Below are 477,479 nucleotides of genomic sequence, written 5' to 3' on the forward strand. Positions count from 1 at the left end.
TCCAGCGTTGCTGTGGCTGTGGTGTAGGCCAGCGGCTACAGCTCCGATTCAACCCCTAGCCTGGGAACCTCCATACGCCACGGGAGCGGCCCAAGAAATGGCAAAAAGACCAAAAAAAAAACAGGAAAAAAAAAAAGGAAAAGAGTAATCCTTCTAAAGACCTAAATAGCACATTATAGCACTTACATAGGCCTGCGTGCCTATAGCTCTGTTTGGGATTTGTGTTGGAGGAGATGGAGGGAGGAAAACTGGGACAAGAGCACAGAATCAAGGGCCCAAGAATTTGTGTGACAGTATTATCTCCAAAAGGCAGACACAGGAGATTCTGGATTCTAAATTAAGACCGTAGTATCATAAGTCAAGGGCCAAAAACAAATATCCTAGGCATTATCTTTTGGGATTCTCACATTCATAAGAGAGCAGGCTGCAACAGCTATGAGAGATCCCAATGAAATTAGCCTCTTTGTCTAGCTGGTTCTCATCTTTTAAAGGAATTTTGGTGAGGAGAGTAAAACATCAGTTCACAAGAGGGCCTCTAAATATTCTTAATGTTAATTATTTATCATCACCTCCAGTAAATCACAGATGGGTTGAAAACAGAGTGGAATAGCCCGAAGAGCTTTTTTTGTCCTTAGACCTGGGAAGCTTGAACCTCAGTATATAGCACAACACTCCATACACCTCCCATTTTAACATGGAAATTTCAAGGATGTTTTGAATCCTGAGACAATGCTTTCAAATCTTTCTCAATTCAGACATCAAAATTTACTTGAAGCCAGAAAGACTATGTCAACTCCAGGAAACTTTGCACTTGAAAAAGTGTGTGCTAATAGTCAGAAGAATAAAAGGTTAAAAGTTATTAACATTAATATACAATATGCGAATATATGGGGGAAAAAAAAGAGGAAGCTTGTCCTCTGCTTTCTCTAGAATTCTTTCTAATCAAGGCTGCCTAGTGGTTTCTGGACCAGTTTTCCAAGTGACCTGAATAAAACTATAAATTTAAGACGCAGTATAACAATGTCTGACAAATACTAGGGGCCTAGTGACTGGTGAATGGTTCTTGCCATTATTATTAAATAAAAATTAGAAATAAATACCTTAAAATGTAGTGTGTAGCAAATTATTACGTTTCTAAGAGAAACACACAGAATTCAATCTAGAGCAAAACTTCAAATGGTAGAAGAATTTGATATATTAACACTTAAACTCTACTTAATAGTTGCTACTTAGAATCATAGAATTCTGAAGGTCAGATTAGCTTCTTTTTTTTTTTTTTTGTCTTTTTGCTATTTCTTGGGCTGCTCCCGCGGCATATGGAGGTTCCCAGGCTAGGGGTCCAATCGGAGCTGTAGCCACCGGCCTACGCCAGAGCCACAGCAACGCGGGATCCGAGCCGCGTCTGCAACCTGCACCACAGCTCACGGCAATGCCAGATCCTTAACCCACTGAGCAAGGGCAGGGACCGAACCCGCAACCTCATGGTTCCTAGTCGGATTCGTTAACCACTGCGCCACGACGGGAACTCCCAGATTAGCTTCTAATATTGAATTCCTCTTTTTCATGCCTGAAAAGTAGTTGTCTATCCTATATCTTAACATACACAGTGACAGGAAAGTTATCCTGTTTCAAGATGTCTATCAGGAAGGTTTGATTGTTTGCAAAGCTTTCTTTCCACTGTTGCAATATCTGACCTGCTACAAATTTTACCCACAAGTGCAAATTCTGAGGATTCATGGGAAACCCTATCCCCTTTTCCCCTAGAATGGACATTTAGACAGGTGAGGGTCTTTGCCCAAATCCAAGTAGTTCATCTCTGTAATAACAATCATTGAGTTTACTACATAGCAGGCCTTTTGCCTGTAATAAACCATTATTAAAGCCCCATAACAAATATATGTACAGAAATGATTTTTAGTGTCATTTCTTGCAGAAGTTTAGGCCTAAGGATTAGAACTCAGGCCTTTCCTTTATTGGACCCATACTTTTTCCACTTCACACTTTTATAGAAAAGATAGCATATATTATATATTCTGTATTTGCTCCCTCCTGGAATGAGCCTTCTATCTGTGGGACCTAGCCTGCCCTAAGCTTTCCCCACTATCAACTGTTTAGCTTATGGAGGAATTAACTGGCTTCAAGGGGTGTCACCTGAAAATTCGCGGGTAAGTGGTGGGAACGTCACATTCATCTTCACTTCCCCTGGATTATTTATGGCCTGTGTAACTTTATTTTGTGCAATTGTCTTTCCCAAATATATTAATATTCAAATTGCTGCATGAGACATTTCATGTCTCTGTTTTTCCATTTCTCAGATTTTCAAGAAGGCAATGGGCAAAGAAATGAATGTGTCCTCTATTCATCCATCACCCCCAGTACATAACTGGTTCTGTTGGGTACGGCAACATATATCTGCCTAGCGTCTTTGACCAACAATTTGTTCCTCAATGATAGTAACAAGGAAAGTTTCAACTGGTTTAAAACGACTAAATATCAAGTGAAATTATTTCAGCAATTAGACATGTTTGGCTAGTTCTAAGACGGCTTGCCTTGAATATAACATGTTAGAAATGTGGACAGGAGTTCCCAATGTGGCTTAGAGTGTTAAGAACCTAATATAATTTCCATGAGGATGTGGGTTTGACCCCTGACCTCACTCAGCAGGTTAAGGATCTGGCGTTGCTGCAGTGTAGCTCACAAATGTGGCTCCGATCTGGCGTTGCTGTGGCTGTGGCTGTGGGTGGCAGCGGCAGCTCCAATTCAACCCTTAGCCTGATAACTTCCACTTGCCACATGTGCAGTTGTAAAAGAGAAGAAGAAGAAGAAAAAAAAAAAGAGATGTGGACAAATTTGGAATCACTTCCACTATAATGTGTTACTATCATAGCTTGAGAATAAATGTTATTTGCTACCATTTCACTCTGCATCACAAAAACAGGTAACTGGCCTTCAAGGAGTAAAAGAAGTGAAACCAAAGAAGTAAAGAAAAGTCAAGAAGGTTCTCAAAGCTTAAGTGTTATCCTGGTCTAGAGCATGCTGATTAAGTATCTGAATAGAGTTACACCCTTGATATATCACCCACTTCAGGTGGGTTCCTGAAGTGATTGCAGAGGTATTAGCCATGGCAGTGTTTAGTCCAGGAGAGAAAAGGATGGTGCATTTATTTCAGGGCATATGAAACTTTCCCCAAAATTATACCTCACAGCAAATACTATATATTCTGTATTAGCAGACCACTGGGATGAGCCTTCTACCTGTGTGCCCTAAGCTGTCCCACAATCCCTGAGGTGTTAACAATAACCTCATTATTAGTAGTGCCTTGCTTAATAAGCACCATGCCCTTGAGAAAGCAGTTAACCATGTCCACCCACTGAGTTCATCCCCTTGGCAGGTTGGGATAAGCATTGTAACTAGAAGCGAATCATGTGTCCATGACATCTGGAGAGCTGACGCTCACCCCCATTTTCATCTGCCTCCCGGGAAATAACCACCGTTTCTAAGGTTATTGCTTTCTCATTAGCAATGAGCAGGCTGCTTTAGCTCCTATGCTCAGTGAGAGATTTACTTACAGTTCTCAGGAAGACACATGGATCTCAGTATCCTCCTTAAGAGATGCCAAATACGAAGCCCAAGGAGGAAAAGCAAAAGAGAGCTTCGGAAATATTTACCTTCTCCTCCAATTTGGTAGATACAAGTAAATTCTTAATGGAAAAAGGCAAAAGACTTGTCAAGGAATGAGAAGAGTTCGTAACAATAAAACTTACACCTTGCCTCTTAGGTAAGGAATCAGACAAGATGTGCTAGGCGCCCCCCAAACTCTAATCAGATTTACAATCTAGAAGGCTGATCCCTCCCCCAACAACTGCCTTAGAGACCAGTTAACCTTAAACAGTCATTTGTCATGGGATGTTCATTTACAACTTCCCTCTACCCCCTACCCCAAAATATTACTCGCACTCCTAAGGAGATGGCCTCTCCCTAACCCTTGAATAACGAACAAACCTGTGCTGAAAATAGGAACTACCCCTTTTTCTCTAAAACTAACTTCTCCCTAAGCGGCAGGGAGTTCTCTCTCAATGCTTCTGGCCAGCTTGTTGGTCAGTAAAACTTGCTTGACGTCTCAGTGCTCCGGCCTCCTGCTGCTTCTTTGATTTTCTGCTCTAACATTGCCCACATTAACAATCAAAATACTATGTGTTATCAGGAAAGGAAAAAATACATAATTCACTGCCACGTTAATGCTTCCATTCAGTTCTGGACTTGGCGTGCTGTTGCTGACACATTTCATGCAGTGGAGAAGACTACATCCCATTGGCGCAATACCCCAGCCCCTCCCGAGCTCTTTTTAGAGCAGGACCACTAACATAGGGTTCTCTCCAAACATCTCCCCAGCCTCCACTTGCAATTGCAAAGGTGGTGTTTGAAAGGTCACACTGAAACCTCTGAAAACTTGACAATTTTCCTTTTTCCACCCCTTTTAGTGGCACTGACTACATAGTGTCTTGGCTTTATTTTACTTGGATTTCCCTGAAAAGCTCTGCAGACCACTGAAACCACCTAGGAAGTACCAGCAGCTTTTAAGAGCACAGTTTTTGGTGTCTGTTCAGACCTTGGTTGGAATCTCACTTCTGAACTTCTAGCTGAGTTAGTGAATCAGGAACTTTTCAGGATAAAAGCACTGGAGTTCCCGACATGGCTCAGTGGTAATGAACCCAACTAGTATCCACGAGGATACAGGCTCAACCCCTGGCCCCAGTCCGTGGGTCAGGGATCCTGCATTGCGTGACTGTGGTGTAGGCTGGCAGCTGCTGCTCCGATTCGACCCCTAGCCTGGGAATGTCCATATGCTGCAGGTGCAGCCCTAAAAAGACCAAACAAACAAACAAACAAACACACACACACACACACAAACATCCTCAGGGGCTCAAACAGAATGGAATTTAATGCAGAAAAATGGTCCCACGAAATCAAGGAAAAGTTGAGAAGCTAAAAGGTGATATATCAGTCAGTTTTTAATTAGATGTAACAATAGCATAGACTGAGTGGCCTCAAAAATGGAAATTTATACAGTGTTCTTGGTGTGGCTCAGCAGGCTAAGGACCCAGTGTTGTCTCTGTGAGGATGTGGGCTGAATCTCTGGTCTCACTCAGTGGATTAGGGATCTGATGTTGCCACAAGCTGTGGTGTAGTTCACCAATGTGCCTCAGATCTGCTGTTGCCATGGCTGTGGCACAGGCCCCTGGCCCGAGAACTTCCATATGCCACAAGTGAGGCCATAAAAAGAAAAATAAATACAATTAATTTCAGAAAAAAAACAGAAATTTATTTCCTATAGTTCTAGAAGCTAGAAGTCCAAGATCAAGATGCCAGCCAGTATAGCCAGATTCTGGTGAGAGCTCTCTTGCTGGCTTCTTACAGACAGCCACTTTCTCACTGTGTCCTTACAGAGTGTGAGGGTGGGGGTTCATTTCCTGTCTCTTCTCATAGGGACTTGTAATTTTATCCGGGCCCCACTCTTAAGGCCTTATCTAACCTTAATTGCTTCCATAAGGGCCTTATCTTTAAATACAATCATATAGAGGGATTAAGGTGTCAGCAGACAACCCAGGAATCGGCAACAGAAAAAAGCCATTATCACCTTTGAGTTTGGAGTGACACCAAAAGCAAATGCTACTGGAGCCTAGAAGCCAGGGCCATCCAGCAAGAGCTAGAACCCTAGTAGCAGAGGAGGCCTAGTAAGAACAGAGACCCTAGAGGGTCTCTGTCCAAGGAAGACAGATTTGAGGAAATGCAGCTGCTGAAGCAGGGTCAGGAGAGCAGGGAGACGTTCTCTGATCCCCCCCGCTCCCATGCGCCTCTCTTTCACTAGTACCTCTGATTGGCCAATGCTACCTGGGCATTTCTTGCCATACAGAGTGGAGGAGGACAAGTGAGATAGGGAGCTGAGAACCAGATAAAGGACGAATGGTACATTCACTGTGTGACCTTGGGCAACCCACTTTTCTGAACATCATTTTCCTCACTTATAAAATGGGGACATGGAGTTCCCATCATGGCACAGTGGTTAGCGACCTCGACTAGCATTCATGAGGATGCGGGTTCAATCCCTGGCCCCGCTCAGTGGGTTAAGGATTTGTTATTGCTGTGAGCTGTGGTGTAGGTCAAAGACATGGCTAGGATCTGATATTGCTATGGCAGTGGTGTAGGCTGGCAGCTGCAGCTCCAATTCGACCCCTAGCCTGGGAAGCTCCATGTGCCGTGGGTGCTGCCCTAAGAAGCAAAAAAAATAAAATAAAATAAAATAAAATAGGGACAACAAAAGACTTATTTTGAGGGTTAAGGAATATAATTCTTATGAAGCATTTAGGACAGTATAAATTCTCTCTCTATGGAGATATAAACATATACGATATATTAAAATACTGGTTATATGCAAATATACAGATACTGATTATTACTAGTCAGGGACTTTAGCTTTAGCTCTTGTGTTAACAATGACTGACCAATCAGGAAGCTACGGTCAGTAGAACAGGATCAATAAACCAGGAAAATCCAAAAGTTAGTTTGAACCAAGTGAAGTTTCTAAGAAGGTGAAAACAAAGCAGAGTGTCATCTCAGCTTCTTTTCTACATTCTCCTTTTCTCCTTCTTTCTCCATTTGAGGCCCCCGTCTTTCTCTTCCAAGGCTCCAAGATTGTGAATATGTGTGCTTGTGGGTGAGCATCATGATCTTTAATGGTTGGATCAATGGATCTCTCATCTATTCATTTCCCCCAACTTCCAGCCTAAAAAGAGGGAATGCAGAGGCTCACGGTGTAGATAATCTTCTTTATGAAATAACTCACCTCACTCAGGAATGAAGTTCTTAGCAGATGTCCTTTAGTGATGAAAGACTAATAGAGGCCACTCAGCCTCTGCCCCACGGGCATGCACTGCTTGGCAAGGGGAAGGTCGAATCATTCTGCCAAGGTCACATCCCTCCCTCCAAGGAGGAAACAGTGCAGCCAAGATGGCCAATGGAATGGATCTCAACTGCTCTATGTCTCACTCTCTGGAACAACTGCAGAGCTCAGACTAAAAGAGACCCAAGGCAGAATGCTACAGCAAAGCAGAGGCCCAGGGGCAGGCCTGCGCTACTTACCACGTGAATCCAGGTGAGGGCATCTGATCAGCTGGTAGCAACTGGATGCAAATGCAGTCAGTACATTCATTACACAGTGGGGTAAGCAAGTACAGAAGGGCCAGAGTTAACACATTCAAAATTCACAGTTTTTATCTGCTTGAAAGTGATTCTCAAACAGGAATCCTTCCAGGACTAACATGCCAGGGAAACCAGAATCTTGTTGAAACCGCTAGTGTTTCCTTGTTCCAGGCCTTCCTCCTTTAGAGTTGGACATGAGCCCATGTGGTGTGGTCACAGGAGAGACAAGGGAGGGCTGGTTGTTTCTGCCCCAAAAAGACAGACGGTCAGAGGCTATTCTGGGGAAGAGCCACACCCAAGACGGCTGTTCACGTGAGTCTCTACAGCAAGGCCAATGATGAAATCACCTTAAACACACATATTTCTCTACAACTGAGAAAGCAATTTCAGATACATCATCCTGCTTAAGCCTTACAATACATAGAACAGATGTTGTGACTTCTCTTTTCAACTTGCAAGAAAATAGCTAAGAGAAGTAATTATCTCCATGAGAGGAAAGGAATGTACTACCAGGACTTCTTTTTGAATGAAAAGACACTGTAATTTTTAAATCCTAAGTACAAACAATACTCCTTGTGGAATATTCACCCATATTCCTGTCTCATCTTCGATAACTTTTATTTCAGTGTATTTCCAACTTTCTTCTATGCACAAATACGATATGGCTGCAATCATTCTGAAAATGTCATTTAGCAACCCACTTTTTCAGTAACAATAAATTATAAGTGTTTTCCCATTTTATCTCAAATTCATCAGCATGACTAGGTATTATACAAACCCCTGGCCTTTATCGTGTCTCACCATCCTTCTGTAAACAGCTCCCCCATGTTGTTCGAATAGTCTCAAAAACATAACGCTACAGCCTCAAAGTATTCAGATTATGAAAATAAACATATTCAGTTGACAATAATCATATTTATTGTGAGAACTATTGTTATACTTGAGCTTTCCTTGAAAACAAAGCAGCCAGTCATAATCAACAGATGTTCCTTGAGCATCATCTCTAGGAGTAAATGAGCAGATATTCAATTCATCCCACTTAAATATGAGTCAGTGTAAGCAATCAGGGGTGAGGTCATTTGAGGTTTAAAAATTGGCAAAATAAATAGCAGCTGCAAAAGTTACTGTGTGGGCAAGATGAGTTTGAGAAAAAATATTCAAAATAGGAGTTCCTGTTGTGGCTCAGCTGGTTAAGAATCCTACTGACAGTGTCCATGAGGATCTGAGTTCTATCCCTGATCTCTGGCCGCACTCAGTGGGTTAAGGATCCAGTGTTGCCTCAAGCTGCAGCCTAGGTTGAAGGTGAGGCTCAGATCTCGTGTTGCTGGGGCTGTGGCGTAGGCCGGCAGTTGCAGCTCCCATTTGACCCCTAGCCCGGGAATTCCCATATGCTGCAGATGTGGCCCTAAAAAGAAAAAAAAAAAAATTTCAAAACAGTAAACAATCCAAGAAACCAAGGGAGCATCAGGAGAGGCATGAATTATCCCAGAATAGTAGGATGCTTAAAGGGAAGGAATTAGCAATGTAGTTTGGTGGGAAAAGCATGAGCTAACAGACAAGATCGGGCTGTAAAGTAACTAATAGTCAAAGGCTTAGGTGGCCTTGGGCATGTCCCTTCAGAGTTCCTCAGAATCCCTGGAAGGGACTTTATTATCAGCATAATTACATTTGCTATGCATTTACTAAGTGCCAGGAATGAAGCTAACTGCTTTACATAGATTATTTTGTTCAGTTTCATCGTCATAACCACCCTATAAGAAAGAAAATATAAAATCCCTCTTAACAGATAAGGAATTGAGGTTAGAAGAAGTTAAATAAATTATCCAATGTCACAGAACCAGCAAGTATCAGAGAAAAGACAAACAGGTCTTGGCTTACACATGCTTTACATGTGTAATGCTTTAATGCTTTCCTTGAAGGACATCTAGCTTGGTCAAAGCGCTGTGATCCTTAAGTCCTTTTTATATCAACCTCCCAATATGAGAAGACCCCAAGGATGGGGTCTACTGGCTCTCAAGACAGACCATTCCATCTTTGAAAAGCTCTGAATCCATGAACTCATCCATTCATTCAACAAATTTTTGTGGCATTCGCGTCGTGGCTCAGTGGAAATGACTCTGACTAGCATCCATAAGGATGCAGAGTCGATCCCTGGCCTTGTTCAGTGCGTTAAGGATCTGGCGTTGCTCTGAGCTGTGGTGTAGGTCGCAGACATGGCTTGGACCCTGCGTTGCTGTAGCCATGGCTTAGGCCAGCAGCCACAGCTCTGATTCGACCTCTACCCTGGGAATGGCCTTATGCCACAGGTGCGACCCTAAAAATACAAAAAACAAAACAAAACAAATGTTTGTAAGCACACATATTTTATGGGACAGGCATAACTCCTGGCCCCTGGCCCCGGGGAATATAGGCAGGAACAAAGTATCTGCCTTCATGCAGTTTATATTCCTATAGGAGGGAAAAGGGAAGAGACAGAAAGAAAACATAAAGGATTCAGAGGGTGATAACTGCTTTGGAGGAAAATGAAGTAAGGCGAAGGAGGGTTGGGAGTGCTGAGTGGGCAGAAAGAGGTTGTCTTTTCATATAAGGAAGTCAGAGAAGGCTTCTCTAATAAATATGTGAGCTATTTATGAAATAATATTCAGATATCTATGAGACATATGTGGAGAAATAGGAGAGAATCCATTTCAGGCAGAAAAAGGCAAGTGCAAAGCTCTAAGGCTAAATCCTGTTTGGTGTGTTTGCAGAATATCAAGGAGCCAGGGTGGTGGGAACAGAATGAGCAAGAGGGAAGCAGGGGTCAGAGAGAGGAGGGTCCTGATCCATGAGGCTCTTGTAGCCACAGTCAGGGCAAAGCTTTGGAGAGCTTTGTGCAAAGGATGACACAGGTATATGTAGAATCACTCTGGCTACTATGCTGAGTATTAATTGCGCACCCAGCTTGTGCACACTGGCACCAATTAAGCCTCAGAGACAGAATTTTGGGCCAAGCCAAAAGAACAGCTTTATTACTTTGCCAGGCAAGGTAACATCCTCAAAAGTGTGTCCTCCCTTGAGAGTGGACAGCAAGGGGTTTTATAGATTTAGTTTTTGGGGGAAAAAAAAAACACCAAAAAAAAATCAGGGCTATTGATAAGGATAGGGTGCCTGCATTCTTTTCCCTCCATAGATGATTTCAAAATCATCAAAGCTGGAGTCAGGTGGTCTGGTGACAGTTTCTGGTGGTCTTTGGGGTTATTGCACCTTGACCTTCTCTCTGCAGTGGAGACTGCTCACAAAAGGAAGGAGGTGTTAGGGAGTGTTTCGAGGAAAAAAGAAATCACTAGGCACACCATATAACTCTAACTAGAAAGTAATCATTAGTGAAATACAGCAATTAAGCAAGGAAGAAATTCTTTGTGAAAAGCCAGTTAGAGTAAGTTAGTGGGCCAAGGCAGGGTGTCACATAATGGAGACTGTTTTAACTAGTTTTTAGCTGTAACAATGTTTCCTAATCATTAACTCTTGGTCCCCCTTTTGAGACTTAGGGGAGGCCTGGCAGGCTAAAGGAAAAGCCTTTTACACAAGGACACAGAGGCTTGTAAAATGGTTTCAACTAGAACATGGGAGGAGTAGAGGGCCAAAGGGCCAGTTAGGGAGCAATTACAATCATCTAGGAAAGAGATTTTGGTGCCCAGAATCCAAAGGTAGAGTTGGTGATGCTGAGAAGTGCTAGGCCACTGGCCACGTATTGAAGGTAAATTCCAGGAGATTTGTGGATGGCGAATTAGAGAGAATAGGAGAAAAGAGAAATTGAAGGTGATGTCAGGGTGTTTGACCTGGGAAAGGGGAAGGATGGAGTTTATAGGTATTGGTGCAGGCATGACTGGGGAAGACATTTAAAAAAAGAGCAGAGGTTTAGGGAAGAGGAGGAGAAATGGGACCTTGGCTTTGCCATGGGAAGTTGACAGCTCATGAGATATTAAGGTACAGGTAGCAGCTCAAGGGAAACCAACCACCATAAACCCTGTGCTTTTATTTTACCTGTAAAATGTGTAGGATACATGTCCTCCTAGCTCTCAGTGTTATAAGAAAAGGTAAAAAATAAAAATTTTTTAAAAAAAGGCTCTCAAGAGTAAAACATTATCAAATCAAACCTTGATAAAGATGATAATTTTTTATAATCATTGGAAATTAAAACCTCAACAGTGAAGAATGAAAAGAATGCACAGATGGGGAATGTGTCCCCATATGGACAACAGGATGAGAACAGAGGAGCCAACCAGCCTGATGGCATAGATGTAAAATGAATGTGTTGGCTTTAACAGTGGGATGTGGCCTTGGAGATAATGACGTGCTTGGCCTGTCTGCAATCACCACATGGTTACTGAAGTTTTTCAAAGCAATTTTCTTTTTCTTTCTTTTTAAAGATGCATTGCCACAAAATTTATATCATAAAATAGGTTGATCACCCAACAATGCCCAAATGCCACCTTAGCAAAGAAACCTTCCTTGGCCAACCAAGAAAAAACACCACACCCTCCTGTCAAACTCTGTCTCCCCTACCCTACCTCGTTTATCATTATAACCTCCATCACCTGATATAGCATATACTTTTTTAAAAATGATCTGCTTTTGTGGAAACAGGACATTTTTATTGTACATGCTGCCTCCTCAGGACCTAAGGCCAGTGTCTGGCCTATAATGGGTACTTTTAGAAAGTATTTGTTGAGTGAGTGAATGAAAGAATGGTCTAAACTTCCTGGAACCCTTACTAGCAGAGGTGGCCCCTACACCTGGCATCCAGCTCCAGGACAAAGACTGGCCCAGCATGCGGGTTCTGAGGCCTTCCTGGTCCTCTCTCTCCAGCTTCCCCCACCACTGCAGCATGACCGCAGCCTCAGAGTCTGGCTTCTTCTCTTTAAAATCAGATTCCAGGGCAACTTGAGCTCCCTTCCCTGTTCCCGCCTGGGCTACCGAAGCCCCCTCCCTCCCATCCCTGGAAATGAACCCATGACAGAAGTTTCCAGAAAGAACTTCCTCCCCACCCCCACCCCCCCCCCCCCCAGCCCTGCACCCCTCCTTTCCGCTGTAGGGGACCGGAGTCTGGAGCCCGAGGCAGCGTTTCTGGCGATGCTCTAGGTCGCGCTCGCCCAGGACCAGTGGGCACGATGCCGCTGAGAACCTTTCTACTGTGTCCTCTCGGCGGCAAGGCGACCTGGAGAAACATCTAGCAAAAAGACGATTCCAGGCGCCTCCTCCCGCTTCCCTTCTCCGCTCCATTCCCTATTGACTAGGCTTCCTGGTGAAAAAAGAGTGTCACTCAGTCTGCATACAGTGCCGCTTCCTCCAGAAAGAATCCTTGGGCTCTGCCTGTCTCCCAGGCGATAGAAGCAGCTTTTTAGCTCTTCCCCGCCCATCTCCCTGTCCCCCACCCCTTGGGGAAGAAAATGTGACCAGCGGCGACAGGAGGCTGCAGTGGCTCTGAGACAGAACTGAATGTACAGAAACCCAGAAAGGAGTAGCTGCCATTAAAAAAAAAACAGTCTCAGAGCTTGATTTTTCAAAGCCTTTCAACTCCGCTCATTAAATTCTCACAGGCTAGGGAGGTTTGTTGTCTAAATTATTTTTTAAAAGATGTTTAAATTATACATATTTCCAATGTAAATCCGAAAACATCAGCAAATGTGCTCAGTCCTGTCTAGAAACAGCACAGAGTTCTCCACAGACGGGGTCACAGCTGGGCTGTCAGGAATCCCTGGGAAGGAAGAAATGGGGGACCGATCTTGGTGGCCGTTCTTTTTCCCACGACACCGCCGGTGGGGGCAGGGTGTCAGGGCACCTTGTTGCTGCCAAGGGATTCATGCTGGGAAGATGAGAAAGATGCCTTATCTACAAATAGACTCCCATCTTCTCAGGAAATAACGTTGCCAACGGGGTGAAGAAAGCCCTTTTCTACTCATTTGGTTTCAATTATCTCTTGAGTCTGAGCCGTGTTGTTGGGCAAGGGAAAGGTGCAGTGTGTGAGGCTCCTGATTTGAGAACAGCAAGATGCCTCTCTGGCCAGTCTCAGAATAGCAAGCTGAGAATAGGTGTCTAAATTATACACCACCTCCCCACCCCACCCCCCTAAAAAAACCGGCCTGGTGATGGCTTTGCCTGGGGAGGGGCCATTCGTTTAAGCCTTGTAACCCCTCCCCACAGAGGAGTGCCCCATGAACGCTGTAGAGGCTGAAATCAATTCACTCCCTGTGGCCTGGAGAGTTGGGTAAGGTCTCAGGGCTTAAAACACTTTCAGAAGTCACACTTCTCTGTTTCTGCTATTCAAGTGGGACTGGGAGGAATTGAGGGCAGTACACAAGAGAAACAGAACAAGCTGAGTTTCTGGCTCCTTTATCCTTCCCAGCTGCTCTAAGTCCCTAAGCGGCCCCAGTTCACCTTTCAGTTCCCTCCAGGAGCCTAAGGCAGCATGGCCACAGCTCTTGATCCTCAGAACCTGGCCAACCCTGGAGACCAACTAACACCCAGGATGTGTGTTCAGGAAGGTGGTGCATCTTAGTCTCACCTCAGAATCATCCTCAATTTTCACACTTCTGACACCAATTTTTCTGTTTTAAACTGAGAACGGTTTGTGATTTACAGTTGCGATTCTCTCTCACACAAACCTTCCTGTGTGTGTTTAACCTCTGTGGTAAAAAGTTGAGATTCTCCAGTGAATAAATGACTAAAAACAAACCAAGTCAGAATGAGCATGTTATTCCTTCCTTTCAAGCCATGATTATGAAAGATGCAGGCAGAGTTTTTAATGTAGGTTTTCTGTCTTTACCAGTAGACTAGATATAGAGTAAAAGGGAGTATTTGTTTTGCTGCATTGAAGCATCCTGAAAGGTTTTTTGTTTGTTTTGTTTTTTTGTCTTTTTGCCTTTTCTAGGGCCGCTCCCACGGCATATGGAGTTCCCAGGCTAGGGGTTGAATCGGAGCTGTAGCAACGGGGCCATCGCCAGAGCCACAGCAACCCCGCTGGATCCTAGCCGAATCTGCGACCTACACCTCGGCTCATGGTAACACCGGATCCTTAGCCCACTGAGCAAAGTCAGGGATTGAACCTGCATCCTCATGGTTCCTAGTTGGATTTGTTAACCACTGAGCCACCACAGGAACTCCTGAAAGGTTTTTGTTTTGTTTTTTTTTGTTTGTTTGTTTGTTTGTTTGAATGGTTGTATCAGGAAATGGTCTTTACTCCATATGAAATTAATAAGGGTGTGGGGTGTCAGATTGAAAGTATGACATTTAGCTAAGGGTAAAGGAATTAATGGCCATCAATACACAAATAAAAGTATCTTTAATACTACCAGAATCGGAGTTCCCTTTGTGGCTCAGAGGTTAACGAACCTGCCTAGGATTCATGAGGACTGGGGTTCAATTCCTGGGCTCGCTCAGCGGGTTAAGGATCTGGAGTTGCTGTGCGTTGTGGTGTAGGTCACAGACGCAGCTTCAATCTCATGTGGCAGTGGTGTAGGCCGGCAGCTGTAGCTCAGATTAGACCCCTAGCCTGGGAACGTCCATATGCTGCAGGTGGGGCCCTAAAAAGCAAAAAATTAAAATTAAAATAAAAACAAAATAAAAACAAATACTACCAGAATCCTGAACCTCATGTACAGGATCTCAGTTTTTTTATAAAGCCGTTTCACATTTAAGACTACTTGTAATCCACATACCTTTTTTTTATTAGATGTGTCCAATTGAAACTCGTATGTTTCCTATATCAGAACCTAAGGTATTACAAAAAATCTAAGGTGTCAACTTAGAAGGGTTTGACCATCTGACAAAACACTAAACACTTTTATTTTCCTGTCACGACTTACCTTAAATTATATATTAGCTGCCACTGTATTTATCCCAATGAACGAGAATGATACACATTTCATTTCAAATGAATTAACGGAGGAAAACAAAGGTCTTGAAGTATAGCTATGAAGCTTTAAAAAAAAATGTGAGGATACATGTTGGGAGCTATTAAACTGTACATGATACCCTTTGAACATAAAATCCCACTAGGGGAATTACGGAAGATCCTACATTCGAAGGACAAACTGAAAAGGCAAATAGCATATGATATCACTTATATGTGGAATCTAACTAAAGTAATGAAGAAGGACTTATTTATAAAACAGAAACAAACTCACAGATTGTGAACTCAAACTTAGCAATTACCATAGGAGAAACCATGTGAGGAGGGGATAAATTAGGAGGATAGGAATAACATATCCACACTGCTGTGTACAAAGTAGATAATTAACAAGTACCTACTGTATAGCTTAGGGAAATCAACTCAATACTCTGTCATAACCTAAATGGGGAAAAAAATGGATATATGTCTATTACTGATATGCTTTGTTGTATACCTAAAACTAATGCAACACTGCAAGTCAACTCTACGCCAATAAAATAAAATAAAGAAGGACAAACTGAAGCATCCATTTATGAAGATATTCATTGCCAGGCTGTCTAAAACTTTCACAAACATATATATATATATTTTTTTTTTTGTCTTTTTGCTATTTCTTGGGCCGCTCCCGCGGCATATGGAGGTTCCCAGGCTAGGGGTCCAATTGGAGCTGTAGCCACTGGCCTACGCCAGAGCCACAGCAATGCAGGATCCGAGCCGTGTCTGCAACCTACACCACAGCTCACGGCAACGCCGGATCCCTAACCCACTGAGCAAGGGCAGGGACCGAACCCGCAACCTCATGGTTCCTAGTCGGATTCGTTAACCACTGCGCCATGACGGGAACTCCCACAAACATATTTTTTAACTTAAATTGGGAGACGTAATTAAGTAAGAATGAGTATGCCAATGAGAACGATGTCTCAGATCCAATGTCAACTACTTATTTACTTATTTATTTGTGTATTTGTTCATTGTCTGTGCATGCGCGCGCGCGCGCACACACACACACACACACACACACACACACTCTCTCTAGTCCCTGAAACCAGGAATATTGTCTGCCTTATTTCTTGGGCCTAGAGCAGCACCTGGAACATAGTACATGATTAACATATGTGGAAAGAATGGACCAGCTATGTTAAATATAAACAAAGAGAAATAAGGACAAAAGAAGAACATATAAATAAAAATTATGATGGTTAAATAGAGAAAATGTGATTTTTATTCTTAAAAATATTTTTAATATTCATGCATTATTATTTTTAAGCCCTTCATATATAAAATAATTATTACGTTGAGTTAGACTTAAAAGGCTACCGATAGTTACTTTCTGGGGTTCCTAAAATTTTTTTTCTTCTCATGATGCTTTACCATGTAGCTTTTAAGCTCTCATGTCAGACTCTTCACTGGGAATTTTCTAGAGGATCTTAAATTAAAAATGCTTCTGGCTTCATAGTGTGTATAATTCACTGCATTCTGTTCTGTTGAACATTTGCCCCAAAGTAAAACATCCTGAATTCTCCCCTGGAAGTCTCTTTAAAATATGAATCATGGCTAGAGCAATTCTGATTACTCACACTTCGGGAAGAAAGAAGAAATTGTCCATTCTGGCTGTGTGCAGGGAAAGTTCTCACAAATATTAAACCTTTGCCATTCTATGCCATAGGTGCAGCCCTAAAAAGACAAAAAACAAAAAACTTTGCCATTCTAGAAACATTTATTAAAATGCTCACTAAGGAGTTCCCATCGTGGCACAGTGGTTACCGAATCCGACTAGGAACCATAAGGTTGCGGGTTCGGTCCCTGGCCTTGCTCAGTGGGTTAAGGACCTGGCGATGCCGTGACCTGTGGTGTAGGTCACAGATTCGGCTTGGATCCCACGTTGCTGTGGCTGTGGTGTAGGCCAGCGGCTACAGCTCCAATTAGACCCCTAGCCTGGGAACCTCCATATGCCACGAGAAGCAGCCCTAAAAAAGGCAAAAGACCAAAAAAAAAAAATGCTCACTAAACACAAGGCACTTTGTTGCGTGTGGTGGAAAGAAACAATTTATTTACTTATTTATTTATTTAGTCAACCTTTTCTTCCTTGGCCCCATGAAATATCTTGCCACAAGAAGGAGCAAAAGGAGAAGGATGGAAGAGGAAGAAAAGGAAGAGGAAATGGAGGGAAAAGAGAAGAAACCACTGAGCATCAGTTAAATGTGAACAGAATTAGAAAATTGTGACCAGATAGACAAATAACACTCTCAACCAAACTTGAGTCCATTCACCCAAGTTTTGCAGCAAAGTCAATTTTCTGGCACTAGGTTGTAGTAAATGAAAGTACAATGTTTACTAGCAAAGCAAAGGGGCAGCTAATATTCTAAAGACCTGAATTGTCTGATGGCTTTTAGGAATTTTTTTTTCCCCTTTTGTTTCTTTGTTTTTTCTCAATAATTCAATGACTTTTATTATACTTATAGTTGACAACCACCAGGACAACCTAATTTTAGAACATTTCCATCCCAGCTTAGGCTGGTTTTTAAAGGCAGTGTGAGGGAGAGGGTTGTAGGATGCATGATCAACTCATGGACCTTCTTCTGATTGGTTGGTGTTGAGGCAACAGGGTGATGTTTCAAGAATCTCAATCTTCAACTTTCTGGTTCCAACTGATCTGGGGGTTCTCCACCCTGGTGGTCAGCAATTGCTATTTTTAGTATCTGCAAACTCAAGGATGTGGCTCAAGATATTATCTGTAGTTCTTGAAAAGGAATTAAAGCCTTTGATTTATGGCTAAACTATTACCATTTTGTCTTGCTTGACTACTTTCCTTTGTTTCTGCATTTTTCCCCCTTCTGTGATTAAATTTGTTCTCTGGAACCCAGGGAAAGCCTAGGAGGCTAAAGCTTTTCTACAAACAAGAGCTGGTGTACATGGAGCTCTGTCCCTAGGAAAACCTGGCAGGCTCCTGCTCAGCTTCAGAACCACATCCTGAAAGCTGGTGATCCTTGAAGATAAACTTCGAGTTCATCTCTGTTTATAAAATCTAGTTCCTGTCTCCCTGCAGCTTAAAATTTAGCAGAGTAATTTATATGGATAAAATAATCAAAGGAATTTAAGAAAAACTTGGTCATCGTGAGTAACTACAACAGGAGTTCCTGCTGTGGCTCAGCAGGTTGAGAACCAGACTAATACCCATGAGGAAATGGGTTTGATCCCTGGCCTTGCTCAGTGGGTTAAGGATCCGGCGTTGCCATGAGCTGCCATGTAGGTCACAGATGTGCTTCAGATCCTGCATTGCTGTGGCTGTGACTTAGGCTGGCAACTGCAGCTCCAATTCAACCCCTAGCCTGGGAATTTCCATATGCTGCAGGGGTGGTCCTAAAAAAAAAAAAGCTAGGTACTACAATGGAACACTGTGAATGTAGAGATGCCCTTGAACTGTATAAAAACTGTACAAGAGTAGACACTGGGAGGTTCCTTGGGGTGGTCGTAACGTAAATGGGGAAATGTGGGTGCATTCAAGACATGCAGGCAGGAGTTCCCGCCATGGCACAGTGGAAACAAATCCAACTGGGAATCATGAGGTTGCAGGTTTGATCCCTGGCCTCATTCAGTGGGTTAAGGATCCGGGGTTGCCGTGAATTGTGGTGTAGGTCTCAGACTTGGATCTGGCGTTGCTGTGGCTCTGGCGTAGGCCGGCAGCAACAGCTCCGATTCGACCCCTGCCTGGGAACCTCCATATGTCCCAGGTGTGGGTCTAAAAAGACAAAAAAAGACAAAAAAAAAAGATATGCAGGCAGTAAAATTAACTGACTTGGTAATAGATCAGACCAAAGGAATCAGGGAGAGGAAACGAGAGGTATGATGTCACACCCAGTCTCTGGTTTTCAGAATTAGATGGCTGGGGAGTGGTGCCATTAACTTGGGAAGGGAATACAGAGAAAGAACTAGAGTTTGGGAGGAGCAGAAGGGAGAGGGACACTGACCGAGGCACCACATTTGAGGAAGTTTTTTTTTAAAGACTTCAAATCCATTTCGTTTGGTTTTTCAGTATTTTATTATGGCACACAGGATAGAGTATGATACAGTGCTTTTACTTCAAGTAATTCTCAAATCAACCAGTCATTTCCATTCGGCTAAAGTTACATTTTTACGTGTCATTTGCATCTTTCTGACATTTACCATGTGCAGCATCCCATGTTTAATGAATATAATTATGAAAAGCTTGGTTTCTGAGGCAACTCCTAGTCTTTGCAGAAGCCGATGTGCCAAGAATCCTCAGAGTTCAAATCCATAACATCATGGTAGATGAAGAAATATTTCACCTCTTTGCTTTAGTGACATATATTTAACTAGAAATGCATACTGTGATGGGATCAGATAACTTTAAATGGAGACCATCTGGCTTTCAGATTAAATTCATGACCTTTAAAAACTGCCTAAACAACAAACATTGAGTGAAAATAAGCTGACAAAGCAATGGTGTAAGAACAAAAGCAAAACAGCAAATAATCAGAAATTTCATCAATATTCCACATCAAAGGCAAGTGCAAGAGCTTTCATAACTTAACAGTGAACAGGAAGGATGGATGGGGTATGTATTTGATGCAGTATCCAACCAGTTAGAGTTATCATTGAAATCCAAATATTTTCCAATATAAGACATGCGGAGCAATGGCAATGTAACACACAAGTATATAATCCCCCCTTTAGTGATGGGTAATAATTTCGTTATCTGTATTTATAGTTCTTAAAACATTTAAAATAGGTGGCATTAAAGGCTATTTACTTGAGGCGAAAGAATTAAGCTAACAACACACTCAAAAATGAGCTCAGGATTGCAGGCAACATTTGCAATGACAAATTAACTTTGCTCTTCTTACTCCATCCAAAATTATACATTGACAAAAAATCATTCCTTCTGATTCTATCACTTGCTTGGGTTTCAACGTCTGCTCCTGATATTTTGAGTATATTTTTAAAATGTAGTTATAGTGATGGATGGTTTGGATTCATATTCTATCCATCTTGCATTTATTATTACATACTAGTGTTAAAGTTACCTGTTTACCATAAAGGGTATATTTATCACATAACTTCAGAATTGCCTCCAAGAAAGCCATTCCCAATATTATATAGAACAATTACAGGGCAAAGCATATTGCTACTTATAAAAGAAAAGTGGGATTCCCTTTTACTTGAATTTATTTTTAGTAAAATTTTTGAGGGAAGATTTCATGAATAGTCATGACCTAATTGTATCCTCAGAAGAACCAATTAATGGGGGGAAATGCATTATAATTACTAAAATTTTGATTTAAAAAATTTGGAGGGAAGAGTCCATTTCTGTGTGTCTTACATTGGTGCCCTCTTTAAGACATTGGAATTAAGTCAACAGCCACAGCAAGGAATGTCATTCAGTGTAACTTTATTTACTATTTATTGCACATAATTTGAGGTCTTTAATTTCTAACCACCAAAGTTTCAAAGGACTATTTTTTTCCATGAAGTTTAACATTAACATTAGTGAATTCATTTATTCATTTTTTTTTAATTGTAAACATCTGAATTATTCACATTGCCATAGATCCTGAACTCATAAGCGTGGACCATGCACAGGCTGGCAGCAAGCCAGGAAGCCACTCTGCAAGCAAACAGATACTCTGCATAAGGAGAAAAGTCATAGCACAACATTTAATGTCCAACCTAAGTCATCTCAGAATTATACATATATTGACTTCTTAATTCATATAGTATCTGCAACTCAACTGGTTGGTTGGTGATGGGGTTGACCTGATTTCGGGAGAATTATTCCTGGAATAAATAAGGGAAGTGGGGCTCAATCTTTCTTCTTAGCTGCTTGCTCCTCCCCAGCACCTTCATCTTTTTTCTCCTCCTCCTCGGCTTCTTTGGTTTCTTCTCCTTCTTCGCCTTCAGCTCCTTCTTCTTCCTCCTTTGCTTCCTCAGATTCTTCCTTGGCAGCTTTAACATAAAAAGAAAATGTACAAACTCCGAATGCAGGGTGAGTCCAATCAAAATATTTCAGCTAAGGTTTGGTGGAGAAACATAAATGTCAGAATCCTTCCCCCAAACCTCTCTGCTCCTCGGTCCCAAAATGCATGCAACCTACAATGCTTGCTGAGAATAATTTGACACCCAAACACCTATTTAAACCGCATGAGATTAAGTCTATGTACTGGGAGCTCTGCTCTTCTCCAGGACTTTGGTTTTTCTTTTATTCTGTGTTTGGTATTCATTTTTGTTCTTTAGGACACCAAACTGCTGAGTTAAATGAATAGATTTCAAAATGTTTAATTAGGAATAAAAGGACAGCAGGAAGAGAATTTTTTTATGTTATTTTCAAAAAAAGTACCAAGCTAATCAGAGATGTGTGTCTCTGGGAGAACAGCCAAGTTGAGAAATGAGGTACCTACTAAAGGTTTGTGGACTAAGTAGATAAATGTATTATTTAAGATTCTGAACTCACAAATGAATACAACTTCCTTGGCATGAGTAAGGCTCCATTCATCTTACCCATCTCCTGACACATTTTCAGGCTGCACCTGAAGGTGTAGGGTGGTTTTTGTTTTGTTTTAATCCTACCTTCTTCTTCTTCTTCTTGGGCACCTTCCTCTTCCTCAGCCTCAGCCTCTGCCTCAGCTTCTTCCTTCTCCTTGCCCTCCTCCTCGGCTTCTCCTTCAGAGGGAGGTTCGTCCTTGGCTTCCTCAGCTTTCGCAGCCTCAATGGTCTCCTCCACCTCGATCTGCTCCTCCTGGACGTGGCTGGTGTAGTATGATGGGAAGGAGCGGGTGGACATCAGGTAGGAGCTGGTCTGTAAACCGCCATAGGCAGATCGGCCAAAGACCTGGGAGCTCTGAGAGTAGCCAGTGGTTAAGCTTCCCACGCTGGTGAAACTCAGCCGGGTCTCCTCACCTTCCAAGAGTTTCCTGAAGATGCAGAGGGAAGATGGGACAAACAAACATGAAACCAGAAGTGTGCTGAGCCCATCACTCATCCCTCTCACCAATGCCTCCCTCAAAGGCAAAGGCAGGCAGGAGCAGGGTTGAAGACTATCAAAACGTAACAACTGGGGATGTTATGATTGAGACCAGAAAAAAAAAAAAAAAAGCCTAAAAATAGCCCTGTCTATTAGACTTGAAAGGTAATGGGAAGCTAAGAACAGGTCTTATTATTACAGGATTAAATTCTTCTTGGAAAAGGCCAAAAAGGGCCTTTTATTTCAAAGCCAATTATTTCAAGACTATTCTTGAAGGTTTCTGATTCACCGTAAAAGAAGTCTGATTTCCTTCCTAAGGCTGAAGGGCTGCTACCTTCATCCCTCCATTTTTACCTGTAAGCTGCAATCTCAATGTCCAAAGCCATCTTCACATTGAGGAGGTCTTGGTATTCCTTCAGGTATCTTGCCATTTCACTCTTTGTGGTTCTCAGTTCGTTTTCTAATTTGTTGATTGTGTCCTGTTGGAAGACCAAAGAAAAAAAGAAATCCAAGTATAAATTCCTACTGCTGTCATTTTACTATAACATAGCTGCAAAGGCCTAGGTTTAATTAAAATAAGGTGCACACTTAGATAAAAATCTCCCTTAAAATAACTACTTTTTCTCTTTTTAAACCTTTCTTTTCTTGCCTAAAAATCCAGCTTCGTAAATCTTGAAAACCAAAAAAAAAAAAGAGCTTAAAAAAACTGATAGAAGAAAAATTTCTGGTTTGTTAATAATACAGTCTGACCATCATCATAAAATGCCTGCAAAGAACTAAACTGATTTTTAAAAATCTTTGTTTCTCATCGACTGGTTAACTTTAACCAGATTACATGTAAGCAATCCACCTGTTCATAGAATAAAGTATCTAAATTGGAGATTTAAAAAATTTATCTAAAATATTTTTTATGTCTCTATATTATTTTTTCTCCTCCCCAGAAGCTGGAGGTCCTTAAAAAATAAATGTTTTACTGTGACCATGATTACCTGCTACAATTTTGACTGTATTCCTGTCTACCTGTTAAGGGAAGGAAGTGGTTGGTAAAACTAAGAAAGCTGCTGGTCACAGTTACCCTTCAGAACTAATGAGAGCTCGTTGCTGTATTTATTAATCAGATGGTTCAATCTGTGCAGTAAAGCCACTTGTGAACGCAGAACAGCAGAAGCAGGCCAGAGGCAACGCCCAGCTTCCAACCTTTCCCCACCCCACCCAACCCCCTGCAGGCCTGGGCAGGTTTATGCAGAACAGAAATTCGGCTGCACCAAGCACAGCTTTGCGGACTGCAGTTGCGCCCCCACCCCCTCCCACAGCCTCCCAGGAGCCAAGTTCTACCCTCTAAGAGCTGAATGCAGATGCCTCATCTCTGATCTCCACTTTCTAGGCACGCCTTAAACTCTCCCCTCAACCCCAATTCTAACTCGACTCTGCAGCCCCCTCCCGCCCCCACTGTGCTTTGCCCTGTGCCTGACCTGCATAGCACTAATGTCGGCGTTCTGCTTGTCCTCCAGCTCCTGCAGCTGCTTCTCCAGCGCTTCGTTCATGCCCCGGCAGGCTTCGATCTCCAGGGTCTTGGCCTTGAGCAGTCGGCGGCTCTCGGACACCTCGTCCTTGGCTGCGCGCACCGCATCGGTGTTCTTGGCGGCGCTCTCGGTCAGCACCGTGAAGCGGCTCTTGAACCACTCTTCGGCGTTCTGCATGTTCTTGGCGGCCAGCTTCTCATACTGGGCGCGGATGTCCTTGAGCGCGGCGGAGAGGTCGGGCTTGGAGGACACATCCATCTCCACGGAGATCTGCGCGTACTGGATCTGCGCCTGCAGCTCGGCGATCTCCTCTTCGTGCACTTTCTTCAGAAAGGCGATTTCGTCCATCAGACTGTCAATGCGCTTTTCGAGCTCGGCGCGGGCGAGAGCCGCCTCGTCGGCCCCTTTGCGCGCTTCCATCAGCCGGCCCTCGGCGTCCTCGCGGCTCAGCACCTCCTCTTCGTAGCGCGCTTGCAGGTTGCGCAGAGTCTCCTCCAGCCCCTCGCGCTCGCCCTGGAGCGCCTGCTTCTCGTTGGTGGCGTCTTCCGCCGCCAGGCGCAGGTCACGGATCTCCTGCTCGTACAGCGCCCGGAAGCGGGACGGCTCGGAGTGCTTCTGGCGCAGCACCAGCAGCTCGGCTTCCAGGACCTTGTTCTGCTGCTCCAGCTCGTGCACGCGCTCGATGAAGCTGGCAAAGCGGTCGTTGAGGTCCTGCAGCTGCGCCTTCTCCTGTGTGCGGATCGACTTGAGGTCGTTGCTGATGGCGGCTACCTGGCTCAGGTCGAGGTTCTCGAGACTGGGCATCAAGGAGCCGGAGCTGGAGGAGTAGCTGCGGCGCACGGACAGCGAGGAGGAGACGGGCGCCGAGTAGCTGGAGTAAGCAGAGCGCGCGGTGCTGTAGCCGCTGCGCACGCTGGAGATGTGCACCCGGGGCGTCTCCACATAGCGCCGTTTGTAGGAGGTCGAGTAGTACGGCTCGTAGCTGAAGGAACTCATGGTGGCGGTCGGTGCCCCTCTGCCCGGCAGGGGAGATGGGGGCCTAGAGAGGAGAACAGGGGAGAGAGGGAGAGGGGAGGATGGATGGCTGTGTGCGGCTCGGCGCGGTCCTGCCACCCCTATTTATACTCGGGGAGGATTCTGACGCAGCCTGCGATCGATCACGGCGCGCCTGGCCGGTGGGGGCAGCGCTATGCTGCAGCCAAGGGGAGGATTCTGCGCAAAAGGAAGGCGGGGGCGAGCCACAGGCCAAGGGGATGCTGCGGCTCTCGTTCTTTGCACTTTTCTCTGAGGCCCTCGGTTTTCTGTGAGACGGTGTAACCCCTAACTCATTTCCTTTTCCTATTCCCACCCCATCCTATTTATGCTTTGATCGGATTCGAATGTGTCCCCAATAACAGGTTCCCACTCCCTACTGACACCGTAGTTTTCCATATCCCTACACCTCAGAGGCACCCTCCTCTCCTCCCCCAACTCACCCCTTCCCCACCAAGGGTCATCATCCCCCTTCCCCCCCCCCCCTCCCCAGTGTTAACGGTGGCAGTGCCATGCCTTGGGGTATTGGAAAGACAAATGATTTTCCAAGGCTGTATGAATGCGGAATACATGGAGGAAAGTTTTATAATTATTTGTCGCTGTTTCTGGCACTTTCTTCATGTCCCTTTATCCCTTTATCCTGGTTATTTTTTTTTTCTTTTGTGTGCTTCTACACACACACACACACACACACACACACGGGAAACTGCGGCACTGCAGCTGTTGGTTTTAGCATGTCTAAACTATTAGAACATTTCATATCAACCTAGTGTTCATATCTATCTAGTGTTCCTAGATTTTTCTCATTTATTTCTGGGAAATGAAGCCTCGAATACTTCGAGCATGTTGAAGCGTGTTGGTGGAGGAGAGAATGGGTTTGAAACTAAGCCGAAGAGAAACCCACTTGCAGAGGCAGCGGCAAGCTCTGCAGAGGGGAACTTAAGATTGTCACACGCTGCCTGTTTATTTTTCACTCCTAAATTCCTACTCCACACCGCCAACTCCATCGCATTAAAACCCCCTTTCCCACTTTTTACACCCGTGGAGCACCCAACCTGATGATTTCAACAAGCCATGCAGGTGGCTGCTTTTCAGAGGGAAGCTGCTGCTACCGCCCCGAGCGCGGAGCGCACCTCCCGGGAGCAGAACTCAGCCCCGGAGACCTCTCGTTCTGGGACAGACAGCAAACAGCCGTGTGGTTCTTACACCCGTCTCACTCTGATAATACAGAACAGATACAGTCCGAAATCCATGGATTTCCTTTAGGAAACATCCAGGTACTTGAAACAGTGTGCGCGGCGTGCACATTGATACGGCCCTTCGGTTTACAAGAGCGTTTTCACACCCATTGTGTTAGGGAGTCCTCCGGCTTCAGGGCAGGATTGCGGAGGTATACATAGGACGGCTGGGATTGTTCTACGCAAGCATTTAATTTTTGTTTCATTTGTATAAGAGTAGCATTTGATGTGCAACCTACCGATTTTTTTAAGAGGCAAACGAAGGGGAAACCTGAGAGTTTTCAAACAGAGCAGCTGGCGTCGCTTTCCCTGTGATGCTGAGAGGGCGCGGTACTTGGAGCCTGTACTGCAGTTGCTCCCGGAGGAACTAGAGGAACCGCAGCCCTTTCTCCCCGACAGGAGGGTGAGAAGAGGCTTAACCCCTGAGGTCCTTTGCAGCTCTAAAAAACAAACAAACAGAAAACAAAAAAAACTACTGCTGCAGAGAACTTTCGCGGGGTTTCTAAACAACCTCTTTGGTCTCAAATCATGCGACTTTAGAAGTGTTAACTTTGATAGTTAAAATCTATCAAGAGGTCCATCTACACTCAATCATTCTAGGATTTCAGGCCGAGGCTGTCCTGCATTTTGCTTGGCAGGCAGGCAGACATGGGAGGGCATTTATTCTGATGACTTTTCACAGTCCCTATTCTTTGGTCTCATTGATCAGTGACTCAACAGTGGGAACGGCTTCTCTGGGGAGAGAGGAGGGTGACGGTGAGAACCTCATTTTTGTCAGCTCCCATTTCCCCATATGTGGATGACAAGTGGCAAATGATTTTTTTTTTTAACCTGCCCTATATAACCCACATTGTTTCACAGTCACTGTGTGTGAGTCTGCCTACACCACACTCAGGTATTCATGAATTCATTGCCTTTGTGCCAGCTCCCTTCCCTCAGTTTCAGGTCACCCTCAAATATCTTAAGTCCATCAGCGGTTTTTTTGGCCAGGGCTCCTGGCTGAAGCTTTTGACTGCGGAGGAGGCTGTTTGTTCAGAAGGTGGGAGGCGGCTGATGGATGCGGCAGGGGCCCTGAGATGCTGTGGAGAGAAGAAACCTGTGGGTATCTGCTGCTGGCTTTTGGGCAGCACTCTGGAGTGGAGAAGGGTAGGAATGGGAGGTCAGGGACCCTTGCCTTTGCTGAACCTGGTGGGCAGGGTCTGGGGAGAGGCACAGAACAGCTATAGTTATGAATGTAGACTTCTGGTCCTTTTCAGTAGTTCCTGGCACTTCATTCTCCACTACAGCCTTGCTTAAGAGGGGCTCCCAGACAGAGCCTGTGTCTGTTTGGGTCACCCTACCTACATCCTTCCTCTGCTAAGTATCCTGCTTCTTTGTAAAATATTCTTTTTAAAATATTCTGTCCAGTCATCCTCCTTTTTAATTCTTCCCAGCACTTTGCAATGCATGCCCGTGTGGCATTTGGCTCCATGTGTCAAAGCAAAGGTAAAATGAACAACTTTAGAAAATCTGTTTTAAAAAAGAGTCTTGACTTCTCCCTTCTTATCATCAGTGTTTCTGCATTAGTTTTGTTGCAGTGGTGTCGTTATTCCTTTAGAGGAAGGCTTTGGATTCTTATTTTACACTTGCGCATTTATTCCCCTTTAAGCATTTTCTCCACCAACATGAAATTGATTGAGGGCTGTCAACAAAACATAGTTCTAGGAGATAAAAATTATTTTAAAAATAACTGCACAAATATGTTGATGAAACTTCATTATTAGAATTTCTACTACTTTGGTTATCCCTAATAGCTCTGGACTAAAGGACTGTTGGAAGTAATCTAGTTAAAAAGTAAAATATATTAACATTACCACTCATAAAATATAACTCATAGAACTGCTGAAAAAATTTACCTCCTCCAGTGTCAAGAGAGGCAGAAAGCTGCAGATAGATAGGACCCGGTGACTTTCATTTCATTATTCTGAAATCTTTGGCACCCAGGGAGTTCTGTATTGGCATTTATTTTGAAAAGCTCAGCTTTAGGCTGCACTTCTTATGAGGCGGGCCTCCTGAGAACCTCAGTCCGGGGGTCAAGAGAGCAAAGTTTTGTCACCAGTGAGCTGCAGGAATAATCCTCATCCAGAACAACAGATGGGTCTCCACTCCCTTCCCCATCAGAGAGATGCATCACTGTCAGCAAAGCTGGCATCAGTTAGTCGATGCAAGAAGGGATGAAGAAAATAAACTTGTGCAAGCTGCCTACCCTATGACAGGCATTTGATATCTATTATTGAATAATTCCAAGGAGTTCTGTGGCCCAGTGGGTTAAGGATCTAGCTTTGTCACGGAAGCAGCTTGGGTCACTGCCATGATGCAGATTTGATCCCCGACCCCAGGGAACTTCCACATGCCATGGGAGTGCCCCCCCCCAATCCCCGTGAAATAGTTATTGTTTATTCTGAGCAAACTGCCAAGGCCCAGAGAGGTTAAGTAATGTGCCAGCTCGCACAGCTACTTCAAACCTAAACTTTGTCAGCTTCCAGTCTGTGTATGTTCTCATTATACATACCACTGCCACTGGCATTGGCTGCTTCCATGTGTCCCTCTGGAATTTGATAATGCGTACCACAGTCTGCAGAGTCTGCTGGGCATGTAGCAAACCTCTCATGTCTGGGGGAGGCCAATGTGAACTAATTTATACCATGGGGAAATTGTTAATGATTGTGTCTTCTTTGGTCAGCTAGGGGTGACAATAAGCTATAGGATCATTGTAGGCATCTGAAGTGTCCCAATATTTAAAAACTGGAGGTTGCCAGTAGAACATGATCATAATTGGTGATTTTTTTTTTTTTTATGGCTGCATCCAAGGCATTCCTGGGCCAGTGGTCGAACCCACACCTTGGCAGCAACCTGAGCTGCTGAAGTCAGATTCTTAACCCAGTGAGCCCAGACTGGGAACTCCCCTGATGTCACTTTTTAGATGTTACTCTAAACATCCCTTTACAAAACACCTTTTCTGGAAAGAATGACCTAAAAGCAATTTAGCAGATTTAAACTTTTTAGAATAACTATATTATGACATCCATATTTTTACCAATTAAAATGCCTTCATTTCTCCCTCTTGTAAATAGGTATTATTTGGAAAAGTGACCTTAAAAAATTGCCATAAAGAATAAAAGAACAAATCCTGGCACCCGACATCTCATTGCTGGAGTTTATCATGCTTGCTTCAAATTTTGTTTTTTTTTTTTTTGTCTTTTTGCCATTTCTTGGGCCACTCCTGCAGCATATGGAGGTTCCCAGGCTAGGGCCAGAGCCACAGCAACTCAGGATCCAAGCTGCATCTGCAACCTACACCACAGCTCACGGCAACGTCAGATCATTAAGCTACTGAGCAAGGGCAGGGATCGAACCCGCAACCTCATGGTTCCTAGTCAGATTCGTTAACCATTGCGCCACGACAGGAACTCCCTGGGTTTTTTTTTTTTTTTAAGAAAGGAATTTGAGTAAAATCAACAGAAGATATATAGCTCATGGAAGCCGCAAATGTATTTTCTCTCTGCTTCTTATAACCAGTTTATTTCTTTATACATTATGCTCACCATAGGAATCATCATACGTGACTCTCCCCATCTCTTGGGAAATATATCTGAAAGAAAACTTTACCCCCTGTAATATAAAATAAGCCTGATTTTGCAGCATCACATTGTGAAGTAATGCATCATAAAGTGTGCTATGTGGCTAATATAAAATGTAAAAGGCAGTGAGAAGGAGAATGCCATTTGAATAGATTAAAAATGAAAAGCACATTTATATTCAGAACACGTGTAATATTAGAAGGGACAGGAACTTGCTGCTATCCAGGCAGAAATGATGGTGATAGGCTTAAACTCCTAAATGTTTGCTGCATGGAACTGGGCAAGGTAATGTACATTCTCCCCAGAGGCCTGTTCCACGGTGCCTTGCCTTTAATCACAGTCACCACACACAGAGGTAAGAGGGTATGGTGGGGACATTAAAGGGCTTCATTTGTGGTCATTTCAGGCAGGTCACAGCCCTATCAGTCTGAACCAGCAGTACCAACCCTCTTTGGCAAGTTGTGCTTTCCTGACTGCAGGGAAATACATGCTGCTTCTGCTCTTTGGGTATCAAGTAGCCACAAAAACGCCACCTGGATTTCTTTGCTGACCTTTACGGTGGTTTCATAAATCAATGGGAGGAATGTGAGCTTTACTGTTTGCGAAGACAGTGGATAAGCATTTCCATCTGTAAGAGACAAAGCCCCAGGTCGGCTCTTTCACAGCCTTGCTGGAGCCCATCCAGGGCTGCAGGAATGCAGCAAATGTGGCTGCAGAACTACTCATGGGCGGATCCCTGGCTTCCTCCAGCACAGCAGACAGGCTGCTGGCACCGGGATATGTAGCCTGGGTGTTTGGTAAGTTGAACATATGAGAGACTGTCTGGATTAGAAAAGCAAAACTTGATTGTATCTAAATGGCTTATGATTAATTAAATAACTCCTATGTTCATTCATCTGTGGAGTCACCAAATGCAGGCAGAACATTTATAATATGGACTCCTCTGTCTAAGTGCCAGGTGAGGTCGGGGACTGCAGGGAGTGACGGCATGGTCCTGTCTCCAAGGGCTTGAAAAATACCTGAGCACAATAAAAAGACCCAATACTGATAGACAAGACATGGATGAATCTAAAAACAGTATACTAAATGGATAAACAATGAGGTCTTACTGTACAGCACAGGGAACTATATCCCGACTCTTGGCACAGACCGTGATGGAAGATAATATAAGAAAACAAATGTATATAGATGTATGACTGGGTCACTTTGTTGTACAGCAGAAATTGGCACAACATTGTAAATCAACTATAATAAAAAATAAATACATAAAAACAAAAATAAAAAGAGTATACTGATAAGGGGTAAAAGAAATCTTAGGTAAAGGATACATATTGCATAATTCCCTTAGCACGAAATTCTCGAACAGATGAATTAATCTATGACAAAAAAAATCAGAACTGTGGTTGTCAGGGAGTGTAAGGTGAGGGAACTTGCTGGGGTGATGGCATTGATTTAGGTCTTGAGAAGTTTGGGTTGTATAGATCTATGTATTCGTCAAAACTCAGAATGGAACAGGATTTGTGCATTTTATTGCATGTGAATTTTACATCAAGCAAGGAAAATAGATATAATGTAGCAGATGTAACATTATACATGTGTAATGTAGCAAACCACTTCAAATGTAGCCTAGCAGACTAAAGTGCATGCACGTGAAATTTCAAAGAACTGTGCAAAAGTTATTAATAAAAGGCAAAATTCTAGGCAATGGTTCAAGGAGGAGAAGAAAGGTACAAGCATGATTGCTATGATCTTAGAAAAAGACAGAATCACATGAATGAAGTGAATCAACATTCTGTGGCTGGTTTCCATGCCAGATGATTTGATTTCATTCTCACAGCAGCACTGCGAAGTGGATCTTCTATCATTGCTCTAAAGATGTGTAGATATTGTAGTTCTATTGTCCCTCCCAATACTGTGTTCAGAATTTTAACTATCTTCCATTGCTGGCTCCTATTGAATTTATAGCAACTTAAATAAAACTTTGAAAGCTAAGGCTATTAATTTACACTGAGGCTCTTATAAAAACCTAAAAATATGGCTTTTATTTATTTTCTTCAAATCTAATCTTTACTATAAATGCTTTGGGTCCATGGTTCACATCTGTTGTAGTAAAGACCTTCCAACTTTATGTCAAATTCAAGAATGAATTTCCCAATGAAGAAAAAAATTAATACCATTATAAATGTATCTTATGTGCTGTGCTTCACAGACTCTTGAGATTAAGAAGTAATTTAAGAGTTCCCATCATGGCTCAGCAGAAACAAATCTGACTAGCATCCAGGAGGACGCAAGTTTGATCTCTGGCCTCGCTCAGCGGGTTAAGGATCTGGCGTTGCCTTGAGCTGTGGTGTAAGTTGCAGACGGGGCTCGGATCCTGAGTTGCTGTGATTCGACCCCTAGCCTGGGAACTTCCATAAGCCTCCAGTGCAGCCCTAAAAAGCAAAAAAAAAAAAAAAGTAAATTAAATGTTTTCCACTCAAGTTTTCCACCCACTTCATCTTCAACAGCGCCTAACCTTTCCTTTGCTTATCCTTTTTTGCAGAATGAATTATTCCTTCTCACTCTCCCTCCACAGCATTGAGCTTTACTTCTAAACAGAGCAGAAATTCCTGGGGAGGCAGCAGCATTAATGCCCCAAAAGGCGCTTTGGTATTTCACTTTCTATTTCTCACTATGCTCAAATATCTTTTCCATGTGATTTGTAAGTCATCCTCACTTAGCAGAGATGATAGCAGTGATATTGACATGGAGAATTGAGACTTCCCAAACAGGATCCGTGCATTGTATCATTGGATCTCTGCAGCAACCCTGTGAGGCAGAAACAGACCTACAGATAGGGAGTGGGATGGATAGGGAATTTGGGGTTAGCAGATGAAACTAGGACATTTAGAATGGATAAGCAATGAGTTCCTACTGGATAGCACAGGCAACTATATCCAATCTCTTAGGAGAGACTATGAGGGAAGATAATATAAGAAGGGAATGTGATAATATAAGAAAGGGATAATATAAGAAAGAGAATCTGGGTCACTTTGCTGTACAGCAGAAATTGACACAACATTGTAAGTCAGCTGTACTTTAACAAATTTTTAAAAAATTTTTTAAAAAGAAAAAAGAAACAGATCTACACAAGTTACCATACTCACTTTCTCAATAGGGATGCTAAGAGGTCTGCAGAGGCAAAAGATTTACTCCCACCCAAATCATATCTCTGGTAGCAATGGAACTAGGGCTATCACCCAGGTTACCTGTCATCAAATTTCCTGGGAATTTTTTCTTTAACTCTTACAGCTTATATATCAGACCTATTCTTTTTCATATCCCCTCACAACGCCCTTCCAGAAAGATAGGGAAGCCCCAGTTGCTTCTCACTTTCAGATTGAATTCTTGATATGACTCAAATCAAATCTCTTTGCCCAGAAAGTCTGTTAAAATGCAAATATCAATAGAAGAGGTAAGAGTCAAAGCTGCTATTAATACTTTGTACTTTTTAAAAAATTTATGGCCACACCTGTGGCATATAGCATTTCACAGGTCAGGGATTGAACCTACACAGCTGAGACCTACACCACTGGATCCTTTAACCCATTGTGCCAGGCCAGGGATTGAACCTGCACCCCTGCAGCAATGCCCTGGCCCCTGCAGTTGGATTATTAACCCAATGCACTACTGTGGGAACCCCAGTCATTCATACTTAAGATTGACTATAAGGTTAATAATTCCTTTTGAAAGAACAGTAAAAGCTTGAGGACCTTGAACAGTGGGGAAGCAGAAAGGGAGAGTAAGGATGAGGAGGCTGATCAGAGAACAAGCCAGAACATTGGCATGGTTATAAGCAGACCCCCTCCTCCTGCCCACAGACTCTGAGTTCATGCCCAAAGAAAGGCTTCTACCTCCCTGGTATGACTCGACTGGCATATAATCCATACTAGTTACAACCAGTTAAAGCTGGAATGACCAGGGTGTATTTAAATCAGGGGAGAACCCCAAAGCTTTATTTTGAGATGTCCCCTCCACCTAAACTTTGTCCAAAGAAATTTTGTGCATCAAAAGGCATTTATCTGAGCTTCTGTACTCTTACGAACTCCAGAAGGTGTCAACCACCTGGGAAAAGGAGAAACAAAATGGTACATACCAGTTACCCAAACCTGAGCAGGGAAATGCAATCATAATCCTCTAATTTAAGAGGATATGGGACAGGGAAATTTGCATTTTTAAGCATAATTATGTGCAACAATATTAATAAAAGCTTTGGGTCAGGCACTGCACTCAGTTGTTTTCTTGGATGACTTCCTTTAATCATCACAACATCCAATGAGTTGGGTATTTAAATCACCCTATTTTAAAGCGGTGGAAACAAAGGTTTAGACTAAAAGAACTCAGCTGTGTGTCGACCTCTGTGCCTTATATTTTCATTCTATAAGGAGGAAAACAAAGTTCAAATAGTTTAAGAATGTTGGACAAGGTTACATAGCTGGGTCAAAATTTGTCTGAATTCTCACACTTCCTGATATAACCAAAGTGCAAGAATGTTCTTGAGAGGTGCTAGGCAAATAGGATCTCTCACTCTTGGTTTTTTTTGTTTGTTTGTTTGTTTTCCAGTTTAAATTTGTAGTCAGATACAAGAAATGCTGCAATACATTTAAAGATGTTCAAATCATGTGCAAGTAAGGTAATCCATATAACGGTGATTTAGACAGAGCACCACAGACACATCCCAGATAAGTCTACATTTGGCTTCGTTAGCAGCCTCCACAAATAGACATCCATCACTGCAATTGCTTTCAAGAACCAAATTGCATTGGAGCTTCTTTCTCCAGATACAGGCTCCATACCTTATGGCTAACTAGCAATTTCTTTTATTATATTATCTGGAAGAGAAAAAAGACACACTGAAAAAGATTCCCTGCATGTTTCAGGATCACATTATCCTACAAATTTAATAAACTGCCCTGGTAAATTGCATTACAACAGCAGATGTGTTTTTGAATAGGCCTGAGATATTCTAATTTGCAAAATGTTTTCTTTTTTTTATGCCAAGAAAGTTTTTGCCCATTGCATTGATTAATACTTTAGAAGTTATCTGAATTAAAATTTTCTTCTAAATTAATCCCTCAATTTAGAAAGATCACTTAAGTAAGGCACACAGCTCTGTCTTTTTTTTTTTTTTTTGTCTTTTTGCTATTTCTTTGGGCTGCTCCCGAGGCATATGGAGGTTCCCAGGCTAGGGATCCAATCGGAGCTGTAGCCCCCGGCCTACCCCAGAGCCACAGCAACGCGGGATCCAAGCCACGTCTGCAATCTACACCACAGCTCATGGCAATGCCAGATCCTTAACCCACTGAGCAAAGGGCAGGGACCCGCAACCTCATGGTTCCTAGTCGGATTCGTTAACCACTTCACCACAACGGGAACTCCAGCTCTGTCTTAACAATTAAATGTACATATGGGTGGAAGGCTCGATGGAAGAGACTACTCCAGGCACAAAGTAATAGCCGTTCAGGAGGGAAGCACTCCACCTCTGAGTTGACCTTGACCTTAGATGGCATCCTGGGTCCTCTGCCAACCTGAGACTCTCTGATCCAAAAGTATTGAAAAGATGGAAAATGTTGAGTAAGCACCTTACAGTGATCACAAATGAGAGCTCAAAAACTTAGCATTACTCCAAAATCCAAGAGTGGTTAATATCTTAGTTCAGAAATGAGCCAGAGATGGAACCTGAGCAAATGCCAGCAGAATGATTTTTTTTTTTTTTTTTTTTTTTTTGCTTTTTAGGGCCACACCTGAGGCATATGGAAGTTCCCAGGCCTATGGAACTTCCTGGCATATGGAAGTTCCCATGGTGAACTGGAGCTATAGCAGCTGGCCTATACCGGGCTATGCCACAGCCACAGCAACTCGAGCCTCATCTGCAACCTACACCATAGCTCACACAACGCTGGATCCTTAATCCACAGAGCAAGGTCAGGGATCAAACCCACATGCTCAGAGATACTCGTCGGGCTTATTACCACTGAGCCACAACAGGAACTTCCAAGAATGAAATTTTTGAGGGAGGAAAGCATTACTAACTAAAGTTTTCAGGGAAGATGTGTTTGCTTATTTGCATGAAACATCTTTCCTATAGAATAGAGCTCATAATACACAACTGAACAGGTGTCACCATTTTATCAGTTGAATTCGTTCCTACTCACATGCAACAGTAGAATTCATTTTCTCTCCTGATTTTTTTTTTTCTTTTCATGGGTTGATTATGAAAGACGAGAGAAAAGCATATGTTTCTCTTACTCTTACTCCAGGATTAAGTGTTCGAACAGAGCATAGATTAGGTCCAGTGACATTTTTCTCCCAGGATCCAAATCCCAGAATGAAGGATAGAAACAATTCTCTGGAGTTCCCGTCGTGGCGCAGTGGTTAACGACTCTGACCAGGAACCATGAGGTTGCGGGTTCGGTCCCTGCCCTTGCTCAGTGGGTTAAGGATCTGGCGTTGCCTTGAGCTGTGGTGTAGGTCACAGATGCAGCTTGGATCTCACACTGCCGTGACTGTGGCATAGGCTGGCACCTTTAGCTCTGATTCAATCCGTAGCCTGGAACCTCCATATGCTGTGCATGTGGACCTAAAAAGCAAAAAAAAAAAAAAAAAAAGGGATTTGAACCCAATGGAATAGTAGATTGTGGAGGCTGAGGTTAAAGAGAGGACAGGCCAATGATCTCTAAGTATCACTATGGTAACCATCCTGGATGTTGAATGGAGCCTGCTGTTGTTTCATGTAAAAAAAAGAAGCTAAGTGTATCGAATATCATCTTTTCCAGATAAAAAAATATTCTGGATGTGCCGTTGCTCTGTAGATCATACAGAAAGTCCATGTAGTTTTGGAAAGCAGCTCTAAAGACTGGAAAAGCCCTAGATCTGAGGCTGAGGTGTCTGACCCCAGTTCTAGGTCTGCCACTAACCAAGCATAAATACCTTTGAACTGGGCAACATGTTCCCCTGGAGGGAGTGGAGGACATTCTAAGGGGTTCACAGGCTTAGATAATGCTGAGGGAATCTATTTCCAGACCCCCAATAGCCACATGAAGTCTTTTGTAAAATCTATCTGCTTGCAAACTTGTGCAAACTCTGCATTCCCACCTTCTCTGTAAACTGAATGAGCTAAACCTGCAGCAACAAGGTTTTGACAAAAATGCATTTGAGTCACATAGAAATAAGATATTTTATTTCAAGACATATTAATAAAGATGTGTTGAAATTAAAAGTATTCCTAGATGTACATGTATAATTGATTCATTTTGCTGCACTCCTAAAACTAATACAGTGTTGTAAATCAACTATACTCCAATAAATTTTTTTTAAAGTATTTATATTCCAACCTTTTCTAAGTTTAATGAGTTAAATAAGGTACCTCTAAGTGAAAAATAAATAGGTACAATTAATAGTCATTTGATAGGACTTGGTGAAGCCTCTTTTGGTATTCTTCCCAGAAATGGAATGAATATATTCTCTCATCCAGAGAATTTTATCCAGAGATATATCCTTATGCAAGGTATGTGCTTTCTAATTCTTTGCTTTCAACAAAATTAGAGTACCTAATTGGTTAATTAATTGATAAATCATTAAAATATTTTTATAATAGGTCTAAAAGCTAAAACATGAGCTTTTTAGTTTCAAATTTGGAGGGATTTCAAATACTGACTGACATTGTTAAATCAATATAAAACTTAACACAATCTATTCCTGTATATTTATATATTTATTCCTTGTATACTTAAATGTATACTTGAGTAAGTTTATACTTGCTTTGGAAAACAAGATTTCTCAGCACTTTTGTATTTTACACTTATACACATGTAGTTTTTGACAAAAGGGATAAAACAATTTTATTATTCATTTTAACAATCAGTGCTATTCATTCACGAATGCATGATTAATGAAAAGATGCATTCCAAATAAAAGTTCATTCTTTATTTTAATGATTACTTATTAAAATTTATAAGATAGCCATGTTTAAGTTATTGTGTACTCTTAAGTACTTGTAATTTCAATTCAATGCAGAAAATTTTGTCCATTAGAGTGAACATAATAGAAAAGATAGACAATAGCGAGCACTGGCAAGGATGTGAAGAAATTGGAACCTTCAAACATTGCTGGTGAGAATGTTGAATAGTGCAGCTACCTAGGAAAATTTGGCAGTTCCTCAAAATATTAAGCAGAGTTGCCATATGATCCAGCAATTCTACTCCTAGGAATCTGCCCAAGAGAAATGAAACCACACGTCTACACAAAGATTTGCACAGGAATATTCATAGCAGCATAATTCACAATAACCAAAACAGCCTGAATGTCCATCAGCTGAATAGATAAAATATGATTTAGCAATGGAATATTCAAAAGAAACGAAGTACTGATACGTGCTACAGTGCAGATGAACCTTGAAAACAGTATGAAACATTATGAGAAAGAAACCAGTCACTAGGAACACATATTGTATAATACATTTACATGAAATGTTTAGAATAAACAACTCAAGAGAGACAGAAAGTACGTTAGTGGCTTCTGAGAGCTGGGAGAGATGCAAGGGGAATGAGGAGAGACTGCTAATTGGTATAAAGTTTCTTTTTGGGGGTGAGGAAAATGTTCTAAAATTACATTATGGTGATGGTTGCACAACTCTATAAATATACTTAAAACTATTGACTTGCACACTTTATTTATTTAGTCTTTTTGCCATTTTTTGGGCCGCTCCCAAGGCACATGGAGGTTCCCAGGCTAGGGGTCTAATCAGAGCTTTAGCCACTGGCCTATGCCAGAGCCACAGCAACACAAGATCTGAGCCCCATCTGCAACCTACACCACAGCTCATGGCAATGCCAGATCCTTAACCCACTGAGTAAGGGCAGGTATCGAACCCGCAACCTCATGGTTCCTAGTCTGATTCGTCAACCACTGCGCCACAACGGAAACTCCTGACTTGCACACTTTAAACAGGTGAATTTATTGTATATTAAATTATATTTCAATAAAGCCGTTCAAAATACCACAGATGCAGGAGTTCCCACTGTGGCACAGCAGAAACAAATCCAACCAGTATCCATGAGGATGCAGGTTTGGTCCCTGGCCTCAATCAGTGGGTCAGGGGTCCAGCGTTGCCATGAGCTCTGGTGTGGGTCGCAGACATGGCTCAGATCCTGCATTGCTGTGGCTATGATGTAGGCTGGCAGCTATATCTCCAATTCGACCTCTAGCCTAGGAACTTCCATATACCACAGGTGTAGCCCTAAAAAGAAAAAAGAAAAAAAGAAAAACACCGCAAATGAAATACATACATACTGGTTGAAAAGAATAAATGAGTGTTTTTAATGATTCTTATTCCCCTTGCATGAAGGCAGAACTGCTCCAACTCTCTGAGATAAGGAGAAGGACGAGGCTGCCAACTTACCCAGCATGGGCAGTGCATGGCTGGACAGAGGCTTCTAGAACCCAGTTAGCCTTCATGGTTCAAGGTTGAAGGCCAGGGTCATGGATTTTTATCCCCCCAAGCCAGTTCTGTGTTCTGTGGTCAGAGCTGAAAGTAGCTAGTGAGATTCAAGAGTTGCCTCTTACATGAAGGAATTCATACAATTTCTATCCATCATTAGATTGAGCTGAATTTCCTACCAGCTTATCAATGCTAGAAAGCATTGACCCTGTCTTGTCCCATAGGCTGTTGTGAGATTATATCTTTTTTAAATGTCTTAATTATCAGAGTTCCCACTGTGGCTCAGCAATAACAAACCTGACTAGTACCCATGAGAACACGGTTCAATCCCTGGTCCTGCTCAGTGGTTTAAGGATCTCGCATTGTTGTAAGATATGTTACTGTGAGATGCATTGTTGTGAAATGCGGAATAGGTCACAGAAGCCGCTGGGATCCTACATTGCTATGGCTCTGGTGCTGGGGCTGTGGCGTAGGCTGGCAGCTGAAGCTTCAATTTGACTCCTAGACTGGGAACTTTCCACATGCCATGGGTGCGGCCCTAAAAAAAATTATTTTTTTTTTACAAAGCATTTAAATAAGCTCTATTCACATTTTCACCAGCCCAATCTGGTGACTAGGGTCAGGTGAGCTGATAACTAAAATCGGTAAGAAAAAAAAAAAAAGTCGGCATCAAAAGCCTATACATATGTATACAAATATATTTTTCCCCCATGAGCTCTATTTCAATCTGTTTCTTTCAGGATCAAACAATGGTAATATACCTTTTGAAATCTGAATGACAGATTTTTATTGGAAAACCTTCTAGGCAAGCATGACCAGTCCTTAGAAAGATCTGTTCCTTTTTTTTTTTTTTTTTCACCTCAGCTTGCAGAAAAATATAATGAACATGATAATAAATACCATCTATCTCTTGCTCATCTGTCAAATCTGAACATTTTATCAGATTTATTTAGAGTATTAAAACAAAAATTATGGGTACAGTCAAAGTCTCCGCCATAGCTTTCCTCAATCTCTTTCCCCATCTTTCTTTCCCAGAGAGAAGCAGCGGCCTGAGTTTAGTATTAATCATATTTTTGAAATTCATATCTATAAATAATGTGGGTATGTCTGTAATAATATGGACATCAGTCACTAATAAACACAATCATATTTTCTTTTCCTTTATTTTGTAAATGTGATCAATTGCATTAGTTGGTTTCTAATGTTAATTTATCTCTACATTCCTGCAATTAGATAGACATAGATATACATATTCCTGTACTTATTACACATAGGCACATTCATTCTTAGGTTCAGTTTGTCTGTATGTATTTAAGATTTTTGCATATATATGTATATATATATGTTCATAAAAGTGAGGTTAACCTCTACTTTCTCCTGTAATCCTTACTTGATCTTGGTTAACTTCATTAACTGATTTTGGTAGTTTCCTCATGTTTTATTTTTTGGAGAGATTTGCATAACTTTGGGTTATCTCTTTCTTGGATGTTTAATAGAATTTGCTTATAAAATCATCCATGTATGGCTCTTTATTTTGTATAAATTGTAACGACTGAAAAAAATCAGTATCTTAATGGTTGCAGGATCATTAAGATTCTCTATTTCTTTTTAAGTAAATATTAGGACGTTATATTCCTGCAGACAATTGTACATTATAAGCTTTCAGTTATATTAACATAAAACTATTGGTGTTGCTGATATTCCTTTATTATTTTCATGTCTTGGGTTTTTTTGAAGTTATAAAACACTATAAACCCACTTAAAAAAAAGACAGAAAGAAACCTATACACCTCTGTTTTCCTCACTTGCTATCTATATGTTTATACCCTTACTGTGTTCAGTTTCCTCTGCCTGAAAGACTTCTCTCCCAACTCTTTTTTTTTTTCGGCCACTCTCATAACATGTGGATATTCTTGGGCCAGGGATTGAAACTGCACCACAGCAGTGACCCAAGCAATTGCAATGACAATACCGGATCCTTAATCCACTGAACCATAGGGGAAATCCCTCCCCAACTCCTTACATAGATGCACACTCCTGTTCTTTGGGTCTTATTTTATTTATTTTTTGTTATTTTTAATGAAGTAGAGTTGACATGTAAAATCATGTTATTTTCAGGTGCATGACATAACAATTCAATATTCATGTATATTATAAAATGATCACCTCACTATTATGTCTTTGTTTCATCCACAGTTAAGTCTTCTTCATTATTCATATTATTTCTTTGTATCTTTTCTTTTTTTGTTGAAGTATAGCTGTGTTGATTTCAGGTACACAGCAAAGAGATTTGGTTATACATATGTAGGTATATATCCATATTCTTTTTTCTATTATTTTCCATTATAGTTTATTACAATATACTTCCCTGTGCTTTTATCATTTATCTATTTTATATACAGTAGTGTGTATCTGTTATTTCCATACACCTAACTTATCCCTCCTTTCCTTCCTCTCTGATAACCATAAATTTGTTTTCTAGGTCTGAGTCACTTTTCTTTTGTAAGTTTATTTGTATTATATTTTTAGATTCCACATATAAGTGATATACAATATTTGTCTTTCTATCAAACCTACTTCACTTAGTATGATAATCGCTAGGTCTATCCATGTTGCTGCAAATGGCATTATTTCATTTTTTTTAGCAGTTGAGTAATATTCCATTGCGTACATGTACCACATCTTCTTTACCCATTCATCTGTTGATGGACACTTAGGTTGCTTTCATAACTTGGCTATTGCAAATAGTGCTGCTATGAGCACTAGGGTGCATGCATCTTTTGTGAATTAGAGTTTTCTCCACATATATGCCCAGAAGTGAGATTGCTGCATCATATGATAACTCTACTTTCAGTATTTTAAGGAACCTCCATACTGTTTTCCACAATGGCTATACCAATTTACATTCCCACCAAAAGTATAGGAGGGTTGCCTTTTCTCCACACTCTCTCTGGCATTTATTATTTGTAGACTTATTTGCATCTTCTCTTTTTAAAAAATTTAATTGTAGTAAAATGTGTACCATACAATTTATCATCTTAACATTTTTCAGTGTATAGTTAAGGAGTTAAGTACATTCATATTTTTGTACAACAGATTTCTAGAACTGTTTCATCTTGCAAATCTGAAATTCTATACTGATGAAATAATAACTCACCATTTCCCTTCCCCCATATCCCTTGAAGCCACCATTCTACTTTCTGTTTTTATGACTTTGACAACTTTAGAGACCTCAATAAGTGGAATCATACAGTATTTATTTTCCTCACTGGTTTATTTCATTAACATGGTGTCCTCCATGTTCATCAGTGTTGTAGTATATGACAAGATTTTCTTCTTTTTTAAGGGTAAATAATATTCCATTGTATGGATGTACCATATTTTGTTTATCTGTTCATCAATGGACATATGTGCTGCTTTGACCACTTAGTTATTGAAGGAAATGCTGCGATAAACATAAACATGCTAATATGTCTCTGAAGTTCTGCTTTCAATTCTTTTGGATGTCTTCCCAGTGTTGCACATCAATGTCCTCATGTCACTGGGCCACTCAGGCAGTTGCAAGTGCATTTGTGTGCCCAGGAACATCATTTTCTCAATGAAAATTTCCATGTGGAAGGGACCCTGGATTTCAAGTCAAAAGCCTTGCATTCACAGCTCAGTTTCACCACTTAATAACTGGAGGATCTTGAAGAAATAACTTTTCTGAGTTCTCATTTTCTTTTCTGTACATGAAGATAAGTATGCTTCTAGATAGGTTGGGAGTGTTAAATAAGATAATGTATGTAAACTATTTATTATGTTACTTGGGTAATAATAGACCAACAAAATTTGATAACTTCTCTAATGGGTTTTTTTTAATTAATTTTTTTTTTGTCTTTTTGTCTTTTTGCTATTTCTTGGGCCACATATGGAGGTTCTCAGGCTAGGGGTCGAATCGGAGCTGTAGCCACCGGCCTACGCCAGAGCCACAGCAACACGGGATCCGAGCCGCATCTGCAACCTACACCACAGCTCACGGCAACGCTGGATTGTTAAACCACTGAGCAAGGGCAGGGACCGAACCCGCAACCTCATGGTTCCTGGTCAGATTCGTTAACCACTGCGCCACGCCGGGAACTCCTGTTGGTTTATTTATGATGTCTTGATCTTGAGTCCTGAAAGTTATATTAAATACAAATGACTTTGTGTTTTGATTCCTTTGTAGATAAAGGTATATTGTTGTTTTATTTATTTATTTATTTATTTTTATTTTTTTTGTCTTTTTGCTATTTCTTTGGGCCGCTTCCGCGGCATATGGAGGTTCCCAGGCTAGGGGTCGAATCGGAGCTGGAGCCACCGGCCTACGCCAGAGCCACAGCAATGCAGGATCTGAGCCGCGTCTGCAACCTACACCACAGCTCACGGCAACGCCGGATCGTTAACCCACTGAGCAAAGGCAGGGACCGAACCCGCAACCTCATGGTTCCTAGTCGGATTCGTTTAACCACTGCGCCACGACGGGAACTCCCCTGTTGTTTATTTTTTCTGCTATCATTTTTTTTTTGTCTTAGTGATAAGAAATCAGCTACTTTCCAAGCTATAAACTTGCCTATCATCTAAACAAACTGAGGTTTATGATTAACTGATGCTCTCTCCTAATCTAGACAGCTGAATTTCCCTAGCTTTCCTTCAGCCTGCTAAGTTTTCCTGGAGCTATATAGATGTAACTGCACAAGCATTATCCTGATGGACTAAACATTCAAGCCAATAAAGAAGCAGGAGACAAATCCGTTTTACAGTTCAGTTATTTTTGTTGTTGTTGTTCAACTTGGTTGCTGAAAGGAAGCAGGGAAAAATTCAAAAGGCAGCTTATTAAATGAACTAAGTGAGAATAATTTAATTCAAATGATTTAAGTGCCAATTAGCTCATTGCAAACCCCATGCTGATAACTCAGAAGAGCTTAGCTTCTGGGCAAACCTGCAAGGCTCAGTATGATTTTGGAATTGGAGACTCAGAGTCTGGAAAGCCCATAGTAAGTCACTCAAGTAACTTATGCACAGAACTTTGAACAAAGAACCTAGTATAGCTTTAGGAAACACTAGACAGAAAAGTCTTGGCTTGAATCTGCTATGTTAATTTTTACTCAGTTGTCTACGCTATTGATTAAGAACTAGTCAGATTAGTTGGATCTTTTAAAGAAAAAGATTTCTATATCATAAAAAAATGTCCTTAATATTAATTGCGAAGGGCAAAACAACCTTTCCAAGTTATCAAAACGACAAGACCAACATCTAGTGGTGAAATAAGTATATTGCAAGATGGATGTAGACGTATAAATGTTAGCTGTATTTCCAACTCTTCCAGGAAGGGGTGTTTGCTTTAAAAAACCAGATACTTAAGATAGTCACCCCCAAAAGACTGTCTTAAAATGGTAAAGAATACAATATAAGTGATTCAAACTTTAACACTTCAAAAGTAGTCAGTCTCCATTCAGAGAATTGCAAAACGGAAAAGAAGCTTTTATAGGATAAAGAATAGAAGCAGAGAAGAGAAAAATAGAAATAGAAGGTAAAGAAAATAGGGCGGGTGAGATCACGTGGTGAGCCTTGATTGGGGTAATGAGGAACAGGAAGTAAGTATAGATCCCAGAGCTGGCTTGGCATTTGGGGATCGGCTTGCTGTTTGGGGAAATACATTTCTGGTCAAGCGGAGGAGCACTTATAGGGACACCAAAGGTTCCTAAGTTTCAGTTTTTCTGATGTACCACCCTGGACAGGAGTGGCTTCATCTGGAGCCTAGAAATCTATTTCAATAAGACTAAATCGTTAGTGACTATGTAACAGGGGAAATCTTTGGGGAAAAGATAAAGGCAGTCTTTTAGTGCTACTTAATATTTGTATGACAAAAGTAAATGATTATCCAACTTACTTTTAAGAGCTCTCCAGACTGAAATTTGCTGTACCAAATTTTAGAGGAATTTCATATCCAGCATAGAAGATGCAGTTTGAATATTATTTGTAGTTTTTACAGATGCTTCTAGCATGCAGTAGAATCATTACTGCTTTAAGTAAATTTCCAAAATAAAAGTTAGCTTCTAACCAGTTAGTTAATTACTTATACATCATTTCTACAACCGGTAAGTAAATCTGTTTCTCCTGAATCCACAAGACTCACTAGGAGCACATATGCAGTGTCCCCTTAAATTTACATCTCAGGGTCATGAATATGCTGATGCATGAAATTTTCCATGGGGGCCATGGAAGGTTAGGCACAAGACAATCACTCTGAGAACATCTGAAGAGCCCCAGTTATGCCAACGCCTTTTCAGTGATCTCTGCCTACTTACTCACTTCTCCCATCTTAGATTTTTTTTTTTCTTTTCCTTTTTAGGGCCGCACCTGCAGCATATGGAAGTTCCCAGGCTAAGGGTTGAGTCAGAGGGGCACTGCCAGCCTACGCCATAGCCACAGCAATGCCAAATCCTTAACCCACAGAGCAAGGCCAGGGATGGAATCTGAATCCTTATGGATACTAGCCAGGTTTGTAACCCGCTGAGCCACATGGGAACTCCTGGATTTTATTTTATTTTTTTATTAAAGTATAGTTGATTTACAATGTTTTGCCAATTTCTGCTGTACAGCAAAGTGACCCAGTTTCATACACACACACACACACTCCCTTTCTTATATTATCTTCCATCATGGTCTATCCCAAGAGACTGGATATAGTTCCCTGTGCTGTAAAGCAGGACCTCATTGCTTATTCATTCTAAGTGTAGTAATTTGCATGTACTAACTCCAAATTCCCAGTCCATCCCTCACCTTGGATTTTTGGAATGCTTTTCCTTGTTGGGCTACTTGAAACCCCATTCTCTGTTGGCCATAAATATAGCCAAAAAGTGTCAGGGCTGAATTCACCATGACCCCAAGCTAGTTTAAGTAGCTGTGGGACGTTACAACAACTCTTCTTGGCTTCAAAATACAAATGCAGACGTCATCTTCCAGCAGTCCAGATCTAGCTGGTTTCCTGTGAAGAAAGCATCCTTTCATCCACATGTCTATCTATCTCTGTCCACACTTTCTAAGAACATACTGAGAGGTCCCCTAAGTAGGGTTCTAGGTGCTGGTCCTGATGTCGCCTCTGACCTGAGGCGAGTGTGCAGGTTGACTCCCCTCCGTTGCCCTGTCTCAAATTGCCCTTCTCAAATTCCCAAGAATGGCGCTGAGTAATGTTTGAGGGTTGTGGTTTAGAAAGTCCTCTTCAGCTTCATCCCATGTGCTTTGTTCAGAAAGAAAGAGGTGGGGAGCCTTTTATAAACAAATGGCTCTTTTCCTCGGATTATGTTATTTACTGGCCTGATATCTCTTGCTTCGAATTCTCACCCAGACTGGGCTTTGCAATATGGCTTCAGCCATTACATGGCTTTTCATCCCTTCACTAATCATTTTCTGGGTTTGGATTTTGATGTTGAAAGGAGCACCGGAATTCAGGACAATCCAACAGAAGAGCCGATGGCTTCCGTAACTGAGTACAAACCACGTAAGAGAGAAGAGGCACCCGGGGTCCTTGAATCTGGAAGTAAAACTCTCACCCAAAGTCCCCTCTATCTCAGTCTCCCCCCAGTTTTCGTCCACGAACTCACTGTTGCTGAAGTGAGTTCAACTTTGCCATCAGCCCCTGATCAGCATCGATCTAGTCATTTCATCGCCTGTTCTGATCCCTTCCTTGAGCGGCTCCAAGCCTCCCCTTGCCTCACCAAGACTGCACTTTGTGTTAGACAATCTCTGTTCAGTGCTGTCATTCACACTGTGCTGTTCCCTGCACTGCCTTTTCCCATCCTTCAAGGCTGAACTCAAATATCAGCTCCTTTCTCTCCCCTGTACTGCAGTAACTCAGCTCTGGCAGCTTGGGCTATGTCTCCAAATAACTGCCTTATTCATCTCATTTTCCTTTTATATAGCTCTTTGCTTGGGAGTTTCCATAGTTTATCTTTTTCACTCCTGAACTCCCCAAGTCAGGTGCTTACTAGGAATTAAACAAATGTAGACTCAATGAGAAAAAAAACATCTTTTAAAAACTACAGAAGGAGTTCCTGTTGTGGCTTAGTGGGTTAAGGACCCAACACTGTGTGCGTGAGAATGCAAATTCAACTCCTGGCTTCACTCAGTGGGTTAAAACCTGCTTTGTGGGGAGTTCCCATCATGGCTCAGCAGAAATGAATATGACTAGTATCCATGAGGAAGCAGGACCCATCTCTGGCCTCGTTCAGCAGGTTAAAATTGAGAATGGCTGTAAGCTGTGGTGTAGGTCACAAAGGCAGCTCAGATCTGGCATTGCTGTGGCTGTGACTGAGGCCAGCAGCTACAGCTCCAACTGGACCCCTAGCCTGGCAACCTCCAAACACCACAGGTGTAGCCCTGAAAAAAAAAAAAAAAAAAAAGGGCAAATCCTGCTTTGCGTCAGGCTGCCACGTAAGTTGCATATGCAGGTTGGATCCAGTATTGCTGTGTTTGTGGTGTAGGCCACAGTGCAGCTCTGATTGGACCCCCAGCCTGGGAACTTCCATATGCTGCAGGTGGGGCTATAAAAATAAAAAAATTAAAAAAATTAAAATGTAGAGGTCCATTGACTTCAATTTTGGAATCCTTTACGGATGAATGTCCACTTTGCTTTTTTTTTAAATTCAATGGATTTTGTTATATTTATAGTTGTACAACCATGACCACAACCTAATTTTAGAACATTTCTATCACAAACCCCCAGACTGCCCCTCCCTCCCCTCAATCTGTCTCTTTTGGTAACTGTAAGTTTTTCAAAGTCTACGAGTCTGTTTCTAGTTTGAATTCCTGGCTACAGTATGAAAACAACAAAGAGTACTTCGTCATCTTTATTGGAGAAAGCAGGATATCTCATTCTCCCGTATCCTTGACAAATGTTTCCTACCCTCCAGTCCTTCTCCAAGGAAAATGTAGCAATGAGAGCTGAGCTGGAAATATAGTGGAGAAACTGTCCGTGACCAGCATAAACTAACTTGTTGGGAGGTGAAAGATGCTGCAGCACACGCGGACAGAGCCTCTGGTGCCAGTGACCTCAGCAGTAGACAGAGAGATGGGGAGACAGGGGAAGGTGATGTAGCCTGTCCTTTTCTTCCTCCATGAGCAGGTTTGGGGGAACAGGACCAGCACCCACTCGCAGGCTCACCCAGCTCTCTTAAGTTGGCTGTTTGGGGATGACGATGCATTTTGTGGAACTTGGCACCTGTATGGTAATGAGGGGCTTCAATTTCATCCTCACAATTCTGGTCACCACGTACTGTGCTCTCAACCGTGCACCTGGGACAGGGCTATGCTCTGGAATAGATATGGTGGTTACCGGCATTTCAGGACTAGGAAATGGATGTTTAGGAGATAAAAATAACTTGTCCTGGGTCGCAGCTGGCAAGTAGAAGGCTAGATTTTGCAGTCAGGTCTGCCTACTTCCAAAGCCCAAGCTCTCAGTCTGTGTGCTCTCAGTCTGCCCTGAAGGAGCAGCAGACAAAGAGCCCAGGCACCTGCAATTCAGCCCAAACTCTGCCACTAACTTGCTGTTGACCCTAGGAAGCTCATTTCCTTCCCTCCTCAGCTATCAAATGGAGTTTTCTGCCATACTTACCATGTGTGAAGCCCACATGAAATCATGGTAAAAAGTTCAATCATCCCTTTACTTCTTTTTTCTCAGGGCTCTACAGGCAGCATATGAAGTTTCCCAGGCTAGGGGTCGAATTGGAGTTGTAGCTGCTGGCCTATGCAACAGCCACAGCAATGCCAGATCCGAGCCACATCTGCGACCTACACCACAGCTCACGGCAATGCCGGATCGTTAACCCACTGAGCGAGGCCAGGGATCGAACCTGTGACCTCATGGATGCTAGTCAGATTCCTTAACTGCTGAGCCACGACGGGAACTCCAATGGTAGCTTCATTTGCCTTATTTCACCCCAGCAGCTGGCCTATGTTGACGGTTCTCTTCTTATGCCCATTGGACATATGGGAAAATAAATATTTTCTGAGGTTATGGTGCTTGTTCAAGGTCCCAGAGGCAGGACTCTGAGTGAAGTCTGTCTGATAGGGCAGTCAGCATACTAGGCTGCCCTGCTGCTGCAGCTCTGCCTTCCCCTGGAAGCCAGGAACAACCTGAGTCTTGACAGACGCACATGGTCAGGGCAATACTCTTGGATGGAAGAAAGGGCAATGTACTGAAGCTTGGGGATGACAAGAGGGAGAATTTGAGGCTCAGTTTGCCTGGAGCATAGGATGCATTGGGAGAAAACTGAGAGAAGCATCCAGGGTGGGGAGTAGAGATTAAGCAGATGCCTGGTTGTGAAAGTCTTCATATGTTACTCTTTAAAGCTATGAACCTTGACTTTTCTGGTGGCCTGGTTAGAGGGTCCCAGTTTCTCAAAAAGAAATGAGATTAATTAGATAACTTCTGTATGGTTGGTAGCTAAGTCAATAGACTTTGCTCAAGAAAAGGACTGGGTTCCCAGAACGGAAGAGAGTTAGTCTCTCTCTCTCCTTGAGTGCCTTAAAACATCAAAGCAGTCACTAGAACTAATTAAGATGTGAAGAAAGAGCCACTGGAGCCAAACATACAATTTGCAAAGTTGCATGTAGAATCATAAAATAAAATCCTGGATCCTCAAAGCATTCGTTCTGGAAACAGAACTTTTGACACATATCTCTGTTAATGCACTTTTCCACTCCTGCGCCAACCTGGGAGACGCAGTGACTGGACCCTCCGTCTAGGGCTTTCCGTGAGCAGGGGTGTAAGTATGTTAATGGGTAAGGAGTGTGGGCTTGGAGACAGCCAGGCTGGCTCACAGGCACCCTCTCCCACTTCCTCTCGCTGTGACCCTAACCAAGTCACTTAACTGCCATTAGCCTTCATTTTTCAGATCCACAATTGGAGCTAAACCTTATACCTCCCTTGGAGTGGCTGGGGGAGCCAACAGTGCCCAGATGCCCAGCACAGCACCTAGCACATTGTTAGTCCTCAGTTAATGGCAAACATTATAACAATGGACCATGAGGCCTCGGTTACAATCCAGATTCCCAAACCCCACAGAACACATCATGGCCATGAAATATCAGCTCCATAGAGGAATCTAAAAACTGGTCCCATCCCCAAACCTGTATCCCAGGCACTTATCCGTGGAGAAGGGCAGGGGAAGTACTGTTGCCATTCACCCAGCCCAGATGTGAACGGTCTCTTATGTGCTGAGTTCAGTAGCTGAAAGGTGTGCTGTGATCTATACTGCAGCTCCATTCCACTGCACCAAGCATTCTATTTTTGCTAGTCATGGACACAACTGCTCCACTGTATCTAAAGTTCAGCTCTTACTGCTCTTGTTTTAAACCAGTAGTGATGGTGGTTGGATGGGGGTGGGGGCAAGAAATCAATCTTCAAGGTCATGGGAGAATGCCAACCAAGTAGAATTATAAAGCATCCCATTTGTTTTTGTTTTTTTAATATATATGCAGCTGAAGGTTTCAACTGAACATATATTCTACAAGTGACTCCAGAAATGATTCACTGGATATTCCATTCAACATTCACTCAGCATCTATCAGCATCCACCATATGCCTGGATCTCTGGAAAACAGGCATTAATGAGATACTGACATAGTCAGTTTGGGCTGCTGTGATAGAATATCAGCGACTGAATGGCTTATAAACAAATATTTATTTCACAATTCATTTTGCATTTTTTGGCCATGCTTTCGGCATGTGGAATTTCCCAGGAACGAACCCTCACAACAGCAGTGATCTGAGGCACTGCAGTAAAAACACCAGATCCTTAACCTGCTGGGCACAAGGGAACACCCCATTTTGCACTTCAGGAGGGTGAGAAGTCCAAGATCAAGGTTTTAGAAGATTTGGTGTCTGGCAAGAGCCCACTTCCTGGTGTGCAGATAACTGTCTTGCTGTGCCCTTATTTGACAGAGAGAGAGAGAGAGCATTCATCTCTCTCATGTCTCTTTTTAAATGGCACTAATCCCATTCAAGGGGGCTCCATCCTCATGACCTAATTACCTCCCAAAGGCCCATCTTCAAATATCATTGCAATGGGGATTAGGGCTTCAACATAAGAATTAGGAGAGGACACAAGCAGTCAATCCATAGCAAATATCCACATCACCCACCAGCAAACTTATCAGTAGAGGACTTAACGATATATAAATAAAATAGCTTAAGTCATAATAGAAAACAGTGAATTCTGTAGGAGAGATAGAACCAACAAGTTAAAGGGGTTCACAGGGTTGAGAAAGAGATTGTTTCTGGTGAGGCAATCCAAAAAGGCATTCTGCAAAACCCACATTTGGGTTAGGCTTTGAAAGAAGGATTGTCCAGGAAAGGGGAACCCGGCATGGAGGCACAGAACTGGAACGCCCAGGAGCAATAGTTTGGTTGAGGCACAGGGAAGATTTGGAACAGCTCATGGAAGCTTCATCAAGAGCCCAGGATTACTTTTGAGTGGAGGTTCACGCTGGGCTCCAGGAAGAGATTCGAGGCACCAAAGAATGGGTTGGACCGGGATTGGTGGAAGAGGAAACTGAGGCAGAGAGACCACTGGGAAAGTGCACTTTCTGGAGAATTGAAGGACCACGGGTACCTGTGCTTTCAAAAGTGTTTGTATTCTTTTATGGAATCAGCTTTCTGCCTTCTATCACTGGTTCTTGGGATGCATCATCTAGAACTCTCGTGTTAATAAGAATACCAACATCCAAAGAACGAAATACAGTGGGAAGAGGCATGGAGAGCTACTCTGAAAACTCTCTACCGTCAAATCCTTAGCCCTGGGGCAATTTAAAAAACTGACATGAACCAGTTAGATAGCATATAACAAAATGCAAGGAGCCATTTGGTTAAAATGTCCCCTATTTCATTCTTAGAAGATAGGTCTTGGTATAATAGTAAGTCTCAAAGACCGAAATGACTTGACTGAACAACAACCCTAAATATCCCTCAGCACTGCTCTGAAGGAAACTCAAAACACACTACACAATGGCTCCAGAGATGATGGCAGCCTGCGAAGGAACACAGTAACAACTACTGTGTGAAGAGTGACATGGAAATTTCTTGGAAACTAATTTAACCTGATTTGTGTATGTCTCAAGTCTCTCATTTTAAAATTTGGTAAAATGTGCATTAAAAAATTACCATTTTAATCATTGTAATATTGACATGGTGGTGCCACCATCACTGATATGATGGTTCCATCTCCAGAAAATTTTCATCTTCCCAAACTGAAACACTATAGCCATTAAACAATAATGCCCCATTTACCACCCACCCCACACCCAGCTCCTAGTAACCTAGTGGTAACCTATTCTACTTTCTTCCCTTTTTTTTTAGCCTCATCTGAGGTATATGGAAGTTCCCAGGCTAGGGATCAAATCAGAGCTACAGCTGCCAGTCCACACCAAAGCCACAGCAATGCTGGCTCCTTAACCCACTGAGTAAGCCTGCATCCTCACAGACACTATGGTGGGTTCTTAACCCACTGAGCCACAGTGGGAACTCCCATTATTCACTTTCTGTCTCTACGCATTTGCTTATTCTGGGTACTCACATAGGTGGAATTATACAGAATTGTCCTTTTATGACTGGCTTATTTCCCGCAGCACAATGTCCTCAAGTTTCATCCATGTTGTAGCACACATGAGACTTTCCTTATTTTTTAAGGCTGAATAACCCATGTTATGTACATACCGCTTTTGTTTATTCATTCATCATCTGTGGGCTTTTGGGTTGCTTCTACCTTTTGGCTATTGTGAATAACACTGCAATGAAAATTGGTGTACAAACACGTGTGTGAGTCCCTGCTTTCAGTTCTTTCAAGAATACACCCAGAAGTAGAAGTTCTCGACCATCTGGTACCTCTGTATTTAATTTTTTGAGAAACTACCATGTTATTTTTCACAGCAGCCACACCATTTCACATCTCCACCAACAGCTTACAAGTGTTCTAAATTTTTTACTTCCTTGCCAACACTTGTTATTTCATGGTTTTGTGTTGTTGTTTAGGTTTTTTATGTATATATATATATATATATATATATATATAATAACCCTCCTAAGTGGTATAAAGTGAAAACTTGATTTATATAAATGCTTTGTAAAATCCATTTCCCCTGCCATTTGGCTCCTCAAAACATGTTTGCTTATAGACTTACAAATGCCTTGGAGCAGTTTCCTACAAGGTATGTTGTGTGGGGTGAGAAAGATATTGCTTTCTTTTATTTCAAGGTGTGATATTTAGGTGGTATGGGGGATGGGCCAGCTGGGAGAGCACTGCACAGGGGTCAGGGGTGCCACTCCTTCCCTGCGTAACCATGGAAAAGCCATTGCTGCTCCCTGCTCCTACAGAGATCACCTCTGAATATGAGGGAGACGGCCTTCACATTTAAGAACTTCCCTTGGGACTAAGGCTCTTCAATCTAATTTGAGTTGATTTTTGTGTATGGTGTAAGATAGACATGCAATTTTATTCTTTTCCCTGTGGCTGTCCAGTTTTCCCAACACTATTTATTGAAGAGACTATCTTTTTTCCATTGTATATTCTTGGGTTTTTTTTTTTGTTGTTATAAATTAGCCGACCATATATACATGGATTTATTTTGGGGCTCTCTATTCTGGTTCACTGTCTGTTTTTATGCAAATACCAGTCTGTTTTGATTACCATAGCTTTGCAATGTAGTTTGAAACCAGGAAATGGGATGCCTTCAGCTTTGTTTTCTTCAATTTGTTGTTTGCCTTTCAATTTTACTTAAGATTTTTTTTTACTATAACAATTTAAAATATTTCTGTATTCAAACCCCTAATTCTCCTCCTCCTTCTAATCTTTGTTTTAAAGCTTGGAAAGTCCTTCTGTATCCCAATGGCCCATAATTAGTTACCTATATTTTCTTTCAGAATTTTCTGTTTCATCTCGTTGTTAAAATATAGTACATCTGAGTTTTTGGTGCAGAATTTTTGTTTCACCTAATTGTTAAAATATAATGTATCAGAATTATTTGGTGCATGAAGGAACATATTATAGGCTACTTATCTCAACATCATTTATTAAAAAGTTTTTTTTCTTGAACTGATATAAACTACCTTTTTTTATCTTATACCAAAACATTGTATTCATTAGCGTCTATATTTGTACTTTCATTTTCTTTCATCTATCTGCTATAGTATCTGGTATGGTAAGTCCCCATCTTTATTTTTCCTTTTCCAAAATATTTTTAGTCATTCTCAAGTGTTTATTCTTCCAGATGAACTTTAGAAGCATTTTGCCAAGTTAAAAATACTTCGGATAGTATTGCATTACATTTGTAATTTATTCCTGAGAGAATAAACACATATTAATATTAAAATCACCATCAAGGAGCACTCCACACAGTGTGTCACAATGAAAGGGTCAGACAGACAGGAGTACTTGACCCCTCTGAGCTTCTGCGCCCTCAACCTTACAGATCCTGGCATTAGGCCAAGCATTTGTGCTAGTTTTGATGGTGATACATTTTCTTCTATTAAATGAATGAATATTTTTAGTGAAAGGGTGGGAAGGATTGTACTAGGGGCAGCTGGCTAGAAGACATTTTTAGGAAGAAGTGCCAGAAAGAAAGCTTTTAAGGCTAAAAGGAAAGAGATCTTCTTAGGGGATTGATGCTAACAGGGTTATGAGCCAAACCAAGAGCTAAGGCTGAGGCTCAGAGCATCAAAGATCCAGGCCCTCAGGAGTCCCCTTCTAGAAAGGCTTTCTAAAACTAGGAAGATTCTGTAGGAGCTTAGGGATGTGGTGTTTGAAGGTCAGAGTAAAATGTGTGGGGAATGGAGGGGTTTATTGGAATTCCAGTAGTTAACCAAGTGACGAGAACATACAGGGGAGTTTCAGTTTTGGCTCAGTGGTAACAAACCCAACTAGTATCCATGAGGTTGCAGGTTCGGTCCCTGACCCCACTCAGTGGGTTAAGGATGCAGCATTACTGTGGCTTTGGTGTAGGCTGGTAGCTAAAGCTCCAATTTGACTCCTAGCCTGGGAACTTCCATATGCTGCAGGTGTGGTCCTTAAAAAAATTTTTTTTTTAATAAAAAACAAAAAGAAGACTGAACAGGGACTAAGAAGGGGACGAAGAAGTGCCTCCTGGGCATCAGCACCCAGGGATGGGGTAGAGTGAGGAGAGGTATGGAGTCAGCCCAGGCCTCTAGCCCCATTAAATTTTAAAATTTGCCCTACAGAACAATGGGTGCAGTCTTTCCTTTTCTGACTGGTTTGTTATTGTTGTTGTTTTTAACCAGAGTTTAAACTTTCATTTGGCAATTTCTTATTTCTTGAAACATTCACATTTGCTAACTTTTGGATATCCTTTCGGACACACCAGAGAAAAGTTAGGGCAATTTTTCCTTGAACTGCCTGCAATATCATGTCCTCATTTAGAAAGGTTTATCAACATCTATTATATAGCAACTTACTTTGAAGAAAGTGCTAAATAGCTCTTATTGGTCAAATACACTGATAACAAATTGGTAAGGCTTGATTTTAATGAGCCCTTGGAAATGAGTTTTTAGATTAAAAAGATGTTTTGCAAAAAACGACAGCAAAAAAGGGACGAATTCCTCATCCTAAGGGCTTCTGACATCCAAACGCTCAATACCATGAATGCCCGAGAACCACCTGGACTAAGGGATGGGTGACATTTTAATCTAAACCAAGCAACTATTCTGTGCAAACCACAGTAGAGGATGGCGGAGAGCTACTTCTAGGGCTTCTGCCTTTGAATGGATGGGCAATATGGATGCAGAACTTAGTATGTTTTGGCATAGGGCTTTACAATCTCCAGAGTAAATACCCAAGATACTTCTGAGAAAAACTGGAAGCCCCTGCTCTTTGTTTAGATTTTGCATCTTCTGTCATGAGGGTTCTTGCTTACAGTATAACAAGTCTCATAGAGTGTCTGGGATCAGAATATTAGATGCCCTCTAATTACCTATCAATTTCCCTGCTGTGCACCACAGATGCCAGAACAGAGGTAATAAAGCTCCAAGGACTTCAATTTCGGTCAATTATTTTTGATGATATGCTGGGAGCCAGGTCATCAAATTCAAATCCCTCTCTGAGTGGGGGAAATGTCTTATAATGCATTCTGTGAGATCAGGGCAAAGGCTTCAAAAAGGCATATGTTTGTTTTAATCAACTCCTTTTTTTTCTGGTTGTGAAAATGATAGATGCCTGTTTTAGAAGCTACCAAAAATGTATATAGAAAATATATTATGGTTTTCATAAATCATCACTCAGAAATAATCACAGTAAACGGAATCACTTTGTTGTACACCTGAAACTAACACATCCTTGCCAATCAACTGTACTTTAATAAAAAATAACTTAAAAAACAATCACAGCTAATTTAGGTTAGATTTTCTTTAAGTGTATGTATATTATAGTCAGCTAGAGTTATTTATATGACCTATTTACATAGCCAAGCCTATAATAACTATCTATCTCTGTGTGGTATTTTTCACCTAACATCATATCGAGAGTATTAAAAGGGAGTTTAGGAGTTCCAGTTGTGGCTCAGTAGTTAATGAATCCAACTAGGAACCATGAGGTTGAGGGTTCAATCCCTGGCCTCGCTCAGTGGGTTAAGGATGCAGCGTTACCGTGAGCTGTGGTATAGGTCACAGATGCAACTCCGATCTGGCGTTGCTGTGGCTCTGGTGTAGGCTGGCAGCTGTAGTTCTGATTAGACCCCTAGCCTGGGAACCTCAATATGCCACGGATGCGGCCCTAAAAAGACCAAAGAGAAAAAAAGGAGGGGGTGTTATTTAGAACTTGAACTCTAAGATCCGAGAGCATTGGTCTGAATTGCATGGGCTCTGCTATGGATACCCGGATAATACAGCACTAAACTCATTTCACCCCTACTACCATCAGAAAGTAATAAGCCCATTTATGTCACTGGCAGGTCAAGAAAGTGGCCCCCAGGAAGAGTGATAGATCACCACTGTCTCAGTACATCTGGAAATATCTTCTGAGCCTAAAAATAATGGGCCATCTTAGCTAAGGCAGAAGAGTTATTTGGCTAAATTGAACTTCAGTTACTATAAAAGACTCATTCCAAAATGGGATTTTTTTAAAGTAATAATAATAGAGCCTTATTAATTATTGATAAAGTCATATTTGAGCCCCTGTAGTTTCCATCCACCCAAATGGTACCAAACCTGAAGGTGAGAAAAGGAGATAGATATTATATCCCCATTTTTCCATTAAAAATAGTCTTTTTCGAGGCTGAGAGTGGTTCTCAATAAAGGGTATATGCTGAGATTTTTATAATATTTATATAGATGTTTTGTATAGATGGTGTTTCATCACATGTTGGATGTTCTCTGAGGTCACAAGCCTTTCTTTAAATTCACAAAGAATACTTCTAGCAAATGAGGCTGAAAGCAGGAAAACCCCAACACATCTAATCAAGGGATGCTATTAGTTAACAACTTCAGTGACGGCAGACAGCTAGCATATGTGCTGCAGCTGAAATTACCATTTACTTGCTCTCAGCAGAGACTCGGGACAAAGGAAATATAAAGCCTCCACCACACATGCCCACTGCATGAGGACTTCATCAGGTCCCTTTCCTAGAAAGCCCAATATTAAAAACCTGGAACAATGAATGCCCCACTGAGGCACAAAACCAGTAACAACAACAACAAAAAAAACAGGCAGCCAGAATAAGGCCTAGGTCAGAAACAGGTGTAGGTGTCACATACATAGACACACCTAAAAACTAAGTGAATGGTCATAATGATCCTTCCAGACTCTTTTCAACATACAAAGGATGGGAGGTGAGGGGTGAATGAGGAGGTGAGTGGGGAATGGCTTAAGAGTCAAACGCATCTAGTGTAGAAAATTCAAAATGTATACAAGTAAAATTCTTAGAAAATCACTGAAGAAAATCATTGTTAACATCTTTTTTTTTTTTTTTTGTCTTTTTAGGGCCATACCTGTGGCATATGGAGGTTCCTAGGCTAGGGGTCGAATGGGAGCTGTAGCTGCCAGCCTACACCACAGCCACAGCAACGTGGGAACCGAGTTGCGTCTGGGACCTACTCCACAGCTCATGGCAACACCGGATCGTTAACCCACCGAGCAAGACTAGGGATTGAACCTGTGTCCTCATGGATACTAGTCAGACTCTCCTGCGCTGAGCCGCAATGGGAACTCCCGTTGTTAATATCTTAGCATATTCTGTTCTAGAATTTTCAATATGTATATGTTTATTGAAATTTTACATACATTGGAATCATGTTCTATGTAATATTATATCCTGCTTTTTATTGGATACTATATATTTTTAAAACGTATTTTCAAGTCATTAAATATTCCATGACTCATTTGAAAACTTCCTAATATTCTTTCATATGTGAGAATCATAATGTATTTATCTCATCTTGTTGCACATGTAAATAGATTTCTGGTTTCTTATTAATATTAATAATGTGGCAATAAATATTCCTATTCATAGATTTTTGTCCCTTACTGTGCTATTTCCTTAAAATATGTCCCACACTCCCTCCAGGAGAGCATGACAACACCCAATTCACCAAATCCTTATTAATATTGAACATAATCATTATTTAAATCTTTATTTGATAGGCAAAGCACATATTGGCACTGCTTTGACTTGTTGTCTGATTAATAGGAGGCGAAACAGTAGTTTTATGTTCTGTTGTATTATGTTGATTGTTTATCTTTTTTTCTGGAAATAGAGCATTTATGTCTGTTCCCTTCCTTTTTGGATTGTTAGTTTATACTTATCATTTCTAATTAAATGCTTCTCTTATATTTGTGGCAAACAACTAACTTACAAATGGACAGGTATTTTCCCTTTGCAATTAATTTTATTGCTTTTACACACAGGGAGTCTTGCCCCATGTTGAGATAAAATACATCTCTGTGACTACCTATTAAAAGAAATATACACACACAATACACACCCACGTACCCGCACTGCCTGAAAGTAATAAATCCGATCCTTTTGTAATAAGACCAGCTTTGCTTTAGAAGCTGTTTTCGTAGAAGCAAAGTCTCAGCTCCCCCACCCGGAAGAAAGTGGAGATAAAAGCAACCCTTTTGCCTTCTCTCTGAGGCTTAGTGGAGCCATCAGCATGCTCATGCGCACTGGAGCATCCGCCTGGATCCCTACCAGCTGGTAATTGCGTGCAGCCAGCCAGCCTGTTCATCCTATTAAACCATCTGGAGCCAACCTAATGCGATACCCACTTTGCCATGTATTCCCTCCTATGCTTGGTTACCATACAGTGAGAGATCATTTTTATTACTCTGAGAACTAAAAGATTAAGGAAAACTCAACTGTTTTAAATTAGGTTCTGGTCTTCCAAGAGAACCTTAAAAAAAAAAAAAAAATCAATGCCCAGATTTAAATCTCAAGAAAACCACGCCTAAATTCCCGGTCTTAACCAGATAGTACCAGGTGATTTTAGACAAGGACTTCACCTCTTATTAAGCTTTGGTTTCCTCATGTGTAAATTTAGACAATAAATCCTACTTTACTGCATAATGATTCAGTAAAGTAATGTTGCTAGCCCAGGGCCTCAGTAAATAGGCACTTGCTAATGTGTGCCGAATTTGAATTTAAGGGAGGGTGAATAAAGGTAATGGCAACTACAAGGTTTTAAATTCCAGCCTGGCAAGATTAAGACTGTTTGTTCTTTCTCTAATCTTACGGCCCCTCCCTAGAGTGTAATTTACATCACAGGCACATAAACTGGGGACACAGGAATGATATGTTTACCAACTGACTAGAAAACTTTTGAAGAAGAAAATTCTACAAGAAATAAAAACCAAGCAAACTCAGTATTTAAACAGGAAGCCTGGACTCCTAATGTCATGTTTGTGTTTACTTGTCACAGAAAAATAATAATGTTTAAGATTACAAGTTATTGGGGGCTGACGGTGCCCCAGATACTGTGTTAAACACGCAGGGTATTTTCGCATTCTCCCACCAGCCTATACCAGGTGATATAGTTACATGTGAGAAGATGGAGTTTTGCCCAAATTCAAACAACTAATAAGGGGCAGAGTAGGGACACTGTGTAGGTCTGTTATGAGCACCCAGTGTGAGAGAGTAAAGGGCAGGAGGAGGACAGATTGGAGGAACCACGGAACTCCAAAAATAAAAAACCTTGAAGATTCCATAAGCTTGTTTTGAACCACCCTGAATAGGATATACCATTTTTTAGAATGTGTTAGAACCAAACTGGCAATTTGCCGTATGAAGAATTAATGGGAAAAAGAAAACCTATTTCTACTTTATTTGGCTTTTATTTTTCCTCTTGCTTAATAGGACATCCAAACACTTAAATGTTTTGTTAATTTTTTTATTAAAGTATAGTTAATTTACAATATTATATTAGTTTCAGGTGTACAGCATACTGAGTCTGTATTTTTACAGAGTAGACTCCCAAATTCTTTTTCTCTTTTATTTCCTTTGCCTTTTTAGGGCTGCACCCACGGCATATGGTGGTTCCCAGGCTAGGGGTCAAATCGGAGCTATAGCTGAAGGCCTACGCCACAGCCACAGCAATGCGGGATCTGAGCCATGTCTGTGACTACACCACAGCTCACGGCAACACCAGATCCTTAACCCACTGCGAGAGGCTAGGGATTGAACCTGCAACCTCATGGTTCCTAGTCAGATTCATTTCCAATGAGCCACAACAGGAACTCCCCAAATTCTTTAATTAAATCCCTTAATTAAAGTACTTCTTTTTCTAAAAGTGGCATTTTTACTAAAATGGAAATACATAGGAAAAGGATTTTATTCGAATACTTTCTCTTCTTTGTGCTGCACCCAATGCCACATAATCTTCATTTCTTAGTGTTCTTTCTGGAGACTGTCATGATTGAGTGTATTGAGACCCTGGTCTAGGTTTGAAAGCACAAAATCAAAGGAGTTTTATATTTAACTACATTTCTAGCCCAAACCAAAGCTGCACAAATTTACTTGGTTTATTTGTCCACCCCCACCCCTTCCCATAATACAACTAATGCATTACAAACACAGAATTATGGTAAAATTTAAGACATCATTTGAGGCAAATGTATTCTTTTGGCCTGAGGGGTGATATTACCAGAACTAAGAGACCTGCAGGAGCCATGACTATGGGATAAATAGCTTTGATTTATTGGTGTACTGTCTTTATGCTTATTACTTTAAAAGAAAGAAAATGTAAGCGCTGGTCAGGATGCTCATATTTCTTAAATTATGTACATGTCTTTCCTAGCCCCTCTTTGATTCCGTAAAGTCATCTGGCTGACAGTGCATTATTGCTCATAAAACTCCAATTTGTCAAAACACTGTAAGGGTACACAAAAGACTAGGAAAGAGTCAGCATGAAGATTTAGAACTTGAAGCCCCAATGCCATTTTCCTCATCAGCCCACCGCCGCTGCTCTGCATAGCTCCCACTTGCCAAATCCAGACACAACCTCATTTATTTCAGCAGTGCCTCTTAGCTTAGCTCAACCCCTTAAAGCTTGACGAGTGACCGCCTGCAGCCGGCTCATTTATGAAGAAAGCTTTTAGATGGATTAAAATGTCAGACCCTCAGACAGTTTAAATTGAGAGCTGGGGCTGTTTACCTAAGTGAGCAGCTCCCTGCTGCATAATGACAACCCACTCCCCCACTCTACTCCTCAGCGGGGAGAAGGGAGGCAAAGCGGGTGAAGCATCCTAAGCAATGCATCTCGGCGTGAGAAAGCAATTGTCTGAACGGGGACCGCTACGCATCTGCCTTCCAGCCAGACCACAGGTGAGGCAGGATGGTCTTCCTGGCTCTTGACCTCCCAGCTGCCCCCACGTGCCAGCTGGATACCCCATAGATGCTGCTGCAGCAGTTTTCTCACCACTCACCTCTCTGAGCCACTCCTTCCTTCAAGACATTTCCATATGATTAACTTACTGACTTGTAATATTAAAAGAATTCACATTATTTTACTATTTAAAGTATTAAAAGGTAGTACTAAAAGATATTAATGCATCAATCTTCCTAAAGATGTGTGTTGCATGCGTGCGTGGAAAAGCGCCATAAAAGAGCATCTTGAGCCATAATTGGAAAGAAAAACTTGAGTGATAGAAAAGACACAGCATAGAGAATAGAGACTCTTAGTTTCTAAAGTTAGAACTAAATAAGGTTAGCAAACCCCTTCACTTCCCTGTGACTAGTTTCTATTCAGGAAAGGAGATAACTGGACTAGTTCTCCAAGTCTTCGGGCATATTGCAGGGTAAAGGGAGGTGTCTTAGAAGCACAGAGACCTTTCTGCAGCACCTTTGTTTTGACTGTGTAGCGCTGGCAAAGGACTTAACATGCCTGCCTGTGACCCAAGTGTCTGGTCTGGTCTCTCTTAAACTGGATACAGCCCAGTGGGTCAAATTTGAAACTTAACTGTACCCTCCTCAAATGGCACTTTTTTTTGCTCAGATTCACAGCAGGAGAAAACGGACACCGGCGTGTCTCAGAATTGTGCCAGGGAGATCTGAGGTTGGTCTGGCCATTAAGAGATTACAGCCCAAGTTCATCTTTTCCACCAGAGACATTATCTCATTGGCAAGTCTCGCCAGAGGCCAAAGTTATGTCTCATTAAGATTCTCCCAAGCACTGAGAATCTGCTTTGTCACTGACACCCATTTAGTTTATAGTTCTGCTATGTCATTAGGCAACCTTTTAGTGGGGGACACAGGAAAGAAGAGTCTGCAATTAACCAATTCAAGGCAGAAAAGGATGAAAACAACCATAGAACCACAGAATGTCCAAGGTTGTGACAGAAAAAGATCCAAATTTCTATATTAAAAAGGGACTTGAGGGTATGGATTGGAAAGGCAGTGCATATAAAATGAGTGAGTGAATCGCCCTTTCTCTGCTAGGCAGTGGGTGAAACAAGCAATACAAAGCATTAGAAGACAAACTGGTGGGAGAAGGGAGTGTCATGAGGTCTGGGAACCCACTCCAAGAGAAACGGAAAACCAGTCAGAAAACTGTGGGCAGGGGACACACATGGATCTGGATGGGAAAGGAGTTAAACAGACTTTTTCTATAGATTATTGACTGCACCAAGCGTTTAGGGGAAATGTTTAAACAGGTTGGGCTAGAAAGTGGTATAATTTAGAAGGAAACACATGGCCCTTATTTACATATAATATTTTCTATTAACTGAGCTAATGAAACTTTCAACCTAAAAACTAATGAGCATCAAAAAGAGAGGCTTAACTACGTGTCCCCAGGACCTTTCTTTTGGAAAAGCTGTGGGCTTCCTTCTTCCCTGAACTCGTGCGGCTGTGCAATGAACGCTCTGTAGGGTGCCCGACCGCCCTCCTAAAACACCCAGAGCCCCCTTTTTGGGACGAACTCGCCGCCGGCCGTAATCTCAGCGGCCCTCTGCTAGGGACAGCGCTTTGCCCGCTACGACAGCGCCTCTGCTGGTGAGACGAAGCAGGGCGCCGAAGCCGGGACAGCAGGTGCCCCGGGCGGACCGGCCTACTAGAGCGTCGCTTTCCCTTTGTGCCGAGTTGGGGTCCCCGTGATTGAGATATTTGGTGCAAAATATATGTGCGGGAAATCCTTGTTTCACACTGTCTCCTCCCTCCCCTACTGCGGGTGAGAGGCCTGCGCTGGTACCCAAGCCTCTCCCCGGTCTGGGCTCTGGGGAAGCTGTGGTTACAGCATCCTTTCGGGTAGAAGTCAATATTGCTGCAAGTTTTCTAGAAAAAAAAGGGCCGAGAGCAGGCGGGGAGGGGAGAGAGAGAGGCAGAGGGCGCCGCAGAGGGGGTGAAGGGCAATCCCGCGAACAGGAAGGTCAGCTGTAAAGTACTATCTCTAGTGGCGCGGGTGTGCGGGCTACAGCAGGGTGGGGCCCGCCAACTTGTAGGGACCCCGGAGAGCGGCGTGGATAACCCGGGAGGCTGCACCCGGAGTCCGAGGCATGTCGGGCCAGAAAGAGAAGGGACGTTCCGCGGTCAAAAGAGACATGGAGGTTGGGAGTGGCGTCCTCAAAACGCCAAGGGCCGAGAAGCTCGGCCTCCGGGGCGGTGTTTGTCCCCCTCCCGCGTTCCCTGCAGCGGGAGGATGCTGAGTCACTTCCCTCCCCTCCGCAGCGCGAGCGCGCCCCCTCTTCTTCCCGCTACGAGAGGAAAGGCGCCCCAGCTATCCTCCAGGGTCCCGCCTCCGCACCCAGGCGAGGAGGGCAGGGGGTGCTGTGCGGAAACCTCCTGAGATTGCTCCCCACCTGATGTGTATCCTTGCACCCCAGCGTTTCTCTGGGGGAAAGAGGACTGAACTTTCCTTGTCTTTTAAAGGCGTTCTTCACTCCAGAGCCTAAGACGTGCTGCTGGGAAGCAATCCCTTTGTTTTACACTTAAGCAAACGGGGCGCCAAGGGGGAAAAGGCTTCCCGGTGGCCCGGGTCTTCCGTGAGCCCTACGCTAACGTTATTGCTCTAGTCTTTCCTTTAGTCTTTGAAAGGGTGATAGGGAGAAACACCCTTAGCCCGGGCCCTCGCCCCATCTACTTATACTCCTCCGTGGTTTGCCAGAAGCATGTATCCTGTCCGTTTTAAAAGTTATCTCTGCAGTTTCCCGTTAGAGAATTCTTCTGCTCAATCCCAGACATCTGTATTCTCTTCAGGGGGCCCCATCCTTTCTCCAAGCTGGCTCTGGCCGGGTGTTACTGCCGCAGGCACCGGAAACCCCCTTGGAAAATGCTTGTTGTTCTGTGTAAAACGCTGCAGTAACCAGCCTGCCTCTCTCTCTCTCTCTCCCGGAACCTCTTAACTTGTTTGCTTTTAAGGAACGTTGGGGAGTTTCTACACTTCCTGAAGGAGACTTCCCAAGGCAGAACTGCGAGATGCCGACTGTGGATGGAAGGGAAAAAAACCAGTCCTAAAAGATCTCGTATTGCAAATATTATAGTCCCTGCTTAATAAGAACGCCACAGCCCGAGCGCCAGGCCTGAGGACCAGGCTGAGTCTACCCTCTCTGCGGAGGGTGTGAGTAATGATCCTCCCCCGTCCACGGGCGGGGTCCTCACTGTATCCTAAACTGCCCATCCCTTGCAAATCAGCCCGATTCTTTTCCACCAAGGAGCAGTGCCCGGAGTAGAGGGCGTGAGCTGCTGGAGCGCAGGTGGGCGCTAGGGGGCACGAGGGGTGAAGTCCGCAGGCCCTGTATTTCCAGTCTCGCCAGCCCTTTTCTCCAAATCTGTGGAATTGGTCTGGTCTTCCAGGATCCCCAGACTTTGAACCAGTTTTTGCTGGTCATTTCAACAGGGTTCGAAATTAATCACTCATCGTCGCAGCTCTTTGGAACAAGATCCATGCTCTAGCTGTTTAAAGCTGTTTAAACTGTTCCAACAGTTTCTTTTTCTGCTTTTCTTATCAGGCTTACACAATTGGCTTTAGATTTTCCCCCATGGGTTTTTTTTTTTTTTTCTTCTTTGCACATCCCCCGGGGCACAGGCTGTATTATTTACTTTGGCGTTGTGGAGGGGAGGGCTACTCTTTAGTTGTGTGCGGTTGGTTGCCTTATCTTTGTTCTTGAGCCATTAGGCTGCCTTATTCCATAATACATGAAGGTTTTATTTGAGAGCCGCAGTCATCCGCCTCTGCTAGCCAGGGAAGATAAAATTAGAGGGTGATGGTTGTGTCTCCCAGGCACCTGCTTATTGTTGTAATCATACACGTAATGAACATGTAACCACCTTCTCTGTGCTCACGGTTTTCAACCCTCACAGCCTTAGGAAAAGACGAATGCTTTGCTTTAATTGCACAGAGAGTATCAAAAGTCTGGATTTGAACTCCAAACTATTTCAAAGCCCTTGCCACTTTGGGGCCTGAACGTTAAGAAGTCAAGAGGTTATTTCGAATTCCAGGATTATGGAATCAATTTTTTTTTTGGTTGGAGACAGTGGGAAATGAGTAGAATATGGTAGTTGAAAGTACAGACTGAAATCTTAGAATCTGGATTAGACTCTGACTATGCTGAATACTGTCTCCTGGAAATTACTTCCCAAACTTTATTGTTATAATTCAAAGATGGGGCAAAATCATAATACACATCTCACAGCTTCATGGAGGGAATTAAATTAGATGTGTTTAAATGCTCAGGACAGGGGCAAACAGAAGGTGCTTAATCTATGTTTGTGCTAATAAATATCAAGATCAAAGAAGTGTGAGTGAAAATTTATCTTCTTAAACTAGCACTTCTATTATTTTCATTCTCAGCTTTTTCTCTTGGCTGCAGATAAGCTAATTTCAGTCTAGGGAGAATCATACCGGGTACTGTTTCCCCTTCCTCAGCATTCATATGCAAGTAACATGAGTTTAAACCAAGGATGGCGTTAAAAGAGTCAGTCACAAAAGGATAGCCCTGTGAATTGTACACATGTAAGAAGGCAGGAGCCAGTTTTCTCTGGCAATTAGGTCCTCTGATCTCCGGAAAGGAATTCCAAAGTCTTGCAGGCCTCCGTGGCTTCTGGCTTCACCACGGATTGCTGCAAGCCGGCACAAACTATTAAATTTCTCAAAGCCTCCCATTATTTTTTTTTTTTTCGTTTCTGCAGAATGGGGTTAATAATACCATCTCTTCAAGGTTGCAGGAAGAATTCAATGACTTTATCTATGTGAAAGTGCTTCACAGAGTACCTGACCCACCATTGTCTCCCAATAAATATTTACTTTCCCTCTTCCTTTCGTCGCGATGAGAATTGACTGAGTATGGATTCTTCGGTATGTGAGCCTGCAGCTAATTGTTCTTGCATACTTGGAAAAATGCATTCATATCTATGTTACTATAATTTTCTGTTGTAAAGGATAATTCTAAAGCCCCATAACTGAGAAGGGTGAGTGAGCATCCTCCAGAATCATCCTAGGGAAAAAAAGGTAGTGGGTGGAGCTAGTTAGTTACCAGAGTCTAAAAGGGCCATATCCATCACTGCATTCAGGGGGTGTTAGTTGGCTCATTTTGCAAATGGGCTGTGAACTGCAGATGTCCCAGAGAGAGAAAATTAAAATTTTAGCAGATCCGCAAGAGAATCTGGCCTCTTTTCGAAGAGAAGATGAATTAAGCTGGGAGGCAGAAGAGAAATGAGAAATTGAGCCACACTCTCGGAAAGTTATCGTCTGCCAAGAGGGTGATGAGATTTTCGAAGGAACTAGAAGGATTTATACTTTAGCCCAGTTCCTCCAAATGTAAACAGCTATAAAACTGGATGAAAATATCTGAGGCAGCTGGTTGCAGGCAGAAGGCAATGGGGAGCCCAAGATTGTTATCTCCAAGAGACAAAAACTTAAAGGTAAATCCCAGCTCTCTGCTGTGAGACAGTTTTCTAACCACAGCATTGAAGTCCAAGCAGTGCTTGGAGGTAGAGATGAAGAGACAGAGAACAGAGTGTAGCACAGTGGAAACAGCGGGAATCTGCAGGATAGAACATTAGCAAAGAAGTAGCTATGCAGAGAGGGCTTCTTGACAGTCTGTTGGGGCGAGAGGCGGAGCTCACAAGACCACGTCTGAGAACTGGGTTGTAGATGAGCAGGAAGAGACCAACAGGGGCTCACCAGATAGCAGCTACTATGCGGTTGGAAAGGAACAGATACTAGCAATGCTGGGGGAAGGGCAGTGCCCAAAGACTTTTGGTATTCTGAGCCAAGTTTAAGGTCTCAGTGGCAACCCCTGGCAACCAGCTAAGGCACCAGAAGAAACCTGTCATAGGAGAACAGACTATACTCTAGAGCAGGGTTCAGTAAAAGAAAACTTTTTCTATAAAAGGTAATACAGTAAATATTTTGGCCTGTGCAAGCCATACTGCAGGTTCTATTGTAACTATTCAATGTTGCCACTGGAGTGCAAAACCAGTCCTAGACAGTGTGTAGATGAATAGCATGATGATATTCCAATAAAACTTTATTTTCAAAAGTGAAGTAGCAGGATTGGCCTCAGGATCAACACCTGTGCTAGAGAAAGATCTATTTCCTATCTGCATTAACAAAGTCTAAAACTAAACCCTAACGAATCTCAGGGGAGGCAAATTTGAAGTCTATGGCCAACCATTGTAGAGGAGCTTGGGAAATACTCAGTGCCAGACTGAGATTATATAAGTTCAGGATGATTAGCCAGGAAATGAACTGCCTTCTAAAACAAGAATTAACACTCTTCAGAGGAAGATAACAGGACTCAGAATCTTTACAACACACCATTCGTAATATCCAGTGTTATACTGTGTAATAACCTATATGGGAAAAGAATCTGGAAAATGAAGGGATATATGTATATGTATAACTGATGTACTTTGCTGTACACCTGAAACTAATACAACTTTCTAAGTCAACTATACTCAAATAAAATTTATTTTTTAAAAAAACATCCAGTGGTATAAAAATGGAAGAAAAGAAATGTAATTGTTTTCCTGAAAAAAAAAAAATCCAGTGGTCAATAAAAAATTACTAGACAAATAAGAGTTCTTATTGTGGCTCAGTGGGTTACAAATCCAACTAGTATCCCTGAGGATGCTAGCTCGATCCCTGGTCTGGCTCAGTGGGTTAAAGATCCAGCATGAGCTGTAGTGTAGGTCGCAGACTCAGCTCAGATTTGGCATTGCTGTGGCTGTGGTGTAGGCTGGTGAATATGGCTCTAATTAGACTCCTAGCCTAGGAATCTCCATATGCCTGGGTGTGGCCCTAAAAAAGACCAAAAAAAAAAAAAAGAACAAAGAAAAAAACAAGAGCAAATGATTTTAGACAGAAGAGCTCTAGGAAGGAGTGAAGACTCTTGCAAATAGTAAATACATAGATGGCGATTAAAGGAAGCTAACGTCAAGACTTTTTTTTTAAGGGCCACACCCAGGTCATATGGAAGTTCCCAGGCTAGGAGTCAAATCCAAGCTGCAGTCACAGCAATACCAGATCAATGAGGACTCCAAGTCAAGACATTGTCACAGAAGCCTCCTTAAAGGCAGTTGCTATGCCTAGGGCCTGGCTGGTCACAGTACAGCAAGTGGGATGCTAATTTTTATGAGCGCCTCCTATGTACTAAGCAGCAAGCAAGACAATTTCTACCTAAAATCTGATTTAATTAACACATCAACACTCCAGCCAAAGTTATTATTCTTTATCGATGAGGTCCACAGTTGAGATGTGGAAACAGGTCTTGACGGGATATTGCTCGAACCTTTGATTCTAATACAAGTCTGCTTCAGATCTACAAAAGGCTAAGAGACGGACCCTACAGCTTCTAAAACCATCTAGATATAATCTAGCAGAGAATTTAGGATTTCTCATTCACTACACACTAGATATTGTGGAACATTTGATTTCATTTTAACATAGACTTTGCATACATATGAATCCCTACTGCCAGCCTATAAAGTTGGTATAATTATTCTCAATTACAGATAAGGAAACTGAAGTTTCTGAGAGGTCAAGGAACTTCCTTGTGGTCGGTCATACAGCTGGTGGTATTAAAATCCATGTTGGTCTGATACCGAAGTGCAAGACCACTACATTTACAATTATCCCAGGAAAAAGCAAATAAAAAATGTTATATTTCTGAAGGCGATTTATATTATTTTTTCCATTTTTTCCAACACACGCTGTCTTTTAATATCAGCAGTAAAAGTGTACGGCTTTTGGTCAATGAGGAGGCCTGTCATAGAGGCCTTACCATAGATCCATGCTTTGGAAAGCTTGAGGAAGAGGACATTGTAAATGGTTGGTTACAGCTTTCACTTTGAAAGAAAGTGAAATGAAATCCACTGGGGCCCATGTGAAGAGGGGGAGCAGAAGGATCACACTGAACTTGCTTCCATTAGAAGAGCCCATAGGGGCTTAACCTGGGAAGATGTCCTTGGCTGAACTTCTGGTTATTTTTAACACGAGCGGTTTGAATCATGAGTTGAGCCCTCAGGATGGTACTGCAGTTGGCAAGGCAAACTTTCCACAGACACGTCCCTTCTGGATTGTTTAGCTGGAAAGGGTCAGCTTCCATCTGTTGAGGGTCCCCCAGCATGCCTCACACTCGCTTCGGTTTGGAAGGCTCTGTCCAGAAGAGGGGAAAACAAGTGTCAGTTACTGCTTTCTCATGTTAAGGGGAAATGTTGCATGTATCAGAAATTTACCACAGTTGGGGGGAAATTATGAGTTGGGTAAGAAGCATAATAGAGTCCCTCTTTCCTACTCAGTGCTCTGGTGATATAGAATTGAAGAACACCACCTACCTGCTCTCAAGGAACATAGGATCATTCAGGTAGACCAGACATTTGTGAGTGAAAAGAAAACATCTTCTAATAGAGCACAAAAGAACAGCACGCGTAGTAAGCACTAGAGGTGAATGGGGGAAACCGTGGAAGACTTCATGGAGGAGGTGAGATTGGGCATTGCATGGAGAATGAATGTGAGGGAGGATATTTAAAGCTGAGAAAGAGAGATATAGGAGGAAGAGCTGAGAAAGAAAGAGAGATTTCCCAGGTGAACTTTGAGAGATTTGTGAACCATCTGAACTCATATATATACTTCCTTGTATTTGTGCATTTTTTTAGAAAAAAGGAGAATATATTCCATCAGGTTTCTGAAAGAGTCTTTAACAGCCTCAAAAGTCAGAACCACTATTGAAGGGGCTAGAGAATTATCACCAGCTATGTCATTGGGGTCTTACACCAGCTGCCTTGAGTTTTTTTTTTTTTTTAATTACCTTCAAGTAATTCAGATGCATTAATTTAAACATGGGGTGGGGGGAGGGTGCCAAGGCCAGCAGCGGGGCGGTGGGAGGTGGGGGACGGACACCAAGGACAGGAAGGTCTTTGGGCACGGGGGAGATGGCTGCCCCTTTGTGAACCAGCTGTGGTCATTAGTTCCGGAATCAGGACACCTGGGGTCTCCAATAGGCAACCATGTCTCTTAATATGGGAACTGTCAGCTATGGTAGTTTCCTGGTGTGTTTGCATGCATAATACGTGATCTACATGTGGACATTTAAAGGTTTTCATTCACCTCTTTCTCCCATTTGGGGCACCCCCGATGACTGCAGCGATCCGTAACTTGTGGACCTTTGAAGCTTATTTCATATTTTTGCCCTCCCTCCCCCTGCCCACAGCAACCCCATCCATCTTCCATTCCAATTCCAAACTACTCCTCTTCCCAGGAGTATTATGGGATACTGCCTCTTCTTTCCAGTTTTTAAGAATATTATTTATCATCAAAAACCCAAAAGATTTTTTTTCTTTAAATTTAGATCCAAGCAGAGAGAAGCCAGTTTGCAAATATCTTTACCAAACTTGACATGTTATTTTAAGCTGGGGATTGATTGATTAGAATTGGCTTTTGTAGTATAAAATGAGGCTGGAGGATTTTAATATTGTTCCAATTTTCCGGTTACACTCAGGAATGAGTCATGACGCCCAAATTACAGTGACTCATCACTACAGAGAGAAAGAGTAATTTCAATTCTATGAGTTTTGCTTCACTGGGAATTTCATAGCAAAGTTCTTTTTTGTTCAGGTTTAGACGCCAACACAGGCACCTGGACTTTGCACAGGTAACAAGTTTTCTTTTCTTTTTAAATTGATTCAAATTTTATTTTATTTTTGTTTTATTGAAGTATAGTTGATCCAGAAGGCTGTGACAATTTCTGCTGTACAACAAAGTGATTCAGTTACACATATGCACACATCCATTCTTTCAAGTTTTCTTAAATAAAATCATTCCAAGCAAGTTTATTTTGATTTTCAGGGCAGGATTTTTTTCCCCTCTCCTTAGGCTCTTTTTGAGAGAATGGATCTTCAGACAGGAAGCCTTGTGCTACTCATAAATTCTCCCTAACACTGCAGAAACACATTTCACTCTGAAAAGTGGGGAGAGCAATATGAGCCTATTGGTTGAGGGGCAAAGCAGAGACATCTAGAATGGTTTAGGAGTTTAATCTTCTCCATGATACAATCCCAAGAATATTGCCCTCCTGGGATTGTCTTTATTGCCAGCTACTGTTTAATGCCAGGACAAAAGGAATAATTTGATGACAGGCAAGGGCAGCACAGTCTGTTCCTACCCCTCTTAAGTTTCTTTCTGCTTTTCTTTTGTTTTTAAATGAAAAAAAAATTGAGACCTCAACATGTATCTGGTGCAAAATAGAAGCTCTTTACTGCCTCAGGCTGTATAGCAGACCCTGTAATATTTAAGGCAGCTTGGCTGAAAGGAGCTCTCTGCTTCTAATGTAGTTAACAAAATGATAAAAGGATCCTGCCTGGGATATTTGATTTATTCCCCCCTGGGAAAGGTATATACATTATTCTTAATTGCTGTGTTATGGGTCTGTTATAATTCATTTGTTTTTTAGGGAAAAAACAATGCCAAGGGAATAAGGAATGGCCAATCTGCCTAAAAGGAAACATGTTTTGATTTAACTTGAGCTCTGTTGTGAAGGGGCATGACTCTTCATTTCCTCATCCAAGGGTCTCGCCATCATGAAATCTCATTGGCTGAACTCTTGCAAAAACATGGTCCTACCTGTGTCTGGGTTGCATTCTATCCATGGGGGGAGAGACTGAGTCTCTTCCCTTTTAGATGGAATCTAAACTCTAAGAAAGGTAGGAAATTCCCAAAATATACCATGAGAAGTTTGGCTTAATTTTCAAGCCATTATACCCTAAAAAGAAATAAAAATGATGGAGGATTTATGCTGCCATCTTAGATTTGTGGCTTGGCCAGTGGAGGAATTTGTTGGAAAAGCTGAGGGGGAAAAAAAACTTTTAGAGCCTCTGGAATCAACTGACCCAGATGGTTGACCAAGTCTTGGGATAAAGGCCACCCTCCAGGTTCTGATGATAACACAGCAGGTTCTTCCATTTGGAAAGGACCTTGAGACTCCATGGAGACCATTCCTGGGCTTTCCAGATGTCTGCATATCCTCAGGCAGCTAAGAACTACTCCAGCTTTATGAAGGCTTCTGGAAAGAGAGGTTCTGCAGAAATCTTATCGCTTCAAGTAAAAGGAAGATGGCTTCTGGGAAAAAAACACATACTGGACATTTTTTTTAAATACCAATAATATGCAGCAAATTTGTGCACAGAGTAGATGTTTAATGCACATTTAATGACTAATTGAACATATTTTTTGACTTTCCTTCTGGCACCCACCCTCCCTTCACCCCCAAGCTTGCAAGGCAATTGAGAGATGGAAGATGGTCCACACTGCCCACCTCCCTCTCATTTTGCTTCAGGCCATAGTAAAAGCTGTGGCTTCTCTTCCTACCCCCTCCACTCACACCCCATTCTCATACTTGTCCAGAAGAGACTGGGTCATTATGAACAGGGGAAAACAAGTCACACAGGGGTGACTGCTGGTGGGTGGATGGCTATGTCCATCTCCTTTGCCTGGGATGGAGGAGGCTCCCAGAAGATGCTGCCTATATGTGTGTCTTTGGTGTGTCTAGGTTGTCCTCTCCATGGTCTTTCAGAGTCATTATCCAGCTACTGGAAGACTAACCAAAATACGGACCCTAAAGCAATGCTCCAGTGTGTTAAACCCCAGAAACAACTACTGGGATGGTACCACCAAGAACTTGACCGAGAGGAAATGCTGGACCCCAGATGGAAACCAAGGTCACCAGCTCAGAAGCTAACTTTGCTGTTCTCCCACCCAGATCCACAAACTGGGGACTTGATGGGGAAGAGTAGAGACAGACTTCTTTGGTAAGGAAAAGAGAGGAGTTCCCGTCGTGGCACAGTGGTTAACGAATCCGACTAGGAACCATGAGGTTGCAGGTTCGATCCCTGCCCTTGCTCAGTGAGTTGACGATCCGGCGTTGCCGTGAGCTGTGGTGTAGGTTGCAGACGCAGCTCGGATCCCGCGTTGCTGTGGCTCTGGCATAGGCCGGCAGCTACAGCTCCGATTTGACCCCCTAGCCTGGGAACCTCCATATGCTGCAAGAGCGGCCCACGAAATAGCAAAAAGACCAAAAAAAAAAGGAAAAGAGAGACACAGAACAGGCAAAGGTCAACACTTCTTGCTTATCTTTCAAGCTGTTACAGAAGGTCTTTTCTAATTAAAAGGCTCCTTGTGAGCAACATGAACATAAAAAGGCACTTCACACCGAACATGTGGGGAGCCCACTTACCTGATAAAACGTGATCATTTCTTGCATTTGATTTCCATTTCGTATTCCTCATAAGCACTCAGCTATTGTGTAACTGACTCCAATGGGTTATTCCACACCCCTTGTCTTTTTGTTCAAAACCACCTAGCGAGGGAGGAAAACAGAACATAAAATTCTTCTATTGCTCCTTCGGGCAATGACTGTGCATTTACATCAGTACTTTATGATGGGGACAAGGGTCCTTGAATAAATCCTGATCTCTCTTTGAAAGAATCTTAAAAGTGGGTATGTATTTCCCAGAATCGGGGTGAAAATTCCAGATGAAGAGCCTAATCGTGTTTCTGAGAAGAGCAGAATTGTGCATTAGTAATCAGCCCATGCTCTGAGACAGCAATTATGTGAAAGGCAGACCTTTTTGATACAACTACTAAATAGTTTCTTATTTCTAAACTAGGGAGGAATGTAATGGTGCTTAGGGCTGAGGATGCCTCTGAGCTTCATCGTCCATTTTGGTTTGCAAATTGATTAAAAGTGAATTTAGAGAAGAGGCTAAAGATTTTCTTCTCTTAGACTATGCAAGAAGTACAGCATAGCTGTTCATGTTCTATTTTTCTTTTCATTGATCATAAAGGTTTAATATGGCTTCACAGAGAACTCTTAAAACTTTAGTTTCTGGGAATTCACTGGTGGCCAAAATTCTACAAGCTGTGGGTGGGGCCACACATACACACAAAAAACACCTTAGTTTCTAAGCAAAAAAAGGTCCCCAAAGTCTTGGTTATTATCTCTGATTTTTCTCTTCCTGTTCCCATTCCCTCACTACAATTTACTTTGCTTTAGTGGTTGGGGGTAGGTGGCAATGGTGGGTTACGGTGGAGGTGGACAAAGACTAGCCAGTGAAAAATGCAGTCTACTGGTGTCTTGCAAAGAAGGCATCAGGCTGGCTTCTAGTCTGGCTACAGAATTCTGCACTCTTGCCCTCAGCCTTCCCGTCTTTACTTGAGAGAGTTGGTAGAAAATCACTTTCAGTCCAGAATTCTGTGATTCTATAAGGGTTGAACTTTCTCTCCTGTTTACGCTGCTAGCAAGGTTCCCCCTCCCCCCCCCCCCCCCCGCCCCCCGCCCCCCGCCCCCCGCCTCGCCACACACACACTGTTCCCTGACTATCTATGAATAGGAGATACAGGATCTGGTTTATTTTGGGATCCGCAACACAGGAGTTGGCGTCTCTTTGCTGTCAGAGTCTGCAGGCTGCTTTGTCTCTTCCGGGCCTCTTTGATGTCCTGACAAGGGTGACTCAGGGGTTTCTGCGCCTGCCATTCTCGCGTTCTCCCTGCAACGTCTCTGCCGCAGTCCCAGAAGCAATAAGCTCCAGGCTCATAGCCAGTTGTAAGGTACACGGGCCATCAAGCAAACCGTTATCTCCCCAGGAACAGGCCACCTCCTTGATTATGTAAATGATCTCATTGTTAGGGTAATTTACTAGGAACCGCAATAAACCTGACATTTTCTAATCTGTAAGTGTTAGAGCTGGTGGAAATCTTGGAAACCCAGCCAATCTACTCCTTTTGCTATTGAGAAAACCCAGAGAGAAGGTGTGACTTACTCGCCCAAATCCTACTCTTGGCTGGGTGCAGAGTGTGGGCGGGAGCTGAGGTACCAGACTTTGCCCTCTCTAATTGGTCCTTGCATTGTACTGGGATGTTTGCACAATAAAAGCAATCTCCTCCACTTGGGAGCACTGCAGGAGCCTAGAAGGACAGAAGGATGGCGGGTCAGGAAATTGCTAAAACTGTAACAAGGCAACAGTCTGTAGAAGAGCATGCTTTTTCAGTGCATTGGTGTCAGAAGGCAGTAGATACCAGGGCTGTGCCAGGTGACCTGGTGTCACAGCCAAGTTGAGCTTTGTCCTGCTTTGTCGCTTCAGTGGATTTCCTGTGTAAATCTCCATTTCCACACATCTAGAATTTCTTTTTTCTTTTCTTTTCTTTTTTCTCTTGTCTTTTTAGGGCCGCACGCATGCGGCATGTGGAGGTTCCCGGGCTAGGGGTTGAATTGAAGCTGGAGCTGCTGGCCAACACCACAGCCACAGCCACAGCAACATGGGATCCAAGCCATGTCTGAGATCTATGCCACAGCTCACCGCAGCGCCGGATCCTTAACCCACTGAGTGAGGCCAGGGATTGAACCCACAACCTCATGGTTCCTAGTCGGATTCCTTTCCACTGTGCCACAATAGGAACTCCTAGAATTTCTTCACAACAGAATTATTGGAACCATTAAATAAAGTAATTTGTGTAAATAATATCTGACATAGATGACAAATAGTTGGTTCTTTCTCTCCTTTCTTTGTAAATTCCTTTCTCTATTTTTTTTTTTCTGTTTTGAAAGGCAAAGGAGATACTATGCTATTTATGTGTGCTGTCCTACTGTGAAAAAGTAGCCAAAAGTGCGTGGACACACAAAATTGTAAATCAACCATACTTCAAATTTTAAAAAAATTGCACGAGCAGATATCCTACAGATGATTTGGAGTTCCCCCAAACCTTAATATTTAGGATAGAGCTTCTATGTGAAAATATAGCATGGCTCTCTATTAAATTAACAGAATGGATGTATAAAATGATTGTTTACCATTATTATAAAGTATTGATGGAGACCCCATGTAAAGTACTGTGGAGTGTCTCTTACATGGAATTACCATCAACATTATCTGTGTAGCTATTGGAGGAGGATAGAAACAGAAATCCACACAGATAAAGAATAGACACTTTAGCCCCAAATATCCCAAACAGATTATGCCCCCCTGGCCTCTGTGATCTCCCCACGTTGTTACTGAGAAACCACAGGCTAGGGCTTAGGAACTCTTTCAGGCATTTACATAGTGTGGGGAGCAGCCTTTTTCAAGAGCATTGTATGAATATGAATGTCCTTCCCGTTACTGCTATTTCATCGACTGAAACTGTAGTGACACCTGTGATATAGTGACACACCTACCTTTTCCCCATAGAATAAAATGGTTCATTAGCCAAAAAGAAGGATGTTCAGTATTTACTGATGTCTAGAGGCTTGGTAAGAGACAGTAGATGAGAATGCTCTATTAAGATGATCAAGCATTAAGTATGGAGGAGACAGCCAGACAGGACCGCACAGTTCTCAGTACAGTAAGGAATACAGGACATGGGAGAGAAAAGGCCACTTGGCCTTGAGGCCTTGAAGAGTCTGATGAACTTCTATCTCGAAAAGGTAAAAAAGTAATGGTGTTAATGGCACCTTTTTCTTTTTCTTTTTTTTTTTTTTTTGTTATGCTTACAGCATTTGGAAATTTCCAGGCTAGGGATCAAACCTATGCCACAGCTATTACCAGAGCCACAGCAGTGACAACATCTGATCCTTAACCCGCTGCACCACCAGTGAACTCAAATAACAGCTCCTTTTTAAAAAATGCCTCTTACGGCTTCAAGCAGAGGACTGGATATAAAATTTTGTTTCACTTATAGCCTTCCTTTGTGCTCAGTGACCTTTGAACAAATCTCTACCATGGGCCTGATGATATTTTATTATCGTAATTGTTGACTTGTTAGTTTTCCTGATTTGATGGGTAGGAAACGCATTGAACTTAGGTAGTGAAGGCATTAATTTGAGCTTGTCATTTCAACAAAGCAGCATGGGTACGAGGGATTTTAAAGTGTGGGCAAATTGACTAAATGTTAAATATTAAATAAAAGTATGAGGAAAATATACAATTTGGGTACAACTGGAACACAAGTCAGGAAGAGGGCAATAATGAGAGATGAGGATGACGAAGGAAACAGCCATCGGGAACAGGAAGGACCCTGTATATGTTGCTAAGACATCTGTATTTTATCCTGAAAACAATTGTGATCAAATGATGCAGTTCAAGCGGGGGGGGGGGGGGGGGGGTGACACCACCATGTTCATATTTTTAGGAGAATGGTTCTTACACTAAATGGGGGTGGGGAGGGGCGGCAGGAACGAAGTGAAAACAAAGAAACCTCATGGAGAACGTTCAGGAAAGGTGTAACAAAATCCCAGGCCTATTGGTGAAACTGAGACTGCGGAGGTGGAAAAGTATTCTATGGTGACTAGATAGAGCTTTATGACCTTTTTTTATGGTGTCTTCCTCTGCTGGAGCTGCCAAAACAATATGACATCACCGAGTGGCTAAAATAACAGAAATTTATTTTCTTATAGATCTGGAGCTTGGGGATCTGAAATCAGGGTGCCAGCAGGGTCAGGCTCCAGTGAAGCCCTTTTTTTGGTGTTCTGATGGCAACCTGCTTGCTCTGTCCTCCCGAGGCCTTTCTCACGTTCTTCCTCTCCTTATAAGGGCATCCGTACTATGGGATTAGGATCTCACCCTTGTGACCTCATTTAACCTTAATTATGTCCTAAAAGCCCTATCTCCAGATACAGTCACACTGAGGGTTGGGACTTCAACATATGAATTGGGCGTGGCAGGGGTGGTGGTGGACAGGGACGCCATTCAATCCTGACGAGGAGTTAAGGCTGGCTCCTAGGTTTGTGCCCTCGGTACCCAGATGGACAGCATCCTTGTCACTGCTAGAACACAAGAGGAGCCATGGCTGCTTTCAGTGGAAAGAGCCATAAGTCCAGTCTGGCATACCCTGCATGTGATCCATCTGTGGGACATTGAGCAGAGGTGTCCACAGGCAGGTGGATGGATGTGTCTGGCTCTTAGCAGACAGCTCTGGGCTGGAGACACAAACCTGAGCCCCATTGTTGAACATAAAATGTTGAATCCATGCAAGCAAATCGGAGAACACGAAGAAAATGATTAGAAGAAGCAAAGCAGTGAATCTAGGACAGAACCCTGGAACACATGGACATTTAAGGATTTCAAGGTGTCAGTGCCCTGGGAGAATGAGGTGGGTAAACCTGCAGGAAGAAAACCATGTCAGCGTAGTGACTTCATTGTCAAGTGCAGATGGTATGGAGAAGAGTTGTGTATGCAGAAACACCAAATGCCCCAGAGAAAGCAAGTGAAATAAAATGCCCATTAGGTTTAGAAAGTATTGAGTCATTGGGAGCCTTAGCAAGTCTTGTTTTCTTTGAGTAAGATGGGCAGAATTGGGTCACAGGGGGTTAAGGAGGCCTTGTGAGGGAAGGACATCTGTACATACTGATTAACATCCGTCCACTAGGCAGCCTATTATGAAAATGGTTCTATAACTAGTTATTACTATAAATGAATAGTTCTTACATTTATCCTATATTTCTCTAATTTTCCCACAAAGACCCTATGAAAGACTTTATCAAACACTTGGCTGAATTCCAGATGCACTGGGTCAAGAGCCTTGACCAAATTGCTCAGTCATATTACCCTATTCAAAGAGAAAGGTTAGGAGTTCCCATCATGGCTCAACAGGTAACAAATCTGACTAGCATCCATGAGGATGCAGGTTCGATCCGTGGCCTCGCTCAGTGGGTTAAGGATCCAGCATTGCTGTGAGCTGTGGTGTAGGTTGTGGTGTAGGTTGTGGCTCAGATCTTGTGTTGCTGTGGCTGTGGCATAGGCCAGAGGCTACAGCTCCAAATTGACCTCTAGCCTGGGAACCTCCATTTGCCATGGATGCAGCCCTAAAAAGCAAAAACAAAACAAAACAAAAAAGCAAAAACAAAGAGAAAGTTTAAGCTGGCATTATATATTTATTTCACTTGGGGTTTGCTGAGATTCTTGAAACTGTGGGGTGATATTTTTCATCCAGTTTGGGAAGATGTTGGTCCTTATTTTTTCAAATGACACTTCTGGTTCTATTCTTTCTGTCTCTCCTTCCAGGATTCCAGTTGCATGTAGACTACATAAAACTATCCTGCGGGTCCCTGACTTGATGTTGGGTTTTTTGTTTTTTTGTTTTTTTTCAATCTTTTTTTCCTTTTTCTGCCTCAGTCTGGTTAATTTCTATTGATCTTTCTCCAAGTTCATTAATTTGTTCTGCTGCAGCATACAATCTGCTCTTAAGCCCATCCAATGATTTTATTTCTAATGTCAGAGGTAGTATTTTTCAATTCTGTAGTATGCATTTGGTTCTTTATTTTTGTTTCAATTTCTTTCCTGAAATGCACCCGTCTCTATTCATTATACCTTTTCCCCTATAAATTCTTTAATATTGTTTAATAGTTGTTTCAATGCTGAAAGTCATTGTCTACCAATCACTATAACTGAATTTGCTTCTAGTGACTGCTCTTCTCTTCATGAAAGGTCACATTTTCCTGCTTCTTCATGTGTCTTGACATTTTTTTTAATACCCTTGTTGTATGTAAGAATAAAAGGAGACTATTTGTAAGAATGAATGGAAACTAGTGTTTCTCTATCATATTTTTGTTTTATCCATTTCCCAGAGCGTGAGAGCCCTTTTCTCTGTCTGCCGATACAGTTGAAGGAAAGGGAGTACTGATCATTCCCATTCCTCCTAGAGCTAAATTGAACAGAAGCTGGATAATCATTTTTTTTTTTTTTTGTCTTTTTGCTATTTCTTGGGCTGCTCCCGCGGCATATGGAGGTTCCTAGGCTAGGGGTTGAATCGGAGCTGTAGCCACTGGCCTACGCCAGAGCCACAGCAACGCGGGATCCGAGGCGCGTCTGCAACCTACACCACAGCTCACGGCAACGCCGGATCGTTAACCCACTGAGCAAGGGCAGGGACCGAACCTGCAACCTCATGGTTCCTAGTTGGATTCGTTAACCACTGCACCATGACGGGAACTCCTGGATAATCATTTTAACTAGACTGAGATCATCTTTGATTACCCAACCTCTAGCACCTCTTCCACTGCCCAGGGGCTGTTCTTTGGGGTTTTACGAGTATTTGAACTAAAAGTGCATTGGGCTTCGGTTTCAAATAGTTTGGGTAGATCTTTGAACTCAGCTCCAGCACGTCCCCCGAACAGAAACAAAATTCTGAAAATGTGATATCTTTGCTCTCCATCGTTTTACCACTGTTCTTTTTCTTCCAAATTCAGGGTGGAAATAGGGGAGGGCGATATTTTTGGACCAAGTGATTTGATTTTTCATTTTGAACTTTTCTAAAGTCCAACTCATCCACTGAGCCCTCACGACTCTTCTCATCCACACAAAGCCTCTCCATCCATGCCCAGTTCACCTTCACCATCACTAGACCAGGCATCCACCCACAACGATGGAAGCATTGGCCACTCACTACTCACTGATAAGGGAGTGGGTTTTCTCTGCATACCCCTTCATCAGGGCTTCCTTGCATCCACAACTAGCTCCATAGAAAACTATGATGTTTCTCTTGTCTGGTTTTTTTCTTCCTTTTCTTGTCGTTGCCTCCATAGTGAAAGTTTACACATCCTCCTTCGTCTTAACTGGAAGCAAACCTCCCTTTGATCTTGAATCAGAAAATTATCAGTGTGTCACATAAGAAACTGGAGACTCTTCCCACCTATTAGAATGAGACTTCCAACAGATATTCAGATATAAAAGGTCTTTTTCCCTCGCACAACCAGCCTATGGTAATAATGCCTCTTTTCTTTTTTATGATCTGTATCCTGAGGCAACCCATTACCTGACTGCAATCAATTATTGCTGAAATGCTTAATGGAAGCAAAAATCCTATGTGCAGGAACTGGGTCTGAGTAATTACAGACAGAGGGAGTGACAGGCGAACGCATGCAGCCAGCATATGAGTCTTGCTACTAGGAATGGGTGGTATGGAATGCTCTGGACAGTGCAGTTCACACAGAATAATATGGGAAGTGGATTTAAACTAGGTTCAGAAGGTATATTACCCTAAATATACTTTTTCTTTTTCATTCTTGGCCAGGCTTCAGACCCAAGCCCAGGCAGAGGATCAAACCTGGGTCCTAGTGCCGCAGAGATGCCTCCAATCCCATTGCTCCACAGTGGGAACTCCACCCTAACTATGCTTTTGAGAGAGCTTTCCCACTAATTTAGTATGGAAGGATTGGTAAAGAATCACAGAATCAGACTATAGTCGAACACTCGTGTATTTTTGGTAATTTCTTTTAAGCAGTATGTGTATGTTGAATGGATTATTTATATTCATTCCATATTATAAATGATCTTTCTGGTCTATGTATTATTAGGTTTAAAAAAAGCTGTATATTATTTTAAAGAAAGACACCAAAACAAATTCTAGACACAGATGACATTGTGGTTACTATCCTGACACAGTTAAAGTGAGTAGTTCTAAGTAGGAATTATTCTCAGTTGGAGTAGATAATAATAGCTACAGTATATTTATCCTCTTAACCACATGCCAGGGACTGTACTGATTGCTTTAACATAATATGTTGAATACCCATATAATGTTGCTGAATTGGTAGGTTTTGTCATCATTTTACATTTGAGGAAACTGGCTCAGAGAGGTTAAATAATTCACACATTTGATAAATATTTATAGAACATTCACTATTGCAGGAACTGGGCTGAGCATTGGGGTTACATTTGATGGATAAGACAAGCTTATAACCTAATGGGATTTTTAACATCTCTTTTTCTTATCCTTGTGAATTTTGTACTTTATGAGAAATTAAACACAGTAACTGGAGAAACAAACATCAATATGTCAGCAGCATTATTGATAAATCCTATTGTATCTTCCTCCCCCTGGTCACTGGCCCTGCTGGAAAAGTGCAGGCCTTCCTTCTTTCAAGGTTATACCTCTTACTCAGGGTACAAAACAGTCCAGGCTGGCATTCTGTCCAGAAACCATTTCTGGCTAGAAAAGAGAATTTCACAAAGAACTAAGCCACACACACCCAGTTCTTCCTCTCAACTCTCCAAACTGAGAAGGGAAAGAGAGAGGCATGAGCACCACTCCATAGAAGAGCCTCCAGGTGAAAACAGGATGCTGGAAGGGAGGTTATTTCCCCCAAGCAAAATCTAGTTTGAGAGACAGACATGAAACAAGCTAAATATATACATACATCTGTTTACTTAATTTTTTATTTGATTGGCTCTATGAATCAGAAGTCTAGGATGTTATAAGGGTACATAACAACAACAACAAAAAAAACCTTCTGAGACTTTCAAAGGAAGGACTATGAATGAATAGAAGTATCCAGGCAAAAAGAGAGAGAGTACTCCAAGTGCATGTGCTAAGGCCCTGAGGCAGAGAAAATGTATAGTGTTTGGGGAAGCAAAAAACCAGTGGGCTGTTGAACAGGGAAAGAGGGAAATTGTTAGAAGAGCTTTCTATGGTCTTAATTGTTTGTGTCCTCTCAAAATTCAAATGTTTGAAATCCTAGCTCCCAAAGTTGGTGGCATTAATAGATGGGGACATTGGGAAGTGCTTAGATCAGGAGGGTGTGGCTCTCCTTATAGAATTTGTGCTCTTATAAAAGAGGCTCCAAAGTACCTTCCATAATATAAAGACCCAGCAAGAAGGTACCAGCTCGAGCCAGGAAAAAAGCCGTCATCCCATTATACTGACACCTTGATCTTGGACTTCCCAGCCTCCCCAACTGTGAAAAATAAATTTCTACTGTTTATAAGCCACTCAGTGTGTGGTATTTTGTTAAGGCACCTAAGACCAAGCTGCAGAGAGAGACTGAAGCCCTACCATCATGTAGGCCTTTGGGGAGTGTGAAGGATTTTGAGTTTTATAATAAAAGCCATGAAAAGTCACTAAAATGTTGTAAGCACGGGATTGAGGTCATCAGAGTTGCCCAAGGTGACCTTACCTCCCCCTCCATAGTCATGATCAACTATTACCCGTTTAGAATTTTCGAAGTTCTTCCAATTCACTTTGCAACCAGGTACTCATTCTCTCCTCCTCTGCAGTCTAACTTATTCTCAGCAAACTCACAAGTGAGCTAAGAGCTTTGAGGATATTTTTAGTTTCATGATTAAGAGTATCCAAAGTGGGCTTCTAGAGTGTTTCGGAGCTTTCAATGGATTCATTTTCACTCGATAGGCTGGCCTTCAACGAACGATTTCATTTATTCATGTCTTCCTTTTTAAACTTTAATTTAGCAAAGCATACTAGATGCCAAAGCCTATTATGCTTCTCAATCTGTGATTTAGTCAGGCTGCCTTTGCTAATAACATGTTCCAATCCATCAACCTCACTATAAATGTGAGATCTCGGGTTCTGAGACCGTCACTGCTATTTCATATGCTCCCTGGCTCCATGTGAAAACATGTCCTTCCGGTAACTATACCTCCTTTGGGAAATGATATTTGTGCATGTTTGATTCCTCTGTTTTCAAGAGGATATGCTGTTGACTCTTGACTAACACAGGTTTGAACCGCATTGGTACACTGCAGATTTTTTTTCTTTCTCTTTTTGTCAATTAGTAAGTCACTTAGACATAAACTTACTAGTTACATTCTTGGAGAGAGGTTTCTTTGTTTTTGTCTTTTTAAGGCCACACCTGCAGCATATGGAAATTCCCAGGATAGAGGTCAAGTCAGAGCTACAGCTGCTGGCCTAAGCCACAGCCACAGCAACACGGGACCTGAGCTGCGTTTGTGACTCACACCATGGCTCATGGCAACACCGAATCCTTAACCCACTGAACAAGGCCAGGAATTGAACCTGTATCCTCACGGATGCCAGTCAGATTCGTTTCCACTGACCCATGATGGGAACTCCATGAGAGGTTCTCTTTGTTTTTTTTTTTTAAATGGTGTTGTGAAATAATTTCAAGCTCCCAGGATATTTGCACGAATATTACGGAGAACTGTTAACCCTTTATCCAACCTCATCAGTTTTTAACTTTCACCACATTTGCTTTGTCATTCTGTTTACATACACATACATGTACACATATATGCATATATATTTCTTTATTCTGAGCCATTTGTGAATAGGTTGCAGATATCATGAACACTTTAATATGTATTTCCTGAGAACGGGGATACGCAAGAGTGTGGATTTCACTGCAGATTTTTTCAGCAGAAAATACTACAGTACTCCATAATTCATGATTGGTTCAACCAGTGCAAGAACAACCAGAGATACAGTGGGCTTGCTTATATTTGAATTTTCCACCGTGCAGAGGGTCAGTGACCCTAACCCCACCACTGGTGAAGGGGCAACTGTAATTCCAAAATGTGGATAGTACCTGAGGGATCCTACCTAACAAGTATGAACCAATCAGTTAACCTTCTAGTATTTGTTGAACACCTCTTAGAAACAACACATCTAGGTGTTGAGGGAAATTGGGGGGAAATGTATACATTATAGGATTTGCCTAAATTCTACACACATTCTAGCTGCCAGGGGAAACTCACATGCATTGAAGGAGAACTGATAACACAAGGCAGTTAGTAATATTGCTAAATGACTGATAGGAATCCCAAATACTAAAGGAGTGCTGAGGAGGATAGATTCCCAGCAAAGGGAATCTTTATTTATTTTTTTATTTGTATTTATTTATTTATTGTCTTTTTGCCATTTCTTGGGCCACTCCTGTGGTATATGGAGGTTCCCAGGCTAGGGGTCTAATCGGAACTGTAGCCCCCGGCCTACACCAGAGTCACAGCAACGCAGGATCCGAGCCGTGTCTGCAACCTACACCACAGCTCACGGCAACGCTGGATCGTTAACCCACTGAGCAAGGGCAGGGACCGAACCTGCAACCTCACGGTTCCTAGTCGGATTCGTTAACCACTGTGCCACGACGGGAACTCCTGTATTTATTTCTTTTTTCCTTTCTCTTTTATTTATTTTTTTAATTGTTAGTTCCCCAATACAATTTTTTTCCTACTATACAGCATGGTGACCCAGTTACACATACATGTATACATTCTTTTTTCTCCCATTATCATGCTCCATCATAAGTGACTAGACATAGATTCCAGTGCTACACAGCAGGATCTCATTGCTAATCCATTCCAAAGGCAATAGTTTGCATCTATTAACGCTACACAGCAGGATCTCATTGCTAATCCATTCCAAAGGCAATAGTTTGCATCCATCAATCCCAAGCTCCCAATCCATCCTACTCCCTCCCCATTGGCAACCACAAATCTGTTCTCCAAGTCCATGATTTTCTTTTCTGTGGAAAGGTTCATTTGTGCCTTATATTATATTTCAGATATAAGTGATATCATATGGTATTTGTCTTTCTCTTTCTGACTTACTTCACTCAGTATGAGAGTCTCTAGTTCCATCCATGTTGGTGCAAATGCCATTATTTAGTTCCTCTTTTTTTTGTCTTTTTGTCTTTTTCTAGGGCCGCACCTGCAGCATATGGAGGTTCCCAGGCTAGAGGTTGAATCTGAGCTGTAGCCACTGGCTTACGCCATAGCCACAGCAACAGCAACACAGGATCCGAGCCACATCTGTGACCTACAACCACAGCTCACAGCAACGCCGGATCATTAACCCACTGAGCAAGGCCAGGGATCAAACCTGCAAACTCATGGTTCCTAGTCGGATTCGTTAACCACTGCGCCATGACAGGAACTCCTATTTTGTTCATTTTTATGGCTGAGTAGTATTCCATTGTGTGTATATACCACATCTTCCCAATCCAATCATCTGTGGATGAACATTTAGGTTGTTTCCATGTCTTGGCTATTGTGAATATTGCTGCAATGAAGTAAATGGACCTAGAGGGATGGATAGGGTTCATCAGGCAAAGAAGGTGGCATTCAAGATGAGAACAGATTCCCCATGAGAGGAAATGGTGTATGTGGAGCTCTAAGAGAAAGTGAGGTTTGAATGGTTGGGGAACAAGCAGGATTTACATGATAAACGGTCATGGATCAGATTATCAAGGACTTTCCATGTCAGAATATGGTTAGATTAATTAACAAATCATAGCTTCGATTATACTGTTCTTAGAGGTGGAAGAGATGATGTCAAATCTCACTTTTTAAAATGAGAAAATGAAAACCCAAGATAGATGTTTTATTTAAGTTTTTGTCTATTTGTGTCTTTTATCTACTTACAAAAAGATTTGAGGTGTTTCCAGTTTGCCTGACTGGTTACTTTGGGTATTCAACCAAGCAGAAAGATCATTTCAAAATAAGCTCCTATTGAATATGGCTCTTGCAAACACCAAAGTTGTTTGGCTGGCCTAAAGTTTTCAGCACATTTTATCAATTTTGCATCTTTAGGTACACTGAGAAAAGAGATCTACTGAAGTATACTCTAGAGATTCTGACTCATGAAGAGCTGCAGTGTTAAGGTGATTTGGAATTACTAGAAACTTTTGCATGAGTTGATCCAGATGAAACCACCCACCACAACCATTTCATCCTTTCCCCTGTGAGTATTAGCCATCCTACAGAATTCAGTTCCTTTTCTATTTACTCTTAAAGACTTACTTATCCATCCTTCCTGTTGAGTCATTCTTCTCTCTGATTTTCTGCAGCATTGATTATCTATAGCCACCTTGCTGCCCTCAGCGAATGCTCTGCTTTTGATTTTTTTTTTTTTGTACTTTGAGGAATGATTGTCATACAGTAAAATTTCCAAATCTTAAATGTATCACTTGATAAACATTGACAAATATACAATCGTTATTTTGACCCATATGAAGAACATTGCATCACCCCCAATAAGTTCCCTCCTGCTAACCTCCCAGTCTAATCCTTTCCCCACCCCAAGGCATCCACTATTCTAATTACCATGGATTTGACTATTCTTAAATCCACATGAATGAATTCATATATTAGAATGAAATCTTGCAGTGTGTGTCCTTGTTTGTATGTGGCCTCTCTCATTCAACACAATGTTGCAATCGTGATTCAGTCATGTTGTTTTCTATATCCATACTTCGTTCTATTTTTATTGCTGCACAGTATTCCATGAGAAAAATTGTTTATTTCCCTATTGATGGATCTTCGGAAGTTGCCGTTTTTCAGTTGGAATATTTTTGTGTAAGTCATTCTGTGGACATACATGCCGTATCCCTTGAATAGATATTTTGTTGCAAAATTGTTGGGCCATAGACATGCATGTACAGATATGTATGTTAACTTTATTAGAAAATATCCAAGAAGTTCCCATCGTGGCTCAGTGGTTAACAAATCCGACTAGGAGCCATGAGGTTGCAAGTTTGATTCCTGGCCTTGCTCAGTGGGTTAAGGATCCGGCGTTGCCATGAGCTATGGTGTGGGTCGCAGACGCGGCTCGGATCCCGTGTTGCTGTGACTCTGGTGTAGGCCGGTGCCTGTAGCTCCAATTGGACCCCTAGCCTGGGAACCTCCACATGCTGCAGATATGGCCCCAGGGGGGAAAAAAAAAGAAAGAAAGAAAGAAAAAAGAAACTATCCAAGAGTTTTCCAAAGTGGCAGTACCAAAGCTTACTCCCACCAGAAGAATATAGGCATTGCAATTGCTCATCATTTCACTAACACTTTTATCAGCCTCTTTTATCCATCTGAAGGTGTTAGAGGTATGTCATTGTGGTTTCCATGTACAGTTATCTGATGTTTCATGATGAACATCCATTTGTATATTTAAGAAAACTTCAGATGTCATTTGTTGAGCATTTCTTCAAGTCTTTGGTCCATTTTTACATTGGATTATTTGTCTTTTGATTTGTAGGAATTCTTTAAGTATTCTTAATACAAGTCCTTTGACGAATATATATATTTCAATATTTTCTTCCATTTTGTGGCTTTCTATTTGACTTTCTCGACATTGTCTTTTGTAGTAGAAGTTTTCTTAGTTTGATGAAGTCCAGTTCATCTTTTTTTTTCTTCATTTATGGTTAGTGCTTTTTGTGAGTCCTATGTAATCTTTACTACCCAAAGATCATGAAGATATCCTTCTAAGTTCTCTGCTAAAAACTTTATAATTTTAATTTTTACTTCCAAGTCTAGGGTGCATGTTAAACTAATTTTTGATGTGTGTGGTGAGGTATGGATCAAGGCAATTCATGCAATTATGCAGTTTCAGCGCCATTTATTGAAAATACCTGTATTTCCCCACTAAATTTCTTATACCTTTGACAAAATTTAACTCATGGTAGTAAGCTTTGAAATCTGATACATAAGCCCACCAGGTGTTCTCCTCTTCTTCAAGACTGTCCTGCATACGCTACGTCCTTTGCCTTTCAACACACACCTTGGAATCAGCTAATCAAGTTCTTCCAAAACAAAAGACTGCTGGGATTTTATTTATTTATTTGCTTTTTAGGACCGCACCCACAGCATATGGAAGTTCCCAGGCTAGGGGTCGAATCAGAGCTGTAGCTGCCCACCTCTATCACAGCCACAGCAATGAGGGATCTAAATTGCGTCTGTGACCTACACCACAGCTCATGGCAATGTTGGATCTCCCGCCCACTGGGTGAGGCCAGGGTGGGGAGATGGCCAGGACAGAAAAGGCTTCAAGAGGTTCAGGGGAGGAGTTCCCCACGTGGTCGTGGCTCAGCAGAAATGAATCTGACTAGTAACCATGAGGACTCACGTTTGAATCCCTGACCTAGCTCAGTGGCTTGAGGTTAAGCTGTGGTGTCCGTCACAGACACGGCTTAGATCCGGCATTGCTGTGGCTGTGGTGTAGGCCAGTGGCTACAGCTCCCATTCCACCCCTAGCCTGGGAATCTCCATAGGCCATCATTCAGCATTTAAAAACAAACAAACAAAAAACAAAGAGGCTCAGAGGAGGTTGCAACAGTGAGATCCACATGGAAGGTCCAGGGCCCCGCCCTGAAGCACTCCGGCCTGAGACATGGGTCCACTGGCGCAGGCAGGGGCTAGGTACTGGAACAAGTGGCTCAGAGGACAGACCTGGGGAGAGGGCTGGGGTTGGCTGCTCTGAGACACGCTGAAGGGGCTGGGACTGGAGGGTTGCAGAGCTGCAACCAGGCGTGTTCGCAGAAGCAGTCCAGGCTGCTGTAGAAGCAAAGCTCCACTGTTAAGTGGCTCAGGAAGGGAGAGGCGGGGCCGCCATTGCAGCCTCTTAGTCCACGACCCCAGCCCCACCCTCTCCGTATTGCCCCGCCTCCCGCGCCTCCCGCTCCTCCCCCGCCTCCACGGGCTTCTTCACCTGCTTCCCCCGCCAACCGCCACCTCAGCACCTGGAGCAGAGGCCAGAGGGTTGCCCATGCGCAGAGATGGGGCTGAAACCACAGCCGAGCCCCAGGGCTCCACGACTTAGAAGGCAGGTTTAAAACCTCTCCCTGCTGCCAGGTGAGCCTTGGATTCACACCTCCGCCACCCGCTTAGTAAATTCAGAACTTGTGGGACTTCTGAACAGACAGTGGGTGCTCCTGGGCTGGTTCAGGTCTGGCCTTTAGCGGCTGTGGGCGTTGCGGGCGCGTGCAACGAGGGTGTGAGGTGTGAGGGGGTGCTGGGGTGGGCCAGGGACTGAGCTACCTCTAGAGCTCCCACAGCAGGGCCAGGGACCTGACTGCAGTGGACCTATGCTGGTGGCCTTGTGAAAACCACAGCTGAGGGGCACCAGGGCTGACTGCTCACATTCCCATGGCATTCCCATGGTTGAGGCGAGCCGAGGCCAGGTCTGTGAGCCCACACAGCAGGTGACAGGTGACACCACAGGGCGTGCTCCCTGGCGGCCAGCTACCGTGGAGGATCACACAGTGGCTCCTGTCCTGAGGGGTGCTCCAATCCCATCTACCTCCTACCACAGCTCAGAAGTACAGCCCAGGAAGGGGTCTGTGGGCTTCTATTCCAACAACTAGGGAGCAGACCCTGCTCCTGACTGGGCTGTGAAACCACAGAGCAAAGAGGAAGCCCTCTTCCTGCTCAATATCCAGCAGGGGGTCTGGTCTCCACAACCCCAGTCACACCCCTTATCGGGGGGATAATGTCCAGCACACACTGGGCAAAGAGTCATCCCTTCTAAAAACTACCCCCGCACCCCATATATCAAACCCACAGGGATGCTCCCACATAGAAACTGCCCTCCAAGACCGCAGTAGACAGTTGTTCCTCCTAAACTGGTAGAGCAAAGGAAACATAAGTAAAGTGAAGAAGCAGAGGACCCACTCCCAATGCAAAGATCAAGGGACTTCCCCAAGAACAGACAGTGAAACAGACCTCTTCAGCCTAAGAGATACCCAGTTCAAAAAGATCATAAAAATACTGAAGGAATTAAGAACTGTTGATTAAAATGCAGATTACTGAAAAAAGGAACTCGAAACTATAAAAAGGAACCAGGAAAAATTAGAGAACTCATTTGCTGAGACGAAAGCTCAGCTAAAGGCAATAGATAGCAGAATGAATAATGCAGAAAAATGAATAAGTGATTTAGATAATAGAATAATGGAAATCACCCAATCAGAACAGCAGGCAGAAAGCCAAAGGAAAAAAAAAAAATCCAAAAAAGAAAATAATGTAAGCTTCCTATGGTTAACGTAAAACCTGCCTACCTATGCATAACAAGGATCTCAGAAGGAAAAGAAAGAGAAAAGGGATCAAAAAATTATATTTGAAAATTTCCCAAATCTAGAGAAGTAAGCAAATATCCAGGTAAAGGAAGCACCAAGGGTCTCAAACGAGATAAACCCAAACAGACCTATACCAAGACATAATTGAAATGGCAAAACTTTATTCCCAGATATTAGGGGAGTTTTTTGATGCTATTGTAAATGGTATCTTTAAATTTCATTTTCAGTTTTTTTCTTGCTGCTATATAGAAATAGCAATGGATGTTTAGATGTTGGTGTGGTTACTCCAGCAATGGATGTTTAGATGTTGGTGTGGTTACTCCAGCAATGGATGTTTAGATGTTGGTGTGGATACCCCAGCCTTGCTAAATTTACTTGTGAATTCACCTACTTTGTAGATTCTTTGAGATTTCCTAACAGGCAGTGGTGTCAGCTCTGAATTGAGATAGTTTCACATTTTCCTTTTCAACAACTGGCCTTTTCATTTCTCTTGGGAGACTTTTCCATTGGCCAGGTCTTCCAGTACAATGTTGAACAGAAGTAGTGACAATGGATCTTATTTCTCTTTTCCAGGTCTTAGTGGGAAAGCATTCAATTTTTCACCATTAACTATAGGTTTTTTATAGATATGCTTTATCAGTTTGAGAAATCTTCCTTCTATTCCTTGTTTGGTAAGAATTTTAACTGTAGGCAGCTGCTGAATTTTATAAAATTTATATAATATTTGCAGAAAATTCTTTTTCTGCAAATATTAAGATGACCATATGTCTTCCCCTTTATTCTGGTAGTACAGAAAGTTACATGGATTGATTTACAAACATTAAACCAATTTATATTCCTGAGATGAAGCTCATCTGATCATTATGTATTAACTTTTTCTATATTATTGCTGGGCTTGATTTGCTAATAATGGTTGATAACTTTTTATCTAGATCTATGAATGATACTGGTCTATAATTTTCTTAAAATGTCTGTCACATTTTGATACCAGGATTATGCTGGCCACATTAAATGTATTAAAAAAATATTCCCTCTTTCTCTGTCATCTGAAATGATTTGTGTAAGATTGGTAGTATTTCCTTATCAAATATTTATCAGTAAAGACATTTCCTGTAAAGACAGTAAAGGCAGTACATTTACATTTACAATATTTTGTAAATTTATTAATGTAATCAGAGAGATTCTCTGTGATGTTTTTAATTATACTATTTTCTTTAATAGAGAATTATTCAGATTTTCTGCTTCTCCTTGAGGTTCACTTAAGGTTTGTATGAAAAGGAAGGGAGATTAAAACTTAGATCTGTTTTAGGACATACAAAACCATGATCTGGTTGATTCTCACTTCATAGCGTATTCCTTCCAAAGGGCCAGCTTCCTATCCTGGACATCTGTGGAGCTCATGGAAGAGCCACCAGTTCCTTCAGCATCATCCTCTAAGCACTGGAAGTAAATCTCATTACTCTCAGGCTTCAGTGATGTTGTTTAACCCATGAAATGACATCTTAATGTCAATCATGACTCAATCAGTGTAGACCTAATCACATTATAAATACCCTCACTTTCTAAGCCATACTCCAGGGGCTTCTACTTGTTTCCAATGAGATTATTGAGGACTTGGCATATCTGTCTTTTCAAGTTAAAGAGCCCTGGAGCCACTGTTCCTGTTTGCATTAGAGAAGTGCTCTCACACACCTCATGGGACTGCTGATTGTATCCCAGTCGTGGGCACTTTCTGGAACTGGTAGATCCCAGAGCCATTATCCTACATCACTGACTCAGATGCTATCTATATGAGATACATTATTTCTTATTATCTCCATCACTGGATTTGAAATATTTGGAAAGCATCTAGCATACGTGCAATATCGCCTAAATAAATAAAAGCATCTCTCATAGCTCCTATTTCTGGCCGGGTCGGCTGCAGTGAATGTTTGCTTTCATTCATTTCGCTTGCAGAGTTCTGCTTTCTTTATGAGGTAATTTTGAAATTTCTGTTTCTGTTGGGAATCATTTACTGAAAAGAACATTAGAAGGGAAAGGGATGAGAAAATTCATAGAGGTTTTGACAATACAATTTTGAAAGAAAAAAAGAAAACAGAAGAGGCCAAGTAGAACCTTGGAGCAGTATTCCAATTTGTGGAGAATGAAAATAGGCCTTACACATGTACATAAGGGGATGATGTGGTCAGGGAAGAACGTTCTGGTATGTTTAGGTGTGTTATGATCAGAGTTAAGGCCATGAACCATGTGTATCAGGCTTTGAGTACTGCTGGTCTGTGTGCAAGCATGGAGGATCTCCTCTTAGAAGATACAGGGGAGGAAAGAAGATGTCGCTGTTGACTACATCCTGAAACTAAATTTCTCTGCAGTTTGGAACAAGAGTAGAGGTGAGGCAATAGCTAGTAATGCTCACCACATCCAAGCAGCAGTCACCTATGGACCATGAGACTGGCTGTCATGGAATTGCTCTTCTGGGAGAGCCAATAATGAGCCCACTTATTTTGGCTCTTCTTGCTCTTTGGATTCTTGGCATCTGACTGAACTTTTAGCAAAAGGTCCTGATTGCACCCCAGAACCCATTTCCTATTTTCTGCTCTTTCAGTTAAGCTCTCCTGAGACTACCAGTTTCTCTCCAGGTCTCTTACCAACCCCCACTTTAGCTTGCATTTTTCTACATGATGGCTTCAGCCTCCTGACACTGTTCCAGCCCACTTTGAATCAGCATCAGTAGAACTATCCATGTATGCCTGAGTCTTGGTCCAGCCCCAGAGAGAATCACTTAAAGTCATAAGAAGGCCCCATTCTTGGGTGGGGATGGAAATGGAAAGCCTCTAGACTGAGATGGTAGCCAGAAAAGTCATAGGATACAGTCAAGAGCTGGGCAGATATCTTAAGGTTGCAGAGATCCTAGAAGTCTATAGCCAGCATCATCAAGAGCACAGACTTTTGATGGTCTAAATCAGGGATTAGCAAACTTTCTCTGATTGGGCCAAATTGTAAATATTATAGAGTTTGTGGGCCATGCAGTCTCTGTGACAGCTCCTCCCCTCTGCCATGGTAGAGTGAAAATAGCCATGGACAACGTATAAATGAGTGTGTCTGGCTGTGTCCCAATAAAACTTTATTTGTAAATATGGATGTTGGGTCAGATGTTGTGTAAACTCATTGCCAGGTGTGCTGTTTATTAGTTATATGACCTTAACCAAGATAATCTCTTGGTTAAACAGGATAATAATACCTACTGCTCTTAGTTATTTAAGGGATGAATGTACATATAAAACACATTGTACAGTGCTTCAGCCCACAGTAAGCAATATATACGTGGCAGCGCTCACTGTTATGGTAATTGTCATGTTATCATTATTGTTTTCACTGTCAGATCCGGAAGAGGCCACTTGTTCCAATTTCTCTAATTGCTTGAGGGTTTCTGTTACATTTTACTTCAGGCACTCTGTCTTCCACCCTGTCTGGACAGCCCCAGTCTCTTACCAGATAATGTCTTTGTCAAAATTAATCAGAAATATATTACCTTTGGACAGTACTCAATAGCCTGGCTAGGCCATGAGCTATCACCAGGTGGCTATAAAGACTCTGACATTAACATCAAAATTTGGTATGTCTGCTCATTAGTGACGCACTTGCCCGTTTTCTACTTCTTTTTTTGTTTTTTGTCTTTTTGCCTTTTCTAGGGCCGCTCCCCTGGCATATGGAGGTTCCCGGGTTAGGGGTCCAATCGGAGCTGTAGCTACCAGCCTACGCCAGAGCCACAGCAACGCGGGATCTGAGCCGCGTCTGCGATCTACACCACAGCTCACGGCAACGCTGGATCCTTAACCCACTGAGCAAGGCCAGGGATGGAACCTGTATCCTCATGGTTCCTAGTCAGATTCATTAACCACTGCGCCACCAAGGGAACTCCAAGTTTTCTACTTCTGATCTGGAATCTTCAACCTATGCTAGTTGCCCACTCTTTTCTGCCAGAGTTGGCCTTTCTGCATGCAGTTCTTTGACTTTCTAGACTTATAATGCCATCATCTAAGCTTCCCTCCGCTTTGGGGGCTTGGGTCCTTAAATTAGGGTGCATACTTAGATCCTAGTTCCTGAGACGGCCTAGACCAGGACAAGCATTTACTAAGAGTCTGATCCACCAGCTTGAAAGTGGTGTCCATTCTACTTAGGTGAACTCATACACCCACCTAGTTGCAACTTCGTTCTCAACCTCACCGCTGTTCAGCCCACTTTCACCTAAGTTTGACCTGTTTCTTTACTTAGACTCCAATTTCTCCTTGGAGACTGAAGGTCTGCTGCTTTGAATTTGGGATTGTCTGAGGCCCTCACAGGCCAGAGGCCTGGATTATGCACCCCGTATGCTAGTCACTAGCTCAAGTCTTGTCAGGAAGAGACCAATCTTCCAATTCCACTCAGTGGGAGTAGAGATGAGCGTGGGGATGACTTTCATGGGACATTTCTTGTTCTTTGAGTAGTGCAAACCTCTTAACACTTCATTTTGCTGGCTGGGGATTTTGCAATGTGATGAGTTGGATGTGCTCACCTGGGTATATATAGTGATGGCAGGAGACGGAAGTTTTTCATAACTGTCCGTACAACATGCTTTCATTTGAGATAATCTTTGTTTTAGTCATCTTCATACCATCCAGATTTGTCAAGCAGAGCAGTGAGCACTCAGTAGATATTTGGGCCATATGTATTCCATGAAGGAGCTTTCTAATGAGCCTAACAAGCTCATTTCCATGACACTGCCTAAGATCATTTCCATGACATTGCATAAGATCACTTATTACCTGTATTGGGTGAAGCACCACAAATCTGAAGGAAATTTGATCCCTGCTTCAGGGAAGTCATGGCCTAGCAGGGAGGCAGATATATACATGCTTATACTAGTTTGCTTGGGCTGCCATAACAGGTACCACACACTAGGGGGCTTAAACAATAGGAATTGATTATTTTGCAGTTCTGGCAGCTAGAAATCCAAGATCAGGGTGTTGGTAGGTCTGGTTTCCTCTGAGGAAACTTCCTACCTCCTTGGTCTCTTGCTGTTTCTTCACATGGCTGTCCCTCTCGGCACACGTGCCCCCACTGTCTCTCTGTGTGTCTAACTTCCTCTTCTTATAAGAGATTGAACTAGATTGAACTAGATTGAGCATTTCTGAACTAGAACCAGGTTGAACTAGATTGAACTAGAACTCACTCTAACCAACTCATTTTAACTTAATCATCTTTTTTAAAGGCCATATCTCCAAATGCAGTCACATTCTGAGATACTGGAGTTGGAAGCTTCAGCTTATGAATTTTAGAGGGATTCAATTCAGCCCATTAACAATGCTTGTATGGTATATGACTAGTTAAATAATAAAGTGAGATGTTTTTACAGAGTGTGCATTTTACTAAATGAAGGTCGTGAGTTTTAAAATATAATAGTCTTGGTAGTGCTCAAAGCTCTTCAAGAAATAGTAAGAGCCATTGTGTTACTACTTTCTCAGTTAATCCCTAAAAACCACTTTGTACTAAATAGAACCCAGATTGGAGGTGCCACTTGTTCTGGTTTCTGAAATATCGTTAATTAAAGAGAAAAACGATCTGATGTTTAATGTGTCACTTGTAGGAAGAAAGCCAGAGTTTAATTTACCTTTCCTTTGAGATTTATGTTGTTCCTTTGATGTGTGAATGCAAAAATCATTTGGTTGGGGTTTACTCTGTTGTTAACATTCAGATATTAAAGTTCTGTTCACCACAAAGTGATCAAAGGTGTGTTGTGACCCCAACAGTTTATTTATGGGAGTCTATTCCAAGAATTGTTTGGAGGTGGAAGGAAATAAAATATTGGGTGTTCCTCACCACTTAAAGTGCAGAGAAGTGAGCACAGTATGAAACAGAACCAATGGACAAAATCAATCCATCAGTCAATCTTTGATTTATTTACCCAGCAATTTACTCAGACAAGCATTTATTAAATGAAGGAATAGTAAATCATTGTGCTTTATTGAGCATCTATTATTTGCCAAGACAATGCTGAACTCCATAGGAAAGCCCAAAGCTAGTCAAAAGGATTCCTCCAACAGGAAATTTACAATTAGGGCAAGAGATAAAGCTACTCAATGTGAGAGAGAGAACAATTAAATGATTAACTGTGTGGTAATAATGATAGATTGGGTGGGGAAAATCAGTAAAGACTTTGTAGAAGAAACCGTATGCAAACGATATCTTAGATGACTTTAATTTGACTAAATGGATGACAATAAGAAGGACTTCCTAGGTGAGGACAATGATATTATACAATGTGGAAATAGGACCAAGCATGGAGAGTTGGTGAGGCAGCCAGACCACGTAAGTCAGAGGATGTGAGCTGAGGAAGAGTGGGTAATACCATTGGAGATGTTGGCAGATGGTCTTAAACATCACACTGAGAAGCGTTGGCATGAAGCAATGAAGCAATGATATCTACAATTCTCCTGAAGTGTGCCCTTCCAGCAAAGTGACGTGATAAAGCATGTCCAGGTAAGAGAGAAAGAGGCAAGAATCTGATAGGGCAGCATAAGGATGTTACAGCAGTCTGGGCAGATGGTAAGGAGGCCTGAGGAACAGGGTGGGAATGGAGGGGAAGGTTATGAGATACTGTGAAGAAAAAGTAGGATTATGTCACAGAAAGTTTAGATCATAAAATCTGAGGAACTTGCAAAGTGGTGAGACCACGGCCAGGGTGAAGATGAAGAGATTTGATCTGTTTGGCAGAAGAAGGCAATGATTATAATCTGATGAGATTGGGGTGCAAGTGAATAATCCAAGTGGGATAACCCATAGACTCTTGGAGATAAAGAACTGGGGTTGGGTAAGAAAACTGAGTTGGCAATAGAAGCATTCACGTAGACCCTTCTGTGGGTAGGTATTCTGTGTGTTACCCTTTGATGGAATAGCATATAGATATACATTTGAAACACGATTTATGTGTTTAGGATTAATAGAGTAGCAATGTCAATTAAAGTTATGAGAATGTAATGAGCTTCCTCGGCTAAAGAAAGTTGAGCAAAGAATCAGCTCAGGATACTGAGAGACACTCAGAAGAGTAGCAGGAAAAACCAGAAGAGTGAAATGTAAAGATAGCCAAAGGAGGAGAGAGTTCCCCAGAGACAGGGAGTGGCCAGAGGTGTGGGAGGGATGTGGGCACGGAGAACCATCTATACTGGCAAGTTCAGCAGAGAGTCCAGGATAATGAAGAACAAGAACAGACCATTTGTCTTACAAAGCTCCATGGGTGTCCTCCAAAAGAGTAGCTTTAACTGAGTAACAGGAATGAATCCCAGGAGCCAAGGATTAAAAGTTAAGCATGAAACAGGTAGAGAGAAATGCACATCTTCTCACAGACAACTGGACACTCAAGTAGATGGAGAATGGGAGCTCAGAAGTCCAGACTGTCTTATTGGGGGCTTTTCAAGGAGTGGAACACACCTCTGTGAGGAGATAGGCAGATGTGTAAAAGTCTAAGTTGATGGTACCAAGAGCCACAACCAGAAGGACTCATTCTTTGGGGGGATGACAAGTGAAACCAATAGCCTGAACCATGAAAATTTAACTGCTTAGCTGTTTGGAAAGCAATTTGAGGACTCCAAAGCAATAGGTATCATTGTCTCTATGCAGCAGGCTCAATAGAAGGACAAGCAGTCCAAACAGTTAGCAAATCACATGAGTCCGTGCTCATCCAGTGCAAATGATAGTTTATGTGCTGCCGCTACGTTGATTAAAACACTCGGCGATGTCCCTGAGTGCTTTACAAGCTGACCCTTGAAATCAACCCATGCGGTTTCACCGAAATTATTAAATTAAGGTTAACAGATTGGCTTCATTTCATGTGCCAGCCCTGATAAGTTGGTTGTGCCTGTTACCTATGCAGTGTTATGAAAAGATTCAGAGGCTTGTCAGGAAAAAGTACTTTTGATTAGCAACTTTGGACCTGGGTCTTATAGAAGATGTAGTGACATTGATGCTTCCCATCTTCTACCTTCCTACAAAACGATTCTCTCTTACAATGAAAGATTCGTGAAAACCTCAACATGCTAAAATTTGCAGTTTATCCTTTCCACACATTAATTTTTTTTTTTTTTTTAGGGCCATACCTGCAGCGTATGTAAGTTCCCCGGCAAGGGGTGGAATCAGAGCTGCTGCTGCCAGCCTATGCCACAGCCACAGCAACGCCAGATCCGTGCCTGTCTAGGACCTATGTCACAGCTTGCGGCAATGCCGGATCCTTAACACATTGAATTAGGCCAGGGATTGAACTCATATCCTCATGAATATTAGTCAGGTTCTTAATGTGCTGAGTCACAACAGGAACTCCCCACACATTAATTTTTTTTTTTTTTGTCTTTTGTTGTTGTTGTTGTTGTTGCTATTTCTTGGGCCGCTCCCGCGGCATATGGAGGTTCCCAGGCTAGGGGTTGAATCGGAGCTGTAGCCACCGGCCTACGCCAGAGCCACAGCAACGCGGGATCCGAGCCGTGTCTGCAACCTACACCACAGCTCACGACAACGCCGGATTGTTAACCCACTAAGCAAGGGCAGGGACCGAACCTGCAACCTCATGGTTCCTAGTCGGATTCGTTAACCACTGCGCCACGACGGGAACTCCTACACAAAAGTCTGTGTTACAAATGCATGTTGGGAATAGCCAATGAATAAGAAGGAGTCTAGCAGTGAAACTAGAAATGCATAGGGAGTAGCGTGAGGATGAAGCAAGGGAGAAAGAGGGTTGAACAGATAAAGGAAAGGGGCAGAAAGAGAAAGGGAACTAAAGAAAGATGGGTCTGTGTCCTCTTCCCACTTTGTTCCTCCTCAAGTCTTCTCTTATTTTCTCCTTTCCTGTTTTCAATCTGCATTTGGCAGCTGGGGTCTCCACAAGGCATGAACCCGACCATCTTCCATCCACCTGGTAGAACTCCCCAAGTCTCAGAGGACCTCAAAGTCACAGGACAATTGCCTTCAGAAGAATTCCTTCAGTCAGGGACTGAAATCTGCTGGAATCTAAAATGTCTAAAGCTTGTATCTTTCACAGATAACACAGAAACCAGCAACTTAACCATACATGTGGTCTCTTGTGCTGACCTGGGCTTTTTATTCAAAGCCGGTCCAGAATCTCCATTTAAATTCCAGTGTTGGTCCTTGAAAATGTCTGTGCTCACACATCTAACTAGAGACACTATGAAATATTTATTTAACCTTCCAATGAGGACTTTGCAGCAAATGCACTAGTTTTGACCATGCTAAGATCTTAAAGCAGTCATCAGTGGTCTTTTGGGTTTAATTCGGTATCACGGAGGCAATTCAGGACAGGAATGGGAAAAAAATTCAAAACCACTGCTTGTGTCAGTATCTTAATGTAAATTATTTATATTCTCTCATCCTGGAGATGGTGAGAAGAATAGAATGAATCAGCAACTTTCTTTGTAGAGCTGCGTGGAGAATAAAAAGCATCAGCACGAACAAAGTGAGACAGAAAGGTATATATGCTTTACTGTAGAACTTAATTTAAAACCACAAATTGGCCTACCCTTCTGAGATTTCCTCTTAAAATGACCAGACCACAGTCTAGGAATAGGCTTCCTAATTAGCTGGCAGCTTAACTCTTCTGTTATAGTGCAAGAAATAAAATAATGCCCTGAATGGCCTCAGAACAAGGCACTCCCATGTAGGCTCCTTCTCAAAGGGTCTCCTTCATTCACTTGGTGTACAATTCCTCACATCCATAGGATCTGGTCCCCTCATCTGTATGTCATTCACCAAATGAGTTGTCAGGCGAAACGAACACAATAGAACTAAAAATATCCAGGGGGTTTCAGGAGAAATGAAATATCTATTAGAGGTAACTGGGGTCTGGCTTATTTGTACATGAGAACCTTACTCTGGGGCTGTAAGAAAAAAAAGTTTTCTAAGATCTTGGAGCTGGATTCACGTAGGGTCTTTTCAGGCATGACCAGGGTGCCCTGAGGACTATCGCCCGCTAAAGGCAGGGCAAGGCAAAGGGTCCACCTCAGCCTAAGAGGAGTGCAGGGACATGCGCCGCTTCTAGGAACAGGAGAGGAAGGGATGTTAGCCTCCAGAGAGAGGCTCTTTTCATGCTACTTGGAGCATCGTCTTTGAGGAGTCTGATCTTTATCCCCTATAGAAGTGACTATGAGCAGAAAGCCATCTTCTGGCTGGAGCAGAGCATCTGATAATGTAGGGAAGAGCCTTGAGAGCAGCAATGAACGTGGCACGTGAAGACGAAGACGTTCATTCTTCTATCCGATGACTTTTACTCACGAGTTCTTTCCCTGACTCATTCAGCAAACCTCCTGCACAGGCCTCCTATTAGGTAGGAGGATGTGGAGAAGCTCAGAGAGACATGGTCCTGGCCCTCCGGGAGCCTCTGGCCCAATGAGCCAGACACTTAGAGAGGGGATTCTTAGAATGAGTCTTGATTTTAATGTGACATTGCTTTCTTTTGAGTTCTCACAGTACTTTCACGATCAAAAATTTGAATATGAAACAGCACAATACAAGGCTAAAAGTCACTTCCGTCTAGAGACAACACCTTTTATTCCCATGTATGTCTGTGCGTGTATCACATGATACCTGCTGACTTGTCTTTTTTTTTTAAGTTAAAGTATAGCTGACTTACAATGTTGTATTAGTTTCTGCTGCACAACAAAGCAATTTAGTTGTGCAGCAGAAACAACTGCTGAATATAATTCCCTGTGCTATAGAATAAGACTTGTTCTACACATAATCGTTTGCATCTGCTAATCCCAAACTCCCAATGCATCCTTCCCTAGCCCCCTGGCAGCCACGAATCCATCCTCTATGTCTGTGAGTCTGTTTCTGTTTCACAGCTAAGTTCACTTGCGTTGTATTTTAGATTCCACACGTAGGTGAGATCATATGGTATTTGTCTTTTTCTGACTTACTTCACTTAATATGATGACCTCTAGGTCCATCTATGTTGAAGTCTTCAAGTTAGAGACTGGGCGATGCCTACTTTCATTCTCGGTGAAGAAGATGGAGCACCAGGATGTGGAAACTGTGATATTAGGGACAATCCGCTGTATAATTGTAGGTCAATCATTTAACCAGTCTGACCTGTCCCCTCCTCTCTATAATTTAAGGTGGCAGACTCTCCCTCTGAGGTCCCTGCCAGTTCTCTGAGTTTTAAATCCCTAGAGTAAGTTTGGTCTGTTTAAATGTCACATTGTCCCAGTAAAATGAGACTTGTAATTCAATATCATATGTGACATCCTTAAAACACATAGGCATTATACATAAAAAGATGACTGAGCCTCTGCTTTATTTATATTTCTCTTAGACTTAAGAATCCTCCATAAATAGCATCCTGGGGAAAGCACCATTTAATACAGAGATGGACTACTTTTACACACAGAGGAGTTAACCTCTAAGGCAGGGCTCCTCTGAATTGTTCCTCCTCAGAACAAAAGCCACTATCTGGAGCAGTCTCTCCCAGCTGCTCCCTGACAACCTCCACCCTGCGGCAGTTTTGCTGCATCCATTAGCATTCAACTACAGATCTCCTGCAGACCCGGTCCTACATGCAGCTGAGGCCAGGGTGAAATTTCAATTTGTTAAGACGAATTGACTTTGGCTTGAAGTGGGTGATAGATCACAGGAGCTATTAGCTAATAGCCTCTATCAACCAAAGTCTTGTCCTTAGCAGATAATAAGTAGTGAAAAGAAGGGTGAATGTTCATTGGACATATTTCTGTTTGTCTTTTGCTTCAAATCTTATGGATATGAGGATGGAAAAAATGATACAAGTTCCTAAAACCTGGGAGTGTAGTCTAGGTCTTCATCTGGCTTTTTGCTTTAGGTTCCTACCAGCTCAAGCTTTATGATCAATAAACTCCCTTTTATTTTCAGGCCCTACCAGAAATGATAAAAAGGGCCTTTGGTGTTAATAAGCCTGGGTCCAAACAGAATGAAATCAAGTGAATTTAGGTAATTTGATTAGTATAGAAGAATCAGCCTAAAAAAATGCTGTACACAGTCTCCTGAATTCTTGGGAAACCGAAGGTTCAGATATGGCTGCCTAAGGTTTATTCTTCTGCTCCAGTGATGCTGCAGAAAAGCGCTTAAAATGTTCATCACTGAGAAATGCACTCAGCTGAATCCGGAAACCTCAGCAAGGAACACTAATCTCCAGCAAATATGCCATCCTTGACAATTAATTCCACCAAAGAAATTTTTTTTCATAGAATTAATGGGATTTACCATCTTTTACAAACATCATTTTTAAGGAGGATGGCCCTCTTTTAAAATAAGCAGCTGTACATCTAATTTGCTATGCTGGCATTGATTTAATCATCTCACTAACAATTTTTTAAGATACCCAGATGCGTCTTCGAGCCTTTTGAATATGTATGATTTAAAAATGAATTATGTTAATCTAGGCCAACTGGCCACCTCCTTACATCTGAAGAACAGTTCTGTGGAGCTAACAGGAGACTAGTTATTAAATTATTTCTCAGTGAAAGAGAAAAGGAAGGAGGCAGAACCTGATGGATGTGTAGGGCTATCTAGAGATGACAGGCTGTAGCCTGAAAGCATTTAGAGGCCATGAAGTTAGAGAACCTTCTGGAAAAAACCCCGTCAAGACTTTTTGCTCTGAATGTGGTAAATTGCAGTCCCCCCCGAAGGGGATGAACCAATATCTGTCTTGCTCTGACCAGTTAAATTTTAAACACAGGTCACCATCTGTGCCCAATGCCTCTGATCCATGAGTTTCTTTGCTGCGGAGCTAATATTTTTCTTTCATATTTCTGACCATCTTAAGTGAAGGTAATTAAACATCTGAAGTGATGGGGGTGCCATTCTCAGGCCATCAGTAGCTCCAGGAAGAATTAGGCTAATGGCCATGAACAAATCAATTAACTCCATCTTTCTGAAGTACAGCATTCCCAGTTCGTTACTTATAGAGTACTCCTCCTGGAAACTTTGTCTGCAGGCAGAATTGAGTGCCCTCTCGGGCTGAGTCCCTTGGCTTTTTCAATGGCCCTGAGGACATTCTGTGAAGAAGACACTCAGGGACTTCCATGATGTCTAATGACTTGCAGCAGGGGACTCACATCCATCTTGCTGCTTGTGGGTGGTGTCTCAAATGCCTGCTTCTGGATGGCAGGTGAAAGTTAGATGAATGCTCAAACCCATGAACAGTCTGTTCTTGACAGGATACAGGGAGGCAGTGGCAGAAATTCCTAGGATTTTTCAGATAATGAGGTAACTCTGCCTTGCCTATAGCCTCGAATACAAAGGGGTTAGGGAGAGTGTCCCAGCAATATAGTCCTTTTTTAGAGTAGAGAATTTTTTTTTCTTAGTTTTATTGAATATAGTTAATTTACAAGGCTGTGATAATTTCTGCTGTACAACAAAGTGACCCAGTCATACATATACACATATGAGTTCTCTCTTAAGCTAAGAGAAGGTGGTAGGGTAGGACATGGGCTGGGACGGAAGTGAGGAGCCAGCAGTTTCGAATCCCCTGGGCTTTAGATCACTCATGAGTCAAGGACTAGTAGCAGGGCCAAGGACTAGAACCAGTATTTTTTAGTAGGCTTTATTTTTTAGAGCAGTTGTGGGTTCATAGCAAAACTGAGAAGATACAGAGATTTCTCAAAAACCGCCTACCCCCCCCCCCACATGTATAGATAGCATCACTCATGAGAGTGGTATATTTGTTCCAATTGATGAACCTATATTAACACATCATGATCACCCATAGTTTACATTAGGCTTCATTCTTGGTGTTTACATTTGATGGATTTGGACAAATATATAATGACATGTATTGACCATCGATTGTAGTGTCATATAGAATATTCCTGTTGCCCCACCCCCACCCCCTACAAAATCCTCTGTGCTCTTCCTGTTCATCTCACTTTCCCCAACCCCTGGAAACCATTGATCTTTTCACTGTTTGCATAGTTTTGTCTTTTTCAAAATGCCATATAGTTAGAATCAGTTAGAATCACACAGTATGTAGCCTTTTCAGATTGGCTTCTTTCACGTAGTAATATGCATTAATTTTCTCCCATAGCCTTTCATGACTTGATAGCACATTTCTTTTAGCACTGAATAATATTCCATTCTCTGGATGTACTACTGTTTCTTCATCTATTCACCTACTGAAGGATATCTTGGTTGCCTCCGAGTTTTGGCAATATGAATAAGGCTGCTATAAACATCCTCATGCAGGGTTTTGTGTGGCGATAGGTTTTCAACTCCTGTGAGAATTCACATTTTCTAACTCCCAATGGAGTTAGTTCTCTTTTCATAATGCTTAGGATTGATTTCCTCTTTTATCACGTCCCTACGGAATCCTATGACTTACAGTTTCTCTCCCTTCTGGATGTACAACATCTTTGAATCAATAGATGTCAAGGGTTAAGAGAAAAATTTGGTCATTCACTCTCATGCCTTTATTTTACAGAAATGAAACCAGCCCAGAGAGGTTTCCCCAGGGAACATTGCAGAAGCTGGCCCTGGACTCCAGGACTGACGCTGCTCCCCAGTAGGGCTGCCACCACCCTTCATCAAAGGAGTTGCAGAGTCTTCTTCCTAGGGGTTTACATTTTATTTTTTGTTCGTTTTGTTTTTTATTTTTTAACTGAAGTATAGTTGATTTACAGTGTGTTCGTTTCAAGTATATAGCAAAGTGATTCAGTTATATACATATTTTTTCCCAGATTCTTTTCCCTTATATGTTATTATCAAATCTTAAGTATAGTTCCCTTTTCCCTTATATGTTATTATAAAATCTTAAGTTTAGTTCCCTGTGGTTGTCTATTTTATATATATAGTAGTGTGTATATGTTAATGCCAAACTCCTAATTTATCCCTCTCTGCTTCTTTCTACTTTGTTAACCATAAGTTAATTTTCTATGTCTGTTGGTCTATTTCTTTTCTTTTTTTTTTTTTTTTTTTGGCTACACCCATGGCATGTGGAAGTTCCTAGGCCAGTAATCAAACCAGTGCCACAGCAGCGACCCAACCCATTGCAGTGACAATGCTGTATCCTTACCCCACTGCGCCACCAGGGAACTCCTGTGGGTCTATTTTTGTTTTGTACATGTGTTCATTTGAATCATTTTTTTTAAGATTCCACATATAAGTGATATCATATGGCATTTGTCTTTCTCTAACTTCACTTAATATAATCATCTCTAGGTCCATCCATGTTGCTGCAAATGGCCTTGTTGCATTCTTTTGTGGCTAATATTCCATTGTATATGATGGAATACTGATTCTTCTTTATTTTCCTAGGAGGGTTTAAATAAATTAAAGTTATCTGTAAGAGATGATGTAAATGTGATCTTGTAGGAAACTAAGAGGAAGCACCGGGTCTAGAAGATCTCACCTTCTAGAGGCAATTTTTGTTCTTACCTTCTTCTTGAATGCTGTTGTCACATATCATTTTATTCTTTTGGAGGTAGTCAGAGCAAAGACTTCTGTCCTACTTTCTGAATAAGAAAAGGACACAGCAGATCCACGGCCAGAGTCTTCTACCCCTCGTACAATGAGGGGGACAGCACTTGCTCCTTCCTAAAGGATGGAAGGGAGAACCTGCCTCCTGTGCATGTGTAAGCTAAGGTGTGCTCTCTGTACTTCCACTGAACAGGACACTTTCCACGGAGGAATCACAGCTCTGCGAGTCCCTTACCTTCCCCCACCTGCTGGCTAACTGGATAAACATGTTGAGTATGTTGGTACCCAGGAACCTTGCCCATGATATTGAAATTATTTGTTTATAGGTCTTCTCTTAATCAGACTATAAGGGTCCTTAAGGACAAAGCCACAAAACAGCCTTTCCGTAAATATATGCTGAGTGACATTTATGTATAATTTAGAAGCTACGTTTTGGTTTTTTGTGTGTTTTTTGTTTTTTTGTTTTTGTTTTGCTTTTTTTTGAAGAGTGCTAAGGACTAAAGAATTGGAATGAAAATGTGATTCTGGAGTTCCCGTCGTAGCACAGTGGTTAACGAATCCGACTAGGAACCATGAGGTTGTGGGTTTGATCCCTGGCCTTGCTCAGTGGGTTAAGGATCCCATGTTGCCGTGAGCTGTGGTGTTGGTTGCAGACAGGGCTCAGATCCCATGTTGCTGTGGCTCTGGTGTAGGCCGGTGGCTACAGCTTCGATTCGACCCCTAGCCTGGGAACCTCCAAATGCCGAGGGAGCGGCCCAAGAAATGGCAAAAAAAAAGACAAAAAAAAATGTGATTCTTTTATAACTTTGCATCTGCAGCTTTGGCTCTTTCGCATGGGTTATTACAGCTATCTCATCTGAAATGTCTAACCTTTTTTTAATAAATGGTTTGACTGTACCTCCTCCTGAGGAAGCAGTTTTATAGATCAGATGATAAACAAGGGGGACGTCACTTTTAAAAGCACCGTCGTTTCCTTGAAGAAAAGATTTAGTGTGGATACTTAAGAAAAAGTATATTATTATGCTGAGTGTTTCAGCTGCCAAGTTGTGGAAAGAGAAAAGTACTGGAGGTGGGAATGTTACTGAAATGCTACTCCTAGTCAGCTCCAATCGTAGAATCTTCATTAGGGTGAATGGGAAATGATAGAAGTGGAGAGGCTATCACGTATGAGAGGGTAATAAAGCAAGAGAAGTGATAAGAGAACAAGCAGGAAAAGATGATAGAGTTATAATGATTTCTTGAATGAGTCAGCTGTTTGCTTGAACATTCTCACTGATGCCACTGCAGTATAATCCTGTGTCTCCAGTATCCCTGGTCTTCGGTTCAGCTGCATTCAGTACAGATGCACTGGTAGGGTGTGTGTGTGTGTGTGTGTGTGTGTGTGTATACACACGTGTATTCATATGCACGTGTGTTCAGAGGTATCAGGAGAATCCTAATAGCAAATCAATGACCTTTATGGCTTAAAAGTTCAGTCCTCAGAAATGACTCATTTCTTCCAAAAGAAGCTTCTCTTCGTGATGGATAGGTAGTCAATGCCTGTCAGCTAATGCATTCAATCCCCCCACAGTCTGAGAAGATAAAAAGAGATCTCTCTCAGAGGAAGGACACAACAATAGCTCCTTCATGATTATATGCAGAGAGAAGACAGAAATAGGACTCTGGCTCTGTGAGAGATGGTTAAGCGAAGACAATTGCAGAGCACTGAATTTGTCAGAAGACTCTCAGTCTACACTCTGCTGTTAGATGCCTGTGGGACCTCAGACTATATGATCTTCAGCAGCCCTCCCAGGTACATTAGCTTGGAGCTGCAATGCATTACCTCACATACATTTCCATCTGCAATTCTAATAGGATTTCTTCTATACAGTCATCTCTATCATTTGTTCATCATGTGTCATTTGATCCAACTAATGCTATCGAACACTGTTATATGCCAGAGATTACCTCATAGTGTAACCTCCCTGAAGGCAGGTTCATTTTCATATTTTCTACCATCTAATCCATGGTCATTGGGTACTCAGTAATTATTTATTGGATCGAGTCGAATTGTGTCCTTTAGTCAAAGTCAAAGGTTAGACATGCTGTTTTAAGTGCTATAATACTTTTTTTTTTTTTTTGCCACAGCATGCAGTGGCTTGATGTGGATCTCAATTCCCAGACCAGGGATTGAATCCCGGCCACAGTGGTGAAAGTATTGAATCCTAACCACTAGACCACCAGGGAACTTCCTCCTTCACTGTGTTAGAAATAGCAGAAGTCCTGAGACCAGAGTTCAAATTCTAACTCAGCCACTTTTTGGAAACCTTGGGTGAGCTACTTAACTACAAGATGCCTCAGTTTTTCCCATTGTAAAATGGGAATGATAACTCCTATCTCAGAGAGCAGTTTTTAGGATTAAAACATTAATGTCCATGTAAAACAGTCCTTGCAGTGTCTAAAACATAGCAGGCTCTTAGTAAATGGTGGTGATTATTCTTCCCCAAATTTTATCTAGGTTTCTGGGATTCTATTTTATAATTACTGCATTTACCTTGCAGTTTTCCTCTGAAATAATGCTGCTCTGGTGCACTGAAGCTCATTCAATGGGAAAACACACCTCGGAAGTTTCATCATAAGGTAACATGAAAATGCATCATGGCACAATGGAAGCTGACCTAGCCTGGAGTTAGGTGGCTGGATTGAATGCCAGATACGCCACCACCAGCAAGTTACTGTTAGCAAGTTCCTTACACTATTAGCAAGTCCTTAAGCCTCTCTGAAATTTACTTTTATTGTCTGTAACTGCTGGGATAAAAACCAACTTCCAACATTCACTATGTACTTTCGTTTAACAAATGTTTATTAAGAGTCTTTCTGAGTGGTGGTCATTTAGATTGCAGCCAAAACTGAAATGGTTACTGTCCTTTTTGAGTTTATCCCCTAGGACTATTGAAAGGACCAAATCAAACCAGATGTCACAAGGTAAACCACCTGGCACATACTCTGTGTCTAATAAATACTTATTGGGTGTCACCTGCTGAATGGAAGGATCTTTTATTAGTCAGCCTGTCTCCCATTCTCCCCCAGCCCTTCTACTCTTTGACACTTTGATTCCAGAAGATGAACTTAACATGCTCCCCATAATGTCTCAAAAAGAACAGACAGAACAGGTTAAAGACTCCCTCGGCTTTCTTTCTATTCCAGCCTCTTCGATTTCAAGTTAAAGTTATAATTCACATGATAGGGAAATTCCATGGAAACCAGGAAAGCTGTCCAGCTTAGTTAAGTGAGGGTAGGAAATGCAGCAAACGCGGGCTGCAGGAGAAATAGGACCCGCAGAGCTGGGCCTTTGAATCTTCCCTTTCTCCTGGGCCAGGGGACTGTTGGGTGTCTTTCTGACAACAAGGAGCCTGGAGACCAGACACTGCATGGGAGGGGTCCAGACAGAGCAGAACCCTAGAACATCAGGTTGTTTTTGTTGTGGAGGGGAGGTGGATACACTACTGGGGACAATGTCGATTCTTTAAACCGTAATGGTCATATTAGTTGATCACATTAAGTGATGTTGTGTAGGCATCTGTGGTAATTTCCAATGTCCTTAGTGAATTTCAAATTCTATTCCTCCGATATTGCAGATGCAGAAGAACTCTGTGTGGAGTGCAGGCGGGATCTAGACCCCAGAGCTCCCATCCCTGTCATCACCTGAGATTCACTTGCTCTTTGAGGCTTTCCCACTAATTGCCAACTTGAAAGATTGGTGCCAACCTCATTCATTCCATATATTCCTAACAAACTTATGAGAAACTCAATAAATATTTGCCTATTCAGTCAATTAAATTTCGGCTGTAAAGCAGAAGATGTGAATACAAAAATCTCTGGTGATTCTGGGTTTTAGGGACCTATGGGAATTCTGTAAATTAGTACCTCGGTGGTCAGATTCACCTGACCAAAGTCATCATCTTCATTTGACATAAAATCCTTTATCTCTGATGAGACAGGACAACCTTTCAATTGCTCTGCCAACATCAATCTTTCCGCTTTGAGTGCTTTGCAACTGAAATAAGACTTGGTGGGAGCACATTTAAATTCAGAAGAAACAGGATTTCAGGGTTTCCTATTTTGTATCATAGAAGTAAACTCAAACCCAAAGGTCCACAACTGGGGGCTTTATGTGGTAAATAAGTATTTATGCACAAATTTTTTTCTGAGGCAAAAACTAGTCTATATACAGTCATTATATCTTTCTGTAATATTTCCTTCATCACAGCTTCTTATAGCGTCTCATTTCCTCCCATGAAATCTTTTTATTAGAAATATTTTTCTAAAATGCTTTCTCAATTTCTTTAAAACCTTTAAACTTCTATGATACCATTATTCAGACTCTAGATTTATTTCTTATTTGCCTTTTTTTTTTTCTTTGAACATCTAATTCCAAGAGATTATCTCCAAAAAGTCGAACTCTTTCTCAAATGTTTTTCTTCAGGTCATCTTTTCATGGGTGCACCAAAGTGAAACGTCTTCTTCCCATGTAGCTTCCAAGTCTTTGCTTTTGGTGAAAAACATCTTTTAAGCCCACTTTCTTTCTTTGATTCTACAGTGGAAATTCTTGTTTCTCCCAGATCAGTATGGGCATTGAGTTCCTGAGACCCTCTTCTGATCCTCATTAGAATGAATCATACACTTCTTTTTAGGAGTCCCTCCCTTGCCTGCAACAGAATCTTCTAATAGAAAAGTCAGTTCTTGTAGAACACGAAGGTACCGGGTCAGAAGTTAGAAGACTCAACACCAATCTCCTGTCTACCATCTTTAAACTGTAAGAACTTTCGCAAGTGACATAACCTCGCTGAACCTGACTTCCTTCTCTCTATATAAGAGGGATAAAGACTCATCCTTGCAGGTTGTGAGATTTAAAAAGACCACTCTGTGAGAGCACCTGATGTATTTTTGGGGAAGTAGCAGGTGATCAGAAAGTGGACTGACATTGAGCATACGCACAACCGTATTTTAGGACGTACTTTTCTCATGTCTAGACTGCTGCAATAATTTCCTAACTGACTGGGGTTCTTTTCCTCTTGAATCTGTCCTGCATTACAGTGCCAGATTAATCGTCTAATAGCATCACTTTTATTACATCACCCTCTTGGCTTAAGGACATAGGTCAGTAAAGAATAAACCTCCTCATTCTGACATTGAGAGTCCTCTGTGACCTCTGACAACATGACAACACAGAATCTTGCCTCCAGCCCAGTCAGTCCTTTCAGCACCCCTCTCTCTCCCTACCCTGCTCAGCCTTTACCCTCATCCATGGATTCCAATCCTTCCCTCACTCCCTCATCTTGTTTGTAAGCCTCTGCAACTAGTTCTATCCAAACTTGGTCTCTTTAATCTCTTATCCCCCAAGAGTCCCCACATACACACATAATGCATACATATTTTCTGTAGCATATAGTATGTACCCTTATACATATTAAATGTATAAATAAAAACATAAGATGACATATATAGGGCTTTCCTTTTCACATATGTGGACATTTCATCACCTCCAACAAGGTCATAAGTGAACTCTTCTAATTCAGGGCTGGGTTGTAAGTAGGCGCTCAACAAATATACATTTGCAAATGTAGGAGCTCCCTGGTGGCTCAGCAGGTTAAGGATCTGGCATGGTCACTGCTATGTTTAGGGTTACTGCTGTGGCGTGGATTCAGTCCCTGGCCCAGGAACTTCCTCATGCTGCCAGTGCAGGTAGAATATGCAACAAAATGTTATTTTTTAAAAATGTATTAAAATATAGTTCATTTACAATGTTGTGCCAATTTCTGCTATACAGCAAAGTGACCCAGGCATACATATATATACATTGTTTTTCTCATACTATCTTCCATCATGTTCTATCACAAGATTGGATATAGTTCCCTGTGCTATATAGCAGGACCTCATTGCTTATGTATTCTAAATGTAATATGCTTTCTTTAATTTACTGTGCTTTTTGTGAATAAGATTTCTTTTTTCAGTCAACACTCACAACACTGGTTTTGTACCCCTATAACCTACATCCCTGTCCTCTGAGTATGCCTACCCTGAGAGAGGCAGGTAATTATATTACATAGGGGTATGCCAGTAAGAAACCCAGAGTAGTACAGATAACAACTGTGTCTACAAGTGCCCCCATTATTGAGAACCTACTGTGTACTACACACTAGGGTCTGTCACAGAAGCTTGAACATGGATCCTTTCATTTCATCCTCTCATCCAGCCAACTGGGGAGCTGGATGTGGGCCTCCTTTTCTGCATGCTCAGAGCCATCAAGGGCATCCTCCGGGTGGTGGAGCCAGTAAGAGCCTGGACTGGAATGTGGTCCCAGGCCTATCTGAGCCTAACAGAATTTCACCACCATGTCCATCCATAGCTTCATCACCAGGCCCACTTCCCTTCCCCTTCAGAGGGTGTAGGAGGGTCACTCTTCCTGCTGAACACATCATCCCCTTTCTGGACAGCTTTTTCTCATTTTCTCCTAAGGCCCTTCTCATCCTGTCATCAGGGGCCTGGGACCTCCTCTTCAGGCCAGCTGCAGGCCAGATCTCCCCGTTCACCGGCCTTACCACCCACTCTTGGCCAAGCAGTGTGGGCTCTGCCCTGTGCTCATGCTCCCCAGTGATGCCACCCTCCTCACCAAGTGATTTTCTGGGCTCCCGTGGATGCCTCCTTCCTTCCCCAGTTCTCCCGACCTGGAGAGTGTCTGAAACTGCTCCTACAGTAGCCCCGCCCACTGCTGGAAGAAGATTCTGGGCCAGTGCATTGCATTCTTTGGGGTACCTGGCATAGTGCTGGAACCTCTAAGTGTAGTTTCGCGTAACCCTCACAATAATTCTGTGAGAGGAATATTAGCATCCCTGGTTTATGTGGAAGGGAACTGGGGCGCAGAGAAATTAGGTGTCGCTAAAATTTCTCAGCAGGGCAGGGGTTTGGAAGCCCAGTGCGCCTGCCACGTCTCATAGCTTCCCTATATTGAGCCTATGGTGGCTTTATGTAAAGCCCAACCTGCCAAGAGGCTGCCATAAGTGAAGAGAAAGCTGAAACCAGCATCCTTTGCCTCTCCCTTAATCCTTTTCTGGCCTTCTCCTATCAGATCACATATATTGAGAGCCCAGTGACTACCAGGCACTATTGCAGAGCACTTCGCAAGTGTTACCTCATTTGGCACCCCAAGCAGTTTGATGAGCATGCTTGTTAGTACTAATCCCATTTTCCAGATGAGGCAACCGAGGCATGCAGGGGTTAGTGCTTGCCAGTGAGTAAAGGCAGAGCCATACACTTGTTCCAGTAACTGAGTTTAAAAAACAAAATCAAGGAGTTCCCGTCGTGGCTCAGTGGTTAATGAATCCGACTAGGAACCATGACGATACAGGTTCGATCCCTGGCCTTGCTCAGTGGGTTAAGGATCCGGTGTTGCCGTGAGCTGTGGTGTAGGTCGCAGACGCATCTTAGATCCCGTGTTGCTGTGGCTCTGGCATAGGCTGGTGGCTACAGCTCCGATTCAGCCCCTAGCCTGGGAACCTCCATATGCCACGGGAGCAGCCCAAGAAATGGCAAAAAGACAAAAAAAAAATAAAAAGTAAATAAAAAAATAAAAAAGCCAGCATTCCTCTCCTAGCACCTCTGTGATCAGGGTCCCCTGAGGAGATCAGACCTGTTCTCCCTTGACACCTTGGGGCTGGATTAACTCAGCTTTCCCAGGGATTCCTGGCCTTCCTGTTTTGTCTCCTTCCTCCTAAATTCAATTTTCTTTCTTTTTCCTTCTCAGCCTTGAAGTCCTCCTTACTAAGTCTAGAAGATAAGACATAGATTAATCTTCATCACGTTGGAAGGGAGGGAGCATTTAAGTATTTATCTTTGTTTACAGAACAAAAGGAAGGTAAGGGTTATGCTTGCGTTGTGAATGTCCAGTCCAGCAAAATGTTTGGCATATAGTAAGTACTCAAAAATATTGTATGAATGAATGAGTACAGGAATGAATGGATAAATGAGATAAAATTGGAATAGAAAAAAATGGTACTGTCATAGCAAACGAAATTTGGGTAGTAACATCTGAAGGCAGCATTGAGGATTAGCTTGCATACTTTATTTTTCTCTGTCTGGAATATTCTCCCTCTAACCTGCCTGGAGAAAAGCCTCCTGCCTGGAGAAAGGTCCCTTCAAGGACCCCCTCAATTTCTAGTTGTTTTTTGCTTTTTTTTTGTCTTTTTTGTTGTTGTTGTTGTTGTTGCTATTTCTTGGGCCGCTCCCGCGGCATATGGAGGTTCCCAGGCTAGGGGTTGAATCGGAGCTGTAGCCACCGGCCTACGCCAGAGCCACAGCAACGCGGGATCCGAGCTGCGTCTGCAACCTACACCACAGCTCACGGCAACGCCGGATGGTTAACCCACTGAGCAAGGGCAGGGACCGAACCCGCAACCTCATGGTTCCTAGTCGGATTCGTTAACCACTGCGCCATGACGGGAACTCCTGCTTTTTTTTTTCAATTCTCTTTCCATTGTATATAATGTCTCCCATCCTTGACATCTCATAGTACTTAACTCTTTCCTGGCATGGACTCTCTTTCACCTCAAAGTCTAGTTATTTGTGTGGAAACGGAATTGCAGAGCAGCCAAGTAGACTCTGACTCCAGTCTGCTGCCAGGCTGCCTGAGTTGGAAGCCATCCCAGTTTGGCACTTACTTGCTGTGTGACCTTGAGGAAGTTACTTAACTTCTCTGTTTCATTTATTTCATTTGCAAAATAGGAACAATACTAGTGCCTATTTTATAAGGTTATGGTAAGGATTTAACAGTTAATATATATTGAGTTAATCTCATCCTTAAAGCAGGCCCTGCCATACCTTCAAGCCCTACCTAAGTGTTAAGCTATAATCATGGCCTTGCAGGCTGGGAAGGCAGGAACAGCATCTTCCTCAAGGTAATGTCTCCTTCGGGTCTGACCGTATAGCTAGGGACCAAGGTAAAGTTCACAAAAAATGATTGACTATCTTCATTGTAGTTAGACTTTCAGCAAACACACGGCCTTTGTCAGGGGGCCTGGAACCTGACCCTAAGTCTCTTTGGTCGGTGACCTTCGAGCCCCTCTTCTAGAAGGTGAGCTCCCTGCTTCTCCCAGGGGTACTCCAGACAGCTCCTTACCAGCCAGACCTCACCCAGTCAGGGAGAGAGTGGGGCCAGGCATGCTCCCACCTACTCCCTGCACATCTTTGCAGTGACCCCTGCGGTCACTCCACTATACTGTCTGTACCCTTGCCTCCTCCTGCACCAAACGTCCTCCTGGTCCCCAGTAGGCCAAGGCCCTCTTCTCACCCCAAATATGTCCGTCCCTCTGCCAGGAATGTTCAGTGTCCTCCTTTCCCACCTATTCCATATCTGTGAGAGCAGATGTGCTCATAGGGTGCTAACAACACAGATTCTCATGTAGCCTCTTTTACAGGTTACTGTGTCTTGTCAGTGATTCTACATCAGTAAATGTGGAGCAGTTTCATTCTTTTCAGTGGTTACATACCATTCCATTGTATACATATATTGGCATTTATCTACCTAATCCCCTACCAAGAAATGGAACATTGTTTTCAGCCGTTTTTCATTTAAGATAGAAAGGACATTTTAAGAATAGCACCTAAACCCCTGACACTTTGCTGTGAACAGGTTTCTTAGGTGTTTCTGGCTAAGACAGCAAGTATGCTGAGAGTGCAGAGTGCCCAGGTGGAACCAGTCCTGAGTGGGTGGGGGGTACTGCTCTGGCCTCTCCTCCTTCAGGAGACAGGTTATCAAACAATAGGAGATCTCATTATCCTCTGGGCCCTGGTGGTCTCTAGCTCTGTCTACCCAGCCCAAAGTTCCTGGAGAGATTAAAATGAGCTTGAAGTACACAGGGGGAAATAGGGGAAGCATTTCCCCTTGTAAATGAAGCTGGGGTTTTATTAGATCAATCAGACCAGATCTAAGAAATGTAAACCTAAAACCACGACCTTTCTGCCCCACACAGACTGTAGCCCTGCAAGCTGAGTCCCTCCTGGAGCCTCTGCTGAAAGCCTGCTCCTATTCTGATGGTGCTGTATTCTTCCAGGCGTAGCCAAAGATGGAGGCTGGCTGGAGGGAATTCAGGGCTGTGCCTTTAACAGGGTTTGCAGCCTGCGTGCTGCAGTCTCCGCCTGCAGTGAGCTCTGGACACTGGGCCAATGGTGTTCCAATGCCAAGGCTGAGCCTGTGCCCAGAGGTGACACCACTTACAGCCAGCACCTGCAGGGCCACCCATGAGTCGCTCCTGCCTTGATTATGCCCTGAGCTCCTGGTGTCTACAGATTAAGACATGAGCACAGAATGGTACAAACCCTGCTTGCCTTAAACAAGGCTCCAGACATAAAACAATTACAGGCAAAGTCTTAATGGGGAACAAGTAATTTCTAAGCTTGGATCAGAGCTTCTTTCATATACATAGCATTGTGCTTTGACAGAATTTTCAAGCTTGAGCCTTGAATACAAATGGCTTGTTTTATTGATTTTTTTTCTCACTTTTGGGTGATTTTCTTCTCCTACGTGGCTGTTTTGTGAGGGTTTGTTTAACCTTTTCATAGTAAAAATTTTGCTCATTTAAAGAAAGTCAAGCTTACATCAGGATTATAAGAACAGCAAGGATTTACCGTATAGCACAGGGGAACTATATTCCGTATCTTATAATAAACTATAACGGAATAGAATTGAAAAAAGAATATAGATATATACATATATATGTATAACGAAATCACTTTGCTGTACATCTGAAACTAACACAATATTGTAAATCAACTATACTTCAATAAAAAGGAATTTGATGTAAAAAGATTTAAAGAAAGATTATTAGACACACCTTCTAGAAACAGGTTCTTTTTCATGACGTCACTGCTGTTAGCTGTAGTTCAAGCACAACTTGCATGCATTTGGAGATTTGCCTGAATCCTCACTTGATTAGTCTTCCTTGCATTTTTTTATATAAGATTCTCCCTTTTTCAAGAGCCTGCTGTTACATAAAGATATATAGAACACAGCACCAATTAAGTGCCTTTCCTCCCCTCTTTAAACTTCCCACACTTCCCAGCTCTAACAAAGATGACAAACCCAATTAAGCAATTTAAAATAGCAGGGCTCTAGGATAGCCCCCTGTAGGCTGCTATATATGACTTTACTGCATATCACACCCTGAGAGATAAGCTCAAAAAAGGAAACAATTATTATGTCCCTGTTCCTGTTGGCGCATCTTTTAACTTGTGTAGCAATCATCACAGAAGAGCTGAATGTTCCAGGCCACTGTAGGATGTTCTCCCATTCAGTCCCCTCCCGCTTAGTCCTTTATTATGGAAGCAAAAGTTAGGAAGAAAGGGAAAAGGTGAGGCTTCCACAATTTTTCCTTCATTGGAACATTTGTCTTCAGAGGAAGAGTACAAGTTAGAGTATCCTTAGAATAAGAAGCAAAAAATGAGGGGGCTTAATATGTTTTCACATATGTTCAATACTTGAACAAATACCTCCAGTTCAACCTAGATGTACTGTGTGGAGGCTCCTGCCCCCTTATGGTCAGATGGCACCATGGCAAAGCCCAAAGCAGGAGGCTTGCTCTTCTTACAAACCTGGTGGACTTCTCTCCTGGACCACAACTATTCAAACATTTATGTCTTCCACTGAGTTCACATATCAAGGAGATATAAGAGTACAGTATGATTCAGCATGTTTTTCCAAGTCTGTGGAGGAAAAATTATTGCTTCCTTCTGTACTTCGTAATAAAAGAAAGAGAGTGCCCAGCTCATCAGGAAAACTAGATCAGAGGTTTTTTTGGTTTTGCCACTAACCAAATGTTGAGAAGCTTAATTGCTCTCAGTTTATGAACTTAGAGATATTAAACAAATCAAGAAAATGCCTGTTCTGCTTCTAACCTGGGTTGAAAAGAAAATATAGGTGGATTCATGCTGGCTACTGTGTATTAGAATATCACCTATTACACCTTGAGAGAAATGTGCAAAAAAGGAAGCAAAACATTGAGATCTAGGTGGGTACAATGATATATAGAAACACTAGTTGAATAGTTTACCAAACGCATGGTCTATTTTAACTTGGAGACAATTTAGACCACCATGCATCTGATTATCTACAACTTCACAGGGTCAACAGTGATTATTATAACACATATCATTAAAATGTATTCATACTAAATATAATTAAATTATGGTAGTAAAAGTAACAGATACCAAAAGACAAAATTCTTCTGTTGATTGTCTGTTGTCTTTAAAGTTGCTTTGTTTGTTGATAGTGACTCCTGAATCAGGAATATGGGCTGGTGCAGTAACTTTCTTTTCTATCCCATCTCTCTCAAGTCATCATCGATGTGTGGTGTGGCTGTAGACTGGGAGGTGAGAAAGAGACTAACATCTGAGTGCCTTCTAGATGGTGGATACTAAGTGGGTGTTTTCAGATATATCTTTTCCTTCTGTACCCCAAAACCCTGATAAAAGAGGGACTATTTTTGTTTTTACAAAGAGCAAATGGAAACTCAAAGCAGTTAAGTGATCTGATCAATTAACCAAGTGGGATTTGAACTGCAATCTAGGTGGTCCATGGGGAAAGATGTAATTATGGGATTTTAGCTGTTGTATAGTGGTCGGGCTCAACATGTAGTATCATTCCATATGAGAAGTTTAAAAGCAGCTGGCACACTAAAGCTCAAACAGTGCAACTCACTTCTCCAAGGTGATATACATACCTATATATATATATATGATATACATAAATATATATGAATAAGAATGCCACATGCTGATCAGATGTACTTAGTTAAGCTGGAGGAAGGAAGTGTGGACCACAGTTTGGCTAATATCTCCCTCTAAATGTGGGTGGAGTTGACCCCAGCTCTGACTTTGTGGTGTTAAACTCTACAGATGTGAGTTAGAAGGGGACTTGGACTCCACCAGCCCTGGAGACAGAGTGACACCCAGGGTTGTCACAGCAGGGAGGAACACTTCATTTGAATATCTTGAGACATCTCGGGGATTAAGTGTGGTTGCTGATCGGCAGCCAAAAGAGCCAGCTACTCCCTCTCCCCCCATCCTTCACATATCCTGGTCCCAAACACTGCTTACTTTGTCCTGATAAAAATAGACTTCCCTGCCCAGGGGAAGGAGCGCAAACCTGAGCTAAAGATGCAGAACTACCCGGGAAGGGAGACTTAAATGCAGCACCTGGCATTCGTCTCAGCCTCTTTCTGGGGAGATGGGAGTGACATCTGCCTCCACAGTCCCTTGAACTTCATTTTAAAATGCAGCTCAGGTAAATGACAATTGAAATCTATTTGTCACTGGACAAGATGACGCTGTTGTAGGGCATGAACCAGGTTATCTGGAGGATGTAATGGATGAGGAAATGCATTCACCCGCTGACGGGAGGAAGGCTGCTACCTATTCTGCAGTGATTAGGGACAGCTAGAGCTTTTTCTTTTTCCTGAGCATGGAGAAGATGGGGGCAGAAGTGGGAGGCCAGCCTTCAAACTCAGAAATCCTTGGCCATTGCAACAATCATTTTCCCATCCTTTCCAGTTTCCTCCCTGCAGAGGGGAGCGAGTGGTCCCTAGTCTCAGCTGCTACCTCTGAATAATTATTCCATCTCTCTCAGCCAGGTAGGCCACTACTCAGGCTGCCCCTAAAATGGCAATGCATCCTTCACTGCAGCTTTGCATTCAAACCCCAAAGAGGTTAGGATTGAATCAGCTGCGTTCAGGTTCAAAAGGAGGAAGAGGAAGGCAACATTCCCTATTAGATATTGCTGTTTCTGGAAGGAAGTTCTGCTGTGTTTGGGTCTCAGCCTGGTAGACCAAGGGAAACTGACTTTAATACTTTTAGGTTCTTGGGAGTTCTTGTTGTCACTCAATGGAAACAAATCTGACTAGTATCCATGAGGAGGCAGGTTCAATCCCTAGCCTCACTCAGTGGGTGAGGGATCCGGCGTTGCCCTGAGCTGTGGTGTAGGTCACAGACACGGCTCGGATCTGGTGTTGCTGTGGCTGTGGTGTAGACCAGTGGCTATAGCTCCAATTCGACCCGGGAACTTCTATATGCCGTGAGTGCAGCCCTAAAAAGCAAAAAACAAAAAACAAAAAAAAAACAAAAAAACAACATTTTAGGTTCTGGATTCAATAGGAAGGCAAGCTGTAATAGGAAGTGTTCCGCAAAAGACCAACCTACCCAAACCCATACTAAAATGGATGCTTAAGTCATGATTCAGTTCTAACCTTTGTTTTTTTCTCTCTCTTTTTTGAGTCAGGGGTAGGAGAAGTCTGGTGAATCCTATGAGCCCCATCTCATCATAATGCTCTCAATCCCATAAAATAATAGGAGGCCAGTTATATTGAAAATCAGTTCTATGATTCTTTGGTTTAGAATATATTTGTCATCTAATTAGTTCAAAAATACAATCTGGGAGTTCTTATCTTGGCTCAGTGGAAACAAATCTGACTAAGAAACGTGAGGTTGCAGGTTCGATCCCTGGCCTTGCTCAGTGAGTTAAGGATCCGGCGTTGCCATGAGCTGTGGTGTAGGCCACAGACGAGGCTCAGATCTGGCATTGCTGTGGCTGTGGTATAGGGCAGTGGCTACAGCTCCAACTGGACCCCTAGCCTGGGAAACTCCACATGCTGTGGGTGCTGCCCTAAAAAAAAAAAAAAAAAAAAAATTCTTTCTCCCCAGTCAGATTATAAGTCATTTTAGGTCAATAACCACCCTTTTAATTTTTCCTAAAACTTCTCTTTCTGAATCCTTCCACAAGTCTCCCCCAAGTGTGTAGTAGAGCGCTAAGCACAGTTTTGGGGTTTGTTAAAGGTATGTTTCTCTTTCATGAGTTATAAACTCATAGGTAAAAAATGTAACAAAATACATTATTTCATTACTCACAACTCGTCCTTTCCATTAGGGGAAAAGTAAAAAATCCACACCTTTAATTAATTCAGCAAATGTGAATAAATACATCAAATGCTTTTATCATTGAGATATCTGCACTAAGTCAAGGAGGTTACTCCTGGTTACACATTAGGATTCTTTTTTTTTTTTTTGTCTTTTGTCTTTTGTCTTTTTAGGGCCGCACCTGCAGCATATGGAGCTTCCCAGGTTAGGGGTCAAATTGGAGCTGTGGCCACCAGCCTACGCCACGGCCACAGCAATGTCAGATCCAAGCCATGTCTGCAACCTACACCACAGCTCACAGCAATGCTGGATCTTTAACCCACTGAGCAAGGGCGGGGATCAAACCCGCATCCTCATGGATACTGGTTGGATTCGTTAACCATTGAGCCACAAGAGGAACTCCATTTTAGGATTCTTTAGGCAGTCCTTTCTGAGCTCATAGACTTTGTCCTGAACCTTTCTGTTGAATGATCTAAGGTTGCTCTATGCTCAAACTTGGAAGAAGTCGCATGTTGAAAGGGTGAGGTGCTCATTTGTGGGTTCACTACTTACCCCTCACCCTAGCAGATGGCACAGTAAGGGGTTCACTGACAAGCTCATAGATACTAATTGATTTTTCGAAGGTATTCAGCAATTTTCTGATTTGGGCAGGCAAATTGTGAGAGTATCTTCTGCTGAGGAGTTCACCTGATGGAAAACTGCAATTATTGGTAAGTTAGAAAGCATTCAAATTATATATTGGGAATTGCCATCATGGCTCAGTGGAAATTAATCTGACTAGTATCCATGATGATGCAGGTTCAATCCCTAGCCTTACTCAGTGGGTTAAGGATCCGGTATTTCAGTGAGCTATGGTATAGGTCGCAGACATGGCTCAGATCTGGCATTGCTATGGCTGTGGCATAGGCTGACAGCTACACCTCTGATTCAACCCCTAGCCTGGGAACTTCCATATGCCACAGGGGCAGCCCTAAAAAAGAAAAAAAAATGACCAAATTGTATATAGAACTTGGTAAAAGCTAAGACATGTAGAGTAGTTCCTATGTGTCAAGCTTTCTTCAAGACACTTTACATTGTCCTCTGTAATCCCCATTTCAAGCCTTTGAATTATTACTATTATCTCCATTTTCCAGAAGAAAAAGTGAGACTCAGAGGCCAGATTGGTGTTTCCGTGGGGGACAAAAAAGTAACTCTCTCTCTATTCTTCAAAGTATCTTGGCTGAGACCCTTATAATTAAATACAGGTTAATAAGAAAAAAAGTTTATTAACATGTATACCTCAGGTATACAGGGGGAAATGAATAACTCATACAGGTGGCTTAGAACTCTAGCTTATATACCATCTTCAACTAAAGACAAAAGAATAAAGGGGTGTATGTGTGTGTGTGTGTGTGTGTGTGTGTGTGTGTGTGTTGGGGGCAGTTAGCAGAAAAAGATGGCAAACAAAAGGAAGATTTGCTGTGCTATTTTAAATCTAACATCTCCATTGTAAGATTCTCTTGGGATCTAGCCATCCTTCTCTTTTTGGTACAGAGACGGAAATGCCCTTACAAATGGAGATTCCCTTTATAAATGTAAATTTCCCTTACAAAAAGGTAACTTTTGTTCTGTTTTCAGAGCTTCTCCTACGTCTGCTATTTCTCGGAATACTCAGCTCCAAATAATCCTTATGCCAAAGAAGCATATTTTGGGGTGGCATAGTCTGTTACCCTTCATTCCAAACCCAAGTCTGCCTAATTCCATAGCCCACACATTTCCCTTGTGTCCTGCAGACAACAAGGAGACACGTGTGCCAGAGTAAGGGCAAAAGGCCTAAGTGAGAGACTTACTGACACCTCTGTACCCAGCACAGAGCTCCCTTGTACATAATAAGTGCGCAATTAATATGTATCCATTAATTTGGTCTGATTTATTTCCCTTCTGTATTTAAGGGTATAAAACTGAAAGGATAGCTTGAGTCCCATTGACAGGATTGAGAAAGGCTTTTGGAATACCCAACTGAGCTTCAGGTCTTTTTTTTTTTTTTTGTCTTTGGTCTTTTGTCTTTTTAGGGCTGCACCTGCAGCATATGGAGCTTCCCAGGCTAGGGGTTCAATCAGAGCTGTAGCTGCTGGCCTACACCACAGCCACAGTGACACCATATCCGAGCTGCATCTCTGTCCTACACCATAGCTCACAGCAATGCAGGATCCCTAACCCACTGAGCAAGGCCAGGGATTGAACCTTCATCCTCACGGATGCTAGTCAGATTCGTTTCCACTGAGCCACGACAGGAACTCCTGAGCTTCAGATTTTATTTTGAAGTTTATAAGAAGCCATTAGCAGTGTTAAAAAAGAGACAGTAGATCCAAAATTGAGTCACTTGACTAAGTGACTAAACCCACGTCACCAAACCAAAACTTAATCCCTAACCTAATAGCAGTTTCAGTCTCCCCAGGAACGTGGTCTTAACCAGTCAGTTTTGAATCTTCTGGTCAGCACTAAAGAGGTCATTTGTCCCAAAGGAAGGTGAGGTGATCCGCTCTCTGCCTGTAAAATCCTTCCATTTTGTTCAGTTCCTAGGAGCTCCTGTCCGCTTGATAGAGGAGATGCTGCAATCGTTTTAAAAAGCCAACTAGATCATTAAAATTTACATAATTGACTTTTTGTCATTTAACAACAGTCATTTGTAGGGAGTGACGTTATTTAAAGGTTAATATGGGAGCTGAATAGATGGAGCAAGTAAGATGATATTAGACACAGAGGCAACCGTTTAGGACAAGAATTTGGTTTCCAGAGGTTCTGTGAACCTCCTGATAATATACTCAAAATTTTCTATGTATAAGCATAAGTACATCTTTCTTGGGAAAAAAAGAGGCTTATAAATTCCAATGAAACCTCAAAGGAGTGCACACAATAAAGTTAAAGAGCCATAAAATAAAAGCTGAGACTGGGTGGACAGTAGCAGAAATACAGAGAAGGGGATCAATACAAATGTTTTGGGGGTAAATTAACAAGACTTGGTGACTGTTTACAAACTGTAAAGAAAAGGAATGAGGAGTTCCCATCATGGCTCAGTGGAAACGAATCTGACTAGCATCCAGGAGGACGGAGGTTCAATTCCTGGCCTCACTTAGTGGGTTAAGGATTCGGCATTGCCGTGAACTGTGGTGTAGATCTAAGACACGGCTCGGATCTGACATTGCTGTGGCTACAGCTCCAATTCAACCCCTAGCTTGGGACCCTCCATAAGCTTTGGGAGCAGCCCTACAAGGATTAAAAAAAAAAAGAAAGAAAGAAAAGGAATAATAAAATATTTATCAACGATAATAAAAAGATTTAAAATTTAAGGAGTTCCCGTCATGGTGCAGTGGTTAATGAATCCGACTAAGAACCATGAGGTGGTGGGTTCGATCCCTGGCCTTGCTCAGTGAGTTAAGGATCCGGCGTTGCTGTGAGTTGTGTTGTAGGTTGCAGACGTGGCTCGAATCCCGAGTTGCTATGGCTCTGGCGTAGGCCGGTGGCTACAGCTCCGATTCAACCCCTAGCCTGGGAACCTCCATGTGCCACAGGTTCAGCCCTAAAAAAGGAAAAGAAAAAAAAAAAGTACTGATCAGTAAGCAAATGCATTTGTGAGCAAGAACACTACTTAATTTCAGAGGGATGGGGCCACATTAGAATCTATATCAGATTTGGGGTTTGTCTTAAGATGGGTCTTTCAGTGCTGGGTCTTGTTAGGTTGAAGTAAAAATCTTGATGCAATAGTTTAGGACTGGAGGACACTGAAAGGTGAGAGTCTTCAGGTGAGGGTTTTGAAGAGACTTGTAGAATTGATGCTGATTTGATGTTATCTATTGAAAAATGCAACAGTCTGCTGTTTGCTTAAATGAGTTTTTCACAAGTGTCCTACAATGAATATAAAAGTCTTTGCAACTTTCTTCTTGTGCGGCAAAAGTTTCCGAATAATAAAGCACATTAATGAAGACAGGAGAAAAGTGAGGTTATGTTAGCTGATAATACAGTCATGTTCACATAGACAAATTGTGTGACATAGATGGTTTCAAGTCTCAGCAGTAAGACTTTCCAGCAAATCTAGTCTGTAGGAAGTTGTTAGTGATCTTTGAAGCTATAGGGATTTGAATTGCTCCAGAATTCACTCAAATTCCTTACCTTCCTTCACAGTTCGCCATTCTCCTAGGTGCACCCCAGTCCAATCCAGTCCTGTAGCCACTAGTGTGCTCTATACTCTAAGCTAAATCCAGGGCAGAATGGTGCCACCAGACTGTTTGCAACTATTCAGTCATTGAGGTCCTAATTTGCATACTGTTTGAACACATTCACAGTGCTAACTTCAAAACACCCCATTTGTGAATCAAAAGAACAAAATTTTTTGCAGTCTGCTGCAATTCTTCTGAAACCAAACATTCAGCATAAAAAAAGTAGAAGAGAGGATTTTAAACCACCACAGAGAGAAAGGGGGAGGAAGAGGAACCCTGTGCCTACCATATTCGGAATACTTACAAGGCTCTAGAGAATAGGGCAAAGGAGAAAGCTGGCCAGTCCCCTTTCCCACCTACCCTTGGCTTTTCATGCTCTCTCCATCTGCCTGCTTTTGGCTACTGTGGCAGGGGGTAGCCTTCACCCAGGCAATTGCCTGAAGGTAGAACCAGAGGGGCAAAGAACTCACTCCCTGAAACCATGAATCTCAGGAATCTTTATTCATCTCCATCATTATCCTATATCTGCAATTCCTCCAAGATAAAACACAGAAGGTACCTACCATGAAGTTAAGCAAATATATCACACCATCTGTGATAATTACAAGAATGTTTTTTTCTCAGAGGAATTTTTTTCTTTTGGAGACTTTTTGTCTGCAGGGCAAAAGCTCTGCCCCATTACAGCTTATTGCATTCAAAAAGCCCTTCCTCTCTTAAGTCCTGCTGATCTTCCATGGTGGGGGACAGTGCAATAGTTCAGATATACGCTTCTCCATGAAAACTCTCAATTTCCAGGCCTTCATCTTGGAGGAGGTCTTGAAAAGCTATTAATAGATATTATTCTCTGCATCAGTTCCTGACTCAAATAAATAGCTGCAGTTGAAACAGAATTGCACCATGAGTCAGCGAAAAAAGAATGCAGAGGAGCCAGGGCCTCTGCAGGCATTTGGATGCATCTAACTCACGATCTTAGAGTGACATCTAGAGTTGACATGGTAAAAGCAGCTCTTCCCTGATGAGGACACCCACATTGTTAACAATCATGACTACGGTGGGGTCACGTGTGATATGCGAATGAAAATCTACAACATCAGGGTGCAACAAAAGTCAGATTTTCCTCCTAAATCCAAGATAATCGGATGTGACCCACCATCCCATGAAGTTGTCAGAAAAAATTCTATTTCAGTCCTTATATGGGTTCCCTCTCCACCTGCTGTTCGAGAAAGCCTCAAGAGATCTCAAATAATACAGGACATTTGTGAAAGTACCCCCACATTTTTCAGCCCAAACAGACTGCCTCTGATCTGCTTGTCCTTCAGGATGCAGAGAGACAAGGGTTTGAACCTCACCTCTTCAGCTGAGCAAGTTACTTAATCTCCCTAAATCTCGATTTCCATTTCCATCGTGGAAGGAAAATCAAAATGGGATCAAAATTGCTAGGAGAGCTCTCTGAAACAGAGCCGGGAGGCCATCGAGGGAGGTGACTTAGGCACTTCTCAGCCTGGGCAGACTCTGATTTTTGGACCACTTATTGTCCTCAGGAAGGCTTCCAGAACATCTGTCAGAAACAACTCGTGAGAGCCTATCTATTTATTGGACCCCTAAACCCAAACAACTCGTGTCTCCTCAAGGACAAACATTTCCTCCCTCACTCTGTCAACTGCAGTTCTCATGGGCAACTTTTAACAACCTCGTGGCTTTTTGTCTTTATAAGCCCCTGGAGCACTCTTTCCTTGCCTCCTGAATTACAAATCTTAAGACCTCAAATTAACTCTTTTCTTACTTGCACCTTTCTGCATTGTTCCTTGGGTAACACCCTGAAATCACTGGATCTAGATCTTATGAGGATGAAATGAGCTAATGGGAAGGGAAGGACATGCCTGACATAGAGTAGGCACCACTGAACCAAACTTGGGCCCACTTGCCTACTTGTAGTAAAGCCCATCTACTGACCAGGTTGCGGCCAAGTGTGGTGTTTATTGTAAGGTGCCAGACAAGGAGTCAGAACAGCTAATGCTCAAGAAATCCAAACACCCTGCTAGGTTTCAGGGAGGTATTTTTAAAGGCCGTGTGAGAGAGGAGAGTTGCAGGGTATGTGGTCAGCTCATGCACAATTCTCTGATCGGTTGATGACAGGGTGACAGGGTGGTATCACGTGGGTAACCTTATTAATCCTTAGGCTTCAGGAGGCTCATGGTCCTCAAGTCACTTCTTTTTTTTGGGGGGGGGGGGGGCGTCTGTAAAACAGCTCAGGAAATATACATCAGATCCAGGTATCTAGGAACTTCAGAGAGGAGCTAAAGCAGAGGCCCTGGGGAAAGGGGTCTGGCCTGGGAAGGCCCCATGGGGTCCTGCTCATTTCCATAGGTCTTCAAAGACCTTTTCTTTCCATATTTCCCCCTTATAAAACCTCAGCCTCCAATCTTGCTGCCCTTATTTGTTCCTCCCTGGTCCCTAACCCTCTCTGGGTTTCTGACAAACACTCTGCTTGTTCAAACTCCAGAGAGCCCCCCTCTCAGCCTTTTTTCCACTAGGCCCCATCCTTGGGCATGTCCTCAAGAGCCCAATTTTAGCAAGAATCCTACTAACTTGGTTCAGCAAGAATCCCCCACCCTCACTGTCTAATCACCCTCAACATCTAACCAGGTTCCTCAGTCTCCACCATCTCAGAGGTGATACCTGACCACCCAGGTCTGCCTTCAGCCAGAATCCTGTTAGGTCAGTTTAGCACAGAATTACCCTACCTTCTTAACAATTTTCCATCCGTGGACTCCCCCTCCTCCAAACCCCAGCCTATAGTTCCTGTCTAAAAGTCCTCACTTTCACTTCTTAGATTTGAAGTTGAGCCTCGTCTCTCTCCCACCTACAAAAACACTTTGGAATAGTCCCTACACCTGTCACAACAGTCCTAAATAAAGTCTACCTTACTGTTTTAACAAGGGTCCAAATAATTTTTTCTTTAATGGCAGCCAAGAGAGAAAATTCACAGTGCATATCCCTGAGGCATTTGTAACATTTAGCACATACCAAAGACTCAACTTTATCCTCAGAATTTTCCAACTCTATACTTAAGGTTCTGCTGCATCATTTCTCTCCTGGAATCTTGGAACTCCACATATCCTTAGGCTCCTTTGAAAAATAAGAATCCAAGAAAAATTGCTTTAAATCCTCAGGATGCCTGGGACTTGAGTGACAATGAAGAAAAGAATCTGATTTTTTCTGCCTCCAGATGATGCGGTCAATGTCAAAATGAGCTTCCTTCATCTAGAAAATGGGGATCTTGCTCTAGGGCAGACATTTCCATAAATCACAAAGATACCACCAGCTGGCACAAGCAAGTTATTTAGAAAAAGGGCTTACTTATCTCCATCAAAGCTGGTTGCCTTCTTTTCTTTTCTGACAATCTGAACAAGTTCTCAAGAGACTGCAAATCGTTTTGCAAAGGCAGGAAAGAGTGAAAATGACAAATGCGATGTGTCCAAATGGAAGCTTCGGAGGGTAAGAAGCTGGGAAGACTTTTCCATCTCACTTACAAACTTCTCTCACAGCTAATTCTTCATGACTCTTTCCTCCATGAGGAAATGAATTCTTTGACAGAGAACTACAGAAATGTTGGCCAGGGAGATTATTAGAAATCTGTCGTACATTAGGCTTACACCGACCACCTGGATGCTGACAGCCATCAAATTAGGACCAAGTAATTGTACGCCATATTATATTGTTGGCTAATTGTTACATGTGATCTTTTCATTGGTCTTGAAGGAACGCATTTTCTGTATCTCAAAACATCCATAATATCTGCAATAACACTAGATACACAATAGGTGTCCAGTACTTGTTGATTGGTTAAGTCCCATGTGAGAAACATTGTGGGTGGACAGGGGAGCCTTATATTTTATAGCGCATCTTTGCAGGGGGAGGGAGGAAAGCCCTATGAAGGCAGGGCAGAAACACCATTCTGTAGTCTGATGAGGGGGGCCTTTGTCTTCCACGGCATCTAGCATAAAACTGGGTATGTAAAACTTTTCAATAGATGTTCAGTTAATTGAACTTCTGCCACAGGTGACATGAAAAAGGGAATGACAATTCAGGTTTGTTGCCCTTCTTAAGTGTTCTTTATTTCTTCTGAACTTTGGTCTGAGGAAAGTATTCATTTGCTGAAAAAACAACAACAACAACAACAAAAATCAGTATGTCAAATTTTCCACCTTGAACTCTGAAGAAAGGAGCTGTAAAAGAAAATGTAAGCAAATTCTTTCAATAGGCTTAACAACAACCTCAGGAGAAAGACAAATCATAGCTAATAGACATACTGTTTACTCTTTATTGTTTATAGCAATAAGGCAGCAGCACACATGATCAGAAAAGAAAAGCATCCCAGGGAGTTCCCGTCGTGGCTCAGTGGTTAATGAATCCGACTAGGAACCATGAGGTTGCAGGTTCATCCCTGGGTTAAGGATCTGGTGTTGCTGTGAGCTGTGGTGTAGGTTGCAGACGAGGCTTGGATCCCGAGTTGCTGTGGCTCTGGCGTAGGCCAGTGGCTATAGCTCCTATTCAACCCTTAGCCTGGGAACCTCTATATGCCGAAGGAGCAGCCCAAGAAATGGCAAAAAGACCAAAAAAAAGAAAAAGAAAAAGAAAAAAAAAAGGAAAGCATCCCATTTGGCACTTTAACCAGCAAATTGGAGCTGTTCCAAGCATGTTCAGCACCCATGTTATATTCTCTGCATGTTCCTTATTCCTTCTGATCTATTTACTCAGTAGTTAGGATATGAATTCAATTGTTGTAAGAAAGACTTCACAATTTAAAAAATAGCTTAAACCATTCTCTTTCTTGTAAAACACTAGGTAGGTGCTCCAGGGTAGATACATTGTCTCCACAATCAAGAGAGTTCCAGGTTCTTTCTATCATATTTCTCTGCCATCTTCAACTTGAGGCTTTCATCTCCTATCCCAATATGGCTGCTTCAATTCCTGCCATCACAACTGTATTCCAACCAGTGGAAACAGGGAAGGAGAAAGTTGAAAATATGCCCCTTTCTTTTGAGGACATGACACAGAGTTTTTTTCCCTATCACTTTCTCCAGAAGGCAGTTAACGTTTTCACCAAGTACAAAGAAGGCTTGAAAGGCAGACTGTATTCTGGGCAAGCTCTGTTTGCAGTTAAAATTCCCAAGTTCTAGTGTCAAAGGGAGAGAGTGAGAATGGATACTGGGGGATAATCAGCAGTCTTTGCTGTATTATGTCAACTATTTAGTAACCGTGCAGATTTTGCTGGTGACACAGAAGAGTGATTCTCAAACTTGTTTAGGAAGGAAAGTACCTGAGATCTATGGCCCAAATGTGATCAGGAGATGCTCAGTTTCACTGTTTCCAAAAATGTCTCCCATACAGTATTAGTTTCATAGGACAGATTGGAGAATAAACATGGTGTGAAGGCCAGATAATTTTGTGAAATGCTATTGATGGCATTCTTTCCTGGAGATAGGTGGATACTTCTCATTTTTCACTCTGAAAAAAGCAGTTAATCTTTGTTTAACCAACTATTCCCCAGATTTTTTTTTTTTTTTTTTGTCTTTTTAGGGCCGCTTCCGAAGCATATGGAAGTTCCTGGGTTAGGGGTTCAATCTAACTATAGCTGTTGACCTACACCACAACCACAGCTACTTGAGATCCAAGCTGCATTTGCAACCTACACCACAGCCCATAGCATCCTTAACCCACAGAGTGAGGCCGGGGATTGAACGTGCGTCCTCATGGTTACTAGTCAGATTTGATTTCTGCTGAGCCACAACAAGAACTCCTCCCCAGACTTATTTGACTGAAGAATTTGATTATGCGAGCCAAAAATCCCATGGAATTAGTGTGCTGCAAAATACACATCAGAGGACAGATTTAATTTCATCCTCCAAACTGGTAGCAACTTTATTAGCAGGAAATATGACAGTTAATTATAATAATTAAAAAATGCAGTTATAAGCTCTTATATTCCAAAACAAAACATGTCCTCACACTGAGAATAATTAGGTGTTTCTCAGTCTCTTGCTCTGTGTGTATGTGTTACTTTTTCAGTCATTTTATCCCACAAAGATAGCAGATACAAAAGGTTTTAGTAAAAATATGAGAAAAACTTACAAAAACTCTATTGATTGGTTAAATTCTTCCAGGAATTGGGTAACTTTCCCCAGTAATGGGGAATGAAACATCTGAGTTCATGTCACAAGATAGTCTATAGGAGAACAGCTTGAAAATCCAGAGTCGTTTTAAGACAATTTCTGCTTTCAAACATACGTAACCCACTTGGGGAGCAATGACTTACTGACAGAATACAAGTTGGAAGATTTTTTTCCTCTATGTGCAGGTACTTCATATTGTATCTATTTCCCATTGACTCTTGTCTCTCAAAATAAATTTTTTAAAATAAATATCAGCCCGTTTTGCCAAGTCACTAGATGGAGACAGTAATTTCATATGGTGATACATAGGCTGACCTACATGCTTCATGCACTGAGACAGGATTTCTCTCTCTCTTTTTTCCCAACATGCCAAAAGTAGCAATATTTTCAAAAGTCAGGGCACCTGGGCCTGGGCCCTGCCCATCTCTGGTTTTGGAGCTCTGTTGGAAACTACTCAATTTAAATGATTTCATCACTATAAAACAGTTAATGTGAGTGAATATTTTCTGTTTGTATAAGACGATCTGGCAGCTAACTGAGGTGAGGGGGATACCCTTACTTCCATTTGTTTCTTCATTTTATCTTTTTGTTTGTTTGTTTAAGTGATCCCATCCACTCCTGGTTTCAACATTTACCTATACTAATCGTGTCAAAACTGTATTTGCAGTTGACTCTCCTTCCTGAGCTCCACATTCTTTTCAGTTCAGATACCAAGCAAGAATATTACCTCTCACTTGCAAGTGAAATCTAAAAGGAAACCCAGACTCTTAGATATGGAGATCAGATGGGTGGTTCCTAGAGGTGGGGGCTGGTGGGTGGGTAAAATGGGTAAAGGGAGTCAGAAGGTGCAAATTTCTGCTTATAAGATAAATAAGTCCTGGGGATGGAATGCAAGATGACTGTAATTAACAATACCCTATTACCTATTTGAAAGATGCTAAAATAGTAAATCCTATGTGCTCATCACAAGAAAAAGAATTTCTAACTATGTGTGGTGATGCATGTTAATTAAACTTACTGTGGTGATCATTTTGCAGCATATACATAGAGCATATCATTATGTTGTACACCTGCAACTGATGTGATGTTCTCAGGAAGTTTTCTGGTGATTCATCTGGTTAAGGATCTGGTATTGCCATTGCTGCGGCTCAGGTCACTATTGTGGCATGAATTTTCTCCCTGGCCCAAGAACTTCTGCAAGCAGTGGCTGAGCCAGAAAAATAAATAAATAAATAAATAAATAAATTTTTTTTTTCTTCTTTAGGGTTGCAGTTTGGCATGTGGAAGTTCCCAGGCTAGGGGCTGAATCAGAGCTGTAGCTGCTGGCCTACACTACAGCCACAGCAACACAGGATCCAAGCCACTTCTGTGACCTACACCACGGCTCACGGCAACACTGGATCCTTAACCCACTGAGCCAGGCCAGGTCTCGAGGCCACATCCTCATGGACTAGTCAGGTTCATTACCACCGAGCCACGATAGGAACTCCAGTAAGTAAATATTTTATTTATTTATTTATTTTGTCTTTTCTAGGGCCGCACCCACAGCACATGGAGATTCCCAGGCTAGAGATATAATCAGAGCTGTAGCTGCCAGCCCACACCAGAGCCACAGCAACGTGGAATCCGAGCCGCGTCTGCGACCTACACCACAGCTCACAGCAACACGGGATCCTTAATTCACTGAGCGAGGCCAAGGGATCGAACCCACCACCTCATGGTTCCTAGTCGGATTCGTTAACCACTGAGCCACAATGGGAGTTCCTGTAAATATTTTATATTTGGCTTTTAAAAATAAATAATTAAGTAATTATCCCAGAAAAGTTAACTCCCATGTAAAACTTTATTTCCATAAGTACCATGAGTAAATTCACCTCTTGATACTGTTTAAAAAAAAAGAAAAGAAAAGAAAGAAAGAAATGGTACTGTGATCCACCCACTTCTCCAGCCATAAAGTTAAGTGTTATCCAAGACCCTCTCTTATCCCTTAATAAGCAGTGTTGATTCTTTCCACTAAACTTCTCAAATATACCCCTTATCCTGAAACTCTACTTGGTACTGCCCAAGTTCAAATACTCACCATCTTTTGTTTAAACTGTTACAATAGCTTCCATTTCAATCTCACTGTCTATAATCTTCACCTGTCCTATTTATCCTCTAATCCAGACTACCCTTTCAAACACTTAAATCTTAATTTCCTTCTCTACATTTTAAAACCCATCCATCTTCAATAAGCAGTGATTCTCAAGTCTAGTAAGGTAATGTCTTCTGGTAAATTTAAAAAAAAAATCTCATGTATTAATTTCCCATTGCTGCAAATCAGCACAATCACAAGTACAAATTACCACAAACTTAAATGGTTAAAAATAGTACGAATGTAGTATCTTACAGTTCTGGAGGCCAGAAATCTGAAGTTGGGTTTCTCTAGGCTAAAATCAAGGTGTCAGCAGGACTGCTTTCCTCCTGGCAAGTCTAAGGAAGAATCCACCTCCCTGCCTTTTCCAGTTTCCAGAGCTACCACATTCCTTGGCTTGCGGCCCCTCTGTTTTCAAAGCCAGCAGTGGTGGGCGGAGTTTCCCTCATGCTGCTTGACCTTGGCTCCTAAGCTGCCATCACATCTTCTTCTCTGACTCTGATCCCCTTGCTTCTCTCTTCCACTTGTAAGCATCTTGTGATTACATTGGCTCCACCAGTTAAGGCAGGATCATCTCCCCAGCCCAGCATCCTTAATCTGCAAATTTCCTTTTCCTACATGTATTCATTTGCCAGGGCGCCATAACAAGCATCACACACTGGATAGCTTAAAATCACACCACCTCAAGTGCTTGCTTATTTTAAAGCCCAAACAAACTAATTCATGACTTAGCAGTGCCAAACACATAGCAGGTACTCAATAAATGACAGCAGATTAAAATATTTAAATGAAAACCTAAAACTAAAATAATCTGCTCTGGGGAGTTCCCATCATGGCTCAGTGGCAATGAATCCCATTAGTATCCATGAGAATGCAGGTTCAACCCCTGACCTCACTCAGTGGGTTAAGGATCTGGCCTTGCTGTGAGCTGTGGTGTAGGTCAGCTGCTACAGCTCCAATTCGACCCCTAGCCTGGGAACTTCCATATGCTTCGTTAGTCTTGATTGAATGTGGACCAAGTCACCAAAAGCCAATAGAATTGCATTTGCTTTGGGACCCAGGAAGCACAGAGTTGAACTTTCCTTACGGTGCTAGTTGGAACACAAAACGAAAACAAGTAAACTAAAACTAAGCCATTAAAAGAAATAAGTAAATGTAGGAAATGGTTATATCAAGTTATGGGCTGAATTGTGGCCCCTCAATATTTCATACATTGAAGTCCTAATTGCTTGTACTGTGAATGTGATCCTTTCGAAATAAGACCTTTAAAGAGATAATTAAGATAAAATGAGGTTATATGAGTAAGTCCTAATCCAATACCACTGATGTCCTTATAAGAAGAGGAGAAAAAGGACGCAGACACACAGAAGGAAGACCGTAAGAAGATGGCTGTCTGCAAGCCAAGGAGAGAAATCTCAGGAAAAAACTAACCCTGCAGAGTCTAGATCTTAGACTTCTAGCCTCCAGAATCACTGGGGAATAAATTTTTGATGTTGAAGCAGCTTGGTCTGTGGTACTTTACTATGGTAGCCCAGGCAAATTACTACTTTAGTACATTGGCTGTTTGGCCAAGGTGCTGTCATGCTGACCTCATCCCCAGGTGGGGTGTCCCCTCTGGCATCAGGATGGCTGCCAAAGATCCTGGACTACATGCTTCCTGGTTCACAGCCCAGCTCCAGCTAGTCCTGACATTCACTCTGACTAGGGGGCATAGATCATGTGTGTCACGAAATAACACTCTGCATTTATATTGAAATTATTTAGGGAGTTTCCTGTTGTTCAGCAGGTGAAGAACCCAACTAGTATCCATGAGGATGTAGTTTGATCCTTGGCCTAGCTTAACCTCTTAAGGATCCAGCATTGCCATGATCTGAGGAGTAGGCCAGCAGCTGTAGCTCTGATTTGACCCCTAGCCTGGGAACTTTCATATGCCACAGTGCAGCCCTAAAAAGACCAAAAAAAAAATTATTTTTGTTTTGGTTTTTGATCTGTGCTTTATTTGATCTGTGGTGACCTCCCTGCCCCTTCTAGAAAGATCGATAGTCCACTTTTTGATTTCCTAAAGAGGCTCTTGGAACCCATGGACCATAGTTGTAAAAACTGAAGCTTTTGCTTAGCATGAGCCCCACATCGTAGAAGGAAAGAATAAGGTTCTTTCCCTCAAAAGGCAAAGCTTGAAAACGGTGGTGTGTAATGTTCATTCGCTAGACCGAACATAGAAATTCATAAAAAGCCATCCCTTTCTACCTATGGGAGAGGATGAAGGCTTCCCTGGCTTGAAGGCAAAGGGCAGAAGAAGCAAGAGGAGGAAGGAGACTGGAGCTTCCTGAACTGTGAACACCACGTGGAGAGATGTGGAGTCAACATCAAGGGCAGCCAAACTCAGACAGGTGGACACACTCAGTCTTCAGCGCCAGGAGGCCAGGGATGCTATCTCAGAGGCCTCAGCCAGTCCAGGGGAGACCAGCATGGTACCTGTTGGGGCTGTGTTAGCAGTGCTGCCCTTCTTATGCTGGGCAGTGAGGCCATGGAGCCTGCCAATCATCATACAAAGGTGGCACCTCTTAGAGCTTCAGATTTTGGCCAGCTCATGCAGACCTTACTTTAGGGACAACGTTCATTGCAGAATTATTTTAATCTCCTCCAAATAGAAAGTGATGCTTTGAACACTTGCGGAAGGAAATGATGTTAGGGAAGGGAGGGTCCCAGAGGGTGTTCTTTTGCGAGACTGAAACAGCTAGCTAGAGTTTCTATCCCCACCATCCTCACACAGCAAATCCCTTTAAAGGGATGCAGCACCGGCCCAGGAACTACTGTAATGTTCTTACTAAATTAGGACTGGCTTTGTGCTCCACCAACCCTTTCTCTAGAGCAGGGAGCAGATCCCCCAAGTACAGAGACCAAGGATGGAGGAATACCCAGTGCATGAGAGGCTGGTGATGGAATGAGGTAAATTGCTAGTTGGGCAGGAATGGAAGTTTAAGTGGCTAAAGCCACAGTTGTCCACTATATCCTGAAACATTTTGTTCCTATACTTTAGATTTTCCCAGAAAAGAGAACATTTTTTTTCCTCTCCAATTCACATAAACTGCCCCAAAGCTCTTGACCTTCTGGAAACCTTTGGTAAACAGTGGCAGTCAGTGCATAGTAATTGCAAACCGCAAAAAAAGATGCATCTGGATAATTGGATAACTAGGTCAGAAAGGGTCAGTCTTATAGGAATAATAGGAATTCTTGCAAAGAAGTGGAGTTGGCCATTTTTGTAAATATTTCCAGTGTGTCAACCCCATTAAGTGATATTTTGTAAATGTGACTAGGGAAATCAATGTGTCTCCCACAGATGTTCAGACTACCAAGGATGCCTGCCCCAAGGCTTGTCATGAAGACGCAGATAAGATACCTCACGGATAGTGATGTGTGGAGTGCTGGTCCTGTCCTGGTGTTTGATCAGGATGTTCACTCTCAGATGTATTCCATCTGTGAAAAGTCACTGAGCTGCACATTACGACTGTGTCCTTTTCAGTACCTCAACATAAATTTCAGAAAGAACAACTAGGGAGCAACAGCCTTATAAATTAAGCTACTATCCAGTGTCTAAATATTTTGTCCTTCAAAGAGTGAGCTCATTGGTCGTTGGTAGGGAATGTGAACATGTAATGATTCGGTGGTAGGAAAGTTTTAGGGTTTATCCAGGTCTTTGTATGGTAAAAACAAGACTGACAGATTGAGTGGTCTGGTTACAGAGTGGTCTCTGCTCCTACAAGCAAGGATGATTCTCTCAGATTCCTCCCAAGATGGGTACCTGTCCAGCTTTGTCTGCTCAGGAACCGTGGCTGCCCCCCTGACCTTGTACAGGGTCTGTTTCCCAGGCACTTTGATACCCGTGAGGAGCTGCCCCAAGTACTGGGCATAAAGCCTCTATGCCCTGGCAGCACAAAGCCACAGTCCTTCCCTCAAAACCCTCGGAGCCAGATATGCTTCAGAACACAGACATTTTCAAATTTTAGAGAGGAAATAGTGCATATACTGTATTGTCAGTATGTCAACCCCTCCTCCCCTTCCAGAAAAGTCTTGGGCAATACCATGCAACTAAACACACATTCTGCAGTGCAATTCATGAATATTCACATGAAGGAAGATCAAAAGAGACTTTAAATAGCCTTGTGTGAGTTCATGGACGTTTAGCTCCTTGATCAGTGCAAAAGGTGGTTTTGAAAGATTTACGATGATAGGTTGCAGATGAAGTAGTCTGGATTCACATGTACTCCCATTTTTAATTAGTAAATTAATATTCTGAGTTTATAAATTTCTTATAGCTGTGATTAACATGGACACATTTTTCAGAGTCAGATTCTCTTCTATGCCTACCATTAAGTAAATTAATAAAAATGAAATAGCTAGAATCAGCAAAGCCAAGCAAAATGCTGCCAGGGTGCCCCTCTCCGATGAGTGGCCATCAGGAAAGAAGTGAGTGACAACAGCCTGCCAGAGCTCTCTCAGCAGCTTACCACCAGGCCACATTCCCTTTTGGATGATGTTCCCTGATCTAAGACTTTCCCTTTGACCTCTTTCGGAAAAACCTCCTGAGACATCTCAATGGTCAAGTAAACATTTATCTAAAGGAACCATTTTTTCAATTCAATACATTTAATAAGCATGTATATCAAGACTGTGTTATTTTAACCTACACAATGTTGATGCCCAAGTTGTGACCAAGTATGCTAACAAAGAGTCAGTCTCAATTTTTCTGAAACTTGCAAATCTAAAACTGGGAGAAGTTTCTGCCCTTTTGTTTGGGGAAGCTATGGGGACCCTATATGGAGGACCCTTTGGTTAAGAAAGTAAAGCCCATTGCCTGCTCAGAAAGGGGAAGTTCAGAAATACAGGGATCCCTGTTGCTCTGCTTTCCTCTGTGCAGAATTGCATGTCTGCAGATTTTTATCAGGCTGGCTATGGAGAAAAGTTGTTTCCCTCTGTTGAGGCCATAGGAAAAAACACAACCCAGAAGAGGTGAGCATGGTCAATGCAGTCCTGTTGGAAGGGTGGTCTGGCCACAGCGGAGGATAGGACTGGCCAAGAGAAGCCCCCAAGGAGAGGTATGGTCCAAGAAGTCAGGCAGCAATGGTGTCCATTTAAGGTTGTGTTTTGGGGTTTGTTTTTGTTTTTAATTCGGTCTTTTCAGCTTAGTGCTGCTTTTTTTTTTTTTTTTTTTTTTTTTTAACAAAGTGCGGAGACTGATCATGAGGTGAGAGAGGGTCAGCTCACTGCGGTACAGGCTATCCTGTTTATTGACTGGAGCAGGCAGCCATTGGTTTGCAGGGATACTAAAGAGAAGGATGGGATCCTATTTTTAAAAAATCAATGGATAATGACTTGTCACTTACAATAATGCAGGTGATAGCACATTAACTGAAAGAGTAGTGAGGCTCAGAGAACAAGGGGTTTAACTTCTGCCTGGGAGACACAGACAAGGGCAGCGTGACACCCACAGGGAGGGTCAGACTTCATGACCCTCCAGGATTGATTTCAAATCTTGCCTTCACCACCTCGGGGATCTGTAAACCCAGGACAGTCCTTGAAAACTCTCTGAGCCTGTTTCCCATCTAAGATACAAATTTACTTACTTCTCCTTCCTGGGGCTTCATAGGGCTAAGATTGCTTATATAAGGTTTTTATGAAATACCCAATAAATTATTACTACTTAACATAATACAATATATTAAAAGTACATGCTAATATAATATATAATATGCTAACAATTCGTTATTGGTAAATCATTACTATTTCATTTACACACTAAGTATAGTTTATAGGCAGTTTCCTTAGTAAGGGAAGATTTGAAATTGCTATTTCCTTAGAATTTATTCCATATAAATCTATTCTTGAATGATATCATTGATGCTTTAGCAAAATATTTAATTTTTCTTAAACAATGTATTATTGCCATGAATGTTTATAAACTCTTTGTAAGTAGCATTTTACTGTATCTATTCTTCTGCCCCTTGCAGGTTTATGAGTATGGAGTTGGTATTTAAAAATAATTCTGGGTTGTCCTCATGAAGCCTTAGGAAAAAGACCATTTCAAAAACCCATCAGAGTACCAAAAATGTGCAAATCTGAAAAGCCAAGTGTTGGTAGTGTGGACCTGTGTGCAGACTCCCTAAGTACAGGCTTTGGCAGTGAAATAAGGAACAATCACATTGGAAAGCTATTCAGCCTTCCCCCCACTCAAAATACATATCTCTGGGATCACTCATTCAGGCAGCAAGGAGACATGTATGAGGATCCTTTCTCAAATAGAAAAACAGCAATGACAACAACAACAACAACCTGAAAATAACCAATTATCCGTTGACAGAAGAATGAGTAAACTGAGTTGTAGATAAACAACAGAATATTATTTAGAAACCAAAATGAATAAACCACAGGCAAAGTAAGTGGCAAAAGAATGTGTACAGTAAAATGCCACTTATAAAGAGTTTATAAACATTCAAGGCAATAATACATTGTTTAAGGAAAAGTAAATATTTTGCTAAAGCATGAAGACATATGGGATCATTGTAAACTACCCAAGTCAGGATAGTGGTCACTACTGGATTGGTGAGAGCTACACGGGGGGGTTCAAGTGTATCTAATAATAGCCTCTTTCTATGAAAGGAAAAACACCCTGTAAACCAGCTATAATGGAAAAAATTAAAATCATTATAAATAAATAAAGAAAGAAAAGAAAAACAATCTGAGACAAATGCAGCAAAGAGAAATTAAGATTTGACAAGGCAGACAAAAAAAGTTCTCATTGTGGCTCAGCAGAAACAAATCCGACTAGGAACCATGAGGTTGCAGGTTCTATCCCTGGCCTTGCTCAGTGGGTTAAGGATCCAGCATTGCCACAAGCTGTGGTGTAGGTCGCAGATGCGGCTCAGATCTGGCATTGCTGTGGCAGTGGTGAAGGCCAGCAGCTACAGTTCCAATTAGACCCCTAGCCCCCTAGCCTGGGAACCTCCATATGCCGCAGGTGTGGCCCTAAAAAGACAAAAAGAAAAAAAAAAAGATTTGACAAGGCTTTGTATCGGGCATATTGTTGTTCATGATATCATTTTCTCTAGTTTTCTGAATTTTTGAAGTAGTATGCATTTAAAAAAAAAAAGTCAGGATGTATAGGTTCCTACATAAAAATGGGAGCCAATTAAATCTAAATCTTTTCACACATTCTCTAAAAACGTTGGGAGTGTACAAAAAGAAGTGATTCAAATCACCCATTATCAATGCTTACAGCAAAGGTAGGAGACAAAGAATATTAAAAGTCTTATGTATGTGGGGAGATAAATACCCAAAATCAATAGAGACAGCTACAAAGCCCACATTAAAGTAAGTTCAAATGAAGGGTGCAGCAAAGAGGAGGATACCAATGAAGAAAATCAGTGACAAATCTAGTGTAGACAGTAGGAGGATTCAGTAAGGTGTGCTGATGTATAAAATAAGCTTTAGAAAACCAGTAAGTCTCATACCCGCAATCCATAAACAGAAGATGTAATGGAAAAGAAAATACCATTTTGGCAACAAAATGAAATTAAATTATTAGAAATAAACTAAACAAAAAATTTTCAGAAGCTGTAGGAAGAAAGCTTTCAAAACATACTTAAAAGACCACAAAGTAGATTTGAGAAAATGAAAAGATATTCCTTGTTCCTGGTAGGACAACAAATCAAAAAGATGCCAATTTAGCACCAGTTAATGCATAAAATTAAAGCCAGTAAGAAGTAATATCTCTTTCCTGGAGCTAGACAATTTGATTCAAAAGTACATATAAAAGATAAGCAAGAAAAACAGTAGCAGTTTGAAAAAGGAGAGCTTGCTGACAAGACAGTAAAATGTAATAGGAAGCCTGTAAATTAAAACCATGTGGTCCTGGCATGTAAACAGACAGACCTTCCAAGGGAACAGAGTAGAAAATCTAGCAGTAGCTCAAGCACATGTGAAAGTTTATTATAATATGCTGGGGGCATTTCAAATCACTGGATGGGAAAAAATGGAGTTTTTACTGAATAATGTTAGGACAAGAGTATGCCCATTTTTTAAAAAATCATAAAATTTGGAACATACTTCATGCATTGAACCACAATAAACTCTTAAGTCAGAGATCTGTTGTTTATAAGTCCAGGAACTATGAGAAATATGGTTGAGTTCCTTTATAACCTGGATGTAGAGAAAGCCTTTCTATAGATGACTCAAAATCTAGTAGCAGTTAAGAGAAGATTGATAAAGTCAACCCAACTGACAAAACCCAATTTTTTTTCAATGGGAAAATCCCACAAACAAAGGGAAAAATGAATATCAAACTGATCAAATATTTGAAACTTAAGCTTCTTAATAGATAAAGAGCTCCTTAAAAAAAAAGGGGGGGGGGGAGTGAAAACCATAGAAAGAGATAGATAAAAGACAATAGACATTTCACAGAAAAAGACAAATGATCCTTAAGCATGTGAATACGGACTCAACTTCTCTCATACTAAGAGAAATGATAATTAAAACTACATGCAACCACAATTTCACGCCCATCAGACTGGCAAAATTTCAGACGTTTTGACAACACATTTGGTGGGAATATGGAGAAAAAAGACTCTCATATAATGCTGGTAGGAGTACACAACTCTATGGAAGGGAAATGAGAATAGATAACAAAACTACATATTCACTTATGTATGGACTCAGAAATCCAATATCCAGCCATTTGCCCTGAAAGTACACCACCACAAATCATAAACAACATTTGCACTGGTTTATTCATTCTGCATTATTGATAATGACAAGATATTGCAAAACCATTCAAATGCCCATACTGGAGACAGCTGAATAAACCATCATCCAGTGGGATAATCTATAGCCATAAAACAGGGGAAAAATCAGCGAATCTTTATGAACCGATAAGGAGTCACTTGAAGCAGCAATTAAAATCCCTAAAATGAATGACAAGCTAAGCCCTGGTGCACCCCTGACGTATCTCCTATTGCTGCTCTCTGACTTATTCCTCTAGAGCTACTGGTTGTAGTGCCAACTCGCTCTGACTTTCAGTGAAGTTTGCATTTGCTGTCCAATCCCAGAGGCCCACATGGCTTCTCTTTTACCTCCTTCAGGACTTATTCAACTGTCATCTTCTCAGTGAGACATTCACTGGCTGTTCTACCCAAAACGGCAACCTCTCCTGACACTTCCTTTCTTCCTGACATACAAGATATTTTTCTTTAGCATTTATCACTAATACACTCTATATTTTACCTATTCATTTACTTATCTATCTCTCACACAGAATGTAAGTTCCATAAAGGCAGAGATTCTTCATCCATGTTGTTTGCACCTGTATTTAAAAGAATGTCTGGCAATGAACCAATATTCTATGGATGGATGGATGGATGGATCCTTATTCTTTCAATAATTTCTTCCCCACATAATCTTCTGTTTCTCTTTCTGAAATTCTGATTAATCAGAAATTAGATCTCCTAGATGGAGCTTCTAAATTTGTGTTTCTTTATTATTTTTCAATTTCCTTGTCTTTGGTCCTTACAATCTATTTTTTTTTTGCAGTAGTATTTTTTTTAACTTATGACAGTGTTTCATTGTCTATAGCACATTGATTGCTTTCTTCCTTTGAGAATATTAAAAAAAAGGGTTTTATCCTTTTTGATGCTTTCTCTGATTCTCTGCATTAGATCTGGTCTGGTAGAGTCCTCCTCTCTGTTTCTTTTGACCTCTGTTTTTTCCTCTTGGAAGTGATCCTCAGCTATCTCTTTGGACTAAGCACCAAAAGCTGTTTGGAAAGCACCTGGGCAGGGCTTGGCTCCTGGGTTTTATTTTCAGGTGACTTAGAGAGGAACCAGCTATTTCACTGGAAGATGTCCAGATATTAATGGCTCTTCTTTGAGGCTGTTCATTTTCTCTGGATAAGAATCCATACATTCCTATCCTCCTGAATCCTGGAAGCGGGGCAAGGAGCAGAATCTAGGGAGGGCACCACACTATTTGTTATCAGACTTTTACTTAATCCACTGTATTTTGTTCCTCTCTCTGCCATCCCTGTGTCTCCGATTCCCAAGTAACTATTGTCCAGTTTCTCTAGAGCCCAAACCTCCTCTTTGTTTCCTGAGGGTGTGACGTGATGACTGTGAGAATGGGGTGGGAGACCTGAATGTTTTACCATTGTGCTCATACTTCTAGCCAAGTCTCATGTTTTTATCCCTTGTTCTCACCCCTCTCCCCTGCCTTCTCTGATGAACCTCTTAGAGATTCTCTAGGACAAATGAGCTCTTAAAACACTTTACACACAGCTCCCTTTGCTCGGTGAAATCAAAGACCACTCATCTACCACTTTTCTTCTTCCCCAAACCTGCTGCCATCTCTGGCTTCCTACAGTCTTCTCTCTCATGCTACTTTCCCTTAGTGACTATTTATATTTTCATTCCTTATCTATCACTTTAGATGAGTTTTAGGAGGCAGAAATCGAAAATGCTAATTGTCAACTTGTCAGTTTTAATAAGGGAGTTCCCTGGTGGCTCAGAGGGTTAAGGATGCGGCATTGTCACTGCTGTGACTTGGGTAGCTGCTGTAGCTCGGGCTTGATCCCTTGACTGGGAACTTCCTCGTGCTGTGGGCATGGCCAAAAAAAGAATAAACTAAATGTTGTCTAAACAAGATTTAATATCTGACTAGTGAGAGTTCCCGCTGTGGTGCAACAGGATCAGCAGCATCTCTGCAGCAAGAGGACACGAGGTTCCATCTCCAGCGCAGCACAGTGGGTTAAAGGATCTGCCTTCGCTGTAGCTGTGGCGTAGGTCACAACTGCAGCTCAATTCTGATCCCTGGCCCCAGAACTCCATATGCCACAGGGGGGCCAAAAAAGAAAAAAAGTAAGTAAAAATTTTTAAAAAATAAAATATAATCTGACTAATGGAGACCAATGAGGAGAGGGAAACAAAGGAGAGGGTATGGGATTAAGAGACACAAAACATAAAATATATAAGCAGCGAGAATCTATTGTATAACACGGGGAATTGTGACCATTATCTTAAAATAACGTTTAATGGAGTATAAACTGTAAAAATACTCAATCGCTATGCCGTACATCTGAAACTAACATAGCCTTGCAAATCCACCATACTTCAACTAATTAATTAATCATCTGGGCACCATGCATATAAAGATCAAGAAAATTAAATCCTGGCCATTTATTAACCCCATCTTTAGGGGAAGAGACTGACAAATTGCAATAACCATTAGTCAAGGGACCCAGGAACTAGATGCTTATGTTTCACTTCCACTTCTAGAATGTTTCCATGGCTCTGTTTTTCAGTCTATAAACACTGAGGATATACACACAATGGAAAACTGTTCAACCTTTAAAAGTGATGAAATCCTGACACACATGCTGCAACAGGGATGGACCCTGAAGGCTTTATGCTGAGGGAAATACCCCAGGCCCCAAAAATACCTACTGTATTATTCCATTCATATGAGGCACCTAGAGGTCAGATTCACAGAGACAGAAAACAGCACGGTGGTTGCCGGGAGCTGGAGGAAGGAGGGAATCAGTAGTTTTTACATAGGGGCTACAGATGTCCCAGTTTGGGAAGATAAAACTTTCCTGGTGATGGATGGTGACGATGGCTACACAATCATGTGCATGTACATAAGGCCCCTGAACTGTACACTTAAAAATGGCTTAAAAGGTATGTCTGTTTTACCACAATAAAAACAGTGGTTGGGAGATTTGGGGTAGGATACATCAGACATTCTGAAGGGAATTCTAGGTATCACTATGGCTAATGTATCCTTGAAATTCCTCTTCCATTAGGGGAGGCAGAAGGAACGGGTTGGCATATTTCAGTCCACATGTAATTTTCCTAATGCAGAAGAACAGAGAAAGCAATATGCCTCCAAGCATCTGGGGTGAGGATGACAGCCAGGGCATCTCTAGGGGGTCAGGAGGAAATGGAGACAGAGAGGCAAGGGGTGGACCTAGAGGAGAGCCACAACATGGCTTGTCTTTTGCAATCTTCTTGAACAGGTTGCATGCGCCTAGGTTAAATGTTTAATGTAAAATAGGCCACTGCGGAGGGAAAAGTTGGAGAATTCATTCCAAATTCACTTGCTACCTAACTTTCCTTCTTTATCCTAAAATAGTATCTTTAAGATACATGTAGGAGTTCCCCTCATGGCTCAGTTGTTAACGAATTCCACCAGGAACCACGAGGCGGCGGGTTCGATCCCTGGCCTTGCTCAGTGGGTTAAGGATCTGGCGTTGCTGTGAGCTGTGGTGTAGGTCACAGACGAGGCTTGGATCCCACGTTGCTGTGGCTCTGGGGTAGGCTGGCGTCTACAGTTCTGATTAGACCACTAGCCTGGGAACCTCCATATGCAGAGGGAAGCAGCCCTAGAAAAGGCCAAAAAAGACAAAAAAAAAAAAAGATACAAGTATATTCCAGAATTAGAATTCACCTAGTCACAATGAATTTCCACAGTCAGAGGGCTATGCTGAGGGTCCAGGTGAGCCAGTCATTTCTGAAGAACTCCTGGACTTGCTTTACTGATGGGTGACACCACTTAGAAGGGACAAACCACAGGGCTCGGTACAAAATCACTTTCATTGTGCTCCACTCTGCTGGCATTTCTCACAAGGCCTCAGTGTGAATGACATTCCTTGACATTGTAAAGCCCTCAGCCCTGATGGTGACACGTCCCTATTAGCAAAAACACATCTCAACCCTTCAGAGAACTAGAAATAGCATATGCTTCACTAGAGCAATGTCTTTGAGCAAGAGAGGCACCATTCTAACTTCTGTTCATCCTGCTCAGTCCTGGAAATCATCCCCCAAACTCAGGTCTGCTCTTAAAAACCCTAATTTGTATCAAATACTTACTTTAAAATTGTTTTAGGTGGCAAAAAGATCACACTTTCCCTACCCTAATTCAGACATTTCTGTGTCTATGCTCAGAAGGATGACATTTTTACATTCACTAAGGTGTCATTTAATGAGAATGGCAAGATGGGCTCCAGAAAATAAATTATTAATGAGAACTTTTTCTTCTAGACGGAAATTAAATGAATAGCAAGTAGTCCTGGTTATTACATTTTAAATGACTTTAATTTCTTAACACCAATGGGAAAGAAAATAACCAGTGTTATAATGTGTAATTTCTGATAATAGTAATAATAAAGACTTTATTTGCAATCTTATCATTCAGTGAGACGGTTACTAAGCAATTTACCAGAGTGTGGGCTGAGGATTGTAAAATCCCATTTGCGTGCAAATGATCCAGTGTGTTGCTATGGTAAAGGACTGGTCAAAACAGCATAAGGTTCTGATTCATTTGAAATCTATTGAAGCAATGGTTACCTGATATAAAGGAAGAAACTTTGTTCTCATCGTCTATGAACTTTCTGGGAAAAAACAGAATATCTTAAAAAAGAATATCTTAAAAAAAGAATATCTTAAAACCGAAAATTCTAAAAGCCCTGTTCCTCAAATTTGGCTGCATGTTGACATCCTCTGGAAAAATTTTAAATATGCAAAACCAAGTCCCATCTCCAACAATTCTGATTTAGTGGGTGTGAGGTGCAGGCTGGACCTGGGATTCTTAAAGTTCTCCAGGTTATTCCAACGTGCAGCCAAGTTTGGAGAAACTTATTCTAGATGGTGCTACATCCTTTCATCCGAAGACTACAGTAAAGTGGAGCTTATTTATCATGTTTGTGACTCAGCATTAATGAGGGCTTTGTTATAGAGGCATTTATATTAGTGTGTCTAAAGACAAGTGAAGATAGGAGTTTCCGTTGCCGTGAGCTGTGCTGTAGGTTGCAGACGCGGCTCCTATCCTGTGTTGCTGTGGCTGTGGCATAGGCCGGCAGCTACAGCTCTGATTGGACCTAGCCTGGGAACCTCCATATGCCGCAGGAGCAGCCAAAGAAATGGCAAAAAGACAAAAAAAAAAAAAGACAAGTGAAGATATAAAAATAGAGCATTTAATATAATAATAGATAAAACAAAATTATCTTTTAACATAATATCAGATTTTTCTATAACTACTACAATGATATAGTTATATAACAATAGAAATAATGTATAATTATATTATAATAGAAAGACGTATAATCCCAGAGTTTATAAAGATTTACATTAAAATGAACTCAGTCTGAATTTTACTAGTCCACTATGAAAAATAATTTTTGTTTCCAGGGAATGTCCAGTACTTTCATTTTTTTGTTGTTGTTGTTGTTGCTATTTCTTGGGCCGCACCCGCGGCACATGGAGGTTCCCAGGCCAGGGGTCGAATCGGAGCTGTAGCCACCAGCCTACGCCAGAGCCACAGCAACGCGGGATCCGAGCTGCGTCTACAACCTACACCACAGCTCACGGCAACGCCGGATCGTTAACCCACTGAGCAAGGGCAGGGACCGAACCCGCAACCTCATGGTTCCTAGTCGGATTCGTTAATCACTGCGCCACAACGGGAACTCCTACTTTCCTATTTTAAAGAAAACTAATTGCCCTCTCCTATAAAAGTGGGCTGTGGACAGGTGGCACAGGTGGTCTTGATACCAGTGGAGGCAACAAATTTCATTTCCATTGGAGTCTGAGTTATTTAGCTTCCTTACACTTAATGGAGACAAACTAGGATATAGAGGTTAGTAAATGATCATGGAAATACATAGGTCTGATTACAAAAGACATCATTTGAATCAATTATTGTCAATGAGAAAACAACTCACTGCTGTCAGAACTCATATATTCACTCATAAAGCATCTTTTGAACACCTACTGTGTGCAAAGCAATGAGCTTGGTGAAAATGGAGGAGGGAGAATTTTAACTGTATCTGTGAAGTTTTATTACCTAAAGAGGATCTGATGAGTTCCAGCTGTGGCATAGTGGGTTAAGGATCTGGTGCTGCTGCAGCTGTGATCTAGATCCCTTGATTTGATCCCTGGCCTGGGAACTTTCATACGCTGTGAGGGTGGCCATAAAAAAGGGAAAAAAAAAAGAGGATCTGAGGCTACTCTGGGTAAATTGTAACATTCGTTCATTATGGCTGGTGAATATGTGTGTCTGCTATAATCTTTATACTTTTCACATATGTTTATAATATTTCACTGAAGTTGAATTCAACATGGATGCTAAAGAAATTTACAATCAGAGCAATGAAAAAAGTAAGCCACATAAACAATGATAATATAAGTTTAAAGGTATTAGAGGGGGTGCAAAAACAGTATATTTCTCACACTTTAAATCATTCAGAGTAGGAGTTCAGTGGACAGCTCTCTACATGGTGATTTAGGGACCCAGGTTCCATCTTCTCACGACCCCATCATTTCCTGCAGCCTTATTGGTCCCTCACTGGATCCTCAGCATCCAGTTCACATCCTGGGGACCAGAGTGGAAGAATGCATGGCAGGATTTTATGAGCCAGACTTGGGACTGGCACACATCATGTCTGCTTGCATGCTATTGTCCAGAAACCCGGTCACACAGCCAACCCTTAGTGAAGACTGAAAGACGTAGTCTGGCTCTTTGTCCAGGAAGGACAGTTTGGTGAGCTTCTGGGCAGTCTCTGTCAGTGACGACTTAGGAAAGAGGCAGATGAGGTGCTGAGCCAGCTCGCTGCTTTTTGCAAAAGGAACCAGGAGAAACTAGATGGGGAAAGGAACATCTGAAATGGAACTTGAAAGATTTTAGGATTTAGAAATGCAGAGACAAATTTTATTTGGTATGGGGTAGGGGTAAAAACTATGCACAAAGGTAAGGAAGTAGAGACTGTGTTCCACACCAGAGCAGAGAACAAAAAGGGGAGGTGGGGCTTGAATAGGGCTGATATTCAGCTGGAAGGATATGCAAAGGGCTAAAGCCATGAAATCCTTCCCAACTAGTTACAAAGGGCCACTAGTTCTAGCCTCTGAGTGTTCACACCATCATCCCCATAGCCACCTGGGCTCCCTGTACTGCCCCACCATCCAGTGACCAACACAGCAGGGCTCCTGAAGAACCCTGCTCCAGGGCTGTGGTCCCATCAGTTTGGGCTGATGGGTGCTGAGACTTTACTGCCCTTTACACATTTTGAACATCATCTCAAAGCACAGGATTATGAGAGGGATTCACAGTGGGATTTGTAAAGGTGGATTCCCCAAAGCCATGCTCTGGATTTTACTCATTAAGAGGCAGGAGAGTATTCATCACAGATTGTCTCAAATAGGCAGGGAACATGATCAGAGCTCTGTTTAGAAAGATGAGCCTGACAGCAGCTAATTTAGGAGGATGTGAAGGGAGAGAAACTAGAAGCAGGGATGAAATAATCTTTGTAAGGAACCACACCACCTTGTTAATACAGCAGACATGCAGCAGCTAGTTACTACAGTTATTAAGGTAAGGGAGATATTGCCACAAACTAGATCAGACCTGGCTCTGTTGCTTTGTTCTGATTATCAATGCTTATAACTGCATCATAGCTACTGCTGTATCTGTGTGAGTGGCAATGTGATTCTTATAACTGCATCATAGCTACTGCTGTATCTGTGTGAGTGGCAATGTGATTCTGATGTGTGTCCCAGGGTTCTGATGCCAGGACTTGCAGGGCGGCATTGGAAAACCACCTTCCCTCTGCTACCTTCATCATCTGTGGGGTGATGGAAGCAAGAGCCTGCTCTCTTCTGCCTGTTATTCGAGGGGGGTATCTGGGATGTCCCCATGCCTGCACCCACATACATACATACACACACCAGGACACCAGCATCTAAGAGGAACACCATACCTGCCCTAGAGTCCTATCCAGATCCCACTTTGCTCCATATTTGCCAGCCCTGCATCCTAGATAGCAGACGTGACTTCCTGTTGGAGGCACGAATATGCGACGTGACAAAGAATGGAAAGAAAAGACTGGCGCCATAGAGTGGCTGTAGAGGGTCAGTCTATTACTTTACAAAGTCTTGTGACTCTCTCATGACCCTTGAGGCAAAACGAATGAGAACAACATCAAAGAATGGCATCTCGAAAGCAAGATTGCTCAAGTATTGATGTTGCTGATGGAAAACCATCAACTCTGACATTCTCAGGACTGGAGCCTTGGGGGATTTTGGGGAGAGGCCATAGATGGCTTGAAGCAAACAACAAACTATGACCTGGGAGGGCTAAAACGTTTATGATTATTTTATGTGCTTAGGAATGACTGACCTAGCGTATCTTGCTTCCAATCTGTTTGAAGTAAAATACCGATGTATCCCCTGCACGTACAAGGAAGTAGAACATAGTAAATAAAAACCATGAGTTGGCTCAGAGGGTTGCTATTGCCTCTTGAAGGCAGCAGCCCCCTGATCCCCACTCTATTTCTGTTTCTCTTTCTTCTTATTTCTGCAGCACCGCTGACTTCGGGACCTGGGTTGAGGAGCAGGCCTCGTCAACTTCCACTCTTCCCTTTCTAGTTTCCAGACTGCTTGCCTTTGACTTAAGGATCAGGGCCAGATCATTCTTTCGATGTAACTCTGAGGCCACAGGCCATCCTGATCAGCCAGACCAGTTCCTTCCTCTCCACCGAGGAACTAGAGATGAACCCTGTGTTCCATGCCTCCACCTGGTTTTATCTCAGATGGTTGGCCCATCCTGGGAACACATGTTTGCCCCAGGTCCCTGCGAGTATCTTGCTAATGTCCCCTGCCCAAGAATGGAACTGCCCCTTCATTCCCCTCATATTTGTGTGACCATGCCACATGGTGGGGTTTTGGTTTGGTTTGTTTCCTTTTCGTCCGAAGCTGACAGAAACCTTCCGTGGATGGCATCCCCCCAATGCCTTGCTCACTGCTTAGTACCTGCAGTCTCACTAAAACTCTGGTTGGAGAGAATGATGCATCGGAAGAACATTGAACCAAAAGCACAGGCTCTGTGGCCCTGGTCCTGTGTGCTCTACTTCACAGCTCTCATGCCTCTGACTTGTTTTCTTCTCTGTCAGACCAGGGATTCCTCAAACTCTATCCTGTGGAACATGGTTCTGCAGGGAGATAATAGGTTGGGGGAGGGGAGGCAAAGCATCCTAGAAACTTGGGGATGCTTTTGTAGATAGCTTGAGGAAACTGGTTAAACCAAGACAGGCTTCTTTACTGAGAGACTTCTCAAAGCCCGTCATATGTGAAGAAGCCTTGTAATAATCTCAAGAAAGATACCATATATAACACTAACCTAAAGCATTAGACCATGAAGCACTTTTGTCTTAGAGCAGGTGACAAATGTATATTCCAAAGAACCCCAGTTTTACTTAGATTAACCTCAGGTCCCCGTCTGTTCTTCAGGAGCTTCCTCAGGTGACATGACCTCCAGAATGCCCGATGCTTGTCCTTTCCGTCTGAATGTCTATATCATGTTATCTCTAACATCTATATGGTATCCGTCTTGAACTTGTGTTAGCACCTGAATCTTCAGTTCCAGTTTAATTCCTTGTAGGTGTGCACAGGTCTGAAGCATCTGTGTCCCTGCAGCTCTAAACCTGGTGCTTTACATGGCAAACTCATTGATCTTAGAGCCCAGCACTTGGATCTCCAGACCCTCCCTCCTCTTAGCCTGCCCACTCTCATGCCTCCCCACACCTGTCTCTGCCATGGCTCCAACCTCCCTGTAACCTCCACATTGGCACAAAATGATCTGATTAGATACAGTGACTTCCCAGCTGAAATCCCCTCTACATTCCCTCTTATCTACAGGATCAAGTCCAGACCTGTCCTGGGACAGAGACTTCCATTTTCTGGCCCCAGCCTATCCCTTTAGCCTCATCCTGCAGGAATAATAAACTGAATTGTGCACACACACGTGCTGCCTGCGAGGATCACCCTTTTGCCTGGAATTTCACCTCTCCTTTTCTCCTGGATAAATCCTCCTAGTCATCCTTTAATTCAGCACATGTTCTCCTGCTCCTCTTCCAAGACGCCTCCTCCACAGCCCCCTTCAACCCAGTGCAGGTTGTTCCGTGGCACTCTACCCATTGCATCGTTGTGTGACCACTTTATATTGCAATTATTTGTTTCAATTTCTTTGTCCCCTCTTGACTATGAGCTCCTTCATGGTCCTGACTATGCTTGTATCCAAAGTCCTAGCACTGTGGCAGGGCCATGGGAAGCTCTTTTTTAAAAGCTTGTTGAATGAACTCATGCATGTTTGTTTTCACTCTGATTAACAGAATCAGTGGTTGGAGTTCCCTGGTGGCTCAGCAGGTTAAGGATCTGGCATCACTGCTGTGACCTGGGTCACTGCTATGGTGCAGGTTTGATCTCTAGCCTGAGAACTTCTGCATGCCATGGGCGTGGCAAAAAAGGAGTCTTGGAGTTCCTGTCGTGGCGTAGTGGTTGACGAATCCGACTAGGAACCATGAGGTTGCGGGTTTGGTCCCTGCCCTTGCTCAGTGGGTTAACGATCCGGCGTTGCTGTGAACTGTGGTGTAGGTCGCAGACGCGGCTCAGATCCTGCGTTGCTGTGGCTCTGGCGTAGGCAGGCGGCTACAGCTCCGACTGGACCCCTAGCCTGGAAACCTCCATATGCCGCGGGAGCGGCCCAAAAAGAAATAGCAAAAAAGACCAAAAAAAAAAAAAAAGGAGTCCCCATTATGGCTCAGTGGGTTATGAACCCAACTAGTATCCATGAGGATGCAGGTTTGATCCCTGGCTGGCTTTGCTCAGTGGGTTAAAGTATCCTGCATTGCTGTGAGCTATGATGTAGGTCATAGACACGGCTTAGATCCCATGTTGCTGTGGCTGTGGCTGTGGCCAGCAGCTGCAGCTCCAGTTTGCCCCCCTAGCCTGAGAACCTCAATATGCCACAGGTGAGGCCCTAAAAAGAAAAAAAAAAAAAAGAATCAATGGTTGATGGACTCTAACATCTAATTGACTTCTCATTCCCTACGTAATCCCTGGTCTCTTTAATGCTGACTGTCTCTCCAGTCTCATTCTGCTACCCTTTGCTCAGCTGCAACCACAATGGCCTCCTGGCTGCTCCTCTAACTCTCTAACCTTGACCCACCTAGGACCTTCGCTTATCCTGCCTGGAATATTCTTCTCCAAGTCTCAAAGTCACTGAGCAGTCATTCTAGTATTTACTTACTTGCTCATTGTTATCTGTTATCTGCCTCCCACTGCCACAGTTAGAATGTAAGCTATGGAGAGCAGAGATGTGGGTTGATTCAGGGTAGAATCCCAGCACCTAAAAGGGTATCCAGCAACTCATAAGTGCTTGTTGAGTAAAAAGACTTCCTCCTCTATGACACAATCTGTGCCAGACTGCTTACTCTTCCCCCATTACCCTTTCTCTCGCTCTTCTACTTACAGGATCCCAGATTTTTAGCCAGATACCTGACTACCTGGGTTAAAAACTACACAGTTTCTCTTTCTGTTGAGTACAGTCACTTGACTAAATTCTGGCATGTGAGATCTAAGAGGAAAGAATGTGCCCGAGTTATAGGATGGGTCCTTAACGGGAGCTGCTCTGATCCCCCCTCTCTCCTTTTTTCAAACTTCTACTTGAAATACAGACAGAATGGCTGGGTAATGAGCAGACAAGGATCTTAGTAGAACTCTAAACATATGAAGTGATGTCTATACCACTGTACTATTCTTTTTGATTAGCATTATTATTAAAGTATAGTTGATTTACAATGTTTCTTCAAGTTCTGTTGTAGAGCAAAGTGACCCAATCCACACATTTCCCTGTGCTGTACAGTAGAGCCCCATTGCCCATCCATTCCAAATGTAACAGTTTGCATCCGGAAAACCCTCAAAATGCCTGCACATCCCACTCCCTTCCCCTTCCCTCCTGGGAAACCCAAGTCTGCTCTCCTTGGCCATGATCTATTTCTGGGTTTTGTTTGTTTGTTTGTTTGTTTTAGATAGGATCATGTGTTCCATATTTTAGATTCCACAAATAAGTGATATCATATGGTATTTGTCTTTCTCTTTCTGGCTTACTTCACTTAGTATGAGAATCTCTAGTTCTATCCATGTTGCTACAAATAGCATTAGTTTGTCTTTTTTATGGCTGAGCAATATTCCATTACATATATGTACCACATCTTCTTAATCCGTTCATCTGTCTGTCAATGGACATTTAGGTTGTTTCCGTGTCTTGGCTGTTGTGCATAGTGCTGCAATAAACATAGGAGTGCATGCATCTTTTTCAGGGAAAGTTTTGTCCAGATATATGCCCAGCAGTGGGATTACTGGGTCATATGGTAGTTTTATATTTAGTTTTCTGAGGTACCTCCATACTGTTTTCCATAGTTGTCATACCAATTTACATTCCCACCAACTGTGAAGGAGGGTACCACCAATGTACTATTCTTGCTTGACAAGTTAAACCAGTGTCCCACAAAAATTGATGGGTCTTAAAACTAAGATAGTTTTAAAATCTAGGCTAAACTAGAGTTCCCTGGTGACTCAGTTGGTTAAGAATCTGCCATTGTCACTGCTGTGGCTTGGGTCAATGCTGTGGCACAGGTTTGACCCCTGACCTTGGAATTTCAGCATACTAAGTGTGCATAAAAAATAAATCTAGGCTACACTGCCACTTGGGCCAGAGTATTCTAAGAGCCTAATTTCCAGTTACTGGTAGAAACTCTGTGTACTTACTATCCTAATCTATCAATTAGTGCAGAAAATTTCTCTCTTCTTTATTGTTTGTAATGTGTACTAACTTCATAACTGTACTAATTTTAAGAAAACCCATGTTTGGATACAATAATGCAATATTAGTCAGAATCCAATTAGGAAATCAGAAACCACACTAGGCTTTCAAACAGAGGGGGGTTAATACAGGGAATTGGGTACCCAGGAGCTGAAAGATTGAGGCAACTCAGATATTAGTCACTGCAGGAAGCAGCTATGCCCCCTAGCATTGAAGGAACAAAAGTGAAGCAGAGTGATATCAAAATGATTGCTTAGATTTCTGGTTAGATTGGCTGGTGCTTAGCTTTCTGATTGGGACGGCACAGGTGCTACAAAGACCTCTGAAGTGTAAGTGTGATGCAGCAGGTTCTGTAAGTACTGAAAGAAGCTGGGGGGATATCTTGTGCTGCTGGAAGGATGCTAACGGGAGCTAGAAACAGGAAAGACATCTCTCCTCCTCCCACTTTCCATCTCCCCCTGAATCTCCACCAGACGACATGTTGTTACTCAACCCGATGCCAGAACATAACTGAGTCTAAGGCTTCTACTTTGTACAGTCTCAATCCTAACAACGAAGAGTAGAGCACCACAGGTTAGGCTTAGGGCCAAGAGACCATAAGTGAATAACCAATAAAAACAACTTCTGCCGCATGAATACCCAATGGAATCATCACATACCTTGAGGATGTCCGGATGACAGATTGGACTTGTAAATATCATAAACATGAGAATGGAAGAACTCCAAAGGAAAATGTCCAATTCACATTTTAATATTTACAGTGAGGTCTCCCAGCCTCAGGTCAGTTTTAGCATTATGATCTTTTAAACTAAAGTGAAAGCCAATTTATAAATAATCTATGTTTAGAGTCACATTTTCTTACGCCCCCTATTAGTGATGATTTGTAAAATTATTTCAGGCTATGAAAACAAAAATGCAATTTTTGCAACACTGAATATATTCTGGGAAAACATATCTTTTCTGCTACTACATTAGAATATCAGACATAATGTTATTTCTTTCTGGGTTTTTTTTTCTTTTTTTTTTTTTTGGCTTTTTAGGGCTATACCCATGGCATATGGAAGTTCCCAGGCTAAGGGTCCAATTGGAGCTACAGCTGCCAGCCTATGCCACAGCCACAGCAACATCAGATCTGAGCTGCGTCTGTGACCTACACCACAGCTCATGGCAACGCCAGATCCTTAATCCTCTGACAGAGGCCAGGGATCAAACCCGCAGCCTCATCGTTCCTAGTCGGATTCATTTCTGCTGTGCCATGATGAGAACTCCATAATGTTATTTCTGATCCTATCTTTTGATTTATAAATGTGCAAACCTTTCTATAACAACTCTTTGTTTCAAATACCATATGATGCAGAGATTTCAAGCATGTAAAAATTCACAATAAATCCACACTGATTCAAAGAGCTCATTTCTGTGACTAAAAAATGAAAAACAGATGGCAAATATTTGCCCAAATTGGAAAAAAAATAGCCTGAGTACAATAGCCCTAAGTCCAGTTCCTTTTCATTGATTCACCAAATGGTGCTTCTCAAAACCATTCTTATTTCAATGCCTCAATTCCGTGGAAAGAAAGTGACTTCATCCTTAAAGTTTCAGATCTTATGACACCAGGATTCTTTAGATTTGATGAGAAATGAGATGTCTCTGGGCCTAAATCTACCCAGATGCTCTTTGTACTTCACGTCTATAGCAGCATAACATGTCTAAACCCATTTGTTCAAGGACTTACAGTTAGTTCCTAGACACAGAGAAATCAGGGTAGAGAAAAAAGTACATAAATTTTGCTCGGCATAAAAGCCTTATATAAATCACATCTTTTTTTGGAAACCAGTATTAATAGCCAGCTTGACAGGTACACATTGTAAAAAGCCTTCTTGACTGCTGTTACTAACTCAGGAAAATAAGTATATAAAAGGAAGCAAACCCAAAAATGGTTGGAAGACAGCTCAGAGAGAATAACAGTAAAATGACAATGCAAGTGCATGTTGTCCTTCAAAACAGCTACCACAGAGAGGAACACACATATTTCAGTGACACAGCCATTTGTAAGGGTTTGGGGGACCATTCTAAATCTTTTTTGAGCCACTTTAAGAGACCCATAAAAAATCAGTTTAATAGGCCGTATGCTCTTTGATATCAGTCTTGGCAACATCTTAACGGGAAATGTCTTCTCAGGCAAAAGAAACAAAAACAAAAATAAATGAATGGAACTACATCAAACGAAAAAGCTCTGCCCAGCCAAGGGAACCATTAATGAAAAGAAGAGACAGCCTACTGAATGGGAGAAGATATTTGAAAACTATATAATCAATAAGCTGTTGATATACAAAATATGTAAAGAACTCATAGAGCTCAACAACAACAAAACCTGATTTAAAAATTGGCAGAGAATCTGAATAGACTTTTTTCAAAAAAAGACATACAGATGGTCAACAGGCACACGAAAAGAAGTTCAACATCCTAAATTACTAGGGAAATGCAAATCAAAACCCCAAGGAGATAACACCTCGCGTCTATTAGAATGGCTATCCTTAAAAAGGCAAGAAATAACATGTTGGTGAAGAGGTGGAGAAAAGAGAACCTTCATATGCTGTTGGTGGGAATGTAAATTGGTATAGCCACTATGAAAAATATCATGGAGATTCCTCAAAAAATTAAAAATAGAACAACCATACGATCCAGCTATTTCACTTCTGAGTATTCATCTGAAGAAAATTAAAACAGCAATTTGAAATATATTTATGTACATCCCTATGTTCATGACAGCATTAATTACACCAGCCAAGGTATGGAAACAATCTAGGTGCCCATTGATTGCTGCTGAATAGATATGGAAAATATGATATAGATATTTTCTATTACTCAGCCATAAAAAAGAATGGCATTTTGGAGTGAACAAACCCAACTAGTAACCCTGAGGTTGCGGGTTTGATCCCTGGCCTAGCTCGGTGGGTTAAGGATCCGGTGTTGCCATGAGCTATGCTGTAGGTCGCAGACAAGGCTCAGATCTGGTGTTGCTGTGGCTGTGATGTAGGCCAGCAGCTAAACTCCGATTCCACCCCTAGCCTGGGAACCTCCATGTGCCACGAGTGCAGCCCTGAAAAGACAACAACACAAAAAATAAATAAGTAAATAAGAAAAGAATGGCATTTTGCCATTTGCAACAACATGGATGGATCTTGAGGGTACTGGGGTAAGTGAAATAAATCAGTAAGTGTAATTTTGTTATTGTTAAATTACAGATGGAGAAAGACATATCCCATGCAATTTCATTTATATGAGGAATATAAAAAATAAAATGAGTTCCCTTGTGGCACAGCTGGATCTGGAGTTGTCGCTATAGCAGCTCAAGTCACTGCTGTGGCACAGGTCAAATCCCTGGCCCAGGAACTTCCATATGCTGCAGGCACAGACAAAAAAATAAAATAAAATAAACAATAAAAAAAGACATACATCCAGATAACAGAGTAGTGGTAATCAAAGGGTAAGGGAGCATGAGGAGGGTTTAAAGGGCCCAATTGTATGGTGACAGATGCAAACTAGATTTTCAGTGCTGTTTACAAAAATCAAGAAATAATGTTGTACACATGAAACTTATATAATATTATAAAGCAATGCTACTGCAATTAAAAAAAAACTGTTTAGGCACTTTCTTCCCAGTATTTGTTTTTTGTGACCAAAGAGCATTTACACAGCTCAGTGTGTTACCAAATTTGGTTCCTGTGAATTCTGGATGTTTTCCTTTTAAAAAAATGTTTTTAAAGTGTCGTTGATTTACAATGTTCTGTTATTTCTGCTGTACAGCAAAGTGACCCATTCGTACATATATATATATATATATATATATATATTCTTTTTCTTGTATTACCTTCCATCATTTTCTATCATAAGTGATTGGATATAGTTCCCTGTGCCGTACAGCAGGACCTTATTGCTTATCCATTCTAAATGTGATAGTTTGCATTCTACTAACCCCAAACTCTCAGTCCATCCGATACCCTCCCTCTCCCCCTTGGCAAACCACAAGTCTCTTCTCCACGTCTGTGGTCTGTTTCTGTTCTGTAGATAGGTTCATTTGTGCCATATTTTAGATTCCACATATAAATGATATCATATGGTATTTATCTTTCTCTTTCTGATTTCATTTAGTATTAGAATCTCTAGTTGCATCCATATTGCTGCAAATGGCAGTATTTCATTCTTTTTATGGCTGAATAGTATCCCATTGTGTATATACACCACATCTTCTTAATCTCTTCATCTGTGGATGGACATTTAGGTTGTTTCCATGTCTTGGCTATTGTGAATAGTGCTACTATGAACATATGGGTGCATGTATCTTTTTGAATTGTAGTTTTGTTTGGATATATGCCCAGGAGTGGGATTGCTGGATCTATATTTAGTTCTATATTTAGTTTTCTGAGGAGCTTCCATACTGTTTTCCATGGTGGTTGTACCAATTTACATTCTCATCAACAGTGCAGGGGGGTTTGCATTTCTCTAATAATTAGTGATGTTGAGCATTTTTTCATGTACCTACTGGCCACTGGATGTTTTCCATTTTTAACAGCTATCTTAAAGGTGAAACATTATGTATCTGTTGAGAATCCTCCTAAAATGGGCTGCTTTACTAAAATACTTCCAAAATAAAAGCTCCAGGGTAGAGTTCCAGCTGTGGCACAAGGCAGGTTCCATCCTGGCCTCACACAGTGCATTAAAGATGCAGCTTTGCTGCAGCTGCATCATAGGTCACAAAAGCTCCAAGATATTTTTCAGCTCGGGTATAATCCAAGTGTTGGCTATGAATGTTCCTACCCTGGAAGAAAAAGTCATTGGAATGTTCAGATTCTGGCATTTTGTTAAAGAATTTGTCACAGCATTTTATAGACCACGTACTTTTGCTGTGCCTTTAAAGCCGGAGAAACCGGGGAGTTCCCGTCGTGGCGCAGTGGTTAACGAATCCGACTAGGAACCATGAGGTTGCGGGTTCGATCCCTGCCCTTGCTCAGTGGGTTAACGATCCGGCGTTGCCGTGAGCTGTGGTGTAGGTCGCAGACGCGGCTTGGATCCCGCGTTGCTGTGGCTCTGGCGTAGGCCGGTGGCTACAGCTCCGATTGGACCCCTAGCCTGGGAACCTCCATATGCCATGGGAGCGGCCCAAGAAATAGCAAAAAGACAAAAAAAAAAAAAAGCTGGAGAAACCTTCAACAATCTTCCCCAGCATTTTGCTTTCATTACTTAATTACAATCTTCATTTAAATGAGATGTTTTTCCAGGATGAGTTTCCCAATGATAGTGTCATATTCAGTTACACTGCAGAAGATCCATGATGCATAAAAGCTCTCAACCTTAGAAAGACTTTTGTTATTGTTAAATGAACACTGGAATGCAATCCATGATTGCAGCAGGAAAATTTCTCAACAAATCAAGAATGAAACACAATGAAACCAACAGACCAGCAGAGGAAAAACGCTTCCTGAAAGTAAATATTGGATGATGGTAGCATACATTCTGTCCCTTTGTACTAGTCTGTTTGGGCTATCATAACAAGATACAATTGACTCTGTGGCTTAAACAACAGAAATTCATATTCTCATAGTTCTGGAGCCTGGAAAATCAAAGATCAAGTTTCCAGTAGGATCTGTTTTCTGATGAGAGCTCTCTTCCTGGCTAGCAGGGGACCACTTTTACGTGTCTTTTCCTCTGGATGCAGGTGGAGAGAGTGGGCCCCAGTGTCTCTATCTCTTCCTACAAGGTCACTTCTGTGGCACCGGTTTGATCCTCCATATGCTGCAGGCATGGTCCTAAATAGAAGGGGAAAAAAAAAAGTTGAGTGAAGCCAAACTGTCAAGCAAAGAAACCTACTAAAAGAAATGTCTGGAGTTCCCTGGTGGCTCAGCAGGTTAAGGATCCGGCATTGTCACTGCCAAGGCTCAGGTCTGATCCCTGGCCCAGGAACTTCCACATGCCATGGGTGTGAGTGAAAAAAAAAAAGTGACGTTATAAAACTCAGAGACTGAGAATTGAAAGAACACACAGGTGTTGAGCAAGAAGAATTATGGAGCGGCGAAGTTTAAGGTCATTTCCTGTTTGAAAACTGATGAAGTGAAAGAAAAAATACCGGGCTGAGAAGAGTGAAGCTTAAATATCCGCCAACAGGGACCACATGGTTCCCTGCAGGGCCTGGCAAATACTTGCCACAGCTGTAGGGCCCTGTGCCTTCAACTTCCTGGTTGTGCTCTCCAAACGGAGCCTCCAGGCCCCTTAACCTCTAGGAGTTACCCTCAGTCTAGTTCCAGCCTCATGGGCCCCTGGTACTCCCTCTGTTATATTCCAAAGCACAAGTCCATTTTAGACATAATTTACAAGGTCAATATTCTGAGCTACCTGGTTCCTCCAGGTGCCCTGTCAAAATTGTTTAAACCTTGCTACCATTCTACCTTTCCCATCACCTACAGAAACATTTGTCTTTTTTTTTTTTTTTTTTTGGCTGTTTACCATCTGACTGTACCTCCTATGGTTGAGGAATCTGCCATCATGTGACCCGGGGTAGTTGGTAAGACGTCATCTCACCATGGAAGCCCCAAATGTAGACAGGTGTTTTCCCACAGGCCTGGCAGCTATAGCTTGGAGCCCATTAGATGATTCCCCCCTAGAATTTTGCTCTGGAGTAAGTGATGCAAGAAGTTGGAGACCTCGAAGACGTCTCCCTGAGGGTGGTGTCATCAGCAGCCTGAAACCAGCATTTGGCTTCCCCTGGCCATAGCAGTGTCATACAAGGGCTCTGGCCAGCCTCTCCCTGAGCTTGTGCTGGGGCTCTGACCCCTGCTCTCCTTTTGCTATTGAACCATTTCTACATTCTCCAGCCTCTGTGGGCTCTCTGATGCTCTTTTACCAAATTCCATTTCTGCTCAAACCAGAGATAATCCCTTTCTGCAACTAGGAAGCCTTCCTAGCATACCACCTCTGGTCCCAGTAGTTGGAACAGAAGTGGAATTCTAAGCCAGAAGAATTATCAAAAATTGAGCATAACAGCCATCACTGTCTATTAAGAAAACTGGACATGAACCTGATTGGGGACCAATTAAAATAGAAAAACAAAAAAATCCCTAAGCAGTTTCTTCTTTTGTCCCTCAGGCTTTGTGAAGGTCAGGCAAACTTTTCCACAGTTCTTTGACAGCAGCCTGAAAACACTCCCTGCATCTGAATCTCCTCAGTTAAGAGAGGCATACCTTTTGGATTTGCTTGGCTAGTTCTCGAAGCCAACTCTCTGCAGTATCTCATAAAGGCCAAGCAACTTTAAAACGATTGCAGATTGCTTCTAGAGTGCAAAACTTAGCCAAGTTTTGAGAAGTAATTTATTCACAACCTGGTATGTTCCATCAAGTAGAGCCCAGGGGTCTCCTTCCGATCCAGTGTGTCAGGAACAAAAGGGCTTTGGTGAATTCCAGAAAACAAAGACATTTGGGGAACAATTCTAGGGGAACATTCAGAACTTTCTGACACCACAGGGCCTAATTTGCTACTATAAAATTTCGGTGATCCTAATTTTAGAGTTTTACAACACCTGCTGGTAAAGCCATCCAACTTTTTCTTACTGAATTGATGAGCAGGTAAGAGAAAATGTTGTACTGAGAGTTGGGTAATCAGGAAACAGGGAGAAAAAAAAAAAAGATGCATTGCTCTTTCTTTCAGAGATGAGCCCACACAACACAGCATGAAAAGCCTACATTTTCACACAAACTAATTAAAACTACTTGAGTCTTACCTCATTAGACCGATTTCATCTAAGCTAAACATATGCAGAGACTCCTGCAGTCAGCACAATTAAAATAATACAGGATATGAGGCATGTGTGGTTGCCAACTTATTAGATGAGCCTCTCCTTATCCAGCAAAGATGTGTATTTCCTGGCGAATTTGACCACTGATGAGATTAAGGGTTAGGCACAAATGTAAGTATAAAAAGAATTGCAGGAGTTCCTGTTGTGGCCCAGCAGAAACGAATCTGACTAGTATCCATGAGGATGTGGGTTTGATCCCTGGCTGCAATCAATGGGTCAGGGATCCAGCATTGCTGTGAGCTGTGGTGTAGGTCACAGACACTGCTTGGATCCCATATTGCTGTGGCTGTGGCGTAGGCCGACAGCTATACCTCCAATTCGAGCCCTAGCCTGGGAATTTCCATATGCAGCCCTAAAAAGCAAAAAAAAAAAAAAAAGCAAAAAACAAAAGAATTGCATTACAAGCTGTGTGTTGATCATAGTGAATAAATTGAGGATGACCATTTTGATAATACACATAAATAATTAAGTCAGAGTTCTGTCTCCATTTCCCTCTAGTCATGATTTTTCTTTTCCATTTATTTTGTATAATAACAAAAACTAGCCAGTACCTCCCAAGGATTTTTGGATGCCGGTAGCAGATGGGGTATTTGAAGCTGTTATATCAGATTTTTATTTGATATTTCTTCTCTCTCTCTCCACCTTTAAAGCTCCGCTTTCTTCACCCCTTTTTTCTAATGCCTGAAATGAAATTTATCTTTTATGTTCATCCTAGGTAATCGGAGGAAAATCACAATTGTCAGTCTTTGCTCTTGGCTTTGATCTTGTTCCGTTTTTCTCCAGCATAGGGATCAGCAGGAAGCACATAAAGAGATTCTGGCCAGGACAAGACGGTGCCTAAGATTCAGCGTTGTCTTCGTGCTTGTCAGAATCTACCCTCCCCAGCCCCCAACCCCTCCCCATGGGGGGTGGGGTCTCCTGCAGCATTGCTGGGAGCAGACTGGGGTGGGAGGGGACTTTCACCGGGACACTAATGAGGGGAGAGGGGCAGGGTCAGAAGCAGGAATACCTTGAGGGGAGACAGAGAATCCATGAGCAAAGCAAGTCCCAGATCCAGGTCAGCACCAAGAGGAGAGCTGGCCAGCCAGGGCCTGGAGAGGTAGGGGGAGGACAGAAGGAAGTCTTAGCTTTGGGAGTGAAAAGCAGAAATTATGAGAACACCAGATAGAGTTCAGGTTTTGCAGAACTCTTTTAAGTCAAGGGAGAAAAGGAGCAAGGCCAAGCCCTGGTGAGTGGCTCTAGAAGTGACCAAAAGGAATGCCAGTCCCCATTCTGGAGTCTAGTGTAAGGCAAGACTCCATTCTCAAGCCAACACAGCCCAGGGCCTTAGGGAAGACTCAGGAATTCTGGGTATCCAGCCCTTTGGGGCTTAGTGATGGTCTGTCCTCAACAGAGATTATAGTGGGAGGGAAAAGAGGGCCTGAAACAGAACTGCCTTATATAGGCTATTGCCTCATAGCTTAAAGAAGCAGGGGGAAATTAATAAGCAAGAGCTATTATTATTTTTTTATTTACTAACATTCCTGGTGCTGGGTTTTTTTATTGCTTTGTTTGCTTTTTGTCTGTTTGCTATTTCAAGCATAATAATGCCTTAGGTAGGATTGTTGGTGGCATGCAAAGGAAATCACCTGTAGCTGAATTAAGCAAAAAGAGCAATTTGTGAAAAGGATAATAAGCAGCTCATGGAGAGGTCTGGAGAGACAGGCCAGGCATCACCAAATCCCACAGCAGAACAGTTGCCCAGCTCCGAGTGAAGGGTATCTCCCAAGCAGGGGACATTGCAGATTGTGCAGCCACCACTGCAGCCATGGAATCTTAGCATGTTGCAGCCAGCAATACACCAGCACTGTAGCCCTCCCTATGCTAGGGACACAGTCAGGCTGCAGCTGCCCTCACCACCAGAAGATTCTCTGCCTCCCTGCTTCTTGGTGTCCCCAGCCCCTAGTTCAAACCCATGCCAGTGTATGAAGTTGCAAAGCCCAGGTCACGTGATCATGACTTTACTACAAGGGAAACTCAGAAAACCAGGACCTGGTAACTTTAGTTCTCATAATGGTAGGTGGGTTCTGACTCCCACAAGAACCCTGTAGCAGAGAATGCATCACACTGGAGACAGTGACGTGGGGCTCAAGCGATGAGTAACTGAAAAGAATGACAGACCTTGGTTACAGGCATCTAATACCTCTATAAAGAGTGTTATGAACCAATGTACTGCCCCTAAAATTCATGTGTTGAAGCCCCCACCCACTGTGGTGTTATTTGGGGGGGGGGGGGGCTTTGAGGAGAGGTGATTAGGTCCCAAGCGTACAGCCATCATGATAGACTTAATGTCCTTTAGGTAGAGACACAAGAGATGATCTTTCTTTCTCTTTCAACCATCTCAGGACACAGCAAGAAGGCAGCTGTCTGTAAGCCAGGAAGAGAGTCCTCAACAGACAGCAAATCTGCTGGCACCTTCATGTTGGACTTCTCAGCCTCCAGAACTGTGAGAAGCAAATGTCTCTCATTTAAACCATCTGGTCTATGGTGTATCGTTATAGAAACCAGAGCAGACTAAAGGTGCCAGCAGATTTTCTGAGGGAAATTGTCCAGCACTGTCAATACTGAATGAGGTCTAGCTCCATCCCTCTGGTTCACTTTGCCTCACTCCCCTGGTTTCCTGGTTAGCCTCCTGCCTGACTGTCTCCTGGGGCTTCTCAGTGTCCTTGTCCTCTGTTCTCATCTGCAAACTCCCCGTTTCCTGACCTATTGTTCCCCTCTGACCTCTAGAATCTGGCTCTGACTTCCTTTCTTGTCTGCTTAGGACATTCCTCATTCTCAAATTCTGGCCTCTCATACTGTCTCATGGTCCTGCCTCTGCAAATGATTCCAATACCACTTCCGAATGATGACTGTGTAGTCCTTTGTGATAAAGTATTCTACTCTATCTTAAGATCATAGTTCTGTAAAGTCACATTATAATAAGGACCTATAGGTAATTGAATCCCCATGGAGGAGGCTGCAATATATGTGATTCATGCCCGACCTTGTGTTTCTGTGGATTGCATGAAGCTAGCTGTACCATATCACTTATAAGATATTTTTGCTGACTTGCTATAAATAGGCTCCCCAACCAATCATCCCCCTAGAGCATATCTGAATTTTCAATAACTAAGTTAAAATATCACTTTAAGATAGTTGTCTCTTGAGTGCTCTTTTACAATAAATTGCCATAAATCTGACAAGAAGTTTGAAGGAAGAGAAAGTGGCCACATCAGCAGCTCTGCAATAAAGCCCCCCTCTCCCTCATATGCTCCATATTTACAATGTCTGTAGGCATAGCCTTAGTTGCCCTGTGGCTACCTCCCTCAACCGTGAGGTGCTCTAAAATCCTAATGACGTACCTTTGAATGCTATTAAAAGAAATCACTTAAGAATGTTTGAAAAGCATTTTTGCAAAGTAAAGTGGTGATTAGTAATCTGAAAGGCACAATCCCATCCAGAAGGCAAAGTGGAGATCTCTGGTGGTTTAGCAGATTAAGGATCCCGCCTTGTCACTGCTGTGGCTGTCACTGCTATGGCATGGGTTTGGTCCCTAGCCCAGGAACTTCCACATGCTGCAGTTGTGGCCAAAAAATTTAAAAAAAGAAGAAGAAGAAGGCGGCAAAGAGACCAAGGAACAATAATTATATTAGGATTAGGACAAGTCATGTTCTATCCACCAAGGATCAAATATGATATCTGATATACATGCAGCAGCATTCCAATCCAAAGCGTCTCAGGATTGAGCAAAGAGTTGGATTTCTGGGAAGCAAAGCCATGGAATGAACCCAACACAGGGCCTTGGTTTCCAAACTAGCTGATAAAACAGCTATGAGTGTTCTTATGAGTGTTTTTTTTTTTGTTGTTGTTGTTGTTGTTTTTTTCAACAAACACCCCACACACATACCACAAAACTGCCAACCTGGACTTGTGAGCCTGTCTCCTCATGTGTCAAGCTTTGTATGTTGCTGTGTGATGCTCTTAATGTGGTTTTCTCCTTTCACAGGTTATTTGCAATCTGCAAAACACTAACATATTCATTTTTTTTCCTCTGAATCTCAGAGCAGCTCAAAGAAGTCACAGGCCTTCAAAGCACAAGCACAGGGTTCCCTACTTTCCCTGGGTGTTGTAGAGAGTCAGCAGTGGTGCATCTGGGTCCCCTAATTCCCACTCCACTGCCATTCCCCCCATGCCTCCCTCATCTCACATTAAGCATGTTCTCTCTTCCAAGAGTCCAAAAGAGACTTTCTCCCCTTGGTTTTCAAGGAGACCTGGACTACTTTTACCCACTCGCCGTCTCTTCTTTTCTTTGAGGAACTACCCCTTCCCTATTTGTGATGGTCCCACGTCATTGTCATCAAGAGATGGGCACAGAGCCTCTCTTGTCACATGGTGTGTCTTGAACTGGTGACTCACATATGGACACTTAAGAGATCACAGGTTTTCTACTATTCACCCATAAAGAAGCATTGACTTTTGAGATTTCCAAAACATGCCTGGTGCTGTCCTTCTTGAGGCCAGGAATTCATATTTTGCTTAAGTTAGTCAGACTACACTGACCTAACTCAACTGCTTTAACGCCCTTAGTCAACTGCACTGAGGGAGAAAAAAGAGCCTTGGTTTAAAATCCTAAAAAAGCAAACAAACAAATTTTAGCTTCTGGGAAATATGTCAAAAGGCATTTTTCCTATAGGCAGGAAAATACATTTTAAGATTTGTCTGTGTGTGCAAACTTAGCCGGGCATCAACAATCAAAGTTACGAGGGTCCTACAGCATCAGCAGAAAGGGCCTCACAAATCTTTCAAGGACTAATAACACTTTTCAGGCAGCCACTTGCAGAAGGACAAATATTCATTAAACATCTTCATCATCTTGACTAGACAGATGTAAAGGGCCTTCTGAGCCTAGATTGACTGGCATCCCAGGGGATCTTAAATAACTACCTTGCTAAGCATCTTCAAAAACACATCATGTGCTCCTCAAATTCCATTTGAACCAAAGAGTTGGCACAGAATCAGTTTCTCAACCTTTGCTCTTAGAAATCATCCCCTTCTTCCCAATGCTAGTCCGAAGCCAAAATGAAAACTTGAGAAAACATACTTTTTTGTCCTCCAAACTCAACCCCTCACTGGGGCCATCACCTCTTCCCAGAATTTCCTTATATCACAGCTTACCTCTAGCAAAAGAGACAATATTAATTACCAATTCTACTGTATATATTTATATTAGAGTTGCCTATCCTAGTGAAACCAAAACTCCTCTGAGTAGAACCCAGCCTAAACCAGATTTGGGACTTGAACCCAGCCAAAACCGAGATTGGGGATTGAACCCATAGTTTTTTAATTAGAATCACTCACCTGGTGTCTGGACTTGCTGAGGTTAGGGTCTTTATGTCTCAGCACAGAAGGAATTCGGTGAGAAACAATGTGATAGGCAATAAATTTATTAAGCTAGGATGCTTATGAGAGATACAAACTGGCCGATGAGAAGGCTCTGCCCCGAGGATTAGGTGGGCTACATTTTTATAATCCAAGGAAAGTGGGGAGGGGAAAAGACAGCCTTCTTTCTCCTTCTTCAAGTAGATGTCAGGCTTACATCACCAGGTCCTCCTTCGTATCAGGTAAGAGAGCATTTGACCCTATGAGGTCAAACTAGGACTGTCGTGGTGCTTATTCGAATCAGCAGAAGGGGGGTAACATATGCTAAAATGTGTTGAATCATCTCAAGTTTCGGTATAGTGAGGCTCTCCTACTTTAGAATGTCATCTTTTCCTTAAACTCCTGTCCTTGGTCCTAGGGTCATCACCTCTCTGAATTTGAATACAGGCCTCATTTTATCTTTCACTTAATAATCTGAGTCACATCTTATGTTTTTATTTGTGGTTTTATAGTTAAGCAAACCTGCTTCATTCCACAACATTCTGATGGCTTTCTGGAGCGATTACTGCCTTACAGTGGTTTCCCAAAGTTCCCTAGGTTTCCCTCTCTGTCTTTGATGCCCTATTGGGACTTCTACAACTGCCTGTGTAACTCTCCTGCTCTGTCTCTATCACTAGGGCATTAGCAGGCTCACTTCCAGCTACCAGCCAGCAGGAGAAGAAAACGTTATGAGGGACGCTTCCAATCCACTTCCACCACTAGCACTAACGACCTTGGCCAGGTCACTTAACGTCTCTGGATGTTGGTTCTGCATTTCCAATTTGAGATTGGAGAGGATGAATGCTAAGATCCCTTCAACCACTAACATTCTGCGTGGCATGTCCACATTCTACAGACAGCTGCCCCTCTTCTCGGTGATGGCCGTGCCTAGCTGGCCTGGGAGAAATGGGAATCAGGCCAAAACAAAGCAAACTAAACAGGCTTAGCTTGCATTGTAAATTATATGCAATTATTTTTGTACAAAAACAACAACAACAAAACATTTTTTCCATTAATGGTATTGAGAATATGAAGAGATATGTCGATGAAAAAAAAAAGCACAAACTAAAAAATTGAGAATTATGCTTTATTTGGCGGACTTGCCAAGGACTTAATCCCCGAAGAGTTTCTCTCAGATAGCTCTGAGGGAGGGCTCCAAAGAAGTAAGAGTGGGGCCAGGATATAGAGTAGTTTTTGCAACAAAAACCAAGTAGTCAGAACATCAAAAGATTATTGTTGGAGTTCCCGTCGTGGCGCAGTGGTTAACGAATCCGACTAGGAACCATGAGGTTGCGGGTTCGGTCCCTGCCCTTGCTCAGTGGGTTAACGATCCGGCGTTGCCGTGAGCTGTGGTGTAGGTCGTAGACGCAGCTCGGATCCCGCATTGCTGTGGCTCTGGCGTAGGCCAGTGGCTGCCATTCCGATTGGACCCCTAGCCTGGGGACCTCCATGTGCCATGAGAGTGGCCCAAGAAATGGCAAAAAGACAAAAAAAAAAATTATTGTTAATTAAAGAAAAAAAGACATCTCAAGTTAATGAATTTAGCACTTTTCTTTATTTGAAGTCGTTGAAATCATTCCTTTGATATACACCTTAACTATCAAGGGCCAGTATCCTGCTTTTCTCCATCCTGAACACCCTCAGGGTGCACAGTGCGGGAGTGAGGGGCTGCAGTAGCCTTTGGCTTGATGGCTGCAACATCCGTTGTTTACTGATAAGGCAAGTGACATTTTCATCCACACATACATTGTGTATCTATAGTACTTTTTTTCATCAGAATTAGGACAGGAGTTCCCGTCGTGGCGCAGTGGTTAACGAATCCGACTAGGAACCATGAGGTTGCGGGTTCGATCCCTGCCCTTGCTCAGTGGGTTAACGATCCGGCGTTGCCGTGAGCTGTGGTGTAGGTCGCAGACGCGGCTCGGATCCCGCGTTGCTGTGGCTCTGGTGTAGGCCAGTGGCTACAGCTCCGATTGGACCCCTAGCCTGGGAACCTCCACATGCCGAGGGAGCGGCCCAAGAAATAGCAACAACAACAACAACCACAACAACAACAAAAAGACAAAAGACAAAAAAAAAGAAAGAAAAACAGTATATATAGACAGAGAGGTGATAGCTAGCTAGCTAGCTAGATCACTCATTATGAGAAAGGATTTTATAATCATGATATTAGGGACAAATTTATAATGAAAGAGATTAATCAAGATGAAAAAATATATGGAGTTCCTGTTCTGGCTCAGTAGGTTAAGAACCGAACTAGTATCCATGAGGATGCAGGTTCAATCCCTGGCTTTGCTCAGCGGGTTAAGAATCCAGCGTTGCCACAATCTGTGGTGTAGGTCGCAGATGCAGCTCAGATCCCGAGTTGCTGTGGCTGTGGCATAGGACAGCAGCTGCAGCTCCAATTCGACCCCAAGCCTGGGAATTTCCATATGCCACAAGTGTGGCCATAACAAAAGAATGAAAAATATAAAATGAAAAATTACTTGTAAGTTAAAATATTATTCAAAAATGTTTTAAATTTGTAAAAAAAAAAAAAATAGAAAAAGTTCTCTCTAGACATTACCTTGTGGCACAGCAGCTTGAGTATCCATCGTGGAGCTGCCGCCCAGGAACTTGCATGTGCTGTGGACATGGCCAAAAATGTTCTTTCTAATACATAAAAAGGTAAACATTCCAGTGGAAAACAGAAAAGGTGTATCATAATTTACAAGAGTAGAAGCTTTGAAATGGCCTTTGAATTTTTTTTTAATCTACCCTTGGCTCACTAGTAACCAAAAGCATAAATCATGCACTCTCATCTAATGCTGGCTGGAGCTTAATTTGTTATATTTCTGGATAGCACTGTGAAAATACACAGAAAACCCTTAAAATATGTACATTCCTTAGATTCAACAATTCTAGTTCTATAAAGTCATGGATTTGAGTAATAGCTTATTTCTAGGGACATTCATGCTTATACTAGAGAAAATTTAGTAACAAAGTAAATATCTAACAACAGGAAAAGCTAAACTTTGCAACCATGAAAAGTGGTGCCCTAGTGGCAAAAAGAACAGAACAGAAAATGAAGACCAGAAATAGACTCAGACAGATCCAGCCACCTTATTTACAGCAGAGGCATCAGTAAATTCTGGGGGTGGAGGGGAGATGATCTTGCCAATGAACAGTGCTAGAGCAATTGAATATTTGTATGGAAAAATGAACTTTGATCTCCAGCCCACACCATGGACAAAAATTAGTTCTGATGGATCATAGATCTAAACGTAAAGCTATCAAGCTTCCAGAAGAAAACATAGACAAATGGCTACATGAGCTTGTAGTGAGTAAAACTTCCATAAGCAGGGCCCCAAAATCTTTAACCACAGAAGAAAAGGAATTGATAAAGTGGACTTAATTAGAGTTTACAACTTCTATTCATCAAAAGCACCACTTCGTAAAAATAGCATTTCACCAAAGAGGATACCCAACAGCTGGTAGGCACATGAAAGCTGTTCAGCATCATTACTCATCAGGTACATACACATTAAAACCACAGTGATGCCAGCCAAGACCCACCAGAATGGCTAAATTTAAAAGACCGAGAATGCCAACTGTTAGCAAGGATATGGAAGAAGCGGGACGCTCATACTTCTCTGCTGGTAGGATCAGTTGCTTCAACCACACTGGAAAAATGATTTGGCTACGAAAGTTAAACATACACCTACCCCATGATGTGTGCCTAGGTACTCAAGAGAAATGAAAACACATGGCCACAAAAAGACTTGGACAAGTATGTTCACAGCCGCTTTGCTCATAACAGCTACCCAAAGGAAATAACCCAAGTGTCTGTCAACAGAAGAATGAATAAATTACGGTATATTTATATAGCAAAATACAAGAGAGCAGCAACGAAAAAGAATGAACCTTTGATAAATGAATGAATCTTTTAATAAAACAATGTTGAATGAAAAGAGCCAGATTCAAAAGTGTACTTTTTAAGAAATTATTCCACTAATGCAAATTTCAAGAAGAGGCAAAAATCAACTACAGTGAGAATAGTCAGACTAGAGGAACCTGAGGGGGAACGTGGAAAAGGAAGGGACCCAAGGAAACCTATGGGCTTATGGAACGTTCTAAATACTGATAAGGTGGGGCAAATAGGAGTTCCCGTCTTGGCTCAGTGGTTAACAAATCCGACTAGGAACCATAAGGTTGTGGTTCGATCCCTGGCCTTGCTCAGTGGGTTAAGGATCCATTGTTGCCGTGAGCTGTGGTGTAGATCAAAGATGCGGCTTGGATCCGGAGTTGCTTTGGCTCTGGTGTAGGCCAGTGGCTGCAGCTCCAATTAGACCCCTAGCCTGCGAACCTCCATATGCTGCGCGAAGCGGCCCTAGAAAAGGCAAAAAGACCAAAAAAAAAAAAGGTGGGGCAAATAAATGACAAATACGTCAACATTTATTGAGATGTACACTTAAAATACATATAGTTTTCTGTATGTGAATTATACCTTAAAAACTTTTTAAGAGATGTTGTACTAGAACAATTAATGATATGGGAAAATGTGAACATACATATATTAACTAAAGGTAAGTTTTATTCATGAATTTATCAATTCCACCAACATGTATGGGGCATCTACTGAATGCCAATCATTGACCAAGGAGACAGAGAATGATAGTGAATAAAATGGAAAATGTGTCTGTCTTAGGCAGCTTATATTCCAGTGTGGAGTTTTTTAAACAGTAAGTATATGCATAGTCTCACTTATGTGGAATCAAAAAAAAAAAAAATTGAACTTACAGATACAGAAAACAGATTGGTAGTTTCCAGAGATGGGGACGGGGGAGGAACATAAAATAGGCGAAGGTGGTCAAAATGTGCAAATTTCCAATTGTAAGATAAATAAGTTTTGGGGATTATAATATATAGTATGGTTGATTATAGTTAACAATATTGTATTGTGCATTTGAAAGATGCTAAGAAAATAGATCTTAGAAGTCCTCATCACACACACAAAAAAATGTAACTCTCCATGGTGACAGATATTAATTTATGGTAATCATTTTACAATGTATATATATATCAAATTATATTTTACATACAAGACAATAAAATGTTACGCCTCAGTGATAGCTCAATAAAAATAAAAATTTGCATAACAAACACATTGAGTTAATATGCATTACATATCAATAAAAATAGGGAAAAAAAAGATCTTTTGTACTGAGTCTTAGTAACATGATTGCTAAAGAAAATTTCAGTCTGCTCCATTTTCACCCCATCTTATATACAATCATGTGCAATAAACATTTTTTGAGTGCGTATGTGAAGGCATGATTGTCACTATATAAAATGTTTATATTTGCAAATAATAAAGATACATCTGTTTTCTGTCAAAACCCAAGTTTTTTGACAATAATTATCAAGAAATGTTAACAAGTATTTAGGTAAGTTATTACAATTATTCAATTATCTGGAATGCTTATTTCATATCTATTTAAATTTTTTTTAATGAATTAGTCCATAGCAAAAAAAAGCAGTGAATACATAGAGTACAGTGCTTTGAAGTATGTGTACACACGTGTGTATATATACACCCAATTTGCCAAGATTTGTTTACAATAAGCATAGGACACAAAACAGGAAAAGTTTTGACAGTGGTAGCTGTTTGGGGGATTACAAGTAATTTTTATTATTTTATCTTTGCTCTTATTTTCTACAATAATTGTATTTTCCTTTCATATGAGAGAAAATATTATCAACAAAATGCTGAATGTAGGCATCTTGGTTCTAACTGTTTCTCAGCAGAGAGCAAGCCACAGTGTGCTTCTTAAGAACTTGTAGCTTCTAAGTTTTGACAGCTGTGTAACACCTGGAGCAGCTACATACAACCTGAATGAATCTCTTTAAGGCAATTTATGTGGAAGTTATATAAAGAAAAGCAAGAGGACCAAAAAGGCGGCCAGGAAAAACTTTTTAATTGGCATCATGAAATGGTCTCTGCAGGGTTATTTGCTAAGCCAGGATCTTTCACTGAACATGAGGCCAAAGTTGTTAAATCAAAGCCTGGAAAGAATATGAATTGCAGGAGAGTGTTTGTCCAGCCTGCTAAATCATATCTGTGCCTCTTTCATGGACTTAAACAATATCCTTAGGAAAATTCATACAATTTGATTTCTCATTTATGAAACAAGAAGCATAATCTCTAGCTTAGTTTTGCTGCAGTTTTCCACTGGGCTGTCACAAACCTAAACTATATTTCTACCTCAAGAGATCCACAGCAGGGCATGCACCCAGATCCCCAGTTACTGCAGTTTATTTGCTTTCGTGTGCCATATCACAGAACACAGAACTCTATGCTAAGGAAAATCATGATGTGCCAAGATGTTTGAAGTTGAATGAAGATTATTTAGAAATTTACAGCCTGTGACTAATCTGATCATTTGATACAGAACAATTAAGTGAGAAGTTAACCCTGGAGGTTAGTTAGATCTTGCTTATGTGCCTTATCATTTCTCTATATCCCAATTCATAGACACATTTGGCTACGTGAATCCACTTCACATTGCAAGCACTTTCTTTCAGAGCAAGTCATGTGTTCTGTAAGAGTACTCCAGGTAACACTTTCTTGGGGGTTTAGGCAGTCTTTTTGATCCATTCAGGCCTTCAACTGATTGGATGAGCCCCACCCACTTAGGGAGGGCCATCTGCTTTAGTCAGTCCATGATTCAAATGTTAATCTCAGCCGGAAATACCACCACAGACACATCCAGAATAATGTTTGATCAAATGTCTAGGCCTCCTGTGACCTGTTCAAGTTGACACAATTAACCATCACAGAATATGTATGTCTGTGTGTCTGTGTGTGTGTGTGTGTGTGTGTGTGTGTGTGTATGTGTGTGTGTATACATCTCTTAGCATTTGTCACTATAAAAGTAATACCCTTCTTTCTTTTTTTTTTTTGTCTTTTTGCCTTTTCTTGGGCCGTGCACTCCTGTGGCATATGGAGTTCCCAGGCTAGAGGTCTAATGGGAGCTGTAGCCACTGGCCTATGCCAGAGCCACAGCAATGCCAGATCCAAGCCATGTCTGCAACCTACACCACAGCTCACGGCAATGCCGATCCTTAACCCACTGAGCAAGGGCAGGGATTGAACCCACAACCTGATGGTTCCTAGTCGGATTTGTTAACCACTAAGCCACAAGGGGAACTCCACCCTTATTTCTTTATATTGTTTGTTTCCTATCTCTCCTAGTAAAATGTAAATTTCACATCAGCAGGCGCACTGACCTGTATGGTTATTGTTGTTTATTCAACAAGTAGAATAGTGCATAGAATATATTAAGCATTCAGTAAACATCTGATGAATAAAACATTGAACATACAGAAGGAAAAAAGATTGAAAATATTAATAATTTTATTGTTGATGTGCAAATGAGTCACTACAAGAAATCCAGAGGGACATCTTCTTGGCAACATTTTGTTCACAGTTAATCCAAATTTCCATGTGTATTTGGAAGGAAGAGACTTCATGAAAAATCTGTAATTCAAATATTTCTCAAGTTTGGAAAGGTTTTTCATGATGAAAAACATGGAAGCTTTCAAAAATAAAAATGAGGAAGTCCCGTTCTGGCGCAGCAGTTAATGAATCTGACTAGGAACCATGAGGTTGCGGTTCGATCTCTGGCCTTGCTCAGTGGGTTAAGGATCCGTTGTTGCCTTGAGCTGTGGTGTAGGTCGCACACGCAGCTCGGATCCCTCGTTGCTGTGGCTCTGGTGTAGGCCTGCGGCTACAGCTCCGATTAGACCCCTAGTCTGGGAACCTCCATATGCTGCAGGAGCAGCCCTAGAAAAGGCAAAAACAAAGAACAAAAATAAAAACGGTAAGACAGGAGTTCCCGTTATGGCTCAGCAGAAACAAATTTGACTACATCTGTGAGGATGCAGGTTCGATCCCTGGCCTTGCTCAGTGGCTTAAGGATCAGACATTAAACCATGAGCTATGGTGTAAGTCGCAGACACAGCTCTGATCCTGCGTTGCTGTGGCTATGAGGTAAGCTGACATTTACAGATCCAATTCAACCCCTAGCTTGGGAACTTCCATATCCCACAGGTGCAACCCTAAAAAGAGAAAAAAAAATTATGAGACAAAAGGGTCGTTGTCAAAGGGCACCCAAACCAGCATTAACTCTGGCTAAGAATAGGATAATTTGTACATCAAAAATTTTTCTGAGGAGTTCCCTGATGGCCCAGCAGTTTGAGGATCTGGCATTGTCACTGCTGTGACTCAGGTCGCTGCTGTGGTATGTGTTCAATCCCTAGCCCAGGAGCTTCCACATGCAAAAAATTTACTAAAAGCAATTTATTTATTTATTTATTTATCTTTTTGCCATTTCTTGGGCCGCTCCCGCGGCATATGGAGGTTCCCAGGCTAGGGGTCTAATTGGAGCTGTAGCCGCCGGCCTACGCCAGAGCCACAGCAACGCGGGGTCCGAGCTGCGTCTGCAACCCACACCACAGCTCAAGGCAACGCCGGATCCTTAACCCACTGAGCAAGGCCAGGGATCGAACCCGCAACCTCATGGTTCCTAGTCGGATTCGTTAACCACTGAGCCATGACGGGAACTCCTGAAGGCAATTAATTTAAACACATTGTACTTATTTTTTAAATACTCATAGTTCATAGTGATAAGAAGGAAGAAAAGAAAAAGCTAAAGAAGGGTAATGTCAAAAACAAAAACAAAAATGTGACCCTTGAGATATAAGTAGAAAAACCAGGGCATCAACTTCTTATTCTGAAGATTTGCAAATAAAATACATGGATTCATCACTTATCCTAATTTCAGGATAACCAAATTGCTTAGTTGATAAGGTAACATTCTTTTCAAAAAACATCCAGCTAGTGAATAAGGAAAAATAATCATTTTAAAATAATCATTTTGCAATCCCGAGTGAAATATTTGATTCAGTTAAGCATCATCAATGTGTGAAATGATTAAAGGAGAAACTGATGAGGAACTTACAAAGTAGGTATCAACCTATCACCCACTGAAGCGAGTCATCAATCTTAGCATCAGTAAAGGTCAAACAAGCAGACATTTGTGTGCCTCCTGATGTGATATAATACAAATCACACAGCATCACCTATGAAATGTTCTAGTCAAGAAAGCAGAAGCTAAAACTAATTCAACTCTAGACCTAACTTCCATTTACAGGAAATATGAGAGACAGGAACAAGTGAAATGTTCTAGTCAAGAAAGCAGAAGCTAAAACTAATTCAACTCTAGACCTAACTTCCATTTACAGGAAATATGAGAGACAGGAACAAGTGACATGGCACCACCAGGAAAAACAGCCAACATGGGACATTCTATAGGACCACTGACCCAACTTCTGAAACAAGTAAGTACCCTGAAAAGAAATGTTGGAAGATTGTTTTGGATAGTTTTTAAAACTTAATAACACTAAACAACAAAAATCTGTAGACTCCTTTTTGGATCCTGATTCAGATGAACCAAATATAAAAATATTCTTGAGGAGTTCCCTCATGGCACAGCAGGTTAAGGATCTGGTACTGTCACTGCTGTGGCACAGGTTCAATCCCTGGCCCAGAAATTTCCACATGCAGGGGAGTGACCAAAAAAAGAAAATAGTCTTGAGATAATTGAAGATATCTGATTATAATTATGCTAGATATGGGCGTCGCCTTGCAGCTTGATAGCTCGGTCCCACTGCTGTGAGGAGGACGCCCTGCAGATTCGGCTCTGGCCGGCTCCCTCTCCCACGCTCTGTGACCGCTGAGGCAAATATGGCTTCAGGAGTGCAAGTTGCTGATGAAGTATGCTGCATTTTTTATGACATGAAAGTTCAGAAGTGCTCCACACCAGAAGAAATCAAGAAAAGAAAGAAGGGGGAGTTCCCGTAGTGGCTCAGTGGTTAACGAATCCGACTAGGAACAATGAGGTTGCAGGTTCGATCCCTGGCCTTGCTCAGTGGGTTAAGGATTCGGCGTTGCAGTGAGTTGTGAGGTCCTGTGTTGCTGTGGCTGTGGCGTAGACTGGTGGCTACGCTCCAATTCAGCCCCTAGCCTGGGAACCTCCATATGCAGCCCTAGAAAAGACAAAAAAAAAAAAAGAGAGAGAGAGAGAGAAAGAAGGCTGTCGTTTTTTGTCTCAGTGCAGACAAAAAGTGCATCATTGTAAAGAAGGCAAAGAGATCTTAGTTGGAGATGTTGGTGTAAACATAACTGATCCTTTGAAGCATCTTGTGGGGATGCTTCCTGACAAAGCTTGTCGCTCGCTATGCTTTGAATGATGCAAGCTTTGAAACCAAGAAGTCCAGAAAATGGGAACTGATGTTTTTTCTGTGGGCACCAGAACTAGCACCTCTGAAAAGTAAAATGATCTATGCCAGCTCCAAGGACACAATCAAAAAGAATTTCAGGAGTTCCCGTCGTGGCGCAGTGGTTAACGAATCCGACTAAGAACCATGAGGTTGCGGGTTCGGTCCCTGCCCTTGCTCAGTGGGTTAACGATCCGGCATTGCCGTGAGCTGTGGTGTAGGTTGCAGACGCGGCTCGGATCCTGCGTTGCTGTGGCTCTGGCGTAGGCCGGCGGCTACAGCTCCAATTAGACCCCTAGCCTGGGAACCTCCATATGCCATGGGAGCGGCCCAAGAAATGGCAAAAAGCCAAAAAAAAAAAAAAAAAAAAAGAAAAGAAAAAAAAGAAAGAAAAAAAAAGAAAAGAATTTCAAGGCATAAAACACGAATGTCAAGCAAACGGGCCAGAAGACCTTAATCGGGCTTGTATTGCGGAAAAGCTAGGTGGATCCTTAATTGTAGCCTTTGAAGGATGGCCTGTGTAGATGATCATTCAGTGCCACAGATGGAAAGCTTCCGTGTTCAATGCTGTCCTCTTGCTATATAAGTAAAGCAAACACACGGAGGCCAGGGACTCCCTGAGGGGAGCTGTCTTGCCAATTTGTTAGAGTAAACTAACTATTCTATGAACATGAGCCCACGGCCCTAATCAATCTAAATTCTACTTTTTTTTTTTTTTGGTATGAAATTAAAGTCTTATTGGCCAAATGCCTATTTTGATGAGTCATCTTGTAAATATTTTTGTTAAACTCATGATTTTTAATCATTTCAGTCATGTGGTTCATAAAACAATGCAAGGCCATATGAAGAGAATTATTGCATCTTTGTTAACTTCAGCAGTTACTTTGTTTCTTTTGCTTAGAGAATTGGTCATAATCAATTATATTGGTCACATAATTTTGGCCCACGTTCTTGAGTCTCCGCTGGGCAACATGAATAATGGAAAATATTTCTCCTCACAACATGTAACAGCACTAATATACTAACTACAGTAAGATGAAATCAGGCCAGATTCTACCAGACATGGACACTGCCTTGAAACTGTGTATACTTAGAACCTGTGCTGAGCTTGCAAAGCACTATTTCAAGCACATAGTTCTTGCACTCTTTGCAGTGAGCTGCTTGCTCACTAGTCAGGAGGCTGCTGGGAGAGTGACCTTGCATCTTGGAAATCAGGAGAACATGCACTGTCTTGTACCAACTAATTGGAGTACATTTTAAGGCTCCATTGTAATATGCTTTATTAATGGAAACGGTAAGATAGTATATCAACAAGCTGGGGCACCTGTGCTATCTTTAATTTGTCTCCTTTGGGACTGTGTTTCTTCTGGTACAATAAGGTGTGGGAGAACGTTCTGTTTACTCTGGGGCCGGGGAGAACCTCTTTACCTTCCTAGAGCAGTTTGCCGACTGGATGTGACCCGGGGACCAGGTATGGCGGGCGGCACCCACAGGAAGCCACTGCCTGATGACACTTGGAAATGATTGTCTTTAACACTCTGAACAGTATAGAGATGCACCAACAGGTGAATTTAGAAGTAGCAGTACTGGCTTTATGTAATAAAAGAAGCATTTTTAACTTAAAAAAAATTATGCTAGATATGAATAATGTCATTGTAGTTAGGTAGGAAAATATCCATATTTGTAGATTCATTGAACTGTGGAAGGAAGAACGACCTGATGTATTTAAGCACGTTTAGAATACTCAGGAGAAGAGAAAACTAGATTAAGCCAATAAGGCAAAAATCACAGTAATTATTGAATATATATAATGTGTGTATGTGGTTTATCATTCTCTCCATTTTGCATGTGTTTAAATTTTCATTTAAAAATTTGAAAGAATGGGTTGGCCTAATTAATTCTAATGAATGAGAGTTTACTGTAAGTTATAATTAAATCATCCATTCAACCAACTTATGCTACAACAATGTCCCAAAATATTAATTCATTCAAGTAGAGGGAAAAAAATATAGCATTAAGATTTTGGGAGTTCCTGTCATGGCCTAGCAGTTAATGAATCTGACTAGCACCCGTGAGAACAGGGGTTCAACCCTGGCCTTGCTCAGTGGGTTAGGGATCTGGCGTTGCTGTGAGCTATGGTGTAGGCCAGTAGCTGCAACTCCAATTCGACCCCTAGCCTGCAAACTTCCATATGCTGTGGGTAAAATGACAAAAAAAAAAAAAAAAAGAATAAAAGGATATTTAACCTTAAGAAGTTCCCATTGTAGCTCAGCAGGTTAAGAACCCAACATAGTGTCTGCGAGGATGCGGGTTCCCTCCCTTGCCTTGCTCAGTGGGTTAAGGATTCTAAGCTTTGGCTCAGATCCAGCATTGCTGTGGCTGTGGTGTAGGCTAGCAGCTACAGCTCTGATTTGACCCCTAACTCAGGAACTTCCATATGCAGCAGGTGTGACCATAAAAAGACAAAAAAAAAGATATTTAACCTTAAAACAAGTATTTTGGAGGTTTGATATCCATTAATTCAACCTAAATTTTATTAAATTTTTATTATGAATCAACCATAGTTCTAGAGGCTAGGAGTATAGTGATGAGCAAATCCCTTTTCTTATGGAGTCAGTAAGAGTGAGGGAGATGAATGAATGAAAAGAATAACCTAGTATTAAGTAATTTGAAGAAGATAAAGAAAAAGGATAGAGGGACAGAAGGACAGCAGAAGTGGAGGATATTTGAGATAAGGTGGACAGGAAAGAAATTTCTAAAGAGGCGATACTTGAGTTTAAATCAAAATGGTGTTAGGTGCATAGGTTATGAAGTTCTGGGGCAGTGAAGTGGGCTGGGGGAGGGGGAAAAGTAGGCATAAAAGCCCTGAATTGTAAAAGAACAAGATATGTCAGAAGGACACTGTAATTAAAGAGGAGGAAGAAAGGGGGAAGAGGTAGGAAACAAAGCATGTGGAGCCTTTAGAGCTCCAGTGTGGAATTTAGATCTTATTCTAAATATGATGACAAGCCATTGAAGCATCTGAAGCAGAAGGACATAATTAGATTTACTTTTTTTTTCTTGTCTTTTTGTCTTTTTAGGGCAGCACCTGCAGCACATGGAAGTTCCCAGGCTAGGGGTCCAATCAGAGCTGTAGCCACTGGCCTACACCACAGCCACAGAAACGCCAGATCCAAGCCGCATCTGCGACCCACACCACAGCTTATGGCAATGCCGGATCCTTAACCCACTGAGCAAGGCCAGGGATCGAACCCGCAACCTCATAATTGTTAGTGGGGTTTGTTAATCACTGAGCCACGACCGAACTCCAGATTTACTATATTAAAATACATACTTGATAGATTTAAAATGTGTGCATCTGAGTCCACAGCAAGGTTGGCCTAAACTTCTTTTCTCAGTTTGTCCTTGAATGGTTTTGGTGTCAAAGTTATATTAGTATAATAAACTAGAGACTATTCCTTCATGTTTTTATTCTCTGAAACATTTTATATAAAACTAGTATCTGCTCCTTGAGTGATTTACAAATATTGCCTATAAAGCTATCTGATCCTGATATTACTTTATGCACAAATTTGTATTTCAATTTATTTGGCAGCTATATAACTCTTTATGTTTCCCAGTTGATTAGCTGAATTTGGTAAGTTATATTTTTCTCTGATAACATACATTTTTTTCAGTTTTAAAGTATATTTACATAGCTTTACATTTCTGACTAAGATGGAGTAAAAGGGACTATATATATTTACCTCCCAACTGAAACAACTGTTAATTGTTGGGAAACTATGTAAAACAGAGTTTTGAACATATTTGGACATCAGGCAACAAAGAACAGTGACCCCTGAGAGATGAAAGATGAGATGAGCACTGTAATTGACTAGTTTATGCCCTTGGGAGAGTTTCCAGGCTGCAGCACAGAGTGGGGAACCCCACGTACATCACGGGAGCTCCCAGAGTTTCGAAGATAGAGTTGAGTTCAAAATGGCTAGTGTTCATGGGCAGAGTCCCAGAGAGGAGGGAGCAGTCGCAGAGGACCCCTGGTAGAGTGAAAACCTGCATAAATGTGTGAGAAAACTACACCAAGCTGAGGGCAGAATGGCCTGCAGGGATCTGAGGGAACAGTACACAGAGCTCACATGAGACTCAAAATAGTGCTTGTTCCTAATAGCCAGTCAGGAAGACCTCATAATTCATGGGGCTTTAAGCAGAGTACTCAGAAGAGTCTTACATCCATGGTGGAACATAACTAGCCTCAGATTAAACACTGCTCTGGTTCTACCTAATAAATCTTAAAAGCAGGAACTAAAGACTCAAACTGTGTCCATGTAACTTAACTATATATCGGAGTAAAGCTCAAGAATTTTTATAGGAATACAAAATATTCAGCATGAAATGAGAAAAAATTCACAATATTTGCTTTCCAGTCAAAATGTACTAAGAAAGCAAAGAAACAGAAAAATATGACCCATGTTGAGGAGGAAAATCCATCAGTTAAACCAATAGAAAATTGATAAAGATGTTAAAATTAGCAGATAAGGACAGAAGAACAGTTACTATAATGGTTTTTCATATGTTCAAAAAGTTAGAGAAAAGAATGCATATATTAAGCAGAGATGCAGAAGACAAAAAAAAAAAAAAGATTTAAATCAATGCTGCCATAAACTGGCATTTTGCAAAGAGCAATGCAAGTGATAAACATCAAATCCAATGATTTTGATCTAGGGGTGATTTTGCCCTCTGAGAGACCCTTGACCATGTCTGGAGATGTTACAGAACATCACAACTCAGGCTGTTGCTGGTGTCTAGCAGTAGAGGCCAGGAATGCTGCTAACTGTCTTACAGGAAAGCTTCCACAACAAAGAATTTTCCAGTTCAAAATGTCAACAATGCTGTCAAGACCGATCAGAGGATAAGAAGAGGCCAAGAGTCAAGACACAAATTATCAATATCAGATATGAGGGGAGTTCCCGTAGTGGCGCAGTGGTTAACGAATCCGACTAGGAACCATGAGGTTGCGGGTTCGGTCCCTGCCCTTGCTCAGTGGGTTAACGATCCGGCGTTGCCGTGAGCTGTGGTGCAGGTTGCAGACGCGGCTCGGATCCCGCGTTGCTGTGGCTCTGGTGTAGGCCAGTGGCTACAGCTCCGATTTGACCCCTAGCCTGGGAACCTCCACATGCCGTGGGAGCTGCCCAAGAAATGGCAAAAAGACAAAAAAAAAAAAAAAAAGGTATGAGAGAAATGACATCATTATAGATTTTATATATATCACAAGTACAATAAATCAATAGTAGAATTAACTGTATGCAAATGTTTGAAAATTTAAGCAGAGTTGAGGAATTTATTGACAAACATAAATTACCAAAGCTCACTCAAAAAGAAATAGATTACCCAAATCACCATATATCTATTAGAGAAATCGAATTTGTCCATTAAAAGGCATTTCCATGAAGAAAACGTCAAGCCCAGATGGCTTTACTGGTCAATTCTACCAAACATTTAAAGAATAAATAAAATAAAGGAAGGTGCTTGGACTTCTCATATTTCGTAAGAAATTATCTTAGAGCTAACCAGCTGCCAACCTGTGTTATCCTGCAGGAAAGAACAGTCCCTAAGGCAATGCTTTCTCTTCCTCAGTGAGAGAGCAAGATCACTTCCTCTATTTCAGCAGGCTAGGCTGCCCCAGTCTATGGCCTTGTTCATGGACTGTTGCCCAAGGCCACTAGGGCATCATCGCCACCCCAGTGGGTTGGGAAGGTAGAGTTATTACCCCAGTGGGCCCAGAAGGCAGAGCATGAAGCCTAAGAGTATGGCTCTTGAGCTATAAAGTCTTGTGAAGTTTGCTCTGCTAGGTTTGGGACTTTCTTGAGACATGTGGCCCCTTTTTCTTTGCTAGCATTTCCCTTTTGGAATGGGAATGTTTATCCTATGCCTGTCCCACCACTGCATTTTGGAAGCAGACAACCTATCTAGTTTCACAAGTTCATAGGTGGAATATTGCTTCACTGTTGAATCTTATGTTGAATCTCATAAATCAGTTGACCCCGATTTCAGTGATGTTTGGATGAGAATTGTGACTTAGAGTTGATGCCAGAATGAGTTAGGACTTTGGGCTATTGGTATGGGAGTGAATGTATTTCATGTGTGAGAAAGATATAAATTTGAGGGGCCAGAGGGCAGAATGTTACAGACTGAGCTGTATCCCTCTCAAAATTCATATGTTGAAACTCTAACTCCTAGTACCTAAGGAGTTGACTATATTAGGAGAGAGGGCCTTTAAAAAAATGACTAAATTAAAATGAGGCCAATAGAGTGGGTCTTAATCCAATCTTAATGGTGTCCTTGTAAGAAGACGAACTTTGTACACAGAGAGACCCCCGAGGGGGTGACGTATATACAGACCAAAGGCCATGTGAAGACACAGTAGGAAAGAGGCCATCTGCAAGTTAAGGAGCGAGGTCTCAGAAGAAACCAACCTGCCAACACTTTTTACTACAAACAGGTTATCCCTCCCCAAAATTGATCTATGTGCTTAATGAAATTCCAATTTGGGGGCAAGATGAAAAGCTAATTCTAAAATAGAATTTAAATTTTAAAAATTAAGAAAATCCAAGAACTCTTGAAGAATAGCAACGTTGGATAACTTTTACTGCTGGACTTACTATAAAGCCACATAAAATAAGCCTGTGGTGTCAGTAAGAGAAAGACACATAGACCAATGGAACAGAAGCAAGAACCCAGAAACAGACAAACATGTATGGATGCTTGGTTTATGAAAGAGATGGAACTTCAGAGCAGTGGGGAACAGATGGTGCTTCTAATTGATCAGTTTGTCAATGTCATAACCATAGACCTGGCTTTTACCAAGTCCATCTCTTTACTTGCTATAGATCTATTAAGACTTTCTATTTCCTCTTGGGTTCATTTCAGTAGTTTGTGTCTTTCTGGGAAGTTTCCTTTCATTTAGGCTAGTTAATTTGTTGTTATACTTTTGTTTATAGAATTCCTTTATATTTTGTATTCTGGTAAACTCTATAGTAATGAGCCTTCTTTTATTTCTGAAATTAGTCAATTGCTTCTTTTCTCTTTTTTTCTTGTTTAGTATAGCTAAAAGATTGTCAGCTTTGGCATTCCCATTGTGGTGCAGCGGAAATGAATCAGACTAGGAACCATGAGGTTTTGGGTTTGATCCCTGACCTCGCTCAGTGGGTTAATGATCTATGACCTGTGGTGTAGTTCCCAGATGCAGCTCGGATCTGGCATTACTGTGGCTGTGGCGTAGGCCGGCAGTTTTAGCTCTGATTCAACCCCTAGCCTGGGAACCTCCATATGCTTCTGGGTATGGCCTTAAAAAAGCAAAAAAAAAAAAAAATTTGTCAATTTGGTTTTCCTTTAAAAAAAAAAAACTTTTGTTTAATTGACTTTATTGTTTTTCTATTCTTTATTTATTTCCACTCTGATTATATATTTTTTCCTTTCATGTGCCTATTTTGAATTTAGTTTTCAAAATTTAGCAAATTTTAGCCAGGTGTTTCAGTTTTCTGTGCATGAGTCTTTTACATCCTGTATTAAGTTTATTCCAGTATTTTTGCCCTTTTTGATGCTATAGTGAATGGAATTGTTTCTTTAATTTCCTTTCTGGATAGGTCGTTGTTAGTTTTTAGAATTGCAACCGACTTTGTGTATTGATTTTTTTTATCCTGCAACTTTATAGAAAATATTTTAATTGTAACAGTTTTCTACATATGTGACCATGTATCTGCAGAGGTGATTTTGTTTACTTTCCAATTTGAATGCCTTTTCTTTTTCTTGTCTAATCTTGCTAGAGATTTCAGTACTATGTTTAGTAGTGATAGTAAGAATGAGAATTCTTGCTTTTTTCTTAATATTAAAGGAAAGCTTTTAGTATTTCACTCTTGAGTATCATGTTATCTGTAGGATATGTACTATGCTGAGGTAGTTTCCTTCCATTCCTAGTTTGTTGAGCATTTTTTATCATAAAAGGGTGTTAAATTTTGTCAAATTCCATTTCTGCAGCAATTGAGGAGATCATGTGGTTTTTATCTTTCATTCTGTTAATGTATTATATTACACTGATTGATTTTCATTTGTTGATCCATCCTTGAATTTCAGGTATAAATCCTACTTGATCATGATGCATGATCCTTGTAATGCACTGTTGAATTCAGTTTGCTAATGTTTTGTTGAGAATTTTTGCATCTATATTTATTACCAATATTAGCCTCTAGTTTTCTTTAGTGTCTTTGTCTGGCTTTGGTATGAGAATAGAACTGGCCTCAAAAAAAAATGAGTTTGAAAATGTTCTCCACTCTTTAATTCGCTGGAAGAGTTGAGGAAAATTGACATTAATTCTCTTAACTATTTGATAGAATTCTCCACTGAAGCCATTATGTCCTGGGCTTTTCTTTGTTGAGAAGTTTTTGACTGCCACTTTAATTTCAGTCAGTTAAGCAAGGAGGCAAGGAGCTCTTAAACCAAAATGGTTCTAATACCTTAGCAACCTGTATAAGCAAACCAAAATCTATGTTTGCAAATTCCTAAAGATTAAGAAATTGAAACCTGGGAGTTCCCATCATGGCTCAGCAGAAATGAATCTGACTAGCATCCATGAGACCTCAGGTTCAATCCCTGGCCTCGCTCAGTGGGTTAAGGATCCGGCATTGCTGCAAGCTGTGGTGTAGGTCACAGACACAGCTCAGATCTCATGTTGCTGTGGCTGCGGCATAGGATTTGCAGCTGTATCTCCAATTCGACCCCTAGCCTGGGAACCTCCACATGCCGCAGGTGCAGCCCTGAAAGAAAGAAAGAAAGAAAGAAAGAAAGAAAGAAAGAAAGAAAGAAAGAAAGAAGAAAAGAAGAACAAAGAAAGAAGAAAAGGAAGAAAGAAAGAAAAGAAGAAAGAAAAGAAAGAAAAAGAAAGAAAGGAAAGAAAAGAAAAGAAGAAAAAGAAAGAAAGAAAGAAAGAAAGAAAGAAAGAAAGAAAGAAAGAAAGAAAGAAAAAGAAAAGAAAGAAAGAAAAGAAAGAAATTGAAACCTAAGGACAACCAATCACAGACAACCAGGCTTTTCCAAATAAGGCAAACACTGAAACTATAGCCAATCAAATACTTTCCTTGCTTTGCTTATGCCTTTTCTCTATAAAAGTCTTTTCCCCAGCTCCTATTGGTGGAACACTTCTAACCACTTCTAATCTTGTGCTGCCTGGTTCAAACTGATTTTTGCTCGAAGTCTTTAAAATTTTAATATGCTTCAGTTTATTTTTTAATAGAGTGTTTAACTGATTTATATTTAGTGTAATTATTGATAAGGGAGAATTTATGTCTACCGTTTTTGTGTTTTGGGTTTTTTTTTTTGTCTTTTTTTTATGGCCACACCCATGGCATATGGAGATTCCCAGGCTAGGGATTGAATCAGAGCTGTAGCCACTGGCCTACGAAACAGCCACAGCAATGCCAGATCCAAACCATGTCTGCGATCTACACCACAGCTCACGGCAATGCCGGATCCTTAACCCACTGAGAGAGGCCAGGAATGGAACCTTCGTCTCAAGATTGCTAGTCAGATGTGTTTCCACCGAGCCATGATGGGAACTCCCTATGTCTACAATTTTGCTATTTGTTTTCTACATGCCTTATGTCTTTTTTGTTCCTCAATTTCTCCATTATTTCCTCCTTATATTTTTAAATTAGGATTATTGAAATATAGTTAATTTACAATGTGTTAATTTCTACTGTACAGCAAAGTGATTCAGTTATACATATATAATAATTCTTTTTCATAGTCTTTTCCATTATGATTTATCACAGGATATTGAACATAGACCCTCTTCTATTAAATAGATATCCTCTAGTGTACCATTTAATTCACTTGTTTCTTTTACTATACAGTTTTGAGTTATTTTCTTAGAGACTGCTTTAGATAATAATTAACATGCTTATAGCAATCTGTTTTGAATTAATGCTAACTTAATTTCAATATTATACTAATAATTTACTCCTATATATCTCCACTCTCTTCTTCCTCCCTTATGCTATTATTGCTATGTAAATTAAATCTTTATATATTATAACCCCATCAACACAGTTGTCTAATTATTGCTTTATGCTATATTTTAGGTCAGTTAGAAGATAATCACTACAAAAAACATACTTCTACTGTTTTTTATATTTACCTGTGTAGTTACTTTTGCTGGTGCTTTTTATTTCTTTGAGCAGCTTTCAGTTGCTGTCTCATTTACTTTCACTTCAATCTAAAGGACTTTTTAATTATTTCTTTTAAGGCATTGGATTCCCCGGTGGCCTAGCAGTTAAGGATCCAGCATTGTTGCTGCTGTGGCCCAGGTTACTGCTGTGGAGTGGATTCAATCCCTGGCCCGGGAACTTCTTCATGTTGTGGGTGCAGTCAAAAAAAAGTGTATATCTGCTAGTAATTAATTCTTTTAGTTTTTGTTTATCTGAGAATGTCTTAATTTCACCTTCATTTTGAAGCATAGTTTTGCTGGATATAGAATTCTTGGTTGACAGTCTTACTTTTATCACTTTTAGTATGTCATCCTATTTCATGAGGTTTTTTGTGAGGGCTTTGTGGGGGAAGGGGGAGTTTAGGGGATATTCTAAATAACTAATTTAATGTTGTATGAAAATTACTTCTGTAATTTCTCCCTCACAGGTAGAGGGAGTGGGAGAAAACATCCCCCTTCTATTTATTAAACATATTTTCTTCTTTTGCATTTCACTGTCTTCATGCTCCAGGATTTGACAACATGCTATTTGGAATGGTGGGCACTGCCACCGAACACTTGATATGGCACAGATGGATGGTCACCCACTTTGAGATTTCATGAATCACAAGTTGAATTAAGGCTCTGAGTTCCAAACTCATGTAATGCAGCTGTGGTGAACCATGCAGTTGAGCCTGTCTGTATCCAAAAGTACTGGTCTTTGAGAGTCTCCAGAGAGATAGGAAGCAACTGCAGTTCAGCTTTGGGACGTAGACCCCAATGGCAGCCATTCTTGGAAGCTGCCCGCCACATGGACGCTGGTACTGGTAAGTGCCCTTCCTAGGTTTTTATTGTTATTAGTGGTGCTATTATTCCAGCGTTCTCATTGCTTTTATAGAAGAGTGGGTTTTCAAAGGTCTTTGCCATTCTAGAAGTATTTTCTAGCTGATTGTTAATCTAATTGTCAAAGGTAAACAGTAAAGCTTTTACGAGAAAAGGTATAATTTTTTTAACTCTCTTGGGTAGTCAAACATTTCTTTAACAAGACACACATGTGCACACACACATATACACACACCATGAAAGAAAACTGTAATAAGTTCAACTGCAATTGACCCTTGAACAGCCCAGATTTGAATTGTGCAAAGTCTGCTTATACGTAGATATTTGTTCAGTAATAAATGCAGTACACATGATACACAATTGGTTGAATCTATGGATGCAGAACTATGGATATGGAGGGCTGAGTATAAAGTTATGTATAGCTGTTCAACCATGTAAAAGGTCAGAGCCCCTAAACCCCATATTGTTCAAGGCTCTGTTGTACCTTAAAATTAAAAGATTCTACTCACCAAAGACACTATTAAGAGTGTATAAAGGAGTTCCCATCATGGCTCAGTGGTTAACGAATCCAACTAGGAACCATGAGGTTGCGGGTTCAATCACTGGCCTTGCTCAGTGGGTTAAGGATCTGGTGTTGCAGTGAGCTGTGGTGTAGGTCGCAGACTCGGCTTGGATCCCACATTGCTGTGGCTCTGGCATAGGCTGGTGGCTGAAGCTCCAGTTAGACCCCTAGTCTGGGAACCTCCATATGCCAGTGCCTAGAAAAGACAAAAAAAAAAGTGTGTAAAAAAGCAAGACACAGAGTGAAAAAAAGATATTTACAATACATATCATAGCCTCTGATCCATAATATATGTAGAACTCTTACAAATAGATAGGAAAAATATAAACAATACAATAAAAGGGGAAGGAAATAAGAATAAGAGTGCCACTTCAAAAAAAATATATTTAACTGGACTCAACACATGAAAATATTTCAACACATGAAAAGGTGCTAACCTAACTTATCCAGGAAATGTGAATTAATACCACAATAAGTTACTTCTACACATCCATCAAAATAACTAAAACAAAAAGGACTTGACACTACCAATAGATGAAAATGATATGGGACAGAGCTCACACACTGTTGATGGAAGTTAAATTGAACCACCACTTTTGGAAAGTTTGGGGCAGTATCCAGTTAATCTGAGCACATTGCATATCTCAGCAATTCTCACTTCTGGTGAGCTGATGTGTAGGTCAGACACAGCTCAGATCTGGTGTTTCTGTGGCTATGGCATAGACCCCTAGCCTGGGAATTGCCATATGCCCTGGATGTGGCCCTAAAAAAAAAAAAAGACACAGGAGCACCTTGAAAAAGTTTCCACTGGCCAAATGTGGACATGGGTCATCATCAGAATAAAAAGACTAAAATATTTTAATGATCCATAAATAAGAAAGTTTATCTCTCTGGAAGAAAATGCGCTAATTTAGGAAAGACTTTGAAAAACATTTTATATATTCTTCAGTATGTCAGTCTGGGGAGTTCCCTTCGTGGCTGAGAAGTTAATGAACCCCACTAGGATCCATGAGGACATAGGTTTGATCCCTGGCCTCACTCAGTGAGTTAGGGATCCAGCGTTGCCATGAGCTATGGTGTAGGTCACAGATGAGGCTCGGGTCCTGAGTTGCTGTGGCTGTGGTGTAGGCCAGCAGCTGTAGCTCCTATTTGACCCCTAGTGTGGGAATTTCCATATGCCACAGATGTGACCCTAAAAAGGCAAAAAAAAAGTGTATATATATATATATATATATATATATATATATATATTATATATGTCAGCCTGTTTTCTGGAATTCTAAGGTAATTATTCTCACCCTAATCTAAAATGCAATATAAATACATGAATTCACAACACTTTAAGAATTTGGCTATCTTTGAAGGATGGCAGGAGGTCAACTCATTTTTTTTTTTTCTTTTTGGGTGCACTCATGACATGTGGAAGTTCCTGGGCCAGCAGTTGAACCAAGCCACAGCAGCCACCCAAGCAGCAGTAGTGACAACACCATATCCTTTAACCGCTAGACCACCAGGGAACTCCCAACTCTTTCTGTAATACTGTGTTTTTGTGAGAGTTTTTTGTCCTTTTGTCTTTTTAGGGCCACACCCACAGCATATGGAGGTTCCCAGGCTAGGGGTCTAACTGGAGCTTCAGCCACCAGCCTACGCCATAGCCACAGCAACTCGGGATCTGAGCCTCGTCTGCAACCTACACCACAGCTCACAGCAACACTGGATCCTTAACCCACTAAGCAAGGCCAGGGATCAAACCCACAACCTCGTGGTTCCTAGTAGGATTCATTAACCACCGAGCCATGACGGGAACAGCCCGTTTTTTAAAAACAAAAACAAAAGGAAAAGAATTAGGTGTTTCTCATTACTTTCTTATAGAAATTGTACTGGATATTCTTCCTGAAGGCATTTCCATGAGAATTATAACAAATCCCTCTGTCTTTTGCATTTCCTATAAATTGGCACTTGGAACTACAGGCTTGATCATATTCAGATTCGAAAGCTTGAGTCAGATTATTTAGTAATAGGAAAATGTATGTAGACAAAGGCCCAGTGTCTTCAACAAATATAATGCACGAGTAATTATGATGACGGAGGAGGAATCTTTCCACTAAAAGAGGCTTAACTGACATCTTTTTGGAAACAGGCAAAACTAAACTCTATTGTTTAGGGATACACAATGGGGCGGTAACTATAAAACAGAGCAAGGAAGTGGTTTTTACATTACCTGGGTGCAGGTAAGCTTCTGTCTTCCCTCTGGAGGGATGGGGCATGTGGTGGGTCCTGGGTGGCTGGTCAGGTTTTGTTTCTTGACTTGGGTGGTAATTACAAATGTTTGTCTTATAATAATTCTTCTTTGTCTTTTGTTTTTTTAGGGCTGCACCCACGGAATATGGAGGTTTCCAGTCTAGGGGTCAAATCGGAGCTGTAGCTGCTGGCCTATGCCACAGCCACAGCAACTAGGGATCCGAGCTGTGTCTGCAACCTACACTACAGCTGATGGCAATGCCAGATCCTTAACCCACTGAGCGAGGCCAGGGACTGAACCCAAGTCCTCATGGAGGCTAGTCCGGTTCGTTAACCGCTGAGCCACGACAGGAACTCCTATAATAATTCTTTATTATATACAACTGTTTTATGTGGTTTATATGTCTGTGCTCTATTTTTTAATTAAAAAATTTACGAAGTCAGATTGTGCTTAATTTTGGAGAGTGGAGTTTAAAGAGGGCATGAACGTTCTGAGGACATGGTGACATTCTTGTTTTGGGTCTAAGTGGTGTTTATTTTGGGTTTGTGTAAAACTGTGTAAAATAAATATCCATGATTTCTTCACTCTTCTGTATGTATATTTTACTTCCATAGTAAAAAAAAAAAAAAACTTTTTTAAATAAAAGGAAGAAATCACAAGAGGGTCTTACATAGCCACTGCTTAATTTGTCCTTCATTTTTTATTTTAGGAAATGTTGCCTTTTGGTCTCATCTGTGTCATGGGAGAAATACATAATTTCATACTCGATTTAGAAGGAGTCCAGATGCTGTTACATTATTTAGTTGGCGCTGTGTGGAAGTGTTGCTTAAAGAGAGACTTTCAGTGCCAGGAATTTCTTTGCAATATATCATGTTAAACACCAATGATTTGTGTTTTAAATTTTGGCTAATGCTTTTGGTAGCATTTGAATTCTTATTGTAAATGGTGAGAGCTATCTGCAGGGAATCTAGGCCTTTCCTGTTTCTCATTTCCTTCATTTGGGGGAGATAACATCACAGTATATAGAGAGAGGACCCAGTTATTTCTAAATCCATAGATTCATCGGGGCTGGGAAATGTCAAATCAGCACCTGAATAAATAAAACACGAGCCCATTAGTGCAAGCTTATGTGACCTGTCAGCATCATTAGGCTTTGCTGTGCACAGGGAGCCAGCTGGTAGAAGGCCTTTAATAACGATGGCATCTCTCGAGAGAGCCCCACAAATCCAGGCTTTGCTTTTTGAATAAGCATTCTAATGTTTACTTTCCAGGCAAGGGCCTCACTTCGCTTTCAGGTTGTTGTAATTCAAACCCTGCCCTCCTAGGCGTCTTCCCACCCTGCTGTGAATGGATGCACCCAACTAGAGTCTATAGTGGAACTCAGTTCCACAGACCTAACACACATAATGACCCGCAATCATGAAACAAGCACCAGACTTTCCATCCCTGAGGTTAGTATTCTCAAAGCTTTTCCCTGCCAGGACCCCTTTGTTTAAGAGAATCAACCCTTTAACTTTACCATATAAACTCAGTTAGTGAATATTAATGTTTAAGAGTATAACGTTTTGGAGTTCCCTGGTGACCTAGCAGTTAAGGATCCCATGTTGTCACTGTTATGGCTGGGATCACTGCTAGGGCACAGGTTCAAGCCCTGGCCCGGGAATTTCCACATGCCACAGGCATAGCCCAAAAAAATAAATAAAAATAAAATAAAATAAAAAAGAGAGAGAGAGGGAGAGAGAAAAAAACTATAATAACCTCTATGGGAAAAGAATCTGAAAAGGAATAGATATATATATATAGATATATAGATATATAGATATATGTAAAACTGATTCATTTTGCCATACACCTGAAACTAACACAGCTTTGTAAGTCAACTATACTCCAATAAAATTAAAAAAGAAAAAAAAGGAGCTCCCATCCTGGCTCAGCGTAAACGAATCTGACTAGCGTCCATGAGGACACAGGTTCTATCCCTGACTTTGCTCAGTAGGTTAAGGATCCGGGGTTGCCATGAGCTGTGGTGTAGGTGGCAGACACAGCTCAGATCCTGCATTGCTGTGGCTGTGGCAAAGGCTGGAAGCTGCAGCTCTGATTCGACCCCTAGCCTGGGAACCTCCATACACTTCGGGTGCAGCCCTGAAAAGACAAAGAAAGAGCATAATCCTAGACCCAGACCATCCAGATTTAAATCCCAGCCATGCCACTTCCTAGCTGTGTTACCTTGAGCAGGTTACTAAACCTTTCTGGGCCTCTGCTTGTTCATCTACAAATGGGGACCATGGCATCATCTTTCACACAGGTGAGAATTAAATGGTATTATTAAATCTAAAGCACTCAGAACTGTAACTATAGTAAGCTCCATGTTTGTTATTACTATTATCATTAGTTGTGTGAGCTCGCACAAGTAACTTAACCTCTCTGTACTTTAGTTTCCTTATCTATCAAGTGTAAATAATAAAAATAATACCTATCTTATAGGATTGTTGCAATCATCGAATTAGTTAATTCTGTACAATATGTAGTGAATTGCCTACAACATAGTAAGCACTCAAAGCACTCAATGAATGTTAGCTATTACTACCTGATCTATTTTTTTTTTTTTGCTTTTTTAGGACTGCACCTGCAGCATATGGAGGTTTCCAGGCTAGGGGTTGAATCGGAGCTACAGCTGCCAGCCTACACCACAGCCACAGCAACATGGGATCCGAGCCACATCTGCAACCTACACCACAGCTCACTGCAACACCAGATCCTTAACCCACTTGAGCGAGGCCAGGGATTGAACCTGCATCCTCATGAATACACGTCGGGTTCGTTACCACCGAGCCACAACAGGAACTCCCAATTTTTTTTTTTTTTTTTTGGCTGCACCTGCAGCATGCAGAAGTTCCCAGGCCAGAGATTTAACCCATGCCACAGCTGTAACCAGAGCCACAGCAGTGACAATACTGGATCCTTAAACTGCTGAGCCACAAGGCAACTCTGATCTTTTCTATTTTTGTACATATACAAAAGGCAGATGGGAAGCTGGGCTGAATATAATTTATGAAACTATTCACCAATTCCAAGAAAAAATTATTTGTTAATTTATCTATCATGTTCTTCAGATTATGAAGGAAGTATATTTCTAGAGTAATACATTTGCAAAATAGAGAAAAAATAGAATTTCTAGAATCTCGCTATTCAATAATATGCATTTTATACAATAGTGTCTTTTTCCAGTCCCTTTCAGCCACTTCTGTACCATGCCCAAACTCTGAACAGGATGAAGGAAAAGCATAATTTTAACAGCCCCTTAATTCACTTTTTTTCAATTTTCATGCCTTGTTTATTTTTTCTTCCAGTTTTATTGAAATATAATTAGCATACAGCACTGTATAAGTTTCAGAGGTATAGCATAATGACTTGACTTACATATAACATGAAATAATTATGACAATAAATTTAGTGAACATCCATCATCTCATATAGATACAAAATTAAACAGAAAAAATTTTTTCTTGGAGTTCCCATTGTGGCGCAGCAGAAATGAATCTGACTAGTAACCATGAGGTTTCGGGTTTGATCCCTGGTCCTTGCTCAGTGAGTTAAGGATCCTGCATTGCTGTGGCTGTGGTGTAGGCCAGCAGCTGCAGCTCCAATTCAACCCCTAGCCTAGGAGCCTCCCTATGCTGTGGGTATGGCCCTAAAAAGCAAAAAAAAGAAAAAAGAAAAAAAAATGCATTGCAATGAAAACTCTTAGGATTTACCGTCTTAACTTTCATGTATAACATACAGCAGTGTTAATTATATTTTCATGTTATACCTTACATTTCTAGTACACCCCTTGATTTCCTTTTAAAGGAGAACTGTCTTCCTTTAGCAAAATCCCTTAATAATATCACTTGGGTGAGAAGTGAGACTGTTGAAGCATTAATAATAGTCAAGGACACAGTAAGAAAGATAAACTGCTTGGTGATAGGAATGAAGAGTAATTTCAAAGTACAGACAGAGCCAAGTAAAGAGAAAAACAGAAGGGAGGTTGAAAAATGCAGTGAAATAGCTGAGGGTTTTTAAAGAAGGTCTATTATTATTTTAAAGGAGGTCTACTAGTAATATTTTAATTTTATTACATAAATACCACTCAACTTCTCAAAGTGAGTAGTCTGTCACCAACAAAACTTGTGTAAGTGAGCATGTGCGTATGTGTGCATTAGTCATAGAAATGTGCCGAGTTCCATGTTTGCAGGAGAGAGACCTCATGCCTGAATATGGCCAAGCCTGACCAGTTACTCACAAGCACCCCTCATGGACATCTTTCTAAGCAGGACTCCTGAGTTTTAGCTGAGGACATAACTACCAGCTGAAGTCTCCTTTTCCTATTCTCCTGCGGTCAGGTGTGTCGACATGAAACGTTCTAGCCAATGAGACTAGAGAGAGATGGTGAGTGGTACCTCCTAACCTAGATGATTAAGCCCCCAGCACACCCTGGAAAAGACTGTGCACCGACTGTGCATTGACCCTGATGGTTAGACTTTGTGCTATCTCCCTCGAGAAGGAGGTGTGTCTCTTGCACCAATAGGAAACAGGTGGTAAAAATGACACAGACTTTTTTTTTTTTTTGTCTTTTGTTGTTGTTGTTACTGTTGTTGTTGTTGTTATTGTTGCTATTTCTTGGGCCGTTCCCGCGGCATATGGAGGTTCCTAGGCTAGGGGTTGAATCGGAGCTGTAGCCACCGGCCTACGCCAGAGCCACAGCAACGCGGGATCCAAGCCGTGTCTGCAACCTACACCACAGCTCACGGCAACGCCGGATCGTTAACCCACTGAGCGAGGGCAGGGACCGAACCCGCAACCTCATGGTTCCTAGTCGGATTCGTTAACCACTGCGCCACGACGGGAACTCCAATGACACAGACTTTAAATGGCCAGACACCCTCAGGTCAACTTCATTACAAAACTAGGAGTCAGAGAGAACAGCAGGCAAGAGAGGTCTTCTCAGAGAGTAGAACCAGAGTCTGGCCTAAAAGTCACTCCACTACTAGGGCCAGGAGCCGTCATACCTGGTCCTGCTGGAATTGATCCAGGCCGTGGACCATTGGCTGCTGTGTTTCCAATTTTTCCCTTTTCCAAATAACAGGTTTTACTGCAAGACTAGACGTGTCCTAGTCTTTCATTTCATACTGCATCTCTAGGAAGGGATAAAGCGGGTTCTGTTTCATTGGTATTGGGAAAGACGGTTTCATGCACAGTCTTTGGGCCTCCATTCTGCTGCCTGAGAATGGGCCTTGGGCCTGAAACACTTCCTACCAAGAGATAAAGAGCCCACACAGGCTGTGCTGGGCTTATCGCTCTGTGTGGGAATATCTTTCCTTGTTTCAGGCTCAATGAATACTCTTTTGTCTCTGCTTAAAGACTGTGTGTCAAATGGCAGCTAGCCAACCCCACTGCTATGACTATCCTCCTCAGGGGAGGGATGGTGTCCTTTGAACTGTGGCACCAGAAGTGTGGGCATAGGTCAATTGCCCTGTGTCACTGCGAGGACGGAGCCACAGACTGTGGGGCCCGAGGCACACAATTGAAACTAATCTTGCTCTGCCTTCTCTCTACGTGGAAAAGCAAAAATCATCTTCATAAAGAATGAAGTTGGAGAAAATTATCTGATTTCGTGATTTACTATAAAGCTATAATAATTAAAACAATGTGGTTTTGGTAAAAGGATTCAGATAAAGATGACTGGAATAGAAAAGTGACTCCAGAAATAGACCCACTTATTTATGGCAAATTTATTTTCCACAAACATACCAAGGCAATTCAATGGGGGAAAGGAAGCCAGGGATTGTGACCTTTGTGTCTATATGAGATGATGGATATTCTACAAATAGTGCTAGAACACCTGGGTATCTGAATTTTGAGAACCTGAACATTATGGAGTTCCCGTCCTGGCCCGTGTGGTAATGAACGTGACTAGTATCCATGAGGATGTGGGTTCAATCCCTGGTCATGCTTAGTGGGTTAAGGATTTGGCATTGCCATGAGCTGTGGTGTAGGTCGGAGAGACGGCTCGGATCATGCATTGCTGTGCCTCTGGCATAGGCCAATGGCTACATCTCCGATTCGACCTCTAGCCTGGTAACTTCCATATGCTGCAGGTGCAGTCCTAAAAAGAAAAAAATAGAAAGAAAGAAACTGAACATTAATCCTTACTTCATACCATCATGAACCTTGGAAGTGTATCATAAACCTAAACGAAAAAACAAAAATTGCAAAGCTTTTTTGAGAGAGACAGTCTTTACAACATTGAGGTAGGCAATGCTGTCTTAGGAAACAAACAAAAAAAAAACATAAACCATAAAAAATAAAATAAAAAATGTTTTTCTTTACAACAGACATCATTAAGGCAGTGGAAAGACAACCGGCAGAAAGGGAGAAAACATTTATAATACATAGCTGACAAAAGAATTTATATCAAATAGGTAAAGAATTCTTAAAATTCAGGAATTCCCTTCATGGCTCAGTGGAAACAAATCTGACTAGTATCCATGAGGACGCAGGTTCAATCCCTGGCCTCCCTCGGTGGGTTAAGGATCCGGCGTTACTGTGAGCTGTGGTGTAGGTTGCAGACATGGCTCAGACGCCTCATTGCTGTGGTGTGGTGTAGGCTGGCAGCTACAGCAACTCTTCAACCCCTAGCCTGGGGACCTCCATATGCCACAGGTGCAGCCCTAAAAAGACCAAAAAAAGTCCTTATAATTCAATAACAAAAAGACAACGCCATTAAAATAAAAAGAGTTGAACAGATACTTCATGAAATCAGGTATGCAAATGGCTGATAAACACATGAAAATATGCTGGAGTTCCCATCATGGTGCAGCGGAAATGAATCCAATTAGGAACCATGAGGTTTCAGGTTCAGTCCCTGGCTTCGCTCAGTGGGTTAAGGATCCAGCGTTGCCATGAGCTGTGGTGTAGGTTGCAGATACAGCTCAGATCTGGTGTTGCTGTGGCTATGGTGTAGGCCAGCAGCTATGGCTCCGATTTGCCCCCTAGCCTGGGAACCTCCATGTGCCACGAGTGCAGCCCTGAAAAGACAAAAGACAAAGGACAAAAAAAAAAACATAAAAATATGCTGAACATCATCAGTCATCAGGGAAATACAAACTAAAACCACAATGAAACAGAGCCATGTACACATTAGGATAGCCGAAAATTAAAAAGATTACCAAGTGTCAGCAATGCGATGTCTCAATTAGAACCTCTTAACACATTGCTGGCAAGAATGTAAAATGGCACAAAAACTTTAGGAAAAAATTCGGCAGCTTCTTAAAAAGTAAATGTGCATCATACAACTCACCTGGAGGAGTGTGAACATAGCTATAGACAGTATGCAAACTTTACTTACAAAAAGAACTGATGGGCTGGATTTGACCAATTGGGCTACAGTTTGCTGCTCTGGTCTGGAACATCTTTTTGGGCCATAAAGAAAGGAAGGGTCCAAAGAATGAAGGAAACATATCTCATTGGCCCAAATCTGGGACAATCTGAACAGCAAAATAAAAAATGATTAAGTAACAGACTATAATATATTAATTAAAATAGAAATCATAAGACATATGTACAGAAGAAAGAATACATACATACACATGTAGGAAAGGAAAACACAGACCACACCTCCCAGCAGGGAGTGGCAAGGTTCTAAAAGAGTGCATGCAACAGGACATATTGCTCTGGCCACTTTTGGAAAGTATTACCTGCCCTGTATATATGTAGAGAGAGAGAGAGAGAGAGAGAGAAAGAGAAAGCGAGAATGATAAGACAAATGTGATAGAATGTTAAATACTGGGAGAGATGCATGAAGAGTGTCCAGGACTGCTTTGCACTACTCTTGTAACTTTTCTCTAGATCTGAAATTTTTTTTAGGTATTTTTTTGCCACATCCACAGCATGTAGAAATCCACAGGCCAGGGATCAAACCCAGTAACCAGAGCCACAGCAGTGACAATGCCAGATCCTTAACCCACTGAGCCATCAGGAACTCCCTGAATTTTTTTAATGGCCACACCCTCAGCATATGGAAGGTCCCCAGGCCAGAGATTGAATCCAAGCTATAGCTGCAACCTACACTGTAGCTGCAGCAATGCCAATCCTTTAACCCACTGTGCCAGGCTGGAGACAAAACCTGCACCTCCACAGCAACCCAAGCCACTGCAATTGGATTCTTAACCCACTGTGCCACAGTTGGAACTCCTGAAATTTTTTTTTTTTTGTCTTTTTATCTTTTCAGGTCGCACCCACGGCATATGGAGGTTCCCAGGCTAGGGGGCAAATCGGAGCTGTAGCCGCCGACCTACACCAGAGCCACAGCAACGCCAGATCCTAGCTGCGTCTGCAACCTACACCACAGCTCATGGCAATGATCTTTAACCCACTGAGCGAAGCCAGGGATGGAACCCACAACCTCATGGTTCCTAGTCTAATTCATTTCTGCTGCACCACGATGGGAACTCCTGAAATTATTATTTTTTTTAAAGCTAGAAAATAAGTCATAAAAATGCATTTCACTGAGCTAATAATGTTAAACTATGAATTTAAAATAGGCTTGGTTAAGAAAAAACATTATTAATTATTTAAATAATAATATAATTATTAATAATTACTAACATTATAATAAATATTTTAACTATTACATTTTTTCAAACTGAAATTAAAATATCGCATGTTATAAGTGTCCCACTGCCTAAGATCAGTGCAGTGGAAAATATCACAAGACCTTCACACACCAGGTGTGTGCTCAACACCCGTGCTGCAATACACTCTGTTCAGGGAGACCATCATGCACTTGCAGGTAACAGCATCTTCAAACTTCTATGAACATTTCTAAGTGCTTACCCTCAGCTTCAGAACCTACCTCACCATGGACCACAGTGTTCAAATCCCATGCGGAATAGCAGCTATATTTTCAGTGCTTTTGCTGAAGTGTCTCAGCCCGTGCCCCAGTACTACCATTTTTGAATGCTTTATATTTCCTCGTCTTTTTGAAAAGTCATTTTATCCTAGACCATATACGTAATTCTCATATATAATTCACCTTTGTCTGGGCCTCTTTTTTTTTTTTTTTTTTGTCATTGTGCATTTTCCAGGGCCGCTCCTGTGGCATATGGAGGTTCCCAGGCTAGGGGTCTAATCAGAGCTGTAGCCACCGGCCTCTGCCAGAGCCACAGCAATGTGGGACCCAAGCCATGTCTGCAACCTACACCACAGCTCATGGCAACACCAGATCCTTAACCCACTGAGCAAGGCCAGGGATCAAACCTGCAACCTCATGGTTCCTAGTCGGATTCATTAACCATGGAGCCACTGCGCCACGATGGGAACTCCTTTTTCTGGGTCTTATCTTTTATTCCATTAGTCTTCCTTAATATCACATCATTTTAATTACTGTAACTTTGAAAGATGTTTTACTCACTACTCTTCACTAAAAGATTTTTGTAAAGCTTGCCCCTTTTTCTCTCAGATGACTTTTTTTTCTTTTTCATTTTCTTTTTCTTTTTCAGCCACCCTGCTGCATATAGAGTTCCCAGGTCAGGGATCAGACCTGAGGCACAGTTGCAACCTACGTGGCAACTGCAGCAACACTGGATCCTTTAACTCACTGTGCCAGGCAGGGGATTAAACCTGTGTCCTGGCACTGCAGAGATATCACCTACCTGGTTGTGCCACAGCGGGAACTCCTCTCAGATGATTTTTTTAAATACCTTTTCTTTCTTTCTTTCTTTCTTTCTTTCTTTCTTTTTTTTTTTTTTTTTTTGTATTTTTAGGGCCACACCCACAGCATATGGAGGTTCCCAGGCTAGGGGTTTAATTAGAGCTGTAGCTGCTGGCCTATGCCACAGCCACAGCAATGCCAGATCCGAGCTGCATCTGAGACCTACACTATAGCTCATGGCAACACCGATCCTTAACCCACTGAGTGAGGCCAAGGATGGAACCTATGTCCTCATGGATGCTAGTCAGATTCATTTCCACTGAGCCACAATGGAAACTCCTTAAATACCTTTTCAAGTTAGAAAAGAGTCACTTGTATTTTTATTGGGATGTATCAAGTAATAAATTGATTTAGAGAGAAGCATCATTAAATTGCCCCTTCCAATAAGAGATACCTCTTAATTTATATGTCTTTGTATATTTCCTTCTGAAAAGCTTCATAATTTTCTTCTTATAAGCCTATTCGTTTCTTATTCAATTCTTATTATTCCTGGATATTTGAGAAGACGTTAACAAAGAATGAAAGCATAAATGAATATATCCTCAAGGTCCAGCTCAAGCCTGAACTGCGACAGTGGTAGAATTCAGGCTGGAAGATGTAGGGTCCCTGGCAGAAATGGGTCACATCAGAGTCCAAGGAGTCCCTTAGGATACATTCATCCAAGGAAAAAAAGAGAGGTATGTAAGTTTGGGTCTGTGATGAAACCTCAATTATCAGAGGGAAAAAGTACATTAAAAAGGCTAAGTCCCAAATAAAAAGAATGTGGTGAGTAAAAATTGAAACATCTGTTATGGTTTGGGGAGAATCAGATTCTAAAGTGTATATATGTATGGGTTTTTCTTTTGGCCACACCCAAGCTATGCGTAAGTTCCTGGGCCAAGGATTGAACCCATGCCACAGCAGTAACCAGAGCCACAGCAGTGACAACACTGGGTCCTTAACCCACTGAGCCACCAGGGAACTTTTAAAGTGAATGTATGCAAATAAGAAAGCAAGAGCCAGGACATGTTTGAAATTTAAGAATGCATGAACATTGAATTGTCCTACTAAATATTACAACTTATCTTTGAAATCATAAAAATGAAAATATTTTGGTATTGAGACATGGATAAATAAACAGAACAGAATTTAACAGAAAGTCTAGACATTAACCAACTATATTTGGAAATTTGGTGTGTGATTAAGGTCAATCTCATATCAATAAATGGTAGACAACTAAGAGGTTTAGAAAGAGAAAAGTTGTACAGAAACTCACATGATACACCAGACTAAATTCCAAATGAGTCAAACATTTACACATGAAAAAATAAAAATATAAAAGCACTAAAAGAAAACACAGGTAAATTGTTTTAAAAATTTAGATCAGGGAAGATTTTTTTTCCCTAAGGAAAACTCAATTTTGCTCTCTCTGTGGCTAGGACAGAGAACAAGCCTATGGCCATGCATAAGGACACGTGTAACAAAGGTAAACTCTGTTAGAGGGTGGTGGAGGGAAGCCCTCACTGCCTCAGTCATGGCCATTTGTTTAGAAGTCAGTGTGGCCACTGGGTAGAAGCTTCAATAAGAGATCATAGGATGGTACCTAGGAGAGTTAGAGTGTAGCACTGTTTCAGCCAGGCAGGTAGGAGGACTCCCTGCTTTTATCATGGTTCCTCTGCACTCTCACGTTCCTCTGTGTGGTCTCCCCTTCCACCCCCAATGACTGGACTTTACACTTCAGAAGAATTACCTGGCAGGATGATTTCTAAGCACATCACTAACTTATATCAATATGGTGATCTGGAAACCACTACAATTCTTGATCTTACTAGCGATCACTTAAAAGGGGACTCTTTGGCATCTATGCGGAGATAACCATAATTCAAAAAGATGCATGCACCCCAGTGTTCACTGCAGCACTATTTACAATAGCCAAGACATGGAAGCAACCTAAATGTCCAGGGACAGAGGAATGGATAAAGAAGATGTGGTACATATATACAATGGAATATTATTCAGCCATAAAAAAGAATAAAATAATGCCATTTCAGCCACATGGATAGACCTAGAGATTATCATACTAAGTGAAATTAGACAGTGAAAGAAAAACATTATATGGTATCGCTTATATGTGGAATCTTAAAAAAAAAAAAAAAAGGATTCAAATGAACTTACTTGCAGAACAGAAACAGACTCACAGACTGAAAAATTTACGGTTGCCAGAGGGAACAGGCAGTGGGAGGGATGAACCAGGGATTTGAGATTGGCATACGCACACTGAGGTATATGGAATGAATACTCAACGGGGACCTGCTGTATAACACAGAGAACTCTACCCAATATTCTCTGATAATCTATATGGGAAAAGAATCTGAAAGAAAATGGATGTGTGTATGTATAAAACTGAATCACTTTGTTGTACAGCAGAAATTATCAAATTTCTATAAATCAATTATACTTCAATAAAACTTTAAAAATGAAATAAAAGAAAAATACCAATCTTTAAAAATAAATAAATAAGTAAATTAAAAGAGGGACTCCTCACTCCTAATCCCCACTGTTATCACAATGGTATATAAGATTTAAAAATACCAGAAATGGCTTTGTCCCAGTTCAGGAAATCCTGTTGGTATAACTCGCGTGAAATATGACCTTTCTCCCACTGAAGAAGAAATAAGAGGATGGCAACTGGGCAGGTGACAAGCCCAACTGGAAACTTTGTGGCTTTTTTTGTTTTTTTGGTTTTTTTTATTTTCCCACTGTACAGCAAGGGGGTCAGGTTATCCTTACATGTATACATTACAATTACATTTTCCCCCCAGCCTTTCTTCTGTTGCAACATGAGTATCTAGACAAAGTTCTCAATGCTATTCAGCAGGATCTCCTTGCAAATCTATTCTAAGTTGTGTCTGATAAGCCCAAGCTCCCGATCCCTCCCACTCCCTCCCCCTCCCATCAGGCAGCCACAAGTCTCTTCTCCAAGTCCATGATTTTCTTTTCTAAGGAGATGTTCATTTGTGCTGGATATTAGATTCCCCAACTGGAAACTTTGAAATGCAGTTGCAGTTGAGGTAGGGACCAAAAGAGTGCATTACAGCTGAATTTTGAAAATTTCTCCATCAAAACAATTGACTTCACACCACTTGAAAGGACTTGCATTTCTCCCAGGCCCTGAAGCATTGATGTTTTTCCTGCACCTGCTAAGTTTACCTCTGAAACCCGCACTCTTCTGGAGACAGATTTTTTGCCTCATTAGGTTTATTCCTAGGTATGTTCTTTTTGATGTAGGGGTAAATGGAACTGTTTCCTTAACTTCTTTCTGATACTTCATCATTAGTATATAGATATATAACAGATTTTGTATCCCGCAACTTTACCAAATTTATCAGGATCTAGTAAAGTTTTTTTTTTTTTTTTGGTAGCATCTTGAGGATTCTCTACAGTGTTATGTCATCTGCAAACAGTACGGTTTTACTTCTTTCCTTTTCAATTTGTGTTATTTCTCTTGAATGATAGCTGTGGCTAGAATTTTGCTGAATAAAATATCATGCTGAATGAATAAATAAACCTTTTTATAAAAAAAAATAGCACTCATGTTTCCAGCTAATGCAATTGTTCTATTAAAAACTGGAATGAGTAGACTTTGCACAGCTTTGGTTCATGGAAGAATTATTCATTCTTAGGAAGAAAAATAAGTAAGTACCAGGGCAAAAATAATGTTTAGCGAAAGAGACATGTGCAAGAAAGAAAAGTCCTCCATTAAGGACAAGAAGTCTTCCTTTAAGGGATTGTTATTGTATGGTTGATCCAAGGTTTATTACGGCAGGATGAAAGGATGCTGAGAGGTCATTTTAAATCCATGATTGAGTCCATTCTCCTGGTGAAGAAACTGACATCAAGTGAAGCCTTTGACTGGCCCAAGGCCTTTTAGGTGGTACATGGCAGAGCCAGGAATTGCATGTAGAGGTCCCAATTCCAAGCCCAGTGCTTCATCCTTTACCAGGGTGCCTACTTGTTAGAAAGCCTTTGTGCAGGCCAACTGTCTTACTCATGGATTGTATGATTCATCTTATAAGTAATATGCATCACTTCTGCTAGTGTTTATTAGCCAAAGCAAGCCCTAAATCAATGAGGCAGGAGGGATGTATGACCCTCTTCCAGGGAGAGCAATGAATAAAAATGGAAACACTAATTAATACTGTCTGTACAAACACTTCCTGTATTCCTTCAGCCCAGCAGTCATAGCAGCTATTGATAATCTCTAGGTTAGCTCATGGTCCTCTATTTGGCTCTTCCATTCACTGAGTACTCAGCACCCTGCTTTGGCATCTCTCTGTTCAAATATTCAAGTGATTTCTGCTTCTCAAGCCAGCAGTCTCTACCACATCAACATGTGACTAACTTTCTGTCTTTTAGGATGGGCAAGGCACAGATAATTAAGTGTGGTGTGGATTTTTCTTTAATAGCACTGTATGTACAAATACCAGTGAGTAATTATCATGATCAGCCTGAATCAGTTGGGACTTGGTTCCACTCTGAGTAATAGAAAACCCAAAGCAACAAGGACATCAACAAGAAAGAAGTTTCTTCTCCTCACCCATAAGCCATACTTTGAAATAAGCAATACAAGGGCCTTATTTGATAAGTCCATAGTCATAAGGGGCCCAGGACCACTACCTGGATTTTTTTTTTTTTTTTTTTTTTGCTGCACTCAAGGTATAGGGAAGTTCCTGGGCCAGGGGTCGAACCCACACTACAGCAGCAACCTGAACTGCTGCAGTGACAATGCTAAATCCTTAACCTGCTGCACCACCAAGGAACTCCTTGGCTTCCACTTCATGCTACAAGATGGGTTGCTGTGAGAACAAAGTGCTTTGGAATTCAGTTGTTCAAAGGTCAGCCTCCTACCATCCCCTCCTCCAATTATTTTGAAAACGTTAATTGCCTGCATTAAATTTTTTTTTACTTAAAAAAACATGTAGATGGATATAATTTCAATTGGCCCAAACTCAGCACCTAACCAGAGCTAGCAGCAGTGGAGGCTAAGAAATACTCATCTTTATTCTAGGAAGCTATGTATCCAGCTAAAAACTGGAAGTTCTGTGATTAAAGGAGTATGGAGAATGGATATCCAGGGAAAGTAACAATCTCTGACATACCCACAAATGTTTTACTAGGTGATAAATCTTGAGTAACTGTTTTTATATTCAAAGTAACTATAAACCCCATGGAGGACACAGGCCTTTTTCCATTAGGATGCAGAGGACAGAATTTACTTTGCAAAACTCTGAAGGATATTTGATAAAGAAACTTGCTCTCCTTGGAGTTATAAAGATAAAAGAAGCCGCTGAAAGACAACAAGTTGAAAAGGAAATTTGCTAGAAATGCTATTACACTGAGATTCATTAAAACTAATGTAGTCAATGTTTATATAACACTTTTTAAATTTCTTACAGTTACGCTCATTAATTCCTCACCAAAAAAATGTAGTCTGTGTTATCATCCTCATTTGAGAAAAGAGAAAGCTGAAACTTAAAAAATTTAAATGATTTACCCAAGTTTAAGAACAATGGACTAAAACTGAGTGTTCTCAAGGTCTACAGTTCAGAATCTCTGCTCTCTCTTCCCCTCCAGCATGCCTCCTTTCATGGAATTTGACAAAGCACACATGTCTCCGAGTTGGAAGTAGACTGCAATGACTCACAAAATCTCTGGGTGGGACCCAGGGGAGTTGAGTTAGGAGACACAGTGGATCACTGAGGAAAAGACCTAGCCCTTTGTTACAAGATTGCCTTTCTATCAACCAAAGAAAACATGCTGAAAGCTAAGTTATTTTTTCTAAGTGAGATGTGCAGGCTGAGAATTATCCCATGTTCTCTGTTTACTGAGACATTTAGCTGCTGACCATTTTTCTGCCTCAGTTTCCATCAACAATCCCTAGATGGCTAGGACACAGAAGGACAAACACTGTGTGATTGCACTCTTAGGTTGGAGCTAAAGTAGCCAAGTTCATAGAAACAGAAAGTAGAGGAGTTCCCATGTGGCTCAGCAGGTTAAGGACCTGGCGTGGTCTTCGTGAGGATGCAGGTTCCATCCCTGTCCTCACTCAGTGGGTTGAGGATCCAGTGTTGCTGCAAGCTGTGGTATGGGTCACAGATGTGGCTATGGTGTAGGCCAGCAGCTGCAGCTCCGATTCAACCGCTAGCCTGGGAACTTCCATATGTCTCAGGTGCGCCTATAAAAGAAAAGAAAAAGAAAGAAAGGAGTTCCCATGGCAGCTCAGCAGAAACGAGCCTGACTAGCATCTATGAGGACCCAGGTCCAATCATTGGCCTCGATCAGTGAGTTAAGGATCCGGCATTGCCATGAGCTGTGGTGTAGATCACAGACAGGGCTCAGATCTGGCATTGCTGTGTCTGCAGCTTAGGCCCGTGGCTACAGCTCTAATTGGACCCCAAGCCTGGGAATCTCCATATGCCACAGATGGGCTCCCCCCAAAAAAAAGAAAAGAAAAGAAAGAGAGAAAGAAAGGAAGGAAAGAAAGAAAGAAAGAAGAAACGAAAGAAAGAAAGGAAAGAAAGAAAAGAAAAGAAGAAAGAAAGAAAGGAAAAGAAAGAAAGAAAGAAAAGAAAGAGAAAGAAAGAAAGAAAGAAAGAAAGAAAGAAAGAAAGAAAGAAAGAAAAAGAAAGAGAGAAAGAAAGAAAGAAGTAAGAAAAAGGAAAGTCGATGATTGCCAAGGGCTGGAGGTAGGAGGGATTTGTTTTAATGGGCATACAGTTTCAATTCTGGAAGACGAGAAAGTTCAGGAGATCTGTTTTACAGCAACATAAACATACTTCACACTTTTGAACTGGACTCTTAAAAATGATTAAGACAGTACATTTTAAGTGTTTTTTTAATTGAAGCATAGTTGATGTACAATATTATATTAGTTTCAGGTGTACAACATAGTGATTCAAAATCTTTATAGGTCATGCTCCATTTATAGTTATTATGTAATATTGGCTATATTCTCTGTGCTGTGCAATATATCCGTGTACTTTATTTATTTTTTTCTTTTTAGGGCCACTCCTGCAGCATATGGAAGTTCCCAGGCTAGGGGTCAAGTTGGAGATGAAGCTGCCAGCCTGTACCACAGCCACAGCCACTCCAGATCTGAGCGGCATCTGAGACCTACACTGCAACTTGCAGCAAGGCCCGATCCTTAACCCACTGAGTAAGGCGAGGGATCAAACCCACATCCTCACAGACATCATGTTGTGTTCTTAACCTGCTGAACCACAATAGGAACTCCTTTATCTTATATGTAGTACCTCTTAATCCTCTACCCCTATCTTGCCCCTCCCTCTCCCCACCGGTTACCACTAATTTTTTCTCTGTATTGGGGGACTGTAAATTTTATGTATTTTTACACACACACACAAACACACACCACACCCCCAAGAAGCAGAATTCTCCAGGTGAAAAGTAGGATGCTGGCCCAGAAATCAGTTAGACCGCTTCGAGATGCCAATCTAACTTGTAACTATGTAACTAAACCATAGCTCTTGGGTACCCTATGCTTAATCAGATTGAAACTGAGCTCCTGCGGCTTTCAACTCTTTATAGGTGGATTGAATTAAGTGCTGCAAATCCCAAATCTGCACAGGAGAGGAGATGATAGGAGGCAGAATATTGATTCCTCATAGAGCACAGCCCGCTTAGTCCTCACATCAAGGACAGTGGATAAATCTTTATTCAATGGACTTGACTGGACCCTAATAGCATCTGGTTTTGACTCTCCTGATTCCAGAGACATCCTCCTACAAAACCACGCACACTGTCATGGAGTTTCCAGCCCCATGCCTCTGAACAGCCTGGACTCTGCATCACTCCCTCTGTCTCTGCTGCCCGTGGGTACGTGCTGGATCTGGATCTCCACCTTTTGCTCTTTCAGTACCTGGCACCCAGGTACACTCTTCTGATTTTGCATCTCTCCTCCAATTGGACTTTCTACCCTGTCTGTGTCTCCCTCCACCTTCCTCCTCCGCCCTACTCGACTCCATCTATTGCTATACTTTTCCATCTGCTTCATCCTCTCTGTTTTATTTTTTTAAATCTTGGACACAAAATCCATTGTATTTAGCAATAGACTCTGGGATTTGTTAGAACATAGTGCTAAGAGTTCTTAGCATCTGCATGCACTAACCAAAGAAGTTTTGATAATTTACACAAAATAAGGACCAATAAGCCATTCCTGATATCCTGGTAGAAATACAATGGTAGAGGCACGAGGCAATTGGAACTATGGGGGTATAGAAAAGTCTCTCTCTCTCTCACTCACACACACACTCACACACACACACACACACACACACACACACACACACACACGCAGGAACTACAATGGTTGTGGAATCCTCAGTCTATTTCAGGGAGAATCTGCTCATCTTCCAATGGCTAAGCTAGGATGCTCTGAAAATATTCAAGTTATTAGTGTCAGACACAAAATTTTGCACAAAAGCATATAATGGTTTGACACTTGATAAGGATTTTTAATTAAAATGTAAATACCACCAATACCCTCTTCTTTTCGCAAATCATGTTTTATAATCATTCATTCCTCTGTATGAAGCCTTTTGAAGTTGATAAACCAAGGCTGAAGTGATGGAAACATATATTCTGAAAGATCTCCCAAAAGGGAGATCCCAATACGAAGCAATGTAAAAAGGCAGATAATTACCTTGATGTTGGCTTCTGACCAGACGGTCAAAATTATGACCCTGGCTCTGCCACACACCATGTACCTGACCTTGGGTAATTTACTTTGTGACTCTCAAGTTCTATCCTGTTCACCTATATAATGAGGTTAAAAATATGACTTACCTGGCAGAGTTGCTATGACAAGTAGATGAGAAGATATATATAAATTTCTTATCACAATAATTCTTAGCGCATAGTAAGATTTTGGCTGTGATAGAGCAGGTTGTAAAAGAATTCTCAATATTTGGAACAAATCAGGGGAGCAGTTGCAATTTATACTTAAAACAGCAGGTGGCACTCGTACCACATCTATCTAGTAGTACACTGCCCCCCCTCCCCCCCCCCCCCCCCCGTCTTTTAGTGGGGTTGGTCGGTTTGTTTTTTTCCCAGTCCTTTATTTTTGCTTTTTAGGGCCACACCAGAGGCATGTGGAGGTTCCCACCACAGCAATGCCAGTTCCTAGCCGCGTCTGCAACCTACACCACAACTCATGGCAATACCAGATCCTTAACCTGATGAGCAAGGCCAGGGATAGAACCCAAAGCCTCATGGTTCCTAGTCAGATTCGTTTCCTCTGCACCACGAAGGGAACTCCAGTGGGTTTTTTTGTTTTGTTTTGTTTTGTTTTAAGCATTCCTTTTCAGCTTTCTTTTCCAGAAATAGCAATATTTCCCCCTTGATCTTTTAATTTTCCTTATCCCTTTATGACTTACTAGGCTATTTTCAGTAGCATAGCATAGTCAATTATTTCTATTTTTAATATGTTTAATGCAGACACAATTTGCCATTGGCTGATTTCATGAAATTTTAAAATTTATTTTGGAGTTTCGCCCTTTTTCTAATTCATTCCCTGAATTTGACTTTATTGTTTTCCTGTGAGCATTGAAACAAGAATGTTTTACATTTGTTGGTCTCTTCTAAACCTAAGAAAGTTTTGAAGTTCCCATAGTGGCTCAGAGGTTAATGAACCCGACTGGTATCCATGAGGACACAGGTTCAATCCCTGGCCTTGCTCAGCAGGTTAAGGATCCAGTGTTGCCATGAGCTGTGATCTAGATCACAGACGTGGCTCAGATCCTGAGTTGTTGTGACTGCGGTGTAGGCCGGCAGCTGCAGCTCTGATTCAACCCCTATCCTGGAAACCTCCATATGCCACAAGTGCGGCCCTAAAAAGACAAAAAAAAAAAAAGAAGAAGAAAATTTCAAGCTCCCTTTTTTGGAATACCATAGGATATATATTTATTAGAAGGAAATGTTTGAAGGAAAGGCTTTGAGCTTGGCATAAGGAAAACCATCAATGATTCTGAAAGTACTTCTAAATTGCTTGATGGATATGCTCATGGTTTAATTTAGCAGCAATTATAATTATATTTTCCAATTCAATTTGCATTGCTCTCACAATATTGTGCATGTAATTTCCTATGTTACTGCAATTTCAACTAAAGGCAGGTCATTCTCTAGCCCAACTGGGAAGCCACAGGTTTGACTTTATTTTGTGACCTTAGGCTTGCACTGTGAGAGGGCCAGTCTCCCTTGCATCACAGAGTTAACTATTCTCTAAGAGTTAAGCCAGTCTCTCACAACAAGATGCTCCTCAGAGCCGATTGAGGACAAACACAAGCTCTGTGCAAAATGTATTTGTGCAACCACAGCCCAAAGTGTCATTTGCAACCATAATTCTGTGGTCAGAGCACATAAGGTGGTGTTAGCAAAGAGCGACCACAAGGGCAGGGCTGTCAGCTCAAAGAGGGCTGGGAGGTGAACTCTGAGGGTCCTCCTACTGCCTTATAGGGGAGCAGTGACGCCAGCTTTGGGGGAGGAATTCAGAATGACGGTCCTGCAACCCACTGAAAGGCGCATTCCGTCCAAGAGACTACGCCAGTGACAAAATAATGGCGTTGGGGTTGACCTGTTTCAACTTCTCTGTAACACGTGAAATAATTTTGAAAGTAAATTCCCTCCCTGTGTTTAATGATGGACAAGTTTAGGGGGGAAAACTAAACCTTGCAGAAACTGAAATATGCTTGTACAGTAGAGTAGTAAGTTTAATAAAATGGCCCTAATTTTTTGTTTGTTTTTGTTTCTTGGCCTATGAGGTCCCCTCGCATGCACATCAAAATAAGAGAGAAGAGGAGTTCCTTCACGACTCAGCAGATTAAGGATCTGGCATTGTCCCTGCTGTGGCTCTGGTCACAGCTACAGTGTGGGTTCAATCCCTGGCCCAGGAAATTCCACATGCAGCAGGCGTGGCCAAAAAATAAATAAATAGAGAGTAAAATATGCGATAAAACTCTGATTTATTTGAACATGTTTCCTGTTGATTCTGTGAGTCAGTTTTGTTACTAGCAAATAATGACAATTTGGTCTCCTCCAAGTCTTTGCTTGCACTAGACAGAGCAATCCTGAATATGGATCTATTAATGGTGTTAGAAGACTTATTTCTTATTTTTGGTCATTGGGAACACATGGCGATTTGCTCTTCAGTGTAATGCTGGCTGCTGTTTTCCAATATATACTCTTCATCAAATTAAGGATGTATACAATACTACTTATAAAATAGATAACCAACAAGGACCTACTGAATCGCACAGCAAGCTGTACTTAGTATTTTGTAATAACCCATAAGGGGAAAGAATCTATATATTCCGATACGTATATCTGGATCACTGCTATACACTTGAAACTAGAACTACATTGTAAATCAACTATACGTCAATTAAAAACTTGATTGAGGAGTTCCCGTCGTGGCGCAGTGGTTAACGAATCCGACTAGGAACCATGAGGTTGCGGGTTCGGTCCCTGCCCTTGCTCAGTGGGTTAACGATCCGGCGTTGCCGTGAGCTGTGGTGTAGGTGGCAGACGCGGCTTGGATCCTGCGTTGCTGTGGCTCTGGCGTAGGCCGGTGGCTACAGCTCTGATTCAACCCCTAGCCTGGGAACCTCCATATGCCGCGGTAGTGGCCCAAAGAAATAGCGAAAAGACAAAAAAATAAAAAATAAATAAGAATAAAAACTTGATTGAATTAAAAAGATTGAGGATATTTATCCTGTTCTTAGGTGACTAAGAAGGAATGGTAGTTTTAGCAGATACCTTTTGCATGTTTATCTAGATGATCATTTGATTTTTCTCTGAGACCTTTTGATGAAGTATTCTGTTGAGAAATTTCCTACTGCCGAACCGCCCTTGAGCTGTAAGAATAAAACATTTAAGTCATTCTGCATTGTTCTTTTCATCGAGCACGTAATGAGATTCACTAATATTTTATTTTGCATCTCTGTTTATAGCAATATTTGCACCATACACTACAATACATTTGCAATTGTATTTTGTCTTCTATAGTTTCGCAAGTTTTTCTGCCAGGGTTTCGTTGTTTGATAAAATAAATTAGGACGCATGCCATCTTCTTCTACGGAATATTTATATTACATTCAACTGATGTGTTCTTTGACTATACAGAAGTATATGCCTGTATAGCTATAGCTGGTACATTTTTTGTTTTTTCTAGCACATTTTTTTTAGATGTAATGTTTAGACCACACTTTCCATGCCTTCTATGCTGCTTGATCAGCTAAGATTTTCTAATTATTGGCTCAGTTTTGTTCCTCTACATTTTCTTAGTGAATTCTGCCCTTCATTGTGGTTTTTACAATTTATTAAGTAAGACTTATGCTGCATAGTCTTTTATAAATTTGCTTCTCTACATCCATGGTCCTATATGCTTTCGTATTCCTAACTGTGTCTACGGTATATTTTTCTCTTACTCTTGACCTGATGCACTCCAGGTCTGTTCATTTTATCAGTATGCTTCTCCTTAAAACAGCTTAGAGAACATAAAATAAAATATGTGGGTGTTCGAATTTTCCTATTGTTCACATTTTTGGTAAACAAGAGTTTCCTATCTTCACTAATCCTCTATGCTGAAGAATTCTAACATCTGTACCCAGGCCACGAATTACAACAACAATTTTAAAAATAGGAAGACTAAAGTCAAGTGAGGCTTTTTGGCAAATTACCGGAGAAATCAAAACACAACTTCCGGCCAAGCTCTCTCTTGGCACTTGAAGCTTGAGCCAAGCCCAAAATTAACAAGAACAGACTCTAACAGTCGGATCATTTCTAAACGGAGTTTGCCTCCAGAAAGAATGTAAGTGAGTCTATTTCCCCTCCTAAGAGACTTTTTGCGTATGTGGTATGAGTCGCTCTGAGAAACAAGCCCTGAGGCGTGATTTTATGGAGGGAAGGGCTTGTTTAAATAGGGACATTATGCCACAGTAACATGACTAAGAAAACCAGGTAAGGAACCCCAGGGCACTGTCCTGATCTAGCTAAGCCAGGTGAGTGTTGCAAAGTATTTAAAGATAACTTCTTGTTGTGAAAGAAGTGAGTTCAGGAATATCGTCCAAATATGATGCAAAACAATCCTGAGATGAAGCCGTGTCCAAAGATTGAAGACTATCCATGAAAAATTGCTTTCGGAAGGCTCCCCACAGGTTAACATGAAAGGATGGTTGTTAGCTATCCTTCACGGGCTTTGCAGTCAGATATTTGCTTGATTCAAAGAGTAACTTTCAAAATATCCAAATTTAAAATCTTCCCATCCAAAACCTTGAGTCGCTTTTATTGTGGTGATCATAAATCTGTGCTAAAATGCAGGTTCTCCCAAGAGGATAAAAAGATTCGACATTCAAAAACATGAATTCTGAGGCCAAGGACCACTTGAAGACAGCAGATGACTGCCTCAATCTCCATGAACGGACGAACATGAAAGCAGTCGAAAGCAGACGATTACTCATCTGTTTAACGGAAGGAAGTGAAGACAGGATTTCAAAGAGATACATGCACTCCCCCTGTTGACTGCAGCCTTATACACCACAGCCAAGATGTGGAAATTACCTGAGTGTCCATCAACGATGGATAGATAAAGAAAATGTGGTGTTTGTGTGTGTATACAATGGACTATTATTCAGCCATGAGAAAGAAGGAAATCCTGCCATCTCTGTCTACATGAATGGACCTGGAGGGCGTGATGCCAAGTGAAATAAGCCCACTACAGAAAGACGAACACGACATGATCTCACTTAGACGTGGAGTTTAAAAACAAACAACATTGAAAACGAACTCATAGAAACAGAGAGTCGCATGGTGGTGGCCAGGAGCTGGGGGATGTGGGAAATGGAGAGATGTCGGTCAAAGGGTACAAACGTCCAGTTATAAGATGAATAAGTTCTGGAGTTCTCTTGTGGTGCAGTGGGGAAAGAATCCTGAGTTGTCACTGTAGTGGCTTCACTCCCTGCTTTGACACAGCTTCAATCCCTGGCCTGGGCAGTTCTACATGCTATAGGGCGGCCAAAAAAAAAAAAAAAAAAAAAACGGTGAATAAGTTCTGGGGATCTACCATCCAGTATAGTGACGACAGTTCACGATACTGGCTCATATACTCGAAAGGTGCTGAGAGTAAATCTTGAAAGTCTTCAGCACACACACAAGTGGTAATCCCATGAAGTGATGGAGGTGTTAACTAACCTTATCGTGGGAATCATTTCACAATGTATGCATGTGTCCAGTCATCCCCTTGTACACCTTACAGATACGATTCCATGTCCATTACATCTCAGTAAGGCCGGAAAAAAGGACACATTACCTATCTGGTGCTGGTTCTACAGTTTCAACCATCTCCCTTTCCTGATAAGTCCCCCTTCAAGGACTTCTGAAAAATCTCAGAACAAGGAGTTCCCCTCATGACTCAGTGGTTAACAAACCGACAAGGAACCATGAGGTTTCTGGTTCGATCCCTGGCCGCGCTCAGTGGGTTAAGGATCCCACGTTGCCGTGAGCTGTGGTGTAGGCCACAGACTCGACTCCGATCCCGCATTGCTGTAACTCTGGCGTAGGCCAGCAGCTACAGCTTCAATTAGACCCCTAGCCTGGGAACCTCCATATGCCTCGGGATTGGCCCTAGAAAATACAAAAATACAAAAAAAAAAAAAAATCTCAGAACATACCTCAGCCATCACATGGATCTGGCCATTCTCTTTTGTTTTCTATTCTGACCTTTGCCCGGTTGGAATCACTGGATCTACATACCTTTGCAAACCTTCTCACAGATGTTTGGACATCTCCTTCCAGCACCATGATTTCAGCCAGGCCTCGCTGTCATTTCCACGGGGACACCCATGAGAATGCCTCCCTCACGCTTTGTTCTCCCCCAGTATTCTTTACATGTAATTAACATATAACACTGGGTAAATTTTTAAATTTCTTCTATGAGTATATATTTAATAGAAACACATGAAAACACATGTGTAATTATAATGGGTTTTTTCTGGGGGGGGGGTTGTAGTTTTCTTTTTTAGTTCTTGACCTGGAGAAATATAACATTGGGTAAGTTTAAGCTAAGCAACATGTTGATTTGATACTTATATATCGCAAAATTTTTGTCAACCCAGCCATAAGTAACAACTTCATTGCATCAGATAATTATCAGATGCTTTTCTACATAGTCCAGGTGAAGACCTTTAAGGTCTGCTCTCTGAGCAACTTGAAGTTCTCAGGTAGAATCGGAGCTGCAGCTGCCAGCCTACGCCACAGGCGCAGTCCTATCAGCGACCTAACAGCAATGCTGCGGATCCTTAACCCACGGAGTGAGGCCAAGGATCGAACCTTCACCCTCATAGATGGTAGTCAGGTTCATAACCCACTGAGCCATAATAGGAACTCCCCTGAGCAACTTTTAAGTACCTAATACAGCATCGTTAGCTATAATCATCATGCAGTACATTAGATCCTCAGAACTTATTCATCTTCTAGTTGTAAGTTTGTCCCCCTTGACCAACATCTTCTCGTTTCCCCCACCCCCCAGCTCCTGGCCACCACCATTCTGCTCTGTTCTATGAGTTTGTAGATGATACAGTACCTATCTTTCTGTCTGACTTATTTTACTTAGCATAATGCCCTCAAGGTCCTCAATGTTGTTGCAAATGGCAGGATTTCCTTCTTTCTCGTGGATGAGTAAATGCCATTGTGTGTATATACCGCATCTTCTTTATCCATCATCCTTGGATGGACACTTGGGTCATTTCCACATCTTGGCTATTGTGAATAATGCTGCAGTGAATATGCTTGAGCATTATTGTCTAACAGAGACAGTTATGATTTTTATTCATAGTTTCCATCATTCAGAATAGAGGTTAGATGGGCTAAGTCAGTAGACAGTTCCCTAAAACTGATACTCACTGTTCTCAGAAGTGCCCCATCCTCTGGAGTTCCTATTGTGGCTCAGCGGTAACAAACTCAACTAGTATCCATGAGGATGTGGGTTTGATCCCTGGCCCCACTCCGTGGGTTAAGGATCCCGAGTTGCTGTGAGCTTCAGTGTAGGTCACAGACATGGCTTGGATCTCGAGTTGCACTGGCTGTGGCCTAGGCCAGCAGCTGTAGCTCCAATTCGACCACTAGCCTGGGAACTTCCATGTGCAATGGGTGCAGCCCTGAAAAAAAAAAATGTGCTTCATCTTCTGATTTCTAAGGCAACCTTACCAATTGGAATTCTTCTATTCTGATGACTTCTCTTCTAGAAGCTTCTCCCAAATCCTTATGCAACAGACTTCAGGTGGGTAAGTTCCACACTGGTGCCTCCTATGTTGCCTGCCCTTTCTCCTGGAGGCTACCCTGCACCTTCCTATGCACTTCAAAGGGTGGCAGTCACAGTGTAAAACAGGGGTTGGCACACTGTGGCCCTCAAGCCAAATCCGACCCAACACCTGTTTTACTACAACCTGCAGGTTAATAATGCATTTCTCATTTTCTTTTTAGGTTAGAAGTAGATTGATTGACTTTTGTCACACTTGAGGCATATGGAAGTTCCCAGATCAAGGACTGAATTCAAGCCACAGCTGCAAACCTATGCTATAGCGGTGGCAATGCTAGATCCTTAACCTTCTGTGCCACAAGGGAACTCTGGACAGATTTATTAATGTAGGACACTTGTGAATGATATAAGCAGGTAGGCAAGAAGGCTCAGCCCTGAGAACTAAGTGGGCTTCATATTTATTTATTTATTTTTGCTTTTTTTTTTTTAAGGGTCACACCTGTGGCATATGGAAGCTCCCAGGCTAGAGGTCGAATCAGAGCTGCAGCTGCTAGCCTACACTGCAGCCATGGCAATGCCAGATCTAAGCTGCATCTGCAACCTACACCACAGCTCTCCACAATGCCAGATCCTTAACCCACTGAGCGAGGCCAGGGATCAACCCAAGTCCTCATGGATACTGGTCGGGTCCATAATCTCTGAACTGCAATGGGAACTCCAGATTTTTTTAATCAAAGGAAAAGAAGGGACGGAGAAGACCACTGTCTTCCTCTTACTTTGTAAAGATGTTGCAGGAATAAGCGGCACAGGAGGATGGTCATGTCCCAGGTCTCAGGTAAGTTCCTGGGATGGACTGCCAAGTGAAGGTCCTTGGCTTCTTGCAGGAAAAAAATTCGAGTGAGCTACAGAAGAGTGAGAGCAGATTTATTGAGACGCACATTCCATAGGCAGCATGCAGTCTTAGAAGGTGATAACAGCCTATGTTTTTAAATAATTGGAAAAAAACCAGAGGAGGAATAATGTTTCATAACACATGAAAGTGACGTGAAATTCAAATGCTATGTCTACAAATAAAGTTTTATTGGCACACAGTCATATTTATTTGTTATGTATTGTCTATGGCTGCTTTTCTGCTACAATTGCAGAGTGGCATGGTTGCCACAGACACTATATCACCAGCAAAGTCAAAAATACATACAGGGGCCATTTGCAATAATAGTTCACTGACTCTTGGTTTAGACCAAGGACACTGAGGCCAGTCTGCCTGGGGTTTGAATTCAGTTCTGCCCACTAACTATGTGGGTAACACCCTAATGTGTCCTGAGCCACAGTTCCCACATTTATAAGGCAGGGATTACAGCAGTTCCATTTACCTCATTAGGGTGCATGGGAATGAAGCAAATTGATTTAGAATAGTACTGGGCCCAAGCCACACGTATTAATTGCTGTTGTTACACTACAGCTAGAGACCATGGACCATCAGTCTGGTATTAAATAAGAGTTCTGGATCAAATGTTTGTTTTTTAACGGACCTCCAAGTAATAATAAGAAAAATCTGCTGACTGTGATAGTCACCTAACCAATATAGGCATGGTGTCCCTATTACTTAGGGGCTGCAGAATGTAACTTCACTCCTGTCCCAGCATTTTTAGCAACATGGATGGATCTAGAAATTATCATGCTAAGTGAAGTCAGTCAATGAGACACCAACGTCAAATGCTTTCACTGACGTGGAATCTGAAAAAAGGACAGAATGAACATCTTTGCAGAACAGGTACTGACTCACAGACTTTGAAAAACTTATGGTCTCCAAAGGAGACAGTTTGGGGGGTAGGGGGATGCGCGGGGGGTGTGGGATGGAAATCCTATAAAACTGGATTGTGGTGATCATTGTACAGCTATAAATGTAATACATTCATTGAGTAATAAACAAAAATTTTTTTAAAAAGATCAAATTAGGCATTTAACTTCATGCTTTTCTACATAATCCAGAGAATCTCAGCAACCAAGTAGTTTTCTTTTGTTTATTTGGTTTTGAAGGTTGAATGAAATTTTCTTTATTTTTCATTTTCCTTTATAGTTACCCACATTCCATAGGCAGCATGCATGTAAATATATAATTTTATGTAGTGATCATCATAGTATAGCATAAACAGTTGAATTATCTTTACTTAAGCTCACATCTTAATTTTTCTACACTGCTTAGTTTTCATGGTCTTTTTTTTTGAGGGGGGAAGTTGGTTTGCTTTTATTTTGGCCACCCCTGTGGCATATGGTAGTTCCTGGGCCAGGGAATCTGAACCAAACCTATGCCACAGCTGCAGTAACAATGGATCCTTAACCCGCTGTGTTGGGCCAGGGGATCGAACCATGCCTCCACAGAGACAAGGGGGATCATTAGCCCACTCACCGCAGCGGGAACTCCTATCATCTCTTGTTTTAAACAGATTTATGAAGGAATTTTTTAACATACATATGTTTTTCGAAATGTATATACAGTTTTTTATTTTGCCTTTTTTGGGGGGGGCACACCCATGACATGTGGAAATTCCTAGGCTAGGGGTAGAATCTGAGCTGTAGCTGCCAGCCTACAGTACAGCCACAGCAACGCCAGATCCTTAACCCACTGAGCGAGGCCAGGGATTGAATCCAAGTCTTCATGGATACTAGTCGGGTTCCTTATTGCTGAGCCATGATTGGAACTCTGGGGTTTTTTTTTTTTTAATAGGTAGTTTCCATTCCTTCTCGTCTATCAACATAATTTTCATTAAACTAATGACTTCAAATTGCTCACGTCATCAACTTCTCCCAAAGGCAATCTTGGAGCACATTAGATATTTGCAGCAAAGAGCATTCTAGAAACAAAACTAAAAGCTTTTTGTGACAAAAGTGCTCACCAAGCATAAATCTCACAGTGATGAGGGTGAGGATAGGAATAGCATTAGGGCCTTGGCCATCATCTCCCCACTCATCAGAGACCTCCAAACCACAGAGCAGAGCCAAGGATACACCCAGAGAGGCCCCCTGGCTGAGTCCTTTGGGGGCAGGGAGTAAATGAGAGTGTGTGAGGCACATGAAAAAGGTCTTTCTAGGACTGTAGAGATCCAATCCTTTGTCCAGTTTAGCTCATGAGTCTAAATTACAATGCATCACCTATAACAGACCTAAGTTCTTGGCCTTCTTTAACCCATAGAAACTGATAAGGGGCCAGGCCAGAAGTTCAGGCAAGGCCTTATTGGGGCCCCTGCTGCAACAGACTGGCGGGGGGTGGGGGTGGGGGGGCAAAAACAACCAACAGTTTCCTTTGCTCACTTGCCAGCTTACTCTGGCGGTGGGGGAGCTGGTTCCTTATATGGGGTGAGGATAGGGGCGGGTCCAGGAGTCAGGCCAGAGGGGTGGCTTAGGTGGTTAATCCACCCCTTTGGTGGTTGTGTGTGCAAAGGGCATGCATAGTACCCTGCTTTTGCTCCCAACACCTTGCATTTGCTCTGGGCTCTTCAGAAGTGGCAGGGGTTTTTTTTAATTTTTTTTTTTTTGTATCTTCCTGTCCCATAATTTGCCCCAGCTACGCATGCACACAGTTATTTTTAGTCCCTTATAGTTTCCTTGTATTTTGGTGCTGGAGGGGATGTTTGTCTAGGTGCAAGCACTGCAGTAAAGGGCCCCAGGTCCCAGATCCCACAGTATCTCAACGCTACTCCTACCCCACAGCTCACTGGCAACGCCAGATCCTTAACCCACTGAGCAAGGCCAGGGATTGAACACGTTGTCCTCATGGATGCTAGTCAGGTTCGTTACCGCTGAGCCATGATCTGAACTCCTCAACCCCAACTCCTGACTTGCAAAGAACCACCCTGTCCCAAAGCATATGCCCTTAGAAGACTGCAAAGTGGTGTTTAAAGGAAAATATATGCCCCCGCCTTTTTTGCAGTTCTAATAACTACACTTGCTCATATGTGGGATCAACAAACGACCCTCCTTTATCTAGGAAAAAAAAAAGATGGAGTTCCCTTTGTGGCCTAGTGAGTTAAGAACCCAGCTAGTATCCATGAAGATGTGGTTTCGATCCCTGGCCTCACTCAGTGGGTTAAGGATCTGATGTTGCTGCGAGCTGCGGTGTAGGTTGGAGATGCGACTGGGATAGAGAATTGGCCTGGCAACCTCCATGTGCCACAGATGTGGCCCTGAAAAGATTTTTAAAAATTGTTTTTTCTTTAACAGAATCCACAGCTTCTTTGAGAGAAGCAATTAAGTCAGTCAGATCTGGCAAAATAAACCCAGTAATCAGCAGAGGAAGTGAAGCCCTTGCCAGGTGTCTTCGTATCCACCCATTCTTTCAGGCGTTGTAAGAGATGTCACAATATTCATGGCAAACCTGCTTCCCAATTCATTTACCCTCCTTTCATTGCCCAGGGCCACTTCCAACAGATGTGCTAGGGCTCGTGCGTGCTTATTCGTGTTTGTATTTGTGTGGGTATTGGTGTCTGAATATTCCTGGCTGTGGAATATGCTTAATACTTCTGAAAAGATATCAGAGGAAAAAGAAAAAGACATTTCTGGGAATCATGCTGTTATTCCACCTACCCATCTAGTTGACTCTCTAATTTGAAGCCACATTTTAATACAAGACTTTGGATAGCTCTGCTTTTATGATTTAAATGGACTTTTAAATTGGGATTGAACCATCTGATATAACAAAGAGGGTGGACCTCAGTCTTCAGAGGAAAAAGAATAAACATACTGAAAGCTGTAATTAAAATTTTCCGTTTTCCTCCAACCCTCTTATGCAATTATTGTCAAACTTGAAATATCCAGTGTCCAAATTCAAATCTCGGGCTCTGCAAAAAGACTTCGGTGCAAGCGGCAGGTTGGGGGTGGGGTGGAGAGCTGGGGAGGGGTGAGGCAGCAGAAATCATTTTGGTGGAAATCCAGTTCTCTGAATGAGCATTAATATTCTAATGCGTGTTAAGTGTAAAACTCACCAATAGTTAGAGAACACTGGTCATCCATTGTTCAGTCCCCCAAGGAACACAGGGAACTGAAGTTTCTTTGTGACCCCCCCATTCCACAGTGCAAAATACTTAAGCTCCAAACTCCACATGGAACAGCTGAGGAAGGTGCGAAGTGAGTCTTAAGGCAACATCAAAGGAAAACTTCAGGACAGAATAACTTGGACGTAAAGGGTGAGGACGAGCTGTCACAGATGACCAAGAAAACGGCAGCTCTGGAGTTCTCTAGCAGTGCAGCAGGTCAAGGACCTGGTGTCGTCACTGTAGCTGCTTGAGTTGCTGTTATGGTGCAGGTTCAATCCCCCGCCGGAGAATTTTCACATGCTGTGGGTGAGGCCAAAAAAAAAAAAAAAGAAAAAAAGAGGGAGTTCCCGTCGTGGCGCAGTGGTTAACGAATCCGACTAGGAACCATGAGGTTGCGGGTTCGGTCCCTGCCCTTGCTCAGTGGGTTAACGACCCGGCGTTGCCGTGAGCTGTGGTGTAGGTTGCAGACGCGGCTCGGATCCCGCGTTGCTGTGGCTCTGGCGTAGGCTGGTGGCTACAGCTCCGATTCAACCCCTAGCCTGGGAACCTCCATATGCCGCGGGAGCGGCCCAAGAAATAGCAACAACAACAACAACAAAAAAGACAAAAGACAAAAAAAAAAAAAAAAGAAAAAGAAAGAAAATGGCAACGCTATTTAGTAGTCGTGAAATGGGGCTTCTCAGGACAGACCCCTCCGCCCAGGCCATTTTCTTTAGCTCCTCTCTGAAGAACCCGAGGTACATTTCCTGAGTTTTTTTTGGTTGTTTTTTTTTTCTGTTTAAATCCTTTGCACATTTTATTTTATTTTATTTTTTACTGAGTTGTTTTAAGGATGCTCAACCCCTCACAAGTGGGAGAACTTAACTACTTGATGACCATGAACACTTAGCCGCAGCCTTCCTGGAGCCTAAGGATTGAGAATATTAACCCCTGTGACACCACCCTGTTACCTCCCCATCAGCCAATCAGCTGACGCCCCTCCCTTTCCTGGCCTTTAAAAATGCTTTGCCGAAAATCTACAGGGGAGTTGGGGTGTTCTGAGCACTAGGTGTCCCCAACCCCTTGCTTGGTGCCCTGCAATAAATGCTGCCCTTCCTTTCACCACAACGCTGTGTCAGTAGATTGGCTTTACTGTGTGTGGGCCAGTGCACCCAAGTTTGGTTCGGGAACAGTTCTTCAAATCCCAAACCTTAGAGTTATCCTTGACCCATCTTATGTCTTACACTCGGGGGCAAGACCCAGACATTTTGGGGCCTGAAGCCTATACAGTGAGGCTCTTAAAAAAAAAAAAATTACAAGCATAGGAGTTCCTGCTGTGGTACAGTTCAGGCCACTGCAGAGGCAAGCAAGTTTGACGCCTGGCCTGGCACAGTGAGTTAAAGAATCCGGCCTTGCTGCTGCTGTGGCATAGGTTGCAGCTGCGGTTCAGATTCAATCCCTGGCCCCAGAACGCCATTTGGTACAGGTGCAGCTGTTAAAGAAAAAAAAAAAAGCAAAAAACCACAGCTGAGCTAGATAGATTTATCTGTCCATCAAACTTCACAAAAACACATGCTGATGAAAGTACACCAAGGGGTCCAGAAGCCTTAGTAAATTCCTTTCTGTTCACACTGGCATCCAGTTGTTTTCTACTTTCAGTATATATCAAGAACCTCTTTTCCACCTCAATACCTACCATCCTGGACCTGCGAACGTTCTTTCCTGCATGAACTACTGAAATCGACTTCCAACTCTCATCTTCCTATGCCTGCCCTTGTGTCTTTACAATCTTTTTATCGCCCAGCAGGCAAATTAGTTCATGTCCTTGACTGGGTCAAAATTCTCCCAACTTTCCTCTTCGCAATTTATAAAGTCCTCACTGTGCCTTTCATGGTCCTGTTTTATTGGCTCACACTGTGCCTCTTGGAACAGGTTTTCCCCATACTCTGCCCCTTGCTCATGCCTTTCACCATCCAGCATCCTTGCTGCTTTTGGAACTTGCCAAACACGCCTCTCAGCTTTTGTGTTTGCTGTTCCTGGTGTCCAGGATACTTTCCTCTGAAATCCTCACTTGCTTCAGATCTATCTTTCTTTCTTTTTCTTTCTTCCTTCCTTCCTTTCTTTCTTTCTTTTCCTTCTTTTTCTTTTTAGGGCTATACTCAAGGCACATGGAAGTTTCCAGGCTAGGGATCAAATTGAGCTACAGCTACTGGCCACAGCCACAGCCACAGCAACTCAAGATCCAAGCTTTGTATGCAGCCTACACCACAGCTCATGGCAATGCCAGCTCCTTAACCTACTGAGAGAGGCCAGGGATCAAACTCATGTCCTCATGGATGCTAGTTGGGTTCATTACCACTGAGCCACGACAGGAACTCCCATATCTATATTTCAGTGTCACTTTTTAAGAGATTCCTTCCCAGACCACTTGATATAAAACTGCAACACCCTCCACACATCCGATCCTTACTTTGGATTTTCCTCTACAGGCTAAGCCTCATTTGGCATAATTTGTTTATTGTCCTACTCTCCTCTCTAGACTGCAAGCTCTATGTAGGTGGGGATTTTACTTTATCCCCTGCTGTGCCTGCATTCTTAGAGCAATGCCTGATAACTAGTAGGCACTTAAATATTTGTGGAAAGAAGAAATTACCTAACCTGGAAAGTTAGGTTAATCATGAGGTCATTGGCAGAGGAAGATAAATTTTTGAGGGGATGGCAGATTGTAGAATTCCTTCTTAATATTAGGTCTAAAGGGTGTGGCATATGGAAGTTCCCAGCCCAGGGGTCTAATTGGAGCTGCAGCTGTGGCCTATGCCACAGCCACCTTACCTTAATGCCAGATCCTTAACCCACTGAGTGAGGCCAGGGATGGAACCCGCATCCTCACAGAGACAGTGTTGGGTCTTTACTGCTAAGCCAGAATGGGAACCCCTAAAGGAACAGATTTCTCAAATTATCATTACATTTGGTGAATAAATACCCTATTTGTTGACAGAGGAAAAAGGAAGCCTTTGGAGTGAACTTTTTTTTTTTTTTTAGTTTTATTGAAGTATAGTTGATTTACAATTTATGATAATTTGGGCATACAACAAAGTGATTCAGTTCTACCTATACAACCCATCCATTTGTTTTTCAGATTCTTTTCCCATATAGATATCGGAGAATATTGGGTAGAGCTCTCTGTGTATACAGCAGTTTGCTATTGGCCAATCACACCATATACCCCTGTGTGCATACCCAATCCCAAACCCTTAAGTCTACAGGGACCAATTTCTTAAATCATCATTACACTTGATGAATAAATACCTATTTGTTGATGGAGAAGAAAGGAAGCCCTAGGAGTGATGCACCATGAACAAGACCTTTAAAAAAAATTCAGAACTGACTTTGCAAGAAGTGACCAAAGGTTAAAAATGCACTAAGTCTTCAATGATATTTCACTGTTCCACTACATGTTTATTTCATTTCGTTTCCTTTCATGTTCCAGATAGGCAACAAAACCTTGCAAGAACCAAACAATTTATTTCAAGAGGCATGTTCTCAGATGGTGAACTTAAATCAGCTGGTCAGTTACTCTGAGATTTTACTTCTCTAGGCCAGGTAGCAAGCGCCCCACCTCCACCTGGATTCAGAGCCTATCTTCATTCTCGAGGTCCGCAGGAGGAAGTGAGTTCCAGAAGTTTCAGAGGATACAAAAGGAGTTAAGGGCAGGTCAGATGAACAGTCCCTGCATTTGCCTCTTTGTCCAAACAATACAGCCAGTGAATGCACGTGCCTGGTCCTCTTCTCCCCAGGGATGCTCAACAGCTGGGCTGTTGCAAAAGTGAAGTCTTTGGGGCGGACTGTTGCCTTGAGCATGAGGGTCTGAATTTCTTCAGCTGGGTCTCAATATCTTCAGCTGGGGAGGAGTCTCGGTGTTTCCGGGGCACAGGATTTCCAAGTCGGGGCTTTCTAACTAATTTTTCCCACAGAGGCACCCCTAGGAAACTACTTGATACGAAGGAGTCCGGCTCCCTTGGATCAGTTCTCTATTTACCAGAAGGCAAATGTTCCGGCTTTGAAGGCAATAAACGGTGGCCCCAGGAGATCATGTCTGCTCTGGAATCCGGCTTCCTGCTCTCGTGGTGTCAGGGAAAGCTCTAGGAGGTGAACGCAGTAGTCAACTGCTCATTCATTCAACAAATATTTACTGCGCTCCCGCTGAGTGCCGGGCACTGCTGGTGCCCCGAGGGCGAGAAGCAACTCATCCTAGATTCTAGTTCCTATTAACTCATCCTAGGTCCCCTAGATGCTCAGGCGCGTGGGGGGAGCGGACCCCACACTCCTTGGGAGTGCCTCCAGCGCAGCCCTCCCGACGCCCGCGGCGGGGACCCCGCCCCCCGGGATCCAGCCTCCCGGGCTTAGTCCGGGTGGGGAAGGCGGGAGTGAAAAAACAAAACACAGAAAAGAAAAAACTGGACCCCAGGCTGTGCTGGGAAACTGCTCCCGGGAAGTGCGCTAGGCGGAGCCGGCCCCGGCCCGGGAGAGCGCGGAGCCCGGGGCGGGCGGGAGAGGCCGGGAGCCGGCGGGTCGGGGCGCGGAGGCGGCCTCGGCGGGAGGAGGGCGCGGCCGGCGGGAGGGGCCGGGGCGGCGCCGGGAGGGACGCGCACGGCAGCGCGGCCGCCTGGCCCAGCAGGTGACCGCGGGCCGGGGCTGGAGCCGGAGCGGATAGCCGGCGGCGCGGCGGGGAGACGGCGCGCGGGGCCGGGCGAAGTTTGCCGGAACATGGCGGAAGAGCCTGGGGCGCGCAGGAGCGCGGCGCGGCGGCGTCCGGAGCCCCGGGAGTTGTAGCCGCCGCAGCCGCAGCAGCCGCCGCGGGGCGAGGTCGCCGCCATGGCCCGTTGGATCCCGACCAAGAGGCAGAAGTACGGGGTTGGTGAGTGTTTGCCCCACCCTGCCCCCGACCCGGCCGCCGCCAAGTTAGCGCGAGCGGCCCTGCCCGGCGAAAAGTTGGGCGGCGGACGCCGGGCCAGAAGGTGCGCGCCTTCCCGGGACCGGGATCCGGCTCCCGCTGCCCGCGGGGGCGCGGGGAGGGCTCCGCTCCGGCTGCAGCCACGCCGGGGGCGGTGGGAGTCGGAACCCTCCCCGGGAGCCCCGTGTGGGAATTCATGCTGGTTTTGGGGGATCCGTATGGTTAAAAGGCAATCGTGCTCCGGGACTGGCAGTCCTGTCCCCCGAACCCAAAGCTGCAGCACTTTGCAGGGCAGAAACGTGCAAAACCGGGGCACCCAGTTCTGGTGCTCGTCCCCCTCCTCCCGGCCCGTGTGGTTTCATTCAGTACTTTGTAACCAGCGGAGGCCGGCAGAACGCGAGGTCTGCTGGCTGCCCCAGTGCTTTCTGCCTTCCCTCTTAGGTTCTCTCGGAAGCCCGAAGTGAGGTGCTGGGGGTGGGCAGCCGCCCTTCTCTCCTTCCTCCCAGGCACTCCGATCCTGAGAGCAGTTGTTAACTGAACGCGAAACTCAAGGGGTGGTGTGGAGGTGATGGAAACGGCAGGAAGTGTGTGGCCTGGGAACGGGGGTGGCTGGCCCCCGGGGCTGGTTGTGCAGATACTCGTCCCCTACCAGAGTGTGTGTGGAGAGGGTTTCAGAACTGCCTTGTGATTCCCGATTCCGCTGTGGGATAAGACGAAGCCTTAGGAAAACTGTGACAGGTCCCGGGCTAGGCACTTGGCATTCATAACAGCGGTGCTGGAAGGCCCCGGGACGCGCGGAGGATTGCTTTTCTGTTAGTTTCGATCCGAAACAGTGGCTGGGCTGGGTTTTGAAGCAGGTGAAAAACCTTGGTGCTTCCACTAGTTAGCAAGGAATGAGGTTGCTAAGGTCTTGTGGGAGAGAGCTCTGTTTTAGCCGGGCGATTACAATGGCAGTTAGGCTTGGGTGAGATTCCCTAGGATAAACACAGTTGTGTGGGTTGAGACTTTTATCACTTCCTCTCCAGGTCATTCATTGGGCTTGTTTGTAATTTAGTCCTCTGCTTCTCTCCCATGCTGCCCCCATTTTTTTTTTTTTTTTCTCACCTTAGTGGTTACTGGGGAGGGGTCCCTAAACCTATTCTATGCTTTGTGACCGCTGTGTCAGTTTCAAAGATACTAGCATCTCTAGGTACTTTTTAACTCTGTATCCCTGAGTCAGTTACAAAAAACCAACTAACCCTCTCATATGTATTACTTTTGGATTGTGTTCCTTTATAAATATGCAGATATGTGTGTTTATAATAATGTGCATATAAGTACCTCTTTTTCCTCTGTTGCAGAAATTTTTTTCCTTTAAATTTCTTAGAGAATTCTTGCAGTCTTCTATGGGTATAACTCAGAAATGAGTGGATGTTGTTTCTTCTCCAGATCATCTCTTCCTGATTTGGTCATGAGATTTCGGACAGGGGCTCCTGATCAGATGCCAGTTAGTAAGTAGATAGTAGTTGTGGAAGTGAGATGGAGTCAGTTCCTTTATTTGTGAATGTTATTGGGAACTAAATCCCAAATTAAATTATATTTAGCAATGAGTAAATATATTTGCGTAATGAGTACTCACCACTTACAAAAAAGTGATCAATTCTAATTTTAACAGGAAATAAACTTTACAAAACTATTATGACTTTGGAGTTCCCGTCGTGGCGCAGTGGTTAACGAATCTGACTAGGAACCATGAGGTTGCGGGTTCCGTCCCTGCCCTTGCTCAGTGGGTTAATGATCCGGCATTGCCGTGAGCCATGGTGTAGCAGACACGGCTAGGATCTCGCGTTGCTGTGGCTCTGGTGTAGGCCAGTGGCTACAGCTCCGATTCAACCCCTAGCCTGGGAACCTCCACATGCCTCGGGAGCGGCCCAAGAAATGGCAAAAAGACAAAAAAAAAAAAACTATTATGACTTTGGTAGTTAATGCAAACATAGCCTAAAAATATGGGTTTTATTGTTGTAGTCATAGGAACAAGTATAGTATTTTCTCTTAAAAAATTTTTTTTTCCTGTTCTAGAGTCAGGTTACCCTGTTATGTATCATCAGTCAAGAGGTGTGAATTGCATTTCCAGGGCATATAGGTGGTGGCAAAATTGCCCCAGCATATAGCTTGGGAAATTTGTCACTAGACAGTAGATGCTGATTAATCTGAATTTGACAAAAGGGCCCACTGTTAGGAGGATGAGCTGATGAGCTCAATCTCCTTTGTTTATTCCTAAAACACATGGTTGTTCATATCACCTCCTCTTCCTTGGCCTACAGGGCAAAGTCTAAACTGAGCCCAGTTTTCAAGGTTCTGATAATCCAGTTCAATGTACTTTTACGAACTGTGTCTCCCAACCGCTTTCAGTAACCCTCTGGCGCAGACACCTCTCTTCTCCCTCTTGTGCAATATCCCATGGAGAGAGTCCCTCCTTTAGGACTTTGCTCCCCCGTGCTTGTCCCCTGTTCAGTGTGCCCTCCCACCTCTGCATCCCACCATCCAGCCTTTCACTCAGGGCTGGAATCCCCATCCACTGCCTCCTTCAGGTTTGGTGTTTACCAGACCTCACACCTTCACGCCGCTTCCTCACCATTCCTACATTTTATTACATATCCTTTGGTCCAGTGATTCAGAGGGTTATGGTTTTGTATCCTTGTGACTCAAGAGATATACCCAGCCTGGAGCATGCTTTCAGTAACTGCTTGTCCTTGGCTTTGGAGTGGTGTTCTAAACCGCCAATCTCATGTCTTTGATGATTTAGTGCACCCCGCCATTAAGTTTTAGCATCTCATTCACTCCAGTCCGAGTTTTCTTTTGTTCTATTGGATGAGGCGAGAGCCGTCAGTCTGTCTTTATCTCTGCAAATGAAATATGCTGCTGAGAAAGCAGGCCTGGAATAGACGGACTTGTTTCAGTATAACTGGGAAGATTGGCTTCTTGGACTTGGGGTGGGGGTTTGTCACTTCTGAGCATCCGCTGGACAGATTTCGTTTCTGGGTTGAAGGAAACCGTGAGATGGCTATTTTGAAGCGTTTGAATGACTCACAGCTACTCTCCGGGAGGGTAGCACTGCGATCTCAGACTGAATTGTGCTGGCAGTCTCCACCTGTCTTGGTGCTACTGTTGGCTGTCCCTGACAGCCTAGAGTTTTCTACAGGGACCGGAATGCAATCTTTCCGGGCTTTCTTCATTCTTCAACTGTTGGCTCCACGTCTGGCGTTAGGTGGGCTTGAATGACCTATGAGAGGACCACAGGCGTGCTTTCAACTTCTGGGCCAATAGTTGCCCTGGTGCCCAATGCTGAGGGCTTAGGAACACGTGTTCTGCCGTATAGCCGCGGAAAGCTCTTCTGTCTCCCTTTTTCTTTCTTGTTTTCTTTTCCTTTATTCTCTTCTCTCTCTAATTTTTTTTCTGCTTGAGGATATGAGGATCACTTTTATTTAGATGCTAAGCAAACATGAGCGATAAATATCCAGTCTTCTGATGATGAAAACATTTGAATCTGCTGAAAACATTTAAATTTGCTCCGAACAAGCTATTTATATCAAGAATAGACCCCTATTGTGTTGATGATGGATTCTTTGCAACTCCTTCATTATTGTTTGTTGGAATTTGTCATATATATTTTTGTGATGTGATGAAAGGGACTTTGGGGGAATATTTGCTTCCCTGTTAGCTTTTCAACTATTTAGCTATGCTTGGCCCAGTTAGCCTAAAAACGTTTAACTTTGTAGATTTTAAAATATTAGTTAAAAAACCAAAGCCAGATTCTCATAGCTATTAATGTGTTCGGATGTGCTGTGGGCCCCGTCCTTTCTTGCTTCCGGCATCGGGTTCTATAGACCCCAGCTGGAGCAGTGGAAATGGGTTTCAGAGAGTAATGAGTTCAATTCTCTCTTAAAGAGAGGATCTTGGAGTTCCTGTTGTGGCTCAGCAGAAATGAATCTGACTAGCATCCATGAGGATGCAGGTTTGATCCCTGGCCGGGCTCAGTGGGTTAAGGATCCAGCATTGCCATGACCTGTGGTGTAGGTCGAAGACATGGTTTGGATCTCGTGTGGCTGCGTCTGTGGCTGTGGTGAAGGCTGGCAGCTGCAGCTCTGATTCAGCCCCTATCCTGGGAACCTCCATATGCTGTGGGTGCAGCCCTAAAAAGACCAAAAAAAAAAAAAAAGAAAAAAAGGGAGTTCCCGTCGTGGCGCAGTGGTTAACGAATCCGACTAGGAACCATGAGGTTGTGGGTTCGGTCCCTGCCCTTGCTCAGTGGGTTAAGGATCTGGCGTTGCCGTGAGCTGTGGTGTAGGTTGCAGACGCGGCTCGGATCCTGCGTTGCTGTGGCTCTGGCGTAGGCCGGTGGCTACAGCTCCGATTCGACCCCTAGCCTGGGAACCTCCATATGCCGAGGGAGCGGCCCAAGAAATAGCAACAACAACGACAACAACAAAAAGACAAAAAAAAAGAAGAAGAAAAGGATAAATGAAAGAGAGGAACTTGATGCCTAGAGAGGTAAAGTGAGTTGCTTCACACGACTTGCTCTCTTACCTTTTGGTTGCGTGAACCTGTTTGGCCATCAGGTTAAAGGTGCTCCCCTCCCACTCCCGTCTCAGAATAATGTTTTTAGTTGCATAAAGTCCAATATGAAGGATCGAAAACAAAGCCACCTGTGTTGAAATATAGCTGTCAAGATAATTTTTCAAAATTTGTGATAGTGTAGTATACATGGTTATTTATTTTTTTTAATGGCTGCACCTGTGGCATATGGAAGTACCCAGGCCAGGGATTGACTCTGAACTGCAACTGCGACCTACACCATGGCTGTGACAATGCTGGATCCTTTAACTTACTTTGTGGGCTGGGGATCAAACCCATCCATGCCTCTACAGCAACCTGAGCCGCTACAGTCAGATTCTTAACACACTGTGCCACAGCAGGAACTCCTGTGGTTCTTTATTTAATGTGTAATCACTGCTGTATTTTTGAGTTAGTGATTAGCATATATGATTTTTCAAGATACTTATAGTAACCGTAATAAGTTGTGAAAACACCTGTGATTTCAATTGCAGACAGCATTACCAGTATACCAGTAGTTTATTGCCTGTGGTGGTAATTGAAACAATGCTGAATGCCAGAAAACAGGTGTCATTTATTTTTCCTCTGAATTTGAACACAGAATAAGAATCCTTGGCTATAAAGACGGCAGAGCTAATTAGTTATAGAACCACAGTAAGCAGCCACAGTGATATTGTTCATCATATGTCTATATGAGAAACCAAGCTAGATGTTACACAGTTGTAATGACTTGAGGAAGTCCTTGCCTAATGCATTCATGTTCTCACAACACTGAGGCTGAGATGGAATTCCCTGGTGGCGCAGTGGGTTAAGGATCCAGCCCTGTCACTGCTGTGGCTTGGGTTGCTGCTGTGGTGTGGGTTTGACCCTTGGCCTAGGAACTTCTTCATACCGCGAGTTTGGCCAAATAAAGGGCGGGGACACACGCATACACACACACACAAAAACGAAAAACACTGAGGCTAAGAAAACAAGGACTAGAGAATGAATATTTATTATGCATTTACCTTGTGACAGGCACTGTTCTGAACTCTTATTTCAGGGTGTCCCAGGGACATGTGGTCTTGGAGATAACTTTCGGGGGGCCATGAGATTAAAACTTTTTCAGTAATAATACTAGTATTTTATTGGCCTGTTGTCACTTCATTCTCTCCTAAGTATATCATAGTATAGTTTCCCAGATGCTACATAAAGTGTGATGCAGGGGCAGACTGAATGCAGAGGCAGGTATGAGAATCCAACAGCCTTTTGTGAAGCCAGACACTAAAAGATACTTACAAATATGGAAAACAGTGCCACTCTTCTAAGTGCTTTTGTTTGGAAAAGTAGTTTTGATCTAAAAATATATATCTTTTTTGCAAGAATGTATTGAGTTTATTATGGTTACTTTGATTAACAAGTATTTTTAAGAATCCGACTGCAGGTTGCTCTGGAGTTGTAGCTTCAATCCCCGGCCAGGCACAGTGGGTTAAAGGATCTGGCATTGCCATAGCTGTGTTGTCCTGGCCCAGGAACTTCCATATGCCGTGGGTGCGGCCATTAAAAAAAAAAAAAGGCAACAAAAATAAAACAGCAGTGTGTTGGATTCTGGCTTGATGTTGTTGCCTGTAAAGTCATTTTTCTCCACTGTAGAGGAAGGAAGCTGGTACCCAGCTGAAACTTTCTCTTCGACGTATGCAGATTCTTGTCATTCGTGGTAGTTAATGTCCTATAAAGTCATGGTGAACACTGACTCAGTGCGTGTTGAGCCATTGCTCTTAGGGGAAATACAAGGTCAGGTTCCTATGAGCCTCTGGTCATATTTTCATCAACTGATCAATATATAACCTTCATGTTATATACACATGTTATAACATACATGTTATATTTCATGTGTTTCTGTTTAATATTTAAAGACCTTATTTACTACAAATCATTAATTCACTAACATTTAACTCATGGCCAATAGCAGTATGTGTAACTCAAGCCTGAATGAAGCTTATCTAACACACGTATTTTCTCTGTAAGGCAAATCACAGCCTTTTGGGGCTTGGCAACATGACATAGCAGGTTAGCAGTAAAATTGGGGGGTCAATTAAATAGCAGAATCATTAACAAAAAGCACCAAGTGAGAAAAACATGACACAAAGGTTAAGACCCTGAAAAGGACTTTACAGTATGAGAACTGAGGCGAAAAGGTGGAGAGTCCCCTAACTGGCACGTCACATTTTGCTGCTCTGCACACAATTGAGAATAACCTTGAAAGCACCAGGGGTGTTGATTTGGCGGTTACACGTAAATTTTAGTGAGTGAGAGAATTTGCAAATACCATAGAATCTGCAAATAGTGGGGATCAACCAGAGTTAGAGAAAAGAGAATTAAAAATGGAATCACAGAGTTCCTGTCGTGGCGCAACGGAAGCGAAGCTGTCTAGGAACCATGAGATTGTGGGTTCAATCCCTGGCCTCGATCAGTGGGTTAAGGATCCAGCATTGCTGTGCTGTGGTGTAGGCCGGCAGCTGTAGCTCCGATTAGACCCCTAGCCTGGGCACCTCCATGTGCCGTGGGTGCAGCCCTAAAAAGACAAAAAAGACAGAAAAAAAAAAAATGGAATCATGTTCTTGTATTATTTAGGTGTCAGTTTGAATAATCCCTCCTTAGAGCTTTCTTGGAACCCCAGCTGAAGGTACTACTGTCTTTGCCTACCCTCTGCCTGGCCCCGCCTCTCAGAGTCTCTCCTTTTCCCTAATTGTCCTATTTGTTTGAGTTTACTGTCTGTCTCCTAAACTGGAATGTAGAGTTATGAGGACAGGAACTTTATCCTTTTCATCAGTGTTCCCCAGCCCTGGGGACAGCACCTAGTTTGTGGTCAGCACTCAGTAAATAAATGTTGAAGGAAAAAAATGAATGCTATCATTTACCTAAATTTGTCTTGTGTGCTCTAAGAGGGAATTTTCCCCACATTGTGGAATATTTTGCTCTCTGCACACTTATAGTCAAAAACAGTAAGAAAAGGAACATTTAAAAAATAGATAAAATAGATTTTTGTTGCACCCTCGGCATACGGAGGTTCCTGGGCCAGCGATAGAACCTCTGCCACAGCAGTGACCTGAGCTGCTGCCGTGACGATGCTGGATCCTTAACCCACTGTGCCACAAGGAAACTTCTGCTTTTTTTTTTTTTCCCCCTTTGTTATTCATGGAGGCTTCTCAGAGGAAGGTGCCTTGTAGGACTGGTTAGATTCAAAGAAAAGGCTTGACCACCTTGATGGCAAATACAGTTTTGGAGGTTCTGACTCACTGGATTACTGCTGTGTTGAGCATGAGTTGGAAAGGAAAGAAGATGCAATCTACTGGAAAAAAACAAGACATTTAAATTCATCGGGTACTTCTTATTACCAAAAAGGAGTCCAGGAGTTCCTTGGTGGCTCCGTGGGTTAAGGACCTGGCATTGTCACTGCTGTGACAGGGGTTGGATCCCAGGCCCGAGGACGTATGCATGCTGTGGGTGTGGCCAAAAAAAGGAGTTGAGATGCCTCGCAATAAGCTCATCTATCCTGTACACAGGGTAATTAAACAAAAAAGATAAGATAGCAAGTAACAAGGAGAAGAAAAGTAATTTAGAGTATCGGCCAGGACCTTTGAGCAAAAGTAGTAGTTATGCAAAATTTAGTTTGTCCAAATTTACAGAAGGCTTGTTGTAGCTAGTGGTCAAATCAGCCATCATGTTAGCTGAAACTTTAATTTGTGCTTTCTCCTCATCTAAATTTTAGGAAACAAACCAGTGGGGTTTGAGGGTAAGGAACTAAATCTTAATGCAATGAATTTTTCCATAAAGGAAAAAAGTTCCAAGTTCTAGTTTTTTTTTTCCCCCTCGGCAATACTCAGTATAATAACATAACACCTTTATACATATAAAATATTTTACTGTCAAAAGAATGTGAAAAGATATATGGGTCAGAATCTCTTACAGCTCATTTCAGTTCTTCAAAATGAGTTGTAAGAGAATAGAATTATAATAGAATTTGACTCTTTTCTCTGGCCCAGGAACTTGACTGTGGTCACATGGTTTTTTTTTTTTTTACTAAATATTTCCAAGGAGGGAAAATCATTTTCTTCCTCATCAAGTAGGTAAACTCGCCCATGAAATGTCCACTGTGCATGGACATTAAAGGATATGAGAAACCCTCTGGGAGTCCCTTGACCTTGGTTTATAAGTAGCCTGCAGCATACCTCAGGAATAATAGAGCTGTGTTTTTAAGCTTAAAAAAAGTGCTTTTGAGATCAGGCTAAGGAATGCTCTTGAGGCAGAGATTTGGGAGGGCAAGGCAGAGCAAGGATGCTTGTGTTAATTTAATTTTTCCAGGGGATGTCCAGGCCACGCCTTCTCCGAGCCTGGGCCGCCCATCAGAGCTCAAACGATTGTCTGAATTGCTGGCAGCCGCTTCTCCAGTGCGAGACAAAAGTGAGCTTTGTCTTTTCACAAACCTCTGTGCCATTGCAAAGCTGCTGTTGTTTACACGGATCCACCTTACCGGACTGTGCCATTTTCTCTGACATCTCTACACCCCATGGGATTGTTCACAACCCCTTAAAGGAATGGGACCCCCAAGATGCCTTCTAGGAATCTTTTTTCTTTTTTTATTCACCCTGCGGCATATGGAGTTCCCGGGCCAGGGATCAGATCCAATCCAAAGTGGTGACCCACACTGCAGCTGCAGCAACGCTGGGTCCTTAACCCACTGAACCAGGCTGGGGATCGAACCCTGCATCCTGGCACTGCAGAGACACTGCCGATCCTGTTGTGCCACAGCGAGAACTCCAAAAATCTTTTTTTTTTTTTTTTTTGGTTTCGCCTGTGGCATGCAGGAGTTTGTGGGCCAGGGATTAAACCTGGCCACAGCAGTGACAATGTTGGATCTTTAACCTCCAGGCGGCCATGGAACTCCTCCCTCTAAGAATCCTGATCATCCATTTTTTTGTCTTTTAAAACAACTCGAGGGAAGGAAATTGCAGCAGAGATTAATTGCATCTTGAAAATAGGTCTTTTATGACTCAAACAACGTGAGGAATTCTGTGTCCTACTGACTGGTTTGTTACCTGCTCATACCCACATGCACATTGGGAGGTAGGATGCACTGTATTTAATTTGTGCTTTCTGTGAGCCTGGGACCAGAGGGCTCTCACCCCCCAGCCTTCCTGCCAGAGAGTTATAACAAGTCATATGTCTCAGCTGTAGAAATCTAACCGTTTTGCTCTTTTGTGTATAGCATCATAGAATGTTAAGAACTAGATTCTCTATGTATCACTTCTTGGCCAACACCTTCTTTTATTGGAAAAATATTCCCCAGAGGCATAAAATGACTTCACCAAGATCCCAGGGCTAGTAGCAAATGTGTTTTAACTTGCCTTCTAGCTGCTTCCGTTTTCTTCAGAAATCTGGAGAAAGCAAGTGTTCCCTGGCCCCCCGCCCCGGGGGCCAGTCTTTTTAGGGCTGCACCTGCAGCATATGGGGGTTCCCTAGCTAGGGGTCACATTGGAGCTGTAGCCACTGGCCTACACCACAGCTACAGCAATGCCAGATTCAAGCTGCATTTGCGATCTACACCACAGCTCACGGCAACACTGGATCCTTAACCCACTGATTGAGTCCAGGGATCGAACCCGAATCCTCATGGATGCTAGTCGGATGTGTTTCCCCTGAGCCACAACGGGAACTCCCATCTTCTCCCTTTTTACATTGAGATATGAATAACATGACATTTTTTTCAGGTATATGATTTGATATTTGCAAATATTGCAGAATGATCACTACAATAAGTCTGGTTAATATCGGTCACCAGAATTACATATTACTTTTTTTTTTTAAATGAAAACTTAAAAAATCTACTCTTAGAAATGTTCACATACACAATATTATTAACTGCAGACACCATGCTGTACATTGCATCCCCAGGATTTATTTATAACTGGAAATTTGTGCTTTTTGACCCTCCTTCGCTAATTTTGCCCCCTCCACCCTCGCAACCGCCAGTTTGTTCTCTGTATTTATGTTGTTGTTGTTTGTAGGTTCTACGTGTGGGGAATATTATGTGCTACTTGTCTTTCCAACTTATTTCATTTAGCAGAATGATTTCATGGTCCACTCATGTTGTTGCAGATAGCAGGATTGCCTTCTTTTTTAATGGCTTCTCCACCTTTTTGAGTTAGTATTTTTGTTTTCTTTAGGTAAATGTCCAGAAGTGGAATTTCTGGATCATGTGGTAGTTCTGTTTTTAACTTTTTTTTTTTTTTTTTGAGGAAGCTTCATACTGTTTTCCTTAGTGGTTTCACCAATTTACATTCCCACCAACAGTGGTTGAGGTATCTCTTTTCTGCACATCCTTGCCAGTGTTTGTTATTTTGATAATTGTCATTTTGTCATTTTGATAATTGCCTTTCTGACAGGTGTGAGGCGATAGCTCACTGTGGTTTGCATTTGCATTTCCTTGATGGTCAGTGATGTCCAGCATCTTTGCATGTACCTCTTGGCCATGTGCATGTCTTCTCTGGAAAAAAAAAGTCTATTTCCTGCCCATTTTTTTAATTGGCTATTGTGGGGAGGTTTTCTTTCTTTTTTTTTTTTTTGTATATTGAATAGCATGAGTTCTTTACCAGTTTTGGATATTATCCTCTTATCTGATGTATGATTTACAAATACTCCATCTTTTGGTTGGTTGCCTTTTCATTTTGTTGATGGTTTCCGTTGCCGATACCCTTCCCCTTTCGAAGAGTTCTGGGAAGGAAGTGTGTTTGGAGGTCTGAGCCTGCAAAGTGGAAGTCACGCTGTGGGTTCCATGGTACTCACAGTGTCTCAGGCCAGCACCCGGCCCTGTGCCTTTGGTCCTTTGCACCGTGGTGGTCACATGATGTCAAGCACAAAATTAATAAGAAGCTTGACATTCTCGTGACCTTATAGGCATGTTGGAGGATGAATGTCACTGTGGTTACAAAGTGCTGATGGGTGAAGGGAGGCCCGTGTATTGGCCATAAGGATTTTAAAACTGACCTGGAAGTGAGAGCAGGGGGGCTTTTTTTGTAGATTCGTATTTTAAACAAAATGAGGAGGCCCTGGGCTTTGAGCCTCCTTCAGAACAGGTACAAATAGCAGGTGCTTTTGCTCTTTGCGCTGTTAGGCAGACAGGCCACCCCTCAGAGCGTGATGGCATGATTCACTTTAGGTAATTTCCATCTTGCAGGATTCTGACACACAGTTTCTGGGAACTTACATGATTGTGTATATTTTCTTTCCTTTTTTTTTTTGGTCTTTTGTCCTTTTAGGGCCATACCCACGGCATATAGAAGTTCCCAGGCAACGGGTCTAATTAGAGCTATAGCTGCTGGCCTCCACCACAGCCACAGCAACTCCAGATCTGAGCGGCATCTGTGACCCACACCACAGCTCACAGCAACGCCGGATCCTTAACCCACTGAGCGAGGCCAGGGATGGAACCCGAAACTTAATGGTTCCTAGTCGGATTCGTTTCCACTGCACCGCGCCGGGAACTCCGGTTGTGTATATTTTCTTAATCCGTGGATACTAGAAGCGTAAACATTGATCGTTCTTAAAAAGGGATCCTGAGGCTCAAAAATATTGGGAACTTTGGTATAATTGAAGTTCTAATGTGCTGGGTGTTTTTTTTTTTTTTTTTTCTTTAATGGCTGTACCCATGGCATATGGAAGTTCTTGGGCCAGGGAATAAATCTGAGTTGCAGCTGTGACCTACACCACAGCTGCAGCAACACTGGATCCTTTAACCCACTGTGCCAGGATGGGAATCAAACCCACCCTTTACAGCAACCAGAGCTGTTGCTATCAGATTCTTAACCCACTGCACCACAGTGGGGAACTCCTGGGTCTTTTTTTTTTTTTTTTTTTTTTCTTTTCAGAGCCACACCTGAGGCATATGGAAGCACTCAGGCTGACTTGGAGCTTACAGCTGCTGGCCTACACCACAGCCACAGCAAGGCCTCATCTGGGCTGAATCTGAGAGCTACATCACAGCTCATGGCAACACTGGATACTTACCACTGAGTGAGGCTATGGATCAAACTCATATCCTCATGGGTACTACTTGGGTTTGTAACCCACTGAGCCACAATGGGAACTCCTCCTGTGTGTTACAATAATACTGTGTGTGCAGTTCACTATGATCTGAAAATCCAACTAAAATAGGTCCAATCTTTATCAAATATCGATTAAAATAAAAAATGCACACATCCTCTGATCTAGCAATTCCATCTTGATGCGTTGGTCCAAGAGATAAACTGACACATGTGAGGAATGATATATGGACATGATTATTCATCATAGCATTATTTATAGCAAAAACATAAACCCAGCTTAAATGCAAATCACTTGGGAACAGGCTGTTATTTATGACATATGCATACAATGGAATACTATACAGCTATTTAAAAGGATCAGACTCAGTGACAAAATATTTGCTAAGGATGACACTGGCATTCAGGGATTAAAAGCTGATCTCTTCCAAAAACAGTGTTGGGCCAGTTGATGCTCTGTATTAAGATGCTGGTCTCCTACTTAATGCCATATAAAAATTGTCTGAAAGATAAAATAGTGAAGCTTTCAGAAGAAAGGATAAGAGAACATTTTGACCTTGGAGTAGGCAGAGAGTTCTTAAGAAAACACACACACACACAAACTAACTTTAAAAGAAAAAAAATATACTCAGTTGTATTAAAAGTAAGAACATCTATTCAGGAGCTCTCCCTGTGGCACAGTGGGTTAAAGATCCAATGTTGTCTCTTTGGTGACGAAGGTTAGATCCCCGATCACCTGAATGGGTTAAGGATCTGGCTTTGGTGTAGCTGTGGTGTAGGTCGCTGCTGTGGCCTGGATTCCCTCCTTGGCCAGGGAGCGTTCATATGCCATAGGTGTGGCCAGAAAACAAAAAACAAAGAAACCCAAGAACAAAAGAAAAAAGAACTTCTCTCCACTGAAAGACACCTTTAAGATAGCCCATGGAGTAGAAAGACGACAGTCTATAAATACACATACACATTTGACCCATAGATCTATTGTGATTATATAAAGAACTACAAATTAATAAGACAATAATAACCCAATAGAAAAATGGCAAAAGATCTGAATAGACACTTCACAAAAAAATGATACCCAAAATCCAGTGAATATTTGGAAAGGAACTGATATCTGTTTGTCCTCACAGAGATGCAAATACAGTGCTAGAGAATTATACTCCCACCAGCAGGACTAAATTGAGGAAAAAAAAAAAAAAAAAAGACCCACCTCAAACCTCAGAAACAGGAATTCCAACTGCTGGCAGGATATGTGGCCATAGGAAGCCTCATCGTGCACTGGTGAGAGTGTAAATTGGTTCAGCCGCTTTGAAAACCTGGTTAGTAGTTCCTAGTAAAGTTAGACATATACCTACCCTGTGACCCAGCAGTTCCACTCTTAGGAAATGAAAAATTTCCACAAAAAGTCTTTTGTAGACAGTTGTTACTACACTATTAATTGGAAATGATACACACTCCTGTCCACAGGTGAATGGCGTATACATTACAGCTTCTTCCCACCAGGAAATACTACAAGACAGTGAGAAGGAGTGACTGTACATGTACGTGAAAAAATACAGGTGAATCTCACAAACATGAGGCTAAAGTGAACGCAGGCGGACACAAAAGAGTCCATACCGTGTCATTCGATTCCTGTAAATACCAGTGCAGGCCAAGTTAGCTGCTTTTACAAGTCAGGATAGTGGTTGCCCTAGATGTCTGTAGGGTAAAGGGTGGCGGTTGTGCTGGAAAGGAGGATGAACAGGGCACTTGGGTTGTGGGTAATACTTGTTCTCTTTCTTGATCTGGGTACTGGTTAGGTGGGTGCACTCGGTTTATGAAAACTTAGTGAAATGTACATGGATGGTAAGTGCACTTTCTGTATATCATGACACTTAAATTGAGGAGTTCCTGTTTTGGCCCAGTGGAAACGAATCCGACTAGGAACCATGAGGTTTCGGGTTTGATCCTTGGCCTTGCTCGGTGGGTTAATGATCCGGCGTTGCCCTGAGCTGTGGTGTAGGCCGCAGATGCAGCTCAGATCTGGCGTGGCTGTGGCTGTGGTGTAGTCTGGCAGCTGTATCTCCAATTAGACCCCTAGCCTGGTAACCTCCATATGCTGTGGGTGCAGCCCTAAAAAAAAAAAAAAGAGGCAGCTCTCTCTCTATTTTATGGTCTATTTCCAAGATATATTTGAATAATTAAGGCAAGATGCAAAAAGTGTGTATGTTATTAATTTCATCCACTAACCAAATATGTACCCTCTATGTGTCAGGCACTATGCTAGGCACTGAATGCAATAGACCAAGAAGAGTGTATGTTGGTGTGTGCTTGTAAATACTAGATTATTTCTGAAAGTGTGCAAAAGAAATTGTCCGTTAATTATGTCTTGGAAGGGAATGGTGTGGAGAGAGTTTCCATGAAATATTTTTGCACCTTTTCAAGGTTGTGCAACGTGAATGGATTACCAAGTTACACAAATAAATTGAACGTAACAATCCCATTACCAATTTAATTTGTGAGCTAAAGGCAGTAGCTGTTGTCACCTTGCTTTAGAGACCCAGCAACTGAAACAGACTAATTTTGGTGGTTTGCCCCAAATCACACAGGATGTCTCAGCTGGGTTTGGCGAGTAGGCCTTCCACCCTATTATCTCAGACTACGCTGACTCTTGCATATTCTAGCAAAAGTCTAACTTTGTACCTTCCTGTCTTCTTGATGACCATCTTTAACTTAGTACACTTTGCTTTCTACCGTTCAGTTAATTACTTATGACACATTCTGTCTCTGCTTATAATCAAAACCCAAGATTTTGCTTCAGTGAAGGGCACACATGGAATTTTCATGTTTATACTAGTCTCATCTCTTTATTGTCCTAAAATATAAAACTTGTGGCATCCTATCTTATTTTGATTTGCTGGTGGTTTTTAGGATCTAAGTGGCCCTTTTAGGGTGGGTAAACTATTAGTCTCAGACTTTGACATCTTTATCTGTTTGGAGACAATAAAGTATGTCACTGTCTTATTTATTTATTTATTTTTTTCTTTTTTGGCCACCCTGTGACATATGGCGTTCCCTGGGGCTGGGATCAGATCGGAGGGGCTGTTGCGACCTAAGCTGCAGCTGCGGCAATGCTGGATCCTTATTACCTTACTCACTGTGCTGGATTGGGGATCAAACCTGTGTCCCTTCGTTCCCAAGCAGGAACTCCTGTTACTGTCTTATATGGTAATTGACATTCCAGGGCCTACACAAGACTTCAAAGTATTTCACGAATGAAACAGAACATTTATATATAATTACTTCTGTAGTGTTAACGATATCACTAAAGGTATGCCTTTAAAAACGTGAATCATGTTGTGAACTACTGAAGAAGATGGAGATAGGATGATAGATTTGCTCAGGGATACACAGTAAGCTAACATCAGAACCGTGGTTACTACTTAGAGTCCTGCCGACCATAGCACGTGCCTTGTGGCCAAGCCATGCCTAAAATGAGAATTGTTAAGGTAGATGCAAAAGCCATTGGCTGCAGAGTGAAGGTTTGGAGAGCAGCTTCTTGTGTGGTTTGGAAGTTCAAAGTCCACCTCTAATAACTTTTATTACTCTTTGCCTTTGTGAAGTCACGGAAGGCTCTCAGCCAAATGAGAAGGTGGGAATAAGATTAGCACACTTCCTGGTCCAGTGGGCAGTATGCAGTCATTATCTGAAAGCCTGCTGGGGGGTGGGGGGGCCTGTCTGACAGGAGGCTGGCCTGGCCCTCAGGGGCCCTTGGTACATGCAGAGGAGGCTCAATTCCTAAGCAGGTAAGATTGGCTCGCTTGGAACCCGTCCTCAAAGGTCCAGACTAGATTATAGTATATTTCCAATTTCAAAGCCGTATGGCTGGACATGGCCTGGTCTTGCAGGAATCTCCATGGAACATGTTTGCATTCCTAGGGGTCTCCGTGTCCTGGGACTTTTGCCTCTGTTCCTATACTTTTAGGGTAGTTCTCTCTTACTGGCTCAGAATAGTCTGGGAATCCTACGAGGTGTAAATCAAGGATAAATTCACACATAACTTACCAGGCTAATTAACCTGAATGTTCTGAATGAGGCCAACTGGAATTTGAATCTGTACTCCCTGTGACCCTTCTCTGAGCACTCACTATGCTCCAGGGGTCATGGGGCAGTTGTGAGGATTATATAAAATAAGGAATGTGTAGAAAATATATGTAGAGGTGACAGGGGCTTCGTGAAGGCTGGATGCCTTCACTTGGCCTGACAAGAGTGCCACAAAATCCATCATCTGCAGCCTCGAGAACTCAGAGACATTTGTGACTAGGAGCCCTGGGCAGCTGTTTCTGGTCCTACCACGCAGGTGATCAGAGCGTCTGAAAACGGGACTCCAGGGAGCACGGAGTTCTGAACGATGACCTTATGGGCCCATAACCTCCCTTAAAGAAGACTGGCCCCTATTTGAGTCGCAGAGTTGTCTGCATTTGAATACTCTGGAATCATTTTTCAAGAGGAACCTTCCATGCTCCGGGAGAGGCTGGTTCCCGCTTCATCTTCGGCCACGTTGAGGCTTGTCACTCAAGCTTGTTGTCAGACTGTTTGATAGCTTCAGGGAGGTCTCTTTGTAAGCTCACAGATCAGAAATGGTGTGGGTCTGTGGAAGAATTCTTTTCATGTTCGAGCTCTGATCTGAGCCAAGAGCCTTAGAAATTTTGAATCTCTCTCTCTTTCTTTTTTTTTTTTTCTTGAATTAGATGGGAGTCTGCTTGCTCAGTTCAGATGTGAGCACATGACTTATTTCAGGAGCAAATGGCCCACTCCTTGAAGCAAACCTTAATCCCATCACCTTTCTCTTTGGGTGGCATGTTGATTCTGATATAATGCAGATTTTAGACCAGGAAAACAGAGAGCCCCTCATTTGATGCCCAAAGGACTGAATTTTTTTTTTTGTCTTTTTGTTGTTGTTGTTGTTATTTCTTGGGCCGCTCCCACGGCATATGGAGGTTCCCAGGCTAGGGGTTGAATCGGAGCTGTAGCCACCGGCCTACGCCAGAGCCACAGCAACGCAGGACGCAGGATCCAAGCCGTGTCTGCAACCTACACCACAGCTCACGGCAACGCCGGATCATTAACCCACTGAGCAAGGGCAGGGACCAAACCCGCAACCTCATGGTTCCTAGTCGGATTCGTTAACCACTGCGCCACGATGGGAACTCCCCAAAGGACTGAATTTTTAAGGACCAGATCAGAGTGTATTGGGAAGGGAAGTCTGAACAGGTGGACTTTTGCTTTCATGGGTTTTCTTTTTTCCCCATCTTTATTTTTTAGGTTGATTTCTTTTAGATCCCAGTGGGCAAAATTTCATGGTGAGGAGGCTTTAGCTACCAGTTTATAAAGCTTTAGGAAAGTACAGCACCTCTGTGGTCCTATCTTCCTAAAACTGCTCCTATCAAGAAATGACAGATGGAGGAAATATAAATGATATCTAAAGCGAAACATGTGTTCCGCCCTAATACATCTTTATCTTCCTGCTTTTATCAGCAGCCTTGAATGACGGGGTTTTATTCTTGGGGAAGATTAGACGGCTTGTTTTCTTGCTTAAATAGTCACTCTGCCATGTTCTTTTGTCTGCCTTTGTTCTGAGAATTTCTTTTAGTTTTTCTCACCACATGTTTGGTTTAAGCTTCAGGAATTATCCATTTCACAAAAGTCACTTGTTTTTTCTCTGTTCTGGGGGGCATTTAGGGTTTGGTGGAGTGATGGGGGGAATGAAGCCAACAGAGGTACTGAAACCAGGATTAGGAAGCTGGGCTTGTGTTTCAGTGTCTGTTACAGACCCAGTCAAGGGGCTTGACTTCTTTAACATAGTTTTTCCGTCTGTAAAGCAGAGATAGTATTTTCTACCTTCCAGATTCTCAGTGTGGAGAATTTGCAATTTTTGAATTATTCTGCAAGTAAAGCATTGCCAGTAAGGCCACCTTCATGGACCCCAAAATGTCAGGCTCTAGTGTTGACATGCCATTGAACTTTCTGCCTGAAGACAGAAAAAGCTTTGGGGCCAAGAAACCTGTTTCTCCCTGGCGTTTTCCTTCACATGCCAATTGTAATCTGATAGTTTTCCTTCTAACGTCTTGGTGGCTTTTATATTTCTCTTAGGGCTGTTCAGTGACCCATGACATGGAGGAACTAATGCTCACCACTTGACAGTGAACTTGTGATCTTGTTCATCTGGTTCCTGGTTCTGAGATTTTTCCTCTAATGCTCCCAGTCATTTTCCCCAAAGGCTTAAAGGCAGATCAGGTTTAACAGGGGGTTGAGTGTGGTTTGAAGTGTGAATCTGATGTTGTAAGATCAAAGTTGAATCCCTGTGTTTAATCCCTGACTTTCTCTTCTTTTATTGGCATTTGGATCTAGCGAAGGTTGATGCACACACTTGCCGGATCGATGCCTTGAGCAGGCTTCCAGACTTAAGTCCTCTTGGCGCTGATTCTGTTGTCAGGGCCCAGATCTGCTGGGGGAACTCGTGTGTTAGCGGACTTAGAATTGTAGGTAGCAGGCTCATGGAAATAAGCGTTCACCAGGTGCTTATCAGGTAGCCAACTGAGGAGCAGGGCTGTGGCTGTCACTTGGAAGGACCCAGAGAAGTGGACACAGGTCCCATACATGGGAAGTTTACAATGCATTAAAGGACCCCAATGTATGAAGCCAAAAATGACTGTAATAAAAGGATGAACATAAAGAGGGGGGCAGAGAAGTACATTTTGGTTTCCAGGATTTCAGGGAAGCAGAGGTTGTCTTAATAGAGGGAACTGGGTTTCAGGGAAGAAGATGAACTCGATGGAGATGGACATTCACGTTTGGAAAGGAGGGGGTGTCATTTAGCATGAGTGCTGGCTGTAAGGCAGGTCCTAGTGGCTGCTGGAGGAGGAGGAAGATGTCGTTTTGGCCGGAGCGAAGGCTGAGTAAAGAGGGAAAGGGAGTTTGCATCATGGTGCAGTGGAAACGAATCTGACTAGGAACCATGAGGTTGCAGGTTCCATCCCTGGCCTCACTCAGTGGGTTAAGGATCTGGTGTTGCTGTGAGCTGTGGTGTAGGTCTCAGATGCGGCTCAGATCTGGCATGGCTGTGGCTGTGGCTAGGCTGGCTGCTTGCTGTAGCTCTTACTTGATCCCTAGCCTGGGAACCTCATATGCCACAGGTGCAGCCTTAGAAAGCGGAAAAAAAAAAAAAGAAAAAGAGAGAAGAGGGAAATGGTGTAGATTATGCCCAGTTATCTGGGGGGCGTTGTTTACCTTGATACTTTTTTTTTCTTCCTCCTGAATGCTGCAGTGGTGTGCTGGCAAACAAGCTCTCTAGGAAAACCAAAAAGGCCCTAATGTGTAGCATCTGCCAATGTCTGTGGTGTAAACACTCCCACTGTGGCCAGTTTCAAATGACCAGTGCATTGGCAAAGAGCCCTCCAGGTTCTTGAAAAGTTCACAGTTGTACATGCCAGTACAAGCACACTGTTGCACAGCCTGGGTTAGTGCCTGTGGACAGATGGGCATCCTTGTACCTGTCTGGGCACAGCCGCTGCAGAGGACCTGGGGAGAGGTCTAGGTAGGCGTCTTCCACAGCTTTTTTGACTCCGGCAGCCACGAGGATGGGTGCCCGGGTGGGTCCAGCTTCTCAGGAAGGCCATCCTGTAGTCTGGACAATGACGTTAAGTCTTGGCCCAAAGAAAGTAGTAGAGTCCATCCGATTCCCTGTCTGGGGAATTTGAGCAAAGGAATCTCAAGCTTTTGCCACAGAGGCGAGAGCTCAAAGGATGTCATTTGAGAGGGATGAATCCGTGGCCGATTGAAGTCCCATGGCAGCCAAAGTTATGAATGGGAAAACCATATGGAAACTGAGGAAGCTGAATGATAGAAGGAAACAGGTGTGGAGAGAAACCCTTCCCCCTCTTGCGGGGGTGGGGGTGGGGGTGGGTGGGTGGAGTGTCCAGGCTCTAGAACTGACCTTATTCTCAGCAGCTTTGCAGTCCCAGGTCTCAAACACACCTTTTCCCCGGGGGTAACCTGAGAGGGTCTCTGTTCCTGGCCATGCCATGACCTAACTCGAAAAGTTTATATGGCCCCTCAGAGTACCTTGCAGAACTTTCTGAGAATACCGCCAAGCTCTTAAGAGCAAAGGGCAGATCGTGTGTCTCTGATTGAGGTTTCCCATGTGCCCTTGCCCTGTATTTCTTTGCACGCCCTCCCTCTCTTCATTCCTCCCAAATGGTTTGTCGATAGTATATATATTTTTTCATTTCAGCAGGACTGGTTTGGCATCCATGATTTTGAAAGAATAGCCAGTAGGATATATGTGGGGGGCGGGGGTGTGCACGGGGGCGGTGGTGCTGGCACTCGCCGTGGTAGAAAACCAGGAGAAGATCGGAGCCATTAGCGGTAGGGAAGGAAAAGGAATTCTTTATTTGCTGAGGGCGTCTGGTGAGTGAGTGTATGCGAAGATGAAATGCCATTTGAAAGAGGCTTGGGGCAAATTTCAGCCTTCACCCTGTCTGATGTTCTCACCACACGCAAATTTGTGAATAATTAAGTTGTTAGGAAGGCCAAGGCAGGCTTCCTGTTTTTGCCCAGAGGCTTCGTCAGTCATGAGAGCAGCTACCCTGGGAGTGCTGTGGTCTAGGATGATAGTCTGTCATTGTGAGGGACAGGTCGGGCCTCTCTTTCTAAGGGGATGTTGCAGAGGGAGGAGCTGCTGGGGAAGTGGGGGGGGGGGAGGGACCCCTTGGGATCAAGAAATGTGATTCTGCTTAGAACTCTGTCAGCTAACCAGCTGTTTGACCTTAGGTAAGTTGTTTCTTTGGGGCTTCAGTTTGCTCATCCATAATGAAGGATTTTGCCAAGAGGGTTTTAACTTTTTTTTTTTTGTCTTTTTAGGGCTCCACCAGTGGCATATGGAGGTTCCCAGGCTAGGGGTTGAATTGGAGCTGTAGCCACTGGCCTACACCACAGCCACAGCAACACCAGATCCGAGCCGCTTCTGCGACCTACACCATAGCTCACAGCAACGCTGAATCCTTAACCCACTGAGCAAGACCAGGGATCGAACTTGTGTCCTCATGGATACTAGTCGGGTTCATTAACCGCTGAGCCATGATGAGAACTCTGAGAATTTTAACTTTTTGTTTGGAAATTAGGCTTCTTTGAAAGTCCAGTGAGAGCTCTGGATGCTTTCTGGAGAAAATGGTGCATAGGCATGCAGATAAGCGTTCACGTACAGTTTTAGGAAGTTTGTAAATCCCTAGAGACTCGGGGACTCCAGATTAAAAAGACGCCCTGCATTGGCTGATATCTGAGCTTTTCTTTTGCCTTTTAGGGCCGCACCTATGGCAGGCATATGGAAGTTCCCAGGCTAGGGGTCATATTGGAGCTGCAGCTGCCAGCCTACACCACAGACATAGCATTGTGGGATCCAAGCCATGTCTGCAACCTACACCACAGCTCATAGCAAGACTGGATCCTTAACCCACTGAGAGAGGCCAGGGATTGAACCCACATCCTCATGGATACTAGTCAGGTTCATAATCTGCTGAGCCATAACAGGAACTCCTGAGCTTTTTTTTTTTTTTTTTAATCTCTTTAGCCTTTTTCTAAGACTGTGGATCCTGGAAGGAACCAGGACAGTCAGCAAGGCCCCTCCTTTCTGTCACAATGAGAGACAGAAACACTTCAGACAGAGGAAGACTTAGCAGGGGAACCTTGTCTGTTTTCCTCAAAGAATCTGTAACTTCTTGGAGTGTGTGTCCTAAGCGGGCAGAAATAGTCTATTTAAAGTGTATATGCTATAATGTCAGGTAGTGTTAAGGGCCATGAGAATTTTGGTAAAAGATTTTGGTAAAGAGTGATGGGGAGGGTGCCCTGGTGTAGTGGGGGTGATCCGAAGTCACTTCTCTGAGGAGGTGACATTTGGGAAAAGATCTGCATGCAAGAAGCCATGCAAATCTAGGGTAAGAACAGCTCAGGCAGAGGGTTACACAACTGAGGCGCAGCATGGAGGGTTGGGGGCTGGAGCCGAGTGAGGGAGGGGGTGGGGGGGGAGTGGTAGGGGGGAGTTGGAGGGGTTGGCAGAGTTCAGGTGTGGGTAGTTCCATGTTCACTTGGAAAATGACTGGAACTATCTCGAATGCCATCTCCTGATGATGGGTTATGCATGAAGCCATCCCTTCATTGGGTAAGTTTTGTTCGCCACCCACAAAGGGCAAGGCTGAGAGCTGTGGAGTTAGACAGTGGTCCTCATACCTGGTGTGTGTCGGTAGCACCCGGACAGCTTTCTGAAGGTGAGAGATCCAGAGCTCCAGGACCAGACTCTCCAGGAAGGGAAGCCCAGGTCTCTGTTGTGTTTTGTCTCCACAACTTCCCAGGGGATTCTGATAAGCAGTTGCTGGACCTGCCTTGGGAGTAAGCACTGTTGCAACAAGGCAGCCAAATCTTTAGGGAGCTTATGGTGGGGCAGAGGGGGTAGGATGGTGCTCGAATTGTTGCACGTTCATGGGAGAGTGTTTCATAAGAGAAGCACAAAACGTGCTAACGAGGGTTTCAGAAGAGGAAATGAATACTTTTGGAGAGGACAGGGGACCAGGTGAAGCCAGTTTCTTCACCCATGATACGAGGGTGATATCGGAGTAGACCGCAGAGGGGTGTAAGGTCAAAGTGAGTAAATGCCTGAGAGCTTTCCAAACAGGATCTGGCACATAGCAGGTGCTCAGTAAATGTGACCACTTACTGGAGTTGGGTATTAAAGAATGGTTAGAATTTCCAAAATATAAAACACCATCTATATAGTTTATCATCTAATATAGAGTTTTAAAATAAAGCTTCCATGCACACTGAAGTATTGGAACAATTGGCCAATGGGGACCTGCCATATAGCACAGAGAACTCTACCCAGTATTCTGTGATAATCTATATGGGAAAAGAATCAGAATGGATGTGTGTATATGTATGTTGGGTCACATTGTTGTACAGCAGAAATTATCACGGCCTTATAAATGAGGTATACTTCAGTAAAACTTAAAAAAAAATTAAAGCTTTCATGTAAAGAACCATTCAAATAGCCAGTTATTACAAAAGAAGCAGGGGGGAAAATCTGGCTGTTAGCTTGATTTGGGGCTCAAGATTTCCCAAATCTAAATCCATCTGCATAAACTGTTCAGTGTTTCCTTGAACAGGAAACATTTTGTTCCTGACATTGATTGGGGTTTAATCTGATACATCTGAACCTTCTTCATTGTATTTACTTATTGTTTGATTTATTGGACCAGCTTCCAAGCTCCAACCGCCAGCCAAACATCGGGCTCAGTGCAGTGGCCAAGTGCTCCGTCTGGAGTTGCTTATTACATAGTAGTAAGAGAAGCAAGGAGTGCAGGTGGAAGTCAGGTGAAGTTGTCTTCATTACGTAGGTACCGCCTAGGAAGGGGATTGGATACACATCTGCCTAGACTATCTGGATCCCATTTCAATTAGAAGTTCTGTTTTAAAAGGAAATCTCCAGGTGTGTTACGTGACTGGGATCAGTGCCTCCAAAGCAGTTAGAATGTCTAAATCGTTTTGCCTGTGTTGATGCCTGCAAGTGAGAGAGAGAGGGTTGAAGACCCCTTCCGTGCTGGACTGGTGGGAAACCTAGGAAGCAGAAGGTTCTGTAAAGCCCACCTGATCTCCAGTGATACCATCTAGACAGAGCTGACAGGATGCTGCACCCTTTTCAAGCATCACATGCAGAATGCTCAGGAAGTAGGTTCAGGCATTAGGGCTTGGCGCTCTTTAATTGACCTCTGAATTGTGGCTGCCAAAACCCAATGAGGATTAATCTGTTTAGAGAATATTCCCTGGTGGTTCGAAGGATAATTTCTTGATTCCAAGAAAAGGGCAGGGTTGAGCCTTAGCCTGAGCTTTGTAGATTGCCCACAGTGGATGTGGGTGGGCGAGTTTGTTTGCAGAGGCCCCCTGGCTGGGCCATGGTGGAACGGTGGAGTGTGTGGGTTGGAATGAAAGATGGAAAGTTGAACCCTGGGCTCAGTGGGAGTCTCATCAAGAGAGAAGTTTCCTGTGGATTTGGCCAGACCCAAGAGGCGGGGGAGGCCTCTCTATTTCCGGCCTGAAATGAACCAGCAATATGGAAAGGCTGGGGGCTGTTCTAGCAACTTCCCTGGGGTAACTGTTCAAACAGTCTCTGCTCACCTAGACACGGTTGTTTGTTTCACACGAAAGTCTGGAGCTGCCTGGAAAAAAACGTATCAATGTAGCAAAACAAAGCTGCTGATCTCTGGTTGTTGGTTCCCCTGCTTCTGGCTGGAAAATTGAACTGTAACTTCTCTTTTGTGTCCTTCCTGCATTGTGCTCTTTTCTGCAGGCTTTCAAGACATGAGAGACAGGAGACCCCTGGGGCAAAGCTCACTCTTAACTTTAGTTTGGGTTTTCCTCCTGCTGCATCCCAGCTTAATTACAGCCTTCCACACCCCAATGAGAATGTGAATTAAATGCACATACAGGATTATGGTCTTTCTCATCCTGACATCCTAAACACATTTTTTTCTTGTTTGTCTGTCTTTTTTTCTTTCCTTCTTTCCTTCCTTCCTTCCTTCTTTCCTTCCTTCTTTTCTTTTCTTTTGTCTTTTTAGGGCCACACCTGCAGCAGGTGCCCAGGCCAGGGGTGGAATTAGAGCTGTGGCCGCCAGCCTACACCACAGCCACAGCAACATGGGATCTGAGCCGCATCTGCAACCTACACCACAGCTCATGGCAACACGGGATCCTTAACCCACACTGAGCAGGCCAAGGATCAAACCTGCGTCCTCATGGATGCTAGCTGGGTTCATTAACCCCTGAGTCCCTATGAGAACGCCCATTTCTTTTTTGCAAATGAGTGCAGTGAAACTGGGAGACATGATGCTTCCGTTTGTGGCAAAGAGGCACCTTTAGGAAGGATGTTCTGGGAGGGTGCAAGAGGCCGGGATGAGCAAAGCTATCACCAGGTCCTTTTTGTGCCCCCCCCGCCCCGTCCCCATCTGCCTGCCTCCCCCTTTTAGAGAACTAATGCTTCACCTCACTCTGTTGGTTCCTCTTTTGGTTTTAACCTTGGGTGCTTTGCTCCTCTCCTGTTGAGTTTGGTGTATAGGCGGGTGTAGAAGGATGAGCAAGAGCCCGTGTGGGGCGTGAGAGTGGGAAGTGGTTTGGGTTAAGTAATCCGAGGGTGTGAGTGGGGCAGTCGATCTGAGCACCACTGACAAAGGGGAAGTGGCATTTTCACACCTGAATGTGGTTACGTCTGATCCAGAAGCTCCCATTTCAACCTCGCCTGTGCATCTTCATCTTCCCAGGTAGGATGTCCCCTGTCATTTTTACTTTCGCACAGTAATTCTCGCTCTAGGAGTGTCTGGGGGCTGAGAAAAGCCCACCCTACCGTCAGCCACCCCCGACAGACCCCACCCTGTGGTTGGTCTCAGGACTGCTTAGCTGAGTTGGTTCCCTGGCCCCTTAGAGGCGGCCCCTCCCTCCGCTTTTCTGAGTAGAAGCAGGTCCTTTCAATTCAGTGGACATTAGTTGGTTGGTCTCAGTCCACAAGCTGTGTCCTGTGTACCTGTGAAGGGGACAGAGATGAATGGGATGTTGGGTTGTGACATAGGGGGGAGGCCACATCTGTCACAGGCCACCCAGGTGAGCAGATGAGATGGCACAGAGGACCAGAAAGGGCTGCTTGAATCAGGGTCCGAACCCCAACTTAGTTTTTATCCTCCATCGGCCAACTCTGAATTGCCTCTAACCAGCAGCAAGCTAGTGTGAAAGACTTCATATGTTTCTGGCTGGATGTATTCCTGCCAGGCATCCATCACCCGATGAACCTTTGAAGGAAGGGGTGTGATCTGTAAATGGGGGTTTGGGACGACGTGCAGGTTGTTGACCTGGGAAATCCTGGACTCTGTTCCCAAGAGGGAGTCCGCCTCTCCCGGCTGGAGCATGGTTCTTCATACCGGGCTGCGCCCTCACAATGGTTCGGCTGGACCCTTTGTGTGTGTTTGAAAAGCGTGGGGGAATTGGATGACCAGTTTGATTTCAGCTTTAAAACACGGATAAGCTAGAGTGATGTGGCCGCCAGTGTATTCCGTGGGAACAGAGTACCTTTGACCAAAATGGAGTCACTGTGTATGCTGGCGGGATGTGGGGAGGTTTCTTTTCTCCCCTGTCCTGGTTCCCTAGACCCTGGACTCTCTAGTGGTCTTGAGGGCAAGGACTGCTTCTTCTAGCCCTTCCCTAACACCAAGCCCATTCTCAGGGCCTGGGGAGGGTCTCCTCTGCCACTTACAGGATGTGTTTTGGTGGTAGTTTGTTTGGAGGGAGGAACGATGCCTCTCCAGGAGGGCAGACACAGGGGAGAAAGGAACTGGCTTCCAAGAACGGGAGTCACTTGCGATCTACTCAGTCTCTTGGACTTCATGTTATTTCTGTTTCTGGCAACTGATGTTTGTGACTACAGTGTGTAAAGTTGCAACCCAGGCTTTTTTTTTTTTTTTTAGCCATAATAGAACCATTTATTAAAGAAATGTTGTCCTATTGTTACAGAATGTACAATAATACAAAATGACACCTATTAACTTGGACACGTTTCCCAATTTGGAGAGAGTTAAAAAAGCTTATTATAATTTCTACATTGAGTTAATAAAAATAACATCTCAGATTTTTCTTAATCTTTTCAAACCCTGGAAATGCTACACACACACACACACACACACACACACACACCCTCTTCATATAAAATTGAGACGGATTTTGAAAATTCTTTTGTGTTTACGACTAATTATATTGATGACTTTTGGACACTTAAATAAGGGGTATCTTAAAAAGGAGCAATTGAAGGAGTTCCCGTTGTGGCGCAGTGGTTAACGAATCCGACTAGGAACCACGAGGTGGTGAGTTCGATCCTGGCCTTGCTCAGTGGGTTAAGGATCTGGTGTTGCCGTGAGTTGTGGTGTAGGTCAGTGGCTATAGCGGCTACAGCTCCGATTCGACTGCTAGCCGCTGGAGCAGCCCTAGAAAAGGCGAAAAGACCAAAAAAAAAAAAAAAAAGGAGCAATTGAAGTTAGATATTTGAGTCACCATTAAGTTTCTGAACCTACTGCTTGTGGAGCTGGTCTTGATGATCAGTGGGACTATTTGAGAGTTTGTTTGTTTTTTGTTTTTTGCACCTGCATCATATTCCTGGGCCAGGGATTGAATCTGAGCCACAGCTGTGACCTACACCGCAGCTACAGCAATGGCAGGTCCTTTAACCCACTTGCCTCAGTGGGAACCCCGAGAGTTTGGGGTTCTTAATTCTATGCCAGCTGATGTCAGCACTGAATATGCCAGACGCCAGGCAAAGAATATAGTTCTCGTGCCTTTAGTTCTAGCGACCAAGTTCATGGCAATCAAACTCAAACTTGGGTGCTTGGGTGGGAGGTGTTTGTAGAGGACAGTGGTTCAGGGTTGGCCATGAGGAAACATTGTTGCCTGAGCCAGCACTCCGCAAAAAAGGGACCTGTGTCTATGACTTCAGAGAGAGGATTTTATTTTTATTTTATTTCTTTTTTTTCTTTTTTCTTTTTTTTTTTTTAAGGCCACACCCATAACACATGAAGGTTCCCAGGCCAGGGGTCGAATTGGAGCTGTAGCTGCTGGCTTATGTCACAGCCACAGCAATTCCAGATATGAGCCACGTCTGCAACCTGCACCACAGCTCATGGCAACGCCAGATCCCCAACCTACCGAGCGAGGCTAGGGATTGAACCTGCCTCCTCATGGATGCTAGTCAGTTTTGTTAACCACTGAGCCACAGTGGGAACTCCAGAGAATTTTATTTTATTTATTTATCATTATTATTATTTTTTGGTCTTTTTTTTTGTCTTTTTAGGGCCGCACCCAAGCATTTGGAGGTTCCCAGGCTAGGGGTTTAGTCGGAGCTACAGCTGCTGGCCTGCACCAGAGCCACAACAATGCCAGACCCAAGCCCCATTTGTGACCAACACCACAGCTCACACCAATGCTGCATCCTTAACCCACTGAGCGAGGCCAGGGATCGAACCCACAACCTCATGGTTTCCACTGTGCCACGATGGGAACTCCAAATTTTATTTTTAAAATGGATTTATTAAGTATAGTTGATTTACAATGTTGTGTTCATTTCTGGCATATAGCAAAGTGATTCAGTTATACACTTATATATTCTTTTTCAAATTCTTTTCCTTTGTGGTTTATCACAGGATAGTGAGTATAGTTCCCTGTGTTAACAGTAGGACCTTGGTTGTTTATCCAGTCTATATATGATAGTTTGTGTTACTAACCCCATCTCCTAGTCCATCCCTCCCCCATCCGCCCGCCCCCTTGGCAACCAAGTCTGTTCAGAGAGATAATTTTAGATGGTGCAGATAGGGAGACACTGATTCCATGTGAATCGTCTTTCAATACCTCTGGCTTCACCAAATTGAAAATCTCAGCATCGAGTGTGTTTATAACACCTGTAATATCTGCAGCTTCAATCTTGCAGGCTACTGTAGTGGTTGAGATGGTGCTTCTGGTACTTGTACTGTTTCGCCTTCTGCCAGGTTATTTTTCTTTTTCTTCTCTTTTCTGTGCTAGAGGCTTCATGTTGGAGAATTTCCCCCAAATGTTTGCTGATCCCTTGACTGCTTATTCATATAGGAGAATAAGAAACTTTGAACTGGTGCTCTCTTTCTCTCTCTCTCTCTCTTTTTTTTTTTTCTTTTTTGGCCACGCAGTGGCCTATGGAGTTCCCGGGCCAGGGATCAGACGTGAGCCACAGCTGTGGCTGTGCTGGATCCTTTAACCCACTGTGCCAGGCGGGGGATCGAACCTGCATCCTGGTGCTCCAGAGACGCTGCTGATCCCGTTGTGTCACAGTGGGAACTCAGTCTCTCTTTTTAAAGAATTTTGAATGCTTTTATCTGTAGCGTATTCTCTGGGCAGCTCAGATTCTGCCTGAAAAGATAATAAATTTTGTACCTGGCTACCAGGACTCTGACACATCAGTGGGAGGAGAGTGCTGGGGTCTTCAGCACAACTTAGTAAGTAAACTTTGTCTTGTTTCTCTTTTCCATCTCTCTCACTTGCCTGGTGTCCCTGAGTTGGGAACATCTCTCCAGGAGTTTTTAACAGAGGATAAACTTCCTGTGTCCTGTGGGGGTGGAGAGGGATTGTTCCCTGGAAGTGTGGAGGGGGGTAGGGATGTGTCATTCATTCATCCAGCCTCTCAAATTTCCCCATCCTGCCAGCCTGCTTCTCCAGTCTCTCCATAACGGGGTCTGTCTATCCAGATCCCATTATTTCTACAGGGTTTTTTTTTTTCCTTCCCCCAAAGCCTCAACTGTTGTGTATGTATTTATTAGCTTGTTTACGTTTTTCCAATTACAACTAAACTTTATCTTATAAATTCTCTTGCCTGTTTCTGTTTCCCAAAGTAGACTTCCAATGAATGGAATTACCGGATCAAAGAGGAGGAGTATGGAAAGGATCGGAAAACTTTAGCCATGTTTCGCCCGATCTTAAATTCCAGCTTCATGACTGCCAATCATATATCTGTCACCACCACCACCCTCTCCACCGTCACCATCCTGCCCATCACTCTCACCGTCATCTTCATGCCTGTCACCACCACCATCCTATCTCTCACCATCGCCGCCACCACCACCACCATCTCTGAATGAGCACTTGCAGGGACTAACGTAAGCCCCTCACCTTCTTATCTCATTGAATCTCCACAGCCACCCTGTGCAAAGGGCACAGTTACTACCCAGTTGGGCACAGAAGAAAACGGAGGCTTAGAGAAGTGTAACACCTTGTCCAGGGTTCCAGAGCTGGTAGGTGGTGGGGCTGAGACTCTTACTCAGACCCACCTGCCTGCATAGTTCTGCTGATCCTTATCCGTTCACCATCCCCCGGGCTGCCCTGTGCTTCTGCTTCTCAGGGCCCGTCTTCAGGGCATTTGGGAGGCAAGAAATGTGCTCAGAGTCTCCCCCTCCCCCTTGCCTTCATTCCCTCCATCTTAGCAAGGGTGTAGGCGCTTGCTAGGGGTCTTGGCTGTTCCTAGGAACCCTGTATTTTCTCTCAAGGGAAAACTAGGAATTGGTGGTGTTCTCGCTGCCTTCGTACAGCTCCATTTCGCATTGTAGTGAGGACAGAATATGTTCAAGGTTCTGCCTTATGTGGAAAAGTGCTTTGGTTTGGGGTCTAGGGTGGATGAAAATTTTTCCTTCTTCCAGTAATTGCAATATTATTTCAGAGGGGATCTGAGAGGCAGACCATACACCTGAGGGCCTTTACCTTATCTCTTGTGAGTAGTTCGTAAACCCCATCTTTAAAATAGATGGAAATAGGAGTTCCTGTCGTGGCTCAGTGGTGAACGAATCCTACTAGGAACCATGAGGATACAGGTTCCATCCCTGGCCTTGCTTAGTGGGTTAAGGATCCGGCGTTGCCATGAGCTGTGGTGTAGGTTGTAGATGCCGCTTGGATCCCGAGTTGCTGTGGCTGTGGCGTAGGCCAGTGGCTACAGCTCCAATTAGACCCCTAGCCTAGGAACCTCCATATGCCGTGGGATTGGCCCTAGAAAAGGCAAAAAGACAAAAAAAAAGATGGAAATATAATTCAATTGATAATACCAAGTTCCCTTCTGAATGAGTGAATAGAATAGCTCTTAGGAGACAGGTGGCCTAAACCTCCCCTTGCCTCAGATGGTCCTTTATTTTCTCAAATATAAATAAAAGAATGATATGCCCCATCTCTAGCTGTTTTACAGAAGTTCCATGAGAATAAGTAAGAGGATCTCTGTATTTTTTTTTTTTTCCCTGCTCTAATCAGATAGGACGAAGACCAGGAATCGTAATTATTGCCACATTATACCACACTGAGGTAGAACTCATTAGAAAGCATATTCCTTCCCATCTAATCTCTCTGTTTCACCTGTTCCTACCTTTTAGCAGAGGCTCCTGGGAGAACCCGGGGATGCTTTTGCTTATTTGTTAGCTAAAGCGCATAGCCCCGTCAGCTACAAAAAACCTTTTATAAAGGCCTTAGGCCGTCAGTGTTTCCTTTACTCTAAGCAGACTTTCCCATCTGCAGGAAGCATAAAGCATTGGAGGAAATTCACCCAAGTGTCACACACACTGGGAGCAGCTGACAACTGCAGACCCCACTCACAGACTCCCCCTCCCACAGTGGGGCACCGCTTGCTCAGGCTCCTGCCCTGGGGCCTTTGCTCTGGTCAGCTGAGTGTTTCCATCGAAAGGGCTGAACCTGAGCACGGATTCACCCATCCTTGGAGGGCTCAGCAGTTTCCTCGGGGGCCAGGGTGTGGAATGTGCATGCTGGGTGTTAGTGCTCTCCACACAGTGCATGTGCTGGAATGTTGTATGATTGGAAAAATGAATAAGGGAAGGATTTTTAGTATACCCAGCAATGAAGCCTGTAAAATCAAATCACAGCAAGTAACAGGAATGGGTTGTTCTTATTGACAAGAAGTTGTATCTTGGTTTGCTGGGGTTACTCTTCTAACACAATACCAAGGCTGGGTGGCTTGAACGACAGTCGTTTATTTCTCACAGTTCTGGAAGCTGGAAAGTCCGAGATCAGGTTACCAGTGTGGCTGGGTTCTGGTGAGGACTCTGTTTCTGGCTTGTGGACGGCTTCCTTGTTGTGTTCTCATATGGCTGAGAGAGAGAGGGAGAGCGCTTTGGTTTCCCCCTTGTCTTACAAGGACACTAATCCCGTCATAGGGGCCCCATCCGCATGACCTCATTAAACCTGATTACCTCTCAAAGCCCCACCTCCAAATACCATCCTCGTGAAAACGAGGGCTGTAGTATATGAATTGGGGAGAGGGATATAGTCAATCCATGACCAATAATTTCTTTTTTAAAAAATGTTATGAGGGCACATTTACATATTAAGGTAGATTTAGGCACTTTTTGATAGATGCTCACTTAAATTTGTCAAAATCCTTCTGAGAATTAAATTTCTATTAATTAGGGCCACCCTATACTTGTGAATGAATCATGGACCTCTAGAGCCTGTCACAACCAAGACACATCACGTGACAAAGTTTTCCTGACCATCCTCCAAAATATTAACTCAGCCCTCCTGATCCAGCATTACTTTGTCTAGCACTTAGTATCTCTGCCTTTTTTTGTTTTTTTATTTTTTTTTACAGTCACACCTGTGGCATATGGAAGTTCCCAGGGTAGGGGTCGAATTGGAACTGCAACTGCCGGCCTACGCACCAGCAGTGTCAGATCCCAGCCACATCTGAGACCTATTACCACAGCTTGCTGCAATGCTGGATCCTTAACCCACTGAGCAAGGCCAGGGATTGAACCTGTATCCTTATTGACAGTATTCAGGTTCTTAATCCACTGAGCCGCAACAGGAACTCCCAACTCTTACTGTTTTTTTTTTTTTTTTTTTTTTGACTGCTGTTATGTCCAGCAACTAGAACAAGACCAAATTACTGTTTATTGAATGAATGAATGAGACATTTTTACTTTTAGCATTTTTATGCTTCCTACCTTTATATAATATCCTTGAGTTCTTAGTGTTCTTAATGATATCTCTGTGATAACAAATATCTCTTTTTCATCCTATGACAAATACTATGGATATTTTCATATCTGCAACAAAAAGACCAAGAAGTGGGTTACTCTGAACCTCATTCCCTTGCAGTTGGGAAATATGTACAAATGAACTAAGAATGAATCTTTCCTCAACTTGGAGAGAGAAACTTGAACTTGAAATAGATTAAGAGAAGATGGGGGAGAGAGCTTGCCAGGGTTGGCTTGAGTCTTCTCTCTGCAGTGGGGGACATAGCTTTATCTTTTTACCTTTTAATTCAGTAGATATAAAAATAGAAAGAAGACAAAAAACAAAACACTGAGAAAGGTAATCTTTTTAAAAATAATAACTCAAATAGTGAGGTGTATAAAGAAAAGGTAACTGAATTCTTTGCCCCCATTTCGACCTGAGCCCTGGCACCCCTCTCAGGTGACATGTTATGACCTATAATTTAACAGCAAAAAACTGTCAAGAATCCCAATTAAAAATGATGGGAAGGAGCTCCCTGGTGGCTCAGTGGGTTAACGAGCTGGTATTGTCACTGCTTTGGCTTGGTTGCTTCTGTGGCAGAGGTTTGATTCCTGGCCTGGGATCTTATACATGTGAATATTCCTAACACTACTGAATTGTATACTTAAAATGATTTAAATGCTCAATTTTGGAGTTCCCTGGTAGCTTAGCAGATTAAGGATCTGGTGTCACTGCTGTGGCTTGGGTTGGATCCCTGGCCTGGGAACTTCCGTATGCTACAGATATGGCCAAAAAATGATTTAAATGGCAAATTTTAAGTGTGTGTGTGTGTGAATATACATATATATATACACACACACATATATATATACACATTTTTTTTTTTGGTCTTTTGTCTTTTGTCTTTTTAGGGATGCACCCCTGGCATATGGAGGTTCCCAGGCTAGGGGTCTAATCAGAGCTGTAGCTGCCAGCCTACACCAGAGCCGCAGCTGCCAGCCTACCCAGAGCCGCACGCAGTAACTCCAGATCCGAGCCATGTCTGCGACCTACACCACAGCTCATGGCAACGCTGGATCCTTAACCCACTGAGCAAGGCCAGAGATCGAACCCGAAACCTCATGGTTCCTAGTTGGATTTGTTTCTGCTGCGCCACGATGGGAACTCCTAAGTATGTATTTTACCACACTTTTTTTTTTTTTTAATTTAAGGAAACAAGAAAGTAGTCTGTATCATCCACACCTGTCTCAGTGCTAATGTAAGTGAAATGTGTGCAGGCTACGTTTTGCTTCCTGTTTACTTTAAAAAAAAAAAAGGCGAGGGGATCATATTACATGTATTAATCAGCAACTTGCTTTCCTTTTTAACCCATTTAAGGACATATTCTGAATATCTTTCCAGGTCAGTGAACACTGATCTGACTCACGTGTCTTTCAAAGATGACTGATTATCCATAGGATGTGTGTACTGGGACTTATGTAATGTTTCCTTTTTCTGAGCCTCCAGATTATTTCCAGTTTGGTTGCCATTACAAACAAGGCTGTAATAAACACCTTTATTTGCATTTCCTTATATGCTGCAGAAGTAGGTCTGCCAACTTCCACAAATAATTGCTAAGTCAACGTATCGTCAGACTGCTTTCTGAAATGTTTATAGCAGTTAACATTCACACAGTGCTTTGTGAGATGTCAGTTTGTCGACCTTCCTGCTTGTACCAGACTTTGCAGTCTGCTGATAGATAACGATTTGTCATTATTTTTCAAACTTATAATTGTGAAGTTGAGTATCTTTTAAAATGTATTATTAGCTCTGCTTTTCTTAAATGGGGTAAGATAGGAAGTCTAATGTTGTTTTCTTTCAGATGAATAGCCAATTATATCAGCACTGTTTATTAAATCATTTTTCCTCACTAAATTAAAATGCCATTATCATGTGTTATTGATATTTTTCTAGACTGTTTGATTCCAATTTATTTTTTCTATTTCTGTCTCAGTACTAAATTAGCTTTGAGCATATAGAAACTACATGATAATTTTTCCCAGTTTTACTCTTTTTAAATTCTTCTCTTTCTTCATGTGGATGTACAATTATCCCAAGCACTATTTGTCGAAAAGACAATCTTTCCTCCATTGCATTGCCTTTGATCCTTTATAAAAGGCTAGTTGACTGTATTTGTGTGGGTCTATTTCTGGTCTCTCTATTCTGTTCCATTGCCTTATCTGTTTATTCTTTCACCAATACCCCACTTTTTTTTTTTTTTTTGTCTTTTTAGGGCCATGCTCATGGCATATGGAGGTTCCCAGGCTAGGGGTGGAATCGGAGCTGTAGCCCCTGGTCATCGCCACAGCCACAGCAGTGTGGGGTCTGTCTGTGACCTACATCACAGGTCATGACAACGCCAGATCCTTAACCCACTGAGCGAGGCTAGGGGTTAAAACTGCAACCTAGTGGATACTAGTCAGATATGTTTCTGCTGAGCCATGATGGGAACTCCTACCCTACTGTTTTGAAGTCAGGTAATGTCGGTCCCTCAGCTTTGCCGTTCTTCAGGAGTGTGTTGGCTCTTTGGGTCTTTTAACTCTTTATAAAATTTTTAGAATCAGTTTGTCAGTATCCACAAGGTAACTTGAAAAGATTTTGATTGAGATGGAATTGCGTCTAGATAGATCCAGTTGGGAAGAACTGACGTCTTGGCAGTAATTGCGTCTTCCTATCCATGAACATGGAATATCTCTCCATTATTTAGTTCATCGAGCTGTGTGGTTTTCCTCATAAAGATCTTATACATATTTTGTTAGCTTTATACTTAAAAGTATTTCTTTAATTTTTTGGTGCTAATGTAAGTGACATTATGCTTTTAATTTCATAATCCACCTGTTAATTTTTGGTATACAGGAAAGTGATGGTCTTTTGTGTATTAACCTTGTATCTTACACCCTTGCTAGAATTGCTTATTACTTCCAGGAGGTTTTTTTTTTTTTTTTTTTTTTGTCTTTTCTAGGGCCGCACCCACAGCATAAGGAGGTTCCCAGGTCAAATAGGAGCTGTAGCCGCCGGCCTGTGCCAGAGCCACAGCAACTCGGGATCTGAGCTGTGTCTGCAACCTATACCATAGCTCACGGCAATGCCAGGTCCTTAACCCACTGAGTGAGGCCAGGGATTGAACCCGCAACCTCATGGTTCCTAGTTGGATTCGTTAACCACTGAGCTATGGCGGGAATTCCCACGAGCTTTTTTTTTTTTTAAAGATTCTTTTGGTTTTTCTATGTAGATGATCTTGTCATCTGCAAAGACATTTTATTTTTCTCCCCAACTTGTGTATTGTTTATGTCCATTTCTTGCCATACTGCATTAGATTGGACTTCCTATATGATGTTGAAAAAAGTGGTGAGAGGAGTCATCTTTGACTTGTTCCTGATCTCAGTAGGAAAGCTTCTAGTTTCTTAGGGGTAAATGTGATGTTGAGTGTAGGGTTTTTATAGACATTCTTTATCAAGTAGAGGAAATTCCCCTCTGTTCTAGATTATTCAGAATTTTTATCATGAATGGTCATTTGATTTTGTCAAATGTATTTTCTACATATATTGATATGATCATATAAAAATTATATAAATTTTGTTTCTATTTGTGACTCATATTCCATGTCATTTACGGCTTTTTGCCCTAAGGGAATTGTAATTTTTATCTGCTCAGACCTGCAGTCTTTTTGCAGTCTGGCATATTCATCAACTAAGAAGGGTTTTTCTTTTTCCAAAGTTATAAATATATTATCTTATATTTTTCCTCGAATATTTTCATGATTTCATGTTCTACGTTAAATCCCTAATCTAAAATTTGTTTTCATATATGGTGTGAGGGAATATCCCATGTTTTGTCTACCAGCAACGCAATTATTTTGACAACATTTCTTTTCTTTCTTTTTTAAAAAAATTTTATGGCTGCCCCTGCGGCATACGGAAATTCCTGGCCGAGGGATTGAAGCCATAGCTGCAACCTGTGCTGCAGCTGTGGCAGTGCAGGGGCCTTTAAATCACTCTACTGAGCTGGGAATCGAACCCACACTTCTGCCATGACCTGAGCCGCTGCAGTCAGATTCTTAACCCTCTGTACCACTGCAGGAACTCCTGACAACATTTCTTTCTCTTTCTTTCTCTCTGTCTGTCTGTCTTTTTGCCATTTCCTGGGCCGCTCCCGAGGCATATGGAGGTTCCCAGGCTAGGGGTTGAATCGGAGCCATAGCCGCCAGCCTACGCCACAGCCACAGCAACTCGGGATCCGAGCCATGTCTTTGACCTACACCACAGCTCACGGCAGTGCTTGGATCCTTCACCCACTGAGCAAGGGCAGGGATCGAACCCGCAACCTCATGGTTCCTAGTCGGATTCGTTAACCACTGAGCCATGACAGGAACTCCCTGATAACATTTCTTGAATAAATGATTCCTGCCCCATCTTATTTGAATTGTCAGTTTTATCATTTATTCCTATATCAGGTATCTGTTACTGAGTTTTTAAAATTATATTGAACATATCTGTCTATTCTGTCACCTTATTTTCATTCCTGAAGCTTTAGGATAATTTTTAAATGTGTTAGGGTAAGTCTCCCTGTGTTGACTCTTCATTTTCAAATATTTAAACTTTTTTTTTTTTTTTACCATTTATTCTTCCAGTTGAACATAATTATCATTTCTGTATCAAACAATTCAAAAACCCAATGGGGTTTTAATTAGAATTTAATTAAGTATATGTTTTATTTAGAGCATTGAAATTTTTGAGCTGTATCAAATCTTGTATTTTAGGAACATCATATGTATCTATACACTTGAGTCTTGTGTCCTCCAGTCTTTTGAACAGAAACATTTTTGAGCCAATAATTCTAAACTGGGCTGAACTTGAAGGCAGCAAAGCTTTGCAGATGCAGGAGACAGGAAAGAGTGCCACAGATGCTCAACTTAAATTACTTGGGGGTTGTCTTTGTCCATTCAGGCATCTGTGACCAAAAACCACACACTTACTGGTTTATAGCCAGCAGAAATTTGTTGCTCACGGTTCTGGAGGCTGGAAGTCTGAGAGTAGGGTGCCAACATGGTTGGGTGAAGACCCTGTTCCATGTCTCAGATGTATTCCTGTACGGTCACATGAAAGGCTAGGCTGCTCTGTAGCATCTCTTGTAACAGCACTAAAACCACCATGATCACTCTACCCCCATCACCTAATCGTTCTACCCACCAACATCCTCACCTTTGGGGGTTAGGATTTCAACATACGAACTTGTTAGGGGTGGAGGGGGAGAGATACAGGCATTTATTAGAGATTTACTCTAGACGACCTTAAGATCCATCTAAATATGCAGGCATGAGGAAGTAATGGTATAGAAAGATGAGAGGTAAATCAGAAACCAATTAGACATGACTACATAAAGCTACATATTTTAAATATAGCTGCAAAGTAGCATGCACCGGTAATATTTGAAAAAGGAGATAAATAATATTAAAAAAAATCAACTGACTATAAAATTACGGAGTGGAGCTGCCAGGTTGTGTGAACAAAAGCTAGCAAATGGTTTGGGGAGGAAGCTGAGGATATAAAATTGGACTGATTTTCTCTCTCATATCTTTTACATCGGTTGATGGATTTTTATTTTTATTTTTTATTATTACATTTTATTTTTATTTTTTAATTTTAGTTGATTTATAATGTTCTGTCAGTTTCTGCTGTACAGCGAAGTGACCCAGTTGTACGTACACATACATTCTTTTTCTCTCATTATCCTCCATCATTTTCCATCACAAGTGATCAGATATACTTTCCTGTGCTATCCAGCGGGATTTCATTGCTTATCCAGTCCAAATGCAATAGTTTGCATTTGCCAACCCCAAATTTCAGTCCATCCCAATCCCCTCCCCCTTGGCAACCACCAGTCTCTCCTTTATGTTCATGAGTTTGTTTCTTTTCTATAGAAAGATTCACTTGTGCTGTATGTTAGATTCCAGATATAAGTGAAATCATATGTCCTTCTCCTTCTGACTTCATTTAGTATGAGAGTCTCAAGTTCCATCCATGTTGTTGCAAGTGACATTATTTTATTCTTTTTTAATGGCTGAGTAGTATTCCATTGTTGATATGTACAACACCTTCATTCATCTGTCGTGAGACATTTAGGTTGTTTCCATGTCTTGGCTATTGTGAATAGTGCTGCTATGAACATAGGGGTGCATGTATCTTTTTCAGTGAAAGTTTTGTCTGGATATATGCCCAAGAGTGGGATTGTTGGATCATATGGTAGTTCTATATTCAGTTTTTCTGAGGAACCTCCACACTATTTTCCATAGTGGTTGTACCAGTTTACATTTGCACCAACAGTGTATAGAAGGGTTCCCTTTTCTCCGCATCCTCTCCAACATTTGTTATTTGTAGACTTACTAATAATGATGGCCATTCTGACTGGTACCTCATTGTAGTTTTGATTTGCATTTCTCTAATAATTAGTGATGTTGAGCATTTTTTCATGTGTCTGTTGGTCATCTGGGTGTCTTCTTTGGACAAATGTCTATTCAGGTTTTCTGCCCATTTTTCAATGGGGTTGGTGGTTTTTTGTTGAGTTGTGTGAGTTGTTGTGTGTATTTTGTATATGAAGCCCTTGTCGGTTGCATCGCTTGAAAATATTTTGTCCCATTCTGTAGGTTGTCTTTTTTTGTTTTTATGGTTTCCTTTGCTGTGCAAAAGCTAAGTTTGATTAGGTCCCATTGGTTTATTTTTGATTTTATTTCTATTGCTTTGGAAGACTGACCTAAGAAACCATTTGTACAGTTGATGTCAGAGAATGTTTTGCCTGTGTTCTCTTGTAGGAGTTTGATGGTGTCTTGTCTTATGTTTACGTCTTTAAGCCATTTTGAGTTTATTTTCATGCATGGTGTGAGGGTATGTTCCAGCTTCATTGATTTACATGCAGCTGTCCAGTTTTCCCAGCACCACTTGCTGAAGAGCCTGTCTTTTTCTCATTTTATATTCTTGTCTCTGTGCTGATTAATTGACCATAGGTGTCTGGGTATTTTTCTTGGTTCTCTATTCTGTTCCATTGGTCTGTATGTCTGTTTTTGTACCAGTACACACTGTCTTGATTAACTGTAGCTTTGTAAGATTGTCATAAGCCTAGGAGTTGATTGATTTTTAATTCAAGTATTGATAAGCATAGGTGCAAGAGATTTTTTTAAAGTGGCAAAGCAAGCAGGAGTAAAATAGACTTTTTTGTTTTTTTACTGAATTAAAAAAAACTAAGGTATAATTTACCTACAGCAAAATTTACCTTTTTTAGTGCATACATCTGTGAATTTTGACAAATTCATTCAGGATTGTTCATGTAGAATGCTTCTATCACCCGTAAATTTTCCTGAGCCCCTTTGTAGTTAGCTCCCCTTTCAACTCCAGCACTTGGCAACCATGGGTCTGTCTTCCTCCCCTATAGTTTTTACCTTTCCCAGAACGTTATGTAAATGAAGTATGTCTTCTTTCACTTAATATAATGTATGTGAGAGTCATTCCTGTTCTTTCAATAGTAGTCCCTTTTCATTGCTGAGGAGAATTGCAGTGTCTAGACGTAACATAGCCTGTTGTTTTCATTCTCTTGTTGAAGGAGATTTGGGTTGTTTCCAGTTTTTGACAAATGCAATTAAAGCCTCTCTGTCTATACAGAGAATTACCTTCTTCTATTACCAGAGGGGGAAAAGGAAAGCAGAATCCACAAAGCAAGAGATTAAAAACCAAACAAAACTCAGAAAACACAGAAAATAGAAAGCAAAGCACAAAGATGATAAAAATGAGATGCAAATATGTGTGACAATGAGGATATTGTTAACTTTCCCTTAAATGACGGAATTGAGAAGAAAAAGATGGTGCTAAGTTTAGGCAACTAAGTTTTTTTTTTTTCTTTTTTGGCCACCCCAAGGCACATGAATTCCTAGGCCAGGGATCAGATCCAAGCCGCAGTTGTGACCTATGCCACAGCTGCAGCAACTGGCTCCTTTAACCCACTGTACTGGGCTGGGGACCGAACCTGTGTCCTGATGCTGCAGCGATGCCACCAATCCCATTGCGCCGCAGTGGGAACTCCTAGGCAACTAAATTTTCCCTTTCTGCAATTTCTTGAAAGGGCCAAAGAGCTATCAGGATAGAGATAACCTGGAATCAGCCCTACTTGTTAGGGAGCTATGCCCACCATAGCTCCCAAACTGGCACAGTTCCGCGTATGTATTCGTACACCCCTCACTCTGCATTTACATCCTCAACCCAGCCCCTGCCGCAGGGCGCGTTTTGTACAGTATCAGAGCATAGATACATAAGGAGACTAAATAGAGATCGGTCTACAGTGGCGTATAGACAGGACTTGACTAAAGGATGCTGTTCTTAGCTCCTGTCTGAGGAGATTTAACTAAGGGAAAGAGTCTTATCGTTTAGTTAAGTAGAGACTAATCAACACAAGCCTAATTGGCTTTATTAGGCGATTGGTGAATCCCGTAGCACCCCACCTGGCAACTAGAAAGGTGCTGTAAAAGGTTGTATGAAATGGAAGGTTTTCATAGGAAGAAGGAGCGGGCAAGGGAGCTATTAGCAAAAGGTAAGAAAGGATTGTTTTTAGGCCAGGACTTGTGTGGGACGAAGAGACCAGCAAGGGTTTCATTGTGTGGATGGCCTCTTCTTCCTCTGGGTGATGGATACGGCCCACCTGGCAGGTGACCTCATTGGTATTGACCAGAAAATCCCAGACTGGTTTTTCTGGCGCAGGTTGCAACTGCCCTTAGGCTAGGTATCATTACATCTAGGTTTGGTATCTTGCGCTTTAGCACAAGTGACGCCGTTTTGGGCCTGTGAATTTTCTCTTCACCTCCTGTCTCGTTTCACAGGTGAGGAGAGGCTGCAGGCAGAATGATGAGTTAAGATCCAGGGGTAGCAGTCTGAGTTCTTGATCATGAAGGAAAGACTAAACCTGTGGGACTGGCAATGGAGAGCAGCAACTCTAAGATGACTCTGTGGGTGTCAAGCCTAAGTGACTCCAAAGAGTAAAAGTCCCCAGACCTCTCTCTGAAATAGACTCTTCTTTGTTTTCCCTCCTTCTTTATGCTCTTACTTTAGGTCCCTGCTTACTGACTAGTAATTGGTTATATTGAAGCAGAATATAACATGTTAGTGTGGAAGACCAGGAAGTATATTTTCCACTAGCTTCAGTGTGATTTCTATTTTTTAAATGCCAGAAAACAAGCCGAGCTAGATGGCTGGTTGGAAAAATGTTATTTTGCTATTAATATTTAGACTGTGCTGTAAGTAAGGTTCATATGAAGAATATTTTCTTTTTTTGGACATACATGCCTAAAATATTTTAATGCCTTGGGGATAATTTAAGAGGCATTTTGAATTTGCATACTACTCTAGCTTTGATTATTTTCAAAATGTATGTGACGAGAAAGTGGCATTCAGGTGAATTTTTTAAAATGTAAGGTGATTAAAGTGATACACAATCTGGTGAATTTGGATTTTTCATTTGTCATAAAATTAAATCATAGATTATTTATTTACCTTTCTAGAAACTAGAGGAAGAAATGAGATTGAAAGGAATTTTCCATATATTTGCATTGAATTGATTCTAATTGTATTTTGCAAAGACAATTTTATCTGGCTGCTAAAATACATATGTGAAGAATATAAATCAGAAAGTTAGCTCCTCAGGTTCATAGATAGGATGGATGCTTGCTTCTTTTTTTGATTATTTATTGATGGATTCCTTCTTTCCTTCCAGAAATGGGTGTTGATCATTTAAAAAATTTTTTATTTTAACTTTTTAAATTTTATTTTATATTGATAGTTGATTTACAGTGTTGTAATAGTTTCAAGTGCACAGCAAAGTGATTAAGTTATACAAATATAAATATTCTTTTTCAGATTCTTTTCCCATATAGGTTATTGCAGAATATTGAATAGAGTTCCCTGTGCTATATAGTAGGTCCACATTGATTATTTTATATATAGTAGTGTGTCTATGTTAATCCCAAACTCCTAATTTATCTCTTTCTCCCCCTTTCCCCTTTGGTAACCATAAATTCGTTTTCTAAATCTGTGAGTCTGTTTCTGGTTTGTTGATAAGTTCATTTGTATCTTTTTTTTTTTTAAGATTACCACATATAAGTGATATTATATCGTATTTGTCTTTTTCTGTTTGACATTACTTCACTTAGTATGATGATCTCTAGGTCCACCCCTCTTGCTGAAATGGCATTATTTCTTTTTTATGGCTAAGTAATATTCCATTGCATATATATTTTTTTCTTTTTTTCTTTTTTCTTTTTTATTTTCCCACTGTACAGCAAGGGGATCAAGTTATCCTTACATGTATACATTACAATTACATTTTTTTCCCCACCCTTTGTTCTGTTGCAACATGAGTATCTAGACAAAGTTCTCAATGCTATTCAGCAGGATCTCCTTGTAAATCTATTCTAAGTTGTGTCTGATAAGCCCAAGCTCCCGATCCCTCCCACTCCCTCCCCCTCCCATCAGGCAGCCACAAGTCTCTTCTCCAAGTCCATGATTTTCTTTTCTAAGGAGATGTTCATTTGTGCTGGATATTAGATTCCAGTTATAAGTGATATCATATGGTATTTGTCTTTGTCTTTCTGGCTCATTTCACTCAGTATGAGGTTCTGTAGCTCCATCCACGTTGCTGCAAATGGCATGATGTCATTCTTTTTTATGGCTGAGTAGTATTCCATTGTGTATATATACCACATCTTCCGAATCCAATCATTTGTCGATGGGCATTTGGGTTGTTTCCATGTCCTGGCTATTGTGAATAGTGCTGCAATGAACATGCGGGTGCATGTGTCTCTTTTAAGTAGAGTTTTGTCCAGATAGATGCCCAAGAGTGGGATTGCGGGGTCATGTGGAAGTTCTATGTATAGATTTCTAAGGTATCTCCAAACTGTTCTCCATAGTGGCTATACCAGTTTACATTCCCACCAACAGTGCAGGAGGGTTCCCTTTTCTCCACAACCCCTCCAGCACTTGTTATTTGTGGATTTATTAATGATGGCCATTCTGACTGGTGTGAGGTGGTATCTCATGGTAGTTTTGATTTGCATTTCTCTTATAACCAGCGATGTTGAGCATTTTTTCATGTGTTTGTTGGCCATCTGTATATCTTCTTTGGAGAAATGTCTCTTCAGGTCTTTTGCCCATTTTTCCATTGATTGATTGGCTTTTTTGCTATTGAGTTGTATAGGTTGTTTATATATTCTAGAGATTAAGCCCTTGTCGGTTGCATCATTTGAAACTATTTTCTCCCATTCTGAAAGTTGTCTTTTTGTTTTCTTTTGGGTTTCCTTTGCTGTGCAAAAGTTTTTCAGTTTGATGAGGTCCCATGGGTTTATTTTTGCTCTTATTACTATTGCTTTGGGAGACTGACCTGAGAAAATATTCATGATGTTGATGTCAGAGAGTGTTTTGCCTATGTTCTCTTCTAGGAGTTTGATGGTGTCCTGTCGTATATTTAAGTCTTTCAGCCATTTTGAGTTTATTTATTTATTTTTTTTGTCTTTTTGCTATTTCTTTGGGCCACTCCCACGGCATATGGAGGTTCCCAGGCTAGGGGTTGAATCGGAGCTGTAGCTGCCAGCCTACACCAGAGCCACAGCAACGCTGGATCCAAGCCGCATCTGCAACCTACACCACAGCTCACGGCAACGCCGGATCGTTAACCCACTGAGCAAGGGCAGGGATCGAACCTGCAACCTCATGGTTCCTAGTCGGATTTGTTAACCACTGCGCCACGACGGGAACTCCTGAGTTTATTTTTGTGCATGGCGTGAGGGTGTGTTCTAGTCTCATTGCTTTGCATGCAGCTGTCCAGGTTTCCCAGCAGTGCTTGCTGAATAGACTTTCTTTTTCCCATTTTATGTTCTTGCCTCCCTTGTCAAAGATTAATTGACCATAGGTGTCAGGGTTTATTTCCAGGTTCTCTATTCTGTTCCATTGGTCTGTCTGTCTGTTTTGATACCAGTACCACACTGTTTAGATGACTGTGGCTTTGTAGTATTTCTTGAAGTCTGGGAGAGTTATGCCTCCTGCTTGGTTTTTGTTTCTCAGGATTGCTTTGGCGATTCTGGGTCTTTTGTGGTTCCATATCAATGTTTGGATTGTTTGTTCTAGTTCTGTGAAAAATGTTCTGGGTAATTTGATAGGGATTGCATTGAATCTGTAGATTGCTTTGGGTAGTATGGCCATTTTTACAATATTGATTTCCCCAATCCAGGAACATGGAGTATCTTTCCATTTCTTTACATCTTCTTTGAATTCTTTGATTAAAGTTTTATAGTTCTCAGCATATAGGTCCTTTACCTCCTTGGTCAGGTGTATTCCGAAGTATTTGATTTTGTGAGGTGCAATTTTAAAAGGTATTGTATTTTTGTATTCCTTTTCTAATATTTCATTGCTGGTATACAGAAATGCAACTGACTTCTGAATGTTAATCTTATATCCTGCTACTTTGCTGAATTTATGAATCAGTTCAAGTAGTTTTGGGGTTGAGTCCTTCGGGTTTTCTATGTATAGTATCATGTCATCTGCACACAGTGACAGTTTTATCTCTTCTCTTCCTATATGGATGCCTTTTATTTCTTTTGTTTGTCTAATTGCTGTGGCTAGGACTTCCAAAACTATGTTGAAGGGCAGTGGTGAGAGTGGGCATCCCTGTCTTGTTCCAGATTTGAGTGAGAAGGCTTTCAGTTTTTCCCCATTGAGTATTATATTGCTGTGGGTTTATCATAAATGGCTTTGATTATATTCAGGAAAGTTCCCTCTATACCCACTTTGGCGAGGGTCTTGATCATGAATGGATGTTGGACTTTGTCAAATGCTTTTTCCTGCGTCTATTGAGATGTTCATATGATTTTTGACTTTTTTTTTGTTAATGTGGTGTATGATGCTGATTGATTTGCATATGTTGAACCATCCTTGTGAACCTGGGATGAACCCAACCTGGTCATGGTGTATAATTTTTTTGATATGTTGTTGGATTCGGTTGGCTAAGATTTTGTTGAGAATTTTTGCATCTATATTCATCAATGATATTGGGCGATAGTTTCCTTTTTTGGTGGTATCTCTGTCTGGTTTTGGAATGAGGATGATGGTGGCATCATAGAATGTCTTTGGGAGTATTCCTTCTTCTTCAACCTTTTGAAAGAGTTTCAGGAGGATGGGCACCAATTCCTCTTTATATGTTTGATAGAATTCACCTGTGAAGCCATCTGGTCCTGTACTTTTATTTGTAGGGAGTGATTTTATGACCTCTTCAATTTCATTTCTAGTGATGGGTCTGTTCAGTTGGTCTGTTTCTTCTTGATTCAGTTTTGGCAGGCTGTAAGATTCTAGAAAATTGTCCATTTCTTCCAGATTGTCAAACTTGTTGCCGTATAGTTGTTCATCCATTGCATATATTTACCACCTCTTCTTTATCCATTCCTCTGACAATGGACATTTAGGCTTGCTTCCATGTCTTGACTATTTTATTTATTTATTATTATTTTTTAAATTATTATTATTTTTTTCCCACTGTACAGCAAGGGGGGGTCAGGTTATCCTTACATGTATACATTACAATTACATTTTTCCCCCAGCCTTTCTTCTGTTGCAACATTGACTATTTTAAATAGTGCTGTAGTGAACCCTGGGGTGCACATATCTTTTTGAATTACTGTTTCTCTGCATATTGCCCAGGAATGGGATTGCTAGATAACATGATAACTCTATTTTCAGTTTTTTGAGGAACCTCCATACAGTCCTCCATAGTGGCTGCACCAATTTATATTCCCATCAACAGTGTAGGAGGGCTCCCTTTTCTCCACACCCTCTCCAGCATTTGTTGTTTGTAGACTTTTTTTTTTTTTTTTGTCTTTTCGCTATTTCTTTGGGCCACTACCGCGGCATATGGAGGTTCCCAGGCTAGGGGTCCAATCGGAGCTGTAGCCACCGGCCTACGCCAGAGCCACAGCAACGCGGGATCCGAGCCGCGTCTGCAACCTACACCACAGCTCACGGCAACGCCAGATCCTTAACCCACTGAGCAAGGGCAGGGACCGAACCCGCAACCTCATGGTTCCTAGTTGGATTCGTTAACCACTGCGCCACGACGGGAACTCCTGTTTGTAGGCTTTTGATTATGGCTGTTGTGACTGGTGTGAGAGGATACTTCATTGTAATTTTGAGTTGCATTTTTCTGATAATTAGTGATGTTGAACATCTTTTCATGTGTATGTCTTCTTTGGAGAAATGTCTTATTTCTGCACATTTCTTGGTTGGGTTGTTTGGTTTTTCAATATTGAACTGCATGACCTGTTTGTATATTTTGGAGGTTAATCCCTTATCAGTCATATTGGCTGCGGAGATTTTTTTTCTCCCATTCTGTAGGATGTCTTTTTATTTTGCTAATGGTTTCTTTTGCTGTGCAAAAGCCTTTAAATTTAATTAGAGATCATTTGTTTATTTTTATTTTTATTTTCCTTATTCTAGGACGCGGATCAAAAAAGCTATCACAGGGATTTATGTCACAGGATGTTTTGCCTATGTTTTCTGCTAAGAGTGTTATAGTAACTGCTTTTACATTTAGGTCTTTAATCCATTTTGAGTTTATTTTTGTGTGTGGTGTTAGGGAGTGTTCCATTTCATTCTTGAGCATGTGTTTTTAATCTGCCACTGTTTTCATTGTTTACTTTAGAAGTACAGTTTAGTATAGGGTGAAATTTATTAGAAGACCACTTACGTGGCCTTTGGAAAAAACTACTCCAGCTTGTTCATCCCAGATTGACTCTAACTAGCTGCATGATTTTCTTTTCTTTTTTTTTTTAAATAAATGATTTGTATTTTTTTCATTATAGCTGGTTTACAGATTATTTTTAATAAGTCATTTTTATTTTATGGTCTTAGGTTCTTAGTTTTCTTATAAGTGGGAAGAGCAGTTGGATCTACAGTTTCCATTAAAGTCTTCCAGTTTTAAAGGTTTCTAAAAAAATTTTTTTTTTTTGGTCTTTTTGCCTTTTCTAGGGCTGCTCCCGCGGCATATGGAGATTCCCAGACTAGGGGTCTAATCAGAGCCGTAGCCACCAGCCTACGCCAGGGCCACAGCAATGTGGGATCCGAGCCGAGTATGTAACCTACACTACAGCTCATGACAACACCAGATCCTTAACTCACTGAGCAAGGCCAGGAATCGAACCCGCAACCTCATGGTTCCTAGTCGGATTCATTAACCACTGTGCCACAACGGGAACTCCTAAAAAAATTTTTTTTTACTTATAGGTTTTGTGGAACTCAGCAATGTTGTTTTGTGGTACCAAAAGGCATTTGTGCTGACAGTGATTGAAAATAATGAATATGAATACCTAGATTTGAATCTCAGCTCTATCATTTAACTAACCTAGTGGTAATATAGTTAATTAATATTTACCCAGGGTTTACTGTGTACTAGGCACAGATTTAAGTGCTTTACCCTTATAATCCCTTAATCCTCACAAGAACTCTATATATAAATTGCTCTAATTGTATCCATTTTACATGTAAGGAAATTAGGGCACCAAGAAGTTGCATTACCCCCAATAAGAATCAGTAAATATAGAGCCAGCATTTGGGCATATGTTGCCAGAATCTAGAGCTGGTATAATCAACAACAGTGTAATACTCCAGAACTCTCAATCTCTCAGAGGTTTTTTTTTTTCAAGGGCTAAACCTGCAGCCTATGGAAGTTCCCAGGCTAGGGGTCGAATTAGAGCTGCTGCTGCCAGCCTACGCCACAGCCACAGCAACACCAGATCCGGGCTGCATCTGTGACCTACACCACAGCTCAGGGCAACTGCTGGATCCTTAACCCATGGAGCAAGACCAGGGATTGAATGTGTGTCCTCATGGATACTAATCGGATTCCTTACAACTGAGCCACAATGGGAACTCCTCAGAGATTTCTTCTTGTAATCTGTAAAATGAGGCCCATGTTCACTCTTTCTACATGGCTGGTTTGTACGAGGCTGAAATAAGTAATGTAGAGGTTCTTGAAGTGGCCTGAATCAGTGACATTGCTACCTGGGAACCTGTTCAAATGCAAATTCTGGGGCCCCATTCCTAACCAGCTGACTCAGAAAATCTAGAGGTGAAGCCCAGCAATCTTATATTTTATCATGCCCTTCTGTTGATTCTGACACATGCTAAAATTTGTGAACCATTGGAATATTAAAAAAAAGTCTTTACAATACTTGTAAAAAAAGGAACTAATAACCCCCCCAATGTATCTCTCTCTAATGAATTGCAAAAAAAAAAGTGCTCTGTATATTAGCTCCATACCCATACTTCGCCCTAATAGTCTGATACCCCAGCCCCACCCTGGAAGGAAAAATGTCCTGAAATTAGTGTATTTTATTTTCATAATTTTTTCCTCTAGCTTTACCACATATTTAGGTATATTTAAAAAAAATTCATTTAGTTTTCAAAGATTTTAAATTTTATCTAAAGGCACCATCCTGTGTATATCTCATATATATATATATATTTTTTTTTTAATTTGGTCAACATTTTGTTGGTGGCATTTGTGCAAATTTGATGAATGCATTCATTTCCCCTGCTGTATTCAGTGTTTGAGTATAACAATTTCTTTCTTTTTTTTTTTTTGGTCTTTTGTCTTTTGTGTTTTTAGGGCCATGCCCATGGCATATGGAGGGTCCCAGGCTAGGGGTCGAATCGGAGCTACAGCTGCCAGTCTACGCCACAGCTGCCGATCTGCGCTACAGCCACAGCAACACCAGATCCGAGCTGAATCTGCGACCTACACCACAGCTCACGGCAACGCCAGGTCCTTAACCGACTGAGCAAGGCCAGGGACTGAACCTGCAACCTCACAGTTTGTAGTCGGATTCATTTCTGCTGTGCCTCAATGGGGGAACTCCATTTTTTTTTTTTTTTTGTCTTTACTGTTTCTCTATTTTTCCTTTTGGTGGGCATGGGTTGGTTCCATTTTTTGCTATCACAAACATTGCTACTGTGAGCATTCTTTTTTTTTTTTAACTGTTCTTATATATAGTACTTGGTACATTTGTGCAAGAGTTTCTTTGGGACACTGATTTTCAAATTTTTTTTTTTTTGGCTGCTCCATGGCATATGGAGTTCCCAGGCCAGCAATCAGATCTGAACCTAAGCCACAGCTGCAGCAATGCCAGATCCTTAACCCACTGTGCGGGGCCAGGGATCCACCTTGTGTCCCAGTGCTCCCAAGATGCTGCTAATCCCGTTGCACCACAGTGGGAACTCCAGGTTTTCAAACCATTTGACCTGCCTTCTATGGGAAGAAATGCACTCTACGTCATAACCCAGCAATTTCAGCTTGTTTGTGATAGTATAGAGAAATACAAAGGATTGTTTTTGGTGTATTTACCCACATTGGGTCTTAAAATCACTCATTAGTTCTAGTAACATTTGTAAATGCCTCATATTTTTCCATATAGATGATCATGTCATGTGCTAATAATAATAGCTTTCTGACATTCTTTCCAGTGAGTAAGTTCTTTTCTTTTTTTTGTGCCTTATTGCATAGCTAGAACCACTGTTAGACTATAGAATAGAGAGCAGACAGATATCCTTGCCTTGTTCCAGTATTAGGGAAGTGCATTTAATATTTGATGATTCAGTATGATATTTGCTATAGGTGCATCATGTATGCTTTTTATCCGATTGAAGATATTTGTAATTTGCTGACACTTTGTATCATCAGTGGATATCAGATTTTACCAAATGCCTTTTCCATGTCTATAGAGATGATCATATATTTTTTTCTCTTTTTTCATCTTAGTGTAGTAGATTACATTGACTTTTGAATGGTTCTGGAGCTATTTAGAGGTGTGCTTAGTTTCCACCTATCTTGGAATTTTCTAAATGTTTTTCTAGTATTGTGTTTAAACTTAATTCCAGTTTGGGTCAAGAACATGCTTTGTATGATTTGCATCCTTTTCAGTTAATGGGACTTGTGCTGTTGCCTGAACTGTAACATTTTTGAGTCTTTTTCTATTGATTGATTTTTCTCCTAACTAGAGGTGCTTGTTTTCCTCCTTCCTTTGCATGCCTGATGATGGTCTTGAACACCAGGTCAGACCCTGTAAATTTCATCATGTTGGAAGTTTGAGTCTTGTTCCGAGATGGCGTTGAGCTACGAGGAAACTTTCCTTCTTTCCAGGTTTGCATTTCATCTTTATTAGGAAGGGCCAGCATGGCCTGTAGTCCAGGGTCAGTTTGGTTGCGTTATCAAGGCAATTCAAGCCAATAGTCAGGTACTGCAAGGTTTCTTGACTCTGGTTGTAGATAATTTGACTGTTCCCAGCCCTGTGTGAGGCTTGGGAGGTGTTCCTCCTGTGCTTTCGCAGTGACTCTTTTCCTTGCCCTCGGGAATTTTCTTCACACACCAGTGCTGATCAGTAATCAGCCTGAGCTCGTAGGAAAACTTCTGCAGCCCTCCTCGCTCTCATTCTCTGCCCAGCGCGTTCTAGCCACCTTGACTTCCCTGACTCCATAACTTTCTTCCCTCATCTCAGGGTGACTACTGGGCTCTGTTTGAGATTTTCCTCCCTGCAATTTTGCCTGGAAATGTAATTGCAGATCTACTTCATCTTTCTCTCCTCTCTCAGGCATCACTTTCCTGCATCACATGCTGTTCAGTGTCTGGAAACCATAGGGTCATATGTTTGTCCATGTTTTGGATGTTTGCATGACAGGGTGATTCATATGATCCCTGATGTGTTTTCTGGTCTGCTTTGGCCACATTTTGGTTGAAATGAACATGACTTTTGTTTTTGTTTGTTTGTTTGTTTTAATGGCAGCACCTGCAGCACATGGAGGTTCCTGGGCCAGGGGTTGAACCTGAGCTATGCTGCAGCTGTGGCAACACTGGATCCTTTTAAGCCACTGTGCCGAACCCGGAATCAAACCCATGCCTCCAGAGCAGCCCAAGCCACTGCAGTCGGATTCTTAACCCACTGTGGCATGGCAGCAACTCCTCAAACATGTATTTTTTAGGGGAGAAAAATACTCCAAATTCATACTGAACTTTCAATTCAAAGAGGTTAGCCCAGAGTTATGTATCTCTTTGATCTCCTACTTGTCTTTTTCCGTTGGGCTGAAAAAAACGTGCTCCCAAATACCTTACGGTAGTTAGTAATTTTTATGATTCTTCTTATTTTATTTTTGCAATAACCCTAAGAGGTGGGCAGAATTTATACATGTCACTTTCTTAATGAGTGGAACCCAAAAGACTGAGTGACTTGCCCGAGAGTGCAGAATGGTAGGGTTTTTTTTTGGCCACACTGTGGAAAGTACCCTCAATAGCCGGCCTGTGATATGATGTCATCTTGGTCTGTCCTGCACTCGGCTGCCAACTCTTCATTTAGGAAACAAAAGTTTCTCGGGTCTCTCGGTGTCTCTCTTGCTTTTCTCATGACCCCCTCCCTCCTGGCTGCATGTACACACATTCTGTCTTCTCAGGGTGCTGTCAGTAGGCTGTGATTCCGCTGTATGTGATACAGGAGATGCTGGGCTTTGGATCTAAGGCCTTCCTGCATGTGACCCATGGGGTGAGGGACACCAGCTGAGCTTGTCCTGGGACAGGACCTGCCCAGACCTAAGCCCAGGTCCAAAGCCGCTGCTGTTGTATTTGCATCTTTAGGTTGGTGATTTCAAATCAGTGGGTTTTCCAGCCTGATTGGGGATCATTCCTTTTCTCAGTGAACTGTGTTCTGTCTCAAATTCACATACACATGGAGAAAACAGTCACTCACGTATTTGACTATCACTGCAAAGTGCTTGTTGTAGATTTCGCCATCATCCGTGGCCTTTATCTCTAGATTCTCTATTCCTCAGCTGTGATTTCTGTCCATAAGGTAGATGTCAAACCCAGTCTTAGATCTGGCCATTTTAATCTTAGATCTGTCTAGTTTTTATTTAATACAAACATATACCGGAGTTCCCGTCGTGGCGCAGTGGTTAACGAATCCGACTAGGAACCATGAGGTTGCGGGTTCGGTCCCTGCCCTTGCTCAGTGGGTTAACGATCTGGCGTTGCCGTGAGCTGTGGTGTAGGTTGCAGACGCGGCTCGGATCCCGTGTTGCCGTGGCTGTGGTGGAGGTCGGCGGCTGAAGCTCCGATTCGACCCCTAGCCTGGGAACCTCCATATGCCGCGGGAGCGGCCCAAAGAAATAGCAAAAAGACAAAAAACAAACAAAAAACACAAACATATACCAACAAGAACCTGATTCTAATACCTTGTTTGCAAAGGGAAAGGTGTTTTGGGCTTGTTAGTAAGTTACTTTCTTAACCTCAACATTGAAACCCTGCCTTGGGTACTCACTGATTTTTCTTTTTTCTCTTTGACTTTTCTTTAACAAGAAAGAGATCAGGTGAAAAGCACAGAAGCTGATAGAACTATAAGCATGATAATGTTAGAATATGTACCTTCAGTGTTATATGCAGATTGGGCGTACAATAAGTGAGTCCATGGTGGAGACGTTATCGAAATTCTAAGTAACTCCCTGGATCCTCAGTTGAATCACTGCAGTAATGCTTGGAAGGGGCGGCAAGAAATGGTTAAAATACTGAATTACTTCCTAATTATTGTGCTGCTTCAGAGGGAGCTCTGTACTTAGCTGCCTGCAAAAAATTGGGTTTGTTGTCCTTAAGGGCGCCGGCCCTTCATTGTCCCACACCTTTGCCTTGGAAAGACTGTTGAGGCCAGCTTGTTCTGTTACCTCTACAGTCCTTCTTGATTCCCAGCTTTGCTTTGCTTTTCTCTTCCCTCCTTCCCTCCTTCTCTCCTTCCTTCATCCCTCCTTCTTCCCCTCCCTCCCTTCCCTTCCTTTCTCTCCTTTCTCTCTTTCTCTTTCTTTCCATCTTTCTTTTTTGGCCTCTCCACAAAAATGTGGACGTTCCCAGGCCAGGGATCTGATCCAGCTACAGTTGAGACCTACATGGCAGCTGCGGCAACGTAGGATCCTTTAACCCACTGTGCCAGGCCAGGGATCAAACCTGCGTCCTGGTGCTGCAGAGACGCCGTCCATCCAGTTGCGGCGCCCCAGTGGGAACTGATTCCCAGTTTTCATTGAGTGACTTCTCCTGTCCTGTTGGTGCGGTGGTCGTGTCCATCTCTGAGGATGTGACTGCCAGCCTGCTCAAGGTGGGATGCCAGATAGGGCAAGAAGGGGGAGAGGGAGAAAGGGAAAGTCACTGCCATTCACGCTGTGTCTACCCGGGCTTGTCATCATCCTGGGGGCTCTGCTGCAGTCTCTTCTTGGGAAGAATATACTGTTGCCTTTGTTTTATACATAGGGAAGCTGTGGTTTCGGAAAAGCTCCTCGTGTTCGTGGGACATACACTTTCTGTTCCGCATTTCAAATTGCCTTGTTTTAGCTTTCCTCCTTTACATTTTTCATGTAAATTTAATTTCATATTAATTTCAATGAGATGGCTTGGAGGTAATCATTTGTACTAGCAAGGAAATAAATAAACCGTAGATGAGTTTATATCTGTGAAATATCTCTCTCATTAATGATATATTTATCTGCAGTTCCCATTGTGGTGCAGTGGGTTAAGAATCTGATGGCAGCAGCTTAGGTCACTGCAGATGTGCAGGTTTGATCCCCAGCCTGGTGCAGTGGGTTAAAGGATCTGGTGTTGCTGCAGCATAGATCGCAGCCGAGGCTCAGATTCAGTTCTTGGCCTGGGAACTTCCATATGCTGCAGGTGCAGCCATTAAAAAAAAAAAAAAAAAAAAAGATGGAGTTCCCGTCATAGCTCAGTGGTTAAGGAATCAGATTAGCATCTATGGGGATGTGGATTCAATCCTTGGCCTTGCTCAGTGGGTGAAAGGATCCGGCGTTGCGGTGCCCTGTGGTGTAGGTTGCAGACGAGGCTCATATCCCACCGTTGCTGTGGCTGTGGTATAAGCCGGCAGCTACAGCTCCAATTGGACCCCTAGCCTGGGAACCTCCGTATGCCACGGGAGCGGCGCAAGAAATAGCAAAAAGACACGGAGTTCCTGTCGTGGTGCAGTGGTTAACGAATCCGACTAGGAACCATGAGGTTGCGGGTTCGATCCCTGCCCTTGCTCAGTGGGTTGACGATCCAGCGTTCAGACGCGGCTCGGATCCCGCGTTGCTGTGGCTCTGGCGTAGGCCGGTGGCTACAGCTCCGATTGGACCCCTGGCCTGGGAATCTCCATATGCCACGGGACGGCCCAAGAAATAGCAAAAGAAAAAAAAAAGAAAAAAAAAGATGCATTTATCTGTTCTGGCTACAAACAGATATTATCCTCAAAATAGAGATTTCTAAAGAATAACCAATTAACTGGTCATTAAATTTCCTAACCAGTCATTAAAGTCTCCTAAAGGTTCTAGGAAATGAAGTTAAGAATCCTGTCCGAGCCCGCTCCTGTGGAGTACTGTTGGTGACAGGTAAACACTGATGTCCTTATCTGATAGTCCCTGATCTGGGTGACTAGTTTGGAGCTTAATTGGAATGATCAGCAGAAAAACATACGTATTTTTTGTTTTTGCTCCTGGGCTCATACTACCTGTTGAATGTGATTCTCTGATCCTTATAGTAGACTAGAGTTAGCGAGCCAAAAAAAAAAAAAGCCCAGTTAGCCTTCTCGAATGTTATTGCTTTAACCCCCAGGGTCAAAGATGAGATGTGCTCTTTTTTTTTTTTTGGCTGCACTCACAGCATGCAGAAGTTCCTGGGCCAAGCTCTAGCAGTGGTCACACTGGATCCTTAACCCATTGAGCTACCAGGGAACTCTTGAGAGGTGCTTTTTTTTTTTTTTTTTTCCTTCTTTTTAGGGCTCCACCAGTGGTATATGGAGGTTCCCAGGCTAGGGGTCCAATTGGAGCTGTAGCTGCCAGCCTACACCACAGCCACGCCAGATCTGAGCTGTGTCTGTGACCTACACCACAGCTTATGGCAACACCTGATCCTTAACCCACTGAGCGAGGCCAGGGATCGAACCTGCATCCTCATGGATGCTAGTCAGATTCATTTCCACTGAGCCACGACGGGCACGCCCCTGAGAGGTGCCTTTTTAGTTTTCATAGTTCTAATGGCTGAAAGTAGGCAGGTAAAGATCATAATGAAGAAGATAACTTTGATCCTCTTGTTAATATTCTGAGTAGCAGACAGCACGAAATGGGACCCTGTTCTGTGTTTGCTGGACTTTTTTCCCTTGTAGACGCTACCAGATGCTTAATAGAAAATGTCATGTTTTAGTTTTTCTTCAGGGGGTTGTAATTTGAGGATTCCCGAAAGAGCCTAATTTATTAGAAAGATTAAATACTAGTAACCCTTCGACTTTTCCTCATCAAAACGGATCCTCACATGGGGCCTGTCTGTCCTGTTGGTTTCTTGTTGCATGATCTTAAGACTTCCAATTCCTTCTCTTTACTCCTCTCTCATATAAGTCTGGTTTAAAAGAAAAGGCCGGGCCAAAACAAAGATTTGGTAAGATGCAAACTATTTTGCATTTGTAGACATACTGTCTTGTCTAGTTGGCTCGGCAAAATTACACTTTCAGGATATAAACAGTAAGCTGCTTGGGGCAGAGTTCCAGCAGCTTGTCATCCCCAGCCTTGCTCATAGCGGCCAGCAAGGCAGTTCATACACAGTGACTCCCTGCTCTTCCTCAGACAAAACAAGAGATTGCTGTGGTGCCTGCTGGTTCACAACAGCACAGCTTGTTTTCTTGCCTTTTATCATCATTTGATGACTCAGAGGCTGTTGGAGCCACAGGGCCCCTTAGAATCAGTTGGTCTGATGCCTAGTTTACAGATGGGAAACTGAGGCCCAGACTACCTCCCCAAGGTCATACACCTGGAAGTGGTAGAATTGAGTTTGTTTTGTTTAACCCAAAGGCTTTCCTTTATTTCTCCTTTCTCTGCCTTTCTCTGTTACAGCTATTCACATTCCATGGAGAAAACATCTACTGAGTGCGTCAGTTGTATGCCTTTTCTTGAAATAGCACCAGGAGTTCCCTGGTGGCCTAGTGGTTAAGGATTCAGTGTTGTCACTGCCGTGGCTGGGGTTTGACCCCTGGTCCGGGGCACTTGGATATACCATAGGTGTAGCCAAAATAAAAAGAAATAGCACCAGAGGAGCAGACAGAATGATCACCAGTCACCGTTTTGTATGATACAGCTTTTGGGGGATGTTTAGTTTTCATAGTTCTAATGGCTGAAAGGCAGATAAAGATCAAAATGAAAAAGTTGACTTTGATCCTCTTGTTAATATTCCGAATAGCAGACAGCACAAAATGGGACCCCATTCTGTGTTTGCTGGAGCTTTTTCCCTTGTAGATGTTACCAGATGCTTCATAGAAAATGTCGTGTTTTAGTTTTCCTTCAGGGGGTTGTAAGGAGAGCATTCTAGGGCAGACAACATACTGAGACTCTCTCAGGCCCATCACTTGCTTCTAGGCTATCCCAGGGTGTACCTTGGCCATCGTGGACCAGCCTGGTCAAATGGGATGAGTGTGTCCCCCCAGGACCACATTAGCAACAGCTTTGCTGCTCGTAAAGCTGGGTTCTGCCGGGCAAGGTGCTTACCCTTCTGAGTCTGACTTTCCTCATTAAATAATGTGGTTATTGGTACCCACTTGATACAGTTATTGTCTTTCATATGGAAATGAAACCATAAACCACAGTGGAGATGAAGTGTTTTCAGCAGGGGGGCGGGAAAGCATGGGTCTCAAGTGTGAGGGTGGCATGAGTAGAAGATGTTGTAAGTGATTCGAAATCTTCTTGCAACTTCTGCCCAGAGGCATGAAAGAGATAGTACACATGGCCCCAGTGGGTGACTTGTCACTCCAGTGAAAGGCGTTGCTGAGGGATATGTTTCCCTTGGAACTCTCTTTGAAGGCTTGGGCTGGAAAGGCAGATTCTCGTGCATAATAAGCAAGAAGAGGCTGAAAGAGTGACATGATATCATTTTCTTTTTTTTTTCCTTTTAAAACTTTTGAAAATTTCTAAATGAATGAATTAATTTTTACTTTTGTTTGTTTGCTTTTCAGGGCCGCACGTGTGGCATATGGAAGTTCCCAGGTTAGGGGTCGAATCCGAGCTGCAGTTGCTGGCCTACACCACAGCCACAGCCACGCCAGATCTGAGCCACATCTGTGACCTGCACCACAGCTCACAGCAATGTTGGATCTCTGACCCACTGAGCAAGGCCAGGGGTTAAACCTGTGTCCTCATGGATACTAGTCAGGCCACAGCGGGAACTCCAGTATCCTTTTCTTGAGTGGTGGGAATCCACAGCTGCTGCATTGGAGGGAAGCAGATGGACCTTGGAGTTTGGGGTAGAAGTGGTGAATCAATGAGCTGAGTGGCAGGTTTTATAAAAGTCACTTTGGTGCCAGAAGCACCTTCTTGGGGCCTCCCCCAGGGCCTCAGAATGTGAAAGACACCAAGTGATGTGTGACCAGGTCCCCACAGAAGGGAAACTGAGGGGTTTCCCTTCTGATGGGTGGCAAACATTAACACAGGGTTATCTGGGATGAAAGACCCAAACTGTAGTGCAAAGAAAAGTTTGGGGATGGCAGAGAAAAAGGAGATCCTAGGGGGAGGGGGAGTTGATAGTCATTTGAATTGCATTGTGAGTGTGAGCCTTGCAGTGGGAGGGAGAAAAAGATAAGCAAAGGTAAACCATGAATTGTGTGCAGAATCTAGGGAGGAATATGAGTCTTGCCTGGGACAGAGGGTGGCATTTGGCAGATGATGGAAGCACAGGTGGATAATGTAGGGAGTGCTTCGATTGTCAGGCTTAGGAATTTAGGATTTAAGGAAACAGTCTTTGGTGTGAGTGTGTATGCGTGCGTGTGTGTGTGTGTGTGTGTGTGTACGTACACAGCAGTTCTTGGAGGTTGTGCTTGGAGGCACCAGGACCAGGTGCTGTCTTTGAGAGCTTCTGTTTACTTTCCTGGTGACTCAGAACAAGGAAGAGGTGAAGCTTGGTTGTTACACAACACACTGTGACACGGCACACTCACTACTTCCTGCTTCCATCTGCCAAGCCGGGCTGGTGGGGCCGGGGGAAGGATCCAGTTCAGTCGAAGGGAGGGAGGGAGGGAAAGGGGCGGGGCGGAAATCAGGGGTGTGAGATGTCTATTTTTTACAGAAAACCTGCAGTGTGCTTTGTGGGGAAAACACTGGCATTAACTAGCTGTGGGACGGAGGATATGAACTTCATTGGAATTGGAGCTGAGGCCTCATGGCCCACAAAGAAGTCTGGGAACCAGGAGCTCATTCCTACTGAATTCTGTGCACTTTTCTCTGAACCCACTTCATTCGCCAGCCCGTGGTCTGAATTCAGAATGCGGTCCACAAGCTTGGGAGTAAATTAGGTGCACCTTAATCTGGCCAGGCTTCTGTGCCAAGACAGAATACATATTTGGGTGATTCTCTTCAAAAAGGGAGGCCACCTGAGACAGGTGTGGAGCGACACATGCTCCTTCCTTCCTTACATGCGGAGATTAGCTGATATAAGGCACAGCCTACAGTCACGCTGACAATTTAGGTGCCTTGCAGGCTTAGGAAAGAGCAGTAGCTTCCCACGATTGGCAAAGGCAGGGGTACTGTTCTTTCATGACCCTTGTGGGGTCTGGCAGATGGATTGATGAACTGAGTGACCAGCCTTCTGAGTTGATCAGAGCTGTGGAGATCGGGAACATTGTGGGTTCTTTGGATCATCAGGTAAAGGGCTAGAACGGAAGGACTGCAGATCAGTCATCATGAGGGAGGGCAAGAAATAAGTCTCTACTTAAAAACAACCCCCCCCCCCAAGCTTCCTTAAAGTCTAATTTACATACAGAAAATCCACCCATTTTAAGCATATAGGTCAATGGTTTTTTAGTAAACGTGCAAAGTTATGGGACCACTATCAAATCCGATTTTAGGATGTATCCATCTCTCTGTAAAGCTCCCTAGTGCCTGTTGTGCTCAGTTACCATTTCCACCCCCGACCCCGGGAACCAAGCATTTGCTGTATGTTGTACGTACATCTCTGATAGACTTGCCTCTTCTGGACATTACCAGTAACCAGAAGTTGAACATAGTGTTTTATGCATATGATTCCATTTCACATAACATCTTCGAAGTTCATCCACATTGTAGCATGTGTTTGTATTTCATTCCTTTTTATTGCTGAGTAATATTCCACTGTAGGAACAGACCGTATTTACTTCTCCATTCATTCTTCAGTTGATGGCTTGTTTCCAGTTTGTAGCTGTTGTGATGAGTGCTGCCATGTTGGTTTCTTCGGGGTGTCATAACAAATTACCACAAACTTGGTGGCTCAAAACAACAGAATTTTATTCTTTCATGGTTCTGAAGACGAGGTGTCTAAAATCAAGGTATTGACGGGCGAGGCTCCTTCTGGAGCCTCCAGGGGCGGTTCCTTTCCTTGCCTGTTCTCGCTCCTCGTGGTTGTGGCAATCCTTGACTTGAGGTCATATTGTGTCAACTTCCGCCTCTCTCCTCATGTTGCCTCCTCTTCTGTAAGTCTCTCAAAACTTCTGTCTCTTATCCAGATGTGTGGAATCATGTTTAGGGCACATCGTAAATATTTAGAATAACCTCCTCTCAATATCCTTAACTTACATTTTTTGCCACATAAAGAAACATTCACAAGTTCTAGATGTTTGCCATGGGTATCTTTGGGGGGCTCCTTTTCTGCCCACCATAGAAGCTATGAATATTCAAGTAGAATTTTTCTGCAGGCCTGTTTGCATTTCTTTTGGCTACTTAACTAGGCATGAACTTGCTGGGCTGTATGTAAATTTATCATGATCTTTTTAAAAACTGCCAAACAGAGTTCCTGTTGTTGCTCAGCAGGTTAAGAACACAACATATTGTCTGTGTGGATGTGGGTTTGATCCCTGGCCTCGCTCAGTGGGTTAAGGATCTGGTGTTGCAAGCTGCAGCATAGGTCACAGATGCGGCTCGGATCTGGCATTGTGGTAGCTGTGGTATAGGTCTCCTGCTGTAGCTCATATTTGACCCCTAGCCAGGGAACTTCCATATGCTGCAGGTATGGCCCTAAAAAAAAAAAAAAAAAAAAAAAAAAAAACGGAAGAAAGAAAGAAAAAAGAAACTGTCAAATTGTTTTCCGAAGAGGCTGTATTATTGTCTATTCCTACTAGCAATGTATGATTCTAGTTTCTCCACATTCTTGCCAGATTTGCCTTTTAAAAACATTAGCCAGGAGTTCCTGTCCTGTCCTGTACTAGTAACAAACCTTACTAGTACCCATGAGGTCTCGGATTCGATCCCCGGCTCCACTCAGTGGGTCGGGGATTCAGCGTTGCCGTGAGCTATGGTGTAGGTTGCAGATGTGGCTCAGATCCTGTGTTTGCTGTGGTTGTGGCTTAGGCTTGCAGCTGAAGCTCCGATTTGACCCCCTAGCCTGGGAACTTACATATGCCATGGGTGTGGCCCTTAAAAAAAAAAAGCTATCCATTCTACTGAGTGTGAAGTTGTATCGTCGTGTGGTTTTAATTTGCATTTCCCTGATGACTAATGGTGTTGGAATCTATTCTTTTGCTGATTAGTCATCATATGTTATTCTTGGTGAAATGTCTCCTCAGAGCTCTTCCTCATCTTAAAAATTGGATTGCCATCTTCCTTTGAAGTTATTAAGAGTTAGCTTACTGCTTTGCACAGTCTGACCCAGTTCTTACCAGTCTTAAGGACTGTGGTGACGGAGGTTGCCCTGATGAGGCAGCACTGGGCAGCCCATTTCCCCAGTGTGCCTAGACTGGGGACCCCCGTATTGCACCCTGTGTTAGTTTACCCTGGGGGGTGGATGGGACTCGCAGGTGGCCCCATGGCTGCCAATTACTGTGTCAGGGAAGCTGAGAGATGTTCACATTATGCCCTAGAGATCGTGAGCTCGGTGGTGTAGGCTGCCTGTGGTCTGATCAGCAAAGGGACTGACCAACAGAACCCCACAGTATATTCTCACTGGAGCCTGGTTTTTTTCTTTTTTTCTTTTTCTTTTTTTTGTCTTTTTTGTTGTTGTTGTTGTTGTTGTTGCTATTTCTTGGGCCGCTCCCGAGGCATATGGAGGTTCCCAGGCTAGGGGTCCAATCGGAGCTGTAGCCACCGGCCTACGCCAGAGCCACAGAAACGCGGGATCCCAGCCGCGTCTGCAACCTACACCACAGCTCACGGCAACGCCAGATCGTTAACCCACTGAGCAAGGGCAGGGACCGAACCCACAACCTCATGGTTCCTAGTCGGATTCGTTAACCACTGCGCCATGACGGGAACTCCTGGTTTTTTCCTTTCATAACTCTTATCACCATTTTAACTAAGGAGTTATTTATTTATTATCCCTCTTCCTGTCCTAAACTATGAAAAATCCTTGGTACAGGGACCACATCTGTGTGCCTCAACACTCTGTTGCTGGTCTTTAATACAATACATGATGCATAGTGGGCAGCCAGCCAGTATTTGTTGAATGGAGGAATGACTGGGTTGGGTTTTTTTTGTTTGTTTTTTTGTTTTTGTCTTTTTAGGGCCGCACCCACGGCATATGGAGGTTCCCAGGCTAGGGGTTGAATCAGAGCTGTAGCTGCCAGCCTACACCACAACTACAACAACGTGGGATCTGAGCCGTGTCTGCAACCTACACAGCTCACGGCAACGCTGGATCCTTAACCCACTGAGCGAGGCCAGGGATCTAACCTGTGTCCTCATGGATGCTAGTCAGATTCATTAACCGCTGAGCCACCACAGAAACTCCGAGGAATGACTGTAAAATACCAGGAATGGGGGTCTGGGAGGATGCTCTCTGCGTTACAGTGGGCGATTCACATGAAATGACTGAAGAGAGGGTTATCTCTTGAAGAAATGATTGCCTCACTGCTGAACGTGCTCTTTGGTGACTTGTCTTTTAACTGCCACTGATGGCTATCCTTTCCCTCTTTGATTTCTCATTCCAGCGATCTATAACTACAACGCCTCTCAAGATGTGGAGCTGTCCTTGCAGATCGGAGACACGGTTCACATCCTGGAGATGTATGAGGGTGAGTCGGGATGACCTTCTGTCAGCCAGGGGGCCAGGCAAAAGCCGTGGAGGCTCCTTATTAATAAGGCACTTAGAGCAAACATCAACATGCTTTCCTTCCTGAAGTGGTGCTGGTAAAAATCCAGGAAGAGCTTAGGTTGTATAGTTTTGTACCGAGGGTCATTTCCAAAAGCCAGCTGAGTGCATGAATGCAGACATGCCCCGACACCACAATCAAAGAGTGTGACTCTGGGGAGCCCCAATAACTGGCTGCAGAAGGGAGACTTGTGGGCCTCTGGGCTGGCAGGAGCTCGAAGGAAACACCGCAGATTAAGTGGCTCTTTCTACTCAGCCCTAAATGTTGCCAGGCTGCGGGGAAAGAGGAGAGAGACTTACTGGTGTGGCTGAGATTCCTGCAGAGAATTAGGTCAGGGCGGCTGTAGGTCCAGAAAGCCTCCTAGTGTATTTCCTGCAACTCAGTCAAGCTTGGGGGGTGGTTCCAGCTGCCCTGTAAGTGGGCTGTAGGGCAGTCCCCCGGACTCTCAGGTCATCTGAAAAATGCAGGTCAGATCTGCAGCCACCCCACCCCAACTCAAACTCTTTGAATCCTCGGGGAACTCCTCCATGTACCCACATTTCTAGTCCAAAGGCCCAGAGTGTAACACATGTGTATCGAGGCCACTGACATTGAGGATCAAAGCAAAGAACATTGAGCATCCATGTATTCTTTTGGAAGATGGGGGCAAGAGTGAGGTGGGAAGCTGGCCAGACTTTTCTCATAGGTTGAGGCTTGTTAGGACAGGAACTCTGGATTTGCAGGGTCTCCCCGCCTCCTCCCCAGTGTAAATGGTTGTGGTGATGGCATGGCAAGAATCCAGTGCCGCTTCCGAGGACAAGACACAAAGACACAGGATGGGGGAGAGGAGACACTAGGTCAGGAGGAAAGGAAGTAGGGCCTGGCCATAGGAAGAGCACAGTTCCCCTGATTATGCTTGGTAGAGGTGAGGCAGATGTCAGAATCACAGAGGCCCAGTGAGAGGAGGGTTTGACTTAGAATGGCTCCCAGAAACGACACCAGCCCCTCACTCTGAGGATGAGCATGACACACTCTAGAAAGGAGGCTTTTCACAGCAGTTCTTTTTCTGTAGATCCAGTAAGCAGCATTTGTACTTACAAGCTTTGCTGTTAGCCAGCTCAAATTGCCCCCTTAATTAATCTAACTTGCTATGTCTTTGTCTGATGATAACAACAGCATGGAGTTCCTGTTGTAGCTCAGTGGGTAAAGAACTGGACACAGTGTCTGTGAGGATGTGGGTTCAGTCCCTGGCCTCACTCAGTGGGTCAAGCGTCCTGCGTTGCTGCAAGCTGTGGTGTAGGTTGCGATGAATTTCGGATTTGGTGTTGCCATGGGCTGTGGTGTAGGCCTGCATAGGGGTCTGATTCGGCTCCTAGCCTGAGAATGTCTATATGCTGCAGGTACAGCTGTAAAAAGGAAAATAATAATAACAACAAACACTTTGGTAGCACTCTCTCTGTGCCAGGCAGTGTTCTGGGCACTTTGAAAATACTAATTTATTCTCTTTAGCGCTACCACGATCTCTGTTTAACAGAAGGGGGAACTGAGGCATAGAAAGGTTTAGTAACTCAAAAGTTTAGCAGTTCATCTGCCAATTGCCCAGGAGGCTCTGCTGTACTGCTGACTCCCTTTTGTTCTAGGCAGAGGGCTGGCAGTTTGCTTTCTCTTTCTCTCTTTCAACATACTTCAAAGTGCAGTCATGCAGCTTCTAGGGGCAGGGGGAAGAGGGGGAGGGCTGCGTGGTTTCTCCCCAGTCTGTTCTTTCTCTCGTTTTTATCCTCCTGTCAGGTCCAGCCAAACATTGATTCCATGGTGTCCCTAAGTCACCAAGACACTAGAGACAATCTCCTTACCTTTTTGAGCTTCTTTGCTTATTGAAGCCATAGTCTCTTCAAGCCTTACTAGATCATACTGTTTCATCAGTGCCAGATTAATCCACTCTATCTTCTTTATGGACACACGTTTTTCCACTGTACACATAAAAGGCACATGTTTAGTTTCCAAGGGCTTGAAAAGAATGTATAGTTTACCCTTATTAGGTGCAAAGTTTTATTGTTGACAATTAGATTCTGATTTTTGTCATTTTTTTTTTCAAATTTGCTATATGCTAACCTTTTTTCTGTTACTGAGAGAACTGTCCACCATGATTGCAGTTTGTGTCAGTTTACAGTAGTGTCAGTTTTTTTTGCTTTCTGTATTCTTAGACCTGTTTTTAGGTGCATACAGTTTAAAATTGTTACATTAGACAATTCCAGCTTTTAATTCCTGTTTGTAGAACTTTTTGTCATTGTCTTCGTCTGCAGTAATGCTTTTTTCCCTGGTCTCTTTTGGCTGAAATCACGGCCAATTCACTGGCAGTGCCAGGGCTCCAGTTTTTGTCCTCCTGGCTCCTCAAGGCATCAGAAATGCTGCTCAGCCACTTGGGAATCTTAATTCAGTAGATGCCCCAGGAGGAAAGCAGGCCCCAATGCTGGACTTAACTTTCTGAGTTTGGTCTTTTTCAGATCTAGACCTGATAGTTCTTCACTTCCCATGTTAGCTCGGAGTGAGTGAGTGAGAGAGAGAGAGAGAGAGAGAGAGAGAGAGAGAGAGAGAGAGAGAGAGAGTGTGTGTGTGTGTGTGTGTGTGTGTGTGTGTGTGTGTGTGTGTGTGTGTGTGTTTGCGTGCGCACGTGTGTTGTATCGCCATGCTTTTCCAATTTACCTGCAGAGTATGAGAGGGAGAGCAGAGAGTTGATTGGAAATCAAGTAGATGATACCTTTTACATACATTTTCAAAATTCTTTTTTCATTTTTTTGTGATCCCAATATGTTTCTTGAAATAGTTGAGGCACTTTGTCTTCATAGGATTCATATTAGTGGTCATTTTTAGTGTACCTATTATTTATCCTGTACTGAGCAAGCTCCCAGTTGACCAATGAGTATTCCTAAAAGTGCATTGTTACGGACCAAGCTAAGGGGGTCACTGAGCTTGGCTGAATATAAATATAAACACACAAACACATCCATTTCCTATACTGATTCAGGGCTGGCGGCCATGCACCTAATGTTTTGTAGCATACGCAGTGGTACGCTGACCCAGTTGATGGATGGTCCTAGCAAGAACCGTTCCTTTGTCACTGCTGCCTCTGGACTGTGATGATCCAGGTGCTGTAGGTCTGACGGCAAGAGGCTGATTGTCTTCTTAATTGTTTCCATAACACACTTGGAGTGCCAGCCATAGAATTCTTTCCCCTCGGAAAAGGATGTTAGTGCCTGTTCTGTAAAAGAGGATATGTGTCAAGGTGTGAACGGGGAGATTTAGAATATGGGCTTATTCAGCTCATTAACTACATGAGTGGCACGTCAGCTTTATAGAGATTTTTATACCAGCTTAAGTTTTAAAATAGTGTTTATTTTATGGGATTAATTAAATTTTTTTTTTTAAATAGCGAGTGCCTTGCCAGATGCATTGATAGTTTCTATCTGCTAAGTACTTGGAGGATGGGTCCTCAAATTCCAGACAGCCCAGAATGAAGGGAGGGCTGGAGTGCTTTGCAAACATTAAACGTGATAGGAATGCTGAATAAGAGCTTGTGTTCTAGGTCCCCCCACCCCAGTCTCCTCTATCCTTTAAAAATAAATACATCAATAAATAAACAAAATGGAAACACCCACAGGACTGCCCGATGGAATTTAAGGGCGGTGCTGGCAGCGGTTCATGCCTCTGGGCAGTTGTGTCTTTCAGCTTCCTATGGGCACTGACTCCAGCAACCACCCCACCCCACCCCTGCCCCTACAATACCCTGCCTCATCCTTCCTTTGAGATATTTGCAGACCAGACCTCTGTGGGCTTTTCTGGTATGGACAAGTCCACCTTTCTGGAATCCAGACTTGCCCACAAACCCAAGAGACTACAACTTAGGGCTTTCCTCTTGCTTTTTCCTGCCCGGTGGTTGCATGAAGGATTATGGAGGTGGTAGCTTCTTGAAGGCAGGGAGCTTCACCTCACCTGCTCCTCTTTGCCCTGCAGGGCCCATGCCTAGCATAGCTCCCAGGCTGGACCAGGGGCTCAGCAAGTCTGTGCAATGAGTGAAGATAAAGAGGAGACCCAAGCAAGCCTACAGCAGCAAGGCAAGCTGGTGTGGAGAGCAAGGGGGCGTGGGGGTCAACCACCTAAAACCCCAGATAGTACCAGGCACAGCTGCTTTTCTCCTTCCAGGAGACACCAGCCTTTCCCTTCCCCATGCAGACTGCAGAAGAATTTGGTTATCCCATGAGCCTCTTTTTAGAAGTAACAGCTTTGTTGAGATAGATTTCAAATACTATACAGTTGACCCATGTAAACTATAAAATTCCCTGGTTATTTACAAAGTATGCTCTTCACAGAGCTGGGCAACCACCATCACTGTCTACTTTCAGAACATTTTCATGATCCCCCAAAGAAACCCTCTACTCATCAGTGGTTATGAGCTCCCCACCCCTCATCCTGTTCCAGGCAACCACCAGCCTAATTTCTATCCCTACAGGTTTGCCTATTCTAGACATTTCACATAAGTATAATCATACAAAGTGTGGTCCTTTGTGACTGGCTTCTTAATCTTTTGGGGGCTTACCTATGTGATAGCATGTATCAGTATGTCATATCTTTTTATCGCTAAATAATATTCATTGTAGGCATATAGCACATTTTATTTCTCCACTCATCAGTTGGTGGATATTTGGGTTGTTTATACTTCTCAGCTATTAAGAATGATGCTGCCACCATGAACTTCTGTGTCCACGGTTTTGTGTCTATATGTGTTTCCACTTCTCTTGGGTGTATCTCTTGGAGTGGAATTGTTGGATCATGTGGTCTCTTTGTGTTTAGCCTTTGGGGAACTGCCAGACTGGATTGATTGCTTGGGCTTTGGCTTCCAAACAGGCTCCCACGGTCCACGAGAGAATTTCCATCCCTCATTTCTTATCAGAGTTCCTTTCTGTAAGGAACTAAACATCATTAAGTACTAAAAATAAGGGAAGGGAGTGGAATTGACTGAGAATCTATATTCTGCTCATCTTTTATAGACCCCCTTCAAGAATTTTGCCTTTGGAAACTTTTTCAGGGAACAGAAAATCCTCAAGGACCAAAATGAGCATCCTTGCCTCTTTGGCACTGGCCCACCTATGATCACTGTCATGTCTTTGCTGCTTTAACCAGACAAAAGATTTGGCAGTGAGACAGCTGTTCTCCAGCTGAGTGTTCTTTACCACCCCAGAAGCATGGGCATGACTGAAAAAGCACTGATGCTAAGGGGGAGGTTCCAGTTGTGGTTATGTAGTCATTCAGCAGGACTCTCTGAGCAAGTAGTATGCTCTTAAGTACATTTATTTTGCACAAGAGATGTTCTAGGCACTGGGATCAGCTGAGTGACAAAATGGCAAGGTTCCTGCTCTCAAAGAGTTTTCATTCAAGGGAAAGACGAAACAAGCAAACAAAAAAGCATTCTGATGCATGTAAGTGCTGTGGGGAGAAAAAGATGGTGTTACATGGACCACAGGGAGGTGAGGGTGATAAAGAGGGAAAGGAGAAGCCCCACTTGAGATGGGGTGGTTTTGTCCCTGTCTCATCTAGGTTTTCTGTCCCTGGGCAAGGCATCTGAACTCTCTCTGTGTCTTGGTTATTTCATCTAAAACCACATCATTCTTTGCACTGAAAGTGATTAAATCAAAGTGACTTCAAAGGTAAGCTTTTAGCATCTCTGGTGCCATGAAGTTCTCCTCACCTGTGATGAACCAGACAGACTCGCAAGTGGTTTCATGCTCAGGGTCTCTTGTTCCGCTGATGGGTACTGGTTTCCTGCATTTGCTTCCTATCCACTGGTTAACTTGTTTTCAACTCCAATAACCACTCACAAGCTCAAGAGAGGGTGGCCGATGTTAACAAGTGAGTTCTGGGGGTAAGCATAACACACTTAGCCCCTGTTGGAAATAACAAAATGAGAGAATGTCTCAAAGGCATTCCAAGCTCTACAGCGGCAGACACAGTGAAAAGTTTTCTATTATTTCTCTGTAATTTGTAAAGACCCAGAGGAGAGTGCAGACGAATGGATTGGAACCAGAGGAAGTGGGCAGTCCTGAAAAGTTGAAATAAAAAGAAGCAATCTGTGTATTTATAGAAGGTCCCCGGTATACCCATGTTATTCCTTCTGTGTAGGAGGAGACCAGTTTGGAAATGCACTTTAATCAAGTAATCCACTCCCTTGTGATATGCACAGGAATAAAAATAGATTACAACTTGGGCTGTACATGGTTTTGAGTCTCATATTTTTTTAAAACAATGATTTTATTCCATTACAGCTGGTTTATAGTGTTCTATCAATTTTCTACTGTACCGCAAGGCAACCAGTCACACATACATGTGTACATTCTTTTTCTCACATTATCATGCTCCATCTTAAATGACTAGGTATAGTTCCCAGTGTTGAGTCTCATCTTTATAAAGCAGGCTTTTTTGAGTAAGCATAGAGGGTAGAGGGCAGTATTATGATGGATAGGTAAAGTTATCTGACTGAGTGTTAGCTCCATAGCTGACAAAACTTTCTCACATAAAAAAAGAAGAGAGTGCGTTTGAAGATTTTTTTTTTTTCTTCCGAGAAGGTGATGCTTTTTTTTCAATAAGCATCTTTTGGAGATGTGGTATTAAGAGCCCTTCATTGAAAGACATATACCATGTGACATCCTTTATATGTGGAATCTAAATTATGGCACAAGTGAACCTATCTCTAGAACAGAAATAGTCTCAAACAGACGTGAAGAACAGACTTGTGGTTGCCGAGGGGGAGGGAGGGAGTGCGATGGGCTGGGAGTTTGGGGGTAGTAGATACAGACTATTACACATAGAATGGATAAACAAGGTCCTGCTCTGTAGCACAGGGGACTGTATCCAGTCTCCGGTGACAGAATATGATGGAAGGTAATATGAGAAAAAGAATGTATATGTATGACAGTCACTTTGCTGCACAGCAGAAATTGATGCAACATTGTACACCACTATACCTTAATAAAAAATTTAAAAAAACCAGAACCCTCCATTGGACCGTATACTACAGGAAGGTCTATCAAACCCTTTCAGGACGTCTGAGTCGGAACTTGGATTGTCCCCTCCTACTCTCCTGTGCAACAGTGAGTCAACCTGGTAGCATTATGGTCCCTATTTTGTTCCTCTTTTCTTTTCTTTTTCGTCTTTTTGCCATTTCTTGGGCCGCTCCCGCGGCATATGGAGGTTCCCAGGCTAGGGGTCTAATCAGAGCCGTAGCCACCAGCCTACGCCAGAGCCACAGCCACGCAGGATCCGAGCCACGTCTGCAACCTACACCACAGCTCACGGCAACGCCGGACCCTTAATCCACTGAGCAAGGGCAGGGGGATCAAACCCGCAACCTCATGGTTCCTAGCCGAATTCGTTAACGGCTGCGCCATGACGGGAAGTCCTGTTCCTCTTTTCTGTTCACTTCTCTGTGTGGTCAGCCATGCCAGTGACATTAAGACAAGTGAGAGACAAAAATCAAAACTGATTTTTAAAAAATCAGTTAACAGCCTGTGTAGAGGTTTACCGGGTGTAAGCTGAAATAAGGCATCTGATGTACTTGTACCTTCTGTTTACTTTTGTGACCCCATTAATCAAGATAATTGAAAGCTGATTGTCATTCAGAATCCATAGTCTGAACCATGTTTTGGTTGGAAAAACAACTGCTTTTCTCAAAGGTAAATGGCAGTGAGCCCGATAGCCTGGATTTTATGACAAGGATTGCGTGCGAACGTTTTGGCTCTAGCCTTGACAGCAGATTGGGGTCTGTGGCATTTTGGTGAGTGTGCAGGTCACTTCCCACATCTGCTTGACCTTCACCTTTGGGACAGCTGGTCAGCTGCTGCTCCTGGGGACCCATGTTCCTGAGATGTGTTTTTCATTAGTGTGTGTAGCAGCAGGAGTGTGTTTACAAGGAAAACTAATTAAAAAGTAGAGCCGGTGAAAAGTCTCACCTTGGGTTTAAGCTTATCAAAAAGAGCATACCTCCCTCTGGTTTTCCTTTTGAGAAAACATACACGTGTGCCTTTAAAATTCCATCTTTAAAATTTGTGTTATTTGGAGTTGCATTGTGGTGCAGGAAGTTAAAAACTCGACGTTGTGTCTGTGAGGATACACGTCTGATCCCTGGCCTTGCTCAGTGGGTTAAGGCTCTGGTGTTGGTGTAGATGGCAGGTATGGCTCAGATCCTGTGTTGCCGTGGCTGTGGCATAGGCCGGTAACTGCAGCTCTGATTAGACCCCTGTCCTGGGAACTTCCATGTACCATAGGTGTGGCTGTAAAAAGAAAAAAGAAAAAAAATGAAATAATATCGTAAGATGTGTGTTATTTGCCTATAGGTGAGTGTAAGACCTTCTAGGATCAAGGGTCAGAACCCTTTTCTGAATGGAGCCTTCCTTCAGTAACTTTGTCATGAACTGGCACTTGGGCGTTGGCCCATCTGGGCAGCCACCCGTGTGCTGAAGGAGGCAGGCTCAGCCTGAGAGCAAAGATGTCTTAGGGATGCTCTGGAGGAATGTTCTTGTGGACGGGTCTTGGTCTCCAAGGGATCTTGGTAGGATCGAGGGTCAAGAAGGCGGCAATGTAGGGAGCAGACTCCTTCCATCCCACGCACACACCTGCCCACTCACGGCTGTCTTCCCACCTCTGAGTGTTGGCCAGTCACATCATGTGGTGTGTAACTTTTATCAAAAATGCCTTTGGTGTCTCCCCCTCATCGCAAAACATAGCATGTGACACCATCATGGGGCTGGCTAAGACTCAGGGATTAGTGTAAAGAAAAAGGCCTAGAGGAAAGTTCAAAATTGATTGAGAGCCAATAGGAATGAGATACTTCTCTTCTGGCTTATACCTGGAAAGAGATGGTTGAATATATGCTTCTGTTTGCTCATGGTAAGATGAGTAATTTATGACCTTTAAAAGCATGTAAGGAAGCTTGGGCATGGCATTATAAATACTGTCTGCTAGAGTGGCCCATTTATTCAACCTACAGAGGTAAATCATTCAACAGAGTGTCGTAGGAGCAGAAAACACGCTACCTGTAAAACTTAGGTGCCGCAGAGGAGTCTTACAAGCACATGAGAACTTCATTTTTTTTTTCTCGCCTTGCCTCCATGTGTAATTCAGGCTACAAATAGGGATGAACAAGGCAAGCCAGGAAAGATTCTTGTTAAAGATTATTTGACCCTTATATTCCATGTGTCTCGAATGGTTGCCAATCAGACAAGAATATTAAATGTGGGTGCATTGAACTTTGACAATAGAAATAGAAGATTTTAAATTACTGTACCTAGCAATTTAGTCCTTCTTCTTCTTTTTTTTTTGGTCTTTTTAGGGCTGCACCTGCAGCATGTGGAAATTCCCAGGCTAGGGATTGAATCAAAGCTACAGCTGCCAGCCTCCACCACAACCACAGCAATGAGGGATCTTAGTCACATCTGGGACCTACACCACAGCTCATGGCAACACTGGATCCTTAACCTGCTGAGTGAGGCCTGAGATCGAACCTGAGTCCTCATGGATACTAGTCGGGCTCATTACCACTGAGCCACCACGGGAACTCCTAGTCCATCTTCTGAGTGGCAGGAACAGTTACACTAAATCCCACACCTTGAATACCTGTGTAGTTTTCACCCTGCAGAAATAAGACTCTGTATTCTAGCTGGAATTAAAGGGTGTGGGTCTGGGACTTTTTCTTCTTTAATCAGTCTTACTGTCAGATTCATTGCCCACTGAGGGTTTAAGCAGGCCTTAGAGCCACCTATTCGGGTGACCTTTGAGTTCTTTGGGGGCTGTACTCCATCTCTGCTCAGGCCCTGGGGTATTCAGCACTATGTCTCTTGGTTATTCTGTCCACTCTCATATGGTTTTTTTCTATTGCTCAGGTTGTTTCCTCTACTCTTTCTTGTTCTCTTTCCCTTAAAGTCCTGTTGTTTTATCATTTTTTGGGGGGAGGAAGCTTATCCTGTTGGAAAATAAAAATATATCTTTTTATCAGCCCCAAAGGCTCTGGGACGAAGCTTCCCCAGCATGAGTCTAGCTGCTTGTATATGTTTCTGCTTTGTTCGTTGTCGGTAATTTAATAATTTAGAGAGGTTCCGCTCCTCCTTCCAGGGAGCACAGACATAGGCCTCAGAAAACAAATGAAAGAGAACTCCAAGTAGAGCCTCCTTTTGTCCTCAGCATAGAAGCTGATGACAGCCCTAAGACTAGGAGCTGGTCCCTGGATTATGTCCTTGGGTTCCTGCATTTCCACCTTTGGCGTTTCCCATTCCTCTCCATGCCAGGCATGGAGCGAAGGGCTTTCAGATGCTGCATCTCAGTTGTTACAGTCGTGAGAGATCAGAGTTACTGATGCTTGTGTGAAGTCTGAGAGAGTTGGGCCTCCTGCTTTGTTCTCTTTCCTTAGGATGGCCTTTTCTGGGTCTTTTATAGTTCCATATAAATTTTAGGATTATTTGTTATGGTTCTGTGAAAACTGTCATGGGTCATTTTATAGGAATTGCATTAAGTCTGTAGGTTGCTTTGGGTAGTATGGCCATTTTAACAATATTCAGTCTTCTGGTCCAAGAGGATGGGATATCTTTCCATTTCTTTTCATGATCTTCACTTTCCTTTATTAATGTTTTTATAGTTCTCAGAGTTCCTATTGTGGTGCAGCAGGTTAAGAACCTGACTAGTATCCATAAGGATGTGGGTGTGATCCCTGCCCTTATTCATTGGGTTAAGGATCCTGCATTGCTGTGGCTGTGGTGAAGGCCAGCAACTGTAGCTCCGATTCAGCCCCTAGCCTGGGAACTTCCATATGTCATAGGGGTGGTCCTAGGAAGCAAAACAAAAAAATGAGTGGAGGGTTCTCTGACTCCCCCAGCCTGTGGTGATCACTCTTTCCCTGAGTGTCTGTGGATGAATGACTCACATCCCTGGCTGTGCCCTCCCACCTGAGTTGGTATAGAGGGCATACATATTGGACCCAGCGCTCTAGCACTCTGACACTCTGGAAAGGTCCCACGTGGTTCATATTCTTTCTTTCTTTCTTTTTTTTTTTTTTTCTTCTTAGGGCCACACCTGCGGCATATGGAGGTTCCCAGACTAGGGGTCTAATCAGAGCTGTAGCCTTCAGGCTACACCAGAGCCACAGCAATGCAGGATCCGAGCCACGTTTGCAACCTACACCACAGCTCACAGCAACGCCGGATCCTTAACCCACTGAGCAAGGCCAGGGACCGAACCCACAACCTCATGGTTCCTAGTCAGATTCATTAACTCCTTCTTGCTCTTGCTTTCTGATGTTTGGCCACCAGGACTCTTAGTGCCATCATCCCTGTTAGGTTCCACCTCTGCCTCTGTCACTGCCACCCTCCTGACAGTGTCTCGTCACCTCTGGCTATTTGGGTCCACAAAGTGGGGCCCAGTGATTCCTCTTTGGAGCGCAACATTGTAGCTTTGCTTTTTCTTTTTTGGGAGGTATTCCACTGACAAACCCCTAGCAGGTTTCTCGGTATCCAGGCTGAAAGGGGTGTTAGGTACAGCAGAGGGTCACGTTGGAGGGCTCGTCTCACGTCACCTGACTTGTCCCCTGAGCTCAGGCACATGTACTTCCAGCACCTCTGCACAGGATGAGTTAACTGTCTTCCCGAACCCTCCATTCCCCCTTCCGAAATTAAGGCAGCCTTCATCTCTCACCTCTCTCATCTGAGTGTCCTTCTCGGGAAGCTTTAGGTGGTTTCATGAAAAACGCAGCTGACAGGGGAATTCCAGAGATGCTGGTAAACTAGACTTGCAAGTTTGTCTCTTCCCCCCTCCCCTGTGTATGTCCATTCCCCTAGCAGTTTGAGTAAACAATTCTTCCAGACCAAGAGCTGGGGTAGTCCCAGACTGCTTGAGCAAGACCCCCCACAGCCTAGCTGAGTTTCTTATAAAAGCGGGCCTCCATAGATACATCTTGCTTCCCGATGTGCTTCCTCACTCACAAACCTGCACCCCTTTCTCAGCCACCTTGCAAATTGGTGCTGATGATAAAAACCAGCATCAGAGGAGTTCCCACTGTGGCTCAGTGGTTAGCGAATCCGACTAGGAACCATGAAGTTTCTGGTTCGATCCCTGGCCTTGCTCAGTGGGTTAAGGATCCGGCATTGCCGTGAGTTGTGGCGTAGGCCAGCAGCTGCAGCTCTGATTCGACCCTTAGCCTGGGAACCTCCATATGCTGTGGGAGCGGCCCTAGAAAAGGCAAAAAGACAAAGCAAAACAAAACAAAAACCAGCATCAGAAAGAGTTACAGCAAATTCATTGGGTCAACTCCTAAAACTACGTGCTGCATCCACGCTTTTGAGCTTGCCTGAAGGAGTTGGATAAGTTACAGAAATGGATCACAGGAGAGGGAAATTTGGATGAACAGCTGGCAGGATTACTTTAAAAAAAAGAAAGAAAAAGCCACATCTAGAAAATAAGAAAGGGAGTTGGCAAGCCAGAGAAAGGATATGGATTAGAGGGGAGGAAATTTCATTTCCTCCCTCTCACTGAACTTCAGACTGTCAGTGAGGTCACAGAGAGATTTCCTAATTTTTTGGTGGACACTGGGATGTGTCACCTCTCCATTCTGTTGGCTGTGACTTGGATCTGCTCATCCTGCTGGTCCACTGCCTGGACCAGGTTCCTGATGGGGTGTGTGCTGGTTGAAAGGAGAAACGGTGCCATCACCCTCTATTGAAGTGGGCAGAGCAAACCTCAGCATGTTAGCTATGGAGTTAGATTTTACAAGTAATGAAATGGGGGAGGCCAAAGGCATGTTTTAATGGAAGGATGTTTAAGGATCAAAGCCTTAATGACTTTAAATTAATACTTGAAGAAATGGAGTCCTGCCCAGCTGGTGAGCACAGAACCAGGATGGAGACCCACGCCTTTTGATTTCAGTGAGTCTTCCTTATAAGGAGCAGTGCCTCTTCTTTTCTGGACATTCTGGCCACCTGGGCAGGTGCTCGTGCCCCGCCCTGCTCACCGGCCCGAGACCCCGGGAGAGGAGAAAGGGGTCTCACTCAGACCTTGTGGTCAGTCTTGACTCAGAGGAGCAGATTCAAGTACACCTTCCATCCATCTCTTCTGTCCTCGGCTGCTCGCTCCAAGAGACCTTCTCTTTTGCATTGATATATTCATCAGAAGTTTATTGAGTGTCTGCTGGGTGCCAGGTACCGCATAGACAGGTGGTCTTGTTCATTCAGGCGAGAAAAGATGGGAACCACGTCTCTTTCTCTCCTGCTGACTTGCCCTGCTTGTGCTTGCGGGCTTTATAGGGATAGGACCCTGTGGCCAGGCTCCCCTGCCCTGAGAGGCGGTGCCTTGAGCAAGCATGCCATTGCCACCCCCCACCGCCCCTAGCAGGGCTGAGGGGGCACAGGTGGAAGGGAAAAAGCCATGAGCTGGGCAGTAGGAGGCCCGTCATATTTGGACCCCTAGCTTAGCTTGTAGCTTGACTTTGGACAACCTTCTCAGTTCCTTGCTGTGTTTCCCCTTTATGAGGTGAGGGCGTTGGATTTCAGTGAACTCTGAGTTCCTCTCTGTGCCCACCTCCAAGGCACGCACTCGGGCCCAGATCATTAACCTAGATGACCGATTGGTCTCACAAAAGGTACCCAAGAAAAGGCTCCTCTTTTACTGTCTTTGCACCCTTCGACGCTCTGCCTTTGAACTTCGTTTCAAAAGCCCCGCTGACGCAGTCAGTGCATTCAGAAAGCAGTGAATTCAGACATCCTGAATCCCCAAGGCTCTGTGCTGCCTTCAGAAACAGATCCAACAACCAAGCCGTCTCTGCCCTGAGAGGGGTTTGCACCCAGCTGTGTCTACTTCCCAGCTTCCCCAGAGGGAGGGACCTCAGGCATCTCTTTGAGGGACACTCCCTGGGGAGGGGAGGGCAGGCTGTGGCCGTGGAAACCTCACAGGCTTACCTGGCCCACAGGGGATGGAAGCTTTGACCTTGGCCTAATTAACTGTGGTTTACCCAGCAAGCTACCAGGCCAGTGACAGTTTTTTCCCCCTGATTGTTGTTTCATCATTTTCTTTCTTTCTTTTCATTTTTTAAAGTTTTGTTGAAGTACAGTTAATTTACAAGGCTGAAGTATCTTAATTGACAAGATCATTTGTGCTGTACAGCAGAGAGATTCAGTTATACCTGAACACTCATCCATTCTCTTTCAGTTTCTTTTCCCCACATAGATTATCACAGAATATTCAGTAGCGTTCTCTGTGCTATACAGCAGTTCCCCATAGGCCAGTTACACTTAAACATAAAAAACAACAGGATTTAGCACCTGCTCCTACTCTGTGGCCCTTGCCCCCAGTGAGGGTGCATGGAAACAATGGCTCCCTAGTCTGTTTCTTGCCTTAATTCCTGGGAGATCAAAAATTATTTATGCTGACACAGTAGTGTGAACGCACTTAATGCCACTGAAGTGTATACTTAAAAATGGTTAAAATGCTAAATTTTATGGTATGTGTATTTTACCATAATCGAAAATAATTTATTGATGGAGGAGGTGGAGAGGCAGTGAATTTATCTTGGGACTGCAAGATGAGAGATTTTGCAAAAGGCTCCCTGCTTTACACATCAAAACGATGCTTTTATGGTTCAGAAAAGTCTTCAACAGTCCCTCTCAGTAATTGCCTGCAGCATATTCATAACCGTCCCTTTGTGTGCCAGGGCTTCAAGCATCACCATTAAAAGGCCTTTTGTATTTCAGTATTTGTTTACAGTCTGTTTCCTTTCTCCTTGAAGACGGTGTCTGGCATGCTGGGGTCGAAGAAGTGTTTTTATGTATAATAAATGAAGGGCCACACGAGCAATGTGAATCCTCAGCCTCAGTGCTTGTCCGCAGGGAGAATTTGCTAACCACACGTGCTGAAGTGACCCCACCTCCATGTGTCACCTTTTTTTTTTTTAATCGAAGTGTAGTTGATTTACGATCTTGTGTTAGTTTCAAGTGTACAGCAAAGTGATTCAGTTAAACGTACATCCATATATGTTTATTCTTTTTCTGATTCCTTTCCCTTAATAGGTTATTATAAAATATTGAGTAGAGTTCCCTGTGCTACCTAGTAGGTCCTTGTTGGTTATCTGTTTCATATGTAGGAGTATGTATATGTTAATCTCAAACTCCTAATTTATCCCTTCCCCCCCCAACCTTTGGTAACCCTAAATTTGTTTTCTAGTTTGTGGGTCTGTTTTTGTTTTGTAAGTAAATTCATTTGTATCATTATTTTAAGAGTCTATATTTAAGTGATGCCATATAATATTTGTCTTTGTCTGACTTACCTCACTTAGTTTGATAATCTCTAGGTCCATCCATGTTGCTGCAAATGGTGTTATTTCATTCTTTTTATGGCTGTGTAGTATTCCATTATATACATGTACCACCTCTTCTTTATCCATTCCTCTATGGATGGACACTTGGGTTGCTCCTATGTCTTGGCTGTTGTGAATGGAGCTGCAGTGAACCTTGGGGTGCGTTGTCACTCTTTCCTCCGTGACTTTTAGGCCTTATTATTGACTTTGTTCACATGCTTGTATGTTCACACGTGATGTTTTTCTCTTCCTGTTATAAAATAAGACCTTGAAGGATGGAGGTGTTATAGGTCTTGCTCTTCTGGTATCTCTTTGTTGAATGAATAAATGAACCTCCAGTCTGTAGTTGAACTTTTGGAAATAGCAAAACTTGTTCAGAATCAGCTTTGGAGCACACAACGAGTGCGATGAATAATGTCACGAGGGAGGCACGATACAAATTAAAAGCAATGGAGAAATACCTCTGATTTTTCACACGTGACCCAAAGTGGCTTCAGAGGTAGTTTGCATTCAAAGTATTCAGTAATATTTGAGCAATGCCTTTATTGTGGAAGTCTGTGTCTCTTTGAGGTAGTTAGTTACTTTGTAACATTCATTTGATAATACACATTTTTTTGGAAATTGGCTTGTAGAAATTTTTGTAAAATGTATATATGGTGAAATTTACTCTTAGGTGTACAGTTGAAGGAGTTTTAACATATAAATGCACCACATATACCTACTACTCTAGTCAAGATCTAGAACATTTCCCCAGTTCCAGAAGGTTCCCTATCGCCTTCTTCCACACAATTCCCACTCCCAAAAAACAGCTACTGTTTTAATTTAGATCACCATGGGTTGATCAGTGTTACCTGTGCTTCAGTTCTGTATAAATGGAATTTTTCATGTCTGTCGTGTTTGGATTCTTTCATCCAGCATGTTTTTTAGGTTCATCCATGATGATGCATATAACTGTAGTTCATTCCTGTTTATCACCAACTAATGTTTTATTATGTGAATATCCAGTTTGTCAGTCCTCTGTTGGTGTACATTTTGATGGGTTCCTGTTCTTGGCTATTAAGAATAAATCTTTGGAAAAGAAGTATATACATGCGTGTGTAACTTGGTCCCCATGCTGTACAGTGGAAAAAATTAAAAAAAATTAAAACAAAAGAGAATAAATCTTTGGGAGTTCCTGTTTTGGCTCAGCATGTTAAGGACCCAATGTTGTCTCTGCGAAGGTGCGGGTTCAATCCCTGGCCTTGTTCAGTGGGTTAAGGATCAGGTGTTTCCACAAGCCGTGGTGTAGGTCGCAAATGTGGCTCGGATCTGGCATTGCTCTGGTGTAGGCTGGCGGCTGCAGCTCCACTTTGACCCCTAGCCTGGGAACTTCCATATGCTTCAAGTGCAGCCATAAAAAGAGAATTAAAAAAAGAGTAAATATTCTCATATAGTATTTTTATAGATATAGGTTAAATCCTTAAGAGTGGGGATGTTGCTTGGTCATAGGTCATGTGTCTCTTTAACCTTAGAAGAAACTTCCAGGAATGTAAGACAGTTCAGTTATCCATATCTAGTCAGTCTTTATAGTTTTAGCTGTTCCAGTGGTATAGTACTATCTCCTGTCTTCTTTTTAAAGTGTCATTTGCATTGAGTAAAGTTCACCCATTGAGTGTAGTCCTATGGGTTTTTTGACAAATGCATGCAGAGAGAAGAAACACCATCACAGTCCAGATAGAGGACAATTCTTTTGGCTCCCTAGAATTCTACTGCATCTGTTCGTAGTCGACGTCACACCATCCTCAACCTCGATTTGTTTTCTTTCCCTATTTTTTGTTTGTTTGTTTGTTTGTTTTTTGCCTTAGTCTAGTCCAGGGTTACCAAGATTTAACAGGTGTATTTTTAAAAAAATTCATCGTCGTCACAAATGTATATACTTTTAAAGGTCATTTCTACAAAGTTTATAATGAAAAACAGCCGTCCCTCCCAAATCCTCTTGGTTTCTGAGTAGCTTGGCTTCTGGTACTTGCTATTTCTATTTAATTTTTATTTATCAGCTGCTCATTGTGGAAGACAAGGAGATAGTTCTTTCATATTCCCCACCAGCCACACCAATACCTATTTTTTCCTTATGGAGCTCTCTCAGTATAGATACATCATGATTTTTTGTTTTTTAAAACATTCTCAGAGTTCCCTTTGTGGCTCAGCGGTAACAGATTCTGGTAGTTTCCATGAGGATACAGGTTCGATGCCTTGCCTTGCTCAGTGGGTTAAGCCAGTGGGCTTAGTGGGCTCAGTGGGCGTTCCTGTGAGCTTTGGTGTAGGTTTGCAGACTCAGCTTAGATCTGGTGTTGCTACAACTGTGGTGTAGGCCAGCAGCTGCAGCTCTAATTTGACCTTTAGCCTGGGAACTTCCATATGCCATGTGTGGTGTGGCCCCAAAAGACAAAAAAACAAAAACAAAACCAAAAAAAAAAAAAACCCACCTCATTTAAAGTTTTATGTCTATAGAGTTTAAGCACCAGAGCTTATTAGTGTACCTTGATTACATTTCTTTTCTTGAACAATATGCTTTTCTAGAGGTACTGATTCTTTTTCCTTGATTTCTCTGTGGACCCACTTCTGTGTCATACCTAGACTTTCTGACAAAAGTGTTTGCCTCCCTCTACTATGTTCAGAACAATGAGATAATTTTGCAGCTCCATTTTTTGTTTTCTTGGATTTGTTCATCATGGATGTGGCCAAGGCATCAGTATTTTGAATCTACCAGGCAGCCGGGGCTGAGAATCATGCCTCCCCACGACCACCCTCTTATGGCCATCTCTCCTTTCATAATTGGTGCCACTTAGCCTCTCAGAGTGCGTTCCTTTCCTTGGTCACCCTGTCGAGCATCATGTCCCATGTGACTGATCATTTTCTGCCATGTACTCCCGTTGAGTGTTTCTTCCAAGCATCTGAGATCATCTCATATATATTTATATGTATATAATATAATTATATAATGTGTAATATATTATTATGTATGTATGTGTATACATTAGAGTGTAATCTTCATGGTAACTCTTGCTCTCCACTACTCTGTGGTATCTAAACTAGTGCTTAATAAGTATTTGTTGAATGGTGGCATGTAGCAGGGTGAAGAGCCAAGTAAAGGACTTGTCCTCTGGGAACCAGAAAGCGTGTGGTAGCCAGAGATGCATTTGGACAGGTGAGGTGCAATGGAGCAGGTGATAGAGTCTTGGCTGATGGAGATTATCAGATAAGCCAGATAATGTCAGCAACTTGGACTGTGGAATTAGGAACTTGATATTTTTAAACCAGAGGGGAAAGAATTTTATTCTCAATTGGGACAGATGCAGAACAGAAATGACTGTTTTCTTGGAAGGAAGAGCCACTCTTAGCATAGAATCAATTTTGGTTGCTGGAAGCTTACTTTTTAAGACTGTCATTTCACCTAAATGTAGGTAAGTCTAGTCCTATGGACTCACCCTCTCCCCACCATTCCATTCATCTTAATAATATGCTAACTTAAGCGAGCATCTGAGGAGTTCCTGTCGTGGCTCAGGGGAAATGAATCTGCCTAGCATCCATGAGGACACAGGTTCCATCCCTGGCCTCGCTCAGTGGGTGAAGGATCTGACGTTGTGAGCTATGATGTAGGTCAAGGATGCAGCTTGGATTCCAAGTTGCTGTGTCGGTGGTGTAGGCCATGGCTACAGCTCCAATTCAACCCCTAGCTTGGGCACCTCCATATACTGCTGGTGCAGCCCTAAAAAAAAAAGTGTTTGAGATTCTGACCAGTTCGCGCTACTCATTGATTATAGCTGCTTGTTGATGTGCATTCTGTAGCATGCCAGATTTTACTGTAAATTATCTTGCTTTACATGTTGGGATTAATTAGAAAATTAGAATCTTGCTTGTTTCCCAACCCTGGTTTATAATGTGAAAATGAGCAAACATATTCTTGGACTCATACTGTATCCTTTGCATTTATTAGCAATTGAATTTATGGAATCTCAGCAGTATATGCTGAAAACTCCAGAAATAGACAGTGTTCGGCTACTCCCTGATACCAGGGAACATAAGCATTTACTTTTGTAAAAAAAAATTCATTGTGGTAATTTCAAGCTTTTAGATAAGGATTATGCACATACCACCATTCTAGAGAAGACTTAGGAGGTTAAAAAAAAAGTTCTCAAAAATGACAGGTTTAGGAAGCATAATTCTGTAATAGATGGCTGTGCAAAAACACTGTTTATAAAAGTACAGATGAATTCCCTTGTGACAGTGGAGCAAGCCTACGTTGTAACATCTTGGTTTTTTAGGAGGCAGAGAGATGAAAAGTGCTTGGAAGAGACCAAAGTCTTGTTTCTCAGCTTGCCCCTGTCCCGCATCCCAGGATAGAGTTTATTCATGCGAAAGCCACTGTCCCACCTTAGCAGAACCAAGCAAGGACACATGGCTGTAATGACTCCTGATGGAGTTCCCGCTGTGGCACAGTGGGATTGATAGCATCTCTGCAGCGTCAGGACACAGGTTCGATCCCCAGCCCAACACAGTGGTTCAAAGAATCCAGTATTGCTGCAGCTGAGGTGTAGGTCGAGACTGAGGCTTGGATTTGATCCTTGGCCTGGGAATTCCCTATGTCACAGGGCAGCCAAAAAATAAAAAATAAAGACTCTTGAAACCTGGGAGAGCTGATTGGTATGGTTATGACTGGATCTCTTGTGCATTTTGGCATCCTGGGTTGGGAGCCGTGTTTCATGTTCAGAAATCTTTTTCTCAGCTGTGGACCTTGATGCAAACCTGTAACCAATCCACAGCATAATACCATCTTTTAATCAGGAAAAAAAGATGAGCAAAATCCTTCAAATTTTTGAATACTGACAGGTTAAAATTTGTGAAAACCTTCATAAGTCTGTGCTCCAAGAAAGTAAATTCAATACTTTATTTGTAACATATCCAAAATAATTATGTGTCCAATGGTGGATGATTTTGTACAGAACAAGTTACAGGAGAGTTCTAGAACACTCTTAGCAGAGGCCTGAAATTTTTTGATTGGTTGGTTTGTTTTATTTTAATCTATTTTTTATTGAAGTGTAGTTGATTTACAGTGTTGTGTTCATTTCTGGCAGACAGCAAAGTGATTCAGTTATACCTGTACGTGTGTATTCTTTTTCGTGTTCTTTTCCATTACGGTTCATCACAGGATATTGAATATAGTTGCCAGTGCTAGATGGCAGGGCCTTGCTGTTTATCCACTCTATATGTCATAGTTTGCATCTGCTAATTCCAAACTCCCAATCCCTTCCCCCCTCATCCCACCTCCCCCTGGGTAACCACACATCTGCTCTCCATGTCTGTGAGTCTGTTTATGTTTCAAAGGTATTCATTTGTGTCATATTTTAGATTCCACATGTAAGTAATAGCACATGATATTTGTCTTTCTCTTTCTGACTTGCTTCACTGAGTATGGTCTCTAGTTCCATCCATGTTGCTGCCAATCCATGGCATTATTTCATTCTTTTTTATGGCCGAGTAGTATTCCATTGTATATATGTAGTACATCTTCTTTATCCATTCGCCTGTTATGGACATTTAGATTGTTTCCATGTCTTAAATATTGCAAATCGTGCTGCTGTGAACAAGGGGTGCATGTATATTTTCCAGTTGTATTTTCATCTGGAAATGTGATGCCTGAACTTTTAAGTATAGTTTACGTCTAGTTCACTGTGTGTCTATGGACCACTTATGACAGGGTTTACTTAGGCAGGATGATCACATTGATGCCTCCTGGGCCTGGGGAATGAGGAAAATTATTACAGTGAATGACCTGTAGCAGGTGTTCGGTAAATTCAGTATAAAATATGTGTTTGTGGACAGATCAAATTGTAAACTCTCTCTAGAAGATAGAGGGTGGGGAAATATCCATAGGAATTTGTCTATTTATTGGAATTTTTAAAAAGGAGTTAAAGATTTTGCTTAAAGCCTTATTAAGCAAACACATAAAATCTTTTTATTGCAGGGGGTGTTTATAGCATTGCCAAGAATTATTTACAATGTGATTTTATTGTTTGTTTCAGCTTCTTTTTAGGGGTGTATATATAAGTTTTGCTACTTCAATGCAAAATTGTTCCAGAATATTGGATCTCATCTTGGAAATGTGGGAAGGAAGGAAAGTGGGGATGGGAAAAAAAGCAAGAGGGAGAAAATATATATTAACTATTTTAAAATACTTTTTATGTTATTTCATTTAAATTTTATTGAAGTATAATTGATTTACAATGTTGTGTTAATAAAAATATCTATTTTAATATTATAAGGTGACTTGCAGAATGTATATAAATTGATAAAAGTTCATATTCATTCATGCAAAAACATTTATTCTGGAAAGTATTAAGGTGTTGAGAGACGGGGCTGCCTTCTGACTTGTTTTTTTGTCCTATGCTTTTTTCTCCAAAGGAGTAGAGATGAGGCATGGTTCTAAGTGAATTTTAAATCCTCTCGTTATCAAGAAAATAAAAAGTCTGGAGTTCCCGTCGTGGCTCAGTAGGAGTGAATCTGACTAGCATCCACTAGGACACAGGTTCCATCCCTGGCCTCGCTCAGTGGGTTAAGGATTCGGCGTTGCCTCGGGCTGTGGTGTAGGTCACAGACGTGGCTTGGATCTTGTGTTGCTGTGGCTGTGGCGTAGGCCAGCGGCTACGGCTCTGATTTGACCCCTAGCCTGGGAACCTGCATATGCTGCGGTTCGGCCCTAAAAATTAGACCCCCCCCCAAAAAAAGTGTGAAATAGATCTAGAATTTTATTGTATAATAAACCAAAATGCTCATATATATTGTCTGCTAATAGCCTCTTAGATTCTATCCCAGCATCATCACAGAATGTGAGGATGTATATTGCTAATTATCCCAGATAATTATATTATCTTTATTATCGCTACGTTATCCCAGATAACATAAAAGGTTTTGTGTTCTCTTCTACCCTAACAGGTTGGTACAGAGGATATACCCTCCAAAATAAATCGAAGAAGGTATGGCTTATCATTTATTTTTTTAGTTGGAAATCTGTCTGCCAGCTTTGTGTTGCACCATGATTCCATTATCTGCTATCTGTAGACTTAGTTTGCTTTCTCTTTGATGGCTGTTGCTTAGATTTGAAAGCAAATTCTCTGACCTCAATCAATATTCAAGTAAAATAGTGCAGGTCTTATTGGCCGCATTCCCCACCAGCTAATAACTCAAGGATAAAGGCCCGAGGTGACTCTGACACACCAGGGAGGGCCTCTGTGGGATACTTGCTCCTGGTCCCTCCAGCTGAGCCATGTGGTGACGCAGGGACATTGCTGTTCCAGGGAGGAACCTGGGCTTCTCCCTTTATCCTTTAGCTCCAGTGCTGAAATCCCAGAACCAGTCTTCCCATTTCTACCTGACTCTCCTTCATTGTGAAATAGGTAAACTAGAGCAGTTGGGTTTCAAACGCTGAAACTTCCATGAAATCAGTAGAGAGGGTTGTAATCAACATTTTCTTGAAAACAAAGCTGAAAGATAGAAGGAAAATGGAATGCCACGGGCGAGGTGTTTTTGTTTGTTTTTGTTTTTTTTCTTTTTAGGGCCTCACCTGAGGCATATGGAAGTTCCCAGGCCAGGGGTCAAATTGGACCTGCAGCTGAGGCTGACACCCCAGCCACAGCAATACCAGATGACCTGTGCCACAGCTTGCGGCAGTGCGGGCTCCTTAACCCACTGAGGGAGGCCAGGGATCAAACCCGCATCCTCATAGAGACAGTGTCATGTCCTTAATTCACTGAGCCACACTGGAAACACTGTAGGTATTGTTTCATGAAACTTATGTTTTAGGTATATGTCTTACAGTATTTTATGTGTTTTGTTTTTTGGGTTTTTTTTTTGTCTAATTTTTAGGGCCGCATCTGTGGCATATGGAAGTTCCCAGGCTAGGGGTTAAATTGGAGCTGTAGCTGCCAACCTATGCCACAGCCACAGCAATGCAGGATCTGAGCCGCATCTTTAACCTATACAACAGCTCACAGCAACGCCAAATCCTTAACCCAGTGAGTGAGGCCAGGGATCGAACCCACAACCTCATGGTTCCTAGTCGGGTTCGTTGACTGCTGAGCCACGATGGGAACTCCAGTATTTTATGTATTTTTAATTCTACTTTATGATAGTAGTGCTGAGTTGCTGTCTCATCATGGGCAAAGAGTTTGAAAAATACCGACTCTCACAGGTTCCTTTTCCTGGTGCCAGAGCTGCTAATCATCAAGCTAAAGAAAATCTACGAGTTATGTTAATACCCCCTCAGTTTATTTTAGGTCGGGTCAGCACTTTTCTTGTGACACTGCATGCTAGGGCAGCAAAGCCCGTCAGCACTTTCTTTTGAAAGAACACAGTTGACAGGGATGTATTATTTCACAGTTAGTTCACATGCAAACTAGTGAATTAGGTGGGGTGGGAGAAGGATTTGTAGAATGAATCAAGTGCTGAGTATTAAAAAAAAAAAATCGGTTTTTACTCTACAAATATGGCACAAGACAGAAGTGATGTTACAACACAAATCTCAAAAGAGCTATGGGGAGTACCTGTTGTGGCCCAATGGGTTAAGAACCTGAATAGTATCCATGAGGATGTGGGTTCGATCCCTGGCCTTGATCAGTGGGTTAAGCATCCAGCGTTGTAAGCTCCGGTGTTGCTGTAAGCTGCAGTGTGGATTGCAGATACGGCTCAGATCCAGTGTTGCTGTCGGGTAGGCTGGCAGCACAGCTCCGGTTTGACCCCTAGCGTGGGAAGTCCCATCTGCTGAGGGTGGGGCTCTAAAAAGAAAGGAAAAAAAAAAAAAAAAGGCCCAGAAAAACACCATTCCACAAGGTATATGCCATTAAAAACTAGGACTGTTCTGGGCAAGCTTTCTTTGTTGTTACTCTTGGGTAATACTCAGTATTTATACACGTATGTGCACACACACATTTTATTAGCTCTGACAGTTTAATAATCTACCAAAATAAAGGAGTGTTTGCCTTGGATGTGAGTATTGACTCCCCTCATTTTGGTTCTTTTTCCCCTTAAATCCTGATGCTGAATTTTTCTACCCATAGTTAGGTTTTTAGGGATAGAAGCTTGATTGTTTTCATTGGATCTCTTGCTGACTTTCGTTTCCTGGTCTTTCAAACAGAGACCTAAGACAACTGATGCTCTGGCCTGAAAGAGAACGTAGTAGGTCCAAAGCGAAGACCTTTTCCTTCTGTGCTGAGTGTTAACAAGAGAACCTCATTTTCAGCCACCCTACTCCTGTTTGGTTTGGGTTTAACCCTATCAGTGTTTATTTTACTCATAATTAGGGAAATGGTAGTTATTTTTCAAAGCACGATTAGATCGAACAGGTTTGAAGTTCTAAATTTATCAAAGAGCAGCGATTACTTACATACTTAATTATGAATCGTTAAAAAAATTAATTTTAAACCATCATCAAAAATCCATTCTCAGATAAGATCATATGAACGGAAAGACCAAACAGAATTTATTTTTAGCTAGTGAATGTGAATGGTGTCTCAAAAAGGTCCCAAATCACAGGTTTCCCTTTTGGAGTGTCTACAGTTTCTAGAGATCTTTTTCAAGCATCTCTCAGACATCCTACGATGTCCTAATACACCAGAATCTGTCTCTTGTCTGTTTGGAGAGTGGATGGTGGGGTGCTTCACTAGGATCTCAGAGATAGGGTCTCGATGTGCTTTTAATCTTTTTGTATTCACTTCCTTTCTTTTTTTGTCTTTTTGTCATTTCTTGGGCCGCTCCCGTGGCATATGGAGGTTCCCAGGCTAGGGGTCGAGTCGGAGCTGTAGCCACCGGCCTACGCCAGAGCCACAGCAACGCGGGATCCGAGCCGTGTCTGCAACCTACATCACAGCTCACAGCAACGCCGGATCGTTAACCCACTGAGCAAGGGCAGGGACCGAACCCGCAACCTCATGGTTCCTAGTCGGATTCGTTAACCACTGCGCCACGACGGGAACTCCTGTATTCATTTTCTTAAAACCTTTGTTTAAACTTTAAATCTCACTCTTGAGAAGAATTATTTCAGTAGGAGCTTTTCTTAGTTCTTGATAATTCAACTTTGTAATACAGTCAAATGATAGTACAAACAAGGGCTGTGCGTTTACTTGCTGAATTTTAAGTTGAAATATCTTTCTGGTGGAGAGATCTAGGAAAAACAGAGAATTCAAAGTCAGTTGTCAAGGATTATGCCCAGCTTTGTTACTCCTTCAGTAAGCAATCCAGCCTATTTGAAATGCTCTCCTAATGCTGTTTCTTTGTTTGCCAGTTTTTAGGGGAAGAGCTATTTGAAAGGCCTATTGTTTTAATGGAAATTTTTGGTGTCCTTTACAAGCAGATTAGCTGGTTAGTGTGGTGATAAAACCACCTAGTGGTTTTACAAATTAAAGAAGGTAAGAGCTTTGCAGAAACTGATTATTGATCCTAGCAAGACTGTGGTAGTGTGGTTAAGGGCAATATCTAAAAAATCATTAGTTTATTTAATTTATTTATTTACGTAAGTGAGTAGGTTGCATTGAGAAAGCAAAAACAAAGTTGAGAAGTAGGCTGTAAATCAGAACTAGATTACCCAGGTTTATTCTGGCTTTCACTGTGTCAGAATGGCCCAGGAGGGAGTTCCCTGGTGGCTCAGCAGGTTAAGGATCTGGTGTTGTCACTGCTGTGGCACCAGTTCATTCCCTGGCCTGGGACCTTCTGCATGCCGAGGGCATGGCCCAAAAAACAGCGCAGGAAAGGCTTACAGCCTCAGATTTACCAGAGCCATTAAATTGCCTTAAGTGTACATATGTTATTAAGGAAAGATGATGCCTACATGTAATAGAGTGGAAATACAACAAAATAAATACTCCCTTGATGTGAAAATCATCATGTTTATATACCCAGTATAAATTACCTGCTTATGATCTGCTTAGATGTCAAAAAATAAGCTATTTATATTACAAATGTTTCTATTTTGGGATTCTCCCAGTTATTAGGAGGCTAGTCATCAAGATTATAATGTATGAAACATTTAATTGGTCCTTTATCTTCTTTTTTTTTTTTAGCTTTAGAGCTGTGCCCTCAGCATGTGGAGGTTCCCAGGCTAGGGGTCCAATTGGAGCTACAGCTGCCAGCCTACGCCACAGCCACAGACACACAGGATCTGAGCCACATCTGCAACCTACACCACAGCTCACGGCAACACCGGATCCTTAACTCACTTGAGCAAAGCCAGGGGTCGAACCCACAACCTCGTGGTTCCTAGTCGGATTCATTTCCGCTGTGCCACAATGGGAATTCTGGTCCTTTATCTTCTTGATTAGGAAAATCTTCTGCAAGGATATTCCTTGGGACAAGCAGGTTTACCTCGTATTTTAACCTGCAGATTTAGCTCCTTATAACTGCTCCTTTACTTTATAAGTGCTCTTACTCAAAACTCCACCTTTTTGGAGTTCCCTTTGTGGCTCAGTGGGTTAAGGACCTGACATAATGTCTGTGAGGTTGCAGGTTTGATCCCTGGCCTCCTCAGTGGGTTAAGGATCCTGTGTTGCTGTGGCTGTGGCATAGACTGGCAGCTGCATCCAGTTTGACCCCTAGCCAGGAACTTCCATATGCCACAAATGCAGCCTAAAAAGAAAAAACAAAACAAAAACAGGAGTTCCCGTCGTGGCGCAGTGGTTAATGAATCTGACTAGGAACCATAAGGTTGTGGGTTCGGTCCCTGCCCTGGCTCAGTGGGTTAACGATCTAGTGTTGCCGTGAGCCGTGGTGTAGGTTGCAGACGCGGCTCGGATCCCACGTTGCTGTGGCTCTGGCGTAGGCGGGTGGCTACAGCTCTGATTCAACCCCTAGCCTGGGAGCCTCTATATGCCGCGGGAGCGGCCCAAGAAATAGCAACAACAACAAAGACAAAAGACAAAAAACAACAACAACAACAAAAAAAACACCTTTTTATGAGTTCTGGACAACCTTTTAAAATTTTTTAAGTGGCCACACCCTCAGCACGTGGGTTCAATTCCCAGGCCAGGAATTGAACTCACACCTCTGCAGTGACCTGAGCCACTGCAGTCGGATTCTGAACCGATTGCATCACAGTGGGAACTCCTGGACCATGTTTTAATTATGGTAAAATATGCTTGACAAGAAAGTTACTATTTTAACTACTTTAAAGTGCACAATTCAAGGGTATTAAGTCCGTTCACACTGTTGTGCCACCATCACCACCATCCATCTCTAAAACTTTTTCATCTCCCCAGACTGAAACTCCGTACACATTGAACACAACTCCCCATTCCTCCCTCCTCCCAGCCCCTGGTAACCCCCCTTCTACTTCTGTCTCTACGAATCTGACTCCTTCAGGTCCTTCGTGTTAGTGGGATTAGACAGCATCTGTACTTTTGCATCTGCCTCATTTCCCGTAGCCTCCCGCCCTCAAGGTGAGTGCTGGGCAGCCTGAGCCGGCTCTCCACAAAGATGGTGGTCGACAGAACATTTACCGTGCCTGAGCAGAGAGAAGAAACACCCACATTTCCTTAGGCATCCTAAGGACAGTTCTGGAGCTTCAGAAACCCAGAAATCAGCCCCCAGAGGAATTGTACACACATTGAATTTTTTTTTTTTTTGTACTTAACTCTTGGATCAGTGTGTTGGAATCACTCTGAATCCTGTCCTGTCCACTCATAGTGAAAGAGATCAGTGGTGCCTTGTCTCTCTGTGTGGTCTGGGTTTTGTCAGTAACAGGATTGGGATAACACTTTCTCCCTCATACGCCCCACCCACACCTACCCCTTTATCAAAATGAGAAAGGGAAGATATATGTGTACGTTTGTTGTGTTTTGTTTTTTTGATTTTTAGGCCCTCTCTGGGGGCATGTGGAAGTTTCCAGGCTAGCGGTCAAATCAGAGCTGCAGCTGCTGGTCTACACCACAGCCACAGCAATGCCGGATCCTGAACCCACTGAGCGAGTCAGGGATCAAACCTGAATTTTCATGGATATTAGTCAGTTCATAACCCACTGGTCCACAGTGGGATCTACTGTAGGTACGTATTTTTGGTTCTTCCCACCTGACGGGAAAGGATGGCCATTTTGCTGCTTACTCAAGCGGTGTCAGGATCCACTCAGTCATTACTCGAGCTGGGAGCAGCTTCATCTCACATTTTCTTGCTGTTTCCTATTTTATTGGCAAAGGAGTAAGAGGGTGAAAGGAGAGAATTGCTCAGAAACATAGCACACAAAGCTAGATGCAAGACCAACTCTGCTTGAAATGCACTAGCTTTCTAGCTCTGAATGGATTAAAGATCAGGTGATAACGCATCTTTGACCTGGTCCCCCAGGTATGGGCATCTCTCACCTTTGTGCTCATCCTCTCCCAACATGGGGTGTCCACACGATGCTGCTTTTACTGGTGCAAGGCTGTGAGCAGCAGAACCCGTGGTACATTAAAAGCTGCTGCTTCTACCTCTCCTGGTCTGGCTCACAAAGCACTATAAATCAGCACCTTTTCCAAATGGCAGTGTCTCTGTTTACTGATGAGCCTGTCACACAGCTGAACAATAGAAGCTTTTGACTTTTAGGAAAACTCCCATCCGTGGCCGGCTTCCTGATCTTTAGTGCTGTAGTTTCTCCCAAACCAGTCTCCAAGTGTTTCTCTTAGGTCTTTCTGGGCCTTCGCTTTCCTCTGGGCAATGTCACAATACTGATGTCAAATTGCATATAGAATAAAGAGCAGTTTGAGGCTGGAAAATGCTAAAAATAACCAGATAACCAGTCTTAATTGTTTCGGGTGCATTTTGTTTACATGAATGTGCTGAGAGGAATTACTCTTGAAAATCACTGTGATTTTACAGACCACTAAGTACATAGTCCCCTATCTCACTAATTATATGAAACCCTGCAATGGAAGCACCTCATGGCATGTAGGATCTGGAGGGGGTTTTGAGATCTCAGGATTAAACTCCTTACTGTTATTGCAGCTCTGAGCTGACCCAGGTATGTCTCCTTCTTCATTTATGAAGCATTTAGCTTGTGCTCTCTGAACCTGTCTTTTTTTTTTTTTTTTTTTTGTCTTTTCAGGGCCACATTCGTGGCATATGGAAGTTCCCAGGCTAGGGCTTGAATTGGAGCTATAGCTGCCGGCCAACACCACAGCCACAGCAATGTGGGATCAGAGCTGCATCTGCGACCTACACTACAGCTCACAGCAATGCCAGATCCTTAACCCACTGAACTGGGCCAAGGATCGAGCCTGCGTCCTCATGGATGTTCGTCAGATTCGTTTCCACTGAGCCATGGCAGGAACTCCCCAAGTCTTAATGTATACCTTTTTCGGTGCTTCATCCCTGCTTTCCTTTAGGTGGCCAGGCAATGTAATTGATGTCCCGCATCCTTGGCCACAACCGTAGCTGCTGTCCTGATGTCCTTGCCCCTCCTCCCCTCATTCCGTTTGTGCTCTGTACTTTGGGATGAGATTTTTATGGGCACCTAAGCAAAGTTCTTCTCTCTGTAGGGTATCTTCCCGGAAACGTATATCCATTTGAAAGAAGCCACTGTGGAAGACCGCGGGTAAGTCCTAACGTGGATATAGGAAGACTCCTAACAGGTGAGGAAGATGTAAAGTATCATTACAGATTTTATGAAGTCATGAAATTTCATTTTGTGCATTGTTAGTCTCAGCTTATCAATTCCGTTTCTCAGATGAGAGGAAAATGAGGAAAAACCTTTTCCTGGCTTCATTCCTTATTCTGTCTTCTTTCTTTTTTTTTTTGTTTTTGTCTTTTTCCATTTCTTGGGCCCCTCCCATGGCATATGGAGGTTCCCAGGCTAGGGGTCGAATCGGAGCTGTAGCCGCCAGCCTACGCCAGAGCCACAGCAACACAGGGATCTGAGCTGTGTCTGCAACCTACACCACAGCTCACGGCATCGCCAGATGCTTAACCCACTGAGCAAGGCCAGGGATCGAACCCGCAACCTCATGGTTCCTAGTCGGATTCGTTAACCACTGAGCCACGACGGGAACTCCTGTCTTCTTTTTTTATGCCTGGTCCTCCCTGGCATCCTTCCCCAGAACAGTAAGGGCCTTTACCTTCCTCTCGCACTAGCTGCATATTGATTGTGCATGGATAATTGTATGTGTGCATGCACGCACACGTGCATGAGAACATTTGGTGCTCTTTTGCTCTTAAGACCTGAGAAACCCTTGGGGATGGGTGAGCAAGTGGCATCCTGTGCTCTTCATCTCTGAACTTTAGACAGGTCAGTCCAAGGAGTTGCAAATCGGGGAAAGCAAATCTGGCCCCACATTGGTCATGAACTTACTGGGAAATTATGAACCAACTAATGTGCGTGAGCATGCTTTGTAGATAAAATCCACCAAGTTCTGGATAGTCTTTTATTTCTTAGGCACCTTGCCATGTGTCCCGGAAAGTACTGCCTCTCTGGCAGCTGAGGAGAGGGGGACCCTTGGCCTGAAGTGAGAAAGGCCCCTTAGTTGGTGAGCCCACAGGCAGGAGAACTAAGGAGGGAATAATGAGAGCCTGGACCAGGACTCCCAGGGCCGTCAGAGAGCGGGGGGTTCACAGAGGCACGCTGGCTCATAGCTGCAGAGGACCGTCTCAGCCCCAAGTTCTGCACCCTTGTTTTATAGCCAAGAGATGGAGAGGTGCCCATGTCCACCTGAGAACCAGGTGTCCTGCCCTCCTGGAGAATCTTCTTTCCCAGGGACCAGTCTTGGGCCGCCTTCAGGGTCACTAGCCACAGCCAAGTTGGAGGAGAGGCAGGCTTGCCTCATTAATGTTGCGCACGCATTAATGTTGCCAGATAAAATGCCGGATGCCCATTTAAATTTGAAATTCAGATAACAAGAAGTCATCTTTTTACATGTATGTCCCAGATATTTCATGAGACATACCTAGGCTTAGGAATTATTTTCATCTATGTGAAGTCCAGACCTAACTGGACAGCTTGGAGTCTTATTTATGCCTGGCAGCCCCACTACTAATCTCCATTTGTTTTCTTGCTTTCACTGCCTCTTTTTCTCCTCCTGCTAATCATAAAAATACCAGACAGGATTTATGTGCATGAATGTTAGGTCTACCTTCGTAAAAGTCTCCCGAATTAGTGAGGATTTTGGTGTATATACATTTTCTGCACTGGGAGGCAGCTGATAAGAATCAAACCTCAGACCACTGCAAAAGAGGGCCCAGCTTTGGTTCTACCAGCAGGTCAAGCCCCAGGACCTTTGTGCCATGAATACTTCTCCACCCACCCTCCCTAATGAAATTGCTGCTTGGCAGAACCAACAGAAGTACTGGGTTTGGCTTCCATCCCTGGGAATGGCTGAAGTCGGCCTAGCTTGGTTTTTGAGACTCCGGTAAAGATCCAAAATGCAGAGTTCATATTGAGAATCATGGTGTTTTAAGCTCTCTCTCTGTCTCCATTCTCTCGCTCTCTTTTTTAATCAGATTCTTTATTGCCTGAAACACATTTCAGGCTAGTTTAAACCAAAAAATGACTTCCCAAATGAGAAACTCCATGTGTGGTGTGGCTTCAGGAAGAGCTGAATCCAGGAGCTCAGCCTGTGGCACTGGGACTCAGTTTCTCTCTGTTTTCATCCCCCCTGCTTGCTTTTGTCTTATAAGCTCTTCTCTTTTCTTAGATACTTGATGTGATAAAATTCCTTACCCAAACCTGCCCTCCATGGACAGGTTTTACTTTGTTTCAAGCCCAACCAGCCCGATCCCCATCTTTGGGTTTGGGGGGATTATGACCGCCAGCAAGGGAAGCAGTGATGATCCACCTGTGGTGAAGGGAGCATCTCTCTGTTCTCTTTAGGCAACATGAGACCGTGATTCCCGGGGAGCTCCCACTGGTGCAGGAGCTCACCTCGACTTTGCGGGAATGGGCTGTCATCTGGCGTAAGCTCTACGTGGTGAGTTTGCCCCTGGGGCTTGGTGCAGGTGGCATTATTCTTGGGCCCTCAGCCTGTATGTTCTACTGCAAGAAGTCGGCTGCTCATGAGCTCTCTGACGTGGAGTGGTTGCAACCTACCTAGACAGTGCAAGGCTGATAATGAACAGATTCCTATTTCCCCACTGTAGGATCTTTGATGATGTGGGCAGTGGAAGAAGGGGCCATAACCATTAGGTCAGTATTTTCCTAACTGACATACTGACTGTAAAGTTATAAGGATAATGACTGCTGCAAACACATCATCCCTACTAAGCACCAAGAACTACAAAGAAGGTATAATTATTACCAGTTTATTAGTGGGGAGATTGGGGGCATGCTCTTAGCCTCTCCATGTATCCCAGTGACTAGGCACTTGTCACTGTCTCCTTGCTCAGCCATGTGAGGTGTCCCATGAGGATGGTATTCTCTACCTTGATCAGCTTCCCTTACTGACACCAAAACTTGGATTGTGTTAAATCATGCTCTGAAAAGTCTTCTTTTTGAGGTCAACTCATAGTACTGTTTCTCACAACAGTGATTTGACCTCAGAATGCTAATAAGATATGCCAGGTCAGTGGTAAATTACATAGGAACCAGCACATTCTCTCCCTGATAAATCATAATCAAAAGTTTTATATGTAGGTTTGCAATCAAGACAAGGTAAATCTAGCACTTAATATTATCAGACTGAGAACATCAGGGACAGCCACCATGCAGGAGGCCAAGAATGCTGAGTCTGGTGGCAGCAGGCTGCACCTATGTCCTCTTTAGGAAGCTCCTTTCTCGACACTGGAATGCACAGGCATTGTTTTCTAAAATTTCTTCTTTCCTGGAGACCTTGTGGGTTGGTGTCTTTAGGTCTTGCCTTCCGTAAGCATTTTCCAGGCTTCCATGGCTGACTAGGAATTCCTCCGAACATATATTCCTTCGCCTGACATGTAAGTGAGATCATTGTGGTAAATGGACTTGACTCAGTGCCTGGGAGCCAGTCTCTTGCGTAGCTTTGCTCACTTAGGCTTTTGTTCAGTCATGCGTTGATTCTGCATTTGAACTCTCAAAAGGCAATCTTACTAAGTTCTCAGGAGCACCCACTCTAGACCCACAGTACTTAAAAACAGGAATCAAAACTCATTCTAGCATAACTTCTTAGAGTCAGTGGAAGATATTTCCTTTCCCAGGGGTATGGTTTCCCAGGGTGGATCACAGCGGAAGTCACCAAGCCCTTCCCTGGAAAAGCACGTGGTCTTTCTCTGCCTGTCCATCCTTCAAGGCCCCAATTAAAGTCTGTTCTTCAATGTATCATCTAAACACACCAACCCATAATGTTTCCTTCTGGACGATGGAGCTCTTAAGATGAACCTATCATCTGGCCCCTGGGACCCACTGCTCTGTGATGGAAGTGATCTTTTGATCTCTTTATGTTTCATTGCAGAGAGAGCTAACCTGTAGGTCCTTAAATGACAAGCTCAGGGATGAAAGAGATGCTGATTTAAGCCGTTTGGTCTACATCGATCATCTTGTCCCTCTGTTGAAAGCATTCTCTGGTTCCGGTTAATTGATTGGCTAGTGGTGGATTGGAGGTTGATGGATGGGTTAGTTCCTTAACATAGTCTTTCTGGAAATTGGCGAGTGGTGAAATGTATTAGCTAATAAGTACCAGGACATAAGATTTTTATAGTTGCAAAATACACAAGAGTGGAGAATATGAATGAGCTAGACTTTTCTTCTTGCTAAATCACCGCTCTTATGCTTAGTCTATTATCTGTGTCTAATACATGTCCACAGCTAATTGTGCCAAGTCTGCTATGGACTTGAAATGGGAAGTAGGTGAGCCAGGGAGGAAGAAATAAGATCCATGTATTTGGCCTTCCAAAATCTCTTGGTAGTTAAATGGTGATAAACTCTGGTTGAGGATTTCCTGCATGGAAGTTCCACTATTTAATAGCAGAATTAGGTTCTAAGTTAAAAAGTAAAATCCACCCTCCTCTCAGAGGGCAACACATTTCCTGTCTTAATTTTGGCATCTCATAAAATAATTATTTTGTTATTTGTGGATATTTTTTAAGTGTCTTGTAGCTGCTATTGGTTGACTCAAAGACACTCATTGTGGGAACCTTAATCAATTGACAGGGTTGAGAATCTGCTTCTGCTTTGATACCTGCCTTCCCATTCAGAAATGATCCACTTAAAATGGAAATCTTGGAGTTCCAAACGCTGTGGCACAGTGAGTTAAGGATTCAACTGTAGCGACTCCCGTTGCTGTAGATGTGTGGGTTCAATCCCTGGCATAGTGGGTTAAGGATCCAGTGTTGCTGCAGCTGTGGCATAGATCACAGCTATGGCTCAGATTTGATCCCTGGCCTGGGAATTTCCATATGCCACAGGTGCAGCCAAAAAAAAAAAAGGTGGGGGGCATCTTGGCTTTCTTGTTTTTTTTTGCCCCGTCCCTTTGTAAAGCATTGATGGTTCCCTTCAGACAGAATTTCTGAATGGCTTTCTCAAAAAGTAGCAAGCCTTAACTATTCTGCCTCACTGGAGAAAAAGTAAAAGGAACCCAAATCTGTAGCTTTCAATTCTTCCACCTGCCACCCAAGACATACACACACACTTTTATTAGTATTTGTTTTCTGATTCTCTGTACATTTCTTCAATCTGTGTAAAGGTAAGTACAGATTTTACTCACACACATCAGTAGTTGTATTATTTTTCTCATGCATGTTCTCCGACAGATTATGAAACCAGGCCTTCTCTTTGGTGTCTCTAAGGACACCTTAGAACCTCTGCATTTCTTGGCAATGAATTTCTTAGTTTTCTTCTTTCTGGTCTAAGTTCATGAGAAATTGAGGCGGTAGGTCTGGCGACTTGAGTGAAAGGAAGTTGTCATCCACTAACCAGGTTAAGCCCAGCCATGTAGGCACAGGTAATTATTCTAGAAAGGAAATCTTGTTTGTATAGCCCTGATATCTTTTTAGCAGTTATACAGTGCCTTGTGAAATTACCATCAATAATGTTTTAAAAGGGAGAGGGGTGGCTGTGCCTTTGAGAGGAGACCCCCCCCACTTCAACCAGAGTAGAAAAAGAAATAACTTCCTTTTCTGTTATATTCTTTATTGATATTTCATTTGTCTTTCCTCTCCATGTGCTGGGGCAGAAGCAAGCTATGGGGGCCAGACAGGGGACTAGAATGAGGATGCTTGGTTTCTCATCCAGGCCCTGCCCCAGCTGACTCTGGTCGGGAGTGAATTGCTTAAAGTCTCCAGGCATCTGCTGAATTTTGCCCGTCTGTAAAAGTGATAGGAAATCTGCCTTATTGATGCCATAGAGGTGTGAGGGTGTGGAAAGAGATGGTGGCTGCGAAGTCCTTGTGCAGATAGACCATCAAGAACTCTGCCCATGTGATTTGAAGAGTCTTTTTTGTTGTTGTTGTATTTTTAGGGCCACACTAGTGCTATATGGAGGTTACGAGACTAGGGGTCCAATCAGAGCTACAGCTGCCAGCCTACACCACAGCCTCAGCCACGCAGGATCTGAGCCTTGTCTGCAAGCTACATCATAGTTCATGGCAACGCCGGATCCTTAACCCACTGAGCGAGGCCAGAGATCGAACCCACATCTTCATAGATATTAGTTGGGTTCATCACTGCTGAGCCATAATGGGAACTCCTGATTTGAAGAGGCGTGATGTCTGCGCTGGAGACTCAGAGCCTCCGAATCTCCCTTCTGACCCCCACCCGCCTTAGCCAAGGCCGCTTCCATTGTCTTGTGTTGTCATCTTAGACGGACTGGCCTTGAGCACTCAGTAACCAGGCTACATGTTTCTCACCACAGATAGCGAGCCTCTTAGCAGAGGTTCACGTCCAAAGGCAGGGATCACTGCAGAAAGGAAAGGGGAAGCCTGCCAGGGCTGCGTGCGAGTTCACTGCAGTTTCTGACAAGCTTCGCCCGTGTGGCTGTTCCTCTCTTGGAGCTCCGTTACTGAGTGTGTTTTCAGTGCTTGATCAGGAAAGGAGGGAATGCTGTGAAGTAGGCCCTTGCCTGGGAGAGAGTAAATCTGTGGATATTGGAGTCAGCCAGGCGGTCAGCTCTTAAATTCTGACTTGCTCCCTTCATTGGTACGTACATTTATACTCAGAAAAAAAGAAGCCCAGTAATAGTTACTGCAAACTAACAGACACAAACAGAAGGAACACAGATTCTGCAGGCAGAAGTTTTACAGCTTGAGACAAGTCCTTTGTTTGACCTCCTGAGTTTGCCTTTCCTCAGCTTCCGTGGTAATCATGTATGACAGATGCCTTGCAGGTTCATTGGAAGAAGTCAGTAGGATAATCCATGTAGAACTCCCAGGACAGTGCCTGGCGTGTTGTCTTCAAAATGTGACGGCCCCTGACTGTCCCCTTACAGCACTGCTGCACCAAAGAGCTGATTCATGATGAAAAGTGGGAGAACTAGATCAACGTGGAATTTTGCCTTGAAGTAGTTTGAGCAGGTCGCACCATGTCCTCCACCTAGATAGAGCTGAGGGGTAGGCTTCCTTCCAGTCCTGGAGTTACTTAGCTTCTCTGGGTGGATAGCTTTTATTCATTTAAGTTTATCTTTTTAGGGCTGCACCATAGCACATGGAAGTGCCCAGGCTAGGGGTCCAATCAGAGCTGTAGCTGCCAGCCTACACCACAGCCGCAGAAATGCGGGATCCTAGCCAAGTCCATGACCTTCACCACAGCTCATGGAAGTGCTGGGTCCTTAACCTACTGAGTGAGGCCAGGGATTGAACCTGAATCCTCACGAGTAATAATTGGGTTCATTACCACTGAGCCACAGAGGGAACTCCTAGGTGGATAGCTTTGAATGACTCCATCCATAATACTGTACTGCCTCTTAGAATCATGATTTTCCCTAGCCTTGCAAAGTAGATCCAGTGAGCTGAGCTTTGGCTTATTTTTCTTCCTCTTTGCTGCCATGCGAGGTCCCCCAGCTGGAACTCGCATTGATTTACATGCGATTGGATGGATGTAATATCTTCTTTTACCTTTCCGGTGACAACTCCCTTATACTTTTTTGAATATGCACATATCCGCACCTCACATCATCATTATCCTATTTTCTCAACTAAAAATTAGATCTTTTTTGTTTTTATTTTTTTGGTTTTTAGGGCTGCACTTGCAGCATATGGAAATTCCCATGTGGAAGTTCAAATCGTAGCTGTAGCTGCCAGCCTACACCACAGCCACAGCAATGCAGGATCTGAGCCACGTCTGTGACCTACACCACAGCTCACGGCAACACTGGATCCTTAACCCACTGAGCGAGGCCAGGGATTGAATCCTTTTCCTCAGGGATACTAGTCAGGTTTATTACTGCTGAGCCAGAGTGGAAACTCCCTAGATCTTTTTAAAACAAATTTATTCGAGTGTGGTTGCCTTACAATGTTGCGTTAGTTTCAGGTGTACAGCAAAAGTGAATCAGTTATACGTATATATATATCCATTATTTCTTCCCATATAGGTTATTATAGAGTATTGAATAGATTTCTCTGTGCTCTACAGTAGGTGCTTGTTAATTATCTATTTTGTATACAGTAATATATATATGTTATTCCCATCCTCCTAATTTATCCCTCCCCACCATGGTTTCCCCTATGGTAACTGCAAGTTTGATTTTGAAATCTCTTTGTTTCTGTTTTTTATAAGTAAGTTTTTTTGTATCATTGTTATTAGGTTCCTCATTTAAGTGCTAGTACATGATACTTGTCTTTCTCCAATTTACCTTACTTAGTATGATAATCTCGAGGTCTGTCTATATTGCTACAGATGGCCTTATTTCGTTCTTTTTAATGACTGAGTCATATTTCATTGCACATATGTACCACATCTTCTAATCCATTCCTCTGTTGATGGACATTTAAGTTGCTTCCATGTCTTGGCTATTGTAAATAGTTCTGCTACGAACATGGGGGTGCGTGTATCTTTTCAAATTATGGTTTTCTTTAGATATATGCCCAGGAGTGGGATGGATGAACCAGGTGGTAGTTCTATATTTAGTTTTTTAAGGAACCTCCATTCTGTCCTCCACAGCGGCTGTACCAATTTACATCCCGTCAACAGTGACGGGGAGGATTCCTTCTTCTCCACACTCTCCCTAGCATTTCTTATTTGTAGGCTTTTTGATGTTGGCCATTCTGACTGTTGTGAGGTGGTGCCTCATTGTAGTTTTGATAAAAATCAGATCTTGAAAACTGATGTTCGAGTGTATTTGTGGGGACATTGGGATGAGAATTTTTGGAAGCGGGACTGTCCTGGGAAGATGTTGGCTTGTCATGCGCATCCTCTCTGACATCTCACCTTGAGCTTAAGTTCAGGGCTTTTTCCCTACCTTTCAGTAGGAGAAACGCTTTGGTGGGGTTGGGTCAGCCAGGCTGTTTTGTTTATACAAGTTAAGGAGACTGAACTTAATCCTATCTTCTCATGGAGAAGAGCCTTGTGGTGAAAGGTTAATACATCTTGTTAAATCCAGTGGACGTAGTTGCTAAAACGTAGTTCCTTGAAAGGATTGATCTTCTCTCATTGAAAATCTGCCGGCAAGATAGAACTTTATGCTGGCTTATAGTTCTGTAAAAATCTAAAGCAGAAAAAGTGCCTGTCACTGACGCTGGGGGTGGGAGGGTGAACTTGGCAAACGTAATGAATCGCCCTTTCTTCCCATCTTTGCACATCTAGGAAGATTAAAGCTACTCGAGTCTAATCTTTTCGAACCGATGGTTATGACTGGCTGCTGGAGCATATGCTCTGAAGTATAATTAAGCTGGTCTCATGGCTGAAACTGGCGTCTGTTTGCTTATTATCAAGGATGGAGAATTCCCCTAGAATGCTTCGTGCTGGTGTCAGGGCGTTTCTGCTGAGTTGGAAGACTGGCTTAGGTGCATGGCTCTCGTGAGAGGCCAGAGGAGATGGGATGATGGCCAGAACGGGGCAGAGGCAATGTTTGGGTGTTTCTCCAGTTTTGTTTTTCTCTGACTTTGGTGCCTGGCTTTCAGGATTTTTTGCACTACTTCCAGAGGCAAAAACTGTCTCTTACTGGAATCTTTGCTTTAAAAGTCAAGCTTTTGGAGTTTCCTGGTGGCCTAACAGGTTAAGGATCCCAGGTTGTCACTGCAGTGGCTCAGGTTCGATTCCTGGCCCGAGAATTTCCATGTGCAGTGGGTGCACCAAAAAATAAAAACTGAAAAAAAAAAATCAAGTTTTTGCTAGTCAGGCAAAGCATTTTTCTGACAGAGAGAAAAGGCACTGGACTGGATGGAAAGAGTGACAGGACCCATGGGGATTCTTTCCTCCCCAGAGCTCAGAGGGTCAGCACAGCACAGGACTCAGAAGGACCAGCTCACCAAGCTGCATCCCAGGAGTTACAGATACTTAGAAATGACATGAGATTAACTGCAAAGAGCTATATACAGACTAAATTTGATATAGAGCCACCCCACTGTGAGTACAGCAGAAATGAGATGGTCAGAGTCAGATATGGTTAATCAGGAAGTTGTTTGGAGGAGTAATTGAGTTTAATGCCTTGGCCGTAGACTTGAAGACGCTTATTGCTGAGAATAGATCTTAGTACCAGTCCCCTTATTTTACAGATGGGCATATCCCAGAGAGAATAATTTGCTCAAAGTCACTTAGCAAGTGAGTGATAGAATTAGGGACAGAGACCAAGTCCCTGTACTTGCCGCAAAGAACTTTTGCGTGGAAGCGGAAAGATTGGTGCGCAGAGGAGATATTGACTCTTTGGCAGAGGGAGTGGTAGGGTGGAAGACCAGAGAAGAGGCTTTCGACTCTGGTCTGCATTCTTTGGGAAAGTGAAGAATAGAATCTGGGTTTTCCGATACCCAATGGGGTGGTACCATTGTCTCCACGGCCCCCAGAATTTCTGAATTACTCAGTGGATGGCTTCTGTATTTCTGCTGGCATTGACACCAAAGTGGTTTTTATTTCTGGTCACATTGTGTTTATCTCTAGAAATTCTTTAAAAAACAACAACAAAAAAAGACACCCAGAATAAAAATGTGAAAACCCTCAAAAAATGGGCAGAAGACCTAAATAGACATTTCTCCAAAGAAGACATACAGATAGCCAAAAAGCATATGCAAAGATGCTCAGCATCATGAATTATTTGAGAAATGCAAATCAAAACTACAGAGAAGTAACCACCTCACGCTGGTCAGAATGGCCGTCCTCAAAAGTCTACAAACAGTAAATGCTGGAGAGGGTGTGGAGGAAAGCGAACCCTCCTACACTGTTGGTGGGAATGCAAGTTGGTGCAGCCACTCTGGAAAACAGTATGGAGGTTCCTCAGAAAACTAAAAATAGAGTTACTGTGTAATCTAGCAATCTCACTCCTGGGCATCTATCTGGAAAAGATGAAAACTCTAATATGAAAAGATACATGTACCCCAGTGTTCATAGCAGTAGTGTCTACAACAGCTAAGACATGGAAACAACCTAAATGTCCATTGACAGAGGACTGGATAAAGATGTGACGTGCGCACGCACACATACACACAGACACACACGGAATATTACTCCGCCATAAAAAAGAATATAATAATACCATTTGCAAGCAACATGAATGGACCTAGAAATTATCAGATTAAGTGAAGTAAGTCAGAGAAAGACAACTATCATATGATAGCACTTATATGTAGAATCTAAAATACGACACAAATGAATTTATCTACAAACAGAAACACACTCACGGACACAGAGAACAGACTTTTGGATGCCAGGGGGTAGAGAAGGGAAGGCTTGGGAGTTGGAGATTAGCAGTTGCAAACTGTTATATACAGGATAGATAAAAAACAAGGTTCTACCATATAGCACAGTGAACTATATTCAATATCTTGTGATAAACTGTAATGGAAAACAATGTGAAAAAGAATATATATATATATCTGGATCACTGTACTATACAGAACTTAACACAGCATTGAAAATAACTATACTTCAATAAAATAAATTTTTGGAGTTCCCTGCTTGGTGGGTTAAATATCCAGCATTGTCACTGCCGTGGCTCTGGTTATAGCTGTGGCACAGGTTTGATCCCTGGCCTGGGAACTTCCACATGCTGTGGGTGTGGCTAAAAAGGTTTTTTTTTTTTTTAGTTTTTAAACCTCTTTTATTTATTTATTTATTTATTTATTGCTTTTTAGGACCGCACCCATGTCATATTGAAGTTCCCAGGCTAAGGGTCGAATCGGAGCTGTAGCTGCCAGCCTACACCACAGTCACAGCAATGCGGAATCTAAGCTGCTTCTGCAACATACCCTCACAGCTTGTGGCAATGCCGTATCCCCAACCCACTGAGCAAGGCCTGGGATTGAGCCTGCATCATCATGGATACTAGTTGGATTCATTTCCACTGCATTACAATGGTAACTCTAAAATTTTTTTTAAATTAAAAAACAGGAGTTCCGGTCATGGCTCAGTTATTAATGAACCTGACCAGTATCCACAAGGACACAGGTTCGATCCCTGGCCTTGCTCAGTGGGTTAAGGATCTGGTGTTGCTGTGAGCTGTGGTATATGTCGCAAATGTGGCTTTAATTCTGTGTTGCTGGGGCTGTGGCATAGGCTGGCAGCTATAGCTCTAATTCGACCCCTAGTCTGGGAACTTACATGTGCCGTAGGTGTGGCCCTGAAAAAAAGAAAAAAAAAAAAGACAACAAATAAATAAACAAAATGTAAAAAGTGAGACCTCAAAGATCTTCCAGTAGAATAGAGGGAGAAATTCTAAGCCAGTGCAGACATATTTGTACTGTCTGGTTAGAAGAATGTTTAAAGTCCTCTATTTTGTATAGACGTTCCTCAAATTGAAACCAGAGTGTTATTTTAAGTTTGAGCTGTCACAGTTTGTTTTTCATTCCCTCCTGTGTCCCAGACTTGTGCTGACTTTTGCAGAGAGGATCAAAGAAATTATTTATTCAGTTTCTTACCCCCCTGAATTATGTGACAACGGCTGCTAGTGTAACATGTCTGAGATGGGTGAGGGCTAGAGACAGTAGAAAAGGCACTTTGTAACCAGCAGGCTGGGGCGTAGCAGGGGGGAGGATGGCCACTCTGGGACCTTGGCTCCTGGTGTTATGAGGAGTGCCCGGTTTTCTCCTCTCCTGCCCTCATTTGCTTCCCCCAGAATCCATCAAGTGTCAGGCCAGCTACTGCAGAGAACATCCACTTAGAACAGTCTTAGGAATGTGGTAACAATATCCATTTCCTTAAAGTAAATGGAGAGATGGCTTCCTTTGGTGTGTTCCAGCTTGCCTATTCAGAATTAATTTGGCACAGTGAGCCAGAGAAGAATAGCTGTCTTCATCCTTCTTGGGGGGAACTCTTGGCAGACCCGGCTGATATGGACAGGCCATAATTAAATTGCCTTAGATAGTGTCTGATATAATTGAGACCAAGAACTTGTGACTATGAGCCGCGGACAGAGTGCATCTCTCACAGAGGATCCCCTGGACCAGGGAGCCCTTTCTTTACTGTATTATGAGATCTAATATCTTAATTAAAATGAGAGAACACGGCGGGCGGCGGGGGGGGGGGGCGGGGGAGGGGGGAGATCACCTAACTAGGAGTGGACAAATAGTTCTCAAGAAAGTAAAAAAGATCCCTTTCTGCCTCGCAGCTCTGAAAGGCAACATTTTATAGACTAAATTTCTCAATTTGAAAAGACAATGCATTTGGAAACATTTTATATGAAATGGAGTGGGGGAAAAAAGCATGATTTTTTTTTTTTTAAGTCTTTTTAGGGCTGCACCGAAGGCACATGGAAGTTCCCAGACTAGGGGTTTAATCGGAGCTCTAGCTGCCAGCCTGCACCACAGCCACAGCAATGTCAGATCCCAGCCTCATCTGCGACCTACACCACAGCTCAAGGCAATGCCGGATCCTTAACCCACTGAGCGAGGCCGGGGGTCGAACCTGCATCCTCATGGATACTAGTTGGGTTCATTAACCATTGAGCCATGACGGGGGCTCCAGGATTTTTTTTTTTTTAACCTTTGCTTTCCAAAAATGGAATTTTTAAATTCTCATTTATGTTTTTCAAAAGAGGCAATTCAGAAAAAGCTGAAAGCATAAAATATAGGTAGTTTGACATCTTTAATTGGCTTTCGGGTTCTGTATTTTCAGGTTCATGGTATTAGTAGAGCTGATGCAGTCACAGATAAATGAGTTCTTTGTCTCTCTCCTTTGTGTTTTCACCGAACCTTGACCTTCTCATGGGGCTCTTGCTGTCCCCACTTCTAGGCTGAGAGCTCTTCCATCCATATTTACTCTTTGTTCAGGATTAGCTTGGATGTTTGCAGCCCTGATTCTTGTTGATCCCTTGCCAGGAATCTGCCCCAGGACTGCTGGTGAAGAGCATCACTAAGGAGCTTGCGGTTCAGCCAGCAGCACCTTCATGTGGCTATTTTTTTTTTTTTTGGTATTGTTTTTGTAGCAGACCATAATAATCCCTATAATTTTAGAAGTATATGGTTGTGTAAATAGATCATGGCTTTTCACCTATAAATGAAAAAGAAGTGGTTCAATATGGGGTGATGCTGTATCTTTGTGCATCAAAAGGGATACCTGAAGCAGTGCTTTGCAACCATTCCACCTAAAGTGGTCTCCTTCCCCCAGATACACCCTATCAAATCGCCCTACTTCCTCGTACTTTTTATAACCTGAAATTATCTCATGTGTGCATATATATGTAAATAATATGTATTACCTTGATACATTTTGTATATTATATATTTTATATATATTTATAGAAATATATATAAAAGTTTATTTCTTGCTGTCTTCTCCTTCTAGAATGAGCAGGAACTTTATTTCCAGCACTTAGTAGATGTTCATTGACTTTTTAAATTTTTTTTTATCAAAGTATAGTTGGTTTACAGTGTTGTGTCAATTCCTGCTGTACAGCAGAGTGACCCAGTCATATATATATACATACATTCTTTTTCTCGTATTATCGTCCGTCATTTTCTATCACAAGTGATTGGATAGAGTTCCCTGTGCCGTACAGCAGGACCTCAATTGCTTATCCATTCTAAATGTGATAGTTTGCATTCTACTAACCCCACATTCCCAGTCCATCCCACTCCCTCCCTCTCCCTGTTTTTGTTTTATTTTAATATAATGAATGAATCCATCCTTTAGATAGAATCAAGGTTATAATGGTATGACATCAAGTATCTGATTCTTAAAATGACTGAGGCACAAATAATTAGTTGGTTGTAAGTGTATTTAGTTCAGCTACAGGAAGTTATTTCTGAAGCCCAGAATAACGGTTTAATTATTCTGAGTCTAATAGTTTTGGGAATAGTCTAACAATGTTGTGGGAATTGTAAAATAGTATTTGACATTCCATTTTTTTGGCCATGCCCATGGCACGTGGACGTTCCCATATCAGTGATCTGACGCCTCAGCAGTGACCAGAACCATAGCAGTGGTAATGCCAGATCCTTAACCCACTGTGCCACAAGGGAACTCCTCAAATTCTATTTTTGATTTTCCTTTGTCTCTGAAATTACAGCTCTTTCTCCATCCATACTTTATGGATGCTGAACTTTTTTTTTTTTTTTTTTGCTTTTTAGGGCCACATCTACAGCATATGGAGGTTCCCAGGCTAGGGGTCCAATCGGTGCTACAGCTGCTGGCCTGTGCCATAGCCACAGCAACATCAGCTCTGAGCTGCATCTGTGACCTACACCACAGCTCACAGCAACTCCAGATCCTTAACCCACTAAATGAGGCCAGGGGTAGAAGCCACAACCTCATGGTTCCTAGTCAGATTTGTCTCTGCTGTGCTACTACAGGAATTCCCTGAATATTTTATAGAGTGTATACTCTATACCAGCTCCTAGGGATCCCAAACTGAACAGAACCAGCTCCTTGTCCTGTGGCTTCTTACCATTGAAGGGCAGAGTAAGACAAGGCAGGGTGGTCCAGGTTCTGAGTGTCGTGTTAGGCGTAAATTCCAGCAGCTCTGGGCGAGACGGCCCACCCAGAGTTACGGCTTCGAGGACAAGACTTCTAAGTTGAGGCTGTAGAAATCAGAACTAGCAACTGGAGGAAGATGTATTGGGTTGATAGTGGAGGTTATGGAGGAAGAGGAGAAAGGTGCTTCCAGGTAGAGGAGTCGCATATTGAGTCTGGATTCCTTTGGGAGAAGTGGATGTAGCTTTGCATGGAAGGAGCATAGTTTCGTTTGTTTGTTTCCTTTTTATGGCCACACACACAGCATATGGAGGTTCCCAGGCTAAGGGTCTAGTCTGAGCTACAGCTGCCAGCCTACACCACAGCCACAGCAATGCCAGGTCCGAACCAAGTCTGCGACCTACACCACAGCTCACGACAGTGCCGGATCCCTAACCCACTGAGCGAGGCCAGGGATCGAACCCCCAACCTCGTGGTTCCTAGTGGGATTCTTTCCGCTGCACCACGACGGGAACTCCAGGAGTATATATTTTTGAGGTAGTGGCTGGTGTTCAGAGTGGCTGGGAATGTGAATAGGAGCCAAAGTGGGAAGAACTTACATGTGATCTGCTGTATCCGAAAGACAGTGGAAATCACTTGGAGGGTTTTAAACAAAGGAGGGATGGGGCAGAATTTTAGGGTGAATGGATGACTCTGTACATTTATGAGTTAGGACCAACCATCCATCCTTACAAGTGCTTGTCTGTTTCTAAAGTTGCAACAGAGGAGGGAAGTGGGAATGGGTCAAGGCAAAGCCGTCCTTGGTGATAAAGAAAAAAGATCTCTCAAAGTGCACAGCTCACTGGATGGCAGAATTCATTGGTTAAATAATGCCTTGTAAAGGATCAAGTCAACAGATGTTCCCATCTTCCATCACAGCTTTTTTTTTTTTTTTTTCCTTTTGGTCCTCTCCTCTGCCTCATTTGCCCATCTTAGAGCAACAAGATCATGCTCTTCCGCCAACTGCAGCAGATGACGTACAGCCTGATTGAGTGGCGGTCCCAGATTCTGTCTGGAACCCTGCCCAAGGACGAACTGGCAGAGCTCAAGAAGAAGGTCACTGCCAAAATCGATCACGGGAACAGGTAAGCCAGTGATGGCTGTTCACTGGAAACTTGGAAAAGGCCAGGCATAGTCACATGAAGGACATAACTCATCATGAGCTGGTGATCCTGGAGTTGCCCAAGAACTGTGCTTACTGCTCTCCTTCTCCTTGTCCTTCAACATTTAATTTTGTCGAAGAGAATTTGGTGGTGCCCTGTGTGGGTCAGACGCCATGCTGGATCTCTGGTCTCAAGGAGATAATGGATGAGCAGGGTGAAAGCGGCGCCACTTCCAGAAAGACTTGAAGGGCCTGAGCATCTGAAGCCAACATTTTTGGAGACTTGGGAGTATCTTTTTCCTTCCTTCCTTCCTTCCTTCCTTCCTTCCTTCCTTCTGCATATGCCTGTGGCATATGGAGGTTCCCAGGCTAGGGGTCAAATTGGATCTGTATCTGCTGGCCTACACCACAGCCACAGCAATGTCAGATTCAATCCATGTCAGTGACCCGTGCCACAGCTAACGGCAAAGCTGGATCCTTAACCCTTTGAGCAAGGCCTGGAATCAAACCTGCATCCTCATGGATACTAGTCAGGTTCTTAACCCACTGGGCCACAAAGGGAACTCCTAACAGTGTATTTTAAATTAGCACCAGACTCCTCATCTTCCTTACTGTTTTCCCCTAACCAAGACCATTGTTTACATTGTGTATAAGCCAGATTTGCCAGAATAGCAAAGCATATTTATCTCCTGCTTGGCTCAGGCAGATATGTGTAAGACCCAGAAATTACTGACTTTGGAAAATGAGAAATGCAATCAAATTCATCAAAACTGATGGTGACCTGGGCTTTATCCCTCCAGGCTCTTCTCTTTTTCTTTCTTTCTTTCTTTTTTTTTTTTTTAAAGGGCCACACCTGTGACATATGGAGGTTCCCAGGCTAGGGTTTGAATGGGAGCTGTAGCTGCTGGCCTACGCCACAGCCACAGCAACGCAGGATCTGAGTCATGCCTTCGACCTACACCACAGCTCATGGCAACACTGGACCCTTAACCTACTGAGCGAGGCCAGGGATTGAACCCAAATCCTCATGGGTCCTAGTCAGGTTCATTAACCGCTGAGCCACAAAGGGAACTCCCCAACCAGCTCTTTTTAAACACACTGGCTTGGTTTCTCAGCCTTTGTTGATGATTCTTTTGATGTTTCGTTTCATTTTCTAAATCTTCAACTTGTGATTTTTTTTGTTTCTCCCACTTTATCTTTCTTCTCCAACCTCGGGACCCTTGCATGCACCTCAGAGCCCTGTTAAAATACAGTGCCTTATCCTATTCTAGACTCTGACAGCTGAATTCAGAAAGAGCTGGAGCAAAAATAGCTTACCTTACCATTCACCTTTATTTATAAAATCTCTCCTATGTATACTTCACATTTAATACTTGGTTATAACCCTATGAAGTAGCCGTTATTCCCATTTCTCTGTTAAAGAACCCAACTGAGTGCACTTAGGTGAATTATTGCCAAGTCACATGGGTAGTAAGTGGGAAAGCTTACATTTGAACCCACGACTTTCAGTTCCATGCCTAATCCCCTCTGCTTAGGCTTGAAAATGAGCAGTTCCCTCCCTCATCACTTGTCTGTTCACAAGAGTGTAACTATAGGAATTGCACTGCCTGACATGTAGTGCTGGGGAGACTCTTAAACCACAGCTAAGGTGGCATAAAGCAGCTCCCTCCTTGCGCATATGCTGCCTCTGTATTTTGGAGTCTTGGCACAGTAGGATAGTGGCCCCGTGGCTCCGGATCTCCGGCACAATGTGGTAACGTCCCACAAACAGCAGTGCACGCTTGCCTTCCCATTTCAGCCCTTGGAAGCAGCTCAAGAAATTAAGCTGTTCCATCAGTGAGTTGGTGATCCAGTGTCTGAACAGCCATCAAGGCCCACCGCTCTGAAGTCTGGGTGGCCTGTGGTCTGTCTGCAATGGAAAGAGATCTGCCAGATTAAATCTGTTGATGGAGATGCTATAAACGGGATGGGGTTTAACGCCCCCCACAAGGCGTTTTTGCTTTCTTCCCAAAGACTTACTTGGCACGTGCCACTGTTAGCTCTGAGTTTTCTTGCCATTTGGACAATGTCGCTTCCAAACTGCTAGCGTCTGGAATGCGCACTGGGCGTTCAGATTGTGGTATCCTGTTTCCACCACAGTCCCCAACTTCTTAGAACTAAGCAGAGATTTTTCTACCTCTGTGTGCACATCGGGCATAAAAGCCTTGGTGGGAAGATGCCCTAAATAGACCATATGGCACTTACTCTTCCCTTAGAGCACCCAGAGCTGCGTCTTAACACAGCCAGTTTTCTTGTGCCGGTTGCTGTTGCTGCAGTAAACACTAACATTTACTGAGAGCATATTATATGCCAGATATTGTTTTATGTGCTTTGCATGCATGATCTCATTAAATTCACACAACAGCCCTCAGGGGTGGGGAGTATTTATAGATGAGGAAATCAGGGCTTTGCAAAATGAAATAGATTACCCAAGGTCACCTTGCTAGCAAGTATTAAAGCCCAGATACAAATCTTGGTCCAGCTGTTACCAGAGCCCATACTCTGAGGGGGCTTCATTATACCAACAGCTAAGACTTCTTTGTTGTGTTTATTTATTTATTTATTGGTTGGTTTTTTGGGTTTGTTTGTTTTTTTTTTTTTGCTTTTTAGAGCTGCTCCTGTGTCATACAGAGGTCTCCAGGCTAGGGGTTGAATCGGAGCTGTAGCCCCTGGCCATCACCACAGCCACAGCAATGCCAGATCCAAACCGCATCTGTGACCTACACCACAGCTCATGGCCAGATCCTTAACCCATTGAGCGAGACCAGGGATCGAACCCACAACCTGATGGTTACTAGTCAGGTTCATTTCTGCTGAGCCACAATGGGGAACGCCTTTAAGACAGTCTTGAATTATGACCTGTCCCCGAAGCCTGTGTGTAAGGAAATCAGGGCAAGCCCCCTCCTCCCCCACCCCCCGCAATATCTGTACATTCCTTTTTCGTAGTTCCGATAGCAAACTACAGATGATTAGGGGAGAGAAGTATTGGTTAGAGGATTTTGGTTAGAATTCATGCCAGCTTTTCCTGGGGAGGCAGGTTACTTTGCATATCGTGATAGGAGTTTGGGTAGCATTATCATAAGTTTTTTCATAGCGTTTGTTGTATGGAAAGGAGGCAGAAGTTTAAAGGAAAAAAGCCAGTGAGCTCTTCTTACCTTGACTTGTCCAGCATGCAACCTTTTACCTAAATCCTCTGGGCTTTTCCACGAAGACTCTTTGGAGAAGGTGTGATCCTCATAAGAGAAGCAGCTAACCCTCCTCTCCTTCTAGAATGCTGGGCTTGGATCTGGTCGTGCGGGACGACAACGGGAACATCTTGGACCCGGATGAAACCAGCACCATCGCCCTCTTCAAGGCGCATGAAATGGCCTCGAAAAGGATTGAGGAAAAGATCCAGGAAGAGAAGGTATGCTTCCTCAGTGTGCGGGCTTTTTGGCCACAGAGGTTGCATTTTTGCTTTTTTGGCGACTCCACTGGGGCTCAAACCGGGAACCCCTTTTGTCTGTAATGAGGGAAGGGGCATCATTGACAACAGAGGTGGAAATTCTGTCTAGAAAATCATCTCCTGGAGTTTCCATTGTGGTGCAGTGGTTAACAAATCCAACTAGGAACCATGAGGTTGCGGGTTTGATCCCTGGCCTTGCTCAGTGGGTTAAGGATCTGGCGTTGCCGTGAGCTGTGGTGTAGGTCAAAGACACGGCTCGGATCCCGAGTTGCTGTGGCTGTGGTGTAGGCCGGTGGCTACAGCCCTGATTAGACTCCTAGCCTGGGAACCTCCATATGCCGCAGGAAGAGGCCCTAGAAAAGGCAAAAAGACAAAAAAAGAAAGAAAAAAAGAAAAGAACATCATCTCATTTTAGAAGCAAGATCTAATAAAAAGACTAAGGCAGCTGTATATGTTCTGACCTGGAAAGACTGCAAAGATATATACTAAGTGGAAACAAGCAAGATGCAGAACAGTGCAGATAAAATGCTATTTGTGTTTCAAAGAAGAATGTGCATATGTCTCTGCTTGCCTAAGTGTAGACTAACTCTGGAGTGAAGAAACAAGAAGTTGACAACTGATGGATGCCTCTAGGGAGAACCGGGTGGGAGAAAAGTCTCATTGCCCTGCAAACTTCTGTAGTGATTTCCAAAATAAATAAAATAATATTTACAAATAAATTGTTGGAAAGATTTTGAAAATTGTAATTGGACAACAGATAAAAATTAGAAAGGTACAGACAGAAAAAGAGAAAAAGGAGTTCCTGTCGTGGCTCAGTTGTAATGAACCTGACTAGTATCCATGAGGTTGCAGATTCGAGCCCTGGCCTCGCTCAGTGGGTTAAGGATCCAGCATTGCCGTGAGCTGTGGTGTAGGTCACAGACACAGCTCAGATCCTGTGTTGCTATGGCTGTGGTGTAGGCCAACAGCTGTGGCTTCAATTTGACCCCTAGCCTGGGAACTTCTGTATGCCACAGGTGCAGCCCTTAAAAAAAAAAAGGAAAGAAAAAAACAGAAGTCACCTATACTATGACTGCCCAACCATACAGATGTTTTGATTTGTATTCATTCAGTCTTTCTGTAAGTAAAGGCTTCTGCTTAGTTTTCTTCATTTTGTACGTTTTATTTCTTTGGTACAGTTAAAATATTTCACCGTGTTTCTGGATCTAATGGCTAACCCTCCCAAAGGGTGGACCAATCCAGTGGAATCTTACTTGCAACGAGAGTTTTCCTTCAAAAGAAGGATCATCACGGTTTTTATGCTTTTTAATCTTTTTTAATTTTTTTTGCCTTTTTAGGGCCGCACCTGCAGCATATGGAAGTTCCCAGGCTAGGGGTCGAATCTGAGCTGTAGCTGCTGGCTACAGCCACAGCCACAGCCACAGCAACGTGGGATCCAAGCTGCATCTGCGACCTATGCTACAGCTCACGGCCACACCTGATCCTTAACCCATTGAGCGGTGCCAGGGTTGAACCTGTGTCCTCGTGGATACTAGTCAGGTTTGTTATAGCTGAGCCACAACAGGAACTCTGCTTTTTTATACTTTTGAGGTTCACTCAGAAGCCATTGTGGGAGATGAGAACTTTTTTTTTGGCTACTCCTAAGATATGTGAAAGTTCCCAGGCCAGGGATTGAACCTGCACCATGTGGGAACTTCTGAGATAAGAACTTCTTGATGCTACCAAAACCATGAGTTATCATAATCTTTAGGTATATGCTCTTTTTTTTGTTTTTTAGCCTCATCTGAGGCACGCGGACAATTCTGGAGAGGTGATCGAACTTGAGCCACCGCAGTGACAACACCAGATCCTTAACCACTAGGCTCCCAGGGAACTCCTAGATAGATACTGTTTAGACAGCATTTAATGAATTACTTGGGCTCAAGATCCTGCTCAGGACTGCTTTGATTGTCTAAGTAGTCATGATTATATTCTGCTCACTCTGTCACTTGTCTCCTCACATACACTCTTCTCAGTAAGTGGTTCTCCATTTGGGTGGTAGTTATATCTGCCCCTTTCTGTGGTGGTGTCTTTACGAGTGTATTCTATTTGCTGAAACCAGGATGCCTTTCTCTCCTGTCCTCTGTGTTCAGTCCATCCTGCAGAACCTGGACTTACGGAGCCAATCCATCTTCAGTGCTGTCCACACCTACGGCCTGTATGTCAACTTCAAGAACTTTGTCTGCAACATCGGGGAAGATGCAGAGTTGCTCATGGCCCTCTATGACCCGGACCAGTCCACGTTCATCAGGTAAAGGAGACCCACGTTGTCGGCCGTCAACCTGGCAAAAATGACCCTTCCCATAAGAATTTCTTTGCTGGGTTTGAGAGGGAAATATAGAGAAGAAAGGGAAGATTTCTTGGGAATAGAAAATAAAATCCTTTGGGTTGCTAACCCTTTGTGAATGACTGCCGAAACAGCGCAGTAACAGTTCATGCACCCCCTGGACTTTAGAAATCATGTCAAACTCATCAGACTGTGGTGATAGGAACAAAGAATTAAAATGACCATAGGGAGAGGGACAAGGGAGGGATGAATCGGCTGAACACCGAGGATTTCCGGGCACTGAAACTCTTCTCTATGATGCTGTCATGGTGGGTATGTGTCATTATATATTTTTCCCAACCCCCAGACTGCCCAATGCCAAGATTGACCCTCAGTGTAAACCATGGAGTCTGGGTGATGATATCGCAGTGTAGGGTCAGTGATTATAACATGACTATACTGCTCTGCTGGGGGCTATTGATAAAGGGGGAGGCTCTGTGGAGGGAGCATATGGGAAATCCAAACTTTCTGTTTAACGTCACTGTGAACCTAAAACTGCTCTAAAAAATAGTCCATAAAATTTTAAAGACTTGAGGGAATGATAGTAGGCTTTGTTCAACTCTGTAGTTAGGCTACCATTGAGCAGCTAAGAAAATGTTTATTTTTCAATTAAAAGTAATTGCTTGGAGTTCCCATTGTGGCTCAGTGAAAGCGAATCCGACTAATATCCCTGAGGATGCGGGTTTGATCCCTGGCCTTGCTCAGTGGGTTGGGGATCTGGTGATGCCATGAGGTGTGCTATAGGTCCCAGACAGGGTTTGGATCCCACGTTGCTGTGGCTGTGGCTGGCAGCTGTAGCTCTGATTTGGCCCCTAGCCTGGGAACGTCCATATGCCGCAGGTGCAGCCCTAAAAAAAAAAGTAATTTCTGACAAATTGTTTATTTCTAAAGCTTGGGATGGATAAGCAATGAGATCCTGCTGTATAGCATAGGGAACAATATCTAGTCACTTGTGATGGAGCATATGATGGAGGATAATGTGAGAAAAAGAATGTGTGTGTGTGTGTGTGTATATATATATATATATATATATATATATATATATATATATGTATGTATATGGCTGGGTCATTTTGCTATACAGCAGACATTGACAAAACAATGTAAATCAACTATAATGGAAAAAATATCTAAAAAAAAACCCCCAAAAAACAAAAGAAAGCTCGAGAGTTCCCTGGTGGTACAGTGGGTTAAGGATCTAGTGTTGTCTAGATCCTACTGCTGAGGCTTGGGTCACTGCTATGGCACGGGTTTGATCCCTGGCATGGGAACTTCCACATGCCTCAGTTGTAGCCAAAAACAAAAAATTTGAAATTTTATTGGTGATGTGGATTCCAGGGGGTGGGCTTGGGATGGTTCTTATAAAATGATACTCTTTTTTTTCTGTTTGCTTTTTAGGGCCACACCTGTGGCATATGGAGTTTTCCAGGCTAGAAGTTGAATCGGAGCTACAGCTGCTGGCCTACGCCACAGCAACACCAGATCTGAGCCGCAGCTGTGACCTACACCACAGCTCACAGCAGTGCCAGATCCCCGGCCCATTGAGTGAGGCCAGGGATGGAACCCGAATCTTCATGGATATTAGTTGGATTCACTTCCACTGTGCCACAACGGGAATGCCATAAAATGATATTCATGATTCAGCAATGCTGGAACTTTTGAGATGGAGGGAAGATCCCCAGATAAAATCTGGTCACATCTACTGGGTCTGTGCCCATCTTGACCAGTGCTTCTCATGGGGCCACATGGGTGTGCCTCAGGGAGCCCAGCTACAGCCAAGAGACCACACGGTGGTCATTGATGGGGTCTCAGTCCTGCCTGGTGAATTTCACTGAGCTCTTCTGGGCCGCCTTTTGACCCTGCTAAATCTATACTGAGAGCAGCTTCCTCCCCAGGGAGCCCCTCACTGAGCATATTTTTTTCCTTCACCAGTGAGAACTACCTGATTCGTTGGGGCAGCAGTGGAATGCCCAAGGAAATAGAGAAGCTCAACAATCTTCAGGCGGTCTTTACTGTGAGTCCTCCATGTCTTCGGTGAAAGTCTAAGCCCTTTCCATTGTTTATGATATGCACGGATGCACGTGATAAGTCTATGGAAAACTTAAAAATTGAAGACTTGAAAATAACAATCATCAGAATCCCCCTGGCAGGAAGCACCTGCTCATTTATTTAACAGTGATTTATTGAGCACCTATTAGGTGCCCGGCACTGCTCTAGGCACTTGAGATACATCCGGAAACACATCAGATAAAAATGTCCCTGTTCTCAGGAAGCTTCTTGTCCCAATGGGGAAGACAATAATGAACAATAATCAGAGAGATAGGTCACGAGTGCTTTGGGGCGAGGGGTGGGGAATTGCTAGGCAGGGGGAGGGTTGCTGGCTTAAATAAGTAGTTCAGGGCAGACCTTGGGAAAAGGGAGCCTTTGAGTAAGAACTTGAGGGGGTGAGCTGTGCAGATAAAGGGGGAGCACATTCCAGAGTTAGATTATAGCCTAGTCAAAGACCAAACGAGACTTTTTTATTGGCTTATGTTTTAAGGGACCTTCCTCCCCCTCCACCTTCCACTTCCCCACGGAAGGCGTTGTGCAGTTGTATATGGATCAAAAGGCAGGAAATTCATCGGGCTGTCGCTTGGGGCCTAGTGACTCTTTCTCGTGGGCTAGAAACTTTCTTGATGTTTTCTCACTTTTTTATGACATCAGTGCTTGAAATGCCCTGGAGCTATTGCCACCTGCTCTGAGCCGCCTTGAGGTTTCCCAGCTCCCCTCAAGCCTAAAGGAGACACTCTCTTCCTTTCCTCCCTTTTTTGCTTCAGCCACACCCATGTTTTATTTCCATATTCTCTCACTACTCTTCATGTAAGAAAAGCAGAGGCTGCCGTAGAGCACCAAAGGAAGTGATAGGAAGGAGCAGTGGTTCCAGGGTAGGCTTTTCATGCATTCCCTCATTCATTCATTCATTTACTTATTCATTCATTCATTCATTTCTCCTCATTGTCATTCATGCCTTCTATGAATCTCCCACACCTAGGACAAGCAGGGTCTGATCATTGACCCTCCATTGACCACCACCTGGTAAACATGCACAAAAATGAGCCTAGAATTCCTCCCCAAACCTGTCGCCAACACATGGAGTATTTCCTTGATTCTAAGATATATGGGTTTTTTTTTTCCCCTAAAATACAAAGGTATTTATCAGTCAATGTGTGCATTGTAAAAAAAAAAAAAAAAAAAAGTTCTTTAAAAAGGTATTATTGTATGCCATAAGTTGGGCCTTAAAAAACAAAACAAACAAAAAAAAGTATTATTGGATTAAAAAGGTGTAGTTCATAGATACAATGGAATACTACTCAGCCATAAAAAGGACAAATTAATGCCATGTTCAGCAACATGGATGCAACTAGAGATTATCCTACTAAATGAAGTCAGAAAAAGACAAATACCATATAATATCACTTTTATGTGGAATCTCAAATATGGCACAAATGAATCTATCTACAAAATAGAAACAGAGTCATAGGCTTGTGGTTGCTAAGGGTGTGGGAGGAGAGAGTGGGATGGACTGGGAGTTTGAGGTTGGTAGATAGAAACTATAACAGTAGATGCAAACTATTGCATTTAGAAAGGGTAAACACTGCGTTGCTACTATACAGCCCAGGGAACTATATCCGACTCTTGGGATAGACCATGATGGAAGTTAATATAAGAAAGGGAAGGTATATACATGTATGATTGGGCCACTTTGCTGTACAGCAGCAATTGGCACAACATTGTAAATCAACTACACGTTCACCAAAAAAGGCATTATTTACTCTTTGGTCTGTCTTCTCATCAGCACCATTTCAGAAAAGCTGCAGTTCATCCTCCTTTCCAGTTAAGCTCTTCCTATTTGCAGATTTCATGTCCAGCCTTTTCAGTTAAATGAAATGTGATTAATTCCTTGGTCATTAAACATTCTACAGAAACTTCTCTTATAAATGATGACATGTGTTATTAAATAATGTCAGGGTGCCACAATCTATGGAGTCTTTATCTGTCTATTAACAGAAGCCTCATAAAACCTTGAGTTAGAAATTCAAGGGTGACGTTCTCATCGAGGTACATCCCTGTCTTGGAGACCCGATTGGCTAGATTCGAGGGTGGATTTGGAATGATTGTTTACAAAGTAATTCTTGATGCAGTAAAGAGGCCTTGGACTGCTACTGCATGAAAAGAATTTGAAACGCAGTTAAATCATTTCCAGTGTTTAAGTGAATGAGATATGTTATGTCACACAAGGGTTTCCTCGCCCATCCTTACGAGTACAAACAGGCATCAACCATGAACCACAGAAGGACAGAGACATTCCATCGACACATTTCTCATTAATCAAAACACACCCAGAAGCTCTCAATGGACACCTCTTATAAAACATACATAACTATGGAAAGCAACGCCGATTAAATTTCTGTGTTATAATTGCCTCACAGGATTATGTGGAAGAGGAAATGAATTATCCCTCACTAGCATGTGTGGATACCCAATAAATGCCACTGTCTTGCAAGTTTTATTTTCATTTGACACTGAAAGGCATCCAGTGCTCAGAGAAGCCCTGGCGGGATAGAAAGCAGTGACAAATGACCACGTTTTAAAATACCCTACATAAGCTGGAGACTTGAGATTGAATATGATCTAATTTATCCATTTGAAGTAGGAGCTGGGGAATTTTTAAAAATAATTTTTTTTGAGTACCACCTTTTCCTCTGATGCTGTGATGGGGGAGGAGGGAGGAGAGTGAGGTCATTGTGCTATTTCAGCATTAGGAAGTACACTGTGGACGACGTTTTATTGTCAGGTGACAAGAAAAGAGACATAAAGGTGGCATAGTGATGCCGTGTGACCTCCATTTGTGCATTTTCCGCCCCTGTAGGACCTCAGCAGCACAGACCTCATCCGGCCCCGCATCAGCCTCGTGTGCCAAATCGTCCGGGTCGGCCACATGGAGCTGAAGGAGGGCAAAAAGCACACCTGTGGACTCCGAAGACCCTTTGGAGTGGCAGGTACAGGAAGCCCCTGGGATGGATGTAAAACAGTGCAGCCGCTGGGAAAGAAAGCGTGGTGGATCCTCAAAAATGTACAACAGAGAACCTAGCATCCAGCAGCTCCCCTGCTGTCTACCCATAAGAATTAAGGATCGGGCGTTGCCGTGAGCTGTGGTGCAAGCCATAGACGTGGCTTGGATCTGGCGTTGCTGTGGCTGTGATGTAGGCTGGCAGCTGTAGCTCTGATTGGACCCCTAGCCTTGGAACCTCCATGTGCCGTGGGTGCAGCCCTAAAAAGACAAAAGACAAACAAACAAAAAAGCAGGTTCTCAAGGAGATATTTGTACAGCCATGTTCATACCAGCATTGTTCACAGTAGCCAAAAGATAGAAGCAACTCAGGTGTCCACTGATGCGCGGATGAATGAACAGAATGGTATATCCATACAGTGGGAGGCCATTCATCCTTCAAAAGGATGGGAATTCTGTTCTATGTTTCAACACGAAAGTACCTTGTAGATATTACATTACATGAAATAAGCCAGTCGCAAAAAGACCAGTACTGCACGATTCCATTTATACGAGGTAATGGGAATGGTTACATTCACAGAGACAGGAAGTAGCCTGGCGGCTCCCAGGAGCACCAGGGAGGAGGCACTGGGGAGTTAGTGGATGACGGGGACAGAGTTTCAGTGTGGGAAGATAGGAACATCTGGAGGGTGGACGGCAGTGTTGGCTGCACAACCATGGGAATGTCTTTCCTGCCCCACATGATGTATTTTTAAAAGGCCAACATGGTAAATTTTATGTTATGTAGGTTTCCACAGTAAAAAAAAAAAAAACTAAAGGTAGGAGTTCCCTGGTGGCTTAGCAAGTAAAGGATCCAGCACTGTCAATGCTGTGGCTTGGGGGGTCACTGCTGTGGTGTGCATTTGATCTCTAGCCTGGGCATGGCCAGGAACAAAGGAAGGAAGGAGAGAAGGAAGTGGGGGATGAAAGAGGGGAAGGAAGGAAGAAAAGAGGAGAGAGAGAGAGAAAGGAAGGGAGAAAGAGAGAGCGAGAGAATCGGGAGGAAGGAGGAATGGAGACCCAGAGACAGTGCAGCATGGATTCGGTTGTCAGTGTGAGCATCAGACATACTGCATTGACGGCCTGGAACCGCCAGCTGGTTTTTTTGGGGGTTCTCTGTCTTCAGATAGACGCCACCACCTCTGTTTTTCCCTCGCTGCCAGCCCTGCGTCTGGTACCCAGCAGGCCCTCCCAGTACAGCCTCCCTGTGACTGTTGGAATCTTCCCTGCCTGTGGCCACATAGAGATGTTAATCAAATAAGATTCTCCCTGGAAGGTGGCTTGCCCGTCTAGGAAATGTACTCTCCCAAGGCACCATTGTGCCTGTGACGGCTTTCAGAGAGGGTCCTTGGCCTGAATCAAACACCATAACCTTCAGGGAGGCCCCTGCATGTTCCTCTGGAGTTTGTTAAATGGAAGAAATAAATTTTTGGTCTTACATGGACATTTTGGTCACTAAAGGCATGTTGAAAGCCATCAGTGAAAGGCCATAATTCTGCTTTGAGTACAAGGGCCCAGAAATGTTGTCAGGGTTGCTCCGTGGGTATGTGGATGGTGAGGCAGCCTCTGTATCATCCTGGAGGCTGTGTGAGCATCATTCATCCAGTGAATGGGCCTGCAGCCCACCTGCTCTCAAGGTTGCCAGGCTTGGCCTAGACGGGACGGCACTGTTTCCTGATAATGAATGAAAATGGAATCCCAGGAAAAGCAAGGAGCCCTGGACCATTTAGCCTTCTCTCTGGTGATTCATTCTTTGGTAAAAAATTTAAGGCACATTCAAGGTCATTGTCCTTCAAATTGGAACAAAGAGATTTGAACGTCATGCTTGAGGCTTTTATTTGCTCCTTTATTTCAGGGTGTGTATGTGTTTGTGTATGTGTGTGTGTGTGTGTGTTCAGGAAGTGGCAGGTGGTGGGAAAGGAAAGGAGAGGAGTCAGTTTACTCTGACTCTTAATGCTGAGCATCAGCAGAAGTCAGGAGTAACTCAATGATGTCATTTGCAAATGAACTGCCTCCTTGGGGGATGCAAATAGAAATTTTGCAACTATTTGTGTGTGTTTGTGCAGTGTTTGCCAGGGTCTCTTTTTTTTTTTTTTTGTCTTTTTAGGGCCGCACCCATGGCATATGGATGTTCCCAGGCTAGGGGTCTAATCAGAGCTGTAGGTGCTGGCCTGTACCACAGCCACAGTAACTCCAGATCCAAGCCTCGTCTGCGACCTATACCACAGCTCACGAACAACGCTGGATCCTTAACCCACTGAGCGAGGCCAGAGATCGAACCTACAACCTCATGGCTCCTAGTCGGATTTGTTTCCGCTGCACCACGATGGGAACTCCTGCCAGGGTCTCTTAAGGGCTGACAGCAAGTTGATGGCATGGCCTGCTTTCTACACCTTCCTTTCAGCCGCATCTTTAATCCCCAAGCCTTACTCACTATGTGCTGGGATTACTTTGCAAAAGCATTTCCTCCCTTATCCTTTGTTTTTCCTGTTATCATTGTCTCCTATCTCAGTTATTTCTTTTAATCTCAAACAGGTAATCTGGGGTGTGGATTACTGGTGTGTGTTTTATGACTAGGTTGTAATTTATTAACCAAGGGACAACCTCATGCCGCAGGCCCTGCCTAACCTCAGCGAATGTAGAGTGAGTGGCCCACTTACTAGTTGTCTAGGCAGCAAGCGTGGTTAGGGTAAATGGTTTGGCCCTATAATCACTGTTGGGTTCATACCCTAGCTTTACTCCTTAAAACTTCTAAGGGAAAATTACCCACCTTTCCTGTGGTCAGTTTCCTTGTCTCTTAAACTAGGGCTAATAATAATATTTGTATAAATAATCCAGCACAAATGAACATCTCCTCAGAAAAGAAAATCATGGACTTGGAGAAGAGACTTGTGGCTGCCTGATGGGAGGGGGAGGGAGTGGGAGGGATCGGGAGCTTGGGCTTATCAGACACAACTTGGAATAGATTTACAAGGAGATCCTGCTGAATAGCATTGAGAACTTTGTCTAGATACTCATGTTGCAACAGAACAAAAGGGTGGGGAAAAAAATGTAATTGTAATGTATACATGTAAGGATAACCTGACCCCCCTTGCTGTACAGTGGGAAAATAAAAAAATTATAAAAAAATAATAATAATAATATATGTAGCAGGGCTGGAACAGTGCTTTTTTTTCACTGAAGTATAGCTGATATATGATGTTAATTCTGCTGTACAGAAAAGTGATCCAATTGTATATATATGATACTCTTTTTTCATAAAGAAAGTCAAATTTTATTAATATCTAACTTTTAACATAATTACGGTGAACTCAGGTCCACTCTAGGGGGTTGAGTTTAGAGGCATGTAAAATTGTGTACCAACCATAATTTTTCTGTCTGCCTAAACAACACTCGCATCGCATGTTTGGAGTGGGGAAATCAAACAGTAGGGTTTTTTTATATTCCTTTTAAAAATTATTTTCCATTATGGTTTATCATAGGACATTGAGTACAGCTCTCTGTGCTATACAGTAGGACCTTGTTGTCTGTGCCCTCTCGTGTGTGATAGCTTACCTCTGCGAACCCCAACCTCCTACTCCTGCCCTCTCCCTTGGCAAGCACACGTCTGTTCTCTGTGTCGGTGAGTCTGTTTCTAGAACAGTGCTTTCTTGTGCATATAAGGGCAAATCAGCATATAGTCTTCTAGTCGGTGTTGCTGGTGCCCCAGCTGCCCTTCATGTATCTGGAAACCAGGTAAGAAAATGTCCAATTAGAGGGACAGTGGACCCTTTCAGGTCTTGAGTTCCTCTTCCAGGTCTTACATTCGATAGACACTCCCACCAAATAAATGCATTCTCTGTGTCTTGGAATACAGGCTAAAAGTGTCATTGTCACGTGACTCAAGAATTCAACAACTTGGCCAAGTAGAATTTTTTAAAGGGAGTCACCTGCAGGGTTGAACTGAGAACACCCAAGCTGCTGCCTGAGCCCCTGCCAGCTCTTCTACAGGCTGAGAGTCATCATTGGCAAAGAAATGAAAGAAATGTCCCTGTTCATTATCTGTCTTCCTCCAGTGCTCTGTGTTGGCTAATACTGTCATTTTCCATCATTGTTCACCACGGCCTGAAGCCATTAGTTCCTTTAATTCAGTGTATCTTTTTCCTAGTGATGGATATTACCGATATCATACATGGGAAGGTGGATGATGAAGAAAAGCAGCATTTTATTCCCTTTCAGCAGTAAGTACTTTGGCACGTATCCCGGGTGACTTGAGACCTAGATCAGGCCTTTGGATGGTGTGTTAACATGGATCCAGGTGCCAGGAACCTTCTGCCGAGTGAGAGAAGGCCAGCTCTTAAGCTGAAAGGTAGAGGCTGAGAGAAAGCTTTATTCATGAGTTCTTCACATTGGACTCCAATTTAAGAGAGTAGACTGAACTTTCCTTACTCTGCGGAAATGACCAGAGGAACATAAGGGGCAGATCTCCCAGAGAATGGTGCCATTTAAGTGCCAGAAATTTCAAAGCCTGTGCTTTGTCATATGCAGCAGGTATCTCAGAGGACAAGCACAGGGCTTTTCAGACTGCCGCCTGCATGTGAATCAGCTAGGATCTTGTTAGAATGTAAAACATGGTGGGTTTGGAGTCTGCATCTAACAAGCTTCTAGGTGATGCTGCTGCTGCAGGTCAAGGGACCACACTTGGAGGAGCTTTGGGAGATTCAAGAGTGAAGGGTGGACCAATCCTTGGCTTCCGGCAAGTGGAGGAAAGCCAGCCTGGGAGTGCATGGAAGGATTCTCCGCAGAGTGGCATGCAGACCCCCTGCTGAGCTTCAGGGTCTTGAGCCCTGGGTGGACCACTAGGGTGGGGGCGCGGGGGAGCTGTTGGAGAACAAGGCTCAATCCCCGCAACCCTGAGGGAGCATACACGTGGACATCATGACCGGCTCTAGTGATCACAAACTGCCTACCCTGCGCATTGCTGGGTATTGCTGAATCTGAATCCTAATAGAGCTGTTGTGTCAGTGAGAAAAGAGGATTGTCTCAGCCAGCGTGCAGCCCCCACAACAGATCAGTACGACAGACTGACAAGTCCAAACACCAGCCCAAGGATATTTGCGTTAATATATGCTCTTATTAATAAGTATTATAATATTTAAAAAATTATTTTAAAATGATATTAATTTTAAAAGCAATGGAGAAAGATAAACTATGCAGGAGATACTGTTTGAGAAAATTAGCTAACCATGTAAGAAACGTAAGTTAGAGCCTCATCTCTCAACTTAGACCAGTGTAAATTCCAGATGATAACACATGTAAGAGCCAGAAATCTGACAGTAATATAGGAAAGTGAGAGTTTTACATGGTGACGATGTGTGGGAGATCTTTCTGAGTCAGACACCAAAGATTTGACTGAAAAAGAAAAATTGACAAGTTTAATCACTCAAAAATTTTAAACAGTTTATACGTAGAAGAAATTAAAGGAGTTGGTGCTGTGACACAGTAGATTAAGAGTCTGACTACAGAAATTGACAGAACATTATACATCAACTATTTTAAAAAAGGGGGGATCTGACTGTAGTGGCTCAGGTCACTTCAGAGGTTTGGATCCCCAGCCCTATGCAGTGGTTTAAAGGATCCGGCGTTGCTACAGCTGTGGCGTAGATCACAGGTCACATTCAGTTCCTGACCCAGGAACTTCCATCATGTCACGGGTACAGACATTAAAAAAAGAAAGAAATTTAATAATATCTTTGAAATGTGTATGAAAAAGAATAAGTATTCTTAAAATATAAGGAATTAATAGAAGTTCATAAGATTGGAGTTCCCGTCATGGCGCAGTGGTTAACGAATCCGACTAGGAACCATGAGGTTGCAGGTTCGGTCCCTGCCCTTGCTCAGTGGGTTAAGGATCCGGCGTTGCCGTGAGCTGTGGTGTAGGTTGCAGACGCGGCTCGGATCCCGTGTTGCTGTGGCTCTGGCGTAGGCCGGGGGCTACAGCTCCGATTCAACCCCTAGCCTGGGAACCTCCATATGCCGCGGGAGCGGCCCAAGAAATAGCAAAAAGATGAAAAAAAAAAGTTCATAAGGATGTAAGGAGGAAGCATACACACACCAAGAAATAGCCTATAAATTCATTGAGAATCAATGAAAGGCAAATTTAACAATGAGGTTTAGTTTGGGGATTGACCATGTTTTAAAAATATATATGATATCCAGTGTTCGGTGGCTGTAAAGAAACATTACTTACAGGAGTATCTGTTGTTACAATACATTAAAAGCCTTAAAATTTAGAAATTTCAAAGACCATGCTCCATAATTAACAGTGCTTATTTCTATCAGTGTCATTTTAGGTGATTTTGCTCCTCTTTCTGTTTAACTCTCTTCTCTCTTTTCTATGAAAAATATGTATTTGTAATTTTATTTAAAATATTAAAATCCTTTTCTTTCATTTTAAAGTCCAGCATCTTTGGGCTCATTTCTAAATAAATGTAATAGTACAAATGGCTTTGCCAAGTACTACTTCCCTTCCTCATCCAGGGACTGCTATTTAAAAAAATTTTTTAAATGTATTTAATCTAATATCCTACCACTTATATACCAACCCTCCAAGAATATGGTGAAGTAAATATTTCATGTAGCTTGCTGCTAATATGAATTATGATATAACCTTCAAATTCATGAATGCTGCTTCCAATATATATATGTTTACTGAATAAATATGATATATTAAATTTAATAAATATAATACATTAAAGTATATCATAATCATATTAATATATTAGATTAAATGACTTCATATATTAAACATATTACTGTATATAATATGCAATAAAATCATTGCATAAATATCAAATATATTTAAATATTTAAAATGTCAATACATTATACTTGTGATAAACATAAATAACTTTCATATCCATCAGTTTTTTCCCATGAATGTTGTCTCTGTTTTTTGTATCTATATAGTTATGTATGTATTAGGTATACATGTATATTAATGTAATAGAAGCAGCATTCATGAATGTGAATGTTACATGAAATACTGTAAAATAATATTAGTATTATACATGTATATGTAAATAATAGCAGCAGCAGTTCATGGATATGAAAGTTATTGTGTTCCATAAAAATGTTATAAATATATATACAATAGGAGCAGCATTATGGGTACGAGTTGCCTCTAATGTAGTTTTCTATCTTCATCTCACTTCTCAGGTGAGTTCTTCCTTTGGTTATGTGCTTTCCCACTTACTTTCTGAATCAGCTCTTACTTAGCAGTCACGCTGAAACAGTGAGCCTCAGATTGTCTCCAGCGGATAATAATACAGGCTTTGAGTCTCTGCGGAGCTTAGCCCTAATTTGATTACCGCTCACTGTGTGGCCAGCAGTCACTATAAAGCTTTCATGATGCAAATCACAGCCTCTGGCATTTAACTCCTACAATTTATGGCAAATGCTTTCATAACTTACCTCCAAAGCTTTAGAGTTGATAATATGGGGAGAGTTTTATATGTGTATCCTCCTCGTCCGTTTGAGAAAAAGAGTCATTTGCAGACCACTCAAATGGTGGCAATCCCACTTTGCAGAAAGATAGTTCAGCCAAAAACGTGCCTCCCCCCTCTGGTCAGGATATGCATCTGAACTCTGCAAAGAGAGCTGGCCTGTGTGTCCTGGGCAAGATAATAAAACCATAGCAGAGGAGATGGGACGGACCATTGTCCTGCCCTGGGCTGATATGTAGTTACTGATAGCACTTGTTCTTTCCATAGAATGGGGGCTGGGCTGGGCTCTTTGCTCACCCCGTAGGAGCCTCAGCCTGATGTGACCATTAAAGTGACACTTGTTTGCTGGGATCTGTGCCACTGCAACCCTAAATATAATTTGCCATCACGTGAGATTCTAAGAATGCCATCCAGAAGCTGCTGCATATATTACTGCTCTTGTACACTGAGTGTTGGTACTAGATGGGGACCCTCAAGGCATGTGCTCTAGCTCATTTCCTTACAGGTGAGGACACTGAGGCCCAGAGGTGACTGGCAGAGCTCATTTCCAGTAGCACCAGAACTAGAGGCTGGGTCTCCTGCCACTTGCCCTGACCGTCTAGGATTCCATGACTTGCAGCCTCTCCCACCTTGTAAAGTGCATGGAGCATCCCCTCTGTCTGGTTTTAGTTGTTAACACTTGACCATCAGTTGTGTTTGTTCCTGGGTTTTTTGTTCCTCTCTCTCCCCCACATCATTTCAAAATGAATTTGGTATCTAAGATTTTACCCAGTGGGAAAATAAAGGAAAGATAGAAAGTGTCCTCTAGGTAGGTTCCTTTACTGTTTATATTTCCGAATGATTCCCCAGGACTCACGGCTGAGGCTGTGCTGCAAGAAACTTCCTCTTTTTTCCTTACCAGTAATTTCTGACTTTCCCAGAATTGCCATGGAAACCTATATCCGGCAGAGGCAGCTAATCATGTCGCCCCTGATAACATCCCATGTGATTGGGGAGAATGAGCCGCTCACTTCAGTCTTGAATAAGGTGATAGCAGCCAAGGAAGTCAATCACAAAGGACAAGGTACTGAGCTGGGAGGGCCTCTGGTGGGGCCGGAGGGTGGCAGTCAGAGCTGGTCCTTGGACTCCAGCCTTGTCGTTATCTTTCTCTGATATAAAACAGACCTGCTGGGGACTGCCCATCTCAAAGTCTAACGAGCGCCAAGAATGCACCCAACCCTGAGCTTGATCACAGCTGTATTTTGTAAATTCTGTGCAACAAATTCCTTTCCCCTGAGTCTTTCCTCATTTTTTGTCCACCCTATAAGCCCAATGCTGTCTCTAGGTAAAGACACAAAGAAAGAGTTTTGTTGGGTTTTTGTTTTTGTTTTTTGTTTTTTGTTTTTTGTTTTTTTTGTCTTTTTGTCCTTTGGGGCCGCACACGCGGCATATGGAGGTTCCCAGGCTAGGGGTCCAATCGGAACTGTAGCTGCCAGCCTAGACCACAGCCACAGCACCTTGGGATCCGAGCCGCGTCTGCGACCTACCCCACAGCTCACGGCAATGCCAGATCCTTAACCTGCTGAGTGAGGCCAGGGATCCGACCCGCAACCTCATGGTCCCTAGTCAGATTCGTTAACCACTATGCCACGACAGGAACTCCAAGAAAGAGAATTTAGAAGATAATTATGTTCTACTCTCTGAGTATGTTTGTCCCATTGCATTTCCTAAAATGGAGAAGAAGGAGACCAAGGTAATGAAGATGAATATGTATTAATATAAAATAATGGGGAAGTTCCTGTGTGGCACAGCAGGTTAAGGATTTGGTATTGCCCCAGCTGTGGTGCAGGTTGCAACTGCTGTGCGGGTTCAGTCACTGGCCCAGGAACTTCCATATGCCTTGGGTGTGGCCGAAAAAAAGGAAAAGGGCTATCTAGTGAAATGTTTTTAATTGTTTTTAGTATTTCCATATATTATTATGTTGACATTTAACTCAGAGGAGTTCTGCTTATTGAAAGTACACTTTTTAATTCAAATAATAAGGGAAAATAGTTAAAAATTTAAAACTCAAATACCAAGTTGGTAATGATTTGGTGATAATTTTGAAGATTGAGTCACTTTTTTTTTAAACAAAATCGTTTGCCAAAGTGGAAGCAATTAGGAAACATATTATTTTTAGTGTATTTAGTTTGCCACTTATTCAGAATTATCCTGAATAGGAAATACATATGAAGAATCATAGAATCTGGGGAGAGAGAGGGAATGAGATGGACTGGGAATTTGAGATTAATAGATGCAAACTATTGCTTTTGGAATGGATAAGCAATGAGATCTTTCTGTATAGTACTGGGAACTATGTCTAGTCACTTATGATGGAGCATGATAATGTGAGAAAAAGGAATGTATAGGTGTATGTGCGACTGGGTCACCTTGCTGTAGAGTAGAAAATTGACAGAACACTATAAATCAGCTATAATGGAAAAAAGCAAAAATCACTAAATTAAAAAAAAAAATCATAGAATCTGAAAATAAATAACCCGGAGTTCCCATTGTGGCTCTGTGGATTAAGAACCCAACATACTGTCCATGAGGATGCAGGTTCGATCCCTTGCCTTGTTCAGTGGACTGAGGATCCGGCATTGCCATGAGCTGCAGCATAGGTCACAGTTGCAGCTTGGATCCTGTGTTGCTGTGGCTGTGGCAGAGGCTGGCAACTGCAGCTCCAATTCGACCCTTATCCTGGGAACCTCCATATACCACAAGTGTGGCAGTAAAAAGATTAAAAAAAGATAATAACTAACTAAATGTATCTCTGTTGCTTTGAAACTCCTAACCTAAGGATATAATTTGTTAGAGTGAAAAACCCTTACACTCAATAGATGGCTTTGTATGTATAATTTTTTAAAACAAAACTGAGAAAAATATTCTTTCTCTTCCTTCTTAACAGAACACTTTTCAAATGTTTTTGTGCTTTTCATAAATATTATTTTTGACTGCATAATATTCTATTGCTTAGATTTTTAGAGCATGGAACTCCCTAGATTAGCGCTTACGTGCCTTCTAATTTTTCACCATTATATATATATATATTTTTTTTTTCTTTTTTGTCTTTTTAAGGACACCCGCAGCATATGGAAGTTCCCAGATTAGGGGGTTGAATCAGAGCTGCAGCTGCTGGCCTACATCACAGACACAGCAACGCAGGATCTGAGCCCCGTTTGCCACCTACATCAAGCTCGTGGCAACACAGGATCCTGACCCGGATCCCTGGAGTGAGGCCAGGGATTGCACCTGCATCTTCATAGATACTAGGCGGATTCTTTTCCACTGCATCACAGTGGGAACTCCCCACCATTATAAATTTAAATAACCCTGATATGACTCTCTTTATACATGAAGCTTTTTCCGTATTTAGAACTACCTCCCCAAGAAAATTCCCAGAAATAGCACTTCTGGGCCAAGCGATGGGAAAAAGCTTAAACCTGGAGATACGCATATTGTCTGAATGCTTCCCATTGATTTCTTTCTTTTTTCTTTTTTTCTTTTTTTTTTTTTGCTTTTTCAGGCCGCACTCGGTGGCATATGATTCCCAGGCTAGGGGTCCAATTGGAGCTACAGCTGCCGGCCTACACCACAGCCACAGCCACACAGGATCCGAGACACGTCTTCGACCTACACCACAGCTCACAGCAACACCAGATCTTTAACCCACTGAGTGAGGCCAGAGATCAAACCCACAACCCCATGGTTCCTGGTTGGACTTGTTTCCACTGTGCCACAATGGGAACCCCCCACTGATTTCTTACAGTGGGCAGGAATTACCATCTGCCTGCTTTGCGAACTGATGTTTAAAAACCTCTACCTGGAGTTCTGGCTGTGTTACAGCAGGTTAAGGATCCAGTGTTGTCTATTTGGTGGCTCAGGTTCAATCCCCAGCCTGACACAGTGGGTTAAAGATCCAGCGTTGCTGCACCTGTGGCGTAGGTCACAGCTATAGCTTGGTTTCAGTCCCTGGCCCAGGAACTTCCCTATGCCATGGGTGTGGCCGGAAAAGAAAAAGAAAAAAATCTTTACCTTTTGAAGTGTGAAAAGTGGACTTCCATAGCATTAAAAAAAAAAAAATTGTTTGACAGTGAATTCTTTAGCCCTCTTGTGTATTTATGTATTTTCTAAAGTTTTCCTTCTCGGTTTTTGTGAGCTCCTTACATAATGAAGATAATAACCTGTCTTATGGAGGACACATTATTTTCAATTTATGATTTACCAAATATTTAAAGATTTCTTGTACTTCTATGTGAATTTTGTGTCTGTGTTCTGTTTATTTGTGAGGATCTAAAAGTGTTTTTCTTCCAATGAAATTCATAATTTCCTGTATTTCCCCATGCCTTTTATAGGCATGTGTAGTATATGGCATAGGTAACATGCCTTTTGCTTTTTTATATATATCAGAATTTCAGTTTGGAAACAAACCCAACCAGTATCCATGAGGATGCAGGTTTGATCCCTGGCCTGGCCCAGTGGGTTAACCATTCAGTGTTGCCATGAGCTGTGGTATAGGTTGCAGACTCAGCTCCAATCTGGCATTGTGTGGCTGTGGCGTAGTAGGCCAGCAGCTGCAGCTCTGATTTGACCCCTAGCCTGGGAACCTCCATATGCCCCACCTGCAGCTCTAAAAAGAAGGAATAATTTCAGTTATTATATAGATAATTCCTTTGCTTTTGTAATTTCTACATTTGTTTCTCTAAGAAAAATGGTTCATTCTCAGAGATTTACTACACTTTTTTCTTTTAATTTTCTGTCTTTTTTGTTTACTTTTCTGTTAGGAATTTGTTTCAATGAAAATGTGTGACGAGATTAGACCGATTCTGTCCTAAGTAGCTAGAAAATTATCCCAGCACATTATGAAGCTGTTCTGTTTTTCATGATTTATGTCTCTTTTGCCATGTGTTTAGTTACTATATGTAATTAAACTTGATTTCATTGTCTCCATTGAAATATATGTTTTCTACTACTAGTATCACTCATTACTATAATTTTACATTATTTGGGTATCTAATAGGGGCTGTCTTTATCCTTTTTTCTTCCCCACAGTAAACATCTGTTCACCTCTCTATCAAATTCTCAAAGAAATCCTGCTATGATTTTGTTGGGAGTGTCATTAAAATTCTAAGTTACTGGGGGAGAACGTACATCTTTATAATAACGTATCTGTGTATATCAGTAACATGCATGTATTTTTCTCAGCGTTTGTGTGTACATTTATTATACAGATCATAACAAAGAACTAAAAGTTTTTCTTTTATTCTTTTAAAGGACTTTGGGTTTCGTTGAAGCTATTGCCAGGCGACCTCACGCAGGTTCAGAAAAACTTCTCACACTTAGTGGATAGATCCACAGCAATCGCCCGGAAAATGGGCTTTCCTGAAATAATCCTTCCAGGTAAACGTTTGCTAGATTCACCTGTTCTGCATCTTCTAGGACTTCTTTCTATGCAGCAGTTACTTCTAAGGGGACCATTGAGGCAACTTGGATCCATCAGTTTTCCTCATCTACGTGCAGTGAGGAGATAGTGGGAAAAACAGGCAGGCCTGCTACACCTTAGAAAACTACCCAGTGTGTGAACCCAAGACAGTGCTTTTATTTTTTTTTTTATTATTTTATTTTATTTTATTTTTTTCCCACGGTACAGCAAGGGGGTCAGGTTATCCTTACATGTATACATTACAATTACATTTTCCCCCCAGCCTTTCTTCTGTTGCAACATGAGTATCTAGACAAAGTTCTCAATGCTATTCAGCAGGATCTCCTTGTAAATCTATTCTAAGTTGTGTCTGATGAGCCCAAGCTCCCGATCCCTCCCACTCCCTCTCCCTCCCATCAGACAGCCACAAGTCTCTTCTCCAAGTCCATGATTTTCTTTTCTGAGGAGATGTTCATTTGTGCTGGATATTAGATTCCAGTTATAAGTGCTATCATATGGTATTTGTCTTTGTCTTTCTCACTCATTTCACTCAGTATGAGATTCTCTAGCTCCATCCATGTTGCTGCAAATGGCATTATGTCATTCTTTTTTATGGCTGAGTAGTATTCCATTGTGTATATATACCACATCTTCCAAATCCAATCATCTGTCGATGGACATTTGGGTTGTTTCCATGCCAAGACAGTGCTTTTAAACGTAACTCCTAAATGTGTCTCTGCGGTCTCTTCCTTTGTGTTCCACACAAACCCCTTTGAAATAATTCCCCAGACCATCACCCATATATTCATAGCAGCACTATTCACAATAGCCAAGACATGGAAACAACCTAAATGTCCATCAACAGATGAAAGGATTAAAAATATGTGCTACACGTGTACAATGGAATACTACTCAGCCATAAAAAGGAATGAAATAGTGCCATTTGCAGCAACATGGATGCAACTAGGGATTCTCAGAGTAAGTGAAGTAAGAAGAGAAAGACGAATATATCACTTACATGTAGAACCTAAAATATGGCAAAAATGAAACCTATTTGCAAAACAAGAACAAACTCAGACATGGAGAATGGACTTGTGGTTTCCAAGAGGGAGGGGGAGAAGGGGATGGACTGAGAGTTTGGGGTTAGTAGATGCAAACTGTTATATTTAGAATGAATAAGCAATGAGGGCCTGCTGTACAATACAGGAAACTATATCGAATCTCCTGGTATAGACCATGATGGAAGATAGTTTGAGAAAATAATGCATATTTTTGTATGACTGGGTCATAACATTTTTTTGCTGTACAGAAATTGACAAAACATAAATCAATTGTTCTTTACTAAGCAAATTAAGGGAAAAAATTCTAGAAAATCAAGCTGTTATCTATTGTGTAAAAATTCAGGTTCTCAAACTAATGCAAGGTCTTATTCCTTCTTTGGGAGATTAAGGAGCAGTCGTAATTTGATGCCTCACATACGTAGTGGGTATTAAAAAATATTTGTGGGGTGGATAAATAATAAAGCCATAGAATGGAGATGATCTTTTTCTTCTGTTCTCATAAAAAGTAGTTTTTCATCTGCTTATTTCATCCCTTCCAGAGCCGCTTGACCCTAATCCATATTCATCACTATTCTGGGAAAATGGTTTGTCTTCTTGTTTGCAAAAATAAGTATTGGTGCCCTTCCTGAAACTGGAGGCAGTTTTATTGCTACATCAAGGCAGAAATCTGGAAAAATAAAGTAGAAGTTTATTTTTTGGACAAAGTTAATTTGTCTTTGAAATCCGGCTGGAAAAGCTCTTTGTCATCAGTAGTAATGGGTCATAGACTGCCAGGGCTCTTAATAGATGTTAAAAATCATCTAGAATGATTTGTCCCAAATACTGGTTTTCCAATCAGCTAGTCAGGATCACCTGAGAAACATTAAAATACAGATTCCCAGATTTTTCTGGAAACTCTGACTTAGTTTGTAAGACCAGGACTCCCTGGGGTGTTCTGGTTATCAGCTAGGTTTGAGACATACACATCTGGACCACTGTCTATCACCTTGTGGCTCCCTCTCATTATTTTTTATTTATTTATTTATTTATTTATTTATTTATTTATTTATTTATTTTGGTCTCTTTGGAGCCACATCTGCAGCATGTCGAAGTTCCTAGGCTAGGGGTTGAATTGGAGCTGCACCTGCCACCCACAGCTACAGCCACAGCAACGCCAGATCAGAGCCATGTCTGTGACCCACACTGAAGGTCATGGTAACGCCAGATCCTTAACCCACTGAGCGAGGCCAGGGGTCGAACCTGCGTCCTCATGGATACTAGTCAGAATCATTTCTGCTGAGCCACAACGGAAACTCCCAGATCACCCTTCTCATTTAACTTGCTTATGTCTTACTCAGAATCCCAGTTTGGAGCTCATCATCCTGTACATCAAGACCTGACCCTTCTGTTGTGTTTTATCTAAGAGAACAGCCCTTCCTCCATCCACTGTCACAGACAAGAAGCCTGACAGTCACCCTTGACACCTCCCTTCCCTCACACCTCACATACAATTAACAAAGAAGACCCATAAGTTTTTCCTTGGAAAGGCCTCTGAAATCCACCCCTTTCTCTCTGTCCCATTGCCACTGCCCAGGTCATAGCTAGTGTCATCCATTCCCTGCACAACTGCTGTCACTTCCTCACGGGTTCTCTTATTTCTGCTCTTGGTACCTCAGCTGCTCTTCTCTACACTGTAGCATGAATCATCTTTTTTTTTAATTTTGTCTTTATTAGAGTATGGATTTACAGTATGGTGTCAATTTCTACTGTAGAGCATAGCAACCCAGTTATATATATATACACGCATTCTTTTATTCTTTTTCTCATACTATGACCGAAGATAGTATGAAAGATCTTTTATAAACGCCAACCTGATATCGTTCCACTCCTTCCTGGCTGAAAACATGGTGATGACTTCTGTTTCTAATCAGGATGAAGACATAGATTCTTTTTTTTCCCCCCTGCTTTTTAGGGCTGCAACCATGGCATATGGAGGTTCCCAGGCTAGGGGTCGAATCAGAGCTGTAGCTGCCGAACTATGCTGCAGCCACAGCAATGCAAGATCCAAGCCACATCTGCAACCTACACCACAGCTCACAACAACACTGGATCCTTAACCCACTGAGCGAGACCAGGGATCAAACCTGCATCCTCATGGATGGGAACTCCAAGACACAGATTCTTTTCTTGGCCTTCAGGCCTTAGGGAAACTGGTCTTTTGTCTGTCTCTATAGCCCCATCTCACACCAGGTTTCCCCTCACTTGAAGAATTCAGTCGTATGTCTGCTACCTCTGGGCCTTTGCACATGCCACTGTCTCCCACTCTTACTCTCCTTCCTCCAGTACCAGCTTGAAGGCAAGATTCCCATGCCCTCCAAACAAGGTTGGGACTTAGTGTCATGCTTTCACTGAGCCTGGCCGGTCCCTTCATTGGTCGTGCTGTATTTCTTCAGGTGACTGATCGTGCCTCCCCACCCACCAGACGAAGCCATTTGAGGGTGAGGTTGGTACATGGCTCACATTGTCTCCCAAACGCCTAGCACAGTGCTTGTTACAGAGGAGCTCAGTCCGTTTTTCAGATGAGTAAATGAATATGATTTTTATCGCACTGTACCAAAATTTACTCAACCGTTTCTATGGTTGGAAATTGAGGGTGTTACCAAGTTTTCACTTTCATAAACACCACCATGAATATTCTTAGGGATAAATCATTGCTCACATTTTTTTTATTGCTCACATTTTTTATCATAGTATAGTTGATGTACAATATTATATGTTTCATGTGTCCAACAGATAACGAATCACAATTTTTAAAGGTTGTATTCCATTTATAGTCATTATAAAATATTGGCCATAATCCCTGTGCTGTATGATATATTCTCGTTGCTTATTTATTTTATCCATAGTGGTTCATACCTCTTAATCCCTTAGCCCTATCTTGCCCCCTACCCTCTTCCCTCTTCCCACTGGTAACCACTAGCTTGTTCTCTGTATCTGTGAGTCTGTTTTTTTTTTTTTTGGTTTATTCACTAGCTTGTTTTATTCTTTAGATTCCACATACGAATGATATCATACAGTATTTGTCTTTCTCTGTCTGACTTTCTTTTATGAGAATCTCTGGTCCATCCATGTTGCTGCAAATGGCATTGTTTTGCTATTTTTTTATGGCTGAGTAATATTCCATTGTGTTTATATACCCATCTCTCTCATTCCTTCATCTGTTGATGGACACTAAACTGCACTTTAAAGACACAATGATATGTACGGAGAAGAAGAATGAGATCAACTAAAGGAAATAACACAAAAACTTCTGCTGTAGGAATAGTTTATTGCATAGAGTATTTTATATCTTATATATAATTTACATCTTATTACCTCCCGAGAATTATAAACGAGCCCCCTCAGCAGCACTCACAAGATGGGTCGTAACCTTGCAGGAGACGTTCGGAATGATATTTATGTCACCCTGATCCACGGGGAGTTTGACAAAGGGAAAAAGAAGACACCGAAGAACGTGGAGGTGACCATGTCCGTGTATGATGAGGAGGGCAGGCTCTTGGAGGTACGTAGTGTCCTAGCAATCCCAATGCTGTCGCACAGTTCTTCACAGTAACATGACTTAGGGTCTGATGTTAATTGTTCTCCACTGTTGAGTGCATTTGGTTTTTCATAAGGGAAAAATAGGAAACCTGTTAAATTTGTGAGGAGCAATTACCAAATTTACTGCTAAATTCATGTGGACTCTCATTTTCTCCGGTGCTGAAAAAGACCTCCCGTCACCAGGGATTTCAGGTAGATGCTTCCGATGGAGAGATTCCTTATCATTTTCAAGTTATTTAGCCCCTTTCAAGCCTGATAAGTTCCTCTGGGGCTCGTGTTTAGTGGCACACGTCCTCCATCTGGGTGAGCTGAGCCTGTGGCGAGGCACCTGTTAGAGCTGTTACACTGGAAGGCCTCTTGGTTCAAGGTCAGCTACCACTGCGCTCTGTAATTTTAGAAATCAGAAAACTGCAGCCCCAGAAGGATAAGCTCTTTTCTCAGGGATGCACAGGACTCAGTAGTGGTGCTAAGAATGGATACACATGTCCTGACCTATTCCTTTAATGGGAGTAAACCTTGATTCTGACATGAAAGAGAAGGCCAGGGGGGGGGTGGTTATGGGAGGTTTTCCTTGTCTCTCCTGCCACCTGGCTCCTCCTTTATGAGCCATAGTTACCTGCCTTGGAATCCACTCCACTCCCTGATCCCCTCATGGTGGGGGTCACAGCACAGTATACAGCCCTGTCACCTCCCCATGAATAGGATCATCTTTGAAATCAGTTGGCTCAGTCAAGTTGTCTTAAGGATTAGCAGAGGGCTGTGGGACGTGGTATGGGAATGACCTGTTGTGCCCTTGAGCCCCAGGAGTTCAAGTTCATATCCTCACGGCTTTGCTCACTAGCCTGGAAGTGCCCCCGGGGAGACCTGGTTCTGCTGAATGAGGGGTTCATTTCGAGGAAGAGGCAGCCCTAATTTCTAAGTTCTGGTGAACATGCCACTGCAACTACAGGCCAGGTCCTTAGAGAGGAGTGTAGTTGGGGCCTCACCCAGTGGTGCATCTGCACGCATGGCTCCCGGTCACCCTTACTGACCTCTCTTCCCTGAGAGAGGAAACAAAAAAGTGGAAAACTTAGGGCTGGGATGGAAGAGGGGATAAAATTTCCAGCAAAGAGGAATGGCAAGCTGGTGCCAGGTGCCTCAGCAACCAATACCTTTGGACACTTAGCCCCTTACAGAAGGTGCTAGGAGCTCATCCTTGCTCTACTCTTCGCCCCCACATGTAACTGGCTGGCCACGCTGGGTAAACTTAGTGTTCTCAATCATACTACCTCCTTCTCACTTTTTTCTTTCCATTTAAAGAAAGCAATTCATCCTGGTGCTGGGTACGAAGGCATTTCTGAGTACAAGTCAGTGGTCTACTACCAAGTCAAGCAGCCCTGTTGGTATGAGACTGTGAAGGTGAGCATGTGCCCTGTGTAACCCCATCATATATGAGACCTTTGCAGAATATGGACCTCACTGGGGTGACATTGGAGCTGCAGCTGCAAGCCTACACCCCAGCCACAGCAATGGCAGATCCTTAATCTACTGAGCCTAGCCAGGGCTTGAACCCACATTCTCATGGAGACTAGTCAGGTTCTTAACCCATTGAGCCACAGTGGAACTCTATGAGGCCTCCTTTAGATTCCTTTCTGTGTTCTACCCACACATCGTTCTCCTTTATCCTAAAGGTTTGGATAAATTGCCAGGGGTGTGTGTTAAGAAAGAAACTGATGGGAGTTCCCATTGTGGCTCAATGGTTAACGAATCCGACTAAGAACCATGAAGTTGCAGGTTTGATCCCCGGCCTCACTCAGTGGGTTAAGGATCCGGCGTTGCCGTGAGCTGTGGTATAGGTTGCAGATGCGGCTCAGATCCCGCGTTGCTGTGGCTGTGGTATAGACCAGCGGCTACAGCTCCGATTAGACCCCTAGCCTGGGAACCTCCATATGCCGTGTGTGCGGCCCTAAATGGACAAAAAAAAAAAAAAAAGAAAGCAAGGAACTGATCATCGTAACTCTGCAGAAGAGCCTTTATCTTTCATAAGCTTCAGAAAGCTTAAATAACATTCTTGCTCAGAAACGTGTTGAAATTTGGAGAGAAGCGTGTGGTTGTAAGGATGTAATAGGCTGCCAAGATGGTCCCGAACCAAATGGAGATTTTCACACTCTGCAAGCAGTTTCCTAACATTTCTTTCCTTCCTGGCCTCTAACCAAGTGTTCTGGGCCTCTTTTCAATTTAAATATGTGTCTGGCAGATTCCAGTGCTTTTCATTCAGATCCATCGTCGTGTGTGAGCCTTACTATAGCCCTACGACTAGAATAGTCCAAGTGGCAGTAGCCCTTTTGCTGATGACATAGCTGACATTCAAAGAAGTGAAGGGACCTTCTAAGATAGACCAGGATGAGAAAGAATATAAAAAAGAAAACATATCACATATGTATGACTGAGTCACTTTGCTGTACAGTGGAAATTGGCACCACATTGTAAATCAACTCTACTTGAATTTAAAAAATTTTTTAAAAAGTGACTTACCAAGTACCTCTAGCTGCTCAGTGTTGGAGCCTAAACTGGAGCTCATGTCTTCTGAACCCCATGATCCATTGGCTCTTTCTGATTGTCCAAGTGTTATGAGCTATCCATACAACAGTTAAAAAAAAAAAATTTGCAGGATTTCTCTTCATAGCTCAGCAGAAACGAATCCGACTAGGAACCATGAAATTGTGGGTTCGATCCCTGTTCTCACTCAGTGGGTTAAGGATCCAATGTTGCCGTGAGCCGTGGTATATAGGCTGCAGACGCTGCTCGGATCTGGTGTTGCTGTGGCTCTGGTGTAGGCCGGCAGCTACAGCTCAGACTAGACTCCTAGCATGGGAATCTCCGTATGCCACGTGTGCGGCCCTTGAAAGACAAAAGACAAAAAAGAAAGAAATCTGCACTATTACCTCAATTCGGAAGTAACCATCTTCTACAGTTTTATATATTTCATATGTTCTGAATCATGCTGTTTGTACAAATTTATAGTGTGCCTTTTCAAACTACTTCTCTTGAGGCATTGGAAGTTCTTCAGAAATGTATTTTTAGATACTTGCAAAATATTCCATTATACAATCATGGCATGATTATATAATACAGTCATTAAACTGTTGGCCGTAATTTCTCTGCTCTTTTCATTGCCCATGCCTTGGTTTTCCCTGCCCTTTCTATGTATATAAGCAACAAAAACAGGCCTCCTTGTCCCCAGTGTTCTATCTTTTCCTTCTTTAGAGGCCCTAATTATTACCATATGAATATACACCTTGCAGTCTGAAAGGTTCCATATAGACCTGAAAGTCCCAATCTTTTCCCTCTGAACTATTTCCTGTTTCCCACCTGAGAAAGTCCTGGGACTGTTGTGTGACGTCTCCATTTTCAGAATCGACGATAGTCAGCAAAGATGATTGTTTCTTGAGATGCTTTGAATTTTGAAAATCGCTCAGTCTCCTTTGAAGGAAACCCTGCCCTATTTCTCACTCAATAGAAATTAGTCCTGCGACCAGATCCTACAATGAGCTCTGAGTATGAAGGCCTGTGCTGATATAAACTCTTCCTTTCTTATGATTGTTCAGGTATCCATTGCTATAGAAGAGGTCACACGCTGTCATATAAGATTTACCTTCCGACACAGGTCGTCTCAGGAATGTAAGTAGTAGGGGATCTTTGACTATTTTCATCCAAAAAATATTATCTCCTGCTTGGCAGTGCTTTTTGTGGGTCTGGGGAACAGGATACTTGGCACCTTTATATCAAGAGCCATTGGTGCTAAGGAAATCCAAGGAATGAATTATTCTAGGCTGGGAGATCTGTGTTTATCCTTCTATATCTGAATTTCTTGTGGGGAGATGGGGGAGAGTGAGGGTGGCCTGGACTCAGGTGGGAACAGCAGGGGTGGAGTGAAAGGGCATGGGTGCCAGAGGCCCTGGGGATGCAGAGTTAGTGTCGGGGGAATCATTGTCAACACCCCCAGTTCTTTTTTTTTTTTTGTCTTTTTAGGGCCGCACCCACAGCATATAGAGGTTCCGAGGCTAGGGGTCGAATTGGAGCTACAGCTGCTGGCCTACGCCACAGCTCACAGCAACGCCAGATCCTTAACCCACTGAGCATCAGGGATCCAACTCTCAGCCTCATGGTTCCTAGTTGGATTCGTTTCCACTGCGCCACGACGGGAACTCCTGTTTTTTCGTTGGTTTTTTTAAACACCCTCAGTTCTGATTTGGATGATTGAGTGGACTCAGAGATGTAGGAAGAGGAGCTCACTTGGGGGCACCAGAAGATTTCAGTTAGGGAGCTGTTTCCTTTGAGAGCCTGTGCCGTGCACATCACATGGGGCTTATTGGAGCTCCCTGAATTGTGTTGATGACAGTGTGTTTGCACAAGAGCCCCCAGAGCAAAATGTGCCATCAGCTCTCAGAGCCATCACTGCCTGGTATCCCTCTGCCCTGCTCAGACACGTATTCCTGTCTTTTCAGCCAGAGATAAATCAGAGCGCGCCTTTGGGGTGGCCTTCGTGAAGCTGATGAACCCGGATGGCACCACTCTGCAGGATGGGAGGCACGATCTGGTGGTTTATAAGGTGGTGCGAAAGAAAGAGGCTCAGAATATTGCTGAGGACATATTTACTCTCTCCAAAACCAAGTTCTGAAAACTCCTTTCAGACTTATATATACACATATTGACAGCTTCTCTAGGCCTGTACACGTTTGCCCCTTCAAGTCTAGAGCCCTAGAGCATTGTGGTCACACCAGCTCCGTGGCCTGGCATCCCCTTTCTGGAAAGGGCATGTTGCATTGGCATGTGGACCCCTCAATGACAGACCCTCCCTCTCCTGCACATGGGTCCATGCAGGTGAACAGTTGAGGGCTGCCCCCAGCCTTCTGCTCTCTGTCTCGCCCTGCAGTGGAGTGTTGATAGTTGCGCTGCTGGGCTGGGTTAGTGTGGTGGGTGTGGCAGGATGTGGTTTTCATATCAGCTCAAGGCAGGCACCATGTCTCTGCCACGGGGCCCCCTTTCCTTTCCTGTCAGTTTGGTCCTTGTTCTCCCCTCTAACTGTTGCAGAGCTGTCACTTCTACTGAGATTTTAGCCAAGGAAATAGATGTTGGGAAGATCTCATTTGTCCAACAATATCCAGGAGGCTTTTCACACAGCTGGGTAGCTTTCTTGAGATGAATGTACCTGGTGTGTCTTTCCCTTCATGGCTCCTTGGCTCATAAAGAACGTTAGAAGGCATGGCAAGCTCTTTTTTCTCAATGGACCCAATGAGGTGTAATTGTGACCATGTACACAATCAAGAAAACAAAATCCCTGTGTAGCCCTGGGAACTACGTCTAGTCACTTATGATGGAGCATGATAATGTGCGAAAGTAGTATGTGTACATGGATGTGTAACTGGGTCACCGTGCTGTACAGTAGGAAAAAATTGTATTGGGGAAATAACTTGAAAAGAAAAGAAAATCCATCCTTATTCTTTGTTATGTTTATTTATGTAGACCAGAGACTAGGATATTGATTTCTAGTGCATAACTTACTCCATTTTCATTCAGTATTGAAATTATTTCCAAGCCCAGACTCCGGAAAGGTATCAGTGTGTCTCAGAATTGGAAGGGATCTCATTGAAGGAAACTTCATTTCTCATGTTGAAAATGCCCCGCACTCAGGGTAGATACTTTTCTATCTCCACGTAAGAGATTTTGTCCCTGCTTTGGGATTCCCAACATGCTCCCTTTACAGGGTGACAACAAGAAAATGGAAGATGCCAAGTTCTACCTGAGCCTGCCTGGAACCAAGGCAGAGATGGAAGAAAAGGAGCTCCAAGCATCCAAAGCCCTAGCCAACTTTACACCCACCAAGGATAGCACAAAAGATAGCTTTCAGATCGCCACACTCATCTGCTCTACAAAGCTCACCCAGAACGGTAGGCGTGATGACCTGAGTGACACCAGAATTGGGTTTTCTCTTTGGTTTCCATGGATTTCTTTGTCAGCCTTGGGGCACTGGACCCTGTGCGGGGCTGTCTTCTGAGGTGCAGTTCTGGGCAATCTGGATTCTGCACTCAGCTCTTCATGAACTCCACTGTCGTGCCCTGTGACGTTGATAATAAGAGGAGGACACTGGTCCTGGCAGAGGAATGTCAGTCTCCTGCCTAAGCAGGTGTGGCCAAGAGCAGGGAGGGTTTCCCATTAGCCTTCCATCCTTCCCCCTACAGATTCTTCTTTCCCAAGCGGTCAGAGTTTTTCCATAAAATCAGCTCCACAGTTCAAATGGGGCATCATTTTGTCCTTTCTTGAAATCTGATAGCAATAAAAAGTTAAAAACTTCTTGTGAGTGTATCAGGGCATGTGATGGCCAATCACAGCTTCTTACTCTTTTAACCTATGTAATATTTAAGGAATCCTACTGAATAAAGAGATCCAAGAATTGGCTGCTTAGGGGACTTGCTTTAGAAATCCTGTACTCTCTGTTCTGTGTAGAGGATTGGTCCCTTTGACCTCTGAGAAGATTTGGGGGAGGTACCTGCAAGGGGCTTGGCCTTAGAGAAGTGACAAGGTAGAGAAAACAGCTTAAATGTAAGGTACACTCAAGGATCAGATAGATGGTTGATCTTTAGAAGGGCTCTGTGTTGGTTGTTTTGATGAATCATGGTCAGGTAGAGAATATGGGTAGTATTTCCACTTGGACAAGTGGCTGGACTCAACACAGTGAGGTTCAGATCTGCTCCATATGGGAAGGTAAAAACATACCAAAGATTAAGCCAAAAGGAAGGCAAAATCATGGAGACCTGAGAAGGTCTGTGGTTACAGAATGCTGGGGGAGAGAGGGAGGGTGGAAGAGGCAGAGCACAGGGGACTTTTAGGGCAGTAAAACTATATACTTTAGGAGTTCCCATTGTGGCACAGCAGAAACAAATCCGACCAGTAACTATGAGGTTGCGGGTCGATCCTTGGCCTCGCTCAGTGGGTTTAAGGATCTGGCGTTGCCCTGAGCTGTGGTGTAGGTCGCAGACATGGCTTAGATCCTGCGTTGCTGTGGTGTGCTGTAGACCAGCAGCTGTAGCTCCGATTCATCCCCTTGCCCGGAAACCTCTATATGCCACGGGTGCAGCCCTAAAAAGACAAAAAAAATTAATGTTATTAAATGACGAAATATGTGCAGTTGCCAAATATTATTTCAAAGCAGTCAAGGACATGGAAAAATGTTAACTCCTTTTCGAGTACAGTCCTAGTTTTGTTTAAACATGTGAGGGCAATTTGTAGCCAATTGCCTGGGTTCAAGTCTAGGAAGAGGTAGTAAGCTCTGCCACTTACTAGCTGGTTCATCTTGGACATGTCACTTGAGCTCTCTGTGACTCAGTTCCCTCATCGTTAAAGTGAGAGTGATAATATTTATTTCAAAGAATGAAGTACATTAAAATAGGTAAAAAGCAAATCAAAAGCATCCAGCATGAATATTAGCTATTGCCATCATCATCATTATTACATGTACACAGAAAAAGACTAAAAGGAATAACTCCAGATGTTTGGGTGATAGTTATTTATTCTTTTTGGTGTTTTCCAAATTTTTAGCCATGAAATGTCAAACAGTTATTTTTTGTATTAAAGTATAGTTGGTTTACAACATTCTGTCAACTTCTGCTGTACAGCAGAGTGACCCGATCATACATACATGATTCTTTCTTTATCTCCTATAATGTTCTGTCACAAGTGATTGGATAGAGTTCCCTGTGCTGTACAGTAAGACCTCATTGCTTATGCATTCTAAATGGAATAGTTTGCATCCGCGGACTCCAGACTCCCAGTCCATCTCACTGCCTCCCCCTCCCTGTGGGCAACCACAAGTCTCTTCTCAATGTCTGTGAGTCTCAAGGGGTTATTTTTTTTTAGCTATAATAGTAGATGACATAAAGCATTATTGTACATTGGGGGCTCTAAAGGGCCATTCAATAGAGACATCATTTATCAAACATCTAGTAGATGATCCTTCCTAGGGAGTAGAGTTCAAGGAAAGCAAGGAATGAAAATTTATAAAATTAACTTATTAGAGATCATGGTTGGAGGTAATCACATTGTTATATCATTTGTTATTATCTCCAAGTCAAAACTTTAGGAAGCTTATTGACAGGTGGCAGTGCTCAACTTGCTTTGCTGATGTCAACGTCACCCATCTTTGAAGATAATAAGGAATTGATCCCCTTATATATATATTTGTAAATAGAGATAACTTTCATAGGGAGGTATCTCTTGAAATATTAATCTCTTCATTATGAATGTACTTAACTCTTTGATCCCGAAATGTATTTCTAGACATGCATTTTATTGATATTGCACGTCAAAGGATTTTATCTGTTGAAGATGATTCTTTTCAAGATTATTTAAAAGTTGAAAAAAATGAGAATTAAGCTAATCCATCTATAAAGGCATTATATTATTAACTAATTAGGATGAAATCCAACAACGGTAATCCATATATATGTATAGAAGACTATGTTGTTTACGTTTTATTTTATTTTATTTTTTGGTCTTTTTAGGGCCACAGCCGTGGCATATGGAGGTTCCCAGGCTAGGGGTCTAATCAGAGCTGTAGCCGCCGGCCTACGCCAGAGCCACAGCAACGCAGGATCCAAGCTGCGTCTGTGACCTACACCATGGCTCACGGCAACGCTAGATCCTTAACCCACTGAGCAAGGCCAGGGATCAAACCCGCAGCCTCATGGTTCCTAGTTGGATTCGTTAACCACTGCACCACAATGGGAACTCCTGTTGTTTATGTTTTAAAGTAGAATTATCTTCAAGATAAATTACGGAGTTAAAAAAAAAACAAAAGAAAACAAACCATCTCCCACCTTCTAAATGTTCCAAACCTGCATTGTCTCACTCAGCATGTAGCTTGTGAATTTTTTCTTTTTTCCTTCTTATGCCTTTCCTGCCGCATAAGGAAGTTCCCAGGCTTGGGGTTGAACTGGAGCTACAGCTCCCAGCCTACGCCACAGCCACAGCCACAGCCATGCCAGCTCCCAGCTGCGTTTGCAGCTTTGCAGCAACATGGGATCCTTAACCACATCCTCAAGGACAGTATGTCAGGTTCTTAACCTGAGCTACAATGAGAATTCCTAGCTTGCGAAATTTAAATTAAGTCAAGTGAAGGTCTGAGTGCAGTTCGTTAATCGCACTGGTCCATGCGTGTGCTCGTGGTTTCCTGTGTCGGGTGACTTTGCTGGGGGAGAGTGAAGATGGCAACCTGCGCATCACCACAGACCGCTCCATCCGCTGGAACTGCCCTCTTGCCTCTGTTCTCAGCCCATTCCTAGTGCTTAAGAGAGATCTCCACATACTAAAAATCTTAAATAATATCCTGGCTCAAAGAAGGGTCAAGGAGGCAAATCATCTGAACCAGAGTGGAGTGACCAGCTAGGGGTAGGGAGAGGGGACAGTTGTGGGGATGATGAGGTGATATTGTACACATCAGAGGAAACGGGGCATTCCCAGCGACAGATCCTAAGTGTGGTGGTTCATATGCTTGTTTTTCAAATGTGATGGGAATGATGAAGAACCAGTTTAGTTTGTTCTGAGAAAGAAGCAGCTGAGGAGCATGACTGAACCATCAACTCTTCACGGGCATTTGGTGATCAAGAGAGTAGCTGTTCTCCTTTCTCATGGAGACTGTGACCAAGGGTGTTGTTTCTCCTTAGCCTTAGGAAGGCTATTCAGACTCCAAAGGTTAAAAGCCACTGGACGTTGTTACAAACAGAGCCTGTAGGCTCTTTGTTATTCAGTGAATTTTTAAAAAACTGGATAGGAATTCCCACTGTGGCTCAGCAGTAACCAACCCGACTAGTATCCATGTGGATGCAGGTTCAATCTCTGGCCTCACTCAATGGGTTAAGGATCCAGTATTGCCGTGAGCTGTGCTGTAGGTCACAGAGGTGGCTCGGATCCGGCATTGCTATGGCTGTGTTGTAGGACAGTGGCTACAGCTCTGATTCAACCCCCAGGCTGGGAACTTCCGTATGCTGCATGTGTGGCCCTAAAAAGCAAAACAAACAAGCAAAAGTGTATGAAGTTCCTGCTATGGCACAGTGGGTTAAGAATCCAGCTGCGGTGGTATGGGCCAGGGGTTTGATACCCGGCCCAAGGCAGTGGGTTAAAGGATCCAGGGTTGCCTCAGCTGGTGGTTTGAATTCAATCCCTGGCCCAGAAATTTCCATATGCCACAAGTGCAGCCATTACAAAAAAAAAAAAAAAAAAGTGGAACAGACTGATTTATTTTGTTGCTGAGCCCCCATGGAGGTGAGAATAGGTTTGTTGTTCCAGGAAAGGGAGAAGGGAGTAAAGTCTCTGCAGGTGTGGGCCCTGAGCCAGGCTGTTCACAGCCATCTTATTTTACCCCTTGGCACCCTGGCACATGAAGACACCAACGTGGCCACTATTAACCTCCTTTTCCTTAGAGAGCACCCCATGGCATGGAGTAACGAAGACAACAGTGAGACTGACGAACTTGTGGCAAAAATAGGAAATGGGAAGATGGAAGTGAGCATGCCTAGTGGATAGGCCTAGCCCAGTGCCTGTTCTTAAGTGCTTACTTGAGGAATGAAGTTGAGGAATGGTCTTGCGTGCCCTACCAACTTCCTTGGGGCTACCAGTTCTGTTTGTGTCCATTTGCTCCATCTTTGATCCAACACATATTGGACACCTGCTAGGTGGCCAGCACCATGATGGGGTATAACTAAGCATGCCGTATGGTTCCTTCCGTTTAATGTCTCAGATCTATGGGAAGAGCCAAAGAGATCGCCAGTGTATCATTCATTTTTTTGTTCTAAGGTAAATGCATGTGAGTATGGAGGAAGGAGGTGCAGATAGCGTAGAATGATTGGGTAAGTCTTCCCAAAGGGAATAAAGTGTGAGATGGGTCTTGAAGTATAAGTAGGAGCTGACTAAATACACAGTATTATAGTACTTCTGGGCATGTCAGACAAAGGGTAGGTATATGCAAAGACATGGAGCGATTTCAGAGCATGCCATAGCTTGGGGGGTATGGAGTTGATGTGTCTGAAAGAAGGGCCATCCTTCCTCTTCTGTGAGTGGTGTCCGGACTTTATTCTGCTGACTCTGAGATGCCTCTAGGCTTCGGGGGCTTTGGAGGGACTAACCAGTATGTAAGCCAGTAAAACAAACATACTGTGAAGCAAATTAATTGCTGTAATGAACAATACATTATCTCTCTGTCTTTCTCTCTCTTTTTTTTTTTTTTTTTGCTTTTTAGGGCTGCACCCTCAGCATGTGGAGGTTCCCAGGTTAAAGGTCAAGTTGGAGCGATAGCCGCCCGCCTACCCCACAGCCACAGCAGCGCCAGCCAGATCCAAGCTGTGTCTGCGACCTACACCACAGGTCACAGCAATGCGGGATCCTTAACCCGCTGAGTGAGGCCAGTGATCGAACCTGCATTACTAGACAGATTTGTTTCCTCTGAGCCATGATGGGAACTCCCACATTTTTGACTGCATATATGTGTACACAAACACACACACACACACGCACATATTTGCAACACATATATATGTGTGTGTATGTATTCGTTTATACCAAATAATGTTCTATGAATAGCAATAGTAACTTAATGCACGAAACCCAATGCTAAAATAGTAACAGTCCTGGGACCTGGTTTACTTCCCTGTGACGCTTTAGGATCTAGACCTTCATTAAAGGCATAAGTGGCTTAAAGATCCACCAGTCTGCATTTTAAGTCCAAAAACACAGCAAGACTTTTATCCTAGGCTCACCCTAGGCACCATTCATCTGTTCTACCTTCCTTTCAGATAGCAACCCATCTGATTTGATTTGCTTGTCTATTTATTTCTCTGAAGAACTCTGGGGAGGCAGTATGATAGAGCAGCAAGGACATGGTTTTGTGCAATCAGATAAATCTATAATTAAATTCCATTCATACTGCTCCCTGGCAATTATGTGACCTAAAGTGAGTCATTTAATTTCACTAAACCTCAGTTTCCTCACCTCAGAAATGGAAAAAAATAAGATCAGCTCTACAGTGGGGATGCGATACTTAAATGCATTAAAGCCTGTGTCTCAGTTTCTCCCCCTTCTGTCTCCATCAAAACACACATGGTGACAAGGGATAAATTAAACAAGGCAGCACATTAAAGGTTGGAAGTTTACTTAAGTGTGTGTCATTGATAAGGCTGTGATGTTATTTGAGAGACGTGAGTTCTATGCAGGCATCATTTTATGTTCTTGTACATTAGTGGTTGGTTCTTTCCTCTGTGAAGAAGGAGAGAAGACTGCGTCTCTGATGTAGGTCGGAGACAATAAATTAAAAGCCACATAAGGTATCAGCCACCGATAGGAGTCATCATCTTTTTTAGAGAGCTCTGTAGCTGTATCCTGAAATCCTGAAATGGTGTGGGTTGCTCTGCTAATAAGTGTCTAACGTTTATGGTTTGTACTTGTTCTTCCTAGTTGACCTGTTAGGCTTGTTAAATTGGCGTTCGAACTCCCAGAACATTAAACACAACTTAAAGAAGTTAATGGAGGTGGATGGAGGAGAGATTGTTAAGGTATGTTTATATCTTCTTAGGAACATAGCCAGCAAATCATAAGTTCAGTATGTTAAATTAAACCAATTGAGTGTAAACATAAGGCCTGTTATCTGCATTGGGACGCAAGGGTGCTGATTTTTCAGAAAAAGCTATTTTTAATGCCTGTTCTGTTGACACCTAATTATCCCCAAATTTCTGTAGTATGGAGTTGAACCAAAAGCACCAAATAACCTCTCTGTTTTTCTTATCTTCAGTTTTTGCAAGATACGCTCGATGCACTTTTTAACATAATGATGGAAATGTCAGACAATGAAACATATGACTTCCTTGTGTTTGATGCACTGGTAAGCAGTTACACATATTAACTAGTGTTTATTCTTGCAACTGTGTAGTTTTCAGTATTTCACTATTACAATAATTGTGTTGCATATCTTCTTGCATAAATACTTGTATACATCTCTCTGATGATTTCTTTAGGTTTAATTCCCAGAAGTAACATGGGATACAATTGACTTATATTCAAGGCCTTTATTTCTTTGTTTCCTGTTAGGTCTTACTTCTCAATATGCTTTTTTGTTCTCATTAGGGAAAACGAGGTGTTTTATTACCTCTGAAATCAGAAATCACTTTAACTCGCTTTAAAATTGTCTAGTCCTAAACCAAGAGATACCATTCACAAAGATGATTGTGGCTTGGGGTGTATGTGTATACTTGTGTGTTGATGCCCGGGAGACTGAATTTGCAAGTCCAAGATGACTCTTGGTCTCATTATATATAACACACAACCCAGCAGACAGTTCAAAGTTTGTCACACACAGTACTGAGATACGCAGCCCCTTCCACGAACTGAAATTTAACAAAGAAAAGGATGTCGGACTCTGGGAGAGTCAGAGGTGGCCGTGGAATGGGGGAAGTGGATGCCTCCAAACTAAGCATCACTTCCTGATCATTGGGGTTGCAGTTCAGTGCAGTTTTACCTGAATGTTGCAGCCAAGGTACCAGGAAGGTAAATTGCAGCTTCAGGTCACTCATCAGTTTGGAGGGACTGATAGACTCCTGAAAAGGTTAGGATGTTGATACTCAGGATGTAAGATGAAGAGAGACGTGCCTGCAGCTGATCACACCTGGGCAGGTTTAGGGGCCAGAGAGACCACGGTGATGACTGTGGGTCAAGGTGTGGAGACAGAGCCCTGTGGGACAGAGCAGCGGGCCTGTGTGGAAGTCCCAGGTGCCCCTCCCTTTGCTCTCTCCTGTCGCAAGGAGGTGCACAGTGGTTATTTGTAGCTTATGTGTCCAGTACTGATAAGAATTAACATAGGAGCAGAACACTGAGAGAAGTTCTGTTATTAGGGGCACTCACAATGTGCTGAGGGGCAGCAACATCCTGGAGTATTTCATTAGCCGCATCCTCGGTTTAGTGTTTGTTATTTCCATGGGAAACCCCTGTCTCCTGTGCCATTATCTTCCCAGATTTGGTGACCTGTGCACTGCCCCTTCTCTGAGACAGGTTCTGAGACTTGTACTGGCTTCCTCCTAGCATTTAGCCCTGTGGCCTGACACTTAAATGTCTCTCTGTTCACATTAAATAAAAAGAACGGAGTTCCCATAGTGGCACAGTGGTTAACGAATCCGACTAGGAACCATGAGGTTGCGGGTTCAGTCCCTGCTCTTGCTCAGTGGGTTAACCATCCGGCGTTGCCGTGAGGTAGGTTGCAGACGCGGCTCGGATCCCGCGTTGCTGTGGCTCTGGTGTAGGCCGGTGGCTACAGCTCCGATTGGACCCCTAGCCTGGGAACCTCCATATGCTGCGGGAGCGGCCCAAAGAAATAGCAAAAAAAAAAAAAAAAGAAAAAAAGAAACATGGAGTTCCCTTCGTGGTTTAGTGGAAACAAACCTGACTAGCATCCATGAGGATACAGGTTCGATCCCTGGCCGTGCTCAGTGGGTTAAGGATCTGGCCTTGCCATGAGCTGTGGTGTAGGTCACAGATGCGGCTCGGATCTGACGTTGCTGTGGCTGTGGCATAGGCCAGCGGCGACAGCTCTGATTCAACCCTTAGCCTGGGAATCTCCATATGCTGCGGGTGCAGCCCTAAAAAGGTAGCGGTGGGAGGGCAGAGAATAAAAGAACCCTGAGACTTCAGTTGGGCTCTGAGATAGTAATGTGGGAATGCTGCCGCCATGATCGAGAAGGAAAAGGGGGCCCCAGATGTTAGGTCCAGCTTATTGACAGAATGCCTGGGGTTGTGCTATGCTGCTATTTATGTTTTTCACCTTTGGCAGGTGTTTATTATTTCACTGATAGGAGACATCAAGTTCCAGCATTTTAATCCGGTCCTGGAGACCTACATCTACAAACATTTCAGTGCCACGCTGGCCTATGTGTAAGTACCAGGCCTGGGAAGGACCTGTTGTTGGATAGTGGGTATGTGCTTCTGGAGCCGGGTTGCTGTGAAACCACAGGGACGTGGGCTGAGCACCCCTAAGGGCAGAACCTGGTTCTCAGCTTCCTGCTGGAAAGTGGGAATCGTGGACGTGTTTTAGCCCTGGGAAAGGGGTTACATTTAGGTCCTGCCTCCTGGGAACTTAGGGAAGAGGTACAGCTATATTTCTCTAAGAATTCAGATCCTGTGTAGGTGAGGAGTTGAAGCTGTTAGGAGCCCAGTCAAGGACCGACGACCCTACCCAGGATCATAGAGGATGGGTGTCAGTGGGATCAGCATGAGGCCCCAGTGGGATCAGATGGTGGGTTAAAGAGGACCAGGTCTGACAGAACCCAGGCTCATGCCCTCAACCCTATACCAAGAGTGCTTTGTGGGTTTTATTACCTAGAAGATATGAGATGATTGAATTTTTTTCCTTTTCATAAGAGGGAATGGTCTCCCTCTTTCCCATAGTGAAGCCTTCTTTCTGTCTTTGGTTTATGAGCCCCGGACTAAGGAAAGCGACTAATGTTTGCTCTGAGCTTCCCCCTGGGGGTGCTCAGCTCACCATGGCCATGGATGCGGCCCATCACCACACCCCTTGCCTTCCGGTTTTATTGTGCACAGCAGCGTGATAGTGACAGGAACGTAGTGGAGATGAGCGAAGATCTTTCTGATGGTGGCTTATGCCAGATCATGCCAAGTGCTGCCAGCTGATCTATCGGGCATCCTGCTGACCTGTTCTGTCACTCAGATCACTGATCCCTTGTGTCCTTTTCTGAACGAAACAAGAAAGTTCTCAGTTTTATTTGCATGAGGGTCCAGAAATGTAATAAAATGGAAATGACATAGAAGAGATGTCTTGCAGCCTGGTCATCAAGTCACACAATGGGTATAATGCCCCTGGGTTGGGGAAGCAGCAGATACACCAGTGGTGGGGTTCTTTCCACCCAGTAGTAGCCTTGCTTTCCAGATAGGCAATAGCTACTGGTGATGAAATCCTGTCATTGGGTCTTTATAACACACAGCCAAACTGCAACACTCCAAGTGGTGTGTTTCTAGTAATCCAGATTTGTTTGCATGAATTGATCCATTCTGCATGATTCCTGTGGATTTTTCTTAATGCTAGGAAAACTCTGAGATGCCCAGGGGGAACGTTCAAAGTAGGAGCTCCCTTAAAAGTATGAGTTAGCCCAAGATTAAGACAGTGCCTCCTCCAAAGACTTGGGAAAGACGCAAAGAAGAACCTAAAATCCCAGGGCAGTTTTTTTTCTGTTCAGATGCTCAGAACCACAGTGCTCCTCATCCTACAGTCAATGAAGTTCCCATCTGGCTCCAACTGACGCATCCCAAAGAGTCAAGGCAGATTGGAGGGAATTTTAGACTGCGTTAGGCAGACAATCCCTTCCTTACAGGAACATCTAAAAATAACTGTATAATGTACTAGAGATTAAAATATCATCACAGTTCAAGTCCCTTGCCCACTCTCTTGGTCCTTTCCAAAAAAATCCCTATTTCTGAGCAGAAAGGAGGCTCCAAACCTAGCCTGCGAAGGAGTTAATTTTCCCTATTCAGAGCATATTGTAGAGGAGATAATTAACCATCGTTGTGACTTTTTCCCCAGGAGGCCAAATTCCCTTCTGTATTGCACCCCACGGACGTTTTTCTCTTTCTCGCCCCTTTAAGGAAACTCTCCAAGGTACTGAACTATTACGTGGCGAATGCAGATGACTCCAGCAAGACAGAGTTGCTTTTTGCCGCCTTGAAAGCCTTAAAGTACTTGTTTCGATTCATCATCCAATCCAGAGTGCTCTACTTGAGGTAATGGTGACTGGACTACGGTGTTGATGCGCCCAGCCTCTTTCCATGTATTCTTCTTAATCCTCATGCTCAGTTCAGCTCTGTGACCTGTTGGGTCATGGTACTACCAAATTTCAGAACTTCAGGGCTGATGATGGAGCTGAGCTCTGAAACCATTAGAGGGAGTTCCCATCATGGCGCAGCGGAAACGAATCTGACTAGGAACCGTGAGGTTGTGCGTTCCATCCCTGGCCTTGCTCAGTGGGTTAAGGATCCGGCCTTGCTGTGAGCTGTGGTGTAGGCCAGCAGATGTGGTTTGGATCCTGCATTGCTGTGGTTGTAGTGTAGGCCAGCAGCTGTAGCTCCAATTAAACCGCTATAATGGGAACTTCCATACGCCATGGGTGCGGCCCTAAAAAGCAAAAAAAAAAAAAAACCACCCAAAAATCGTTGGAGGAGGTCCGTGTGGAGTCCTTTGAGATCAGCAGAATTTTTAGGACAGGAATCACAGCAGGACTTCAGATTGCAGGTGGCTACAGTGTACCCCTTACTGAAAGCCTATGTTGGTGACAATAGCTGTAAGAAGTCAGGTTCCTGTGGCAAGACTGTAATTTATACACAAGGGGCTTTATGATGATGTTGGGTGTACAAATCTAGGATCTTGAGCTGTTGTTGGTAGTAAATGGAGAACAGTGGCAGTTGTTTGGGGGAGAAGTTTCTTGCAGTGTGTGTTTCTTTGTTGCCACCATGCTTAGGTACCTGGTGAAATTAAGCCCCAGAGGTATGGTAATTCCCAATTTAGATTCTTAGAATAACCATTCCCTAAAAAAACCCACAGAAATTGGGAGTTCACATTGTGGCACAGTGGAAACAAGTCCAACTAGTATCCATGAGGATGCAGGTTTGATCCCAGGCCTTGCTCATTGGGTTAAGGATCCGGCATTGCCATGAGCTGTCGTGTAGGTCACAGATGTGGCTCGGATCTTGTGTTGCTGTGACTGTGGTGTAGGGCAGCAGCTGCAGCTTCTATTCGACCCTTAATTTGGGAACTTCCATATGCTGTGACTGCAGCCCTAAAAAGACCAAAAAAAAATTTTTTTTAAAGCAAAAAACAACAAAAATCAAGAATAAGGAAAACAAAGGTAAAATCATAAGTGCAAAAAGTTAGTTGGGAGTGGATAGAAAAGAAGTACCAACAAAAAGAGCAAACTGTACTTTCAAAAGATTTGACGGCGTGAAAGGAATGAGAAAAACAGAACGGTAACTTGAGGGGGCAGCAGGATCGAAGCAATATTTTTTTGCAGGTGTGAACTCTTGAGTATTTTTGTAGGTTGAAGAAAGAAAATGAAGATATTCAGGAAGCCAGGTTCTGGGGAAGGAGGGAGGAATTGGAATAGAGGGCATTCACTTCAGAGAACAGGGCGGATACTTCATTACTGACATGAATGAGAAGGGGAGACAGGAGAAGATAGTGGGTAAATCTGAGTCGAGGTGTAGGAATATCAACATCACTCATCCTGCATGTGCATTGGAGGTGACTTGGTATTTGAATCGATCAAGAATTCAAGGGCTGGAGTTCCCGTCGTGGCGCAGTGGTTAACGAATCCGACTAGGAACCATGAGGTTGCAGGTTCGGTCCCTGCCCTTGCTCAGTGGGTTAACGATCCGGCGTTGCCGTGAGCTGTGGTGTAGGTCGCAGACGCGGCTCGGATCCCGCGTTGCTGTGGCTGTGGCGTAGGCCGGTGGCTACAGCTCCGATTCAACCCCTAGCCTGGGAACCTCCATATGCCGCGGGAGCGGCCCAAGAAATAGCAACAACAACAATAACAACAACAAAGACAAAAAGACAAAAAAAAAAAGAATTCAAGGGCTGGTGCAGTGATGAGAGCGGCAGAGCCGATAAACAAGGGAATGGGAGTTAATGCTCTAGGAGCCTATATTAGAGAAGGGAGTAAAAGTTAGACACGAGTGATGTCTTTCTGACCGTAAAACATGTCAGACCCAGAAAGCATCACATCCAGGTTTGGTGTGCTATTTGCCAAGACTTGGAATTTTGAAAAGTGAACAGGAAGATCAAGGAGTTCTGTTTGGCGGTATATTAATTTTGAGGTATTTTGTGAATTAAATTGCCAATAAAGTTCTTTTCTCGTTCTGCCAAATGGATGAACTGAGAATCATCTATAACCCTCTGAATGAGTTTCTCAACATACCGTTGAAGGTCTGCATGAATGTAGGAGACCAATGCGAACATGTGTATGCATGTATGTAGGTATGTATGTGAGGGTGTGCATAAAATTCTAAGTTCAGATCATCCTTACTCTTGACCAGTTGGTGTAAAATTGCCTCCCAGTTTAAATGCAAGTGACCTACAATTTGGGACCTTTAACGTTTCCGAGAAATGGACCAAAGACCTTCTGGTTCCTACTTTATGAGAATGAACCAACTTTTCAGTTGATGGACAAGTCTTGAGGACAAGCAGAGTGCTTTGGTCAAGCATGGACCAGTAAAGACCAGGCTGTCCTGTGTCCAGGGAGGGCCCTGTCGTAGGGCAGATCAACACCAGCAGGGCCAGTTCAGTGGATAGAAAGATGCTAACTGGGCTTGCAGGGCTACTGGGATGGGTTCAGAACATTTCTGGGCTGAGGAGCTTCTCTCCCCATTGTTGGAAATGTCAGGTTGGATAATCAGGGCTTGATGCGATGAGAAGGAGTGACTCAAGTGGCAGAGTGATTGGAGAGTGAGGCCTGGTGTTAAGGATTTGGTGTTGTCACTGTGGTGGCTTGAGTTGGAGCCCTAGCCAGGGGAACCTCCTCATGCCCTCGGCATGCCCCACCCTCACCACCCCCCAAAAAAGAGGAGAGTGAAGAAGGAGAGGGGGAGGAGATTTGAAAATTGCTTGTGGGGGAGATTGGGGTGCTCCCTGACAGGACCTGGCTTTCCCAGTCTCCATGGAGTGGCTGGGCAGAGTTACAGCTTTTATAAAATATGTGTGTGCATGTGCGTGTGTGCGTGTGTGTTTAAAGAGGGTGGTGAGGCCATACCATGGTGACAAAGGAAGGTCCTCACTACTCATGGCCCAGATAGGATGTGGCAAGTATGGGGTGTTAGGGAAGTTAGCTGCTGGGGGGCGGTGGTTAGGGGAGTCCTCTGCTTATTGGACGTTCCACTAATAGGCTGAGGAAGGCGGGCTTGCAAGCAGGACTCATCGGCCACCTGAGGCAAAGCAGCTTCCTGCTGTTCCCCACTTTGCACTGGAAATGCCCGCAAGCCACTGGGATGCAGGACATCACTAAGAATGGACCAGTGCGGGAGCTCTGTTGCGGGACTTCACATACAAATCACTCCCCTCCTCGAGCTGCCGCCTTGGCACAGTGGAAACGAATCTGACGAGGAACCATGAGGTTGCGGGTTCAATTCCTGGCCTCGCTCAGTGGGTTAAGGATCTGGTGTTGCCGTGAGCTGTGGTGTATGATGCAGCTCAGATCTGGTGTTGCTGTGGCTGTGGCATAGGCCAGCAGCTGTAGCTCCCATTTGACCCTCCACTGTAGCCTGGGAACCTCCACATGCCCCTAGCGTGGCCCTAAAAAGCAAAAAACAAACAAACAAACAAACAAAAAAACCCCAAATTAAAAAAAAAATCGCTCCCTTCCTCTTGTCCAACTAGTGATAGTGTCCCAGCTGCCAGGCCCCTCCCTGAGCCACCTTGGAGCACCTGTGACAACTTTTTGCTCGGTGCGAAGTGGTGACCGGTGAGGCCTGGGCCTCCCACACTGTTTAGCCAACAGATCTATTTGCACATTTCTTTTAAAGGTGGAAAATCTGACTGCTTTCTCTTCTTTCTTTTAAGATTTTATGGCCAGAGCGAAGATGGAGATGAATTTAGTAACTCAATCCGCCATTTATTTCTTGCTTTCAATACACTGATGGACAGGCCTCTGGAGGAAGCTGTCAAGATCAAGGTCAGCTGGGGCAACTCTTACTGCCATCTCTGTTCCTGGGACAACGTAGAACTGGCCATGATAGGGGATTAAAAAACGAATCCTAGTTCATGGAAAGCATGTTAATTTTAGAATGGCTTACAGAAAGTAAAGGGAGGATAGAGCTCCCACTCTGGTGCCGTGCATTAAGAATGTAACTGCAGTGGCTCAAGTTGCTGTTGAGGCACAGGTTCGATCCCTGGCCCAGCAAAGTGTGTTAAAGAATTTGGCATTGCTGTAGCTGCAGCTTGGATTCAATCCCTAGCCTGGGAACTTCCATATGCCATGGGTGTGGCCATTTAAAAAAAGAAAAGGGAGTTCCCGCTGTGGCACAGTGGTTAACAAATCCGACTAGGAACCATGAGGTTGCGGGTTCGGTCCCTGCCCTTGCTCAGTGGGTTAACGATCTGGCGTTTTGCCGCGAGCCGTGGTGTAGGTTGCAGACCTGGCTCGGATCCCGCGTTGCTTGTGGCTCTGGCGTAGGCTGGTGGCTGCAGCTCCGATTCGACCCCTAGCCTGGGAACCTCCATATGCCGCGGGAGCAGCCCAAGAAATAGCAAAAAGACAATAAATAAATAAATAAATAAATAATAAAAATAAAAAATATAAAAAAAAAAGAAGAAGAAGTTCTCAGTGGTTTGAGAACCCAATATCCATGAGGATGCAGGTTTGATCTCTGGCCTCGCTCAGTGGGTTAAGGATCGGACATTGCCACATAGTCACAGATGCAGATTGGATCCACTGTTGCTGTGGCCTAGGCATAGGCCAGCGGCTGTAGCTCTGATTTGACCCTTAGCCTGGGAACTTCCATATGCTGCAGATGTTCTAAAAAAGAGAGAAAATAAAGGAAGGTCTACTGGTTAAGGACTCAGTATTGTCACTGCTGTGGCCTGGGTTCGACCCCTCTCAGTTTGCCAAAGACAAGCTCTCCTTTTATACATCCTTGATCTTTTTCGCGGCCCCCGGGAATTGAGCCAGCTGGTCCAGATGACCTTACAGGCAATAGGTTTTAATCGTAGGTCTCCCATTCTTACCAGAAGCCCAAAGTGCCCATCATCTTTCTTATTATCAACTTTGGGAATGTAAACTATGGGAACCCAAAAGACTCAAATTTGAACTTTATGTTTTGCTCTCTCTGGCAACTTTGTGAAGAAAATATCAAGATTTTAACTACCTCCGTAGGTAGAGAAAGGAATTCAAAATAGCAACTGTTGGTGATGAGACCAGAATGCTGCACTTCCTGACTTTTCAGGAAAAATTGGGGGAGATTTTATGTAGCACCATCAGCCTTTCCTCATCATTGCGAGAGTGTCTGGGTCCAGCTCTCTGTTTAAGATCCCAGCATCAGTCATTTCTTCCTGGGATCAAGCAGAAAATTGGCCTTGTGTTTTTCTTGCAGGGGGCAGCCTTGAAGTACCTTCCTAGCATCATTAATGATGTCAAACTTGTGTTTGATCCTGTGGAGCTCAGGTAAGTAGCCAAAACCATCTGACTTTAATAGTGGAACAGGACTTCCTCTTGGGGCTCAGCAGGTTAAGGAACCAGCATGGTTTCCGTAAGGATCTGGGTTTGATCTCTAGCCTTGCTCAGTGGGTTAAGGATCCAGCATTGCTGCAAGGGTTGCAGATGCAGCTCAGATCCAGGGTTGCCATGGCTTTGGTGTAGGCCAGCAGCCCCAGCTCCGATTTGACCCTTAGCCCAAGAACTTCCATATGCTGCAGGGGCAGCTGTAAAAAGAAAAATAAAGAGAGAAACAACTTCCTTGCTTGGCCTGGGCTAAGGCTGCTGTGCACTTTGTGATTCTTCTGACGTGTTTTGAGTGAACAAGTTTTTGTGTTCAGTTCTGTGAAAGATACAAAAGAAGACACAAAGCCGGCCCCTGAGAGAGGTTTGCACCTTCTCCAGGGAAACAAGATATGTAGACATAAAATTCATTACAAAAAAAAAAATGTACATAATAAGCTTCCAGCCCTGTACCTAAGTCCAAGTCAGACATGCAAAGCCAGGTGGTGAATGACACTCGGGTGGAGTTAGCCAGAAGAGGATTTTGCAGAAATTGAGTGAGAAGGCATGTCTGCAAAGCAGCTGCAGGTCTGCAAAGCAGCCACCGACCTGACTATGCTTTGGCAGTTTAGACAGACTCAGCTCCCCAGCTGAACCCTGGGGTGAGCACAGAATACAGCCTCTCCTTTGCTTCCTAGAGACAGACTCCTTAGCATCATTAATGATCTCCTGGTCTTTGGGGAGAGAATTCCAGGTAGACCTCTCGAGACCCAAATACTCTCACAGTAGAGCAGACGAGTGTACTGCTCCCTTCATCTTGGCAGAGGGAAAACACTAACTGCTGGGCTTTGTCTTCCAGTGAGCTCTTCTGCAAGTTCATCCTGAGCATCCCTGACAACCAGTTAGTTCGACAGAAGCTGAACTGCATGACTAAGATAGTAGAGAGCAATCTTTTCCGGCAGTCAGGTGAGTAGCCACCAAAAACCGGAGCTTATGGAAATTCCTATCTTGCTGCTTCTTCAGCCAATGCTGCCTTTTTTTATAATGTCAGTTATGTCCTTGCTAGTCGTTTGTTGGCCCTTAAAGACTTCCTGTGAAACTGATTTTCAGGGGAAGGTGAAATCAGTTCAGTCTTTCTCATAGTTCCTAAAAGAGCAAAATCATGCATGCTTTAATCTTTAATTGAAACAATCCAGTGTTTCATTAGACACTTTGCCCCAGAAGGGAACAGGCAAGCAGGAAAGACGGTCCTTTTAAACAAATGCCTCTTCTTTGACCTAGACTTAAAGAGTATAACCTCAGCAACCAGGGGCCAAGGCTGTGATGCAGTGATTCAACGGGGCAGTGATAGAGTGATGCAGTGATGTAGTGATGCAGTGGGGTAGCAGTGCAATGGGACACTGATGTAGTGATGCCGTGGGGCAATGATGGGCTACACGCCATTTGCCCTGGCTCAGCAGAGCTGGTCATGCACATCCCTTCTCAACTCCACTCCCAGACATGTCTAATCAGTGGCTAAAAATTGACCATGATGGGAGTATGTACACCTGTGAAATTGACAAGCACTATAAGTCAGAGAGGTTTTACAGGGAAGCTCTGGGGGAGCCTGGTTACCATCACACTGCTAGCAGCAGAGAGGGGAAATGTCACTAGAGTAACTAGAGTCCAGCATGTGGCCATCAGGTGTAAATTGTTGTGATCCTGTCCCAAAGGCAGTCTCATACCCTGTCTTTCTTCCACAAATCCAAGACTTGCTAGGATGGGGCAGCTATGGGAGCTTCAAAAGAAGGGAGGGAGTCACAGAGGGTGACTCACGCTGTGTGTTTTGATGGGTCTGAGGACCAGCAGGATGCCTCAGAAATAGGAAAAGTTGGAATTCCCACTGTGGCTCAGTGATTAACAAACCCTACTAGCATCATGAGGATGCGGGTTTGATCCCTGGCCTTGCCCAGTGGGTTAGGGATCTGGTGTTGCTGTGAGCTGTGGTGTAGGTTGCAGATGTGGCACGGATTCCGAGTTGCTGTGGCCGTGGCCTGCAGCTGCAGCTCTGATTGGACCCCTAGCCTGGGAACCTCCATATGTTGCTGGTGTGGCCACAGAAAGACAAAAAGACCAAGAAAAAAAGAAAAAGTCGAGTGGGTTGTTACTGGGAGAACCCTCCTGGCCTTGTCCCCGGCTAGTTATGTAACTTGGGACAAGTGTGAGACCTTCCCTAAGTCTCAGCTTCTGTTTCTATGCAAGAATGGACTTGAACTAGATCAAATCAGCACCATCTTTTGCCCCTGATATTTTCTGAGCCTATGACCTTGTGTTTAGACATTTCTCTCCTGCCGAGGAAACAGCGGGCATGCAGAAAGGTAGTGAGTGCTCATAAGTGGAAAACCTAGTATTAGTCAACCTCTTACTAACCTCTGGTGATAACCTCTGCCTCCAAGGATGGAGAAAGTAAATGAGACCATCAAGATGAGACATTTGAGCAGAAGAGCAAGGTTCTAATGGAGAAAGTGTTATCACTGTTCACAATAATTTCTGTTAGTACCCAGAATATCTGGATTAGCAGAATAATGTTTTACTATCCTGAAGATCCCAGAAGGAAGGCAGAATAGAAAGATGATAGCTTTCATTATGAATTCCCTGTGCCTGCAGTAGCTTGAGCAGAATGTTTCTGAAATCATGGAAATGTGCTAGTGAAAGTCAGTATTTGTAGGGATTTTCGAGTACATTTTCTCATGATGGAAATTTTCAAAAAACATTAAAAGTATATAGCTCGCTTAATTTATTACTTTCATGTGACTTAGCTTACAAATATAAGGTTAGCTTTTTTTTTCCCCCAAAGCTAAGGAGATTGTTAAATACCATAAACATTTGGGTGGGATTTTCTTTTTTCATTTTATTTTATTGAAGTGTAGTAGATTTACAATGTTATGTTAATGTCTGCTGGAGAGCCAAGTGATATATGTATTCTTTTTCATATTCTTTTCCATGGTGGTTTAATCACAGGATATTGACTATAGGTCCCTGTGCTATACAATAGGACCTTGTTGTTTTCTGCATGTTTAAGATCAAGTTGCAGGGGTGAAGTTCCATGCCCAAAAGTGTGCTTTGCAGTAGCCTGGAGGATCCCCAGCAGCATTGAGTCCAGAGCTGGGAGCTGCAGGAACATGCAGAGCGGCTGCAAGAATGAGCCGGGCAGTTCCGGTGCTCCTGCAGCTGATGAGTAGGTCCATATTTTCTCCCTTAGAGTGCAGAGATGTGCTGCTGCCCCTGCTGATAGACCAGCTCAGCGGCCAGTTAGACGACAACTCCAGCAAGCCTGACCATGAGGCCAGCTCGCAGCTTCTGAGCTACATCCTGGAAGTGCTGGACAGGAAGGATGTGGTGAGTCAAATAGTGACTGATGTAGGGCACAGAGCACAATCATCCCGTAACCTAGGACAGAAAGGACCACACAGCCCTCCTGGTCCTGGGCAGTTTAGAACCAGGGTGCTGGATGCGCCTATGTTAGAGGTGTTTAAAGAGGCTTTTCCTGGCTAGAACCTGCTGCAGATCTAGATCCAGGGAGGTCTGCGGTCCACCCTCTTCTGGGGCTGATTTCCATGGCTGCCCAGTTTGCCCATCGCTGAGATCCCTGTGAGGACTTTGCAGAACTGGAGCTGGGTTTACACTTGTTATGGAAGAACCTCTACCCTCTTCCACCTCTGGAAGCTGACAGCCCTCTTGGAGATACTCCTGAGCTTCTGAGAAGTTCTCTTTTTTCTGTCTTTTTTAGGGCCGCACCCACGGCACATGGAGGTTCCCTGGCTAATGGTTGAATGGGAGCCGCATCTGCCAGCCTACACCACAGCCACAGCAATGCTGGATCTGAACCACATCTGCAACGTACACCACAGCTCACGGCAATGCCAGATCCTTAACCCACTGAGCCAGGGATCGAACCCGCATCCTCATGGATACTAGTTGGGTTTGTTACTGCTGAGCCACAATGGGAACTCCAAGAGAAGTTCTTATTTTATATTCTCTCTGACACTGATCCTTCCTTCTGGAGCCTAGTGGAAATGGTATATTTTTTAATCTCACTCCTTCTCCTTCCCCCAGCAAGAACCCGGGGCTGCACTGCCTGGATTTGGCATGTTCCAGAGAGAATAGCTCACAGGCCTCTCAGAGCCTCCACTCAAGAGGCTGGAGAACTTTGCAGAATATGTCCACTTAAAGACAAACCATAGTCGCCACTGGCCATGATGCCTACATGGCACCTATATTCCTACAGAGCAGTGAACTATCTCCTGGTTTTTCCTGAGCCCCTTCTCTCAACAGCATCTGTAGATTTAGTTCTGCTGAAGGCTATGAAGAGCACTGGACCTTTTCCCATAAATAAATCCATGGCTCACTTTTTTTTTTTGGACACGCCCATGGCATGTAGAAATTCCCAGGCCAGAGATCGAACCCAAGCCACAGCAGTGACAATCCAAGACCCTTAACTGCTGGGCCACCAGGGAACCTCCCTAAAGCTCACCTTTCCAGATCTACCCTGGTGTGGCCTCAGCCGGCCTCACCTCCTGCTCTTCATCACACAGGCCCATGAGCATGTCTGCTGATCCTGGTCTCAGCTGCAGAAGGACAGCAGGATACCTCCGCTTTCTCTATCTTCCCCACGCCCTAGCTCTTCTTTCCCTGAGCCCCTGGCAGCTCACCATGTTATTTGTGCTATTCATTTGATATTTCTTCATTATAAGTCATTCCCCCGTTTACTTAACTGTGTTCCCAGAAACCATATTATAAAATGGAATACATTTTCCCAAGGAATTTTGTGTTTCAGGATTTGATGTCTAACCAGGACTTTATAGCAAAGGAATAAATGTGACCAATCATGTCGGAGTGACAATAACCTTTTTTAAAAAGTAGCTCTTAAAACTCAGTAAGTAGGGAGTTCCCGTCGTGACGCAGTGATTAACGAATCCGACTAGGAACCATGAGGTTGCGGGTTCGGTCCCTGCCCTTGCTCAGTGGGTTAACGATCCGGCATTGCCGTGAGCTGCAGTGTAGGTTGCAGACGCGGCTCGGATCCCGCGTTGCTGTGGCTCTGGCGTAGGCCGGTGGCTACGGCTCCGATTCGACCCCTAGCCTGGGAACCTCCATATGCCGTGGGAGTGGCCCAAGAAATAGCTGAAAAGACAAAAAACAAAACAAAACAAAAACACCTCAGTAAGTAAAATGGTAAAATGAAGCTCTAAGCCCTGTAAATTAACGATGATGTACTAGGCGCTTTCGTTCAGTAGGGCACCAGAAAGTGTATGTATGTGGTCCCACATTAATCTGAAACACAGGAATCAGGCTACTTGGTTTCTTGCTCAAATAATACCACCCTATAGCTGTTGTCCTTAAACACATCTCATGGTGCTTCAATTTTCTTTTCTTTTTTCCTTTTTTTTTTTTTGGTCATTTTAGGGCCGTGCCTGTGGCATATGGAGGTTCCCAGGCTAGGTGTCTAATCGGAACTATAGCCGCTGCCCTATGCCACAGCCACAGCAGCACAGGATCCAAGCTGTGTCTGCAATCTACGCCACAGCTCATGGCAATGCCAGATCCTTAACCCACTGAGCAAGGCCCTAGATTGAACCCGAAGTCTCGTGGTTCCTAGTCAGAGTCGTTGACCACTGAGCCATGACGGGAACACCGGTGCTTCAGTTTTCTAGTCAATAATGTGAGGAATTGCTCAGGTGACCCGTTAGGTCTCTTCCATATGTGATCCTATTTTTGTCTTGTTGTTTTTGGGTTTTTTTTTAATGGCTGCACCCATGGCATATGGAAGTTCCCTCAGGCCAGGGATTGAATCTGAGCCACAGCTGAGACCTGTGCTATAGCTGCAGCAACACCCGATTCTTTAACTCACTGTGCCGGGCTGGGAATCAAACCCACACCTCTGCGGTGACCCGAGCTACTGTAGTTGGATTCTTAACCCACGGTGCCACAGTGGACATGTGTAGTCTCTCCACCTACCTTCTTACCACACAGAAGGGCTCTTCGGAAATGACTTGAATGAGTGCATGTATACTGTGCTAAGAGATTTCATTGGCTTTTAAAAGGTCTTCTTTGGTCTTTGCAATAATATTCTCTGTAATGAGCAGAGGCATTCAAAATTACCATCCTAGCGCTCTATTAATGTAACCAGGTCAATAACGTTTTGGTGACGGTGACGTTATGTATTTCCCTCCCCCCCCCACCATAAACATTTTTAAATGTACCAATTCACTCTCTATGTCCTCCTGAATGCTCTCATCTCCTCAGTTCGTTCCAGGCTCTAATTACTGACATGCATTCCTTTTTTACAGTTCAGGATTCCCTCCCTCTCTTCCTATAACTGTATTTTCAAATTGTCCCCCGTCTTCAGGGTCCAGCTGCCATAAGCATCTCAGTGAAATTGTTCATGATGCAGAGTCCTGCCCAGATTCCTTTGCTCTGCTAGTTCCCTTCATCTCCTCCTTGCATCTCTCTTAAGGCCCTTATGGTTTTGTACTTTGAGTTATGGATTCAGCTTCCAACCCTCCTTAAATAGCTCTCATGCTCCAGGCACTGTGAGAGGTCTGTGCCTTCGGGAGTGAACAGGAGAAGCAAGCCTCCTCCCCTCATGGAGCTGACCTTCCAGTGGGATCTTGGTGTTTTGCTTATTTATATTCATGCCCTGGCTCCCCTGCTGGAGTGTGAATCTCTTAAGAGCTCAGAAGAGGTCTGCACACAGGTCCCTCATGAGCCTTCCCCACCTGCAGGTTTACGGTACGGAACTGTTGGTTACGTAGCTGGAGGTGAAAGCAGCATCACTCGGGGAGGCAGGTTTTGTGAATCACTTTCACTCAAAGAAATAGAAGCAAGTAAAGAAATAATAAGCAGGAAGGAAAGAAGAGGATGCGGAGTTCCCGGAGTGGCGCAGCAGAAACAAATCCAACTAGGAACCATGAAGCTGTGGGTTCAATCCCTGGCCTTGTTCAGTGGGTTAAGGATCCAGCGTTGCCGTGAGCTGTAGTGTAGGTCATAGTCGTGGCTCAGATCTGGCATTGCTGTGGCTGTGGCGTAGGCTGGCGGCTACAGCTCCAATTCAACCCCTAGCCTGAGAACCTCCATATGTTGTGGATGCGGCCCTAAAAAGACAAAAAAAAAAGAAGAAGAAGAAGAAGGGGGCTAACAATACTTGATATTTTAATAAAATGTTATAAAGAGCAGTGATCTAGTTGTTGGAAGCATTAAACAGGAGTTTTGGAGTATCTGTCCAAAAGTAAGAATGGTTAAAGGCTTTGAAAAGCTAAGTTGAATATTGCCAAGTTGGAGCTGCCAGGCATGTAGCATCAAACCACAAAAAAGGAGAGAAGGGAAGAGGAAGACTAAACCTTCTTGAATCACTGTTGGGTACATCAGCCCAAACTAATTCCTGTAACGGGAACTTTTTTTTGGCTTGCCGTTGTGAATATTGAAACTCCACAAAGTAAAATGATTGCTCATAGTCACACACATGACAAGAGTCAGGATATGAAATCCCTGTCTCAGTCTGCTTGAGCCAAAACAAAATGCTGAAGATTGGGTAAATTAAACAACAGAAATTTATTTCTCATCATTCTAGGGGCTGGAAGTCCAAGGTCAGGGTGCTACATGGTTGGGTGGCAGTGAGGGTCTCCTCCTGGCCAGCAGATGGCCACCTTCTTGCCGTGTCCTCATGTGGCTTTTCCTTGGTGTAGGGCAAGCTCCCAGGTGTCTCCTGTTAGAAGGATACTAACCCACCAGTCCAAGGCCCTGCCTTCATGACCTGACTGCCTCCCAAAAGTCCCAGCTCCAAATACTATCATGTTAGAGCTTAGAGCTTCACCACTTGAATTTTGAATGCAAACCTTCAGTCCATAACGATCTCCTTGATTTAAATTTCTTTTGGAGTTCCGGTCGTGGCTCAGTGGTTAACGAATCCAACTAGGAACCATGAGGTTGTGGGTTCGATCCCTGGCCTTGCTCAGTGGGTTAAGGATCCTAGCGTTGCCGTGAGCTGTGGTGTAGGTCGCAGACGCGCCTCGGATCCCGCGTTACTGTGGCTGTGGTGTAGGCTGGTGGCTACAGCTCCGATTCGACCCCTAGCCTGGGAACCTCCGTATGCTGCAGGTGTGTGGCCCTAAAAAGAAAAAAAAAAGAAGGAAAGAAAGAAGGAAGGAGGGAGGGAGAGAAGGAAGGGAGGGAGGGAGAAAGGAAGGGAAGCTGAGTCAGAAGGAGTGGTGGTCATCTCTGCGTTTTCCCCTCAGGGCCCCACAGCGATGCATATCCAGCTGATAATGGAACGGCTGCTGAGAAGGATTAACCGGACCGTCATTGGGATGAGCCGACAGTCTCCCCACATTGTGAGTGTCACCCAGGGGACCGTGCGGCCACCACTGCTTCTCACTGTCCCATCCCACCTGCCCATTAGGAGCCTCTGGGAACTGGTGTCATGAGGACAAATTCACATAGGCCCTGCCCATCCCAATTTCTAGTCTGCACTGCATGCTGAGTGACACAGCCTCCTTGGGAAATGAGTGTCTAGAACTTTACAGCCTCCCCAGATGGGTGACCCTTTGTTGTAACTGTAAGTAAATCTCATGCTCATTTTCTCCTGAGGGAAAATGACCCAACAGGGTGGTAGGGGAGGCACATGGGGAAGAGTTTTGAAGGACCTCATCAACACTCAGTGTGTGTATCCATTCTTGAGGAGTCTTGTCAACGTGGAAATTTAAACAAAAGCTCCTTGCAATACATTAAAGCAGAGACCCACTGAGATACACAGGCACCCTAGGTAGACTGAGAACTCGGGACCCATTCGACCTAATTCTCTTTGAATATTTGCTTAACATTTTATTTAAAGGAAATATGAGCATTTGCGAGCAGAAAATGAGGCGTTTAGCTGACCGCATTCAGCATTTATTATTTCAAGCAATGTAATTATAATTCTTAATGTATACGTGCTGTGGCCAGATCCACCTTCATTAAAATGGGAACAATAATGGTTCCAATACTTCCACCCAGTGTGATGATAATAGTAGATACTGCTATTAGCTAGTGGTATGTATGTGTGTATGTTTGCCAGAAACTATTTTAAGCATTTTCTCTCTCATTGAAAGCTCACATCAAGCTCCATTTTTCAAATGAGGAAACATCCAGAAAGCTCCACAAGGCTTCACAACCACCAGGCGGTTAATGTGGGCTTTGGCCCTAGGCGGCGAGCCTGGGTGCGGAACCCAGCAGGCTGTCAGCTGTGCCCAGCCCCCAACAGCCCACCAAGCTATGTGTCCAGCTGTGCACTGTGGTCACCATGAGAGGCATCCTGATAAATTCGGTTCTCTCCTCTGCATCCTATTTTCTCTGATCCTCAATGTGCTTCTAGATTGGTACCTACCATCCAGCCCTTTTGGTTCAAAGAAGAAACTTTTCAGGAACTGGGGATTGACATGCTTTTAGAAATGCCATTGTTCAGGAGTTCCTGTCCTGGCTCAGTGGTTAATGAACCCGACTAGCATCCATGAGGATGAGGGTTCGATCCCTGGCCTTGCTCAGTGGGTTAAGGATCCAGTGTTGCCATGAGCTGTGGTGTAGGTTGCAGATGCGGCTTGGATCTGGCATTGCTGTGACTGTGGCATAGGCCAATGGCTACAGCTCCGATTGGATCCCTGGCCTGGGAACCTCCATATGTGATGGAGGAGTAGGACATGGAGCTCACCTTCTCCCACAAACACATCCAAAAAAAAAAAAACTACATGTAGAAACACCAGTGTTGCTCCAGACTCTTATTCTCTGTCTCTTATGTCTCTTAATTGTCAAATAAAAAGTGAGATTGAGCAGAGGTAACTGTGGAAAGGCCAAGTTGTATCATCATTAAAATGAAGCATCTTGTGCTTGTGATACTAAAAACTACAATTCGATGACACAGAAGAACTATCCCACATTGCCCTAGTAAATAAAAACTATTTATTCAACAAATATGTATTAAGCAATTGCTGTAAGCCAGGCACTATTGTAGACACTAGAACAGAAAATAAGACAGACAAAAATCAGCACTGTAGAGAAGCTTACATTCTAGCAATAACAATAACGAAAAATAAATGACATTGTGTTAAAAGGAGATCAGTGCTACGGAAAAGAGCATGAGTGGGATGAGGGGAGTCAGGTAGAAGAGTAACACACTGAAGTAAGGTGATTAAGAATGGCTTTTTCAGAGTTCCTATTGTGGCACAGCGGAAACGAATCCAACTAGAAACCATGAGGTTTTGGGTTCAATCCCTGGCCTCACTCAGTGGGTTAAGGATCCGACATTGCCATGAGCTGTGGCGTAGGTCACAGATGCAACTCGGATCTGGTTGTGGCTGTGCTTAGGCTGACAGGTGCAGCTCTGATTCGACCCCTAGCCTGGGAACCTCCATATGCCATGAGTGTGGCCCTCAAAAGATCAAAAACAAAAACGGAATGGCTTTTTCCCCCGAGAAGGTAGAATTTGAACAAAGCCTTGAGAAAGGCAAGGGAGTGAGGCTTGCGGATATGTGGAGATGGGCCTTCCAGGCAGAGGGAACAGCCAGAGCAGAAACCCTAGGGTGTAAACCCTCCCTTGTAAGACTCACATATGAGTGATAGAACTGATCCAAATAAGAATATAGAGGAGTGATTACAAGTCAAATGCTGTCTTTCTGCTAGATTACCCCTCAAGGTGATCCAGAACATGCTCTATTTAATACAAGATTTAGATCATGCAGTAAAGATAGAGACCCTACTGCTAAGCCATTTCTGCCATGTATTTAAAAACACAGAGAGAAAGGCAGATTGATAACTGTTTGTTTAGGAAACAATACATTGGCTTGTATCTGTCACTTAATATACTATCTTAATTTAAATTTACCCATTTAACTTCTTTAGGGGTGAAATCATCTACTGTTTCCCTTAAGTTGACTCAGGAACCTTGGCTCAGTATGTCTGAAGGGACGCGTAAGGATCTGAATGTAAAACTGGCAGTATCTCTGTCATGTTTCTGCTAAAATAAGATGATGAGAGCGGATGTGGCTGAAATACCTGGAGTGACAGAAATCCCCAGAGAAGCAAAGTAGGAATGCTTGAGAGAGATAAACACAGAAGGGAAGAAGCAAGGGAAGGCATACAAAGAGACGAAGACACAGTCACACAGAGTCATACATGTAATTTATGCAATGTATATGTATATGCATATATAATATATACCTATATTAACTGGTATAATATATGTAAGATGTGTGCATATATGCTAATATAATGTATAATTTATAGATATATTAAGCTATATATTAACATATTCTATAACATTAATATATAATACATAAATATATTAAGCTATATATCATATAATATATAATTAACCTATATCTGAATATATATTAATAAATGTATGTTATTACATAAAATATATTAAGCTATATAATTAGATTATCCAACTATATTAAAATATATCAATAAATATATATATTGTTATATATCATATATTAAGCTATATATATCTATTCTGGATATTTAAGAATAGTTACATATTGGAGGATTCATTAATAAAATATATCAATTCATTAAAAGGAAAAAGTCTCTCTCCATAGATGCCAAAATACATCTGACAGATGTAACATCTATTCCAAATTAAGAATACAAGGAAATGTTTTTAACATATAATCACTGGGCAACATATTACATGATAGTCATAAAAAGGAGAATTAGGATGTTAAATCTCAACATTCTTGTTTAGCATTTTTTATAAGTTCCAGCCAATGTAATAAGACAAACAAAAAATACACTGAGTATAAATATTGGAAAATTAATTACCATAATTGTCATTGTTTTTAGCTGAAATGACTACCATATATAGGAAATCCAAGAGAGTTAACTGAAATATTAGTAAAAATAATGAACAGTTTATTTAACCAGTTTCAAAATAAACAATATCCTATGGCCTTTCTATGTAATAGCAGTAGCTATTTAGAAATTGTGAAAGAATTTACTCACAAAGGTAGGAGAGTAAATATGTAGGATATACATAACTGAATAGTTAAATAGAAGTTATATGGAGGACTTGCTCATTAGCTTTAAAAACATTATAATGTTACTATTATTTTTTTTTCTTTTTTCTTTTTTTTTGTCTTTTTGCCATTTCTTGGGCCACTCCCGCGGCATGTGGAGGTTCCCAGGCTAGGGGTCCAATCGGAGCTGTAGTCGCCAGCCTACGCCAGAGCCACAGCAACACCAGATCCGAGCTGAATCTGTGACCTACACCACAGCTCACAGCAATGCCGGATTCTTAACCCACTGAGCAAGGCCAGGGATCGAACCTGCAACCTCATGGTTCCTAGTCAGATTCGTTAACCACTGAGCCATGACGGGAACTCCAATATAATGCTACTATTATTGACATAGTACATACTCATGAATAAAATACATTTATCAGTAGAACAGAACAAGTAGACTTTATTTATTGTCTTTTTGCCTTATCTAGGGCCGCTCCCGCGGCACATGGAGATTCCCAGGCTAGGGGTTTAATTGGAGCTGTAGCCACTGGCCTACGCCAGAGCCACGGCAATGCCGAATCCTTAACCCACTAAGCAAGGCCAGGGATTAAACCCACAACCTCATGATTCTTAGTCGGATTCGTTGACCACTGTGCCACGATGGGAACTCCAGAACAGGTAGACTTTAAAAGACTTTAGGGAGTTCCTGTTGAGGCACAGCGGAAATGAATCCAACTAGGAACCATGAAGTTGCGGGTTCAATCCTGGCCTTGATCAGTTAGATTAATGATCCGGTGTTGCCATGAGCTGTGGTGTAGGTTGCAGATGTGGCTCAGATCTGGTGTTGCTGTGACTGTGGTGTAGGCTGGCAGCTGTAGCTCCAATTCAACTCCTAGCCTGGGAACCTCCATATGCCACAGATGCGGCCCTAAAAAGACAAAAGACTAAAATAAAATAAACTGAAAATAAAAGGAGCCTTTAGAACATAGGAAAACTTTTTTACTTTTCCATAGGGAAAGTGAAGATGTTTAATGTTATTTGGAAAATACATGAACAGTTATAGAAAAAGTTTGACTCTTATTTCATTTCATGCTGTGTCCACAAAATAAATTTCAGATAGAATGCAGGGTTAAATGTTAAAAATTAAATTGTAAGCACCTAGAAGAAAATATAAATGAGCATACACCTTTTTTGTTTTGTTTTTTTGTCTTTTTAGGGCTGCATCCATGGTGTATGGAAGTTCCCAGGCTAGAGGTCAACTTGGAACTGTAGCTGGCAGTAAAAATTATTTGTAAAATTTGTAATAAGTGTGATGTTCCCATCGTGGCTCAGTGGTTAACGAATCCGACTAGGGACCATAAGGTTGCAGGTTCAATCCCTGGCCTTGTTCAGTGGGTTAAGGATCTGGCATTGCCATGAGCTGTGGTGTAGGCCGAAGGCATGGCTCGGATCCCGCGTTGCTATGGCTCTGGCATAGGCCGGTGGTTACAGCTCTGATTAGACCCCTAGCCTGGGAACCTCCATATACCACGGGTGCGATCCTCAAAAGACAAAATAATAATAATAATAATAATAATGAGCAGAGAGTGTAAGCATACATCAAAATGAAAAAAATAAATGGCCATATGGATAACAAACATGGATAAAATGTGTCATTCAGAACAAAAGAAGATCATATTAACCAAAAATGAGATTAAATAAAACTCCAGGGGCCTGGAGAAACAAATAGTGTTAGGTACTGGTGGTAGTACAAACTCCATGGCAATAGTATATCAAAGCTTTAGTACAAAAAACTTACATTGCTTTATAGTTCGAAAAATTAACTTTTTTCAGCAAAAGAGATGAAGGCATTCATTCAGAGAGAGGTGTACGTGGATAGTCTTTCACTGCTTTTGTGTTTAGGGAGTTATTCTTTCCCTCCCAAGAACAGCTGTATTTTCATCTCCTCTATGCCAAATTCATTGAAATTTGTGTTGTTTTCATAAATATATGAATACAGATGGATACTACCCTCGGTAGCTCGCTGGCTAGGAAATGAAGTTTATGATCCCAGTGTGGTTGGATTAGGGGGAAGCAACTTGAATATGTAACCCCTGACCTCAGAAAGAAACCATGGTAATCACCAGTCACCCAATACGTTGTCACACCAGGTCTACAGTTACACGGCGTAACCTACTGGGAATACATGCTAAAGGGTCTGCGAGCTGGAGAAAGGACACTGAAGTCATCCAGCAGGGAGCTCTCCTTTCCTACCCTCTCCCTCACTCCTCCACTCTCAGTTTTGCTACCTCTCTTTGTCCTCTTTGCTTTCCTCCAAGCACAGATTTATGTCAGTGGTCTGAAAAATTCAGACATTTCTCTGTGGATGTCTCTGCTACGCCTCTGTCTTAGCAAGCAACTCCAAGTCTATGAGTTATTATAGCTTAACTAGTCACCTCCCTGAGATCATAGGCTCAGTATCCCCTCCCCTGTGGGCTTTCAGCGATCATAGCTGTTTACAGGGTGAGCGAAGCTCTCCACACTCCCTAACTCAAACCTGGAAGGAGCTTGTTTGAGCAGAAGCAGCAAAGCACTGCCTTTGGACCTTGAGGATGCCATGTGTTGCCAGCGTGCTGAGGTCCCTGTGTGGTTGATTGAATGGGGAAAAACCAATAGGCGTCTGTTGGTGATCTGAGGAGGTGCATTTGTGTTTTCTCTCTCCTTCCAGGGGAGTTTTGTTGCCTGCATGATTGCCATCCTGCGGCAGATGGATGACAGCCACTACAGCCACTATATCAGCACTTTCAAAACCAGACAAGACATCATCGTAAGTTGTCTTCGTTGGGTCCTGGTGACTTTAAGACTTCTTATATTAGGTGGGACAGAATGACCAAACCCCAGCATCATGGAGTTCAGGGTTCTCCTCCCGCCCACCTCCAGTGCCTTGTGGCTTTCCATGGTGATTCCAAAAGGGAGAGGGTTGACTCTTACTTTCTCTGCAATAAGATTTGCGTAATACCAGGAGATCCTCAGGCAGGCAGTCACCCGAGTCTCTTGGATTTAGAGAAAGCCCGTATTTAGAAACATTTGGGAGGCTTTTTTTGCTCTAAGAGGACTGTCTCGATTTCAGGGACAGTCGTAACTCAGGCCATGGCAAGGATTTTAGGAGGCAGAGGTGTGGACGGTCTTCTGGGATGTGGTTGATGTCACCATTTTCAGTACTTCCCGGAAAGGGAAATTGAAAAGGTAACTCCTTGCCCCATGTAACATTTATAGGTTATCATCTGTTGAAAACACTCCATTCTCTTTTGTTTTAATAAAGAAAACTGTTCTCATAGTTCCTACTAACCAGACAGCTGAAGGTGACCTAAGGGGCTGAGTTAGGCCTCCAGCTGCTTCCCCAGGATCCTCCTCTTCAGGGAATTGTTAATGGCTGTTCAGCATCCCTGAAAGTATCATCCTGTCTGACGAAGCAATGGGTTGGACATGGAGATGGATTAATTGTCCGGGGTCTTGCTGCACCCGTCTTTGCTTTGGGTAACTTCCCATCATACATGCAGGCGCCCATCTTCTTGAAGCTCTCCGTTTTCTACTTTCTGCCTATATTATTCTGATAGCCACGTGGCCAGCACACCCACCGATATCCAGTTCCTTCCCTGCCAGTTGCCCTCCTTCCTGTGAGGTCTGTGTTTTGGAAAAACACACAAGGAATTGCAGAGAACGTACCATTTATTATTATTCGTTGTCGTTGATCCAGTGATGCTCTCTCAGAATGCTATATTGGACCACGTGAATTCACCGGCAGCAGGCCATGCTCTGGCGGGCAGGGTGGTACGGGAACCCACAGCCACATGCAGCTGTGATTGGGTGAGAGAATTAGGAACAGGGGAGAGGTGGGGAGAACTGGAGGCTGAGAGAGGGTAGCAGTGTTTTTCCTCCACAAGCAGATGGTGTAGTGGGTTTAAGAACACAAGCTTTCGAATACCCGGATCTGAGTTTGAATTCTGGCTCTTCTGCTTTCCTCTGCAATATTTTGGGCAAGCTGTTTCACCTCAGGAAACCTCAGTGGCTCCATCTATAAGATGCTACTTAACCTGGGGTGGGAAATGGAGGTGTGTGTTAATGTGAGTATTGATGAATGGTCATATGAAGAATGCCTCGTTTTGTGCCTGGCGTGTGTTAATACTTATGAGAACCGATTGTTTATAATAATAATAATATAATTATATATAATATGTTATTATACTCTTATTACCAGGTAAGATAAAATTAATATAAAATAGTGACTTTTTTCAAATTTCCTCTGAAAGCAGGTAGATTAAAGAAAATTGTACTAAATTCAAACTCTTGGAGTTCACTCATGGTGCAGCGGGTTAAAGATCTAGCATTGTCACTGCTGTGGTACAGGTTCGATCCCTGGCCCAGGAACTTCCCCAAACCACAGGCGGAGCAAAAAAAAAAAAAAAAAAAATTAACATCGTAACAATTTGGCTCCATTAAGTAGGCAAAAAAACCAAACAAACACAAAAAACAGGTTTAACGTCTCTTTTCCAGAACAATGCTGAGCTCTTCGTCCTGTATCATCTAATTAAAAGAGGATTATTATTCCCATGAGGGAACTCTAGTCATCAGTGGCAGAACTGCAGGGCACAGCTAGGCCTTTCAACCGCCAGTAGACTGTTCTTTCTCTCCTGCTGCTGCTTTCTGAACAAATCCCTTGAAAGACTTTGGGAAGTGGTTAGATAAGAAGAGGCCTGAGGTTATCTGTGAACTAACTGCCTTTATTAGGCCGTCACTGTTGACAGTTCCTGGGGAGCACCAAGGAATGCGTAGAGTCAGCATCAGAAGCAGATAACTGGCATCTACATCCTTGCTTCGCAAACCACGAACTCTGGTTGATTTGAAGGAAAAAGTTGATAGTTAATAAATAATGGAGGCACGTCAAATGTATGATTGAAAAATTGAAAGACTTGTGAACTGTTCTTGGTGGAAGATAGAAAGCTTGACTCTCTGTTGAACCAGAAGGAAGATTTCAGGGAGAGCATAGACGGAGCGGGAATTGCTCCCGTTCCTCTGCTCTTTGGCATGCAGAGTGCACTGGTTAACCAACATGACCAGTGTCTCAGAGGAATATTGTTAGAAATAGAACCCAGGGCCTCCCAAGCACCGTGTTCTTTCTATACTTGGTGTCATTAGTAAGCTAGAACTGCACGGTTTAGTGCCAGAGAAATTGCGCTGAATTTTCATTTCAGGAATCCAAGTGGAAAATGTCTAAATTTAACCAATAAATTACGAAGCATTCCGAACTTTTTAGCTTTAAAACTTTTTAGTGCAGTTGTTCTATTTCTGAATTACTTTTTCCTTCTAGCCCCCTTTCACGTAGAAGAGCTCTTTTTCCTCTACTTAGCTTTGTTATTTGTTATTACAGCTATCACGATCCACTGATAGATTTTCTTTTTAAGGACTATTTAAGATACTTCTCCCAGGCTGCACAGGGTACCATTCCTGGAATAGGAAGAGTCATGACTCTGCTGCTTATTTATAGCATTTGTGTTCTGTTCTAACAATAATAAAGGAGAAGTGGACTCAGAATTATTAGAACTATCAGTTTTCTCAGACTCAGATACAGAGAATGAAGTGGTGGTTGCCAGAGGGAAGGAGGATGGAGAGACAGAGGAAAGAGGTGAAGAGTTTAAGAGAGCCTAACTTCCAGCTGTAAAGTAAATAAGCCCCAGGAATGTAATGTACGCATAGGGAATCAAGTCAGTAATATTGTAACAACTTTATATGATGACAGATGGTAACTGGGTTTAACTGTGGTGATCATTTCATAATGTATAAAGCTATTGAATCACCATGTTGTATACCTGAAACTAACATGCTATTTCATCTTAATTGTAATTTGTTTTTTAAAAGGCAAAGTTTTTCTTTAAAGTATCCGTTTTCTTAGGTGGTTGGTGGATTCATTTGAAGTGCCGTAGATCTATTGACAATATTTGGCAGCTGAGGACTGTAAAGATATTATGACTTTAAACTTGGGATCCAGAACCCCACGGTCTCTTCCCAACTTGTCTGCTTCTTAGTTCTAATAGCCAAAGCCAGCCATGTAGTTTTTCACAGTCTCAGTTGTATCATTTTATAAATGTGGACAGTGTTTTCATCCTGTCTTCCTTTTCAGATTATATGATATAAAAGTCAAGTCATATGATAGCAGTAAGAATGCTCTGTTATCCGTAAAAACCTCACTCAAAAGACAGGCTGTCATCATGGGACTAGGGACATCGTGTGTTTGTGTTTTCACGTCCATGTGCTGGGGGAAAGGAAGGCTTAAGAAGTATAACCCAGTTTCCCCTCAACAGTTCCTCCTTTGTTTTCTACAGGACTTCCTCATGGAAACTTTTATCATGTTTAAGGATCTAATTGGAAAGAATGTTTATGCCAAAGACTGGATGGTCATGAATATGATGCAGAGCAGGTAAGACCATCCATCACAGGGCCTGATGCATGCAAACCCTTGAGTCTCTAGCCTTCTGACCCTTGCGAAGCATTGTTAAATCTCTTTGCCTCAAGTCCAACCTCTGTAAAATAAGATTCCTCTCACTTCCCTGCTCTTGATTTATATACTCATGTTCTTTTTTTATTTTTAAATTATTTTTTATTTCTTAAAATTTTATTGGAGTATAGTTAACGTACAATGTTGTGTCAGTTTCCTATGTACAGCAAAGTGAATCAGTTATACATACACATATATTTTTCAGATTCTTTTTCAGATTCTTTTCCCATACAGATTATTACAGAATATTGAATAGATTTCCCTGTGCTAGACAGTAGGTCCTTGTTAGTTAGTATTTTGTATATAGTAGTGTGTATTAATCCCAGCTTCCTAATTTATCACTCCCCCACCTTTCCCCTTTGGTAACTATAAGTTTGGTTTTGAAATCTGTGAGCCTGTTTTTGTTTTGTAAATAAGTTCTTTGGTGTCATTTTTATTAGATTCTACATGTAAATGATGTAATAGGATACTCGTCTTTGTATGACTTGCTTCACTTTGTATGACAATCTCTAGATCCATCCATGTTTCCGCAGATGGCATTATTTCATTCTTTTTTATGACTGAGTAATATTCCACTGTATGTGTGCACCACACCTTCTTTATCCATTCCTCTGTCAATGGACCCTTAGGTTACTTCCATGTCTTGGTGTTCTTGTGTTCCTGATTTCACACAGGCTACTGCAGGCTTTCTTCTCTTCTCTCTGCTATAACCTCTTCATTGCTCTCTTGTTGATCATCTGTGTCAGTTCTGCAAGGCGTCTTTCAGTGGCTCCACATGGCCTTGGTCATCCTGATACTCAAGGCCTCTGCAGCCTGGCTCACCCTGCTTTTCTGGCCTTTTCTCCCACTCTTTCCCTCTGTATATAATGTGCCTTCCCACCATACTGGCCTCTTCCAGTCCCTGAACATGTTCGGTGACTCCCCTCATGCTGCTGCTGCTTCCACTTGCAGTGCCTGCCCCATCATCTCTGGCCATCAATATGCCACCCATTCCTTAAGGTCCTTCTCAGATGCCATCTCCAAAGGAAGCCTTTCTGACCTGGGTGCCATCTTCTCTCCTTTTGATTTCCCATGATTCTTTGATTCCGCCTTTCAGAATTTTCCATATTCTTTGTTGGGTCATGGTCTGATTTACAGGTTGCAAATGAACCCCACCAAGTTGTGGACTTCTTAAGACGAGGAACCATCTCTTTGAAGGCAAAACCTAAGCCAGTGCTTTGCAGTTCCTGGTCCATGACAAAGACTCGTTGAAACAAAGTGAAATGAACTGAATACAGATACTGTATTAGAAGAGATTCAGGATTTTTAAAGAGCTAAATAAAGCCAATCATTAGGATAAGCATTATTATTAACTCTATGTGGTCCTCATACCTGATTAGAAAAACCCTTCCCAGCTGTGTACAGATTAGAGAAACAATTGCATCCAAAGTCATAGGCTTTAAGGAGTTCCCGTCATGGCGCAGTGGTTAACAAATCTGACTAGGAACCAGGAGGTTGCGGGTTCGATCCCTGGCCTTGCTCAGTGGGTTAAGGATCCTGTGTTGCCGTGAGCTGTGGTGTAGGTTGAAGACACGGCTCAAGATCCCGCGTTGCTGTGGCTCTGGCGTAGGCTGGCAGCTACAGCTCCGATTAGACCCCTAGCCTGGGAAACTCCATATGCCGTGGGAGCGGCCCAAAGAAATAGCAAAAAGACAAAAAAAAAAGAAAGAAAGAAAGAAAGAAATACAACCAAAGTCATAGGCTTTAAAACAGACATCACAATGGAGCAAAAAGAGTCCAGTTCTGAGGCTTAAGAACCCCAGTTCTCAGTGTCCCTTCAACTGGATAAATTGTGATGCAGCCTTGAGGGGTGCTAATAGTTCTAGAAACTGACTTTCAGTGACCTTCTCTGTAGACTGTGCTATTGTTGGTCTCTAAGGACCTTGATAGATCTAAAGGTCTTAGGTTGCCAAGTCCCAGGTTCGTTGGCTTTGGTTTTTAACAAAGAAGGAGAATGTTTCAAAGAGCATGATGTAGTCTTCTTTATCAGTGTGTTTTTCCTCCCCCAGAGTTTTCCTCCGTGCCATAAACCAGTTTGCTGAGGTTCTCACAAAATTCTTCATGGATCAGGCAAGCTTTGAACTTCAGGTAAGCACGCAGCTCACCTACAAGTTCCTTGAGTTCTCAGCCAAAGCAAGACAACAGTTTCATTTGAGGAAACAGCGCCTCAGACTTTATTATAACACAAAAGCACAGATACACACATGCTATTGCAAGTAGGCACACGATGCCTTACCAATGGTTTAGTGTCTAAGAAGCCGTTTGTACACATACCTGTTTGAAAGTCCAAAGTAACTGCAAAACAGATGACCACTAGCTCCATCGTCATTCATTCATTCATCCAACAAATACTAGAAAGCACAAGGGCACTATTCTGGGCCCTGGTGAAGGCAGGCAAGGTCCTGCTTCCACTTCAGCATACATCGTGTTGGTGATATGCTTTTGCCATGTGTGTATCTTTGGAACTTTTGTTTTTTTGGCTGCACCTGCGGCATATGAAAGTTCCCAGGCCAGAAATTGAATCCAATCCACAGCTATGACCTTCGCCACATCTGGCAACACCAGATCCTTAACCTCCTGCACCACAGTAGGAACTCCTGTATCTTTGGAACTTTTAAAGTGAAGAGTCACAGCAGAGGAGGTTATATATACATATTGCATATACATATGCACCTTTATGTGTGTGTATGTAATGTGTGTGTTTATATATGGATGTGTGTATTTATCAAAATGGTGCATATATAGATTTATGTATATGTCATACACATGCACATACATATACATTCATGTCATGCATCTACACATATGCAATGTATATATGTGCCACATATGTACACACATATACCTATATGCCAAATGGTATACACACACATATACATATGCCAAAATGGAATTGAGCTGTACAGTTCTTTAGTAACCTGTTAATCTACTTTATTCACTTTTTCTATGATTTTTCAATAATAATAAATATTTTCCAACTGTTTAAATGGCTGAATACAGTCCATTGTATGACTGGATCATGATTTATTTAAGCAAATTCTTAAGAACAGTTTTTTTCTGGCACTTTGAGGGCCTCCCTTGTTTCAAATATTTTTTAAAAAAATACCCATTTTTATTTTGCCTGGAAAAAGTCCTAAAGTATTTACTGATTCAAAGGTTTGGCAGAACATTAGGACTTTGGATACATTTCGCCAAACTACTATAAAAAGGTACACTTCTTGGCAGCAATTTTCCTTTATCCCAAGAGTAAAGACATATAATACTTTGGATTTTTTTTTAAAAAGCTTGATATTAATCAAGTATTAAAACTTTCAGGGCTGAATAATTGAAACACAAGAAAGAAAAAGAAGTCTAGTGGATTTGATTTTGTTTTTCTTTTCCTTAGTTTCTGGCGAGTGAATTTCTACCATGTGGCACTGTTTCATTATGACCCTTATTAATGTCATTTTCCATTTCTTTTCACCCACACAATTAATTTTAAACAGCTCTGGAACAATTACTTCCATTTGGCAGTAGCATTTCTCACCCATGAGTCCCTTCAGCTTGAAACCTTCTCACAAGCCAAGCGCAACAAAATCGTGAAAAAGTAAGTGTCCTCTTAAACTTGCTTATGAGTGGGAAGGCAATTCTTTCATTTCTACTTAGGGCAGGTTTTTGATAACCTAGAAACTACTCTTCATTGGCTACCCATGTCATTAGTGAGATAGGTCTTAATTATTTAATAGACTTCAGATTTCCCCAGATTCACATCTCTTTTCAGGGCCCGCTTCATCTTCCTGTCAACCATTGCATTTTATAGACTGCAGAGAGGCATTGAGATCAGCCAGTCCTCCAAGAACAGCTGCCATCTGCTGGCACCTTATCCAAATTGCAGGCATAGTGTCTCATTCTCACTCATGCTTCACAAAGCAGACTCCTTTGGCACCACTGATCTACCTCTCAGGCTCAGTTACTTCAGCAGAGAAGCCAAGACTTGCATATCACCTAAAAATTCTATCCAAATTCCTGGCTTAAAATTTAAAATGGACCTGTGTGCACGAGTGATGAGAGATTTAAGGCAGATTTTTCATTGCCTTCATTTAGTTCTATTTCAGATTTCATTAAGATCCTGGAAACTCAAAGGCTATGTAGTTAAAAAGAACTTGAGAAATTTAGCATTTAAAGGCTGTGGAATTTTAGTTCTGTTCCAATGCTGGCAGGCCTAGGATTCTCAGCTAGTTATTTAGCATCCCTCCAACTCCTCCCTAAAACACTAAGATTGGTGGCTAAGAGATTGAAATTTTGACTGCACTTTCAAAGATAAAAGTAAAACCTCTTGTGTAGATTCCCCTGTGGGATGAGTATCAAGAGATATTTGATTTTTAAAATGGATACCTTAATCTTATTCTTTAGAGTATCTTAAATGACATAACTTCATTCAAGGATTGATTTGATTTTGGTTAAATTGCCATAAGTAAAATGAGTTGACATCAAGTCTGATAAAATAGCTAGTTAGGATTAATGATTCTCATTTTGGTCCTTTGGCCGAAGTGTGACTATAAGTACAATACGTTTGAAAATATATATGCATGTGGGCCAAGATAAACCTTAGGAAGTAAAAACATTTACATTAAGGTTAGTGGGATGTGAATGAATTTTTTTTCAAAACTTCTCTTATTTTCAATGAAAGCATTGAGAGTACTATTAATAAGCAATATTTTATCATTTGTTGTGTATTAAATGCTAGACATGGACCATATCTGCTTGTAAAATGTTCATAGGAAAATTAGGTTAGGTACTTTTGTTAAAATGGAATAGTAAGACAAATTTTTTGAAATGAAATTTTTATACTGGCTTCTGAAGGCATGTCCAAAGCAGGCATATGAAAGAAATATTTTCTACAGTAGTAGCTTGAGCAGAGAATGTTGAACCATGCTGGCAGGATGCGTCAGAGGTCCATATCTGAATTCCCCAGGAACATTTGCAATACCTACTTTTGACCCATCCTGTTTCCATTTTCCAAGCCCCCAGCCTCTGACATCGTGTACGGTGTGGGGAGCCCCAGGCATTTGGATTCTTTAAGAGATTTCCAGGTGACTCTGATTAACCTCCACCCTAGAACCACTGTCTAGATCAATATTTCTCTACTTTTTCTCCCCTCTGTGGTCAACTCCCATAAGGAACCTTTTTAGAAAATGTTTTTCTAATAACACGCTCCCATGAAATGTTAACATCACAGGTATACCATGTATCTGTTTTATACCAAGTGTATGTCTGTACTTTATATATAAAAACAGGAAGTTTTTTCTTAGCCCCCTTGGCCCAGTTTTCACACATTTGGGGACACCGTCAGCTCCATTGAGAATGGATGTTTGGCGCCTCCCCACGGGAGTGCTTTGAGGGTCATGCTGGTGTGGATAAGAGTTGCTCAGGTATAAATACACAAAGGCAGTGTGTTTGTTAGACATCGGCCACGTACCATGTAAGACATACCTCATCCATCTTCCTTTTCTTGAGTGTCTGTTACGTTTTATTTCTTTGCTTAAGAGCAACCAGAGTATTTCTCACTCTTCTCCCTTCCGTAAGGTTGTCCATCTCATCTTCTCGGTGATTTCCAGCATTTAACCTGGGCCCTCCTCCTGCTGTGAAAGCATCTCTACCTCTGTGTAGCTGTTTTTTGGGGGGACTGTTGAGGTATTAACTACATCTCTTAATCTGATTTTGCCTCAAAACGTAACTTAATTGTGACCTAGAGGGACACAGGCTATTTTTACTCCCCTCATCACTGTGGTATGTGTACTCGTGTTCACAGCAAATCTTTCTCCTGGTTTATGATCTTCTTCCTAGATATGGGGACATGAGAAAGGAAATCGGCTTTAGGATCCGGGACATGTGGTATAACCTGGGTGAGTGTATAACCCACACGACTCCTGTGAGACACGGACCTCACCATGAATTCTTTCCATTTTAGTAAATTCCAAGAACCCAGAGGTTTATTTGTCTGTGTATCTGGAGGTGCAAGTTGACTTGTGGGTCTTGTACGACATCCACATATCAAAATATAGCATTTAGTCACTCACTTTTTTCTTTATATATATATATTTTTTTTTTCTTTCTTTCTTTCTGTTTATGGCCACACCTGTGCAAATTCCCAGACTAGGGTTAAATAGGAGCTGTAGCTGCCAGCCTACACCACAGCCACAGCAATGGCAATGTGGGATCTGAACCACATCTGCAGCCTAGGTCACAGCTTGCAGCAATGCTAGATCTGAACCTGCATCCTCATGGACACTATGTCTGGTTCTTAACCTGCTGAACCACAGTGGGAACTCCTGTCTTAATTAATTAGTTTATTTATTTGAGGGGCTGCAGATGCAGCATGTGGAAGTTCCCAGGCTAGGGGTCGAATCAGAGCTACGGCTGCTGGCCTACACCACAGCCACAGCAATGCCAGATCTGAGCTGTGTTTGCAGCCTACACCATAGGTCTCAGCAACACGGGACCCTTATAACCCACTGAGCAGGGCCAGGGATGGAATCTGTGTCTTCATAGATACTAGGTGGGTTCGTTTCAGCTGCACCACAACAGGAACTGTCTTTCTATTCTGACTAACTTTGCTTAGTATGATAATCTCTAGGTATCCATGTTGCTGCGAATGGCTTAATTTCATTCTTTTTATGGCTAAGTAGTATTCCATTGTGTGTGTGCATGTGGTGTGTGTTGACACACACCACATCTTTTTTGCCAATTCATCTGTCAGTGGACATTTAGGCTGTTTCCATGTCTTGTCTACTGTAAATAGTGCTGCTTTGAACATAGGAGTGCATGTATGTCTTTAAATTATGGTTTTGTCTGGGTATATGCCCAGGAGGGGGATTACTGGATCATATGGCAACTCTCTTTTTCAGTTTTCCATACTGTTTTCCATAGTGGCTGCACCAATTTCCATTCTCTCCAGGAGTAGTCACTGACTTCTGGTTACGTTAAACTTTGTCTTTTCTGATGGGCCCTGTGGAGGTTGATCATAACACTTAACTTCTCGTGAGTTTTTTACTCTTCATAACCTCACTCACTTTCATTTCAGGTCCCCACAAAATCAAATTCATCCCATCCATGGTGGGTCCCATTCTGGAGGTCACACTGACCCCTGAAGTAGAGCTCCGGAAAGCCACCATCCCCATTTTCTTTGATATGATGCAGTGTGAGTTCAATTTCAGTGGAAACGGCAATTTCCATATGGTAAGAAGTGGTGGACCTGTAATTTTACTAATGCATGTCGAGTCAACTCATATTTATTTTCTTTCTGTAGAGAAGCAGGAGCTTAAATAAGGCAAATCAAAGTTTACCTAAAACTTCTTTTACATTTTACTTTGTGAAGCAATTGGACATAGAATCAGATACTCCACCAAGGCTCTAGAAACAGTCTTTCTGATGAATGTGTTTCCAAAAGCACTCTTACCTCTGGATAATTAAAATTTGACTTCATGCATTTTATTGTGATTTTTTTGTTTTGTAGCTTTTTAGGGCCGCACCCGCGGCATATGGAGGTTCCCAGACTAGGAGTTAAATTGGAGTTGTACCCACTGGCCTACGACACCGCCACGGCAACAGAGAACCTGAGCCAGGTCTGCAGCCTACACCACAGCTCACGGATACCTAACCAAGTGAGCAAGGCCAGGGATCGAACCTGCGTCCTCATGGATGCTAGTCAGACTTGTTAACCACTGAGCCACAACGGGAACTCCGACTTCATGCATTTTAAGCCCACCTCTTGCAAGTATTGCAGTGGATTGAGCTTATGATGCAGCAATCTCTAGTTTTTGTTTCTGTTTTTTTTTTTTTCCTCACTAGGTTATTGATAAAAAGTGTCTCGTTTTGAGACCTTAGTTTGCCTGATATATTTCTCCCATGCTTCAATTTCTTTATCTCTGCAGCATATTAATATTGAAAGGAAGGTTTGCAGCCATGAAGAGCTGCAAAACAATCCCATTGTTCAGACTTCGACAAGAACCAAAAATAAAATGGAAAATTCGAATCATTAAGTTATTTTTATATGCCTGGTTGGGATAGGAAAATAATGTTTGGGGTTATTTTTTTTCTATAAATATAAAGCAAAGGAGAGAGTAACATGAGGCTGCTTTAGAAAGTGTTGCTAGGGCCTTGGTGCACTATTCGTGGATGATATGTGTGTTGGAAATTGTTCACAATTCGGTAAAGGGGTTGGGCCAAATCTAGAAAGGTTGGCTGGATGTCTTTCACGTCCACTTCCAAGAATGTGGCATTCTCCCATGAAATTCTGACTGTGCTTTCAGTTTGAGAATGAGTTGATCACAAAGCTGGACCAAGAGGTTGAAGGGGGCAGAGGAGATGAACAATACAAGGTCCTTCTGGAAAAACTGTGAGTATTTCTGAAACAGAACTTCACGTTGGTGCATTATTTAGTGATGGAGAAAAACAGGCTTCTGCTGCCCTTACAGACCAATCGAGAAGGCTCAGCATCACCACGGTCGCCACCATGAATGGCTCTTGGTGGGGTCCAGGGAGTTTACACCAGCCACTGCTGACATTTGTTTATCTGATGTGAGACAAATGTCCATGTTTTCTTGGCGAGCTCGTCCCTCGAGAACAGAGCATATGGAGGAGAGGGGGAGACGGACAGAGTGGTGGCATTCTGCCCAGTGTTCGAATTGCTGAACTTGAACAAAAGTGTTAACACCTCTAAATATGGCTTCAAAGCAGTCATTTAAAGAAGAAGGGAAAAACAGCTCAAGGTCCACTTTACATTTTAAAATGCCTTGTGCCAGGAGATCCCACTATGGCTCAGTGGTAACAAACCCAACTAGTTTTCAATGAGGACGTGGGTTCGATCCCTGGCCCCACTCAGCGGGTTAAGGATCCGGTGTTGCTGTGAGCTGTGGTGTAGGTTGCAGATGTGGCTTGGATCTGGTGTTGCTGTGGCTGTGGTGTAGACCGGCAGCTGCAGCTCTGATCCAACACCTAGCCTGGGAACTTCCATAAGCTGTACCTGCAGCCCTTAAAAAAAAAAAAAAAAACACCTAAAAATAACAATAAAAATACATTATGCCTGTAATGGACATCTGAGAACACCAGGTACATCTGTCTCCAGCCGGGTGGTCCTTTTCACTCTCTCCCCCCACCACCTGCCCCCAAGCCAACGCATTCACTCCCTTCCTGGCTCATGTTATCCCCGCTTCTCCCCAGCACCATCTGGCCTTCTTACTCTCCTTTGCACTTAAGGAATTTCGATATAAAAAGAGTGGTTAAAAACACTTAGATGTTAGAGATTACGTTTCAAATCCCACTTTCTACACATACTAGGGTTTTGACTTTGGACAGATAATGTAATCCATCCAGTGCCTCTCTTTTTTCTGTCATCTGCAATAATAGACTCTATATTTTGAAGAGAATTCAATGAGATGATGCATTAGCATAGTGTCTATTACAAAGCCCAGGCTGGATAAATGTGGGCTGCTCTGATGTTTGTTACTGTTGTTATCTGTAAAGCCCCCCATCATCCTGGGTTGTAACTACTCTAGGATGTTCCTTTCTTGTGTTCCCTGAACTTTTATGATATTGGCCAACTGTGTCCCCTGTTGATTGGGTATGTGTCCAGGTCCTTCTGGGATTTACCTGCTTTGTGAGGGTGGTGGGCACTAGACTCAGCTGGAGGACAGGGGCACTCCCAGCTCTGTTTTTCTTTTTTCGAAGATTTTTTTATGGAACCAACACACTGGGTACTCAGAAATGGAACTGATGATTTGTCTATATTTTAAGGGACTGGAAGTCTTCCTACTTGTTTATGGCGTATGAGAAGACCATTTGTTGACGTTTTCATCATTAGGTCTGCCTGTATGAGCATCAAACCTTTCAGTCGGTCACTTCCACAGTCCTGATCTCATACAAGAATGAAGTGCAGAAGTTATGCACACATACAAACACACACATTTACAAGTGATAAAGCAACACTTTCATTATTTTGTCTTTTTTTTTTTTTAATTTATTTTTAGGGCCACTCCCGTGGTCTGTGGGAGTTCCCAGGCTAGGGGTCGAATGGGAGCTACAGCTGCCGGCCTACACCACAGCTGTAGCAACGTGAGATCCAAGCCACACCCATGGCCTACACCACAACTCAGTGATGCCGGATCCTCAACACACTGAGCAAGGCCAGGGATTGAACCTGTGTCCTTATAGATACTAGTTGGGTTTGTTACCGCTGAGGCACGATGGAAATCCCCAAAACGACACTTGAAAAAAAACATGCTACAGTTGATTTTTCATGTAGACACCTCATTTTTCCTTCATTCTTCTTGGATCATGAATGCAGAAAAATAGGACTGACCAAGTTTCCCGTGCTCAAGAATAATTCTAGAGTCTGGACTTATATCTTGAACCCATTTTTTATCCTGTTCCCAAGTTGTCTTCTACTTGTCTAATCTAAGATGCTCCTATTGAAGCTTTGATCTTTTCGGGTCCAAAGGGAGAGGATTTTGATCAAAAGTTTAACCTCCATTTACTTATTTACATCTGTGCCTTTTTTTCCTGCAAAGCCACATGTCTGAATGTGTGCCAGGTTCCTTGGTTCCTCTAGGCTGGGCATCAATCCAAGGCTCCAGGGTGCCCTGAAGTGCTCGGCCTTAGAGAGAATAAAGTCAGAGAAAAGATGGTCCTTCCTCCTGAGTAGAGGGATCAGATAATACACACAAACCTTTGGGGCAGAGGTTCTCCTTTATGTTGTACTGACAGAAGACGAAGATGAAAACCAAATACAAATAGAAATTCAGAGAAGGGCATCCTGAGCTGGGATGCTCAGTGAGAGTGGGGCTTCAGCTACAGACCTAAGGAAAAGTCAGAACTTGAGTAACAGCAAGGAGCCTTGTGAGTGGGGGCCCAGGGTAGGATAGGCTGGAGTCACAGGAAGGATGTGTCTCCTAGTCCAACACCACCTGCTGCTAGGACCTTGGACAGCACTCGCAGGTGGGGCTGGAATGTTAGTGTAGAACCGGGCATTTGTTTCTACTTCCACCCCTCAGGCTCCTAGAACACTGCCGGAAACATAAATACCTCTCCAGCTCCGGAGAAGTATTCGCGCTCCTGGTCAGCAGCCTCTTAGAGAATCTCTTGGACTACAGAACCATCATCATGCATGATGAGAGCAAGGAAAACCGCATGAGCTGTACTGTTAACGTGCTGGTACGTGCCACGCCCCCTGGGACAGCAAGAGGGCAGTGCCTGGCCACCCCTACACCCCACCAAGCAGCTCTAGGTAGATCCAGTAGACACAGAGATCCCCTGAGACCTCCTTGACAGAGTTTGTGTTCTGCTGAGTCTAATTAGAATGGCCAACTGAGCTTTGAACTTGCATATACCAGCTACCTCAGAGCTGGAGGATAAATGGGGAAATAGGGATGGACAATGCAACATAAGCCACTGACTTAACTCTTACTGAAGGTGATCCTCAGCTTCTTTCTCTGTCTTGTATACATGGAGTTGCTTTATTGTTGAAGCTATCTGACCCAGACAGAAATGCATTAGAACAATATACCTGAGTAGAGAATTAGTCCATGGCATCCTCACAGTGGTAGAACCCTCTGCCTTTCCCTAGGCAGTTGTAACTGGGACCACGGACCTCAGAGGTTTAGGCTGCCATGCACTCCCTTACTTAAGATAAATTAAGAAACTACCAGGAGTTCCCTGCCAGTCTAGTGGTTAGGACTTGGCACTTTCACTGATGTGGCCCAGGTTCAGTCCCTGGTCTGGGAACTGAGATCCCATATCAAGCTGCTGCACGCTGTTGTGGCAAAAAGTAAATAAATAAATAAAAATAAACTATGAGTTCTGACTCCCTCAGAAAACAGAGTATGGGTGACTTGGGCGTAACCTGGCTGTATATTCACCTAGAAGCTTTCCCTCATGTTTCTCAGAGGCTCGGTTCTACCAAAAAGAAGCTTCAACTTCTCTTCTTTATAAACTGTCACTTCCTTATTTCGTTGGGGGTATTCGTTGAGGGGAAGGAAAAAAAGTCTTTGGAAAAGTGACACTGTTGAAAAGTGCTAGTCGTAGTTTGGCCATTTTAGGGGCAAGCTCATTAATAACAGATTGCATTGTATTTTATGACTATGTTTTGTAGAATTTTTACAAAGAAAAGAAGAGAGAAGACATCTACATAAGGTAAGAAGGAAATTTCTACTTTTGCTATTTATGACATGGCTTTATTATTTATTTCTCCAATATGTTTATTAATAATAAGCCGCAACACCATGCTTGCTGCTTTGAGAAACACGTAAAGTACATAACACACTCCCTTCCTCCTAGAGGGCTAAACTCTTTAGGCAGATCTGAGTCAGTACAAGGAAATGCAAAGGGAGGATCATGTCTGGATTCCAGGGAAAGTAGAGGCCTCTGGCCATGCAGCCAGGGAAGACGTGAAATTCACCTTCTGTCCAGAACTGTCAGTCTGGGGTCCAGGAAGCCTGGAATGGGAAACTAACTTGGACATAAACTCTATGTGTTTTCATGGGCAGAGATGCTTTCATGAGCTTCCCAAAGGGGTCTGGGGGAAAAAAAAAAAAAAATTTAGGAGTTCCCGATGTGTCTCAACAAGGTCAGTGGCATCTCTGTAGTGCAGGAAGCAGGTTTGATCCCTGCCCTTGCACAGTGGGATAAAGGATCTGGTATTGCTGTAGCCGCAGCATAGATCGCAACTGTGGCTCAGATCTGATCCCAATGCCTGGGAACTCCACATGCTGAGAGGCAGCCAAAAAAAGAAACAAAACAAAACAAAAACAACCTGTAAACACTACTGCCTTAAAGAGTTACAAAGTCAAACAAATAAAGTAGGAACACTCAGAGTCAAGAAGCAACATGAAGACTTAAAGGTATAGGAAGTAACTGTCCCTTTGCCTAAGAGAGAGGAAGCGCTCCTGTGGTGCAGGAGGGAGAAGATGATAAAGTGAGCTGCCACCTGGCTGTGGCGTAACCGGACTGCTCCATCACCTCCCCTGTGCCAAAATGCCTCCTTTCTCCCCTTCTGACCAGATATTTGTACAAGCTTCGGGATTTGCACCGGGACTGTGAGAACTACACGGAAGCTGCCTACACGCTCCTCCTCCATGCTGAGCTCCTGCAGGTAAGTGGATCAAGGATGCAGTAGGTCAGCTCTCCAGCCCTTTGGGACCACATCCTGTGCATGTCATGATTTTGATGGGAAAGATCCCTATTCCAGGAGGACCCTTTCATCCAAGAATATTTTTATGCCTTCTTAATAGACACCTTGGGCCTATTGTGGCATAAGATACGTGGCGTGGATGCCGTTTTTTTCCCCATAGAGCTACGCAGTAGGGCTGCTGCTTGTTAAGTTCAGTCCATATTTTCATCACTGTATGAGATCCTATCTTTATCATGTACTAGATGGCTAGAAGGAGGGTTAGGGGAACCTCTTTCTAGATCATACATCTTTTGCACGGGTCTCTGTTCACACACCGGGACTACACTGTTTTAATTCTCAATTCTTTGGGGGTGTGTGTGTGTGTTTTAGGGCCACACCCATGGCATGTGGAGGTTCCCAGGCTAGGGGTCCAGTCGGAGCTGTAGCCGCCAACCTAAACCACAGCCGCAGCAATGCGGGATCTGAGCCACATCTGCGATCTACACCACAGCTCACGGCAACGCTGGACCTTAACCCACTGAGCGAGGCCAGGGATTGAACCTGCAACCTCATGGTTCCTAGTCGGATTCATTAACCACTGAGCCATGACAGGAACTCCTTAATTCTCAATTCTTGACAGTATATTTTATGACCTAGCAGTTGCTTTTCATTTCTCTTTTCTCTCGGAGTTTTCCACCTTAATTTCTTTCTGTTTATTTTTCAATAGGGACTTTGGAATCACGAAATTTAAAAAATACTTTAGGGGAGAATTTCTATGTTTATGAAATAGCATTTTCTTATCCAAAAGCATGATGTGACTTTTCACGTCATGCTTTTGTGCCATCCCATGGTGTGTCCAGGTCTGCTGTTGTGCCATCCCATGGTGTGTTAATGTTTTCTGTGCAGAAGGCTTGCGTATTCCATGTTGTGTTGATCCCTAGCTTCTTTTTAATTTAATTACGGTAAAATACACGTAACATAAAATTTAACATCCTATGCTTTTTTAAGTGTATAATTCACTGGCATTAAGTACATTCACGTTGCTGTACCCAGATATCTGATCATTTTGGATTTATTCTTGTTGGGGTATTTTCTTCCTTTATCTTCAGCATGGTTATTATTATGTGCAGTCTGTTTCTATTTGTTTATTTTTTGTCTTTTTGCCTTTTCTAGGGCCACTCCTGCGGCATATGGAGGTTCCCAGGCTAGGGGTCCAGTCGGAGCTGTAGCTGCCGGCCTATGCCAGAGCCACAGCAATGCGGGATCCGAGCCTCGTCTGCGACCTACACCACAGCTCACAGCAATGTCAGATCCCAAAACCTGCAACCTCATGGTTCCTAGTCAGATTCGTTAACCACTGAGCCACGGCGGGAACTCCAGTCTGTTTCTAAATTATTTCTAAACATATTAATTTTTTATCCCTCCACTTAATTCTTTTATTATGTGTAGTGGGTTTTCGGTTGCCACCCTGGATTATGAAGACTACAAGCATTGCTTTCATCCCTTTTTTTCTCAGCTTTATACTTCTAATTTCTTTCTTTTACCCAGTTGTATGAAGGGTAACCTCCAGCACAACCACAGCCATGCAGGTGAGCAGCTTCACCTTGATTCTGACCTTCGTGGGAATACCTTGAGTGTTTTGTGTGTGTGTATGCAATGTCTGTGTTTAATAAATTGTCAAAAATACATATGGATGAGTCATAGATACATACAGATATTTCCATGAATTTTTTTCAGCTGAAATTTGTTACCATCATCTGCTTTAATTAATGAACTGCTAGGTTGCGTTAATCTCTTTTGCTGCATTTGTGTGTTTTCCAGTGGTCCGACAAGCCCTGTGTACCCCATTTGCTTCAGAGGGACAGTTACTATGTATATACCCAGCAAGAGCTTAAAGAGAAGCTGTATCAAGAAATCATATCATATTTTGACAAAGGCAAAGTGAGTGTTGGGTGCTTTGTTTTTGCATGAGGGCAACGGGGGAGATGACTGCAGCACTTCCTACACTGCAGTTCTGATGTCTGCCAGGCAGAGTTAGTACAGAGCACGCAGGTTAAGGTCACAGTCCCCATCAAGACAACCCAAACTTCAGATGCCATCTGCAGGTTGATGGGTCCCCAAGCCACCCACACGTCTCACCAATTGCCTATAAACCTGATAGTAGGCTAGAACAACCAACAAAACTAGGTAAAATGCTGTATTCAATGATGACAGTTTTTGGGTTTTTGGTTTTGGTTTTTTTTGCATTTTTTTAGGGCCACACCTGTGTCGCATATGGAAGTTCCCAGGCTAGGGGGGTGATGACAGTTTTATCTTAAAGGTACACAAATAAGGACCAATCAAATGAAGAAATACAAGCAAAGTATTTGAGGAGGATCCCAAGTGTATGGCTTCTGTGTCCCCTCCCATGGGAACTCAGGCACATCTCCAACCAGGAAGCTCATTTGAGCTCTGTATGCAGGGTTTTTATTGGGGTGTCTTACTATTAGCTGCATTGATTGAATTGTCAACAACATGAATAAACGCCACCTCCAGCCCCCGTCTCCTCCCTGGAGGTCCAGCTACTGTTGTGTAGCTCAAGGCCCCAACCCTCTAATCACATGGGTGGCAGTTCTGGCAAGGTCATCCCCCATTCTGAGACTGACTACATGCCCATCAGGAGTCACCTCATTAGTATAAACTCCCATGTGGTCTGGAGGGGGGTCCATCTTGAATAACAAAGACACTTGTATTATTGGGGAAATTCCAAGAGATTTAAAAGCTCCCTTCCAGAAACTCAGGACAAAAACCAGACACATTCTTTTTATACACAGTTACTTGTCCCCTGTGTATCTTTGAATTCCGGTACTTTTAATGGGAGAGAAAATGAAGAGATAAGGTAAGAAAGGCAATAAATAGAGATGTGTTATCTTGGGGACACTAAACCCAATGTTGAATACAGTGGGTAGTGCAGGGCCCCAGTCTCCATAAACATAATTGTACCTTTTAAGTATTGCTGAGGACCAGGAGCTAGTACCAACATCTTTGGTGGGGAGGCCACGCTTGCAGCATGTGAAAATTCCCAGACCAGGGATTGAACCCACGCCACAGCAGTAACCTAAGCCATGACAACGCCAGAGCCTGAACCCACTAAGCCACCAGGGAACTCCGAGTGTCATCATTTTAAATGCATTCTCTGGAGATTGTTGGCTAGTACCTGGGGCATATCCCATCCCTAGGTCACTGAGGGCCTGACACCAAAAGGTGCACTTAACAAGCAACTGAAACACCTATGAGGGAGAGAAAGTAAAGTAAACATGTAAATTGGGAATGATGTTATGGAATCTGTGATCAGCTGGAGAAAGCAAGTCCAGCTGGAAGGCCTTTAAATTGTTTTTTTGGCTGCGCCCATGAAATGCGGAAGTTCATGCGCCAGGGATCAAATGGCATCCCAGCAGTGACCCCAGCCACTGCAGAGATAACACCAGATCCTTAACCCATTGAGCCATAGAGAAATTCAGTAGGCCTTTAAATCTGAAATTGAAAAAAACAGAAGGGGTGGGGAAGAAAGGAAAAAAATATATATATGTGCTATTGAAACAAAATGGGTCCCAAATTTGACTTTTCCAAAGGCCTGGATAGTTCTTAGAGCCTGACACTTCAGCCACCATTCCTGTCTTATCAATTGATTAAATAAATAAATAAGCCAAATAATCACTATGATTACATAAATAAATAATTAAGCCAAATAATCACTATGATAAAATAGCTACTCTGCATTTAGTGCACATTACTATTTTGGGTAATTTTTCAGGCTGTTTTTCTAGTTGAATTCTCGCTATAATCCTATAGGGTAATACTGTCTCTTATTTTACAGAGGCTCAGAGAGCAGGGATATTTGCCCAGACTCTGGTCTCCTCACCCCTTTACCCTCTTAAAAACCATTGAGGATCCCCAAGAGCTTTTGTTCTCATAGATTATGTGCATTAATGACTATACATTTAGACATTAAAACGAAATTAACTCTTCACTTGCTCTTTCAATAACAAACTCATTGCCTGTTAGCATAAATTATGTCTATTTATGAACAATGACAGTATTTTGCAAAAAGTGAATGATTTGAGTTGGCATTATTTGGGATTTTTACAAATCCCTTTATCCTTTGGCTCCATAGAAGACAGCATATAGACTGCTTCTATATGTGGTCTGTGGCAACATCACACATTCTGCAGCCCCTGGGAAACTCCACGGAAGGCTCGCAAAAGAATGAGTTTTGGAAAAGAAGCAAATGATAGTAGTAGTATTAAGAAGAGTTGTCTCGCGGAGCAGCAGGTTAAGGGTCCAGCATTCTCATTGTAGCGGCTTGGGTCACTGCAGTGCCACAGGTTCATTCCCTGGCCTGGGAACTTCCACATGCTGCAGGCATGGCCAAAATAACAACAACAAAAAATGATGATTTTGACCTCATGGACTCCTGGAAGGGTCTTGGGGACTCCTGGAGACCAGGGACCATATTTTGAGAACCATTGTGTTAGTCTGTTTCCCATCTCTTTCATAGCTTAGCATTTGGTAAGAAGGGAATGGGGCCCCACTGTGCTATTGACTGGCCTCCTGCACCAGGTCTGGCTGAGCTGAAAGTTTTCCATGTGGCCTGTTTCAGAGCCTTTTCAGTGATCCAGGCCCAGAAGTTTCAGAAGGGGCACATTTGGCAAATGATGATATTAGGAGATTTTACTTATTCATTTATTTATTTGTTATATTAGAAGATTTAATTTTAAAGTGTCTTAGAACTATATGTGAACTGTACGTGCCTTCCTTCATCAGCCAGAAACAAGGGAACATAGCGCCTGGTTAGCAAGACGGACATAGAAAATTTCCAGATGCTGTGTTATTAATTGTGTCCAGCTAAGAGACATTTTATGAAATACCCAAGTGATCAGAAGACCGTCAGTGTGGGATGCTGGCCTTAGATACGGAATAGGTGCGTTAGGCTATATTTACATGGTCATCAGTGCTCAAAGGCATTTCCTGAAGCGCTCCCTGACTCAGTCAATAGTTTAGCTGGAAACAGGAAGTGAGTACCCTCAACTGGAGAAATAGTTCCTCAAATTCCACACAACGGTGTGATTAGACTTTCCTATCCCAACCTCCTCCCAAACAATGTAACTCAGCACACATACTCACACACACACCCCAGAACCAGAACAAGAACCCACACAACTTCCTTTCCCTTTCAACAGGACTTTCATGCTCTCAATACCTGGGCTTTAGAACCAGTTCCATGCTGCTTTCAATATTCCTTCACGCTTTGCCCTTTAAAACTTAGTAATGCTTTATTTGGGGACACACGGTGTTCTTCATGTTCTTGCAAACAGAATTAACAGAAAATGCCCCCTGGTAAAGGCGCCAAGATACAATAGCTTTATGAGGTCAGAAAACAGGGTGAGTTGATCCAAGAGGTGAGGCACGTCGAGGATATTCACAGAAACTCAACCCATCTGACTCCTTAGTCATTGCCAGGGACTCTCGAATGGCTTTTGCAGCTGAGTCACTGACTGCTCTGTTCTCCGCTTGTAACCCTCCTTTTCTTTTTCTGAAGATGTGGGAGAAGGCAATTAAGTTGAGCAAAGAGTTGGCGGAGACTTATGAGAGCAAAGTATTCGACTACGAGGGTCTGGGCAATCTCCTGGTGAGTATGGGTCAGAAGCCAGCCAGCCTCTGGCAGGGGGGTAAGCGGAGTGTTCACGAAAATAATTTTGTAAGTTGAAGAAAGTCTGGGTAAACGATGTTCTTTACAGTGGAAAAGTACACCTTGCTTGAAATAGCAAGGGGAGTTCCCTGGTGGCACAACAGGTTAAAGATCCGGCATTGTCGCTGCTATATGGCTCGGGTCACTGTTGTGGCACAGGTTCGATCCTTGGCCCAGGAACTTCTGTATGCCTCAGGCAAAGCCAAAAAAAAAAAAGAAAGAAAAATGAGGAAAGATGAGGTCAAAATGCTGTTAGCATTCCTCTCCAGATTCTCCTTGACTGGGGGCTCAGCGTCCTGCTGCAGCTGGCTCCTTGTTCCTCTGTGGACCCTCCACGTCCTTGGCCCGCCGCCTCCTCGCCTCTCAGTTACTCTGCCTTCCATGAACACGGCCCCTGTTTCAGATGCTCTCTGGCATCTCCTGTTCATCACAGTGACATGTTCTGTGGCCCATATCCTCAAGGTTCTGCTGAATGAACTGCTCATCTTGGAGCCTTGCTTTGGCTTTTCAAGAGTGCCCCTGTGCACATTTTGGAAAGTTATAAAAGGCTTCTGCCAGATCTTGATTCTCCAGTTTTGCCTCCCTCCTGCTCTGAAGGTCCCTGGACTGCTCTGCTCTAACAGTCCCTTGAACTTGTATATTACTCCTGGCTGTTGGCACAGGTCACCTATTTCAAAACAGTAAAGCCAAACAAAAATAGTCTTTTACAAGCCCAGCAGGAGGCAAACACAATATTATATTTGGTCATTTTTAGTGGCTGAGTCACAGGTCAGGTGACCACCCATTGTCGTGTCATCATTTGAAGAGCTAGTTGTCAAGATGACTTTGAAAAGAAGTTGCCAGCGCATTGTACCAGCTCCTGCCCTCATGCAGAAAGTCACGTATGAGTTTCACAAACTAAATGGAGCTGAAGTGGGAGTAATATAATATGCTACCATTCAAAGAAAACTGAGATTGCAACTTTGGCAGAGGAGTTCCCTCTGTGGCTCAGCGATAATGAACCCAACTAGCATCCAGGAGGATGTGGGTTCCATCCCTGGCCCCGCTCAGTGGGTCAAGGATCCGGCGTTGCCGTGAACTGTGGTGTAGGTCACCGATACGGCTCAGATCTCATGCTGCTATGGCTGTGGTGTAGGTCAGCAGCTGCAGCTCCAGTTCGACCCTTGCCTGGGAACCTCCATATGCCGCAGGTACAGCCCTAAAAAAGAAAAGAAAAGAGACTTTGGCAGAGACAGTGGGAGATGGTGTAGTAAATAATACAGTCATGCTCACTGTTCAGGGAGGAGATAAGTCTCAAGCCCCCGCGTCTGGCTGCCTGTTTGGACTCTTTGAGGCTGCCCCTCTATGCCCTGGTGGGGAAAGCTCTCCCCAGGGGAAGAACGAAAGGTAAGGGTGATACCAGATCTGAAAACACAGCACATCACCACTACCTCCTGGGAATTCATAACTGGAATCCCAAACTACCAGCATGAGCAGCTGCCCCTTGTGACTCTCAGAAAGTGCTTCTTAACCTTTTAGGGGTCCTGAACCCCCTTCACAGGATGAATGTGCACATATATGTCTGTCTACACATAACTGCAGGGACTCCCAGTCCACACCCCCACCCTGTCCCCACCCTGCCCCCAGCCCATTCATGGACCCAGGCCCAAAACCTCCCATCCCAGGGAAAGACAACTCTTTGGCTTACAAGATGTTTTCCAAAGACCTTTCGTTACTCTGTGTTACACAGGAAACAACAAAGCAAATTGTCAGATTTTTTTTCTCCCTCCCAGTGGTGCCCTTGTAACCTCCCTCTGGAATGTCTTGTTTTGTTTTCCAGAAAAAAAGAGCCTCGTTTTATGAGAACATCATCAAGGCAATGAGGCCTCAGCCTGAATACTTTGCTGTCGGATACTACGGCCAAGGCTTTCCTTCTTTCCTGCGGGTGAGAAGCCTGAGGGTGGTCTCCCCGGCCTCTCAGCTGTGCCGTCAGGGAGGAAAGGTGTTCATGGCCTTTCCAGATGAGTCTGGCGTGTTAGCAGCTGGAGAGCCGTGTTCTCACTGTGGGAGGTCGGGAAGGGAAACCACTTCCTGAGCCGCTGGCCTCTTACCCCCACGCCCCTGGCCACCTCTGGTATTCTGCCAACTCTCTTATAAAATGACTTTTCCCAGGTGGAATGAGAACGGGGAAAACGGAACCATCCCCTGCACTGGTCTGCTGCTCTAGGTCAGGCTGGGAGAAAGTGTGGATTGATGCATCTAATTGTTTATTCTGTTTCCAGCCGGAGCTAGTTTGAAAACAAATGTCCCCAGGACAAGGTTGCAAAAGGTTTACAATGATAAAAACAGTTTTGTTGTCACAGTGAAAAGGACCGTGTTTATCTTCCTTCTCAAAATTTTTGCAATGTGATGCTGATTTTACAATCTAAAAAGCAAACCAAAAAAAAAAAAAAAACCTCTTACTTTCTCCACAGAAAAGAAGCCTCTTTTAATGTCACACTATGTATAAACATATATTATCCATCTTCCTTCCTCTGATTAAAAAAAAAAAAAGGAAAAGTGGAAAGAAAAATATGTTCCATTTCTTACAGTGCCTAAAAAGGAAGTAGTTCATTCATTCAGTAACTGTTTATTGAGGGCCTACTGTGTGCCAGGCACATACAAGACATTAGAGATACAGTGCTGATTATAATCAGATATAATTCTTGCTCCCATGGACTTGTACAACCTTATGGTTGAGCTATTAATTCAACAATCACACAAGTCAGTGTAAAATTTATACTACCCAAGATAGGTATTCTGTGATAGATGAGTTTGTTAAGCAAGGAGTATTCACCCAAGTAAAATCAAAACCCATGTTCACATAAAAATTGCACCTTATTGTTTATAGCACCCGTATTCATAATCCCTAAAGGTTGGATATAACTGAAATGTACCTCAGCTGGTGAAAGGGTAAGCAAAGTGTGGGGCTGCCATGCAGTGGAATACTATGCGGTAATAAAAAGGGAGTAAAGTCCTAATACACAGAATCATGGGGGTGAATCTCAGATGCATAGTGCTGAGTGAAAGCAGTTAGACCTTAAAATCTACATACACTATGGTTTTATGTATATGACACTGGCCAAGCCAAAACTTAAAATAGGGATGGAAAGCGGATAAGTGGTTATCTGGTGATTGGAGCCAGAGGAAGGTTGGGCTACAAAGAAGCATGGGAACATTTTTGGAGGTGATGAAACTGTTCTCTATCTTTTATTATTATTATTATTATTAAAGTATAGTTGATTTACAGTGTGGTGCCAATTTCTGCTGTATATCAAAGTGACCCAGCTATACATATATATAAATTCCTTTCTCACATTATCTTCCATCACAGTCTATCCCAAGAGACTAGATATAGTTCCCTGTGCTATACAGTAGGATCTCATTGCTTATCCATTCTAAATGTAGTAGTTCACATCTACTAACCCCAAACTCCCAGTCCATCCCACCCCTTCCTCCCTCCTGCTTGGCAACCACAAGTATGTTCTCTATGTCTGTGAGTCAGTTTCTATTTTGTAGATAGGGTCATTTGTGCCAAATTTTAGATTCCACATATAAGGGGGATCATATGGTATTTGTCTTTCTCTTTCTGACTGACTTCACTTAGTATGAGAATCTCTAGCTGCATCCATGTTGCTGCAAATGGCACTGTTTCATTCTTTTTAATGACTGTGTAATATTCCACTGTGTATATGTACTACATCTTCTTAATCCATTCATCTGTTGATGAACATTTACATTGTTTTCATGTCTTGGCTATTGTGAGTAGTGTTGCAGTGAACAGAGGGGTGCGTGTATCTTTTTGAATTATATTTGGCCAGTACTGGTGTTGCTGGATCATACGGTAGTTCTATATTGAGTTTTCTGAGGAACCTCCATACTGTTTTCCCTAGTGGCTGTACCAATTTACATTCATACTAACAATGTAGGAGGGTTCCCTTTTTTCCACACCCTCTCCAGCATTTGTTATTTGTAGACTTATTAATGATTGCCATTCTGACCAGTGTGAGGTGGTACCTCATTGTAGTTTTGATTTGCATTTCTCTGATAATGAGTGGTGGTGAACATTTTTTTTCGTGCCTGCTGGCCATCCATGTCTTCTTTGGAGAAATGTCTGTTTAGGTCTTCCGCCCACTTTTCAATTGGGTTGTTTGGATTTTTTGGTTGTTGAGTGGTTTGAGTTGTTTGTATATTTTGGAGTTGAAACCCTTGTCGGAAACCATTCTTTATCGTGATCGTGGTCATGGTTATGTCTGTCAAAATCAGAAGAATTTTACGCTAAAAAAGTGTAGATTTTGCTATGTGTCAATTATACCTGAATTTTTTAAGAGTCAGGGAAGACTTCCCAGGGAATTTCTGTTTCAGCTGTGATTTGAAAGATAAGCTGGGAGTTAAAGAGGTAAAAGGGGTAGGAAAAAGGAGAGGAAACAGCAGACAAGCGCTTGGCAGGGACTAGGAATGAAAGAGAGGGAGCTGGGATGAGCCGGGGAGATGAGGCAGGAAGTATGAGGGGAGCCCGTGGGGTTTTGGGCTTCCGTAGCTCATGAGGAGCACTGCATGAGGCATTTTTATGCCTGTGGCTTAACCCCCCACATAAACCATGGGCCTTGTCAGATGTGATGGCTGCTGTGGGGCACATAGTAGGGGTTCGGTGAGAGGTGTATGGCACTTTGCCCGGGGAGGACGGCAGTTTCTGAGGGACCAGGGTCCCCAGGTGCCCCTCCCCTCTTCCTATTTAATTCTTCCTCTTGCTGTCCTGACCTGTAGAACAAAATCTTCATCTACCGGGGGAAGGAGTACGAGCGGCGTGAAGACTTCAGCCTGAGGCTGCTGACCCAGTTCCCCAACGCCGAGAAGATGACCAGCACCACGCCCCCGGGAGAGGACATCAAGTCATCCCCAAAACAGTGTATCCTTGTCCCAGGGTTTGCTAACCTGCAGCAGCCCCAGTCCAGCCAGAGCAGCTGAGGATTCCATCCATGCTAGCAGCTGTGCTCTGTTCTCAGAGTCATTTTACCATCCTGACTCAGTTTCCCATTCAGTGGAAAAGCTTTGGGACCTCATGTCCTTAGCTTGTGGCTACAAAGTAACTAATGGAGAGAGATGATAAGCAAATCATAAATATGAAAGGATGTGTGTTATAGCCACAGGCAGAGCCTGAGCAGAATGTAGACTCCCTGTTCTGGATTGTGGATAAAGTGTCTAGCTCTGTATGTAACATATATAATGTGTTATTTAAAAAACAATCCATGGGAGTTCCCGTCATGGCTCAGTGGTTAACGAATCTGACTAGGAACCATAAGGTTGCGGGTTCGATCCCTGGCCTTGCTCAGTGGGTTAAGGATCCAGCGTTGCCGTGAGCTGTGATGTAGGTTGCAGACGTGGCTCGGATCCTGAGTTGCTGTGGCTGTGGCCTAGGCTGGTGGCTACAGCTCCGATTCGACCCCTAGCCTGGGAACCTCCATATGCCGTGAGAGTGGCCCAAGAAATGGCAAAAAGACAAAGAAATAATAATAATAAAAAAAATAAATAAAAAAACAATCCATGCTTTTATTTTTTTTTTAATTTTTATCTTTTTGTCTTTTCTCAGGGCCTCACCTGCGGCATATGGAGGTTCCCAGGCTAGGGGTCTAATCAGAGCTATAGCTGCTGGCTTATGCTAGAGCCACAGCAACACCAGATCCAAACCTCTTCTGCAACCTACACCATAGCTCATGGTAATGCCAGGTCCTTAACCCACTGAGTAAGGCCAAAGATTGAACCTGCAACCTCATGGTTCCTAGTCGGATTTGTTTCCATTGTGTCACAACAGGAACTCACAATCCATGCTTTTAAAAGATAAAGATGTTGGAGTGTCCGCTGTGGCACAGTGGCTTAAGAATCTGACTGTATCGGCTCAGGTTGCTGCAGAGGTGAGGGTTGGATACCCGGCCCCGTGCAGTGGGTTAAAGGATCTGGCTTTGGCTCGGCCATGGTATAGGTTGCAGCTGCAGCTCACATTCAACCCCTGGCCTGGGAACTTCCACATGATATGGGTGTAGCCATAAAAAATAAAATGAAATAAAAAAATAAAATGAAATAAAAAAATATTATAAAATTGAACAGTATTCTAAAAGAGGTCAGTAAGAAAGAGCTGGTAGGGCAAGTTGCCTGGGTTTGAGTCCCAGTTCTATCATGAACTTTGTCCCTTTGGGCAACTTACTTAATTTCTCTGAGACTCAGTTTTCTCATCTGTAAAGTAGGGGTGGTGATCATTCTTCTCCTTGTAGTTCTTCTAAAGATTGAGTATATGTAAAATACTAGGGACAGTGCCTGGTACATAATAAAAGTTCAATTTGTATTAATTATTATAGCTATAGATTGATCAGTAGCTCTAGAAAAATAGACAGCAATAATGATAGATTAGTAGATAGACATGCCTTAAAGAGAAGCATAATAGTGGATACTTGGAAAAGAAAGGTTTACTGAAATAAATCATTGTTTCCATTGTGGAATTTCAGAAAACACTCGAGGTGCCTTCTTGGAGGGGGAATGAAAAGAGGTCTTCATGAACAGGACAATGTAAAATTCAGCGCCCTGCAGTCACATCTGCGTAGCCATTTGACCTTGGCAAGTTGCTTAATTTCTCCAGGCTTTGGTTTTCTCATCTATAAGGCATGAGGGTAACTCTGTTTTTCCCAATTATCTAATGGCATTTCTATGAGGGTCAGAATAAAAAGGAAATCATTTATGAGAAAACATTTTATAAGTTATAACAGTATGAGGCATATCCTAGTGGGTCTCAGATTTTATTCTACTTAAGAATCACCCTGGGAGAGATTTGAATACAACAGCTGTGAATTCTAATTCTGTGTTTTGAGTAAGTTTCCAGGTGATTCTGGTAGATGGCAACCTTCATGTTGAGAAATACTGGGAGTCAGTGTCAGGTCTAGACCCAGTGCCTTAAACTCTAGTTTCATTGCTGTAGATTTTGAAGCGTTATTGGTAAACACAAAAAAAAGTCATGTCTAAGATCAGATTGTTAAGTCAGAGAAGGAAGCTTTACCCCTGAACTGCATTTGAAGCCTGACTTTTATCATTTACTAGTTGTGTGATCTGGACTTTCTCAAACCCTCGGGAACCCTTTCTCAAACCCTTTCTCAAACCTTTCTTCACTTGTAAAAGGGATTAATAACATCTACCTAGTAATATTTGTGTTTATTGGAGATGACATATTCGGAACACCTAGTACAGTGCTCAGCTTTGGCCCGTGGTAAACAGATGGGATCCAAAGATACAAGAAATTCCTATTGCCTGGGCTCTGGAGTTGGATTATTTCAGAATGATGTGTGCCCAAAAGAAACAAAGACAATTTCTAACCATCTGTTTTCCTAAAATTTCATTAACTTTTTTTTTCTTTGTCTTTTTAGGGCCACACCCAAGACATCTGGAAGTTCCCAGACAAGGGGTCAAGTCGGATCTGTAGCTGCAACTCGGGATCTGAGCCGCATCTGCAACCTACACCACAGCTCACAGCAATGCCACATCCTTAATCCACTGAATGGGGCCAGGGATTGAACCTACATCCTCATGGATACTAGTGGGGTTCATTACTCCTGAGCCACGACGGGAACTCCTGATGTCTGTTTTCATGTGGCAAGATCATCTACCACATGTCTGACCTGAAAAATGTCCCCAGATTATGACTTTAAGAAGGAATTTTGGGGAGTTCCTGTCGTGGCGCAGTGCTTAACGAATCCGACCAGGAACCATGAGGTTGCGGGTTCGGTCCCTGCCCTTGCTCAGTGGGTGAACGATCCGGCGTTGCCGTGAGCTGTGGTGTAGGTTGCAGACGCGGCTCAGATCCCGCGTTGCTGTGGCTCTGGTGTAGGCTGGTGGCTACAGCTCCGATTCGACCCCTAGCCTGGGAACCTCCATATGCCGCGGGATCGGCCCAAGAAATAGCAACAACAACAACAACAAAAAAGACAAAAAAAAAAGAAGGCATTTTGGTAATTCCTAAGGGAACCCCATTTTCAGTAGTTGTCCTGGCATTTGGTTCAAAGGCATGATCGATGTGGGTGCCATTTCCGTTGTTAAAGCAGGAGGAACAGGCCGTGCTTTCTGCCTGTGACAGCTTTGTGGCCCAGCTTTCTCCTTCCTTAACGAGCTCCTCAGATATGCAGTGTTTCACCGTAAAGCCAGTGATGAGCCTGCCACCCAGCTATAAGGATAAACCAGTTCCAGAGCAGATCTTAAAGTAAGTGGGGTTCTTTGTTGTAAATTTTATTGGAGTATAGTTGACTTAGAAAGTTGTGTTAGTTTCAGGTGTACAGCAAAGTAAATCAGTTATATATATACATATATCCATTCCTTTTTGGATTCTTTTTCCATGTAAGTTATTACATACTACTGAGTAGGGTTTCCTCTGCTATACAGTAGGTTCTTGTTAACTGTGTATTTTATATATAGTAATATGTACATGTCAATCCCAACCCCCTAAATTATCCTTCCTGGCCTCCATTTCCCATTTGGTAACCATACATTTGGTTTCAATATCCTTGAGCCTGTTTCTGTTTTGTAAGGTTTTTGTAACATTTTTGTTAGATTCTACATATTATTGATCTCATAGGATATTTGTCTTTCTCTGACTTATTTGACTTAGTATGACAGTCTCTAGGTCCATCCGTGCTGCTGCAAATGGCATTATTTTTTATGACTAATATTCCATTGTATATATGTACCACATCTTTATCCAGTCCTCTGTTGATAGACATTTATGTTGCTTCCATGTCTTAACTATTGTAAACAGTGCTGCAGTGAACATTGGGGTGCATGTATCTTTTACGGTTATCTCTGGATAGATGCCCAGGAGAGGGATTGCTGGACCATCTGGTAGTTCTATATTTAGTATTTTAAGGAACCTCCATACTGTTCTCTAGAGTGGTTGCACTAGCTTACATTCATGGATACTAGTCAGGTTCATTACCACTGAGCCACAATGGAAACCTCGGGGTCTCTTTCTCACTTTTTTTTTTTTGTGATATTAGTCAGGTTCATTACCACTGAGCCACCATGGGAAGCTCAGGGTCTTTTTCTCCTTTTTTTTTTTTTTTTTTTTTTCGTCTTTTTAGGGCTTCACCCACTGCATATGGAGGTCCCCAGGCTAGCGGTCTAATTGGAGCTACAGCTGCCGGCCTATGCCATGGCCACAGCAACGTCAGATCTGAGCCACACCTGTGACCTACACCACAGCTCACAGCAACGCTGGATCCTTAACCCACTGAGCAAGGCCAGGGATTGAACACACAACCTCATGGTTCCTAGTTGGATTCGTTTCTGCTGCACCATGACGGGAACTTGTGGGGTCTCTTTCTTAATAAGGGCACTAACCACATTCATGAGAGCTTCCCATCATGAACTAATCACTTCCCAAAGGATCCACCTCCTAACACTGTCGCCTTGGGTCTTAGGATTTCAACATATGAATTTGGGGTGGGGGGTGGATGTAAACACTTAGACCATCGCAACTATCCATTCCTATTCAGTATAAGATAAGAGCTTGGTAATTCAGAGGGATTTGGGGTTGGTTGGTTGGTTTGTTTTAAGCAGAGAGAAGGAAATGGGGAAATTTCACTCTTAGCTCCTCTGGTTCTTATTTCTGCTCTGAAGTATCTTGTCCATAGCAACTGACCCTCACTTTGCCTGGTGATTTCCCTGTAATTCAAGACCTTATCACTTATGAGAAGCTGAAATGCTAGATGGATTGATAGAATCATTAGAAGACTATACAGGAGTTCCCGTCATGGCGCAGTGGTTAACAAATCCGACTAGGAACCATGAGGTTGCGGGTTCGGTCCCTGCCCTTGCTCAGTGGGTTAACGATCCGGCGTTGCCGTGAGCTGTGGTGTAGGTCGCAGACGCGGCTCGGATCCCGCGTTGCTGTGGCTCTGGCGTAGGCCGGGGGCTACAGCTCCGATTCAACCCCTAGCCTGGGAACCTCCATATGCCGCGGTAGTGGCCCAAGAAATAGCAACAACAACAACAATAACAACAACAACAAAAAAACAAACAACAAAAAGACTATACAAAGGAATTACACACATGGACATGAATCCATATGCCTTTTAAATCTCTATCCTATGAGACAGATGCATCAGTAATAAAGTTAAGATGTGTAGGAAGTCAAACCGTGTCCCGCCTCCAGGGTGCATTGTGGAGATTAGGTCAGGGTGAAGATAGTTTGGTGGATAAGAGTCTGCGTAAGACGTGCCCCAGGTTTTTTTTGGAAGGCTTGTTGTAAAAAAGAAGCTACAGCGTTGTGGCTGTGTCTTCCCCCAGCTACTACAGAGCCAATGAAGTACAGCAGTTCCGGTATTCTCGGCCATTCCGGAAAGGAGAGAAGGATCCCGACAATGAGTTTGCTGTGAGTCCAACCCTCTGGCCCTAAACCAAGATGAAATGGACATCCAAAGTGGGTGGCCTTCCACCCAGCCAGCATCTATAGCAGAAACCCTGGCAGCGCTGGGGATAGAGGGGCCCCACGCTTGTTACCAGGACTGCAGGCTGTCACCCCAGTGGAAGACTCTAGATTAGGGATCCAGGAACTGGGCTGTACTCCTGGGCCTGCTGCCACCATGACCTTGAGCAAATCACACCTCTCTGGACCTCATTTCCCATCTAGAGGCTGAAAGGGTCCCCTAGGTAATTCCCTGCAGCTTTAAATATTTAGATCCATAAAATTTGGGAGAAAGCATGGCCCCTTCACTAAGGAGGCATTTGAAAATGGAATCCCAACTAACCCAGGGAGTTGGGCTCCTTTGCCTGAGAACTGACCAACATTTCCTACTTTCTTTCTTTTCGCCAGACTATGTGGATTGAAAGGACCACGTATACAACTGCCTATAGCTTCCCTGGGATTCTCAAGTGGTTTGAAGTCAAGCAGATTTCAACAGTAAGTCATTTGAAATTGGGACTCAGAAAAATCTTTCTGTCTCCAAGGATAATAAGAGCCTTTGTTAAATGCCCCCTCTGGGTCTCCCCAGCTTGGTGGACCAGCCTCCTCTGGCCGCTCCATTTTCTAAAGGAGAAATGAAAGGCCTGCTTGTGGAATAGAACTCCTTTGTGAAACCGATGTTACACCACCACCCCTAAAGGTTACTCACAGTGAAAGGCTCTTTTATGACCAGACGAGTGTTGTCTCCTTAAGGACCATGCCAGCACCCGAAAACATTTTTGGAATTCCTCCTTTGAGTTTCCTATCATCGCATTCTTCTCTCCCAGAACATTGCCTCTTCTTTTATTTCCAGCTAACCGTATCTCCATTTTCATCACTCCCCAAAACTGTTCATTTTACCTTTTTTTAAAAATTTTCTTTTTATGACCGCACCCGCAGCATATGGAGGTTCCCAGGCTAGGGGTCAAATCAGAGCTGCAGCTGCTCACCTACACCACAGCCACAGCCACACCCACACCCGATCCAAGCTGCATCTGTGACCTACATGGCAGCTTTGGGCAACTCACTGATTGAGGCCAGGGATCGAACCTGCATCCTCATGGAAATTATATTAGGTTCTTAACCCACTGAGCCACAGCAGGAACTCGTGTTTTACCTTTTTAATGTTTATTACATCTGGGTTTTAAACATCTGTAATGTTTATTACATCTGGGTTTTTTTCCCAGCCCTAGCCCCTCCTTCATCTCTGGTTGATGCCATTGAAAAAGTCTCCTTATTGTTCTCCCTGTCTTGGCTTCTCAAGTCCATTTTCCTTACTGCCTCAGACTATGAATTCCATGCTGAAAACCTGGCTGTATCATTCTCAGGCTTAAAACCTTGCTGTGGCTCCCCAGTGCCTAGACTAGAAAGCCCATGCTCTGTAACACACGCACACAGGGTCTTTGTGACTAAGCTTTTCCACCTCATCTGTGGAATCTATGGGAAGTAAATTGCTCGTTTCATGGAATTTCAACCCTCCAAGACGCTATATTGCTTTCTGCTCAAAATGCCCTTTTGCCCTTCTCAACCTACTAACTCCTGTTGAGATTCACTTTAGGTACCGGCTTCTCTAAAAAGCCATCTCTGAAGCTCCCAAGCTAGGTTAGATGTTCTTTCTCTGTGCCCTGTCACAACGTGGACTTATTTCCAAAGAGTTACTTTCTGGAGTTCCCGTCATGGCTCAGTGGTTAATGAATCCAACTAGGAACCATGAGGTTGCGGGTTCGATCCCTGGCCTTGCTCAGTGGGTTAAGGATCCGGCGTTGCCATGAGCTGTGGTGTAGATGGCAGACACGGCTCGGATCCTGCATTGCTGTGGCTCTGGTGTAGGCCGTTGGCTACAGCTCCGATTCGACCCCTAGCCTGGGAACGTCCATATGCTGCGGGAGTGGCCCTAGAAAAGACAATAAATAAAATAAATAAATAAATAAGTAAGTAAGTAAGTAAATAAAGTTACCTTCTATGCTTACATGTCTTAAGATCTCCCCACTCCCACTCTGACCTCATTGAACCATAAGCTTCTCCCAGCCATGAATTACTTTTTTTTACATATTCTTTTAATTCAAACATAGTTGATTTACAATGTTGTGCCAATTTCTGCTGTACAGCAAATTGATGTAGCCATATATATACATACACATACATTCCCTTTCTTATGTTATCTTCCATCAGGGTCTATCCCAAGAGACTGGATATAGTTCCCTGTGCTCTGCAGTAGGACCTCATTGCTTATCCATTCTGAATGTGATAATTTGTATCTACTAACCCCAAACTCCCAGTCCATCCCACTCCTGGCCACTCCCCCTTGGCAACCACAAGTCTGTTCTCTGTGTTTATGAGTCTGCTTCTGTTCTGAGATACGTTCATTTGTGCCACATTTTAGATTCCACACAGAAGTGATAGCATATGGCATTTGTCTTTCTTTTTTTGACTTCACTTAGTATGATCATCTCTAGTTGCATCCATGTTGTTGCAAATGGTTTTATTTCTTTTTTATGGCTGAGTAGTATTCCATTGTGTGTGTGTGTGTGTGTGTGTGTGTGTGTGTGTGTGTGTATGTAATATGTATACTACATCTTCTTAAGCCATTTATGTGTCAGTGGACATTTAGGTTGTTTCCATGTCTTGGCTATGGTGAGTAGTGGTGCTGTGAACATAGGGGTGCAGGTATCTTTTTGAATTGTAGTTTTGTCCAAGTAAATGCCCAGGAATGGGTTTGTTGGATCATATGGCAGTTCTATATTCATTTTCATAAATTATGTCTTAATCACCCTTGTGACACAGTGGTGCACAGCATGATACTTGCATAAAATAAGCATTTAAGAAGTATGACTTAAACAAATCTGAAGTTTGATGTGTTCTGTACCTCTAGTGCTAAATTTTTTTTTCAAGTATGAATATGATTTTGGAAAGAGCCTTTTGGAATCAAGTGTGTAGGAGGTCATGCTGGCTGATAATGGGTAAAATGAAGGAGATGATTTTTCTCCATTCTGCTTTGGAAGATGTTTCCACAGGAGGAGCTCTCTATGAATCCATATTGCATCTTATTTCATTCTCATCCAAAATTCAGCTTGAATGATCTAATAAATCCTTCCTTCCTTCATTTCTTGCTTGCTTTCTTGCATTTTAGGGCCACACCATGTGGCATATGGAGGTTCCTGGGCTAAGGCTGTAATTAGAGCTATAGCCACTGGCTTATACCACAGGTAACAGCAACGCCGGATCCTTAACCCACTGAGCAGGGCCAGGAATCAAACCTTCGTCCTCATGGGAACTAGTCAGATTCGTTTCCACTGAGCCACAACGGAACACACATCCTTTATTTCTGATTTCTGTAAACCATGGAACACATACTAAGGTCATTTTATGTGTGGTTTGAATGTATGGCTTCCAAAATCACTTACCTTTTTGCATGGAAGGAGCATTAAACCTCTTATCAGTGGACATTTTTTAGTTGTGCAAAAGTATCTTGGATTAGATATATTGCTTCTCTGTTGTCACTGATCTTCTCAAAACACCTCTGAGGAAGATTTGCCTAAGAAGCAATAATTATTACAGCTCCATTTTTGTCTTCTCAAAATTTCTATAGATGCTCTGTCCCAAGAAATAATCATTATCATAGCTCCAATTTTTTTTTCCCCTTTGGCTGTGCCTGTGGCATGTGGAAGTTCCCAGGCCAGAGATCAAACCCAAGCCACAGCAGTAACAATGCCAGATCCTTAACCACTAGGCCACCAGGGCACTCCTCATAGCTCCAATTTATTTTTATTTTTATTTTGTCTTTTTGGGGCCACACCTGCGGCATGTGGAGGCTCCCAGGCTAGGGGTCCAATCGGAGCTGTAGCTGCTGGCCTACACCAAGCCGCAGCAACGCCAGATCCGAGCCGCGACTGTGACCTAACACCACAGCTCATGGCAACACCAGATCCTTAACCCACTGAGCAAGGCCAGGGATCGAACCCACAACCTCATGGTTCCTAGTCGGATTCGTTTCCACTGCGCCACAGTAGGAACTCCATAGCTCCAATTTTTAAATCATCCTTATACGGTCTCTAAGATTTCAAATCACTAATTTTGCAGCTTACCAACATCATTTCAAGTTAAGTGTGCTATCCTTATTAATAAACATGACCTTGACAGACATTCTTCTGTGGCTTGGTGGGAATTGTATGCCTTTAGAGGGGAACACTGGGCTTTTTCCAGTCTTAGCCGTGGAGCTCACAGTGTCCCTCCTCTGCCATGCTCTCTGTCACAGGAGGAAATCAGTCCTCTGGAGAATGCCATTGAAACCATGGAGCTCACCAATGAGAAGATCAGCAACTGTGTCCAGCAGCACGCCTGGGACCGCTCCCTCTCCGTGCACCCCCTCTCCATGCTGCTCAGTGGCATCGTGGACCCAGCTGTCATGGGGGGCTACTCCAACTATGAGAAGGTGGGCTGCGTCATGGGAACCCCACGGCGCCACCAGGTTGTGTGTGTCTCTCCTGCCTCCTCCAATGGCATTGTGCAGCTAGCAGATTTGTTTCTTACAGCTTTAGGCTCCCCTCTTGATGAGTGGGCAAATGAAATTCATGAAAAGCTTGTTCTCACCCTCACACTTCCTTGGAGACCTGAAGCCACCCAGCCAGGGCTAGGCCACTGTCTGGTAGAGGCCCTGGAAGATCAACCTGATACACCTCTGGTGATTCACCAGCTGTGAATTCCCTCTCCTTCCCCGTCCTCCTCGCTCCCCTGGGAGGTAGATGGCATAGGTCTGGACCCCAGACTTGATGTTGCTCTATTTGGAACTAGATTCAAGGAACCCCAGCCTGACTTGGGGGACCACTGGTTGTAGGGACTACACGCTGGCCCCGGCCCTGCAATTAAATTAGTTCAACTCAGTGTCCTGTCTGTTACTCTGGAAAAACATGAAAGGAGTGCTCACTGCATGGGGATCCATTGCTTAGGGTTGGGATGTAGCACCATTTAACATAGAGGTAATGCTTTCAATGGGTACAATTCAGTTAAGTGTAATTAATAGAGGTAGGATTTTCATTGTTAGGTATGTTTTCTTTGGCTACATCATTTTGGAGTGCTCTTCTTGAATATAATAAACAAGTACAGCCCTGTTGAGTAGCATGCAGAGTGAGTGGGAGGCAAAGGAACTGGATGGGAAGGGCGAGCAGAACTTAGGTGGGCTGACTCTTATTTCCATTTGTACATGATGTCCCAGGAAGGCCAAGGGCTTCAGAATCAGTCGCTCCCATGACCCAGTTCGGGCTTCCCAATGGCTACTGTGTGCTCTTGGGCAAGATGCTTAACCTCTCTGGGTCCTAGTTCATATTTGAAAAAAGTAAGGAAAAGACATAACTCAGTGGAGTGATGTGGAGCTTATGGGAGACACCCTGTCTCTGAGGAACGTCCTACACCGCCTGTCATATATAGCTGAGCCTTTATCAGTGTTGGTTGATTTCCTGCCTCCTTCTACCTACTTGGTACAGAATGTGTGATTGGTTTTCTGCATGGGTGGGCTCCCCCAGGCTCTGTGACTGCTGTTCCAATCATCTCCTTTCTTCTCTGTTCTCTTCAATCTCTCTGCCTTCCTTTGTCTTAATATTCTCAGCAGCTGGGAAAGACTCAACACCAGAGAGAAGTTCCATTTTGCCCCTGTTAGGTTTCAGTAATCATTTCCAATGCTGCAGTGAAATGTAATGTAAAACCAGGACCCAAAGTGCAATGCTTTTTTTTTATACTATTAATGATTTCAGTGTGTGTTTTTTCCTATAAACTCTCTGGTGTTAACTTTGATGTGTCTTTCCAAGTATTCATTTCTTTCAGGATGCCCCTAAACTCTGATTCATATATGCAATGTCTGTGATGATTATAGGTTTATATGAAATTTCTTCTAATGTGAACATCTTCTAATTAAAAATGGGGGGAAATTAAGGATGAAATTCCCTGGTGGCTCAGCAGGTTAAGGATCCAGAATTGTCACTGCTGTGGCTCAGGTTTGGTGCTGTGGCGCAGGTTGGATTCCTGACCCTGGAATTTCCACATGCTGTAGGTGTGGCCAAAATTAATTGCTGAATTAATTAAATGAAATTTAAAAAAAGGAAAGGAAGGACATATAAACAAATAAATTTCAGGAACTTTAAAAAAATACTAGTTTATACTTTTAATATGTGTGACTTTGTACATTTCTGAACATAAGAAAAAGGTAAGCTCATGGATCACCTTGAACTATTGCGATCAGTTGGGGGACCCATCATTACCTACCTGATACAAGTGGCCAGTTTTAAGGCAGCTCTTTAATCATTGCCTGAGTGATGGGAACAGAGGAGCTGTTTGCTGCAGTTTTTCAGGGCTTTCTATTGAGGCAGAACTCTGCTAGAAAAATGAACTTCTGCCCTGATGTTCCCTGACTCATCTGATGCTTTGGGAATGTCAGTGCATTTTGTCATAGGTCAAAAAAAAAATTTGTTTTAACCTTCAAAAATTTAAACTGGAGTTCCTGTCGTGGCTCAGTGGTTGACGAACCCGACTAGTATTCATGGGGATGCAGGTTCGATCCCTGGCCTCACTTAGTAGGTTAAGGATCCAGCTTTGCCGTTAGCTGTGGTGTTGCAGACATGGCTCAGATCCTGAGTTGCTGTGGCTCTGGCGTAGGCCAGCTCCATTAGACCCCTAGCCTGGGAACTTCCATATGACGCAAATGCAGCCCTAAAAAAGCAAAAAAAAAAAAAAAAATTAAACTGATAGTATTCTGAAAGGTAAAGGTGGCTGAAGATTTAAGCGGACACTATGTTTTCATTTATATTGACATTCCCTGTAATATAAATCTGCTGGAATGAGCTGCTCTGTAAATGTGCTCTCCCGCTTCCTTGTTGTGATGCTTGTATTCCGAATATTTGTCTTGTCTGTTGTATTCGTTTTCTAGAGCTGCTGGAACAGAGCACCGCAAACAGGTATCTTAAAACAATAGGGATCTATTGGAGTTCCCATTGTGGCTCAGCAGTAATGAACCCAGCTGATATCCATGAGGATGTGGGTTCAATCCCTGGCCTTGCTCAGTGAGTTAAGGATCCGGTGTTGCCGTGAGCTGTGCTGTAGGTCACAGATGTGACTCAGATCTGGTGTGGCTGTGGCACAGGCCAGCAGCTACAGGTCTGATTCCACTCCTAGCCTGGGAACCTCCATATGCTGCAGGTGTGGCCCTGAAAAGAAAAAACAAAAAATAGAAATTTGTTGTCTCATGGTTCCAGAGTCCAGGAGTCTGAAACCAAGGTGTCAGGAGTGTTGCTTCCCTCTGAGGCACGTGAAGAAGAGATAGTTCTCTGCCTTTCTCCTGGCTTCTGTGTGTCGCTGGCAATTCTTTGACATTCCCCACTTTGTAGGTGGCTGTCTTCTCCTTGGCTCTTCACATGACATGCACTCTGTGCCCATAAGCTCTGTGCCTCATTGCCCCGTTTTGTAAGGACACAGTAGACTGGATTACAAGCCCATCCTACTCCTCTCTTTTTTTTTGCCTTTTCTAGGGCCTCTCCTATGGCATATGGAGGTTCCCAGGCTAGGGGTCTAATCAGAGCTACAAGTGCTGGCCTACGCCACAGCCACAGCAGCGCAGGATCCGAGCCGCGTCTGCGACCTACATCACAGCTCACGGCAATGCTGGATCCTTAACCCACTGAGTGAGGCCAGGAATCAAACCCGCAACTTCATGGTTCCTAGTCGGATTTGTTAACCACTGCGCCACAACAGGAACTCCCCCTACTCCTCTTAACCAATTACATATGCAACATGTGTGTCCACCTAAGGTCGCAGTCCGAGGTGCCAGGGCTCAACCTGTGAATTGGGGATGACAACAGTTTACCCCTAACATCTTCCCACAAAGTAAAGTGTTTGCATATATTCTCTTTTCCCCAAAAAATGGGCTGATCACTTTTCTCACTGTATCCTACAGTTTCAGGAACTCTTGGGCTTCCTATAATGGGGTGGCTTTCCTAGTAGTAAAGCAGAAGAGTGAGGGGAGATTTTGGAGGCTGGTCTTTGAAGGCACTCTCAGAAATGATGGTGAAGGGACAGGGAGAAAATAGGTAACTCCCAGTTTGAACTTTGAAGGAGTCCACATGTTCACTACAGACCTCGGTGTTTCTGTCCCAGTGAGTTGTCTTTAAAATACTCTCTTATGTAACACCTATATTTACAGTTTGAGTTTGTGGTTTTTTATTTCCCTATTATAAGGCCTCTCTGTGAGTGTTTATTGATGTTATAGGTGACGGTGACATAGTCTTCATGTAAGATAATAAATGCACCTACATTTAATATTTTTTTGTCTTTTTTTAGGGCCGAACTCGCGGCATATGGAGGTTCCCAGGCTAGGGGTCTAGTAGGAGCTCCAGCTGCCAGCCTATGCCATAGCCACAGCAATGCCAGATCCAAGCCACATCTGCAACCTACACCATAGCTCACGGCAATGCCGGATCCTTAACCCACTGAGCGAGGCCAGGGATCGAACCCGCAACCTCATGGTTCCTGGTCAGATTCGTTTCTGCTGTGCCACGATGGGAACTCCCAGCATTTAATATTTTTTAAACACTTTCACATTTATATTATTTGTCATGTTGTCCTCAAAATAGCATTTGAATAGGCAATGAGTAGGAAAGTGCCAGTATGAATCTTTAGAAATTGTGATACCACCTATAACATGTGGCAGAGCAGAAAAAACTCAGCCAGACCTCTGGCCTATTAATTTTTGGCTCTTTCTTTTATAAGATCTAGGCATGTAGTCTAATGAGTAACCTTCAGATATTATCATTTGGTCTTTTCTTAATTCTTTGGGGAAGTTATTTCATTTCATTTCATTTTGTGTTTTTATTTTGGCTGAACCTGCAGCATACAGAATTCCCAGGCCAGGGATCAAACTCGAGCCATGGCAGTGACCTGAGCCACAGCAGTGACGATGCCACATCCTTAACTGCTAGGCCACCAGGGAACTCCTGGGGAAGTTATTTCAGTGAATGATATTCTGCTGTGCTGATGATGATTATCTGATCTCTCTGTGTGTGTGTGTGTGTGTGTCTGTCTGTCTGTCTGTCCAGTGATTGTTAAGAATGTCCTCTTACTGGGAATTGCAAGATACCAGGAAGACGACACGATAGCCCATACCTTTTTGAATTGTCCACTCTGGTGGTTTTAGGGCCACCCCAGGAAAAGATGTTTCCTTAATCCTTCCTGCTTCATCAGACAGAAGACATTTTTCACCCTTCCAGGCATCCCTCCCTTTCCTTTTAGGATCAAATATACAAGTAGGATTGGGTTCTAATCAATACTTGCAATGCTCTGCTTTCAGGCTTTTTTTACAGAAAAGTACTTGCAGGAGCATCCTGAAGACCAGGAGAAGATTGAGCTGCTAAAGCGACTGATAGCTTTACAGGTGGGTTCAGGAAGTTGTGTGGTTGGACAGCTTCCCACACCCCATGGGCGGCCACAACACATGACACCACATATTCTCTAGGGCCTCCATCTACAAGCCCACTTTCAGGGTGGTTTTTTTTTTTTTCCCAACCCTTGCAATCACAACCTATCTATCTTTTTTTTTTCTATCTATTTATTAAATAGATAAATTTATTTATCTATTCAACATAGGAAGAACATTTCATTAGACTGCATGGTGTTGAGAAGGTCTTAGAGGGGAAATTAAACTCTGCACATTGCTTTTCTGGCTTATGTTTCCAGCTGTTGGCCCCACTTTCTCTCTCCCTCTCTCACTGTTTCTGTGAAGAGTGGGAGCAATCACAGCCCTGCAGTTCAGTCCAAGGCTGAAGCCTGTCCTTTTTCCTGCATTGAAAGCCCCCCCCCCCCGCCCCGGGCTCACATGGATGTGCCTTGCCTGTCACCCCTTCCCCGGGTCAGTTACTTGTATTCCCCCTGAGCAGACTCCTCCATCTTTGACCCAAGGGCGTCCAGTTCCCAAGCCCCACCCTGGGAAGCAGCATTTTCATTTGCTCCGTGCTGTGTGACCCGTTTATCTGTCCATCTCCACCCTCCATCCTTCCCCAGCCTCTGAGTCTGAATTGCCTTCTTCCTAAACCGTATCCCATCCCTCTCATGCCCTTTGTCCAGATGCCTCTGCTGACAGAGGGCATCCGCATCCACGGGGAGAAGCTGACAGAGCAGCTGAAGCCATTGCACGACCGGCTGTCCTCCTGCTTCCGGGAACTCAAGGAGAAAGTGGAAAAGCTCTATGGGGTTATAACGCTGGTAGGCTTTGGCTAAATGGCCTCTGAGCTTGTTCTGGTCTCTTTTGCCATGTATGATGTTGATCCATTTTTGGATGCTACCTGCGTCCAAGTAGCCTAGGAATGTGGAAGTTGGGGGAGTGGGCAGGAGAAGGCATAGTCTGCTTTTGATGACCTTCCACTGTTGTCATGTCAGATAGCAGTTCTCAAACTTGTTTTTTTGTTTTGTTTTGTTTTGTTTTTTTGTCTTTTTGTCCTTTTAGGGCCGTACCTGCAGCATATGGAGGTTCCCAGGCTAGGGGTCGAATCGGAGCTGTGGCCGCTGGCCTACGACAGAGCCACAGCATTGCGGGATCTGAGCCGTGTCTGCCACCTACACTGCAGCTCATGGCAATGTGGGATCCTTAACCCACTGAGTGAGGCTGGGGATTGAACCCGCAACTTCATGGTTCCTAGTCGGATTCATTTCTCCTGCCCCACAACGGGAATTCCAGTTCTCAGATGTGAATGACCGTCAGAACTACCTGGAAAGCTTATGAAAACACAGATTGCTGGGCCCCATCTGCTGGGTTTCTGATTCCGCTGGTCTGGGATGGGGCTTAACAATTTGCTTTTCTAGCATGTCCCCAAGTGGTGCTGGTCTGGGGACCACACTCAGAAAACCACACGGCCAGAAGTTGGGGTTTTCCTAATCCCAGGCACTGCTTATTCCTGTCCCGTCCAGCCCAACGCTTAGAGTCTTTATTTTTGGTGAAACGTTCATATCCTTCACACTTTTGAAGGGGAGAAAGAATTGTGAACTACATTTTACAATGCAGGTAGCAGATTGTGTGGGTTTTTTTTGTTTGTTTGTTTGTTTTTTTGTTTTTTGTTTTTTTTTGGGGGGGGATAGTTGCAACATATTTCTCAATTACAATTCTCTTTTTTCCTTCTGAGAAGTTGGGTGGTGGGGTACATGGGCTTGATGGTTTGCTTGATTCCAGCTTCATTTAGCTGCTCTTTTTAATTTTTTTTTGGCGGGGGGGCTGCAGCATGCAGCAGCTTAAAGTGGGATCTTAATTCCCAAACCAGGGATTGAACCCAGGCCACAGCAGTGAAAGGGCCAAATCCTAACCACTACACCACTGGGGAACTCCCTACTTGCTCATTTTAATATGAGTTTATCCTTTGCACTTCAAATGTCTTATTCTTGAACCCCAGGTTTATCAGAAATTCTCTTTCCTCCAATCAGAGCTCTGAATTTCTTTTCAAGGATTCTGGTCCCTATTCCCTTACCTCCTTCTCCATTACATTTTTCTCCAGAGTATGTTTTTGCTCATTTCTTTTAGTCATCCCAGAATTTAGTCACACCTTCCTGTGAATTTACCTACGAACCTACTGCCAGTTTAAAAGTTTTCTTTTAGGAAAATTTTCTTTTACACAAGTTCAGTGGCAGACTGTGGCTTTCACCTAATGAGTTTAGTTTTTATTAGATGCAGGCCAGTATTAACATTTGAGTTTGATAGGGTGGCCTCTGGGGATAATTGGTGCTACAGGAGACATTTCTTAGGAGAGTAGATCAGTGCTCCTTTACTTTCTAAGATTCACCAGAGTAAGCAACAGATTTAAAGTTTCATTCTAAAACTTTTCTTTTAGGGAATTCCTGTTGTGGCTCAGTGGGTTAAGAACCTGACATAGTGTCTATGAGGATGTGGGTTCAATCCCTGGCCTCGCTCAGTGGGTTATGGATCTTCCGTTGCCACAAGCTGCAGCATAGTTTGCAGATTGGCTTGGATCTGACGTTGCCATGGTTGTGGTGTAGGCCAGCAGCTGCAGCTCCAATTTGACCACTAGCCCGGAAACTTCCGTATGCCGCAGGGGTGGCCGTGAAAAGGGAAAAAAAAAAATGTTTTTAAGATAAAACTTTTCTCTTAGGCCCATATTCCAGTTTTTATTTTTAAAGGGCTAATGGAAGCTAAGTTGGAGAAGCAGACAGAGGATTTTTGCTATTTTATTAATGGGTAAAGAACATCTTGGTTTTCCTCTCTCATGTGTCTGGCAGAAAATAAGGGCAAATTTTTCTCTAGTCTTAGAAACAAGGTAGGTTTAACCGAAGTTGTATCTATTACGAATATAAGGGAGTGGGGGAGGGGTGAATGGAGAGGAGGGATGGATTGGGAGTTTGGGTTTAGCAGATGCAAATTATTATATATAGAATGATAAACAACACGGTCCTACTATATAGCACAGGAAATGATTTTTAACCTGTGATAACCATAATGGATGAGAATATGAAAAAGAATGTATATATGTGTATCACTGAATCACTTTGATATAGAGCAGAAACACAACATTGTGAGTCAACAATATTTCAGTGAAATAAATTAAAAAGTAAAGAGTTGGACTTCCCGTCGTGGCGCAGTGGTTAACGAATCTGACTAGGAACCATGAGGTCACGGGTTCGGTCCCTACCCTTGCTCAGTGGGTTAAGAATCCGACGTTGCCGTGAGCTGTGGTGTAGGTTGCAGACGAGGCTTGGATCCCGCATTGCTGTGGCTCTGGCGCAGGCCGGCAGCTACAGCTCCAATTGGACCCCTAGCCTGGGAACCTCCATATGCCACGGGAGCGGCCCTAGAAAAGGCAAAAAGACAAATAATAATAATAATAATTTTAAAAATAAAAAAAGTAAAGAGTTGTTTAAGATACCAAAAGTGAATTTGCAACCCAGACTTTAAAATGTCAGGATGCCGAGATATATAATTACAAAATATCTCACTGCATCATGTGATAATAAAGAAAACCAAAAGTCACCCAAATCTTTCAAACAACAACAAAAGAACATAAGTATTTGCCGTGTTTAGCAACTGCTGCACCCACCCATCAGAGTGGGGTTCCAGCCAAAACAGATGCTTGCTTGTCACATACCAACGGGGGACTGCGCCCCTTCACAGGGGCTGAATTCCAAGCCATCTAACCAGGAGGGGTCCTGTCTCCTTTAGCCACCGAACTTGACCGAGAGGAAACAGAGCCGCGCAGGATCCATCGTGCTCCCTTACATCATGTCGTCTACACTGCGGAGACTGTCCATCACCTCCGTGGCTTCCTCTGTGATCTCCACCTCTTCTAATTCCTCGGATAATGCTCCTTCCAGACCCGGGTCTGATGGGTAAGGGTCTGATCTTCAATTGCCAGGATAGATGGGGTAACTGGTAATGTTTGCCTTTGGTCACCAAAATGAGCCTTGGTCAAGGGAGATGCATCGTCTCTTTACAAGGAAAATAATTCAGAGTACTTGGGTGATTAGCCTTTGAGTCTTTCTTATCATCTTCCTCATGAGAAACACCATTATTTACATGATGGTAACATCAGTTAAAAAAAAAAAAACAAAAAACACCCATAATCCTATCACACCCTATCACCCCCCATTATATCCTATTTCATTTGTTTCGCAATAATTTCTAGTTATTGCTTGCTTTTTTTTTCATTATTTCAATTTTAAAAAATAATTTTTAAATTTATTTATTTTACAAACAGGCAGTATAATCACATATGAAATTTAAAAAGTACGAAAGGGAATACATGATGAAAAAATCTCCCAGAGTTCCCGTTGTGGCGCAGCGGAAACAAATCCGACTAGGAACCATGAGGTTGCAGGTTCGATCCCTGGCCTCGGTCAGTGGGTTAGGGATCCAGTGTTGCCGTGAGCTGTGGTGTAGGTCACAGACACGGCTCGGATCTCGCATTGCTGTGGCTGTGATGTAGTCCGGCAGCTGGAGCTCCTATTAGACCCCTAGCCTGGGAACCTCCATATGCCGGGGGTGCGGCCCTAAAAAAGCAAAAAAAAAAAAGGGAAAATTGTCCCACCAGTCCTTGATTCCCAACTCGTCAGTACCGCTCTCCAGAGACAGGTGATGTTAGCATTCAGGTTCTCATTCTTGGTGCCTTTCCAACAGCTTTATCTAGACCACAGCAGTTCCTAAGTATATATTCTTCTTCAAAAACTTTGACATATAAATGGCAGCATGTAATACTCCCTTTACCTTGTATTTTTCACTTACTAGATCTTGAAAATCATTCCATTTCAGAGCACAGATAACCTCTTTTCTTTGAGCTTCAGACATCTCATGTTATCTCTACAGCGCAGTGCACTCCATCACTGTCTATTGGTGGACGTTTAGTTGATTTAAGCCTTTACTATCACAGCAGTAATGGCAATGAGTAACCTTAAAAATATGTCATTTTGTAAATATTCAAGTATACCAGTATGAAAAAAATTCCGGAAGTGAAATTGCTCTGTCAAATAATATAACTGCAGTTTTCAAAATTATTCCTTTTTTTTTTTTTTTTTTAAGGCCACACCCATGGCATATGGAAGTTCCCAGGCTAGGGGTCGAATTGGAGCTGTAGCCGCAGGCCTGTGCCCCAGCCACAGCCATATCAGATCCAGGCCTCGACTGCAACCTACAGCACAGCTCCCGACAACGACGGATCCTTAACCCACTGATCGAGGCCAGGGATCAAACCTGCAACCTCATGGTGCCCGGTCAGATTCATTTCTGCTGCGCCACAGGAACTCCCTAAACTGACTTCCATGGAGATTATACTCCTTCGCAGTCCCACTGGCAATACACAAGGGTGCCTGATCACCCACACTTGTCACCAAATTGTACTATCAGGCCTTCTAATTTGTGCCAATCTGATAGGGGGAAAGTATTTTCTTGGCATTGGATTTTTGTCCTGTCCTGTTTTGTTTTTATTGCATTTCTCTCATTTTGTATGGAGTGAGTATCTTTTCATTTGTTTAGTAGCTGGTGTGTATTTTCTTTTCTGTGAACTGTGGTCAGATATTTTGTGTCCGTTTTCTATTGGATATTGGCCCTTTGTCTGTGATATGAGTTGAAATATTGCCTCTAGTTTTTCCTTGTTTTTTTTTTTTTTTTAACTTTGCTGCTAATTTTTTATTAAGCTATACTGACTTTTTTAATGCAGTCAAATAAGTTAGTATTTGATTTTATGGCCTCTGGGTTTTATATCATAATTCAAAACCTTCTTTAAGACTACAAAAAACTGATTTTAGGGTTTCACTGTTTACAATAAAATCTGTGGTTCTTTAGAATTTATTCTGATATAAAGTGTGATGTATACAGCCAACTTCTTTCCCTATGGGGCTACCCAATTCTCCCTATTACATTTAGTGGGCAAACCATCTTTTCTCTACTGATTTGAAATGTTGGTCTTATAAAAAAAAATCAAACTCTAATGTATTTAGTCCATTCATGGACTTTTCCCCAGTTTCTTAGATCTACCTATGTGGTTCATGCACATAGGGAGATTAGTATAAATTTAATTACTGTAAATTTAAGGATTCTTAATTTCTAGTAATGCTTTTTCAGAATTTATCTGGGTTTTTTTGGTTTTTTTATTTTTTTGTTTTTTTCTTTTTAGGGCCGTACCCACGGCATATGGAAGTTCCCAGGCTAGGGGTCAAATCTGAACTGCATCTGCAACCTGTACCTTAGCTCACAGCAACACTGGATCCTTAACCCACTGAGCAGGGCCAGGGATCCAACTCTCAACCTCATGGATGCTAGTCTGTTTCATTACTGCTGTGCCACTGTAGGAATTCCTATCCGGTTGATTTTATTCATTGCTCATTTTTGGATTAACTTGTTTGGAATCCTATTGTTTATCAGGATATGTTAAATTTATGGACTAAAATTTATGGGTTTTTGATGTTAAGCCTTTCTTGCCAGAAATATGGAGTGCCTTTCCATATGGTCAAAAGTAAAGTATTTTTAAGGAGTGAATTTATAATTGTGTTCAAGTGGAAAAGCATGTACTATTTTGTGCCATACTGCTCCATTTAATATACATGATGAGTCTTTAGCATTATTGTGTATTTTATTGTTGTCACTTGACTCAGCACTTATTTGTTATTTTGTAATTCCATGTTATAATAATTATACCACAAAAATAACCTGTCCAAATGGCCTTCTACCTGGAAATCAAATGTTTATTATTTCCTAAATGATTTATCCATCTATTTCCACTGACATATGTATTTTTACATTGTTGGCATTTAGAGCACAGATGTAGTTTGGTAACTTGCTTCTCCTCTTTGTCATTTTATTATAAGCATTTGCCATTGTTGCCTTTTTTTTCTTTTTTTTTCTCTTTTTGCCTTTTCTAGGGCCACATTCATGGCATATGGAGGTTCCCAGGCTAGGGGTCCAATCAGAGCTGTAGCCACCGGCCTACACCACAGCCACAGCAATGCAGGATCCAAGCCGCGTTTGTGACCCACACCACAGCTCACAGCAATGCCGGATCCTTAACCCACTGAGCAAGGCCAGGGATCAAACCCACAACCTCATGGTTCCTAGTCGGATTCGTTAACCACTGCACCACGATGGGAACGCTGCCATATAATTTTATTAATCATTTTTGTTGGCTCTCTACCATTGCATCATATGAATGTGCCAAAACTAAATTTTCTCCCTATTATAGAATATTTAAGCTGTATCATTTCTATACAGATAATCATAAAAATTCCTTATAAACCTAAGATGAAAACATTTAGGTGGTATCAGTTATAAAATACATTTATATTATTAAGAATTGTAGCAAACACATGTGTAGATATGTTGTAGTTACTTAGGATGTATTCTCAGATCACTTCTTGGCCTTTAGTTGAGATTAAGTGTAGGATGCATTTCCAGAGGCAGATATTACTCAGAGGGAGAGATTCTTTCTGCACTTCTTGATATCATAGAAATGTCAGTGTGTAATGCCCTACACTGTATGAGTGACTATATAGTTTTTCATAATATATTTATCCATATTAGGTATTTGTACTATTTTCAATCTTTTGAATTCCTAAATATTAAATAATACCTACTTTTTTTTTTTTTTTGGTCTTTTTAGGCCCTAGCCCACAGCATATGTAGGTTCCTGGGTTAGCAGTCAAATTGGAGCTGGAGCTGGTGGCCTATGCCACAGCCATAGCAATGTGGGATCCAGACCTCGTCTGTGACCTACACCACAGGTCACAGCAATGCCCTATCCTTAACTCACTGAGTGAGGCCAGGGATCGAACCTGTGTCCTCATGGATACTAGTCAGATTTGTTTCCGCAGAGCCACAATGGCAACTCCAAATAATACCTACTTTGGAGTTCCCACTGTGGCTCAGTGAGTTAAGAACCCAACTAGTATCCATGATGATACAGGTTCAATTCCTGGCCTCACTCAGAGGGTTAAGGATCCAGCATTGCCGCAAGCTGTGCCATAAATCTCAGATGCGGCTCGGATACCATGTTGCTGTGTCTGTGGTATAGGCTGGCAGCTGCAGCTCCAATTTGACCCCTAGCCTGGGAACCTCCACATGCTGCAATTGCGGCCCTAAAAAGCAAAAAAACAAAAACAAAAACAAAAACAAATTCCCTGCTGATTACTGGGTGTGGCATATGTAAATGGTCGCTCCTTTCTTGGTGGGATGTATCTATCCTATTTGGCACATGGTAGGCTGAGGCCCAGAAAGAATTCCTTTATGAAACACAGTGCAGTGTGTTAAGGGAAGCCAAAAGGGACTGCAGAGCAGGCCGCTCAGTACATGCTCGCAACGCCTACCTAGTAGGGGCCCATACCAAAATTAATCTTGAGTGTTTCAGGAAAATCACTGAAGTAGTCAATATAAGAAAAAAATACAACACAAACACTGTGGGACTAAAATATCATCATTTTATGGCTTAGTTTGGTTCCTAATTAGGCCCTACTGAAACTCACATCTTTTCCTGTCAATCTGGTGACCCACAGTCACTTACTTTAGTTCTTAGCCTCTCAGGTAAAGTGATAATAGAACCAGTAGAATCTTGGGTTGGGTTGTTGTTTTTTTCTCTCTAAACAATTACCTTTTTTTTTTTTTTTGTCTTTTTGCCTTTTTAGGGCCACATGCATGGCATATGGAGGTTCCCAGGCTAGGGGTCTAATGGGAGGTACAGCTGCCGGCCTACACCACAGCCACAGCAACACCAGATCCGAGGCGCATCTGCGACCCACACCATAGCTCACAACAATGCTGGATCCGTAACCCACTGAGCGAGGCCCGAGATGGAACCCAAAACCTCACGGTTCCTAGTCGGATTCATTTCCACTGCGCCACAATGGGAACTCCAACAATTACTATCTTTTTTAATTTTTTATTTTTCATTGAAGTATAGTTGATATACAGTTTTATACCAATTTCTGCTGTACAGAAATGTGACCCAGTCATGCATAATGTATACATTCCCTTTCTTATCTTCCATCATGTGTCTATCCCAAGAGATTGGATATATAGTTCCCTATGCTATACGGTAGGACCTTATTGTTTATCTATTCTAAATGTAATAGTTTGCATCTATTAACCCCAAACTTAGTCCATTCCACTCCCTCCCCCTCACCCTCCCCCTCGGCAACCACAAGTCTGTTCTCTGTGTCTGTGAGTCTGTTTCTGTTTTGTAGATACTGTGCAATGTATTTGATTCCACATATAAGTGATATCATATGGTATTTGTCTTTCTCTTTCTGACTTATTTCACTCAGTATGAGAATCTCTAGTTGCATCTATGTTGCTGTAAATGACATTTTTTCATTCTTTTTTATGGCTGAGTTGTACTCCATGTCTTGGCTATTGCGAATAGTGCTATGATGAACATATGCCTTTTTCAATTGTAGTTTTGTCTGGATATATGCCCAGGAGTGGGATTGTTGGATCATACGGTAGTTCTATATTTAGTTTTCTGAGGAACCTCCATACTGTTTTCCATAGTGTTTATCCAATTTACAATCATACCTGCAATGTAGGAGGGTTCCCTTTTCTCCACACCTTCTCCAGCATTTGTTATTTGTAGACTTGTTAATGATGGCCATTCTGACTGGTGTGAGGTGGTACCTCTTAGTAGTATATCTAATAATAAGCGATGTTGGACATTTTTTCATGTGCCTGCTGGCCATCCATATTCTTTGGAGAAATGTCTGTTTAGGTCTTCTGCCCATTTTTCAATTGGATTGTTTGTTTTTTTGATGTTGAGTTGTATGAGTTGTTTTTATATTTTGGAGATTAAGCCCTTGTTGGTTGTATCATTTGCAACTATTTTCTCCCATTCCATAGGTTGTCTTTTCATTTTGTTTATGATTTCCTTTGCTGTGCAAAAGCTTGTCAGTTTGATTAGGTCCTTTTTTTAATTTTTGTTTTTATTTCTATTGCCTTGGGAGACTGACCTAGGAAAACATATCTAAGGTTTATGTCAGAATGTTTTGCCTGTGTTCTCTTATAGGAGTTTTATGGTGTTATGATTTATGTTTAAGTCTTTAACCCATTTTGAGCTGATTTTTGTGCAGGTGTGAGGGTGTGTTCTGGTTTCATTGGTTTACATGCAGCTGTGCAGTTTTGCCAGCACCAGTTGCTGAAAAGATTGTCTTTTTCTCATTTAATATTCTTGCCTGCTCTTTTTTTTTTTTTTTTTTTGGCCTTTCTAGGGCCACACCTACAGCATATGGAGGTTCCCAGGCTAGGGGTCCAATCGGAGCTATACCTGCCAGCCTACACAAGAGCCATGGCAATGCAGGATCCGAGCCATGTCTGGGACCTACACCACAGCTCATGGCAATGCTGGATCCCTAACCCACTGAGTGAGGCCAGGGATCGAACCCACATTCTCATGAATGCTAGTCCGGTTCATCACCCACTAAGTCATTACAGGAACTCCCTAATTCCTGCCTCCTTTGTTGAAGATTAATTGATGGTAGGTGTCTGGGTTTATTTCTGTGCTCTCTTTTGTGTTCTATTGATCCGTATATCTGTTTTTGTACTGATACCACACTGTCTGGATTACTATAGCTTTGTAATAGTGTCTGAAGTCTGGGAGAGTTATGCCTCCTGCTTTGTTCTTTTTCCTCAGGATCGCTTTGGCAATTCTGGGTCTTTTATGATTCCATGTAAATTTTTGGATTATTTGTTATAGTTCTGTGAAAAATGTCATGGGTAATTTGATAGGGATCACATGAAATCTTTAGATTGTTTTGGATAGTATGGCCATTTTAACAATATTAATTCTTCTAATCCAGGAGCATGGGATATCTTTCCATTTCTTTGAAAGATTCCTTTTTAATTTCCTTTATTAATGTTATATAGTTCTTAGCATGTAAGTCTTTCACCTCTTTGGTCCCTGACCAATTACTATTTGAAGTGATTCTTTTTTTTTTTTGGTTGTGCCAGTGGCATGTGGAAGTTCCCAGAACAGGATCAAACCGGTACCACAGCAGTGACACTAGGTCCTTAGTGATACTTTTTGTTTGATTTGGTTTGGTTGGTTTTAAGAATGAGGAGAATGTTTTTTGGAATTTAGTTCAACGATTTTTTTTTTTTTAAGTCTTTTTAGGGCCACTCCCATGGCATATGGACATTCCCAGGCTAGGGGTCAAATTGGAGTTGTAGCTGCTGGCCTATGCCACAGCCACAGCAATGCAGGATCTGAGCTATGTCTGCGACCTACACCACAGCTCATGGTAATGCCAGATTCTTAACCTGCTGAGCAAAGCCAGGCATCAAACCTGCCTTCTTATGGATGCTAGTCAGATTTATTTCGACTGAGCCACAACGGGAACTCTGATATTTGTTTATCTGATATTATTTATCTGATAGATTTCAGATAAATAATAGTGAGTGGCTTCTCACTTAAGTATACTAACAATTGGAAAACCAAAAAAAAAAAATGCAAATTCAGACATATAATCTTTAAAAAAGTAATAATAAAAGATGATCCATGAAAGGAGAGGGTGATTTGAAATAAGAAAAAAGAATTGTACTCTAGAAGTATTTTCCATTTTGACTCTCCTAGTTTCTTAACCAGACTTCCTTTGTACTTTCTCTTCCCATGTCGTCACAGAAGAAGGCAAGATAATTTGTAGAAAGGGAATCCTAAGTATTAAAAGGCTTACAATGGAGTTCCCGTCGTGGCGCAGTGGTTAACGAATCCGACTAGGAACCATGAGGTGGCGGGTTCGGTCCCTGCCCTTGCTCAGTGGGTTAACGATCCGGCGTTGCCGTGAGCTGTGGTGTAGGTTGCAGACGCGGCTCGGATCCCGTGTTGCTGTGGCTCTGGCGTAGGCCGGTGGCTACAGCTCTGATTCAACCCCTAGCCTGGGAACCTCCATATGCCGCAGGAGCGGCCCAAGAAATAGCAACAACAACAGCAACAACAACAAAAAGACAAAAGACAAAAAAAAAAGGCTTAAAATGACCTAGGACGGATATCAACCAAATACAGTGAATGAATCTTGTCTGGATCCTGACTCAAATAAATCACTTGCCAAGAAAAAAAAAATATGAGACAGGAAATTTGAACATTGAGTGGATGTTTGATGAAATGAAAAAATTATTCATTTTTTAGGAATGATTTTGGGACTGTAGTTATGTTATAAAGATGATCCCTGGCCTTATAGAGATATGCATTGAAATATTTATAGATGAAATGCTATGACATCTAAGAATCACTTCCAAATCATCCAGTGAAGAGCAAGGACTCTGAATGGGAGTGTATAAGAAATAAGATTGCAGTTCTCATCGTGGCACAGCCAAAACAAATCTGACTAGGAACCATGAGTTTGCTGGTTTGATCCCTGGCCTCGCTCAGTGGGTTAAGGATCTGACATTGCTATGAGCTGTCGTGTAGGTCATAGATGTGGCTCGGATCTTGGATTGCTGTGGCTATGGCATAGGCCAGCACTTGTAGCTCTGATTAGACCCCTAGCCTGGAAACCTCCATATGCTGTGGATATGGCCCTAAAAAGCAAAAAAGAAAGGAAAAAAAAATAAATAAGATTGACCATGACCCTAATCACTGTCGATACTGACTAAATGTATACATGAGAGTTTATTATAGTCTCTCCACCTTTTTTTTTTGTCTTTTTTTTGTCTTTTTTAGGGCTGCACCCATGGCATATGGAGGTTCCCAGGCAAGAGGTCGAATCGGAGCTGTAGCTGCTGGCCTACATCACAGCCACAGCAACGCCGGATCCTTATTAACTCACTGAGCGAAGCCAGGGATCGAACCCGCAACCTCATGGTGCCTAGTCGGATTTGCTAACCACTGAGCCACGATGGGAACTCCAGTCTGAAATTTTCCATAATCAACTGTAAAAGAAGTCATTGTCCCCTCTAAGCATCTCATTTTAATATTGACATATTTAGTAATTAGTGATACTAAACTTTTAAAAAATGACATGGATTTCTTTTTTGTGATATACCTGTTTATATCCTTTGACAGTTTTTAAAAATTGAACTACTCATATTTTTTTTAATTTCTAAAAGTTTCATGTATTAATGATATTTTCCATCTAAAATATGTACAGCAAGTAGTTTTCATTTACAAGTGATGCTTTCTGCCAAACCGAAGCTTTTAATTTTTTTTTTTTTTAGCTTTTAATTTTTAAACGCTTAAAGCTGGTAGCTGTTTTTCAGTTGTCTTATTCCATACCGAAGATTTAAAAAAACAAAACAAAAAAGCTTTTAGAGCAATTTTAGCTTCACAGCAAGACTGAGGGGAAAGTATAGAATTCTCATACATCTCTGTCCCCACACCCCACCCAGACATGCTCAGCATCACCTGCCATCAGCCTCCAGCACCTGAATGATACATTTGTTACAACTAATGAACCTACATTGACTGAGTACAATCTCAGTGTCTATAGCTTGTGTCTGAAGCTTACTTTAGGGTTCACTCCTGGTGGTATACATGCTGAGTTTTAATAAATATATTTACCATTGCAGTATCTAGTTTAACTGCCCTAAAAATCACTATCCCTCCAAACTTTTAATTTTTACAGAGTAAAATCTACCAAATTTCAGAGTTCCCTGGTGGTTCAACAGGCTAAGGATCCAGCATTGTCACAGCTGTCAGTCTGCTTATGGCTGTGGTGCAGGTTGGATCCCTGGCTTAGTAATTTCTATGTGCCATGGTTCTCCCCCCTAAAAAAAAAATCTACCAATTCGTAGTTAAACTAGAACTTATTAAATACCCATTCAGAAGCTGTAAGCAATATACATCAGAAGAATAGATTTTTTAACCCTCCTCTTTTTTATTTACATTTTGCTCTCTCCATCTCTACCCCTTCCCCTCACTCTACCATCTGAGAATGGCTTGCATACATCATGGCTACAGAACAAACAGATTGTCTTATTGTAACCACATACCACATGCAGTTCCGCTTATAAATTAAGGAAATGTGACGTTGACACAATGCTTTAAGCTTACAACTCATATTCTAGTTTTACTAGTTGTCTCAGTGAGGCCTAATAGCAATTTCTGGTGCAGAATCCAGTCAGGATCACATATTGTATTTAGCCATGTCCTTTTATTCTTTCCTATTCTTTTTGTCTTTTTTTAGGGCTGCATCTGTGGCATATGGAAGTTCCCAAGCTAGGGGTCAAATTGGAGCTGCAGCTGCCAGCCTATACCACAGCCACCGCAATGCAGGATCTGAGCTGCATCGGCGACCTATGCCACAGCTCACCACAAATGCCGGATCCTTGACTCACTGAGCAGAGCCAGGGATCAAACCCGCATCCCCAAGGATACCAGTCAGGCTTGTAACCTGCTGAGCCACAGCGGGAACTCCTCTTTATTCATTAATCTGAAATCATTTCATTGGCTTTTTCTTGTCTTTCATAAAGCTGACATTTTTGAAGATATGAACCAGTTATTTTTCAAAGTTTGTTTGTTTGTTTATTTGGTCTTTTTGTCTTTTTAGGGCCACACACTCGGCATGTGGAGGTTCCCCAGCTAGGGGTCCAATTGGAGCTGTAGCCACTGGCCTACACCACAGCCACAGCAACGCAGGATCCAAGCCATGGCTGAGACCTACACCACAGCTCACAGCGGATCCTTAACCCACCGAGCGAGGCCAGGGATCAAACCTGTGTCCTCATGAATGCTAGTCAGGTTCATTAACTGCTAAGCCATGATGGGAACTCCTATATAATTTTTTTTTTGTCTTTTTGCCATTTCTTGGGCCACTCCCACAGCATATGGAGTTTCCCAGGCTAGGGGTCTAATCGGAGCTGTAGCTGCCAGCCTACGCCAGAGCCACAGCAACGCAGGATCCAAGCCACGTCTGCAACCTACACCACAGCTCATGGCTACGCCAGATCGTTAACCCACTGAGCAAGGCCAGGGATCAAACCCACAACCTCATGGTTCCTCGTCGGATTCGTTAACCACTGCGCCACGATGGGAACTCCTCCTATATAATTCTTTTTTATGTGGGTTTGTCTGATATTTCCTCCTGCTTGGGATTCAGGTTATACATTTGTGTGTGATGTGTCCTCTTCCAATATCATATCCAGAAGCACATGACCCATTTGTCCCTTGTTGGTGATGCTAAGTATCATGTGTTTAAGATTTTATCCATTTTCTTTTCTATTTTTAAAATAATACTTACTGTTTTTGCCTTTGCAATTAATAAGCAATTTACAGGGCGCTATTTTGAGACTCTCCTGTTTCCCATCAGACTCTTCCCCCTCTAAAGCATCTAATCATGGTTCTTGAATGAATCCATTTTCACTATGGTGCTTGAAAATCTACCCCTGTAATTGAAAAAACATTTGGGAAGTATTCATATATGCTAGGCACTGTTGTAAGCATTTTGTAATCACCCTATGAGGGAGATACTATTATTATCTCCATTGCACAGATAAGGAAACTGAGAAATGAAAACATTATCTGCCTTAGGTCAGCCAGCAACTAAGTGTATGTAGGATTTGAACCCAGGCTGTAGGGCTCCAGAGCAGGTGCTTTTATTCCCTATGTAAAGCTGCCTATTCATTTTACTATGGGAACTTCATCTTTACCTCTAAGTTTAACACGACCTTGCCTTTCTGGGATAAGATAAATATTCACTAGCGTTTTCTTTCCATACTTGGATGGTCTCATTTCTGTACATATAGACCTTGAAATACTCAATTGGCAGTTGGAAATCCAGGTTTTTTTTCTTTTTTTAAATGATTTTTGTTTTTTCCATCATAGTTGGTTTACAGTGTTCCGTCAATTTTCTACTGTGCAAAGTGACCCAGGCATACATATGTATACATTCTTTTTTCTCACATTATCATGCTCCATCACAAGTGACTAGATATAGTTCCCAGTGCTATACAGCAGAACCTCATTGCTTATCCCTTCCAAATGCAGTAGTTTGCATCTATTAACCCCAGATTCCCAGTCCATCCTACTTCCTCCCCGCCCACTTGGCAACCACAAGTCTATTCTCAAAGTCCATGCATTTCTTTTCTGTGGAAAGGTTCATTTGTGCCATATATTAGATTCCAGGTATAAGTGATATCATGTGGTATTTGTCTTGGAACTTGAGATTTAGAACTTGAGAAGGAAGCCACGGTCAGTTCAGTTGAGGAGTCCTATCCCGGGTTTTTGGAAGTCAGTCTTGTCTGTCTGCTGATGAGTGTTTTCTAACTTTGTCCTGGTTATGGCTGATAGGTCAATCCTGGAGCCGCTTTTGGAGCGCAGGGCCTCGTCCGGGGCCAGAGTCGAAGATCTGTCACTCAGAGAGGACAGTGAGAACCGGATCGGCAAGTTCAAGAGAAAAGACTGGAGTCTGAGCAAGTCCCAGGTCATAGCAGAGAAAGCACCAGAACCTGATCTGCTGGTAAAATAATAACAACAACAACAATAATAATAAGCCCCATAAGGTTTGCAAAGCTTTCCCAGTATCCAGGCCTTTCACCCTTCCCCTCTCAGCTGTGAGTGACCAGATGCAAGCCTAGCGCAGTGTCTCAGGAAGCAGCAGCCCATGGTAGGGTCACATCTCAGACTGTGCTCAGAAAAGCGTGCACAGAGATCAGAGGCTCGAAGTCAGTAATGGCACAAGATTTACCCACAGGGCAAACATGTGGGTTGATGCTTGGAGTTGTGGTTCTCACCACTGTGTTCCATGAGTCCGTCCAAATATGGTCATTTCCCTTGTTTCAGCTTTAAAAAAAGTAAAAGGTACTTTTTCCTTCCTAAGCCACATCAAGGTGTCAAGTGTGACAGGACCAGCTGTCCCTGGAGAATCAGGGTGGCTCATTTCCAACCTAAATGACACAGTCCAGCTGTGATTAAAATCAAGTCCATGGCCTGCCAGAAAATAGCCTATGGTTCGCTGCTTCCCTATGAGAGCCATGGTGTCCCCCACATGCCAGTGTGGTAAGCGGAGAGAGGGCTTCTGGAATTTTGCCCTTCAGCAATTTCTACTCTGCAGACAAGGTTGTTCCAAGCATTGACCGCAGTTCAGCCTTCCTCACCGTGAGAATATTTTGCTGTGTTTCCTCCCTCACCCCACTAGAGCCCAGCCAGAAAAGCACAAAGGCCAAAGAGTCTCCAGCTGTCGGACAGTCGGCTGACACCGTTTCACGGCTCTTCTCCTCAGCCAACAGCCCTGAGCCCACCTCCACTCACTCCTAAATCAACCAGGACCCTGAGTAAGTTCTCCTGTAGAGACCCCTCATACTCATTTTACTAGAGCATGGAGGATGCTGATGAATCTGGACCATTTTTAATCAAAGTAGCAGCAAGGTACATGAGATTTTCATAACGGTGGTGCAGTTCAGTGGTAGTGGGTATAATTCAATTAGATGAGGGCTTGGCAAGGAGTCCTTAGGTTGCTAAACTAAAGGCACTGAATTTTTCGGTACCGGGATCCACTGTACCATTTGTATCCCTGACCCTTCAGTACAGGGTCTCACTGCCCCTTTTCCAACTGTGGCCTAAAGAGGTAGATCCAGACTAGGACTAGAAAGGGAGCAATTTAGGAACTATTGGGGAGGTAGCCGTGTACTTTATATAGAGCAGTGTCCAAAATAAGGACAAGAAGTAGACCTCTTCCTTGTACTACTTCCAGTCCAGCTTGGGGAATCAGCAGTACACGGTGCCTGAGAAGAATTAGAAGGTCTCCTTAGTACAAAGGAATGATGGAGGGGAAACCATCCCATCACATGGGAGACAGTCGTCAGCCAAGAGTCAGAGATAATCAGGTGTTCCCGTCATGGCACAGTGGAAACAAATCTGACTAGGAACCATGACGTGGCAGGTTCGACCCCTGGCCCCGCTCAGTGGGTTAAGGATCTGGCGTTGCCGTGAGCTGTGGTGTGGGTCACAGACGCGGCTCCGATCTGGCATTGCTGTGGCTGTGGTGTAGGCCAGCAGCTGTATCTCTGATTGGACTCCTAGCCTGGGAACCTCCCTATGCCATCCTCCATAGGGTGCGGCCCTAAAGAGACAAAAGACAAAAAAAAAAAAGAGTCGGAGGTAATCAGATGGGTTTTCCTGGAGGAAGTGGATATTGCACCCCTTAAATGATAAAACTCTAGCAGTTCGATTTAATCATTGTTTATTGACGACCTCATATAGGATAGATGGATGCTTTTTCTAAGCACTTGGAATGTATCACAGAACAGAGTCATACCCTCATTTCTAGAAAACAGTCTCATCTTCCCCTTAATAGGAAAAACCTTAAACAAAACATGGAATTGTTTTGCTTACGAACTTCCTATGAAGCCTTCTGGTGAGTGAAGGTGCTCCATTATGTCCCAAGGGGCAACAGGTCTTCTTCATTCCATCCACAGGAACCGTCCAAAGGGACCCTAACAATTTGATTGATCAGATTGGTGTAGGTGTGAGAGTGACCAGCAGAAGTTACATGAGATTCCTTGATGAATTCTCCTCTCTAACATGATCTACTTTATGTTATTCCCAGGCTCCCCATCGTTGCAGACAGATGGGCTGATGACAGCTGCTGTCCCACCACCCCCTCCCCCCAAAAGCAAGCCCTATGAGAGCAGCCAGAGGAACTCCACAGAGGTAGGGGGGCAACGGCCAACACTGGGGCCAGAGAGCACATACCACTCATCGGAATACTATATTGGATTTCCCAAGATTTATATTAGGCACATTTTCCTATAGATGTTCATTCTAATCATTTCTTGGTTCAATCCTAAAACTGTAAAAGAGAGGGGAGTTTTCAATGGGAAGGAACACTATACAAGCAAACCTTTCATCCGATTGAATGTACCTCTCCCTGGGTCCAGGGGAGTGAATTAAGAAGTGAGTTCTGGAGTTCTTGCCAGGGCTCAACAGGCTTGGTAGTGTCTCTGCAGCACCAGGATGTGGGTTCAATCCCTGGCACAGTGGATTAAGGGATCCAGTGTTGCTGTAACTGTGACAGAGGTCACCACTGTAGCTCAGATCTGATCCCTGGCCCAGGAACTCCATTGGCCATGGGGATTCACATTTGAGGAGTTTTGAGTAAGTGACAGTCATTCTGGAAGGGCTTCTGAAGGCTTAACTTCCTTCACTCAACACATTTATTGAGTCTCTACTATATTTATAGACCAAGTACCCAAGTATTGGGGATATAGCAGTGTTGGTGTGTATCTGATTAACACAAGGGAAAAGGGGGAGATTCCATCAGTCCTGCTACCCTTTTCACCTTGCAAAGGCTGGGTAGATAAACTCAGGTCAATAAGAAGTGCAGGCAGAGGGTTGGAAGTGAGGAGGAGGGGGCAGAATTAGGACACTAAGACTCATCGCTCCTTCGTGTGTCTGCCCCACCAGGTGGCGCCCCCACTGCCTGTCCGCAGAGACGCCAAAGCCCCACCCCCACCACCTCCCAAAGCTCGGAAATCTGGCATCCTTTCTGCTGAGCCTGGATCCCAGTAAGGATCTCCTTCTCTCTCTGGAACTCTTGAGCGCCTTGGACCACTGACGCCTGAGAGCTGGCCTCCAGGAGGCAGGATCCTCATTGCAAGGCTCCTGCTGGCTGCCTTTCCTGATTTGGGATTGAAGTTCACCAGCTCAAAAATGGGTTTTGTTCTTTTGAAAACTTCTCAGCTTGAGGCCTGAGGCCATGCTCTATCGCCTCCAGTCCACGTGGAATTCTAGAATTGGCCATGACACCCCAGCCTCCAACACAGTGACACTGGGGGCTACAAAAGCCTGGATCCGTTCTTTAGTGGGGGTGGTGGAGCCATCCCAGGAACCTCCTTGGAGGAATTTCTTGCTTTGCTTCTGAAAAGCTGCGCTTATTAAGACTTTGTTTTCCCACGCGGATGTACCCTATTTCCTGTGACGTATTTGAAGAGACTGAGATCGAGGATTTTGGAAGCTGGAATAATCTGTCTTTCTGAGACCGACTGTGTCTCTTTTGCAGAAAAGAACATCTTTTGAATGGAGATCGGCTGCTTCCAAGTATGAACGACAGTCATTGAAAAACCGTGGACTCGGTCATAGCCCTGAGCTCCTGTGTCCCTCCCACACCTCCCTGTGGTGTGGGAGAGCTGCCCCCGACCGCCCTCCCATCCCCAGGAGTCCCTCACACTCCCAACTAATGTCCCTTACTGCACAGCAGTCACTCCATCCTACCATGGACTCCGGAAGCTCTTTCTTTTATATACAGTTTCTTGTCCTGTTACCTCCTCTGAGCTCAGATCACTGGATATGAGGGACTTAGACGCCCGGATTCAGCAGCCTCTCTTCAGATCCCATTGGGATGGCTCAGCGGCCCCTGTCTGCGACCTGATTTTACCCTGGAGAATACAGTGCAATATCTCTCTTTGATTATTTATTCCTCTTGATTATGGGATTAATTTGATTACATGCTTATGATATTAATGTCAATATTCTCAGAAGAAAAAGTGGGGTGATTTGGGAGTTCCCTGCTGGCCTCTTGGTTAAGGATCTGGCATAGTCACCGCAGAGGCTCAGGTCACTGCTGTGGCTCAGGTTTGATCCCTGGCCTGGGAACTTCCACATGCCTAGAGCACAGCCTCTAAAAAAGAAAAAAAAAAGGGGGGGGGGTGATTTTAGAGGATCAGATATTACCGACACATATGTAAATAGGCACACAAAGTTAAAGATGTTTTAAGCTGGAAGGGCCTTAGAGGATATATAAACACCCCCCTCATTTTGTAGATAAGGAAATAGAGGCTAAACACAGAAAATGCTACTATCGATTGCTGCTAATAACTCAGCTTGCTCATTGAGGCTACACCCCCATACCATCTAGAAGGCAACCCTGACAGATTCTTTAATCCCTTCCCCTAGTTGGAAGAACAGCAGAAATGTCCCAGATAGGTCTGTTCTACCTTGATGTTTCGGGCAAAATGGAGAGATTTTGACTGTGGATCCCCTGGGACAGCCTGGCCAGATCCCCCTTCCTTCAAGGTAAACAGAAGAGAGAGATTTCACCTCTGAGAATCTGGGTTTGCTTGCCTGCCTCCTTGTGTGCCTGTTTCTGTCTTTAAAGAGAGACATATGAACTCATCATGGGGTCAAAGGAAGTAAAAACCTCTGAGACATGTACCAGCGTTGCGCAGGAAATCAGTATGCATCTTGGAAAGTGCTACGTTCTTTTCTTGACCCCACCCGGGAGCTCCTGCAACATGGTGTAACCGAAAGAAACCTGGGCTCTGGAGGTAACCCGTTTGGGTTTGAATCAACCCAGCTCTGTCGTCTTACCAGCTTTGCAAACTCCTTCAAATTATTTGAAATTCCCTCGAGCTTTCATTTCTTCACCTTTCAAAAGGAGGATAATACCTACCACACAGGCTTGCTGTGGGGGTCAGATGAGACCAAATAGGTGAAGTAGGTGCTCCCGAAAGGGGCCTTTCTTGTCTCTGCTGGGCCCGAGTAAGATCAGAAACTCCCTATAAGCATGATTGATGTTCGTTTTTTTGTTTTTTTTTAAGATAATTTGGAACATGAGACGTTGAATACAGGTTAGTTCTGCACGTAACAGTTCTCTCCAAAAGGTGGCATCTTATATAATTATGTATGACTCGAGACAAAGTGCTCATTATACCTGGAGAGGATTGTAAGTAGCAAAAAAAAAAAAAGAAAGAAAAGAAAATGAAGAGCAGGAAGGGACAGGTTCTGCAGGGCTGATCTGGAGCCCGGAGCAGCTTCTGAGGAGTTTCCAGGCCGTGTGGCTGGAGGGGAGTTGTATGCCTCACTCCATTTTCCAGGCTGCCATTAAAATAGAAGGATATAAACTAGATCACCAAGTAAATTAACCTGCAGCATTTCCCTTCCAAGCGGTGGGGATGGGTCCTGCAGCCTAGTCCTTGGTCAGAGGCTGGGGACGTTGAAAACACTGATGCCCAAATACCTTCCCTATTTTAACGTAATGTTTCCCGTAGGAGTCCCTTCCCATGTTAATGGAAATACTATGTCTCTTGTGCCTGAATGCAAAGGATTCCAGGTAACATTATGAATAATAGGTCACGGGGTGGGGGGCAGGGGCATTGGAAAGTTCGTCTCCTTGGGAAGCCATTGGGACCAGAAAAATTCATATTTGACCAGGGATCCTAAATCATGTCTGTCCTGAAGTCAAAGAGGGAGACTGCAGGAGTTCCCATTGTGGCTCAGCATTTAGCAAACCTGACTGGCATCCATGAGGATGCGGGTTCAATCCCTGCCCTCGCTCAGTGGGTTAAGTACATGGCGTTGCCATGAGCTGTAGTGCAGGTTGCAGACGAGGCTCGGATCCCGCATTGCTGTGGCTGTGGTGTAGCACAGTGGCTCCAGCTCTGATTGGACCCCCTAGCCTGGGAACCTTCATGTGCCAAGGGTGTGGCCCTAAAAAGCCGAAAAAACACAGAACAACAACAACAAAAAGAGACTGCAAAGAAATGCCTTAGGATGACCTTAAATGCAGGAGCGCTGAGGGGAAGGGAATAAAAAGAGAAAGAACTTGGTGTTATTTTCCTTGATAAGAGCTCTAAAGTATTGAAAGACCTTAAAAATAGCCCCCAGATTGCCACAACTTTTGTGGATATTGGTTTATGGGAATTTTTTTTAATCCCTTTTTTTCTTCTCTCTCTGTGATCTGGTGACTTGTCTTGCTTCCAAGGATTGTTTCATTAAGCATATATTAAGCTCTTCACTGAACGCCAGACAGCCCTAGACCCCCAACCTGTGGCGATTCAGTGTGTTCAAAGGAAACAGCCCCAGGATGCTAGGACTGTTGTGTGCGTGGGATTGGCGAGTGAGTAGCGTTTAACAACAGTGAACCCTAAATAAGGCTGCTGGGCCATGGGTGGCCTCCCCCTCCTCCACCTTCATGTTTTGATTCTAGAAATAGTCATTTTCTCCTATCAGACCCATTAAAAGCACCTGCCACTTGGAAGTTCCTGTTGTGGCTCAACGGTAATGACCCCGGCTAGTATCCATGAGGACAAGGGTTTGATCCCTGGCCTCGCTTAGTGGGTTAAGGATCCAGCGTTGCTGTGAGCTGTGGTATAGGTTGCAGACACGGCTTGGATCCTGCGTTGCTATGGCTGTGGCTGTGGCCTAGGCTAGCAGCTGTAGCTCTGATTCAACTCCTAGCCTGGGAACTTCCATTTGCCATGGGTGCAGCCCTAAAAAGCAAAAAAACAAAAACAAAAACAGAGCTAGAGCAGGATTTGAGATAGCAGTCTACTTTGCTGACTCTTTCCAAGCTTCAAGAGTCCTTCCCCTCTCCTTGCCCCCAGATCATGGGGGTGATTTCTTGTTTTTAAATTGAGAATAACTTACATATGGTTAAAGGCACAAACCTAAGGTATATGGATGGATGTGCTTTTTAGCACAGTGTACACCCATATCCTCACCTCTCAGATCATTCCAGCCCCACAGAAATTTCCCTTGGGTCCAGGCTGTCATTTTATAAAAGGTATTTAGAAGGCCCTTCCATGTGCAACTTCCTTCCTCTCACTTCTCAGGTAAAATGAAAAGGGGAAACAAAGCCCACCATCCACACCAAACAAGAGCATACCTTTTGGCAAGGCAGTTTCTACTTGCTCCCTGGGTCTCAATTTCCTCCTGAAAAAAAAAACCAAAAACATATATTTGAGGTGACGTGATGTTTAGCATCCTTTCAGCATCCTTTCTTTAAGTGAATGAAAAGGAGAGTCAGAAGAAAACTAAGTTTCTCTTTAAAAGCTTTTAGGTCTATATGACTGGGTAGGATTTTTAAAATTAAGTTGGAAAAGGTAAGTTCTTCTTTGAGTGGGTTGAGAGTGGAACTATCAGTTCTAAACTACAAAAGGGGAGAGTTTTCCTTTCAAGCAGGTAATTTCAGGCTCATTCTTACCATCCAGCTAAGGCTCATCTCCTTTATTCACTGCCCACACTCATCCATTAGTCACATTTTCTGAGCTGTTCATCCAAATATGTCAAAAGCTCAGTTGCCTTGATTTTGTGAACTAGTTGGGGTTTGAACACAAAGAGTTGAAAGGATGTGCATTGAAGTAGAAAAATTTTGTTCAGATTTGCTGTTATTTATTTTTTAAATTAAAAATGGAAATGTATTTTAAAGTTTATTGTGTATTTAGTTGATTATTATTACCTTTATTAATGAAATGAAATTATTCCTGAACTTTTCCTTTTTGACACATCACACCCACAGTCCCTTCTGGTCCTGTTTCATTATAGGTTCTGTCTGTTTAAAGTTGTACTGTGGGGTCATTGACTCATCTTTGCCTGGAAGCAATAAAACCTGCAAACTATATGGTTCTTCTTCCACCTGCACTTGCAGCCCATTCATCCATCCATTTGGCATCTGATCTGACATTTTTCTTCTTTATTATTATTTTTCTGTCTTTTTAGGGCTGCACCCATGGCATTTGGAAGTTCGCAGGCTAGGAGTCAAATCAGAGCTGCCACTACCAGCCTATACCACAGCCACCAGATCTGAGCCGAGTCTGCCACCTACACCATAGCTCATGGCAACACTAGATCCTTAACCCACTGAGCGGGGCCAGGGATCAAACCTGCGTCTTCTTGGATGCTAGTCAGATTCGTTTCTGCTGAGCCACAACGGAAACTCCTGATCTGACAGTTTTCTGATGTAATCAGTTGTATTTCTTCATTCCTTCACCACAGATAATGAGGCAGAGGTAAGAGGAAGTAAAGAGGTTAAAAGGAGTAGCTGATAACTTACGTGGAAAGGACAGGAACCCATTCTCAAACCAAGTCCCACAAACTAGGTTGAACCTGGAAAGAGACCATGCCCCAGGCCAGTTAGATCAGCATTTCCGAGGGGAGGGAGGGGTAGCACTTTTTAAAAATCTCCTCATATTATTCCAATGTCAGACAAAGGTAAAAAGCTACTGCCTGAGAAGAAATATCATCTTTAGAAAACTGGTATTCAAGGCACATTTCTTTTTAAAAAAATTTTTTTATTATAATTGACTTACAATGCTCTGTCAATTTCTGCTGTACAGCAAAGTAACCCAGTTTATATATATATGTGTGTATATATATATATACACATGTGTATGTGTGTATATATACATATATGTGTGTGTGTGTGTATATATACATATACATATATATACACACACACACACACATTCTTTTTTTTTTTCTCAAACTGCTGGTGGTGGATCAGATTGGAAAGGGGGCAGCCTCACTCCAGTTAGACTAGCCTCACTACCCTGGGTTTATGCATAGATTTTTTTTTTAATTTTTAAATTGTTTTAATTTTGGATGCACCCTCAGCATGCAGAAGTTCCGGGCCCAGGGATCAAACCCATGTCACAGCAGTGACAATACCAGATCCTTAACCTGCTGCATCACCAGGGAACTCCTAGATTTTTTATTTTAAAGAAAGTGTCCCAGTACTTAAAAACGTGCAGTTTATTGCTTTTTACAGCAATAATTCTCCACTATCTATATACATAAGTATCACCAGAATGCTTTTTTTGTTGTTTTGTTTTGCTTTTTTTTTTAAGGGCCACACCCGAGACACATGGAGCTGTAGAATCGAATCGGAGCTGTAGCCACCGGCCTACGCCACAGCCACAGCAACACAGGATCCGAGCTGCATCTTTGACCTACACTACAGCTCACGGCAACGCCGGATTCTTAACCCACTGAGCAAGGCCAGGGATTGAACCCACAACCTCATGGTTCTAGTAGGATTCCTTTCCTCTGCGCCACGACAGGAACTCCCAGAATCACCAGAATGCTTGTTAAGAATGCTGAGAGCTTGGGCCCCAAAGATTCTGAATCAATATATACCTGAGGAATCTTTTGGGATCTAGGGTCCCATTATGAAATACTACTTAAGGCATCTTCCACTGTCAAGATGTATGAGTGCTGTTATCTTGTGCAGTGACTCTTAGCTTTTTTTCCAGTCACCTCGAGGATCCTGCAACTTCTCCAATTTTTTTGCTAAAATATTGTCTCTCTTTAAGCAGTTCCTTCTGTTACTTGATATTTAAAGCCATGGATGTTTGAGAACTCACTAAATGTATCATATGGTATGTCCCCCCATCCTTCATTTTGAAAGGTTGCAGACTTTTTGAAGCTACATTGATGAGTTAGTTAGAGAGTTCTGATTCAGGAAAATGTTTCCAAATTTTGATAAAGGGATCATTTTCACTCTCTTTTCCCTGAGCCATTTGAGCAGCAAATACCTGTGTGTTCATGTGGTTGCACAGGACCAGGTGCCATCCCAAACCTCTAACCTCAGCCTCAGGAAGCTGCCTGAGCACCTTTTTTTCTATGCCAGTCAGGGAGGCCCACAGCTGCCTCTCTCAAGACAGGCTTTGGTGAAAGAAACTTGACATTCCAAGCAGGATGTATTAAATAAATGGATGTGTAGCTTTCTTTTTCTAATGTATTAACTAATGCAAAGATTGTAAATGATATTGTTTTTATAAAAATCAAAATAGGAGTTCCCACTGGGGTGCAACAGGATCAGTGGCCTTATTTCTGCAGCACCAGGACAAAGGTTCAGTCCCCAGCCTGGCACAGTGGGTTAAAGAATCTGGGGTTGCTGCATCAGTGACATAGGTCACAACTGCAGCTCAGATCTGACACCAGGCTTGGGAATGCCATACGCTGCTGGGCAGCCAAAAAAGAAAAAAGAAAAAAAGAAAAGAAAAGCCCCAAATAGGTCCTGAGTAATTGGCAACTAGACACCTCTCCTGCCTTGTATGTATTGATTAATGAAATAATGTGGGTTTCCCTTTTGTTTCATAAGGAAAACCACACACTGCCTAATTTTGTTTAAAAGGGACAAGAAATTATTTGATTCTATTTTAGAGTTTCCTCAATAGGAGATACTTGGGAAATCTAGTGTTTACGGTAGCAAAGATATGTATTGAAAAGTGGCTTACCCCCCCCCACACACACACACCCCATGGAATGTTTCTGACCTCTGCTCAAATTCCTTAGCACAAGTCTTGCCCTTTTTTGAAGGGAAGGAAGAAGGTTCCATCTGTCTGATTAAAAGAGGAAAAAAGGCCTTGATCTTGGCCATGAAAATAGAGGCACAATTTGTTGCTGTGATATCAGGCAAGTTATCTAAAATTTGAGTTTTTCAAATAGTCTTAGAGCCACTGGGGAATGTTGAGGGAAAAGGAGAACACTAGTGTCTGGGATCTCATGGAGAAATGGTCACCAGTGAAACTAAGTTGGCACACGATCCCCAGAAAACAAATATCTGGGCTCTCAAGTCCAAGTGCAGTGGCTGCTCATCATAGTGTGACTCAGGAGAGGTGACCATGGAACACGACAGAATCAAGTGGGTCTTGTAAGCTCGCGGAGCCTCAATTTCCTCATTTTAAAGGGGAGATGGTAATATCCGCCTTTCAAGTTCATTGTGTGGGTTAATGAAAATATGCATGCATCGGAGTTCCTGTCATGGAGCAGAGGAAACGAATCCAACTAGGAACCGTGAGGTTTCTGGTTCAATCCCTGGCCTCGCTCAGTGGGGTAAGGATCCAGCATTGCTGTGGGCTGTGGTGTAGGTCACAGATGCAGCTCAGATCCCGCATTGCTGTGGCTGTGGTGTAGGCCAGCAGCAACAGCTCCCATTAGACCTCTAGCCTGGGAACCTCCATATGCCATGGGTGCGGCCCTAAAAAGACGGACCAAAAAAAAAAAAAAAAATTTGCATGTGTTTATCTAGCCCATTCTGGAGAATGACTGGTGGCAATGCCGTCTGACCAATGGACCCGGGAATGCCTGAATCCTGTCTTCAACTGATTACAGTCCATAGTGTTTCTTAAGAGAAATACCAACAGGATCAGGCAAGTGAACATTGTTATCAGGCCCTGATCCCAAACTTCAGCGTTCTCTGCTTGCTCTGGTGAACTTGGAGGGACCCCTGGAGCCAGAATGAGCCTTGGACCAGGAGCCTAGTGAGACCTCCTTTCCCCCAGGCTTCTTTCAGGGTCCAGTTGACTTTCAAAAGGATTGGAGACGACCTGGGGAGGAAGCTTGGGTCATGGCATCACCTTACCTCTGTAGGGGATGGTCAAAGAGAACACCACAGACCCCTGGAAAACTGTAGCTGAACCAGTTTGGGGCCCAGACCAACATGGGACCATTGTCCTGTGGGTGCAGGGTCAGGTGATGGCGGAGGTAAGCCATGAGATCCGTTTAGTCAACAAGAACAATGACTTTGTGTTCTCTCTCCTCAGCCCTCTGTAAACACACTTGGGGGTCCCCCTTGAGTGAGTACAATGTCCCTTCCCCACCAGAGTTCTGAGTTAGAGAAAGACTTAACATTTATGCCACTTTATTCACAACACAGCACTTCATTATAGTGCAAACAGGTGCAACTTGGCATAAGAATTTCTGAAACTCACACAATTTACAGATAGTAATTATTCACAAACTTCAGAGTCAGAATTATACAGTGCTTGCTGTCAGTGTCTCTGGTCCAATGGATTTAAATCTTCTGCCCAGTTTCCTCTTCAATCAGACTTTCCTGAAAAGTACGTGAGTAACAAATATATCAAGGGTGATTTTATGAGCTGAATTGTATTATGTGTTTGACAAATTTAATTTCTAAATGTTGATATAGAAAGAGTAGGTCCATTTCTTCTTGCACCCTAGGGCTTGCTAGAGAGATACAACATGTCTTTATAAGTAGTTTAATAAACATAAGATTTCCTTTCATCGTTTAAGGAAAGAATCTGAGGACAGAGGCGCAAGAAAGGTCTGATCCATCTGTCTTTATTATTCCAGCCTTTGCCTCAATTCCTTCGTTCTAATGTCACGTTTGGAATGTTTCACTGCTCACTATTATTTTTATCATGAGGTAAGCAGGATTCGAGAAGAAAAGGAAACAAAGATGTCTGTTCACTTTTTCTTTGTCCTATGGGTGTAGAAGTTGAAGTCAATGGAGAAAATAAAATCTATCACTTATCTTCATATATGATACATTCAGGCTTTCTCTGCTCCTGGGCATAAATGGAAATTAACCATAATGCCTTTTAATGACTGCAAATAAGTGGACCGTGCAGCTTGGAGAACATCATTTCCATTTCTGTATTCAATTATTTGTATAACTTTTTTTTTTTTTTTTAAGGGCTACACCTACAGCATATGGAAGTTCCCAGGCTAGGGGTCGGGTTGGAGCTGCAGCTGTCAGCCTACACCACAGCAACACGGATTCCCAACCATATCTTTGACGTTCACTGCAGTTTGTGGCAACACCAGATCCTTAACCACTGAGTGCGGCCGGGGATCAAACCCATATCCTCATGGATACTAGTTGAGTTCTTAACCTGCTGAACCACAACAGGAACTCCTATACATTTTTTTAAATCAAAAACCTATATTGGGTTAGTAGATTTCCATTTGGGGTGGGAATTTGGAAAACAGTTATAGTCTAATCAAATCTCTGGATCTGAATTATAAATTTTCTTGTTTGCAATTTTTTTTTTTTGCTTTTGCTTTTTAGGGCTGTACCTGTGGCATATGGAGGTTCCCAGGCTACAGCTGCCGGCCTACACCAGAGCCACAGTGGCGCCGGATCTGAGTCACATCTGGGACCTACACCTCAGCTCATGGCAACACCAGATCCTTAACCCACTGAGCAAGGCCAGGGATCAAACCACCACCTCATGGTTCCCAGTCGGATTCGTTTCCGCTGTGCCATGATGGGAACTCCATTTGCAATTTTTTATTCCAAAGAGAAAAAAAAATTAGAGCAC

The 477,479-nt window shown here is 42.8% G+C and overlaps 2 protein-coding genes and 1 pseudogene across 3 annotated transcripts; 2 read left to right on the forward strand and 1 right to left on the reverse strand.

The window, feature by feature from the left end:
* Positions 1-19,150: 19,150 nt before the first annotated feature.
* NEFL (neurofilament light chain) lies at positions 19,151-24,735 on the reverse strand. Its single transcript, XM_047760423.1, has 4 exons — positions 23,582-24,735; positions 22,464-22,588; positions 21,716-22,059; positions 19,151-21,094 (listed from the first exon to the last, which is right to left on the reverse strand). The coding sequence occupies exons 1-4, from the start codon at positions 24,626-24,628 to the stop codon at positions 20,952-20,954; spliced, it is 1,659 nt and encodes a 552-aa protein (XP_047616379.1). The 5' UTR covers positions 24,629-24,735; the 3' UTR covers positions 19,151-20,951.
* A 154,461-nt stretch (positions 24,736-179,196) lies between these two features.
* Positions 179,197-180,284, forward strand: LOC125116443 (destrin-like; annotated as a pseudogene).
* A 48,953-nt stretch (positions 180,285-229,237) lies between these two features.
* DOCK5 (dedicator of cytokinesis 5) lies at positions 229,238-468,102 on the forward strand. 2 transcript variants are annotated; one of them, XM_047762590.1, is made up of 52 exons: positions 229,238-229,603; positions 292,949-293,032; positions 315,441-315,481; positions 323,000-323,055; positions 325,324-325,420; positions 339,384-339,532; positions 342,859-342,994; positions 345,166-345,323; positions 347,331-347,412; positions 350,308-350,437; positions 354,635-354,707; positions 358,892-359,034; positions 363,264-363,389; positions 367,889-368,013; positions 369,351-369,449; positions 371,639-371,711; positions 372,539-372,642; positions 373,798-373,981; positions 380,535-380,632; positions 380,869-380,958; positions 382,897-382,997; positions 384,723-384,857; positions 388,684-388,795; positions 390,213-390,283; positions 391,176-391,282; positions 393,558-393,694; positions 398,590-398,685; positions 405,035-405,133; positions 408,687-408,781; positions 410,908-410,986; positions 412,384-412,484; positions 414,725-414,783; positions 415,962-416,116; positions 417,190-417,275; positions 419,929-420,088; positions 421,026-421,066; positions 421,934-422,024; positions 423,864-423,983; positions 427,621-427,710; positions 429,590-429,694; positions 432,556-432,697; positions 435,946-436,027; positions 438,109-438,193; positions 438,635-438,721; positions 442,518-442,694; positions 447,591-447,674; positions 448,364-448,501; positions 451,458-451,624; positions 463,987-464,155; positions 464,834-464,969; positions 466,244-466,347; positions 467,101-468,102. In XM_047762590.1, the coding sequence occupies exons 1-52, from the start codon at positions 229,561-229,563 to the stop codon at positions 467,203-467,205; spliced, it is 5,607 nt and encodes a 1,868-aa protein (XP_047618546.1). In that variant the 5' UTR covers positions 229,238-229,560; the 3' UTR covers positions 467,206-468,102. The 2 variants fall into 2 exon arrangements, with proteins under 2 accessions (XP_047618546.1, XP_047618547.1); XM_047762591.1 differs by lacking the exons at positions 229,238-229,603; positions 292,949-293,032; positions 315,441-315,481 and having other exon boundaries at positions 323,016-323,092.
* Positions 468,103-477,479: the final 9,377 nt, after the last annotated feature.

This window comes from Phacochoerus africanus, chromosome 15 (assembly GCF_016906955.1).
Source record: "Phacochoerus africanus isolate WHEZ1 chromosome 15, ROS_Pafr_v1, whole genome shotgun sequence".
NCBI lineage: Eukaryota > Metazoa > Chordata > Mammalia > Artiodactyla > Suidae > Phacochoerus > Phacochoerus africanus.

Bases quoted from the DNA above. Each gene is read 5' to 3' on its own strand.
- NEFL (XM_047760423.1), bottom strand. From the start codon at position 24,628: ATGAGTTCCTTCAGCTACGAGCCGTACTACTCGACCTCCTACAAACGG. The intron at 22,589-23,581 runs GTCAGGCACAGG...GTCTTCCAACAG, and splicing joins CCGACATTAGTGCTATGCAG to GACACAATCAACAAATTAGA. The intron at 21,095-21,715 runs GTAGGATTAAAA...TTTATGTTAAAG, and splicing joins CCAAGAAGAAGAAGAAGAAG to CTGCCAAGGAAGAATCTGAG.
- DOCK5 (XM_047762590.1), top strand. From the start codon at position 229,561: ATGGCCCGTTGGATCCCGACCAAGAGGCAGAAGTACGGGGTTG. The intron at 380,959-382,896 runs GTAAGCAGTTAC...CACCTTTGGCAG, and splicing joins TCCTTGTGTTTGATGCACTG to GTGTTTATTATTTCACTGAT. The intron at 436,028-438,108 runs GTAAGTGGGGTT...GTCTTCCCCCAG, and splicing joins GTTCCAGAGCAGATCTTAAA to CTACTACAGAGCCAATGAAG.